At 42.7% G+C, this 576,716-nt stretch overlaps 1 protein-coding gene and 1 non-coding gene across 2 annotated transcripts; both read left to right on the plus strand.

The window, feature by feature from the left end:
- The first annotated feature begins 29,368 nt into the window (after nucleotides 1-29,368).
- On the plus strand, nucleotides 29,369-371,603 carry LOC124555336 (organic cation transporter protein-like). The gene is made up of 11 exons (XM_047129216.1): nucleotides 29,369-29,427; nucleotides 159,345-159,616; nucleotides 239,450-239,553; nucleotides 244,084-244,238; nucleotides 291,798-291,966; nucleotides 332,501-332,642; nucleotides 332,719-332,896; nucleotides 351,572-351,700; nucleotides 361,152-361,342; nucleotides 370,525-370,661; nucleotides 371,407-371,603. Coding segments are annotated over exons 1-11 (1,542 nt in total). The 5' UTR covers nucleotides 29,369-29,426; the 3' UTR covers nucleotides 371,471-371,603.
- Trnar-ucu lies at nucleotides 144,004-144,073 on the plus strand. Its single transcript has one exon. It is a non-coding gene; the product is annotated as a tRNA-Arg (tRNA).
- Nucleotides 371,604-576,716: the final 205,113 nt, after the last annotated feature.

The raw sequence follows: 576,716 nt of genomic DNA on the forward strand, positions 1-576,716 counted from the left end.
TGATGTTTTTCGCGCGTCGGCCGGTGTGGCAGAGCGGTTCTAGGCGCTTCAGTCTGGAACCGAGCGACCGCTACGGTCGCAGGTTCGAATCCTGCCTCGGGCATGGATGTGTGTGATGTCCTTAGTTTAGTTAGGTTTAAGTAGTCCTAAGTTCTAGGGGACTGATGACCTCAGATGTTAAGTCCCATAGTGCTCACAGCCATTTGAACCATTTATTTTTCGCGTACCTTATTTACTCTACCAGACCTGGTAACATATATATATATATATATATATATATATATATATATATATATATATATATATATAGAGAGAGAGAGAGAGAGAGAGAGAGAGAGAGAGAGAGCAGTATTATCTTAGGTTGGTTAGTACCTCCAGGTACACGAGGCAAGAGCAAGCCATTAATGCTTATCTTCCCCTAGGCACCATGTTAGGTTTTTATGTGACCCAGGCCTCCTGTTTATTATGCAGGCGCGTTAGCCACTAAGCTACCTTGATACAGGGGTTCACACAACTGCATGTATTTCCATGGCATGTCTGATGAGGCCAGTAAAGCATCAGAAATTGTGTCATTTCAGCATGTCAGATGCACAAGTGTGGATACATGGATGCAAAACGGTAGTCTATACTGACAGGCATTGTCCACTTTATGGTGCAGTTACGGCCATGCAGAAAATATAACGTCGTATAGTTTGTGACGTGTTTGTGCACAGAAAAAAAAACAACCATCACACTGACGTGTGTACATATTAAAGCTGACCTAGACCCCGCCCGAACAGGCCATGAAGGCCCAACGGTACCGACCGGCCACCGTGTCAGCTTCAGCCCACAGGCGTCACTGGATGCTGATATGAAGGGGCATGAGGTCAGCACACCACTCTCCCAGCTGTATGTCAGTTTACGACATCAGACCCGCTACTGAGTGCATCCCGCTTGCCAACAGCACTCGACAGAACGGATGGTCACCCATCCAAGTACTAGAGCAGCCCGACAGCGCCTAACTTCGGTAATCTGACGGAAACCGGTGTTACCACTGTGGCAAGACATATTAATGCACCACGTACAAAAATATCTGAACTTATGCCCGTTACACCGTGTATTCACAGGGTGCTCAGAAATGTTGCGACGAACTTCGAGATGTAGAGGCTGTGTTGAAGAACAAACTGAGCGACGTGGCACAGTGGTTAGCATACTGGATCTCGCATTCGGGAGGACATCGGTTCAAAACCACCTCCGGCCATCCTCGTTTCGGCTTTCCGTGATTTCCCTAAATCGTTCTAGGTGAATTCCGGGATGACACATTTGAAAGTGCACCGCCGATTTCCTTCCCCATCTTTTACACCATCTGAGCTCCATCTCTAATGACCCCAGTGTCGACAGGATGTTAAACCCAATATTTCTTACTTTCTTTTTTGAAGATAAAATCGAAGAGAGGAACCTATATCTGGAAATGTCATCAAGAAAGTCGCTACAGAGGGTCAAAGCTATAGACTCTGACACCTGTCACTAGACCACCACAGCAGCAAACGTGACTTTGTGCGAAGACCGACTGTGGGCAGAACGTCTCGCAACGATGTTTGTTATTCAGCGATCGCGATTGGTTGCCATGATCGCCAGTGTAGAAGATGGTGCTAGCTGCTGCGTAGAAAAGCCTTTTGTCATACGAATGTGAAGCTCTCTTTCCTCAATGGATGATGGTTTCGGACACAGGTTTCTGTCCGCAGTTCACGTTTCTCCTGGAACTCTCTAAAATCTCGTATGTTTTTCGGTATACAGGAGAAAAATAAAGTGCAGATGGAAACCCATGTCAGAAACTGTAATCCACCAAGGCAACAGAGCATCGCATTCGAAGTAGACAAGGGCTGTATATGCAGCAACTAGCTCCATCTTCTCCACGTGCGATCGTGGCAATGAGTCGCAATCACTGAATAACAAACGTCATTGTGAGACATTCGCCTATGGGGCGTCACCGTCCAAAGTCACGTTTGCCTCCGAAGGGACGGCTTAATGATAGGTACCAGCACCTATAACTTCGACACTCACTCTGTAGTGTCGTTGGATGACGTTTCCGGACACGAGTTCCTATCCCTGAATTGTTCCTCAGGACACCCTCTACAAACCGTAGCAGTTTGCCACAGCATTTCTGGGACACCCTATAAACATAAAAGTTCCTCAAGTTAGAAGGTACTAGACTGTTCTCACGCCAAGCATGTTCTCCAGATCTTTCAACCATTGAAAATATGTGATCCTGTGTTACCAGGTGACTGGCACGCTACGACTTACCAGCCACTATAAGTGATAAACTCTGTCATAGAGTTGAAGAAGAATGACATAATCATATCTATGCAGTTCGATGACTGTCCAAGTTAGTGCCATTACTGTTGACTGTGCAGTCAGCTCTGTGTACTAAGTGTCGCACCTCGTATCCCCGAATCATCTACAAATTTAGTCATTAGTCATGTATACTTTGTGGTACATCTACATCTACATACATACTCCGCAATACATCACACGCTACGTGGCGGAGGGTACCTCGTACCACAACTAGCATCTTCTCGCCCTGTTCCACTCCCAAACAGAACGAGGGAAAAATGACTGCCTATATGCCTCTGTACGAGCCCTAATCTCTCTTGTCTTATCTTTGTGGTCTTTCCGCGAAATGTAAGTTGGCGGCAGTATAATTGTACTGCAGTCAGCCTCAAATGCTGGTTCTCTAAATTTCCTCAGTAGCGATTCACGAAAAGAACGCCCCCTTTCCTCTAGAGACTCCCACCCGAGTTCCTGAAGCATTTCCGTAACACTCGCGTGATGATCAAACCTACCAGTAACAAATCTAGCAGCCCGCCTCTGAATTGCTTCTATGTCCTCCCTTAATCCGACCTGATAGGGATCCCAAACGCTCGAGCAGTACTCAAGAATAGGTCATATTAGTGTTTTATAAGCGGTCTCCTTTACAGATGAACCACATCTTCCCGAAATTCTACCAATGAACCGAAGACGACTATCCGCCTTCCCCACAACTGCCATTACAAGCTTGACCCACTTCATATCGATCTGCAGTGTTACGCCCAAATATTTAATCGACGTGACTGTGTCAAGCGCTACACTACTAATGGAGTATTCAAACATTACGGGATTCTTTTTCCTATTCATCTGCATTAATTTACATTTATCTATATTTAGAGTTAGCTGCCATTCTTTACACCAATCACAAATCCTGTCCAAGTCATCTTGTATCCTCCTACAGTCACTCAATGACGACACCTTCACGTACACCACAGCATCATCAGCAAACAGCCGCGCGTTGCTATCCACCCTATCCAAAAGATCACTTATGTAGATAGAAAACAACAGCGGACCTACCACACTCCCTGGGGCACTCCAGATGATACCCTCACCTCCGATGAACTCTCACCATCGAGGACAACGTACTGGGTTCTATTACTTAAGAAGTCTTCGAGCCACTCACATACTTGGGAACCAATCCCATATGCTCGTACCTTAGTTAGGACCCTGCAGTGGGGCACCGAGTCAAACGCTTTCCGGAAGTCAAGGAATATGGCGTCCGTCTGATACCCTTCATCCATGGTTCGCAGGATATCACGTGAAAAAAGGGCGAGTTGCGTTTCGCAGGAGCGATGCTTTCTAATGTTGTGTGGTTGAGTGATACACTATATATGCACAATAAGCAAAAATTTCGTTATTTGCAACCCTTCATGCCATTGCTATTATAATGGCCAGGAGTGTATTTTATTGAATTATACATGAGTATGCTATAATTATGCACTTACAACTGAAATGTAATTATGATACTATTAGAATATTTTTCATAGTATATTATTGTGAAGCACGACATGCAACACAATGGCTGGATACAAGTGTGACGTATTATTTGCGAGAGATGTTAAAACGTGATCTGATGCTGCTGTTGTGAATGTAGTAACTCAGCACTGTTGCGAGAATTCAGTTCACCGAGAATTCAGTCCACCGCAGATGCGAGTCATTGCTGTAGGCCATCACGTATGACTTTTATATATTGCTTTAGACCACGAAATCAGGATTATGGTATTTTTAGGGGGTTCTGCACTCCACATTTCTGCGTTTCTCATGAGGAATGTCCAACGACTCTAGGAAATGGAAGTGCATATCCCTGTGCCGGTTACCACGCCCAAAGAATTCTGCGAATTGTCGGGTCCTTTCTTTGTATCTGCTAGAGATGAGACCACGTAAGATATACTGAGATGACAACAACTTCACCGTCAGTTACTGGTAGAAACACTAATGGACCTACATATTTCATAACAGCATGAAAGCATTATAAGGTGCCATTCAAAACCGGTGTGATGAAATGTTTCGTTGCGCCGATGCTAGCATCGCTGTGCCACAACGAACATGTCTTGTGCCGTTCCTCTCCAGCTCCGACACTTTTTTCTACACACTTCGAAATATACCTCGTAAATTACTAACTACTGCATTGTACATCTTTTTCAGTGTGTAAATCAATGTGAAAAAGTGTACTCAATTACGTTGTCGAGGATTGTAAGTCCACATGTTCAGTGTTCGAGAATTATTTTCTTGTGACACATCAGTCATCAGGTTATCCACAACATTCAAGTTATTGCGTGTTTATTTTTTAAATAACTGAACACACGCCACACTTGCTTATAAGTCTACATGGGTAACATGAAGCCAACCTAAGCTTACTATAAGCAGACGAAGACAGTAGACACACGTCTGATTCGTATGCGACCTCAGCAACAACTTCTCCTTTTAATTGAAACGGTTCTGTTAAAAAAACGCTGTTTATGTCGGGATGTAAAAGTCAAAATTCATTTTAAATGGCACTGGCGTATATCAGATTCAAATACACTCCTGGAAATGGAAAAAAGAACACATTGACACCGGTGTGTCAGACCCACCATACTTGCTCCGGACACTGCGAGAGGGCTGTACAAGCAATGATCACACGCACGGCACAGCGGACACACCAGGAACCGCGGTGTTGGCCGTCGAATGGCGCTAGCTGCGCAGCATTTGTGCACCGCCGCCGTCAGTGTCAGCCAGTTTGCCGTGGCATACGGAGCTCCATCGCAGTCTTTAACACTGGTAGCATGCCGCGACAGCGTGGACGTGAACCGTATGTGCAGTTGACGGACTTTGAGCGAGGGCGTATAGTGGGCATGCGGGAGGCCGGGTGGACGTACCGCCGAATTGCTCAACACGTGGGGCGTGAGGTCTCCACAGTACATCGATGTTGTCGCCAGTAGTCGGCGGAAGGTGCACGTGCCCGTCGACCAGGGACCGGACCGCAGCGACGCACGGATGCACGCCAAGACCGTAGGATCCTACGCAGTGCCGTAGGGGACCGCACCGCCACTTCCCAGCAAATTTGGGACACTGTTGCTCCTGGGGTATCGGCGAGGACCATTCGCAACCGTCTCCATGAAGCTGGGCTACGGTCCCGCACACCGTTACGCCGTCTTCCGCTCACGCCCCAACATCGTGCAGCCCGCCTCCAGTGGTGTCGCGACAGGCGTGAATGGAGGGACGAATGGAGACGTGTCGTCTTCAGCGATGAGAGTCGCTTCTGCCTTGGTGCCAATGATGGTCGTATGCGTGTTTGGCGCCGTGCAGGTGAGCGCCACAATCAGGACTGCATACGACCGAGGCACACAGGGCCAACACCCGGCATCATGGTGTGGGGAGCGATCTCCTACACTGGCCGTACACCACTGGTGATCGCCGAGGGGACACTGAATAGTGCACGGTACATCCAAACCGTCATCGAACCCATCGTTCTACCATTCCTAGACCGGCAAGGGAACTTGCTGTTCCAACAGGACAATGCACGTCCGCATGTATCCCGTGCCACCCAACGTGCTCTAGAAGGTGTAAGTCAACTACCCTGGCCAGCAAGATCTCCGGATCTGTCCCCCATTGAGCATGTTTGGGACTGGATGAAGCGTCGTCTCACGCGGTTTGCACGTCCAGCACGAACGCTGGTCCAACTGAGGCGCCAGGTGGAAATGGCATGGCAAGCCGTTCCACAGGACTACATCCAGCATCTCTACGATCGTCTCCATGGGAGAATAGCAGCCTGCATTGCTGCGAAAGGTGGATATACACTGTACTAGTGCCGACATTGTGCATGCTCTGTTGCCTGTGTCTATGTGCCTGTGGTTCTGTCAGTGTGATCATGTGATGTATCTGACCCCAGGAATGTGTCAATAAAGTTTCCCCTTCCTGGGACAATGAATTAACGGTGTTCTTATTTCAATTTCCAGGAGTGTATAAATAACTGGGTAGGGTAGGTAGGAAGAAAGCACCGCAGTTTTCAGTTTTCTCATAAGTTCGTCAGTGAGGGGTAGATTTTCCCGCGATTTCAAACCGATATCATAGGCTGGATTGTTACCTGTAACCCATTCAAATTTCATCTCTATCTGATTATTAATTACGAAGAAATTTACCATTTAGCTAAAACAAAATTTGAAGTGTTTTACACCAAAAAATATGGGTAAAGTCGTGCAGTGCGGGTCTTCGATCCATTTGAGACAAACATGGATGAAAATGGACAACTGTGTAACAAAAGCACTTGCAATAACCCTTTACAACATTTTTGTATTGTAGCCTAGTTACCCAATACAATACCGAACTGAAAGGTCTAGTAAATTTGAACATAATGCTTAAAAACACCTGTACAAAGGTAATACTTTCTTCTTCACGAAAGCAGAATTAGTAGGGTAGCCTGAAAGTTCATTTGAATGATACTTCCGCCATTTGACTGTACAAACTTTTTTATTTTTTATTAATAACATGATTTCGGCCTTAAGTCATTATCAAGTACAGCAGTGTTGGCTATAATTAGACTTTGTTAAGTGAAGTCGTTATACCCAACATTGCTGAACTTTATAATGGCTTAAGGCCGAAATCATGATGGTGATAGAAAATAAAGAAGTTCGTAGAATCAAATGGCGGAAATGTAATTCACACATTTTTGCATGACTATGGCCTCAAAATTTGAGTTTGTGAAAGAGTTCAGTAACTGAGGCTAAGTTACCAGGGTACCTATAAATAGTGTACTTTGTTAGGTCCTCTGTTTCTGCTGTCCACAGCTCGCGGTCTAGTACCTAGCGTTGATGCCTCTTGATCAACGGGTCCCAGGTCAGATTCCCGGCCGGGTCGGAATTTTCTCCTCGTCATTTCACCATCATTCTGGAAAGTGGTGAGACTGGATCGTGAAAACATTGGGAATTTGTACGGGCGCTGATAAGAACGCAGTTGAGTGCCGCACAAACCAGATATCATCATCATCTGCTTCTTCCTTGAAGTCGCAGGTTCTTGCTCTTCTTCTTCGGATACTGCTTCGCCAAACAGTTGGTGAATATCTATAACGGAGTTACTGTGAAGAGGGGACAAATCTGAATCTGACTGAAGAATAAACAACTGGCTATTTGATCTATTTTCTTTGTGTTTCGTCATTGATGTAGTGACATCAAGCCTACGTCGTTAGGTTTCTATAACACGCTCTTCTTTCTTTGGCACGTCTTTCCTTGTCAGTACCAAGCTATTCTTTTCCCATGCATTCTTCTTCCATTCGTTCTTTATTGGGTGACGACGTTAGAGGCACAGATTTTAATGCTTTGCCAAAAAGTTCCCCCGTAATCTTCACTTTAGTCAGTGGAATTATATCTTCAGGTGAGATAATCTCACACAGTGTCTGTTTGAATGTCATCTCTTGTGGGATTATTCATCGAAGAATTGTCATCACATTGTTGGAGTTGCAGCGATTTACCCCAAAACATCAGTGGAGATTTGCCCCATTTCGTTGTTTCCTGACAAATGCGTCACTGTTGATTTTGAGGACCAGGCTAAAGTGTTACTTAAAGGCACTAGTGTCAACGAGTGATTACTTGATTCTTCTTTTCAAAGCCTACATTATACAATGTTCAAGTAAAGCTTGGAAAAAGTTACATGCAAGCAGTAAAAGTCAGACTCGCCCCTGGAGCGATCTGCCGTGACGAACCTTTATGAAACAACAAGTTACAATAAGACAAACCAGCCACCAAGTAGTCAATCATGAATCGATGGTGATCAGTTCAAAACTTCGGTGCGGGTTTGTACCCCACGCGGGTCTTTACCTACATATACCCTATATTTTAAACGCTGTTACCCGAAGAGAGTCCGTTATTTTAGTTTGAAATGACTATTTAAAGTCGTTATAAATACGGAACTGGTTTGCAAGAAAAACAAAATAGGCGACATTCGACAATTAAAAAACTAATTTTGGCATAAAATTTGAAATCATGTAAATAATTTTGTTGATGCATGTCTTTTAGTTGCATTTTATGTTTAAATCTAATTTCTGAGATTAAAATATTCCTGCGATATATGTTCATGAAGTAATTACTGTTATAACGTAGCCATGTTAATTAAAATATATAATTTTACTTGCATTCGATTGCCGGTGCCAACACCGTGCGCCGTTTGCAACTGCATAATCACTGCATACGACAGAGGTGATCCAATACGATCTATGCAAATCACGTATCAGGTGTGATGGATCACTTTACTGAAGCAGCCCCCTACGAAGCCTATTACGTCACTGCGAACTACGTGTATTCTTGTCATCCAGTGAGTGTCGCTAAAATTTGGCGAATATCCAAAACTGAAGGGGCCATGCTAATTGGAATCACGCACAAATATCTATACAATTAAGTACAAGGTGAACCTGATGTCCACCGACAAAATCTCGGAGACCGGTCAGCAGTGGCGAAGCTAATGGATTAATTGCGGATTGGCTCACCTTATTTTTTTTAATATAGGAGATCCGTGCGTCGATTCTTCTTAGTAGCAAAGTTATCAATCACGTTATCTTTCAATTTCTGATCACCTGTAAGTTGGTTCACCACGTTCTTTTCTGTGGCAGTTGTGCAGCGAGAACTTAACATATCATTGGTCATCGAATTTCGTAGCCAATTTTTAATTCTTTCGAAGGTGCTGATACTTCTTTCAGAACGATCTCTAGTGACAGGGAATGTAAGAATCAATTTGATAAACTTTGTTACTTCGTTGCAAATATTTTGAAGGTCATTATCCATTACAAATTTAAGAAGGTCTGCAGGTGGTAAATATTTATGTTCGTCAATATAAATGTTTCCTAACTCGTTTTCCACACGGGCTTCGTTGGAAATTTGATTTATAATTTCCAAACTGATTCTTATCAAGCAATTCTATAAACTGAAAATTCTGGAAATCTCCAAAACGCATTTCCATTTGCACTGTAATGTTGTCTAAGATCTTATAACATCTTCAATGTACTGGAAGGCACGCTCAGTAACACTTATTTCACTGGGAAATTTTTTGTTGCAACTTTCAATACGCGAGGTCACAGTTGATTCTAATCTCATATCGTTTAACAAAGTGATAGACTTCTTGATTTCAACATTGCACACACTAAATCACGTGAAATTTCGTGTTGAAGAAGTGCATAGAGACGGTCAACAGACGGAAAAAAAATCGCAACCTCGAGAAGGAGCTGTGCGACATAAATGAAAAGTTGGCAGGCGTGCTCCTATATCTGGAAGATGATGTCTATTCAAATTTCATGCCAGTCGCTTAAGAGTGGCGCCAGTAGCGCCGCTGTAAGAATGCAAATCAGATTTGCTTTAAATGCGCATTGAACGGACGTGAGCGTTATTTACCTTTGAGACTGAACACGGAGGGTTGATGCTAGTCAAGAATGCTTTAAAGGCGGCAAAGACGCCATTACCAGCACCTCACTGAGTTTGAACGAGGTCATGTACTAGGGTTATGAGAAGCTGAATGTTCCTTCCACAGTATTTCAGAAAGACTTCGTAGGAGTACAGCCACTGTACACGATTGCTAACAACTGTGGTCACGAGAATGTACGGTCTCAAGGAGACCGGCGTCCGGAAGGCAATGTGGCATTACCCAGAAGCAAGACCATCGTGTTCGGTGTTTGCCTTTGGCGCATCGTACAGCATCTGCAGCAGCAATCTGAGTGGCAATGTTTCTAAATGTTAAAAATAGGTTACTTCAAGGACAGCTCCGAGCGAAACGCCCTGTAGAGTGCATTCCACTGGCCCCAAACCAACGCCATTTGCAATACCTGCGGTGTCAAGTGGTAGCTCATTGAAAGGTGAGGTATGTTGTGCTTTCTGACGAGAACTGGTTCTACACCGGTGCCAGTGATGGCCTTGTGTTGGTTAGAAAGAGGTCAGTTGAGGACCAGCAACCAACCTGTCTGCGTGCTAGGCGCACTGGCTCTTGGTTGAAATGGCTCTGAGCACTATGGGACTTAACGGCTTAGGTCATCAGTCCCCCAGAACTTAGAACTACTTAAATTTAACCAACCTAAGGACACCACACACATCCATGCCCGAGGCAGGATTCGAACCTGCGACCGTAGCGGTCGCGCGGTTCCAGACTGCAGCGCCTAGAACCGCTCGGCCACACCGGCGTACTGGCCCTACACCTGCAGTTATGGTCTAGAGTGGGATTTCGTCTAAAAGCAGGAGCACTCTCGTGGTTATCCAACGCACCCTGACTGCAAATTTGTACGTCAGTCTGGCACTTCGACTTGTTGTGCTGCCATTCATGAACACTATTCCAGGCGGTGTTTTCCAACAGGATAACTCTCTTCCGCATATCAGTGTTGTACCAACTTGCTCTACAGAAAGTCAACCTGTTGCCTTGGCCTGCTCGATCGCTTGATCTGCCTTCATTAGAGCACATACAGGACATCATCGGAAGACAACTCCAGCGTCATCCATAAACAGCAGTAACCTTCCATGTGTAGACCGAACAAGTGTAACACGCGTGGAACTAAATCCCTCAAAATGACCTTCGGTACCTGTACAAAGCAATGCGTGCACATTTGCATACTTGCATTCAGTATTCTGGTGTTTACACTGGTTGTTAATGTAGCAGGATTTCACATTTACAATGGCTTATCTTGCGCCTAATATTAACCTGTGATCTTGCTATGATAATCTCTTAAATATGTTACCTAGACAAATGTATTCCCGAAATTTAATTACTCTGCGTTAATTATTTTTTGGTGTTGCGATTTTTTTCCATCAGTGTATCTCTTTGTAAAGGCAAAGCAGGAAAAATTCTAAGAAAGCCAGAAGCACTATTGAACGACTCTACATCCAAGTTTTCATCATCTGTGGTGATATTTTGGAAAATATCTTTCAACTCATAGTATTTAATATTTACTGTCTGAACAGACCGTGAACTGAAATTCCAGAGTGTGATACATTTCTGACGCAATCTGAATCCTTTATTTTCTAAGAGCTTTGTTCTCTTTGAGGACTTGCTAAAAAATTAATGGGACGGTACAAGACTGTAAATATAAAGCCCAACTAATTTGATATTTTTAGAACAACGCAAGAGCATTAGATGAAGTTTATGAGCATAAAAGTACAAAAATATAGCTTGTGGACATTTTTGTTTAGCAAAATTTTGGACACCTCAATGTTTACCTGCCATTACTGAGATCCATCATATGGTTGGGTGACTGTTTTGTCAGTAACTCCTCAAACATCAAGTGTATTGAGTACAATTTCTGGTAAACCCACCGCAGTTTTGTCACTAGAAAAACTGTGAAAACCAATAAGTCTTTCTATGGCACCGTCTTGTGTGCAAAACCTGAGAGTAATACTCATTTGTGTCTTACAAGAAACATTCAGAGTTTCATCCGCTAGCATTCCAGCAAACTCACATCACTGTAACTCTTCTTTTATGTGATCATTAATGACGCCGATAACCGATTCAATAAATTCGTTCTGAATTGTGCTTGATGTTCCTCTGAACCGTGAAGTGCTATGCAAGTGATCTCGAGTAAACTGTTATTGTCTATACAAAATTTCCAGTCATTCTAGGTAATTCCTTTTGTTGTCTGAACTTTCATCTTCGAAGTGTCCTCTGAATGCATGCTCTTGCTTTCCCGAGACCGAGCGAGGTGGCGCAGTGGTTAGACACTGGACTCGCCTTCGGGAGGACGACGGTTCAATCCCGCGTCCGGCCATCCTGATTTAGGTTTTCCGTGATTTCCCTAAATCGTTCCAGGCAAATGCCGGGATGGTTCCTCTCAAAGGGCATGGCCGACTTCCTTCCCCGTCCTTCCCTAATCCGATGAGACCGATGACCTCGCTGTCTGGTCTCCTTCCCCAAAAACAACCAACCAACCAACAACCTTTCCCGAGAACAAACATCAGTTAGTCTCTAGATCATGAATCTATTTTGATTCACAGTCGCATTATTTTTTACGGCTAGAAGTTTGGCGCCTTCAGAAATTTAATGTTCAATTCGCCCATGACCCGATAGCTGAGAACTCTCTTGATTCAGAAACTGTCTTCTTGAAATCTGGTATTTGTCGGCTTTTCTGTCAAAATTTTTTGTCGCACATGTTCCGAAACAAGTTGATATCCATTCATTTTTAATATTAGACACACCAAACAGAAAGTTACATTGGCGCATAAGTTCGTAGCGTTTTCCCGTAAATTTAATAAACACAACAGACAAATTTAACAGATACTTTCGTCACCAATAACATATTCTCCTTCACTATTTACAACAGTCTGCCAACGCTGGGGTAACTTTTCCATTACGCAAATATAGAAATCACTTCGTTTTGAGACGAAAATCTCGTCGAGCCATGTTTGGAGCGCATTTTCATCCGGAAAGGAAGTTCCCTGTAGTGTTCGATAGAGATAAGGGAAGGTAAAAATCTGAGGGCGCAGTATCAGCTGAATAATGTGGATGCGGGATAACTTCCCAATTCACCTCCTGCATAGTGTTTTTTGTCAGTCTAGCAGTATGCGGGCAGGCGTTATCGTGGAGTACCATCACTTCACGCAGTCTTTCTGGTCGTTGTTCTTGGAATGCGTCTGCAAGACATCTCAGTTGTTGACAATGTATATCAGCAGTGATGGTTACACCTCGGGGAAGCAATTCGTGGCACACCAAACCGTCGCTGTTTCGCCAGATGTGTAGCTTTATCTTCGTGGATGCGCGCAGGTCTTTGTTTAGGCGCAACTGTTCCTTTCTTTTCTTAATGTTAGCATAAAGATCCCCCCCACGAACCATGGACCTTGCCGTTGGTGGGGAGGCTTGCGTGCCTCTACGATACAGATAGCCGTACCGTAGGTGCAACCACAACGGAGGGGTATCTGTTGAGAGGCCAGACAAACGTATGGTTCCTGAAGAGGGGCAGCAGCCTTTTCAGTAGTTGCAGGGGCAACAGTCTGGATGATTGACTGATCTGGCCTTGTAACACTAACCAAAATGGCTTGCTGTTCTGGTACTGCGAACGGCTGATAGGAAGGGGAAACTACGGCCATAATTATTCCCGAGGTCATGCAGCTTTACTGTATGATTAAATGATGATGGCATCCTCATGGGTAAAATAATCCGCAGGTAAAATAGTGCCCCATTCGGATTTCCGGACGGGGACTACTCAACAGGACGTTGTTATCTGGAGAAAGAAAACTGGCGTTCTACGGATCGGAGCGTGGAATGTCAGATCCCTTAGTCGGGCAGGTAGGTTAGAAAATTTAAAAAGGGAAATGGATAGGTTAAAGTTAGATATAGTGGGAATTAGTGAAGTTCGGTGGCAGGAGGAACAAGACTTTTGGTCAGTTGAATACAGGGTTATAAATACAAAATCAAATAGGGGTAATGCAGGAGTAGGTTTAATAGGAGTACGGGTAAGCTACTACAAACAGCATAGTGAACGCATTATTGTGGCCAAGATAGACACGAAGCCCAGGCCTACTACAGTGTACAAGTTTATATGCCAACTAGCTCTGCAGATGACGAAGAAATTGATGAAATGTATGATGAGATAAAAGAGATTATTCAGGTAGTGAAGGGAGACGAAAATTTAATAGTCATGGGTGACTGGAGTTCAAGAGTAGGAAAAGGGAGAGAAGGAAACATAGTAGGTGAATATGGATTGGGGCTAAGAAATGAAAGAGGAAGCCGCCTGTTGGAATTCTGCAGATAGCATAACTTAATCATAGCTAACACTTGGTTTAAGAATCATGAAAGAAGGTTGTATACATGGAAGAACCCTGGAGATACTAAAAGGTATCTGATAGATTATATAATGGTAAGACAGATTTAGGAACCAGGTTTTAAATTGTAAGACATTTCCAGGGGCAGATGTGGACTCTGAACACAATCTATCGGTTATGAACTGTAGATTAAAACTGAAGAAACTGCAAAAAGGTGGGAATTTAAGGAGATGGGACCTGAATAAACTGACTAAACCAGAGGTTGTAGAGAGTTTCAGGGAGAGCATAAGGGAACAATTGACAGGAATGGGGGAAAGATATACGGTAGAAGAAGAATGGGTAGCTTTGAGGGATCAAATAGTGAAGGCAGCAGAGGATCAAATAGGTAAAAAGACGAGGGCTAGTAGAAACCCTTGGGTACAGAAGAAATACTGAATTTAATTGATGAAAGGAGAAAATATAAAAATGCAGTAAATGAAGCAAGCAAAGAGGAATACGAACGTCTCAAAAATGAGATCGACAGGAAGTGCAAAATGGCTAAGCAGCGATGGCTAGAAGACAAAGGTAAGGATGTAGAGGCTTATCTCACTATGGGTAAGATAGATACTGCCTACAGAAAAATTAAAGAGACCTTTGGAGAAAGGAGAACCACTTGCATGAATATCAAGAGCTTTGATGGAAACCCAGTTCTAAGCAAAGAAGCGAAAGCAGAAAGGTGGAAGGAGTATATAGAGGGTCTATACAAGGGCAATGTAGTTGAGGACATTATTATGGAAATAGAAGAGGATGTAGATGAAGATAAAATGGGAGATATGATACTGCGTGAAGAGTTTGACAGAGCACTGAAAGACCTGAGTCGAAACAAGGCCCCCGGAGTAGACAACATTCCATTAGAACTACTGACAGCCTTGGGAGAGCCAGTCCTGACAAAACTCTACCATCTGGTGAGCAAGATGTATGAGACAGGCGAAATACTATCAGACTTCAAGAAGAATATAATAATTCCAATCCCAAAGAAAGCAGGCGTTGACAGGTGTGAAAATTACCGAACTATCAGTTTAATAAGCCACAGCTGCAAAATAATAACGCGAATTCTTTACAGACGAATTGAAAAACTGATAGAAATCGACCTCGGGGAGGATCAGTTTGGATTCCGTAGAAGGCAATACTGACCCTACGACTTATCTTAGAAGAAAGATTAAGGAAAGGCAAACCTATGTTTCTAGCATTTGTAGACTTAGAGAAAGCTTTTGACAATGTTGATTGGAATACTCTCTTTCAAATTCTGAAGGTGGCAGGGGTAAAACACAGGGAGCGAAAGGCTATTTACAATTTGTACAGAAAGAAGATGGAAGTTATAAGAGTCGAGGGGTATGAAAGGGAAGCAGTGGTTGGGAAGGGAGTGAGACAGGGTTGTAGCCTATTCCCGACGTTATTCAATCTGTATATTGAGCAAGCAATAAGGGAAACAAAAGAAATGTTCGGAGTAGGTATTAAAATCCATGGAGAAGAAATAAAAACTTTGAGGTTCGCTGATGACATTGTAATTCTGTCAGAGACAGCACAGGACTTGGAAGAGCAGTTGAACGGAATGGCCAGTGTCTTGAAAGGAGGATATAAGATGAACATCAACAAAAGCAAAACGAGGATAATGGAAAGTAGTCGAATGAAGTCGGGTGATGCTGAGGGAATTAGATTAGGAAATGAGACACTTAAAGTAGTAAAGGAGTTTTGCTATTTGGGGAGCAAAATAACTGATGACGGTCGAAGTAGAGAGGATATAAAATGTAGACTGGCAATGGCAAGGAAAGCGTTTCTGAAGAAGAGAAGTTTGTTAACAGCGAGTTTAGATTTAAGTGTCAGGAAGTCGTTTCTGAAAGTATTTTTATGGAGTGTAGCCATGTATGGAAGTGAAGCATGGACGATAAATAGTTTAGACAAGAAGAGAGTAGAAGCTTTCGAAAAGTGGTGTTACAGAAGAATGCCGAAGATTAGATGGGTAGATCACATAACTAATGAGGAGGTATTGAATAGAATTGGGGAGAAGAGGAGCTTGTGGCACAACGTGACTAGAAGAAAGGATCGGTTGGTACGACATGTTCTGAGACATCGAAGGATCACCAATTTAGTATTGGAGGGCAGCGGGGGGGTAAAAATCGTAGAGGGAGACTAAGAGATGAATACACCAAGCAGATACAGAAGGATGTAGGCTGCAGTAGGTACTGGGAGTTGAAGAAACTTGCACAGGATAGAGTAGCATGGAGAGCTGCATCAAACCAGTCTCAGAACGGAAGACCACAACAACAACAACAGTATAATGATACTATTTCTCGTCGCCAGTAACAATAGAAGATAGATATGGTCGGTGTTATTTTCGAGCCAGTTGATGACGAGCAAGCAGAGATGCACACATGGCCCACTGATTTTCATGATTACGGCTTAGAGCATGCGGTACCCATACACACCATTTTTGAACCTTCCCCATTGCATCCAAATATGGCACGATGATGGAATGGAAATGCCGTGTCACACGCTTATTGCAGCCAGACAAGTCAGTTGCGGTCGAATATTGTATTGATACAGCGCATTCCATGAATTACAGTGATGTGAAGATTTTAACATCCACCTCTTCCTTTTGGTACTGTGTCCTCAAGGAAGCTATAGAGATTAGACCAGCAAATTATTTAATAAATAGAGATAATGGTTTTAATTTGGACAAAGCATGGAATCCGGCTCTAGGGGTAATTAAACTGCAGAGAAGTCGTCAAGGTGTCACCGCCGCCGATCATACATCGATAAGCGAATTGAATGTCTCTACGCCCTCACCACAGGAGGCGCATGTGTAAGCGTATTCGTTTGCCGCCTACCAGCATCTGTGACCCGCAGGCGCTGTAGAACCGCGGTGTAGCATATAAGGCCGCCCTTGGCAACCTGTCGTCAGTCTTGTGACTCACTCTTCTAACAACCCTACCACAACAAAGGTCAAAATTTAATAATGATTGTGGTGTTGCTCACGCTGCTAAATACTGCATTTTCGGGCAACAATAAAGTTGTTACATAGCAAGTGTCATTAGAGCACAGTTAATAAAGTCATTTCATGTAATAATGAATAAACTAGGCACTCATCTTTTCGTGTTTCCCACGCTTGTCTTGTAAAATCATGGCTCAATCGTCGAAAATCTAGGTGGTGATGATTCCAAGCTCGGATGGAAAGAGGCCTAGGTTTTATTATGCGATATTCAAAAGTTTTATAGATGTGTTTCACAAACCATTCTTGAAGATTAAACCTTTGAAAGTTAGCACAATGGTGATGTAAAAAAAAGTAATCAGCACTCGGAATTCAAGTTACACTTCTTTTTTATTGCTTTTGTTGCAATGGCACGTAACACACAAAACATCACTTCACAATACAAAACATACTCGAAAACATCTTCCTCACCGTTAAAGTTCACATTTTATAAACTGGCTACAATATGCGTCTTTCCAACATGACGTCCAAGACTTGACTTTCTCAAAGTCCGACTCTCTAACTAATAATCGCTTATGCGCCCAAAAATCAAGAGTTACAAATACGTCAAAGATCATAGTGACAGAAGAAAGAATGCACACAAGAATAATATCATTGCAATATAAACATATCGATGAATCAAAGTACTTCTACATTAATGAAATCAAATCTGAATGTTGTCCCAGAAATATGTCAACTACTTTACAGAAACACAGTAGAATATTACTGGTATCGAGAGGTTCAGGTGAGGTGCCGTAATGGTTACATAATTCAAGTACCATTACACTCTGAGGATGGCCGTACGATAAGCGGTCGAAATATCATTGGAAGAATTTTTTTTTGCGCGGCTGCATGCCTGAAATTTAATGGGCTACTGTAACGTCTAGGTGTGGTGTGAATCGCTTATATTTATAAGCGCACTTTGTTTCGTAAAAATTTGAGGACGATAGTAACTGAAAAGTAACATAGCTCGACGAAATTTGGGCCATACACAGAAAGAACTGCTATAGTGTAGTAGAAAAGGAAACTGAAAAAAGTGCACATTGGGACTAACAGAAATTACACCTTTCTTGCAAAAACAATTATTACACTGAAGCCATTTTGATTTATGACGATCCCCTGAACATTATAAAATGCAGGCTGCGGATGTTAATAGGGAACGTAATCACCACGGCAGGAAATGCATGTTCTGCAACGCGCTCCCATGTTGGCACAGAGCTTTTCGCGGATGATGCTGTAGTATACAGAGAAGTTGCAGCATTTGAAAATTGTAGCGAAATGCAGGAAGATCTGCAGCGGATAGGCACTTGGTGCAGGGAGTGGCAACTGTCCCTTAACATAGACAAATGTAATGTATTGCGAATACATAGAAAGAAGGATCCTTTATTGTATGATTATATGATAGCGGAACAAACACTGGTAGCAGTTACTTCTGTAAAATATCTGGGAGTATGCGTGCGGAACGATTTGAAGTGGAATGATCATATAAAATTAATTGTTGGTGAGGCGGGTACCAGGTTGAGATTCATTGGGAGAGTGCTTAGAAAATGTAGTCCATCAACAAAGGAGGTGGCTTACAAAACACTCGTTCGACCTATACTTGAGTATTGCTCATCAGTGTGGGATCTGTACCAGATCGGTTTAACGGAGGAGATAGAGAAGATCCAAAGAAGAGCGGCGCGTTTCGTCACAGGGTTATTTGGTAACCGTGATAGCGCTACGGAGATGTTTAATAAACTCAAGTGGCAGACTCTGCAAGAGAGGCACTCTGCATCGCGGTGTAGATTGCTCGCCAGGTTTCGAGAGGGTGCGTTTCTGGATGAGGTATCGAATATATTGCTTCCCCCTACTTATACCTCCCGAGGAGATCACGAATGTAAAATTAGAGAGATTCGAGCGCGCACGGAGGCTTTCAGACAGTCGTTCTTCCCGCGAACCATACGCGACTGGAACAGGAAAGGGAGGTAATGACAGTGGCACGTAAACTGCCCTCCGCCACACACCGTTGGGTGGCTTGCGGAGTATAAATCTAGATGTAGATGAGTAGCTGGTGTGGAGTTCTTGTGGTCGGGTGCTCCATTCCTCCATCAGCGCGCTTGACAGCTGATAGATAGTTGACGCACGTGGACGTGCTGCAGTACGTTTCCCTAACACATCTCGCACATATTCGATGAGATTTAATCCGGGGTAACGGGCAGGCTAGTCGTTTCGCAGAATACCTCCCGTTCCAAGTTGTCCTCCACCTGCACTGTTCGATGCGGCCCCACATCGTCATCCATAAAAGTGAATACAGCCCTGAAAAGACACACATGGCGAAGCAATACAGAGTCACACTAACGTTGACCAGTGAGTGTACCGCGTTAAAAGATGTGAAAATTCAAAGGCATCGTTTAATTTTCCCCAGACAAGTATGTTCCGAGTAAGGTTGTAGAGGATGGGAAAGATCCGCCATGGTTTAATAGCCGTGTTAGAAAAGTGCTACGTAAACAAAGGGTATTTCATCTCAAATTCAAGCGAAGTAAAAACCTAGCTGACAAACAAAAGTTTAACGAAGCGAAAATGAGCATAAGGAGAGCAATGAGAGAAGCGTTCAATGATTTTGAAACTAAAACGTTGTCAACTGACCTGAGTAAAAAGCCTAAGAGATTTTGGTCGTATTTAAAACCAGTAAGTAGTTCAAAATCATCTATTCATTCTCTCAGCGACCACACCGGCACCGAAACAGAAGATAACACACAAAAGGCCCAAATACTGAATCCGGTCGTCCGAAGTTGTTTCACCGCGGAAGATCGTAACACTGTCCCTCCTTTTAACTGTCGTACGAATGTCGAAATGGCAGATATTGAGATAACCGATCGCGGAATTCAAAAGCAGCTACAATCGCTTAGTAGCGGAAAGGCTTCAGGACCAGATTATATACCTATAAGATTCTACACACATCAAAAAAGTTTTGCGTCATTTCGGCTTAGAGAGTTCCGGAACCTGTATAGAAAATTGAAATAGAGATCAACGTAAAAATCATTTCTGTCCTCTTTATTGCTCATGAAAACCACACATTGCATGTTGTACCACCATACAGTGAGACCTTCAGAGGTGGTGGCCCAGACTGCTGTACACACCGGTACCTCTAATACCAAGTAACACGTCCTCTTGCACTGATGCATGCCTGTATTCGTCGTGCCATACTATCCACAAGTTCATCAAAGCACTGTTGGTCCAGATTGTCCCACTCCTCAACGGGGATTCGGCGTAGATCCCTCAGAGCGGTTGCTGGGTCACGTCGTCCATAAAGAGCCCTTTCCAATAAGTCACAGGCATGTTCGATAGGGTTCATGACTGGAGAACATGCTAGCCACTCTGGTCGAGCGATTTCGTTATCCTGAAGGAAGTTATTCACAAGATGAGCACGATGGGGGCGCGAATTGTCGCCAATATGCTACCGATATGGTTGCACTATCTGTCGGAGGATGGCATTCACGTATCGTACAGCCATTACGGCGCCTTCCATGACTACCAGTGGCGTACGTCGGCCCCACATAATGCCACCCCAAAACAGCAGAAAACCTCCACCATGCTGCACTCGCTGGACGGTGTGTCTAAGGCGTTCTGCTTGACCAGGTTGCCTCAAAACACGTCTCCGACGATTGTCTAGTTGAAGGCATATGTGACAGTCATCGGTGAAGAGAACGTGATGACAATCCTGAGAGGTCCATTCAGCATGTTCTTGGGTCCATCTGCATCACGCTGCCTGGTGTCGTGATTGCAAAGATGGACGTCGCCATGGACGTCGGATGTAAGTTGCGCATCATGCAGCCTACTGCGCACAGTTTGAGTCGTAACACGACTTCCTTTGGCTGCACGAAAAGCATTATTCCACATGGTGGCGTTGCTGTCAGGGTTCCTCCGAGCCATAATCCGTAGGTAGCGGTCATCCACTGCAGTAGTAGCGCTTGTGCGGCCTGAGCGGGGCATCTCATCGACAGTTCCTGTCTCTCTGTATCTCCTCCATGTTCGAACAACATCACTTTAATTCACTCCTGGTGGAATGACTGAAACTGATCTGCTGTCGGACCCCTTCCGTCTAATAGGCACTGCTCATACATGGTTGTTTACATCTTTGGGTGGGGTTAGTGGCATCTCTGAAAACCAAAGGGACTGTGTCTGTGATACAATATCCACATTCAACGTCTATCTTCAGGAGTTCTGGGAATCTGGGTGATGCAAAACTTTTTGATGTGTGTATGACGATTGTGCGAAAGAACTTGCTCCCCTTCTAGCTGCAATTTATCGTAGACCGCTTGAGCAACGAAAGGTAGCTAACGACTGGAAAAAAGCGCAGGTCATTCCAGTTTTTAAGAAAGGCCGTAAGACAGATCCACACAATTATAGACCTATATCGTTGGCTCTTGGTTCAAATGGCTCTGAGCACTATGGGACTCAACTGCTGAGGTCATAAGTCCCCTAGAACTTACAACTACTTAAACCTAACTAACCTAAGGACAACACACACATCCATGTCCGAGGCAGGATTCGAACCTGCGACCATAGCAGTCGCGCGGTTCCAGACTGTAGCGCCAGAACCGCTCGGCCACCAGCGGCCGGCCCTATATCGTTGACGTCAGTCTGTTGCAGAATTATGGTACATTTTTTATGCTCAAGAATTATGACGTTCTTGGAAAATGAACATCTCCTGTATAAAAATCAACATCGATTCTGCAAACAGAGATCCTGCGAAACTCAGCTCGCTCTGTTCCTGCATGACATCCACAGCGCAGTGGAAAAAGGCGCTCAGGTTGATGCCATGTTCCTTGATTTCAGTAAGGCATTTAACACCGTCCCGCACTTCCGTTTAGTGAAAAAAATATAGAACTCAATACGTCGCTCTTAACGGAACTAAATCGACAGATGTAGAGGTAATATTAGGAGTATCACAGGGAAGTGTGATAGGATCGTTGCTGTTCAAAGTAGCAAGGCCACAGGATAGTAAGAATTTGCAGAACGACCTGCAGAGAATTGATGAATGGTGCAGGCTGTAACAGTTGACCCTGAAAGTAAATAAATGTGGCATATTGCGTGCACATAGGAAACGAAATCCACTACTGTACAGCTACACAATTGATGACAAATGCTGGCGATAGCTTCTGCAGTAATATATCTAGGCGTAACTATCCAGATCATAAGTGAAATTACCATATAAAACAGATATTGGGGAAAGCAGACATCAGTCTCAGATTCATCGGAAGAATCATAAGGAAATGTTCAAATGGTTCAAATGGCTCTGAGCACTATGGGACTTAACTGCTGAGGTCATCAGTCCCCTAGAACTTAGAACTACTTAAACCTAACCAACCTAAGGACATCACACACATCCATGCCCGAGGCAGGATTCGAACGTGCGACCGTAGCGGTCGCGCGGTTCCAGACTGCAGCGCCTAGAACCGCTCGGCCACTTCGGCCGGCTAAGGAAATTATAACTCATCCACGAAAGAAGTGGCTTATAACGCGCTTGTTCCCCAGATTCTTGAGTATTGTTCATCTATCTGGGATTCCTATGAGGTAGGACTGATAGAGCTGATAGAGAAGATCCAGCGAAGAGTGGTGCGTTTCGTCACGGGATCGTTTAGCTGGCGAGAGAGCGTTACGGAGCTGCTAAACAAACTCCACTAGCAGACGTTACAAGAGAGGCATTGTGCATCACGGAGAGATTTACTATTGAAATTTCGGGACAGCACTTTTTAGGAGGAGTCAGACAACATATTACTTCCCCCCACATACATATCGCGTATTGACCACGTGGAGAAAATTCGAAAAATTAGAGCCAATACAGAGGCTTACCTACAATCATTCTTCTCACGCACTATTCGCGAGTGGAACAGGTGGTACCGAAAGTACCCTCCGCTACACACCATTAGGTGGCTTGCGGAGTATGAGATAGATGTCGATATAGATGTGGAGGTGAAAAGACATACACGGCGAAGGAATACAGTGTCACAGTAACGCTGACCAACTAGTGCACCGCATTCAAAGATGTGGTTAGTAGTCGATGTAACATTATGCCTAGCAACACCATAACACCTGGACCAGTAAAAGATCATGTTTGACAGTGTTTCTGGGTGCATTACTTGTTACCACCTGTCGCCATATGAGGGTACAGCGCAGGTGCACGAGCTCTTGGAGCAAGAGTATGTATGTATGGGACCCTTATCAGTTGGGTCTGATTCAAGATACGGAGAAGGTTCAAAGAAGAGCGGCAAGATTCGTGACTGGTACATTTAGCCATCGCGAGAGCGTTACAAATCTCATAGAAAGTTTGAAGTGGGACACACTTGCAGATAGACGACGCGCTAAACGGAAGGGGCTGCTCACTAAATTCCAGAATCTGATCTTCGCCGAGGATAGAGAGCATATATTATTACCACCAACTTTCAAATCGCGCAATGATCACCTTTCAAAGATAAGGGAAATTAGAGCGCGCACTGAGGCGTTCAGACAGTCGTTTTTCCTTCGCGCGATCTGCGAGTGGAACAGAGGGGAGGAAATATGACTTTTGCGCGAATAGAGCCTTCCGCCACACACCGCTTGGTGGCTAGTGGAGTGTATATGTAGATGTAGATGTATTTCTTTCAGTTAGCTTATGTACTATACTGTAGCAATTCTTTGTGCGTATGGTCCAAGTTTCATCGAGCTATGTTACTGGGCAGTGACATACAAGAAAGTTACTTCCATCCTTAAGTTTTACATGCCAGTGTACAAGCTAGAACGGGGCAATGATGTTCAACCATCCTTGTATTTGCGTTAATAGTTTTAGGGAAACTGCGAAATATTTAAAGCTGGATGGGAGGACGGGGACTTGATTCCTGTGAGTAAGAATGTATAGGCGTCAGGCGTGGATCAGGGGTTCAGACCTGCGGGGTAAGGGCGGGGTGTATGAGGGGAAGGCGGGCTGTTCACTGTTTGTTATTGTCTATCCACCACCACCACCCCTCCTCTACCACCCCGCAAATATTACTAGTGGTCACCGATTCTTTAAATGTCATACAGATGCCAATGGTTCGAATAAAATAATAATAATAATAATAATGTTGCACAATCCGCTATATCTGAAATCTGATGTTTCGTAGTAATTTGGCATGTTCGTTTTCGACAAGCAAGAAAAGGTTATCGTAAACGAACATGCCAAATTACGTGGGACTTAAGGCATCAGAGAGGCCGAATGCTAGAACACAATACACTAGACATCAAAATTTTTGAGAAAAACTAAGTGTGGATCATTCACATTGCCTGATCAACGAGAAACAACTAGAAAAACTTGCCAGACTCAGTAACTTGAAAATCGAACTACAGAGGCTCTGGCGTAAACCAGTGAAAGTGGCCCCCGTGGGTTCTTGGCACACTGGGAGCAGTGTCAAAGGTTCTTAGAGGACACCTTAAAACCAGTGGAATTGATAAAACATCCATCGGCCAACTACAAAAAGCCGTTTTATTGGTTCTGAATGAGTTTATCTGCCGATTTATAACGCAGTACTAGATGCTTGGGAAGTGTCCAACTAGTGATAAAATACGAAATCCAGCATTGTATAAGTATTTGCTGCATTCTCAGAATGAACGATAGTAGGATGACCAAAAGGTTTCTCTACCTTGCCCTTTCAATAAAAGTGAAAAAAAATGGTTACCTGAAGCTGAAAAAGATCCTCAGGAAATAGGTATTATAAACAAAAGCCTACAGGAGAGAACTGCATTCAAGCTTTAACTGATAAGCGTTAGTTCAAAGCTAAACCAAATGCTACATGTAAGAAAACACAGACAGAAAAACGTAAGAGAAACCACACTGAGAAGATTAAGAGGTTTTGGGAGAAGAAGAAAGCAAGAATATCAGTTAAATAAGTCGAATCGCTCTCCGTAGCTGGACGAACGATGTAGAAAAAACAATAATAATAACAATTTGTTTTCGTCAATACTTAGTACATCGCTTTGGCGTAACATCCACAAAATTGCAATCCAGAGAAATACAGGATTTGTAAAGCATTCGTCGGAAAATTTGAGGATATGGTGCGTCATGCAATTACAGTAACTTAAGAACTATGAGAGTAACAAACTCTCATATCTCTGACAACGTCGTAATTTTCACAATATAAAATCGAAGTGTGTACTCTACATTATCAGTTTTCACGTAGGACTACGACTCCAAACACAGGCCTGACTACTAAGGCTACATGGCCGTGTAAATGAAGGCAGTGCTGTTTCTTCAGTCGTTTCTACCTACGTTCGGGAAGTCAGTTTTGCTATTACTTTTCTTTCTTAGTGGAGGTTGTATCCCCTTCTGTCTTCCCTTACTGAACTTCCTGTGACCTGTCAGTTCTACCTGTGGACCTAAGAACCGTGTTGGAGCAGCTGTTCATGGTATGTACAGTCAGCCTGCGAATGTGCGCATTTACGCGGCTACAATATTATCACTCTGTGTTAAATGTAGTTTATAGATTTCCTTGCCATTTTCGCACTACATTAGTCTTAGAAATTTAGCTGTGAATTGTGAAAATTGATGTATTTTAAAATATTAATGCTACTTCTGAAATGTTATTTGGTGGAGGGGTGGGAGATAATAACCCACTTGAGCCCTCCCACATTGGATCTACTGTTGCGAATGTGACATACACAAACCAAGCATTATAGGCGAATCACAGTTCCAAAAATCGTCGCTAATCTTTAGAAGATGAAAAATATTTCGAGAGACGAGTAAGATCTGTGTGTTACAGTGCGATGCCCTTTGTATGTCATGCAAAAAGCTAATTCGCTTAACAGTCAAGCCATCATATTTTCACTTCTCTCTGTTTTTCTTCAACCATTACAATAATTGTGTATTAAGTTTCTTCTAGTATCTTTTTTCCTCTGTGATGAGCTACTACCAAACAACAAAATCACTAAGTTGACGGTATTTTCCTCCTTTCTCTGCACATCCCTTGATTTTTGGTAGTTCGTGACACTGGACGTTCGACGGCAAACTAACAAAACGACAACTATTGGGGTAAGTAATTTAATTTTCCTTCAGTACTACGAAAGATATTTACAATGACAAATTTTTGTTTTATGACATGATCCACCTTAAAATTTATCCTTATTCAGTGGAGATCGCACTATCTCAATCCACCCGTTAGGCGTTGGCCCCTATTTCTTCCTTTTTCCTCTTTCTCCTAGTTAGAACCTGTAAAATAAATTCTTCAGTGTTAGAAGTGCGACTTCCCTTCCTGTAAGAGTTAATGTAGTCAGGATGGTGCTCAGTTTCATTAAGTCCCCTACTGACAAGATCAATAAACTTTCCTGTACTATTGCCTGTCAGTTGTGATTGAGTCGCATAATTCAAGCTCTACTCAAATATCACAGGTCATTCATCATTGGGGTCAAGAATCTTAGTAGAAACTTCTAGACGATGCAGGAAAACATATCCAGACAGTGTTTTATTTTACAGGATAATTGCCAGAGCATTAAGAAGTTTCTTAGGAAAAATAGTAAGTCCAGGGGAAAAACCTGAACTTTCAAGAGTGACACGGTTGTTCCGAATTGCATTAATTATTGCTATAGACCATGATACTCCCGAAAACACAAGTTCAGTTAACAATCGACCGTTTAAACGGGATGAGCCCGCATGCATTACCATTCTGGTGCCTTTCTAAGAATCGGAGAGCTGAACGAATTCAAGCGGCAAGGGGGTTGCTCACCACGGATAGTTATGAGAAACAATACAAAATTATTACTGAAATTGTGGCTAAGTTATTTAAATGGACTTTCACCAGGCTTAAAAGTTAGTAATGAAAGAATCACGTCTATCGACATGGGGTTACGTTAAACTATCCTAACGACTATACTCTAATTCAGCCTCACACGTGGCCTGATGAAACACGTGGCCTGATCTGGCACTTGGTGAAATTCAGACACTTCAATATGTCTGGCGGATCACTAGACTACGAGCTGTGGGTGAAAACAGTGGTCAATATTCTAGAATGAATTTCACTCTCCAGTGGAATGTGCACTGTTATGTAACTTCGCGGTAGATTAAAGCTGTGTGCCAGACCGGGACTCAAAGGCAGGACTTGTTCATTGACGGGCAGTACACCTACTGACTGAGATATCCAAGCAGGACTCACGACTCGCCCTCACAGCTTTAATGCTATCAGTATCTTTCCCCTACTTTCCAAAGTTGACACGAGTTTTGGAAATATTCTTCCATTCTGTGGCTATGTCATTTGTACACAATATCCGCCCTTCCGTCTTTGAAGTTGGAAAGGTAGGATAGCTCATGTGGTAGTGCCATTCCCGGTGAAACACAAGGGCCTCTTGGTTCGAGTCCCGGTCCGGCACATAGTTTTAATCTACCAAGAAATTTCAGTAGTAAATATGTTTCACTCCATAGGACTATATAGAGAGACAGAAAAATTTGCTGAAAGGGCAATGTCATCCACGTATTATGTCCAGAACAGACTTCAACCCGCCCGCCTGGAAACCAACATTGTTGTGGAAGTATACAACACCTTCCATCCTATAGCAACGTTTTTTTCGCTGTACTATGGTTCGTTATTCTCTGTTGTGAAACTACGCCGCCTCAAACTGACCTACAGGGTGATTTCGTGATGATGTTAAAAACTTTCAGAGAAGACGGAGAAAGGTAAACGTATCAATTAGAGGTAAGGGACCATGGTTCGGAAACGACCTAGTCGAAAGATTTAAACGAAAATTGTTCTGATACTTCTGACAGTGGAATACATATACCGGTACTGTTGTTGCTAAGATTGAAGGGTAGGTAGCTTCCAGAGGAGGTAGTATTGACCAAAATAAGAAAGAAATACCTAGTAAACATGGGCTCTAAACTGCCTACGTTAAGAGCTACGAGCACTAATTTATTTTCGCTTTTACGACACACATCTCTTCTAATGAACAAGTGCCCATAGCTCTTAAAGTATGCGTTTTAGAGCCCATATTTACTGGACTTTTTTCTTGTTTTGGTCCATACTACCACTTTTGAACGCTTCATACTCTACAATCTTACCGGTACATATATTCCACAGTCATGGGTATCAGATGGGTTTTCGTTTGTCACTTTCGACTCAGTCGTTTCTGGACCAGGTGCCTTACCTCAAACTCATACGCCGCGCGGTGTAGGCGCTGCAGTCATGGACTGTGCGGCTGGTCCCGGCGGAGGTTCGAGTCCTCCCTCGGGCATGGGTGTGTGTGTTTGGCCTTAGGATAGTTTAGGTTAAGTAGTGTGTAAGGTTAGGGACTGATGATCATAGCAGTTAAGTCCCATAAGATTTCACACACATTCAAACTCATGCGTTTACCCTGCTCCATGATCCCTGAAAGTTTGTAACTTCATATTGGAGCCAGCCTGTATATGTGAACACGCCATTTCGAAGGCTACACTATGTGATCAAAAGTATCCAGACATCTGGCTCAAAATGACTTACAAGCTCGAGGCGCCCTCCATCGGTAATGCTGCAATTCAGTTTGGTGTTGGCCCATCCTTGCCCGCATCTCGTGGTCGTGCGGTAGCGTTCTCGCTTCCCACGCCCGGGTTCCCGGGTTCGATTCCCGGCGGGGTCAGAGATTTTCTCTGCCTCGTGATGGCTGGGTGTTGTGTGATGTCCTTAGGTTAGTTAGGTTTAATTAGTTCTAAGTTCTAGGCGACTGATGACCTCAGCAGTTGAGTCGCATAGTGCTCAGAGCCATTTGATCCATTTGTCGCCGGTCTCTGTCAGTCAACATACTATGTCGGCCTGTACGCTTTTGTGTTGTACGCGTCCCTTCGCATTTCCACTTCACTATCCCATAGGAAACAGTGGACGTAGGGATGGAGTGTGGAAATGTATGACACAAGTGACACACAATTACCTGACCACGTTCGAAGTCCGTGAGTTCCGCGGAACGCCCCATTCTACTCTCTCACAATGTCTAATGACTATTAGGTCGCTGATATGGAGTACCTGGCAGTAGGTGTCAGCACAATGCACCTACTGTGTTTTTGGGATGTCCAGATACTTTTGATCACATAGTGTATAAAATGACCTCTAAGCTTCCATGTGCTCGTCATGTGAATAGGGAACTGTTCGAGATTCTCTCGGGAGTGGCAACCGGCGATGACTGTTCGTCAGAAATGAGGTGTCATCCATCAGCGACGGCTCCATCGAGTTTAAGCGCGACCCTCATTCAGAACGCGACGCGTCCCCCCGGCCTTGGGGATCAGCAGGTGTCGGGAAAGCGCGCTGCTGGGGAACACGCCCCATGAGGACGCGGCCGAGTGGTTTTGCAATGTTTAGCCGTGGTGGGGACGGCGGCGCCAGCGCCGGGCCAGTGCGCTGCCAGCCACCAGCCGCCACGCACGCCGCAAGAGTGAGTACGCTGCCGGCTGCTGTTCTTCCGCTCTGCTCAGTGGATGTCAACAACACTACCTGTGACTGCCGTGCACTTCCAGATGAAATGCTTGTCAATAACGGTGGCCCACTGCTTACGGGGAGAAACTTGTAGCTGGGAGGAGTAGTGTTTAAATCTGCGATTTAATTTTTCAATCGATTCCTTAAGTAATTTCGAACGATTATTTTTATGATGCCTATATTAATGCGGTAGCCAACTACCTTCACTGTTATAGCATAACGCAGGCAGTGTTGAAACTGTAACGAATCTGACCTCGACGGAGAGTTAAATTCTAATTGTCATCATGCATATGTAAAATAGTGCGGAAAATACTGACATTTCTTCATAGAACAACTTTTCTTCACAAGGGAAAAGGTCACGTAATTGCTCATAGTTTCCACATTCTCTGCCTTTTTGGCCACATACAGGAACAGTGAATACAGTTAGGGTAAGCGCGGAAGAAGAGAAGAGAAACGTTTGTGTACTTTGGCACACAAAGTAAACAATAATGACAGATTTTCTAGGAGAATGCTGAGATTTTATTTATAAGTTTCTTTTCCATGACTCTTTTCACGTTGACTATGCCGGACAAGCTTCTTATATTCGCAGTCTAACCCATGAATGTGTAATAGGTAAATAAGGAAAGATCAAACTTTAGCGGCCTGCCGACAACGATATAGGAAACGAGGCATGAGTACGTATTGAACGAGGATGTCCCTGTCCCGCGTGAGTCCTGTGCTTGCTAAAAATTTCCCTAGTAATTAATGTCTGCGTTATCGCATTTTTGAAAACAGATCGAGAAGTTTGGACTCGTAATGACAGTAATCGAGATATAACTGTTTCAGCCCAAAATATTAGGGGACGCCGGTTTGAACATGTTATCATTGTTGTTCTTACCGTCGCCGTCATGTACTGTTCGGAGACTGGTTTGATAAAACTCTCCGGACTAGTCTATCTTGTAAAGCCTCTTCCTTTCTGCATAGCTGTAACCTACATCCATGTCAACCTGCTTTCTGCATTCAAACCTTAAACAACCTCTGAAACTGTTACCACCGCCCGTTGTGACCGAGTGGTTCTAGGCGCTTCAGTCCGGAACCGCGCTGCTGCTACGGTCGCAGGTTCGAATCCTGCCTTGGACATGGATGTGTGTGATGTCCTTAGGTTGGTTAGGTTTAAGTAGTTCTACGTTCTAGGGGACTGATGACCTCAGACGTTAAGTCCCATAGTGCTGAGAGCCATTTGAACTGTTGCCCCTGGCAATTCCCCCCGATTACTATACTGGTTCCTCGGGATGTTTCCCATCAACCAATCCCTTCTTTTGATAAAGCTGGACCATACATATTTCTCTCCACTTCGATTCAGTACTTCTTTAGTTACCTGATCTATCGATTTAGTCTTCAGCAGGCATCTGTGTCAAACGTTTCTGTTCTCGAACATAATCTAAAGTATACTTTCATATTTTTATTTAAGCTGTGTTAGGTAAATACGTATGACAGGTGTTAGTATATCATAAACAATTTTTACAGAAAAAAATTTAGATGCCTTCTGTTCGTCTTAACATATGTTAGTATATTTTTCAGCCACGCGAAAAAGGTACGATCCAGATCAGATGCCAACAACTCTTGTCACACTTGCCCAAATTTAATTCTACCCATTAACTAAAAAATAATCTAATTCCAGTGACTATGGTAACATCAAACGCCTCAAACGTTTCAAAGCAAAGATATGATTACGGAGTCTGTAGTGACGAGTTTGTAGAGGAATAAACGATTTGGGTTTTAGTTGTAGCAGAGATGTTATGCTCCTGTTAGTTCCGACACTGTGACCAGCTGCGCTGTGGCATGTTTTCTTAGCTGTCATCAAGGTGACAGCCAGCGTCTGCAAGATATACCGCGATACGTTTAAGCACCCGTCGATTAAGGTGCTCGCATTTCCTATAACCGGTAACTAATGGGTTGGTTTTCTTAATACACCTTAATCGGTTGTCCCTAGTACCGTTCTTGATTGATGATATAAACACTACGCTATAGTTTCTATAAATGCAGGTTTGGCAGTTGGATTTCTGCTTTCACAATTGATATTTGCAATATGGCAACACAATCCCACATTTGAGTTGGATTTCTGCTTTCACAATTGATATTTGCAATATGGCAACACAATTCCACATTTGAGTTGTAACTGGGGTATTAATTGCTAATTCCTTTTTAACGCGTTGATTAATGTAGAGAAACCGATTTTGTGTGTCGTGAAGGAAAACAGGCGTTCACCTGATCTGGAAATTATTCATTTTGATTACTTAATTGAAGAGACGAAAGTTGATGGGTAGAGACAAACAAATGTTAATTTTTATTGAATTAGAACTGCCAAGTTGATTTGTGACACACTCATGTTCTGTACTGCTGGTTAATCTGTAAGTCGATATACTAATGTCTTCATTATAGAGGCTAAGATACTTATAGATAGTCAAGGGATTCTGGCAAAAAATTAGCTAACTCTTTGCACAGAAAGGTTTTCTTTTATCCTTTGGAAGTTTTGAAGACATTCTAAGTCTGCAAAATGTTTGGCTGCAATTCTCTTCCATCACTGACAACTTTTTTATCCCACAAAGCGCGTGATGTAGGTGGGTATAATAAAATCCTTTCAGATATCCACAAGGAAATAGTGTTCTCCATTCCTTAAAAATGTTATGAAGGCACTGCGAACATTACTTTATCATTCTGACAAAATGGGGACAGCTGATTTAGAACAGCTAGCAAATTCGATTAAGGTTTAAATGGCTCTGAGCACTATGGGACTTAACATCTTAGGTCATCAGTCCCCTAGAACTTAGAACTACTTAAACCTAACTAACCTAAGGACATCACACACATCCATGCCTGAGGCAAGATTCGAACCTGCGACCGTAGCAGTCGAGTGGTTCCGGACTGAAGCGCCTAGAACCGCTCGGCCACCGCGGCCGGCTTCGATTAAGGGCTAATATGTAAACACGATAGCGAAAAACTGTTCTTAAAATTGTTTTCGTCTTCCGGTAGTTACGTAGCATCTAATTACGTGGGCTGAGTCTGCTAGAATTGTTTAGACTTTAGTGACGCGGCAATTTTTCCAGTAACATTCAGTAGGAGTAATACCAGACCGGACAGCCTTGCGTGTTACAGCGCCACTTCCGGGATGAAGTGCGCCGGCCCCGGATGGAATCCGCCTGGCGGTTTAACGACGAAGGTCGGCGTGCTCGCCAGCCTGGATGTGGTTTTTAGGCTGTTTCCCACGTCCTGCTATGTGAATACCGGGTTGTTACCCAAGTTAAGCCTCAGCAGCACACGCACACATACACACACACACACACACACACACACACACACACACACACACACACACACACACACACACAAGAGATCCCGCTTGGTTTTACGCAGAAACGAAACTGAGGGTTTGCCTTGGCTGATATAGAGGTAACAAGGCCAAAACAAGCAGAGAGAAATCTGTGGGCAAAGAAGTGTCTGATGCAGGGAAATAAATTCACCCATGTTCTGTTACTTAAGCAGCTGGATTCCGATGATTTTCATAATTACCTAAGAATGGATGAATCACGCATTTAGGAGCTGCTGAACGTCATCAATTCTTAACAAACAAGAGTAGTCCTGAGAGTGTATAAGATGCGACAAGAGACTGTTAGCTACATGATGATTTCTAACCACTAGCAGAAGAAAGAGGACCTCAAATTCAGTGCTGTTACATCCCAACAATTGTTAACTGAAATGATTCCCGAAACCTGCAACATGATTTACAGTTGACTGAGGAGATACATCATGGTTAAGCAAAATTCATGAAACAACTTTACTAATTTATGTATGTAGCATAAAAGATGACCTGTAAGTTTAAGAAATTCATTTCAAATTAGAAGAAGAAAGATTGCACATGAATGTGTCCACATCATCTAACAAATGCAACAGATATTGTAGTAATGAAGTCTTGGAAATAAAAACTAAAACCAAAAATACAGGTCGACGGATTTTTATTCTCTCTGTACCACACGAAACTATCATGGATATGTGTAAAAAATGAAAATAGTTCTCCATTTCGTGCATCTATATTACTACACTCCTCGTAAGTGTCCCACAAACATCTGCAGTCTTTATATTTCTGCGGAAACTAACCTAAAAATTTCCTACGTCTCACACTGTCTCTTGTATACTACAACAGCATTGAGTCCCACACACAGTGACAAACTTTAGACGGGTGGTTGGCACGATTTGCTGGATGGAGTGGCGATCAAAACGCCTACGCACATACAATTTGTTGGTCGATGCGTGTGTAGGGCCCTTTAAAGTAAACATGCCAAATCAGTTAATAGCAATGCCGACCCTGCGTCGATGCGGGACGAAGGCACTAGAAAATGAACATTAAGTAGGAATAATAATGCGAGAATTCCTGGATAATCAATGGAAATTTTTGAATTTGAATCAGAATCAAATAACTCTTCACCTCTGACTGGACTGGCTAAAAGGCCAAACTGATTGAACAATTTTAGGAAATTCACAGTGTTTGCAAAATCCGGAAGACGATCCGCTGTCCTCTTTGGTGCCTTAAAGTCGTAGGCCCTCTGACGGATGGGGAGGGTGAGGAAGACAAAGATTAGCGTTCTATATAAATGGAGCACAAGCTCTTATTCGTAAAGATGGAGAAAGAAATCGGCATTGCCGGCATTCGCCTTAAGTGATTTAGGGAAATTACGTGAAACCTAGATCTGGATGACCAGGCGGTGATTTGATCCATCCAAGTTCCAGACAGTCCAGTGCCTTAATACTGCGCCTCGTCGCTCAGGCGGTGTGGGGGTGGTAGGTGGGAGGGAGGGGGGGCGGAGGAGAGAGAGAGAGAGAGAGAGAGAGAGAGAGAGAGAGAGAGTGTATGTGTGTGTTTCGTGCGTTTTCCGTGGTCGGCGGTGTAGTTATGATTACCCATTTCGGATTTTAATGGGCGCGTTTCACGGCTTCGTCGCTGCGCACTTAATTGTTTCACGGAAGCCTGTGTTAGATGGTGACGGTATTAGCTTGCTGGAGGAGGTGTTCACGTAAGAGGCGGAATTAGTCAGGTTTCATTCTAGCTAATAAATAGATTTTGTATCCGTGAAAAATTGAAATGTTTTTGCTGTAACTCTCTTGACTAACTTTACCTGTTACCCTGTTTTGTCTTGGATATTCCTGAGAAAGCTGCATAGAACCAGTGGTGCATTGACTGTTGTAGGTGTAAGTTTTTCAGTCAAGCGATCGTACTGTGGCATTATTCTGAGATTGTCGCACTACATTTACATTGATGGGGAACGGTGACTCTCTTAATGTTATTTAACGGGTAAAAGCTAGATTGGCGGCTTTATTAATACTATTTCAAAAGTGTAGCTCTACCTATAGTTGATACGGCGTCGTTGATAAGCATTTCCATGGTAACCAAGTATGTAATACGTCACATAACGTCTCGCGCATAGCACGTCGCTAGTAACGCGACGTCACTTCATTGGGGAGTAAGAGATAAAGAAATATTTCAATGTCAGTACTTGCCATCAGTGATCAGAATTTCTACTCTTTCCTTATTTAGGATTTGGCACACTGTCGACGCCAATTGAGCTTATTATAGAGGGTGGAAATGATTTTATCATTATGTTCATCTATCGAAATGTTACACATGTTATCGAAGATAGGTGTACACAATTCACTTGCAGACCTCTGGTCCTGCATTCGTACATTTAAGTTTGGAGTGCGTAGTACGAGAGGACACACTGCCCTCCCCTTATTTCCACTCCACAATTAGACAGAACACAGCTTGGTATGCTCCATAAAGATGCCTTATTCCATATTACTTTACAAAGTGCGGACGGTGATATTCAGTAATACTTTACAAGGTGCCGCGAGCTACGGCCCTTTGCTGGTCGAGACATATGTGCGCCCACTGTAGTGTCTCCAGGCTAAGTGAGGCATCAGCTGTCAGCGGCCGCTCGGCAGTAACTGCGTGCACAAAGGACTTGTGAAGTCCAATACCGCACGCGCACGCACAGAGTTACGATATTTCCCGCCAGGGAGCAGAATATACTGGACAGACTGACCTATCCAGTTTGCAAAATGGCTCTTGGAGTGGCAACTGACTTACAGTATTCAACGTAGTCCCACTCTAAAATGAGGCTTCATATTTTACAACATGAACATAAATATAACAAGCAACAAAATTAAAACGTAAATTCCAAACAAGGAAGATAATAAAGATAAAACTAGATACAATATCAGGGCATATAAAAATGAAATGCACAAATATTTAGAATACACAAAACCAACAAAATGTTACTATCACATTGCATATGCAACATAAAGGGTACTAACATGTAAGACAAAAAAAAATATTGCCCCACTGCTTAAGACACATGTAAGGCACTGACATTTAAGACACAAAAAGCAAGAAAAATATTACTGCATGCAGTATGACTGTTAAGAAATTAATACTGATAGCAGTCAGTCAATTCGCAGAAAAATATTTACAGTATCTCAAGCTAATACACTGCTGGCCATTAAAATTGCTACACCACGAAGATGACGTGCTACAGACGTGAAATTTAAACGACAGGAAGAAGATGCTGTGATATGCAAGTGATTAGCTTTTCAGAGCATTCACACAAGGTTGGCGCCGGTAGCGACACCTACAACGTGCTGACATGAGGAAAGTTTCCAACCGATTTCTCATACACAAACAGCAGTTGACCGGCGTTGCCTGGTGAAACGTTGTTGTGATGCTTCATGTAAGGAGAAGAAATGCGTACCATCACGTTTCCGACTTTGATAAAGGTCGGATTGTAGCCAATCGCAATTGCGGTTTATCGTATCGCGACATTGCTGCTCGCGTTGTTCGAGATCCAATGACTGCTAGCAGAATATGGAATCGGTGGGTTCTGGAGGGTAATACGGAATGCCGTGCTGGATCCCAGCGGCCTCGTATCACTAGCAGTCGAGATGACTGGCATCTTATCGGCATGGCTGTAACGGATTGTGCAGCCACGTCTCGATCCCTGAGTCAACAGATGGGGACGTTTGCCAGACAACAACCATCTGCACGAACAGTTCAAAATGGTTCAAATGGCTCTGAGCACTATGCGACTTAACTTCTGAGGTCATCAGTCGTCTAGAACTTAGAACTAATTAAATCTAACTAATCTAACGACATCACACACATCCATGCCCGAGGCAGGATTCGAACCCGCGACCGTAGCGGTCACGCGGTTCCAGACTAAAGCGCCCAGAACCGCAAGGCCACACCGGCCGGCACGAACAGTTCGACGACGTTTGCAGCAGCACGGACTATCATCTCGGAGACCATGGCTGCGGTTACCCTTGACGCTGCATCACAGACATTAGCGCCTGCGATGGTGTATTCAACGACGAACCTGGGTGCACGAATGGCGAAACTTCATTTTTTCGGATGAATCCACGTTATGTTTACAGCATCATGATTCTCGCATCCGTGTTGGGCGATATCGCGGTGAACGCACATTGGAAGCATGTATTTGTCATCGCCATACTGCCGTATCACCCGGCGTGATGGTATGGGGTGCCATTGGTTACACGTCTCGGTCACCTCTTGTTCGCATTTACGGCACTTTGAACAGTGGACGTTACATTTCAGATGTGTTACGACCCGTGGCTCTACCCTTCATTCGATCCCTGCGAAACCCTACATTTTAGCAGGATAATGCACGACCGCATGTTGCAGGTCCTGTACGGGCCTTTCTGGATACAGAAAATGTTCGACTGCTGCCCTGGCCAGCATATTCTCCAGATCTCTCACCAATTGAAAACGTCTGGTCAACGGTGGCTCGTCACAAAACGTCAGTCACTACTCTTCATGAACTGAGGTATCGTGTTGAAGGTGCATGAGCAGCTGTACCTGTACGCGCCACCCAAGCTCTGTTTGACTCAATGCCCAGGCACATCAAGGCCGTTATTACGGCCAGAGGTGGTTGTTCTGGGTACTGATTTCTCAGGATCTGTACACCGAAATAGCGTGAAAATGTAATCACATGTCAGTTCTAGTATAATATATTTGTCCAATGAACACCCGTTTATCATCTGCATTTCTTCTTGGTGTAGCAATTTTAATGGCCAGTAGTGTATTTTGTGCTATGATTTGTTGCTTTAATAGCAATTTAGTATTGGGCTTTCCTTGTTTACCACCATACAAATGAAAGGGTATATCACTGATTCACTGATTAAGCAGGCGGTACAATTTTACTAACAGACCTTCTTAATCTGCCAGTAGCATATTTCAGCTTCATCACACGATCACCCTTATCACTGATAGGAAAGAATTGATTGCTGAGTCCCAGCCTCACAGCGAGACGCAAATCATCTACCTCGACTAGAACGAGATTGTCGATCTGGAGCTGCCATGTTCCTTCTGATGTCCAAAACTGCGATGCTGCAGCTGATGCAGGATCTCACTGGGCCACCTCTCCCAAAGACTGATGCAACTGTTCTACAATTTGACACCAGTGCCACTCGGTGGCGGGAATCTCAGGGATCGAGGGTTCAGAATGGGCACAAAGGGATTGAAAATGTGTAAATGCCCAGGAGTGAGAGTATAGATAGAGAATCTGTGAGAGCACAGTATGACCTTGAATTAGACGTGTTTCTGGGTTAACACTGTAGTCAGTTCTTCAAATGTAAGTACTATATTGGCAATGACATGTTTGAGTGACTTCATAATTTGACTCCTGACAGTCCACCAAAGTGAGGGAAACGATGTGGAATAAAATTCCAATTGATACCCTTCGAGGTCGGTAAGGTCACCATACTTTCAACTGTAGCATCATCACAGAGAAAACGTTTCAGTTCATTGTGTGCATCTGGAAACGTAGTACCATTATCACTATACATGTGAGGTTTTCATCTTCTCGCTATGAATCTCCTGGGGAGGGCAACCAGAATTGACCGATTACCATGTCAGTAATTCGAGGTGGCTGGGTTTGGTTGCCATGCAAATAAATAAAGCAATACAGGCGTTGATAGTAACCTTATTAAGTTTTCCGCCGTGCTTTACAGCAACAGGGCCTGCATAATTCACTCCACAGTGCTGGTAAGGAAGAGACTGGTTTCCTCTAGATGCTGCTAGTCGACCCATAAGTTGAACTGCAGTCTGGGACTTAAACCTAAAGCATTTCAAACATTTCACCTAAAACGTTTGGCTGTGTTTCGCCCGGTGGGAATCCAAAATCTCCTATGCAACGTAGACGGTGAAAGCTGTGATCCACCGTGCAGCAGATTTTCATGTTCATACACGATGAGAATTTTTTCAGATGATGCGTAGGTGGTAAGATAATAGGATGTCACTCACCATACGGTACGTTAGCGTTCATTAACTTCCCTCCCAGTAGAAAAATACCTTCTGCGTCAACAGACTGGTAGCAAATCTCTTATTTTGCTGTTATGTGGAATAGAAGCATTGGCCTTTAACAAAGCTGTTGCAATGAATTTCAGTACTCGCTGGTGGAAGGCGGTATTTTATATTTAAGAATGTAAGTAAAAAAAAAAAAAATATTTTCATAAGTTAAACATTAGTTTATAGTGTTCGTATCATTCTCGGCTTAGAAGGCTGTATATCAGTTATCAGCATGTTTTTATTCTATAATACTGACCTGCCTGTAGGAACTGAAGACAGAAACTTGGAGTAAGTTGTTGAGGCCGCTAACGGCATCATGTGTGGCGGCTCTCGTCGCGACTTAGCCGTTTTGCACACTGGTGGTGAAAGTAATATTTATAATATTCTAATGGCAACTGGAGAAGAGAGGGGTGCTAACTGTTCCCTATCACGAGTTTTTGCCAGTACCGTCCATTAAATTTCAAATTTCAAATTTCTCGCCGGCCGAAGTGGCCGTGCGGTTAAAGGCGCTGCAGTCTGGAACCGCAAGACCGCTACGGTCGCAGGTTCGAATCCTGCCTCGGGCATGGATGTTTGTGATGTCCTTAGGTTCGTTAGGTTTAACTAGTTCTAAGTTCTAGGGGACTAATGACCTCAGCAGTTGAGTCCCATAGTGCTCAGAGCCATTTTCAAATTTCTCCTCACGGTCTAGTGGAGTTAGAGAATGTAACGCTGTTGGCGGCTATTCGTTCGTTGGATGAGGACGCTAAGCTCTACGGCCCCTTGCCGTTATATGCTGGCTCCGTGTTCCACCCTCCCCCTTCTATCATCAGGTACTATGACACCAAAATCTCACATACTTTCATCATATTCAGCTGCACTTACCTGGTATACCCACAAACAATTGTCATACTTAAGGAGGATTGGTGTCATTGTGTGCGAAGAAACAAGGGATTTCCAATTAGACGATTGAATCCAACCCTCGTGGTCTTCTAGCCCACAATGGCACGTGTCTTCGCCTAACGGAGAGTTAATATAGTGTCTGGAATAAAAATCCTGCGGTTTATTGTGGTGTCCTTTGACTTTCTCATGCTTTCGTTGCTGCTAAAGCGACTTGTATTGGTAGGACCACATTGTCACTTCTTCATACCCGTGAGAGCTTCCGTCATTTTTCTTGCTCTCTTCCCGTCTATGTACGCGCGTAATCCTGTCATTCGTGCACGAATACGGACGTGTCCCTATATATGTCAGATTTTTTGATGACTATAACGTTTGTACACTGTCCTCGGAATGCGTGCGTGACAGTTTCCTAAACAGTTTCGCTAAGTGGGCATTGCTGCTACACGCTTTGTTACGGCAGAAGACCATCACAATAGTGTTTTGAAACGCATCCGCGTTCTCCCATACATGATGTAGAGTAGTTCAAAGCGCAGTGGTGGACGCTGTTACACTTATCACAACCTTGAAACGTGCCCATTGTCTTGTTTAAACTCCATCAGTCTTAGAAAAAAAATCAAGAGGCGTAGTTACCTAAAGAAGCAGCAGCGATGTGGCCGTCATTGCTGGATAAAGGCCTTCTCTAGCTTCTTCCACACATTACTAACCACTAACTTCTGTTGTCTAGTGCACCTTCCATCATGTTTTCGTCTCGGTCTTCTTCTGGAATCCAGTAACACACTTCCTTGGGCCACCCACTATACATTCGTCTATCTACATGCCCAACCGACCATTTTATTTTCATTACACTCCGAATTCAGTCTTCCACAGTAGTCCGTTCCCTGATCCATTTGATTTTCTCTCTCAGTATTCCCCAACATACTTCCATCAGGCGCTGAGCAGTCTTCAGTTTTTGAATAGTTTTCGCATTTAAAGTTCGTCTCACAGCCGTAAGTCACTTAAGGGTCTGTGGTCCTTACCAGATAGTCCAGAAACGTAGTTCTCAACAACCTACCTAATGTCTCGAAAACACTCCAGCCCGCTTGCACTCTTTTGCTTATAACTTTTTTAAAAAAATGTGTGTAGCCAAGGGTCCTCTTTACCTGCCCTAAATACAAAAACCCGTCATCTAGTTAATATTTCATTGTTCGTTTGTACTACTTTTTTCGATTTGTTGGATACTGTTGTGGACTGGCAAGACAGCCAATCCACTATAACAGGTAGCCGAAAGGCACGCGTTTAAGCTCACGCAGGATGGCGTGAGGTCTGGAACAGGACAAGGTCTTCATAGTAGCAAAAATAGTACGTAGCTTCTGGAATACTTAACTTTAATCCATAATTGGTGAACATCGGTCTGACGGTACATGCATCACAAGATAAATAGCAATTGATAATGGCGCCTTGCTAGGTCGTAGCAAATGACGTAGCTGAAGGCTATGCTAACTATCGTCTCGGCAAATGAGAGCGTATTTTGTCAGTGAACCATCGCTAGCAAAGTCGGCTGTACAACTGGGGCGACTGCTAGGAAGTCTCTCTAGACCTGCCGTGTGGCGGCGCTCGGTCTGCAATCACTGACAGTGGCGACACGCGGGTCCGACGTATACTAACGGACCGCGGCCGATTTAAAGGCTACCACCTAGCAAGTGTGGTGTCTGGCGGTGACACCACAGATACTATGTAATTTTTTCTAATTTACTTTCAGGCAGACGTTACAATTTGCTAGTGCTTCGTGCGCCATCTCAGATGGTGATATGTAGTTTGTTGCCGCCATACGTTTCTGTTCAGCGTTCTTCACATTCTCATTGATTTCTACTGTTTCCGTTTTCATAGTTTCGTTTTATCTTCGTACATCCTCTCTCAATCATTTGCCAATGTGCCTGTTGAACTCGGTAGATTTTATCACGTTTGTATTACCATTGCCTTAAAACTTTTGTTTTCTCTTCAATAAGTTATATCTCGTGTTATATTTAACAATTTTTCTTAAACTCTTTTCGAGCTTATTCTCATAAGTAACTGTTAAATAATTGCCAATTGTATTAAGTCTATGTTTTTGATTCTGCTGGTGATAATTTTCGTTTGTGTAAAAAGCTGACTTATACATGAGTATACACGACCAGTAATAGTGGGTTCGAGGTTTTTCGTCTACAGGATGAGTAATAGTGATAAGGAAATATTATCCAAATCAAAATGCTTTGACCAACAACATCCATTCTGCCATTAATGTCCGAAGGAAGTCGTTTTTTCTCTCGGTTATTGTTTACATTTTACACCAAAATCAACCTGTTCGCTGAACCAGAGAATGGGAATAATCACAAGGGACTAAAAAGTTTCTCACGCGAGAACGAGTATTCATACCCTCACAATGAAACCATTCCATCGATACATCTTAATTAACATAGGCGCTGTCATCTTTACGCCACAGTACGGAATCCCACTCAAGGTAACGTTTGCTAAATTCAAAAGCTGCGACATTGTCGCGAATAAAACAGTGACCCGTATATACAATAAGTTTCCTTTAATTTACGTCTATGGTCACAAACTTTTTGCTAACAGATTACAGGTTTCGCTAATGACTATCATCAGATCTGTTTCATAAAAATAAAGTTCTAATGTACTGCAGCCATAGTGGCATCGCCAAATGTTAAATGCAAAATCAGCACCAGCATCGTCAGATATATATAAATAACATCATATGCACGAGTCATGTTGTCAGTAGAACTCAACTACACTAACTTCCTAGACAAGCACCTGGCAGCCTACAGGCTCTTGGCTACTGACAGTCACTTAGCTCACATCCGTTTCTCAGACACTCATCTCTCAGATCAGTGGCATCTTACAATCCGTCCGTTGTTCTCAGAGGTACCTTTCGTAAACTCCTGATACACACACTGTAACATAAGTGAACAGCTAACCCACTATGATGCTACGAAGGTACTTTTACCCATGACCTGAAAATCAGTATTATCTGTTTCTGGAACTCGGATAAAATTCCGCAGTTTATTCATGATAGCAAAAAGTGATATGTATGTGCGTGGCATACACAACTACCTCTAGCAGAGGCTTCGTGTCAAGTTTTCGAGAGGGAAGTAAGTATTTCTTCAAAGTAAAATTGAAACTATGTCGATGAACTTGAATGTGTGACTGATTTAGAGAAAAATGGTATGTGTCAGCTGATTGGTTGTCATTTACGAGGTTTTGTGTGCCATGTACCAGGATATTTATAATCGAAATAGTATTCTACAGTGTCAGCTCCTACGATCAATGTAGTGTTAAGACTTTGTGTTAGATGAAGTCATTCATATCAACATCAAAGGAACAGACATTGAAACGAAGAGAACGGACCAGAAAATTAACACAGTACTACGCTACTTGTAAAGGGATAGGAGGTTAAATGCTTGTGACATGCTGTAATCGTTTGTGCATCGTAAATGACCAAGGAGTAAACAAAGGGCATAAAAAAGCAACTCCACTTCTGCAGAAAGAAAAATCATGTTATACGGTAAAATTAAAGTAATGACAAAAACAAAAACTGTCTTTAGGCCCAATTTTCGTAGATTAGTTATCACTTAAAATATGTTAATTTTTCAAAGAAATTAGTAAAGAAATCCCAACGATACTTAGTAGAACACATTTGAAGATTACTGCTATTTAAAGCCCTTGCTTTTATGCACATTGGTGAGGAAATGAAGAATAAATTCGAAATTTTGGCACAAGAATGACAATCTCATAGTCCATTTAAAAGTCTGGAATTCACAGTATGGCACTTTGTGCCCTGAAGTAACGGTGACGTCGGATTTAACAACTGCATCGTCTTAGAGAATAAGGAAGGGCCTACACGATTATAGAAGACACATATCTGTGTAGCTGTTTACCTTGAAACATACATAAGATACACAAATCGATAATAAATTATAATTTTAGGAATCGTTAACGTGTATCGAAATAGATCGTTTCCGTTAGTTGTTTCCAGTAATTATGATATTTGTGAAAATATTACAAAAAAAATCAACGCTATCTCGAGATTTCTGTACTTCATCAAGACTGAAAGATCTAGGTTTGGTTGAAAAGTAGTTTGTTGGTATTTGGAATGCAATAACCTGTCAACGTGACCTGCGGATAATTTGTATATACAAAGGGTTCAAAACAAAGTGTCGAATACTTCGTGGTAGTAGTACTCATCGAAATTAAAAAAAAAATACGTCTAATAAAAATGGGTCTGGAAACGCATATACATACTAAACACATGTTTATAGGAAGGGCTGTGCGACGACTGTTGATATTAGCACCGTCGTTACACTGGCGCTCCGTCAACTGTGTTGGATGGGTATTACGTCGTCTTACTCGCAGTACTCTACCTACCATTAGGTGGTCTGCAATCAGTTGTATGGTTCGAGTCGAGTTGCAGGCTACATCAGCTTTTGTCGTGTTGGTGTGCCTTATTGTACAGTAAAATCAAGCCTGGGTGCGCATCATGGTGTTTTACCTTCTTCCAAACGCAAATTCACTTACGTCTTAATTGTTATTGCGCTGTTCGTACGTACAAATGGATAGTACATTTACATTTTCTCTCTTCCAGCACTTGTTAGCAATGGGGGCCTACTACACAACAAGTAAAATGGCGGATATGATACTCTGCTACGGTTTAGCAAATGGACGTAGCCTGCGAGCTCCTGCCCTCTACGTTGAAAAGTATCCGCAGCGCAGAGTGCCCTCTGATAACCTGTTTGGCAGACTTTTCCAGCGTCTGAGGGACACGGTACCCTTTCTCATCCATGGTTTTATTTACCGATGAGGCAGTGTTCTCAAGATATAGTGGTGTGAATTTCCATAATCAGCACGTATGACAGATGTAAATCCTCAAGACGTACTTTGCTATAGATTAAGTGGGCCATACGTGCTACCAGAATGGTCAACTGGGGCGCATTATCTGGTCTTCCTCATTAATGTATTGCCTAGCTTGCTGGAGGCTGTGCCATTGCAGCAGCGAATACAAATGTGGCTCAGGCACGATGGAGCAGCAGTAAACTTTCGTCACAATGTGCGCAAACATCTGACGCAGACATTTCAGGACCGCTGGATTGGTTGGTTATGGGGACACTTGAAGAAAATGGTCTACGCCACGCCAATCAAAAGAGAGATGCATTGTCATGAATGGGCGCCACATTGAACAGCACCTGTTAACACGTGTTTATCGCAGGAAGTACGCATTTTAGGGCCCATGTTTATTGGACTTAGCTTTCTTGTTTCGATGAGTACTACCACCTCTCAAAGTTTTTTAGACACTTTCGTTGAACTCCCTGTATATGGCTTTCTAAGGTATCAGTGTTGATTCCATTACGATGTATCGCCAATGGAAATTTTCAAATGGTCTTCGAAGGGTTTTAAGGAGGCTGTTCCTTCATTTTCGAAGGTTAAGAACTGGGCAGCTCAATTCAAAGTTGCCATATTTCCATATAGGTGGACCTTGAGAAGAATGTCCAAAAACTACAAATCAAGGAAGTGCACAATAGTGTTTTCGACGGTTTGTGATGAACAGTCTGAAATCGGAAACACCATAGGTATGAGATGAGAGAAAGAACAGTGACAGTAATTTGTGAAAGATTGATGCTGCAGTTATTGAATATAGAGGAATAGCAGGAGCGAAAAAAATACTTGCCATTGCATTCAACTATTAGCTGATCAACTCTGTGTCCAATATACAAGGGCGATCCGAGTGAAAAATGGCATAAGTTGGCGAACTGTAAGCAAGTTAGTGGCCTGGTGCCTTCTCTGAAGCTCACAGGTGCAGAGATAAAAGCTGAAGAGAAAGATACTAGGTTTCTCTGCCAACGAACCCCCTCGAAAGGCTCAGAACACCCTGTGCCCCAAAATAAAGCTAGCTGTCACTTTTTATTGCCACGTGATATTCTTGGAAAACACAGTATTACTTTGGCTGAAAAAAAAAACTCTAGGAAAAGATGATGTTGGACATGCCATTAAATGTCTTGAAACGTAGCATCAGGATGGGGGAACGACGCTAAAGGTTGTCTGAGGCGTGACGCCGTGCTTCACTGTGTGCCCCCATGCCTCCACGTTACGACGGAGCGAGAGCTGAACATGGCTGTAGCCTGTCATAATTGCTGACTTCATTGGCAAAATCCACACTCGTAACAAATAATGCATCTCTTTCAGCTTTCAAGCGATTCAATATCAGCCTTGCGGCAGCCTGAGGTTTGCCAGAGACGAGTAAACGGGCAAGTCAGTCACAGGTGTTCATATTGACTAACTTGCAAACGACGATGCTACGCAAGTCTTCTGGACAAACCGAATGAAGAAATGCATAAGAGGAGACGTCGGTAGAAAACAGCAAATGACAAATAAGGAAAAAAATTCTACAGAACAAAGAATGGTGCTATGACAACGGGAAAACTAATAATATGGAAAAAAAGGTTGGAACAATCACCCTATTAACTACATCTTGACCCTCTGATGAATGACAACCTTTACCCGTAACTAAAGATATTTGAGGCTGGCAAATATTTTGAATAGTAGTGTGTGTGTGTGTGTGTGTGTGTGTGTGTGTGTGTGTGTGTGTGTGTGTGTGTTTCACGCTGAGAACCTTTCATGTTGCCTTTGAATGCCCGCTTGATGCAATATCATTTGGCGACAAAGATATTTAAGCATTCTATACGCACGAACTTGGAGCAACATAATACGTTATGCTTACGAAGTATCAGAGGCCGAATTACAGTTCATAAATTACTGTTCAAACAGAAATTCGAGGAAATTCAGGTCTAAACTAGTAACTGTTACAAAAAATCTCATACAACTGGCAGTCTATGTGATTTGTCATCGTGTCTAATTTTACACTCCGTTATAGGGGTATCCTTAAATGTTTGTGACACCCACATTTCCTTACGTAAATGGTGGAGTACTGGGTGTCCCAGGAGGAATTAACAATTCTCAGGGAGAAAGAACAGACACCATATCCAAATAAGTATATCGTTCTATCAATACCGGCCATGACCTTCCGTGCGGATGCACACATATTCCCCGTACTCTTACGGAACTAGGTAAGAATGTCTTCCACGAGTAATGAGTGTGTTGGGGTGGGACACTACGAATGTCGCGTGTGGACATAAAAGGTGAGATTGTGGGTGTCGCGCGAGGCGTGAGCGAGATGGTCCCTGCAGTCGCGCTATCCTCTGTGCCCTCGGTGGCTCAGATGGACGCCGGCACGGTAGCTCAGCGTGTTCAGTCAGAGCGCTGGTTGGCCTCTGTAATAAAAAAACTGAGTGGAAGGTTCAACAAACGAACTTCACCGGATGTCATGTGACGTCCACAACGAACAAACACAACGATCAACAAAAAAAAAAAAAAAAAGAAAAGATGGGTAGAGCGTCTGCCATGTAAGCAGGGTTCGGGTCCCGGTCGGGGAACACATTTTCACCTGTCCCCGTTTATATATATCAACGCCCGTAAGCATCTGAAGGTATTAATATAATTCTAATTTCGTAAATTTACTAACAGTTATGGCGATTACTTTCTAAATAATAAACAGTTTGTTTACTTACTTTCTTTCCATATGTCTCATTTTCTTTCGACTGCCCCTTACGGTCTCTCACTGTACGACCGTTTATGTTCGTAATTTATTTCATGTTATTCTATAGTTTTACGTAGTAGACAATTGGTGGGGTCTGTGTATCTGTCCAGAAATAAGTAGAAGCTGCGATCGCCTCGGCAGATAGGCGGCGGCAGGCTGCTACCCCGGTCTGCAACGTCATTACAGGACATCAGGCATATCTGTTGCTTCTAGATTTCCAATGAAACTCAGGTGTCATTCCACATTCGTATATGAATGATTGTGTCGGTTCGTTCTCATCCGAGGGTGAATGGCGAACAATACATCGTCGTGGAAGGCGAATGTGGCTACGGCGCTGATGTCCCTTTAGTCCTTACTAAACAGATATGTCATGCTGACAGTTGTTGACATCGCGTCTGAGGCCGCACGAGATACCTCAATAAACTGCTGGACATTAAAATTGCAACACTATGAAGGTGGCACGCAAAAAAACTTCAAATAAGCATTAACTGTACTACATGCTTACATATGCAGCTGATTAGCGTATCAACGTAACCGCACAAAGGTGGGAGAAATGATGTCGTTTATATTCTGCATATGTGAAATGATTATGTAGCGGGCTCTTCATTTGAAGGTTGGTTGTTAATGAGAAGAATGTGTTCCTTCTAGTATAAGGCGGAGAAGCGCCTACTAGCAAGTGCCTAGATACGACACCGGCAGGACAGTATTTCTGCAGGGGACTTCCAGCGACTTGAATCTGTGCCACATCGCGTTGCTGCACTACACCAGGCAAAAGGGAGGTCCGACACGATATTAGGAGGTATTGCATGACTTGTCGCCTCAGTGTATTCCTTCTGCTTTGTGTACCCATTGGCAACCTATACCATCACGCCGGCTGCTTAGCCTAAATGATTCTGTGGAATGTGTCAGTATTCGCTCTCCTTTGAGTATCCACGCACAAATAGCCTATTTCCATCCTGTGCCCAGTGCAGCTGTTAGGCGCAACGCTGTCCGTGCGCCTCTATGCTGCCTCGTCAAGGGGAGCCGCGACGATGGGAGGTCGCCGCAGTACTCGTGTAGATATGAGGTGACAATTATTGAACTATACGAGAAAGAAACGTAAATTAGTTACAAACTACGGCGTGCACACACTTTATTCAACATGCAAACGTCACTAAATATATTCAGATTTAGGTTATGACGTGTTCGAAATGCCTGCCATCATTGCCGATGATGTGGTGCAGACGAATAGCGAAATTATGCGTGATCCCCTGAAGTGTCAGAACATCGATGTTGTCAATGACCTCCTGAATGGCTGTTTACAACTCAGCAGTGGTTTTGAGGCTATTGATGTATACCTGGTCTTTAATATAACCCCACAAAAAGGAGTCGCATGCGTTCAGATCCGGAAAATACGGCGGCCAATCGTGGCCCATGCCAGTGGCCTCTGGGTATCCCTGAGCTTGAATGTGGTCCCCAAAGTGCTTCTCCAGGACATCAAACACTCTCCTGCTTCGATGGGGTCGAGCCCCGTCTTGCATGAACCACATTTTTCGAAATCAGGGTCACTTTAGATAATGGGGATGAAATCTTCCAAAACCGTCACGTACCGTTCGGTAGTCACCGTGCCGTCAAGGAATATCGCACTGATTATTACGTGACTTGACATTACACATCACACAGTCACCCGTTGAGGGGGAAGAGACTTCTCGACCGCGAAATGCAGATTCTCAGTCCCCCAAACGCGCCAATTTTGATTACTGGCGAACCCATCCAAATGAAAGTCGGCTTCGTCGCTAACTCAAACCACGCACGCGCATGCGAATTCTCATCATGCTCAGCAGCTAACCGTGCAGTTTCAACGTCCTAACGCAAACCGTTTAGAACTTGTGACGATTTTATTTTGTACAGTTCAATGATTGTCACCCTTGCAGCAAACATACCCGCGTATTGTCTCATGGTATGTGACGCGGCTGTACGATCCAGCACGGCCGAATGAACGCTTTGTATACCCTCTCGGGTTGCAGTCGCGTGTGGCCGTTCAGGTCTTTAATGGTGATCTGAACCCATAGATTCCATATCCGCATGCCAGCCGTGGGATCCCCACAGACGCGAGCAGCAATATTGCGAAACGATAAACTATAGTATGTTGTGCACCAATTGATCTCTTGATTATGTCACATAGATGTTGACCTGATTCACCTGCATCCAAATGACAGATCCTACAATACACTGCCCTTTCATACCTTGCGTAGGCGATACCACCGCCATCTGTACATGCGTATATTGCTATCAGTTTACTTTTGTCAAGAATTGGGCGATAGCGTATTTTAAATTCAGATTAGAACATAGGTCGTGAGGATGGGCTACACGCCGATGGTGGCGGCATCTTTATTGTTGTAAACAACTCGGTAATGGCTTGTGAGGTTATTGCTGATTCAGACTACAAAATAATCTGGGTGACGGTAAACATTAACGACGATTCCAACACGGTAATCGGATCCTTTTATAGACCGCCTGTCTTTTTTTAAAAAAAAAAAAAAAAAAAAAAAAAAGAAAAAGAAAAGCATCAGAATTCTTCGGAGAAAAACTGCTGAATACTGCCGGTATATTTTCTGATCATCATATTGTATTAACGACTTCAGTTCGCTTGCTCTCGAATACATGAGTCATGCGATTGAAACTGGTGCCAGAGACAGGGATCGTGTTACTGTTTGGAACGTCTGATCGTTACTTGGAGCAACGAGATAACAGATTCGTGAGTGCAGCAAAATCCAGGCAAATGCAGCTATCACGAGACTGAAAACTAGACAAGACTACTCGTGTCAATTTTAATCGAGCTCGAAGGAGTTTTAACCGGCCAGATATCACTGTGGGACAGTATTCTAAATTTTTATGACAGTGTACGCTTATTGTGCCTACAATTTAACACAAAATTAACTTGGCTCCTGCAGTTGAAAGACATGCGAACAAAAAGCATTGAGTATTTTGAAATGCCTCAGCGGTAAGGCGTGGATATCTGTCAAGTCCCGTCTCCCGTGGTTTTATATGGCATTTGTCAGACTACGATTAGATTACGGCAGCATTTTTCTGTGGATTAGCACTACTATTTACCTCAAGACGTTCCACCATGATGGTATTCCAATATCAACTGGAGTCTGTCAGACCAGTTCATTCCAATTCAGAGTCTGCGTGCAGAGGCTGGTGAACCACCACTCCGGATTTGGCAGCACCTTCTTTTGGCTGGACAGGCCTTGAAAATCTTAATATTGCCTCAGCCATTGGCTGTTCAGGAACCGGCTCCATGCGACCAAGCCATTCGGGATCCGTGCTACCGAGTCTCACGAATTTGAATGTATCATACTTCCGAATATGCAGATAGGGATCATAATAGTTGATGGAAAGCCATCGAGTAAAACAGAAGAGATTCCTGGGCATTCCCCAAGGTAGTGTTATAGGCTCTCTGCTGTTCCTCATCTACGTAATGGTTCAAATGGCTCTGAGCACTATGGGACTCAACTGCTGAGGTCATTAGTCCCCTAGAACTTAGAACTAGTTAAACCTAACTAACCTAAGGACATCACAAACATCCATGCCCGAGGCAGGATTCGAACCTGCGACCGTAGCGGTCTTGCGGTTCCAGACTGCAGCGCCTTTAACCGCACGGCCACTTCGGCCGGCTCATCTACGTAATAATTTAGGAGACAATCCGAGTAGCCGTCCTAGGTTGTTTGTAGATGATACTGTCTTTATGGTCAAGTAAAGTCATCACAAAATCGAAACCAATTGCAAAACGATTTAGATACTGTATGGTGCGAAAATTAACAATTGACCCCAAATAATGAAAAGTGTGAGGTCATCCACATCAGTGCTAAAAGGAACCCGTTAAATTTCGGTAACACGACAAATCAATCAACTCTAAAGACCGTAAATTCAACTAAGTGCCTAGGAATTACAATTACGAATAATTTATATTGGAAAGGATACACAGAAAATTTTATGGGAAAGAAACGAAGGACTGCGTTTTATTGGCAGAGCACTTAGAAAATGTAACAGATCTACTAAAGAGATTGCCTCCACTACGCAAGTCCGTTCTCTTGTGGAGTACTGTTGCGCGGTGTGGGATCCTTACCATATAGGATTAACGAAGTACATTTGGAAAGTTCAAAGAAGGGAAGCACATTTTGTATTATTGAGAAATATAGGAGAGTCATGGACATGATACAGGATTTGGGGTGGAAATCATTAAAACAAAAGTGTTTTTCGTTGCGGCGGGACCTTCTCACGAAATTTGTCACCAACTTTCTCCTCCGAATGCGAGAATATTTTATTGACGCCGACCTACGTAGGGAGAAACAATGATCATAATAAAATAAAGGAAATCAGAGCTCGCAAGAAAAGATATAGGTGGTTCGTTTTTTCCCGCGCATTGTTATATAGTGGAATAATAGCGAATTAGTGTGAAGGTGGCTAAGCGAACCCTCCTCCAGACACTTACGTGTGATCTGCAGAGTACCCATGTACATGTAGATGTAGATATGGAACTAAATGAACACTTACGAATACTAAAGCTTGCTGTACGAGCTCTGATTTCTCTTATCTTATTACGAAGATAATTTCTCCCTGTGTAGGTTGGCGACAGCAAAATATTTTCACATTCAGAGGAGTAAGTAGGTTTAGTGAAATTTAGTGAAAAGATCTCGCCGCAACGAAAACCGCCTTTGTTTTAATAATTGCCCGTCCTCACCCGCCCACCCCAACTCGCATATTATATTATTGACACTCTCTCCCCTAATTCGCGGTAATACAAAGTAAGTTGTCCTTCTTTTTCGATACCCTCCATCAGTGCTACCTGGTAAGGATCGCACACCACGCAGCAGTAATCCAGAGGACCAACAAGCGTCGTGTGGACAGTTTGTTTAGTAGACCTGTTGCCTTATCAATAAAACGTGGTCATTGGTTTGCCTTCACCAAACATTATCTGTGTGATCGCTCCAATTTAAGTTGGTCATAATCGTATTTCCTAGGTATTTGGTTGAATTTACAGCATTTGAATTAGTGTGAATTACCGCGTAACCGAAATTTAACGGAATTATTTTCGTACTCATGCGGATGACCTCATCCTTTTCATTATTCAGAGACAGTTGCCCAATTTTCGCACCATATAGATACAGTTTATAATTTATTTTGCAATTGTTTTGTATCTTCCGATGACTGGACGGTAAATGACATCACCTGCAGTCAGGGGGCTGCTCAGATTGTCTCCTAAATCGCTTCTATTGAGTAGGTGCAGCAGAGGGCGTATAATACTTCCTTGGGGAACGCCAGATTTCGCTTCTGCTTTAGTCAATGATTTTTCCGTCTGTTACTACGTGCTTTGACCTTTCTGACAGGAAATCACGAATCCAGTCGTACAATTGAAGAGATACTCCGTAGGTACGTAATTTCATTAGAAGTCTCCTTTGAAGAACTGTGTTAACAGCCTTTTGAAAATCTAGAAATACGCAATCAATTGGAGATCCCCTGTCGATAGTACTAGTTACATCGCGCGAATAAAGAGCTAGTTGTGTTTCACGAGAATAATACTTTCTGAATCCGTACTGACTGTGTCAGTAGCCTGTTACCTTAGAGGTAATTCATAATGTGGGAACACACATGTTCCAAAATCCTACAGCATATCAACGCCAGTGACGCAGGTCTGTAATTCAGTGGATCACTATTTCATTTCTTGGGTACTGGTGTGACCTGTGTAGCTTTCCAGTCTGCCGGTGCGGATCTTCCGTGGAGCGAGCTGTTGCATATGATTAAGTATAGGCCTATTTCATCAGCAAACTCTGAAAGGAACCTAATTGTTATGATTTCTGGACCAGAAGCTTTAAATTCTACACCGAGGGTATCTACTTGTAAGTTTATCATGTTGGCAGTTGTTCTTCATTCGAATTCCAGAATATTTACTGCGTGTCGTTTGGTGAAGGAATTTCGGGAAACACTGTTAACTCCACTTTAGTGGTGGTGCCATCGGTAATATTGCCATTCATTTCACGCTGTGAAGGTAGTCTCGCTGCTGGCGTACTTCATGTACGACAGAATCTTTTCGGGTTTTATGTAAGATTTCGAGACAGTGTTTCGCGCTGAATTTCTGTAAAACTTCGCCATTTTTTGGATTTTGTGTTATTTTAAATTTGGCATGCTCTTTTCGTAGTTTTTGTAACAGTGCTTTGACCCGTTTTGTGTACCATGGGGGGATCAGTACCACCTTTCATTTACTTATTGGGTTTAAATCTCTCAACTGCCGCTTATACAATTTCTTAGAATGCAAGCCTCATCTGGCAGTCAGTAACATTTTTAGTACAGGAGGTGTGGAGATACTCTCTTGGCAAGGCGCCAAGAGAAATTTTATTTGCTTTATTGAATGGATGTATGTGGGGTTTACGTTTGGTGGATTTGGATGTTGCGTTGGTCAGTCTCACTACAGCGACCTTGTGGTTACTAATCCCTGTATCCATGACGCTCTCAGTTTTCTCAGTATCATTTCTTGCTAAAGGGTCAAGTATGTTTACGCAACCATTTACGCTTTGAGTGAGTTCCTGAACTAATTGCACAATTATTTTCGGAGAAAACATTTACTACAACTTCTGACAGTGTTTTGTACATACCACCGGCTCTGAATATCTACACTACTGGCCATTAAAATTGCTACACCAACAAGAAATGCAGATGATAAACGGGTATTCATTGGACAAATATATTATACTAGAACTGACATGTGATTACATTTTCACGCAATTTCGGTGCACAGATCCTGAGAAATCAGTACCCAGAACAACCACCTCTGGCAGTAATAACGGCCTTGATACGCCTGGGCATTGAGTCAAACAGCTTGGATGGCATGTACAGGTACAGCTGCTCATTCAGCTTCAACACGATACCACAGTTCATCAAGAGTTGTGACTGGCGTATTGTGACGAGCCAGTTGCTCGGCCACCATTGACCAGACGTTTTCAATTGGTGAGAGATCTGGAGAATGTGCTGGCCAGGGCAGCAGTCCAACATTTTCTGTATCCAGAAAGGACCGTACAGGACCTGCAACATGGGGTCGTGCATTATCCTGCTAAAATGTAGGGTTTCGCAGGGATCGAAAGAAGGGTAGAGCCACGGGTCGTAACACATCTGAAATGTAACGTCCACTGTTCAAAGTGCCGTTAGTGCGAACAAAAGGTGACAGAGACGTGTAACCAATGGCACTCCATAGCATCACGCCGGGTGATACGCCAGTATGGCGATCACGAATACACGCTTCCAATGTGCGTTTACCACGATGTCGCCAACCACGGATGCGACCATCATGATGCTGTAAACAGAACCTGGATTCACCCGAAAAAATGACGTTTTGCCATTCGTGCACCCAAGTTCGTCGTTGAGTACACCATCGCAGGCGCTCGTGTCTGTGATGCAGCGTCAAGGGTAACCACAGCCATTGACTCCGAGCTGATAGTCCATGCTGCTGCAAACGTCGTCGAACTGTTCGTGCAGATGGTTGTTGTCTTGCAAACGTCCCCATCTGTTGACTCGGGGATCGAGACGTGGCTGCACGATCCGTTACAACCATGCGGATAAGATGCCTGTCATCTCGACTGCTAGTGATATGAGGCCGTTGGGATCCAGCACGGCGTTCCGTATTATCCTCCTGAACGCACCGATTCCATATTCTGCTAACAGTCATTGGTTCTCGACCAACGCGACCAGCAATGTCTCGATATGATAAACCGCAATCGCGATAGGCTACAATCCGACCTTTATCAAAGTCGGAAACACGATGGTACGCATTTTTCCTCCTTACACGAGGCATCACAACAACGTTTCACTAGGCAACGCCGGTCAGCTGCTGTTTGTGTATGAGAAATCGGTTGGAAACTTTCCTCGTGTCAGCACGTTGTAGGTGTCGCCACCGGCGCCAACCTTGTGTGAATGCTCAGAAAAGCTGATCGTTTGCATATCATAGCATCGTCTTCCTGTCGGTTAAATTTCGCGTATATAGCACGTCATCTTCGTGGGTTAGCAATTTTAATGGCCAATAGAGTATTTTCGTCAACTTGTCGACGATAGATTGAAGTCTTCACCAAATATAATCATGTGAATGGATTATCTGTTTGAGATGTTACTCAACCGTTCTTTAAACTTGAATAAATTGCCGCCCTGGCGTTCTTACCGATAGTCGTTCTTCGCAAGCTCTGTTCGCGACTGGTACATGGAACATGAAAGGGGTTGAAATGATGCAGTAGTAGCAGTATGGCATAAAAATTGACGAAATGGCCACCATAAACTGCGTAAGTAAAAGGTAATCTGCTTTCAGGACTATGTCGCTTCGTGATATATACTCTCGTCTTCATTATCGAACACGATACAGAAGTTACGCTGTTAACGGTTTACTAAAATTTTCAAATGACGCAAGAAGACCTGAAAATTTTTATAAGTCGTTAAAGACGGAATTACTACGCGAGATTATGATAAATGTAGGCGCTCGTTTGGTAAGTTAAGAACTTGTCGATAGATATCGAGCATAGTCTTTGCAATGAGGAGTCAGTAGACTTCTGTTGTCGAGAAAATGCTCTTCATCCGAATAGGAGGCACATAATGATGATCTCCCTTTGGTGGGGCGTATAAATTAATTCGACTCTGGTGTATAAGACGGCAGTCAATTTGCAGTTTCGGGGAATCGGATGTGACAGTTCCTATAGCGCGAACACGTCAGAACTTGCGTGAGACGAAGGCGAAGGACAGACCGTCCTCTAATTACATGCCTTTTGCGTTTTTTTGTCAGTGGCTAGCCGTTCTTGATGGAGTTCTCAGAGATAACAACAGAATGACACTCGGCGTGCTGTCCCCAAGTCCTTGAAGTCACCATCGTGGGAAGCAGTTGTTTTAAGAGCCCTAATGTAATGCAGTAGCTACGTAGACGATGTTAGTATACCTTCTCATCTAAGTAGAACCGTTTATTGACGTGTCTGCATGTCACAAGATAAGTGGAATCCTTAGCGATATATGTAATGCTTCGCTGGCACAGGGAATTTTTCCAGACAGATTGAAATACGCAATTGTCAAACTTCTTCATAAGAAAGGAGACAAGAGTGACTTAAATAATTATAGACCAATCTCATTTCTGACGTCATTTTCTAAAATATTCGAAAAATTTATGTATTCAAGACTAGTCTGACATGTAAGTGAAAATAACTTAGCATGTCACAGTTCGGATTCCGGAAGGGATACTCGACTGAGAATGCTATCTACACATTTATCCATCAAATAGTACAAGCCCTAAATAACAAATTATCGTCAGTTGGTACTTTCTGTGATCTCTCCAAAGCATTTGACTATGTGGATCATTTCACACCCTTAGAAAAACTCAGGTTTTATGGAACTGAAGGCTATACACACTGCTTGTTTTAATCATACTTAATGAACAGAAAGCAAAAAGTTATGCTGAATAGCACAAATAATGTTGGGAGGGTGGCAGATTCTAGTGAATGGGGAGTTACCACAAAGAGAGTCCCATTGGGTTCAATTTTAGGCCCTCTGCTGTTCCTTATTCATGTGATTGACCTCCCACGTAACGTTCAGCAAGCGGAACTAGTACTTTTTGCAGATGACACGAGTGTTATAATAAATCCCATTCCAAAGAAAGCAGCTGAAGATATTGTTAAGGATGTCTTTCAAAGAATTATTAAGTGGTTCTCAGAAAATGGACTCTCCCTTAATTTTGAAAAAACTCAGTATATCCAGTTCTGTACACCGAATAGAGTCATACAGAAAATTGATGTAGCGTATGAACAGGGCTCAGTTAACATGGTAGATTTCTCCAAATTTTTGGATGTTCACATTGGTGACAACTTGAACTGGAAGAAGCATATTACTGAGCTTCTCAAACAACTAAGTTCAGCTTCTTTCGCTCTTCGTATAATCGCTAGTCTTGATAATAAACAGATCAGCCTCCTAACGTACTTTGCATATTTCCACTCAACAGTGTCTTGTGGAATAGTTTTCTGGGGTAACTCACCATTTAGACATAAAGTATTGATTGCACAAAAGAGAGCAGTTAGAATAATTAGTGGTATTCACCCTAGGACGACATGTAGGCACCTTTTCAAGGAGTTGGGTATTTTATCTGCACCATCAGAGTACATATAATCGCTAATGAAATTCGTTACAAATAATCCATCTCAATTCGCGAAGAACAATGATGTCCATACGTACAACACTAGAGGGAAAAATTGCCTTTCCTATCCGTTATTGAAGCTGTCAGTTTGCTCAAAAAGGAGTACATTATTCAGCAACAAAAATCTTTGATCATTTGCCCAACAACGTAAAGTGTCTGGCAGGTAGAAGATCAAGTTTTAAATCTAGCTTAAAATCATTTCTTTTGGACAACTCCTTCTACTCCATGGACGAGTTTGTGTGTCAGAAAAGGTAAAAAAAAATTGTACGCCTAATGTAGTTGCATGTGTAGGACTAAAAATCTCAGTAATATTAATAGTAGCACTATTCATGTGCGTGTATGTATATCTTGTAATCTGACTTGTTCCACATCATATCGATAAAATAATCTGGAAAATGGTCTACGGAACATGACATAACTAAAACTAAACTAAAAATATATGAAACGAATGAGATTAGCTTGGTACATCAGCGAAGAAATTAAAAATTAAACATGATGAATGTATGTACGTGAATTCATATTTCGTGAGCTATAAATACGTAGGCTATCTAAGAGTTCCTAATTTTTTAAAATAATTAGTTTGTCATTGGAACATAAAAATGACACTAATTGTTTCTCTTACCCTTCGGTACTTGGTCACATGCTCTTCTGCGATATTTGGTTGAATGACTGAATTAATTTGTTCTAAGCGTTCTGCTGCTTCAAAATATCTGAGACGCATCTAGAACGGTACCAGCCAAAACCGTAGTATGTGACAGACCTACCTGCTTACAAGAATAAGTAGAAACAAACAGGAAACTGTTTACTCTCAGAAAGACAACATAAATTTCTTTTTATTTTCTTAAGAAATCAAAGCTTTGTAACTGGCCTTGCAACACGTGAATGAGCAGTCACTCAAAACAAAGTAGATTAACTGTAAAGAGCATCATACAATTCAATATTCTCATCGGTGTTCTAGAGGATCTGCGTTTTATTTGGCTACTCTGCACACGTTTCCTTGTTGTTTATCATATCGCGCGTCCATCGCTGAGTTTCTCGGTTAATGGGTGTTAATTACGGTGACAGTTCTGGCTCAGTACAACTTTGAGTTATATATTTTCTAATTACCTGTAGTCGTTACTGTCTGCTTTACCGATATAGCTGAATGAACGAGCTTGTCTGCTTCATGGTTTGCTGCAAAATTTTCCAAATTGTCGCGATCTTGGTGTCGGCTATGTCAGTGTCATCACAGTCTGTCCGCAGCTCGTGGTCTACTGGCTAGCGTTGCTGCCTCTGGGTCACAGGGTCCCGGGTTCGATTCCCGGCGGGATTAGGGATTTTCTCTGCCCGGCGACTGGGAGTTTGTCTTTCCTCACCTTTTAATCATCATCATCATCATCATCATTCATGGCGTTGGCGAGATTGGACTGTGTAAAGAAATTGGAGTGTGTATAAATTGGGACTTTCTACATGCGCTGATGACAATGCAGTTGAGCGCCCCACAAACGAAACATCATCATCACAGTCTCATGTTCTTGACTGTAACGATTGTCTCTATAGTGTAGTGTCGTGGTAGTGACGGTGAAGTAATGGAGGTGTTGATGGTTGACGTTGGATGGGAGAGGGTGAAATCTGGGATGAATACACAGCCTACGCTTCTCGATCAGCACCAAGGGGACCGCCGAGCCTAACTTTCTTATCCGACGGACGGATCATGAGCAACAGTGCCACCTGTCTACATTGCATAAAAGACTGCCGAGAGATATGAAATTTAACCATGAACTTCGTCGTAGACTCTTGTGGTCAACAACTGTATTTCAGCACTTCCCTCCCCTTCGCGGCCAAATATTGGCGATGAAATTTTTGTCTCCTACAGCACTCGAACAGATTACCTCATAGTCGAGTACCATTTCGACATAGTTAACAGCTGTGATGAAGTCTCGTAGTCACAGTTGCAGAAAATCATTTACGTCAAGATGAAGAAGAAAATTAATTCGGTCTGTTTGAAAAGACATATTTTTAACAGTGGGTGAGATACATTTAGGGAATTGCAAATATTCATCTTCAACAGTCCCGATCGGTAGCTTCTGGATTCGGAACTTCATGGCAGATTAGAATTGTGTGCCAGTCTTAGATTCAACCCCTCGGCCTTGTCTTGTGTGGGCAGCCCTCTTATCAGCTAAGCCGACTCCCTATCTTCCCTCATAGCTTATATTCTGCCAGTATCCACTTAACAAACTTCATACCTAGCTGGATTAGTACTCTCGTTGCAGTCAAGGAAGTTTCGTAACAAACCACAATGCGACGCAGAGTGAAAGATCCGTTCCGAAATTAGAGTTGTCATTAAATATCTGACGTCATGGTTTGGATGAGAGTATGCGCGTCTATTCATTTTGTAATATGCAGGAAGATCTAGCGAAGGTCGAAATGCAGGCGTCAAGGTCGCTTTAAACTTGTTGTGGCTATACTTGCGCTGAGTGACCTTCTACCAGGACGGCTTGACGCACACTCTACGAGTTGTAAACCAGACATTACAAATATGCACTTCATTTATAGCAATGTAAAAATTCGTTTTATACAGTAATAGATCGACCCAAGAGGAACCTTGGTCTATGACAATCTGCAAACAATTGAAATTTGTGATCTGAAGTATTGTGCAAAGACGTCAGTTCATTTAATTAAAATTACTATAATGTTTGAAGTTGTGAAGAAATCATTATCAAGAGCTCAGTACTAAAAAGAAAAAAAGGAAGACCAATCGGAAACAAATGCGACATTTAGAAAAGGAATTACAGTTAAGGTAAAGGAATTAAATTTTGGAGTTTGTCGATGACACTGTAATTCTGTCAGATACGGCAAAGGACTTGGAACACAGGCTGAATTGAATGGGTAATGTCTTGAAAAGAGATTATAAGATTAACATCAGAAAGAGGAAAACAAGGGTAGTGTAACGTAGTCTAATTAAATCAGATGATGCCGATTGACTTAGATTAGGAAATGGGACCCTGAAAGCAGTTGAAGGGTTTTGCCATTAGGACAGTAATGTAACTGACGACAGCCAAAGTAGAGGGGATAAAATATGCAGGCTGCAATATGAAGAAAATCGTTTCTGGAAAAGACAAATTATGTAGTTGACATTGAATATAATTTCAAGTATTAGGATCAATCAATTTTCAGTTTTGTAATAGAGAGGCATGCGTGCGTGTGTGCCCGGATGGGGGTGAGGGTGATAAAATTTTAGAGGTAGACAAATACTTAACAAAAGCAAGCATGTTCAAATGGATATAGGCTGCACCAGCCGCGCAGCAATGAGGAGGCTTGCACAGAATGCACTAGCTTGGAAACCTGCATCAAACCAGTCTTCGGAGTCAAGGACACATTAACAGCAAGTAGTGGGTTGCTGAAGGATAAAGGTTGCTTGCGGGTAATGCAGGCGTATAAACATACACATGACCGGACAGTAGGTTCCTCAATATTTGCTGCTAACGCGCTATGGAAGACGTGTCGTATTTATGTACTTCACTAGACTGTAGTAGCAGTAGTAGTAGCAGCAGTAGTAGTAGTAGTAGTAGAAACGATTCTAATTAAGTAGTTTGTTGCACTATGGCCTCCTGTCTGTTATTACAATCAGCAATAGTTGATAGCTACCTCTGTCAATAGTTGTTGCTCGAGGCAGTTACTTCTAGTAGTAGCAGCGGTATTCCTGGATCCGAGATACCTTAGGTACACCCTTGGAAATGAAATGAGCGTTTGGCGTCATTGGCCGGGAGGCCCCTTGCGGGGCAGGTCTGGCCGCACGACCTGCGCGCCAGATGGTGATGAAATGATGATGAAGACAACACAACACCCAGTCCCTGAGCGGAGAAAATCTCCGACCCAGTGGGGAATCGAACCCGGGCCCGCAGGACAGCAATCCGTCACGCTGATCACTCAGCTACTGGGGCGGACAGGTACCCCCTTGATAGTGAAAAGCCCAGTCCCTGGACCACCTGGGAGTTCGAGTGTCCCATAGGTCGGGCACCCATAACGTGCCGCTATCAAAGACGCTGAAATCGCGCGTCTTCTTCGTGCGATGGTTGTACGTTATCTGCATCAGTCACGTAACACCTCGCACTACTCCATTCGCTGAGGCGACAGGAACGCTCTCTCCTCCTAATGCATAAAATGTCTGTAGATGAACTGCTCCTAAGTATATTTCTGTCATGAACCAAATACAATACTGTATACGCTGCTGACAAAGTTAAGCACTCAGACGTCAGGTTCGGATGTCAATGCAACCTTCGTATTCGTACACACCGTTGGTAGCTTTGTAAATGAGGTCAGTGGAAACACTCTGTGACTGGTATATTAGCCACCAGAGTGCTCCAGTTTTTTTTTAGTTTTCAGAGTTGCTACCAAATCTGGTAATGTATATCAGGGGGGCACGAATAGCATCAGCTGATTATTGATCATTATGAAGGACATGGCGATGCGGGGTACTCGAGTAAGACAGTGTCACCAGAACCTGAAAGAGTTTGAAAAGAGATCTAATATTGAATCTCCATTTGGCCGGTTGGTCGAATAGAGCAATATCGAGATTTGAGACAAATGCGGATGTGACACTGGCCCGATGTTCGACTGCATGGGAACGTGGACACCGCACCACTGGTCGAAAACTAGAAGCAACCGCACTTGGGAATTACCGTCCAATGCATAGGACGCCATTAACATCACAACCTAAACGGATGCGTTTGGCGTGGTGCCGTCACCGGCAAGTAAGGACTTCCGATAAATGAGTCGCACTATGTTAACCATCGTCGGGGAGAGGGGGGGGGGGGGGGCGGCAGTGGTGTAACTGTTGGCGTCATGGTGTGTAGACCCATCGGGTACGTCATGGACATATTTCGTAACCTCATGTGCTATCTCGGTGACAATACCTTGGTTCCATTTTTCAATAGGCATTTTCTTATCGACACGTGGCACTTGTCTCCATACCCGACTGCGTGATGCTAAGGTACTCCCGTGGGCAGTAAGTTCCCCAGTTTGTCCCCGATAGAACACGTATAGGACTAACTCGAACGTCAGCTGGGTTCCATCACCCCTATCCATGATATCGAGGACCAGTTACAACAGCTGAGGGCCAGCTTACCCCAGGACAGGACACAACGGCTTTATTGCACCCTCGCCAACCGAATCAGTGTATGCATCCAGGCCAGGGGGCTGCAACGTCTCACTGATAAGTAGACTTACACTGCCAAGTTCTTTGTAAATTTGACTCAGTTTCGTAATCACCGAAATAAAATCACACTCTCAACCCTTGAAGTTTAATCTCGTTCATTCCTCTTCTGGGTGCTTCACTTTCTTTGTCAGGCAGTATATGTGTAGAGAACTACATATCGCTGTGCTGTGCTATGCTCTGCCTTTTCTTTACCACCAATTCAAGGCTACATTTAACTTCACATCAGTAGTTGCCAAATACAATTCGTGTGTGGCTGCCATAATTGAAATTCGAAAAGCAAATAGTAAATAAATCTACTGGTGCAGATGGCCTGATCATAAAAATGCATATCTACTGTGATAAAGCCTTCCTGAAGGAAAACATCGACGGTTTTTGTCTTACTATAGAACAAAGCTTTAAAAGCGAATGTAAAACAGTGCAGGAAACGATGAAATCTTACACTATTGCAGAAGCTTTTTTGTATCTCGATTTACACCTTTGTCGCTAATCGATTTGCAGGCGTTTAGAATCTTTCACTTACATGATTTTGTTGGCTGTAGAAGGTACAGAAACTACTAACCTCATACTTCTTTTTTTAGCATCATACCTTGCAAACAACAAATATTCCTGGATTGCATTTTTACATCACCACATAACCGTACATAACATTTTATTTTGTTTACTCTGATGTGTGCTGATCGGCACGTGGTCTTACGTGCAATATAGCTTCATTTATTTTGTTTCTATTAAAGCAATAATCACTTCACGTACACTGAAGCGCTAAAGAAACTGGTGTAGGCATGCATATTGAAATACAGAGATACGTTAACAGGCAGGTTTGGCACAGCGGTCGGCAACGCCTATATAAATAAAAAGGTTCTGCCGCAGTGGTTAGATAGGTTACTACTGGTACAATAGCTGGTTATCAAGGTTTAAGTTAGTTTGAACGTGGTGCTGTAGTCGGCGCACGACCGATGGGACACAGCATCTCCGACGTAGCAATGAAGTGGGGATTTTCCCGTACGAGCATTTCACTGGTGTACCGTCAGTATCAGGAACCCGGTAAAACATCGTATCTCCGACATCACTGCGGCCGGAAAAAGATCCTGCAAGAACGGGACCGACGACGACTGAAGAGAGTCGTTCAACATGACAGAAGTGCAACCCTTCCGCAAATTGCTGCTTTTAAACTGTCTGACCACCTGCATCCATTCGAATCCTGCCTCGGGCATGGATGTGTGTAATGTCCTTAGGTTGGTTAGGTTTAAGTAGTTCTAAGTTCTAGGGGACTGATGACCTCAGATGTTAAGTCCCATAGTGCTCAGAGCCATTTGAACCATTTGAACGTGCATCCAATCGCGTCCATTGTGCGTACCGACGGACTTGGGCAATTCCAGCTGGACAATACGACACCCCACACGTCCAAAATTTCTCCAGGAACGCTCTTCTGAGTTTAAACACTTCCGCTGGCCACCAAACTCCACAGACATGAGCATTATTGAGCATATCTGGGATGCCTTGCAACGTGCTGTTCAGAAGAGATCTGCACCCCCTCGTACTCTTACGGATTCGTGGAGAACTCTACGGGATTTATGGTGTCAGTTCCCTCCAGCACTACTTCAGACATTAGTCGAGTCCATGTCACGTGTTGCGCCACTTCCGCGTGTCCGCGGGAGCCCTACACGATATTAGACAGGTGTGTAAGCTGTTAAATGTATGGCATAATGCCTGGTTTATAATTGAGGTGTACAATCATTTAAATCCTGTTAACTCTGAACGTTTTCACGCCCGGCCTTTTGGTAATGGGTTTTTCCAGATATATATCAGGGTGTTCATAAATAAAGCAATGATGCAACTATCTGGTACTGCGAAGATCATTTAATTCGTGATAGATGATCAAGAATGGCGCGACAGGACGTTCAAAGTGTACTGCTACAATAGTAAGTGACCACTTCTTTTGTGAGGTTTGTTTCTGATGTCTTACAGATCACAGTGGGTGCACTGTTTGAAACTGTGACATTAAACTAATATTTGAGATACACGCTTCGTTAATGAACCAACACGTCCGTTATATGCTCCAACTAATTCTCTTGCATCTTGCCTTTGTGACAACAGATCGCCCAAAAATTCTAACTCTTTAAGCATATGAACAAAATGAGCTTACCGATAACTCTTCACACAGTGCTAATATATAAGTACACCTTTTTGGATTGGCTTTTGATATGCAGCCCGGAATTGAAGATGAGATTTGCGACATTCTGTAAGGACTGTGTCATTTCAGACCTACAATGCTGTATGAGTCTGATCTGAATTCAATAGGTGTGTATCGAGTCGGAGAAAGCCACAAAAGTTTACGTAACGCAACCGGTGTGCCTGCTCCAGCGACGGGGAGAGCTTTCGATGCAGATCTCTGGCAATGTTCTACTGCGCCGCTTCCTGGACAGTGGACGAGGAGGAGAGGGACGACGAACAGGTTTCTTAGAGTGTTCGCAGACTGGTCGGCAGCGATGTTAGTTGCAAGGCCGATCTCGACTGCGCTGCCTTCGTTTCCTGTACTGTGCCAAAAATTTTATTGAAAAGCCGGTGAATTCATAAAATCTGTGTTATTTAATGACGTACGAACTGATTAAAACCGTGCTGTATCATTCAGAAAGATGCAAAACACCACAAACTTCCCAACTGAAAGAAAATTTAATTCCGGAAACAATCCTAGTCTTCGTCTAAGCCTTCTCTCTGTGATGTCCTTACTGGAACATTAGACCTACAAGGTAAGCAGGATAGTTCATGATCTTCTCCATTATTTTAGGAAGAGAATTTTATATGCGGATCCGTCGCTGACGAACTGTTTCACTGAGAACAGCAGTTCCATATGTATATCTTCATATTCTCACGGTGTATTACTTCATCCGCAAAATTGCGGGATTTCAGCCGTGAACACGCTCAGTCTTTTGCTAATATTTCGGCTGTAAACGGTTAAGCTATATTCTGATCTTGCTGTAAAGGCTGACGGTAAGTCTCTCCCTTCAACCTTACAGTTATAATGGGAGGACAAGTCAGTTGTGCATACGTAAACAGAAGATCATTGTGGAAGAAACACCACACGGGCGGCAGAGATAAATGAAGATTGGAAACTGAAAAGATTCTCAGTGCCAAATCACACATTTGATACAATAAGCAAATAACAAAGTTTCTATGTTCATAACTTACTTGTATCAAAATAATTGAAGATATTCATATAGCATAGAATTGTGCTGTCCACCTTATGACTGCAAAAAATAAGACAAATTAGGAAATAACATAAAAACGTTCTAAGTGCCATACCAGCAAAATGACTGGTACTAAGTACCAGTACGAGAGTTCCTCTGTTAAGTGATATTAATAAACAGACACTGTTTTGTCTATAGTAAATACGTACAAAAAGGCACCGATAGTAAAATTGTATTTTAACTAATAAATCTGTAGTCAACAAAACGTTCCACTTACACTTAAAATTTATTACAAGAGAATAACAAAATAAGATACAAGGAAAATATCTCTCAATATTGACCTCTCTTTCGTACACACCATTCTCGAGATCAGGTTTAAAAAGCTTACTATAAAAAGTAATGCCACTATTGTCAAGAAACAACAGATCTCTGTTTTGCAACTGACAAAACTGAGTGGTCTTCCAGATGAAATACGGCATGGTACATATCACCCAATGTCTCTTCTCTTTTAAATACATTGATATGTTTCCATTCTTCTGTTTCAGAGGAAGATTTTTTAATATGTATTTGAAATTTATGAGTACGAGACACTTTGATCCATGCATTTGGAGATACACACCTCCTTCTACAACAGCGTCGCAGCAACATTTCTCAAAGGAAAGCAGTCAGTCGGAGTTTTGATGTTTCACCGAATTCCTGATATCACGGTACACTCGTGAAATGGTCGTACAGGAAAATCCCCATTTTGTTGCTACCTCGAATATGCTGTGTCTCCCATCGCTCGTGCACGGACTATAGCACCACGTTCCAAATCGATCAGATCTTGATAACCGGCCAGTGTAGCAGCAGTAAGCGATCTAACAACTGCGCCAGAGACTTCTTGCCTTATATAGGCGTGGCCGACCGCAGCGCCGTGTTCTGCCTGTTTACATATCTCTGTATTTGAATATGCATGCCTATACCAGTTTCTTTGGCGCTTCAGTGTATATGCACGAGTTCAGAAGACAGCGATAGATTTTTACCACTTTTCTTATTTGAATTTGTAATACCACCGGAGTACACACAAATTACGGAAATTTCTCAAGACATTGTGGATGTAGATGTGTCACGAGTCTCTGATAAACGGAAGCCAGTCAGATCGAACAACATATTTGAATTTCCTGGACTTCTTGTTCAGCCGAACGAAGTTGAAGACTCCGAGAGAGATGCTACGAAACCTCTGCCTGCGGGATAACCACTCCGCGACGAGCGCAATCAGAAAGGTGGCGTGCGTAGCGGAGATTAATTCACAAAGTTCCGAGTGTAAATCTTTCGTCCAAGGCTACGTTGGACATCTTCGGAGGTGCTCCTGGTTGTGCTGAGTCTTGCCGACTGACGAGTCGGACGTCCAAGAGCGGCCTAAATGCCGTGGAAAGTGGACGTGGTCTGGATTTCACTAGATAGCAGAGATAAACATTGTCAAAGATAAAAAAAATTTTAACTATCGAGTATAGTACGTCAAAGATAAAAACTTCTCATCGATTCTGTAGCGCCACAGTCCATATATCACTGAGTTTCATGGCTTCTTCTTTTCTCTTAAAATTATCCACATGTTTATATATTTCGATAATAGTTCGTCATAGTACATAAAACTTCAATTTCCGAAAAAAATGCTCTTTAATCAGGTGATCACGTAGCGAAATTTTCGGAAACTGAAGTTTTATGTACTATGACGAACTATCATCCACGGCTATATAGAGAAGCCATCGAAATATATAAACATGGGGATAATTTTAACATAAAAGAAGGAGCCATGAAACGCAGTGATATATGGACTGTGGAGCTACAGAAATGATGAAGTTTTTATCTTTGACGTACTATAATCGATAGCTAAAAAATTTTATCTTTGACAATGTATATCTCTGCTGTCACGTGAAATCCAGACCACGCCCACTTTCCACGGTATTTAGGCCGCTCTTCGACGTCCGACTCGTCAGTCGGCAAGACTCAACACAACCAGGAGCACCTCCGAAGATGTCCAACGTAGCCTCGGACGAAACGTCGGGGGTTGAAGAGTTCCATGGACCACGACCATACAACCCGGAAAAATTCTCAGCAGTATACTGCTTCCTTATTAACGTGACCACCACATATGACCGACGCCAACGCACAATTACTACTCGCTGACGGCAGATGGTAGAACTAGCAGCAAAGGGTATGTAAAGCGTGTATGGGGGACGCGAAAAACAGGGAATTGTTGTTATAATTCGGAAACAGAGCGATGATTTAGCTGGCGCCCAAAACTGTATTATCATTAGCATTCCGGCCAAAGGCGAAACCATTTCCGAAATGAATAAGTTTTTGAAATGATATCGTACCGCCGTAGTTAGTTTACCGTGAATGGCAAAATGGTGCTATCAAAGACCGGCGCCGAGGCAATCGTGGTGCACCACAGGCCATAGATGACTGGGGTGAACGGCAGCTGGGAGATGTGTGCGGGCGAGTAACTTGCAACTACTGAGCAACTGCGCGCAGATGGGCCAAGCGGCTACAGTGTCTCCTCAACAGCCTTTCTGCGAGCGTTGCTGCGTACAGGCCTCCGCAACAGGCGCCACGTTCGTGCAACCGCACTGACTGCCCTTCATCGGCGTCGAAAACTGGAATTTGCACGCCATTACTGCAACTTGAAGTCCACTGAGTGGTGACAGGTGGCCTTTTCAGATGAATCACGTTTTACGCTCCATCGGACAGATGGCCGTTGGTGTGTACGGAGTCTAACGTCTGAAAGTAAACACCCTGCAACAATTATCGAAGGGTGCAGGTCGGAGGGCATTCCTTGGGTGACAGTCATTCTGGAAGGCACAGTGAATCAATACAAGTACGTAATTATCCTTGGGAACCATGTCCACCTGTATATGCAGTTTGTTTTTCGTCAGAACTGGGACATCCACCAGCAAGACAATGCAATGTGTCACAGTTCGCAGTCTACGTGCGTGGTTCGAAGACCACTAGGAAGAGTTTACTGTGCTCTCCGTATTTAAACCCAATCGAGAATTTGTGTGACGACCTTATTGGGATGTTCACGCCATGGATCCTCAACCGAGCGGTTCTAGGAGCTTCAGTCTGGAACCACGCGATCGCTACGGTAGCAGGTTCGAATCCTGCCTCGGGCATGGATGTGTATGATGTCCTTACGTTAGTTAGGTTTAACTAGTTCTAAGTTCTAGCGGACTTATGACCTCAGACGTTAAGTCCCATAGTGCTCAGAGCCATTTGAACCAAGCGCAGCTGGCCACAGCACAGCATGTCTCCACATCCGTCTCGGTACCTTCCAGCACTCCATTGACACACCTCCTGCACGTCTCGCGGCGGTCCGCGCTGCAAACGGTAGTTATTCAGGCTTTTGCCCATTGTGACAGGACAGTGCACATACGGTGAGATCCCCATAGTGTGACCGCAGTGGTCAGTTAAACTGAGGAAGGGGGTTCATGTTAACTACATTTTTTGTTAATGGTGTAAACTTATTGTTCTGCGTGTTATCGTAGTTTAACTGTTTTTATATCACGTTTTCGGAGGAGGAGATTGGGGATCAGCTCAGAATTAGTTTAGACGAGCGCGACGGATCGCCTAAATTGCCCACTCGGGCTGCAACGGGAGACGCTGCAAGAAAGTTTCCACAGTGAGGCTGGTTGTTGTACCAGGGCAACGGCCGTTTATCCGCCGCACGCTTTCGATCCGAGTAGGGCTCACTTCCCTGTCTCTCCCACTAGCTATACAAGCAGGTCATCACGCGTACTGATTACGACGCCAAAGCAGAGAAATTTAGATTCATACGGCGGCAGTCTTACTATCTGTGTACCATTAGTGAATGTAATAGGAAGGGCAAAGAATGGTGGTGGAATGTTTTGGCTTGTGTGGTACATGTGCAGATGTACTGTGGCAGTGTTTAATCATCGGCAAAGTCTTTACACTAAATAATGACAGACTGAAGTCAAAATTTGTTTCCGTTCATCATGAAACATAGGCAGTAGTAGCTACTGAGCTTTTGGGGGAACTTCAGCGTGCAACAGAACTTACCCGCAATAGTTGATACGAATTTCCGAGGCTTTGTTTAACATTACGCTTTAATTCTCGATGGTCCACGTAACATAACTTCTTAGGGCTACTAGAGGAGTTACTGCATATAGTGATTCCCTTACGTTTTCATTTCATAACAACAGTGGAACCGAGACCATGTAATTAGTGTCACATCTGTGCCCCTTTCGAACTCTGTTGCCTCCGTTGATTCAGTACGACAGAAAATAAGTAGAATGTGACGGGTTTCAACATTTGACAGTGTGACAGTAAATGGAAGACGACGGAGCACAATAGGCTTTGTTTTGGCGAATTGATTAAAACGGGCTTATCGTGTTCCTGTGTCCAATACTCCCTCTCACTACCCTCACCTCTTCACTCTGAAGAGCGTTGGATGCGGACAGAAAATGTTGCGGAAGGGCTGTAAAACTGATTGCCAGAGTAGCCGCTGGCCACATCGCACAGAACAAAAAACACAAATTTAATAAAGCTAATGATGTCTTTAATGCCAACCGAAGCAAAAAATCATTCCAGCGCTTTACACGCTTTAAACCTCTGACTGAAAAACAAAACCGCTTCTGGCAGTCATAGTACACGGCTTTACGACTTGCTATTACAAGGTAATATTCACGTCCCCTTTCACCAGTCACAGACGTCAAGCCCTTGCTCCACATTTATGTTGCTATAGTGCGCGTTACTGATTCACAGTTTCACTCTGTCACTTCTGCATTATTGTCGGACTACAATTAGCGTTTTCCATGACAGTAGGTATCCAGGTAAGAGTTACAGTTCAGCACGGAAGTTCTGCTAGTCACATCCAATCAAAATATTGTATATCGTACATACGATAAAGGAATTTCATCTCTTCAGTAACTCACTTTATCACTGCATGTCTGGACGCCACACGCCTAAGCAGTCGGAGTGATAGATTTTAATCTTTCTAAACATAGGTAAGTCTAGATATGAGGTATAAATTAAAATACCAGACATCTTTGTCCCACCTCACGTTCCGAAGTTGACATGGTGCGTTCTGAATATCGAGGCATCTATCCCTTCCTTTTGTGATGAATTCAGAGACATATCCAAAACCTATGGTCCGTCTCCGCAGCTGAGCGGGAGAGCCATATGGGGGACCCAATCTCGATAAGGCGAGAGTTTCTTCCTTGGTGGGAGGACGGGACGCGTGCATTTAGCCTCGAGGGGTCAATTACGGCGCTTACTGAATTAGAAACAGCGGCTCAAAGATCGAGAAAGCAGATAACGGATGCTTCCAAATGACGCCATTTGGGAGAGGAGAACATCAGTCGTTTAGAGCTTCTATAAAGTTCTCCAGCGTTAAGCGTGAACAAAGTAGTAAGGCTTTCCACACTGTAACGTTCACTATCTGACAATCTTGATAAACTAAATACCTCTTTAACTGAAATCGATCACTAATCAAAACAATTTTTAGGATGTACGGGGTCCCTAAGACTGCGATAGCATAGCACATACGTTAAATGTTATACAACAAATTAACGTAACATTAATTTCAGAACAGTATGAATAAACCATTTTTTGCAGCAATTTGGTTTTTACATTAATTTATGAAGTACAGTACTGTTTAACTGATTTAATGATTTGACTCGTGTCTTTGAACTCTTCAATTATTGTTAGGAAAACCCAAATAATTAACTTCAAAAAAATGTGCAAATGTGTGTGGAATCATATGGGACTTAACTGCTAAGGTCATCAGTCCCTAAGCTTACACACTACTTAACCTAAATTATCCTAAGGATAAACACACACACACACACACACACACACACACACACACACACACACAAACACACCCATGCCCGAGGGAGGACTCGAACCTCCGCCGGGACCAGCCGCACAGTCCATGACTGCAGCTCCCTAGCCGGCCGGTGTGGCCGTGCGGTTAAAGGCGCTTCAGTCTGGAACCGAGTGACCGCTACGGTCGCAGGTTCGAATCCTGCCTCGGGCATGGATGTGTGTGATGTCCTTACGTTAGTTAGGTTTAAGTAGTTCTAAGTTCTAGGGGACTTATGACCACAGATGTTGAGTCCCATAGTGCTCAGAGCCATTTGAACCATTTTTTTGCAGCTCCCAAGACCTCTCGGCTAATCCCGCGCGGCTATCTTCACTTTCATGGATACTTAAGTTGTAAATTTCTTAGTAGTAATTTTTGGATTTTGATAGTAATTTCTGGATGACATGTGTCGATCCTGGCTAGCAAGAAACAAAACGATAAAATTACGTTTTAGGGCAAATACCTGTTAAAAATGGAGAAGTAGTGTATGTCTGTGGTACAGAGACGTCATGAACCCCTACGAAGGAAATCTTTAATGGTTCAAATGGCTCTCAGCACTATGGGACTTAACATCTGAGGTCATGAGTCCCCTAGAACTCTGAAAAACTTAAACCTAACTAACCTAAGGACATCACACACATTCATGCGCGAGGCAGGATTCGAACCTGCGACCGCAGCAGTCGAGCGGTTCCAGACTGAAGCGCCTAGAACCGCTAGGCCACAACGACCGGCAAGGAAATCTTGCCAGCGTGTGAGATACTTGCAGGTTTAATGACAAGTCAGTGATGTTCTCGTAACTTATGAACACTGAAACTTACAGTTTTTGGCACACTGCAATGAAATTACTGATTCGTGCACTGTTACATGTGTACGTAATCGGTACATTGCCTGGAGGTATCGAAGTGATTATCTGCTGCGGCGATGGTACTGGAAAGTATTAAGCAATCGTTGATATTTATACAAACTATTACCGTATAACAAAAAAAATGGTTCAAATGGCTCTGAGCACTATGGGACTCAACTGCTGTGGTCATCAGTCCCCTAGAACTACTTAAACCTAACTAACCTAAGGACATCACACACAGCCATGCCCGAGGCAGGATTCGAACCTGCGACCGTAGCGGTCGCGTGGTTCCAGACTGAACCGCCTAGAACCTCTCGGCCACACCGGCCTGCCTTCATAGTTTCCTCTGGCGCGCTATCACAGAAGGGGACTCCCTTCACTTTTTCCTTCCTAACCAATACAATTCTAACTATCGATTCCCTTTGCATCAGTCAGCGAAATGACAAATTAATTATAAAAGAAATATACATCTTAATTATACTACTGGTCAAAAGTTTTCGATCACCTATCAAAACCAAGAATTTGTGGTTAAAACAGGGATTTCGTTTTGAATATTCTTTCATACCCCCATTCTGATAATAAAGATAGTGTAAACATATAAAGACTAAGCGCCTCTGCTATGTACTTCACTGGTTGTTCGCCTATAGGGGCACTGATGAGTATCCACAACAACACTGTCCCTTTACCTAGGTGGAGGAGGAGATTAGTGTTTCGCGTCCCGTTGACAACGAGGTCATTAGAGGCGGAGCACAAGCTCGGATTAGGTGAGGATGGGGAACGAAATCGGCCGTGCCCTTTCAAGGGGACCATCCTGGCATTTGCCTGAAACGATTTAGGGAAATCACGGAAAACCTAAATCAGGATGGCCGGATACAGGTTTGAACCGTCGTCCTCCCGAATGCGATGTGTGTGAAATCTTATGGGACTTAACTGCTAAGGTCATCAGTCGCTAAGCTTACACACTACCTAACCTAAATTATCCTAAGGACAAACACACACACCCATGCCCGAGGGAGGACTCGAACCTCCGCCGGGACCAGCCGCACAGTCCATGACTTCAGCGCCTTAAACCGCTCGGTTAATCCCGAGCGGCCCCGAATGCGAGTCTAGTGTGCTAACCACTGCGGCACCTCGTTCGGTGACCCTTTAACTAAGACGATTCCATTATAATAGGCATCATTCCTCCTGCTGTCTGTGTAGCAATCAGTTCACATCAGTTTACAGTACACTGCGTGCATCTAGCAGTGTGTTTGTGTACAAAATCGCGAACATCAAGCCATCTTACCTCCTAATGGGACGGAAGCAGAAAACTGGAGCTGAAAACGTGCTGTAAATGTATCTCTGACTCAAGAAGACCAGTCTGGTTTAACGGTAGCAACAAATGTTGGCCGCGCGGGATTAGCCGAGCGGTCTAAGGCGCTGCAGTCGTGGACTGTGCGGCTGGTGCCGGCGGAGGTTCGAGTCCTCCCATCGGGCATGGGTGTGTGTGTTTGCCCTTAGGATAATTTAGCTTAAGTAGTGTGTAAGCTTAGGGACTGATGACCTTAGCAGTTAAGTCCCATAAGATTTCACACACATTTGAACTTTTTTTTTTGAACAAAAGTTGGCGGAGGTAAGTCTACAGTGATGTAGATGTTGTAGCGGTTCAAGCAAACTGGTGCCAATGCAAGTGTGTCGCGATCTGGAAGACCCTGAGTAACATCATATACACTCCTGGAAATGGAAAAAAGAACACATTGACACCGGTGTGTCAGATCCACCATAATTGCTCCGGACACTGCGAGAGGGCTGTACAAGCAATGATCACACGCACGGCACAGCGGACACACCGGGAACCGCGGTGTTGGCCGTCGAATGGCGCTAGCTGCGCAGCATTTGTGCACCGCCGCCGTCAGTGTCAGCCAGTTTGCCGTGGCATACGGAGCTCCATCGCAGTCTTTAACACTGGTAGCATGCCGCGACAGCGTGGACGTGAACCGTATGTGCAGTTGACGGACTTTGAGCGAGGGCGTATAGTGGGCATGCGGGAGGCCGGGTGGACGTACCGCCGAATTGCTCAACACGTGGGGCGTGAGGTCTCCACAGTACATCGATGTTGTCGCCAGTGGTCGGCGGAAGGTGCACGTGCCCGTCGACCTGGGACCGGACCGCAGCGACGCACGGATGCACGCCAAGACCGTAGGATCCTACGCAGTGCCGTAGGGGACCGCACCGCCACTTCCCAGCAAATTAGGGACACTGTTGCTCCTGGGGTATCGGCGAGGACCATTCGCAACCGTCTCCATGAAGCTCGGCTACGGTCCCGCACACCGTTAGGCCGTCTTCCGCTCACGCCCCAACATCGTGCAGCCCGCCTCCAGTGGTGTCGCGACAGGCGTGAATGGAGGGACGAATGGAGACGTGTCGTCTTCAGCGATGAGAGTCGCTTCTGCCTTGGTGCCAATGATGGTCGTATGCGTGTTTGGCGCCGTGCAGGTGAGCGCCACAATCAGGACTGCATACGACCGAGGCACACAGGGCCAACACCCGGCATCGTGGTGTGGGGAGCAATCTCCTACACCGGCCGTACACCACTGGTGATCGTCGAGGGGACACTGAATAGTGCACGGTACATCCAAACCGTCATCGAACCCATCGTTCTACCATTCCTAGACCGGCAAGGGAACTTGCTGTTCCAACAGGACAATGCACGTCCGCATGTATCCCGTGCCACCCAACGTGCTCTAGAAGGTGTAAGTCGACTACCCTGGCCAGCAGGATCTCCGGATCTGTCCCCCATTGAGCATGTTTGGGACTGGATGAAGCGTCGTCTCACGCGGTCTGCACGTCCAGCACGAACGCTGGTCCAACTGAGGCGCCAGGTGGAAATGGCATGGCAAGCTGTTCCACAGGACTACATCCAGCATCTCTACGATCGTCTCCATGGGAGAATAGCAGCCTGCATTGCTGCGAAAGGTGGATATACACTGTACTAGTGCCGACATTGTGCATGCTCTGTTGCCTGTGTCTATGTGCCTGTGGTTCTGTCAGTGTGATCATGTGATGTATCTGACCCCAGGAATGTGTCAATAAAGTTTCCCCTTCCTGGGACAATGAATTCACGGTGTTCTTATTTCAATTTCCAGGAGTGTAGTTCTCAGTTCATATATGTACAGAGTAAACATCAACGAATTCCTGCTGCACCTGAAATTTGCGAGGAATTAAATATTATGCGAACAGCTCAATCTCTGTTTCAGCAGTGCAATGTCTCCTCCGTGAACAGGGTTTATAGGGGTGTTAGCGGCCAAGAAGCCGTTAATGGGCAAACAAAAGAAGGTGAAACGATTGCGATGGGCACGGCAACATAAAAACTGGAACTTGCAGCGGTGGGACAAGGTGTTAATCACTGACGAAACCATCGTGGAATGTTTGTTCGTAGACTTCTTGGAGAAGGTGTGAAGAGTAGCGTGTGAATCCAACGGTGAAGTATGCAGGAGAGTCAGTCATGATGTGGGGATGTTTGTCAGGTCATAAAGTCTGTGGTGTAGTGTGAATTAATGGAACGTTGACGAAGGAAGGGGTATGACGGGATACTGACGAATAATACAGTCCCATTTGCCAAGAGACTTATTAGCCGTGGGTTTGTTCTGCAGCGAGACAACGGTCCCAAACGTGCATCTGAATTGCGCATAGGGTATGTCAATAGAAAATAAAATGTGGGGAACTTATTAACATGATTGGGCCAAGTCAGTCACCTGACTTAAATCCCGTTGAAATCTTAAGGGATGAACTTGACAGGGATGTCAGAAAACTGAGGTCATATAATGTTAAAGGCCTGTGGAATAATTGAGAGAGCTGTTGGGCTGCAATATCTGTAAAACCACTACAAAATTTTGTCTCCAGGATGCCTAGAGTTTCTGCAGTTTTTCTGAAGGCAAAAGTGTACAGGCTTTGAAAAGGTGAAAGTCTAAGCCATATTGTACTGTACTTCAAATGCTTCAAATGGCTCTGAGCACTATGGGACTTAACAGCTGTGGTCATCAGTCCCCTAGAACTTAGAACTACTTAAACCTAACTAACCTAAGGACATCACACACATCCATGCCCGAGGCAGGATTCGAACCTGCGACCGTAGCAGTCGCACGGTTCCGGACTGCGCGCCTAGAACCGCGAGACCACCGCGGCCGGCGTACTGTACGTAATGGCAGAGAGAGAGAGAGAGAGAGAGAGAGAGAGAAAATGTTTATTGTGTTGGTCTAATTAGTTTATACGATACGTTTGTACATTTAAATAAAGTATATAGCTCTTTTTCCATGGGTATCGAAACCTTTTGACTGGTAGTGTACATCATTAAATGAAAGTAGGGCATGCATTTCAGAACAGACGATAATAATTGCACATCAATCTTTACTTCTACTTACATACATACACACACCGCAAGCCACCGTATTCTGCATAACGGGAGGGGGGGGGGGGGGGAGGAGAATCTTCTACCACCACTACTCATTTTAATCACTTACTATCCTATTCCACACGCAAACAGAGCGAGGGAAACCGAGCTGTCTGTATGCTTCCGGACGTGCCCTAATTTCTTTTATCTTCGTGCTCCTTACACGAAATGTGCATTAGCGGCAGGGGACACGCCCTGCAGTCAACTTCAAATGCCGATTCTCTTCCGTACACTGCCCCATGTAGTGGCCTCTGAGCTGCCCACAGTGAAATTTGTAATTGGTGCCGTTAAACAGCGGCCCTTTCCCTCACATGGAGTGTATATGGATTCTGTTTCCTTTGTTTCACGGCAATGCCAAGTTTACGACAGCATTTGCCAGTGTTATATCGATCCTACGATGTTGGAACGTTTCCGAAGTCAGTATTGCTTGACATAACATTAAAAAGAAAGCTATGAAAGGCCCTTCAATCCTTGACCTTATCAGCTTCACAATGGTTTGCTCGACGGCCATTATTTGAAAATGCCTGAAAGCGTACGTAGATTCTGGGAACTGCAATCATCGCAACACTCCACAAACAACGGGCAGCAGCAACGCACGAAACATTTCGCCACAGTATTACCATGTTATAGACGGAAGTGGCGCAATGCTTAGCACAACGGACTCTCATTCGGGGTTCAAATCTTGTCCGCCCATTCTGCTTCAGGCTTTACCGTGCAGTTCGAATTCCATTAAGGCGAACCCCTCGTTGATTTCTTTTAGTAGAACATGGCCACGTTCATATCTGAGCTTTTGCTCAGTCTCTGATGAATTCGTCTTCGACGTGAATTTAAACCTTAATCTTCTCTCTTTTTCTACTGCCATGACTGAACAGTGCGGAACGGAAAAGTCAATGAACATTTTCGAATAAACGCTTTCGTATGAAAACAACCCTTAGAACACTTAAGTGAAAATTACCAAACAATTAAAATAAATTTTGTCTATTTACTGTACACTAACAGTTTTTGAGACGGACATGTTTCCTGTTGCGAGGCATTCTAGCTCATAGTGCTGTGGTTTTCGGGCTCCGAGTTAATTTTCACCCGAAAAATAGCCTCTCTTATGTCTTTTTAATAGATTGTCATTCACTTCTATTTATGTAGAATTTCATGAGTACTTTCTCCCATCGAAGCTGTAAATATAAATGAACACATACTGCAAAAAGTCTTAATCGAAGACAACTGTCAGTTACGGCCTACGATAACAATTATCGTCTTTCACACAGCGGAATGCTCAGATGCAGCCTATCGACCCGTTGTCAAGAGCATTGTTTACTTCCCAGATAATCCATTCTTGAGCTGCATGCTGCGAAGGCCGCATTATGACGGCTTTCTAACGGTACCTGTTCTGTCCCGCCTACACTGACTTTCTTACTGGCACTTAACTCCGCAGAGGTATTTGAGAGCAGCAGCACAACCTCACAGAATGCGTTAATCTCCTTCTGTTTGTGCTCTCAAAGTGGCAGATCAGTCGTTTGCTGTTGATACTCAACTGATAATTTGCATTCATATCACAAATACATTGTGAACCAAATTTTTGCCTCTCATGGCCCCTTGCTTTTTTGTTGCAATGGGTGCATGAATAAAACGCTGAAAGTCAACAGAACCCTCATTCACCTCAGCCGCAGAATTTAGCTAGTGGCTATTTTTGCAAAAGAACGTCTCTCTCATAAATTTTCCATGGATCATTTACGTGAATCTGTTTTCTGTGCTAAATCCACCTGTCACGAAGTGCACTTCTTCTCTTAAGATTCCGTCTGAAAACCCAGCGTCAGGCTTGTCAATCAATGTCCTTCCGAGAACAGGCAGGCGTATTGCACAACGCGCGACAACTGAAGGTGATAGTTACCTACATGACTAGCCACGCAAGCATTTAAAGTATTAAATAGTTTTTATAGTGTATTCAAGCATTCAGTGGACATAACTGTCATAAATTTCTTGCCAACATCGTTACATCGTGTCTGCGTGATAATGAATCGTAGTACAGCTGCATGTTGCTTTGTAAATATCAGACTGATTCTCTCAACTTTGTTACAAATAATATCGTAAAATTCTTTCAACAGAAACGATGCACTTCGGCAAGTTCTGGGACTGAGAAGTTCATGAAAGTATATTACCGGTGTACACTGTGTAGTACGTACTGAAGTGTTCGTGTAGTCAAAATGTCATTGGTGTAGTTATCAGTCGGATGATCAGGCCGTGCCAACTGCATTTCACAAGTTAGAAGAGCCACCTCAGTCTTGAAAAATGCCAGGCACTTCAGGTAGATGGGTCATTAATAGATGATTACGGGTTATTTAGCTGGGGTTTGGTCAGTACCGTCAGACCTCTATTAGGTTAATATCTGGGCTTGATTCAGTGACCTGGGTTCGAGGCAACGGTGAAACATCACGTCACACTAAATGGTAGTACTGACATTACCATATAAATTATAAGAATGGCGCAAACCCGTATGAAGATCCTCAACAAGGTACGCTCATCAGAGTGGGATAAATGATAAAGAGAAACTGTCAGCACTGAAAATCTCGCTAAACTTGCCACACTCCACTTTTATCAGACTTGAACACTATCTGATCCTACCCTATTAAAATACCTTCTTGTACGAACAAAATGGTACAATTTTTTTAAAATTGTAATGCTACCCACGGTTTAGGTAAAGGGTATATCGGCTGGGAGCAAAAAGTCCAACTACGGGAAAATAACAGGTGAATAGCCCCTCCAACACAAACTAAAGACCATCACCAAAATAGAAACAGTTATAGAGCACCACGGAAGAACTTTTTTAACAGTGAAAATATGGAACATTTAAGAAACTATCATCACTTTGTAATCATAAAACATCAATAGCAGTTGAACACGATTCATAACAAGGATTTATAATAGCACCTTCCTCACCGAAATGTCATATTCCCACAAGCAAATATCTTGTCTGATGCAAGGAACAGGCTGATTAGCGCACACAGTTTCAGCAAAGGCGCTGCTTGCGGCTGAGGCATATCATCAGCGTAGATGGGCGAATACAATATGGAATGATCCGAAGAGTGTTACGAAGAGGATGAATATAATAAAATGGGTGAATAATGAACTGATGAAGATAGCTGCCTTCATAAAAAATTTATTCATCTTTATTGCCAGAATACGTTATGCAGAGCATCCGCCGCTGTAAAGTGCGACCAGATATACGAAATCCCCACAGTGCCTCACATGCCACCGCTACGGTATGCCACTCTTACATTTAAAGGCCAGGAAGAATATCGAAAGTATAGTAGGGCAGCTCACAAACCAGGGACAAGTTCGCTACCTAAAAGTTACCTGATGTACTCTGGGAATCACACTAATTAGTCGCCAGTGCTTCGTGTTCGTTAAAGAAAAGAAAGATCATACAGTGGAAGTGTGAAGCGTATTTATTTACATTACAGCCACCAGATTTGTGTGATACTTAGATTCAGTAGCTAAGCATCCTGTTAAAACTTTGACATGTCCCACATACAGGCAGGTAATGACGGTAATAATATCAGGGCTTGGAAGTGCACTTACAGATTTGTTCTTGCTGGAAGACCAGCAACTGTTAGATCATAAACAATAATGATGGAGAACAGCCATACACGATCAATCGAAGCACCACAGAAGACAACAAATTGTCAATGCAGTTCACCGTCAAAGGACAAATGTCGAGCTAAAAATGAGAACTCAAAAAAACTCGATATTCTCCTAAGTGTGTAATAGCAAGCATGCTGAAGTCACGATATTGCAAGTCTGTCTTTCTTTCGCTACTGCCATTATCCCGCATCGTGCACAGGGTCGGCAGTGTTAAGGACGGATTTGGCATGGTTAATTTTAAGGGGTGGCCAGATGCTCTTTCTGCCACCACCCCATACCCTCCGGGATGGAAGTAGTGTCCCCAGCTGTCTGCGTCTAGTGTAAATCGTCAAATAGTGTGAAAGTGTTGCAAATGTCTGCGAGTCGTGTAACTGAGGCGGGACGTGGGGAACATTCCGGTATTCACCTAGTAGGATGTGGAAAACCGCCTAAAACCACATCCAGGCTGGCCAGCACACCGGCCGTCGTCGTTAATCCGCCGGGTGGATTCGATCCGGGGCCGGGGCGCCTACCCGAGTCCAGGAAGCAGCGCGTTAGCGCTGGCGGCTACCCTGGTGGGTATTGCAAGTCTGTCTGAAGGAACCGAAAATCCACTCCTCCTCTTCCACTATCACAAATTTCCCATTTAAGCAATGAGATGTGGGGGACGACATTGAGAAACTTCTACGGTCGCAGGTTCGAATCCTACCTCGGGCATGGATGTGTGTGCTGTCCTTAGGTTAGTTAGGTTTAAGTAGTTCTAAGTTCTAGGGGACTGATGACCACAGCTGTTAAGTCCCATAGTGCTCAGAGCCATTTGAACCATTTGAGAAACTTCACTAACAAAAGTCTCCCATTTTATTCTGGAACGTAAGTAATTCCAGGATGCATGTGAAGGAAACGAGACTCCTCGCGCAGGAGAGACAGACCTGTGTTGGTGTCCGCAGGAGGCCCGTTTTGAAGTCTGTCGCTCTAGTGCTAAGCCTATAAAACAAAAGGAGCCGACGTCGCCATATTTATGAACAATAAATCTCACTTATCGCTTGCCCCTTCACTATAAACTTCGCAGTTGTCGCTATAACATATGTGAGGAATGGTGTGATAAGTTCTCTTAATTGTCTCGTAATGGCGCTTTAAGCTGTGAAACCCTTTCGTAGTACTTACTGAAACATTGCTAAAGAATGGTGTTCCACTATGGATGTTAAATCATACTACCCAAACCTCACAAACAATGATGAGTGCCGACCGCTGTGGCCGAGCGATTCTATGCGCTTCAGTCCGGAACCGAGCTGCTGCTGCGGTCGCAGGTTCGAATCCTGCCCCGGGCTTGGATGTGTGTGATGTTCTTAGGTTAGTTAGGTTTAAGTAGTTCTAAGTCTAGGGGACTGATGACCTCAGATGTTAAGTCCCATAGTGCTTAGGGCCATTCGAACCATTGATGAGTGGACAGTTAACGATGAAATGCCTTTCAGTGCGCACTTTCCGATATGGACACACCTGGCAGGCAGACGATTGCCCAACAGAAACCATAGCAACTGGAACTCAACTGTGCACTAAACGAGGAAAGGAGGAAGAGGCAAATGTTACTAGAATTTATTTCCTGGGGTGGCAGGTGACAATCACATATTCTCCCACTGCGTTTTAAATTACCTGGAAGCCGTCAACTGCGCAGGTGCGCCAGTTAGGTTGGAAGGTCTAGAGGTTAGCAAAGAATATGGCTCAAAATGGCTCTGAGCAACATGGGACTTAACATCTGAGGTCATGAGTCCCCTAGAACTTAGAACTACTTAAACCTAACTAACCTAAGGACATCACACACATCCATGCCCGAGGCAGGATTCGAACCTGCGACCGTAGCGGTCGCGCGGTTCCAGCCTGAAGCGCCTAGAACCGCTCGGCCACACCGGCCGGCGCAAAGAATATGCACTAGTGCGAAAAACGTACGAACCAAAGTAACTTCCACATGCTATGTCACTGTTCAATAACATAGTTCGATGAAACTCGGACCATATAAATAGAAAAAACAGCAACAGTGTAGGAAACTGAAAGAAATTCGCTGTGAGAGGCATAAAGGACACTTTTAGTCAAAGACAATAATCGCACTTACGTCAGCATGATTTATGATGATCCCTTGGGCGTTACAAAACATGGGACACGGTTCTTGATAGGATGTGTGATCACCACGGACGGCAGTGCAAGGTCTTCAACCTACAACCATGCCGGCCACTAGGTTGGTCAGGAGAAGCTGTAGAAGGGCGTTGCATTCCTCCACCATCACGGTTGAGAACTACTGGAAGCCTTTGGACAAGCTGCAATACATCTCCCCAATTCATCCCACACGTGCTCCATGAGATCTAAGTCTGAGGAATGGGAGGGCCAGTTAATTCACGGAATTTATTCTCGTTCCAAGAGCTGTTCCATCTGCGCTGTTCAATGCGGTCGCGCATTACCACCCATAAAAATAAAGTCACTCACCACCACAACGATCATTTTCGACAATGTTCCTGGACGCAGTATGTGTTGCCTCCTCTCGCGATGTGAGGTCACGTAATGCACCCAGGAACACTGTTGAACACAATAGTTTTGCTGGTCCAGGTATCATTCTCTCGGGACCCATAACAGTACATGGGCGTACTGACCTTCAAATCTTTGAACACGGTACACTCTATGGTCAACATTGTTGTGACACTGTACTCCTTCCCCATGTGTGTATTTTCATGGGCACATTCGGCTCGCACATCATTTTTATGGATGACAATGCGTGATCACATCGAACAGCGCTGATGGAGGGCTCTTGAAACGAGAGAAAACTGCGCGAATTGACTGGCTTACCCATTCCCCCACTTAAATCTCATCTAACACGTGTGGGGCGCGTTGGGAAGACATATTGCAGCACGTCCAAATGCACTAACGACCGCCCGCATCTCGTGGTCGTGCGGTAGCGTTCTCGCTTCCCACGCCCGGGTTCCCGGGTTCGATTCCCGGCGGGGTCAGGGATTTTCTCTGCCTCGTGATGGCTGGGTGTTGTGTGCTGTCCTTAGGTTAGTTAGGTTTAAGTAGTTCTAAGTTCTAGGGGACTGATGACCATAGATGTTAAGTCCCATAGTGCTCAGAGCCATTTTTTTGCACTAACGACCATCCAGTTGTCCTGAACCGTGATGTTGGGGAAACAGCAATCGTTACCAACCTCGTGGCCAGCATGGAAGCACGTTGAAGAGCTTGCACTGACGTCAATCTTGATGACACTCCCTATTAATAACAATGTCCCGCGTTTTGTGATGCCCAGAGGACCATCACAAAACCACGTCGACCTAAATATAATTAGTGTCTTTGAATAAAACTGTCATTTCTGTTTCTGATTGCGCATTTCTTTCACATACTTTCTGTTCCAAACTGTATCAGTTCTTTCTATTTAAATTATCCAAGTTTCATCGATCTATGTCGATTTGCCAATGACACAACATAAGAAAATTAGTATCGTTCATGAATTTTACACGCCAGTTTGTTCTCAAAGGTGCCTCAAAATTCTGAGAGGACTACGTTATGCAATGCGATAAACAATCACCTATGTTGTGGTGACCTATATATAGGTTCTCGATCACGTAACATTGTCAGATCACCTTTGATTAAAATGAGATGACAATCGGGCTGCTACTAATCTACTCATAAGGTCTCGTAGCCTTTGACTTTTTCTTGTTAGTTAGAATGGAACAGCGTTTTCACGACATAGGAGTAGCAAAACAGATCACCAAACGCGTAGTGCGTCATGTACGAAAACAAACATATAGGCCTAAGTGAAGAGATGGTCAACCGAATCCAAACGGTATGCAGCAAAAGCGCTTAACGAAAAAATGTCACTAAACCCTTCTTCCTGCAGGAAGGAAATCCTAACAAATTTTTTGGTTCCTCTCGCGCACAATCAACTGGTTATGCTGGAAATTTTAACCCTCGTATAAGGATAGATGTATCCCATAAACAGCAAGATCAATTTTATTGTCAATGCATAATTGACAAAGTCTTCAGGAAGATTATTAGCAAGTAGCGTTTTTCTGTTGGAGCAAGGAGTGCCAAGTTTCAATCGTGAGCTCTGCACAGACTGAATCCAGACCTGCTCAGGACCTCGCAGCCTTTCTGTTGGGGAAGACTACCTACAGTCGTATTTTTAAGGAGCGCAGAGACAGTGTGTCTAAATAGTTTCTGAATTCCTGAATTCTACAAGTCTACTAAAACGATAGTTACGTGAGAGACCACTATGAGGGTTTCCGAAATTAGTTGGAAATACCGTATTATGCTATAACGACGTAAGAGAGTTTCCAAAGCTGTAGTGGTGACACTGGCTAGGTCATGCTCGAGCATTTCGATCCAAACACTGTCACTGCTAGCCGATTTCAAGTTTTCTGGTGTCATAGAGTACTTGTTTGAGAGAGCATTGGGGGGGGGGGGGGGGGGGGAGGCGGAGCACTTACTTTTCACTGATAACGAAGTTTTGAGCTGTGAGTTCTCCGTATGGGCATGGAATTCAGCGCTATCTACGGCAAATCAGAGGTTAGCATGTCACAACAAAATCGACTGCATCAGGATCTGGCACATCACAGGATAAGCACTCTAAGACAAAAAAAGAGACTCCACGAAAGTCACAAATTGTTAGTCATATAGGTATCAACGGAAATGCAAAATTGTAACCTTGGCGGCCGATGGATGAATGTCTGAAGTTGCAGCGCAATTTCACCGTGCAGCTAGCAAGGATAGTAAAAAGGGGACACGTCGGTACCACGACGTAAAGTATTTGCGAATTTCATTCTGTGTACTCAGGTGGATAGTAACTATCCCTAGCATATAGGCGACTAAACAATATACTCAGATGTCAGCATTTAAGAGATGACGTGTAGTTGAGCTCAATGAAACCGGTTGGAGTAATTGGCTTATCGCTCGACATACGAATAGAAGCGATGCTGCTATTAGATGATGTTGTCAGGAATGGGCAGCGTCAAGAAGAAGCGGTCGGCCTAGAGACGACAAGAACGTGAGGACTGAACAATCCTGAGTGAGGTACTCAGAGCCCTGGATTCATCATTATCATAGATCCAACGTGCAACTGCTGCTTCACTGACCACGAGACCATTAACAGGCGTCTCACAGAAACGGGGTTGAGATCACGGCACCCCTAGCACAGACTACCGTTGACTTCCGCACACCAAGATGCCCGTTTGCAGTGGCGTCGGAGACATTCGGCCTGAAATCTCATTGACTGGAGAAATGTCTTCAGAGTCCCGCTTTGAAATGAGCCCCGATGACCAGAGAAAACGCGTATGGAGACGCCCCAGACAGCAATGGCATACCAACCTGACTGTCGCCCGCCGTATGGTCCGACAACTAGGAGTAATAGTCTGGGGTGTCGTATCAGTTCATAGCAGGTCCCCTTTGGCTGTCATCCACGGCACCTTTTGCAGCACAGTGGTGTGTCGAAGATATTCTTTCTATGTCCCGTTGTGTTGCCCTTCATGGCAAGCCTTGGGTTGGGTTGACACCCTGGGCATTCCATTTCAGCAAAATAATGCACACCCGCACATGGCGAGTGTTTCTACTGCTTGTCCTCGTGCTTATCAAATCTTAACGTGGCCAGCAAGGTCGCAGGATCTCTCCTCAATGGAAAACGTTTGGAGCATTATGTGCAGGGCCCTCCAACCAGCTCGGGATTTTGACGATCTCTCACGCCAATTGGACAGAATTTGGCACGATATCCCTCACGAGGACATCCAACTACTGTCAATACCAAGCCGAATAACTGCTTGCATAAGGGCCATAGGTGAACTAACACGTTATTGACCTGCTCAGTTTCTGAAGCTCTTTCTCCTAAACAAATGATGACAATTTCAGAAAAATTGGATGATTTATTCGTCTGCACATGTACGTTACATTTACCGATTTCCGTCCCATTCGGATAATTCCTTCTTGATGAGTCGTCTGTTTCGTCTTAGAGTGTACTAATAATAACTTTCTTGATCGTTAACGTTATATGAAAGATACACCTCGAGTTTAGGTTAATCTCCTGAATCCTAAGGAGGAACGTACAGCCCAAAATATGTATCCACTTGCAGCAGACGGTTAACCTATCTAAAACTCAGCATTAAGACAGCTCTCTAGATACTTTACTGTGGGTTAAGGACATGCTTTTCGATTACTGATATCTTGAGTGTTGTAATCGCCTATAAAATATACGATGATACCTTTATTCCTCTGCCCAATGATGGCGTCCTTTCTGTGTTGGCTCTAGCTCCTCAACACACGAATGTTGCATTGTGATAATCTGTACTTACCAGATGTTTCTTTCGTGAGAATGTAACACTCCTCTGAATTGCTTCGGTGTCATCCGACGTGTTGGGATCCCAAACACTGGACAGTACTCAAGAATGGGTCGCACTAGCGTTCTATATGGCGTCAACTTTATAGACGAGCTACATTTTCCCAAAATTATCCCAAAAAAACTAAGTAGAGCATTCGTCTTCCCGACCACCAATCTGACGTGCTCATTTCATTTCACATCGCTTTGCAGTGTTATACCTAGATTTTTAATCGATGTGGCTGTGTCAAGTAGCACATTACTAGTTTTGTATTCGAACGTTACAAGATTGTTTTTCCTACTCATCCGGAAACCTTAAATTTTTCTACATTTAGAGCAAGCTGCCATTCATCGCACCTGCTATAAATTCTAAGTCACCTTGTATTCCCTTACAGTCACTCAAGGACGACACCTTCCCGTTACATCATCAGCAAAGTCCTATATTGCTGTTCAACCTGTACGCCAGATCATTTATGTCTATAGAGAGTAAGAGCGGTCCTCTCTCACTTCCCTGGCGCACACCTCATCCCTTGTCTCTGATGAACGCTCGCTGTCGAGGACAGCTTACTGGGTTTTATATACTCAAGAAGTGCTCGAGCCACTCCCATATCTGGGAACCTATTCTATTTGCTCGTATCATCGTTAAGTCTGCAGTGCCACACCGTGTCAAACGCTTACTGGAAATCTAGAAATATGGAATCTGCTTCTTGCCCTCTATCCATGGTTTGTAGGATATAACGTGAAAAAGAACAAGCCAAGTCTCGCACGAGCGATACATTCTAAATCCGTATATATTTGTGGACAGAAGGTTTTCGTTCTCAAGGAAATTTACTGTATTCGAACTCAGAACGTGTTCAAGAATTCTGCAGCAAAAGAAATGTTACCGATATTGGTCGGTAATTATGTGGGCCCGTTCTTTTACCCTTCTTATGTTCAGAAATCACCTCCTCTTTTTTTTCAGTCGCTTGGGACTCTGTTCTGGGCGAGAGACTAGCGATAAACGCAAGCTAGGTAAGGAGACAATGCCGCAGAGTACTCTCTATTAAACAGAATTGGGATTCCGACTGGACCTGACGACTTATGTGTTTTCAACTCTTTCAGTTGCTTCTCCACGCGAGGGATGCTTATTTCTACGTCCTCCGTGCGGGAGTCAAATAGCGAGAAACAACGAGCAGGGTTTTGAGTCCAATTTTGATTAATGTGCTGTCCGTACAACATATCACTGAATAGTTAACACTTATTTCAAGTTTACTTCGTAAAAATGAGGCATAGCGGTCAGTATAGTATATTACGGCAAAGGATAGTCACAGAAAGCAGTCTGTAATAAAGACGAGAGCAAGCACTGGGATACTTAAGCGAGTTACTCATCTATGTGGTTGCTACGAAAGTAACAATAGGTAAAACACAGCTGCTGATGTACAAGAGTTAACTGAATGTGAGAGAGAGAATCACGGATAATTGCAAACCGTGATTGGTAACGTGGCCTTTACTTGTAAATTGCTTGGGCTCCAGCAGATGACATCATCGGAAAAAGTCTTTAATGAAACTATTCACTGGTTTATCACAGATTAAGAAAAACTCTGTCGTTAAAAGGAAAATAGAGAATCTAACTTTATCCAAGAGCACAACTGGATCCAAGACCACTGAAAGTTCCAAGGAACTCAAACATAGCTCTTGTCCTCGGGTCCTTTACGTGCAGCCACTTACCTTACACAACGCAGAGCGATGTGCAGATGACTTCACGCAAGTGAGAAGGATATATACCAGACGATAACAATAACAGATTTACAGTCGAAGTAGTCATAGTTTTCGCAGACAATTCGACGGTGTAAACAGAAGAAAGCACTTTACGATAAGTGGGCAGAAGGAAGAGGCTATGCAATTTCAAACTGCTGCTTTATGCTTTGCGTAACCTCCATAAAACCTGTAGAAAGGATTATCCTTGCGCGGAGGAGGACGCGAGCGTCACAAAGGCACAAATTACCGGTTGCCTGCCATCTTAATGAAAATTAATATCTACTAAACTATGAACGATATCAAAGGATTAAAAATGCCCAAATGGCTACTGCTTCTTCCTCGGCTTGAGAAAACTCATAAAACGACACTGAAGTGTATGAAATGAAATGGTTATTAATAAGCTAATTTAAAGTTACCTTTATTATCTGTATAGATTATTTAGGAGTAAATTCTTCTCCAAAGATAGACCTACAATGCGTCATTAAGCGTGCCATTTGAACTGTGTTTTCTTTTCGTATTGCCTAAAGTTTGAAGCTGATTCGCTTGTGAAAGTGATTGAAACAAAAATGGTGTCCTCCAATATCCTTTCTTTATGCGTACGAATTGTAGATAAAAAGCTCAGATGAATCGGCATTCCCGAAAATTACCCTCAATCGCGTATTCAGCAGTGTCAGAACTGTTTAAAAGTAAATACAACTAAAATCAATATTTTTGTCACGTTGATTAGCTATAAAACAAAACTGTGGTACTTACCTTGGAAAGCTGTTGCTATATGTGTGGTATGGTCCCATACGTACTTTCAGTTTTAATACGTTGTGTATTAAAACGAAATTCATAAATCTGTAACAATAGCGTATTTTAAGTGACAGATTTCCAAGGACTAGAATAATACCAGTGTAAAGAAGTTTGTGATGAAAAGTGCACGATTGTAGTAGCAAGTTAGTAAATGTTACCATTCCCTGACCGGCTATATCTGCGCCTGCTGAGAACACGACAGTTGAAACGATTACCGTTGAAACCCGCCAAATGACAACGAAGCAACTTTGACATTCGTCATGATTCACCGTGATGTGCCCGTTTTTGCAAGGTTCTAGGGATATGACGTCAGTTAACTCCTGAATTGGAAGTGTGACATGTGGATGTTTCTGAAAAGCTGTTGTGTGTCTTGAACGTGAAGATTCTTATCTTGCAAGGCAGCTTGCTCTTGAATAATGATCATAATTACATTACCAAGAGGCGTAAGCAGGACGACAAGGAATTGAGCCGTACTTGTTCATCAGAAGCTTTAAATCTCACAAACCTCTTTCAGAGGACAGCACATAATTTTTTGAAGAATACTTACTTCATCATTTCACAACTGAATCGTTTTACCGTCACTTGCAAATTATAATCACTCTACAATAAATTCACAGCGACGTATATTATAGTACATGAGTGTCATATTACAAAATGTGAAAGCAAGTTTGTGTCTACCTCGATTTTAGATAGTATCAATTAGCAAATACCAACTTTAAATTACATAACGCAAACATTTTTAACGGACGCCAATTCCTACCCAGCACCTATTGTCCCTGTTAACGAACTACGAGAGATGTTAAACATTGTTTCATAACAAGTAACTTACTTGAAATGCCGTGAGGTAAACCTTTGTGTTGGACAGGGATTCGAACGCAGAACCTAATAAGATGGATATCGAAGCACCATCAACTGTGACATATCGCATTTTCTTGGCAGTTGCTAGTTGTTTCAACTGAAATGACGAGACGAAACATTAATTTTTTCCTTCCCAGGACTCCAACCCGGCATCTATCGCTGTTATATTATAGAGAAAACGAACGTTAAATATGGGTTTGTTGCACCAGCAGCGACATGTGAGCATGTTTGAACTAGAAATAATATGACGAAGAGTTCAGTGCTGACTGGGAATAGAGCTCCACACATATCATTGTTGACTACACACAAAGACGCCAGCTACCAAATTTTACTCCACCAGCAGCTCGGAATAACATCTTGAACTTACAGTGATCTCGCAAATAGTTCTGTGTCTCATTGGGAGTCAAAAACGTCAAATATCGTTAGTGTGGACAACGAATGAAAATACATTAAACATCGAAATTATAGTCCACCAGCAGATAGGTGTTCTCATGGTAGATCTTGATAATACATAATGAAATCTTTAGTGCCGGGCCAGGATTCAAACCCATTCACGCGCAATATGTGGAGATGTTGAGGAATCTGCAGTTTTGAACAAACAACAAATGGTAGCCGAGCTGTATTGTCACGAAGGGGACAAATTCCGCGTTAAGGGCGGTCTGAGTTGCATTCCCAGTTCAGAACCAATTTTATCGACATACAGAAGCTCAGATAAAAGATGGAATAAGTGTCCTGTGATCCTACATAGCGTTTGTTTCGTTACTAGAAACATATAACTAGCATAAGAAAGGTTACTGGTGATAGAGTTTCTGTACGTCGCCACTCCAGAGTTTATTGTGGCTCAACCTAACGTCTGCTTGGTAGAGAAGCAATATCATTTTTAAAGCGAATTTCAGACCACAATGCCATTATATCTTCTTCACTTGGTGTAGCCAGAAGAGAATGGAATCTGTCTCTCCCTATCTAAAATCACTGACCGAAGTTGGAATCGAACCCAGACCATAGATATATGAACCTATCATCAGCCCAACAGACCACCAAATCCTCTCCTCACTGGCTCATTTTTCTATCATAACGCCGTTGTGCCACACTGGCTCAGAATTCTGACACACAGGCTGCCTGTATCAATTTGCAGCCGGCCAGAGTGGCCGAGCGGTTCTAGGCGCTTCAGTCTGGAACCGCGCGACCGCTACGGTCGCAGGTTCGAATCCTGCCTCGGGCATGGATGTGTGTGATGTCCTTAGGTTAGTTAGGTGTTGTGTCTAGACAAGACAGCCTAGACACAATGAGAGGAAGCCGAAAGGCACGCGCTTAAACTCACGCAGGCTGGCGTGAGGTCTGAAACAGGATACGTAATGAATGCTATAAAGAAAAGTACATAGCTTCTGGAATACTTAACTTTAATCCACATTTGTAGAACATAGCTCTTGATGATACATTAATAGAATCTCAATATCAATTGAATACGGCGCCTTGCTAGGTCGTAGCAAATGTAGCTGAAGGCTATGCTAACTATCGTCTCGGCAAATGAGAGCATATTTGTCAGTGAACCGTTCCATGCAAAGTCGGCTGTACAACTGGGGCGAGTGCCAGTCCGTCTCTCTAGACCTGCCCTGTGGTGGCGCTCGGTCTGCTATCACGGACAGTGGCGACACGCGGGACCGCCGTATGCTAACGGACCGCGGCCGATTTAAAGCTACCACCTAGCAAGTGTGGTGTCTGGCGGTGACACCACATTAGGTTTGAGTATTTTTAAGTTCTAGGGGACTGATGACGTCAGATGTTAAGTCCCATAGTGCTCAGAGCCATCAATTTGCAGCATGTTCAGTAAATTCATTTACTTGGTTGACCGAATCACCATGAACTAGATGCCTCGGATATCCAGTGCATACATTCAACTTTATTTTGTAATCACCCAAATAAAAACACGTAACTGCCACCTACACAGAACTGCCAACAGTGTAGGATGCAGAAATTTAAATAGGAAGTGTTCCTTTCCACTTGAGCTACTGAGCGCTATCTGTTTGTTGAAAACGTCGTGCAGTGCAAAAGAAAAGGTATAACTGTTTGTCTCTCGTAAGTATTGACGTGGCCATATGCATTATCCCACAGCGCCGTGGAATGCAAAAGTTCTGGAGGAATTGTTCTTGAGTTCTGGAGCTGTTATAGCTACGTGTCAGCTAGTAGCGTAATGCTACGTATCGCGCGCGGTAGATAAGACGTCTCGAGTTCGAGTACATTCACTGCTAAATTTTTTTAAAACTCAATTCTGCTGTCTCTTAAACTTATCAATCTAATGGAACTTGTAACTTAATTCTCTTCACTTCTCAACCCAAAACAGTCGCATGTGGGAAAAGGGCTAGCTTCTGCGACATTTTATTCTTTTCAGGTTTAATAGACAACCAGGCAGCAGATGCATCTAGAAACTTTTGTATTATATATGGGAGGAGCGCATCGTGCTAAAATACCCCGGAAAAGTATTTTCTACATTAGCTGTCGTCTGGTAGTGGCATTTTATTCTTCTTCAAACCTTGTTTGACAGCTTTAGCTCAGAACAAGTATTCTACATGCATGTAATCAATAAACCGCATGTGCATTTTCAGACTGTTATAGATAACATCAGAGAATTCGCATATATCGTTGATAATTAATTTCTCTCTCATGTTTACTATTGTTTTAACAACACTAAAGGGAACCTTAGGAAAATTGTGAGCTGTATTATAAGAAATGTAATCAAACTACCCACAATAACCTTACGACGAAAGTCTGTTTTTATAAAACTGGGCCGGCCAAGGTGGCCGAGCGCTTCTAGGCGCTACAGTCTGGAACCTACCTCGTGCATGGATGTGTGTGATGTCCTTAGGTTGGTTAGGTTTAATTAGTTCTAAGGTCTAGGGGTCTGATGACCTTAGACGTTAAGTCCCATAGTGCTCAGAGCCATTTGAACCATTTATAAAACTGGGCATCTGTAAACGAGAGTGCCTCTATCGACACGAATTGGTAAAATACTACTCACTTAGATTTTGATTGGGTCTGTGTTTAATTGGTATGCTGAGTCATAGTCAGGAGGTATGCAAATGTGGCATTTCATAAATAAAACTCTGTATTCCTAGAAACCCAAAATTTGCTTGTCAGCAGCGGAAAGAGGCGTTACCTGTTGTGCAGCATTGTAAGTTTTTCACCGTTGCACTATGAGCCGAAAGTATTTTCTTGCGATATCCTTATCGATGTTCGATCTGACTGCTTGTAGCTCGTTCACAGAAGGGATAAAAAACGCGATACTCTGTGAGACTGGAACTGCGAACCATAACAGACGCTTTTTCACAGGTCACGTCGTTACCACAGAGCTGGCAGAGAAGTATGTGCCTTAGCTTCCTCTTACGAGAGCAATAGTGGCTAGAACTCGTAAACCGCTATTTGAAGGACGAGATTAGTTGCGATTTCCACGTGCAACGGCTTTCCTGGACTGAAAACCGTAAATTTACAATCTTTTGTTACACCTCAAGCGATAATAACTCAGATTATTCAATGGAAATTACAGGTAAAATCAAGTGAACTTTGAGGCTTAATGCCGTGCACACCAGGAAGTAACTCGTCGATAACAGAGTTGCCAAACATACGTTGCCTTGTTGCCAAATCTCAGTTACAATACCAGCAGGAAGAAGACGAACCGATGTGATCTTATAGCGGGCTGGGAAGTGACAATAGCTGGTGTGTCCAAGTCGCGGTTGCCACGGCCTGGAATATGTAATGCGTCTGATTCGCATTTCTGTAACTAGGCTTAGAGACTGGAGCGTAGTTACTAATAATACTCAGAACTGACTGCAAACTAAGCATCATAAATCAGTAACTCTCATAGCTGTTTTTATATTTCTTTCGTAAGTGTACTCAAAACTAAGAAACTCATTCACAGACGTTTTCGGGCCCCGCCGATGGTCGAGCACAACAAACTAATAAAAATAAAAAAAGAATGTGTGTGTGTGTGTGTGTGTGTGTGACAGAGAGAGAGAGAGAGAGAGAGAGAGAGAGAGAGAGAGAGATAGATAAAAGTCAAAAAGAATGAGAGAGAGAGTACAAAATTGTAAAGAAATTGAATCATGGTATGTAAAGAACTCATTCATTGTAATGACACGTTCCACATTATTACAAAATATCGTTTTCATGATCTATGAAACAAGAATTAATCTAATCTAATCATATCACATTGATGACTAGCCATGAAGAGTAATGAATTACCGAAATTTTTGCTAATACCAGTAACCAAATCTAAACTTGAAAGTAAAAGACGACAGTTTTTGTAATTAACTGGGACTTCTATCAAGACCCTTTCGTCTCTATTAACTAACCACGAAAGATGTCTGATATACCTCTGTTCTGAAGTAACAATGTGTGCATGCATTTAAAGATGAAGTGCATGATATGAAGTTCTGTGACAGAGATACGAACCCAACACGGTTCTATCCCTGTCTACGGAATCCTTTTCATGTTAATATCTAACACCAGCAATTACTCGGAGATTACATTAAAACTAAAGTAATTGATGTAGACGTTACTTGATAACAAAAACGCGCTGCCTTTCTTCGTTTACTTGCGCCTAGAAATGGCTATCGAGTACTGCCAAACCAAAAGGCAACAGATCTTACTGCCTTCCGTATACGTCGCTGTCAGTTCTTCCATATGATTTGGTCGACATGACCTGTTTCAAGTTGTGTATGACAGACAATGTTTTAGAAAATCAATTGTTTTCCTTTGCGATAAACAGAAAGATTTTCGTTCTAAGCTATCCAAGTACAAAGTTTTCGCAATATTAGTTCAAATTTAATATTCGCTTCTATAATGTAGGAGAGTATTTCACAGTTGCAAAACTCGCATCCGACTCATTGACCTTACGCTTAGTCGCTGACCATAAATTCTAGCTCAGAGTGACACCAGATTAAGTAACTTAATGTAGCGAAGACTGTTTGCCAGTGCTCTTTCTCACCGGAAAATACGCATTTCACGCATTGGGCTCCATAAGTGCACTGTAAGTAATTTCTGTGTCTATGCAATGCATACAGATTAGAATTTAGTGGTTCTCTCTCTTCCACTTCTGTATACAATATGCCTGACCTAAACGGGTCCTTTATCATTACAGGCCCTGGGCAGTGCAACATCATACTAACAACAGTAATGTGCTTATACTGTCAACCTAACTGTTCGTTTTACCTGATTTTGTAATTATTTAAATAAAACAACATGACTTTCCAGTGGGAGACATGTCGTCCCTCTCTTTCTTCTGTGAAATTTGTCAGTAAGCTTTTTGCCGTCCAGCCAGCGAAATGCAGCAGGCTATGGCCGATAAACGATTCACTAACCACGATTTAGTGCGTTAAGACGATATCTTTAAACATTGTCGTAGCTGAAGGAATTTAGATTCGTCTTAAATCGTCTCAAGCAGCAATGTTCACAGACATCTTAAATAGGAAAAAGCTCATTATCCAGGTACGAAGGTTGTAAAACAAACTTCCCACAGTTCGTGTCAGGTTGATCTTTTCGTCTGATAGTACTGCATAAGTATTTTGTCTATGAGGTATCACAAGTAGTGTTCCTGTAGCTGTGGGAATCATTGGTTGAAAACGAATTTAACATCAATGAGTACAGCGCTGCTAAATATTCAAAATTATTATCGACATAAGTCTGAATTCATCCGCAAACTGAGGCGAATTTATAATACTGAAGCTAGACTGTGTATCCTTGTCTTCCTTGAGTGGGCATTGGAAGGCGTTTACACACACGTATGCAATACTAGGAATACTTCGAACGCTATAGTTAATGTTGCTCTCATAAACTACTTTTGTTTTTTAATTCTTCTGGGTCTTCAGCGTGCAATATGTGTTGTCTTAGAGCAAAAAATTGACAGCCGAGTCGTTCACGTAAGGTGGGCAATACAGTCGCGCTCCTCTCAGAATCCTATGTCCGGCAATATGCTCGATCTGGCAACTGTAGACTGCGGCACTTCCCAGAGGAAGTTTTGACTTCAGTCTTAATACTCTGTTCTTGATAATGACCGTAGTCTTGAGGTAAAACGCGAGACTTGGTAATGCGACGTCTGGTAACTAAAAGCATACGTCGACAGAGATTTTATCGCTCCTTTCCTCTCGGTGCTGAAGCTATGAGTGTAATTCAAGCTAATCTACAATAGATTTCGCTTTCTGTCACGCTGGTAATAACAGTTTTGTCCAACAATGTTTTAGCGAAAGATTTCTTTGCCGACCATCTGGCTCTGAACACCGCATGCGTCTGAGTTCTCTGGGACCCGTTTACTGCCTACCGGCGGGGGCTGAGGCACTGCATTGTCTCGCCTTCTGCTGACAACGTCTGCTCCACTCCGCACTCTAGACCATGTAAAATGCTTTAATAATGTTGAGTGCTGACCCATAAATTCTGTCTACGATTTGTGTTTCACTCATGATAGCAAAGGAGGCACAAAACCGATTTTATTTGATGATTATTTTATTACACTAGAATGCAATACATCAATGTGGCACAGAATTAATGTCATTGTTTCTGATCCAGTGCACTACAATTAAAGCGTCACATTCTGTTCTTTTTCCTTTCACGGGAGGTTCTTCAAATAATTTATTATTGTCACGGATTCATATGTGTTAGTCAAGGCACAGAGAGTAAATGCAATGTAATGTGTTTGATTTCTTTCTTTGATTCTCCATGGTAAATGGATGCAAAAGATTGTGTCAATACCTATCAGAACCTGCTCTATAGCTACTCAGGCAAATTGCTTGTTTTGAGGTCTATACCTTAATTAATGGAGAAGTGAACGCTGTTCACAAGTGATATTTAAAATATTCAATTGGTTTTAAGGCGACAAAATTGCCCATATTTGAAGCTACCCAGGGAAAAACTAAGTTGTTAGAGCCGCTGTTAGCCAATGTCTGCAGGGAGTTCCTAATTGCTGCTGTGGAAATTTAGCATACAGGCCCTATAGTAATCAAGAGGTTCATTTCCTTCATACTTATCACCCTGGCATGTGAGTCTTAAGTGAAAAACAATATTGAAATTCGTATCGCTGATGGTCGATTCGAATTTCTTCAAAGACGCTGGTATTGCGAAGCAGCTTGGCACTCAGAAAGCCAAGATCTATGACCATTAACACAACTTACTGAGTCGAGCTACCAAGAGGATTTGATGTGTAAAGGTTTTCTTCCGATTTCGATACAGAATTTTTTCTGGAAATTCGCAGCTCCATAAAATATATCAGAAAAAGAGCTCGCATACGCTAGCCCCTACCACGGTTAGAACTGACGACTGATTGAGCCGTTCTGACCCGAGACACGGGTGGGGCCACCGGGCTATGGTCATACTGCTGCCTGTACACCACTCTCATCATGGTATTTGTTGCTCAGCCTCATAACGCATCGTGAAAGATAATAAAAGTTGTCACTTACGTGAAGAATAGCTTTTCTTTAGGAAAAAAATTGAATTTTCTTAGTTTACATGAGGATTATATAGCACGAGTAATTCAGATGGAAAGGGAATATCAAGTGAATTTAGCGAGTCAATTCAGTACCATATGCGGAAGTCATTGCACTGTCACAGTGTTGGCTAATGTTTGCGACGATGTTGCCAATTCTCAGCTGTGCTAGGAACAGCTCTGTAGCGGTATGCGAGGAGAATCCCGCGCTCGTGTCATAGGATATGGAGAGGAGGCGCGGGGTTTGGTTAATATGGAGCGTTTTCACCTACCAGTTGTGTCAAACATTCAGGTGTATAATCTTCCATCACGATTACAGTCTCCTAAAAAATAAATACGAATAAAACACTTACCTTGTTACTTTGTGACAAAAGATTATTTCAGTACAATAAAAAGTCTTTGGAAATCACTTATGCCCACCTGTCACAAAAGTAAGATAACAAACACTTTGCACCTCTAAATCGATTGCACCTATGTGCAGTCTTGTGACGTTTAAATAAATCGTCTTAACGGCACTAAATCGTGCTTTGTGAATCGTTTACCGGCCGTACTCTGCTGCATTTCGCAGGCTCGACGGCAAAAAGCTTACTGACAAATTTCACAGAAGAAAAAGAGGGACGAAATGTCTCCCACTGGAAGGTCATGTTGTTTTATTTAAATGATTACAAAATCAAGTAAAACGAAGAGTCAGGTTGTCAGTATACGCACGTTATTGTTGTCAGTATGATGTTGCACTGCCCAGGGCCTGTAATGATAAAGGACCCGTTTAGGTCAGGCATATTGTATACAGAAGTGGAAGAGAGAGCACCACTAAAGTCTAATCCGTTTGCATTGCATACACACAGAAATTACTGTTACAGTGTACTTATGGAGCCCAATGAGTGAAATGCGTATTTTCCGGTGAGAAAGAGCACTGGCAAACAGTCTTCGCTACATTAGGTTACTTAATCTGGTGTCGCTCTGAGCTAGAATATATGGTCAACGACTAAGTGTAAGGTCAATGAGTCGGATGCGAATTTTGCAACTGTGAAATACTCTCCTACATTATAGAAGCGAATATTAAATTTGAACTAATATTACGAAAACTTTGTACACGGATAGCTTAGAATGAAAATCTTTCTGTTTATTGCAAAGGAAAACAATTGATTTTCTAAAACATTGTCTGTCATACACAACTTGAAACAGGTCATGTCGACCAAATCATATGGAAGAACTGACAGCGACGTATATCGGAAGGCAGCAAGATCTGTTGCCTTTTGGTTTGGCAGTACTCGATAGCCATTTCTAGGCGCAAGTAAATGAAGAAAGGCAGCGCGTTTTTGTTATCAAGTAACGTCTTCATCAATTACTTTAGTTTTAATGTAATCTCCGAGTAATTGCTGATGTTTGATATTAACATGAAAAGGATTCCGTAGACAGGGATAGAACCGTGTTGGGTTACTGGTATTAGCAAAAATTTCGGTAATTCATTACTCTTCATGGCTAGTCATCAATATGATATGATTAGATTAGATTAATTCTTGTTTCATAGATCATGAATACGATATTTCGTAATGATGTGGAACGTGTCATTATAATGAATAAGTTCTTTACATACCATGATTCAATTTCTTTACAATTTTTTACTCTCTCTCTCTCTCTCTCTCTCTCTCTCTCTCTCTCTCTCTCATTCTTTTTTATTTTTATCTCTCTCTCTCTCTCTCTCTCTCTCTCTCTCTCTCTGTCACACACACACACACACATTCTTTTTTTATTTTTATTAGTTTGTTGTGCTCGACCATCGGCGGGGCCCGAAAACGTCTGTGATTGGGTTTCTTCGTTTTGAGTACACTCACGAAAGAAATATAAAAACAACTATGAGAGTTACTGATTTATGATGCTTAGTTTGCAGTCAGTTCTGAGTATTATTAGTAACTACGCTCCAGTCTCTAAGCCTAGTTACAGAAATGCGAATCAGACGCATTACATATTCCAGGCCGTGGCAACCGCGACTTGGACACACCAGCTATCGTCACTTCCCAGCCTGCTATAAGATCACATCGGTTCGTCTTCTTCCTGCTGGTATTGTAACTGAGATTTGGCAACAAGGCAACGTATGTTTGGCAACTCTGTTATCGACGAGTTACTTCCTGGTGTGCACGGCATTAAGCCTCAAAGTTCACTTGATTTTACCTGTAATTTCCATTGAATAATCTGAGTTATTATCGCTTGAGGTGTAACAAAAGATTGTAAATTTACGGTTTTCAGTCCAGGAAAGCCGTTGCACGTGGAAATCGCAACTAATCTCGTCCATCAAATAGCGGTTTACGAGTTCTAGCCACGACCTGACCTGTGAAAAAGCGTCTGTTATGGTTCGCAGTTCCAGTCTCACAGAGTGTCGCGTTTTTCATCCCTTCTGTGAACGAGCTACAAGCAGTCAGATCGAACATCGATAAGGAAATCGCAAGAAAATCTTTCGGCTCATAGTGCAATGGTGAAAAACGTACAATGCTGCACAACAGGTAACGCCTCTTTCCGCTGCTGACAAGCAAATTTTGGGTTTCTAGGAATACAGAGCTTTATTTATAAAATGCCACATTTGCGTACATCTTGAGTATGACTCAGCATACCAATTAAACACAGACCCAATCAAAATCTAAGTGAGTAGTATTTTACCAATTCGTGTCGATAGAGGCACTCTCGTGTACAGATGCTCAGTTTTATAAAAACAGAGTTTCGTCGTAAGGTTATTGTGTGTAGTTTGATTACATTTCTTATAATACAGCTCACAATTTTCCTAAGGTTTCCTTTAGTGTTGTTAAAACAATAGTAAACATGAGAGAGAAATTAATAATCAACGATGTAGGCGAATTCTCTGATGTTATCTATAACAGTCTGAAAATGCACATGCGGTTTATTGATTACATGCATGTAGAAAACTTGTTCTGAGTTAGAGCTGTCAAACAAGGTTTGAAGAAGAATAAAATGCCACTACCAGACGACAGCTAATGTAGAAAATACTTTTCCGGGGTATTTTGGTTGGTTGGGTTTAAGGGCGCTCAACTGCTGAGGTCATTAGCGGGGGTATTTTGGCACGATGCGCTCTCCCCATATATAATACAAAAGTTTCTAGATGCATCTGCTGCCTGGTTGTCTATTAAACCTGAAAAGAATAAAATGTCGCAGAAGCTAGCCCTTTTCCCACATGCGACTGTTTTGGGTTGAGAAGTGAAGAGAATTAAGTTACAAGTTCCATTAGATTGATAAGTTTAAGAGACAGCAGAATTGCGTTTAAAAAAAATTTTGCAGTGAATGTACTCGAACTCGAGACGTCTTATCTACCGCGTGCGATACGTAGCATTACGCTACTAGCTGACACGTAGCTATAACAGCTCCAGAACTCAAGAACAATTCCTCCAGAACTTCTGCATTCCACGGCGCTGTGGGATAATGCATATGGCCACGTCAATACTTACGAGAGACAAACAGTTATACCTTTTCTTTTGCACTGCACGACGTTTTCAACAAACAGATAGCGCTCAGTAGCTCAAGTGGAAAGGAACACTTCCTATTTAAATTTCTGCATCCTACACTGTTGGCAGTTCTGTGTAGGTGGCAGTTACGTGTTTTTATTTGGGTGATTACAAAATAAAGTTGAATGTATGCACTGGATATCCGAGGCATCTAGTTCATGGTGATTCGGTCAACCAAGTAAATGAATTTACTGAACATGCTGCAAATTGATACAGGCACCCTGTGTGTCAGAATTCTCAGCCAGTGTGGCACAACGGCGTTATGATAGAAAAATGAGCCAGTGAGGAGAGGATTTGGTGGTCTGTTGGGCTGATGATAGGTTCATATATCTGTGGTCTGGGTTCGATTCCAACTTCGGTCAGTGATTTTAGATAGGAAGAGACAGATTCCATTCTCTTCTGGCTACACCGAGTGAAGAAGATATAATGGCATTGTGGTCTGAAATTCACTTTAAAAATGATATTGCTTCTCTACCAAGCAGACGTTAGGTTGAGCCACAATAAACTCTGGAGTGGCGACGTACAGAAACTCTATCACCAGTAACCTTTCTTGTGCTAGTTATATGTTTCTAGTAACGAAACAAACGCTATGTAGGATCACAGGACACTTATTCCATCTTTTATCTGAGCTTCTGTATGTCGATAAAATTGGTTCTGAACTGGGAATGCAACTCAGACCGCCCTTAACGCGGAATTTGTCCCCTTCGTGACAATACAGCTCGGCTACCATTTGTTGTTTGTTCGAAACTGCAGATTCCTCAACATCTCCACATATTGCGCGTGAATGGGCTTGAATCCTGGCCCGGCACTAAAGATTTCATTATGTATTATCAAGATCTACCATGAGAACACCTATCTGCTGGTGGACTATAATTTCGATGTTTAATGTATTTTCATTCGTTGTCCACACTAACGATATTTGACGTTTTTGACTCCCAATGAGACACAGAACTATTTGCGAGATCACTGTAAGCTCAAGATGTTATTCCGAGCTGCTGGTGGAGAAAAATTTGGTAGCTGGCGTCTGTTTGTGTGTAGTCAACAATGATATGTGTGGAGCTCTATTCCCAGTCAGCACTGAACTCTTCGTCATATTATTTCTATTTCAAACATGCTCAGATGTCGCTGCTGGTGCAACAAACCCATATTTAACGTTCGTTTTCTCTATAATATAACAGCGATAGGTGCCGGGTTGGAGTCCTGGGAAGGAAGAAATTAATGTTTCGTCTCGTCATTTCAGTTAAAACATCTAGCAACTGCCAAAAAAATGCGATATGTCACAGTTGATGGTGCGTCGATATCTATCTTATTAGGGTCTGGGTTCGAATCCCTGTCCAACATAAAGGTTTACCTCACGGCATTTCAAGTAAGTTACTTGTTAAGAAACAATATTTAACATCTCTCGTAGTTCGTTAACAGGGACAATAGGTGCTGGGTAGGAATTGGCGTCCGTTAAAAATGTTTGCGTTATGTAATTTAAAGTTGGTATTAGCTAACTGATACTGTCTAAAATCGAGGTATATCACTGTCTGTGTGCCTAATGAGGAATTACTGTTAGTTTTCGTCAGTCACGAAATCTTTGTTTAGTCTGCATGACCTGGGTTTGAATCCATATACAGAACGAGACGGTTCGTCGTGTCATTAGAAGTTCATACATATTCTCAACTAGCTGCTCGTGAATAACTTAAATTTTTAATGTCATTTTGTGCTTAATAATAAGTACGGTATGTTACTTTGAAGAGGATATCATAAATACGACGAACTTACTACGTGCATTACCTATCTGACGTAATAATTGGAGTCGTAACATTTCAGGTATGTCATTTATTGTAATAAATGTGAGCTTGCAATCCTTAAGGACAGTGTTATCTGTGATAAGATGTCCCCTGATATTTGTAGTATCGTAGTATTACTTTACATCTTGAGTTATTGCGATACAGAGCAGTGTTTTCTAGTGGTGACTTCTTGGAACCATTTTCAATAGTCAAACGACTGTACCAAGGAGCGACTAGAGGACCTGCTAGACAGCTGCGTTATGTGGGTTGCATGCGAATCCGGCGAAATGCAATTCAGGTCGTTCGGATACTTTTGAGTACGACTGTACCTTATAGGCTGCTGGCGTCAGCTATGACACGGACTGTGTACACGTTTGCCTTCTTGCATCGGCGCCAAATTAAAGACGCCTGTGATCGTAATTCTCTGGTATTGGATCCGACAGTGATGCTTAGGAGTCTGTCAAGCCTCAGTATCCATACGAAGTGTGAGATACTGCAGCTGGCAAGCGCACACAGCTCCTGGCGTCTCCGCAGGCTGCACAAGCTTAAGAGTACAATGCGCGCTCTCTCTGGCTAAGTTTTCCACCTAAATACTCACGCATTGCTAAGTACAACAAAAGAAATTTAAGTTAGACAAAACAACGACCGAACCCACATTACTAAATGGAAGTGTGGATGGAGGAATAACCTCTCCAAAAAACGTAAACAAATTAAAATAGCACAAAACAAATGCGTAAAGTACAGCCTAGCAGTATCTTAGTGGACTAGTAAAACAGCACAAGAAAAAATTTATAGTTCGGAAAATCAGAGACTGAGCAACCAAACTTTTCACTAATACAGCTAAAAATCAAATCACCATCAAGCAATTACAAACAGTAGGAACAGTTCTTCCAAAAGTGTGGCAGCACTACTGGTACCCGGATAACAGACCACGAACGATGAAAGTAGATAACAGAGTATCGAAATGAGTTAAAGGCACAACATTCCAAGAAATAGGCAAAACCCTGCAACTCAAAAAAGGACCCACCAGTGAGCTCTTCCTCCACTGAAAGTGAAAAATGTGACAAGTTCCAAAAACCTTCCATCCGAGAAACACAGAGCATTAAAGACGGCGAGCCTTCTGTACACAGGCCACACGAAAAGAAGCGACGTACTGCCGCATGCCTGTTAAGACTTTGAGACTTCAGATCGAGACATATGGTAGTATTAAACATTTGCTTTTTTTACGGTTTTATTTCTTTCTGTATTCACTGCGGACTAATATTGTACGCTTACGATCATCTTGCGGTGTTTTGGATTCTGTTTCTAGCCAGCCGTTCACTACATGAACTTAGCTGTTACCAACCGATCGGAACTGCCATTTGTTCCATCGGTCACCGCGTCACTGACTCCTAAGTGATACCGAACTTCCCCTACCTGTTTCGAGTGGGCTAGTAAATCTGGTGTCATATCAAACACATGCATGGGATAATGGTCTGGGACACTTTTGGATCAGGTGAGAATCAGGCTGTTCCGAACTGGTCACCACTGGTTTTAGAGGCTCCTTCGAACCATTCCTAAAGTGATTTCTCAGAAGTACTGTACTCATCCACGCATTACAAGGAATAATCAGTACAGTGGATAATGTTCATTCCATGGTATACACGAGTCAATGAGCGAGTGGCGCTATGTAACGTCTTTTGTCTCGCATGGAGGAAGGTAGGTAGGTAGGTAGGTAGTAGGAAGGAAGGAAGGCAGGCAGGCAGGCAGGCAGGAAGTCAGTCAGTAAGGCGGGTGGCTTAGGGTTTAACGTCCCATTGACGTAGCACAAAACGGGATTTGAGAAGGTAAGAAGTCAGGCCCTTATCAAAGTAATCATTCAGAAATTTTCCTTACGTGATTTAGGGAAACCACGACGAACTTAAATCTGGATGACTGCACATGGGTCGGACCCATTTTTTCCGAATACGAGCAGCGTGTTTTAAGCGATGCACCACCTACCTCGGTTCATGTTAGAGACGATCCTGATTCAAATATTCATTCAGCCATCGAGGTTTAGGTTTCCATTGAATCTGGTAAATCACTCAAAGAAACAGTTAATACTCCTACACCAACACCCTTGACTCTTGCAGCAGACATATCACCCACTGAATACGCCAGGGTCTTCGGTGGTCGGCTAACCCCTTGTAAACACAACTTATAAGCAAATACAGCTGATAATTTTATTCCTTCAGACGCTATTTGTAAACTATCTAGCTCTCTCCTTCTCTCTCACACTGATTTCTAAATTGATTTTATTTCACATTGTGGAGACAATCGTGTGCTATTGCTTACCAACTCTTTAAAGTACTGGTTGCTGTACATAGTATGGTTTAATTGATTTGCAAATTTAATAGTCTGTGCCTTCACATGTTATATGGCCCCAAATTTCACTCTTGTTCAGCTCATGGTGATGAAATTTTCTCGACCAGAGCTGAGCGACAACGTTTCTAGCCCATGTTTGAAATGTATCGTTACAAACGTAGTCACATTCTATGGAGCGTATAAATTGAAATCAGAACCTTTCTAGCAGCAGATTCAAACGTGCACAGGTGATAAAATGCGCAACTAATGGCTCAATATTGTGTGATATGTTACGCACCATCTTTGATTTAAACCACTTTAGTTTTACCGGCATCACTCGAGTAACTCATTAATTACCGACCAGTAGAGAACTTACATAACCAACTACGTAATGGCAATTGGGAACGATTATAAAGCGAATTAACTTTACGTAAGTGCAGCTGTAATCACTGTAAGAAACACTTACGATGATGACGATGTAATTCTGACTACTCTGTGGTTTCACATGCAGCTGAGATAGCTAAATAAACAACACAATAGCTGCAACTAGTTGTTAGGAGGAACTGACAGATTATGGTAGTACTTTGTCACGCACACTCAGTTCTCTAAATAATCTAGCTCTCGACTATTTTCCAAATAGCAAACAGTTCGTGTGAGTGATACTGCGTGGCATTGCTTTACCAAGCTACCTGTGACATCAAGGCCACATAAGTAATAGTAGATGACCGTATAAACGGAGGCAGCTTTCTCATGATACCGCAATGCGCTGGGGAGGAGAAAGAGGGACGAACAGAAGCGGAATGTCAAGGCTGGAACAAAGAAGTCAATATTCTGAAAACAACTTCTGTTCTGCGAGAGTTGAAATTCTATATTATTAATGAGTTTAGTATAACTGTTTTCCGTTTATTATGCGGGATGATCAAAAAGTTTCCGTTCGGAGGCCGTAAAGCCCAGAATCGGCATGCCAGTCAGGCAACAGAGCGAGGTGACGCAGTGGTTAGCATACTGGACTCGCATTCGGAAGGACGACGGTTCAATCTCGCATCCGGCCACCCTGGTTTAGGTTTTCCGTGATTTCCCTAAATCACTTCAGTCAAATGCCGGAATGGTTCCTTCGAAAGGGCACAGCCGTCTTCCTTCCCCAGCCTTCCCTAATCCGATGGGACCGATCACCTCGCTGTCTGGTCCCCCCCCCCCCTCCCCCCCAAAATAAACCAACCAACCAATCGCGCAGAATCGCCAAGAGAATTGAGGCAATCACCTCCCCCCCCCCCCCCCAAAAAAAAAAAAATAAAATAAAATAAACCAACCAGCCAACCAATCGGGCAGAATCGCCATGAGAATTAAGGCAATCACCTCATCGAACACTGTGTCCTGATGTGTGAAGTAGTCTTCAACTGCCTACCGCATATCCTTGTCCAACGTCGAAACTTAAAGACCCTTTTTTTAAGGGACCAATAGCGTGATAATCGTATGGAGAGTAAATAGGACTATAGGGCGGGTGATAGGGTCTTCCACTTGAGTTGGCGTAATTTCTGCGTTACAAAATTTGAGATATGAGGACGTGTGTTACCATGAAGCAGCAACACCCTTGTCGCAGTAACCAAAGAACAGGGTAAGAATCACGTTTCCGGCAGATTGCTTGCTCCTGAACTTCTTGGGACGAGGGGACGATGGCTCACACCACTGCATCGCAGGAGCTATACACTTCAGTTCCAGTGGTGGCGCCAGATTTTGTCACCTGCAACAACTCAAGGACAGGAATGCCACGCTAATCGTTTCTCTAAATGTCGGTAACGCCCTCAAACGGAAACATTTTGAAAGTCCCCTTACACAATTAACGATTGTATAACGTAGTAAATTCATTAGGATGAGGGATTGATCTTTAGTTCAGTTCTTAGTTCTAAGTGTGCCTCGTACGTCTGAATCATGATAGTTGCTGTTCGTTTTTGTATTTTTAATACTAATAACAAATGGAACGTTGTCGCTTTGTAGTAGATCAAAATACATTAAGTATTGGTTCCACTGCTCGCCACATCAGTAATTACTACCAATGGATAAGCAAGTACAAGGGGCGTTTGAAAAGTCCGTGCAAAAATAAAAACTACTTACGTGTTTGGGGTAAACCTTTTTTATTTTTCGACATAGTCTCCTTTTAGACTTATACACTTTGTCCAACGCTGTTCTGATTTGTTGACCCCTCCGAATAATAGGAATTGTCCAAATCTGTCAAACAGCTGTTAGTTGCTGCAATCACCTCCTCGTTTGAATAAAAGCTTTGCCCCGCCGACCATTTCGTCAAATTGGGCAACACATAGTAGTCCGAGGGAGCCAAGTCTGGAGAATAGGGGAGGGGGGGGGGCAATGTGAAAGAGTTGGAATCCTATATCCATTAATTTTGCGACCACAACTGCTGAGGTGTGTGCTGGTGCATTGTCGTGATGGAAAAGGACTTTTTTGCGGTCCAGTCGCCGGCTTTTTCTTGCAGCTTGGTTTTCAAACGGTTCAATAACAATGAATAATATGTACCTGTAATAGTTTTACCCTTTTCCAGATAGATGATGACGATTATCCCTTGCGAATCCCAAAAGACAGTCACTATCACCTTTCCAGCCGAAGGAATGGTCTTCCCGTTTTTTGGTGCAGATTCTCCCTTGGTAACCCATTGTTTAGATTGTTGTTTGGCCTCAGGAGTGTAATAATGTATCCACGTTTCATCCACAGTGACGAAACGACGCATAAACTCCTGTGGATTCTTCCTGAACAGCTGCAACCATCCTTGCAACACTTCGCACTATTCCGTTTTTGGTCAAGCGTGAGCAATCACGGAACCCATCTTGCGGATAGCTTTCTCAAGTCCAAATATTTGTGCAAAATATTATGTACCCGTTCATTCGAGATGCCCACAGCACTAGCAATCGCATGCACCTTAACTCTTCTGTCATCCATCACCATATCATGAATTTTATCAATGATTTCTGGAGTCGTAACCTCCACAGGGGCTGGCCGGTGTGGCCGTGCGGTTCTAGGCGCTTCAGTCTGGAACCGCGTGACCGCTACGGTCGCAGGTTCGAATCCTGCCTCGGGCATGGATGTGTGTGATGTCCTTACGTTAGTTAGGTTTAAGTATTTCTAAGTTCTAGGGGACTGATGACCACAGATGTTAAGTCTCATAGTGCTCAGAGCCATTTGAACCATTTTTGAACCTCCACAGGGCGTCCAGAACGTTCAGCATCATTTGTGCCCATATGGCCACTCGGAAAATTTTGAAACCAGTTATAAACTGTTCTAATCGAAGTTTCAGAGAAACCGTAATGTTTATCAAGTTTCTCTTTAGTCTCCTGAGGCGTTTTGCCTTTCATAAAGTAATGTTTAATCACCACACGAAATTCTTTTTCGTCCATTTCTTGACAATCACTTGACTTCCTTGATTCACACGAGTGCCAAACACAAAGAAATAGACCAATATAGCTGAAACATGGTGTGCGTTCTTTCCAAAGGTGCTACTAACTAAACATGACCTCGATATGCGCCGATGGTGCCATCTCTCGGACTTTGCACGGACTTTTCAAATGCCCCTCGTAACGTCACAATTAAATTTCTTTACATATGCAACTGGGACTTCAGAGATCCATATTTGTAATTTGAGAGTGAGGTACTGAAATAAAGTTGATGTTAAGTTGATGAAAATTCTGTTTCACTAGTTCTTATTCGTGTAACATAAAATAACCCCACAAATAACAACCCCAGCTGCTATTTTATAAAATACTTCGCTCTTGCCGGTTGCGTTCGTCAGTTAACGTGAGGTTCAGCATATAAAACAAGACTTATATGCTGCTGTCAGAATTGACTTTTACTGAGGTTAATTCTTGGTTCTCGTGTTAAACCGCAGGTCATTTGACTATGTTCTAACTACGTAACCAGCATGGAAATAAATTACACTCCCCAGTAGCAACTGCGGAGACTGTAAAATAAACTTGTAAATAATCAGAACAGCTGTGGCAGCATAATTACGCTGAACATGTATAAAATTCATCCTTTAGAGATTCTCAAAATAAATTTAATGGCGTTTTCCATCGCACTTACAAGAATCCAGTTGCATAGCTCCACATTAACTGAAGCACATCTCCAGCCTGCGTGTCACGTTGTGGCATATTGACATGTTCTGACGTTTCCCGCTCAAGCCGATCATTTATATTCAATCATTTAATTAGCAGTCGGCGACGAGTGTTCGTGCAGTTACAAACCTTAAAGAGAGCAACGCTCAGCGGTCCCAAGCGCGCAGTCCTGTTTTCCGGATTGCAGACGTGAACACTAACTTGTACCCAGGCGAGATTTATTTTTTTTTGTTTATTACACGTCAAGTTCCGTAGAACCAAATTGAGGAGCAAATCTCAAAGGTCATGGGACGTGTCAGTACATGAAATTACAACATAAAAGTAGTAACAGATAAAAATAAATGTTTATGCACCGAAAAAAGTCAGTCCATAAGTTTAAGTAAACGCAATCAACAATACAAGCATCACCTTAATTTTTCAATGAACTCTTCTTCGCCGGCCGGGGTGGCCGAGCGGTTCTACGCGCTACAGTCTGGAACCGTCGTAGGTTCGAATCCTGCCTCGGGCATGAATGTGTGTGATGTTATTGGGTTAGTTAGGTCTAAGTAGTTCTAAGTTCTAGGGGACTGATGACCTCAGATGTTAAGTCCCACAGTGCTCAGAGCCGTTTGAACCATTTTTTTGAACTCTTCTTCTGTTTATGTTTGAAAGCGCGTGGATTACTGCTAAGATTTTTGAACGAGTGGTAACTCATTGAAAATGAATGCAGCAGTATTCTGCACACCTTTCTGCATAGGAGTTAAGGAAGTCCGATCCAAATGCAGGTTTGATTTCTGCCGAGTACTAACTGAGTGAAGCCGGCCGCGGTGGTCTAGGGGTTCTGGCGCTGCAGTCCGGAACCGCGGGACTGCTACGGTCGCAGGTTCGAATCCTGCCTCGGGCATGGGTGTGTGTGATGTCCTTAGGTTAGTTAGGTTTAAGTAGTTCTAAGTTCTAGGGGACTTATGACCTAGGATGTTGAGTCCCATAGTGCTCAGAGCCATTTGAACCATTTAACTGAGTGAAAGCTGCTTATTCTGTGGAATAAGCTAAACTTGTTAACAAGAAATGAGAGGTCAATGTCAAAATACCCAGACTCGTGAACAGGGATCGACAAGAGGTTCCTGAACTTACACCACTTATTGCCCGAACCGCCTATTTCTGAGCCAAAAATACCCTTTTAGAATGGGAAGAGTTACCCAAAAATATAATACCATACGGCATTAGCGAATGAAAATAAGCAGACTATTTTTCGTGTCGAATTATCACTTACTTCAGATACCGTTCGAATCTTAAAAATGGCAGCATTAAGTCTCTGAACAAGATCCTGAACGTGGGATTTCCACAACAGTTTACTATCTATCTGAACACCTTTAAATCTGAACTGTTCAGTTTCACTAATCATATGCAAATTCAGTGAAATTAAAATGTCAGGTTTTGTTGAATTGTGTGTTAGAAACTGTAAAAACTTTGTCTTACAGTGATTTAGGGTTAGTATATTTTCTACAAGCCATGAACGTAGGTCATGAACTGCACTATTTGAAATCGAGCCAATGTTGCACACAACATGCCTTACTTCCAAGCTAGTGTCATCAGCAAACAGAAATATTTTAGAGTTACCCTTCATACTAGAGGGCATATCATTTGTATAAGTAAGAAACAGGAGTGGCCCCAACACTGATCTCTGGGGCACCCCCACTTGACTGTACCCCACTCAGACTCAATATCACAGCCATTATCAACATTGCGAATAATGACCTTTCGCTGTCTGTCGCTAAAGTAAGAGGTGAACCAATAGTGAGCTACTCCCCGTATTCCGTAATGCTCCAACTTCTGGAGTAATATTTTGTGATCAACACAGTCAAATGCCTTAGTTAAATAAAAAAAATATGCTTAGCATTCGAAACCTTTTGTTTAACCCATCCTATACCTCACAGGGAATAGATAATATACATTTTCAGTTCTTAAACGACTTCTAAAGCCGAACTGTACATTTGATGGTAAATCGTGTGATGGAAACTGATCAATTTGCCTTACATACACAGCCTTTTCGATAACTTTAGCACACACTGATGGCATAGAAATAGGTCCAAAATTATCTGCATTATCCCTTTCGTCCTTTTTATAAAGCAACTTTACTACTGAGTACTTCAATCGTTCAGGAAACTGACGATTCCTAAATGAAAAATTACAAATTTGGCTAAATACAGGGCTAACATGTGCAGCACATGTACTTTAATATTCTGCTAGGTACTTCATCATAACCATGAGAGTTCTTAGTCTTCAGTGATTTAATTATTGACTCAATCTCCCTCTTGCCTGTATCACAGAGGAGTATTTCAGATATCAATCTCGGAAAGGCAGTTGCCAATAAAGTTATGATTCCGTGTAGAAACTAAATTTTTATTGAATTCACCGGCAACGCTCAGAAAAGATTGTTAAATAATGTAGATATATCTGATTTATCAGTAAGAGAAATATTTTTACTGCGAACTGACTTTATATCGTCGGCCTTGTTCTGCTGACCAGACACTTCCTTCACAACTGACCATATGGTTTTAATTTTATCCTGTGAATTAGGTATTCTATTTGCATACCACATTCTCTTTGGCTTCCTAATAACATTTTAAGAACCTTGCAATACTGTTTGTAATGGGCTACAGTAGCTTGATTGTGCCTACTATTAACATTTTGATATAATTCCCACTTTGTTATACATGATATCCTCGTCCCACTAGTCAGCCACCTGGGCTGCTTATTACTGCTAGTACCCCATTTAGAACATTCTAATGGAAAGCAACTCTCAAACAGCATGAGAAATGTATTAAGGAAAGCGTTATATTTAACTTCTATGTTATCGGCACTATAAACATCCTGCCACTCTTGTTCCTTGACAAGGTTTAAAAAGCTCTCTATTGTTGTTGGTTTAACTTTCCTACGTAGTTTATAATTAAATGTGACACTTTCTTGAATACTAAAGCCTTCTAGTGTTAAAATTTGTATATCGTGGTCTGAAAGGTCATTCACCCTTTTACTAACAGAATGCCCATCTAGTATTGAAGAATGAATAAAAATATTCTCTATGGCTGTGCTACTGTTCCCCTGCACCCTAGTTGGAAAAAGCACAGTCCGCAACAGAGCATATGAATTTATGAGATCTACCAATATCCTTTTTCTTGCACCATCATATACAAAATATATATTGAAGTCACCACATATAACTAATTTCTGGTACTTCCTACAAAGTGAATCAAGAACCCTCTCTAGCTTGAGCAGAAATGCTCCGAAGCCAGAGTTAGGGGTCCTACAAACAACAACTACTAGAAGTTTAGTTTCACTAAATTCAAGTGCCCCTGCACAACATTCAAATATCTGTTCATAGCAGTGCTTTGATAGTCTGTGGACAGAGGTTGCCCATCTCTCGTAAATGTGGCCCAGTTGAACGGCACTCTCGCTTTAGAATACCGGGGAGAGCGCAAAGTCTGTGTGAAAAACTGTTCATACTCTTACCGATTACGGGGGTTGGGGGGGGGGGGGGGGAGGAATCATGAAGTTTTAATCATGAACTCCAAAACACTGTTACTTTGTTGTAGGTATACGTTTTTAGCCATCGTACACACTGAAATCACGGCGTCACAGCACTGTAGAAATCCCCACTGTAGAACAGAGTATCCTGCGAAGGCTAACAACGCTGCAACAGTCCATTCTGTGTTGGTGGAAGCGTAGGGCAACAATGCATGATATGACACAGTGGTTAGACGGCGCAGTCACAGCCACTTCGGACTGGTTTTTTTCGTAATTTTGGGGAAAAATATTTTTGGGGAATATTTGGGGAAACGGAACCCTTGGGGAAATTTTTGGGGAAGGAAATTTCGGTACCCGCAAAATAGGGGAAGTATTTCATTTGCCTTGCCTTACCGTAATGCCATCTGTGATATGTTAGGTCAAACAACACGTACTCAGAATGAAATTTTCACTCTGCAGCGGAGTGAGCGCTGATATGAAACTTCCTGGCAGATTAAAACTGTGTGCCCGACCGAGACTCGAACTCGGGACCTTTGCCTTTCGCGGGCAAGTGCTCTACCATCTGAGCTACCGAAGCACGACTCACGCCCGGTATTCACAGCTTTACTTCTGCCAGTATCTCGTCTCCTACCTTCCAAACTTTACAGAAGCTCTCCTGCGAACCTTCCAGAACCGGGCGTGAGTCGTGCTTCGGTAGCTCAGATCGTAAAGCACTTGCCCGTGAAAGGCAAAGGTCTCGAGTTTGATTCTCGGTCGGGCACACAGTTTTAATCTGCCAGTAAGTTTCATATCAGCGCACACTCCGCTGCAGAGCGAAAATTTCATTCTGGAAACATCCCCCAGGCTGTGGCTAAGCCATGTCTCCGCAGTATCCTTTCTGTCAGGAGTGCTAGTTCTGCAAGGTTCGCAGGAGAGCTTCTGTAAAGTTTGGAAGGTAGGAGACGAGATACTGGCAGAAGTAAAGCTGTGAGTACCGGGCATGAGTCGTGCTTCGGTAGCTCAGAAACCCTCACCCTCCCTCGTAGTCGTGGAGGTCTTGGACTAGTCCACGTACGCGACCGAGCAGTGGCCATTTATGTATCCACAATGATAAAGATGTGGACACGACACCAGACAAGTCTGACGGGCAGTTTGATAGACGAACTCGCTCCACCTTCACGTTCGGCTCCGGTAGCGGTGGCTCACATCTCACCATCGCTTGCCCATATGCGAACCTTCTTTGTGGAACACAGTTACGTACATATGGAACTACCGACTACCAGGACGGCAACGGCACGTGATATATATCACATCTTGACTCGACGACGGCCGAATAATGCCGTAGAGCGCCGCCAACCAACAGTTACGTGGTCAGTGGTATGGCGTACAGTGCACCACCCCCACATTGATACGGGAACGCGCGCACTGAGGTATCAGGTGGTAAATGGGAAATACGTGACTCGTTCCAGGTTGCATACAATTCATATGGCGGACGAGCCACTGTGTCCGCAGTGCAATGTTATAGACACTGAGGAGCATCGCCTGATATGCGGTCCTTCGGCGGACGTATGGTATTTGGTCAAAAAAATGATCGCCTTCCTCCTTCGGGTGGGGCCGCAAACAATAGAACCACGCACACTACTTCTCCCAAATAGGACATATTATCCCCGAACGAAGATAAACGCAGTGACTTGGATTCCAGGTTTGACTGTGCGTTACCTTTTCCGAGACGGCAGTAAGAATGTGCTTGACTTTTGGGCCTTACTACAGGAACATCACTCACAGCTTATGAGACATCCGAGGTATCGAACATATTACGCAAATTTTTTAGGGAGTGCCTTGCTTGATCCCCCACCCAGTTGGGGTGTCCCGGGTAGGAGAATGTAATTATTGTCTATAAGTATCAGAACAAGAAAGGACCAGGACAGTGGAGAGGATCCACAAACACACGTGCAGACGTACCCGACACCAACGCGAGGTATGACGGGATTAGCGAGGTACGCGCCTAAAAGAGGAACGTAGACCGTTATTGTTTTGTACTGACAGAAGCAGGATTTTTTTTCACTATTATGTAAAAAAAAGTCCACTTATTTACGTTTCCCAGAAAAATTTTATTTTATAAAGTCATCGTCTTATATATTTTTTTAAAAATGCTAGAAGCAGTTTATGTTTGTTATTGTTACATCGGATGTAAAAAAATAAAAAAATCAGCGCACACTCAGCTGCAGAGTGAAAATTTCATTCTGGAAACATCCCCCAGGCTGTGGCTAAGCCATGTCTTCGCAGTATCCTTTCTTTCAGGAGTGCTAGTTCTGCAAGGTTCGCAGGAGAGCTTCTGTAAAGTTTGGAAGGTAGGAGACGAGATACTGCCAGAAGTAAAGCTGTGAGTACCGGGCGTGAGTCGTGCTTCGGTAGCTCAGATGGTAGAGCACTTGTCCGCGAAAGGCAAAGGTCCCGAGTTCGAGTCTCGATCGGGCACACAGTTTTAATCTGCCAGGAAGTTTCAACACGTACTCAGTTTTGTAGATAATCAGCAGGTTTCACTTCTTCAAATCAATAGATACACCGTTCCTTTTGAGGGGCCGGCCGAAGTGGCCGTGCGGTTAAAGGCGCTGCAGTCTGGAACCGCAAGACCGCTACGGTCGCAGGTTCGAATCCTGCCTCGGGCATGGATGTTTGTGATGTCCTTAGGTTAGTTAGGTTTAACTAGTTCTAAGTTCTAGGGGACTAATGACCTCAGCAGTTGAGTCCCATAGTGCTCAGAGCCATTTGAACCATTTGAACCTTTTGAGGGAGACCTCTCCGTGACGTCACTTTGACGTGTACATGATGCCCAGTTTCGACCTCTTAGAATGTCTGTCGACTTTCATGGTCATATCGAGTTCTGAGTAGACGCCATATTGTATTTCCTCGGTTTAGTTGAAGCTTGCGTTTGATGGGTTTTGTTTTATACCGTAAGTACTACGAATATATGCCGTTTTAAATAATAAACATCCCTCTAAAGCGCTTCGGTATTGGCATTTAATTGTAACTAATGACAGATAGATGATTAAGAACCCTCAGCATGAGTAAGTAAAAACACAGGCACGGACTTTATCTGTTCACAGTAGCGTAGTGGTTAGAGGTGGCGAGTTGCGAAGGCGTTGGTGCGTTGATGGTAAGTCATTAAAACACCGGAAACAAAGCGTGAAGAAAGCAAATATAGTGCCCCCTAGAGCAGATTCTTCATTTTTCTGGTCAGGCTATTGCTTTTATTTACAAACTAAAAATTGTAGTTTATGTAGTACAATGTATCATATGTACGATAATTTTACGCCCTGAACACGCAGTTCCACCTCTTCAAGCTGATAACACTGATAACAAATAGTAGTTTAAAGGAATAAGTAGGTTTAAGAGATATGGTAAAAAGTTGCCAAAATGGCTTCATTTTCGAGAATTCTTTTGTCTGCAATGGGGAATTTCGAAAACGCGATCTGAAAACTCTGCGCCGTCGCTTCCAGTGTGCTCATAGAAGCCCGAATGAAGATGATAGAAGTGGCAAGCCATCTCATTGTGGACAATGGAGAAGCGCAAGAGAAGTGGAGCCACTGGTGCCCGAAGCAGGGCGTATCACAGTCGTCGCGACAGTGGAACAAGGAAAAAGAAGTCACGCAACAGTTTTCGACGCCTTGAACATTACAAAGATATCCTCCTACTGGTATTCGCGACTGCTCACGCCTATTCGTACTCAGTGGAAATGGTGCAGCTTCCTAAGGCCAATCTAGATGACAGTTTCAGCAACCTAATCACCAGGTGTACCACTATGACCCAGAGAGGAAGGAGCAAACATAACATGCAGTGAAAACATTTGATGCACCACTAGCGAAAAAGGTGGACGTCCAACTATCATCGGTGCAACGAAATTCTGAGTTTTTAGGGACTACCAAGCTGTGGTAATAACGTATTATGCTCGTAACGGACAAACTCACAGTAGCACACTACTGAATCTCCTGATATTGTTTAGCCACGCTGTCAAGAAGTGTCGCAGGTAATTATCCAGTAGGGTGGTTCTTTTCCAAGACGTCGTCCCAGGTGTTCCTGCACTGGGCAGTCACACATGCTGCTTGTCTGGGTTATAAAATTTTGCCCCATCGCCGTTTTCTCCTGACACGGTACCAAACGACATTGTGTGGCAGGCATTTCAAAAATAACGACGAGTTGATTTTAGAGGTGCAAAACTTCAACGGTCAAAATGCCCCTTGTACAACCAAAATCTCCGTTAAGCCAACCATTGTTGGGAAAATGCGTCGCACTGAAGAATAACTGTGTGGAGGACTAACACCGTCAGCGAGTTTCGTGCTAGCAGTTTGATAATTAAAACTTAATTACTACACCTTCCGTTACTGCAACGAGACTGGAAAACTAGACAGTTACGACGAAAAACCTTCACGCAATGGCACGTGTGTGTGTGCGCGCGTGCACGTCTTAAAGCAAACTCCTCGAAACAATCTCGGAAGGATCCTGGCCGGAGGACATTCTGGGTAATCTCGTCGTTTTGGAAGGCACAGTGGATCAACACAATTATGCATCTATTCTCGCGGACCATATACACCCCTATAAACAGGCCGCTTGGTCAAGTCTATGTAATGGCAATTCGGCTATTTGCCCATTTTTGTGATGACGGTGAGGTGAGAGCACCAACACCCAGTCGCCGAATGAAGAGCTCTCCGGCCCAGCTGAGAATCAAACCCGGGACTCTCTAGGTCATATCCAATTCATAAAACATGAGAAAGAGTATCATTCAAGAAAAAGGGCTTCTGACCGATTCTGTACGAACATTTACAATTTCAACTTCTACTGAAGGGTTCATATTTTAAATCAGAAACAGCTTTGTCAGTTAGCGAAGGGTAAACATTTTTCCGTACCTGAAATTTCATGTTGCAACATTATCGGAGAATGTTTTATCACTAATAAAAATTCCGGGAAGAAATTCATATATGGCGTCCTTCTGGTGTTCATAGTGAAACTCGACACGTCCGTTTTAGGTAACACACCCAAGCCAAACCTATCAACGACGAGTTGAACTGGTAGAGGTACTGGCAGTTTCGTGGGATTCTAATGTAAAGTTGGTTAATCGGTGCGTTTCCTACACAATAGGTTTCTCGTAAGTGCCACGCGCCTGTAGGTGCTCAGAATACAGCCACTTGTTGTAACGTGTGCAAATCAGTGTAAAAAGACCAGTATATGAAATGACTGTGCGATAAAGTGATAGACAGCAAGTGGAGCTGGTCACAAGCATGTTTCGATAATAGTTAGTTACATTTTTAATTATTTGTGGTTTGCAGAGTATAGATCTAAATTTAGAATGTATAGATAGATAACGGTCGAAGCCAGGCAACATCAAACCTTCAATCAATCCAATTAAACAGCCAAGCTTTGTTTTAGGTTTGCCATCACAAATGCTTCTCATAATATATCGCTCGCTTGCTTTCTTTTCTCATAACGCCTCCCCACATTTTTTTCCTACGTTTCTTATCTGGGCATGTTGTTTTATAAGGTACCGGTATACCTTCTGAGATACAGTAACAATTTCTTCATATCTCTATGTATCACTTTTCTCAGCTTCCATTAAATGTTCGTTTGTTAAATTTACATGGTTTACATCATTTTTAGGTGGTTGAAATGGCTCTGAGCACTAAGGGACTTAACATCTGCGGTCAGCGGTCCCCTAGAACTTAGAACTACTTAAACCTAACTAACCTAAGGACATCACACACATCCATGCCCGAGGCAGGATTCGAACCTGCGACCTTAGCAGTCGCGCGGTTTCGGACTGAAGTGCCCAGAACCGCTACGCCACCGCAGCCGGCCCATTTTTAGAACCTTTTTCTGACATAACCCACAAATACTTAATACAAAAACAAAATCAAAATCAAAAACTAAAGATATTTTTTAAAACACAACATTAAGGACGACATACAGGAAAAAGCAATCTACAGTTTTAGAAGCGCTGAAACTGTGTGTGTGTGTGTGTGTGTGTGTGTGGGTGGGTGGGTGGGTGGGTGGGTGCGCGAGCAGCGTGCACTGTCTCTTCCTCTCCCCACCCTCCCCCACACACACTATCTCACTCTCCCTCCCCACACCTTCTCCATCTCTCCCTCCCTCCCTCCCTCCCTCCGTCTCTCCTTCACCCTCGCCCTCCCACCATCTCCCTCCCCCAAGATCGACCCAAGTTAATACGTCACCTTTGCATGTGTCATTAACCTTAAATTAATGTGCCGTAGGCTAAGATGTCATGTTTCCGTTTTGCGTTTTTTTCAACTTCGTATGTGTGACACTATTTCCCACCTCACATTAGTGAACGCTGACAAGGCATGTCCATCTCCATAACGACCTGCCAGATTTCGAAGTGTCACGTTACTGACTTCGGAAATTTTTTTAAAGCTTCCTGAACAGTTTTTCGCTTAATGCACCTTATTTCATGCACAGTGTATTGCATGTCAAGTTCTATGAAAATCAGTGAAAATATTTGCCCACGTCAGTAGTAATGCACAAAACTGCGACGCTTCATCTGCAAATTTTTGTCACAACCGTTTTTTCGGTTGCTGCTGTTAATCACTTTATACTGTTTTCTCGGCCCCAACAGCAATAACCTTAATTAATCAAGACTATATTTCGAACCATCCACTTAACATCCGCTTCTCATATGTGAAACATTATCGGTGTTCTTGCCGCGTCAATTCCAGATAAAATCTCGAGCTTTCGACGATAACCTCCATCGTCATCATCAGGCGCAACTGACCGTCTTCACTGCTGCCGTGATGACCTTACATAACCCGTCGACGGCTTTTGATTGGTCAGCGTTTACGTACTGCTGTCGCAGACGGTGTCAATGTCTACGTTGGTGGCGGCACGGATTCCGTGGGAACGTAAACACTGCAAGGAATGTCTACTGCTTCTCTGTATCAAGTGCTCTTTTCCATGCACCCCACACATAATATCCGTTATCACGGTTATAGTTCTTCTCGCTCATTCTTATTTCAACAGCCTCCTTAATAGCAGTACTTCATGTTTGTTAGAGAGGCTGTGCTCCCCAATTGCCGATTTCTCTAGTTCTCTATTTTCAACATGCCGTTGGTGTTCTGCACAGCGGTCGGAAACGGTACGAATGGTATTACCAGTATAATTGCTTCCACATTCACAGTAGATACTATAAATTTCAGGGGCCCTGAGGCCGAGAATGTCCTTAACAGGGCGCATCATATCCTTAATTCTCTCAGGAGGACGAAAAATCGGTATTATACACCGTCTATCCAGGACTCTATTTTATTGGATATAGCGCCACAAAAAGGAACAATCGCAATCGGTGGTTCATCCTGTGAGTGTGCAGCATTTTCACGTTTCCTCTTCTTGGAGAACGCTGCTTTTATATCGCGTGCACCATAGCCATTCTTTCGAAGACATACTTCAGCTGGATAATAACTTCAAGTGGTCCTTGTGGTGTCACCGCCAGAAACCACACTTGCTAAGTGGTAGCCTTTAAATCGGCCGCGGTCCGGTAGTATACGTCGGACCCGCGTGTCGCCACTGTCAGTGATTGCAGACCGAGCGCCGCCACACGGCAGGTCTAGAGAGACGTTCTAGCACTCGCCCCAGTTGTACAGCAGACTTTGCTAGCGATGCTACACTGACACATACGCTCATTTGCCGAGACGATAGTTAGCATAGCCTTCAGCTACGTCATTTGCTACGACCTAGCAAGGCGCCATTACCAGTTTATATTGAGATTATGTATACACAAGTGCGATGTTCTCCAATTATGGATTAAAGTTAAGTATTCCAGCATTTACGTTCTTTTCTTGATAGAATAACTCCTTTAACTGTTCCAGACCTCACGCCAGTCTGCGTGTAATTAAAAGCGTGCATTTCGGCCTCCTCTAGCAACACGGTGTTGGCTCTTCAGCCAACACAGCAGTCCTCGTCAGAAACAGTTTTTGCTCTAAATACCACCATGTTCGAAACGGCTCTCTTCTAAACAGGATGATGGAAACTCTGTCTATTAAGATATAAATCGGTATGCGTCTGCTTGCGGTACACAGATTGGCCGAGACGGCCGTCCGCCTCTCGTTGTACTAAAATGTCTAAGAATGGCAACCTTCCTTCCTTCTCAAACTCGACAGTGAACCGGATGTTCGTATGTATGCTGTTCATCTGTTCTATGAATTGTTCGAGAGCTTCTGCGCCGTGTCTCCAGACCATAAATGTATCGTCAACACAACGATAAAATAAGGATGGTCGGAGGGGAGCCGAATTTAATGCACTTCCTCAAAATTCTCCATAAAAAAGTTAGCCAATGGAGGAGACAACGGAGAGCCCAGCGCCATACCATCCATTATTTCATAAAATTTACTGCCATACAAGAAGTAGTTGGTCATCCCATGCCGTAAGAACTTTATAGTTTCAGGAGGTAAAAGATCCACCAGCATTTTCAAAGTGTCCTTCACAGGAACTTTTATGAACAGCGATACCGCATCCAGGCTGACTAAAATGTCATTTGGACCAACTCCAATCTTTTTGATTTTCGCAATGAACATCTGGGAGTTTTTGATGTGATGTTCACAACGGCCTACTATAGGAGTCATCAACTCTGTTAGGTATTTAGCCAGCTTGTAGGCAGGAGAAACAATTGCACTGACAGTAGATCTCAAGAGAACATTATCCTTGTGGATCTTCGGTAGTCCGTACAACGTGGGAGGTCTAGGAGCTCGAACTCTGAAATTTTTCGTATCATCATCTGGTAGACCGGACTTCTTCAGTAGCTTCGTAGGTTTTCTTCTCTACGTCAAAGTTGGTTCCCGTTTACGACATTTCTGCGTACTGTCCTCCAATAGTAATGTCATTTTGCTATGGTATTCGGTAGTATTAAGAACGACGGTGGCATTTCCTTTGTCAGCTGTTAATACGACAAGATCTTCATCTCTCCCAAGTGAACAGAGCCCCCTCTCTCTCCTCCCTACTGATATTAGATTTGAGAGGCTTAGCTGAGGCCAAAAAGCGACTCGTAGTAAGTCTCAACTCGTCGGCGTCGTCCTGTGCAAGATGCTGCACCGCCTCTTCTACTCCACTGATGACATCCACGATGCGTATAGTACGTAGTGTAGGAGCAAAATTCAAATCTTTATTCAGGGCTGAGATGACTCCTTTGTCCAGGTTCTTGTCCGACAGGTTGATGACAGTGCAAGCTGTTTCATACAATGACTCCCACCTTTGCACAGCTGCAAGACGCTCAAATTTCTTGACACGTTTAGCGGATGTATTGCTAAGATGAGCACTTTGATGAGCAGCCGTCGTCCTATCATCCCCCTTCCAGTCAAAAGGTGAGAGAACTGTAGATAACAAAAGATGGCTGCTATATAAACTGCGCCATCTTTTGTGTATTCAGTGTGAGCACCATGGGTTACACGACCAATATCAAAACTTTGGCTCTTTTCCTGCCACACATAAACCAGCTGGTCTCTCGTTATCGAATTAACAGACTTTCAAGAGTCTCAGTCATATAGTCATAGGGGAGGGCGTGTAAAAATGCGATCGTTTAAGTAATTCTAGAGATAAGCCAGAAGGTGTGAGATCCCCAGACCCGGGAGGCCATCGGGGATGAAGTTCATCTTCTGCTCCTCTTCTTCCAATGCAGCTTCCTGGAATTGTGTCATTCAGGTAACGTCGGACGTTCCTGTAAGCTTGTCCGGTTTTATCTGAATGAAACCGTTCCAGGACCCTGGACTGGAAGAGGAGGAGCAGAAGATTAATTTCATAGACGGTGGTGTCCGAGGTCTCCAGACCTCGCACCTTGTGACTTACTGTGGGGCTACGCAAAGCACATCTGCGACATCGCACTGCTGAAGCCGTGAATTCGATAACGAGCGACCAGCTACTTCGTGTGTGGCAGGGTACGAGCCACCGTTATGATATTCGTCGTGTAACATACGGTGCTCAAATTGAATGCATAAAAATTTCAACTTTTCTCTTTTCAGGAACACTGAAATTGAGGTTCTATCTGTTGTGGTTTGGAAGCAATTAGTGTTTGAAATCTATTTCTTTTTGAATAGCCCTGTATTCAGATCGAAAATGACAGATTGCTGACAGTTAAAATGTTTGTAGTTTATCAATGTGTCAAAGATTAACCAGAGTTCGGTTATCACAGTATAAAATGACACTTAATGCGATGATTGACAAAAGCATTTCTGAATCATATCTGAAACTCTAAGCAGCTCTAAGGTAAACATCTTTTTTTATTTAGGTGTCACGTTATGTCCTATCTCCAATCTCATTTTGTTAAGTAAAATCACTGTCGATCCTGTTACAACTTTGTCGGACGTATTTAGCAAAAAATATTTCAGTTATGATTTCTACTTTATTTTATTCTCAAACTCTAACGCTTGCACAGACACTGTTGTTCTGTATGATTGTAAATTCTAACTGCAAGAAAGAGTTCTATACTGCTAATGTAATTGATACCCAATGAAATTTCGTTAATTAGTTCTTTAATGAATGCTAAGACAGCTAGTCTCACTTTTTCCTCATTTACTTGATAGTTAGTAAAACATAGTTTTTAACATGGTGCAAAACAAAGATAGTAGTTGAGGGATAACCTCTGAAGCGCTGATATTGTTCAACGTGGGCATATCGTAGTGAAAGAAACTATTTGCCGCCAACTTGATACTGCGACTTTTTTTTATTGCAGTGCCACAGCAAGATGGCGTCTGCCATTCTGTCAATTGCAAAACTGATCACAAAAATTCAAATATTCACAGCCACTCTGGTGCGTCATTTTGTAGGTGACCACACTGTAAAATTTAGGAATAAATTATTTCAGAGTAGGATGTGGAATTGGATAATGTTGGATAAATATTGCAGACACATTTTTACACTTTCAACAATGACGATTGCTTGACTATGCGTTTAAATATCGAGCCGTCACCTTTATTAGTAATCGCTATTTCAATTATCAGAAGTTTGGCAGTCATCCTGTTTAGTGTAACTCCCGAAATAGCTCTCGATTCGACAAAAAAAAAAAAACAATAACTATCGAAATCTGAGTGTAACACAGATCTGAATAAATTAAATCTTTCTGTCTAATGTGAGCCGGCTGTTGTGACCGAACGGTTCTAGGCGCTACGGTCGCAGGTTCGGATCCTGCCTCGGGCATGGATGGGTGTGATGTCCTTAGGTTAGTTAGGTTTAAGTAGTTCTAAGTCTAGGAGACTGATGACCTCAGATGTTAAGTCCCATAGTGCTTAGAGCCATTTGAACCATTTGTCTAATGTGACATGTAAATAATAGTTCTAAGTTGTTCTAGGTATTTTCTTCTTTTTCTTCTTGTTCTTCTCATGGCCTTCTCCAGTGCTAACGAAATATATCTTCTCTCTCGCAGTTCTTCTTTTATTCAAGGATTTCCAGGTCCTGCGAAATCTTCTTCTCCGCCGACTTCTTCCCGAAATATTGGTACGTTATTGCAACAATAGTGAAGAAATTGCTTTCCAGAAGGTTCCGAGTTGTTCTCGTCTCTCCCTGTAAATTACTGCGTCCTCTGTCTCACTATACTGTCCCCGAAACCTTCAGAGCGTCTCCACTTTCCATCGCTACTAAAAAACTGTTCTTCCATCAAATGATTTAAGTTCCGCTATTTATTAGATGTGTCAAATTCGTGCACCTTAATACAGCTGAATGCCGCCGTAGACTACTGCTCATCAACTGACACTTCCGTGCTGATACTTTATTTTACACAGCTAGAATGTTTCCCTCCAAAGCAAAGCTCAGCAGTAGTTACATATACTCGTAATTACGTTGAAAGATTAACACTACCAGTTCACACAACATTTGTCTTTACATGTTCATGTACATGAAGTCCTACAATAAATAAATGAATTTTAAAAGAAAAGAAACTAGATAGAACTTTAACATGCATTCCTGCAAGATATTATATTGGCGTACAAATCTTGTGTAATTACACAAGAGGCTGATAATATTTCCATGAGAATGCAGAAAATACACACATATCAGTGGAGAGGGCATGTCTGCAAGTCTTTTACTTGCATTACGGGTGGTCAACATGTGCGCCGTTTGTGATGTGGCAAAGGTCAAAGCCTGTGTGCAATTCCTTAAGTTCCTGTCACGAAGTGCCAGGAAGCTGAGACAGTAGCATGCCTTGGAAGCCTGTTAATGGGGGTTACAGGCTAAGCTAATTCGATGCGACGCTATGAAGTGGATGATCTGTTCACATGTTCGGACATGCGTGCCCCCTAGTGTAGCTACTGCACAGTGCGTATCCCGAATCTAATCCTGGAGACTTGCTTTATGCAGTGATGTGGGTTATTCGCCTGTATGACTTGCAGTTTTCCCGTAGCCCTCTTTCAAAATCCCAGAGGTACTTCTGAATAGACCCTGTATTCTTTTCTGCTATATGCTCCCATTTATAATACATATTTTTAACCTTGAGTGAGTAGATTTCGAGTTCTATAAATACAATATTAATTTTTAAGCTGCTGGAATAATAGACGGAGCCGGCCGGTGTGGCCGAGCGGTTCTAGGCGCTTCAGTCTGGAACCGCGCAACCGTTACGGTCGCAGGTTCGAATCCTGCCTCGGGCATGGATGTGTGTGATGTCCTTAGGTTAGTTAGGTTTAAGTAGTTCTAAGTTCTAGGGGACTGATGACCTTAGAAGTTAAGTCCCATAGTGCTCAGAGCCATTATAATAATAGATGGAGATATGGCTTATGTGTGCATCGATGTACAGTGAGGCAATTAAAGACAGCGTGGGAGAGTAATTGTGGTTTTTAATCAAACGCAACCTACAGCCACTAAGTATTTAGTGTATACGGTAGATACATAACTTGGTCTGGACGCTGGAACACCTATAGCCGCACAAAAATTACTGCTTCTTCACTAGGACGTTATTACAGTTTTACCATAGAAATATTGTGACATTTCAGCTAGAATAGAATCTTAGCAAAGGTTTTTCATGTTTTTATCGAACACATGGACAGCTGCTTAAACAAAACTCCTAACGAACCAGACGCGAAGGAAGTGTCTGAAGATCCCCCTTATAATAAACGTTGAAAAATATTTCTGCAAATAAATTAGGAGTAACACTAATTGACAGCTCTCATCGGAAAAATAAAGATTTTGATGAGCTATATGATATCAAAGACAGAGCTCTCAGGTACCTGGTTTGTCGGAAACAAGTTTTTGAAGAGTTATTTGGAATCATATGCTTGTTAAGAGAAGCGATACAGAAATAACGTCTAATGAAGCTTTAGGGGAATTATTTTTAATTAAGTTTGGAAAAAAGACAAGCGTGAAAAAGTGGCCGTTATAAAATCAAGTGCCTCTGCTAACTAGAAGATACACAAATATAGGGAAATTATAATTGCGAAAACGAAGCAAATTATTGAATCAGTCATGAAAACAAATATGTTCCAGTAACGCTTTGTGACAAAGGCCGTAATGGATCCTCTGCCTGCTATTGAGATAGAATAACATTTTGATGTTGCATAGGACCTCGGTAAATCTCATGAACTACCAGTAACTTGTACATCGGCCATACAAAAAAAGTCGCAGGGACTTCCTCGGGGCAGACGTGCATAGATACCTCAGAAATCAGCAGTTTTTTTCAGTTCCACCCCTGTCCTGGGTCTTTGTTCCTCCGTTGATCCCAAAAAATTATAGCACAACGAAACCTCTTTTCAATAGGAGCTGGATAGTGGCAAGTAAAGTTTCACACTAAATATGGAAATCCGTTGAAGCTTTTGTTTTGACACTGCATTTGCTTCTTCATAAACTGTTCATTGACTCAGCAAAGCTTTTGACCTGTTATTTACTGTGGTTTTGATTCCCCATCAGACTAATTGTAAGCAGCAGTATCGGTCAATTTACTCTCGAGGTACATGAATCGCTGTAACAACTTTCATAACCGTGTGTCTATGACACGTGTCCCAGGTCCGTGATTGCCACTCGTCAATATAGCTGAATCAGTAAACATATAATAAAAAGGTTCTTTAAATTGACTATGTATGATCAACAACGTGTTTATTAGGTCTTGTGTTCATCAAAAGGCCCCTACGTCGATTTGAAGATTAGTCAGCGTAAATGCACATTGCACTTCACACTACTCACGTTTGCACTTTTGTTAGCCATTGCCCTTTTTCTTTCCATTTGGTCGCCGTCAATCAAAATACACTAGTGGACAAAACTTACCAACGAGAGTAACTTTGGTATGTTGTCACTACTAAGTAACATAGCTCGATGACACTAGGACCATACATAAAAAGAACTGCCACAGCATATTACAGAAGGCAACTGAAAGAAATACACAATGAGACGAACAGAATTTACACCTTCATTTGAAGACAATAATTACACTCGAGTCACTGCAATTCATAATGGCCCCCTGGACGTTTCTAAAGGCGGAAAAGGTTCTGAATTGGATATGTGATCACCACGGGCATCAATGCATTCTCTGCAAAGTGCTCGCATGCTGGCTACAAGGTTGGTGAGGAGTTCTTGTGATAGTGCGTTCCATTCTTCACTGTCGTGGTTGACAACTGCTGGCTGGTCGTTGGTGCATGTGAACGTCCTGCAATATGTATCCCCAACGCATCCTGTACATGCATGTTCAAAGGTTTTTAAGTCCGGGGGAACCGACTCGCGAAAATATCCACTCGTTACTTCACCTCCGCAGTTCGATGCGGTCGCGCATTGCAATCCATAAAAATTAAGTCAGAGCCGAATTCACAACTGAAAATATGCAGATGGGGAAGGATTAGTGTCACAACATCGTTAGCCGGAAGGAGATAGTGTACAAAGATTTGGAGGTCAGTACGCCCATGCAGCGGTTACGCCTCCCAAACTATAACACCTGGACCACCAAAACCATCATGTTCGACAATGCTTTTGGTGCATTAGGTACCCTCACATGCCGAGAGGCGGGAAAACATAATGCACCTAGGAACACAGTCAAACATAATCGTTTTAAGGGACAGGTATTATGGTGTGAGGAGGTATATTGTCGCATGGATGTACTAACCTCCAAATCTTTGACCACTGTATACTCACAGGCCAACGTTATTAACGTCATTGCGCGATGATGCTCCTACAACAATGAGGCTCTTTTCAGGGATGCATTCTGCTCTGCCTTCAATTTTGTGGATGACAGTGAGAGACCGAATCGACCAGCGCAGGGGAAGCAGCTCTCGGAACGAGAGGATATTCGGCGAATGGAATGATCTGCCCGTTCCTAAGACGTAAATCCCATCGAGCACGTGTGGATCCGTTTGGTAGACTACTGTAGCATGTCCACATGCACCAGAGACCATCCAGCAGTTCTCAGCCTCACTGGTGGAGGAATGGAACGCCCTTCCAGAGCAAATCCTTGGCTGGCTCTGAGCACTATGGGACTCAACTGCTGTGGTCATCAGTCCTCTAGAACTTAGAACTACTTAAACCTAACTAATCTAAGGTCATCACACACATCCATGCCCGAGGCAGGATTCGAACGTGCGACCGTAGCAGCGGCGCGGCTCCGGACTGGAGCGCCTAGAACCGCACGGCCACCGCGGCCGGCAGCAAATCCTTACTCAGCATTATAACTAGTTGCAGAGTATGCGTTGCCGTCCTTGGTGATCACATACCCTGTCAAGAACCAGGTCCCGTCTTGTGTAATGTTCGCCGGCCGAAGTGGCCGCGCGGTTCTGGCGCTGCAGTCTGGAACCGCGAGACCGCTACGGTCGCAGGTTCGAATCCTGCCTCGGGCATGGATGTGTGTGATGTCCTTAGGTTAGTTAGGTTTAACTAGTTCTAAGTTCTAGGGGACTAATGACCTCAGCAGTTGAGTCCCATAGTGCTCAGAGCCATTTGTGTAATGTTCGGAGTACCATCATAAATCGCAGCGACTTAACTATAATTATGGCCTTTGAATGAGCCGGCCGTTGTAGCCGTGCGGTTCTATGCGCTTCAGTCCGGAACCGTGCTGCTGCTACGCTCACAGGTTCGAATCCTGCCTCGGGCATAGATGTGCGTGATGTCCTTAGGTTAGTTAGGTTTAAGTAGTTCTAAGTCTACGGTATTGATGACCTCAGATGTTTAGTCCCATAGTGCTCAGAGCCATTTGAATCATTTGGGCCTTTGAATGAAAGTTTGATTTCTGTTCGTTTCATGACGCATTTCTTTGTTATCTTCTGTACTATACTGAAGCAGTTCTTTCTACTTAAATGGTTCAAGTTTCTTCCAGCTACGTTACTTCGCAGTGACACATCATAAGAAAGTTAATTTCGTCCTTATGTTTTGCACACTAGTGCACTTCATTCACAGAAAAACAGAACTTTTCATATGCAATGTATGATACAAAACAATCCTGAATTCAAATCCCCATAAGCGGTAGAAGCTATCTAGAAATATGCACCAATCCGAAAAAAGAATTGCTACCAATGAATACTGAACATAGTCGGATCATTCGGACGCATAATGTAGAAGATGCGGCAGTCGATGTGCATAGCGTCTGAACGCGACCAGAAGCGTTCCTCGGATGGTATACACCAGGGGCGAGGTGAAGAACGAAAGACAAGGGCTGGACAGCAGATATCAGCAGACTCGACGTGGGAGGCAACAGAGCCAGACATCGGCGAATACGGCCGGACAGAAGATGCGCCGCACTAGGAGTTGCTAATTTGATTGTGACTAACAGGTTAATTGAAAGAGGAAAGACAATATAAGGATATAATAATAGGGAACTGATGTGTGTTTACAATGTTGCGAAAAAGTTTATTTTGACTAAATAAACAGAAATGGCGCATTCAGATAACAAAGTGTCTCATTACAGTTGGCCTCACAACTTCAGTGAAATCCTAGTGAGACTAATAAAAGGAAGTGCTTATAGATATTTATTGCATTTTTAACAGTCCTGTGACAACTAATTTACATACAGAAAGATTCGGCGCAACGTATCACAGCTAGAAATCGTCACAAGGAAACTAAGGAACATATAGTTTAATTTACAAGGGCTACCACCGATTTCTGGAGACGAAGACGACCCGTAACCCCCTTAAAACCTGAATTTTTTCTGGAGGAAGGAAAATTTTTCTTCATGCTGTAATGCTTTTAGGTGATTTATTGATTTTAGATGCAAGAGTTATACACCTATATGTACCAGTTTTCAGACTATACCTTGTACAATTAGTTTCTTTTTACGGACTAAAATAATTAATTTTGAAATATTCACTGTTGTAATACGTAAGTTGATTATTAAATAATTACCACGTAAAATAACAACAATAATAATAATAATAATAATCAATTAAACAGTGAAATATAACTTACCTACCTCTTCCGTGCTACATTCACTTGTTCATATTTTTATAGTTATGCCCAACAGGTAGCAGCACTTGTGCATGGTGGAAAATTTGAACATTCACAAATGTGCACATGACGTTTCCATTAAGGAGAAATATTTCTGTTGCAGCTAATACACAGCAAACATTAATGTACACAATTGTAGCGAGAAGGTCTGAAAGGGTTAAAGACACTTATATCAGTATTGTGGCCATGGTGCAGGAATTATAAGTTTCGCTTGCAGTTCAACTCAGCTCCGAAACAGTCACATTTTATGTAAAAAGCAATGAGATTAAATAATGTATACAGTTGAAAATTTCCGTTGCGCAAAGGCATCGATAACTTTCAGACAGGGACCATTAGCAGATATTTATACCGTTGTTTTAAAAAAATGTTCAAATGTGTGTGAAATCTTATGGGACTTAACTGCCAAGGTCATCAGTCTCTAAGCTTACACACTACTTAACCTAAACTATCCTAAGGAAAAACACACACACCAATGCCCGAGGGAGGACTCGAACCTCCGCCGGGACCAGTTGTTTTAAAGTGAACGAATACAATAACGGTAACTGTAAGCTTATACTTGGATTGTCAGATTCAGCAGAGATACGACAACGGGGCTTGTTGTAATTGTTAAAGAAGACAGTTTAAATAACAGCAAGTAGGTCATACCTGGCTTCCTTTGCCAGAAAAGAAGTTATCGAATTGCAAGTACGTTACAATATGCCTGGGATGGTATGAATATGCAAACAGCACATGGAGATGATAGTGGGTGAGGGGTTCACTGATGCACGGCAGCCTCTGTGAGCGCTTGCGTTTCTACACCAGTAAACAGGGGCACTTCAGCGGTATTCGTCACAGCTGCCAGCCAAGGACGCTGCCCCGCCTACTACATCCTGTGTCAAAGGCTGAGCCCTATTGTTGCTCCAGTTGAAACAGCTCCAGAGCTCGTGTTTGTGCTTACACGTAGGGCCAATGGACAACACAGATGGCTGCCGTGGCTGCTGCGTCGCGCGATCGCCACCTTTCGACTCTCGCAATGCCTGTTGGACCGAGCGAGGTGGCGTAGTGGTTAGTACACTGGACTCGCATTCGGGAGGACGACGGTTCAATCCCGCGTCCGGCTATCCTGATTTAGGTTTTCCGTGATTTCCCTAAATCGCTCCAGGCAAATGCCGGGATGGTTCCTCTGAAAGGGCACGGCCGACTTCCTTCCCCGTCCTTCCTAACGCCATGAGACCGATGACCTCCCTGCTTGGTCTCTTCCCCCAAACAACCCAACCCCCCTATTGGATAGTGTGAATCGGCATCGAAACCAAAAAGTTTTCAAATGGCAACCCTGACTACGCCTAAACCCTTCAATAAACGACGTTTGCCTTCCATTGCATTTACTCGAGTCAGCACGGTACACCAGAATTTTAGACAGCCCGAAGAGCTCCCATCGTAGGTCCTGCACGACTTCGTCTCATGAGACCACATTATCAAACGAGTCCTACAACACCAACACCGATGTCGTCCTTGGGATGACTGACAAATTATCATGCTTCAAGACAGAACAAGGAAGTCAAAATTAATGTGTTTGTGTTCTGGGTTAGGAGACACGACGTCTCCAAAACCTTAGTCGAAACTGAGCGAATAACAGAGGAGGAACCTAATCTGAGTACTTTAATATAAGAAATTACAGGTCAGAATGAAATACTTAGTTGGTAACTGACATAAACAGCCTACACCTTACAGCAACCAATAAGGCTCAATAGCAACCGTTGGAAGTGACAATCGCCAGTCTCAGTGCAATTCAACATAATCAATTGACAGAATTGAGTAACTGGTTCAAAATTATTTGGCACTATTTCTTGCACAAGTTGTTTTTAGAAGTTTACTTACGCTTCCAATAGTACTCTTAATACTGTACTCCTCGAAATGAGGTTTTCGCGCGTCGAAGTCTACGTAGCACGCACCTGTTTATCAGACGTAAGCAGTATTCCAACACGTGCCGCCCACGTGTCAATCATTCTAGATCGCGTACCCACTGAAATATTCATTACCGATCTTTCGTTCGTTGTTTCGAAAATAGTCATTTTAGGGTCCTCTGCCGCCCATAAAATTGACTCCATAGTTTTGGGACACCCTTTATAATGCACAAAAATGGAGAAAAAATACAGTAAAAATGAAAATTGTATGCATTCACGGGACAAAAATTTTACAAACAGCTATCACCATAAGTTCTGAAACCAGGTTGAATGCAAATATAAGCTCACTAGACAGAAAATGAGTCACCGCACGGGAGACTAATACTACATAAATGGTTATATCCTAGATACTGGTCTGAAATTGCTGACGGAGTGTGTCCAAAAGTTTTCTTCAGGTGCGCCACATTAAACTGCAGTTATTCACTGACCGTTAGGTTGCACACATATTGCTATGTTTCACCCACTGTTCCAGATAGTCACAGATATTGCCTATGAAATTGAGATCAGGTGATGTAGCAAGCCAGTAGAGATGTTGTCACCTTGGAAGGAGACTGTGAACACAGTAATCATGCCACGAAGACATAAAAGAAAGGGCTACACTTCACTGGAACACCTAGCTTCATGATCATTACGTACAGCCAATTGGCACATACATACCACTTCACTGTCATGACGTAAGTCAGCAGTGGAAGCTCACGTAACTGCCTGGTACTAGTTAAGCACTTCTCCAATGTTGCGAGAACAGTTTCCGTTGAGATTATACAGGTAATGGGCACTCCCGTTTGAGGATGTCATTTGTGGCTACAGGTGATAGGCTGATGTCCCTCCAGCTTCAGTTCCATTTATCGATATCTCGAATTTGCCCTATTCAAAGCATAGTGTGCGATGTGACAGTCTCTGGAAGGTTCGATGTTGATGATAGGCAAGTGAGACTCGGGTGACTCTCGTAACAGGCAGAGGAGAGTGCACTCAAATTATTCTTCTCCCAACTCTTCCCATATTTAAGTCGCTTTTCCCTACCATCTGAAATAGGTGACTTAGCTCACCTGTAATTAGTGCTGCACAGCTTCCAATCGTATTTTGAGATGCAGGCCATTTCAATATTCCTCGTGATTTTCCACCTTCTGCTGCAAATTGTATAGAGCCTCGGTTTAAATTGCAAAAACATTTGCGTGTAATCGTCCTTCTGCAAGAAAGCACCTTTCTTCCTCCCTTAGTTGTGGCATCGGCCATATGGATGTTAATAGGGCATCTTGGTCTGGCAGAATTTGGATTCGACTTCAAGGTCCCAGCTTGTAGTGATGTTAACAGGTCTTGTAAGTGGCTTACGTGAATTCAACTTAGCAAATTTGGTATATAACTCAAAAATTGTCTCCTGCGTAGTAGGAGGTAATACTACCTTGTTGCTGTTTCTTTAAACATCGATGGTGAGTTCTCCACATCAAGCAGAATGCTTTGTCGGCGGGGTGCTTCATTGCAATCTAGTGTACAGATTATTTCACAGGAGGCACAACACTGACATTATAGTGTGATTAACTTCTGTCACAGTATGCTGCATCTGCAGTGTTCACTTCTGTTCATTCATATGAGTAGGTGTTAGTATTATAATTGCTGGTATCAAAGGCTGATATTCATTTTCGTTACTAAATTTAAGTCGTTTGGTATTCCGTATTCTGTGCTCGACAGTCAGGTACCTGTATTGTCAAATGAGGTGTACATGTATTCTTTTCGTATGATAATATTGATGCCGGCCGCAGTGGCCGAGCGGTTCTAGGCGCTTCAGTCTGGAACCGCACGACTGCTCCGGTCGCAGGTTCGAATCCTGCCTCGGGCATGAATGTGTGTGATGTCCTTAGCTTAGTTAGGTTTAAGTAGTTCTAAGTTCTAGGGGACTGATGACCTCAGATGTTAAGTCCCATAGTGCTCAGAGCCATTTCAGCCAATAATATCGATAAAATTCGTGTAAATGATCTTTGGAATAAGGAAATATCAAGAAATTTTAGTCATTCATATTGAATATCTGATTTGCAATATATCATTTCTAAAGCAAAAATTCATTCACAATACATTTAAGATATGTATTTGATGGGTCAATCTTGAATGATATGTGATAGCGGATGTGCAGATCAGCGAATCTGGTCAGGCCCGAGTTTATGGTACCCCACTGATAAAAACAGTCCATCTAAAGTCAAAAGTATTGTGTGCCACTAAAACAACTGGCGACTGATTCATACAGATGACGGTGTTTGTGTATGTATTGGCGAATCAATAGTATTTTACCATCACGTCTACGTCTACGTGATTACTCGGCTATTCACAGTACAGTGCCTGACAGAGGGTTCAATGAACCACCTTCAAACTGTCTCTTTACCGTTCCACCCTCGAACGGCGCGCGGAAAAAACGAACACTTAATTTTTACTGTGCGAGCCCTGATTGCTCTTATTTTATCTTGATGATCATTTCTCCCTAATACGTACGGCACTGGCTCGCATAACTTTTTTTAGTTATGCTCCGAGTTAGAATTCCTTCTTGGTGTCTGGTCCGTTTTGTGACCAGTACACAAATATTAAGGCAACATGCACCGTTGTCAGTCGTACGCTAACAGCTTACCATATGAAATACCGTTAACTGTATTTGTCATTATGCATACTATGCCAAAGGCGTCATAAGTAAGATAAATTCGCACACAAAACTTGTAAATCATGTTCCTGCAATACACAGGGTGGTCCATTGATAGTGACCGGGACAAATATCTCACGAAATAAGCATCAAACGAAAAAACTTCAAAGAACGAAACTCGTCTAGCTTGAAGGGAGAAACCAGATGGCGCTATGGTTGGCCCGGTAGATGGCGCTGCCATAGGTCAAACGGATATCAAATGGTTCAAATGGCTCTGAGCACTATGGGACTTAACATCTATGGTCATCAGTCCCCTAGAACTTAGAACTACTTAAACCTAACTAACCTAAGGACAGCACACAACACCCAGCCATCACGAGGCAGAGAAAATCCCTGACCCCGCCGGGAATCGAACCAGGGAACCCGGGCTTGGGAAGCGAGAACGCTACCGCACGACCACGAGATGCGGGCCCGGATATCAACTGCGCTTTTTTTTTAAGTAGGAACCCCCATTTTTATTACATATTCGTGTAGTGCGTAAAGAAATATGAATGTTTCAGTTGGACCACTTTCTTCGCTTTGTGACAGATGACGCTGTAATAGTCACAAACGTATAAGTACGTGGTATCAAGTAACATTCCGTCAGTGAGGACGGTATTTGCTTCGTGATACATTACCCGTGTTAAAATGGACCGTTTACCAATTACGGATAAGGTCGATATCGTGTTGATGTATGGCTATTGTGATCAAAATGCCCAACGGACGTGTGCTATGTATGCTGCTCGGTATCCTAGACATCATCGAAGTGTCCGGACCGTTCGCCGGATAGTTACGTTATTTAAGGAAACAGGAAGCGTTCAGCCACATGTGAAACGTCAACCACGACCTGCAACAAATGACGATGCCCAAGGAGGTGTTTTAGCTGCTGTCGTGGCTAATCCGCACATCAGTAGCAGACAAATTGCTCGAGAATCGGGAGTTTCAGAAACGTTGGTGTTGAAAATGCTACATCGACATAGATTGCACCCGTACCATATTTCTATGCCCCAGGAATTGCACGGCGACGACTTTGAATGTACTGTACAGTTCTGCCACTGGGCAGAAGAGAAATTAGGGGACGATGAGAGATTTATTGCACGCGTTCTATTTGGCGACGAAGCATCATTAACCAACAGCGGTAACGTAAACCGGCATAATATGCACTAATGGGCAACGGAAAATCCACGATGGCTGCGACAAGTGGAACATCAGCGATCTTTGCGGGTTAATGTATGGTGCGGCATTATGGGAAGAAGGATAATTGGCCCCCATTTTATCGATGGCAATCTAAATGGTGCAATGTATGCTGATTTCCTACGTAATGTTCTACCGATGTTACTACAAGATGTTTCACTGCAATGCAGAATGGCTATGTACTTCCAACATGATGGATGTCCGGCACATAGCTCGCGTGCGGTTGAAACGGTATTGAATAGCATATTTCATGACAGGTGGACTGGTCGTCGAAGCACCATACCATGGCCCAGGGCCCGCGCGTTCACCGGATCTGACGTCCCCGGATTTCTTTCTGTGGGGAAAGTTGAAGGATATTTGCTATCGTGATCCACCGACAACGCCTGACAATATGCGTCAGCGCATTGTCAATGCATGTGCGAACATAACGGAAGGCGAACTACTCGCTGTTGAGAGGAATGTCGTTACACGTATTGCACTGAGGTTTACGGACATCATTTTGAGCATTTATTGCATTAATGTTGTATTTACAGGTAATCACGCTGTAAGAGCATGCGTTCTCAGAAATGATAAGTTCACAAAGGTACATGTATCACATTGGAACAACCGAAATAAAATGTTCAAACGTACCTACGTTCTGTATTTTAATTTAAAAAGCCTACCTGTTACCAAATGTTCGTCTAAAATTGTGAGCCATATGTTTGTGACTATTACAGCGCCAGCTATCATAAAGCGAAAAAAGTGGTCCAACTATTACATTTCTTTACGTACTACACGAATATGTAATAAAAATGGGGGTTCCTGTTTAAAAAAACGCAGTTGATATCAGTTTGACCTATGGCAGCGCCATCTAGCGGGCCAACCATAGCGCCATCTGGTTTCCCCCTTCAAGCTAGACAAGTTTCGTTCTTTGTAGGTTTTTCGTTTGACGCTTATTTCGTGAGATATTTGACCCGGTCACGATCAATGGACCACCCTGTAGATCGTCAGATGAAACTGGAGTATATGTAATATTAATATACGAGTTCTTCCAGAAATGAGAATCTGTATGTTTAGAGAACTGAAGATTCTGGAAAAACGTGTGCAGTCCCAACGAGTCAACAACTATGTTCAATTTATTAATAAAAGTCGCGTTTTTCAGTTCGGTGCGTTGTTGCTAAGGCGAAGTTCCATTACTGCGTCAATCGTTATGCACTGGCTCTGCATCATCGGCCGCGAGGCGTTATCGTGCACCAGTAAGATGAAACCACAAACAATCCGGTGTGCCAGCCGCGGTAACTTTGGAGGACGCAGTGAAGAGGCTGCTGCGTCAGCTGGGAGAGTTGCTCTCATCAGCTAGACTGCCGAGCTTGTCTGCGCGTACGTGCTGCTGCCGGCGCCCACCCACTGGCGTAGCTGCCAGTTTCAGTAAGTGACAGCTGCGCACTCGCGCAAAAGCATGAAGAAAGGACCTCTGCCTGCAGGCGCAACATGTTGACGTGCGAGATGATCCACCGCAGCACACTCGGAGCTTTGGACCTGCTCTAAATTTCTATGATGTTACTCAGTTTGTTTAGGAGGAACTGGAAAGATCGTTGAGTTTTCTCGGTTACCCTCCTTGACTTGAGGACAAGGTTTCAAAGTGAGTAATGTTTCATGCAGTTTGACGGGGTAGCTCGTAGCGTTAAAATTGGATAACGAATGAGTGATGGGTAATTAAGAAGTGATAAATACATAACACAACATACGTCTTCACAATGAAGCTGCAACTTCTGCTGCCTTTTTCTCTACATACAGGCAGAAACAGAGCATCCACTCAAACTCAGATGATATCCCAGCAAACAATCTTCGTAATGTCAACAAACAACACACGCTGTTGTTGTTGTTGTTTTCAGTCCAAAGACCGCTTTGATGCGGCACTCCATGCTATTCTATCATGTGCAAGCGTCTTCATCTCCAAATAACTGCAGCAACTTACATCCTTCTGAATCTGCTTACAGTATTCATCGCTTATTCTCCTCCTACGATTTTTACCTCCCACACTTCCTTCCAGTACTAAACTGATGGTCCATTGATGTCTCAGAATGTGTCCTATCAACATAGCCCTTATTTTAGTCAGATTGTGCCACGAATTTCTTTTCTCCCAAGTTCTACCAAGTACCTCCTCATTAGTTGCGTGTTCTGTACACCTACTCAACATTCTTCTGTAGCACCACATTTCAAAAGCTTCAATTCTCTTCTTATCTAAACTGTTCATAGTCCACGTTTCACCTCTATAAATGGCTACACTCCATACAGATACTTTCAGAAGAGATTTCCTAACACTTAAATCTGTATTCGATGTTCACAAATTATTCTCCTTCAGGACCACTTTTCTTGTCATTGCCAGTCACATTTTATAGCCTCCCTACTTCGGCCGTCATCCGTTATTTTACTGTCCAAATAGCAAAACTCATCTACTACTTCGTCTCATTTTCCTAATCTAATTTCCTCAGCTTAACCTGATTTCGTTCGACTACGTTGCATAATCCTTGTTTCCCTTTTGTTGATATTTATCTTATATCCACCTTTGAAAACACTGTCCATTCCATTAAACTACTCTTCCAAGTCCTTTTATGTCTCTGACAGAATTATAATGTCATCTGTAAACCTCAAAGTTTCCATTTCTTCTCTCTGAACTTTAATAAATGGCTCTGAGCACTATGGGACTCAACTGCTGAGGTCATTAGTCCCCTAGAACTTAGAACTAGTTAAACCTAACTAACCGAAGGACATCACAAACATCCATGCCCGAGGCAGGATTCGAACCTGCGACCGTAGCGGTCTTGCGGTTCCAGACTGCAGCGCCTTTAACCGCACGGCCACTTCGGCCGGCTGAACTTTAATACCTTACCCAGATTTTTCTTGGGTTTCTTTTAGTTCTTGTTCAGTGTACAGAATAAATAGTATCGGGGAAAAGCTACAACCCTGTTTCCCTTCTCAATCATTGCTTCCTTTTAATGCCGCTCGACTCTTAAAACTGCCGTCTGGTTCCTGTACAAGTTGTAAACAGCCATTAGCTCCCTATATTTTACTCCTGCGACCTTCAGAATTTCAAAGAGTGTTCCATTCAACATTGTAAATGATTTCTCTAAGTCTACAAATGCAATAAATGGACGTTCCCTTTCCATAACATGTCTTCTAAAAGTCGTAGGGTCAGTATTGCTTCGCGTGTTCTACGCATCTCCGGAATCCAAATTGATCTTCCCCGAGGTCGCCTTCTAAGAGCTTTTCTACTCTAGTTTGGTGTTAGTATTTCGCAACCATGAATTATTAAACTGACAGTTCGGTAAGATTCACACCTGTCACCACCAGCTTTCTTTGGAATTGGAATGACTACATACTTCTTGAATTTGGAGGGTATTTCGCCTGCCTCATACACTTTGCACACAAGATGGAAAAGTTCTGTCATAGCTGGCTCTCCCAAGACCGTTAGTAGGTCTGAGGGAATATAGTCTACAGTCTACTACTTGGGTATTTCAATACTCCAACAAATTTTTCTCACGGTATCATGTCTCCCATCTCATCTTCATCTACATCCCCCTCGATTTCTAATTATTGCCTGCAAGTTCATCTCCCTTTTGTAAACCCTTTATATACTCCTTCCGTCATTCATCTTTCTCTCCCTTGGTTAGGACTGGTTTTCATCTGAGCTCTTGACATTCATACACATGGTTCTCTTTTCTCTAAAGGTCTCTTTAATTTTCCTGTAGGCGGCACGTATCTTATCCCTCGTGATAAATGCTTCTACATCCTTACATTTGTCCTGTAGCCAGTCCTGCTAAGCTATTTTTCCTTTCCTGTCAAGACGTTTGTATTCCCTTTTACCTGCTTCACGTGCTACATTGTTATATTTTCTTTTTCATCAATTAATTTCACTATCTCCTACGCTACCCTAGGATCTCTACTAGGCCTTGTCGTTTTACCTATTTGATCCCGAGCATCCTTCACTATTTCATCTCTAAAAGCTACCCATTCGTCTTCCACTGTATTCCTTTCTCCTGTTCTAGTCAATCGTTGCCTAACGCACCCTCTGAAACTCTCTACGACATCTTGCTCATTCTGATTATCCAGATCCCAATTTCCTTAATTTTCTACTTTTTTACAATTGCTTTAGTTATAAACAACAGTTCATAGTCAATAAATTGTCAGAGTCCACATCTACCCACGGTAGTGTTTTACAATTTAAAATCTGGTTCCGAAATCTCTATCTTAGACGCTAAAGTAATTAAACACCGTCGACACCATGGCAGAGCGACGTCGAAAAGTGCCTAAGAACGGGTAACAGTGTCGTATTCTTAATATGGTCGTCGTAATAGAAGTCGAATCCCAGCAAGACTACCAGAGGCTGCAAAAGAAAGTGACTAAAATTTCACCGTGAAGTGTGAGCTCACTAGAAAAATGCAATCACGCTTAATTTTATGAGTTGTCATACAAGATGACCAATACTGGGGCAATTCCAACAGGACAATGCAACACCCTAAACGTCCAGAATTGTAATAGAGTGACTCCAGGAACACTCTTGAGTTTAAACACTTCCGCTGGCCACCAAACTCCCTAGACATGAACATTATTGAGCATATCTGGGATGCCTTGCAACGTGCTGTTCAGAAGAGATCTCCACCACCTCGTACTCTTACGGATTTATGGAGAGCCCTGCAGGATTCATGGTGTCAGTTCCCTCAAGCACCACTTCAGACATTGGTCGAGGCCATGCCACGTCGTGTTGTGGCCCTTCTGCGTGCTCGAGGGGGCTCTACACGATATTAGGCAGGTATACCAGTTTCTTTGGATCTTCAGTGTTGCTGAGGGAAGTCACATCTGTAATGGGTGTTCTTTTAGAACGGCACTGTGAAACATCCTGAGTGAGCAACATAATGATACAACATTTGATGGTCTTTGCAGCGGATCTTTCATCACTGGTGCTAAATCAGTTAGTTGCTGTCTGCTTCTTGCCACTTTACCTCCTCCTTTTCAGCGATCACAGGATCTGTAGACCAAGCGCTGCATCAAGGATCTCCTTCCATCTTCTATCTCTCGCTGTTTCTCTCCAACCTGCGGGGATTCCCAATGCTGCGACGTCCTTTTTTATCTCATCTTTCCACCGTGTGCGAGGTCCGCCCAGTCGTCTTGTTGCTTGGAGAGTGCCCTCAAATGCCTTCTAAGGAATTACGTAGTGTTCCATTCTAGCCACATGCTCAGCCCATTGTAGTTTCCTACTTCTTAATTTCTGGACAATAGTGGGTTGCTTCGTCAACTTATAAATCTGTGTTTCTGTGAACTCTCCAGATGTCATTTTCCAACACAGTGTTATAGGTAGCATTTAAGATTAAATTCAACAACATAAACGAACTCAATGCTCTCTCAGTATTCAGTGAACCCCACTGATGTGCCAAATACATCAAATGTATGGTATCACGACCGTTTCTATCATGTGAGGTGTTAACATAAATGTGCCGGCCGCGGTAGCCGAGCGGTTCTAGGCGCTTCAGTCTGGTACCACGCGGCTGCAGCGGTCGTAGGCTCGAATTCTGCATCGGGCGTGGATGTGTGTGATGTCCTTAGGTTAGTTACGTTTACGTACTTCTAAGTCTAGAAAACTGATGACCTTAGATGTTAAGTCCCATAGTGCTTAGAGCCATTTGAATATGTGAAATATGTGAAAAACCTTACATTAAAACACGTGTGCCATAGTAAAAATTCAGATGAAAGAAACCTCGATATGGTAACCGAACTGATAGTGACACGTACCATGACTGTTTCTAGATTAGAAATAATACAAAGTTCTGGAAGTTCGGAACACACCCACATCCGGAATATGTAAATATGACTTGCTTGGCATTCCTAGTGCATTTTACAGAAACTGAAACGTGATGTTTTTCTTCATTTGTGGCTGTACCGCTGAAAGCATTACTCTTAATGCCAATAAACATTGACAATATAATATGAGTACTGTGTAATCGACCAGTTTCCGCCTTTGTCAGGGTACTATTGCATAGCAACAGAAGCAAAACTGTAATATGGTAAGGTAAAATGTTGGTGTATCGAATATGCATATTCCTGTTAAATTTTCAAACTAATTCATTGAAATACACAGGTCTCACAAGGCTACTATAACGCCGTTAATTTTTATAATTATTTGTTGTATCTCAGCATATATATCGTTTAATAATAAAAACAAAGCTAATTTCTATGCCATTTTCCGAATGTCTTAGCGCTCTACTCCTGACCATTTATGATATTAGGTATGCCCAGAATAGGTGAATATCCTCTTCAATAGTCCTAATATCACTTCCGTTTTAACTATCAACTGTTCAGTTTACTTACATTTGCCAACGTCATATATCCTAGTACCAGGTCACATCTCCCAGTTGGAAAATATTTTACATATCGTCGTGGAAACGAGATCAAAAGCCGCAACGGATTTCTTAATTTCTTTCACTGGCGAATATCTGCCGGTCATCAGTCGCCGACCACGTGACACAAACCCAGAAACGTATTTCCAACAGTTCATTAGGCACTTTATTTTCCTGGGCACAAGGTACTTTTAGACCGAGGTCGTTCATCATTCACTAATGGCGCTTGGAGGGATGCCACAGCAATCTGCTATTGAATGGCGAATGGGCCGCACTGCTGGCGAGGCACGCCGCTGGGGCCTGGTGAGCGTGTCAAGGCCCCCGCTGATGGGTTAAGTGTGCCGCGGATGTCACTGTGTGCTCACCTTTTACGCCCATTGCGCTGCTGTGTCCTACGCTTGCAGAAAACCGGCACGCCTGCCAACTTACGCTGTTGCCGTCCATAACTTCGGCCCCTCGCACGGCCACTGAATTCGAAGAAGTGTACCGGGCGGCTGCGGGCTTAATATGGCTTCTCACGAGAAACTTTTCGCCAGAAAAGATCGTGATAGCGCCGTCGACTTTTAGCCAGAACCGAATAAAGAAATTAGATTCTGGGAGTTAGGAGGACAAAGTTACACGAAGAATAAATGCAACGGCAGTCGGAAGACACGTAGGTTTTGGTTCATCTTCCCGTCATCATTGATGTCATCAGAAATAGAGCACAATTGGGAATGAAATGTATCGTGGCCATATCTAAGGAGCTGTTCAGCATTTTCCGTAAGTTATTCAGAGATACCGTGTAAAGCTTGCGTTATGATTGTCGAACGCATTCCTCTTCAGCAGGAGCCCAGTGTTCTCGTCACTGAGTCATCTGTTTGCTCCACTTATTTTGCATCTATCTTCTGATTTGCTTTGATGTGTCCCTCCACGAAATCCTTCCCTGTGTCAGCCACTTCATCTTAGAGCATCACTTAAACACAAACCGTCCTGAATTATTTGTTGAATATATTCCAATCTCTGTCTTGCCCATGTCCGAAAGAACAGATACCATCTTCATATATATAGCTACGGTTCACCGGCCATTAGGCCATCTTCTATGCGGATGCACACACATTGCCCGAACTCTTACGGGAATCGGTAAAGCCGCAAGTAATGAGTGTAATGGGTAGGGGCACTACGAATATAGTGCGGGACAGTATGTTGGGAATGTGGTGGTCCCGGCGGAGGTTCGAGTACTCCCTCGGGCATGTGTGTGTGTGTGTGTGTGTGTGTGTGTGTTCATCCTTAGGATAATTTAGGTTAAGTAGTGTGTAAGCTTAGGGACTGATGACCTTAGCAGTTGAATCCTGTAAGATTTCACATAAATTTTGAAAAGCTGTAGCGCAGTGGATAGCGCGTTGGACTTCTAATCCAAAGGTCGTGGGTTCGATCCCCACCAGGGATGTTTACATTTTATAATTAAATTGCAGTGTTATAACAACATTTAATAGCCGGCACAGTAGCTCACTGAGTGAACCGACCATCGAACAACCTGAACGAGTGTCATCGCACGTCCGCCACGAACAAATTCAGCGAACAATATAAAACAATAATAAGGATGAATAGAGCGTCTGTCATGTAAGCAGGAGATCTCGGGTTCGAGTCCCGGTCGGGGCACACATTTTCAACTGTCCCCGATGACGTATATCAACACCTGTATGCAGCTAAAGGTATTCATTTAACTGTATTGATTTAATTGTAATTGCTCTACAGTCCCTAACCCTCTACAGCTCCCTCGGGCACCATGGATGTTATTCGTTGATGTCTTAACACACATTCTATCTATGTTATGTTATGTTAACAGGGGACCTAGAAACGACGGAGAGGCTCCGTCCCCGCTGCAGTGGTCCGCAACCCCACGACGACTACCGCAGTCCACTTCACCCCTCCGCCGCCCCACACCGAACCCAGGGTTATTGTGCGGTTCCTCCCCCGGTGGACCCCCCAGGGAACGTCTCACACCAAACGAGTGTAACCGCTATGTTTGCGTGGTAGAGTAATGGTGGTGTACGCGTACGTGGAGAACTTGTTTGCGCAGCAATCGCCGACATAGTGTAGCTGAGGCGTAATAAGGGGAACCAGCCCGCATTTGCCGAGGCAGATGGAAAACCGCCTAAAAACCATCCACAGACTGGCCGGCTCACCGGACCTCGACACAAATCCGCCGGGCGGATTCGTTTCGGGGACCGGCGCTCCTTTCCGCTAGGAATGCCGTCATTCTATCTATAATATTCACTGATACTATATCTGCAGCTTCGGTGCACTGTTAAACTGCTTTCGTACCGCATTCAGCTGTCATTTCTATTTATTTGTACTATTGAACAACTTCGGTGCTAAACAAGTTTCAAGTATCTAAAATAGAAGCATCATATACACAGTATATTAAAACCAGTTAATAATTAAACAAAAAGTGTGTCAGATTTCAATATATGCTAGGAAAATTATAATTTGCTTCAAAGAAGAATGTCAGTGGTACATTAGGCCTTGCAGTTTTTGCTTCTTTGTTTAATCAAGGTTCAAATGGCTCTGAGCACTATGGGACTCAACTGCTGGGGTCATTAGTCCCCTAGAACTTAGAACTAGTTAAACCTAACTAAACTAAGGACATCACAAACATCCATGCCCGAGGCAGGATTCGAACCTGCGACCGTAGCGGTCTTGCGATTCCAGACTGCAGCGCCTTTAACCGCACGGCCACTTCGGACGGCCTGTGTTTAATTAGCGTTCATCTTTGTTTCGTTGATGAGTATGCAGTTGTCATAAAATTGGAAACGTTAGCTCAGTTGTTATGGGAGCACGTCGTTTCCAATTAGTTGTTAGAGAGATTTTATGATAAGTGTACACAAATACAGAAAGTTAATGAATTCAACTTACATACACACTGCATAACGAGTGTTATTGTCATATGGAGGTAAAAGTATTAATATTAATTGAATTAAAATAAAACCAGCGTATACAAGTTACCATCTGAGCTTATAAAAGTTTAAAATTCAGCTTTTATAGCCGAGTAATGGAAAGGGAAAGAAAATTATGAATTTAGAATATGACTGCCATCATTTATTGTATTGTTACGTAATCTTCTTTGTCTTGTGGTTCTACATATTCATGACTATAGCAATGACTATGGTTTCTAAGGCTCTGCTAAGTATCCTCGCAGGACTGGCGTAATCATCGAGAAATTTTCCGCTGCGTAGTTCTTTTTGTTCGTTTATAGCTGCTTCCGATTGGTCCTTTAGATGGATATAAATTTCAGTCTTCCATCACATCCATGACGTTGTTCCTGCAGTATGCTCAGAAACTCCAGTGATTTATTAATAGCCTACTACGTGTTTTGTGGTTGGCGTCTTTTAAGCGTGCAGCAAAGGTGAAGCGGTAACTGTCACTTATTGCTGGGTGTTCTTTAAATCGGAGGGGAGGGGTCGGGCGTGATTTTTTTGTTTTCTTTAGAAACAACTTATTTTAATTAATTTCGGTTATATTTTTGCCCCTGTATGACAGAATAACTCTGGTTATGCGCTATCAATGTGCGTTGTACACATTACTTTTGTCTATCTGTGTCTACTTAGTATAAATATCTTTGCAACAAATGACTAATAGTGAGGTGCTCACATAACTGAGCTAAACATGTCCACTTTCATGACTGTTACATATAATCATTAGCACAAGAACTATGAACTCTAGCTAATTATATCCAGAAGCAAAAATCTGTATGGCATAATGTACCATTGAAAATCTTCTGTGAAGCAAGCTATAATTTTCGTAGCATATCTTGAAACCCGACATATTTTATGTTTAATTCTTAACTGATGTTAATACATTGTGCATATTATGCTTGTGTTTTAGATACTTTAAAATGGTCTAGGATAGGAATTGTATAATAGTACAACAAAAAATAAAGATCACAACTGAAGATGGCGCAAAATCATTTCAACACATCCTGTCGTTCTGTCCCATCTTCTTGTCGATGTTTTCCGCAGGTCCCTCTCCTCCCCGATTCAGTGGAGAAATATTTGTTACCAGCAGAAGTCTTTCCGACAGGAATGCTCTTTTGCTGTGATAGCCTGGTTTTTATGTCCCCTGTGCATCGTCCTTCATGCGTTATTTTGCGTACAAGGTAGCACAATTCCTTAAGTTCTACTTCTTACTTCCTAATTTTTGGTTAAGTTTATCACTGGTCTCGTTTCTGCTATCCTTCATGTCTCTCTTTGGTTTACTTTCGGTCGATAGTTTGTACTGATTAGATGGTTCATTCTATTCAAAAGACCCTCTGTTCATCTTCCTCACTTTCACTAAAGATAGCAACGTCATCAGCGAATCTTATGATTGATACTCTTTCACCCTGAAGTTTAATTCCACTCCTGAATCTTTGTTTTATTGCCATCACTGCTTCTTCTATGCACAGATTAAACACTAGGGGCGAACGTCTACATCCATGCCTCTCACCCTTTTTAATCCGAGAACACCATTCTTCGCCTTCCACTTTTATTTTTCCTTGCTGGTTCTCGTACATATTGTACAGCATATTACCCGCCTTTCCCAGTAGCTTATATCAGATTTTATGATAATTTCTAACATCTTGCGCCAGTTCACATTGTGTAACGCTGTCCTTAGGTCGACAACATGTTCTGATTTTTCTTAGGTCTTGCTCCGTTATCGAGAACAAAGTCAGATTAGCCTCTCTGACGGCTTTACACTTCCTTAAAACCAATCTGATTGTTATCTAACAATGGCTCAGTTTTCTTTTCCATTCTTCTGACATCACTCATGTTGGCAGCTAGGAAATACTGTAGCATCAACCAGCTTACGTGATCTTGATATGTTACAGATCGTATTCAAAAAAAGTCTGGTATTAACGAATATGTGGGGAGGAACTAAGTAAGGGTGAGTTAAATGAAAGCCGTCAGCTGTTATGAGAGAAAGAAGCAAGTAAGCTGTTGCTGTTTTGTTGCTACTCATGACTCAATACAAGAGTCGCCTGATGCCTGAGCATAAATGATTGATACAAAATAAAGGAATATATCCTATGGCCTGTAGGCTGATCAGGAACTGCTATTTAAAAGATTATTTTCACCACGAAGCTGACATAAGAAACGATGTCCCTCAAATATATGTATAGCTGTTGGCCTTGGTTAATCTATACCAAAATGAGATGGGAATAACTATCTACTGAAATGATACACAGAGGAATTCGATTTCTGTACTTTTTTTGACAAAGATTTACACAAATGGGGAAAACTGAACAGTGTGAAAGTCGTCGTTCAAAAACAACAGAAAATACAGGAAGTATTAAACTATCTCAGTTAAAAGAAATGCACGTATTGTGGGTCCACAAGTTACTGGCAAACACACTCTAACCATTCTCAGTTGTGTAATACAATTAGAGAGAGCCAGAGTCCTACTCTGGAGCACATTAAGACCTCTTGAAATATATTCTTGACCTGAAATGTCCATCTCCACGTCTCTGTCGTAGTGTACCTCTACTGTCTGCTTTTCCATTGGCTAAAGGACATTCCCATCAAAAATATCATTCCAAGCTCTGCAGACATGACTTGCCACAATATGCTTGCTTCCTGGCTTTAACTAATATATTTCAATAATATTTAAATAAAGAAATGTCATAAACATTCGGTTACATCCAGTTTGCAATAAATATAAGTAATAGTTTGTTCATAAATAAATAAACTAGCTTTCTTGCGTGAGTGTGCTAACGATAAACTACAAAAGATTGTCCTTAAATATTGCTTGAACAATAATTTATGCCTGCCTGAGATAAGTGTCTTTTGGTTCTCTTCTCAGTGGTGCTGCCCACTAACACATGCAACTGACAACTTTTAAATTAGCATAGGTTTTCAATGGCACTTGCAGTCAACATTTAAATAAAGTTACTGGCAAAATAGAAACCTTCTCATTAAATAACTACACAAGTGGGGCAAAATGTGAGATTCTCATGCCGTATTTTTAGCTATGTAACTGTGGGGAATACTATGTTCTCACAAACGTTTGTGAAATAAAAAAGATATGAACGACGTAATAAATCAGAAATGAAATACAGATATGTAGCTTTCAAAGACGATAGCTGCAGTGCAACACCATCATGTGAGATGTTGAAATAACACGTTGCATTTAAAAGTTGTTCATTCAAAAAGTGGTTCAAATGGCTCTGAGCACTTTGGGACATAACATCTGAGGTCATCAGTCTCCTAGAACTTAGAACTACTTAAACCTAACTAACCTAAGGACACCACACACATTCATGCCCGTGGCAGGATTCGAAACTGCGAACTTAGCGGTCACGCGGTTCCAGACTGAAGCGCCCAGAGCCGCTCGGCCACACCGGTCGGCAGTTGTTAATTCAGAGGTTCATTGTGGAAACGTTTATTCGCTATGAATTATTAAATTTTGTTGTTTTTAAACATAATGAAAGTATTGTTGTCATTGGATGCGCCTCGTTTTTTTGAGATAACAGACGTATTAAGATTTTCGTTAATATTTGACTGTAAATTGCCAACGGCGTTGCCGGAGTGGTAACACCGGTTCCAGTCAGATTACCGAAGTCACGCGCTGTCGGGCGTGGCTAACACTTGAATGGGTGACCATCCGGTCTGCCGAGCGCTGTTGGCAAGCGGGGCGCACTCAGTCCTTGTGAAGCAAATTGAGGAGCTACTTGATTGAGAAGTAGCGGCTCTGGTCAAGAAAACTGACAACGGCCGGGAGAGCGGTGTGCTGACATCACGCCCCAACGTATCCGCATCCAGTGACGCCTATAGGCTGAGGATGACACGGCGGTCGGTCAGTACCCTTAGGGTCTCCCGAGGCCTGTTCGGGCGGAGTTAAGTTTATTAGTTTTGACTGTAAATTACTTGAGATTCTCAAAAGGCTGTGAGAAGCCATCTTCAGCTTGTCTGACACTCCGCAATTTCTTCGAACATTGTCCGTCGTCTTAAGCGCCAAAATTCCCGTACTGGTATATCCGCGTTTCCGGCCAAGCCTTTGCACCCGCACCTGCGCTCCGCAACAACGGTCGCTGCCCCTGGACCTGTCCGTGCCTCTGGATCGGCCGAGGCGCCTACGCGGCCCTGGGGCTGTCTGCCAGCTCTCAGCCGTACAACAACTTACCTTGTACCAATACTGGGCGACCTATTAGTTTGCCTAAATACGCGTAACGTTACGTAGACCATGACGAACCCCTATCGTGCTTGTAAAGTGAGCGCCCTGGGCATAGGCTCTGCTGTATACATTACGTAAGTGCTCTTTTACTCACAGAATATACGAGCTACCTTGCCGAGGGATGCGCGTGACTCTCGCATGAAACTCAGCCATTTGAACATTACCTCATACTAATGAATAACTGTTGCATCAATAAGATCTGACTTGCCTGCTCCTTGACCTGTTAAGAGGAGTAGCAAGTTACCTGTCTATGTTCTATTAAAAGGTGCTAACTATGAGGGTGACTGCACTGTTCCTGCTCTGCCTGCTGACACTAAAATTACTGGTGGATACCGTTCTCCACAAACTTTTAATAACAGCGTGTTGACGTCTTGGTCAATGTGCAAGTAGTGACATACACGCCAGCATCTTGCGATGTTACTCTTATTAATCTTCGCCTTTGTCGTTTGTTATACTGGATGTTCATATTAGTTGGAAGGATGTCTGAAGTGTGGACCAAGATTATTATCAAACATACAAACCTATATATATAGTATAACGACATACTACTTTCCGAGAGGTTGTCTACATTCGCAAACGTTTAGCAAGTAGCAAAAGCCAATGGACAGTTAAAAAAAGTAAAAAGATACGAGAAGGATTTGACATATCTCTGTGTGGATGACATTTTCCTCAAAGTCAATGCTATGCCTCTAGATTCATAAATTCTACAAATCAGCTTGAATAGTCGTTCAGCTGCCACTTTCCCAAATGATTCAGAAATTCTGAAGAAATGTTATTCATGCCTTCCAGTTTATTTGATGACTTGTCTTCCATGACGCTGCCGGCCGCGGTGGTCTAACGGTTCTAGGCACTCAGTCCGGAACCGTGCGACTGGTGCGGTCGCAGGTTCGAATCCTGCCTCGGGCATGGATGTGTGTGATGTCCTTAGGTTGGTTAGGTTTAAGTAGTTCTAAGTTCTAGGGGACTGATGACCACAGATGTTTAGTCCCATAGTGCTCAGAGCCATTTGAACCATTTTTTCCATGACGCTATTAAACTCTGACTCTAATACGGAGTAACTATGTCTTTTGTATCTACTTCTATATCTTGATCCGTCAGGTCATCAGACAGTTCTTTCTTCCTCGTAGAGATCTTCAACGTACTCCGTCCACCTGTCTGCTCTCTCAATTCTGTGCTTAACAGTAGCATTCCTCTTCCACTCTTAATGTTGATACATTTGCTTTCAGTTTCACTGAAGGACGTTTTAACTTTTATCTATGCTGAATTATTCCTTCCGACAGTAATTTCTTCCAGATTTATTCGCATTTTTCCTGCAGCTTTTCCCTGCACTCACCATTCATTTCATTGCTAAGTGACCTACATTCCTGTATTCCTGTCTTTCCCTGAATATTTTCCCTCTTTGTATCTATATTTGTCAGTCCAAATTTTGTGACTGCCCGTTTTAGAGATGTCCATTCTTTTTCAACTGAACTGCCTATTGCAGTAGTCATTAAACACACATCAAAAAAAAATTTCCATCACCCCGGTTCCCAGAACTCCTGAAGATAGACGTTGACTGTGGATATTGTATCAAAGACACGGTCCCTTTGACTGTTCAGAGATGTCAATAAACCCGCCAAAAGATGTAAACATCCATGCATGAGTAGCGCCTATTAGATTGAGGGGTCCGACAGCCGGTCAGTTCCAGTCATTCCACCAGGAAGGGGTTACACAACTCGTGTTGCCTGTAGTTCAACCATGCCTAGACGGTCAATATCGCGGTTCAATTGCGTCCGAATTGTTACTTTTTGCCAGGAAGAGCTCTCAGCAAGGGAAGTGTCCAGGCGTCTTGGAGTGAACCAAACCCATGTTGTTCGGACATGGAGGAGATACAAAGAGACAGGAACTGTCAATGATATGCCTCGCTCAGGCCGCCCAAGGGCTACTCCTACAGTAGGTGACCACTACCTATGGATTATGGTTCAGAGGAACCCTGACAGCAACACCACCATGTTGAATAATGATTTTCGTGCAGCCACGGGACTTCATGTAACAACTCAAACCGTGTGCAATAGGCTGCATGATGCGCAACTTCACTCCAGACGTCTACGGCGAGGTCCATCGGCAACCACGACACCATGCAGCGCGGTACAGGTGGGCCCAACAACATGCCTAATAGACCGCTCAGGATTGGCATCACGTTCTCTTCACCGATGAGTGTCGCATATGCCTTCAACCACACAATCGTCGGAGACGTGTTTGAAGGCATCCGGTCACGCTGAACACCTTAGACACACTGTCCAGCGAGTGCAGCAAGGTGGAGGTTTCCTGTTGTTTTGGGGTGGCATTATGTGGGGCCAACGTACACCGCTGGTGGTCATGGAAGGCGCCGTAACGGCTGTACGATACGTGAATGCCATCCTCCGACCGATAGTGCAACCATATCGGCAACATATTGGCGAGGCATTGGTCTTCATGGACGACAATTCGCGCCCCCATCGTGCACAACTTGTGAATGACGTCCTTCAGGATAACGACATCGCTCTCCTAGAGTGGCCAGCATGTTCTCCAGACATGAACCCTATCGAGCATGCCTGGTATAGATTGAAAAGGGCTGTTTATGGACGATGTGACCTACCAACCTCTCTGAGGGATCTACGCCGAATCTCCGTTGAGGAGTGGGACAATCGGGACCAACATTGCAGTGATGAACTTGTGGACATTATGCCACGACGAATGTAAAATGACGTGCTACTGGGTATTAGAGGTACCGGTGTGTGCAGCAATTTGGACCACCACCTCTGAAGGTCTCGCTGTATGGTGGTACAACATGCAGTGTGTGGTTTTTGTGAGCAATACTAGGGGCGGAAATGATGTTTATGTTAATCTCTATTCCAGTTTTCTATACAGGTTCCGGAACTCTCGGAACCGAGGTGGTGGAAAACTTTTTTTTTTATGTGGATAGTAGTATCTACAGCGTTAGAGAACTTCAAACGCGCCTCATGATTCCTCACTGCTTCAGTATTCCATTTCTTTCCATGCTGTTTCTTCCTGATGATTCTCTTGAACGTCAGTCTAACCTTCTTCATTACTAATCCGCGACCTGACCCTATATTTGCTATTGGGTTCGCGTAACAATTCTTTAACAGATTTCGGAATCTCTATCTCACCGTGATGTAATATTACCGTGTCTTTAAGCCTTTTCCAAGGTATACACCCCTTCCTGTGATTTTTGAGCATCGTATTTGTTACTACAAGGTTAATTTTGTTGCAGAACTCTTTAGTATTTCCTCTTTGTCATTCCTTCTCCCGAACCCAAATTGTTCTCTCTCATGTTCCTACTCATACTATAGCATTCCTATCACCAATGATTATTAGATTTTTTCCCTCCCTTTACGTATGGAGCTAAACTTTTAATGTCCTTATCTACGTTTTTCTATATTTTCATCTTCTGCTTGAGAGCCTGTGTTTATATCTAGCTACTATTATTGGCGTTCTTTTCTTTTTTTTCTACTCCTGTTACATCATTTTTTGCTGCTGTTGATATTACTCGTCTGACCAGAGAACTTTGTTCTTTGCATTTCACTTAGACTTACTTAAAATTTCTTCAGATTATAGTAAAGACATTTACATTTTTTAAGTGATTGCAGTTGTTGTGGTACAGGGGCTGATCTCACCTTCTACGAGTAAAATGGTGTTCATAAGGGACAAAAATTAACCGGCAGTTGTAGAATACTTATATCCTTTACGCTTGTTATTTATATGTACCAAGTTTTCATCGCAGATCTTTAGGAGGAATGACCGGCCGGAGTGGCCGTGCGGTTCTAGGCGCTACAGTCTGGAGCCGAGCGACCGCTACGGTCGCAGGTTCGAATCCTGCCTCGGGCATGGATGTGTGTTGTGTCCTTAGGTTAGTTAGGTTTAATTAGTTCTAACTTCTAGGCGACTGATGACCTCAGAAGCTAGGTCGCATAGTGCTCAGAGCCATTTGAACCATTTTTTTTAGGAGGAATAGTGTCAACATGCAGAATGGACCGCTTGCAGGAGAGTTCTTTAATATCTCGGGAAAATTTGATAATCTACAGAACGGATTACATTTCATTACACAGAAAATGACGTCAAATTCAATGACAACCGTCAAGTAGAAAATAGCGATGGCAAACTCAAACCAAGCGAAGTTCAGCAAATGACTGTGGCTGTAGAATGAGTGAGATTTGGTATGTATAAACCTATTAGTATGACTACAGTATAAGAGCTGGAATGGTTATAGAATCTGTGTTAACATTATGTAACCTGTCATTTTAATAGTAGTATTTTGATGGGGATTATAAACAGAGTTATTGTAGAGATAAACAGGACTCGTCAGCAAGCTCACGGTCAGGAGCTTTCCTGATCAGACACGTGTAGATTGGGCGTACGTTCGCTCTCACATGTTGTCAGAACCGACAAGTGCGATGCATGCGAATTTCAGATAGTCAAATTACTGCATGTATTTTTAACCAAAGAGGAGGAGCGGCTTACATTATGCAGAGGATTGCTGTTAGCAGGTGTGAGAAGTATCGCACGAAAAGGCCTGCATTGCGATCCTGCGACTAAGTGGCTCAAATACCCGAACATTCAAATAATTTCGCGGCGCAGCTTGCAGCTCTCGAAATTAATGATCCAGCTGGCAGTCCTCGGAGGTAAAGGAGACATGTTCTTTGTATGGTCTGGGTGTAGGTTGTTTTACATAGTGTTTACAATTTGTGAAGTGAGATTTTAATGATCCTTTATTATCAACGAAGTTTATTTTCAAAATGTAAAGCCTAAAAGAATTTGGAAGGGCCTGTATGCAGGCGTGGAACTAGACTTTCAAGTTTTCTATGCGAGTGTTGGGCTTTAGTGACCGTGCATGTGCTTGGTAGAAACATGTCTCGTATCAGGGCCTCGACAAATTAGCTAGTTACAGGTGGTTAAAGAAAAACAGACTTCGCAAGGTCTAATTGCTGGCAGTAAATGACATTTGTTATCTATTGACAAAATCGTCTCCGATTATCAGCCGAGTTGTGGCGTGGACTTGTCGAAAAGTTTCAACGATTTTCCTTCACGTAATCTTGTTCGTGTCTGAATGTAATTAGCAGGAAACTAGTACAAACGTTGTGACACCACGACAACATGACTTGGCTAATAACCCGAGAAGTTTTAATCTCTGAAATTTGCTGCATTCCCATATTGTTATCTACTGTGTTTGAACTGTTATGTTCTAAATTTGTACAAATCAGCTTGTTCAGTCAGCTGACTGTCAGCGGTATCCGTCTTCCTTATCAGTCGTTGGATCTCGTAATCTTATCGATTGGAGTTAGATAACTACAGTACATCAATTACTGAATTTGGAGGGGTGACAAGTTAATCACGCCTCGTGGGTCAAAGCGAGGCTCGCGACCATTACTTAGATTTGTTTTAATACCGTATCAGTGCTGGAAATTGACCTAGGTCCGTCAGTAAGAGTTTCACAGTTACCTACAGAGCACCCCGGCTCGTAACATCTCGCGCGTCGCACATAACGAAGATTGTGTATGCATTCAGGCAGTGGTGCGAGAGAAACTTGGCACATGACAACCACCTCACAGTGGACGAGACTAGGAGATCTTCAAACACCATATTACTCAGTGTGTGTCTGGCACCTGAGACAGTTTACTAGAATATATTAAATGTATTCTCAGCTGCGAATATGGACTACCATCAAGTGTGTAATGGAATGACGACAATGAAAATTTGTGCCTGACCGGGACTCGAAACCAGATTTCCCGCTTATCGCTAGAGATCACCATACCATTAGGCTACCCGAGCGTGACTCACGGCCAGACCGAAACTTTCATATGTCGTCAACCACGTGCCTGACACCTTTACTCGAAGATCCGTTATGTATATACCCGCACAGGCGAGACATTTCACTAGAAAATCGCTTGCCCGGTGTCTGCGGATAAATATGATAATGCAGTGTCAGTCTACATCTATACTCTGCAAACTACGATAAGGTGCACGACAGAGGGTACGTCCCATTGTACCCGTTATCGGGGTTTCTTCCTCTTCCATTCACATACGGAGCGCGGGAAGATCGATTGTCTGAATGCCTCCGTGCGTGCAGTAATTACTCTAATCTTATTTTCACGAATCTTATGTGAGCTATACGTAGGAGGTTGTAGTATATTCCTAGAATAATCATTTAAAGCCAGTTCTTGAAACTTTATTAATAGAATTTCTCGGGATAGTTTTCGTCTGTCTTCAAGAATCTTCCAGTCAGTTCCTCCAGAATCTCTGTGACACCCTCCCACGGATTAAACAAACGTCAGACCATTCGTGTTGCCCTTTTCTGTATACGTCCAATATCCTCTGTTAGTCCTATCAGATACAGGTCCCACACACTTGAGCAATATTCTACAACCGGTCGCATGAGTGATATGTAAGCAATTTCCTTTGTAGATTGGTTACACTTCCCCAGTTCTCTACCAATAAACCGAAGTCTACCACCTGCTTTACCCGCGACTGAACCTATGTGATCATTCCATTTCATATCCCTACAAAATATTACACATAGGTATTTGTATGAGTTGGCCGTTTCCAACAGTGACTCATTCATACTATGGTCATAGGATACTATGATTTTTTCGTTTTGTGAAATGAAAAATTTTACATTTATGAACATTTAAAGCAAGTTCCCAGTGTCTGCACCACTTTGAAATCTTATCAAGAACTGACTGAATATTTATGCACCTTGTTTCAGATACTACTTTAATATACACTACTGGCCATTAAAATTGCTATACCACGAATATGACGTGCTACAGTCGCGAAATTTAACTGACAGGAAGAAGCTGCTGTGATATGCAAATTATTAGCTTTTCAGAGCATTCACACAAGGTTGGCGCCGGTGGCGCCACCTACAACGCGCTGACATGAGGAAAGTTTCCAACCGATTTCTCATACACAAACAGCAGTTGATCGGCGTTGCCTGGTGAAACGTTGTTGTGATGCCTCGTGTAGGGAAGAGAAATGCGTACCATCACGTTTCCGACTTTGATAAAGGTCGGATTGTAGCCTATCGCGATTGCAGCTTATCGTATAGCGACATTGCTGCTCGCGTTGGTCGAGATCCAATGACTGTTAGCAGAATATGGAATCACTGGGTTCAGGAGGGTAATACGGAACGCCGTGCTGGATCCCAATGGCCTCGTTTCACTAGCAATCGAGATGACAGGCATCTTATCCGCATGGCTGTAACGGATCGTGCAGCCACGTCTCGATCCCTGAGTCAACAGATGGAAACATTTGCAAGATAACAACCATCTGCACGAACAGTTCGACGACGTTTGCAGCAGCATGGACCATCAGCTAGGAGACCATGGCTGCGGTTACCCTCGACGTTGCATCACAGACAAGAGCGCCTGCGATGGTGTACTCAACGACGAACCTGGGTGCACGAATGGCAAAACGTTATTTTTTCGGATGAATCCAGGTTCTGTTTACAGCATCATTATGGTCGCACCCGTATTTGGCGACATCGCGGTGAATGTACATTGGAAGCGTGTACTCGTCATCGCCATACTGCCGTATTACCCGGCGTGATGGTACAGGGTGCCACTGGTTACACGTCTCGGTCACCTCTTGTTCGCATTGACGGCACTTTGAACAGTGAACGTTGCATTTCACATGTGTTACGACCCGTGGCTCTACCCTTCATTCGATCCCTGCGATACCCTACATCTCAGCAGGATAATGCCAGACCGTATGTTGCAGGTCCTGTACGGGCCTTTATGGAGACAGAAAATGTTCGACTGCTGCCCTGGCCAGCACATTCTCCAGATCTCTCGCCAATTGAAAACGTCTGGTCAATGGTGACGGAGCAACTGGCTCGTCACGATACGCCAGTCACTACTCTTGATGAACTGTGGTATCGTGTTGAAGCTGCATGGGCAGCTGTACCTGTACACCCCACCCAAGCTCTATTTGACACAATGACGAGGCGAATCAAGGCCGTTATTATGGCCAGAGGTGGTTGTTCTAGGTACTGATTTCTCAAGATCTATGCACCCAAATTTCGTGAAAATGTAATCACATGTCAGTAATAGTATAAAATATTTGTCCAATGAATACCCGTTTATCATCTGCATTTCTTCCTCGTGTAGCAATTTTAATGGCCAGTAGTGTATATAACTACGTTATCTCCAAAAAGTCTGATTTCACTATTAATATTATCTGCAAGAACATTAATGTACAACATGAACAGCAAGGGTCCCAACACACTTCCCTGGGGCACACTCGAAGTTACTTTCACATCTGGCGATCCCACACACTGCAGCATTACTCTGTACCTGACACTAATGGGGCCAGTGTTAGAATACGCTGCTGCGTTGTGGGGCAACGCAGCTGACTCGTCAGTTGCAAAGCTGCAGACGGCCGAGTACAAGGCGCTTAGGTTTGCGCTTCACCTGCCACGAGACATCAGCACCGGAGAACTCCACAGAGTAGCGGGAGTACCGCTGCTTAATCACCGATTCCGGTAAGCGGCGCATCGTTTTTATGCGGCAGCGCCGACATCGGAGAACGACCTCGTCCGCAACTTGGGCAACCAAGTGCACTGGCGCCCGACCACAAAGTGGCCAGACCTGTTGCTGGTGTAAAGGAACACCGCAACACGAGCAGGAAGACCCACTAGCAGCAACGCAACCGAGAGGAAGATTCAAACGAGAAGACAACACTCAACACCCCCAGGAAGAAGTAGGAAAGGCGTGATCCGCCCATCCTCACCGGAGCATGAAGCTCCACGAATGTATGATGCGAACATCTGGAAATGAGTCTCCATCCAAGATAACATGCTGCGTACTCCCTACGAAAAAGTCCTCAATCCAATGACAAAGGCCGGCTAGGGTGGCCGAGCGGTTCTATTCGCTACAGTCTGGAACCGCGCGTCCGCTACGGTCGCAGGTTCGAATCCTGCCTCGGGCATGGATGTATGTGATGTCCTTAGGTTAGTTGGGTTTAATTAGTTCTAAGTTCTAGGGGACTGATGACCTCAGAAGTTAAGTCCCATAGTGCTCAGAGCCATTTGAACCATCCAATGACAAAGTTCACTTGATACCCCGTATGATGCGATGTTCCTTTGGACACGCGTGTCTAAAGGAACAAAATTCAGAATAACGCAGGCACTGCAATATCGTATCATATCGTATTTCACTAGAAGGTCCTAAAAGTAACAAAAACGTCCATAGCGCAAGGTAGTCTCATGAGAACTACAAATTAAGATCAAGTAATTGGATAGACTAATAGAGCATCAATACCAGTCTGGTGCTTGCCAGCCGATGTACTGTAACATCAGGTTTCACGCAAGCAAAAGCTTTATTTCCACTGAAGCTACGTAAGATATTCAGTTTGTGCACTCTCTCACCTGCCTATTTTATTCTCTGGTTTTTAGTTTTACGAAAATGCAGAATATCAATTAAAAGCATTGTATTAGGTGTCTACTAAGAACAAACATTTTTTTTCTGCTCCAGTGGGCCAGAAACGTGAAGACCAGGTACAGGCGGCGATGGGAGAGTGGGGTCGGTGGCAGCTGCTGGTGGTGCTGTCCGTGTCGCTGGTGAAGTTTCCGGTGGCCTGGCACCAGCTGGGCATCCTCTTCCTGGCGCCACCCGCGCGCTTCTGGTGTGAGGAGCCGCCCTCCAACATCTCTGGAAAATGCTCCGTCTCACTCAACGGGACGCCCACGCCCTGCACCAGCTACCGCTACGATCGTTCAATCTTCACGGAGACCATCATCACGCAGGTCAGCCTCCACTCCACTACTCTCAAAGGCTCTGACGTAATTCCAGTTTGATTTTACATCGAATACGCTGCGGAATTAGCTCCATCTAGAGTCTTCTGGAATAGTCCAGGTGTAAGGTTGCGGGGGTTTTGTTTTTTGCTTGCGTATTCTTCAATTGAGAACAACTGTGTGAGGTGAAATGACAAGTTTAATGTCGCAATATTTCTCACCAAATTACATCTTTTCACACAGTTTTCAACTCGCCAACATAAAAACAGCGCAATGATAACGCATCTTGCCAACATCAAAAAGTGAAATAAGTTTATACACAACAATGTTAAATATTATCTCTCTGAAAGAACATTAATCTTAAGCACAATATTATGAAAGTTTAATTCGAAGTTTCTTTACATTAATCCTAAGGACGATAACATGAAAGTTTAATTGGACGTTTCTTTACAAAATCGCTCCTACACATACGTTATGATGTTGGTCAATTCTACGAAAATCATCCGATTCCGGTTCAAAGTTCGGTACTATTTAGGATGACAATCAAGTCTACGGTGGATGGTTAGTCAAGTGATAAATTTGAGCGCAAGATTACCCAAGGCCACTCGAGTTTACAGTGGACGGAAGCTGGTGAACCAATAAAGTTTACGCCTCTGCACGCGGTACTAATGGTTCTAATGGCTCTAAGCACTATGGGACTTAACATCTGAGGTCATCAGTCCCCTAGACTTAGAACGACTTAAACCTAGCTATCCTAAGGACAGCACACACATCCATGTCCGAGGCAGGATTCGAACCTGAGACCGTAGCAACAGCGCGGTTCCAGACTGAAGCGCCTAGAACCGCTCGGCCACAACGGCCGGCTCTGCACGCAGTATTTACCTTAAGCTGCGACGCGCTGCTGTCTGCAACGCCGCTCTCTCCCACTGAAATTCCTACAAAACTAATCTGGCCTTTGCTGAACTTTCCAGCAGAAACTTTCCCTATGTTTCTCGTTATACGAGAAAACATGTACTCAGCCCTAGCCTTATTATGTGACGATATACACGCGCATGGTTGGAACAGCGTGCATATTATAGTGGCCTCTCGGTTCTCACAAGAACAGTTAACTAATTTGGCTGGTTCGTTTCTCCACAGTTGGAGCTAAACGTTGCTACAGCTAAATTTAGCTGGAGTGCAGCCGCTGTGAACGCAGTGTCCACACCAATTTCTTGTTTGCGTCGTATGGAGCGTTAAGCGCTCCGTTCTGCCCTTGACGCCAGTTTAGAGAAGAGTCGAATCAAAATTTCTCTCTTGTCCTCTCATGGCAGAACTGCCTCCCTCCACTTGACTCCCTTTTTCACGTCACGTATTTTTTCGACCAATAGGAGCGTTCCTCTCATTTTGTAGAAACTCCCTATACCAATCGCAACGTCCCCTCTATCAAACTGCTTCGAAACTTCAGTAGTTTTCTCCTTCCTAGTGAGTTTCCGCCAATCGGACGTTTTGTGCCCGTTCTAGACGCCTAAACTACATTGACCTCTCCGCGTTTCGCACTCGCTGGACGAAAATGCGTCACTTGCTTTTGTTCGTCTCCCGTTGGAATTTCGAAACACAGTTTTCTAAAGCTTCTTCTCTGCCCTTGTACCGATGCCCTCACTGCAGGCGGCCCTCCAGCTTGAATCACCTGGCCCGGGGTCGCTGACCTCTTTCCGGCCACCCCCTTAAGTGGTCACCGGCGTAACTCCCGCAGCGCGGTTTTGCTAAGCCGTTGTGGAGCTGGCTTTTCAAAACTAAAAGCGACTCGACTCGCGTTCCCTGTTCTACCTTCAGTTCAAAGACATGCGTTGTATAGTAATGGTGTGTTAATTACTGTCAATTGACTGTCATCCCTTTTTGAATTATATATTGATGGGCAAATGTTCTCATGACTGTCGATTTAAGTTAGGTGTCATCTTCACCTTCTCATTGCGATTTGTAAAGGTCTCATGTAAGGTGCGAATCTGACCATTTATTCTGCCACCTTACACAGGGTAACTGGAAAGTACACAGGTCATTCCTTTTTACGATCAGGGTGAAACATCGGATGCACGTAAGTGCAGGACAACATCATTGATAACAGTCAGTCGCGGGGTGCTAGGGGATATTCTAAGCTCAGACATCATGATGTTACTGGGGGAAACGAGCTTCTGTAGCAGGTGGAAGTGCAATGATGGCTACTGGATGGTTGGAGTCGTCTTTGTGTTTATTTGGTTGCAGACTTCCAGGTTGGGCGCCGTGGGTTCGCGCGACGGTGTGGGAATAGAGAATAGAGAATACAGTTGAACGATAGATGGACATAACTCTTCATTATTCCTTTACACCCGAACAGTTATGAGTCCGTCCTCGACCAGGGTCCGCAGCTCGTGGTCTGGTGGCTATCGTTGCTGCCTCTGGATCACGGGGCCCCGGGTTCAATTCCCGGCCGGGTTGGGGATTTTCTCTGCACTGGGACTGGGTGTTTGTATTGTCCTCATCATTTCATCATCATTCGTGAACGTGGCGAGACTGGACTGTGAAAGGATTGGGACTTTGTACGGGAGCTGATAATCTCGCAGTTGAGCGCCCCACAAACCCATCATCATCATCGTCATCATCCACCAGGACACAGTTATTCGTCGTCCTGTGTTGCCGCTGTGTCAGAGCGGCATGCGAAGCATACGGCTCGGTGGTGTACGCGCAGAGATGGAAGGCAGGGTGCTTACTCGGAGAATGTAGTGTTGTAGCAGACGACGACGTTAACAGTGTGGAGCCGGTGAGTCGTCCGTTTGTGCCTTAGACCGCGAGGCACCAGCTGGTTGGTTCTGAGCACTATGGGACTTAACTTCTGAGGTCATCAGTCCCCTAGAACTTAGAACTACTGAAACCTAACTAAGGACATCACACACATCCACGGCCAAGGCAGGATTCGAAACTGCGGTCGCGCGGTTCCAGACTGTAGCGCCTAGAACCGCTCGGCCACTCCGGCCGGCCCAGCTGGTTGCCCGGAGGGACGTCAGGCAGCGGTCGGCAGTTCGCTGTTCGGCAGCAGTAGTAATGGCTGTCACAACTACCGCGTCGCCCGGCACAACATAACCTAGACTGTGTCAGTAGAACGTTCACGTCCGGCAGGCGTTGTGACATACTCGCCCTGTCGAAGATCTGCTCAGATAGCCAGGGGTTATAAATACTGCTGTCTGGAGCTGACCACGCAGAACATACACCACATACACATTCATAGGTCATGCGGAAGTTTCCCGAATGCAGGCAGTGTCCTGGGTCCTGCTTCAGTCACGAGGAAGGAGGCCGGCGTGAAAGTAGGCACTCCGCAGCTGCTGGCGCTCTAGATGAGACACTAGGTCACAGCTTTAACCTGTGCTGTAACATTTCCCTCAAAGTATCAACACTGATTTACGAAAAACTGCTTATGACACAACATGATTAATCATTAACGAAATTTTTCAAATCATATATGCAGGTGAAAAGATAGATTTCGCAGATACGTGAATGATACGATGAATATTGGATTCACAGAACCCAGTACGTTATAATGGACTGTGAATGCTCCGCGGAAACGCAAGTGATATAGGATGTGTCCCAAGAAGCAGTAACACCTCTAAAGAAATTTCCTGGCAGATAAAAACTGTGTGCCGGACAGCGACTCGAACTCGGAACCATTGGTTTTCGCGGACAAGAACATTTTCTTTCGAAAGACAAAGATGCCGAGTTCAAGTCTCGGCCCGGCACACAATTTTAGTCTGTCATGAAGTTTCATATCAGTGCACTCCACTGCAGAGTAAAACTTTCATTCTGGAAATACCTCTAATACTCCCAATATACATAAACGATTTGTCAGCTAGGATCGACAGCAGTATAGCATTGTTCGGTGGCGATGTTGTGTTAAGCGAAGTACAGTCGTTGGACGATCGTAAGTACTTGCAGAAAGGCGTGTTAGTGCCCATAATAAGAAGCTCCGAAAGAACAGATGCTACATATATAATTGAGGTGAGGATGACCAGTTGCCGGCCGCTGTGGCCGAGCGATTCTAGGCGCTTCAGTCCGGAACCGCGCTGCTGCTACGGTCGCAGGTTCGAATCCTGCCTCGGGCATGAATGTGTGTGATGTCCACAGGTTAGTTAGGTTTAAGTAGTTTTAAGTGTAGCGGACTGATGACCTCACATGTTAAGTCCCATAGTGCTTAGAGCCATTTGAACCATTTGATTTTTGATGACCAGTTGATGACTTCAGTGCAGATGTACACCAAGCTCGATCTCCTACGGGAATCTTCGAGTTCTTCCTCGGGCATGAGTGTGTGTGTTGTTCTTAGCATAAGTTAGTTTAAGTAGTGTGTAAGTCTAGGGACCAACGACTTCAGCAGTGTGATCCCTTAGGAATTCACACACATTTAAACTCTCCTACGGGAATCGGCAAAATGCCACGAGTAAAGAGGAGAATGGGCAAGGGGCACTGCATCAGTAGTGTGTGGATAAGTCGGGAATTTGGGTCTGACGGGAGGCGTGTTAGGGTATCCCGTGCAGTTACGATGACCACTGTCCGAATGGCGCAGTGATCAGCGCATCTGCCTAGTAAACGGAAGACCTGGGTTGGAATCCTAGTTCCACACAAACATTCCACTTTCTCCAATGATTTAATTAAGGCCCACTAACAGATAACGTCAGTCATTTATTTATGTCCTGATTCATAATAGCTACAGGGTCAAAAATGTCCGAAAGAAGAGACGCCACATAGAAAATCATTTAATTCTACCATTACGTCAGTAAAATAGACAGAAGCAGAACAAGAAGATTCTAACCAATGTGCAACTCAGCAAGATTTTCACATTCATATCTACAGGGTGCGGAATCAAGATATTCATCATTTGGATTTCCAGCTCCTTGTGTTTATCGTGTTTGCAGTTAAAATTGTGGGACGTAAGGTCCGCCAGTTATGCAAAACACAATTTTTTCTAAGTTCCCAAACATGTTTCAGCGTCACTGTGCCATCATCTGTGGGTTTCCGTTTTATTTAATCTGTAATGTGAACATTTTTACTAAATGATTACAAAATTATATGGATATTTAGTTCAAACAACTATTCGTTTCTTTTTGTTAATACTTTTACGCTCGGTTTGCATGGTCTGTCAGGACCCCTTTTGTATTATTTATTACAGGTAGCTTGTCACCTGCAACCAAACGATATCGATGAGAAATTTTGTTGGGAGTCAACCTATCATTTTATGCTCTAAACGTAATTTAATTTGTCGCGATATTTATTATTTATTTATTTATTGTTCCGTGGGACCACATTTAGGAGAAGTCTCCATGGTCATGGAACGAGTCAATACATGAAATTATAACACGATTGTAGAAACAATAAAATGAAATATAAGAAACATATTCAGGCGACAAGTCGTTAGTTTAAATAAAGAAAATCGAGAATGTAACACTGGAATTTGCTTAATTTTTTAGCTCTTCCAGGAGTTCCTCGACAGAATAGAAGGAGTGAGCCATGAGGAAACTCTTCAGTTTAGACTTAAAAGTGTTTGGGCTACTGCTAAGATTTTTGAGTTCTGGTGGTAGCTTATTGAAAATGGATGCAGCAGAATACTGCACTCCTTTCTGCACAAGAGTCAAGGAAGTGCATTCCACATGCAGATTTGATTTCTGCCTAGTATTAACTGAGTGAAAGCTGCTAACTCTTGGGAATAAGCTAATATTGCTAACAACAAACGACATTAAATAAAATACATACTGTGAGGGCAATGTCAAAATTCCCAGACTATTGAATAGGGGTCGACAAGAGGTTTTCGAACTTACACCATACATAGCTCGAACAGCCTATATTCTTTTTTGCTTAAGTTTTTGTGTGGCAAACCCTTTTATATTCAGCATCATGGTGAGGTGTTGTGAAGCACACGTAAATCCAGATATTCAGAGCATCTCAGAGCTTTAAAAAGCAACAGCTCCCATAGCACATTTGCCGACCACCTAATAGCCTACAATCACCACTCAACTACAATAGAAACAAACTTACGAATACTAAAACCCAGCCACAGCCTATACAGCAAACTGACCATAACTTCCACATACAGAAGGCAATAGCACAAGGGAAACAGGTCATAAATGAATATACTACACTCTCCAAGGTACACTATTTAACACATTAAAGGAACTTTACAAAAAATACAACACAAACAGCTAGAAAGTCTACACACACACACACACACATACACACACACACACACACACACACACACACACACACACAAACACACACAATGTAAACAAAATTCAAATTTGGCGCCAAACTCACTGGTGAACAAATGAACACCGACTGGACTGGGACAAAAAAAAATGGTTCAAATGGCTGTGAGCGCCATGGGACTTAACATCTGAGTTCATCAGTCCCCTGGACGTAGAACTACTTAAACCTAACTAACCTAAGGACATCACACACATTCATGCCCGAGGCAGGATTCGAACCTGCGACCGTATCGGTCACACGGTTCCAGACTGAAGCGCATAGAACCGCTCGGCCACAACGCCCGGCGGACTGGGACACACAACCACCACAATTACAGTGTGTTTTGGAAAAGTGCAAAGCGCTTTTACTACCTTATTTGTGAAAATAGCTGTTATATTTACGTGTGCTTCACAAAACCTCACCATGACGCTGAGAATAAAAGGGCTTGCCACACAAAAAAGTCAGTAAAAATGAATACAGGCGCAAGATATCGTGACAAACTAAATTATGTTTAGAGCATAAAATGGTAGGTCAACTCCCAAGAAAATTTCTCATCAACATCGTTTGGTTGCAGATGACAAGCTACCTGTAATAAATAATACACAAGTGGTCTTGAAAAACTATGCAAACCGAGTGTAAAGGAATTAACAAAAAGAAAAGAAAGGTTGTTTGACCTAAATATCCACAAAATTTTGTAATCATTTAGCGAAAGTGTTCACATTACAGATTAAATAAAACAGAAACCCACTGATGATGGCACAGTGGTGCTGAAGCATGTTTGGAAACTTGGAAAAAAAGGCGTTTCGCGTATCTTGCGGACCTTACACCCAACAATTACAGAATCAAGGATGCGACGAAATTTATGGAGGATCTGTCGTCTTAGGAATTCTTTACTGATTGTCAGTCTTCCTCCTAGTGGCTCTTTCACAGACGAGATAAACAAAATCTTGTCTCCAGTGAGATTAGAACCGAAAACTAACAGAGTTTCCCGCGTGAAGGGCGAACACTTTACCGCTTTTTTGTTCGTTATTATTCACAGGAAATGAAACCTTTCAGTTTCCACATAATCAGTACGGATTAACCTCACTTTAACAAGCCTCATATCGTCATAGTACTGAGGGCCGCAGGTCGTAGTGGCTCTTTTCGATAGTATATCAGTTTCTCAAGTCAGAAATTTGCGATCCGTAGGGATTAACCGTGCTATGTTTATTGTGTGGAAATAGCGAACAAACACTATGTTCCATTTGTAGGCATGGAGCTACAAAAGCTGTTTCCTCAAACTTTATCTCACATAGGTAACACTCCATAGGTCGCTGACTGACACATTATAAACTTCGCTTTGTGAAAGGAGGGTGAAAATTAAGGGACACTTATTTTTTGATAGGTCCCAAATCTCAGTAGTTCCACATTAAATGACAAAGTTTTGGCGCTACTTTATCAGTTAGCGCGCAGCATTAAACTAAATGAGTCGGTTCATCATATGTCTTATACAACCTTATGTAGCTAACAGTAATCGAAAATGAAAAAACTATAAATTGTAATGTCTCAATTTTTGCCTTGATCTTTGCTTCTACGCTTCAAGAGAACCGGTGCATACCCCAGGGTGATACATATTATAAAAACAGTGACAGCATAAACTTGAGTGCACCAGGAACAACGTGCGTACACACATACTCCACAATCACAGTCTTTAATGTGCATATCGTTAGAAAAAGCAGCTTCGTTAACGCTGCTAATTTCCACGCATTCTGACGATAATTCGCGGCAAACCAAGCATATCAACGCATTTTCTCGAAAGCAGTAGACTGCTGCAGCCATTGCTCAGTGCCACAATGTTCGTGTTTCTAATCTCTGAAAACCGATCGAGCACCCACGAAACGATCATTTTGTATTTTTGGCATCCTCCGTTTGTTACGTGGATCCTCCACCGCGATTGCTGTTTTGTACGTGTGAGTCTACGCAATTGTACACTGCACATTACAGAGTAACACTCTCCAAAAAACGTTACTAACAATTTTTGTTTGTCTCCAAGAATTCAGCGGCAAATTTGGTCCTCGAGTCCAATAAGATGTGAATCAGTCAGTGGAATGGCATTATAATGTGTACGCAACAACCAAAAAATCTAGAAATCAGATAAAAGATACGTATCAACAGTTTTTGGACGAAGTTTTGTGACCTTACTTAAAAATGGAGCCGTTTCTGTACATTGCTGACTCGTGGGCGATGTCCGTAGTACTAGCAAGAGGCATACGAGACTGCAGAGCTGTCGGCGCTGGCTTGTTTAAGAGGAGGCACCTATGAGCAGACGCCAGCATGCGCAGCTCTCGGCAGACTCGCAACATGGTATATGGCGTCGCCAACTACCGGTACAGCCTTATACCCCATGAGCTACTAGTTGGCGAACGTGGGTAGACTGCGGGCAGCAAACTGTGGCATCTCATATAAGAGACAATACTGTCGGCACTTCATGTTCCTTATTTGACTCTCTCATCACAACTGCACCACTTTTCACGTTATCAGATGCTGGATTCGTCCTTCAGTCATTTACTTGTTTAATTTTCTTAGCCGCATTTGATTCCTATTTTTCGAAGAAGGTGAAAGATTTTCTTGCGCAGTTTGCTTTTATGATTTGAAGCTACGATGAGGCGTTAAATAAGTAATGAAACACACTTTCTTCTCAGCCAATTTCAGTTGAAAAAATTCGGGATTTGTTGTGGGACACCATGGAATATTTATGCGTCAGCACTTGATTTCATGAGGTTCCGCTAGGTGGCAACGCTATCGTAGCCTTCAAAATGTCATCTGCGAAGAAAGTGTGCTCCAAGCAGAGAGCTGTCATTGAGTTTCTTTTTTCGGAAAACCAGAGAATCGCAGATTTCCATAGCCGCTTGTAGAACGCCTACAGAGACCTGTCAGTGAGCAAAAGCATGGTGTGTCGTTGGGCAAGGTGCCTGTCATCATCGCAACAAGATCGCTGCGATGGTACCTAACAGCTACTGCTGCTGACGAGGGGACCTTCTGGGAGGTGCATCGAGTTACGAGCTCCCATTTCGCCCGCTTATAGTATGGGTAGGTACCTATCACACCCTAAAATTATAGGTGCCAATGCGGCCACGTTTTTGAAATATTGCCTGTTAAAGTTTGGGCAGCTCTGTATATACAGAAAAGTTTCACTATTGCGGCAAGTGAGCGAATAACCGAGTGATGACAGTCTGCCTTCGGCGGTGCTACGGCACGGACGTCTGTTTACGTCCCTGCCGGAGAAGTTCGCGCTCGCGCAGTTGTTTACCTCTTCGGCGTACTCGTGCGTTTAGGCGACTCGATATAGAATGGCACATGCATACCGAAAGTCGACTCTCAAGATTAGTTTTTCGAATGAATATGCGCGACCGAAAGCCTACGAAATAGAAAGGTTCCTACGAGACGAAGTTAAACTCGACTACAACGAACTTATCGGAATCCACCTCTCCATAGTGAGCAGTGTCGTTTACGTCAAGCTGATTAACGATGCAGTATGTGACAGAATCATCCGAGATACTAAACATGGACTCAAATTCCGTCACTCTGATGGACATGCTGTAGAAGTAACTATTGATCACGCAGGACTGGGCTTACGAAACATACGTATTTTCGAACTTCCCTTCGAGGTTCCGTCTGACTTGGTCGTTGACGCCTTACGCCCATATGGAAGAGTGCTTAGCCACGTTGAGGAAAAATGGTCCAACTTCACGACTTACCCCGTTCTCAATGGGGTGCGTCAAATCAGAATAGAACTGACACAACATGTACCCTCGTACTTGTTCATCGGCGGATGCAGAGCTATAGTCATATACCATGGACAACCCAAAACATGCTCAGGCTGCGGGAAAGAGGGCCACGTCCGTTCCGAATGTATGCAGCGGAGGATAGTGCAAGTTCCAAACGGCGAACCAGTACCTCCGTCCACGTTGACGCCGCTGCCACTAACGTATGCGGACGCGTTTCGAACGGATCCCATCCCGAAGAATGACCACCTACAGAATCCTGACAGTTTACGGCACCCGACTGCGGCAGAGACCGCCTCCAGTGACGAAACGACGCACACCTCTGCCGCTCCGGCGCCGACGACGCACTTAACCGAGCGGAAAGGATCGGTAGGAGAAATGGAAATTGATCCTGCTGTTGTGCCGACAGCTGCTTTCGTCCCTGAGCACCGGGAGTCACTTCCGCACTCGGATACGGAGGCGCACACGCGCAAACAACGATCGCCGAAGCGCCACAAGAAACGACGACTAGCGCCGTCGGATACCTGCTTACTGCAGTCCACGGCAGACGAACTTGGGTGTAACGTCGATACAGTGCATCCGGATGCGCAACGGGAGGTTGTACCTCCCCCACAGCAGTACGACGCGGATCATGCTACACAGGGGTTAAATACAGACACACCGGACGGAAAGCCGACGGAAGGAGTTCCGCCACCCACCGCAGCATCGCCACAGCCTTCGGTCAGCCCGGCCGGAGAGACACGACGGGAGCTGTACCTCCAGCACAGGAACTGGGCCGACGACTCCGATACTGACCCCCACACCGACGACGCACCCGCCATGGCGAGTGCTGCGTCCACCGGATGTTAACCGCGCAGAAGATGCAGACTGACGCACGGACAGCATGTCACCGGGCAGCAGCACACAAATTAACATAAGCGTTCATGTGCGCTTTACGCACTGAGGACCAGCTGCAGGCATATCGAACGGCCTCTATTAATATTAATACGATCAGAACGCCTGTCAAATTGCAATTATTACGAGACATGTTGCATGCGTCAGAAGTCGACATCGTTCTGCTGCAGGAAGTATGTGTTGAGAGCTTCCCCGACCTCTATGAGTACGATACGTACATTACACCTACTACCGACGGCGTCAGCGGAACAGCGATACTTCTACGTAGCGGCATAGTAGCCGAGGACGTGGTGTACCTGCCGTCAGCGCGAGGACTGGCGCTCACAGTGCTGGGAGTACGGGTAGTTAACATTTACGCACCGTCGGGGTCAGACAGACGGCGCGACCGATCCCGATTTTACGCAGAGGAGATAGCAACCCTATTCTTAGGTCGGTATGAACATGTCTTAATTGGAGGCGACTTCAACTGCGTGCTCGCACCAAAAGATCAACACCCACGTTATACTTCGTGCCCGGAGCTGCGGCAACTCATACAGGACATGAATCTCATTGATACATGGGAGAAGATACATGGCGACAGACGAGGATACACCTACGTCACGAGTCACTCTGCAAGTCGTCTCGATCGCATTTACGTAACACGTCGTCTCGAACCTGCGATCCTCGATGCGGAATTGTGGCCTGTCGCCTTTTCAGATCACATAGCATATATATGCACGGTCTCCCTGAGTCGTCAACAAGTGTGGAGGAGTCGCAGTGTTTGGAAACTGAATACAGCACACCTTAGGGAACCTGAGTGCAGACGCTTAGTCGAAGACACTTGGAACGTGTGTGAACGACGCCTCCCGACATATCCGACGACGTTGCAGTGGTGGCTGGAATGCGTTAAGCCTGCATTGCGCCGAGCGTTAAATGCATACGGAAGAGAGCAGGTGATGTGGAGGCGATACACGACGGAATTTTATTTCACGATGCTGCGCGAACTTTCTGTACAAGCACCTTCACAGGAGCGTCGTGCCGGTATAAAACGAGCACAGGCCCAAATAATTTCCATAACCCGTCGCCGACTGGAGGGTGTCGCAATCCGTGCAAGGGCCTTTGAACGCGTCCGTGGAGAATCCCCGTCGATGTATCACGTCATCAGAGAAAAACAACGTAGCCGCAGAACCTTAATACAGACGGTCGTACTGCCCGATGGTCGCCGCATGACAACGCAAAAAGACATTGCCAACGCTTTCGTGGAACACTACGGTCATCTATATCAAGAAGCGGAACACGATCAGGCAGCCTTTCATGAGGTCCGACGAACGCTCTCCGCGTGTCTCGACGAGTCGGCCAACCTGGAGTTAACAGGTGAAATCACAGTTGACGACGTAATGGAAGCGATTGATAAGGGAGCGTCGCACAAATCGCCGGGGCCCGACGGGCTTCCGCTAGAGTTCTATCGTACATTTAAAGATCTCATGATTCCACGATTGACTGCCATGTACTGCGAATTGATGTCTCCCGACGTGACTCTTCCACCCTCCTTCGTGGAAGGAATGATCATCCCCATCCACAAACCATCTGGCGGCACAGGGATACAGGCCTACCGGCCACTGACCCTTCTTAATTGCGACTACAAGATCTACGCCAGGATACTTGCAGCACGCTTTAAACGCGTGATACGCCAAGTGATTTCACTCGACCAAACCCAGCTAGGAGGAGCTAGCAATTTACAAACGGCACTCAGCGACTACCGCGATGTTATCGCACTGGCTTCAACATGTCGTCTCCGGGGTGTATTGGTATCGATAGACTTCGATCGCGCATTTGACAGGCTGAGTCATGCTTATCTCACGGACGTGATGATGAAAATGAAGTTTCCGGAAAGTTTTGTCACCGTCGTCATGAGACTACTCCACGGAGCCGCATCCAAAGTGCTCATCAATGGACGCTTGGTGGGGCCCATCACCATCTCACGATCGGTCAGACAAGGGTGCCCGCTGTCAACGATATTGTATGCCATCGCTGTCGAGCCGCTGCTTTGCGGGCTCCAGAATCGACTCCAAGGAATGACGATAAGGCACAACACGTTTATATGCCGAACATACGCAGATGACCTAGTGTTTTTAGCAAGGTCCGGCGACGAGGCAAGAGTGGCCTTGCATTGGATTAATTTGTATTGTATGGCTACGGGAAGTCGCCTGAACATGGCAAAGTCAGGAGCGATGAACATCGGGAGAGGACTCCCGACAGGAAGTGTAGCACCATTACAGCCGATCAACAAGATGAAATGCCTAGGAATTATCTTCACTACAGACGTTCGACGCACGGCGGCACTGAGTTACAGACATCTTCTGCAAACAATTCGTGCGAGTGTCCGAAGTCACAGGTTAAGGGCACTGGATATGATACAACGGGTCACCTTTGCCAACGCTTATCTAGCCTCTCGCATCCCCCACCTGGCACAAGTTCTTCCTATGCCGGTGGTGTTGGTCCGCCGAATCCTGGCGGCACTAGGATATTTTGTGAGCACAGGTCTACTTTTTAAGGTAGGATACGAAACCCTCACCCTTACTCGTAGTCGTGGAGGTCTTGGACTCGTCCACGTACGCGACCGAGCAGTGGCTATTTATGTAACCACAATGATAAAGATGTGGACACGACACCAGACAAGTCTGACGGGCAGCTTGATAGACGAACTCGCTCCAACTTCGCTTTCGGCTCCGGTAGCGGTGGCTCACATCTCACCATCGCTTGCCCATATGCGAACTTTCTTTGTGGAACACAGTTATGTACATATGGAACTACCGACTACCAGGACGGCGACGGCACGTGATATATATCACATATTGACTCGACGACGGCCGAATAACGCCGTAGAGCGCCGCCAACCAACAGTTACGTGGTCAGTGGTATGGCGTACAGTGCACCACCCACACCTTGATACGGGAACGCGCGCACTGTGGTATCAGGTCGTAAATGGGAAGTACGTGACTCGTTCCAGGTTGCATAAAATTCATATGGCGGACGAGCCACTGTGTCCGCAGTGCAATGTTATAGACACTGAGAAGCATCGCCTGATATGCGGTCCTTCGGCGGACGTATGGTGTTTGGTCAAAAAAATGATCGCCTTCCTCCTTCGGGAGGGGCCGCAAACAATAGAACCACGCACACTACTTCTCCCAGATAGGACATATTATCCCCGAACGAAGACAAACGCAGTGACTTGGATTCGAGGTTTGACTGTGCGTTATCTTTTCCGAGACGGCAGTAAGAATGTGCTTGACTTTTGGGCCTTACTACAGGAACATCACTCACAGCTTATGAGACATCCGAGATATCGAACATATTACGCAAATTTTTTAGGGAGTGCCTTGCTTGATCCCCCACCCAGTTGGGGTGTCCCGGGTAGGAGAATGTAATTATTGTCTATAAGTATCAGAGCACGAAAGGACCAGGACAGTGGAGAGGATCCACAAACACACGTGAAGACGTACCCGACACCAACGCGAGGTATGACGGGATTAGTGAGGTACGCGCCTAAAAGAGGAACGTAGAACGTTATTGTTTTGTACTGACAGAAGAAGGATATTTTATTTTATTTTTTCACTATTATGTAAAAAAAAAAAGGAAGTCCACTTATTTACGTTTCCCAGAAAATTTTATTTTATAAAGTTATCGTCTTATATATTTAAAAAAAAATGCTAGAAGCAGTTTATGTTTGTTACTGTTACACAAAAAAAAAAAAAAGTGACAAGCGAGCTAGACTCTCGTCCAGGTGACCCTGGTTCGAGACCCATCTATGCTACTATTGTTTCCTTTTTTTGAAAAGCCTGTTTTAATTTATAATTAATCATGAACATTCCGCAAGGAATTGATTAAAAAGAATTAAAGGCCTCTATAAATCAAAATTACAATTTGAATGTCACATTTTTTTCAATCTTTTGCATTTTTCTTTTTTTAATAGGAAATTAACCGTAATGTAATTTCTTGAATTATTTTATTATTGTTCAATTTGTTTTCCTTGTATTTTTAATTTTGATCCGTTGAGGTAGGGAATATTAAAAAAAAAAAAAAACGAATGAATGATTAAAAATGTTTCATTTAATGGAAAGTTAATCGATATTTCCTATATTTTGACGAGTACATTCCAACGGATGATACTTTTTATAAAAACAATCAAAACATTTGTACTTTCGACACCACGAACATTGTACGAAGGCACAATCATTTTCGTCGCAATCGGATCCGTATTTTCTCAAGTCCGAAGAAAACGCCACTGCATTGACGTTATGGAATACTTCTTTTTGCGATGGATCTAGTGTCGCGAAAACAAAAGTAGCATAGACGGGTCTCGACCCAGGGCCGCCTGGACGGGAGTCTCACTCGCTTGCCACTCGGCTACTCGCTCATTTGCCTCAAAGGACTGCCCAAACTTTAACAGGCAATATTTCAAAAACGAGGCCGCATTGGCACCTACAATTTTAGGGTGCGATAGGTGCCTACCCGCACTATAAGCAGGAGAAGTGGGAGCTCATAACTCGATGCACCTCCCAGAAGGTCCCCTCGTGAATAGTTGCCCTTCCAAACAGCATTCCATTCAAGCAAACCTGTGGTTATTCGTACTTTAGGTAATTGGGCTATGCATGGTTCTGTCTAAAAACAATAGCTCGATGTAGTCGTAGGATCGAGCCGCGCACGTCAGATTTCACGCCCCACAGCTAATTCGCTCTAAATAATAATCCGTAGCCATGATCCTGTAGTCAGATAGTCTATGCATTGGCTAGAATTGCGAGTTAATGAAATATACAGAAATACAGAATAAAAGTTAAATGGATAATTTAATAACAAGGATGTCCTCCCCCGGTAGCTGAGTGGTCAGCGTGACAGAATGTCAATCCTAAGGGCCCTGGTTCGATTCCCGGCTGGGTCGCAGATTTTGTCCGCTCAGGGACTGGGTGTTGTGTTGTACCAATCATCATCATTTTATCCCCATCGACACACAAGTCGCCGAAGTGGAGTCAAATCGAAAGACTTGGACCCGGCGAACAGTCTACCCGACGGGAGGCCCTAGTCACACGACATCACATCACAATAACAAGGATTCTTTTCTAGAGTCTGTAATTGATGTACACAACCAGAAAATTATGTTGTATAACGTTTATTCAAGAAAGGACATCTCAAATAAACGACGAGTGGTCCTAGGGTATTCAAGTAAAAGTTATGTTGTGAGCGTTACGAGAATGAAAGCAAAATCCCAAGCTTATGTAGTCTCCAAAGATACGCACAACCCAAGTCCATTTCGCAATCCAAATAGATTAAATATTCACCAGCTCAAAACTGTTCATAGTTGAACATGAAGATTCACAAATTAACACACCCGATGTAAACAATAGTAGCTCCTACTCTATTCTCAGTTCCATACTGCAAGCAGAAAGAGCCAGAGTCCCACACTGGAGCATATTCAGACCTCTCCAAATACGAAGTCCCTTCAGAAGTTTAAGTACGGTAGCAGCTGTATACTGCCCAGAATGAATGACCCAGTCCATCCAAAAACACACAATGCCACAGGCAGGTCTGATTTCTTCCAGAACGAACGTCCAAGTGTCTAGAATAGCTTCCTTGAGGTCATCACTTGAAAAGTCCGTCTCCACTTCACTCTCATAGTGTTCCACTACTGTCTGCTTTTCCAATGGCTGAAAGTCATCTCCACCAAAACACATCGTTCTTATGCTCTACAGGCATGATTTGACACAATATTATTGCGTCCTGGCTTGAACTAATATATTACAACAACAATTAAATACAGAAAAGTCATAGACCTTCGGTTACACTCAGATCATTTACAATAAATATAAGTGATAGTTGGTTCCGCAGTGGTTAGCGCACTGGACTCGCATTCGGGAGGACGACGGTTCAATCCCGCGTCCGGCCATCCTGATTTAGGTTTTCCGTGATTTCCCTAAATCGCTCCAGGCAAATTCCGCCATGGTTCCTTCGAAACGGCACATCCGACTTCCTTCCCCGTCCTCCCTAATCCGATGAGACCGATGACCTCGCTGTTTGGTCTCTTCCCCCAAACAATCCAATCCAATAACACAATAGTTGGTTCATAAATTAATAAGTCAGCATTCTTGTGCAAGTGTGCTCACAATAAATGATGACGAATTGTCGTTACAGTTGTTTAAACAGTTATTTATTCCTTCTCGACAGAAGCATGTTTCGGTTCTCTTTTCAGTGGTGCTGTCTGCTAACAAACGCGATTGCCCACTTCTAAATTACCACAGTTTTTTAGACGCACTTGCAATCGACATTTAAATAAAGTTATTGGCACATTAGGAAACTGTTCATGAAGTAACTATACAAGTATAACAAGCTGTTGGTCGTGTGGTTCAAGGCGCTACAGTATAGAACCGAGCGACCGCTACGGTCGCAGGTTCGAATCCTGCCTCGGGCATGGATGTGTGTGATGTCCTTAGGTTAGTTAGGTTTAATTAGTTCTAAGTTCTAGGCGCCTGATGACCTCAGAAGTTCAGTCGCATAGTGCTCAGAGCCATTTATAACAAGCTGTAATTGTGGAGAACACGGTGTTCTGACAAAAATTTGCGTAATAAAAAGATATAAAAAGCATCATAAACTAATAAATAAAACACATTTCAGGGACGTTAGGTATACTGCAATGCTATCATCTGAGGTATCGTTTGTTGAAATCACATGAAGCGTTTAGAAGTTGTTAATTAAGAGGTTCTTGTGAAACTGTTTATTCACTGTTAATAATCATCTTATGTTTTAAAGATATCGAAATGACTGTTGTCATCGGATACGCATTATTTTCTGGGATCACCGATGTATTCAGATTTGCATTAATATTTGATTGTTAATTATTATAGGCGCTCAAAGAGCTGTAAGAAGCCATCTTTCAGCTTATCTCAAAGCCCGCCTTTGCTGGGAGCATATCCGGCCCTATCAAGCGATCCACGCGTCGTCCAAATTCCCCATACCGGGATTTTCCCGTTTCCGCCGACGCTGCTCGTCTCTGCAACTGGCAGGCCGGAAATGGTCTACCAGCTGGGCTGGCCGCGGCGCGGCCTCTGCCCTGGGCCCGCTAGTGTTCACCCGTGCAACAAATTCACCTTACCTCGTACCAGTATTGGGCGGACGATTAGCTCACCTAAATACGTGTAACGTCACATCGCGCATACCTGTCTGATCTCCCGTAGGCCAGCTGACAGCACACTGCTGTGACTCCTGCATTGTCGGAATGTGCGGAGATTCCTATTTGAGGTGATCGACGGATCGCAAACAAATTGCTGCTCAACTAGGCCTCTATAGTGCTGACACATTCGCCCACCAGTTGGGTGCTCACAAAAATTCATTGGACTGTTTTTCCCTCTTCATTGTACAGCCCGGATCTCGCACCTTCCGTCTTCCATCTGTTTGGCCCAATGGAGGATGCACTCCACGGGAAGAAGTACGTGGATAATGGGGCGCTACTTGTGCAGTAAAAATGGTTCAAATGGCTCTGAGTACTATGAGACTTAACATCTGTGGTCATCAGTCCCCTAAAACTTAGAACTACTTAAACCTAACTAACCTAAGGACGACACACACATCCACGCCCGAGGCAGGATTCGAACCTGCGACCGTAGCAGTCGCGCGGTTCCGGACTGATGCAGTAAGACGGTGGCCATGACATCGACCACTGGAGTGATACCTTGCGGGCATACAGGCCCTCCCAGTGAGATGCCGAAGGCCGTCGCATTGAACGGAGATCACATTGAAAAACAGAGTTTTGTAGCCAAAATACAGGGGAATAATAATGTTTATTTGAATCCTCAATAAGACCAAACAGCTTTCAGAGAAGATGTAGTGCTTTACTTGCTGAACGCCCCTCCTATATTTTATTCGTAGTTAATAAAATTTCTTTGTGGACGTTCACATTTTTTAATCGGCGTTTGTTGTCTTTTCGGTTGTGTTACAGGTTGTGCCAATGAAAGCATTTATATGAAAAACTACACTACTGGCCATGAAAATTGCTACACCACGAAGATGACGTGCTACAGACGCGAAATTTAACCGACAGGAAGAAGATGCTCTGATATGCAAATGATTAGCTTTTCAGAGCATTCACACAAGGTTGGCGCCAGTGGCGACACCTACAACGAGCAGACATGAGGAAACTTCCCAACCGATTTCCCATACACAAACAGTAGTTGACCGGCGTTGCCTGGTGAAACGTTGTTGTGATGCCTCGTGTAAGGAGGAGAAATGCGTACCATCACGTTTCCGACTTTGATATGGGTTGGATTGTAACCTATCGTGATTGCGGTTTATCGTATCCCGACATTGTTGCTCGCGTTGGTCGAGATCCAATGACTGTTAGCAGAATATGGAATTGATCGGTTCAGGAGGGTAATACGGAACGCCGTGCTCGATCCCAACGGCCTCGTATCACTAGCAGTCGAGGTGACAGGCATCTTATCCGCATGGCCTGAGTCAACAGATGGGGACGTTTGTAAGACAACAACCATCTGCACGAACAGTTTGACGACGTTTGCTGCAGCACGGACTATCAGCTCGGAGACCATGGGTGCGGTTACCCTGGACGCTGCATCACAAACAGGAGTGCCTGCGATGATGTACTCAACGACGAACCTTGGTGGACGAATGGCAAAACGTCATTTTTTCGGATGAATCCAGGTTCTGTTTACAGCATCATGATGGTCGCATCCGGGTTTGCCGACATCGCGGTGAACACACAATGGAAGAGTGTATTCGTCATCGCCATACTGGCGTATCACCCGGCGTGATGGTATGGGGTGCCATTGGTTACACGTCTCCGTCACCAGTTGTTCACATTGACGGCAATTTGAACAGTGGACGTTACATTTCAGATGTGTTACGACCCGTGGCTCTACCCTTCATTCGATCCCTCCGAAACCCTACATTCCAGCAGGATAATGCACGACCGCATGTTGCAGGTCCTGTACGGGCGTTTCTTGATATATAAAATGTTCGACTGCTGCCCTGGCCACCACATTCTCCAGATCTCTCACCAATTGAAAACGTCTGGTCAATGGTGCCCGAGCAACTGGCTCGTCACAATACACCAATCACTACTCTTGATACCGAGCGAGGTGGCGCAGTGGTTAGGCACTGGACTCGCATTCGGGAGGACGACGGTTCAATCCCGCGTCCGGCCATCCTAATTTATGTTTTCCGTGATTTCCCTAAATCGCTCCAGGCAAATGCCGGGGTGGTTCCTTTCAAAGGGCACGGCCGACTTCCTTCCCTCATCCGATGAAACCGATGACCTCGCTGTCTGGTCTCCTTCCCCAAACCAACCAACCAAACAACCACTACTCTTGATGAACTGTGGTATCGTGTTGAAGCTGCATGGGCAGCTGTACCTGTACACACCATCCAAGCTCTGTTTGACTCAATGCCCAGGCCGACCGAGGCCGTAATTATGGCCACAGGCAGTTGTTCTGGGTACTGATTTCTCAGGATCTATGCACCGAAATTGCGTGAAAATATAATCACATGTCAGTTCTAGTATATTTGTCCAGGAATACCCGTTTATCATCTGCATTTCTTCTTGGTGTAGCAATTTTAATGGCCAGTAGTGTATTTTCAAGTAAATAATATTAAATTGAATGTTACATACTCATAATCGTACCAGCGAGTGATAACACTAAAAGGACGAATCGCTTCCGCTGCATGTATTTTTTTAGTTTGCAGCTTGCTTAAGGCAGAAACACAAAATAACTAAGACAGCTACTACAGAGGAGCATCGCCCAAATAATTTTCCATGTTTTTTGCTTGTGATGAAGTTGGAGTCGGTGCAGCTGCATATTACTTTTAACTAAGCTTTAGACCCAAATCATGGTTACCGAAATGTGTATAAAACTCATTGGCCTATTCGAAGATTTCTGCTGCCAGTCAATGAAGTGGCAGGCGGCGAAGGTGTCTCACCAAACGACGAGCGTTCTCGGTGTCAGCCAGCCCAAGATGCCCATCAGCTGAGCAAGCGTATTCTGCGTGTCGCTAGTCTACTGGAGAATTGGCAACATTGTACGATATGCTTGATAACTTTGTGACGATCGATTTACTTCGTGGAGTAGTTCAGAAATATCCTGGTAATTTCACTCTATATTTTCTTGTAATTTAGATGAAATATTCTACATGGGTTCTAAGAATTGACGCAGCAGATTTATGGTTTTGTGTCCAGACACCTAGTTCCAACATGAACTGCAGCTTACTTCGCCATTTACATCGCGGATTCTCCATCTTAACGACAATTTGAGCAAAAAGGAAGCGCTGTACAACGCAGTCGGATCCTACAGGTAGCTTAACAGTAGTGTGTTCGCCCTTCAAGCGGAATACTGCGTTAGTTTTCGGTTCTGATGTCGCTTGATACGGGATTTTTATCTCTTTATTGAAAGAACCACAAGCACGCAGATCGACAGTCAGTAAAGACATGAAATGTATCCGCATTTGTGAATATGGACAACCATTAGCTGTGTAATGAAATGACGACATCGAAAATCTATATCCGACCGGGACCCCAACCCGAATTTCCCGGTAATCGCGAGCGGTCGCTTACCATTTGGCTACCCGAGCACGACTCAAGGCCAGACCCAAACTTCCGTATGTCGTCAACCACGTGTCTGCAATCGCACTTTCATATCCATTATGTGTATACCCCAACAGGGGAGACATTTTACAGTACTTCAAAGTCGCTTGCCCGATGTCGACGGATAAATATGATATTGCAGTACTTGAGTTTTCCGAATTACGATTCATTGTTCCTCCAGACATGCATGCATGTCCGAAGGAACATTGCATTGTTATTCGGAATAGCACAGGCATTGCAATATTGTATAGTAATCAGTAAAAAATTCCTAAGACAACTTCTCCCACATACGTTTCGTCGCTACCTCGATACTAATACCCCATAGACATAAGGGTGAAAATCTCGCTAAGTTGCCTCCTTTTTCTGCTTCTGTCGACTGCAATGACTTCATCGTGGCACTGAATGATTCGTTTAATGGATTTTGGTATGTCTCTACCACTATGCCTTCATTTTCATACACAACTGGCCATTAAAATTGCTACACCACGAAGATGACGTGCTACAGACGTGAAATTTACCCGACAGGAAGAAAATGCTGTGATATGCAAATGATTAGCTTTTCAGAGCATTCACACAAGGTTGCCGCTTGTGGCGACACCTACAACGTGCTGACATGAGGAAAGTTTCCAACCGATTTCTCATACACAAACAGTAGTTGACCGGCGTTGCCTGGTGAAACGTTGTTGTGATGCATCGTGTAAGGAGGAGAAATGCGTACAATCACGTTTCCGACTTTGATAAAGGTCGGACTGTAGCCTGTCGCGATTGCGGTTTATCGTATCGCGACATTGCTGCTCGCGTTGGTCGAGATCCAATGACTGTTAGCAGAATATGGAATTGATCGGTTCAGGAGGGTAATACGGAACGCCGTGCTCGATTCCAACGGCCTCGTATCACTAGCAGTCGAGATGACAGCCAACTTACCCGTATGGCTGTAACGGATCGTGCAGCCACGTCTCGGTCCCTGATCCAACAGATGGGGACGTTTGCAAGACAACAACCATCTGCACGAACACTTCGACGACGTTTGCAGCAGCATGGACTATCAGCTCGGAGACCATGGCTGCGGTTACCCTAGACACTGCATCACAGACAGGAGCCCCTCCGATGGTGTACTCAACGACGAACCTGAGTGCACGAATGGCAAAACTTTATTTTTTCGGATGAATCCAGGAACTGTTTACAGCATCATGATGGTCGCATCCGTGTTTGGCGACATCGCAGTGAACGCACATTGGAAGCGTGTATTCGTCATCGCCATACTGGCGTATCACCCAGCGTGATGGTGTGGGGTGCCACTGGTTACACGTCTCGGTCACCTCTTGTTCGCATTGACGGCACTTTGAACAGTGGACGTTACACTTCAGATGTGTTACAACCCGTTGCTCTACCCTTCATTCGATCCCTGCGATACCCTACATTTCAGCAGGATAATGCACGACCGCATGTTGCAGGTCCTGTACGGGCTTTTCTGCATACAGAAAATGTTCGACTGCTGCCCTGGCCAGCACATTCTCCAGATCTCTCACCAGCTGAAAACGTCTGGTCAATGGTGGCCGAGCAACTGGCTCGTCACAATACGCCAGTCACTGCTCTTGATGAACTGTAGTATCGTGTTGAAGCTGCATGGGCAGCTGTACCTGTACGCGCCATCCAAGCTCTGTTCGACTCAATGCCCAGGCGTATCAAGGCCGTTATTACGGCCAGAGGTGGTTGTTCTGGGTACTGATTTCTCAGGATCTATGCACCCAAATTGCGTGAAAATGTAATCACATGTCAGTTCTAGTATAATACATTTGTCCAATGAATACCCATTTATCATCTGCATTTCTTCTTGGTGTAGCAATTTTAATGGCCAGTAGTGTATTTGGGATACTTCGTTTTATTAAAAAAAAAATACTGTTTTCGTAACGTAATAGCGATGGGTTGTAGTTCATTCGACTTAGTATAGTGCAAACTAGATAGCTTTATTCGTTGGTTTATTGAACAGAGCAAATAAACATGAGATAAATTAATCAGCATCGATATACTCTCGCACGTTTACATCTACTGCGCAAGCCACCAAACGGTGTGTGGCAGAGGATACTTCCAGTGCCACTAAATGATCCCGCTTCCCTGTTTCACTCGCGAATGGCCCATGGGAAGAAAAACCTACATGTAAATCGATACTCCGCTAGCCATTGATCGTGCGTGCGTACCAATACTAGTCATTCCCTTCCCTGTTCCATTTGGAAATAGAGCGAGGGAGAAGCGACTGTCTACATGCCTCCGTATGAGCCATAATTTCTCGTATCTTATCTTCTCTGTCCTTACGCGCAATGTATTTTGACAGCAGTAGAATCGTTCGGCAGCCAGCTTCAAATGTCGTTTCTCTGAATTTTATCAATAGTGTTGCTCGAAAAGAATGTCGCCTTCCCTCCAGGAATTCCCGTTTGAGTTCCCGAAGCACTTCCGTAACACTTACATGTTGTTCGAACCTACCGGTAACAAACCTAGCGGCCCACCTCTGAATTGCTTCGATGTCTTTCTTCAATCCGACCTGGTACGGATCCCAAACACTCGAGCAGTACTTAAGAATAGGCCGCATCAGTGTCCTATATGCTGTCCTCTTTAAAGGTGAACCACTCTTTCCTAAAATTCTCCCAATAAACCGGAGTCAAACATTCGCCTTCCCTACCACAGATCTCACATGCTCGTTCCATTTCATATCACTTTGCAACGTTACGCCCAGATATTTAAACAACTTGACTGTGTCAAGCAGGATTCTAGTAATACTGTATCCGAACATTACAGGTCTGTTCTTCCTACCTATCCGCATCAACTTCCACTTTTCCATATTTAGAGCTAGCTGCCACCCATTACAAATTTTGTCTAAGTCATCTTGTATCTTCCTACAGTCACTCAACTTAGACACCTTACCGTACACCACGGCATCATCAACAAACAACCGCAGATTGCTGTCACCTCTGTCTGCCAAATCATTTATGTATATAGAGAACAGCAGCGGTAGTGTTACACTTCCTGGGGCGTTCCTTGTCTCTGATGGGCACTCTTATCACCGTCGAGGACAACATACCTGGTTCTGTTCTTGAGAAGTCTTTGAGCCACTCATATCTGTGAACTTACTCCATATGCTCGTACCTTCGTTAACAGCCTGCAATGGGGCACCGTGTCAAATGTTTTCCGGAAACCTAGAAATATGGAATCAGCCTGTCGGTAAGCCGCTGTATTGGCTCTAATTTCCCGAATTGTCTCGTCGAGGTTATTTCGTGGGACGTATGCGGCAGGAAGTAATGCGTTATCCGACTCTTCACGGGAAGTGCTCACTCGAAATTTCAGTATTAAATCTCTCCGTGATGCACAATGCCTCTTGGAACTTTTGCCACTGGAGTTTGTTGAACATCTCTGTAACGCTCTCGCGCCGACTAAAACATCCCTTCCTTGGCTCTTCTCCGTCTATCTGTCCTATCTGGTAACGATCCCAGATTGATTAACAGTACTTAAGAATCTGTCGAAGAAATGCCATAAGAGCCTCTTAGTTTGTGGATGAGTTAAATTTCCTTAAGATACTTCCTAAGTATCTCAGTCTGGCTTCTGCTTTTCCTGCTGCTTGTTTTTATGTGGTCATGCCACTTCAGGTCGCTGTGAGTAGTTACTTTTAGATACTTTACAGTATATACTGTTTCCAGAAATTTGTCGTAAACAGTGCGGTTGTACAATAATGGATTTCTTTTCCTGTATACATACGCAATATGTTACATTAGTTACGATAATGGGTCAATAGTCAGAACCTGCACCATTTATCAAGCCTCTGCAAGTAATTCTGCAAATCCATACTCTCTTCTGGCACTGCTTCTTATAGACAACCGTATCATCTACGAACAACCTTAAAGAGCTTCCGACATCTTCTACTGGATCATTTTTATACATTGTAAACACTAATGGGCCTATCACACTTCTTTGGAGCACTCAGGAAATTACCTGATACACATGTAACAACATATCGCTGTTCTCTAACTGAAGAGGACAGTATAAACTCTCGGAACGCGTCGAGAGAGAAAATAAAAACTGATTAACACAGATAAATTATTTTATTTGAACTTTTATTGTCAAAAAAGTGACTGTTTCCTTAAACAGTCCAACATGGACGACATTAGGTTATTTGTCCGTTTTGTTCCGTTAAGAGCGACGTGTTGAGATCTCTCTACAAGGAAGTCTTGAATCAAGTAGCAAATCTGGGCACACTAGGTAAGCCTATATTTTTTCAGTAAGCGGCAGTCCAGAACGGTGTCGAATGGCTTCCAGAAGTCTACAGCGCTTTGAATATCATGGTGCCGGCACGGTAGCTCAGCGTGTTCGGTCGGAGGGCTGCGTGCTCTCTGTAATAAGAAAACTGAGTTAAGGAACCAACGATCAGTTGGAACGGATGTCTTGTGACGTCCGCCCCGACCAAACGCAACGAACTATATATAACAAATTGAGATCATGTAAGAACAGAGCGAGCTGAGTTTCGCAAGATCTCTGTTTGAGGAATCTATGTTGATTTTTATAGAGGAGATTTTCGGCCTCCTAAAAGTCATAAGTCTTTCACATAAAACATGTGCCATAATTCAACAGATTGACGTCAACGGTATAGGCCTATAATTACGTGAATCTGTCCTACAATCCTCCTTGAAAACTGGAATGATCTGCGGTTTTTTCCAGTAGCTAGGTACTCTTCGTTGCTACAAGAAGTTACGATAAACTGCTGCTAAAATGGGAGCAAGTTCTTTCACATAATTTTTGTAGTCATAGAGGTACCTCGTCTGGCTCTAACGTGTTTCCACTACTAAGCGATTGGAGTTACTTTTCTATTCCACAAACGGTTCTCTCTGTACCTGACATATCGAGCTAGGTAAGATGATTGAAAATAGGGATCGTGTTAAGATCTTCCACGGCGAAACAATTTCGGAAAGCCGAATTCAATATTTCGGCCATGTTTCTGATGTCTTACGTTTCTGTGCCAACGTGGTCACTGTGTCACTGTATAGAGGATTCCGAACCGGTTACGGTTTTGGAGTAAGTCGAAAACTTATTATGGTTTATTGTCAGATTATTGACATCATTTTATTTTCAAATTCATTGAAAGCTTCTCTCATTGCCCTCCTTCCCTCATTTTAACTTTGTCCAACTTTTGTCTGTCAGCTAGGTTTTGACTTACCTTGAATCAATGATACTCTGTTCGTTTACAGAGCAGTTTTCTGACACGACTTTTAAGCTACGGTGAGTCTCTCCCATCCCTTGAGATCTTCCTAGGACATGCTTGTGTAAGGCATAGTGATCGATGCTTTCGTATTTTTCCATTTGTGCTCCCCATCTTTGTCCTCAGCACCGAATATTTAATGCTGATAACTCAGATGCTCTGCAGTTTGAATCCTGTTATTCTTTCTAAACAAAAAATTTTCCTACCTTTCTTACTATTCCATGTAAAACCCTTTGCCATAGTTGCTATCACAGTCTTAATCATCATCCATGCCTTCCTCTACGTTAACTGGTTCTTTGTGAAGATCAACATAACGATAAGGCGAGGGGTCTCTCGAATTCTGTGACACATTGCATTTCAGTGTCAGTGACTTAAAATAGCAATGTAACTCTGTTATCAGTTAGCCATGAGCTCACCCTATCATACACTATGTGATCAAATGTATCCGGACACCCCAAAAACACACGTTGTTCATATTAGGTGAATTGTGCTGCCACCTACTGCCAGGTACTCCATATCAGCGACCTCAGTATTCATTACAGTGTGTTAACAGTAGCCGGCCGAAGTGGCCGTGCGGTTGAAGGCGCTGCAGTCTGGAACCGCAAGACCGCTACGGTCGCAGGTTCGAATCCTGCCTCGGGCATGGAGGTTTGTGATGTTTTTAGGTTAGTTAGGTTTAACTAGTTCTAAGTTCTAGGGGACTAATGACCTCAGCAGTTGAGTCCCATAGTGCTCAGAGCCATTTGAACCATTTGTTAACAGTAAGACGGCAGAGTTGTGAGGGTATGCGGGGAGAGGAGGAAGCAAGCATTAGCTGGCGAGGGGTGATGAGCCGTTGAAGGGAGGGGTGCGGGGGGAGGGGGGACAAGGCACGCCTACCAGTTGCAGTGCTGGCACTACAAATTGCGCGTCATGCTTACACGAAAGCAGACGTAAGGCTTGGAAGTAAAACTCGCTTTAAATGTTGTTCGTAAACGAAACTGAAATCATCATGTACATTAAAATCTATAAATGAATGTATGTATGTTTGTCTACTATGCGCTCACAAACCATTCATCCGATAATTTTGCGAGCATCGCTACGTAATACTGGTTTCCTTCTAACCATGGGCCTACCGGTAGGGGTTGTTGGCGACTTCCAAGATGGGCCAGCAACTGCCTCTTCACTCATTTTGATAATGTTTAGCACAACTGCACAATAAAAACACGCAGAACAGTACAGCGCAAAACAATAACGAAGCAGACGACAATGGCTACGTAATATTGGCAGCAGTCGAAACTGCGTGCCTACCGAAGCCTCCCGACGTTTACCGACTTCTACCGATTCAGGACTAGGGACAGGTCTGCCATCTAAAAGTTTACACACTGTAGACATCGTGAGAGAGCAGAATGGGGCGCTCCGCGGCACTCCCGGACTTCGAACGTGGTCAGGTGATTGGGTGTAACTTGTGTCATACGTCTCTACGCGAGATTTCCACACTCCTAAACATCCCTAGGTCCACTGTTTCCGATGTGATAGTGAAGGGGAAACCTGAAGGGACAAGGCAGACATCTATCCAGACCATCACACAGGAATTCCAAACTGCATCAGGATCTACTGCAAGTACTATGGCAGTTAGGCGGGAGGTGAGAAAACTTGGATCTCATGGTCGAGCGACTGTTCATAAGCCACACATCACGCCAGGAAAGGCCGAACGACCCCTCGTTTGCTGTAAGAAGCGTAAACATTGGACGATTGAGTAGTGGAAAACCGTTGTGTGCAGTGACGAATAGTGGTACACAATCCGATGGCAGGGTGTGGGTATGGCGAATGCCCGATGAATGTCATCTGCCAGAATGTGTAGTGCCAACAGTAAAATTCGGAGGCGGTGGTGTTATGCTGTGGTCGTGTTTTTCATGGACGGGGCCTTCACCCCTCACTGTTTGGCGTGGCACTATCACAGCACAGGCCTACATTTATGTTTTAAGCACCTCATGCTTCCCAATGTTGATGAGCAATTTGGGGATGGCGATTGCATCTTTCAATACGATCGAGCACGTGTTCATAATGCACGGCCAACGGTGGTGTGGTTACACAAAAATAACATCCCTGTAAAGGACTGGTCTGCACAGAGTCCTGTCCTGAACCTTATAGAACACCTCTGGGATGTTTTGGAACGCCGGCTTTATGCCAGGCCTCATCGACCGACATCGATACCTCTCCTCAGTGCAGCACTCCGTGAAGAATGGGCTGCCGTTCCCAAAGAAACCTTCCAGCACCTGACTGAACGTATGCCTGCGAGAGTGGAAGCCGTCATCAAGGCTAAGGATGGGCCATCACCATACTGAATTCGAGCATTACCGATGGAGGGCGCCACGAACTTGTAAGTCATTTTCAGCCAGGTGTCCAGATACTTTTGATCACATAGTGTATTAAATAATTTCCCCGAAGTAAGTTTTTTTCTCTTTTTTTTTAATATTTGCATCGTACGAATATCGATGGTTAGTACTCTCGAAACCAAAAATGAATGAGCTCTGTTCTAATAGCTCTAATTTTGGACTTGAATTGGAGCGAACATCTTAGTGGCAATAAGATTCACTCCGTACTTTACCTTGAGACGACATACATTGGTTGTACCTAACAGGTTACAGGAAACATTCTGCTGCCTAAGATACAAATAAAACCCTTAAATTTTAAGTTAACTCTCCTCATTCGATATCATTTCATAAAGGGATCTCAAAGCAAAGCTTTCCTCCTCAGTCTCAGGAGATGTAACGTAATAGCAAAACACTGGGGTAGTTTCTATGAGGAGCCGGTTCTCAAACTTTGTCTGTATTGCTTTGCGTTTCAAAGTTTTTTGCTTAACATCACCAAAGTGTATAAATGGTGTTCCAAGAAGACCCCAGTCGATTCTTTCTCTCAACCATATCAACATGAGTTCAGACACGTTATCTAACGATGTCATATCTACCTGATTTTAAAACTATCCTCTTATAATGTAGGCAGAACTTCAAATAAGCGACTCTGAAACGTAGAACTTGATATAAATCTGAATTCTGCAAGCAGCGACTATACAGTTTGCGCCTGCTTCCACTTGGCTTTGTGGCGCCTCTAGTTTTAGTAGCAGCCACACTTCAACAGTCATAAAGTTGCAGGCTTACAAATTGCAAACACAAAATGAAACTCTACCTAAAGCAACGTCCAGCCAGGTTCCTGTTCTAAATGAAATAGAACTTAATTAAAATTTACTGTAATGGTACACTTGGTAATTAACTAGTTAATGCAGTACGAAGAATCTTACAGCAATAAGTTCTACATTCCATTCATATTAGGCCACAGAGTGACTGACTTCAACTGGTGCAATGCTGGCTTTGACACCAATGAGATTTTGTATTTTTCGGTGTTACTTGCTATGTAATAACGTACTTATTGTCAACTTGGCGTGCACAATTTTATTTATTTATTTCCTCTTTAACGTAGGAATGTTCCATTTACGTTAGTAAACTTGGATACGGTGTCGCCATAACCTACAGAGATGGGGCATAATATGGAAACACAGACTACGCGGGCACTTTAGCCTAGTTTACACGTATTTTAAATATGTACAATACTTCTAAGCTGATTTTGTGTGTATTTTGTGATGATGCCACTATGGTTTTATTGTATTAGGACATGTCACAGACCAGGTACGCGTGCGGTTCTAGACGCTTCAGTCTGGAACTGCGTGACCGCTACGGTCGCAGGTTCGAATCCTGCCTCGGGCATTGCTGTGTGTGATGTCCTTAGGTTAGTTAGGTTTAAGTAGTTCTAAGTTCTAGGGAACTGATGACCACAGATGTTAAGTCCCATAGTGCTCAGAGCCACAGACCAGGTACGCCTCATCGTATTTCAAGAGCATGTTTCGACAACCATACACTAATAATTTTTCGTTATGGCATGTTTTATTATTTTAAGATGTAATCTGTCCGCTAGTTGTATTTATTTTCCCATGTTTTGCTGTAGATCTATAGATGGTCATTGCTGACCGAAACCACTTGTCTCATGACGAAGGAAATGGAAGAAATTTATTCTACACCACATTGTTCATGACATACTGATGTTCAAGAAAGCGTGTGCGAAGTGGGTTCCTCAACATTTGACGCCAGGAATGAGAGAGGCGCATGGGTGCATGCAAACACACCTCTATTACCTCGATCCTGCACCGTAGATTATATAATTTTTGACCCACTGAAAGAAGCTCTTAGTGACTCAAGGTTCGTTGGTGGTTAAGTCCAGGCAGCAATGCATAACTGGCTACACACACACGTCGCCGAGAATTTCGAGAATTCCGTGCGCTTGGAATTGGGAAGCTCGTGAAAAATAAATAAGTGTTGAATTCCAGTCTCGTAATAGATTCTTTAAAGACAAAGTTTCACGGATTTTTATTCAATGACCCTTTTATTATCATTAATTGCCTGAAAAATACTATTAATCCTGTATGGAATTAAGAGACCCTTCCTACGGATTCTCTTGTGTAGGATAAAACAGTAACTCGCGGATACTACTCACGTATTTGGGACCAAGGGGATAAAAAGAGCAGTTTAAGAAATTCGACTGGAAATGAAGAAAAAAAAAACTATGATCAGGCCAGTCGCAGATCGTCAGGCAATAGGTATTCTCGGAGTTTTGAAGTAAGAATTATTTGAACGTGGACCGTTTTCGTCAAATTTCACATCATCTGACTTACAGCGAATCCCACATCTAAAGAAATCTAAAGGTGGAAAAGTTTTGAATGCATTGTTGATATATGGGTAGCCGTTGATGTGCATTTGACAGGTCTTCTATACCCGCACTTCCGGAATTGAGTCTGGGCACCAGAGAGCCGTTCGGCATAATGCGCCAACCTAAAATGTGATTGATTTCAAACATAAGTACTTTGCTGAACTAAAACCAAATTTCAGTGACATTCTGTAAAATTTTCTTGTTGACATCTTATTCATATACGACTCACAGCCTTTCGGGATTGTCAACCCGCCGGGTTGGATTCTCATTTGAAATGAGCTTAGAGATCATTTGCCAGGAACTCGCCTAAGACAGTCGTGGTATTACGCCCTGTGGCGTATACGTGATGTTTACGCCCAGAAAATTTCAGCCGTCAAAGCGGGCTGCATCAATTGGGAGTCTTGCCGACATTTTTGCAATAAAAACTTACCTTCGCATATCATCTAGGCATAGGACTGGCAATGTACATAATCATGATTAAATGTATTATTTTCTTTATTTTTTTCTTTCTACAACGTTACTGCAGTAGATTATTATTACTTCATGAATTTTAATTGCTTACTCAATATTGTATGAGAAAGCCAGACATTTTAAACGACGTCTTCAATCCTCAGACACGTTACATATATTTTACATAATCTTCCAACCTTTTGTCAAGATCTATGTACCATTTTTTTTAAGAGGCAGGCCAATAGAATCGTCTCTGATTTTAAATGTAATGCTTCCTCCTCCAGCTTATTTACTAGAAGGCATACGTTTGGATATTTTTGATTTTATGAGAAGTTTAGTTTCCTATTGCCAACCTTCGATAGTATTCGTGGTGCGCTGGTTATAAAAACATTCCACCTTTCAGGATTTCCCATCCACTGATGGACCAAATAGTCCGAATTTCATGACCTTTCCTCCTCTGTGCAGAACCATTACAGCACACCTGTGGCAAAACAATCGTTCTTCTTCTTTATGCCTACCCCTACCTGTGTTAATCCTAGTTCTTGTATTTTCTTTCACAGGCATAGATTGAAGACAAAACTGTAACAGGAAAGGGATGTTTCGATGAAATAGCTTTTTTATTGGCTTCCATAACGTACCCATACAGGCACGTCAGCACTAGAAATATTATATTACAGATTGCAGTTGACAATTTAAAATAGACATTAGTTAGTTGCACCGTCGTACGAAGTTAAATAGGCTTAACGAAGGACTAATTCGACATAAAACAAGGTTTACAATCACAGTATAATGAAAAGAGCAAACAAGACAAAATGTAGCGCAGGAAACAAAGAGGTAGTATGTTATAATAGCCCTACTGACAACACAATAAGAAATGGTAAATAGACGACTGTACATATTTGGGATCATCTCAATTCAGTCCATATTAATGACTGTACATATAAGTTAACAATTAAATGTTTTTATGTAATGCAGGAATTGTTTCAAAAGATAACTGAATATCTGTGCAGATCTCAAAGTATAGTCTAGACGGGACAGAACAGTTTACAAGAAGTACATTTGCGTATTACAGTCATACGTATTAGTTACACCAGTATCCATGAAACTGTAACAGTTTCCGTCTAGCTCTGCAGATATCGGTGACCACCCAGGCATCTTATTTTTCAGTCCAGAAAAAGTCTATCGTATATATTTTGCAGTTGTCTGGGAGCAAAGCAAGTAAGACAGGAAATATCTTCGTCTCGTCTTCTGTGCTTTCGATGTTAACGCTTACGGTGTACAATTGTCTGAACTGTTTCAAACAGCTATCTGCCGGCCGGTGTGGCCGAACGGTTCTAGGCGCTTCAGTCTGTAACCGCGCGTAGGTGTCCCAGGGAACGGACTGACTAACCGTTTGTCCAGAGAAACGATTACTCGTCCATTGCGGGCGCAGATACGACCTCTTTTCAATGGAACGTCATCTAGTGGGCTACTGCCCTTCTAACAAATTCCTCGCTATTAAGGAGACTACTGCTACATGGCAAGCAGATTCAGTTCCTCCAGCAAGCATTTCACTGCCCTTTATCGCTTTCTTAACGATCATACCAGAATAACCCACAATTTTTTTTACGTAACGAGCCATCACCAACCTATGGTTGCAGAGCCTTACGTAGCAAGAAACGGTAGCCAGCATAATTAGGCAAAGTTATGTTCAGTACTTGCACAATTCATAACGTAAGTTAACTATGTGGGTTGACTTTACTTGATACTAAACTTCTGTTTTGCTGATACAATACAGGACAGTAGCACAGTTTAGTAAGTAACGTTCCAGTGAATTGACACCGGCGAGGTATTAATGTGTTTAGGCAAAAACTTGCTCTCAGTAACACTTACTATCTGCACATTACATTATGAAAGTGATTTTAATTACAGGTAAATCATTACTAATGGTAGTGCACTATTGACATGGGCAAGAGGCTGTTTCGTCAGTTTAATTATAAGAAATTATTACTATCGAAACAGTTATGAATTAATCGTATTTTTGTATTAATTATAAGTTTGCATCCTCGAGGAATATTTACCATCTTACGTTATTTAGCTCAAATAGAAAATGTGGCACCTGGATATAGCATAGTTTGAATAAGTGTAGCCTGCCGCTTATTTTTGGTAGCTGTTCTTTTAATATGACATTTAGATTTGACTCAACAACCATTATGGAGTCCCAGAAACTAATTCATCGGTAGTTACAACACAAAATGGAAAACACTATTAACCATTACACACAAAATCGTAAACATTATTTTTTTTCAGTTAAAACAATCTTTGAATTCTACGTATGTTTTTGGATGGGGTCCGCCTTTAGCAAAACACAATTTTGTTTTTTGTCACAAGCATGTTTCACTGAAGTTGCAGCATTATCAGTGATTTTTTTTTATTTCATGGCTATTAAATATAAGGACTGTTCTTTACTGTTTATATGCATGTAAATATTAGGTTTTAAAAAGTAATTACAAATTTTTCAAGAGCACATAAAATTATGTATTCATACCTTCTTACCGCATCGTGTGGTTTTCCTGATGTATTACGTTTTTACAGTGTCTGTTTTTCTTCACAGTTTGTCATTTACAACCGTATACAACTTAATGTAGACAAAATATTTACGCCAAAATTACGATTTCTGGGACAAAAAACAAAATTGTGTTTTGCTAAAGGCGGACCTCATCCAAAAACATGTGTATTGTTAAAGCAAACATAGACAAAAGAGGTTCAACCTCAAGATGATAAACTTTGAATTGAATGCTTTAACTGCCCGTTCATGAAAACTATGTGGAGTATTTCAGAACTTACGCTCACTAAACAATTATGTACCTTACAACTCTACAAATTTTGTTAACATAATAATCGCTTTTCATTTCAGTACAACAGCATACTCATATTCATCGTAGCACTTGGGATTGGGCCCTGTCTAGGTAAATGGCCAAGGATCAAATACGGTGGCAAACACAAAGGTTGTAGAACACAGAATTATTATACAGTACTCCGCTGCTAATGTGAGATTAAGGTGATGGCAGCGTCGATCTCCTGTGCTATTCAAAATACGGCCGCCAAAGTATCCATGGCTCTTCCTGTGTGACGGGCTCTGAAAATTCTCTTCTTAGCGTCGAATTTTCGTAGTACAGAGCTAACGGATGTATGCCATCAATAATAAGGCGCATTACTTCCGCATCCGAGGCTATATTATATAATCTTACAGTTCTCCTCGCCTCTTTCAGTTCTCAACATGCGCATCAATTGCCTGCTAGCCACCGACTGGCTTACGCTACACAGTGGCCTTGCAATTCGACCACCAGATCCACCTTTTCTATTTTCGCCTAGCCAGTTCGTTGCGGAGGGACTTCCCTTCAAGTTTTACGCGACTGCAAACCTACTTTCCCAATGCATGAACCAGTATTACAATTAAATTTTTAGCTTTTGCATTCATTTACAGCACATTTCTTTTGAAATTATACTCATAGGTTAATTACAATTTCATAAATTATCATAAATAAAGAACAAAGCATTTACTTCGATGTTACATCAAAGAGCATAGTTATGCAGGAGTCACATTAAGTAAAAACAGAAAAATAATTTAGATAAGACCAATATAGATAATACCGATAATACTGTTACACTGTCACCCGAGGACATGGTACAATAATAGTCAGACATTCAGCTGTCTTTGTCAGCTACTTTTGGCAATAATCTATAGTAAAATAATTACGATAAATTACAGGGACGAAGCTTTCTGAATGTTTGCAGATGATCTTCTTTACTGTAGCTCACGAAAGCGTCGACGTTCAGATTTCAGGTTATATGTGGATTCAGTGCTGCAATACTTCATGAAACACTTTTTTTAATAATGTGGATAACAGTACAGGCTGTGGACAAAATTGTTTTTGAAACTTCAAAGTGATGTTTGTTGATTCATCTAGAAGGCTATTCCTAATCTGTTTTCGAAATGGTATCCAGAAATTTTAATTAGTGAATGAAGCTTAAAGTGCAGCAACCAATCATTATTATTTCCAGGTAGCACATGTCCGCAGGAATGAAGAGAAGGGGAAAAAAGTTTGTAGAAGACCGATAGACCGATATCTTTCCAGCATCAGCTCCCGGATAATGCACACACAGGTGTGATATCCAACACCTCACTAGCTAGCTGTTACTGCAGTCAAGTACGGCCTACAGGTGAATGCAGTTAGTTGTCTTACGTACAGGCAGATGCACGGGCTGAGGACGCATTTCCCTGTTGAGAATGGGAAATTCTTTCTGGCGGACTGCCAACTTATGATCAGAATATAATGTGGAACATTACATGTAGCCGGCCGTGGCAGCCGAGCGGTTCTAGGCACTTCAGTCTGGAACCGCGCGACCGCTACGGTCGCAGGTTCAAATCCTGCCTCGGGCATGGATGTGTGTGATGTCCTTAAGTTAGTTAGGTTTAAGTAGTTCTAAGTTCTAGGGGACTGATGACCACACATGTTAAGTCCCATAGTGCTCAGAGTCATTTGAACCAATTTGATTGCGCATAGGGAAATGAACAGTATACAGTGAACAGTGACTGATAAGAGAAACGATATATTAGTAAAGTTAAGTGTTGCAAACTGTACACTATGAAGTTAAATAGGTCATTAGTAGTCAGTGGAAGAATGAAGAACTAATCATCGTGAAGAGTTGGATGGCAGTGGAAGAGAGAAAATCAGAAGACGACGAGGACACAACTCAGTTTCAGTGTCGAAGAGTGAGTGTTTGCGAGAAATTCGTAATCATAGAAGACCTCCATGGAGCAGCACTGTACGAAGTCATGGCCAGGGCGTTCACAAACGAGTCCTCGGTTTAGAGTGTGGACAAGATGCCTGTTACTCCATGGTCACTGCGTCAACAGGAGAGAGCAATGAAGAGGAACAAGTAAACAACGGCGCACCAATGTTAGTTATGTACATGTTCCATAGATAATTTACACGATTTTTGTCTAAAGTATGTGGAACGAGTCAGTTTGTTACAATTTATGTATACATGATAGATTATGAGTTGGGCAACGTGCTGCTCATTTAAACGTTGATAAATAGCAAACTGACTTAATAGGAGTGACGAGTATGGTGTTAACGTTAAAGGAAACAATATTAAAATCATTATTTCAAACATAACAGTATTAAAGATTTTCTCAGCGGACTGTGACTTCTGTCGAGCTAAATTAGTAATGATAACACCTGAAATCCTCAGCAGGAAAGATTTATTGCATTTAATCAGGGGCTTTAGTGAGTAGTCTCGTAAAAGAACATGTAGAGACACTAAAATTGAGAAGACAGAATTCTTGACTGTATAGCAGTGCATGGGAAAAGATGTTGACTAGTGTGTTAAATAAAGATGAAAGGAATAAAGTCCTTATCACACACAGTGAAATAAAAGAACAAAAAAGAGAGATTAGGGATTTGGAGGTAGGAAAAGGAGTAAAACCCAAAAGATTTGCTGAAGGTCCAATATGTCTGTGTAACTGTTGGATGTATGGCAGAGAATATTTAGAAATCTGGCATAGCATGCAAAGGAAAGAACAATCAGAAGAACAAATGCATATTACAGAGTATAAGCCAGTTGCAGAGCATAGCCCAGGTCAAAACATTTGAGGCATATTTTGAGCAAGAGAAAAGTGAGGTTAGTTCTTAGACAACAAAACACTGGGAAGAATCAGAAGTAAGTATGAATCAGAAGTAAACCTGATACAAACGAAGGTAAAGGATATATATTTGTTGCCAAAGGGGCTAACAAATGTCGCAATAAAGACGAAAAGAAGTATTCATTTCGTATATAAACGCGATTAGTAATATGATTAATAAACCAAGATATGACTGTCACAGATGTTTAATATGTTCTACGTGGCGATGTGTATCTGTGCTGGTCTTTTAGAAAGCTCGTCGAGCCAAACGAGTGTCACACTAGAATCTTTTATGGTAATTCAGGAGCTTGTAGAAAAAGTTTCGTGAAAGCATTTAGCCTGAGATTCAATCGGAAAATGTGTTCGATACTCTGGTAAGAGTTTCTTGTAAAACAGTAATGATAAATTCTGAGGAGACCAAGGAATAGACTCATTTTGAAATTGCTTTCGTTACTGTACATTAAATATGCAATACACTTCCTTCTTTATGAAGCAGCTATCTGAGAAACCCAGCGTTGTCTGGATTTTATTTATTCCAATCTTCTATTAGTCCATCTCTTCCTTCCCCCCTACTCTCTGTCCTCATTTTCTCCCCCCCCCCCCACCATCATCCCCTCTATCAATCCATCCTGTCTCTGTCCACATCCAGCCTCCCTATCTGTCTGTCCATCTCATCATCATCATCGTCGTCCCTATGCCCACCTCCTCTTCCACCCTTTCTCTGTCCATCACCACGTTATCACCTCTACCCTATGGGAGGTTGGTGGTTTTTCACCCCCACAGTATTTGTTTCCAGACAGTAAGAGTGAGGGGGGGGGGGGGGGGGGTTACAAGTCACAACCGAGATAGCTTTGACATCTTGTATTACTGATCTTATAAAATTGAAAATTTTTTAAATGTAATTTCCTGCTTTCTTTCATTTGTTAATTTCTCGCCACGGCCTGGTAGTAAAGCGCCGTGAGTGCAGTACGACGACTGCAGCGCAGACTACCAGCAGAAACTAGAAATGTGAATCAAAGTCCGATAGATACGCCACTCGTCCAATGTACGGGAGCAATAGTGTAGGACGTCTCTCGCAAGTGTTCTGTAAACAATTTCCTTTGTAGACTGATAGCATTTTATTAGTATTCCACGAATGAACCGAAGCCTATTACCCGCTTTACCTATCACTAAAATTATGTGAGCTTTCCATTCCATATCCCCACAAATTGTTACTCCCAGATACTGGTTTGAGTTGAGTGATTCCAGTGACGACTACTCGATATTTTAGTCATAGGATACTACAGTTTATCATACTTTAAATTTCACAGTTTTATATTTCTATACATTCAAAACGAGCTGGCAATGTTTCCGTCTCTTTGAAATCTTATCAAAGCCTGAATGAATATCTGAGCACCTTTTTCCTGACAGTACTTCATTATAGAAAATTAGATCATTTGGAAAAAGGTGTGGGGTTACTACTACTATTTTATGCCAAATCATTAACGTAATACATGAATGAGGTTTCCAACAAACTTGCCTGGGGCACACCTAAAGTTTCCTCCACATTAGTCTCGAGCCAGAGCGACATTTTTCATCCATCCTACCAAGAAGTTCTCAATGTAGTCACGTACATCCTTCTGCATCCAACATTTTAGCACTTACATTAATAAAAGATGGAGTGGTAATGAGTAAATTGCTTCTTAGAAGCCACGACATTCTGTATCTACCTGATTGCCTCCTCCACTGCGAAGGATGTCGTGAGAGAAATGTACGAGCGTATTCGAGATTAATTCGCGTGTTCGACCATTTATTAATGGATTTATTTCATCTGGGAACATTAGGACACTCCCGGGTTCCCGGGTTCGATTCCCGGCGGGGTCAGGGATTTTCTCTGCCTCGTGATGGCTGGGTGTTGTGTGCTGTCCTTAGGTTAGTTAGGTTTAAGTAGTTCTAAGTTCTAGGGGACTTATGACCAGAGCAGTTGAGTCCCATAGTGCTCAGAGCCATTTTTTAAGCCATTAGGACACTCAGTCCCTCTCTTACATATTATCCGACATACTTAGCACGTCAACATTACAATACAGCAATGAGCCAAAACGTGATGACTACTGCCCAATGCAAGACTTAATGCTACCTGGTGGTGTTCTTGGCGCGTGACACGTCGACGAAAAAACACCTACCTATGTGCAAGACTTAAGAACGAAAGTAACGTTCTCATGTTGTGGCACTGTCAACTAACATAGCACCATGAAACTTGACGGATACATAGAAAAAGTTGCCACAGTGTAGTACAGAAGGTACCGGAAAGAAATACAAGATCAGACGAACAGAAGTGGCACTTTTGTTCAAAGACAATTACACTGGGGTCACGGCGATTTATGATGGCCCTCTGGACATTACAGACAGCAAGTCAGTGTTCTTAATAGAATGTTTGATCACCACGGATGGCAAGGCATGCTCTCCAACGTGATCCCACGCTTGCCACATGGTTGGTATGGAGTTATTTTAGATGGGCTTTCCAGAGTTGTTGACATCTGTTGGAGCATTGGTGCATGTGGACGTGCTACAATACGTCTGCTCAGCGCACCCCATACGTGCTCGTTGGGAATTAGGCAGGGGTAACGAGCAATCCAGTCCATTCGCCGAATATCCTCTCGTTGAAGGAGCTGCTCCACCTGCGCAGTTCAATGCGGTCGAGCAATTTCATCCATAAAAATGAAGTCGGGCCAAATGTACCACTGAAAAGACGCACATGGGGAATTGTGCTGATCGGTGAGTGTGCAGTGTTCAAAGGTTCAGAGGTCAATACGCCCACGCAACTTTATGCCGGCCCTGGATGGCCAGACACGTGTTTTAATCTCATAAAAGAACAACAGGCGACCTCAAAAGAGCTACACGTGATGTTGCCGAGAGAATTCAGAAGTGCATTGAAATCCGATGCTGATTTTATGAAAATCAGCTTCGAATTTAGTTCATCTGTCTTTGGTTAACCCTTTCTGTGAGTACTTTCTTGGGTTATGTTCTAGCAGCTGTGTGTTTCTAACCAATAAAAGTTGGACACTTGCTCTACTTGAGTTAGTCTATGCTACTACAAAAAAAATGGTTCAAATGGCTCTGAGCACTATGGGACTTAACATCTGTGGTCATCAGTGCCCTAGAACTTAGAACTACTTAAACCTAGCTAACCTAAGGACATCACACACACCCATGCCCGAGGCAGGATTCGAACCTGCGACCGCAGCGGTCACGCGGTTCCAGACTGAAGCGCCTAGAACCGCACGGCCACACCGGCCGGCCCTGTTCTACTACATCCTAAAATATTTACTTTTCCTGTTGATACTCTGTGTATGTAGGGTTTTAAGCAAATTAAGCGAAGTTTCTTAATTTATAGAGGCTTTTTCCCCCATCGTCTTCCAACACGGCGAAGAAATTCTGAACAGAGTAGTTCTTTATAAAACTCCAGACTGTCCTTCGTTTTGTTCTACTTTTCATTTTTCTTTTTTGTATGGGAGTTCGTATCAACATGCACACTTCAACATTGAGGAACCTGCATAAGTAATTAATTTTTGTACATCTATTGAAATTCTGATTGTTGTTGTTCCCTTTTAGAGCAAAATGACTATACCATTTGTGTTTGTTCGGTTGTAGTTTAATGACCACTACATGAAAGTCACTACAAAGCAGTTAAGCGCATTATATCGTGTGCTATGCCTATCGCTATTGGTATTACTTGTAATTCAGGGCGATTACATTTAAACTGACGGTGTTCCAGAGTGCTGCAGAGCCACTTTGTGCCACCAGAGGCGGCCGGAGTTGCCGAGCGGTTCTAGGCGCTACAGTCTGGAACTACGCGACCGCTACGATCGCAGGTTCGAGTCCTGCCTCGTGCATGGATGTGTGTGATGTCCTTAGGTTGGTTAGGTTTAAGTAGTTCTAAGTTCTAGGAGACTGATGACCACAGCAGTTAAGTCCCATAGTGCTCAGAGCCATTTGAACCATCTTTTGTGCCACCAGATGAAAATATGGTGCTGTAAGACGGGTACTGCATCTGTAATTTATTCACGCGATAGGAATTACAGTCATTATATCAGCCAAGAACGACTGGTGATTATTTGGTAACGGCTTTTCCGCTTTATATATTACATACGACTGTGTTTCAAGTCAGATTAGGAAATCTTATGTACACACTGATACTCCTCTTGCCTTGAAAGTAGAGTGTGCTGTAAACAGAATGCGGTGTGGGTGCAGGAAAAAGAGGACGACGATCAAAAACATGATAACGGTGGTTCTGACTCGTTTATAAGGATACTAGCTGCAGTGGCCGGCGTTCCCGGGATGTTAAATACCTGCTACAGAAAGTGACTTTTGTTGGTGCTATGTCCACGACCTGCCTTAGCGTTTATATGGCACTACGGAATTTTTTAATAACAAAAATAACTGTGGAACATAGACTAAAATATCTTCGAGGGTATGTCATATGTAACAACGGCAACTAATCCGTAAATATGAGTTTACAATCATGTTTTCGTAAAATTCTCGAGTTTTCGCTCGCCCCGCTATCTGGTGACGTCTGATGGTACTATTTCAAGGCGGGTACTGCCGCTGTAATTTATTCTCGCGATAAGAATTACAATCAGTAAATCTGCCAAGAATGTCTAGAGATCATTTGGTAACAGCCTTTCCGTTTTATATATTACATACGTGTGTCCAGAATGAGATTTTCACTCTGTAGCGGAGTGTGCGCTGATATGAAACTTCCTGGAAGATTAAAACTGTGTGCCGGACCGAGACTCGAACTCGGGACCTTTGCCTTTCGCGGGCAAGGCACACAGTTTCATATCAGCGCACACTCCGCTGCAGAGTGAAAATCTCATTCTAGAAACATCCCCCAGGCTGTGGTTAAGCCATGTCTCCGTAATATCCTTTCTTTCAGGAGTGCTAGTTCTGCATGGTTCGCAGGAGAGCTTCTGTAAAGTTTGGAAGGTAGGAGACGAGATACTGGCAGAAGTAAAGCTGTGAGGACGGGGCGTGAGTCGTGCTTGGGTAGCTCAGTTGGTAGAGCACTTGCCCCCGAAGGGCAAAGGTCCCGAGTTCGATTCTCGGTCCGGCACACAGTTTTAATCTGCCAGAAAGTTTCACATACGTGTGTGTTTCAAAATTCATCAAAATTGGAATAAAATTGTAGATACGTATGAATTACAAATAAAAAGCAAACGGACACCCTTATTTGAATATATAGATGGTCACAAGTTACAACATGTGTTCAGTATGGTCTCCCGACTCAGCAACATGCTGAATCCATAATACGGCATGTTACACAGTTGCTCGCAGCATATCCGGTGTAATCAGAGCGATATATCGTCATATGGTATCTGGAAAAGTCTAGATACATTGCTGATAGACACGATTTTTCAGATATCCCCACAACCAGAAGTCACATGGATATAGATCTGGTAATCGAACAGGCCAAGATTACACGTCAACACTTTCTAGAGCATGTTGCGTGACAACATCGGTATGTAATCGAGCGTTATCTCTGGAATGCTGTTCGTGAATGTCAGCACAACAGGTCGATTTACCAGATTGAAGTACAAATTTGCTGTCAATGTGCATGGGTTGATCACGAGTGTGCTTCTGCTGTCATACGAAATCGCACTCCAGACCACAATTCCAGCTGTAGGTCCAGTGTGTCCAGCACTCAGACAGGTTGGTTGAAAAGCCTCATTGGCCGCCTCCTAACCAACACACGGCCGTCTTTGGCACCGAGGCAGAACCAGCTTTCATCATAAAACACAACATACCTCCCTCCGCCACCGTGGTGGCCGAGCGGTTCCAGGCACTTCAGTCCGGAACCGCGCGACTGCTGCGGTCGCAGGTTCGAATCCTGCCTCGGGCATGGACGTGTGTGATGTCCTTAGGTTAGTTAGGTTTAAGTAGTTCTAAGTTCTAGGGGACTGATGACCTCAGATGTTAAGTTCCGTAGTGCTCAGAACCGTTTGAACCATACCTCCCTCCTGTCCTCCAATGAGCTCTCGCTTGATTCCACGGAAGTCGCAAACGTCGGTGGTTTGGGTTCAGTGGAATGCACACTACAGGACATCTGCCCCAGAGCTGCCTTTGATGTAGCCAGCTTCTAACAGTTCCTTGTGTCACAGTGCTCAAATTGCTCCTGCAGATGCAGTATGTTGTATTTTGCGCCAGAGTCATACGCCGAACACATTGGTCATCCATCCTGGTAGTGGCACGTGGTTGTACGGAGCGGGGTCTTCTTGCGACCGTACATTCTCCTGACCACCGTTGCCAGCGGTCATGTCTGCAATATCGCGGAAGGAACATCCAGTTACATGATCTCATTCAAACTCGGTGAGATGCTGATAATGGCCCCTTTGCCACCTTAAAGGCATTCTTGACTTGCGTCAGTTCACCACGTCCCATCTCAGAAGTAACTACCGCTCACACAGATACAACGTGTATTTAAAGCAGACTTGATTTGCATCCTCACTGGGGCGTTACTAGCGCCACTCTTATGCGACTGATGCGAAATTTGAATAGACATTATTTTCCAGATGTAGAAATACGTCTATGTCGTCTATGTGGTTTATGTCGGACAATTCCATCTTGGTGCTGCGATTTTTTTTTCCGTCAGTCTGTGATGTGGTCACTATGGTCCAAACACAAGACCTCTTCGTCATTAGTCATTAATACTACCAACAAGGCCACAGAAGCAGTGTCAACCAGTAGTGCTCTAGAAATAAATCCAGTTTTTCTTTTACAAGATGAATTATCCCTCTGCAAGCGCAGCGTGGGCTTATTACAAACTTCTTGGTAGAAAACAACTTCGTACCGAACAGGGAATTGAACCAGAGACCATGCCCTTTCAGGGGCAAGTGTTATACTGACTGAACCATCCAAGCACGACTCTTGATGCCTCCTAACAGCTCTGCTTCCGTCAGTCCCTCTGTGTTTTATCTTTATCAGGGATGTGTCCCCTTTGTACACATGTATAGTACATTACACAGCTTTGTGCATTATTTCAACTATGTGACTTTTCCAGCCAATTTTGTGGACAGGCCAAAAAATACCGATGAGCGTTAAATCGTTATTCATTATTGGAAAAAATGTTATTGAATGTGTAAACATCATCACTAAAACTAAAATCCACCCGAGCAGACCGGTGTGGCCGAGCGGTTCTAGACGCTTCAGTCTGGAACCGCGCGACCGCTACGGTCGCAGGCTCGAATCCTGCCTCGGGCATAGATGAGTGTGTTGTCCTTAGGTTAGTTAGGTTTAAGTAGTTCTAAATCTACTGGACTGATCACCTCAGATGTTAAGTCCCGTAGTTCTCAGAGCCATTTGAGCCAAACTCCATCCGAACAGGTCTTGGAAGGCCCAACGGTAGCGACCGCCCGCCGTGTCATCCTCACTCAGCCCATAGGCGTCACCGGATGCGCATATGGAGGGGCATGTGGTCAGCACACTGCTCTCCCGGCAGTGTGTCAGTTTCATGAAACCGGAGCCGATACATCCTAATCAAGTAGCCCCTCAGTTTGCCGCTGAGTGCACCCCGCTTGCCAACAGCGCTCAGCAGACCGGATAGTCACCCATCCAAGAGCTAAGCGAGCCCAACGGCGTTTAACTTCGGTGATCTGACGGGAACTGGTCTTACCACTGCGGCAAGGCCGTTGGCAAACATCATTACTAAAGAAAAGAAATACCGTTATTCACCATTTACATTATTGTTACCAAGCAAGGACATAATTCAAGAGCACATTTTCTCAAAAATTTTATAGTCAGCAGTCGCTAATTACTGATATCTCAGCAGTCACTGATATATGAAATGTAAGACTTAGTGCAAAGTTGAATTGCGGTTGGTCTCGAGGTTTGGTAGATAGCAGTCGTGGAGAGAGACACTGCCTTCTCATAAGAATACGGAAACATGTACGTAATGTGGGACTGACCACTAGATGTCACGAGAGGCGGACCTGCCTGCGTAATAGGAGGCTGTGAGTGCTGCGTTGCCAATATCAGAACAGCAGAATGGTTTGTAAACTGACTTATAACGTGAAGTAGTTGTTGAATGCCACCCGAATAACAAATCTATTAGACACATTTCAATCTTCATTAAGCTGCCCAATTCCACTGTTGGTGATATGACTGTGAAGTCGAAATGTGAAGGGTAGCAGCTAAACAAAGACCATGCAGACCTCATGTATGACAGACAGGGACCGTGGAGCATAGCGGAGGGTGATTGTAAAAATCGCATGAAATGAGCGGGAGGAATGACTTCTGAGTTATAAAGTGTTACCAGCAGTCCAGCTAGCACAATGACTATGGCTAGAGGGTTGAAAATAATGGAGTATAATGGTCAGGTAGCTCCACTTAAGATACACATTTCTAATTTCCTTCTGGATAGGCCCCACAGCTTCAATGAATTCGAAGAAAATGACATTATTCCACTAAGTTGTGTTTTAGATTACTTTATTTGCGCTTATAGTTTTCTAAACACGCCTCTTGTTGCATTGCTATGTTTGCATTGCGTGCACAATTTCACTTAGCGAGCATAACGCAGTTCGAACCCTACCTACAAGGCAATGTGCTATTACTCACCAAGGGTTTAGACTTCCGAAGAATAGCTAAAATATTCCAATGAGGTAAGAAGGGGATGTCTATCTTAGAATAGACAGCAACTGTTCTCTACAACTGTATTTATTAGAATCACTTTTGCACATGTTGGGTCATTACAATGCGCAGGAGCAATCTCAGGTACCGCCTGTTCAGACAAGGGGATTCTGGTATTAAATTTCTCAAATAACATAAAATATAAAAGATCAATGATATCACCAAATTCAAGATAGTTAATTATTTTAACTGATAGAGAGACTCTCTAGTGAAAGACTATCCTAATGTCGAGCTGAACAATGTTGCCAGCTCTAACAAATTTCTTATTCTTCCCACACAAATGTAAACCAAACGTGGCCATCGAACGCATGAAGGAAATACGTTCATTTCGGGAAATACTACGAGGAGGACAGGTCTTCCTGCTTCGAGCTTCGTATCATTGGAGTACAAAATGGCTTGTGACACGTCATTTACATTTAATAGCGTGCTGCGTTCTTTACCTCATGTTGCACAGCGTCATCGGCTTGGCTGCTGCCGTGTGTCGTCAGATCTGTAAACCTATAAAATCCTATACTAAACCTGGCTGATTCTGTATCAACAATCTTGTCCTACGTATTCGTGAAGCTAAAAACGTTATCTTCACCCTAGTCCGCTTTTAATGGCTAAGCACAAGCACAAGGGTGGCGCTCCTTGTATTACTCTGCCCTCAATGTTCTCGCAAGAATTTAACTGTATTGGCTCTCTACGTTCTCCGCTCAGGAGATTTAAGAAAAGAATTCACCCAGCTCGTGACTGAATTTTGGAGTTGGGTGAACAAGCGTTCCACACCCATATATATCACCTTTCCCTGTCGCCAGCCGGCCGGAGTGGCCGAGCGGTTCTAGGCGCTAGTCTGGAACCACGCGACCGCTACGGTCGCAGGTTCGAATACTGCCTCGGGCATGGATGTGTGTGATGTCCTTAGGTTAGTTAGGTTTAAGTAGTTCTAAGTTCTAGGGGACTGATGACCTCCGAAGTTAAGTCCAATAGTGCTCAGAGCCATTTGAACCATTTTGAACCCTGTCGCCACGTCAGAGAAGGACGCCCTCAGACGACACTCGATGACGTCTCCAGGGAAAGTGCCTGTCGCGCTGGACAGTTGCGCGTCTCTTGAGCCTAGCTTCCCTTCTTTCTACAGTGGGGTTGGGCACTGGATGGAACACGCCGGCTGGGGTGGCCGAGCGGTTCTAGGCGCTACAGTCTGGAACCACGTGACCGCTACGATCGCAGGCTCGAATCCTGCCTCGGGCATGGATGTGTGTGATGTCCTTAGGTTAGTTAGGTTTAAGTAGTTCTAAGTTCTAGGGGACTGATGACCACAGATGTTAAGTCCCATAGTGCTCAGAGCCATTTGAACCATTTTGAACCTGCGCTTGACGTTGACTAGGCTGCGGTTCTGCAGGCCATCGTGTCACAGTGTGGGTAACTAAAACTGGCTTCCCCACCGGTGATGCTTCCACAATGTGTTGCAACACTATAAACGACACGTAAAACTGAGGCACGCTACATGCAAGGTGTCCAAAATCCTGACGCCTTACAGTTTCAGACACACTCCATTTTCAAATGCATCTTTAGTAACCTACCTTAGCCACTTGGTTAAAAACTCGTGTGCCATGCATATTTGCGCACAAAAATGTCGTCTACGGCCATCCATATAAAATCATATACATGGCACGCATAGGTAGTACTTTTATCGCTCTCGAAAGCACTTTGCGTGTCATGCACCTCATATTTTAGATGATGACTGTTGGCGGCCGTGATATGCACAGATTTGCAGGGCACGTGCTTCTTTGACGAATTGTCAGCGAGGTGTCCACGTGTGTCACTACAGACGCACTTAAAAATAATGGACAATGTTTTAAACTAGCAGTGCAAATAAAAGAATTTAAAATACAGACCGGTGAATTACGTCATTTTTCAAACACACATATCTGTAGTTAATGTTAAGCAACGCTTGAGGTGGTGTAAAGAAGAACGCCACTGAACAGTGGATGACTAGAAACGAGTAAATTGGAGTGATGAATAACGCTACAAGCTGTAGCAACCCTATGGAAGGGTTCTGGTTTGGTGAATGACTGAAGATCGTTACCTGACATCGTGTGTAGTGGTTCAAAATGGTTCAAATGGCTCTGAGCACTATGGGACTTAACATCTGTGGTCATCAGTCCCCTAGAACTTAGAACTACTTAAACCTAACTAACCTAAGGACATCACACACATCCATGCCCGAGGCAGGATTCGAACCTGCGACCGGAGAGGTCACGTGGTTCCAGACTGAAGCGCCTAGGCCGCACGGCCACACCGGCCGGCGTGTGTAGTGCCAACAGTGAAGTACAGCGAACGTACTCTTACCGTATGGGGTGTCTTTCGTGGTAAGGTCATGGTCGTCTCATTGGACTTACGAAAACGCTAAACAAGGAAGGATGTGAACACTTTTTACAGCATTGTGTATTGCACACACTAGAGTAACAGTTTAGAGACGATGACACACAACATCAGTATGAATTGCACCCTGTCATATAGCAGTATCTGTGAGGCAATTTTTTGTGGACAGTAACATTCCTGAAGTGGACTGTTCTACCCATAGTCATGACCTGAACCCAAGGAACACCTCTGAGATGACTGAGAACGTCAACTTCGCTCCAGACCTCAGCCTCCAATATTACTACCTTCTCTAGTTTCGATTCTTGAGGAGAATGGACTGCCGTTTCTTCAGATATTGTCACCTCACTGAAAGTATTCTAAGGGTAGTTCAAGCTGTCATAAAGGCGAAGGGAGTACACGATGATGAAGATTGGATTGTGGGGCGCTCAACTGCGCAGTTATCAGCGCCCATACAAATCCCCAACCTTTGCTCAGTCCAATCTCGCCACTTGCATGAATGATGATGAAATGATGAAGACAACACAAACACCCACTCATCTCGAGGCAGGTGAAAATCCCAGACCCCGCCGAGAATCGAACCCGGGACCCCGTGCTCGGGAAACGAGAACGCGACCGCGAGACCACGAGCTGCGGACAAAGGGAGTACATACCCCACATTAATATCCAGTAACAGGTGTTCGGATACTTCTAATCAGATACTGAGTTTCTATCGAAAGATAGCTCCACGTTGAACTTTGGTGGTTGCGGATAGTGAGGATTTAGGAGACTTGTAATGCGATACGCAGAGAGACGGTTCAACTTAACCCAAATTACAACATCGAATCGGAACGATTAGAGCATTTATATGAACTCGGTTTAAATGGGATGCTGACAGAAGAAGGATGAGTGTAAGTGCTGAGAGCAAAAGTCAAGACCTATCCACGAGGACAATATTATTTCCATGAAAGTCCGCGTTCGAGAAACTTAATTCTCGCAAATTTCCTTACGCATTTCGGGCACATGACACAAAGAACTAAAAGATTGTGCAGATACACTTTTAATGTTGACAGTTATGTTCATATTACTACAAAACAAAAACAAATTAGCCAGTGCAAAACTGTTGAGAAAGCTATCACGAAAGAAGAACGGCCAAAAGATATGAATCATGTAAACCAACTGCAGACAGTTGTATGAGGGCCACCTCGAACGGTTGATCATAGCCTCTTCCATTGGACAATGTTTTAGGTGCAATTACCAACCAGATTCGTTTAACTGACGACCAAATCGTGGAGCACAGTAATACCGCAGAGAATGAAAAAGTCAAAATAATATGAGTGGAATTTCGCACCTAGTAGCAGGCGAGAATAATCTACAGCACTAACTTCAACACAACAATGTGACGCTATCAAGTATTCTAAAAAAAATGAGTTTCAGATGTATATGATTTCTGGAGATATTATGAAGTGATGCAAAAAAGAAATGATTCACAAAAGTGAACGATGTTATAATTTGACACATCCACGACAAAAAGAACTGTATATGATGCGAATAATAAACTGGAGGAAAAAATCGCAACACTAACAATAATCCATGTAGAGTAATGAAAATTCGTCAAATGCATATGTTTAGGTAATATGTTAAAGTAATTAACATTGCAAGATCATAGGTTAATGTACAGGCGAAATGTGCCATAGCAAATGTGAAATGTTGGTACATTAATATCCGGTGTAACCTCCATAATATTGAATGCAAGCACGCAAACGCTCATGTATTGTGTTGTCCAGGTGCCGGAAGTTAGTTTGTGGGACGGAGTTTCATGCCTGTTGCACTTGAAGGTCAATACGACGACGGTTAATGCTGGTTATGAATGGCGCTGGAAATGTCCGATGATGTCCCGTATGTGCTCCATTGGAGGCAGATCTGGTGATCGAACAGGCCAAGGCAACATGTCCATACTATGTAGACCATGTTGGATTACTACAGTGGCTACATTCCTGCCAAGTCCTTCTGCAGTGTCACAGAAGGAACATCCTGCTTCTCATAGCCCTCTTATACGACCTCGTTCAAACTCAGTGAGGGGTTGATACTGGCGTCTTTGTAGCCTTAAAGACATTATTGACTTATCAACTCACCACGTCCAATCTAAAAGATAATTAACGCTCACGACCGTCACACCGTCTATTTCAAGCAAACATGATTTGCATCCTCATAGCGGCGCTACTAGCGTCGTTCTTATGCGACAGGTGAGAATTTTGAATAGACATCGCCTTTCAGGTGTAGAACATGCCTGCCAACTTTTGTTCATGTCACAAAACAGACTCCTTCGTTTTGTGATTTCGTTCCGTCATGGTTTTTCTGTAAGATACGAATGTATAGTGGCCCTATGATGCGTGATGTTCGAAGTCGTATTTTTAATACACGTTTAATTCGTTGTAATTTCAATAGGACAACGCTAGGGACCATGATGAATGTTGTTAGGCTACAGATGTCAATAACTACCAACTGGTTTCGGTTCTTACATCGTTTTTAAAAAAAAATTAAAAAAGGTAACGTGCTCTATAGCTGAAACAAGCATGTGCAGTAATAGGCGTACAAAAAGGGAAGAAGTAAAACTGCGAAAACGCTACACAGCGATAACAGTTTGACAGTACAGTGAAAGACCTAGACTAAAAGCAGGTGCCTGGGGCAAGCGACATTGTCTAATCACGACAGATTCTTGGGAGAGCCAGCCATGACAAAACTCTTCCACGTCGAAAGCAAAATACGAGACAGACGAAATAACGTAAGGCTTTTAAGAAGAATGTAATAATTCCAACTCCAAAGAAGGCAGATAATGGCAGGTCTAAATATCAATGAACCATCAGTTTACTAAGTCATAGTTGCAAATCACTGCCACGAATTATTTGCTGAAGAATGGAAAAAATTAACGGAAGTCGATCTCGTAAAGATCAGTTCGGATTCCAGAGAAATTTAGGAACGCCCGAGGAAGTACTGACCGTACCACGTTGTTTAGAAGATAGTCCGAAGAAAGGTAAATCTACCATTACAGCATTTTTAGAATTAGAGAAAGTTTTTGACAATGTTGATTGGAGTACACTCTTTCAAATTCTAAAGGTGGCAGGGGTAAGATACAGAGAGAGAACTGTTATATACACTGAAGCACCAAATAAACTAGTATAGGCATGAGTATTCAAATACGGAGACATGTAAACAGGCAGAATACGGCGCTGAGATCGGCAACGCATATACATGGTGGAGAAAAACTGCGTCACGAAATTTTAACCCTGGGCAGGTAATGCCAGTAGCAACCAAAATTGCTAATATTGAGTAGGTCGACAACGCGCCATTTTTAAACTACGGAAACTTGGCGCCGCGCGCTCCGATTGGCCGCGGGACTGCCCTGTGGCCGTTAGTCGGTTGACAGGCAGCGCTATGATTGTCGGTGCACACATACAAACGTCCCTCTCCCCGTCACTGTCCCAACGTGATACACACACGTGACGAATAGGTCTTTCTGTTTGTCTTCATCTCACGTCACAGGAACTCACACGTAAGCTTCGCTTTTAGATTAGATGAATTATTCACTCCATAGACCCACAAAAGATTGGATCCTCCTGAGTGTGGAACATGTCAGATAAACACATTACAAAAATGTAATTAGAAAAACTTAAGTTTCATTAATATTAATCATCCTCAGTCAATAAACAGTAAAATCACGTACATTAATTAAAATTAAACTTCTAATATTTAAAGGTTTAATACTTACATCTGCTTTCATTAAATCCATCATTCACACGGTAACTAGTTACTTCGCTATTACAACCAAGTATTGTCAAAAAATAAAGTAAATTATCCATTTCAATGATCCTCAGTTAAGAACAGTCAAATTATGTACAAGATTTAAAATTAAACTTCCACTATTTACAGACTTAAGACTTACATCTGCTCTCCATACATCAATCATTCACACAGTAGGTAGTGGCTCAAATGGCTCTGAGCACTATGGGACTTAACATCTGTGATCATCAGTCCCCTAGAACTTAGAACTACTTAAACCTAACTAACCTAAGGACATCACACACATCCATGCCCGTGGCAGGATTCGAACCTGCGACCGTAGCAGTCGCGGGGTTCCGGACTGAGCGCCTAGAACCGCTAGACCACCGCGGCCGGCACAGTAGGTAGTTACTTGGCTGTTACAACCAAGTATTGTCAAAAATTAAAGTACAATAAATTTTCATTAAAATGGTCTACTGCACTTGTTGAGAAATTCGTGGATGGAATAGGAGGAGTTGGCCACCAAAAATTCTTTTAAATTGTTTAAATCGTGCACCGGCCGCGGTGGCAGAGCGGTCCTAGGCGCTTCAGTCCGGAACCGCGTGACTGCTACGGTCGCAGGTTCGAATCCTGCCTCGGGCATGGATGTGTGTGATGTCCTTAGGTTAGTTAGGTTTAAGTAGTTCTAAGTTCTAGGGGACTGGTGACCTCAGAGTTTGTCCCATAGTACTCCGAAACTCTTGATGATTGCTGGTAACTTATTGGAAATATGGGTTGCTGAATACTGGACCCCTTTCTGGGCAAGAATAAGTGATTTTAAATCTTTATGTATATTTTTCTTATTCCTAGAATTGATACTGTGTACTAAGCAGTTAGTTGGAAAAAGATGTATTATTTACAACAAACTTCATTAAGGAATAAATATTCTGAGAAGCTGTGGTTAGTATGCCCAGTTCTTTGAATAGGTTTCGACATGATCTTCTTGGATTTACATTACACATAACTCTTATTATACGCTTCTGTACTCTAAAAATTTTACTCGGTTTGAGGAGTTACCCAAAAATATGATACCATATGACATAATGGAGTGAAAATAAGCAAAATATGCCAGTTTTCTATATTTATATCTCCTATGTCTGATATCATTCGCATTGCAAACACAGACTTGTTTAGGCGCTTTAGCAGTTCGTTAGTATGTCGCTCCCAACTGAATTTATTACCAAGTTGTAATCCAAAGAATTTTACACCCTCAGCTTCTCCTGTTTCCAGGTCGTCATATTTTATACACACACTAGAAGGACATCTCTTGGAAGTTCTGAAATGCATATAGTGGGTCTTTTCAAAGTTTAATGACAGTGAATTGACTATGAACTACTTATTAATGTCAGTAGAAATTTTATTAGTTGCCCTTACTAAATTTATATTTTATTTACCATTTATTGCTTCGGAGCACACACACGTCATCTGTGATTTACTCATATTGTAAGAATTCGGGCACAACTTTCGTTGGAAGAACAACGAGATATGGTTTATGTTTATGGACTAGCCGACGGTAATGCGCATGAAGCTCGATGGTTGTATGAGGAACGGTACCCAGGAAGACGCCACCAACACCCACAAACGTTTACAGCAACTCACCGGCGACTTTTCGAAAGAGGCTCGTTAGCAGGATATCATGGTGATGCTGGAAAACCTCGAACACGACGGGATGCTGCATTTGACAAGACTGTTCTCGATCGCTTCGAGGAAGCACCTACGACAAGTGCTCGAGTGGTTGGACACGACGTGGGAGTCAATCATCAGTTAGTATGGGAGGTTTTGAGGGATGATGGCCAGCATCCATTTAGTTTACACTTTGTCCAAGACCTAAATCCTGTGGCGGACTATGAACACAGGCTAGGGCTTTTGCTGGTGGTTTCTGCGACGTGTTGCACGAGATTCCGACTTCCCCCCTACTGTGTTGTATACAGACAAGTGAACCTTCCATCAGGATGGCCTGTACAACACTCGAAACGTTCATTACTAGGCAAGGGGAAATCCTCATGTCACGTACGTCCTCGGACACCAGGAACAATTTTCGCTCAACATTTGGGCAAGCATTGTGCGTACCATCTGATTGGGCCAGTCCGTCTACCTCTTCGACTTACAAGAAACTCTACCCGGCTTGCTGGAAGATGTGTCCCTGGGCATACGGCTACGCATGTGGTTGCAGTATAATGGGGCGCCTGCACTTAACTATCGTGCTGTGCGCAGATATTTAAACTCATCGATGGCCGGATAGTTGGCAGAGGTGCTTGTAGGACATGGTCCTCGCGATCATCAGACCTCACGCCACCAGACTTTTTCCTGTGGGGATTCTTCAAGGTTCTAGATTACCCAAACGGGTGCGAACCACCTAGAAACGAAGAGGAATTCATGGATCGCGTTCAACATGCCGCCAATCACATCAGGGCAAAGCCAGGAATCTTTGAAAGACTTCGGTGAAACACTGTTCGACGTTACCAAGCTTGTGTTGCATCATAGGGTTGACAGTTCGAGCACCTGCTTTAAGTAAACAACGTCCTCGCTACAGAAAAGGCCCTTTCCAGGGCCGATACAGTTTTTAAAAGATTTTTCGTACGCGAACTAACAGCTGTTGACGGGTTTGTCCCAAGTACGTCTTATGATGAAACTACAATGGATGTGTTGGGACCCCGGCGGATTCGCTCGCAGTCCCTCAGAGTGGACGGCTGGCACGCTACCACCGAGCGTGCGGGCGACCTTGGACACATCAGATCTCCAGCAGGCAAAGCATTCGCGGTCATGCGTTGTCCAGAGCATCCGGCAACAGGCCAGTCGGAGCGCATGGCGCCAAGTTTCCGCAATTTAAAAATTTTACTTTGTCGATCTACAAAACATTAGTAAGTTTGGTTCCTACTGGCATCAGCTATCCAGGGTTAACATTTCATGACACAATTTTTCTGCACCATGTACAAGACAACTACTGTCCGACACAGTTGTCAGATCGGTTACTGCTGCTAAAATGGCAGGTTACCAAGATTTAAGTGAGTTTGAACGTGGTTTTATAGTCGGCGCCCGAGCGATGGGACACAGCACCTCCGAGGTAGCGATGTAATGGGGATTTTCCCGTACGACCATTTCACGAGTGTACCATGAATACGGTGAAACGTCAAATCTCCCACATCGCTGGGGTCGGAAAAAGATTCTACAAGAACGTTACCAGCGACCACTAAACAGAATCGATGAACGTGACAGAAGTGCAACCCTTCCACAAATTGCTGCAGATTTCAGTGCTGGGCCATCAACAAGTGTCAGCGTGCGAACCATTCAACGAAACATCATCGATATAGGCTTTTGGAGCCGAAGACACACTCGTGTACCGTTGATGACTGCACGACACAAAGCTCTATGCCTCGCCTGGGCCCCTTCAACACCGACATTGGACTGTTGATGACTGGAAACATGTGGCCTGGTTGGACGAGTCTCGTTTCAAATTACATCGAGCGGATGGACGTGTACGGGTATGGAGACAACCTCATGAATCCATAGACCTAGCATGTCAGTAGGGGACTGTTGAAGCTGGTGGACGCTCTGTAATGGTGTGGGGCGTGTGCAGTTGGAGTGATTTGAGTCCCCTGATACGTCGAGATACGACTCTGATAGGTGACACGTACGTAAGTATACTGTCTGAGCACCTGCATCCATTGATGTTCTTTGTGCATTCCGACGGACTTTGCGACGCCCCACACGTCCAGAATATCTACAGAGTGGCTCCAGGAACACTCTTCTGAGTTGAAACACTTCCGCTGGCCACCGAACTCCCCCGATATGAACATTATTGAGTATATCTGGGATGCCTTGCAACGTGCTGATCAGAAGAGAACTCTGCCCCTTCGTACTCCTACGGATTTATAGACAGCCCTGCACGATTCATGGTGTCAGTTGCCTCCAGAACTACTTCAGACATTTGTCGAGTCCATGCCACGTCGTCTTGCGGCACTTCTGCATGCTTGCGGGGGCCCTACACGATATTAGGCAGGTGTATCACTTTCTTTGGCTCTTCAATGTACAACTTGTACAGAGACCAGACTGCAGTGATAATTGTCGAGGGGAATGGAAATGATGCAGTGGTTGAGAAGGGAGTGAGACAGGGGTGTTGCCATTTTCCCATTTAAATCGATCTGTACACTGAGCAAGCAGTAAAGGAAGAAAAAGAAAGATTCGGATAAAAAATTAAATTTCAGAGACGAGAAATAAGATCTTCGATGATGACATTGTAGTTGTGTCAGAGGCAGCAAAGGACTACATAGTGCGGTCGAACGGAATGGATAATGCCCTGAAAGGAGATTGTAAGATGAGCATCTACAAAAGAAAATCAAAGATAACGGAAATGAGTCCAATTAAATCAGGCGATGCAGAGATAAGAAGATTAGGAATTGAGACACTAAAAGCCGTCGATGAATTTGCTATTTTAGCGGTAAAGTAATAGATGATACCCCAAGTACGGAGGATATAAAATGCAGACATTGAAATAGCAAGAAAAGAGTTTCCGAAAGAGAGAAATTTAACATATAACATAAATTTAAGTGTTAACAAGCATTCTGTGAAGGTATTTGCCTGGAGTGTACCATTGTACGAAGTGAAACTTGGACGACCTAAAATTCAGACAAGAGAATAGAAGCTTCTGTAACGCCCTGTTTAAAAAAAAAAGTTGAAAAATAAGTTGCAGTAATTATGCACAGGTGAAGAGGCTTGCACAGGTTAGACTAGCTTGAAGAGCTGCAGTAAACCATACTTCGGCCGAAAAAAAAAAAAAAAGCAGCACCAGACATAGACGATCTCAGCATTTTTCACATCAACAAAAATAGCCGAGGGTGAAATAAGTGACAGATAAAAATCCTATCATTAATCAGGGACACTACTGACAACACGGCCAACGGATTCGGCCCATGTTTGGCGTATCGCCTGCGTACAATGTAAAATGAAAGACTCTAAGTTATTTTGGTCAACGCCCCCCTCCCACCCCGTCACCCCCCACCACCGCTCATGTTTTTGAGAAAACTACCATAAAATTCATGAGACGCAATCGACTCAGAATTGACGGGATCCATAGATAACTGATAATTGAACATTTTTCAGCAGCGTATATGGAGACCACATACACACAGTTTACTGCAAATCGAGGAAAGAAACTTTGTAGGCTGCCCCATATCTACCAACAATGTAAACGCTGTCCGACGGAAGCGATGCTGGTGTAGCGGCCAAGGCATCTGACTGCGGAGCGGAAAAGGTGTGTCCCATTCCCAGTTGCATTCTGCAGCTTTTTTATTTGTATTTTTTCAGTTTCGAAAATTGAAAGCGTAGGAAGGTTAATAAGGTAAGTAAATCAATGGGATGTGATATTAAAGTAGGCAAATAAATTTCTCAAACGACTTGGATTAGTAAAGTATTCCTAATTTAATCGTGGACGATTTACAATGTCTCTTTCACTCATTGTTTTACATATCCTAAATTACCTTCGAACAACTAGATGGGTGGTATTTGTCACACAAACATTCGAAGCAAATATACTCCCAGCACCAAGAACACGTAGCTAATGCCATCGTCGCGCGACTACATCGTTCCTTCCGATGATTCGCAGGAAGAAAAACATGGTTTATATTTAGTTTATATTTAAAAATATTTCTTTTTCGGGAATTAATTTTCATGCATACCACGCATACGACAACATAGTCCGAAAAATCAGTGCTGAAAGCTGATCATGAATTATGCTGTGAATGTTTATTTCATCCGCTCGGTTGTTAAATTCGCACTGGGTTTCCAGAAGTAGACTCCAATTTTGAAGCTTCGAAATAAAAGTTTTTTATTTGGCGGTAGAAATCAACTTCACATGGCTAACACAGGTATGCAGTTTGACGGTATTAATCATGCCGTGCAAGTCGGTTGACCCTCACCATCTACAAACGTGCTATCATACCTGACGATGTCAGTTTTTCCGCCCCAGTAATCCAATATCAGATGGAACTTACCAGTAACACATGGTTTTAAAATGTTCTCAAGATATATTTTGTAACTTGAGTTATTCTGTTTCCTGTATTTGCAGCAAGTGAAGTAAATATATTTCAACGAGTCAAACGTTTGACCTCGTCTATACCCCGAGGAAACTTACCAGTAACGTATGGTTTTAAAATGTTCTCAAGATATATTTTGTAACTTGAGTTATTCTGTTTCCTGGATTTGCAGCAAGTGAATTGAATATATTTCAACGAGTCAAACGTTTGACCTCGTCTATACCCCGAGGACCAACTTAATCATTAGTTTCTTAGAAGCACGGGAAAAATTTAGGCAACAATTTTCGAGATCCTGTAATGGAAAATTGCGCCTTGTGCGAATGAGCTATTTTATGTACACTCCCAACTGCGACGAGGATTAGTTTTTCTTCCTTGTGCGATAACGTCCGCCGAATGCTCGGCTTCGCAGCAGTCTTACTCAGAACTGTTCATACAGTGAGGCTTAGATTTTTAATACTTTACTAATCAACGTCGTTAGAGAATTTTATCTGCCCGTTTTGTTATTATTCCTTATTGATTTACTTAACTCATTAAGTCTCCTATTCCTTCCAGTTTCGGTGCGGAAAAAAAAGAAAACTGCAGACTGAAACTGGAAATCGAACGCACGTTCTTTGCTTTCCAGACAGATCCCTTGATCGGTACGCCAGCGGTGTTTTTGTTGAGCATCGTATTCCTTGTAGTCACATAAGCGGCAGTCGAAAGAGATTCTGTCATCGGTTTGTAGAAAAAATATGCGTTTGTGAACCCCGTACGTGTCGATGAAAAATGCTCAGTTTTTAATTATCTATCGATTCCGTCAATTCTGAGTCATTTTGCTTCTCAAAAACAGGGGTTGTAGAACCAAAATACCATTGTCTTTCATTTTAGGTTGTATACAAGCAACTTGCTAAACATGAGTCAAGTCGGCTGGCCCTGTGAGAGGTCTTCCATCTGTGAGCCACCGAGCCACACGGATCTGATTTATGGAGCTTGTAATCAACTAGTCAGTCAGTCAGTCTTCCTTTCTCCTGGCCTTACCCGTGTCTTTAGGGGGGCAGCGCGTTAATCTGTATTCGACAAACTTAGTGACACAGGCTGACCGCATCCCCAAACACCGTGACCTTAGCGTCTAGTGCTATCCCATGATAAAATATAAGAATGTGTTCGAAATGTTTGCGAATTGTGTAACTGAGAAGGGACTCAGGTACCAACTAGGTGTTCACCTAGTCGGATTCGATCCGGGGCCGGCGTGCTTCCCTGAATCGTGGAAGCGGCATGCTAACGCGCACGACTGCGCGGGTGATTGTTTCAATAAATCAGTCAATTAGTAAACAAATTATCATATAATGAGCATGGATAGAATAGCTCTAAATACGTCAAGTAAATTTATGTCTTTACAAATGTCCCAGCTATGCGGAACCGTCGACTTTCTCTTATTGGAAACTCTGATATGATGGTGGATAAGTACGTCACTGCATCTGTCATGCACGTAGTAGTAGCTCACAACACTCCAGGTCTGTTATACTACAAATGTAAAACACCTGAAAGTTGGGCGTCTATGATTCTGCTGTGTGCATACACATACTCTGATCTGACTGATCTGAAATACTATTATCACGTGTAGTAGAGTGTGAGCAGTTGTCGAGGGGAGTTGGAAGTGGTCGGAAGCAGTGTGTGGTGGAGAGAAGCCTGCCGTGATCGTGCTAGTAGCGCCGGAAGAGACTTGGGAGTTAATTGAGGATTTTTCGGTAATTTGCCTTTTCGCTGCACGTAGTTGTTTGTTTGCTTGTGCACTGGAGGGGTATTCTCAAATTTTGTGTATGCTTACATTGAGAGTAATACTGTATTCGTATCTTCGTAGTGGCCAGAAACGTTTTTATTGAGTTTAGACATTATGGAATGATTAAAAATCTGTGTAAAGTTTGTCAGTGTTTAAATAACATATTGCAAATATAATAGACCACAGACTTTATTGGTTTCTTTCATTTTTTACCCTGTTAAGGCTAGTTGTCCAAATCCCTCCTGATCATTCAATTTCTGTGTATAAAAATGTGGCAGTAGTGCTTCCAATTAGTCCTTGGATTGCACTCTGCATGGATTGCTTTTAAAATATTGTAGCATGTTGCTGATCACGCAGTTGCAGTGGCAAGACGAGGTAAGTTGTCTGTCTGCACACAGCAGCATTGCAGAATAGTTGTTACGAGACATTAGAGAACTATTTTTAAAACCTGCAGTGAGATAGTTGAGAGTTGCTTTCCTTATAATTTGTAGGAGTAGTAACTGATTTTCTTTTTCTATTTCTGTTTCTTTTGTTTTCAACCAGAATTCCAACTAATAATATTCAAAAATAATTGCGAACGAGTTTCACCTGGCGACCCTGCCAGGATTTCGTTTCGTTGGACGATTTCATAGTTAGTGATACTTCGCCTTGCTACTGCATTTGCAAAATTTTATGCAACTTAGTCAGCAGTTGTTACATAGCATTTTTTGTTGCTTGCGCACTTCTTGGTGTTAATTCAAAACTTTTTATTTCTGCAGTTTTCTAGTTCAGTATTTATTTTGTAACAGTGAAGTTAACCGTTTTGGGTTAAGAATCTGTGTTCCACTTTGTGTCATATTCTCTATTGCTACAACGACAATGAAAACTAGAGCACAAGCAGGAATGGATAAAACCATAGAAGTAGCTCCAAACGAAATTTCGGAAAATTTGAGGCATGGTGTTCAGAATTCTTCTCAGGATAATTAAGTCAGGGAACTTTCGAACAATACTATGAATAATTAGGGTGCAGGCTATTATTTTCCAATAATGCGTGATGAACTGCAGGAAACTACACGCAATTCAGAAGATCATAATACCGTAACACAATCCGATTTTGTTATGAGAGATTCAGGTTTTGCTTCTACTTCTGCAAGGCAAAATAATTCTATTTCACCTTCTTCAGTAATAATGTGACACAATTAATAATAGCTCAACTTGTTGAGATTAAATAATAGAATGACGAACTTCGCGGCGAGATCAAAGAATCTAGTAGCAACCAGGAACAAAATTTCGAGCTACAGGGAGAGAACTTCAAATTGTTTTGTGAAGAGTTAATGACAGTTTAAATCGTAAATCCGAAGAAATCTTTGTACGGTTGCAAACTCAGGTATGTGAGGAATTCAAGTCTGATGTTACTAATCTTGGGTCAAGACTTGACCATGTACAGTCTGTTGATATTGTTGAGTTGAGACAACAGACGTCACAATAAGAATTGCAAATAGAGGAATTAGCACAAAAGCTCGAATCATTACACTAACAGACTAACAGTGAAGTTCCAAAGACGAAAAAAGAGTTGATGACCGTTGCAAGAAGAGTTGAACTATCGGAGAGAGTGACGCAAATGAACAACGATGCAGATTGAAGTCAGACGATACTCGTCCGGTTCCCGTTCACTGATACCGAAGAATTTCAGTCTCTGCAACGTTTTAAAGAAGGGCAGGTGACGAATAATCAGCAAAATAAACGTGACGAAAGAAAGATGCAGGAACAGCTTGCCAATATCGAAGAAAAGATCTGTTGCGATAACGATACCAGTAGGTTCAATCATTATCACGTGGGAAATTACAATGAATGCACTAATTTTGAAAATGCTGATCACTTCTCTTGTGAACGAGTTATGTTTGTCGGACACAATGACTAGAATCCCAATCACGGTATGAGAGAAAACTCATCCGTACACAAAAACGATGGTTTTGATTACAAACATTTTCTTACAGCAAGGAAATTCAAAATTTTTCGCAATGCTAGCATTGAAATTCACCCAAGGGAGTGGTTACAGAAATTTGACTATTTTTACCACCAACATGGCCAATTGGCCACAAACTGGAATTCATTAGCAGTCGTCTCGAAAGAGAACCTGCGACCAAAAAGAGATCGATTGCACGTGAATGTTACACGTACGGTGATTTTTATCACGCGTTCTTGTCCGCTTACTGGTCCGGAACAACCCAAGGTTGCGTGAAACACATTATCATGATGCAAAATTATGAAAAATCGAATTTTTGAACTCCTGTGCAGTATTTTGAAAACATGTTGAATATGAACAGATGTTTAACCAATCCTTAGAGTCCGTCGGAATTAATCCGCGTTTGTCTGACTAAATTACCTATCAGATTACGACACATAAGTTTTGGCAGGACGTTGTAAGGGCGAGTTGGAAGCTTTTCAAGCTCTTTTGCAAAACTTGATTTTGACAATAATGATGAAACACAGACAATAATAATCAGTTTTGGGAAAAGTGCCGTCAGCAGCATAACCGAAACTGTAAACGTAATTAACGTTGACGATATGATGAGACACGCGACGAAAACAGGCATGATATGAGACATCAGCCCTACAGTGCAGATTACAGACGTTCGAGAAATGATTCCCGTGGTATTATCATTACAGGAACAGAGATCGCAGATAGCGTGGACACAGATGTTATAGCAATGAAGACAATTTTAGACGCAGTGGTAATGATAGAGTAAATCCAAATTTTCATGACCGCACGAACTTTAATTCCGGACGTATCAGGTTGTAGGAATCAGGGTATCGAGCCCATGCGACAATAATATTAATTATAGTTACATAAGACGAAATAATTATGATGACAGATCAAACCAAAATTGGCGTGATGGTAGAAATTCAAATTCTGAGCGTGATGCAATTGTAGAAATCAGACCGCCCAACCCATGCAACAACTCCGGGCAAAATGAACCGACACAACAATGACCAGCAGCCGTGCCTGCAAACGAACGGTTTGCACTTGCCGACAGCCTGCACACGAACCACATTAATTTTGTGGGTTTTGATGACATTAGAGACACAATTTTACAAAAGAAATAACGACTGTGAAAATACACTTGTACATCCCATAGTAAAATTTACCGTAGGAAACGTTTCACTTTCTACTGTACTTCATACTGACAGCCCAGCTAATGTGATTAGTGAAACAGTGCTTAGTAAATGTGCTCAATCATCTGTTTGTCCAATTTTACCTCTATTAAGGATCAAATTGAAGGGACTGATTCAAGCAGGAAATACAAACGATGCCAGATCAGGGAATTATTGAGCATGCTGTGAGTTCATACAACAGCCCGTTACACGTTATTAAAAACAAATGCGATTCAATTAGACTTGTTCTCGATTCCAGACAGATCAACACGATAATACAACCTGAAACAGATTGTCCACAAACACTAGACGTATTATTACAGGAATTTCATGGTGTAAAGGTATTGTCTTCTCTTCGTTTAGGATATGGTTCTTGGCAAATCTAATTACATCATGAATGTAGGAAATATACAGCCTTCCTCTGTTTTGGAAACTGCTACTAATTTCGAAAATTAGTATTTGGTCTCAATGTTTCATCTGCTACTTTTATCTGAGATCTGAATACTATCTTAACTAAGCATTTAAAAGGCAGGATCACCACTTACGTTGACGATATTTTGGTTGCGGAAAATTTGTGGACAGAACACAATCAGGTACTGATCGAATTGTTACAGACATTTCTTGAGCATGGCGTTACAGCCAATTTATAAAAATCAGAATTCGCTAAAACGCAAATTAAATTTCTTGCCAACATTGTCTTTATGAAAGGTTTATCACCCAACCCAGAAAAACTTAAAGCAATTGAAGAAATGCCTGAACCTGTGGACAAACGACAACTTAGAGGATTCTTAGGTCTTGTGAAATTTTATCGACGTTTCATCAGCTTAGAGAGCTTCTCTACACCTAGGCTATGTCAACTCACAGGTAAGAATACAGTTTGGGACTGGGATGAAGTCACCCAGACTGAATATGCTGATCTGAAATTTGCGTTGCTTAATATCCCCATATTATCGCATCCTGATTTCTCTCTTCATTTTTGCCTTTCGACGGATAGTTCAAAATCTGGTCTTGGTGTACAGCTGTTTCAAGAAATTGAATTCTTACACAGAAAAGTATAACTTTTGCCAGTCGAGTCTTAACCATAGCGAACGTAAATGTTACTGATTTTGAACCATTAGCCATAGTTCGGGCTTTTGTCACATTTGGTTACTTTCTTCAAGATAAACACAATAAGGTATATACCGATCATTGGGCACTTCAGTTTCTTATGACAGCTAAGTTGAATCATGCTCGTTTAAGACGTTGGGCTTTGTTCCTTCAGGAAATCTGTTTCACCATGATTTACATTCCGGGCCCAAAAAAAATTATTGCTCATGCTTTTTCACGTACACCTGTTGGTTTAGTCCAAAGTAATGACGAAAATTGCAAAGAAAATAATTACAGTTTGTTATATATGCAAAAAGTAGCTTTTGAAAATTTCATTTCATCCTCGTTATGTGATATTGCTCACGAACTGGGGAAAGATCCTATCTGGAAAGATATAAAGGAGAAATGGCACAACAAATCAAATACTGCGATAAGACAGTTTTACCTTGTACGTAATAATATTTTATTCAGACGTATATGACCTAACAGTTCTCCTTCGGTATTCTGCATCCCAGACGAAGTTGTCAACAAACTCATTTGGTACACACATCTCAGCTACGCACACTTTGGCACTAAGAAATGTTTTCAGAAATGACATGTTACTTCAGCAATATGGAAAAGCGAATTCGTACTGTCTTAGGAAAATGCAAACTATGTCAAAACGCTATACCACCTACCGTTACGCACAGAACACCTGTGAAACTGAAAGAATTGGCTGCTGTTGACGTTTTCGGTCCTGTTAAGATATGTAAACGTTTTCATTCATTTGTTTTTGTAGCTGGTGAGCTTACCTGTAAATTTGTGTCATTGACACTTTTATGGAAAGCTACTGCAGAATATGTTTCTCTAGCATTCGTAAAGATTTTTCTGAAAGAAGTAGGGCATGTAAACAAAGTAATCGTGATAGTGGCCAACAATTTCGTTCTAATATATGGCTAAAAACTTTTATACGTAGAAGAATTAGACCAATATTTATATCAAGTTTTATGCCATCTTGTAACTCCTCAGAACACATTATGAAAGAATTAGGTACATTTTGCAAATCGTATTACTATCCCCAGTGTAGAAATTGGGATTCACACCTATCTGATTTTCAAAATCTCAACAACAAACTACCGCACAATTATACAACTTTACCTCCACTCCTTTTATTAAAGAATAAACCACCGCCACATCGTATAAAACATTTACTAGCCTTCCCGAAACAACGATGTTTAAGACGCTGTGAAATAATTGATTTAGCAACTGGAAAACATCAAGAAAGACGCCGAAAAAACGAAGAAGCTATAGAACCCACGAGTGAACATCAAGAGTTTACAAGTAGATCAGAAAATGTTGCTCAAATCGCATCGTTTATATCATAAAGGGAAGTCTTTAATCAGCAAGTTTTTCATGGTGTATGAAAGTCCTTTTCGAATATGGCGAAACGCACATGCAAATACTGTGGAACTTGAAACCATACGCACGCATAAATCATGAGGTCTTCATCATGTCTCGAACATCAAAGTGTACAAAGAATAGCACCCTAGGGGTTTACTGTACTTAGGTAAACATATGCAGTGGCGAGCATATGTGCCCCAGCTGTTGCAGCCCATTTTTTTACTTTAGCTTTAAGCGCTGTTTCACAATCTTCACCTACTCTGTGTATCTGTTAACATATCTCTTTCTGTAAATCTACTTATTACGGAATTTTACAGAATAGTGTGGTATATAATCTGTGCTGTGTGAATAAAAGTACTCTGAATTTGCTAACCATAGTCTGACAAGCTAATAATATAGTGAAATCAGGCAATTTTTTTGCGTCTGTATTTGCACTATGACAATATGGAATGGTAAGCCATCTATGAACAATTTCACTTCAGCTGGTATTATTGTGAATTTACGAGTGAAGTATGTGTTTGAAATGTAATACTGTTATCTCATTTCATGAGTGTGGAATTTTTCTTTTGAGATCTTGGCATAGCAGAGTATACTTGGCTTTGAGGTTCTAAGATATTCATTTTTTTTCTTCAGGAAGATAATTTGCACACATAATGAAGTTTTTTGCGTCTTGTGATAATTTGTGATGTACATTTTGCATTACCTTTACCAGACAGAATACTGTGTTATTTTTGAGGAACGAACACGAGATGGCTTTCGGTAGGTACATATTTTGTGACGTAGGACATGAATTGTTGAGGAATAACATCTGACTTTATTTTGAACGAAAGACTGTATGAGTGGTTGTGACTTGAGAAAGGTATTTCTGATGGGCAGTCACTTTAACTAGGTACATTTCTGACTGATGATTTTTCTGCTATTTATGAAGTATTTTGATGAGTGATAATTTCATAGTTGTATGCACACACATGATGAATCTAGAGAACACTGTGAGGTATAGATATGGAATATGACGAAGAATTTATCTTTAGGATTACCATGTGAGGCTTATGATGTTACTATGGGTTATTATGGTGCAACTATTGTATATTATTGTGCAGTTATGGTATATTATGTGGATTATGATTCGTAGGATAATATGCTGAAGGTTGTATGGTATTATATTGTACTGAACTGGGGACCTAGAAACGACGGGGAGGTTTCGTCCCCGCCGTAGCCCTCAGTGGTTCACGACCCCACAACAAGCCACTCATCCCACCGCCGCACCACACGTGCGTGGTAGAATAATTATGGTGTGCGCGTACGTGGAAACGGTGTTTGCGCAGCAGTCGCCGACGCTGTGTAACTGGGGCGGAACAGGAATAAGGGGAACCAGCCTGAAATCGCCGAGGCAGATGGAAAACCGCCTTAAAAACCATCCACAGCCTGGCCGGCTCACCGGACCTCGACACTAATCCGCCGGGCGGATTCGTGCCGGGGACGAGCACGCCTTCCCTCCCAGAAAGCAGTGCGTCAGACCGTACGGCCAACCGGGCGGGCTGTACTGAATGCTCATGAAATATGTTATTCTGAAGTAGGCAGACGAGGCGTTTATACGATTTAGTGAGGAAGCATTTTTTGCGGCTCTTTATGGAACAGGACAAGGCTATACTAGATACAGACAGCTTTCTGTTTGTGCACACTTTATTCGAAGGTAGTCACAGTGATATCTTCAAAAGAGATGTATTTTGTTATAAAAGGCTTTCTGAGTGGAAAGTACTACTGAAGTTTTGTTGCTACTAACTAGATGTATTATGACGCTAAGTGTTATAGATTATGAAAAGAAAAATAATTATGGTTTGAGGTACCAATCATACCTGCTATAAACATTATAAACTCTATAAAACACACAACTTTTACCTGTATGAAACACCAGCGCTTGCAGATAACACATTTTCTTTTCACCTGTTTGGAGATAAGAGTGCATATGGGGATGTATCTGTCGAGTAATGAGGGTGGATAGTTCTACAAAGATTTTTTTCTCTACTGCTGAATTATGTGAGGTATGCGTGAAATGAATTTTCTAGCTTTGTGAAGCTGTGCAACGATATTGCCTCAGTGAAAGAAAAAACGTTTTTCTACTTATTACTGTTTATACTCACTGTACTTAATTTCTTGTGTGCGACATGATCATAATTGAATTTTTCTCTATTGCGGAAGCAATAAAAAGAACACAGAACTCTACGCATTTGTAGGAACTAAACAATAATTTTCATATCGGAGTACAACGTACGTAGCGAGCGAGTTAGATTCTAACAATACGAATGTTGCCGTGGTCTGTTACCGAGAACTTGACATTCCAGAAGTACCCAGCCGTGCTAAAAACATTGATCCATGACCTGTATGTAAATACGTTATGCAATTTGGCAACCTTCTCTTTTCAGGATGTAGCATTGTTACGTCTTGATGCAAGTCGAACAGCTACATATTATGCATGTTGAAAATAATTGCATAAAATAAATTACTTCAATACCTAAGTGTCTTTCTATTTAAACAATTCTATTTCAGACTTGCCCTTATCGCTCTGTTACGGCAGTGGCGCAGTGATTCTATCACGTTAATGCTTGTAAGATGATTTTTTTCTCTTTTCATTAAGCAATACTGAAGCTCAAGAGAAGTTAATTGCTTCATTTTCGGTTACTAAACCATTTCTTTCAGCTGATACTGAACAATTACAGGATATTTTTCTTTTTTTGTGTTTCATTTTAGAGTTAGTTACGTCATTATTAGTTGCTTTATATTATGTGTCTTCTGATGTCATATTTATTTTGCTGTTGCGACTAACTACATACGCCCATACAATTCGGACTCAACATACAGACAAGCTGATATTAGACATCTGATGATACTGACCTTGTGTCGCTATCTGGTATTTTCTACACGATGATCATCATGTAAACGATAGTATAAGTTTTGAGAAATGAAATAATTATGTTCTAATAATAAGGAAGTACTTGTGATAATCAGAGACCCATTACTTAATGATTGAATGTGTAATAAGTTATGAGAACTAAACTGAACATGCAGTCATAAGAAATGACATTCTTAACTGATTTATGTTGACTGAAGCTCAAGTCACTTACACTATAAGAAGGAATTGCATGTATGCTCACATATATTTAAGAAAGAATATCTACCACAGAAACTGGATTATATGAACTTCATATTTTGATTGTTTACCTGTAATTTTTCTGTGTGTGTAAATGTATCTACGAGAAATGCTAATTTTCTCTTATATAATAATTTAAATGGCATGTAACTACTGTGTATATATTAACTCTAGGACCTACAATTAATTGTAACCCTTTTTTTAGATATGTCACCATTAATGTCTTTGGACAAATCTGTATATCATTCAGTGATGCTATATGTCACATATTTTGTGTGTTCTGAATCAAGATATATTCTTTATGGTACTCTATGTACTGTACCTTCGGAGGATTAATTTATGTAGAGCAAGTTTGCCACTATGTGATCGACCTAACTCCATATTTACGACTTACTTCAGGGAACTTGTCACACGTAATTATCTTTGGTCATTTACTGAGCAAAGAGCTTATGTGCCTATTCACATAACTTCGACTTTTATATTAACATTCATATAACTTACTATTATTCATTTATTCACTATGATTTGTTTATGGTACTGTGTCATATATGAGACTCTTTATCTCCTATGTCAATTATGAGAACCTGTTTTCTCAAAGGGATACAATGTCAATGCTTTTATGATCTTCATGAATTCTTTGGTGCTCAGCAAGGTATACTTGTGCCTTTTACTACTGATTCTGGACTGTATCTTATCTGAATATGAAAAGGAGTGACACACTATAACATTTTGGTGTGGTTGTCAGTGGATATAGTGAGAGTTGTCCCTGAGTCTGCTGCACCTAAAACATGTTTCTTTGCCTGGTTTTCTGTTGCCAGATGATTTTTACTGTGCTAAAGAACTGTAAATAACATTTTTTGTCTTGTTAAATGAACTGCAGCCAGTGTCGGCAGTGGGACAAAGTTTGTGTCATTCCACTCTGCATTTTGCCAGATTTATTCAAGATGGCGGATCCAAGATGGCAGCAGTAGATATGGCAACGTCGCAATGACGTCATAGTGGGAAGTTCTAATCTTGGCAGGAAAAATAGCTCAACTGGGCTACCTCCACTAACCTAACCTCCTCCTCACCCCCCGAGCCATCTGCAACACATGCACATACACAGACATACAGAAAACAGAGCAAACACACTGCAAATGTAAAATATGGGGGTGGAGGAGACTGGATGCAATCGAGTATAGTGACATACTACGCTGCTCGATCAGAAAAACAGTGCATTTACAAGCAATTTTAGAACACGGAACGAGAGGGCATGTCATGATCACATGGGTAGAAGTGACATAAAATCGATAAAATTACGAAAGAATGATGGAAAATACGTACAAATTAAAGGAAAATACACCGAAATGCGGGGAAATTGAGGATTTACTTGTGTGTCTTCTGGCTCGCGCAGAACAGTTCTTGTCCATAGGAACATGAATGCGACAGCAAGAGAAATCCGAGATAACGTCAATATGGAAACGAAGGGAACCAGGAAAACAGTCACTTTTTTCCATCGAGGCAGCATTCTATGGAATGTCTATTGCGGTAACAGTCATACACATGAGTTGGCTACTGTATTTCACGCTTTTCAGGAAAACAGAGAGTCATCTGCCTCTAAACAAACATGTATCTGCAACAAAGAATAACAGAGTGTGGACAGAGTGATCGATTGAGATAGAGCTGTAATGAGGTACGATTTAATGGCAGACTGATGATGCATTCTAGAGTGGGGGAGAGATGTTGCTGCAGGGCATTGGCCATTTTTTTTCCACTGTTCTGTCAGGATGCTTGAGCTGAGTGACATAGCCAGCGTTAGACTCGTATAAAACCACGTTTTCTGTATGTGCCTAGAGCACATGCGATCGTTAACAGCAGATCTCTCTGTCATCAGAGGACTTCCATCTCATGAGTGATGAAACGTGACCATCCTGTTTCGATACATTCCTGTAAACGAACGGAGATTTATGCGATTTACTCCACTCAAATGGTTGGTTCAAATGGCTCTGAGCACTATGCGACTTAACTTCGGAGGTCATCAGTCGCCTAGAACTTAGAACTAATTAAACCTAACTAACCTAAGGACATAACACACATCCATGCCTGAGGCAGGATTCGAACCTGCGACCGTAGCGGTCGCTCGGCTCCAGACTGTAGCGCCTAGAACCGCACGGCCACTCCGGTCGGCGTACTCCATTCCCCTATCACATCTTGGATATAAAAATCGAGACTTCAGTTTCATAATTAAGATGATTCTAAGTTAGCGATAGGTATTTGTGAGGCACTGCAATCCCTGTGTATACATCTGCTTGACAGATGTGTCATTTACACAGTTAGTGGCCGCATGACGTGTAATTTCACATGTCGAACACCGCTGCTATGCATTTATCTGTTTCCTTATAAGAGGTATTCCCCATTATTAACGATCATTTTATATAGGACTGATGCGGGCATAGTATAATTTCTGAAGCATGATCGGACATGAACAGTGGACACTATATATCTCTGCAGAGCTACATTCTGCACATATCTCTCAGAATTGATATTTTAAGGAAGCAGTTTTTTCATTTTACTGTTAGTTACCATAGTTTATCGTAGAGAAATCTGCAAGAAGGATGTGTCTCATGCACTGGAAATATATTTCCTACATTGAAATATTAACAGCGCTGCGTTCCACATGACTAATAGGTCGGAAACATTATAGCCTGTTTTAAGTGCAGAACTGTGTAGCCTTAGGAGTGCGTGTGTTTATGATCTCTCTTACTAACACCCTCCTGGTACTGATCCCAGACACTTGAACAATACTTTAAAATTGATAGCGAATTTAATTTAGGTAAAATGCTTCGAACTCGATACGTTTGGAGCTCCATCATCCACAAAAACCACCTGTTTCTTGTTCTTCTTAACCGTCTGCTATTACATCACAACACTTTCAAATCTATTACTATACAACGATAATGGGTGCTAACCTCCTCGACATGGGTGCATCTGGATAAATCTTGTGCACTAGGATGGGCGAGGATCCGCAAGCTCCATTCATTCACGAGATGCGGAATGTAGCGGTCTACTTTTGGACAGATGCAGATTAAATCGGTAATGATGGTGCAGGACAGGTTGGTCAAAGACAGTGCGCAGGGGTCTTTCAACCTCTAAGTTTATCTTATGACTGCGAGAATGCCCTGTGACTCCCATCCGCATAGAGAGAGATCATAAATTATGCACTATGCTCGAGGTGCTAGAATTATGTAGATCACTGTCTGGTATGCTTTGATGATGTAATCTTCAGGAATTAACACTGAATGGATGTGCTGCATAGTCATCTATCTACATTCGCAATGATACTCGCAAAGCAGAGAAGGGGCAGTTTAGCAATGATACTGAAATTTGGAAACAAGCAGTTGCATCATTGGTCGGTGTTCAAATTACTGTAAAATTGCTAAATTTGTTCGCACTATCCACTGTGATGCTTCTTATTACAGTACATCGACAGTGTCTTTTTCTGTCTCATCTGTCCACGGATATGCCGTTGATTACCACGTAGGAGATGGAGAAAGAGTTTTGGTATAGAGGCAACATTTTCTGGGGATGGCTAGCACCGAAACAGTGATCGCGTACATGAGTGCAATATGAGGAATCGGTTGAAATGGAACGCAGAGCCATCAGCTATTCAGTCACTGTGATAGATGAGTTTAAATGTACAGGTTGGTTCAAATGGCTCTGAGCACTATGGGACTTAACATCTGAGGTCATCAGTCCCCTAGAACTTAGAACTAATTAAACCTAACTAACTTACGGACATCACACACATCCATGCCCGAGGCAGGATTCGAACCTGCGACCGTAACGGTCGCGCGGTTCCAGACTGAAGCGCCTAGAACCGCTCGGCCACCCCAGCCGGCCTGTACAGGTTGTCAATCACCTTCAGACAGCAATTTGAAAACGCTCCACAACTCCGCCAAACTCTTCCAGTTTCCTCGTTTTGTAAATGTCTTTTATTTAAAATCATCCTGTGTGTGTGTGTGTGTGTGTGTGTGTGTGTGTGTGTGTGTGTGTGTGTGTGTGTGTGGTATGGTATGGTAGCAGCAGTAACAACATGATTTACACTGTGTGATATCTTCACTTCTGTGAGAAGTAATGGCTCAGAATGTGTTAATGTCAGTTTAGAACCTGACACAGACCTCGAAGTCATGGCAGAAAAAACAGAATGTATGGCAATGTACTAAGTGAGTTACATCAGAAAAAAGCGATGCTTTAAATGACTACACAGTTTCACAGGGAGCGTCTCTTGTGACTTATAGTATAGTTTGTGGGATATGATCATCCTCCTACAGTACAGGTGATGCCGCTTTACACCGGTCTATGCAGTGGCTCAATACCTGTATATTTAATAGGATCATCACATGTGCTTGATGCTTGCAAGCAGACGGTATTTGTTTTCGATACATGGGAAGAGAGAGCTGCAGTAAAAATTTTATGGAGTTCTCTATCGGATGAAGTTAGTGGAGCTTTTATAGTTCGTAATTTTTTCTCTGTTGGATGGTGCAGAATTACAATGATAGCATCTTGGGGTGATAGACGTGAATGGGCCCTGAGGGACACCGATCTGCTTTGGACTACAGTACCTGTATGTAATTTGGGGGGACACCACAAACATTAGCAAAATTCTTGTCCTTCTCCAAATTCCCGCCGGCCGGAATGGCCGTGCGGCTCTAGGCGCTACAGTCTGGAACCGCGAGACCACTGCGGTCGCAGGTTCGAATCCTGCCTCGGGCATGGATGTGTGTGGTGTCCTTAGGTTAGTTAGGTTTAAGTAGTTCTAAGTTCTAGGGGACTGATGACCTCAGAAATTAAGTCCCATAGTGCTCAGAGCCATTTGAACCATTGTTTTCCAAATTCCCTTAATGTCTTTTATACTAGCTCATGTTGCAGGAGCAGGCTTCGTTTGGCGCTGATCTTACACATCGTACATTGTTTGCGGAACTATGACAACATGTTCCCATTTTCACCAGTTGCTCAAAACGTGGTCCTGTCGTACTAACTCAGGTCTCTCTGTTTCTGCACGGGTTGCAGTAGGTGGCAGATATAGATCTCTCCGACTTCTGCTCATTTCCGACTTAAATTGGAACGATCTCATCCGCAAAGCTGCAGGAATGGCAGCAGTTGCAAGAGGCATAGTGAATATCTAAAATTTTACTGTAGCAGATAGGTTCAAAAAAGGTGACTCGTTTCAAGATAGGAGAGTGCCAGAAAAATGATTATCTAGTGGCTGTAATCGTTAAGGTTTCTCCATAGGATAAAACGCATGTATGTGGTTGAATGGAAAGACTTGATTCCAAACCATAGACATCATTTCTACCGAAAAGCATAGCACTAGAGATCTGAAAAGCTAGTTTACATTTCTTATACAACCTCAATCAGCACATCATCTACTGTTTGTGATCCTTCTCAATCAACCATCGCATATAACCCCATGGATATATCACTCAAACTCTGACGTGGCATCGAGACAGAATGCGTTACAACTACTGGAGAAATATCTAGCGGCGGTATGAGGGAGTTGCAAATACTGGTTTCATACCATGTTCCTTATCCAAATCACTTACTAAATTCGGTAATTTTATTACGAGGTTGCACTGTCGGCGACGTGTAACCGCACAGTTGGTGTAATAATATACACTCTGGCGATCACCGTCTATATTCAGTGTCGCAGTATTTGTCTGGAAAAACCACTTCATTCAGAGGTAATGCAATACCTCGTTTTATAAAGCCAGTATAGCTTTTAACACGGATACTTGTGAGCAACTGTAAAACCAAAACTGCTTGTGACAGTAACATACAGTAGTTGTTGCGAACGTGTTTTTTAACATCTGTCGGTTTGTAACACGATTACATTTCTCTTTCTAAGATGAAGTGATACCACTCGCAAGAAAATTTATGAGACATGTCCACTCATCGCTGATCTTTGCTCAGTTTTACTTAATATCACCAGCAATCAGTTATTGGCGAAGTATTATACTTAGTAGTAAAGTATGCTTGATAGGTTCGTCTTGAGCATCAAGCTTATAAAGTATGTGTGTGTGTGTGTGTGTGTGTGTGTGTGTGTGTGTGTGTGTGTGTGTTCAGACAAGAGCAAGGGAATTACTATGTCCATTCATAGGGAAGGTATGGATTTGACGTGGAATACAGTAATAGCAAAGGGAAAAGTATGTCAAGTCATAAGAATGGTACAGCTATTTCTATTTCCGGGACCACAGCTGTCAGCAGGATGTATTTCCGATACTTCACTCATTGTCGAGTGTTGTCCAATTGAGACCACGATCGTAATATTTAATTGTAAGTATAGCAATCAAATATATATGTGACTGGTTTCCTAGGACGATTCTGTCTAGGGGTGCGTGGCGCCCGGCTGTGGTGGCCTGTGGCAGGGATCATTCACGTTTCCTACTAACAGCAGGAGCCTTCCGAATGGAGAAGCCTGCTGGGCTGCAGGAATGTAGCTGACTTAAATATGTCATCCTCTAAACGGCCGAATAGCGAACTAATGCTTAGTATGTGTTGGACAGTCTTTGTGATCGTGTGGAAATTTGAGAAGATTCAATATGGTTGTGTGTTTGCTCTGGACCATTATTCCCTACCATGTAAATTGTCTGATTGACTGTTTCTGCATATTTCCTGCCTTCATTTGTTTCAGAGAACATCGATTGTGGTGTGTGCATCTAGCAGGTGAAAGACACATTTGCTGGTTCTCTAGACATGAGAAACACATTAGTTGACTTTGTAAATTATAAGCATCATTTGGAATCTGCTATATCACCGACATCGATATTCACAAATGGAAATATCAGATTCCTATATTTTTTTCGAGTTTTCACGTAAATATCTTCGTAGACAGGATAAGTTTCTAGTTACTCAGTGGTTTACAGCATGTTCCACCTCACTAAGGTTGTGGGTTTGTACAGAAAAAATTTCCAGTCTGTATCTTCGGAATTATACTGTGCAAGCGATCGGTAGCATATTGCTATGTGCTTGGTATCCAAAAGTATCGCGAAAATGGCAAGACATTCTGGCACACCATGTGAAAATACATATTTTCCTGTAATCCCAGTCTGGAGATGAGTGTAGCAAGCAAGCAGGTAGGTGCCACAAATTGTGCCGAGGGCACCCGACGCAGCATTTGTGCAACAGTCTTCACAGTTTACGTACGAGTGTCTGGTGGTTGTTAGCTATATGCAGGATGCAGAAGTGGTGACTATGTATGGCGCAGGATATGAATTGCGTATTTACTACGTCGATATGCCGGCCGGTGTGGCCGAGCGGTTCTACGCGCTACAGTCTGGAACCGCGCGACCACTACGGTCGCAGGTTCGATCCTGCCTCGAGCATGGGTGTGTGTGATGTCCTTAGGTTAGTTAGGTTTAAGCAATTCTAAGTTCTAGGGGACTAATGACCTCAGAAGTTAAGTACCATAGTGCTCAGATTCATTTCAACTACGTCGATACGGTATGTGGTGGTATACAGCCGGGTTGGAGATCGGTTTCATGCTGAAATATCGGCGCTTTCGTCGTCAGTGGCAGAGGAGAGTTATTGAGGAAGTGTCTTCCCATATTTGACGATCTGTAGACCACTTTTGCAAGGTTTAACTGTCAGTGCAATATGGCGATCTGTACAGAATAGTTTCGCCGCTGAAAGCCTTGTCAGCAGTAAAAGAAAGACAGGCAGTGCTCCCACACCGGCTGGTAAATTCAGTAAGAGTCAATCAGTATACTCCATTCATGCACAAGACATCATTTGTGCTGGGACGTAGGAGCCTCTACGGGCTGGTTCTAGCAAGATGGGGCACGGTATCTACGGTGGGATCCGCCATTGTAGCATTGGGACATATCCAGCAGCTGTAGGACACCGAAAATTCCAGCATTTTTCTCTTCTACGGGACAGTGCTTCGAATTATGTTTGTATAACTGTTCCGATTTTCCCGTCTGTGCTTAGACAATGCTCTTTTTCCAAACAACATGAATGCTTTTATGATTAACAATGTTTTCTCGAGCGTGCACATACATGATGAAGGCTTTTAGCGTTGAGAACGTGTACCATTTCTGAGACGTGTGTTGAAAGCAGGACGTCGCGGTTTCCAGGAAGGGTAGCATAGGATGCCTCATTAGGACCATCAGGATGAATGCATTCGTTGTTATTCTTTTAGGGCGAGAATTTCAATGCCGACAAGCTGAGATACCACAAAAGCTCATACAACAGCAACAAAAGCGATTGTTAATTATTTCTGCAACACTTCACGATTTCTGAGAGGTAGACTTGGCTCTTATTTACATAGACCTGTGACGTCAGTATAACACTGACAACCTTTTATCTACACTTACAATGGTGAGTCGATCAGCAATTAGATCTTTGCTGGACCGAAGATAGAAAGGCGTTGTACCAGGAACGGCAAACACGTGAACGTGGCCCAAAAGCGACTCGCATATGAGACCGACATAAGCATGCCACCAAGCATACATACCTTGGAACTCTGTAGGGAACAGTTCGCTGATACGTTGCTGTTAATCATAGTTCGAAAGTGTTTTTATGTGCAGTGAGTGTTTGTGCACTGCATCATTTTTGGCTGTTTAAGCATTGTGAGCGTGTTTGCATAGCGTTACACATGCATTATGTTTTGAAAATTTATGAATTGCTTTCATGTCTGTTGCATTATTTTGTGAACATGTGTGTATGTTGTGCAATGCATTATTTCAACAGTTTATAATTAGTAAGCGTGTTTGCAGAGCATTATCCATGCATTATTTTGGCAATTTATTAGTTGTTTGCACATCTGTATATCAGTATACTGCATTATTTCGGTGATTTACAAGTAGTTCACAGGTCTGTAGGCTGTGTGTTGTGACCCCAAGCATGTCAGAGCAAGTGTTTTATATCAGTGTAATAAATAAACTAAGTGAAATCCACCCCTAAATAAATCATTCCAAAATAAATAAAGTGCACTGCTTCCTCTCTCCAGCAACTGTACACCCCCCCCCTCCCCTACAGACCGCCATGGGACGACAGCGCCCTCTGGTGGCAGTACTGTGTACTAGGTCAGTTGGACTTGAGACCTGATGGTGAACACAATGGCTGGAGCTACTGCCTATGACAAATCAAATTGTTTAAATAAAGACTGCATGCAAAATAAAGACTTACTTCCATCCTATCCGTCAGCCCAGCCCAGGCTGAGTCCTTATCCCACCAATTTCAAGGAAGAGGTGACGGTCGGATGACTTACATTAGTGGAGGTAGCTCGAGTGAACTATTTTCTCGCCAAAATTTCAACTTCCTGCCATGACGTCATTGTGAAATTGCCATATCTCCCACCGCCATCTTGGATCCGCCATCTTCAACAAATCTGGCTACAATGCAGAGTGGGGTGTACTATTAAGTCAGGCATATTTGACTGCTCACCAGCACAATGATATGCGTGTATACATTTTCTCTCTCTTTGCACTATTTGCAATTCGATGTGATATTTGTATCTACACAACTAAAAGACATTTTTTACACTCCTGGAGGACTATAAATAACATTTTGTTATTCTGTCAAATTAAGTACTATCAGTGTCAGCTGCACAAGATGATAATTGTATATTTTTTCTTGACTACATTGTACTTACGTAATCTTACGCTGATATTTATGTATTCTATTACTTTTTTAAAACATCTGATGCTATTCTTCTCAAATTATTATGTAAGAATTTTGCGTTTGCTCCTTGCCAACATGTTAGGCAAGAATCACTCCACAAAATTCTTAAGTGAGGGTGGGGATTATGAGAGATGGACATCTGTGATTCTGCTGTGTGCATACACAAACTCTGATCTGAGGTCTTACTGTCGCGTGTAGTGGAGAGCGAGCAGTTGATGACGGGAGTCGGAAGTGGTCGGACGCAGTGTGCATTGGAGAGAAGCCGCGCAACATGAGAGGTCGCAGCCTGCCGGTATCGTGCTAGTAGTGTCGAAAGAGACTTAGATATTCTACATCTACATCCACACTCCGCAAGCCACCTGACGGTGTGTGGCGGAGAGTACCTTGAGTACCTCTATCGGTTCTCCCTTCTATTCCAGTCTCGTATTGTTCGTGGAAAGAAGGATTGTCGGTATGCCTCTGTGTGGGCTCTAATCTCTCTGATTTTATCCTCATGGTCTCTTCGCGAGATATACGTAGGGGGGAGCAATATACTGCTTGACTCTTCGGTGAAGGTATGTTCTCGAAACTTCAACAAAAGCCCGTACCGAGCTACTGAGCGTCTCTCCTGCAGAGTCTTCCACTGAAGTTTATCTATCATCTCCGTAACGCTTTCGCGATTACTAAATGATCCTGTAGCGAAGCGCGCTGTTCTCCGTTGGATCTTCTCTATCTCTTCTATCAACCCTATCTGGTACGGATCCCACACTGTTGAAGAGTATTCAAGCAGTGGGCGAACAAGTGTACTGGAGGATTTTCGGTAATTTGCCTTTTCGCTGCACGTAGTTATTGGTTGCTTGTGCATTGGAGGGATTTTGTGATATTTTGTGTATACAAACATTGAGGTTAATATTCGTATCTTAGTTGTGGACAGAAACGTGTTTATTCAGTATCGACATTGTGGAATAATTAAGCCTGTGTTAAGTTTGTCAGTCTTTAAATAATATATTGCAAATATAATTGACTATAGACTGTATTGGTTTGTTTCAGTCTTTTTACACTGTTTAAGGCTAGTTGACCGAACCCCTCCCAATCATTCAGTTCCTGTATATAAAAATGTGGCAGTAATGGTTGCAATTAGTCCCTGCTTGCATTTCAGACCAAACCACTGAGTTGTTATTTGTGTTTTACGTTACGCTATTTTTTTTATTATTATTATTTTTGCAGTGGGACCTCGTCTGCGACAGAGAGCAACTGGCCAACGTTGCACAGACGGTGTTCATGTTCGGCATTCTTATCGGCAATGTGCTCTTCGGCATGCTGGCTGACAGGTACAGTGACTCTCCGATCCTCAGAGTACCATTTTATGCGTATAATATTTGATATATCAGGGAAGTTTCAGACCATGGAGAAGCTGTGCAGAGCAGATAATTAGTTTAAAATTGATTATGGCATACTACAAGAAACGGAACAAACCTCTGGCAATAACATTTGTAGATTTTAAGAAGGCATATGACTGTCTCCACAGACCTTCAGTATCAAAAATTTTAAGAAATCTAGGACTCCATCCAAAACTAATTAAAATAATACAACTCACTCTAACCAACACCAAATCAAAAGTGAAGTTTAGAGGAGGAATTTCGGAACCATCCCTCATAAAAACAGGCTTAAGGTAAGGTGACTGCCTATCACCATTACTGTTCAACTGTGCACTGGAATACATAATGAGAGAATGGTACAAGGACAATCCAAGGATGATAAGAATTGGAAGTGCAAAAGATGATATTAGCTTAAACTGCTTGGGATTCGCTGATGATCTTGCTCTCCTAGCCATCACCGTTCAAGAATCCAGGCAACGAGTAAAATCACTACAAGAAACAGCAGAGAAAGTAGGCCCTAGAAGAGCATTTGAAAAAACGGAGATTATGCTAACTGATACACCACTTGCAAACAAAATTACAATAGAACAGGAAATCAAAATTGTTGATAAATTTAAATATTTAGTCGAAATAATAACATACAATCTAAATGAGAAGCCACCATGGCAGAATAGAATAAAAAAAACTAAACTACGCAAACTACATTACCAAAACTACATACAACAAAAAAAGCCTATCTATAGATGCAAAATTAAAACAGTATAAAACAGTTACACAACCAGAAATAACGTATGCAGCTGAAACTATCTTCAAAACAACTACTACAGCAGAAATTGACAGAATACTAAAAATAGAAAGAAGAAGAATTAGAACATGTATAAATAAACAGTATAAAATAAATGGACATTGGAGAATAGCATCAAATGAAACAGTATATAAGAAAATAGAACCAGTCATGAGCACGATCAGGAAGAAACGCATCTCATTCTTTGGACATCTGATGAAAACTCCAGAAAACAGAATTAGTAAAAAACATAATACAAAAATTGTGGAACAGCAAGAGCGACATTAAATGGATCACAGAAATTAAGGAAGATACAAAAGAACTCCAAATTACAGTAGATGACCTAAAAAACAAGACAGAGAAAACCAGAATACTGCAAGACCCACAAACCAGACTACAAATGAAAATCAATAAAAGGAGTACAGGAAGAGTGGTCTCAGATGAAGAAAGAAAGAAAATATCTGAAAGAACGTAGAAATATTGGGCAGACAGAAGAGCAAAACACCTTTCATATGAGAATAGACTCTAATAATTATATTACCAAAATATGATATTAAGTTATTGTTGAGCCAAATTGTATCCCCGTGTAACAACTCATTAAAAAATTTGTATTTTTGACTAGAGTGGTCCAATGAAGGCCATAAAATAAATAATAATAATCTCCTACGTACAGGAAATTAATTTTTCCAGTGTATAGCCACAACGTCCAATGGAAACGCCGATACAGCGTGTTAGAAAAGAAATGTCATGTATACCTGCAGGAGGTAACATAGATCGAATCTAGAAAAGTTCCTATCATGGTACGTCCGGAAGCTAGTTGCTGTTAAGACATGGGCCAATCTGTCCTGCATTGGTCACACACTCCTGTAACGTTTGCACATCGTCCATGGGTAGGGTGCAAAATAACGTTGTAAATGTTCCCATAGCCAGAAATGCAACGAATTCAGATCTGGTGAGCTGAAATACTGTTACTGGACATTAGATTAGATTTACTTTCATTCCAATTGATCCGTAGTGAGGTCCTCCAGGATGTAGAACATGTCAGAAAAACAATAATAAATGACAAATATTTACAACTGAAACAAATGAGCTAATGTACCTTCCACAGGTTCCAAGTGGAATGATCGTCATTTTTTAATGAACGCTAGATGAGAGAATCATTTTAGAAACACTAACGCACTGAATTTAAAATATAAAAAAAGTTTTTTTTTATTTATAAGGTAATAAACATGCAATAGAACTACTATAATACTTATTTACAATGAACACATTACTGCACTGAAATTGTGCATATTACTGCACTGAAATTGAGCAGAAGTTATATTGTACTTTATATTGCGATGAGGTACTGTCACACGATCCGTAGAAAATGGAATGGTGTGCCGTCGTGTATAAATCACAGACATTGTCATTCTTGAAGGTTAACGTCCTCCAATAGCGCTGGTAATTCGTCGAGAAGAAATCTGTGATGAGCTACTACTTTTAGTCTGGTTGGTAAAGTGTATAGCACCATGAGTCAGTAACCGACAATTGCTGCCCATACATAGATATGGAAACGTTTCTGATGCCTCACTTCCATGATTGCTCCAGCATTTGCATCCTCCCACACGTGCATATTGTGGTAATATACTATACCATTTCTTGCAACGGCCTACACCGCCAAGTATTTCATATTACTCGTTACAAGTAAAACTATCCATATCTCATCAGGTATTGGTTTCTGGACGTACAGTTATAGGAACTTTTCTTCTAGTTCTGATCACTACTACCTCTTGTAGGAACCTGGCAATTAAAAGAACAAGAACAAAAAAACTTTGTATACAAAGTGGACAATGCATAAGCATGAGGAGAACATAATCTACGACTCAACAAGACACAGATTGTAGATACTAAAGGTGATATCGGCAAACCAAGAATTATTAAGAAACGCTTTTAGAAATAATAGCTTTGCAAATGTACATTTTCTAGTGATGGGAAGAGGTTGTTATGAATGGCAATGGTATTTGTTAACAAATAATTCGACTGGTAAGATGGAAAGTTTCTTGTCCAACATATGGAGAGGTGTGGGGAAGGTTCTACAAATGTAGTATTGATTTTCAGTCAGATAAAAGCACCAGCTGCATTTTTTCTTTTAATTGCCACGACTGATTTCTGCCCCTAAGACCATATTCCAATTGGTATACGTCTATAGTCGAGAGAGCACACAAACGGGCTGCAATCTCTCTGTCTGCCTAATTACGTACTCTGACAACTATAGACATGAAGCTACTGGAAAATGTTTTTGGGGGCTGAAACCTGCCTTGGTGCAAGTAAAGGAAAAGTAAGTGCAACTGATTAGCTTATCTGATTTAGAGAGGAAAAAATCTTACACACACAGTGACAAATGTAAGGTCATCAGTAGGCAGACTTTCGTAGAGTGACACTGTATGAGATGGACTTCAAACAGCAGTGTCAGATATTTTGAGATTACGAAATTGATTGCATTTTGCTAATCTGGCCTGACGTCAGCTGTTTGTCACAGATGAAAATTTGTACGAGGCGGGACTCTAATCCGGATTTTCCTCTTACCGTGAGCAGTCGCTTTAACCACTTCGGCAAACCGAGGAAGCCTCTGGGACCGACCGAATTTTCTATATTTCACGGAGTCCACAAGCCATGTTGATTCTTGCACAAGACGAGAGAAATATTTTATCGTCATTTTAACCCGTTGAGTTGACGTCAGTGACGGCTAAAATATCTGTTTTTCCGCAGTGTTTGTATCTTCACATTACACTGTCCCTCAGACGTGCATGTTTGCTCAGTGAGAAGAAATAAAAAAGTGAAGGTTTGCCGATGAGATTGCAGTTCTGTCAGACGGCAGAGGACTTGGAAGATCAGTTAAACGAAATGAATAATATTCAAAAAACAGATAACAAGATGATGGTCAACGCAGTAAAGCAAGGGCAGTGGAAAGTAGTCGAATTAAATAAGGCAATGCTGAGGCAAATAGATTAGGAAATGAGACACTAAAAAGCAGTCGATGAGTTTTGCTACTTGGGTGGTAAATTAACAGATCATGGCTGAAGTGGGGGGGATATGAAATGACAGACTGGCAATAGTAAGAAAAGCAAACCTGAAAAAAGAGGAATTTGTTAACATTGTGAATATATTTAAGTGTTAAGAAGTCTCACGGTATTACTCTGGAGTGCAGCCTTGCGTGGAAGTTCTACGTGGACGATGCCAGTGCCGCAGAAGACTGTTGAGGGTTAGATGGGTAAGTCGAACAATTAATAAGGAGATACAGCAGTGAAATGTGGAAAAAAGAAATTTATGGCACAGCTTGGCTAAACGACGGGGTTCGGTTGATACGATACATTCTGAGGCAGAAGCAACCGTCTGTTCCTTCATGGACGGAAGTGTATCTGTGTGTGTGTGTGTGTGTGTGTGTGTGGGAAGGCGGGGGGGGGAGGGGGAGGGGGGAGCAAAAAGCGTAGAGGGAGACCAAGGCTTGTCTGCAGTAAGCAGGAAAAAATGGATGTAGGGTGCCGTAATTTTACAGAGATGAAGAGGATTGCACAGGATACATTAGCGTGACTAAAAACAACATAATCTTCACCTGATCCAAAACACGATGATTCTGTTAAAGTAGTTTCCGACGTACATGTGACTGTCTCCATTTTGTAAAAACGGTATTAATTGGCTCGATTTCTTTTTTTCAGATTTGGAAGGAAAAAGCCTCTGGTGTTTGGAGTAATAATGCAGCTGTTAACGGGAACAGCTGTGGCTTTCGTGCCGTGGTACCCAGTTTTCCTCGCTGTGCGATTTCTTCTTGCAATAGTAACTGGAGGAACGATGATAACTAGTTTTGTCTTATGTAAGTGTTGTTTATTTGTATATCTTCATCCAATAGACTAATCAGATAAAGGCACCAGATTCTTCGTTTTTAGCGCAGTACATTACTCGATTTCATTTCCTTAAGACGTTTGACCAACCAAATGTTTAGTTGAGCCACTGTTTGCCTTTGCTCCTTAAACACCTTTGTTTGTTACCTTGTGCATGATAGACAATATAGTAATATACGATTTGCATGGTAACTCGGCGAATGATTTCCACCTGCCTGTAGAGTGCTGGAGGTTAGCTCACGTGAGTTCCTATGACGGAGTTCCGTGTAACAGAGGAAAGTGTAAATCACACACTGTCCTTGTATCGACGACGAGGTCGAATCAAACATTTCAATGACCAAAATTACTTTGTGTGACTTTTCAAGCTTTTCCGACGAATCTGTTGCAAATACAATTCTCGGGTTTGCCGCCGAATAATACTATGCAAATCCCAGACTGTTAGACATCCTCAGGTGGGCGGCCGGAGCTAAATACAAGGAATACTGTAAAATATTAAAAAAAGTAATTCAGACATCTAAACAAATGCACTACGAGAAGAAGATAGCAATGTCAGGGAACAAAATAAAAACAATATGGGATATAGTGAAAGAGGAGACTGGTAGAACCAGAAAGGAACAGGAGCAAATAGTACTAAGGGTAGATGACACAATAGTAACCGATGGGCATAGTGTGGCAAATCTATTTAACAAGTACTTTATATCCGTTACTGATAGAATGGGATTGTCAGGATCAGTAAATAATGTCCTTGAATATCTGAAACTAGCCTTTACAAATAGCAGCTACATGAATATATCAATCACTTCACCAAAAGAAATAACTTCCATAATAAAATCTTTAAAAACAAAGCATTCTAGTGGTTATGATGAAATATCAACAAAGTTAATTAAGGCATGTTCTTGTGAGTTTAGTACAATTCTAAGTTACTTGTGTAACCAGTCGATTATAACTGGGACATTTCCTGACTGGCTGAATTATGCAGATGTTAAGCCTTAATTCAAGAAAGGGGATAAAGAGATGCCATCAAACTACAGACCGATTTCACTTTTGCCATCATTCTCAAAAATTTTAGAAAGAGTAATGTACAGGCAGCTTCTCAACCATCTGACCACAAATAACATATTATCAAGAACACAGTTTGGATTTCTGAAGGGTTCTGATATCGAAACGGCTCTTTACACCTACAGTGAAAATGTACTTAATTCATTAAATAACAAGTTACAAGCAGCAGGTATTTTCTGTGATTTGTCAAAGGCATTCGAGTGTGTAAACCACAACATCCTTTTAAATAAATTAGAATTCTATGGTGTCACGGGCAGTGCTGCAAAATGGTTCAAGTCATACCTCGCTAACAGGAAACAAAGGGTGTCAGTGCAAGGGACTAGTGAATTAATTCATCAGTCATCACCAGAATGGGAAGAAATTAGATGTGGTGTCCGACAAGGATCCATCTTAGGGCCATTGCTTTTTCTTATGTACATTAATGATCTCTCATCAGTTACACTGCCAGAAGCAGAGTTCGTTTTGTTTGCAGATGACACAAGTATTGCAATAAATAGTATGTCGAGTGTAGTTCTAGAAAGATCTGCTAATGATATTTTCATGGATACTAATAAATGGTTTAAAGCCAACTCACTGACATTAAACTTCGAAAAGACTCACTATATGCAATTCAGAACCTGAAGAGGTTTCCACTCAGCATATTCATAAAGTACGAAAAAGAGCTGATAGAAGAGGTTGACAGTCTTAAATTCCTGGGATTACAACTTGATAATAAATTCAGTTGGGAGGAGCACACGACAGAACTGCAGAAACGCCTTAACAAATCTGTATTTGCAATTCGAGTGTTAGCAGACATAGGCGACATAAAAGTGGAAAAGCTTGCATACTTTGCCTACTTTCATTCTATAATGTCATATGGTATAATATTTTGGGGTAACTCTTCAAGTCAAACAAAAGTTTGCAGAGTCCAAAAGCGTGTAATACGTATTATTTGTGGAGTAAACTCACGGACGTCTTGTAGAAACCTCTTCAAAGAACTGGGTATACTAACTACTGCCTCTCAGTATATTTACTTCTTAATGAAATTTGTCCTAAATAATATATCCCTTTTTCCAACAAACAGCTCAGTTCATACATACAATACCAGGAACAAAAATGATCTGCACAAGGACTTAAAAGCACTTACTTTAGTTCAAAAAGGGGTACACTACTCAGGAACACTCATCTTCAATAATTTGCCAGCAAACATAAAAAATTTAGTTACAAATAAAGATCAGTTTAAAAGGAGCCTGAAAGACTTACTAGTGGCCAACTCCTTCTACTCTATTGACGAATTTTTTAATAGAAACAAATTATGTATTGTATATATTCATACTATTAGTATTGTTATTTCAGCTTTAAAAAAAAAAGGGACGTGTTCCACATCCACGAGGATATCCTCAACACGGATCTATGGAACAAAAAACTAATCTAATCTATTCTAATCTAGGCGCTTCAGTCTGGAGCCGCGCAACCGCAACGGTCGCAAGTTCGAGTCCTACCTCGGGCATGGATGTGTGTGATGTCCTTAGGTTAGTTAGGTTTAAGTAGTTCTCAGTTCCAGGGGACTGATGAATGTGTGTGAAATCTTATGGGACTTAACTGCTAAGGTCATCAGTCCCTAAGCTTACACACTACATAACCTAAATTATCCTAAGGACATACACACACCCATGCCCGAGGGAGGACTCGAACCTCCGCCGGGACTGATGACCTCAGATGTTAAATCCCATAGTGCTCAGAGCCATTTGAACCATCCTAAGGTAGTGACAGCTGCTGCTGTCACATATTCAAGACTGGACTGGTGAATTATGATCAGTATCGTCTTGTATCAGTTACAACAGCCGCTACTACCACCTGAAGATGGCTAACAGTAGTATCGATGAAAACCTTGGGACATCATCATCCGTTGGCAAACCGGAGAAGTATATTTGCCAAATTACTCTGTTTTGTCTCTGCAAAAGGCCACTTTTTTTAGCAACACTTTCACAAAACTTGAGTTTAGTAGGACGTGTGTAATGACAGGCAGTGCTTTGTTACTCAGTCAGACGTTACTGAACTTCTGTTCTCACAGATGATAAATTTTCTTCTGCTGTAGGCAACTGCACTGATATTAGTCTCTAATGAAACTATCTTCACACCTCTTTCTGTAGACCTAGAAATAACACGAGAATATTCATAACCTGCTGCTGTGGAGTTGTGGCTTAACCTGTACTGGAATTCTAGACCTACCTCTGGCATACTTAGAACTAGTAATGGAGTGTCGCACGCCGTAAGTAGCAACCGAATGTCCGCGGATATCGGTTACTTATTCATCTGCTTAAAAACCCAAACAGATAGATGCATATGAGCGGAATCAGGCTATGTAACTTTGCTCACACGCTTCTCCTTCAGTCCTGTCTGTGGTCATTTTCCCCTGTTGTTATAATTTAACAGGAATCATTTGTATCTGCAGCTCTCAAACAGAGGCTCTGTTTTACAAATTATGGATTTCTGTTCTTCCGGCTCCATTTTCCTGATACCTCTGGATGGACGCTGTAATGATAGGTGTTGTGCTACAGTCAGGCGAATACGCGCCAGCGTCATGAGAACGGCCGATGCCTAGACTGGTACTCCGCCTTGTTTACGACCTTTTAGTGAAACGCGGCTATCTGATCAAAACAGTGTAACCCACAAAAAGTTTCCGTAACTATGAAACGTGTCTAGTTGGAGAAGGCACACGCTGGCGCTCTGCATTTTCATTTATTATAGAGTATTGGTGCAAAGTCTCTCTCTCTCTCTCTCCCTCTCTCTCTCTCTCTCTCTCTCTCTCTCTCTCTCTCTCTCTCTCCACCTATCAGCAACTGTCAAATAATAGTAAGAAATATTAACAGGGCTGGAGGATGAGAATATGAAACATCTCTCGTCACGAAAAGCTGAAGCATTACTAGGAGCGTAGACTAAGGGTGTGTCGAGAGTGACATATTCCATTACTGAAGTGAAAAGATTATCAGTTTGGTACATACATAACAGGAATAAGTAAACTTTAAATACGAGGGGCATTCGATAAGTAATGCAACACATTTTTTCTCGGCCATTCGGTTGAAAAAACGCGGGTTTTGTTGCCGAGCATCGTGGAATATTTCCGCTTCAGCCTCTATAGTTTCGTAGAGTTCCGATAGGTGGCGGCGCTATACGTAGCCTTCAAAATGGCGTCTGTAACGGAGATGCGTTCCAAGCAGAGAGCTGTCATTGAGTTTCTTTTGGTGGAAAACCAGAGCATCGCAGTTATTGGTACGCGCTTGCAGAAAGTCTATGGAGACCTGGCGGTGAACAAAAGTACGATGACTCGTTGGTCGAGGCGTCGGTCATTATTGTAACATGGTCGCGTCGCTAAAACCAGGTCGACCTCCCGCTTATCTGCTGGCTGCATGAACTGTTCGAACGTGCGGATACTGTCATTCGAGGTGACCGACGGATCACACACACCTCGCTACACAACTGGACGTCTGTTGGCAGTGCTGACACTCTCGTCCACCGGTTGGGTTCTTAAAGGTGTGTTCCTTGCCGCTTAACGGAAGACCACAAAGAGCAACGAAGGATTATCTGTGCAGAATTGCTTGCGTGTTACGCAAGAAGCAGTATGTGGATGATGGAGAGAGCTATTGATGCAGCAAGACATTGGCTCCAACGTCGACCTGTAGAGTGGTATGATGCGGGCATGCAGGCCCTCCCAGTATGGTGGCGTACGACCGTCTAACTGAACGGAGATTATGTTGAAAAATATTGTTTTGTAGCCAACAGAGTGAAGAATAATATGGTGTGTTGGAATCCTGAATAACACCAACCTGCTTTCAGGGGAAAAAAATGTTGCACTACATACTGAACACTTCTCGTAGATTGAAGACAGTGCTTCTTTCCGGGCCTACATCAAGTAATTAGCACGGTATAAACCGTGTTAAGGGCTGGATTGGTTAATCGGAGACAAACTAAGTGTTGTGTTGGCAGAAGAGCCAACACCGTGTTACTAGTGGAGGCCGAAATGCACGCGTTTTAGCTCACGCGGGCTGGCGTGAGGTCTGGAACATGACAAGGAATTAGAATTCAGAAAGCGGACGTAATTAGTTTGATACTTAACTTTAATCCATTAATGATGAACGTCGCTCTTGACGGTACATGATTCACAATATTATCTGTTCAGAATACATTCTTCAAGATATGACTTCTAGTAATTGAATATGGCGCCTTGCTAGGTCGTAGCAAATGACGTAGCTGAAGGCTATGCTAAACGGTCGTCTCTGCAAATGAGAGCGTATGTAGAAAGTGAACCATCGCTAGCAAAGTCGGCTGTACAACTGGGGCGAGTGCTAGGGAGTCTCTCTAGACTAGACCTGCCGTGTGGCGGCGCTCGGTCTGCAATTACTGATAGTGGCGACAGGCGGGTCCGACGTATACTAACGGACGGCGGCCGATTTAAAGGCTACCACCTAGCAAGTGTGGTGTCTGGCGGTGACACCACAGTCCTACCCCCCCCCCCCACCCCCCACCCCCAAATCGGCGTACGGTTGTGTTATAAGGCCTCCGCCCGCCGTGGAGAGGACCCCATGTTGACGTATGCTACGAGGTGAGAAGCCTAACAACAGGCGTGGCTGTGCCACCCGCACCCTGCCATTTAGACCGTGGGGAGCTAGGGAACGCCTGAAAACCTACTCCAGAGTGCACGCCAACATTCGGTGTATGCGTCCGTAGAGACACAGGACGGGGCGAAGGGTCGGCCTCCATCGGGCCGGGGCACCTGATGGGCGAAGATGACATACGATCCGGAGCGGGCAAGAGTTCCATGTCGGAGGACAACTGGTCACGGGAAGCGATCGGCGGCGCGTGACCCAGGGAGGCGCCCGACGGCTGCAGCGTCGCGTCCACTGCGGGCGTCGCCGGCGGGAGAACAGGCGGCGGCGGCGGTGGCGGCGCGTCGCCATGGGGCAAAATGGAAGGCAGCGTCGGTAATACCTGGGGCTGAGGCGAGCCAGTAGATGGGTCCCCGGGGCGATGACCGGACGGCACCGTCGCTGAAAGCAGACGGCGAGCGGCAGATCCCGTGCGACGACAGAGGCGCAGCTGATTGAGATGCCGGCGCTCCTCACCAGAGACCCCCAAAACCAGATACATAGCGCGTCCGAGGCAGTGAAGAATGCACCCTTCGAGCCAACGCCGTGAACCTCGATAGTGGCGGTAGTAGACAACGTCGCCTGGGGCAAAAGCAGGTGTCTGCCACTGCACAGGAACCGGATGCGGCGGATGTAGCAAAGACATCAAGGTTGGATGATGACGACCGTGGAGCAACTCAGCCGGCGAGCGACCATCTCGGGGCTGAGAGCGATACGAGGACAAAAAGATCAATAACGCGTCCTCCCGAGAATGCGGATCTTTCAACTTCAACATCTGTGACTTGAAAATCCTGACCAGTCGTTCAGCGGCCCCGTTTGACTGTGGCGAAAACGGGGCGGACATCAGATGTTGAATGGTTCAAATGGTTCAAATGGCTCTGAGCACTATGGGACTTAACATCTATGGTCGTCAGTCCCCTAGAACTTAGAACTACTTAAACCTAACTAACCTGAGGACAGCACACAACACCCAACCATCACGAGGCAGGGAAAATCCCTGACCCCGCCAGGAATCGAACCCGGGAACCCGGGCGTGGGAAGCGAGAACGCTACCGCACGACCACGAGATGCGGGCAGATGTTGAATACCATTGGCCTTGCAGAATGACTGAAATTCTGCGGACATGAATTGTGGACCATTGTCGGAAACAATTGTCTGTGGAAGACCGTCAATACACAAGATAGCAGATAACGCTTGGATGGTGGCAGATGATGTCGTGGAAGAGAGGCGGACAACAAAAGGAAAATTACTGAATGAATCTATCACAACCAACCATCGAGCATTACAGAATCGACCACCAAACCGATGTGTAAATGTTGCCAAGGGAAAGTGGCTTTTGGCCATGCAAAGAATTTCCGCGGTGGTGCTGACTGATGTTCGGCACACACCATGCAAGAAGAGCACATATTCGTAATCGCGGCATCGATTCCGAACCAAGTACAGTGCTGACGAGCAAGTTGTTTCGTTCTCACTATACCCCAATGTCCTTGGTGGAAAAGCTTTAAGACAGAGGACTGTAACGAACGTGGGACCACGACCCTGGACTGATCATTATCAGAACGCAACAGCAAAACACCACGTCGAACAAAAAGTCTCTCCTTGTGGGCAAAAAATCGGCGAACCAACGTGTCCCCGATCCGTGACTTTGACAAGGGCCATTGCGTAGCAACAAAATGCAGAACGGTAGCAAGGACAGGGTCGGCAGTTGTGGCAGTAGCTACACGACGAAAATCAATCGGAAACGATTCGACCACGCCATCGGTTTCCGAATCAATGAACATGCAAGCAAGTTCGGAGGAATCGAATGCCCTATCCTCAGCAACAGGCAAACGGGACAACGCATCGGCGTTTCCGTGCTTAGCAGTGGACCGATACAAGATATCGTAGCGGTATTGCGAGAGGAAAATAGACCAGCGAATGAATTTCTGCGCTATACGTGGAAGTACAGGCTTGTTAGGATGAAAAAGCGATGTCAAAGGTTTGTGGTCTGTGATTACGGTAAAGTGACGACCATACAAGAAATCATGAAACTTTGTAACAGCAAATACGAGAGATAATGCTTCTTTCTCGATCTGTGAATAGTTTCTTTGCGCAGACGAGAGCAATTTGGACGCAAAGGCAATAGGGCGATCGTGCGAGCCATCTTTGTGCGCAAGCACAGCACCGATCCCGAAATCCGATGCAGCCACCATCAACAAAAAGGGCTTCTGGGGATCGAATGGCGTAAGGCAAGTATTGGAAAGCAACGCCGATTTCAACCGGCGAAAGGCGCGTTCGCATTCCGTCGTCCAGACGAACGGAACACCTATCCGGCGTAAGCGATGAAGCGGAGCTGAAATGGAAGAGGCACGCGGCACATATCTGTGATAATAGTTTTGATTTTTCCCAGCTCACTCTGTAGCTGCTTCAAATTCTGCGGCGAAGCCAAGTCTTGAATGGCACGGAGGTGCGTGGGACTGGGAGGTATGCTTTGGGCATTGAGTGCATGGCCCAGGTATGGCAAGTCACGAGCAAAAAAAAACACACATTTGTCCTTCCGTAAGCGAAGACCATTATGTCGCAAGACCTGAAATAATGTTCTGAGATTGGCTAAATGTTCTTCTTCCGTCTTTCCGGAGATCACAATATCGTCCAGATAGTTTGCTGCAATAGGGACCGACGCACAGACAATTTGTAGATATTGCTGAAGCAATGCAGGGGCGGATGCTCACCCGAATGGCAGTTGTTTGAACTGATACAAACCAAGATGCGTGTTAACCACCAAAACGCGCTGGGATTTCTCGTCCATCGGTATTTGCAAGTACGCATCTGCTAGGCCCAACTTCGAAAAATATTTGCCCGGGCACAGTTTGTCAAAAAGATCTTCCGGGCGGGGTAAAGGAAAAGTTGCAATCACTAATTGTGGATTCACTGTTGCCTTGAAGTATGCACAAAGTCTCAAATTTCCCGAAGGTTTTGGCAAAATTAGTAAGGGTGATGCCCAGAGAGAAACCTGCACACGTTCAATTACACCTTGTGATTCCAAATCGTGTAATGTTTTTGCGACCTCATCACACAATGCGTGGGGAACATTGCGCGCTCTGAAAAATGTACGTTGCGTGTTTACTTTCAGTTCCAAATGTGCTTTATAGTTCTTAGCGCAGCCGAGGTTCGGTGCAAAAATGTCTGCAAATTCTTCACATAGACGAGAAACACTGTCTGAAGGCACAGTCTGGTTCACTGATAGGACCTGATTTACTATAGAGAAATTAAACAACTGAAATGAATCGAAACCAAACAAGTTCACTGCAGAAGAAGAACGAAGGACGTAAAATGACACAAGTATTGTTTGTCCTTTGTATGTTGCAAGAAGGCTGCACTGTCCTAACACCGGGATGTCTTGACCTGAATAGCTAGTTAACTGAACATTTACGGCACGCAACGGAGGTGTGCCCAGCTGTTAGTAAGTGTCTTGATTGATCAGTGAAACTGCAGCTCCGGTGTCGAGCTAGAATGGTATCACTTTGCCGTTAATGTCCAAGTCTACAAAAAGTTTATTTTCCTGCTGACGACAGGAGCGACTGTCTCGTGCAACGTGAACTGACACTGGTACAAAATCACTTGCAACTTGATGTGAGTTCCGGCGATGTTGACGCACACTATTTGTGGGACGAACACAGTCACTATTAGAGAGAGTGGCACTGGGCGGAGTGGAATGAACGACATGAATTTCCATGGGCGAAGTTTCGCGAGCCTGAGTATCCTTGGTTTGATTCCGATTCTGGCGCAAAGCAAAGGGCCTGGAATGGTTTTGAGTTTCCGATCTGAGCTTTTTCTGGCAAACACACTGAACATGTCCTTTTTTATTACAGTAAAAGCAAATAGCTTTGCGTGACGGGCAATTTTCACGCGAATGGTTAGTAGTGCACCGCGGGCATGATTTGAGCACTGCATTTGCTTGCCGGCGCGGCACACGTGGCTGAGAGCCTGGCGGCACCGGCGCGGCCGGGCGCGTTGGCTGTGTACTAGAGATGGGCAAACTCATTCATCCTTGGGAACTAGTTAACTACTGATCGTTCTTTTTTGGGAACCGTTCATTTTTACTCCTTCACCGTTCATTTGTGCTTGGTGTATGTTTTGTGGCAAGACAGCCAATCCACTAGGACGGGAGGCTGAAGGGCACGCGTTTAAACTCACGCAGGCTGGCGTGAGGTCTGGAACAGGTAAAGTAATTGAGACTAGCAAGTAAAGTAAGTAGCTTCTTGAATACTTAACTTTAATCCATAATTGGTGAACATCGGTCTGACGGTACATGCATCACAAGATAAATAGCAAATGATAATGGCGCCTTGCTAGGTCGTAGCAAATGACGTAGCTGAAGGCTATGCTAACTATCGTCTCGGCAATTGAGAGCGTAATTTGTCAGTGAACCATCGCTAGCAAAGTCGGCTGTACAACTGGGGCGAGTGCTAGGAAGTGTCTCTAGACCTGCCGTGTGGCGGCGCTTGGTCTGCAATCACTGATAGTGGCGACACGCGGGTCCGATGTATACTAATGGAGCGCGGCCGATTTAAAGGCTACCACCTAGCAAGTGTGGTGTCTGGTGGTGACACCACAATATGGTTCTTATGAAAAACTGAAAACCAGTAGTGTAGGTGACTGAAGGATGGGGGGCACCAAGAGAGGGCACTTGCCTCCCCCCTGAAGTGTTGAATTTTTATTCATTATAGAATTCTTACACACTTTTAGAGGTAATTTTTGTGATTCTGCAGAACCTCTCGTTTAGCCAACCGTAGCCTTGTGTGGCTGATCGCAGGGAAATAATATAGGGTGGCACACGGAAAACCGGCCCCAAGTGCAGACTGCTCGCCAATTACGGACGATGTGTCGCCCGTTACGAGCAGATACAACAAACAGATAAACATGTAATAATTAGGTAGTGAAGAAATAACAAGCTAATGCAAGCAACAATTGCGAAACAATCGATGACGGTGTGTAGAGAGCTGGAGAAGAGAACATGAAAATATCACGCGACGCGCATGGGCTATAGCTCATATAGTCTTGTACACCTGTTGGTGGCTGTTTCCCAACTTAATAGACCACAAGTGTCTTGTATAAAAGTCTTCGTTTCGACTTTCACTACATAGCTATGCTACTACGTTGTAAACAATAATCGTTTACACCCTATACATACTTCACGTTGTCTCTGAGTTCGTAGGCAAAGTAGAGACTTTATGGAAACATAAAATGAAATGTGGTTTTCTCATACTTGCGTCACACGCTTAGTAAAAATTTGGTTTTTATGTTGCATTATTAAAGTTAATGCAGCAATAATAATAATACTTAAGTTCATAGTAATGAAGTTTTTGGTTTGAAAGCTCCTTCTGAACAAATGCTTTTGAGATAATAAGTAAATACGATTTTATGACAATCTGTGTCTTTTCAAATGGAGAGGCACCGCTTTTCCTACTGAGCCAAAATGACCCACAACCCACTTTTTTTTTTCAAAGAAACCAAAGTAGCAGGTAATGCAAATTGGCAACAACCAAACTTAAAAATAATTAGAGCCTTCCTAAATGTAATGTTTTGTATATGAAAGATACACGAAAATCGTTTTATATGAATTTTCTTACACTAAAAATTAAGCTAATTATTGAAATTCAGCTGCTATATCAAGTCGATGAAACCAAAAAATATATGAATAACAAAAAAACTTGTCTTGTTATAAGTATGTCTTCTGCTGTTCATCGATATAATGAAGTGAGCTGATGTGCCCTTTTGTTACCTGAAAAGACGTACCTATTACATACAACGTAATTTTTATGTAATTTACGTTACTATAAAATACTTTTTGATTACCGGTTGTGGACGCTGAATAGCCAGAACCAAGTGCAAGAACAGTTTGGAACACATGTAAAATAGGCGAGCGCAGTGAACGGAACGAACAACTGGATACTGAACTAACTAGGAGCAGTCAGCAGTGGAACTGAGACAGGTGGTCATGCGAAGAACGACGAGTGCGGCCGAGGGAGACCGAGACTGAGACGAGCATGCGACCGAGGCTGGAACGAGAACTGTCGAAGTAACCGCCGCGACCGAAGTGTACTATGAACCGATCGTTCCTCGTTCCCGGGAACTATAAGTAGACCGCCGCGACCGAAGTGAACTATGAACCGATCGTTCCTCGTTCCCGGGAACTATAAGTAGACCGCCGCGACCGAAGTGAACTATGAACCGATCGTTCCTCGTTCCCGGGAACTATAAATAGACCGCCGCGACCAAAGTGAGCTATGAACCGATCGTTCCTTGGAATTCGTTCCTCGGTCTTTTCGTTCATGTTGGTGAGCCGTTCCTTTGCACCCGTTCGTTCGCGAACTACCCATCTCTACTGTGTACTGCTCCGTGCAGCTCGCTCGGCGGGCCGGTTAACCTGACATACGGCTGGCAAAGTTTTAGTTGATTCCTGAGCAATGTCAAGTGTGTCCTGCCGATCCAATATGTCCATCACTTGTTGAAGGGAGGGATTGACTAGTTTCAAAATCTGTTCCCTTATACGAACATCAGATACATTCTGTGCAATTGCATCACGCACCATAGTATCTGGATATGGGAGTCCACATTGACACTCAAAAGCACAATCCCTAGTAAGGCCTTGCAAGGTTGCAATCCACTCCCGATAAGTCTGACCTGCCGTACGTTTTGTACGGAAGAAGGTATACCGTTTCACAACTACATTGACTGATTGTTTGAAATATGCATCTAATGCAGACAAAATTTCTTCGTAGGACAGAGTTGCTACGTCACGTCGGGGAAATAATTTGACTATCACACGGTAGGTTTGCACACCGACGGACGACAAAAGAAAAGGCTGCCGCTCGTTACCTTAAATTCTGTAGGCGGCGAGATGGAATTCAAATTGGCGTGACCACTCCGTCCAGCTTTCCAGTGCAGCATCAAAAGGTCTGACGGTCAGTGCAACTGCGTGTTGTGGCTGCGTTAGCGGTGGAGCGGCGGCTGCCGCATCGTTTTGCATTGCACGTTGACCCTGGACGAGCTGTCCAAGGGCATCCACTAATGCCTGCGTCTGCTGATTCTGTAAGCGATAAAATTCGGACAGTACATCTAGAGATTGTGGCGAAGCCATTACACAATGAAATCAGGGCAGTCACAACGACATATGTCAGTATAGATAAGAACACCGTGTTTACTCCTCGTCGCCAAATGTTGTGTTGGCAGAAGAGCCAACACCGTCTTACTAGTGTAGGCCGAAATGCACGCGTTTTAGCTCACACAGGCTGGCGTGAGGAGGGAAGGACTGTACTGACGTGAGGTCTGGAACATGACAAGGAATTAGAATTCAGAAAGCGGACGTAATTAGTTTGATACTTAACTCTAATCCATTAATGATGAACGTCGCTCTTGACGGTACATGATTCACAACATTATCTGTTCAGAATACATTCTTCAAGATATGACTTCTAGTAATTGAATATGGCGCCTTGCTAGGTCGTAGCAAATGACGTAGCTGAAGGCTATGCTAAACGGCCGTCTCTGCAAATGAGAGCGTATGTAGACAGTGAACCATCGCTAGCAAAGTCGGCTGTACAACTGGGGCGAGTGATAGGGAGTCTCTAGACTGGACCTGCCGTGTGGCAGGTCCGACGTATACTAACGGACGGCGGCCGATTTAAAGGCTACCACCTAGCAAGTGTGGTGTCTGGCGGTGACACCACACTAAGTACATAGTACATCTGTACACAAACAGCGGCAATGTTCATTCAGAGCTGAAGAAATGTACAATATTTTTAAGAACTGAAGAAATAGCGCTTCTTAACTAGTCTTAAAGTCATTATCTACTGGTGGAAGATGTCAGTAAAAGGTATGATTGCAAGGGCCACATTTTCAAGATGTATGCGAAACTAAGTGTCTTCAGGACTCCGATTCGAATCTGGACCAAAGATGGTCTGCATGAGTAGTTTTCACAAAATAAAACCTTAGTTGTTTGAGATCACGTTATAATTCCCAAGGAAAATTACCAGGAATAAGTTTGTTTTCGCAGTAGTGTCAAGACAACTGTGTGGTCTATGGAGTCGGAGGGCACTAAGCCGAAAGGACTCTCAGTTAACTTTCTGCTCCAGGAACGACCTGGTGGTCGGTTATAATTGCCAGTCTTCTACTACTGTACCTTCTGCGCTTACTTGCGCGACCATAGTTCTGCGCGGTGGTTGAACATTGTGTATCAAAAAGGACGCAGCTCTTAGCGTTCCGTCTTTGTCAAGACGATGGCAGAAACCTCAAAACCTCGTCAACAACATCGAATGAGTTGGGGCAGTGGTCAAAGCGGTGGGCTCGCAGTCGGAGCAAACGTGTTTCCAGCCATCCAGATTTATGTTCTCTATGATCTCCTAAACCGCTTAACGAAAAATGATTTGTATAGAACGGATGCTCTCTCTTTCCTTTCCCAGTCTTCTCCGCACCGTCGATGTGACACTGAAACCTGGTCTCTGCCCTCTTTTGAACCTCAAAAGTCATCTGCGGCCCGATGGGATGGACGGCCAGTGAAACAAAACATACAGTTGCCAGCAGCCATGGGGGCAGCTACATACTCAGTTGTACTACACAAAGTGTTTCGAAAAGATTCGTCCGATTTCAGAAGACTAAATCATCTAGAGCAAAATTGTTCACCGATAGGCCCGTGCGAGCTGTCTCTCACTCACACTTCAGCAGTGAGCAATCGTCCGGCTCACGACGATCAAATGGAAGGCGAAGGGGAGGTTCCGGGAGGAGGAATCGGACGAGACAACTCGGCACGAGAAACTGTTGTCAACGAGTGTATTCTGCTGCCGCTGATAGTTCCACGGAGATGTATCGCTTGAAGGTGACTAATTAATACCTTTCGTGGAAAATTTACTTCCGGTAATTTTCAAGAAACCTTGGGTATGGAAGTCGCGCCTCACTGGGAGCGATATGCAGGGTGGTCCACTGATCGTAACCGGGCCAAATATCTCACGAAATAAGCGTCAAACGAAAAAACTACAAAGAACGAAACTTGTCTAGCTTGAAGGGGGAAACTAGATGACGCTATGGTTGGCCCGCTAGATGGCGCTACCATAGGTCAAACGGATATCAACTGCGTTTTTTTAAATAGGAACCACCATTTTTATTACATATTCGTGTAGTACGTAAATAAATATGAATGTTTTAGTTGCACCACTTTTTTCGCTTTGTGATATATGGCGCTGTAATAGTCACAAACATATGGCTCACAATTTTAGACGAACAGTTGGTAACAGGTAGGTTTTTTTAATTAAAATACAGAACATAGATACGTTTGAACATTTTATTTCGGTTGTTCAATGTGATACCTTCGTGAACTTATCATTTCTTGGGACGCATGCTGTTACAGCGTGATTACCTGTAAATACCACATTAATGCGATAAATGCTCAAAATGTTGTCCGTCAACCTCAATGCATTTGGCAATAGGTGTAACGACATTCCTGTCAACAGCGAGTAGTTCGCGTTCCGTAATGTTCGCACATGGGTTGACAGTGCGCTGACGCATGTTGTCAGGCGTTGTCGGTGAATCACGACAGCAAATATCATTCAACTTTCCCCACAGAAATAAATTCGGGCACGTCAGATCCGGTGAACGTGCAGGCCATGGTATGGTGATTCGATGACCAATCCACCTGTCATTAAATATGCTATTCAATACCGCTTCAACCGCACGCGAGCTATGTGCCGGACATCCGTCATGTTGGAAGTGCATCGCCATTCTGTCATGCTGTGAAACATCTTGTAGTAACATCGGTAGAACATTACGTAGGAAATTAGCATACATTCCACCATTTAGATTGCCATCGATAAAATGGGGGCCAGTTATCCTTCCTCCCATAATGCCGCACAATACATTAACCCGCGCCGGTCGCGGTGGTCTCGCGGTTAACGCGCTCAGTCCGGAACCGCGCGACTGCTACGGTCGCAGGTTCGAATCCTGCCTCGGGCATGGATGTGTGTGATGTCCTTAGGTTAGTTAGGTTTAAGTAGTTCTAAGTTCTAAGGGACTGATGACCACAGATGTTAAGTCCCATAGTGCTCAGAGCCATTTGAACCATTAACCCGCCAAGGTCGCTGATGTTCCACTTGTCGCAGCCATCGTGGATTTTCCGTTGCCCAATAGTGCATATTATGCCGGTTTACGTTAACGCTGTTGGTGAATGACGCTTCGCCGCTAAACAGAACGCGTGCAAAAAATCTGTGATCGTCCCTTAATTTGTCTTGTGCTCAGTGGCAGAACCGTACACGGCGTTCAAAGTCGTCGCCATGCAGTTCCTGGTGCATAGAAATATGGTACGGGTGCAATCGATGTAGCATTCTCAACACCGACGTTTTTGAGATTCTCGATTCTCGCGCAATTTGCCTGCTACTGATGTGCGGATTAGCCGCGACAGCAGCTACAACACCTAGGTGGGCATCATCATTTGTTGCAGGTCGTGGTTGACGTTTCACATGTGGCTGAACATTTTTTTTTTTTTTTTTTACTTTATTGTTATTTTAAAGCCTGTACAGCAGGCAGGCTGTCAGCAGCATACTACGCTGCTCTTCAGCCATAGAAGGTACAATCAGCAAAAACAGGAGAAAAACATAAGTTACAAAATGGTGGGCAATAAAACAGGAGACACAGAGAAACAAACATGGAGCCGTTCACACTCGACGATAAGCCACACTGCAAACTGTTGAGACGACGCACAAACACTGAAGGAGACGATGGCACTGGTGAACGATGGAGTGTGACGGTAAACACTGAACACTAAACATGACGGCACACACGATACACTGATGGCGGTGATCTCCGGCGCGCGAATGTCCACTGAGCGTGTGCGAGTCCGGGGACCTGCCAAGAGGGCAACAGGGATGAGGAGGGGGAGAGGGGAGGAAAAGAGGATGCCATGGCTTAGGAGACGGGGACAGGAGGATAGGGACAGGGGAGGGGGGGGCCCGGGGGACGAGGGACGAGAAAAGGAGGAGGGTGGGAAAAGGGAGAGAAGGGAGGGAGGGTGCCCCGAGGAGCAAGCACAGGAGGAGGGTGGGAGGATCAAAGTTGGTAGGAGGGGTAGATGGAGGGGAGGAGGGCATCATCAGGGAGGGGGAGCTGGCGGAAGCCACCTTGGGAGAGGGTAAGGAGGGTGGAGAGATGGAGACCGGGCGGGACGTGGGAGTACAGGCGTGGCAGCGGGCGGGGGTGGGAGAGGATCGGGGAGACGAGCGGGTGAGGAGGATCGAGTTTACGGGAGGTGTATAGGATGCGTATCCTTTCGAGGAAGAGGAGGAGGTGGGGGAAGGGGAGAAGGTCATACAGGATCCGCGTGGGGGAAGGGAGACGGATGCGATAGGCAAGGCGGAGAGCATGGCGTTCAAGGATTTGGAGGGATTTATAAAAGGAAGGGGGGGCGGAGATCCAGGCGGGATGGGCGTAACAGAGGATAGGGCGGATGAGGGACTTATAGGTGTGGAGGATGGTGGAGGGGTCCAGACCCCACGTTCGGCCGGAAAGGAGCTTGAGGAGACAGAGTCGGGAACGTGCCTTGGCTTGGATTGTCTGGAGATGGGGAGTCCAGGAGAGGCGACGGTCGAGGGTGACGCCAAGGTACTTAAGGGTGGGGGTGAGAGCGATGGGACGGCCATAAACGGTGAGATAGAAATCAAGGAGGCGGAAGGAGGGAGTGGTTTTGCCTACAATGATCGCCTGGGTTTTGGAAGGATTGACCTTGAGCAACCACTGGTTGCACCAAGCGGTGAACCGGTCAAGATGGGATTGGAGAAGGTGTTGGGAGCGTCGCAGGGTGGGGGCAAGGGCAAGGAAGGCGGTGTCATCGGCAAACTGGAGAAGGTGGACGGGGGGTGACGGCGGCGGCATGTCCGCCGTGTACAACAAGTACAGAAGGGGGGAGAGGACGGAGCCTTGGGGCACACCGGCGGAGGGGAAAAAGGTGTAGGAATCGGTGTTATGGATGGTGACATAGGAAGGACGGCGGGAGAGAAAGGAACCGATCAGACGAACGTAGTTAATGGGAAGGGCGAAGGTTTGGAGCTTGAAGAGGAGACCGGAATGCCATACGCGGTCATATGCGCGTTCGAGGTCAAGAGAGAGGAAGATTGCGGAGCGACGGGAATTGAGCTGTTCGGAAAGGAGATGAGTGAGGTGAAGGAGAAGATCGTCGGAAGAGAAGGACGGCCGAAAGCCACACTGGGTAACGGGGAGGAGGCGGTGCTGGCGGAGATGCTGGTGGATGCGGCGGGTGAGGATAGATTCCAGGACCTTGCTGAAGACCGAGGTAAGGCTGATGGGACGGTAGGAGGAGACGGCGGACGGCGGTTTGCCAGGTTTGAGGAACATGAGGATACGGGAGGTTTTCCACAGGTCGGGGTAGTAACCGGTGGACAGGACTACATTGTAGAGCCTGGCCAGGGTGGAGAGAAAAGAGACAGGAGCTTCACGAAGGTGACGGTAGGTGACACGATCGTGACCAGGAGCGGTGTTGCGTTTGGTGCGGAGTGTATTGATGAGATCCTGTGTGGTGATGGGGGCATTAAGGTCCGTGTGTGGAATGTTGTCCAAGTACTGGAAACCAGGAGCGAGGGGAGGGACAGAGGTATCAGTTCGATTGCGGATATCTGGGAAGAGGGAGTAATCGAACTGGGGATCATCAGGGATGGAAAACACATCGGACAGGTAGGAGGCAAAGTGATTGGCCTTACTAAGGGCGTCAGGAAAGGGGTGATCATCGTGGAGAAGAGGATAGTAGGGGGAGGGTTTAGTTCCGGTAAGGCGACGGAAGGCGGTCCAGAACTTGGACGAGTTTATAGGGAGGGTAGCAGTTAAACGGGTGCATGTCTGTCGCCAGTCCCGGCGTTTCTTGGCCGCGAGCAAATTTCGAATGTGTCGCTGTAGTTGCCGGTGGCGTCGTAGGGTGTCCGGGTCACGCGTGCGGAGGAAGGCACGGTAGAGACGACGGGATTCACGGAGGAGGAGGACGGCCTGTGGTGGTAAGGTAGGACGGTGGGGGTGGATGGCAACAGTAGGGACGTGCGCCTCCACGGCCTCAGACAAGGTCTGCTGGAGAAAGGAGGCGGCATGGGTGACATCATCAGGACGGCGGTAGGCGAGAGGGTGGCTATCGACCTGAGTGGAGAGGGTATCCCGGTAGGCATTCCAGTTGGCACGGGAATAGTCATGGATGTACTTAGGGGGAGGGTCACGACGAGGGTCGGGGCGGGGGCGACGGCCGTCTGAAACGGTGAGGAGGACAGGGAGATGGTCGCTACCAATAGGCTCCAGGACATCCACCGTAATGCGACCAAGGAGGTTGGGGGAGGAGAGGATAACATCGGGAGTGGAGTTGGATTCGGGACGAGTATGCTGGGGGATGGGGATGAGGTCGCCTTGAAGGGAGGAGAGGAACCGATGCCACCGCCGTAACTGGGCAGCGGAGCGACTATGGATGTTGAGGTCGGCGGCGATCACATAGGAGGAGAAGGTACGGTCGATGTGGGAGAGGAAGTCGAAAGGAAGAGGGGCGTTGGGGCGGACATAGATGGTGGCACAGGTAATGGTAAGGCCGGGGAAGAAGAGACTAAGGATCAGGTGTTCGGTGGGGTCGGGAAGGAGAGGCTGGAGCCGAACGGGGATCTGGCGGTGGTGGCCAATGGCAACTCCGCCACGCGCAACTGGGAGGGGATTATCGGAGCGGTGGAGGAGATAGGGGGAGGTGTGGATGGAGTGGTGGGGTTGGAGGAAGGTTTCATTGAGGAGGAAGGCATCCACACGGTGGGTAGCAAGGGTGTGCAGGAAGAGGTTCTTGTTGGCGGGAAGGGAGCGGATATTGTTGAAAAGGATACGATGCTGTCGCGCCATGATAAGGACTTAGACGAGGGTGTCAAGGCGGGAGAAGGTGAAATGGGCCTGGTTATTGGAAAAGGTGGCGTACATTTTAAGGTGGAATATGGAACGGGCGGCGAGGGAGATCTGTTGTAAGGTGTGGGGGCGCTGAAAGGGATGGACGTTTTGAAGGACAATGGTGAGGAACCTGATGATGTCCTCAGCAGTGGGGGGGGGACGAAGGGAATTGCCAGGAGGGGTGGGGGCGTCCAGGGGACGGACAGGTACGGTGAGTTCAGGAGTGGTGGGAGGGGGTCGGGCTTTGCACTTTTGGGAGTAGGTGGGGTGGGGGAGGCTGCAGGTATTACAGGAGGGAGGGGATTGGAGGTTGGGGCACTGCCGGAGGAAGTGCGCTTGCCGACAATGTGGGCAGGTGGGGGCCTCGCGGCACTCTGCTGTTGGATGTGCATTGTAGCGCAGACATCTCTGGCAGCGCAGGGATTGGGGGGGGGAACGGGAGGGGTCGACCTGGTACCGCTGATTGAAGAGGAGGGCACCCTCCTTCAGGAGACGGTCAATGGAGGGGGCATCCTCAGAGAAAACCCGCATAAGGCGGGTGGGGCCGGTCGCGTTGAAAATGCGGCGGACCGCCCGCACCTCCAGGGTGGGATGGGCCTTCAGCTCCGCCAGCACCTCCTCCTCCGTGATCGACGGGCTAAGCCGAGTGATCACGGCGGTGAGGGTCAGCGGGCGACGCGGGGGTTGGGGTTGGCGGGTAGGAGATGGGGAGGGAGCAGGGGTGAGGGAGGCGTGAGGACCAAAACGGGTGATGGGGAGGCGGGAGAGGATGTCAGTATGGAGGGTTGGGCTGGGGGAGGAGATAAGAACAGAATCCCGTCTGGGAGTAAGGAGAGAGATGGGGACGCCAGGGAAATGTTGGCGGAGGAGGAGGGAGAGATTCCGGGCCTCGAGGAAGGAAGGATCGGGACGGGACAGGAGATATTTGTAGAGACCGGGTGGGGAGGAGGAGGAGGAGGAGGAGGAGGGAGCGGGGCCTGGTGGGGAGACGTCCATGGCATTTTGGGGTGGGGATGGCGGGCGGGGTGGAGCCTTTTTAGGAGCAGAGGAAGTGGAGGCGCCACTAGGGCGTTTGACAGCGGCAGATGGGCGGGTGGTGACAGGAGGGACGGGAACGATGGGGAGGTGGTGGGAAGGGACAGGTCCCGGCACGGACGCAGCAGTCGGCGCCGGAGATAGTGACTGTGACGGTGCAGGCGAATGTGGCAGTGATGGTGATGGTGACGATGATGACGGTGGTGGCGGTGATGGCGATGGCGATGGGGAGAGCTGGGCGTGGGCAGTGGCCCGACGGGCCACCACCCTAGCCGGAGCTGCAGTGACAGGCTGGGGGAGTGGGGGGAAAGGATCAGAACGAGAGGAAGAGGCGGGAGATGGGGAGACAAAGAGCGAGGGCGAGGGGATAGAGAGGAGGGGAGGGATGGAAGGAGGGGGGTGGGACTGGGCACACCAAGTGATAGTGGTGGAGGCGGCGGAAGGGGACGTATACACGATGGCGGTGGTGGTAGTAGTGACGGTGGTGGTGGGGGCGGACATGACGACAAGAAGAAGAAAGAAAAACACAGCACTAAAAGGACAGGACACACACTGGGGGACGACGGACGGCGACGGCGACGGCGACGGCGACGGCGACGGCGACGGCGACGGCGACGGCGACGGCGACGGCGACGGCGACGGCGACGGCGAGAGGCAGGGACGCTGCTGCCGCGGACGGGGCCGGGGCGGCGGCGGCGGCGGCTGCTGCTGCTGCTGCTGCTGCTGCTGCTGGCTGGACTGCTGCTGCCACCGGAGGGCTGGCTGGCTGGCTGGCTGGCTGGCTGGCTGGCTGGCTGCGGGGCCACTGCTGCAGGCCGGGACCGGGAACTGCTGGCTGGCTGGCTGGCTGGCTGGCTGGCTGGCTGGCACCTGGAACCCCTAGCACTTCGATTAGCGCGAAAAAGGCACTATCGAAGGGCGGTAACCTTGCGGTGTACCGCCGGAGATGGTGGCTGAACACTTCCTGTTTCCTTAAATAACCTATCTATCCGGCGAACGGTTCGGACACTTGGTTGATGTCGTCCAGGATACCGAGTAGCATACATAGCACACGCCCGTTGGGCATTTTGATCACGATAACCATACATCAACACGATATCGACCTTTTCCGCAATTGGTAGACGGTCCATTTTAACACGGGTAATGTGTCACGAAGCAAATACCGTCCGCACTGGCGGAATGTTACGTGATACCACGTACTTGTACGTTTGTGACTATTACAGCGCCATTTGTCAAAAACCGAAAAAAGTGGTCCAACTGAAACATTCATATTTCTTTACGTACTAAACGAATATGTAATAAAAAATGGGGGTTCCTATTTAAAAAAAAGGAATTGATATCCGTTTGACCTACGGCACCGCCATCTAGCGGGCCAAATATAGCGCCATCTGGTTTTCCCCTTCAAGCTAGACGAGTTTCGTTCGATGTAATTCTTTCGTTTGATGCTTATTTCGTGAGATATTTGGCCTGGTCACTATTAATGGACCACCCTGTATATCTAATGCCTGTCTGTCGAGACGGCGAGTTTGGATATTGTCTCCTGCATTGACAGTGGAACGTGGTATAACATTGTTAATAGTCGTAAGTTAGTCTGTCCTAATATGCAGTTCAAATACTCTTACGTGGCGGAAGTTAATTCGCCGATTATGTAAACAGAGATATGCTTGGAGTTGTTTCGGTAATACGGGTTGTTGGCAAGTTAGCGTCAGGGGAACTGTGTAGAATTTCACGGTGAGAAGTGTGTAAAATTCTACAAGATGACCGCTGATGCGGACTTACTTTCGATCTCTGTTGCACAAAATGCAAGAAAAAGACTTCGGTGAAAGAAATCAGTTAGTTTGATAGTGCGAAATTGATCATTCGTGTTGGGTAAAAGACTACACATTATCAACGACTGCGTCAGGAACTGAAGCCTCGGTGAATACCGCGTGCGACTAGTGTGGTTTGTGTCGTGAGCTCTGCTATGTTGCTGTGACAAAGGACAGTGTCCTTGTTCAAAGTGTTCAAATGTGTGTGAAATCTTACGGGACGTAACTGCTAAGGTCATCAGTCCCTAAGCTTACACAATACTTAACTTAAATTATCCTAAGGACAAACACACACACCCATGCCCGAGGGAGGACTCGAACCTCCGTCGGGACCAGCCGCGCAGTCCATGACTGCAGCGCCTTAGACCGCACGGAGTGTCCTTGACGGTGGCGACAACAAGATAGTAGAAGTTGACGAGTCGCACATCGCCACTCGTAAGTGCGGCAGAGGATGTCTCCTTAACAACGAAGTAGAGCATATTTGTGTTTTAGGTGCCATCGAAAGGGAATCGAAGAGCTTTATGTTGAGTGCCCTTAATAAAGCATTTCATTGTAACAGTTACCAATGTGATAGCAGATGGTTGGGTATGGTATCGAAATTTGAAAAAAGAGGGTATCAATCATGAATTTTGTATATTCCGACGATTTATCGGTACACACCCAAAACAGTAAGCTGTTGTCGAAATCACTGTATCACCAGTTAAGAGAGAGGGCCGACCTGGTCAGAGAAATGAACTATATATCTTCCAACACAAGTCTTTCCATAATTTACGCTTCGCAGGGAAATCTGTTCCGTGTGACACACTCTCCATGTTTCTGAGAGACATTTCAAGAGTTTATCCAGTTGCTCCCGACTGCCTATAAACTACGTGGCATTGTCCCCCCAGAAAGTGTCTCTGATGAGTAAAAAAGTGAAACTACTGCTTTCTTTATTACATTGCTGTAAAGTAAACGAGTAATATTGTGCTTCCAATTTAATTAAATTCAGTAAAAAAAATGTTCGTCTTTTGTCGTCTATGTTGTCAACACCTACTCAGTCGAGCATCTAATATCGGGGAGCGTTCAATAAGTATTGCAACACATTTTTACGCCAATTTTGATTGAAAAAATTCGGAATTATTTGTGGGACGTGTTGGAATATTCCTACTTCAGCCACTGTAGTTTCATTGCGTTCTGATAGGTGGAGACACTATATTTAGCCTTCAAAATGACTTCAGTAACGGAAGTGCGTTCCAAGCAGAGAGATGTCATTCAGTTTCTTTTGGTGGATAACCAGAGCGTCGCAGATATTCATACGCGCTTGCAGAAAGTCTACGGAGACCTGGCAGTGAACGAACGCACAGTGCATCGTTGGGCAAGGCGTCTGTCATGATCGTTAACACGATCGCACAAACCTGTCCGATCTCCAGCGTGCCGTCTGGCCGCACACAGCTGTGACTACTGCAACGTTGAAACGTAGGGACACTCTCATTCGAGATTATCGACGGATCATGAACACACACCTCGCTGCTCAACTGGACCTCTCCGTTGTCACATTGAACGGAGATTATGTTGATGATTAGGCTTTTGTAGCCAAGAGAGTGAGGGATAATATGCGATGTATTGGAATCCTTAATGAAACTATCTTGCTTTCAGAAAAAAATGTTGCATTACTTATTGAACGGCCCCTGGTATATTGCTCTCAGTGAGGGCTCGACTTCTATAACCAAGTCTTCTTGGAAATTACATTATTGCCTAAAACCGTTACATTGACGATTAAAGACCGGATTATAAGCGTCATAAAAATCTTAAAACATGTGTGCAAATATGCATGAAACTCCTTAGAAATGCATGAAAAGTATCGAAATATTAAAGATTAAATAATTAAAAAAAGCATGGTAGTTACTGCGTGCATTATATCTCAAAGCCGAATATGTCCATATCAGTTACGAGGAAGAACGCTGGGCGAAAAATCGGTACATTTACAACACTAGTATCATTTTCTGAATACTTGCTGGTAGAGGTTAAGAAGGGGGTCTTTCTGCGATTGTTTTCTAACAATCTGCATAATGGGGACGCATTCCGTCTTTCAAGAATTGTTCCTTCTTTGCTATTGTTGTCGTTAATAAGCGGATGCAATGAGAGTGAATTGCAGCGAAACAATCGATTATGTACAGGACCATCTTTGAGAGATATCGCACACAGAGAGGCACGCTCAAATACTCCGTAATATTATTTAAAAAACAGTATACAATTATGAATTTTTTGAACAGCATTAACTATTAATTAATACTATTGGACTAAAGCATCATTTACAATTTATTTTACATTTTTCTACTATTGTAAACCTAAACGACCAAGTACTGTTCCAAATGTTCGGTAGTAAGATTGTGTCTTCAATCACACAAAACATTTTTATAAGCAGAAAAGGACTGTTCTACATCAACTACAGTGAATGGGCAGTATTTGAATTTTGGTGCTACGTTGATAATTACGGTTTCTTGTAAAAGTTCACCCGTCCCATTAATAAAACTATAAATTTGGCACAAGGGCTCAAAGCCTGGGTTATTGTTTAAAATGTTTTCAAACCTATAAGTTTTCTTGGGAGTACCTCCAGCAATGAGTAATTCACTAGAAAAATTTTATTCATTAACTGAATAGATTCATTCAACGCCAAACCTTGAGCTTAAAGCGTTTTAATACGTGCAGGTATATGGGATAAATGAGTGATGATCACAGGAACGTCTTTTTTAATACCGGAATCATTAAAAGCTTCCTTGCACTGGCAAATTGACAAAGCCTCTGCACTGTAGAAATCGCTTACTACCCCCCAATGGCCTCGAAATGTTCATTGTCAAATAGCACAACTTCAAACCAAGTACCCAAAGAGCTACCACTAGTTCGGGAGATATAGGCACATTTGGTAGTTTTACTTTGTACGTATTGTGCGAGCAGGAGCCTTTAGAAATTCTCTCTTTGTGGATGAAATCAGTTTATTTACATTCACAAACGTGGAACGTACTTCAGCAAGGCCATGTACTCGATGAGCAAAGTCCCAATCAAATTGGGATAAAATACTCGGAGGTCTTTTCTTGCTTTGATCATACAGGGAGCATCATCTGAAATAAACAAACACAAACACCCTTTCATCTGCACACGATTCTGGAAATATTTTTGTAATGACCTCATTCAGAAATCTGGCTATCGTAGAATGATTTACATTTTTAAGTTCTTTGCAGGCCGCTAAATAGGAAGATGGAGGCTCTTCTCTTAAAGCGCGAAGAGTTAAATTTGCAATGTAACGACCACAAGTGTCTGTAGTTTCGTCAACTGAAATCCAGGTAATGGTGTCTTTGAGTTCATTGCGTATTTACGTAAATTGTCGGTATGTAATTTTTACGCAATGTTGGTACATCTTGTATATTTTGATTTAACAACATTTGCTGAGGAACCTTTTGAGGATAGGGTTTGTAAGTTTGTGAAGAGGAATATTGCTTGCAATGAATGCTTCACATAGATCCATGTTAAACCGACTTTTTTTGGTTACCTTTGAACAAATCCGTGCTACTGCAACTTGCTGTTGTCAGAAGTTGTTGTCGTGGTCCTTCCTTCTGCATTCCTGCGATACGAAGACTTGTCTTCATATGCTGGAATATTTGAAACATTTTTTGGCACGAAACGTTTTTCTCGCAAACTCGACAATATAAAACAATTTCGTCATATTTAAATGTTCCAGGATGGTCAGCTATCCACGAAACGACGTTTCTTTTTTCGGCTGGCATGGCACACAACACGTTACAAACTACATGTCGTAAACACGTTCAACTGTGTGCAAGTAAATAGAAAGCTAAACTGAAACAATGGACGTGCGACTAAAAGCTTGCGTAGTTTAATTTAATTGTTGGCGCAGCGTACGGTATGACGGCGGAGGGGATTAACCAGGGGTGCCGGGCGCAGGAGCATTGACCCCGCCTGCCTGTGCCTGTTCCTCTTCTGTAATGATTTCGCTGGGCAGTGGCCTCTCGGTTAGCCATTGCACGCAGTTCTAGGTCGCGGTCAATCTGTGAGACATCAAAACTAAATCGAGCTAGAGACCACCCGTCTAAATTTTTAAAATATTGTAAACATAGAGCGAAAATATGCATCATCACTAGTTTTTAGTTAAAATATGCAATTACCAGTGAAAAGGAGCCAAATATGCAAATGCATATGCAACATGTAAATGCAGATAATCCTGTCTCTATTGGTGAGAAATGGCAATGAAATGAAACTGACATTTCTTTTAATTGGTGAAGCAAAGAGCATGAAACCGTGTTTGAGATTGATGCACCTTATGATTAATGCCGTTTCCGGACGAAGTTTAAATCGGCATATATAGGTATTTCTTCACTGTTTTATTCACACGTTAAAAGTAGAAACAATAGGTGTCAGTGTATAGGCAACAACTAATTTCGATATTCAGTAGAAGTATCAATGTCTGGTGCCACTTTCTGAGCACTGCTAATTCGAAGATAAGCTTTCAAACTCAAATGTGTCAGTGATCTTTGTGGGTAGATTTCATTCTCTTCTTTGCGGAAAAAAGTTCGTCGTACAAATACGTAAGTCCAAACAGCAACATAAACGTAGCTGCAACCATATAAAGTTGTGAAATTTTATGCTGAATATTTTATAAGAGTCTATAAGACTTAATTTATCATGAAATTTATCACTCAACTGCCTATCACACTGCAAGTCTGTAAATTCTAACTGTAGATACTGGTGAGCTTGATACAATTTGAAACGAGACTCGTCCGACCAAGCAACATGCTTCCAGTCATAAACAGTCCAAAGTCGGTGTTAACGGGCCCAGGCGAGGCATAAAGCTCTGTGTCGTGCAGTCATCAAGGGTACGCGAGTGGGCCTGTTGTATCCACGGACCTAACCAACCAACCAACCAACTCGCGCACGCGCGCCCGACCGTGACATCGCTGGCCACTGTTCCTGTCGCGGCCGTCGGCGTCTCAGGGCGTTACCGCCGACGGAAGAGGTCGCGCCATGGCTGAGATCGGGTCCGCAGCGCCCTCTGCCTTTTGCATATAACGAGGAGCGCTGGCCCCGAGACGGACAGTCTGTTCTCCATTGCTAGCCTTTCGTGGAGTTTATAGCGGAGCCATTGCAGTGTGATATTTGCTACTGTATTCGACTAGGCTCAGTACACGGATACTCTTGGATATTACTTGGACTTGTATTGCTGGTACACGTTTCGTCAGAAATAAATATAAGTTGTCTCTTCATTCTAGCTGGCGCAATTCTTGTCATTAATTATTTTTCGGCCAACAGACATAGCTACAGCCTGCTCACTACCCAAGCTTTATACAATTTGTGGTGGCTGCCCCAAAAGTACCGCCGAGGACCTTGGGTTTTGGAACCGTCACAAAAGGGCCTTCGGTTCCGAAAGCCCATATCGATGATGTGTCGTTGAATGTTTCGCACGCTGACACTTGTTGATGGCCCAGCATTAAAATTTGCAGCAATTTGCGGAAGGCTTACACTTCTGTCACGCTGAACGATTCTCTTCAGTCGTTTTTGGTCCCGTTCTTGCAGGATCTTTTTCCGGTCGCGTCGACGTCGGAGATTTTATGTTTTACTGGATTCCTGATATTCACGGTACACTACACTCGTGAAATGGTCGTACGCGAACACCCCCCCCCTCCCCCCCACTTCATCGCCAACGCGGAGATGCCGTGCCCCATGCGGAGATGCCGTGCCCCATCGGTCGTTATCCGACTATAACACCACGTTCAAACTCACTTAAATCTTGGTAACTTTCCATTGTAACAGCAGTATCCGCTCTGCGCTAGACACTTGTTGTCTTATATAGGCGTTGCCGACAGCAGCGTCGTATTCTGCCGGTTTACATAGCTCTGTATTTTAATACGCATGCCTATACCACTTTCTCTGGCGCTTCAGTGTAAGTTTACTTTCACTGTGTGAAGCAGTCTTACTACTTTTTGAGCTTTCATCACATCCAAGTTTTCTCTTTGACTGTGTGAAGCAACTATAGATGGCACAAAATAGTCCTATTGCGGGGTGGCGGTGTGAATGGAATAACAAGATATACAGGGTGTTACAAAAAGATACGGCCAAACTTTCAGGAAACATTCCTCACACACAAAGAAAGAAAATATGTTATGTGGACATGTGTCCGGAAACGCTTACTTCCCATGTTAGAGCTCATTTTATTACTTCTCTTCAAATCACATTAATCATGGAATGGAAAGACACAGCAACAGAACGTACCAGCCTGACTTCAAATACTTTGTTAGAGGAAATGTTCAAAATGTCCTCCGTTAGCGAGAATACATGCATCCACCCTCCGTCGCATGAAATCCCTGATGTGCTGATGCAGCCCTGGAGTATGGCGTATTGTATCACAGCCGTCCACAATACGAGCACGAAGAGTCTCTACATTTGGTACCGGGGTTGCGTAGACAAGAGCTTTCAAATGCCCCCATAAATGAAAGTCAAGACGGTTGAGGTCAGGAGAGCGTGGAGGCCATGGAATTGGTCCGCCTCTACCAATCCATCGGTCACCGAATCTGCTGTTGAGAAGCGTACGAACACTTCGACTGAAATGTGCAGGAGCTCCATCGTGCATGAACCACATGTTGTGTCGTACTTGTAAAGGCACATGTTCTAGCAGCACAGGTATAGTATCCCGTATGAAATCATGATAATGTGCTCCATTGAGCGTAAGTGGAAGAACATACTGACGAAACTAAAATGAGCTCTAACATGGAATTTTGGTAAACATTTTTTGGAATACAGTGATCAATAGATTATTATATTTTGACTAAAGTTCAGTCTTGATCACACCGTTTATGTCACTGAAACATAAATGGTGTGATCAAGACTGAACTTTAGTCAAAATTTAACATGGAAATTAAGCGTTTCCGGACACATGTCCACATAACATCTTTTCTTTATTTGTGTGTGAGGAATGTTTCCTGAAAGTTTGGCCGTACCTTTTTGTAACACCCTGTAGATGTGAAGAAATAGCATATTAGTTGTGCTAAAAAAGAAAAAAGAAAATAAAACAATTTTTAATGCAACTAGTGTGCTGTTTCTTCACATCGGCATTCTTCAAAAGCAATTGCTGAAACTGAGAAACAAAAATCTAAATGACAAGATTGATCTTTGTGCTGTGCGGAGACGTGTGAGAAGGAAATGCTGCCGTAATGGGCGCTCGGCGCTACCAGACAGAAACTGCAAAATTTAACTTCATCACGCAATTTTTACATTACGACTGCTAGTTCGCCAGCGTTTGCAGAAATGAAAAAACAGGGAAGCCGACATGGAGTGTTCCAGGCAAATCTGATACGTGACGAAACCGAACGACAGGCCTATCAGAGACCTTTTATTGTGGCAGTTACCTGTACAGAATGTCTAATAATAAATCAATACTTAAAGTGTGTTCGACTGGTATTTGTGACTTTACTGCAGAAAGGACCTCGGACCCTGAGGCTGTGCTTCTCAGCGACATGTATTTCTTCTGTCATCCATATCTTCATGTAGATGCCACCGATTAATGCTGCATTCATTCAAGATCACAATGTGTTCTTTTTATCTTCCATCTTATGATCCAACGGACTGATATAACTTAAAAAGGACGCACACGTCAGTGTGGGACTTGAGCGCAGCTAACATCAGTGGATTTTGGGTACAATCAGTCCGACTGGGTCGCCTGCCAAGAGACAACCACATTTAGAGCATCTGTATGTGACTCCCGGATGCAGAGGAGATGACAAAAGTTTTACACAGCGCTAGATCGCTCTCCACTATTGATCTGTCACGCGCCGCAATGGGGTCCTCCTCCATTATTGATCCCTCCTTGTGCAATTCAGCTCTAGCAGACACTGCACAGTGGAAAGCTTCCACATATTTGCATTCCAGTTACAGCTTTATGGTGTGTACTCTTCTCCGAAAATGAGTAGTGACTGAAAACCGCGAAAACGCATGCCTAGCAACGCAAACTGTGTAGCCAGATTGCTCTGTTTGAATGAAAAGAAGCCGTCCATTTTAAAATAGATTATATCTATAACGGAAATAAAGAAAGCTACTTGTTATAACCACACGAAAGGCTTTGTCACGTTTTAACACGCTGTACGTTTGTGGAGTGCGGAATGCCGCTTAGCAATCAGTGGTAGGCTTGCAGATCTGTGGAAGTTTGTTTGCAGCCAGCATCATACAATCACGCAGCTTTTCGAACTATGACAGCAACGGAACACACGTCATTAGAGATATCAGGAAAGATCTTGGAGAGAACTGCTGATTCCATTACAAGTCAGAGATCAGCTAAAGAAGTGACTAAATTTGTGACTGGATTCAGTTCTTCCTACCAGATAGCACTCAACGCGTTCTTAACGGGGCGAAATCTAGAGATGAAAATGTAATTTCGGGGGTCACATCTTACAAAATACGTAAATGATCTAGCAGATAGCTTTGGAATCTCCGCGAGGGTAAGACTGTTAGCAGACGATGCTACTGTCTGTAGGCAGGTTGTAAGGGTACAGATATCGACCCTATCCTGGACAGAGTGAGTCTACGCTAGGCTGCTTCTATGCTCCCAACTCCTTGCTCACTGGCATGGCCCGACGATGATGAATCAAATCCACTACATCTTACCGCACTATTTAATTAACCTGCACCACCGCTGCTGGCTACGATCGTTATGAGGCGATGATAAGATGTGTGTTTCGCGCTGCGTCCATCGTAGTATGTCCTGAGGCGCTTCAACAGTGTTAGGATACCTCAAGGTCACTCTAGCAGTGCCGTGTTTCACGCTGCTAGTTATATGAACAGCTGCAGCGTAATTACTCCCGGCGAGCAGTGCAGCAACGCTACCGGCTAACAGCGAAATGCGAAGTGCCAGCAGCGAGGCAGAAGCATAAACTTACCCAAAGGCTGAGTTTACAGTGACGCCGTCACCACTCCGTGTAAGAGAATCACCATCCTAATCGGATAAAAACGCCAAAAAGCAGTAATAACAACTCGTAGACAGCTAATGTGCATCTACCTCAATCCAAAAAAGATAAACTATAGTAGCTGTGAGCGTAAGATGTACCGCCCTTTTCACTGGAACAAATTTTTTGAGGTTATAATTTACGCCTAAAATTTCCGATACAGATTTTGCCTACTTGTGGTTTGCAATAACCCTGCAATTTCATTCCATGGCTTCGGAACTATATCCCGATTATATTTTACATCCTCAGGATGCCACAAAATCCTTCTTTGAACAAACTTATCAGTTTCTTACAGTCCATGTTTCGTGTTGTTTCGGTCAATACGACCGAAGAAAACACACTGATTTGACTTTCTCCTATTGTCGTCCGAAGTCTGTACATTCGGGCGATGAAATCGGCTGCATTGTGACCGCACACGTAATGGCGTACCTACTGATTTAAGAAGATGGGAAGTCTTCGGCCCATGTCGGTAGTTGGCGGAAGCCACCGAGATCGGTGCCAACGTGACCGCAGCCTAACGAAACTCAGATCCAGCGATTTAGTGTCGCTGATGGGGAAGCGCAGCTGTACTAGAAGTGTCTGACCTAGCACCCACGTTTCGGCTTGGCGCATAAGTAGACAGTTGAGCCTGAGCAAGCCTGCAGGGCAGGTCCTGGGTGCTCGCACTTGCACGATCGTGGGTAAATGTGAATTACTTTTGTGGAAAGATTAATTGGTGACATATCATTCAGTGTTAAATGAGATACTGGGGAATATTTGGAATTCCGCCTGAGCCTTCTTAAGAAGAAGATTGTAAGTGTGCAAACTGTACGAGACCGGGAATAAAAGGCATCAGGCTAATATGTGAAACTGAAATTATTTAGATAAACAGGGCATAATTTTAAATTATGGACGACCTATGACAAAATCGATGCATAGCATATGTTCCAGTGTGACAAGAGTTAAATATAAGGAGGACGAAACCGAAATGTTGGATCCGAAAATGGATTTCTCGTAGGGATAAATCAGGTGACACTTTATAAAAGAAATACACTGAGAAGACGAAAATTCTGTCTGCTATGGCCAAATAACCAATAGCTGTCACGAAAATATCATCTGCAGACAGGCCATTCATAGTCACTGTCGTATCGCGGAAACGGAGCGATTTGTATGACATCGAAAGGATCATGGTATTTGGCTTTTGGGCCAAGGGTGGAAGCATTTCCGAATCGGGTAAGTTCTTAAACTGTTCGGATGCCATCGTGTTCAAGATTACTTCCATGCACTCATGCTGACTAATGTTCATTGGCGATGAATGCTGGCACTCGTTTCAGAACTGGTATGGTATTCCTATAAGTAGGTATTTCGAATAATTTTAAGATCTGCCACATCACATTCGGGCGCCATTTCCCGCATATAATCCACAATTTGTACTGTGCTTGGTCTCACAAATCATGAAGTTTACACGATTCACTTTTCTAGTTCGTCCAAAAAGCGTTTAAGCTTATATGACAGGACTACATCATTGGTTTGCAAATATTTTGCGTGTGCACAAGCGCCAATTAAACATAGGCTGTTCTTGTCGTTCCAGAAGCAGCTAAAATGTACCTGCCGGCCACTGTCTTGACTTTTTTCAGTAATAAAATGGAAACGCACTGAAATCGAATGGAGTGCAGCAGCAATTGTTCCACGAAAACAGCGACAGAATGCTCATGTTTCGAAATACAGCCATCAGGTAGCAGTGGTCGAAAAAAGTTGCGTAACAAAATACAGCCAGATTGAACTGTCGCGACGAAAGTTGAGTCGTTGGGTCGCTGAAAACTGGCGATTCACACACGCAACTGCAACATGCCACTAGCTGTTCAAATGTGTGTGAAATCTTATGGGACTTAACTGCTAACATCATCAGTCCCTAAGCTTACATACTACTTAACCTAAGTCATCCTTTGGACAAACACACACACCAATGCCCGAGGGAGGACTCGAACCTCCGCCAGGATCAGCCACACAGTCCATGACTGCAGCGCCTTAGACCGCGCCACTAGCTGTGGCAATACTTCTGTTGCGTGTGTGAACCCGGCTTTACGGGTTATATTGCTTGTGATTAAAGTACAATAAACCTAGTGCTGTCAGATCAATGTGAACTTTATGTAACCTGGTCTTATTAGTGATAATTACGATTATGAGAACTGTCGATAGGACACATGTCAGCAGAAACACGGTTAAGAACTTTCTCTAACCGGCACGTGTACCTTAGGAGTAAATTCGCCCTCCATCCTGTCATAACCATCAAGTCCAATTGGCTATCAAAATTCAGACCCCCAGAATACATGAGTTAGCTTAACGAAAAGGAGGAACAGCTTACAAGATTGAACATCAGAAGACTTTAGCGAGATGCAGGAAATCTTGTGTAGGATATGTGATTGGTGCAAGGACTGGTAATTGCCCTTGGAGGTACATGAACATAACATATTCCAAATAAATTGTCGAAGAGATTTATTACTCTCGGCTTACTCTCTTGGTGATGATCTCTGGATACAGTAACAATTGTAATAGGAGTAGGACTAATCATCTAGAGCGACCTAAAGTGGAATGAGCACATAAAACAGACTATAGGGAAAGCAGACGCCAGGCTGAGATCCATTGGAAGACTCTTAAGACAATCTAATTCACCCACTAAAGAAGTAGCTTGCAGAACACTTCAAAACAGATTTAGTACTGCTCATAGGTCTCGATCACTTACGAGATTGGATTCATAGAAGAGCTAGAGAAGATACAATGAAGAACAAGCTTTGTTACGGAAGCACTTAGTTAGTGCAGAGGGTTACAGGAGTGCTCAACAAACTCCAAACTGATGTTACAAGAAAGGTGTTGTCTTATCACAGAGATTCCCTTTTTTATAAAAGTTCCAGAACAGGTTTTTTAAAGCAGAAAATTGTACATACCAAGTAATGATCCTAGCTCCTATCAAAGTAGTCCACTTGGCTAACTACACACAGTTGCCAACATTTCTGGAGGTCTTGGAACCAAGAAGGGAAATTTTCAACTTTGGTGCTTCGAAGCTCATTTGTCACAGCCTGTTGGATGTCTGCGACATCTTGATGAAGCTTTCCTTTCGGATGCCTTTTCACTTGTGGAAATGAGCCACAATCACAAGGTAAAAGGTCGGGCAAATATGGTGGATATGGGATGGCACTAACAGGGTGTCTGGCTAGATATTTGGTAACAGATATAGCACTACGAGGTCTTGCATTGTCATGCAGTGAGAACCAGTCCTCAAAATGCCACAAATCCAAGTGGCAATGTAGAATTGCTTGTCGCAAATGTTTCAAGACTTCAATGTGAAGAGTTTGGTTCACTGTTTGATCTGGAGGAACATAGCCATAGTAAAATAACCCTTCACTATCAAAGGATGTGATTAACAGTGTCTTCGAGAACAACGGTTGTTGGTTGATGTTTTTAGAGGTTAGTAATCCAGGACTCTGCCATTCAGCACTTTGGCACGTTGTGTGAGGATCATTCAGTAGCACCAACTTTCATTCCCAGCAATAATCTTGTACAGAAATGTGGGATCACATATGGTTCTGTCAGTAGCTCAGCAGAAATTCATGTTTCCTCTTTCTGTTAGTCTGTTAGTGTATGAGGTAAAGAGTTTTGCATTAAATTTCAGTTTCCTGAAATCTTTGTGTAAAATCCTATGACACACATTATGAGTCAATTTCAGTTCTTCTGATACATCACACACAGTTACATGACAGTCTTCTTGCAATAGCTGCCTTACATACTCCACATTTGTATCGGTATGTGCTGTAGACGAGTGACAATTTCTGGGATCATCTTGCACTGAATCTCTGCCTTCACAAAACATTTTGTGTCACTAGAAAACATGACTTCTAACAAATACCTCACCTGTGTATGCTTGCTTAATCATTGTTCATGTATAACTAGGGATTTTCTTGAACTTAATGCAGAACTTAATGTTTGCTCTTTGCTTAAAATCAGCATCCATTGTGTCAAAGTAACTAATGTGCCAAGAACCCAGACAGTGTGTTCCTAAGCACAGCCCTGCCACCTGGCGAGTTTGCACAGAAATATGGCCAAGGTTATTTCAAGGATGCACAAATACCAGGCAACATAAAAACATTTGTTCCTTGTTAGTATTCCAAACCCATAAATTAAAAAAAAAAAACTATCCATAAACTTTTCTGACAAAGGCAGTATTTACTGTTGAAACTGCAAAAACACCCATTTCAAGAGGAAGTGAGAAATCTAATACTTCCTCCCACATAGATCTTGTGAAATGACCATGACGAGAAAATTGGAGAATTCTGGGTATATGTAGAAGTTTATCTACAGACATTCTTCCTATGCACTGTTTGGGAATTGAACAGAGAAGGGGGCAGTTCCAGTGGTAAAAGAAGTACATAAATCCATACACTATAAGGTTGCTTACAGGTTGAGGTACATTAGTGACCCACCCAGATTTAACACACATAGCACTAAGTAACTATATCCAGATGACTTGTCTGGCATAAAGTTAATGAATTATATGCCATACACAAACCTTCCTCATGAATCAGTTTATTAGTGAAAATCATAACAAAATCCTTACAACAGTTCCTGAGATAAGCCTTCACATACAGACAGAAAAAATATGGAAGACAACAGTAGGACTTGCTGCTGGATCAACTATATAGAGCAGTTGCCTCAAGGAAATGGTATGGGACACACAAAACATAATCCAGTGGCAGACTGAGAGCCACATGTTGTATATTAAATGTTCATTGTTTGCGGATGGTACTGAATTGCGTGGCTGATGCTAGTGGCCTTACTCTTGCATTCCTTCACTGGTCTCAGTCTGTAGCACATACAAAAAAATTTAATATTATAGTGCTGGAGAGAACATGCATAGCACTACAGCAGTTATGGGCAGCTATAACTTACTACAGTGAAAGAAAGGCCCTGACAGCTGACACCAATGTTACCAGCTTTCAGCTGCAAAGTGTGAAAGGTTGCTGATGGAACTGAAGCATGACTAAAAATAAGTCATCTATAGAACTGTGGCAACACTTACGAATTGTGATAGTGACATATACACAATCACATTATGTGATTGATTGTGGCAGCTATCCTTAGCCCACTTAAATGTGAGGGTTTTTCTTTCACTGTACAGATATAATTGGCGTGATGTTGCACCATGAAGCCCAATGAAGAATGCAATAGAGGACATTGAAAATGTAGTCTGAAAATCAATTATAACAAGAGTAAAATTGTGTGTGATTAACACATCAAAAAGAAAGTAGTAAATACTATCAATGAAGCCACTGAACCAGTTATGAGGTTGTATGTTTAGGGAAGTTGAATACAACAATTGAGTAGACTGTAAAAGAAATAAACTATAAAGTGAAAGTGGTCTGGATTTTCAAAACTGAGCTTGTCATGTGCCTGAGGTAGAAAGCTTAAATCAGTATATACTACAAATTATGATTTATAGCAGTGAACCATGAGACAGGCAGCAAATTTAAATGTGGACCCCTCCTCCATTTTAGCTGCATGTGGTGCATATACCTCGTTGCAGAGTGGCTAGCTCTCATACATGTCCTGTTGTAGTCATCTAGTTGTTCTGTGTTTACTATTGATTAATTAGCCAAAACTTAGATCTGTCATGGTCATTTCAAGTCATATATAGAAAAAATTAGTAAACAGCTTTGTTTTTTATTTGTTTCACCTTTAAATGTTAAGCCAAGTTATTGGAGCATGACCAGAAGAAATAATGGGGGCTCTGGACTCATCTTATGTTACTGGTACAGTTTTTGAATAAAACCCCTAGATACCTGGAGGTACATCACTCTCCTTCAATATGACATTAATGTTACCAGCTTTCAGCTGCAAAGTGTGAAAGGTTGCTGATGGAACTGAAGCATGACTAAAAATAAGTCATCTATAGAACTTTCCTATATCAACTTTCCTGATTTAGACATGAACTTCAATTTTTTTCGTGAAATAAATTACTCTAAACATCTCCCTAACTGTTCAGACTTTCTAAATATCACTCATAGCGTTTCCATTTACTAAGCTTCTGTGTAAACAATCTGTTGCTTAAAGTAACTCAAGCCATCAAGATGCATGTGTATTTTCAGTGTAATGTCTATAGCTTTCTGCATTAGCTTATCAGAAAGGACAATAAACAGCCATGTAAAAAATCACGGCTCATTAGAGAGATTAAAGTATGTTCTAAAAGCAAAAGGAAATTGTATATCTTGGCAGTAACCATTTCTAAAGCTATCAAAAAACATTAACATAAAGCTGGAAATCAGTAATTCTGATAACAGACTTAAGGCTGTATTGAATGTTGTAAAATGAGAGAAAGGACAAGAAGCCACAGAACTGGATAACATCACTATTAATTTTAATGGAAGGGCTATGAATGATTAAAGAGAAAAATTAAAGAGTATGTTGAACAAGCAACTCACATAAAATTCAATCATATGGATGTCGCACCAACTTCACCTTCTGAAATGAAGAAAATTATATACTCTATCAAAAATAAAAGCTCATATGGATTTGATTTGGCTTCCAACAGAGCACAAGGACTTCTTCCCATATAATAAGCACAATCTTTCCTAAAATATGTAATGCATCACTACGTGGGAGCATTTTTCGAGAGAGATTTAAATATACCAGTGTTAAACCCCTCTATAAGAAGTTGATAGGAGAGATGTCAGTAACTACTGACCTTTTTCACTACTGTTACAATTTTCCAAAGTTTTTGAGGTGGTCATGTATTCCAGAATAGTATCCCACCTGAGCAACCATAATATCCTCAGTAAGTAACAGTTATGATGTCGGAAGATTTACTCAACTGAGAATGCCGTTTACATATTCAGTTACCAAAGTTTCCAATCACTCAATGACAAAACAGCACCAGTTCATATTTTCTGTGATGGAAGGCAACTGACACTCTTAATCACAATATTCTCCTACATTAACTGAGGTTTTATGGAGTTGATGGTACAGCAAGCAATGGATGATGTCATACCTCACAAAGAAGGTCAAAAAGTTGTTATTAATAATTCAACCAATGTAAGCAGTGGAGGTTCATGTAACATGGTGAGGAAACAGTAATTGGAATGGAAACATCAAATTCTTTAGGGGTCCATATTGATGATAATCTAAACTGGACCTTCTATAACAACTTAGTTTAGCATCATTTGGACTTAGAATCATTGCAAATCTTGGGGAAAGAGAAATGAGTAAGTTGACATATTTTGTATATTTTCACCCATGACATCATATGGAATAATGTTCTGAGTGAACCAACCTTTAAGAAATTAAGTCTTTGTTGCTCAAAAATCTGCTGTAGGAATAATATGTGGTGATCACTCACTATCTTCTTGTAGACATCTGTTTAAGGAGTTGGGCATTTTGACTTCAGCTTCACAGTATACTTATTCTCTCATGAAGTTAGTTATGAATAATCCTTTGCAGTTCAAAAGCAACAACTACATAAGTAATTACAATACCAGAAGAAGAAAAAAACAGTCATTATGCCACATTAGATATATCTGTAGCACAAAAAAGTGTGCATATTGCTGCTACCAAAATTTTTTATCACGTAACCAACTATATAAAATGTTAGACAGACAGTAAAGTTAAATTTGAAAAAAGAGGTAAAAAGTCTCGTTTTTACAACTCCTCCTTTTCCATAGAAGAATTTCTAATTTTTTGACGTGAAAAATGTGAGGGGAGGAATCATTAACTAACAATTGCAAAAAAATTGTAGACGATAAACATGTAGCTATATTTACATATAAATATGTAACTTGACTGTAAAAAATCACTTCTTCGACACCATTGCAACCGATTATATAAACATCCATGGAACATTAAACTAACCAACTAACAACATCAGAAACATACTCCCATCTCTTCTACAAGACTGATTGCCACTGTTGTAGCATTTATGCAGTGACTAATCAAGCACGTCAGCTTGCATGGAATACGTTATGCTGATCAAAGATGAATTTACCCCCCAGGGGCTTGCCACTCTTTGGCGGGTTCATGCTTGGCTACCACGAGGCTCCAGCCTTTGCAGCAATCTTTCCCTTCTGTGCTGCATATCTATCCTCTTACCATTCCCCCCCCCCCCCCCTTTCAGGAACATGTCTGGGGTATTATTGGGAATGTTCTGCATTCTGTTGCTGACATACAGTCTCACTTTTGTTTTTCGCTCCCTTTTCCTTTCTTTGTTTCCCTTCTCCTCTCGTTCCTCCGATTCAGCATTTGAGGATCCTCTTTTTTCTTCTTCTCCCTTTGCGCTCCTGAAGGCTGGCCTACATGTCTGATGCATGACAAGAGACTGAGTAACATGTAATTCCCAGCCCCAGGTCGACAGGTAGGGTTCGCATGTACCCCTTAGTACAGGCCAGACCCAGGGAGGGGTGACTGCCTGAGCTGCAACCTTCCCAAATTGCCAATTGGTCCCTCTGTCAGGTGTTCGGTAGGTGTGACCTGAGGTGTAAATAATCCCTTAAGGTGGGTGCGCCCCCTTGTGAAGGGGGCCCTCAGTTGGAAGGAGCATGCCATCAGAGATACTGGCAATCAAGGGGGATTTCCTCATGATGAGTCAATTATCTTCTCACTCAACGTTTACAAAACGTAAACATAATGAGGCTAATGATTCAAAGATCCTTTCTGCTGCACCATGGTTCCTTGTGGTCTCACGTACTGAAGACGGTCAGTCCTTTGCCACAGTAAATCCGTTTATTATTCAGAAAGGTGTAGATGCAATTGCTGGCAATGTGAAATCCTTTTCTCGTTTACAGAATGGCACTTTCATTGTGGAGACCACTTCTGATCCCCAAGCACAACTGCTTGCTGCCTCACTTCTCCATGGTTATCCTGTTATTGTTGAGGCCCATAGAACTTTGAATTCTTCCTGTGGTGTAATTTACACCAGGCTGCTCGATGGTCTAACCAAGGCCGAAATCCAGTCTTACCTCTCTTAACATGGTGTCATTGCCATCCATCTCGTAGTGAAAAACGTAGCTTCCTCCTTAGTGCCCACCCGCACTCTCTTTCTCACCTTTGATAGAGTGGTGCTCCTGTCCAAAGCAGGCTACGAAATTATCACTGTCCAGCTGTACATTCCAAACCCAATGCACCGCTACCAGTGTCATTGTTTCAAACACACAAGAACGTCTTGTCAACAGCCAGCCAAATTTGTCACAAGGGGTAGGGATGTGCACATGGGCGATTGTCCACCTCCTCCTCACCACTGTATCAACTGCAATGGCGGCAATCCTGCCTCCTCTTGGGTTTGTCCAGTGTATCTCGATGAGCAGACTGTTCAAGAGATCCAGGTAAAGGAAAAGGAGCCTCATCCAGTCACTCACAAGTTACTGGCTAGTCGCAAACTCTGTCTTCTCCCGTCTGGTATCTATAGGGCAGTGCCACACAGACATACGACCTCCAAATCACCTCTGAGGTAGGCCGGAAAGGACAGGAGGAGTACTCCTGTGAAGACTTCCTCCATCCCTCCAGCCAAACACCTGAGTCTTTCTTTAATCGGAAAGGCTCGAAGAAGTCCACCTTCACCACCTCTAAGCTCCTCTTTGATGGTATCACCATTTGACACCTTAGGCCGGCCTGCTTCCGTGTCGCCGGTGCGCACCAACAACCATTTTTCAGCATGGGACACCACAGTCTGACCACACAAGTAAGCTGATGCTTCTGTGGACACCATGAAGCAGGATCCTCCTGTTTCTGTGCCCTGTAGTAGCGCCACTTCCACGGCTGTCACTCGTCAACTGCTGAGGTGGCACCTCTACATCTCTTCCTCATCATGACTCTCCTCCAATGGAAAGTTTGTGGCCTTCGGTCCCACAAAGATGATTTATGGCTGCTTTTAGCATTGCAGCATCCCCTTGTACTCTGCCTTCAAGAAGCGAATTTGGGCCCTCACGACTACTTTGAGCTTACACATTTCTTACCAATTCATTTTGACATTCCCCCTGAGGTCAGCATTCCATCTCATGGGGGCGTGTTGTTGCTCATATGGGATAACATTCATAGCCAACCCATCTCCCTGACTATCGATCTTCAATCTGTTGCAGTTCACCTTTTCCTTGCCCACCTGACTTTTTCTCTCTGTACCATATATGTCCCTCCATCATTCGCTGTCACCATGAGAGACTTCTTTCAACTTATTGGGCACCTACCACCCCCATTTTTGCTACTCGGTGACTTCAATGCACACTATCCACTTTGGGGTTCTTCCAGGACCTATCAGAGATGTGCCCTCTTGGCTGACCTTCTTAACCAACTTAACTTCTTCTGTATTAACATGGAGCACCCACTTTCCTCTCAGACTCCTTGCACACCTATTCACATTTGGACCTCCCTTTGTGCACTGCCGAGCTTGCCCCTCATCTTGAGTGGTCTGTTCTTTCTGACACCTACTCGAGCGACCATTTCCTGTGTGCTATCCATTTGCTGACTCCTACCCCATCTGTATGCACGCCTAAATGGCAGCTTCCTAAGGCTGACTGGCAGCTTTACTCCTCCCCGGTGACCTTTGAAGAACAAGATTTTCTCAATTGTGATGACCAGGTAGAATATCTCATAACCATTATCCTTACTGCTGCAGAATGTTACATTCCCTGCACTTCCTCTTTACCACATCGTGTCCCAGTCCCTTGGTAGACTGAGGCATACCACAACGTAATTCGCGCACGGAGATGTGCTCTCCGCATTTTTAACCACCACCCTATGATGACAAACTGCATTCATCATAAACAGATGCATGCAAAGTGTCGTCATGTTCTTCAGGATAGCAAAAGAGCTAGTTGGATGTCATTCACTAGTTCTTTTAACAGTTCCACACCTCCCTCTGTCATGTGGGCCAACCTCCGACAGCTCTCTGGAACCAAGATCCATTCCCCAATTTCCGGCCTGACAGTAGCTCACAATGTCATCATGGACCCTATTGCTATCTCTAATTCCATGGGCCACCATTCTGCAGAAGTTTCGAGCTCTTCCCACTATCACCCTGCCTTGCTCCATCGCAAAAGAGCAGAGGCAGCTCGGGCGATATCCCTCTCTTCTCCGAATCGTGAATGCTACAATGCCGATTTTACTATGAGGGAGCTAGATCATGCTCTCAGTTCATTCTGATCCTCCACCCCAGGGCCAGACACTGTCCCATTCAGATGTTGCAATACCTTTCCCTTGCGGGAAAGCACTTTCTGCTTAACACATACAACCGCATCTGCGCAGAGGGCACATTTCCCGGACACTGGCGTGAAGTCACCATCATACCCATACGTAAGCCTGGTAAGGACAAAAAGCCTTCCTTCTAGCTACTGCCCCATCTCTCTTACCAGCTGCTTTTGCAAGGTGATGGAACATGTGATTCATGCCCAGCTGGTGTGGCAGATTGAGTCTCACAAATTACTAATGAATGCACAGTGTGGACTTGGAGTGCGGCGTTCTGCAGTTGACCATCTTGTTACTTTGTCCACCCATGTCATGAAAGGTTTTCTGCATTAATCCCAGACTGTGGCCGTATTTTTCGTTTTGGAGAAGGCCTATGAAACCTTCTGGAGAACTGGTATCCTCAGTACTCTTTACATGTGGGGCTTCTGTGGGCACCTGCCCTGTTTCCTTCGGACATTTTTACATGACCGAGTTTTCAAGGTTCATGTGAGTTTTGCCTTGTTGTGCACCTTTATCCAGCAAAACAGTTTGCCTCAGGGTTCTGTCTTGAGCGTCATCCTCTTTGCTATCACCAGTAATGCTGTAATGGCCTGTATTCTGCCGGGCACATCCAGTTCTCTTTTTGTTGACGATTTTGCCATCTATTGCACCTCTCCATGAACCTGCCTCACTGAGCAGCATCTTCAGCATTGTCTTGATCGTCTTTACTCCTGGGTCATCGACTATGGCTTTTGCTTTTCCACTGGCAAAACCATCTTTATGAATTTCTCGCAGCGCAAATGGTTAAAAAAAACGGCTCTGAGCACTATGCGACTTAACTGCTGAGGTCATCAGTCCCCTAGAACTTAGAGCTACTTAAACCTAACTAACCTAAGGACATCACACATATCCATGCCCGAGGCAGGATTCAAACCTGCGACCATAGCGGTCACGCGATTCCAGACTGTAGCACCTAGAACCGCACAGCCACTCTGGCCGGCCCAAATGGTTTCTCCCACCATCTCTGCATCTTGGGCCTGTTGTCCTTCCGTTCATTGAAACTATGAAATTCCTGGGGCTTATGGTCGATAGGAAACACTCTTCACCCTCCCATGTATCTTATCTGCCAGCTCGCTGTACGCGATCCCTCAATGTCCTACGTGTCCTCAATGGTACTTCCTGAGGTGCTGATCGAACCACCCTCCTCCATTTGAACTGGTCCTTTGTCTGTTAGAAACTCGACTATGGGTGCATTGTTTATGCTTCTGCACGCCCATCCCTCTTACGCTGTCTCAACACTAGCCACCATCATGACATCCGTTTGGCCACGGGCACCTTTCACACCAGCCCGGTTGAGTGTCTGTGTGCTGAAGCTGCTGAACTACCACTGTCCTACCACCATGACTTTCTCCTCAGCAGGTATGCATTCCATTTGTCTGCCATGCGTGGCCACCCCTCCTATGCCTCCATCTTGGATGATTCCTTTGATTGTCAGTATGGGTCTCGTCCCTCTTCTGTGCTACCTCCTGCTTTCAGCACTTGCTACGGCAGCTCCACTTGACACTATCTGCAACTTTCCCAGTGGGTGTGAACCCTTCACCACCTTGGATCTGTGAAGCAGCCCATGCTAACCTTGGCCTTCATTTGCTTCCTAAGGACATTACTCCAGCCTCAGTCTATCGCCTTCAGTTTCATGATCTTCACATGGAACTTCACGATAGTACCTTTGTATACACTATTGGCTCTGAGTATGACCATGGGGCTGGGTGTGCCTTCATCATTGGCACCCGCGTCTTTCGATATCAGCTTCTGGCACACTCCTCAGTATTTACATCCGAGCTCTTCGCCTTGTATCAGGCCACAGAATACATCCGGCAGCACAGCCTTTTCAATTGTGTCCTCTGCTCAGACCCACTCAGTGCCCTTCAAAGTCTATGTCCGCTGTACACTGCCCATCCCTTAGTGCAGTGGGCCCAGGAAAACTGTCACTTGCTCAGTCTTGGTGGAGCCAGTGTTACATTTCTGTGGGTTCCTGGTCATATTGGTCTGCCAGAAAATGAGGCTGCTGACGCTGCTGCCAAGGCTGCAGTCCTCATACCTCAGCCCACGAGTACCTACATTCACTTCGATGATATCTGTGTTGCTGTCTGTCTGGAGGTGGTGTCCCTTTGCCATTGCCAATGGTCCTCCCTTCATGAGAATAAGCTCTGGCTTATTAACCTCTCCCAACAGCTTTGATGACCACCTCTTGGCCCTCCCATGGGGAGGAGATTATTTTAACTCGGCTCTGTATTGGGCACTGCCTTGTTAGCCATCATCATTTGCTAAGTGGCGCTACCCCACCACTTTGTACACATTGCACCCAAGTTTTAACTGTCCGCCAGTTTTTGATGGAATGCCATTTTTTTAACCACTTACGTTCCATCTTGGGTTTGCCATTTGATTTATCAGCCGTTTTAACCTAAGATGCACGGGCTGTTGACTGTGTTTTACTTTTTATCCACCGAAGCAATATGGTGAAGGCCATTTAATTTGTAGTTTTGGACCTCCATTTCTGTATGGTGTCTGTTTAAGCTCTTTTTCCATGTGCCTGTTTTTAGCTGTCCTCCATTATGTCAGTTGGGACTGACGTATAGTTGCTTTTTAATTCCCCTCTGTCTTCATGTTCTATAGTTTTGACTTGGGCGCATATGTCCCTAGTTGTTTTTTGCACCCTAAAGCACAACAAAACCAAAGCCAAAGATGAATTTACTCGTCTATTCTCCATACCATCTGAATATGTTAGTGATACAAGTAGCTGTTTCCAAACACCATAGATATTTCCTTGAAGAACTGGTCCTCGGTCATTCCTCTGGAAAGGTATTTAGTTTGGCTTGTTTCACTCATGATGGAACTCTGTATTTTGTGACTGGCTATAAAGTGTAAATAATGTGCAATAAATGTTTGATGTCCAAACTGCTCTTGTATTATTCAGTGTAGAATCATAAAATACCATGCAAACACAATCCTACAGTGGTGATGCTGACATGATCGTGAGTTGTAAAATACAAAGCAAACAACATCCTAGAGAGATTAATAACAAGACATGGAGAATTTACCAAGTATATTCGGGCATTATTATACAAGAAGACAAAGGACATAGGCCAAACATTGATCAGTTGTGTAACAGAAGGCAAGAGCACCCCGGCAAACTGTTAGTCCAGGAACACCAGTGGAAACAAAGACTCTTTTGTTGATGCAGTAGTTACAGACTGGAGCAATTTATGAAGGCATATTTATTTATTTATTTATTTATCCATCTGTAGACAATTTAAATTGTACAGATGTTCTGAACACAAGAATACACAGAATATAGACACAGAGGTACATAAATGTACACAATTAGACACAGAAATAGATACATACATTTCTTGTCTTGCTGAATTAGACATTTGGACATTGTATTTCACTATTCTATTGAACATATTATAAAATGCCTCTTAATTGCAGTAATTAATCATTATAATTGTCAACAAAATTCACACATCATTTTAGGTAATACATTACAGTATAAAAATAATTTTTAGGGTATTCCTGAAGACATGTCTTTCAGTTTTGTCTTTCTTCTCTTGTGGTAGTTTATTGCATAGTTTAATTCCTTTATATAGCACACTATTCTGGGTTTTTGTTTTGTTTTTTCTATTGAGATGTAAGTGGTGACTGAATCTGGTTCCATGTTCATGTAGAGACCTGTTCATTGGGTACTGATCAATGTCTTTTTTTTAATGTGGATCACTTTTGCAAAATTCTCATTTGTTACCCAGAACATTATTCCATAACTCATCACAGAAGGACATATGCAAAATATGTTGTTCTGGTGCATGAGCTACTACACACTAAATTTATTACTCTCAGTGCAAAGTATGCTGAAGCTATTTGTTTCCCAAGGGCAGTAACATGCCAAGTCCATTTTAGTTGTGCGTCAATGTGCAGCCCTAGAAATTCTATGAGCTCATATTTCACTTTTAAAGAAATATTTTTGGTGTCTTTTGCTTATGTGGAAACTAACATTGTTGGATATTTTTTCATCTGGTGTTAATTTGTTGTTGTCTATCCATCTGTATATATGCGTGAGTGTTTCTCCAGCTTTGTCCTTTAGTACACTTCATGATGTTTCACTGGTTGGAATGTTACTGTCATCAGCAGACAATATTTTTTTCACCATGTGTGACAATCTTGGGAAAATCATTGATATGTATCAAGAAGAGCATTGAGCCAAGCACGCTTCCTTGGAGGACTCCAATGTTATTGTATTCTGAGTCAATATCTCTGCCCATTGCACTCTGTTTTTTTAGATATGAATGAAACTACTTTATTTGCTATTGCTCTTATACCTAGAGCTTCCAGTTTATTTACCTGTATTTATTTACTGTATTGAAGGTTTTACAAAGGCAAGGAAGATGCCTGTAATAAGATCTCCTTTATGTTGTGCTTCTAGAACATGTGTAAAATGAGCTATAGCTGGTTGTGTGCTTTTACTAGGCCTGAACCCAAATTGTTCTTCACACAAAAATTGTACTTCAGTTACCCCATGAGTCTAATTTTCATTATGGTTTCCATTACATTTAAAAATGATGATGGTAAAGAGAGATCCTCAGCCCAAACCCAGAATGCATCAATGAATTTGAGTATCTTGTACAAAAGTGGTAAAACACCCAAGATTATGGAAAGTACAATAAGTGTAAATTATTTCAATCTATTGTTCAGTAAATAGTTGTATGATAATACTAGTGATGTAATATAATTATGTTGTACAGTTATACAAATATCATGTTTACCACATTCACAACAGCTGTATTTATGAGAAAAAAAAATAAAATAATTTGTATATGTAAAAGTGAGCTAACCCTTAGATGTAACCTTTGTTACAGGCATGGAAATTTTAGGTGGAAAATGGCGAATGATTGTGTCAACCTTAAGTCATATTCCATTTAGTCTGGGACATATGTCAATGGTTGGATTTGCCTACTTTGCAAGAGATTGGCATAATTTTCAACTTCTGATTTCCTTACCATCTGTGATGCTACTCTTTTACTGGTGGTAAGTAGCTAGTATAAATTTTTCATAATGCACAGAATCTGTAAGCCAGCATCAATATGTAACTTGAGACTCAAAATAATTTAGACTTAATGTATGTTCACAGTTACGTTATGCTTTAACTAGTCTGCAATTTTTTGATTCAATTCTATTTAGTCCAAACTGTGATGCATGCACAGTTTCTCTCTCTCTCTCTCTCTCTCTCTCTCTCTCTCTCTCTCTCTCTCTCAATGGGACAAAGCATTTATTACTAGATTGTTAGCATACTGACACTAAAATGGCTAGATTGTATTGCTCTTAAGTGTAGAGCTGGGTGCAGTCATTTGTGTAACATGATATCTCAACAGTGTACCTTGTTATCGTCTTAATGTGATACCTGTAGATTTAGTGCCTCCTCTACATTGCACCTCCTGTATACTCATAACTCCCAAGGCCTTCAGGCCTCCCCTCACTACCTCCTGGTGTACATCAGTGGGTGGTGTGGTGGAGAATGGGGGGCGGAAGGGGGGGGGGGGGGTTAATGGTGAACACAACCTCCAGCCCTTTTTGCTTCAACCCTCTGGTGTGGAAGTCACTCTTGGCTGACGTTGTGGCTTCAGTTGGCTGAGTGCTGGGCCCCACACTTTACTCAGAGGAAAGCCACTGTCTCTATTGATCAGGCTGCCGGGCCATTAATATTTTAGTAGCTTCATTTACAACACAGTCCCAAGCATTTGGCATTCGGTGATGGCATCCTACACACTAATCCACCTGCCACGGTGTGCGTCCTGGTCATGAGAGAAAGGGTGGAGAATAGTAAGAGTATACAGGAGGCACAGTGTAATGAAGACACAAAGGCTACAGGTATCACTTGAAGATGACAGCAAGGTACACAATTATTTTGTGAACTGTTCAACTTGTTTCCGCAAATTTTAGGGAGATGGCCTTAATGTGTTAACAGGCTGACTGCCTCACCCAGGTTTTTGTAAGTGATCTACCAGTCACATTTCCGTATGTTTTTCTTTTTTAGCTGTTCTATGGTAATACTTCTGGTTTAATCACACATATAGCACCTTTCACCATCCTCCATTCTATTAAGGCCTGTGTGAGAGAGTGATTGTGTGGGTTAATGTGAATGAGGTGGGAGTGAGTGAGTGAGTGAGTGAGTGAGTGAGTGAATGAGTGAATGAGTGTCATTTTATAGGTTTCCTCCTCACAGTGTGACAGAAGTTTTAATCTTCACTTCTTTTAATAAACTACTACTACTAAAGGTACACTGTTAAAATTTCATGTTATGTAAGCACCTGCACATGACTGTACACCAGGTACTAACTGTTTAAGATCAAACATTAAAATGAATGATGGTACAGAAAATTTTGAAATATTTAACTACATCTTGTGAAATTTATTTACTGAAGAAAATTGCATGACAAAGCCTCCTTTCAATAGTAATGCGTGTAAAAATGCATAAAATTTAAACAAGTGATTGCAGAATCCAAAGTGAACTAAAGTTTCCCATTGTAGGTAGAGTATTTGAGGCAGCAGGTTACTTACTGTGTTTAATATCACCTGTACAAATCAAATTGTCTTTCATCTAGTAGATGTTGATTATTTATTTCTGGATATGAACTCCAGCTGTACTGCAAAAAGTGTTCTTATATATAAACCCAAACGTGTTTCAATAGCTTTGTGCCACCATCAGTGGGTAGTTTTGAAAATATGAACATGTTTCAGGTAATAATTATTCTAACAAAATAAGGACTACAAATAACTTCTGTCTCTTATCATTACCTTAAAATTTCTACACTATTGAGTTGTATAGGACCTACATACATTATTTGATATTGGTAGATTGTCACCTGCTATTAAATGATGTTATTGTGAGTTTGGTTGGTGAGTTAACAGATCAATTTCTCTCTAAACGGAATTTTGTTCTGTTAAAATTCTAACTTTATTATAGTAATCATAACTTAAAAGATGTTTACATTTTTAATCGGCAGACCCAATATCCAGTAATTTTGTGTGCAAACATGTCTACTGTAACAAAAAAATTAATTTATTGTTTTTCCCTGCGACAATAGAGAAACCCACTTTATGTGAAAAATGGCACAGGTGGTTTCAGGTTTTAAAAAAGGTACAGGGGACATATTCATAGCAGTACCTCTTCCCTTGTTGTCAATTTATTTCAGACCTATGCAGTGTGTGTTAAGGCAGTTTTGTTCTTTTTAAATTTTTAGTTTTAATAACATTTTTAAGAATCAAAGTGGAATTTGCAAGAAATGATTGAAACTCAGATTGCTCTTTCCTTTTCCAGTCACAAGACCCTTAAAGCTGTATGTAGACAGTAGAGTATTTCTTGACTTTTAAAATGCTTTTGAGGCAGATCTAACCTGCTGCCTTGCAAACAAAATGTGAGAAGGACTGAAGTCCTAACACTTACTGGCAACCAGAACTTCATGCATCACCCTAACTAGAGAGATGTCATGAGAAGTGAAAGTAGCTCATGAAAGTACAATAGAACTACTACTGTTTGATGTAGACACTAAAACCCCATTTTTGTGTTCCTGAATTTCATGTTTTCCAAATTTTATTTTGATTTTTTGTCACAACAGAAGTCTTAATTTATCAATACAATGTTTTGCCATAATTAACAATTCCATGTTACAACATTTCCCACATTTTAACTTTTCATTGACATTATCACAACCTTTAACATTGATTTTCATACAGATTTCCGCAAAAAGTGGTTTGTATTCCTGCTCAAAGCCAGCCGTGGAACATAGCAGAAAATGCAGACTGTATGCAAAGTTATTGATCATGTAACGTAGTGTGGTAAGCACTGTTGTTGTATTGGGTCCTAGCTGCCTGTATTATAGGTCCATAGTGTTTGGAAGGTTGGGAACATATGCTGAGTCACTGCCTTAATGATAATTTTTGTGGCGGCGTTCGTAAGGACAGACAATTCGCTGTAGAAACGGCTTACGAAGTCACCGCCACACTTTTAATAGCGGGCCGACTGGTCCGCTGGAACAGTGATCAGAAAGATGAAAACCCAAACACTCTGATTAAATAAAAGTCGGTACTTATCTTTATTAACGAAGATACAGCAACACAGTAGTGAATGCCGTGTATACAGAAATCTGTCTAGTTCGAGTCGGAGCGGCTAGGTCAGCGTCGGCTGACGACAAACAACAACTCTGCTGCGATGAACACACAACTGACTAGCAAGTACACAATTCGGTGGCGAGTATACAACTGAGCGGCGAATACAGAACTGTCCTAGCGCTCGCGACTCCAGCGCTTAAGAAGCCAGAAGTCAGCGGTGGCGCGCGCAGACTTGCGGCGATTTCCTGTCTCGCTGGCGCTGCTTATGCGGACGGCGTCCGGACTTTGATGCTGCCAACCTTTTGGCAGCGGGCTCGGGTGGCATTACTGGCTAGGATATAACAATAATCATGATCTGATGATAGTGACCCTAGTAGCGACCTTCCTTTTGCTCACTATTGTATTACAACAGCTTTGATTTAATTTCTCAGTCATTTATACAAATAAACACCATTTTTGAAGATGGCTGTCTCTGTAATTGTCAATGTTACTTCAGTGTCAGATTTTCTAATCTGAACTTTGCACACAGTCTTGGGTTGGTAAGACCTGATGTCAGATGTAAACATTCCTCCTGAAGGTGCTCCACAACATGATGACAATATCTCCCTCTTTTTCACCCAGGACATACCTGAACTGAGTGACCTCCTTGTCGAAAATAAGCTGTAAATTTTGTGCCTATTGTTCTCTGTTTATGAAGACTGCCAACTTTAGTTTTCTAACCAATGTTGTGTTACAAGTTTTATTTACCATTATTTTGTAATGTTTATCAATAACAAGTTTCACATAAGAACATAAATATATTTTTAATGTGGTTTCACAAAAGAGTGGAGCTAATTGCTGTTAGGAAGAAACAAAAGCAATTACTGCAATTAATTCAGATTTTTTTAATGGGCAACATTGAAATTGTTTTAATTTCACATTTTCTATAATATAAATAGAAGAGCAGTAAGAGTACGGTAATTTATTTATTTTCACTTGCTGTGCTTCCTATGCTTTTTCTGTATGTATGCTTTTGTGGGTCTGTCCTTGGAAAACTGTAGAAAGGGGGTGTTAATATATTTAAATGGCATGGTAGACAAGATCTGCAGGTCTTTCGAATTGTTTGCAGATAATACGGTTAAATGTGTGGAAGAACTGTCATTAGTATATTACCATGAAATGCAGACACAGCCTGCTTTTGTAGGAAAGATCAGCAGCAGACAGGGATTCACAGCAAAAACTCAAGGAAATGTAATTTATTTGTGAAAGAGGTCCATAAAAATATGGTTAGTTGATGCTGGGACATATTGCATCATTTTAGTATCCTTGGAAAGTTGTATTAATAAAATATAGGGGTGTAAGGGAAAATCAGTATATTATCAACTCTTCCAATAAGCATGAGAATGTTACCAAATTGTTCAATAATCTCTTGGCTATTTTATATAAAAGCTTACTTACAACATCGTGAGAGCAGAATTCCAGAATGGGATGCAGAGTTTACTATTCCTCCAAAAATACTTTATGCATAATGACCATGAAAGTAGAATTTGAGAAATGTGAATTTACTCACCAGAATGTAGCAGCCATCATCAGTGAATGGAATATGAAGAGGGAATGACTATACAGATACAATACATATCCTCAGCTTCAAACATATGCTTTTTTGCAGTCTACAGACGTAAATGATTCAGTTGGGAATGATTTCATAAAGCCATTGTATTCTTTCTGAAGCATGCTGGTCCACAACTTTTTACCTGGTCCTTGGCATCCTGGGCACTTACACTGGGATAAAATGAACATTTGAGCTAGTCCACACATGTCCCATTGGGGGCTAATCTGCTGGGCGTGGGATTCTCTCAGCATCACTCTATAGTTCGTAGAGACCCGTACTACTTTGGCGGAGCATTGTCTGTTGAGAAATGGCACTGCAATACTGTCACATGAGAGGTAACATGTGAGGATGCAGGATGTCTGTGACATACTATAGTCATCTGAGTTCCCACAATCACTACCAGCTACCCACACCATTGACACCAGGAGTAACACTGCTATACCTCCCAGAAACATCGGAAGAATGAAACCTCTCTAGGGTCACCGCCATACTCACCAATGATGCTCATCCAGGGTTGGACATATCTGCACTGTATCACTGAACACAATGTGACATGATTCATAAACATTCCATGCTTCGCAGTCGTGGCTCTACAGCAAATGCAGCTGCTTGGGTTTTGATGTTAATGGATGGTAATTCCCAAGCATGACTGCTGCTAGTCTCCAACCAACGGTACGGGATGACATAGAATGTTGCAGAATATCCCCCATTAATGGTTCTCAGATGGAGGCACAGATTTGAAAGAGTTACAATGTGCTTGATGCACAATACGGTGAACCTCTGTTGTTGTGGACAGATGTGAACAACAGTAATCTTGACACCAAGTATGCCTGGTCTTATGTTCTCATGCAGTGCGATACTGGGCCCCTACCACATCCAGATGCTCACAAATATGGATATTACACAATTTGACCACATTTGGAGATCCAAAACAATGCCACTTTCAAACACTGACAAGTGCTTATAATACTGTCTCACATATACATGCTGCACCACTGTATCCATCACACTAATAATTCAACATCTGAAATTGTTCACACCACTTACACATCATGCTGGGCCTGGTAACAACATTAATCATGAAGAACACTAATGCACTCTGGTGGCGATTCTACCTGTCACAGAGAATTGCCACTGTAATTTTCATACCAGCCAAATGGTGTGTACATTTAAGAAGTTACATTGACATCTGACCATGTCTTTTGGGGCTGCACTTTATTATCTAGGCATCGTGCTTACCATGTGGGTTTGTCATTTATGCAGCAGAAGTTATACATCTTAATGTATTTAGCAAATGATTTATATTTCCGTTCTTAAACCTTTTGTTTATATTGATACCATCAAATATTAATATTCTGTAATCTTTATGTTTGAGTAGTAAGAGGAAATCCTTGGAGATGTAAGAGTAATATGTGACTCAGATATGTTCTTATTGTTTTGTCCTGCTTCTGTTTGTCTAATTATCCTTTTTTTTCTGTATGAAAGAAAAATGATCTATATCTAACACAACTTTAGAGTCAGAAAAGAAATCTAGGTTATGCTTTCATTCTTTTTTTGAATGAGAGTTCTGGAACATTTTGTTTATCATACAGAAATGCAAAAGTTACAATTTCATGTACAAAATCAGTGGACTGGAAACCAGCTAAATTAGGCAGACATTCTGAAGTGAACCACAAAATGTGATGAGACAAATTTGACAGAAATATTATCTTATCTAAAGATTTTGCAATTTTGCAGCTTGTTTTCATGTATTAGAACAATATGTAGGCATTACTCTATGCAATATGCTGTAGCCTCAATCACAGAAACTTATATGTAACTTAAAAAAACTGACAGTAAGCATACTACTGATACTGATACTACTACTACTACTACTACTACTACTACTACTACTACTACTACTTATACTGCAAATACTTAAACTGCTGCAGCTGCTTAATGATTATTGTATTAATTACATTAATGTGTGGTGTTTGTTCTTTTGGACATGTCTGAAGGAACACTCCATGCATGCACATAATTGATACATCTCAATGGGCTATGAATCCCCAACCATCAGTGCGGGTACACATTTATGTTACACCTCGAACAGGAACCTGCTATTAGTGAGCACAGAGGACATGGAGAGTGACAGCAGATAAGTGGTGGTACTAGATGGGAATGTGGGTTGGTCAGGGAGTGTTCCAAGATAGCCAGCACATTTACTATTAACACTGTGTGGGTGGGCACAGTGGTTAACACAACTGCCTAGTAAGCAGGATGTGGCGGGCTTGAGTCCTGCACATTTTCACTCGTCGCCGCCAATTCCACGTAAAGTCCCAGTGCAACTAATATCATCTGTTGCTTCCTTTTCCATTCCTTTCTCCTCCCTTTACCATCAGTTTACATAACATTGTATTAATGCTTGGTAACACCGCTGCAATGCAAGAACTGTCCAGTCAGAAAAAAAAACTGAAGAAAGAGACCAGTTCACTGTGCAGATAGCTGACATTGAATACATTGGATTGTGCAAAACAAACTCATACACAAAAACTAGAACAAATGTGTGCAGTATAGGACAATAATTCTGAAGTAGTCAATGATGGTCAGCTTATGATAAAAGTAATTTAATGTTCCTATGCAGTATTGTACAGTCACAAAAAAATAACCTCTTGAAGCTTCCGTGGCATCCATAAAATTTCAAATTTAGTGCGCATTTGAGTAACAAATATTGGCTATTACTAGGAGAATTGGAATTAAGAGTGCAAAATGGATATGGAATAGTGAAGCTTACTGCAGAACGTCATCTGAAATATGCTAGTGTCTCAGTCTTCATTAGTAAAAAACTGAAATTAAACAACAGAATTATAGATGTAGCCAAGTTCTATAGTAAATCTGCTTTTGGGACTATAAATATACTGTTTCCAAGAATCAAAATTACAGTTGTATTGCCAGCTGCTGTGGCCAAGCAGTTCTAGGTGCTTCAGTCTGAAACCATGCGACCGCTACGGTCGCAGGTTCGAATCCTGCCTCAGGCATGGATGCGTGTGATGTCCTTAGTTTAGTTAGGTTTAAGTAGTTCTAAGTTCTAGGGGCTGATGACCTCAGATGTTAAGTCCCATAGTGCTCAGAGCCAATTTGAACAGTTGTATTTATACATTGATGAGCCAAAACATTGAACATTGACCACTACCCACTACCCATCTAAATGCCATCAGGCACCAATGCGGGCACACAATGCAGTAAGGAAAATATATAAGTGGAAAAGTGAATAGGGAATTATTGTATCTATGATGTGGACTGCAAATAGGGACATCCATTGTCATTATTCACTTTGACCAAGAGCACAGTGTTACAGCCTAGTGCCTGAGAATGAGCATATTGGAGATGGAGAAGCTGGTCATCTGTTTGTATGCAATTGTCCTGAGCATCTATGGAACACCTCATATTGTAGCCCTCAATTTAGTGACAGTGTTGTTATTTGACACAAATTTCTTTAACAACAAATTAAAATTGTCAATTAGTCCTCAAAACCAAAAAGTTAATACCTCTTAGTAGAACTTGATATTAGCCAAACAGGATTTCTAAAAGATAGTTCTTAATAAAATCCTGGCACTACTAGTATGTTACGCACGCATTATTAAATCTGATGTTAAACAAAACTGCATTAAGCCTAGTAGGGAGGAACCACACATTCATAATTTGTATCACTATGCACACTGTAAACAGTTTCAGAAGTTGCTTTCCATTGATAGAGGTGAGTTGGATAAGAGCAGCCAAGGAAGGATGGCCACTGTGCAGCCTTATATCTGTCTTTTGGGAGCAGAGGCATCCTTATGGGATGTGACAGGTCCAGTGATTCAACTGTCATTGAGACCACATCATCATTTATGGGCATGCCCTTCAACTTGCAGTAACGGATTAGTAGGTGGCTAGCATCTGTACTGAGTGAGGTAACAAAGTGGTTAGCACACTGGACTCACATTCGGGAAGATGATGGTTCAAACCCTCGTCCGGCTGTCCTGATTTAGGTTTTCCGTGATTTCCCTAAATCACCTCAGGCAAATGCCGGGATGGTGTCTTTGAAAGGGCATGGCCAACTTCCTTCCCCATCCTTCCCTAATCTGATGGGACTGATGACATCGCTGTTCAGTCTCCTCCCCCAGATCAACCAACCAACCAGTCCACCAATTAGCCTCTGTGATGCAGTAGTGGTGTGCTGTGATGTCATTGTGACAGTGAACTGCTCAATGAGGGAGGCTGCTGATTGAAAAGATGCAATCAGAGTTGGTTGCAGTGCTGGCGCAACATCCTACTTGTTGTAGCCAACAACAGCACATGCCACCCTTGCTGTTCTGTCATGGATCCCCATATTCACCATGAAACTTATGAGAGAAATGAACCTGACACTTTTTAGGGATGCATTTGTAGCCAATACCAATGGTACATGATGCTGACTGGAGGGCTGATTTTAACTTCTGAATAGCCCAGTGGCACTCCTCAGACCATTGAAAAGGAATTTCCTTTTCATGGAGGGAGACAATTTAACAAGAGGTCTGTTCAGGCTGCCTACTGAATAAATCATACATCATAATCCACTTTCCCTAAAAATATTTGAGATCTTTATGAATTTAGGCACAGGCATATTCTGAATAGCCCATCACACTTTTCATAGACAAAAGACCTTCTTCACTGAAGATATAATCTAAAAAAGTGGTTGAAAGTTGGCATGTTTTGTAGAGTTACACTTACGACCTTTCTGTGCAAGGAGTGCAAAAACCAGACATAAATTTCACAAATATTCTCCCGGTCCTGTGAAATGTGCCCAAGATATCATCAAGATAACTGACACAACATGGAATTTTGTGTGTTAAAGTAGCCTCTGGAGTGTGATGTAGGCACTAGGGACGCCAAAACGCAACCTGTTATGTTGTTATAGTCTGAGCAGTATGTTCAAAACTAAAATCTTCCTTGAGTCTTCGTCAAGATGCAGCTGAAAATATAAGTTTAGAGAAAAGTTCATCCTTATGAGACAAGAGATAGGGGACCAAGTCTGTTATTCTTCTAGTGTAGTTCAATCTTAACATCATCTTTAATGGCCAAAAGAATTGGGTGAGCTTTATGAAATCATGGACTGGCTATTGGCTTCAGGATAATGTGGGTCTAGAAGTCCACAGCTTTCCCAAACCAGGATCAAGCAGTAATGCAGATTGTGTACAAGTGAATCAATAATCGAATAGGGCACCAAAAGGCTGATGGAGTGTACCTCATGATGTACTAAGAGTACAGTGACTAAATATGCACAGAAGCAAAGAAAAAAGTTCTGCATTTTCACATCTTACAGGGTTACTAAACCTGATATCTGCATGTGATGATAACATCAAAAATTACTGACTCACCTTCCTGTTAGCCTGTGCAACTGCGTGCCTGAAATATGGATTGGTACTGGGCACTTCCATACTCCCTTACGTCGATCATCAGGCATCAGCAGCTTGGTAGTATCAGTGGCCCTGTGCACAGTCATCTTATTGGATTTGAGCTGATGGTCATTACACAAACATAACTGGCTACCACCAAAAAAATTAAAGTGATTAGGATAGATAATACTTTTTACTTATATCAGGAAAATCAGTAAGAAGAGCCCGATAACATTGGTACAGTTTCCATTCTAGGTGCTTCATTTGCAAGTTCACTGATCTGGCTGAAAAGATGTCTTGTAAGTCTTGCTCTTCTTTGTAGCTCTAATTGTTGATTGGTGGGAGCTTTAAGTGAATTTTAAATAACTTTACAGAACACCGTTAAAATCAATGTTAATTTTCTTATTCTTTATTTTCACCATCATTGATGATAGGTTTTATATACCTATAAACCTCACACTTGTGACATTACACATCAGAAAACTACATAGACAATGAAAAGTTTAACCAAATTTAACATGTGGCAATAATTCATCGTCTATACTCAATAAATTTTTTAAAAGCAGCGCTCAGGCTGGAACAATTAATGTAAACCCAATTGTTAATTGACTATCTGATAATGATGCACAATTAGCAGAAGTAAAAAAATTTGCACCTTACAGCTCTGAGGCATGTTCATAGAAAGCAGTGAGGCTTATTAATGATGCCAAGATACAATGTTTTAAGAATAAGTTGAGATGTGCTATGGGACATGGTGTATATGGTAAGAGATGCTAATGTGAAAGTCATTGTATTCCATGCTAAATTTGTGTCAATATTCAAGAGCTTTCCCTAAAAAAAAAAATTTTAAAAATAAAATAAAAAATAAAGAAATCTCATTAATTTTTTAATTAGTAAACCATGGACAACTAAAGGAATTAAAATATCATGTAAGAGGAAAAGGGAAATTTATATAATGACCATAAAAAGTCAGGATCTGATGTTACTTGCATTCTGCAAAAAATACTGTGTTATTTTAAGGAAAGTCATTAAAATGTCTACAAATATGTTTATCATTGCAGAACTTAATAATGCAGGTAAAAAAATTAAAATCATTTGAGATAATGTGAAATTGGAGACAGGACAACCATTCAGTTTATAAGATACTGTCACAACTAAACTGAATACCAGTATTTTGACTGGTAATTTCCAGTTGCAAGTATTTTTAACAGTAACTTCCTAAATGTCACAGCAAAAACAGGATTAAATGGTTCAGTTGAAGAAGCAAGAGAATATATTAAAACTGTCTTTCCACAAAACTTCCTGCCACTGGAAGTAAAACTACTGTCAAACACGGAAATTTATGAAATTATACAAGTTCTCAAGAACAAAAGCTCTTATGTTGTTGATGGAACTTCAAAGAGAATTCTTAAGAGTGGTACCAACTTAATAAGTAATGTTCTTAGTGATATATGTATTGCATCATTGGCACAGGAATTTTTTTTTAGAACAGTTTAAAATATGCCATTGTTAAACCTCTTTGTAAGAAAGGTGGCAAGAAAGATTTAAACAATTGTCCTGCAGTTTCCTCACTGTCTTTTTCCAAAATATTCAAAAAAGTAATTTACTCAAAGAGTGGTTTCACAGTTATGTAGAAACAGTTTCCCTAGCACATCACTCACAGTTGATAGTTTTACAAACAACTGGTTTGAATCATGCTTAACAAACAGAGTGCAAAAGGTTGTGTTGTGTAATTCAGGCAATGCTGGAAAGGGAGAAAATTTTAGTGGTTAAAGAGAAATCAGTGTGCCCCACAGTGTTCAGGTTTGTGTCCACTCCTATTCCTTGAATATGTGAATGACATTCCACTTAACATTCATCTAGCAGAATTGGTACTTTTTACAGATGATATAGTGTTACTAAAAGTCCCATTAGAGAGAAAGCATCAGAAGAAGTTATTAATGATGTTGTTCAAATAATTAAGTGGTTCCCCCAAATTTTGAGAAAACACACTATACTTAGTTCTGTACAACAAATAATATGAACAGGAATCTGTAAACAGAGTAGAAGGTTCAGATTTTTTGGTGTGCATATTGATGAAAACTTGGACTGGAAGAAGCAAATTACTGAGTTTCTCAAAAAATTAAGTTCAACTACTTTTGCTCTTTGTATAATTACTATGCTTGGAAGAAAACAAATTGATCTCCTTACATACTTTGCACATTCCTACGCAATAATGTCTTCTTGGATAATTTTCTGGGGTAACTCATCGCTCAGAAAGTATTAATTGTACAAAAAGCAAGCATTAGAATAATGTATGGTGTTCACTCACAGTGCTCTTGTAGATATCACTTTAAACAGTTATGTGTTTTAACTGCACCTTCACAACATATCCATTTGCTAAAGAAATTCATCATAAATCCAGTTGCTATCTGAGACTACTAGTCAAGTGGAATTGTTCCAGTATTTGCATCCACTGCCTCTGTCCTCAACAAATTGTTCTAGACACTGTATGTGCAGTCTGTTCCTACTACAAATGTCCCAAGATCTTTCATGTTTAGCCCTGTGCACCTAGTCATGAGCTGGTGTTCTGTTCTTAGTGCAGTGCTCCTAGTGCTCAGTCTGGGCTTTATTCCCCATGTCCACATTTTCAGTTCTTCTTTTTCTTGAATTCTGTTGCTGCAACCATTGCAGTTTTAGCAACTCCAGTGCATGATCACAGGTTTTGTTGAGTTGGTACCCCATATCAGGATTCATGTAGTATTCTGCAAGCTTTATCTGTACTGCCTTGGGGTTTGTGTCAGAACTGTATTTTCCATTGGTCATGGTATGATTAAGTTACGGATTGTGCTTGTCAGTGGTCAGTTTAGTTGTCTGTATCAGCTAGGTGTGCCTCTGATGTTCTTGGCATCTGATGTCCACTGTCCTAGCTGTTTGGCCAATGTAGAACATGCCACATTATTAAAGTATATTACAAATTCCTGGTTTTCATAAACCAAGGTTATCTTTCTCATTTCCCAGTAGTCCTCTTATTTTGGTAGGTGGGCAGAACACACTTCATGTTGTCCTTCATTAGAATCTTTTTTATCTTGGGAGAAATAGATCCCATATAGGGCAGCTAAGCCACAGTCTTTGCTTCATCTTGCTCTTCTTCTGTATCATGTGGCAGAGTTACTGGTTGAAAGGCTTTCTGAAACTGTTGGATGGTGTATCCATTTTTGCAGAAGACTGACCATAGATACTCCATTTCTGATGTCAAACTATCTTAGTCTGATGAGGTGTGTGTGCAAGGGACCAATGTCTTTAGAACTCCATTCTTCTGTGTTGGGTGACGACAGCTGCAATCTTGCAGGTATAAAAAAGTGTGTGTTAGTTTGCAATACACACTGTGGCCAAATGACTCTTTTGCTTCCTCTTTGACCAGTACATACAGAGAAGTAGCAACTGACCATCCTTCACCAGTTCCATGGTGAACTTTGTATTTGGTTGGCATGAGTTGAGATGTTCAAAAAAACTCATTGAGACTCTCTCTGTCATGAGTGCAGATCACAAAGGTATCACCTGAAGAAGCATGTGGATTTGTATGTAACCATCTCTAATGCTTCTTTCTCCATGAATATACTGGCAACCACTGGAGTCAGAGGCCTGCCCACAGCCACTCTTCTTTCTGCTCATAATGTTGGCCCCCATACAGAAAATCTGTTGAAGTCAGTTCATGCCTGAATGAGTCAAGATTTACTGCAGTCAGTTCCAGTGACTCTTTCAGTGATACTTCAGTAAAAATTGGTGCAGCACTGCGCCCAGCAACAAAGTACTTCAAGAACTAAAACCACTTCTTCTGGGCCTCTCCCTCTATTCCACAGAAGATTTTTCAAACAAAACTGACATCCTGCAAAAGGAAATCTCGTTTATATGTGTATTTCCATGAGTAGATGTAAAATATAAAATGTTAATCGTGGTTGAAACTAATAGAGGAGCATTTTTCATAACTCGATTAATGCAAAAAATTAAATTTTTGAGGAAACTAATATTTTTAAATATCATAATGAAATATTAACTACATAACTTCGAGAATTTAACATATACACAAGTTTTGTAGGCAAAAATCCAGTTATGTGTTTCACTTTTTCTAAAATTTTCATTGCTTATTTCAGAGTAGAGGGGCAAAGTTTTCAAGTTTTTTCAGTAGTCAATAAATTCAAAGATGGAAGTTGAACATTTGTTAATATATATATTCAAATTGCTTCCTTCCATTTCTTTTTTTATCCTTAACATTAATTACAATGAGAGCTAGTTTATTGTTCATTTTGCATAGAAATACAATAATATACTACAATATTACACTTTAGTGTCATATGTTTCCCTAAATCTTTGATAAGGAAAAGTGCAACATAACAGCAAAGTGATTGGCTGACCGATTCATCTGTAGAACAATATACATTGTATTGATGTTGACAAATGTTTGCACAATATTTTTTTAATTAAAATATACATGCCTCTTACAGTATTTATAGCTCCTATACTTAGTCCTACTTTTCTAATCATGTCATAAATTGTTACATAGTAGGCTACAATGTTCATGAAAATTAAGTTACTGTCTATAGTTATTTAAAATGTTCATTTACAGTCCAATAGCTATTATTTAGTAAATTGTTTTAGCCCTTTGTTATTGAAATAAAACATAAAATACTGGCTGCAACAATACTAAACTGGAAATGTATTATTCTATTTCGACAATGTCCTTGTGAAACTCTTCTGCTATTTATGATATGTTAAAATGCCTCATAAGTTTCAAAATATACTTTTTCTTTTCCTTGCTGGCCATTTTGTTCTTTCCCAAGGTGGCTGGTTTCCTCATTTCATGGCTGCAGTTTCTGGATTTCTGTACCTCAACCTCTACTGTACTTCCATTATAAGTGTCATACTGACTACAATACCTTCTTCTTAGGTCTTTTGTGAGACATCACTCACTGGACAGTTATCTTGAAAGGCATTTAAAGTCGTAGGGATTTTAGTGCAGTGGACTACAGATTTTTTGCTTCCCAATCTTTATTTTGTATGTTGACAATGCCATGTTGTTCAAGCACTTCATAGTATTGAGTTCATGAAAGAATATCTTCATCTATCTTGCAGTCTTTATCCTCTCTGACAGTCAGGATTATAGATGTGACCAAAAGTAGAGAAATAACATACCATGAATGTTGATAGTTGATTTGGGGTAGGGGACCGTACAACATGGTCATCAGTCCCATCAGATTAGGGAAGGAAGTTGGCCATGCCCTTTCAAAGGAAACATTCCAGCATTTGCCTGAAACAATTTAGAGAAATCACACAAAATTAAATCAGGATGGCCGGACGCGAGTTTGAACTGTTATCCTCCTGAATACGAATGCAGTGTGCTAACCACTGCACCACATTGCTCAGTCTCCATGGAGGCCATTACTGTGGACAATGTTACTGAACATTTACTTTGACTAGTAAAAGTGTCAGAAAATAAATGAATTTCATTTGGAACATATTCTGGCTGGTATGCCCCAAGGACCTTACGTTTCAAGCCAAGTAAAAAGAAAAGCAATCTTTTCCTTTGTCTGTGCTCGGGAATGAATCATAATGCACAAATTCTATAGCCAAACCTCTACTGAAGAGAATACTTTACCTGTGGAGAAATTTAGTATTGACCAATTCTGTTGTATATCAAAAAATATCTCAGCCACATTCGGATTTCTTCCTTCAGTATTGCATAGAAATTTTTTGCACAAAATTTGTGCAACTGTTGGTTTGTTATTAATTCATTCTTTTTCTCAGATCTTTTTCCTTTTGAGAGCCTGTCCTTGGCACCCCTGTCTTTGGACGTCCCTATGTCCCTTATGTTACTTGAAACATTGCGACACTTACAGATACTACCCGGCAGTCTTTTTTTTCCTTATGCTGTACTTCATTAAAAAAGTATTCTTCCTTTTAGCTTCCTTCTTGATGTTCCTGATCCCTGACAAAGGTATCTTTAACCAAGCAATAATCAGGAGTTAATGTTGTTGTGTAAACCACTAATGCATTTACTAACTTTTGCTTTAATTGGCTGAGAGCAAATATTGAGTTTTGTGTTGTATTTTATATTTATTGGTCATGTGAATCATGACAGGGGTACACAGTGATACAGGACAAGCCAAATAATTTCAGTTAATTTTTAACAGAAACTGTTGTATGATTTACAGTATATAGCAATATAAGCCTAACGCATGGGAAAACAGTCCACAAATATGCAAATAAATTGTACACATACAGTTCGTACTTTTGGCCATGATTTTTTTACACTGGAGCACCAAAGAAACTGGCATAGGCATGCATATTCAAATACAGAGATATGTAAACAGGCAGAACATGGCGCTGCACTCGGCAATGCCTATATAAGAAAACAAGTGTCTGGCACAGTGGTACAATGGTAGGTTATCAAGATGTATGCAAGTTTGAACATGGTGTTATAATCAGCACATCAGCAATGGGACACAACAGCTCCGAGGCAGCAATGCATTGGGGATATTTCCGTACGATGATTTGACGAGTGTACTGTGAATGTCAGGAATCCAATAAAACATCAGATTTCCATCATTGCTATGGCCGGAAAAAGATTGTGCAAGAATGGGACCAATGATGACTGAAGAGAATTGTTCAACATGCCAGAAGTGTAACCCTTCTGCAAATTGCTTCAGATTTCAGTGGTGGGCCATCAAAAAGTGTCAGCATGCAAACTATTCAACAAAACATTATCGATATGGGCCTTCGGAACCGAAGGCCCATCATGTACCCTTGATGACCGCACAGCACAAAGCTTTATGCTTTACCAGGGCATGTCAACAGCAACGTTGGGCTGTTGGCGACTGGAAACATGTTGCCTGGTCAGATGAGCCTCATTTCAAATTGTATGGAATGAATGGACATGTACTGGTATGGAGACTACCTCATGAATTTGTGGACCCTGTATGTCAACAGGGGGCTCTTCAAACTGGTGGAGGCTCTGTAATGGTGTGGGGCATGTGTAGTTGGAGTGATATGATACCCCTGATATGTCTAGATACGATTCTTACAGGTGACACTTACATAAGCATCCTGTCTGATCACCTGCACCCATTCATGTCCATTGTGCAGTCCAACAAACTTGGGCAATTCCATCAGGACAATGCAACACCCCACACATCTAGTATTGCTACAGAGTGGCTCCAGGAACACTCTTCTGAGTTTAAACACATCCACTGGCCACCACACTCCCCAGACATGAACATGATTGAGCATATCTGGGATGCCTTGCAATGTGCTGTTCAGAAGAGATATCTCCACCCCCCTCATACTCTTACGGATTTATGGATTCACGGTGTCAGTTCCCTCCAGAACCACTTCAGACATTAGTTGAGTCCACCACGCTATGTCATGTTGCGGCACTTCTGTGTGCTCATGGGGGGCCTACATGATATTAGATGGGTGTAGCAGTTTCTTTGGCTGTTGAGGGAGGGAGATAGATAGATAGATAGATAGATAGATAGATAGATAGATAGATAGATATGAAAGATCTTGGAATATTACTGCTGTGTTTTTTTTTTATTTTTTGTCTAATATGCACAAAGCTTTATTTATGAAGTTGGTAACAGCTGTCTTGGTGGATTTACCTTTTCAGAAATTATGCTGTGTGGCCGAGAATTTGTTTTTTCCCTACCCAATGAAATCTGAGCCTTTTGTAAAAGATCCTTTCACTTATTTTAGAAAAAACAAAAACAGTTACTAGAGAAACTGGCCTGTAATTCATTACAACTGTTTTTTCACCTTTTTTGTATGAGGGCTTCACTTTAGCTACTTTTAGCTTTTCTGGGAAGATTGCCTCAGAAAGTGAGCTGCATATGTCTCCCATGGGCCTAACTACTAAGGGTGCACATTTTTAATTCTATTATCTGTTATGTTGTCAGTACCAAAGGAAGATTTTGATTTTAGCTCCACTATTGTTAGCATTTCCCATTCATATGTTGGATATGGGAAGAGAGACTTGGTATTGGGGATAGTTTTAATCTGATTTGTAGTGGCACATATTGAAAGTTTTGCTTCACCAGAATCTCAACTGCCTGCGTGAAATATAAATTAAAATTATTTGCTATCTGCTGAGGATCAGATGTTACAGATGAGTTTTTCTTTCAGTGTGAAGGAACTATTTGCATTTACCAACTTAAAAAAAAGTTCCTCAATTGTCTTCACACACTCTGTAAAATAACTCATTCCATATCATTTTTGTAAAGAAATCATTCGAATAATGTATGGAAAAGGTAACTATCTTTTATTAAACATTACATGACTGACTAACACAGTAATTGTACTCTCCGTATCTGTAGCTGGCTGCACTCTCCCTTTGGTTTTGTTCATGATGCCTGTATAGACACTTTTACTACTTGTTTGAACACACAATTTTTACATTTTTAATATTAAAATAAAACAGAAAAAGTGCAGAGTACATATACATGTTAGAGAAAGAAGTTATTTTGCCTATGTGTGGACCTCAAAGTCTTCAAAGGGTGTAGATGGTAGTCTGTTTAATGTAGCAGACACTTAGGGAGCACCTTTTATTGGTGGAATTTGGACAAAGCCCACCAATAAATTTCTGGAAATTCAATTTTTTAAAATTGAGATAATATATTAAATAAAATACAAATCTAATGAAAGCAGGTATTTCCTGAAGTGATAAAACCAGGGCTGTTAGACTTTTATGATGATTTTTTGAAAGGATCACATAATGAGATTGGAATCTTCTGGAAACCAACAGTTCTGAATAAAGATAACTTTTTAATTACACAGTTTTCAGAAAAGGTCAATTATTTTCTAGAACGAAGAGAATGAAGGTGTTCAGATAAAGCATATCAGTCATAAAACAAATAGCTATTAATGGGGGTCAAATAGCCAATTGCACATGGTTTTCACAAATTGTAAACTTTGAGTGTTTCATTAAATAAAATGTTTGTGCATGAACTCTTTATATTATAAACATCAGTAGTATGTAAAACATACAAAATATACACTGAATAATAAGATTCCCAAAAAATTAGCTGGGGTAACAGTTTGGATATTTCACATGTGCATTGTATATGTGTTACATATGGAATACAGAATAGTAATGAAAAAGTAGTATTCATATTATTATATGAAGTGGAGCTAACCATCCCCCCCCCAACCTCCACTCACCACCCCCCCCCCCCCCCCACACACACACACACACACACACACACACACACACACACACACACAAAAACCACAAATCTTATTCCCAGTTGCCAGTAAAAAGGCAACACACACTTCTGCTGTGTTCTCCTTTAGAATACTTAAGGGCCATAATTATGAAAAAGTGAGCATCAGCAACCAGCAGGTGTTGTTGGTCAGGCCTTCTATGAGACAGGTCAGTGTTTCGTGAGTCACAATAACAGGTGAAGGTTGAATGATGTCAGTATAATATATGCTAATTTGATGGGCAAGTTCACAGACTGAACAGTACACAGGCTGCATTGGAAACCCACTGCGCTCTTCTGACCTGCTGGTTTATTTTACCTATATTACACACAGTGATCTCCTGCAGTCAAAGGCATATTGAGAAATATATTTTTGCATTATTAGACTAAACTAGAATAAATTACAGAAGAATTAATAACATTTGTACAGTGATTAATGTTGGTAATGTTCTGCGATTGCCTCAGGCACTGAAATGGAAATGGTCAGCAGGAACCTACAATAGAAGGTACATGAAAGCAGTCTTTAACATTAGCTCCTTGATCCACAAGGAGGGAAAAAGACACTGCACAAGTTGCTGGCTTCATCTGGCAAAATGCAGCTCAAAGAATACACAAATGGTGTGAACCTTCAAGGTTCTACTGCTAAATATTAAAAACTTCCATCTCTTTAGAGGTTGAAAATAGTTAATATATACATGACACTAATGCTGTGTTTTTTATTATATTCGCTGTAAAAAGCGTCTTTGGTCCTGAGCTGCAATGTGTGTGCATCAGAAGCAGTGATGTATGGAATGACAGTAGGTTGTATTTTAACTGAAAATGTGGTAGAATTGATTATTTGGAATGACAAAGGCAATAGGGGGAAGGAGGTTGTGAGAAATGACAAGTGAACATTTGCAGTAGAGAACTTCAGGTAACATATTGAACTTCAATTCATAACTAGTTTCACTTGTTATGTGAAACAGGTGGGGAGGAGTCTTATCAGACATTAGAGGAAAGGAAGATGCATCAGAGTCATAGGAATGGCCTAAACCTAGGCCAGGAGTAAAATCAAGCAGGACAGAGTTTTTCAGTATTATGCCAGCCCTGGATTAATACAACTGCCAACTGCAAGCTGTGTGCAGAACCAGACTGACGTGATCCTGCTCCCTTGGCAGAACTACCAAAGCTGCATCCCCACCCACTCTCCTCTTCCTCCTCCTCCTCCTCCTCCTCCTCCTCCTCCTCCTCCTCCTCCTCCCCCCAGACTCCCAGAAAAACTACCTTTTTCTGTTCTGTACAGATTTAGGAAATTTTGTAATTTCTAAGGTAGGTTCAATAAAGATTAAGTGTTATTGAAAAATGTTACTTAAATGAGACTATGGAAGTGACATAATCAGTAGATACAGTGTCTCTTCAATTTATTGTGTTGTTTGTGGCTTCGTGTTCTTGCTTTGTTCACTAATATGTATACATGTGACTTTTATATCTTTAAACAATAAAGTGAAGTTTATTACACTTTTATACTACATATATATTTTATATGTATTATACGTGATGTCCCTACATTATTAGTGACCCTGAAGAAGAAATTGCGCTCTCATGGATAGGCTATCTGCTATGATTCACATAGATACACACCATCATGGGTACTTAGAGTAACCTCCTGCAATTGACAGCACCATACAGGACATTAGCAGTGAGATCAAAGTTCTACAGTGCAAATCAACTGTGCTTAAACCACAGGGTTCTGCATTGCAAACTGATCCATCTTGTAACATCACAATTTCAACCACACTGGTCGTGACATCAGACACAGTAATGCAACCACATAACAGAGCTTTGCTTAGCCATACAGCAGTGTCATGTGTCATCAAACCTATTGTGAAGATGCTCCCAGTCCTTTTATCTGCACTGGTACCACTTGTGATAGTAACAGACTTAGCATTTATCAGCCTTCGTGGACCTCCCATAACATGTTTCCAAAAATGGAGAAAAATTTTCACACTAATTCTGTTGCCAGTTCCCAACATCTCATATACAAGGAAGCTGCATATGTGCCAGTCATATGTCCCCAATTCGCATTTTAATTGCACCATCACAATACAGATATTCGCTAATGAAATTTAACATAAATAGTCCATCACAATTTGAGAAGAACAGTGATGCCCATACCCACAACACTAGGGAAAGATGACCTTTTAACCCATTATTAAAGCTGTCAGTGGCTCAAAAAGTAATTCAGTATAAAGCTATAAAAAATTTTGATCATTTGCCCAGTAACATAAAATGTCTGACAGGTAGTAAAAAAGTTCTAATTCTAACTTAAAATCATTTATTTTGGAAAACTACTTCTATTCCATGTGTAAATTTCTGTTTAAAAACTAGTACAATGTAAAGAAAGGAAAAAAGCTTATTTTCAAGTGTCATTGCATGACTACTACTAAAAAATCGTGTGTTCACTTATGTTAACACTAGTAATGTATTCACTTCTTGTAAACTGACTTATTTCACATCATTTTGATGAAAGAATCATTCAGATGATCTGTGGAATATACAAAACCAACTAACTAATTACCTAACCAACAGGACCCTTGCTGCACAATCGAATCAGGACTGTAGTTTATCATTTGTCTGTGGACATGGAAAACACATGTTGGCTTCTTGAATATATATTTAGTTTTACACAACAGAGCTACATGTTGTAGTAAAATTGGAAGAACATAGGCATATACATATACCATATATGTGTGGGGCGATAGTGAATCTCATAGTGAAAACGAGACAAGTATAAGGCCCAACGTTGCAGGCGGTGAGCTGCCTTATCCGGAAGCGACGCAGAGGGGCTGAACAGAGAGACCAGCGGCTTGTGGTCGGTGATGAGGTGAAACTTAGAACCATACAAAAAAACGCTGAACTTTTTCAGAGCATAAACGATAGCGAGCGCCTCCTTTTCTATTTGAGAGTAACGCCGTTGGGCATCGTTGAGGGTCTTGGAAGCGTAGGCGATGGGTCGTTCCGACCCATCCTCATACCGATGGGCGAGAACAGCCCCTAGGCCATACTGTGACGCGTCAGTCGCCAGAACCAAGTGCTGACCCGGACGGAATGTGGCAAGACAAGGCGCCGACTGCAAATGAGCCTTCAGGCGGACAAAAGCCTGCTCACACTCGGCGGACCAACAGAAAGGAACGTTTTTGCGTAACAGCTGACGCAGAGGATGAGCCACCGCCGCCGCGGAGGGAATGAATTTGTGATAATAAGCAACCTTGCCTAGAAACGCCTGAAGTTCTTTGACCGTAGACGGCCGGGGTAGAGCGGTAATGGCCGCAACGTGCTGTCGTAGAGGACGCATACCCTCACGGGACAAGTGGAAACCAAGATACACAATGGAGGGTTGGAAGAACTGAGACTTGTCCAGATTGCACTTCAACCCTGCTGAATGCAGAACCCGAAACAGTGAACGCAAATTGCGAAGGTGCTCCTCAGTGGAGGCCCCCGTGACAACAATGTCATCCAGGTAGTTGATGCAGCCGGGAACGGAAGCCGTGAGCTGTTCCAAAAACCGCTGAAAAATGGCCGGCGCGCTAGCGACGCCAAATGGTAACCGCTGGTACTGATACAACCCACAAGGAGTGTTGATGACGAGAAATTCCTTGGAAGATGCATCCAGCGGCAACTGATGGTACGCCTCCGATAAGTCAAGTTTGGAAAAGAACTGGCCCCCAGCGAGCTTGGTAAATAACTCCTCAGGACGGGGAAGAGGATAAGTGTCAATGAGGCTTTGAGCATTGACAGTGGCTTTAAAATCACCACACAATCGCAGACTCCCGTTTGGTTTAGAAACCACCACGACGGGCGATGCCCATTCGCTGGAGGTAACAGGAAGGAGAATCCCCGAAGCTGTTAACCTGTCTATCTCAGCTTTGACAGGCGCACGCAACGCCATCGGAATAGGGCGTGCCCGGAAAAACTTAGGGCGAGCCGTAGGTTTAAGAGTAATGTGGGCTTCAAAATCCTTGGCCCGACCCAGACCCGCAGAGAACACGGACGAGAATTCAGAACACAAGCCATCCAGCTGTTGATACGGAATGTCCTCAGATATGAGGTGCACATCAATGGAAAACCCGAACAACTGGAAAGCATCATAACCGAACAGGTTTTCAGTGCCCGCATGATCCACCACATAAAACGTGAGGGGCCGAACAACAGACTTGTAGGCAGTGGAAGCATCAAACTGGCCAACGATAGGAATTTTCTGCTTATTGTAAGTTCGTAGATTTCGCGTAACTGGAGACAAGGAAGGGGAGCCTAACTCCAAATACGTGCGAGAATTAATGAGAGTTACTGCAGAGCCAGTGTCCACTTGCATGCGAATGTCTTTATCCAGAACACGAACAGTAACAAACAACTTATTCGTTTGAGAAAGCACACAGTTAACATCCATGTCCGATGCCTCGTCCTCGTCGACAGGAACTTTAGGGGACTGACACACAGAAGCAATGTGGCCTTTTTTCCTACATGAATTACACGTGGCCCAACGTTTTGGACACGCGGCTCTGTCATGCTGTACGAAACAACGTGGACAAGAAGGAAGGGCGGAACGAGCCTGCTTCTGTGGTTGCTGTTTTCGCTGCGAACGTGGCGGCCCAACGCGACGTTGTTGACGCGAGTGCACCGCCGCCACATCGTCGTTTTCCTGTGAAACAGGCACATTGTCTGCGTCGAAAGTGGTGTGTACAGCGCCTACATCACACCACGCGTCTATTTGCGCACCAGCAGCGTGAGACACTTCAAACGATTGAGCGATGCTGAGAACTTCCGACAACGACGGGTTTGGCAATTGTAAGGCACGTTGCCGAACTTTATCAGGAGCAAGCCGTAAAATAGCGTCCCGAACCATTGAATCGGCGTAAGACTCATGATGAGTGTCCGTGACGAACTGACATTTCCGACTCAGACCGTGTAGTTCCGCCACCCAAGCCCGGTAAGATTGATGGGGCTGTTTACGACACCGGTAGAAAGCCACGCGGGCGGCAACGACATGGGTGTTTTTTCGGTAATAGTTAGACAATAAGTCACACATTTCTTGGAAGGACAGAGAGGCTAACTGAGATAACAGCTGATAGATCCTTGGGGAAATCCAAGATAGAAATAACGACTTACACATAGGAGCGTCGACAACACCGAAAGCCAAGAAGTGTTGCCGCAAACGCTTCTCATAATCCTCCCAGTCTTCAGCGGCCTCGTCATAAGGAGGAAACGGAGGCGGAGAAGAGGAAGACAGACGATGAGTAAGCGACGTCGACAACGCCTGAATAGCAGCCGTCAGCTGTGTTTGTTGCGCCTGAATAGCAGCCGTCAGCTGTGTTTGTTGTTCAATAAGCGCTTGCATAAGCTGTTCCATGTCTGCCCCGACACGAACACACAAGTCCACAACGCATGGGAAAAAAAATATCCCATCCTCGTCGCCAAAAAGTGTTATAACCTTTAATCACTAATAAAGTGCGTGGAGATACAAAATTAGAAACACTCGCGGGTTACATGTTACTAACTCCGTATCTGTCACTCGACTGCCGGGCCGTGACATGCGGCCGGCGCCGTTCATAACCAGGTGGCGCTCCCGCGCTCGGCCGAGCTGCGGAGCGCCTCTATCGCCGTGTTCGCGTACTAACGTAGCGGCACTTTTGAATGTCGTGGCACTGTCACAACAGTAATTATAAAAAAATGTTGAAATTTCAACACATCCTTAGTGATATTTGTAATGTATCACTAGCATTTTTTTTCCTACATAGATGAAAATACATCTTCACAAAACATCTTTACAAGAAAGGAGACAAGATAAATATAAATAATTATGATACAGTAGTCTTACCCACATTTATTTCTAAAATATTTGAAGAAGTATTCTAAAACAGAATAGTATCACATTTAAGTAGAAATGATTTACTTAGTTCATCAAAATTCTTGATGTAGAAGGGTTGTCCAACTAATGATGTCATTTTTATTTTTCCTCAATAGTAGCAGGTATTTATTTGATCTGTCAAAGCAATTACCGAGCTTAAATATTCTTTCCACGAAGTTTTAATAGTCGGGAAGTAATTGTTGTACAATCAACAGGATTGAGGATTGAATCATCATTATCTAAAAGGATCTATAATATGATGATGAGTAATTCAAGAAATTCAGGGAGGGTAGAATACAAAAGACATTTTGAAATGACACATGTTCCAATGGATTGTCATTTAATTTCTGTAAAACACACACACACACACACACACACACACACACACACACACACACACACACACACACACGCCAGAGGGGGAAAGCAGGTTTGCTGGCTAGGAATTCGGCAGGGAAGGGTCACACGTATACTGACTGGGAATGTGATAAACAGGTACCAGAGTCCCAGAGTCAGTTGAGAGCAGTTCACTATGAAGCTGATGTGGATTGGGAGGGGATGACAAGACAGAGGAAGGGGAAACTATTGTGGGGGGGGGGGGGGGGGGGACAGTGGGTAAGTGGAGATTGAGGTCAGGAGGGTTACAGGAGTGAATGATGTGTTGCAGGAATAACTTCTATCTCTGTAGTTCAGAAAAGCTAGTGGTAGAGGGAATGAGACAGATGGCTTGGGTTGTGAAGCAGCCATTTACATTAGACTATTGTGCTCAGCTGCATGTTGCACCTCTGTTCCTTTCCACAGTTTGACAGTGGCTGTTTATTCTGGTGGACAGCTAGTTGCTCATGATACCAACATAAAGACCTGTGGAGTAGCTGCAACAGAACTGGTATATGGTATGGCTGCTTTCACAAGTAGCCCTGACTCTAGATAATAATAAAAACCATGGCAAAGCATATAGTTGTATTGTATTGTATTTTTATTGATCCAGGTAATCATAGTATTGGACAGCTGTACATATGATATTGGATAGGTCAAGAGAGCTATTTACAGTAATTTTTACAAATTGATGTTTACATTATTTTGTAGCAAGGAAATTATCTTTCTTCAACAAAACAGTTAATACAAATCAAAGAGATGTAAGGTTTTACATACGATATTGGATAGGGCAAGGGAACATATTTGCAGGTAATATTTAATAAATTGTTTTTACATTATTTTGCAATGAGGAAGTTAGCTATCTTTAACAAAACAGTAAATGCAAATGTTGTATGGTAAAATACAAACAGCCAATACAAATGTAATAGTAAAGTAGTCCAGTGTATTTCATAGACATGCACAGTATATAATTTTCAGACCTAATTGAACATTTATCATATTTTTTACATTTTTAACCCCTTTCAAAAAAATGATCAACTGCATAAAAGCAATGGTCCAAGAGATACTTTTTTAACTTATGTGTGAAGGCTCTTGGGTTCTTTGTTGCTTTGATTTCATTGGGTAAATTATTATACATTTTTATCCCAACATTTAAAACACTTTTTTGGTAGCAGGTAGTTCTGGACTGAATCATATGTAGGTCAGATTGCTGCCTTGTTGCATAGTTATGAATATCTCCATTGAATTTTAGTGTGCAGTCATTGTTTAACAGGTATGACTTGACAAATGAGACGATATTATAAATGTAAGCAGAGGGCAGTGTCATAATGCCATTTGTTTTGAAATGTTGTCTGCATGATTCGTTATGTCTTAGATTACATATTATGCGTATTGCCATTTTTTGCATTTTGAAAATATATCTACCTCCAGGTGAGTTCCCCCAAAATATGATTCCATACTGTAATGTAGAATGGAAGTAAGCATAATATACATGTATGAGAACAGATTTTGTGACTGATTTTTTGAGTATCCTTAAAATGTAACACACAGTTGAGAGCTTTTTTGAGATATAATTTGTGTGTGTCTCCCACTTAAGATTTTCTTGTTCCAGTCCACAGAGATGAGGGGAGTGTTCATCCATAGCTGATCTTGAGGATATTGGGAGAACTATAAGCATATGTCAATATGGCACAGGAAGGAAATCTGTTTGCAGACTGTTTGGCAAGGGGTGGGGGAGTAGTGCCTGTCTGTGAAGGCCCTCATGAGAGCTTCACCATAGTGGACAGGAGAGTTCTCATCACTGCAGTTATGCCATCCACAGGAGCTCACTCCGTATGGGAGATAATTTTTGATGTGGAGGGGATGACAACTGTCAAAATGCAGGTACTGTAGCTGGTGAGTGGATTTAATATGGCAGAGGTGTGAATAGCATCATCAGAGGGGTGGAGGTCGACATCCATGAAACTTGCATGTTGCTTTGAGCAGGACCAGCTGAAGTGGATGAGGAAGAAGGTCTCCAGCCTAGTGGAGGAATTATGATAGGGCATCTTGACCCAGAGTCTATATCATGAAGATAAGATCACTGAATGTGAATCAAACAAGGGGTTTCATGTTTTAGGAGGTGAAAAGGATTTCCACTGGATGGCTCATAAAATGTGTCATGTAGCAGGGTGCCTTGTGGGTGCCCATGGCTGTACCACAGGTTTGTTTCTATGGCTTCCCTTCAAAGGAAATGTAGTTGCAAGGCAGGATGTAGGTGTGATGGATCCATCAGGGAGAGGGAGGTCAGCACTCATGGAGGCAGTACATTGCACTGAGGAGGACCAAGTAATATGGATAGGAGAGGTGGTGTTGAGGTTGTGAAGGAATGGGGATCGAATATCTTGAAGATAATGCTAATGAGCTTGAACTAGATAGGGGTTTTGCAAGGCTATGTAGGATTCCCCTAGATGATGCATAAATAGGTTTTGCAAGATCCCCATTAAGTACCAAACCTCCATAAGTGTTTCTCAGTTTAGCCACGAGTCCATCAAAAGTGGTGATGTAAAACACAACTGGTCATTCCTTCCCACTCAAATCTGCGAAAGTTAACCCTTTCCTGGATTACCTTAGTGAACAGGCACATTAGGACCTCCTCCTTCTTGTTTTCTATAGACATCTTAAAGCAGTTCTTGTAGCACATTGGATCCATTTGGAGATGCAAGCAGATGTGTCACTATAATTTGGGAGTGCAGTTGGCTAATCTATCTGAAACAAATCCCATGATGCCATTATGATGCATTTATTAATGAACAGTGTAAAATAGTTTATAATTAAATAGTTGAAACAGTTAGTCAAAAAAGAAATCACATACACACTTTGTAGATATTAGTATGTGATCATAGATATTAGTATGTGATCAGTAGCTGAATAATTATAATTTGTTTTCAGATTTAATGGGTTTACTGCATAGTGGTAATGTAGTATCAAAGCTTTAATGACACCTAGGGTGGACTCTAATAATTATTGACATAATGTTTTAGATTTGCGACATCTGAGTATTGGTGAGTCCCCAACATAAAGACTGCCAGGAAAGCTTAATTTTTGTGGCTCATTTGTATCTCCTTATTCCACTGACTCACCCCTATGCCATATGGTACCCTGTTACTGGTGCCTGCATGGGAAACAGCTTCTCTCAGTGCTGTTGAATTCTGTAATGCTGTTTACATGAATTAATTACTTCTGCTATCTGCAGTGTTCTAATAAACTGTTAAATTTAGAAAATAAAATGCTGTCCACAGTTTATCAAGCCATATCCTTCTCATTTTCCGTTAAATTATCCTTCCTATGTTTCTGACCTTCTGTAGAGCTCACTAGTGGGTATAAGTTGCCAATATTATCTGCTGGACCTATAGCTTCTTGAGTCATATTCTGCTAACCACTTTATACTAAATCACCCCTGTACATAGACTGCAATACTTGTTGCCACTGTCTTTCCTCTCCCACAAGATGTCTTCTTGATTATTATTCATAATATTTCACTCACAAAATTTTGGTAATCATGGATGCAATTTAAACATTTCCAAATGTGAACTTATCATGTTTCATGAAACACTTTTCACACTGTGATCTGCACAATTCTAATTCAATGTTGCTACACACCAACTACAGGTTACAGTCACATCTAATTCACTGTTTACTTGAGCTTCTCTTTGACACACTACATTTCAAATTACAGTTTATAGTTAAATGGCTGAAACAGTTAATCCCAAAAAATACTAAAAATAGAAAGCATGGTCAAGACCACTAGTACAGAGAACAGGCTCAAATTACAACTTACTACCAACTGATGAGATTGGTGTACGTTATATATCTCATGAATACTTCACCTCAAATTAGAAGTGGTTGTGTGTTGAGATAGAGTTTGTAACATATATGGGGAATGAGTGACTTTGGAAGAGGTGGCGTTCAATAGTGGCAAGGCCATGGGTGTGATGAATGTTGGTGTATGTAGAGGTGGCATCAATAGTCACGAGTACGGATGCAGGAGGTAAAGGGCTTGGGTAGTGGAGAGTTAGCAGAGAATGTGGTTAGTATCTATGTGAGAGGCTAGGTTTTGGACAATTGGTTGGAGTGCTTGATGAACAAGAGTGGAAATTCTTTCAGTAGGAGCAACAATAACCAGCTACAGTGAGGTGTCCAGTATTATTCAGTTTATGGATCTTGGGGAGCAGGTAGAAAATGGGTTTCTAGTGTGTCATTGTAGGAATAGAGATTCGTGGGAGAGGTTGTGGGAAGGACCTAAGGACTTTGGAGGTTGTCTGGCTTGTGAGATAGTATCACTGTAGCAAAGTTGGTTGGTGGAATTCTTCTGTCGGATAGTCACTGCTCTTCATCATGACAGTGGTGGGTTGTTTGTCTGTAGGGAAGATGATTATATCAGGATCTTTTTTGAGGTAGTGAATGGCTGTCCTTTCTTCTGCTGAGAAGTTAGTGTTGTTAGAAAGGAAACTAGGGAAGGATGGTGAGACCAAGTTGGAGGTAAGGAATTCCTGGAAGGTGAGCAAGTGATGGTTAGGTCAGGAGGGGAAAAGTCAAGCTTGGATGGTGGTATGAACTGGAAGAGGTAAGGTTTAATGTTGAGATTAGGTTGACTTCAATTGGAGTGATCTGTGGCAAAGAAGTGTTTCCACTGTGTAGATTGGGAGGAGGGGAATAGTTCCTTGACAAGTCCAACATGTTTAAAGTTGGGTGTGGGGCTGAAGTTGAGGCCTTGGATAGGAATGAAACTTCTGATGGACTGACGTTTTTGATTGAAAGATTAGCAGTGTTTTGGGTTTCTTTGAGTTCTGGATTTCATGGAGTGTTAGGAGGAAGTTTTGGATGATGTTGAAATTGAATAGGTCAGGGTCTGGGGGCTATGAGTGTTTCACAAGGAGGTTCACTGTGCGTACAGTACTGTTAATGGGTAATGGTGCTCCAAGGTGGGACAGGATGTAAACAGGTTGGACGACGTATGGAGATGTTGCCTGGAATGATCTTCCAGGTCTTGGAGGGCAATGGTTTAAATTTGGTGATGTGTTGGGTATGTATAATATTACATAGTAGCAATATCTTTAGGAAGGAGCAGGGATGGTTCTGGGATGCTTGTTCCATGCAGATGTGTTTCCGCAGTACCCAGCTAGTGATGGATAGGTTCTGGTGGAATCCGAAAATATCAAAACAAATCCTGACCTAATCATCCTCTCTGCAGAAAAGAATCCACCACTCTCATGATGAACTGCAGTCACTACCTAACAGAAGGCTTCTCCCAACTGACTGCTCCACATAAAAGCTCAGCCATAGTGATCCCATCTGTCGAGACCAATATAACCTCCAATCCATAATGAAATCATTAGGCGCATCCCAGAGCCTCTCCCCTGAGGCCATTTCCCTCTTCATCCCAACAACATGCCACACACCCACATGCTCCCCAAAATTCACAAAACCAGCAATCCTGGATGCCCCACTGTAGCTGGTTAGTGTGCTCCTGTTGAAAGAATTTGCACACCTCTTGACCAACAGCTCTAACCAGTTTCCCCAAAACCTAGGCTCTCACATTAAAGGTACTGACCAGTCTCTTCACCAACTCTTCAACATCTCCTCCCCTCTACCTCTTGGATTCCTACTCATTACTGTTGATGCACTTCTATACACAAACATCTCTCATGCCCATGGCCTTGCTTCTATCAAATACTAACTCTCCAAAACTCCCTCATCTCTTCCAAAGTCCCTCAGACTCCAGACTCACTGCCTAATTCTTCATGCACCTTACCAACTACACTAGTGGCCATTAAAATTGCTACACCACTAAGATGATGTGTTACAGATATGAACAGGAAGTAGATGCTGTGATATGCAAATGATTAGCTTTTCAGAGCATTCACACAAGGATGGCGCCGGTGGCGACACCTACAACGTGCTGACATGAGGAAAGTTTCCAACCGATTTCTCATACACAAACAGCAGTTGACCGGTGCTGCCTGGTGAAACGTTGTTGTGATGCCTCCTGTAAGGAGGAGAAATGCACACCATCACATTTCCGACTTTGATAAAGGTCAGATTGTAGCCTATTGCGATTGTGGTTTATCGTATCGCGACATTGCTTCTCGCGTTGGTTGAGATCCAAAGACTGTTAGCAGAATATGAAATCTGTGGGTTCAGGAGGTGATACGGAATGCCGTGCTGGATCCCAATGGCCTCGTTTCACTAGCAGTCAAGATGACAGGCATCTTATCCACATGGTTGTAACAGATTGTGCAGCCACGACTCGATCCCTGAGTCAACAGATGGGGACATTTGCAAGACAACAACCATCTACACGAACAGTTCGATGACATTTGCAGCAGCATGGACTATCAGCTCGGAGACCATGGCTGCGGTTACCCTTGACAGTGCATCACAGACAGGAGCGCCTTTGATGGTGTACTCAATGACGAACCTGGGTGCACAAATGGCAAAACGTCATTTTTTTGGATGAATCCAGGTTCTGTTTACAGCATCATGATGGTCACATCCGTGTTTGGCAACATCGTGGTGAATCCACATTGAAGCGCGTATTCGTGATCACCATACTGGTGTATCACCCGGCATGATGGTATGGGGTGCCATTGGTTACACGTCTCGGTCACCTCTTGTTCACATTGACGGCACTTTGAACTGTGGACGTTACATTTCGGATGTATTATGACCCGTGGCTCTACCTTTCATTCGATCCCTGCAAAACCCTACATTTCAGCAGGATAATGCACAACCGCATGTTGCAGGTCCTGTAAGGGCCTTTCTGGATACAGAAAATGTTGGACTGCTGCCCTGGCCAGCACATTCTCCAGATCTCTCAGCAATTGAAAACGTCTGGTCAATGGTGGCTGAGCAACTGGCTTGTCACAATACGCCAGTCACTACTCTTGATGAACTGTGGTATCGCGTTGAAGCTGCATGGGCAGCTGTTCCTGTCCACGCAATCCAAGCTCTGTTTAACTCAATGCCCAGGTGTATCAAGGCTGTTATTGTGGCCAGAGGTGGTTGTTCTGGTTACTAATTTCTCAGGATCTATGCACCCAAATTGTGTAAAAATGTAATCGCATGTCAGTTCTAGTATAATATACGAGGGCAGTTCAATAAGTAATGCAACACATTTTTTTTCTGAAACAGGGGTTGTTTTATTCAGCATTGAAATACACCAGGTTATTCCCCAATCTTTTAGCTACACAACACTATTTTTCAACGTAATCTCCATTCAATGCTACGGCCTTACGCCACCTTGAAATGAGGGCCTGTATGCCTGCACGGTACCATTCCACTGGTCGATGTCGGAGCCAACGTCGTACTGCGTCAATAACTTCTTCATCATCCGCGTAGTGCCTCCCACGGATTGCGTCCTTCATTGGGCCAAACATATGGAAATCCGACGGTGCGAGATCGGGGCTGTAGGGTGCATGAGGAAGAACAGTCCACTGAAGTTTTGTGAGCTCCTCTCGGGTGCGAAGACTTGTGTGAGGTCTTGTGTTGTCATGAAGAAGGAGAAGTTCATTCAGATTTTTGTGCCTACGAACACACTGAAGTCGTTTCTTCAATTTCTGAAGAGTAGCACAATACACTTCAGAGTTGATTGTTTGACCATGGGGAAGGACATCGAACAGAATAACCCCTTCAGCGTCCCAGAAGACTGTTACCATGACTTTACCGGCTGAGGGTATGGCTTTAAACTTTTTCTTGGTAGGGGAGTGGGTGTGGCGCCACTCCATTGATTGCCATTTTGTTTCAGGTTTAAAGTGATGAACCCATGTTTCATCGCCTGTAACAATCTTTGACAAGAAATTGTCACCCTCAGCCACATGACGAGCAAGAAATTCCGCACAGATGGTTCTCCTTTGCTCTTTATGGTGTTCGGTTAGACAACGAGGGACCCAGCGGGAACAAACCTTTGAATATCCCAACTGGTGAACAATTGTCACAGCACTACCAACAGAGATGTCAAGTTGAGCACTGAGTTGTTTGATGGTGATCCGTCGATCATCTCAAACGAGTGTGTTCGCACACTCCGCCATTGCAGGAGTCACAGCTGTGCACGGCCGGCTCGCACGCGGGAGATCACAGTCTTGCTTGACCTTGCGGCGATGATGACACACGCTTTGCCCAACAACTCACCATGCTTTTGTCCACTGCCAGATCACCGTAGACATTCTGCAAGCACCTATGAATTTCTGAGATGCCCTGGTTTTCCGCCAAAAGATACTCGATCACTGCCCGTTGTTTGCAACGCACATCCGTTACAGACGCCATTTTAACAGCTCTGTACAGCGCTGCCACCTGTCAGAAGTCAATGAAACTGTACGAGATGAAGCGGGAATGTTTGAAAATATTCCACAAGAAATTTCCGCTTCTTTCAACCAAAATTGGCTGAGAAAAAAAATATGTTGCATTACTTATTGAACTGCCCTCGTATTTGTCCAATGAATACCCGTTTATCATCTGCATTTCTTCTTGGTGTAGCATTTTTAATGGCCAGTAGTGTATATTCTGACATTCTACTATTCCTCCTTTGAGGGGAGGGTATATAAACAAATACGCAGTACATCGATGGACACCCATATGACACCCTCCTCTGTCAGCCTTTTTATGGGCCATTGAGAGGAAACTTTCCCAGCCTCTCAAACCCCAAATGCCTTGTCTGATTCATATTTATTGATATCATCTTCATGATCAGGACTCAGAGTCAAGACACCCTCTATCCCCACCTCTGCCCACATTAAATGCACTAGCCATCAACAGTACCTACTTTTAGAAACCTGTCATATGTTTCCCACCAAAAAAATTGCTCCCATGCAGTCTGATAACCCATGAATGGCATTCACCCCCCCCCCCCACCTCCCCCCCCAACCCCACCCCCCACCCAAGGAAAAAAAAATCTAGTCTGGAGCCAGATTTCCCGAGCCATATCCTCACACACCTCCAATCTTCCAACCAACATCAAGAATAAGTTACAAAAGAGTGCCCCCTCATCACACAATATTGTAATGGATTGGAACAATTGAACAATATTCTCTGCCAGGGATTTGCCTATCTATGGAAATGTGGGACATCCTACCCAAGATACTTCGCACCATTCCCAAATTAGTATTCTTTTGTCCACACAGAGTAGACAATATCCTGGTCCATGCTTATGTCATTCCCAATCTCCTGCCACATGATTATATACCTGTAGAAGATCCCAGTGCAAGACCTTCCCAATGCACCCACCCAGCACTTCCTGCTCCAGTCCTGTCATATGCTTACTACACCCCATCACTGTTTGTGACATCTGTGAAAGCAGCCGTGTCATACACCAGCTCTGATGCAAATTCTGCACAGCATTTTATGTTTGTATGACAATCAACCAATCGTTCACCAGAATGAATGGCCAGCACTTAGCTGCAGACAAGAACAAAGTTGACCATTGTGACTAAATGTGTTCTTATTCTCTATTAAGTTTACTTTCATTCTTGACAGTCAAAATGATACAGACTTGGTGCAATTTTAAAGTTGATGATATGTAAACAGTTCATATGGATGGTTCAAATCACCTACATCTATGTCCATACTCTGCAAGCCACTGTATGGTGCATGTCAGAGGGTCCCCTGTACCTCTGTTAGTCATTTCCTCTCCTGTTCCACTTGCAAATAGAGCAAAGGAAAAGTGATTGTCTATATATCTCCATATGAGCCCCAATTTTTCATATCTTATCTTCATGGTCATTATGTGAAATGTATGTTTGTAGCAACAGAATGGTTCTACTGTCAGTTTCAAATACTGCTTCTCTAAATTTTCTTAGTAGTGTTCCTCAAAAAGAATGTTGTCTTCCCATTTGATTCCCATTTGAATTCCCAAAGCTTCTCTGCAAAATTTGCATGTTGTTTGAACCTAATGGTAACAAATCTAGCAGCCTGCCTCTGAACTGCATGTGTGTTTTATTTAAATCCAACCTCGTATGCATCCCAGACCCCTACACAGTAGTCAGTAGGTCACACTAGCATCATATATGTGGTCTCCTTTACAGATGAACTGCACTTTCCCTATATTCTCCCAGTAAACCAATGTCAACCATTCGCCTTCCATATCACAATCCTCACATGCTCGTTCCATTTCATATCGCTTTGCAACATTACCCCCAGATAGTTGAAGGCCTTGACTGTATGAATCAGGACACTACTAATGCTATATCCAAATATTATGGGTTTGTTTTTCCTACTCTGTTTTCCTGCAGCCACTGTACTGTGACAACTTCCCATACACCACAGCATCATCAGCTGCCCACCCTCTCTGCCAGATAATTTATGTATATAGGAAATAATAGCAGTCCTATTATACTTCCCTGAAGCATTCCTGACAATACCCTTACCTCCCAAGAACACTCACTGTTGAGGCCAACATACTGGGTTCTATTACTTAAGAAGTCTTAGAGCAACTCACATATCTGGTAACCTGTTCTGTATGCTGGTACCACTGTTACATCTGCAGTGGGACACTGTGTCAAATGCTTTCTGGAAAGCTAGAAATATGGTATCTATCTTTTGCCCTCCATCCATAGTTCACAGAATATCATATGAGAAAAGAACAAGCAGAGTTTTGCACAAGTGGTGCTTTCTAAAACCATGCTGATTCATGGACTGAAGCTTTTCAGTCTGAAGGAGAGTTTTCATATTCGAACTCAGAATATGTTCAAGAATTCTTCAGCAAACCGATGTTAAGGTTATTAATCTATAATTTTGTGGGTCCATTCCTTTACCTGTGCCTTTTTTCAGTCGCTGTGCAAGAGATGAAGAATAAAATTGAACTGGGATTCCATCTGAACCTGGCAACTTACTTGTTTTCAACTCCTCCAGTGGTTTCTCTATGCCAGGGATGCCTATTACTGTGCCTGAACTAACCACATTGCTACTGTGCTTGAACTGAAGCCACAGAGATGCCACATTATTACATGAGGAGGAGGTGCTCACGCAACACAGTTTACAAAGCTGTAGACAACATTGGTATTAATGTTAATAGTGTTAATGGGCAGGTGTTTTTGCATGGCCCTTCTGTTTTTTTGTGGAGGAGTGCTTAATTTTACTCTACAAAATAATGATCAGAATAGAGCTGGCAATGGATGGGTGACCGTAGCAATTGTACGGTACCCAGGTGACAAAGTGTCTAATGTTCAAGGGCTTGAGGCTTTTAATGATAGAGACATTATTGCCTATCGTACATACCATATTGCTGAAGTGTTTAACAGAGATATGGGAGCTTCCTATTTTGTCTCTACAATGCCTCTTGTTTTAAGGACTAATAATCACCATAAAGTAGGTGAATATGAGTCTGTATGTGTCTGGGCTAAAGGTGCAGGCAATTGTAACAATGTTCATATTGTTGGTGATCTGACTCACTATTACAGAAATTAATAAAGTTCTTGTCCTGTCCTTATATGCTTTCTATTAAAAAAAAAAAACAACCTACAAGCTGTCTTGGGCACTCTGGGATGTACTTTGTGTGAGGCATCTCTGTGTGACCTTGAATGGGACTTAGCCGCTGAGCGTTGCTGCCGCGACCGTGGGCCTTAGTTCAGTAGTCTGTGTGATTATCAAATGATTTCTTGAACAGTTTCTCAAGTATTGAAATTTAAAACTTCAGCATTTGTTTTACTATCTTCAACTGCCATGCCAGACTGGTCAAGGAGTGATGGGTTGAAGCCATAGACCTGCTTAGCAATTTTAGACAGTATCAAAATTCTATCAGGTTCTCAGCCTGATATTTTGCTAAGGTTTGATGGTGGTAGTTGTTGTATGCTTTGACATAAATCTTTCCTCAGATTCACATATCTCCACTAAACTTTGCATGTTGTCATTTGCACATTCTCTTTTGAACTGACAGTGCAACAATCTTTGCTCCCTCAGTATATTCTGAATTTCATGTTCCCATCCTTAATCCACTTACTAGGCACATAGTTTGCCAGACCATGATTTGCAATTTGTTTAAACTTTTCTCATGATCTTTTTACCTCCATCTTACTGGAACTAACTGATGTCAGTTCACTGTCTAAGTGAGTTGCTAAGTTTGAAAGGGCACGGCCGATTTCCTTCCCCATCCTTCCCTCGCCCGAGCTTGCGCTCCGTCTCTAATGACCTCGTTGTCGACGGGACGGTAAACACTAATTTCCTCCTCCTCCTGAGCTGCTAAGAATTATGTAACTGCTCTTTCTAGCAGAAACAATCTCCTAATCTGACTGATTCATGAAATTTTGTAGTCATGGTTGATGTAATGACATCATGATCACTAATCCCCATCTCTACACTGATACTATCAATAAGGTCTGGCCTATTTGCAGCTATAGGGTCTAATATATTTTCATTTTGTGTGGGCTACTGAACTAACTGCTCAAGACAGTTTTAAGAAAATGTATTTAAAATCAATTTGCAAGACTGTCTGTCTGTACTCTCCGTGGTGAATCCATAGATGTCCCAGTCTACATTTTGTAGGTTAGTTACCTCCAACTAGTAGACCTTCTTTTAATGACCCTAGAACTGTCACAGAAAAATGGGGTGGACAGTAAAAAAATCCAACACTTAACTTGATTTCACCTGGACCTGTTGTACGCGATCAGAAAATTTCGCTGTCACACTCAACTTTGACCTCAATAGAGACAATACTTTTGTCAACTGTAATGAACAGTACACCTCCTATGACATCTAATCTGTCTTTATGGTATACATTCCATAACTCACTAAATATCTCAGAGCTTTCTACCTCAGGTTTCAGCTAGCTCTCAATCTCAAGATCAATCTGAGTATGATAACTTCCCTGGAGGGCAGTAAATTGGGAACTTTGTTATAAATACTTCAGCAATTCACTATTAAAATTTTGACTAAGTGTCTACTGTCAACATGGTCTGACTTCTCTTTCTGCGCATTGACTGGTGAGTGTTCATCACAGTACCTCAAACCTCGGCCTAACTCAAAAAAACCTATGTGCATCCACAAGTACTCTGCTTCTTGAGTACCTGCTTTTTTGTAGTGCATGCCTGACCTGTCAAGGGCAGTCCTACAAATCTGCACCCAATAATGCTGGTCTAAAAATCTGCAGACAAGACTGTCTCAGAGTAAATGAAGCCTTTGGCTGAAACCCTCCACTCAACTCTGAATCACAGAACACAAGTCAGCTGTGGAAAAAATTCTGCAAATTTGGAGCTCTGCTCACACCCCTGTGTGAGATCATCATCCTCAGGTGCTTATTGTGTCAGCACACTACATGGCTTAAGTAATAGATATGCCTTTATACTTTTAATTGCATTTTTATTCATTGAGTGACATAGGTGGTCCTTCACAAAACCTCTGATCAACTGTGCCCTCTAGGGAGCCAACTTCTGCTCTTGAAAAATTCTCTTCTGTTGCTTTCTCTCTAATGGAATTCATACAAAAACTATTATTGTCTGCAAAAAGTACCAATTCTGTTTGTTGAATATTAAGTGGAAGGCCATTCACTTACGTAAGGAATGGCAGTGTACCCCAAATTGGACGCTGTGGGACTCACTTTGTGATTTCTCCCAAGTCTCTAAAATTTTCTATCTTTCAAACATCGTTGAAATTATTCAGCACAGCTTTTTTTATTCCATTTTTTAGGTAAGATTCAAGCCAGTTGTGTGTAAAACTGTCAATTCCATAAAATGTAAATTTTTATAAGAGTGTAGCATGATCTACATAACCAAATGCCTTGAAAAGATCACAGAAACTTTAAGTGGTGATATATTATTATTTAATGCTTGTACTATTTGATGAGTGAATTTATAAATAGCATTCTCTGTTGAGCAACCTTTCTGGAATTCAATCTATGATATGCTAAGTAAATAGTTTCCTCTTAAGTGTGCAACTTCTTGTTATTACTATAATTATTTCAGTCCATCTTGTCACCTTTGTTATGGAGTGGTTTAACATTTGTGTTTTTTAAATTTATAGAAACCTTCAATGTGATATAAAAATAACTAATTAAGTACATGAGTTGTCAACTGCTCTTTAACAGTGGTCTTACAATGCATGCTGCAACAGTGACAATCAGAGTTGTCTCCTGTTTTGAGTAACAAGACATTTTCAAAGGTGCAGAACTGATATTCAATTAAGAGAAATGCTTTGAAGCAATGGTATGACATGACACAAATAAATACAACCTAACAAGCCTCAGGATCATAAGTAATGGGTATTTTATAATGCCAAAAGACGAGTTACTCCATAAGAGATTGTGATGAAAATGTGCAGGGGAGTATAACTGCAACAAACAGTATTCTTGTTTTATGCATGCAGTGCCCATTTTTTTCATGCTTTGGTGTGGAGCTGAGTTAGGACTCTTAAGGCTGATCCAGATAGTGCCAGGGAGGAAATTTGCCTTACTACCTTACAGATACTGAGAAGTCTGAGACAGGTTTAGGAATAGCTGTGTCTCAGTTAAAAGAGTTGTATTGGGTGATGTATATATAGAAAGAGATGCTAATATGAAATTCAATTTTTATTCCATAGTGAATGTGTGTATGTATTTGAAAGTAGCTTTCCTGAAGAGGTACCCACAAAATCCATTAAACAAGCAAGTCATGAATAACTAAGGGTATTAAAATCTTATGTAAGAGGAAGAGGGAAATATAGATAAAGAGCAGAGTAAGTCATGATCTGACATTACATTCATACTACAAAAAATACTGTTGTATTTCATGGAAAGTCATTAAACTCTCCTGAAGTATGCATCTCCCGACATAATAATGCAGTTAAGATTAAAACTGCATGAGTCAGTTTACTGCTGATGTGTACATGGTTTTTTTGTGTTTGTCACTGTATTCTGACCATTTATAGAGTATTAGATACCACAATAGATTAATATACAACACTATAAATCAGTAACCTTGTACTCATCATGATATGTTGCTACCAATGTTTAATGTCCATATGATCCCTGTAGTGTGCTTCCAGAGTCACCTCGATGGCTTCTTGCTGTTGGTCGTACAAAGGAAGCTGGTGCAATATTGGAAAAAGCAGCTGCTAAGAATAATTTAAAAAATGTAGATGTTTCTCAGATCATCAAGACTACTGTCTCAGCCACTGTAAGAACTTTTCTCTAATAATGTGCTAATAAGTATACACAACAACTATTTTAACTACTTAAATGTTTCGTTAAAGGAAAAGAAAGATGTGGAGGAAAAGGGAAATATATTGGACCTCTTTAGAACACCAAACATGAGAATGAAGACACTGTGCATGTACTTCAATTGGTTTGTTTGTGGTTTGTGCTTCTATGGCCTAGCACAATACATGGGACAAGTGGGTGGAAATATTTTCATCAATGTTACAATTTCAGGTATGTTTTTCTCTTTAAGGATTTGAAAAATATTGAGAGTAAATTTTTAACCTATGGTTCTGTTTGATTTTTCCAAGTACCATTGCAAAAATAGTTCTGCACTACCTCCTGGAGTATCTGAAAAACCAAACATGATTCCTATGTCCATGGACCCTTACAGAACTGATATTTATATGCATGTGGGTAAAGAATGTTAAGTGATATAATGCACTCCCTTACTTATAGTCCATATATTACGAAGCACAATTATTACATTGTAATAACTATCTCCTAGTTCAAAGAATGTTGAAATATATACTAATTATATTTGCAGATAGATGGTAGGGGAGGATGGGACAGGTGGGGTGTTGGAACACTTTTTCTTTTAATCTATTTGAGGCATGTCTTTTAACTGTTTTCAAATCTTTTTATTCTAGATATGTTCTTCAGTTATTTCTAAACTAAATAATTTCTTTATTTTTTACAAAACAAAGTGGAAGCTATAAGCAAATTTTTTATGCCCTGCATTCTGTCCGAAGCCTCCCCCACAGAGTGAGGCTAGGGACAGTGGGATGGGAGGGTTGGGAAAGGTACAACTTATGCATATAAAAATAATCACATATAAACTTATAAAATGAATTGCATTGATACAGATTACAATGATTATTTTCTGAGTGAGTTCCTACACTACATTGTGAAATTTATTTAAAAAAATTTCTGGAAAAAAACAGTTGCATTTCTCTTATTTCAGATCCTCCTTTTCTTCAGTGGGTTCTTAAAGACATGAACAATGTCATACCTGCTGACATTTGAAATGTAATCTACATCAGGATATGTAAATTCACAACTAGTACCCACCCAGAGGGCTTGCCACTCTTCGGTGGGTTCACGCTTGGCTACCACGGAGCCCCAGTCTTTGGGGAACATGTCTGAGGCTGTATTTGGAAATGTATTCTGTATTTTTGGTAGTCAGTATCGGAATACTCTCCACTGTTTTTCATTCCTTTTTTTCTTTCTTCATTCACCTTCTGCTGTCCTTCCTCCACTTTGGCGTTTGAGGTTTCTCTTTTTCTTCTTCCTCCCTGTGCGCTCTTGAAGGCTGGCCCACATCTATGATGCATAACAGGTAACTGGTACAGGCCAGGCCCAGGGAGGGGTGATTGCCTGAGCTGCTACCTTTCCAAATTGTGGATTGTTTCATCTGTCAGGCATTCAGGAGGCGTGACCTCAGGTGTGAACAATCACCTAAGGTTGCTGCACCCCCTTCTGAAGGGGGCCCCCAGTTGGAAGGGATGTGCCATTGGAGACACGGGCAATCATGAGGATTTTCTCACAATGAGCCAATCATCTTCACAGTCAGTGGCTATGAAACATAAATGAAACACCAAGGTTCCTCGTGGTTTCATGTACTAAAGATGGTCATTCCTATGCTATGGTAAATCCGTTCATTATTCAGAAAAGTGCTGTTGCAGCTGCTGGCCCTGTGAAATCCTGCACTTGTTTATGCAATGGTACTTTGCTTTTGTAAACTACTTCTGGTTGTCAAGCATGACAACTGCTTGCAGCTTCACTCCTCCATGGCTATCCTGTTCATGTCGAGGCCCACTGAATGCAAAATTCTTCCCATGGTGTTATTTACACTAGGCTGCTCGATGGTCTGATCAAGGCAGAAATCCAAACATACCTCTCTAATCAGGGTGTCATTGCCATCCATCAGGTGATGGCAAAAGTAGATGCCTCCTTAGCACCCACATGCACTCTCTTCCTCACTTTTGATACAGTGTTTTATCTGTCAATGATCAAAACGGATTATGAAGTTATCGCAGTCAGCCCGTATAATCTGAATCCGATGTGTTGCTACCAGTGTCATCATTACAACTACACCTGAAAGTTCTGTTGACACCCAGCCAAATGTGTAACCTGTGGTAGGGATGCTCACAAGGGCAATCGCCCTTCTCCCCATTGCATCAATTGCGATGTCGACCATGCCGCCGCCTCCTGCGATTGGCCCATGTATCTCACTGAGCAGGCTATTCAGGAGATCTGGGTGAAGTGCTACATCTCACTCCATGAAGGAAATAGCCACGCATACATGCAATCTCAAATTTAGCACCATGGTTGTGAAATCACCCAGCATCATGGTTGTATCCCCAACTCCTCCTCCAGCCGTGCACACACCACCAAATTTCACCTCACATTGTGAAGTCACTAGCTATACAACCAGCAGGCCAGAAAGGACAGAAGGAATACTCCCGTAAAGACTTCCTATGTCCCTCCAGCCAACCAACATCTCAGTCTTCCTCTGCCAACAGGAATGGCTCGGAGACGTCAAAGGCAAATGGTCTTCTCCTTTGCCAATTTGATCCTCTTTGACAGTGTCGCCGCATGATACCTTTGCCCGGCCAACCTCTGTGTGGCCAGTGCTCACCACCAACCAGTTTTCTTCCCCAGACTCTGCAGGCTGATGAAATGAGGATCCTGATGCTTCTGTCAACCTTGTGGAGCAGGATCCTCCTGCCTCTGTGCCCCAGAGCAGCAAGTCTTCGAAGGCTTCTCATGACTCTCCTCCAATGGAATGCTCATGGCCTTTGATCCATCAAAGAGGATTTATGGCTGCTCTTAGAATCACTGTGTCCACTCACTCTCTGCCTTCGGGAAACAAAATTACATCTTCACAACCACTCCGACCTCTCACAATTTCTTCCTGGTCCATTTTGACCGTCCCTCTAATGTTGGCATTCCATCTCATGGGGGAGTCATGCTGCTCATACGGGACAACATTCGTAGTCAGTCCATGTTCCTGACTACCCGCCTTCAAGCTGTAAATGTTTGCTTTTTCCTTCCTCACTTGACCTTTCCCCTTTGTACCATTTACATCCCTCCATCATTCGATGTCACCAGACAGACTTCCTCTAGCTAATTGGACAGCTATCTCACCCATTTATGCTGCTTGGTGACTTCAATGCACACCATCCCCTTTGGGGTTCTCCCAGGACCTGCCAGAGAGGTGCCCTCTTCGCTGACCTTCTTAACCAACTTAATCTCGTCTGTCTTAACACTGGAGCACCCACCTTCCTCTCAGACTTCTCACACACCTATTCCCATTTGGACCTCTCACTGTGCACTGCCCAGCTTGCCCATCATCTTGAGTGGTCAGTTCCCTCTGACACACACTCAAGTGACCATTTCCCATGTACTATCCATTTGCTGACTTCTACCCCACCTATGTGCACACCCAAATGGCAGCAAACTAAGGCCCAACTGGAGGCTTTACTCCTTGCTGGTGACCTTCAATGAAAAACATTTCCACAGTTGTGATGAACAGGTGGAGTATCTTACAAATGTTATCCTTACCATCACAGAATGGTCCATTCCTCACACTTCCTCTTTACCACACTGTGTCCCAGTTCCTTGGTGGACTGACGCATGCTGTGAAACAATTTGCAAATGGAGATGTGCTATCTGTGTTTTTAACCACCGTCCTACAATAGCAAACTGCATTCATTACAAACAGTTATGATAACAATGTCATCACATTCTTCAGGATAACATTTCCACAGTTGTGATGAACAGGTGGAGTATCTTACAAATGTTATCCTTACCATCACAGAATGGTCCATTCCTCACACTTCCTCTTTACCACACTGTGTCCCAGTTCCTTGGTGGACTGAAGCATGCTGTGAAACAATTTACAAATGGAGATGTGCTATCTGTGTTTTTAACCACCGTCCTACAATAGCAAACTGCATTCATTACAAACAGTTATGATAACAATGTCATCACATTCTTCAGGATAGCAAAAAAGCCTGCTGGATTTCATTCACTAATTCTTTTAACAGTTCCACACCCTTTTCCACTGCATGGGCCAACCACCGATGGCTCTCTGGGACCAAGATCCATTCCCCAATTTCTGGCCTGACAGTAGTAGATGATGTCATCGTGGTCTGTATTCCTTTCTCTGACACCTTAGGCCGCCATTTTGTGAAGATTTTGAGCTCCTCCCACTATCACTCTGCCTTCCTACATCAGAAATATGCAGAGGAGGCTTGGGCAATATCCTTCTCTTCTCAGAATCATGAGTGTTGCAATGACTTCTTTACTATGAGGGAACTAGATCATGCTCTCACTTCATCCAAGTCCTCCACCCCAGGACCAGATGCTTCTCACATTCAGATCCTTTTTTTATTTTTATTTTACACATCAAGGTCCGTAGGACCAAATTGAAGAGCAAATATCCAAGGTCATGGAACATGTCAGTACATGAAATTACAACATAAAAGTAATAACAGTTAAAATAAAAGGTTTATGAACCTAGAAAAAGTCAAGCCATAAGTTTAAGTAAACATAATCAACAATATAACATAGGAATTAGCTTAATTTTTCAAGGAGCTCCTTGACAGAATTGGAGGAGTGACCCCTGAGGAATCTCTTCAGTTTTAATTTGAAAGTGCATGGATTACTGCTGTGATTCTTGAATTCTTGTGATAGCTTATTGAAAATGGATGCAGTAGTATGCTCCACACCTTTCTGCACAAGAGTTAAGGATGTCTGATCCAAATGCAGATTGGATTTCTGCCTAGTATTAACTGAGTGAAAGCTGCTAATTCTTGGGAATAAGCTAATTTTGTTAACAAGAAATGACAGTAAAGAATATATATAATGAGAGGCCAAAGTCAGGAAACCCAGGCTAGTGAAGAGAGATCGACAAGAGGTTCGTGAACTTACACCACGTACTGCCCGAACTGCCCGTCCCTGAGCCAAAAATATCCTTCGAGAATGGGAAGAGTTACCCCAAAATATGACATAAGCCAATAAAATAAGCAAAGTAGACTAATTTTCATGTTGAATGATCACCTACTTCAGATACCATCAGAATACCAAAAATGGCAGCATTAACTCTTTGAACAAGATCCTGAACATGGGTTTTCCATGACAATTTACTATCTGTATGAACACCTAGAAATCTGAACTGTTCAGTCTCACAAATCATGTGCCCATTCTGTGTAATTACAACGTTGGATTTTGTTGAATTGTGTGTTAGAAAGTGTAAAAACTGTGTCCTACTGTGATGTAGCATTAGTTTACTTTCTGCAAGCCATGAACATGTGTCATGATGTTGCACACAACATCCTTTACTATCAAGTTAGTGTCATCAGCAAACAGAAATATTTTAGAATTACCCATATTACGAGATGGCATATAATTTATATAAATAAGGAACAGGAGTGGCCCCCAACACTGATCCCTGGGGCACCCCCCATTTCACTGTGCCCCACTCAGACCCAACATCACAGCCATTCTCAGCACTGTGAATAATTACCTTTTGCTGTGTGTTGTTAAAGTAAGTGGTGAACCAATTGTGAGCTACTCCTGGTATTCCATAATGGTCTAACTTCTGGAGCAATATTTTGTCATCAATATAATGAAATGCCTTAGTTAAATCAAGAAAGGAAAGCATTATATTTGTCATCTATGTTATCGGCACTATAAACATCCTGCCAGTCTTGTTCCTTAATGAGTTTTAAAACACACTCTATTGCCATTGGATTAGCTTTCCTAAATAGTTTCTAATTATATGTAACATTTGTTTGATTACAAAAGCCTTTTAGTGTTAAAATTTGTGCATCATGGTCTGAAAGGCCATTCACTCTTTTACAAACAAAACACGCTGTAGTAATGAAGAATTATTAAAAATATTCTCTATGGCTGCACATTTCTCTTGTGGGCAAGCACTCTCAGCTTAATAAGTACAGTCGCATTTGGGCAGAGGGCCCGTTCTCCAGATGCTGACATGAAGCCACTGTCATATCCATACCTAAGCCAGGTAAGGACAAACACCTTCCTTCTAGCTACCACCCCATTTCTCTCACCAGCTGTGTTTGCAAAGTGATGGAATATATGATTCAGCTGGTACGAAGGCTCGGGTCTCGCAATTTACTAACCACTGCACAGTTTGGATTTCGATAGCACCATTCTGCAGCTGACCATCTCATCACTTTGTTCACCCATGTCATGAATGGTTTTCTTTGGAAATCCCAGACTGTGGGCAAGTTTTTCAATTTGAAGAAACCCTAAGACACCTGCTGGAGAACTGCTATCCTCCATTCTCTCTTCATGTGGGGCTTCTGTGGTTACCTGCTCCTTTCTTTGAGGAATTTTTAGATTTTTAGAAGACTGAACTTTCAAGGTACGTGTGGGTTCTGCTTTTATCCAGGAAAATGGTGTGCCTCAGGGTTCCACCCTGGGCATCATCCTCTTTGCTGTCACCATTAATCCTATGATGGCCTGTCTCCCACTGGACATCTGTCATCTATTGCAGTTCTCCACAGACCTGTCTCATTGAGTAGCATCTTCAGCAATGTCTTGATTGTCTTAACTCATGGAACATTGACAATGGCTTTTGTTTTTCAACTGACAAATCTGTTTGCATGAATTTCTAGTGACGCAATTGGTTTCTTCCACTGTCTTCACATCTTGGGCCTGTTGCTCTTCCGTTTGTTGAAACTACAAAATTCCTGGGGCTCATGCCTGATAGGGAACTTTCTTGGTCCTCCCACATGTCTTACCTGGCAGCCGACTGTATGCAGTCCCTCTGTGTCCTACATGTCTTCGATGATACTTCCTGGGGAGCAGATTGAACCATTCTCCTCTGTTTGTACCAGTCCTTTGTCTGTTCCAAGGTAGACTATGGGTGTTTTGTTTTTGCATCTGCATGTCCATCCCTCCCTCCCTCTTACACTGTCTCAATTCTATCCACCATTGTGGCATCCGTTTAGCCACTGGCACCTATTACAGTAGTCTGATTGAGAGACTGTGTGCAGAAGCTTCGGAACTACCACCATCCTACGGCCGAGACTTTCTCCTCAGCAAATATGTGTGCTGTTTGCCTGGCATGGGTGGCCACCCATCCTATGCCTCCTTCTTCAATGACTCCTTCGACTGGCAGTTTGGGACATGTCTCTCTGTTGTTTTACCTCCTGGAGTTTGCTTTTCGGCTCTTGTTCCGGTAGCTTAACTTCGTGCTACCTGCAACTTTCCTGGTGGGTGTAAATGCTTCACCTCCTTGGTATCATGCAGTCACCCATGTTTACCTTGGCCTTCATTCACTTCCTAAGGACACTACTCCAGCCTTGTGCCTTGCTCTATCACCATAAGCTTCATGAACTTGCGATAGTACCTTTGTATGCACTGATGGTTCTCAGACTGACCGTGGCGTCAGGTGTGCTTTCGTCATTGGCACCAACATTTTTTAGTATCATCTTCCGGAACACTGCTCAGTGTTTACTGCAGAGCTCTTCACCCTGTACCAGGCCATGCAGTACATCTGGTGACACTGGCTTTCCAATTCCATCATCTGCTCTGCATCTCCCAGTGCCGTTCAAAGTCTCTGTGTGCTGTACAGTGTCCATCCCTTAGCGCAGCAGGTCCAAGAAAACTGTCACTTGCTCACTCTTGATGGAGCCACTGTGATGTTCATGTGGGTTCCTGGTCACATCGGTCTGACTGGAAACAAGGCCGCTGATGCTGCAGCAGTCCTTGTATCTCAGCCCACTAGTCGTTGCATTCCCTCTGATGATCTCTGTGTTGCTCTCAGTGAGCTGATGGTGTCACTTTGGCATCACTGCTTGTCCTCCCTTCATGGGAACAAACTCCAGGTTATTAAGCCTCTCCCAGTGGCTTGGACGACCTGCTCTCAGCCCTCTTACCATGAGGTTTCGTATCAGGCACTGTCTTTTTTAGCCATTGCCATTTGTTAAGTGGTGCTCCCCCACTACTTTGTACTCATTGCACTCAAGCTCTGATAGTCCACCATTTCCTGATGGAATGCCCTTTTTATAACACCTTATGTTCTCATTTGTGTTTGCTGTCTTGAGTTATTGGCTGTTTTAGCAAACAATGTGCAGGCTGTCAACTGTGTTTTACTTTTTATCCATCATAGCAATATGGTGAAGGCCATTTTATTTTTAATTCATGACCTCTGTGTCTCTATGGCATATTTTAAAGACCTTTCTCCATGTCCCTGTTTTTAGCTATCTTCTCTTCTGTCCACTGGGATTAATGTGTAGTCATTCTTAACTCCACTCTTTTTCTTCCTGTTCTACAGTTCTGACATGGGTGTGTATGACCCTAGTTGTCTTTGCATCCTAAAATAAATAAAACAAAACAATTAGTACATGTTCTTTTCAAAAATTTAATTTCACAGTCATCACCGAGAGTGTTCATTATGCACTCCACATAATGAATGTGATTTAATTTTGTGGCAAATCGAACAAGCACATACTTTCCCTTAGATAGTCCCTCTTCTTGTTCTGAGTCTGAGGACATTTCAAGAGGAGTATCACTCCTGTCATCACATAATTCATCCAGATCTTCAATGCCTGTTGAATAGGTCAACTTTCTTCTTTTCTTGGTGAAAATGCTAGAGTGATTGCACTGACTGATAATGCAGCTAGCTTGTACATAAAAATGGTTTTTCCTGGGTTGGATAGCATCCAAGAGTCATGGGCAGTGTTCTTACATTTCTTCAGGAGCCTGAACACAGATACATCCAAAGACTGCAGTTTATGACTACAGTGAGGAGGTAGTGTGAGAATCATAATGTGGTTCTCTCTGCAAAAATTTAAGGATTCAATTGAAATGTGGCTATCATGGTTTGATTAGATTAGATTAGATTACTTTTTCATTCCATAGATCTGTGTTGAAGAGACCCTCATACATGTGGAACATGACACTTAAAAAAGCTGAAATAACAATATTAATAGTATGAATATATTCAATACATCATTTGTTTCTATTAAGAAATTCATCAATGAAGTAGAAGGAGTTGGCCACTAGTATGTCTTTCAGGCTCCTTTTAAACTGATCTTTATTTGTAACTAAATTTTTTATGTTTGCTGGCAAATTATTGAAGATAAGTGTTCCTGAGTAGTGGACCCCTTTTTGAACTAAAGTAAGTGCTTTTAAGTCCTTGTACAGATCATTTTTGTTCCTGGTATTGTATGTATGAACTGAGCTGTTTGTTGGAAAAAGAGATATATTATTTAGGACAAATTTCATTAAGGAGTAGATATACTGAGAGGCAGTAGTTAGTATACCCAGTTCTTTGAAGAGGTTTCTACAAGACGTCCGTGAGTTTACTCCACAAATAATACGTATCACACGCTTTTGGACTCTGAAAACTTTTGTTTGACTTGAAGAGTTACCACAAAATATTATATCATATGACATTATGGAATGAAAGTAGGCAAAGTATGCAAGCTTTTTCACTTTTATGTCACCTGCGTCTGCTAACACTCGAATTGCAAATACAGATTTGTTAAGGCGTTTCTGCAGTTCTGTGGTGTGCTCCTCCCAACTGAATTTATTATCAAGTTGTAATCCCAGGAATTTAAGACTGTCAACCTCTTCTATCTGCTCTTCTTCGTACTTTATGCATATGCTGGGTGGAAACCTCTTACAGGTTCTGAATTGCATATAGTGAGTCTTTTCGAAGTTTAATGCCAGTGAGTTGGCTTTAAACCATTTATTAATATCCATGAAAATATCATTAGCAGATCTTTCTAGAACTACACTCGACATACTATTTATTGCAATACTTGCGTCATCTGCAAACAAAACGAACTCTGCTTCTGGCAGTGTAACTGATGAGAGATCATTAATGTACACAAGAAAAAGCAATTTCTTCCCATTCTGATGATGACTGATGACTTAATTCACTAGTCCCTTGCACTGACACCCTTTGCTTCCTGTTAGCGAGGTATGACTTGAACCATTTTGCAGCACTGCCCGTGACACCATAGAATTCTAATTTATTTAAAAGGATGTTGTGGTTTACACAATTGAATGCCTTTGACAAATCACAGAAAATACCTGCTGCTTGTAACTTGTTATTTAATGAATTAAGTACATTTTCACTGTAGGTGCAAATAGCCTTTTCTATATTAGAACCCTTCAGAAATTCAAACTGTTTTCTTGATAATATGTTATTTGTGGTCAGATGGTTGAGAAGCTGCCTGTACATTGTTTTCTAAAATTTTTGAGAATGCTGGCAAAAGTGAAGTTGGTCTTTAGTTTGATGGCATCTCTTTATCCCCTTTCTTGAATAGAGGCTTAACATCTGCATATTTCAGCCAGTCAGGAAATGTCCCAATTATAATTGACTGGTTACACAAGTAACTTAGAATTGTACTAAACTCACAAGAACATGCCTTAATTAACTTTGTTGATATTTCATTGTAACCACTAGAATGCTTTGTTTTTAAAGATTTTATTATGGAAGTTATTTCGTTTGGTGAAGTGAGTGACATATTCATGTACCTGAAGCTATTTGTAAAGGCTAGTTTCAGATATTCAGGGGCATTATTCACTGATCCTGACAATCCCATTCTATCAGTAATGGATATAAAGTACTTGTTAAATAGATTTGCCACACTATGCCCATAGGTTACTAATGTGTCATCTACCCTTAGTGCTATTTTCTCCTGTTCCTTTCTGGTTCTACCAGTCTCCTCTTTCACTATATCCCATATTGTTTTTATTTTGTTCCCTGACATTGCTATCTTCTTCTCGTAGTGCATTTGTTTAGATGTCTGAATTACTTTTTTAAATATTTTACGGTATTCCTTGTATTCAGCTAAATCATCAGCATTGGAGCTATTTTTGGTCAAGAGATACATTTTCCTTTTTGTCTTACAGGAAATCTTTATTCCTTGTGTGATCCATGGTTTTATTATAGACTTCTGTTTAATTTGAGTAACTTTTAGAGGAAAACAGTTTTCAAACATGGTACTGACATTGTTCATGAATGTGTTATATTTTTCATTCACGTCATGAGCACTATAAACATATTTCCAGTTCATATCTTTGAGCAGTTTTCTAAAACACTCAATTTTTGGTTGATTGAATACTCTCCTGTACACAGATTTAGCAGTCTTGATAATCTGCTTAGAATTTACATCTAAAACAAGGAGCTGCATGTCATGATCTGATAGTCCATTTATAACAGGTTTTATGATATGATTTTGTTCCTTTGATTTGTCTATAAAAATGTTATCAATGGCTGTCCTTGAGGGTTTAGTGATCCTAGTTGGAAAGTTTACAGTGTGAGTTAGATTAAAAGACAACATTACTAACTGCAGTAAATGTTTACTGGAAGATTGAATTAGAAAATCTGAATTAAAGTCACCAGCAATCAAAATTTCTTTGTTTCTTCCCGTTAAATAACCCAGAAGAGCTTCTAGATGATTTATGAATAGATTATAATTTCCTGCAGGTGCTTGGTAAATAGTTACTATTATATAGGATCTGTTATGGAACTCTAATTCTGTTGCACATGCTTCTAGATGCTGCTCTGAACAGAATTTATTAATGTCAATGTTCTTGAATTGATGGCGGTTTTTAATAAATGTGGCAACTCCTCCTCCATCCATGGTTGTCAAATGTAAGAAGTGTTGGGTTTTCTGCTGTTGGAGGAGCACATTTCTTGAAATGATGCAAGTAATCTATAAAATTTCTGGCATTCATCCATACTGAAGGTTTCCAAGAACCTCAGGATCAGGGTATAGAACCATTGAGTGTATGCTTTTTGAAGTTGACTCTAGGAAAAATTTAATATGGTGGAACAAAGGTTCCACTGGCTAAAATTGTTGCACAAAGTGTTAACAATTTACCTCTTTCTGGTGATGTTACCTGATTCACTTCTTTCAGCAATTACATTTTGTGCTGTTTGCACAGTAGTTAAGGCTGTCTCATCATTATTGTATGTGAAGTTTTGCTCGGAATTGTATCTTTTTAAAACAGATCTCAAGTTATAAAAAAATTCTGACATTCTTTTTATTGATAATTGTCCTGCAAGAAAGACTAGTAGCTTCTGGTTTTCACAGTGACAGTCTTTTGTTTTTTTTCATAAAGCCTTTCATCTAATCTCCTCCTGCTATTGTATTAGGTGTCCAATCTTTGGGTATTGAGTGACACTTTCCGTTTACAACAGCAAACTGAGATGCAAGCTTCCTAGCTACAATTAGATTTAATCCCTAATTTAATTTGACAACTGCAATTAGATGCTGAGCTAGCATGGGCTCTTTTTCATTCATGAAGACTTGTGAACGATTATACAGAGAACTGTATTTCTCAGTATGATTGAATTTACTAGCACAGTCTACTGCATATGTTGATAGGATTGATTTCAGTATTCCATAGGTTTTTGCTGTCTCTCACAACCATCTGCCATTTTTCATTGCTTCTATAGCAGATTATATTGCTACCTGGGTTAGTGGTTGTGTGGCTGTTTGTCTGTCTGTCTGTCCTTTTCTCGTATACAAGCAGCATATTGATGATAAGCTCCCAAAACAAACTGTAAATAGTAAAGGAATATCAACTTTTAATAAGGGAGGATTGGGACAATAGTGGCCCGACCCTCCCTTGGTTACCTTTTTTTGTATTTGATATTAAAATACTGGATTTCATTTATGTAATGACAAAAACTCATATTGCATTCCAAAGATAAACTAATGAGGAATTTATAATAATACATGCACTTCAGTAAATTTAGTTACTTCACTGTGTATTGACGTAAAAGTAACATTTTTTTTTTTTTTTACTTTAGATAGAGAAATTCATGTTAACTTACCTGTTGTATCTAAAGTCAAGTCAGTTGGAGGAAATTTAAATGTGGCATCTATAAATAGTTTAAAGTCAAAGATTATAGACGTAAACTGAGCCCGTAACACCAACCACAAAGTTTTAAAATGAATGACCCAAACCTCCCACTGCCCCAACCCTCCCTATCCTCCTTACTTATCTTGCAAAGTTGTTCTCAGTGTCAGGGTTGGTAGCTTTGTTCCTGTACAGCGTATTGTAAAGATTTCATCCAGGGTTGTTTAAATGATGAGCCACTGGAACATTATGCTGATTTTAACCATTTTCTTCTTGTACTTGCATGTTCTTGTAATGTAATTTACCATCGCGTGTTTGACAGTTTTTAAATATACACTGTGCAACTTGCCTGAGCCATGCAAAGAACATAATTGAGCAGAGAACAATGCGTATCAAACTCAATAGTTGCTAAACCCACTATGATGCACTTGGCACCAAAAAATTTGTATATCTATTATGAACCCAGCTCTAAGTACCTTCTAGAGCAGGATATAGTCCAAATTAGTATTAACATGGACTGTCTTAACTTAAAGTGTTTTTAAGATTTCATTTAAATCTTGTTTTTTTTTAACATAATTAAGTGAAAACTTGTAGCATTAATGGTTAATAACAAACATTGCATATTTTGACAATATGAAAAAGTAGCTTCCTGGTATTTTATAAAATAGATTTCTTTATTGATACTGAAATTAGAAAAATTATGAATGAAGATAGAAATTTTGTTTGCATAAAAACTGAAGCTTATCAATATTTGTTTTTTGATAATTAAGTTGATATCTTGATTACTATTTTTCATGGTACAAGACCAATATTCCAAAATGGATTTGTTTGAATAATAATAAAATATTATTGGAAAAACAGTTTTTTGACAACCAAATATTTTCAGAAATATCTACAGATAAGAAATATATAACTTAAGTAAGAAAATTAACACAAGTCAGGCCAAAATTTATACTAGATCAAACATGTGGGTTAAACTGTGAAGGTTCTGGGAACATGAGGTTCATTCCAGTGAGAATAGTACTATTTCACTGCATTAAATAATTGTTAAAATTGTTTTATTGGTGAAGTTGCCATACTCACTATATAAGAAATAGAAATTAAAAATTGTAATATGGGTCAATACTTTAAAGTATTAAGGGTGGTCAGAAACAGTCTGAAAAGCTTGTAAGGGTGTTTCTGGCCAGGCTGTGCTGAGAAATAATCATTAAGAAAACAATTTTATATGTTGTACCATTTCAGATTTGAAACCTCCTGGCAGATCAAAATTGTTGTTGGACAGAGACTCTAACTTGGGACCTATGCCTTTTGCGGGCAGGTGCTCTACCATCTGAGGTACCAAAGCACAGCCCACAACCCATCTTCACAGCTTTAATTCCACCAGTACCTCATCTCCTACCTGCCAAATTTCATTCTGGAAACATCCACCAGGCTGTGGCTAAGCCATGTCTCCACAATATCATTTCTTCCAGGAGTGTTAGCTGTGCAAGATCTACAGGAGAGCTTCTGTGAAGTTTGAAAGGTAGGATATGAGGTACAGGTGAACTGAAGCTATGAGGATGGGTCATGAGTCATGCTTGAGTAGCTCGGATGGTAGAGCACTTGCCCGCAAAAGGCAAAGATCCTGAGTTCTAGTCTTGGTCCGGCACACAGTTTTAATCTGCCGGGAGGTTTGGTATCAGTGCACACTCTGCTGCAGAGTGGAAATTTCATTCACTTCAGAGTTAATTAGCATTGAACTTAGCCAATCAAGCCATTCAGTCTGCTAACTCAAGTGTCCTACCAGATAAAATTAGCATCAGTTGGTCTCATACCATAGATAATAATGCATGAGACAGCTCAGCTTTGGGCTTGGGTTTAACCCTCATCATCATCTCGTGTCCAAATTTTGTATAGCTCTCTTGTGCGCTTTTAGGGAACCAAATGAAGCACATTGTGATGCCATCTCTGATGGGCCTCTTGAACTTGTGCATGCAACAGCCTGATTGGCTACCTTCAGTGCTAATTAAATTGGAAACAGCACTATGTATTGAATTTTTTTGGTAATAGTTATTTCTCAGAAGTAGCTACTCTGCAAATCCCTTACAAGCTTTTCAGGTTGTTTCTGACCACACTGAATACTTACTGGCCAATAATTGCCTTCAGGAAATGCAACTCCTAGTGTTGCTGATAGAAAAATAACTAGATGGCATTCCTAGCCTTTTGAACACTGGGAATGACCCTCAGAGAAGAAAAAGGAAATAGGTTGGGAAAGCAGCACACTCAGAAGTCAGATAAGATGGATAAACCTGCTATGAGGTGGGAAAATACAAAAGGTTACTTGTGTGTGTGGGGCGCAAAAAAAAAGAGGACTGCCATATTTGAAAGTATAATAAAGAAAGCAAATTCTGAATTTATGGCTTACAGTGACAGATTATGGGCCTAAATTGTGGGGAGGGCAGGAAACCTACTGGAAAACCCCTTCCTTCCCTTTTAATGACTGCATAGCTAGCATTCCTCATGACCACTACTACTAGGGCCACTGCTGCTGCTGCCGCTACCACTACTGCCACCTGGTAATTGACTGGAAACGGGTATGTTCGGCTACTTGGAGACCATTTGCAGCCATACATGGACTTCATGTTTCCAAATAATGATGGAATACTTATGGATGACAATGCACCATGTCACTGTGCCACAATTGTTCGCAATTGGTTTGAAGAACATTTTGGACAATTCGTGCAAATGATTTAACCATCCAGATCACCCAACATGAGTCCCATCGAATATTTATAGGACATAATTGAGAGGCCAGTTCATGCACAAAATCCTACATTGACAACACTTTCACAGTTATGCATGGCTATAGAGGCAGCAATTATGGATGGATATAGGGGCAGCATGGCCCCGTGTTTCTGCACGGGACTTGCAGTGACTTGTTGAATCCATACCACATCAAGTTGCTGTATTACACCAGGAAAAAGGAGGTCTAACATGATATTAGGAGGTATCCCTTGACTTTTGTCACATCGATGTATTCTGGCGTTATAGGTCCATCACATTTCACTCTTTGAAGGAATGTGTTTACCAGTAATGTCAAGAATTATTGCATGTTTGGAAGATTAGTGGAAGAAAGCAGGAACACTCTGAACTCTGAAGCATGGGGAGAAAAATTCTTACTAGTTTTATACAAGAAAAACACTGCTGCAGAACTAAATTTAATTGATGGGTGAAACAGTGAATAAAAGGTGCTTGAGGGGGGGGGGGGGGTGAGGAGGGGGAATGTCATGGATCTTAGCTTGCAGGTCATTTAACTCCTGCCAAAAAGGAAACACCACCATAGGTTTGGGCCACCAGTTTGTTCTTCGTATCATAATTCCAAAACATTCCACTCAGCACAGTGAATAAAGCCGCAGCACTCATAGCTTCTCTAAAATGATAAAAACCAAGAAAATGTTCTTGAATGTTGCTATTGGAGTCCTCTAGTCTCTCAACAATGGAACATTGTGATGTGTCTGAAAAGTCAGTTGCTTTGTCTACAATGCAGACATAAAATAAGGTTCTACCATAACTTAAATGTATATATTCACAAATCTCCTCATTTATAAATTCAATCACATCATTCTGTATAGTTTTCAAATATCCCTGGAGATAGTCCATTTTCTTCCAGTGCTTTCAGATCCTCATTTCTGTTTAACACAAGTTTAAAAATGGCTCTGAAATTTCCAGAATGACTCAAGGAATCGACTGTCTTGTCATGACCTCTGAAGCTAGCTCCTGCTTACACAAATGACATTTAGATTAGAATTTTAATATTGTCTCTGTTACCTTTCACTTCATTGTTGTGTCTGATTTTCTTCAGACAGTGATTTTCAATGAGTATTTTTGAAATGCTAAACATTTATTTGGATAGTTCTTTGTCTGAAATAAAGCATTAGAAGAAGCACGCATTGGTAAACCTCTAGACAGATTCTTCAGACTGTCAAAACCCTTGGCATACCACACATTTTTTCTCATGCTTAATGGCAAACTTGACCAGCAGAATAATTTTCCTTTTTGTAGTGTTAACACATAACCACTGCTCATACCATGAACTTTGCAAAGTATCTGTTTTGAACTTATCTTTCTGAAGATGTAGTTCCAGTATTGGATGTCATTTCTTCAATAAATTTCATGTCATTCAGTTTATCGCCTTCTTGGAAACAACATCTTCTACAAGGAAGGAATGATGTATTCACTTGAAAATGTTACATCAGTACTTGTACAAGATAGGGATTCAAAAGTATTCACTGCACATGGAACAACTACTGCAAAGGTGCAACGGACGTGAGGAAAATCTAGAGAAGCAGCACCAGAGTTACAGGCCTCCCGTGATGCAGAAACATACCCAACATGGCTAAAAGAGCTTGTAATCCATCTTCTGTCCCTAGTAGTGCTGTCATGGTTACCATAGCAACCTAGCATTTACAGGCCACCTGGCATGTATCTGGTCTCCTTGCACTATGCTTCACACATCTGTCGACCTTTGGGTAGGTTTAAGCTTATGCACTTTCTCTTGATCTCAAGTTCTGACAGTTTAAAAGGAATAACACAAACTAACATTTTTGTGCTCACTTACAAAAGTGCTTAATAATTCATTGTGAAAATAAATATCGCTGCTGCTACCATCACCACCACCACCAACTCTGCCACCACCACCACTACCACTACCACCACCACCACCACCACCACCACTACTTCTACCACAGAAAAGTGAAGAGGCCTGGTCTCCCTTGCCTCCTTTGATCAGCTGCCACTAGTGGCTTAATTACTCACTGATACCCTAGAAAACTGGTTCCAGTTAAATGAGTTGAAACTGAGCATTGCAAAGGCCCATATGGTACATTCCAAAACCAAATATTTTAAATATGTGGAACTTAAAATACAACATAACAACCAACTTATGGAAGAAGTTGACACGATCAAATTTGTAGAACAAAATGTGGACAAGAACTTGAGATGGAATGCACATATGACTTCCTATCAAACAAACTAAGCAGTTTTGTATTTGCAGTGCAAATACTAGCAAATTCTACTGACTAGAATACATGAAAAATAGCACATCATAGTTACTTGGAGTCTGTTATTAGCTATGGTAAAATTTTCTTGGGAAAGTTCAAATAGTTTATATTGAATACTAAAACTGCAGAAGAAAACTGTCAATTATGTTTGTACTCAATGGCGAACAGAGTCTTGTCATCCATTATTTTCGACAATGGAAACTCTGTTCCCTGCACATATATTTATGAAATTATAACCTCCCTACACAACCCACCAGGGTAGCCGAGAGTGCGAATGTGCTGCTTCCTGGGCACAGATAGATGTGCTGGCCACGGATCGAATCCACCCAGCAGATTAACAATGAGGGCTGGTACGCCAGCCAGCCTGGATGTGCTTTTAGGCAGTTTTCCATATCCCACTAGGTGAATACCGGGCTGGTCCTCAGTTACACAACTTGCAGACATTTGAAAAAGTTTACACTATTTACTGGTTTGCACTAGATGTAGACAGCTGGGGTACACTAATGCCATCTCAGGGGGTTTGGGGCGGCAACAGGAAGGGCATCTGGCCACCCTCTGCAACTAACACTGCCAAATCCGTAGAAACACAACTGACCCCCCATGTTGAAGCAGGACAAAAGCCCAAAGAAAATGCAGACAAAAATTATTCAAGGATAAATATAACACGGGAAGTATTTTTATGCTACCCATGCACCAACTGAAATTACATGCATGGACTCCACAGTATATGGGGATGACAATATAAAAGTAGTTCATGGGCAAAAACATATTAACTTGGAGCCATTGGTACTAAAAACAAGGCCATAGCAGATTCTGTGGGAGAAATGCTTCTATTCAGTAGAGTAATTCACAGAGGATAAAATGATAATTTGAGCAAGGGGTAACTACATCTTGGAACGCTAAACCATCATTTCTATGAGGATTTAAAACTGTTTGAATTATAGAATAATTATGTGATACTGACTGATTATTTCTGAATCTTCATTTTCTTCTATATTTTCAGGCGTGATTGAAATGTGTGGCCCATTCATTTGTATTTACTGTATGGGCAAATTTGGCAGACGAAATACATTAATAGGAGGTCATATGCTGGCTGCTGCAGCTTGTCTACTTGTCATGGTGGTTCCACGAGGTAAGTGGTGACTTTGTACAAAAAAATTGAATTATGTATCTCAAGGAACTGAACCAGTCTTGGCTCTGTATTTGTTTTATGAAGGTAGAACGAAGGAGGTGGCAGCTGGTGAGTGTTGCTAGTCCTCTATAGCTGCAAGTTCTTAACATACTTCCTCATGTGTTGGAATATTACACGTTACAGGGAACAGGGATTTTGACTTAATCTGCCACATTGAGAGGACCTCAAAATCAACATACATTGTGTGCTGATCGGGTAAATGGCTGTCAAGGGGAAACAGTCATTACTGCCCAAATTCTGGAGCATGTGTCTCAGTTCAGTTGTGTTATGCTTGTATGGAGTATCTGGTGATTTATGCCTTGACCAACATTTTGCAGTGTGGAAATGGAACCGGTAGATTCAAATAATACAAATTTCCTCAGTTTGTGTGGACCACTGGAACACCGATACCCCAAAACATAAAAAAGCTTGAGCATAGTGCCTTCTTGTTTACATTTTATAAGCAAGATTAGATAACAATGGTAACAGAATATATGTTGCTCTGAATGTATTTATTATCATGAAGAAGGCAGAAAAGTTCTCCTCATTTTACAATCGGAAAGTACCAGGTGGTGTAGCAGATACATTTAGATCTGTTAAAATGGGCACAGTGTTACTTTAATGGTAGAAAAAGTGTTACAACATCAGTCATCACACTGACTTCATGCAAGTACCCAGAGAGTACCACATCCAGCATAAAAAAAACCATAGCAAACTAATTAATAAGGTGTTACTGTATGACATGATATAATGCCAGTAGACTTCAGTTATGTTTATTTTGTAGAAAAGAAAAATTCTGTCTTTTTGAAACTGAATATGGAATTTTTCCTATCTACATGATACACAAAATCAAAGTAACAGGTAAGGAAGAATGGCTGCAAGTAAAAGCAGTATCAGTAGACTTTAGTGACTACAAATAAGAATGGGGAAATGAAGGAGGGAAAGGTGTTAGCGATGTAATTAAGCAAGAGAACTTGAAAAAGCTGATCTGTCATCAAATCCATATTCAGTTCACTAGTGTTGCCAGTATATATATTCACTTGAAATTATTGCTCCACATTCTCAAACAGTTTCACTAATAATATTGACAACACATCAGCAGCATCATCTTTATGTGCAAGGCCTATGTGAGTTCAAGAAAATATGGTACATCTGTAATGGAACACGAATTCCCTGTGTAGTATAGACAAATCCTATATGTATCAATGGATGAATTACACAACAAATAAGCAGAACTAAAATAATACCATATGCAGAGAGCAAAGATACTGTCTAATGCATAGCAGCTACCAATCTTCTTGTCTCACTCACCTCTGTTGTCGGGAAGTTGCCCTTCAAAGTAAATTCACCAAGGAACACAAATTTATCAAAACTCAGTATCAAACTTTGTAAATGTGCATGCATTTCAATAAGAGTATCCATGAAAATTTGGCCACTTTCAATGAAGCCTATGACAATCTAAAATGGTGTTGTAGAGAGAGAGAGAGAGAGAGAGAGAGAGAGAGAGAGAGAGAGAGAGAGAGAGAGAGAGAGAGAGAGAGATAGGTATTCCAAAGAGAATGAGCTATGAGCCATCTGTTGGCAGAAAATTGGTGTTGGCAGATGGAGATGACATAATAACCGACAACAGTATGATAAATGTAAATGTGTATCTGAGATTACCAAAGGTGCTGCAGCTCCTGCCCGAACCATCAAAGGTCCCTCACATTGGCAGAAAGGTTAGAATAATAATAAGGAAATACCTCACTGATATGATGACCCTAGTTTAACTATGGAACTCAAATAAGTTCAGGGCCCATGTGAAGGAACTACAACTTGTGATAGGGTATTATCACTGTAAGCAGTAGATGCTCTATATGCCACAGTACTGCAGCCTCCCAGAGTGTGTGTTGGGGAAATAGTGCAAGGTCATCAGACCGCAGCAGCCCCATGTCACTGATGGCATGTTAACTGGGCACAATTGTAAACAGTTGTCAGCTGTGATGGCCTGCTATACCACTTTGGTATTTTTAGCAATAACTGAAGCTGGTTCAGCAGTGATTGGTGCTATGATTCATGGAGCTGCATCTGTGAACAAGAGTTAAGCTGCACAAACTCTTCAAAGTGGTAGCATATGGAGCTTTTGTCACTTGTGTTTTAAAGGTTCACATATCCACTCAGCTTTCCCATTTGATGCAGGTTGAAGCCATGAGGGAGAGCCATGAGTGAATCTCTTGTAGTTGTGGAAGTCCACTGATATGGAGGAGATAAACTGAGGTCCATTATCAGGCACTACAGCTGTAGATGCAACTCCTGTGGTGGAAATTTGTGATAATGCCAGTATATCCATGTCAAAGTTGGACTCCACACATCAGACTAGTTCTTTCCTCCACTCAATGGTCTACCTTCTCTATGGAACCCTCTAGGATTGTATTTTATGTGACATCTCAAATGTTGACAATATTGTAAGATTTTATCATTTAAGCTGCATGTGTTCCTTATGTTTTCATTTCTCTTCTTGTCTCTCATTGTCAACCCCAACAACTGATTAAAGATATCACATTTCAGAGACATGAACTCTATTTTTTGTTCCAGTTAACGAGGACCCACAATTCAGCCCCATATAAATGAGATGGTACCACCACAGTCTTGTAGAACTTCAGCACAGTTTATCCTATGACTTCTACCCTTTCTCAAAAGTTGAAGGATTGCTAGGCTGGTTTGGGTCAGGTCATAAAAATAAGTGCCTCATCTCACTCTTGTCCTTTGCATTTCTGTTTTGGAGTCTCTAACCTGTGACATTACCTGACCTACATGATCTGTGAAATGAGGACACATTCAGTTAAGGAAACTAGGAAAAGCTACCTGTCTGAATTAGGTAATGAATGAATTAGCTATCAAGAAGTTGCAAAGTTGATTGCCTTGAAAGGGAAATTTCTAGTATGCTTCAAAATAATACTAGATCAACAATCAATGCAACAGGTGTCATATTTCCAAATGTTAGACTGTGATATTAAATGTAGTATTACAGAATAGTAAAGAGTTGGAAACGTGGAATATCGTCAAAGTTTCGTTGCCTATGCCGAGAGCCAGAGGCAGTAGGTTAGCCAAGAGGTAGGAGGATTGCACATATATCAGAATGTGTCGTCATGCAGGGGCAATGGCCTGGTTACACACAACAGGCTAGAGAGAATTGCTTCGCACGCGGCTTTGTGTTACACGGAGACTTTCGTAGAGTGCAAGACAGAGGTATAGAGTCAGCTGTACTGCGTTTCACAACTTTGCGTAAGTCTGCCATAACAACACATAACTCTGTTGCAAAAACACCTAAGGGGTGAGTACGACAGATGAATCAGTAGTATAAGTGGAACGAATGCGTTCATTACAAATGAGCATGATGTCAGGAGGTTGCTCATGCTTCCTTTAAATACACAAGCTTTGATAGCAACAAGGCACTCGCAGTTAGACTTGCAGTTAGATGTATACTGGGATGCTGCATAGCACTCAGCTTGGTGATCGACATGTTATTATTTATTAAGGAGATGTTGCAGTAAGGGTGGCCCATCCAGCAGCAGACGTGAGGGGACAGTACCAGCTCTGGTCCTCTCTGCTGCCACTGTCAATCATCAACCCAGGATTAGCAGACATCGTGGCAGACTCACTCGCCGCCAATGCTGACCACATCAGTGAGCCATCGTCGAGATCGTGTGGGGTCTAGACCCTGTGCATCCTCTGTCACAACCGGGTGAGCCGACGACGCTGGGGGACTGCAGCCCGTTCCGCCCATCCACCACGGACAAGCCACCACAAGGAGCCGGGAAGAAGACAGGGTGGGATAGAGTACACTCCGAACTAAGAGCTGGTGTCATCGCTACGAGTCAGTGAGGACTCGGGGAAGGTCGTTGATATCACCTAGCTCAGCCAGCCTGTGTTTCATGGGCTACATTGTACTCGGCGGGAATAAAGGTGTTACAAATTAATAATGGTTCTTCGGCGTTTCTGACGTGTCCAGTCATTTCCTAGCATCCTGACAACTGGAAAGGTCACCGCTCAGCCATCCAGCCCACCATAGGTGACCGGGACCACCAGGGCGCCTACAGATATGGTGTCAGAAGTCCTCGCGCCCACCGCCTACATAACTGTAAATATGAGAACAACATTGATAGTAATAAAGTTTTGAACTTTATGTGGTACAATACACAGAACATTTAGTGACAAAATGAAGAAGGGAATGAAGCTCAAATTTTATATATGTAATGGTTACCCCTGATCTAATATATGGAAGTGAAACACTAACATTAACTAAGACAAAAGATGAGTTCTGTCAGCTGAAATTAAATTCTTCATGGAAGTTCATTCATTCATTCATTCATTCAGTTCTACAGATCTCATCAAATTGTACTATCAGACATTAAATACAAAACAATATTATAGAGAAGAGCTTAATATATATCTTACAAATGGAAAAAATAAACCAAGGGTACATAAAATGGAATCAACACATCAATAAATTGGGGGAAGGCACATTAGTTATACAAGTAATCAGTCATAAACTAATAGGAAAAAGGGGTGTATGATCACTGAGAAATACAGGGCTTTAGTGAAAATGGAATAATCTGTAAGCCTACTCCATGAAATGAAGTAGCAGTTAATTGTTTTCTTCCTTCTGAATTTTCAGAGTTTGGAGGTGTAGGGGTTCTCCTTCTCCTTATCCTATGGAGTAGCTCATATTTTTACATGGACTGAAATGAAAATGTTCAATTAGTAGATTTCTGTGTGTCATTTATCAGTGAGAGACAAAAGAAGCAAACATTTGAGGAGCACATTTTATTCTGTCTAAATTTCGTTCATATGAAAACCCTTCTGCCACATGCTCTATGATACACTATGTGATCAAAAGTATCCAGACACTTAGCTGAAAAAGACTTAAAAGTTTGTAGTACCCTCCATTGGTATAGCTGGAATTTAATATGGTGTTGGCCCACCCTTAGCCTCGTTGACAGATTCCACTCTCGCAGGCATACATTCAGTCAGGTGCTGGAAGGTTTCTTGGGGAATGGCAGCACATTCTTCATGAAGTGCTGCCTTAAGGAGAGGTATTGATGTCAATTGGTGAGGCCTGGCATGAAGTCAGCATTCCAAAATATACCAAAGGTGTTCTCTAGGATTCAGGTCAGGACTCTATGCAGGCCAGTCCACTATAGGGATGTTATTGTCATGCAACTGCCATCCCCAAATTGCTCTTCAACAGTGGGAAGCAAGAAGGTGCTCGAAACATAAATGTATGCCTGTGCTGCAATAGTGCAAAACAATAGGGAGTGCAAGCCCCCTCCATGAAAAACACGATCACACCATAACACCACCGCCTCCGAATTTTACTCTTGGCACTACACACACTGGCGGATGACATTTCACCAGGCATTCACCATACTCACACTGTCACACTGTGCTATCAGATCGCCACATTGTGTATCATGATTTGTCACGCCACACAATGTTTTTCCACTGTTCAGTCATCGAATGTTTATGCTCCTTACTCCAAGCGAGGCATTTTTTGCCATTTACCGGTGTGATGTGTGGCTTATGAGCAGCCTTTCAACCATGAATTCCAAGTTTTCTCACCTCCCACCCAACTGTCATAGTACTTGCAGTGGATCCTGATGCAATTTGGAATTTCTGTATGATGGTCTGGATGGATGTCTACATATTACACATTACGACCCTCTGCAACTGTCAGTGGTCTCTGTCGAACACAGACGAGGTTGGCCTGTACGCTTTTGTGCTGTACATGTCCCTTCACGTTTCCCCTACACTATCACATCAGAAACAGTGGACCTATGGATGTTTAGGAGTGTGGAAATCTTATATTCAGACATATGACACAAGTGACAACCAGTCACCTGACCATGTTCAAAGTCCATGAGATCTGACTGCGGATGCTCCATTCTGCTCTCTCATGATTTCTAATGACTACTGAGGTTGCTGATATGGAGTAGCTGGCAGTAGGTGACAGCACAATGTACCTAATATACCTAATATGAAAAATGTATGTTTTTGGGGGTGTCTGGATACTTTTGATCACATAGTGATTCTATTGCTAAGTGAGATGCATCAACTCACATGGTTTTTGATGTACGTACACAGCCATCAGTGTATACCAAAATGTTCAGTGTCTGATTAGTTGAAGTAATCTTCTTACGTGATTTAAGCACCCAGTGGTGGTTTTCCAGCATGTGTGCTAGTTTCTGTACCCTGTGATGTACAGTGAACATAAGTATACATTATAAATGGTATGGCTGCTCGAACTTGTTGATGTCCAGCATAGAACTAGAAAATGATTTTTCTCTTTTGTACCTTGGCTATCCACTGTTACACTTATGACAGTTGGCTGCAACCCTTGCCATCAATGCATTGTTCCCTACAGTATTTGATTCCAGTGGCTATTTTCCCTGAATAGAAGTATCAATGATACGTCCTTGACATGATGGCATGTGAAAAGCCTAGTGCTTGCACAACCCCACATATGAAGTTTCTCATGTGTTGAGCACCCACACTCTTGCCATGTTAACCCTGAAATGCTACACTTATTTTTATCAATGGGTCGGGTACACTGAGATACTGGTATACTCCAAATAAAAAAGGACTTTATAAATGTTTTAATTTTTTATTTGGTACTAATATAATAAAAACTTAAATCATATTTAATAAAAAATGATAAATGTCCAGATAGAAAAAATAACACCACTGAAGCACACACTTGCCATTAGTGGTCCAAACAAAAAATATTTTTACAAATGCTACATTTGATCCTGGATTTTCAATCTCTATCATAAAATACACTGCTTTGTTGTGGATTCTGGTCTTCTTTGGGCTGCTTCTGCCTTTGGAAGATCTAAAATATCACTGATGTTTTGACAGAGTTCTCTTCTTCCAATGGTCTTAACATATATGGTCTGATCATATCTAAATTCAAGATTTTTAGGTAAGATCTTTTGTTCTAAAATATTACTTTACCATCTGCAACACTCCCTCTCAACACTAGCATATAATTGTATCCAGTATTGTGTTATAAGTTGTGAAGTAGGCAGAGAGGCAAACAATGAGTTGCCCTAGCACAAGAATATGAATGAGATAACTGGTCTAACATGACAACACATCCTTTGGTAGAGTTATAAAATGGTATAATTTCTGGGAGATATACTATATGAGGTTCATCTCCACATGGTTGACAGCATTAGGACATTCCTTTCCTTTCGTTCTGGGGGCCAGTTCAATAACAGGGTAAGGTGTCCACCAAAGCAGAACTCTGTAGAATTTGGCTCTCTCCCTTGTATTGAAGAAGGGAGGAGATGTCTCATTTCTATTGTTCTCGTTTCCAGAGTTCCAACTATGGCAATCTTCTTCTCTATAAGGTTCTTTGCTGTTTCTGTGAATGTAAACCAGATGTCTGTAGTTAAGATTCTGTTGGTTCCATGAAAATAGGAACACGGTTTTTTGCATTAACACTTGCCCACTGGTATGCTAGCTGGTGTAGGTCCCTTCCAAGTGTAGACTTCTGCCTTGAGTGCACAAAATGTTTTTGCATCATAACACATCACTAACCAATAATTACTTCTTCACTTCATAGAATAGGCTTACAACCTATTCCATCTTCACATAAGCCATCTATTTGTCAGTGGTCACATACCCCTTTCTCCAATTATTTTATAACTGACTACTTGTTTAATGGCTGTCTTCCCACCATTTTGCTGAAATGTTGTTTCCATTTTATGTACCCTTGGTCCCCTTTTTTCATTTATACAATATATATTGAGTTCTTCTCTATAATCCTGTTTTGTATTTGATCTTTGATAATATTCTTGATGAGATCTGTGGAACACAATGAATAAATGAACTTATGTGAAGGAATTTAATTTCAGCTGATGGTATTCATATTTTGTCTGTCTTAGTTAATGTCCATGATTCACTTCCATATGTTAGAATAAGGGTACCAATTAGTTTATAAAATTTTATCTTCATACATTCCCTTTTTTTGTCACCAGATATTCTGTGTATTGTGCTGCCACATATACTTTGAAACTTATTTGTTATTGATGCTGTTGTCATACGAGGGCTATCCACAAAGTACATTACGTTTTGGAATTAAAAATAAATAAAGTATTGGAATTTTTTTTATTATATGTAGATGAAAGCCACACTTAAATACTACATTTCTACATAGTTGCCATTTAAATTAAGGCACTTATCGTAGTGATGGATGAGCTTGGAAATTCCTTCCTTATCTTAGAAGAAAGATTAAGGAAAGGCAAACCTATGTTTCTAGCATTTGTAGACTTAGAGAAAGCTTTTGACAATGTTGACTGGAATACTCTCTTTCAAATTCTAAAGGTGGCAGGGGTAAAATACAGGGAGCGAAAGGCTATTTACAATTTGTACAGAAACCAAATGGCAGTTATAAGAGTCGAGGGACATGAAAGGGAAGTAGCGGTTGGGAAGGGAGTGAGACAGGGTTGTAGCCTCTCCCTGATGTTATTCAATCTGTATATTGAGCAAGCAGTAAAGGAAACAAAATAAAAATTCTGAGTAGGTATTAAAATCCATGGAGAAGAAATAAAAACTTTGAGGTTCGCCAACGACATTGTAATTCTGTCAGAGACAGCAAAGGACTTGGAAGAGCAGTTGAATGGAATGGACAGTGTCTTGAAAGGAGGATGAACATCAACAAAAGCAAAACGAGGATAATGGAATGTAGTCGGATTAAAGCATTTCTGAAGAAGAGAAATTTGTTAACATCTTGTATAGATTTAAGTGTCAGGAAGTCGTTTCTGAAAGTATTTGTATGGAGTGTAGCCATGTATGGAAGTGAAACATGGATGATAAATAGTTTGGACAAGATGAGAATAGAAGCTTTCGAAATGTCGTGCTAGAGAAGAATGCTGAAGATTAGATGAGTAGATCACATAACTAATGAGGAGGTATTGAATAGAATTGGGGAGAAGAGGAGTTTGTGGCACAACTTGACAAGAAGAAGGGACTGGTTGGTAGGACATGTTCTGAGGCATCAAGGGATCACAAATTTAGCATTGGAGAGCAGTGTGGAGGGTAAAAATCATAGAGGGAGACCAAGAGATGAATACACTAAGCAGATTCAGAAGGACGTAGGTTGCAGTAAGTACTGGGAGATGAAGAAGCTTGCACAGGATAGAGTAGCATGGAGAGCTGCATAAAACCAGTCTCAGGACTGAAGACCACAACAACAACACAACAACAACATATACATTACATAACAAATCTCATTTCTGTATAGTTAAAAAACATGTGGTAACTGAGCTTAATTTTTAATGGAACTGTTGGGATATTTCTTCATACAGGATAACCTGGAGACAGCTGAAAAATGTCATATTTCTTATAAATTATTTTCATTCATTTTTAGGTGAAGGTGCAGCAGAATGGGCAGGAATACTCTTGGCAGCCCTTGGGATCATTGGAATGTCCACCTCATTTCCAACGGTGTATCTATATTCAGGGGAACTGTTCCCTACCGTAGTTCGTAATGTTGGAGTGGGCTCTTCATCAATGTGTGCACGTGTTGGCTCAATGGTGGCTCCATTTGTATCAAGTTTGGTATGTCATTTAAAGATATTCATGAACTCGCTATAATAAGTATTAAACAATTTAATGTTGCTATATAACATTATTTAAATGAAATGAAAATGAAGTATTGATATTCATATTGGAACATGCAGAACACTTTAGTCTCCAACTTAACAAATTAGTACTGTTCACACATTGATACTCCAATTTAACGTGGGCTTGATCTTTGCCGTACATTTCAGAATTTCAGTAAGTGTTAGCCTACTGAACAAAATACGTGGTCATGCAGTTGTGAGAGTAGATATTTAGGCATTTAAGAAGCACAGAACAACAAAACTATGTATCAGTTATGTTGCTGTTCTTTTTAAAATTTAGCCTACCTTATGATTACATTGTACGTAGTGCACATCATGTTTTGAGGACTCTGTAATGCAGGTAAATTTGAAATGTGAATGAAACTAACAAACTGTTTACAGTGAATGTTTGTGTGATTACTGAAACTAATACTTGGTGGGGATTAAGGTGCTGGGGGGGGCGGAATGGGTCCTTTTGATTCAATTTCCCATTTAACTATTTAGATTTTAGTCTTCCATGTTTCCTTTAGGTGGCTTAGGACAGTGCAACAGATGGTTCTTTTCAATAAGTACACACACAGTTTCTTTCCCTGTCCTATCAGAGCTTGTGCTTGCTCTGTGATGAACTCACCATCAATGAAATTTTGAACTCTCTTAGCATCTTTATTTTTGTACAGTACTTGCAGTAACAGCTTTACAAAGTACACTGGTGAAAAAAAGAAAATTGCAACACAAAAAGTAATTAATGCAAAGTAATGAAATTTTGGGAATACATTTGTCTATGGAACACATGTAAGTGATGAACATTGCAAGATCACAGGTTAATGTAAACATGACACAGGGCATTGTAAATTTGAAATGATGGTACATTAATAACTGTTGTAACTACCAGAATATTGAATGCAGTCATGGAGACGTGCAGGCATTGTGTGTGCAGGTGCTAGCTGTCAGTTTGCGGGATGGAGTTCCGTGCCTATTGCACTTGGTCAGTCAATGCAGGGACATTTAATAATGTTTGTCGTTGATGCTGGATTTGTTGCCGGATAGTGTCCCACATGTGATCAGCTGGAGACAGATCTGGTGATCAAGCGGACCAAGGTACCATGTTAAGACACTGTAGAGCCTGCTGCAGCAGTACCTGGGCAAATATTATCTTGTTGGAAAACGCCTGTTGGAACGCTGTTCATGAATGGCAGCACAATGGGTTGAATCACCAAACTGATGTGCAAATTTGCAGTCAGGTTGCATGGGATAACCATGAGAGTGCACCTGCTGTCATATGAATTGCACCCTAGACCATAGCTCTATGCGTATGTCCAGTGTGTCTAGCATGCAGGCAGGTTGGTTGCAGACTCTCAGATAGCTCCTCCTAACTAACATACTGCCATTACTGGCACTGAGACAGAACCAGTTTTCATCAGAAAAATGCAACAGACCTTTGCCCTGCCTTCCAGTGAGCTCTTGCTCGACACCACTGAAGTCTGAAATGGCAGTGGTTTGGGGTCAGTGGAAAGTGTGCTAGAGACTGTCTGGCTCAGAGCTGCCCTTGAAGTAACCAATTTGCAACAGTTTGTTGTATCACTGTGGTGCCAAATGCTGCTAAATTTGCTGCTGCAGATACAGTATGATGTGCCAGAGCCATATACTGATGGTCTGTCCTCTCAGTAGTGCCACATGGCTGTCCGGAATCTGGGCTTCTTGCGACCATACATTCTTGTGGTCATTGCTGCCAGCAATCATGTACAGTGGCTACATTCCTGCCAGCAGAAGGAATATCCAGGTCATCAAAGTTCTATTACATGACATCATTCAAACTTGGTGAGGCGTTGATAACGGCATCTTTGTCATTTCAAAGACATTCTTGACTAATATGAACACACCACATCCAGTCTCAAATGTAACTAGTGCTCATGACCATTACAATGTGTATTTAAAGCAAACCTGATTTGCATCCTCATAGTGGGACTACTAGTGCCAATCTTATGCAACAGGCATGAAATCTGAATAGACATAATCTTTCAGATGTAGAAAAATGTTTACCAACTTTAGTTTATGTTACACAACTCCTCCTTGGTCATGTGGTTTTTTTCCCATCAGTGTATGAACATTAGACATGTTATTTTGTGACCTGACACATGTTATAAACAGTACTTATAAACTCAGAAATACTTGACACTTCCTGGCAGATTAAAACTGTGTGCCTGATCAAAACTGGAACTCGAGACCATTGCCTTTCATGGGCATGTGCTCTACCACTCTAACCCAACTCATGCTCTGTCCTCACACCTTCAGTTCTGCCAGTACCTCATCTCCTACTTTCCAAACTTCACAGAAGCTCTCCTACGAGCCTTGCAGAACTAGCACTCCTGGAAGAAAGGATATTGCAGAGTCAAGCAGTATATTGCTCTCTCGTACGTATATCTTGCGAAGAGACCATCAGGATAAAATCAGATAGATTAGAGCCCACACAGAGGCATACTGACAATCTTTCTTTCCTCGAACAATACGAGACTGGAATAGAAGGGAGAACCGATAGAGGTACTCAAGGTACCCTCCACCACACACCGTCAGGTGGCTTGCAGAGTATGGATGTATGTATAGATGCAGACATGGCTTAGACACAGTCTGGGGGATGTTTTCAGAATGAAATTTTCACCCTGAAGCAGTGTGCACGCCGATATGAAACTTGTTGGCAGACAGAGACTGAGACTCAAACTCGAGTTGGAGTCTCAGTGTGGCACACAGTTTTAATCTGAGTCTCGGTCTTGATCTGCCTCAATGAGTTCATTCACCACTAGATTCCACAATAGAGGGGCCAAACTCCTCCTTATGGGCAGCCTCTGGTGGTGTTAATTACCATCTTTTCATTTGTCATGGTAGCCTCTACTTTCCTTCCACTAAGCATGGCCCTGGTCCACCTGCATATAGTGGTCCCCAGGTCAGGCACCTCTGCAGCCCTTACCATGGAATCAAAGATCGTGTTATTGAAGGCCCCCTTGATATCCAGGATGATGCAGAGGGCTATTCCTTGTAAGTGAAGTGCCTTCTCCACCTTTCCAGTGAGTTGGTGGAGATATGACTCGCATGATTTACCTGGTTGATATGCTTGTTGGTTTGAATGTAGAGGTGCCTTACTAGCCTCCTCTCCCCAACATATACATTAACCAATTTTTCCAATGTTATGAGAATGGAGGAAGACAAATTGATTGGTCTCATATCCTTGGCCTTGGTATGATAAATTCTCCCTGGCTTTGGAATGAAGGCAACCTTCACTACTGTCCAAGCATTGGGAATGATTCCTACATCTAGGCTACCCCCTAAAAAATCTGCATAGGACTCTTATGAGATTCTCTCCTGCATGTTGCAGGAGAGCTGGAAAGATTTCACCTGGGCCAGGTGACTTGAATGGTTGAAATGTTCCCACCGCCCATTGGATTTTATTGAAGTTCACACACTCCTTGGCCAATTCCCAGTACTCTCTTTGAGTGCCTGAGAACCATTGTCTCTCTGGGATCACATTCTGGACTGTGTTGTTCAGCAGAGCATACTGAGGAAAGTGAGTTTTGAGGAGCAGTTCCAGAATCTCATGTGCTGTCTTTGTATTGTCCCACCCTCCTTCCTCAACGTAGCTCCTGGTTTGGTTGGTACTCTAGTGTGAATCTTGTGAAGTCTGGTTTGTGCAGCCATGCTCTCCACTTCCTCACAGAATGCCTTCCAGGATACCTTCTTTGCTTGTCTGATTGCAAGATTAGTTAACAAGTGCCTCACGATATTTAGCCCATTGTCCTTTATGTCTCGCAATATTAAACAGTCTCCATACCTGTGTTCTTTGCATTTCTAAGTTGTTGTTCCACCAAGGCACACTCCTATTTGTGCACTTCTTAGTGATTGTGCAGTTGTCCTGATATGAGGTCACTATGGCAGAGGTAACAGCCTCTGCTACTTCCTCAAATTCTACTGGATTCCTTATTGAGGTTTTAATTTCCGATAAGCCTAAATCAAGGTCCCTCCTATATGTCTCCCAGTCTGTTTTCCTGGGATTCCTATAGGTCATGATTCCCATTTCAAGCTTGAATTTAATGTACATGTGGTCCAATGAGGATGGCTTCAACACCACATGCCATTGTTTGTCATAGCTGCCCATCATCATGGAACTAAAGGTTATGTCAATTACTTCTCTCTGACCTCCACTGCCATGGTTCGTCCTTCTGGTGCAACCTTCTTGTGGATCACTCTTCAATCTTCTGTTTCTTCTCTTGGGACTTTCGGGTTCTGGGCCCCTATTTTCCTTGAAGAGTGTCTCAGGAGAGACTTCCTTAAGGATCTTTGGTACCCATATTGATATCTTTGCAGTCTTAAGAAGCTCCACTGCCGTCTTAACCAGCAGCTTCGCATCTTCCCACAGGGGTATCATGGGCACCTTGTCCTTGAGCCATTCCACTGTCACAGACAAAAATGGGGGCACCACTATCTAGATAGACCCTCCTGAAGTTGGGTCCAGGGCTACAGGGCTAGTGTCACGCCCCCCCCCCCCCCCCCCCCCCCCCCCCCCGTCCTTTCAAAGGGGTCCATCTGTAGTAATTGCTAATTCCTCCTGCTGCGAGGTGATGGCCACCAGTGGATAGCCTTCCTGGATAACTGCCATCCTAAAAACTGAGACTGCAGTGCTATAGATCTGTTTCCCTATTTCTTGCCTTGGTTTTTTCTGAACTCACTTATCCGCGGACGGGGAAGTCTTTGATTCCTCCCTTATCCACTTGCTACCTGTTTTTGATGTAGTGAGGGTCTGCTTATCCCCTTAAACCTGAGACAGTTTCTTCCTGGAGGTCTTAGGTTTAAGTCCCTTTAATTCCCTCCACTTGTCTTTAGGAAGCCAAGTTTTGTGTCATTTACTTCAGGTAACATGTGGATTGAAGTATCATCATATCACAAACTTTCATAATGAGCAATCCATTCATTCATTCTCTCCTATATTTTTAACAAACAAATGATCATTTTCTTGTCTGTGTAGTTATTTCATCAATTTGTAAGTGATAGTTTGTCTGCCATGTAAGTCGCACTCTATATTGCTAATAAAGCATTCCCATGATTCTGCGTGCACTTTCTGAGTTATGCATTTTGCATTATTTCTCTTCTCTTTATATTCATTATACTTTTCATTATTGGGGTTGTTTATGTAGGTCTTGAAAGCTTCATATTTTCCTTTAATTGCTTTTTCTAGATCTGGTGTCCAACGCTTTACTACTGTACATTTCTTGTATTTCCTTATCTTCCCCAGAACCTCATTAGCTATTCTTGATGAGGCTGTTTTTAAGTTTTTCCATTCTTCTTTCAAGTCTTCTCCCATTTCTAAATTTGCTAATGTTTTAGTCAACCATTTTTGATAGAGATCTCTTATGCTGCTATCTTCTAAAAGGTAAGCATTAAGAACTTGCTCTTCTTTTTGATCCTTAACTGTTTTCTTTGGTTTTCTCCATTTTGTGTCAATTATCGACAGCAATAGGGAGTGATCCAAGCCAATATTTATTCCTCAATAAACTCTGGTACCTCTAACATGCCCAGGAAATTCCTCTTTTATTATTATATAATCTATAACAGATCTATATCCTCTTGCTGACCAGGTAAATTTGTGTCTTTCCTCTTAAAGAAACTATTGGTAATTCTTAAATGATTAAAGGTAGCAAAATCTGAGCATATTTCTTTTTTCATTACATCAATTTTCGCCAAAAGTGCCTACTATTTTTGAAATTGGTATATTTCCAATTCTAGCAAGGGGCTGTCCCATAAGTAAAATCTGCAGTGTTTAAGATCACTTGTAACTGTTCATAAAAGGCCTTGGACTCACCAGTTTTTCCTTCTTCTGGGGCATAAGCTGCTATTATTCTTAGGATTCCTCTTGCACCTTTAATTCCTACTAGCACAGTGTGTTCATTTATGTATTCATAGTTCAGCATTTTATCTTCCCATTTTCTATATATGTAGGTGGCAACACCTTTAATTGCTCTTTGTTCCTGCTTTACTCCACTGTAGATCATAATGTAGTCATCTGTATATTTAGTTACAGATATTTTATTCTTTGCTTCTGTAATTGCTGCAAAATCTATTTCCTTTTCTTTCAAATATTTAACTAGTTTGGCTTCCTTAAGAGCAATTCCCCTAACGTTTCAGGTGGCAACTTTCCAAGCTCCGTTAAATAATTTTCTCTTGTTCCTATTTCTTGCCCATGTTGTGTCCTGGTAATCTCGCCTGTTTACAAGATAAGATTGAGTACTACAACTACAGTTATTGAGTCTCTGAATGGGGTACTGGTCCATTGCAGGTAAGACTGGATACGGGACTGACATCTCTGAGCTTTACCAGCCACAGCTCATTACTCACGTAACGGAGTTTGGTAAAGCATTTCCTCTGTACTCTATGTTATGATTATATTGCCAATACTTGGTCATCAGAGCCTCATCTCCTTGGCGGGGTACATAATTGGCAGAGGAGTTTGACAGTTGGATGAGAGTGTCTGTATATTCACATCATCATCCCATTAGTACCCACTCAAAAATACATTGCAGTTAACTATATTTAAAATTTATTATTTGTTTTAGAATGAGTCAAATTTGTATCATTCATATCTAGTAACAACATTCATTGCCCTAATGTCTGGCTCTGCCACCTTCTGAAAGATGTGTGATGGTGATTATGTTGCCATTATTGGCATTGCTTCTGCATTGATCTCTGCTCCAGCAGTCTGGCAGTGACAAAGAATTTTTTTGAAATATGCAGTTTTGTATGCCCAAAAACAACCCATAGTAGCTAACTTACTTATAGTTTATTCTGAAGATAGAGCATTGAGGATAGCAACCTTAAAACCAACATGTTTCTGCAGATATGTTGATGACATCTTTTAAAGCTGATACCCTTAACTGTTCCTTATAACAATTTTATTCCCTTCAGCCTCGCGTTAAGTTTACAGTTACACATGGAGGCTGATGCAAAGCACCAGCTGTTGTATGCCCTCATCTACAAACAGAATGACGGCACTATGGGCTTAGGATTTACCACAAATCTACACATGCTGACTGGTAACTGCATGCAACTAGTTATTACCCATCATGTTAACACGATGAGATCCTTAGGACACTGGTCCAAAGAGATGCATACCATATTGGATGCAGAATGCTGGCACAGGAAATTAATTCAACATTTAAATTCTGTATCTAAACAGAATAGCTTCTCTGAGAAGCAGATGTGTTGTGCCTTTCAGTTCAGACCATCGTTAGAAGTACAGCAAGATGAACCTAAATTAATTGCTTTTCTACCATATGCTGGGAATGTTTCAGCTAAAAATGGGATAATTTTAAGGAATTTTAATATAAAGACTGTTTCATCTACCAGCCAATATTAACAACCTTTTGGGTTGTGTTAAAGATGATCTGGGGCTAAGAATGTTGGTGTCGCTTAGGTTCCATGCGACTGTGGTAAATCATACACTGTTCAAACCATTCTTACTGTTGAGCACAGGTATGTGGGACATTGCCACCACACAAGTTTGCAAACATCCAAAAAATCCACAGTGGTGGAGCGTTGCTTAGCCAAGCAACTTGCAATGAAATGAAATGCAATAAGAGACAGATGGTTACTGCTACTTCTTGCTTCTAGGATTGTGTTTTCTAGGAAGCCATTGAAATTAGGGTGCATGACAATCTTATTAATAAGAACAAGCTAGTCTCTGAGTAAATCGTGGAACCCTACACTGTCTTGCATTACAATGTGCTCAATTGGCAGAAGAATGGTTAGTTACGGCAGTGAACTCCAATTTTGTTGCTGTTCACCAGCAGGGGCTGTTGCTAGTATCTTTAGCAGTGGGGAAAGAACTTACAACAATTAGAACATGCAGTGAGTACTCTCTGCTGACTTACATAGGGGTGCTGGCAACAGCATAGCAACAGTTAAAGGAGACTTGGCAATAGCAGCTTCCCACGTGAAGATAAAGACCAGGTGGACTGCCAAAATATTCTGTCAACTTGATATGAATCCCTGGCTGCAAATCTGAGAAAAGTATTACAAAGACAGAAATAATTTATGCAGTATTTATATCATATATATGGAAAACAGTCATTTGTAAATTTTTATTACATCACTTTATAGTTTTCAACAACTACACATGCAGGCTTTTAAGCCAGTGACAGTCACTGGAGCTGGTTTCAGGAAATCTGTCTCTTCACTCAGGATTCAGAATATGATACGGTATTTCATTGAAGGCATTAGCCATTCTATAAGAGCAACTGTAGCTCCTTAGATTCTGTACTTAAGGCCTGGATAGAACTTGCCAACTTACCCTTCAGAGAGATGAATGTTTTAATTGTAGATATGATACACATTTTCCAACAATGTACATTTAGATGAATATTGTTGGTTTTATTACTGTATGTGACCAACCAATACAGCTCCTTTTTTAGAATTGCAGGTGTCATTATCAATTAATATTTACATCCAATACAACACTTCATTAATGGTAAAATGTTATAAAGTTATATGAAATTACAGTGCCAAACATGATGTTTATCTACTGTGGGCATTAATCTGCTGAACACTCGATACAATGCTTTATAGAGGGACATTTTTTCACATTTTGTTTTATAAATTGTCATTTGACAGTTTCATATATGTACAATTACATAGCATTCGTGAGATGCACATTCAGTTTATGAACTGTGAATTAAAACATAAACATGTTATCATAATATTCTTTTATTAACTTGAAGTAATGGTACTGGTGATATATTTTTACTTGTTTCTCAAACTTTTTTACACCTGTGACAGATGTCATAGTACTTGAAGTTGGTTGTGTGGTTTCATTTCAGTTTGATAGATTCTTTTTCAGATCTATTAGTGCCATATACATTACATGTTAGTTATCTTGTACACTCGGGCAGTGATTTTTTGAATTTATTTTCTTTTTTTCCTGACCATACTAATTTCTTGATGAACAGTACTATTTACAAGGTAGGTATTCAGGGAAATGGTGGAATGTTACTGTAGTCTTCTAGCTAATCATATAATCTTGTACCTCTTTTTTTATCATGTGCAGTGTAAAAACAAAAAACAGAAAAAAATAGCAAGTTACTGGTATTTTGTGTTGAGCAGATCCGCTATAGTGAGTACCTGCCACCTCTGCTGTTTGGTGCTACACCACTTATTGGTGGGCTTCTGTGTCTGCTGCTGCCAGAAACTGCTAACACTGAGCTACCAGACACACTACTTGAGGGAGAGAACTTTGGAAAGTAAGGAAATATTATATCCATATACACCTGAAGATGAGATTTTAAAATCCTGAAACTAGTCATGGTTTGAATAAATAATTAACACACTTGAAGCAGATATCTCTAAATTAATTATCATGCCTCTCAGCTGTGGATATCCTACATACCAAATCTTGTGACTGATATACAACTTTGTGAACTGAAGTAGCATGTTTATTCTTTGAACGCCATCAGCTGAGTGACTGCAGCTTTATGGAAGATACCTATATAAGGACAAATGTAGGGCAGATATTTCAAAATGTTAAAATATAAAACTCTTATATTTTATATATAATTGTAAAAGAAAAAGTACATGATATAGATACAAAATTTGTATTACTAGTATTTTTATAGTTAGAATGAAAGAAAGTACTGTTTACTAACAGCACAAGAAGTTTTGTTCTATATATTACTTATTGTTAACAAATTGTATCATATTGTTCGGCCTTTGATACTGTTAATGCGAGTAGCTACACTGTTACGCACACACTCCAGGTTTTTAATTGCAATAAAGAAAGAAAGGCTAATTTTCTTTCTGATACGTGCACTTGAAAGCATTCAGGTTACTGTAAATGATATATCAAGTGGCCCTTTGTATTCCTTTTGTTAGGAATGAGAATGATACAAATAGTACCATTAGTTTCACTGTATAACCTGATCTATAAAAATAACAAATGAGAACTTACATGAAAATTTACTGATTTAATTTCTTATAATTATGTTACAGGAAACCAAAAAATAAGAAACAGGGAAGTGATAATGACGGATATGTTGGTGACAGTGCACTGTAATGGGAAACAACACATCATAAGAAGCTGGATTCAGACTTGTCATCAACAATGGTTTTTTAATATTGTGATTTTATCATGCTGAATTAATGTAATCAAAATGTTTATTTTCTAAATAAAATTTTTAAAATATGCAGTTTGTGGTAACCCATTCTAGAGAAAATATGTTTTCTTAGATGCACACCTTACATATTTAAGGTGGATAATGTGCTGAATATCAGTTGACATTAACCTAGAATTGTTCTGTAAACAATGCTCAATGCTAAACTTGGTGTCATTTTATGTATGCACTTTAAAATTATTAGAGACTGAAAGAAGTCAGATATGATTCCGCTACTCTTACTGCTTAATTTTGGACTTCAAAAGATCTGGTTATAGGGTTTCCATATAAGCTGTGTCAGTAAATCTAGTAAGGAAACAGAATGACATATGAATACATCATTGAGTACAGTAAATTGCACAGAATGAATTTCAATGGCTCATTAAACATTGAACTGCTAAACCTGACAATAACATGTTCCAGCGACAGAATTTAAGTAAGCTACACAGGTTTGTAACATGATGATCCTCTTCAATGTGTTATCAATTACTTCAGTACAGATATCAGAAGTCAGCACAAAGCGGGGCACACCAAAATACTACTTCAACTCCTATTGACACACACACTTTGATGCCAGAAGAAGGGAAAGGGACCTACAGTTAATTATTTAGTTTCATGTTCCATGGAATATTTTGTATTATGCAGAATGAGTCATTTTAAATTCACATTGCAAATTAATTTTTACATATGGTTACATTCTGAATATTTGTAAGTTAGTTTGTTGGTTGTGAATTGTGATTTATTTGTCTCATAACATACATATACAAATCATTTGATTAGAGTACAGGAAACATGTCAAGATGTCTGCACTGAGCCTGGTATACTTTGCGGATGAGTACTGTGCAAAAGTATGGCTAAACAGCATCTATGTGAACAAAATCGATGTTGAACTTAACAACACCATGCTCATTATTTTAGGAGCCATTAGCTCTACACCTAACATGTGGCTACCTGCCCTGAGTCATACACCACCCCAAAAAATGCGACAAGAAGCAGCTTTGGTCAGGGAATACAACAAGATCGAAACAAACCCTGAACTACCGGTACACATTGATATACCTGATCTGAGTACCAAGGGTCTTCGTTCAAGACATTCTCCTCTTGATTGCAACAGCCTCACTGGGGCTGACATCAACTCTTGGAGAAGAGAATGACTCCAAAATGCCCAACAACTTGCCACCTAATGCCTTGTATTACTGAGGCGGTTCCTGGGTTTAATCAGCCCCACAAGATCTGGTCAACTCTGAACCGACTAAGAACCAGGCATGGAAGATGTGCTGACTCACTCTTCAAATGGGAACTGCTGTCTTCACCAGCATGTGGCTGCTGTGTGCCTAAGCAGACCATCCAACACATCAGAGAAGAATGCAGTGCCAGAGCGTTCAGTGGGCACTTCGAAGAGTTCCTCATGGCATCCCAAAAATCCATTGAATATATACAAGGACTAGATGTTTGTCTCTGAATATATGTAATGTAATGTAGAATAACATGATCCAACACTGAAATGTATTTAAATGCCATACACTAATTAAATATGGTTAACAAAATGATTTAAACATTAATGTACCTTTTTTGTGAAAAGATACCTTCACATATTTACGTAATAAGACAGTCGATAAACTACATCCTGCTCAGATATTCAGTTCATCATTCATGAATTCTTCAACTCAGAAGTAGCATCGTTGAAACAGAGTGTCGTGCAGCTTTCTTTCTGTGAATCTAGGTTCATACTCAGAATGTTCTTGGCTTTTAGTTTGTTGTAAATTTTCATTCCTATATACTGGGGAGTTTGAGCATGTCGCCGGCCAGAGTGGCCGAGCGGTTCTAGGCGCTCCAGTCTGGAACCGCGCGACCACTACGGTTACAGGTACGAATCCTGCCTCGGGCATGGATGTGTGTAATGTCCTTAGGTTAGTTAGGTTTAAGTAGTTCTAAGTTCTAGGGGACTGATGACCTCAGCAGTTAAGTCCCACAGTGCTGAGAGCCATTTTTTTTGAGCATGTAATTTTAAATGATGAGTAGGTAGCATAAAATTTTCTTTATTTCTTTTATTGTAAGTGTGATCAAATCAGTTTTCCTGGAATAATTCTAAATTGTTGTATAAAAAATATTATAATATCATAGATATACAGGAAGGGCACTGTTAATAACTTCAGCTTTTTAAATAAAGGGTGACATGATTTTCTTGGATGTGTAGCACACATTTTTCGTTTACTTAAATAGCTTATAATTAGAGCGTGACACTGAAGATGTTAAGGAAGTATTTTTACTTTTAGGTATTTATAAATATACATATATTATTTTTACAGTGAAAATGTAATGTTTTATTTAAACTACATAAATTTTAGAAATGTTAACGGAGTTTAACCGCTAATATAAAAAGTTAGCAGCTTTCATATTGGCTTTACATTTCCTTAATTGGAACTTTATAGTTCAATTATATTATTAACAGTAATACGCCTCTTTTTGGCTTCAATTAATAAGAATAAGGGTATTTTATTTACCAATCTTCCAGGTCGAAACTGACTGCAATACTTCGCTTCTTATTCTATTTAAGGTTGATTGATTATATCAATACTTTTTGAATGCAACCCAAATGTTATAGTTAACTACAACCCTTTATTCTGCTCATTGTAAAGCTCCTTGATTTCATTCATGGTATAGTCCGCCTAATAATACTATAATAAAAAATATTGTTGATACTGTTCAGATTATAATGTCTGAAGTTTTTAAAATAATTACAATTGGAAGGATTAATGCGATTTCTACATCAAAAATTAAGAAAATTACTGCAATTAAGAAGAATCGAAGTGAGAATGGTATTCGTGCTGATCTTTTTGGGTCAAATCCACACTCAAATGGTGATCTTTTTTCTCGGTCATTAATTAATTTTTTTGATAATGTTGTTGCAAGGATTATAACAATTATTGGAATAATAAATCTAATAAAAATTCTTGTAGATAAAATTAGGATTGTTTTTCTTGATTTATATCAAGCTTTTTGATTGGAAGTCAAATGTACTATTTATACTAGAAAAACAATTATCTACCTCATCAATAAATAGAAATATATAAGAATAATCATACTACGTCTACAAAGTGTCAGTATCATGCTGCTGCTTCAAACCCAAAGTGGTGTCTTGGTGAGAATTGATTTATTGAATGTCGAAGTAGACATGTTGATAAGAAAATTGTTCCGATAATTACATGTAGACCATGAAATCCTGTTGCAACAAAGAATGTTGATCCATAAACTGCATCTGCAATGGTGAAGGGTGCTTCTCAATATTCATATGCTTGAAGTATAGTGAAGTATAGTCCTAGTAGTACTGTGAAGAATAATCCTTGTAATGCTTGAGTATGATTAGATTCTATTAGACTATGATGTGCTCATGTTACTGTTACTCCTGACGCTAAAAGAATAGCTGTATTAAGTAATGGAATTTGTATAGGATTGAAAGGTTGAATTCCTATTGGGGGTCATAATATTCCTAGTTCAATAGTAGGTGCTAGTCTTCTTCTAAAAAATGCTCAGAAAAATGAAACAAAGAATAGTACTTCTGATGCAATAAATAGAATTATTCCTCATCGTAATCCAATTGATACAAATCCTGTATGTAGTCCTTGGTATGTTCCTTCTCGGACTACATCTCGTCATCATTGGATTATAGTTAGAAGTGTAATTCCAAATCCAATTATAAATAAGTTAATGTTAAATAGGTGAAATCATTTTGCTAATCCTGATACTAGAACTATTGCTCCAATTGCTCCTGTTAATGGTCAAGGTCTGTAATCTACTAAGTGGAATGGGTGGTTTGAGTGAGTTGTTAACATAAGTTTAGTATACTTCTCTAGAATATAAAGTTCTTAAAATTGAGAAAACATAGGCCTGAATTATTGCTACTGCTGATTCTATAATTAATAGAAGTATTTGTCCAATAATTAATAGTGAAATTAAGTTTATTGCTGTAGATGGTCCTGTATTTCCTAGTAACGTTAATAGTAAGTGCCCTGCAATTATATTTGCTGCTAGTCGTACTGCTAGTGTACCTGGTCGAATGACATTTCTAATTGTTTCAATTAATACTATAAATGATATTAATGCAGGTGGTGTTCCTTGTGGAACAAGGTGTGCAAATATGTGATTTGTATGATTAATTCATCCAAATAATATAAATCTTAATCATATAGGTAGAGCAATTGCAAATGTTAATGCTATATGTCTTGTTCTAGTAAAGATGTAAGGGAATAATCCTATGAAATTATTAAATAGTATTATAATAAAGATTGAAATGAAGATGAATGTTGTTCCATTAAATGATTTTGGTCCTAGCAATGTTTTAAATTCATTGTGTAAGGTTAAGTTTAGTTTATTTCAAATAATATTAATTCGTGATGGTGTAAGTCAAAATATTGATGGGATTAATAATAATCCTAGGAATGTTCTAGTTCAATTTAATGATAAATTGAAGATATTAGTTGATGGATCAAATGTTGAAAATAAGTTTGTTATCATTTTCAATTCAAGTTCTTTATATCAATTGTTCTTTTTTCTGCTCTTTTAATAAGGTTTGGTTTAAATGAGAAAAAGTTTATTTGATTAAATAAAATTAATGTAGTCGAAAATATAATAAATAGGGAGAATCATATGAGAGGGGATATTTGAGGGATTTGGATTGAATTCCCCATCAGAAGTAGTCGTTAATTTACTATTTTTTGGTTTAAGAGACCATTACTTACTTTCAGTCATCTGTAGTCTTTTCTGTAGTTTCAGTATGCACATTAAGTTGCTCAAATTTCCTCAAGAAACAATACCATACCCTATAAGTGACTGAAAGTAACTATGGTATGCAATTTTCCTTGTGTCCATGTCAGTGGCATTATCTAAAATTTGCATTGCAAATGCAAAACTACATAGTTTGTTTAATAGATATTCAAAGTCTTTATTCCAGTTTAAATTCTTGTCTAGGTTTAATCCTAAAAATTTCACAGAATCCGCTTATTCTATATTTTGATTTTTGTGATTTATTTTAATTTCCTGGGATGTTGAGTGTTTTGTTCTGAACTGGACCACATGGGTTTTTGGGATTTCTAAGGTTAATCCATTGAGACGAAACCAAGTTTTTAAATGACCTTTTGTTTGATGATGCTGATAGTAATAGTTTTTGACTCCTGTCCTTTGATTAATACAGTCGTGTCATCTGCAAATAAGACCAATGGGGCATTCATATTCATTGATAGGTCATTAATGTAGAATAGAAACAAAATAGTTCTTAGGACAGCACCTTGAAGGACACCTTGTGTTACTGTCTTCCATTTTGAAAAGCAATTTTCTTCATTTATAGAGATAGCCACTCTTTGTTTACAGATGCAAGTTAGTAATTCCAGCCAACAATGTTCTACACATTAGAGTAATAGAAATTATTCTACGGAATAAAATGAGTAGTCAAGGAGAAAATTTCTCAGTTTGTTTACAAGTTTTACTTTGCTGTCTGTCAGACATTTTATATCACTGGGTAAGTGATCAAAAATTTTTGTTGCAGCATTGTGCACATGTTTTTGTACTAAACACAATGTTAATGTAGAGTAATGAATGTAATTTTTCCTTTGGGTATTGTAATTATGTAAATTGTTGATCCTTTTGAACTGTTGTGGATTATTTACAACAAACTTAATGAGGGAATAAATATACTGTGAAGCAGTGTATCTATATCTACATCTACATGGATACTCTGCAAATCACACATAAGTGCCTGGCAAAGGATTCACCAAATCACCTTCACAATAATTCTCTCTTCTTCCAGTCTTGAATATCATGTGTACAAAACACACACCTATACTTATCCGTGTGAGCTCTGATTTCCCTTATTTTATTATGGTAATTATTTCTCCCTATGTAGGTTGGTGTCAAAAAAATACTTTTGCATTCGGAGGAGAAAGTTGGTGACTGAAATTTCGTGAGGAGATTATTCCACAACAGAAATGCTTTTGTTTTAATGATGTCCACCATAGAACCTGTGTCACATCAATGATACTCTCTCCCATATTTTTCTATGATAAAAAAAAATGCTGCACCTCTTTAAACTTTCTCATTTTACTTCGTTAATCCTATCTGGTAAGGATACCACACCATGCAACAGTACTCCAATGGAGGATGGGCAAGTGTAGTGTAAGCTGCTTCTTTAGTAGCTCTGTTACATTTTTTTAAGAGTCCTGCTAATAAAATGCTGTCTTTGGTTTACCTTACCAACAACATTTTCTATTTTCTTTCCTATTCAAGTTGTTCATAATTGTAATTTCTAGGTATTCAGTTGAATTTATGGCTTTTAGATTAGACTGATTTATCATGTAAGCAAAGTTTAATGGGTTTACTTTAGCATTCATGTGGATGATCTCACACTTTTCATTATTTAGGATCAATTGCCACAATTTGTTTTGATCCTCTGATGGCTTTAATAGATGATAAATTTCTGCATCATCTGCAAACAACCTAAGACTGCTGCTCAGATTCTCACAAATTATTTATATAGATGAGGAACAGGAGAGAGCTTATAACACTGCCTTACCAGTTACAGCAGTCAGAAAACCCAACTCTGTAAACAGATGTCTACAAGATGATTGTGGGTGAGCACCACATATTATCCTTACAGCACATTTTTGCACAATGATGACTTTCTTTTTGAAAGATGAGTTACCCCAGAACATTATTCCGTATGACATTATTGAAAGAAAATATGCAAAATACATAACTTACTGATTTTTTTCTCCCCAAGATTTTCAGTGACGCTAAGTGTGAATGCGGCTGAACTAAGTTGTTTTAAGAGTTCCAAAATGTGCGTTTTCCAATTTAAATTCTCATCAATATGGACACTAAATAATGTTGAAGTTTCCACCCTGTTTATGATGTCCTCACCGTGTGTTCCACTTATCATTGGTGTAGTACCAGCAGATATGTATAAATGAATACATTGTGCCTTTTTAAAATTGAGGGTCAGACCATATGCAGAAAACATGTCAATGATACTTTTAAGAACTTTACAATTTCTTCTGTTTCTGGAAGCATGCTTTGACTGATTGCACTACTAGTGACATCTGCAAAAGAAATACTTCTGCTTGTATATTATATGGTTTACATATCCTCTTCATAGCCAAGAAAAACTTTTGTATTATTTCAAATACTTTTTGATAAGGGCATGTGGATGTCATAAATGAGCATTGTAATGGTAATTTTTAGTTACTGTTCATCAGGATGGAGATTTACCTATGTCCAGCTGGCCAGACACCGGGTCTCATTGTGACTATTCATTATATATGGCCATTAAATAGATAACACAAAATTGTGTTTTTTAAATTTTTATTTAACATTTGGATACATTATTTACAGAGTGTTGCAAAGGTACAATGCAAGAAAAGCACTTACAGTCATCAATAATCCTGAAATTGTTGTAGCTCATCACAATCAGTTTTCGGTTGTGAAAGTCAAAGAAACATTTTCTCTCATTAGTGATACACAGACGTACTTGCCATTCAGAATATATGAATTTGATTTTAGCTTTTCAGGCCTTGTTTCAGCATCTCAGCCATTTATTTTTATCTGTAACTGGGCAGAGAGGAAAATGTCTACTCTTTCCCTAACATCTCTGTTTGGAACTTGAATTATCTTTGTGCATTTCCTAGGCACTACTTCATGAGATTCAAATTCAGAGTCTGAAGTGTAAATGTCCTGTTGTGCTGCAGTTGCAGCTGAAATCAGGGATTCTCCAATATAAATCTTAAAAGCCACTATATCGAGGATTTATTTAGTGCTAGCACATAGTGCCTGCTGATCCTTTCTGCACTCTGTCCCCGATTTCACAATCACCAAGTCAATGAAATGGAAGAAGACTCTTATGGGCCATTTCTTTGTGCATGTGGAATTTTGATAGTCAGAAATCATTCTGTCACATAGATGCACACCCCCCATTTTGTTGTAATCAAAGATACATTTAGGTTGAGGCTCTCCATTGAATTCTTTCACTTTCCTGTACCACCTTTTTACTATACTAGTGGGAGAAGCACCAGAGAAAGTAGATGCTACTGTAACAGAGCAAATACCAACCCACTTAAGAACTGAAATGTTCCCATCTTTTCTGGGGAATTCATCAAAGGAACCTCTACCTCTCTTCATCAGTTCCTTGTCTCCAGTGAGTTTTGATCTGAGACTAGATGGAATACAGCTAGCTAAAATGGTTCCTACTTAATAGATTTCTGTCTTTGGTTTCATCCTGGAAGAAGAAAGCACAAATTAAAAGACATCTCATTTATTTATGAAACATTACAAATTCAGTATTCAGTATTCAGTACTTTTTGAATATGTATCTCAGAAGGCATCAATTGTAGTAAATGAAAATAATGATGTAAAGTTTACCAATTCAGATGAAGTGTCATTTCCTGCTTCAGATACACACAAATCTGTATTTGCAGTAATGTTAAGGAGTTCCTCATCTGAAAAGTCCCCTATGTCACTCAAATCATTGCCCTCTTCTTCTACTTTTAGCAGTTCTCTTTTGATTTCAGCTTCTCTGGGTGGTTCATTCATGCCTGTGTTAGTTGGGAAAAAAGATGTGAACTTCTGAAGCTAATTACAGATTAACATTTATGGTCTGTGATGAAGGTTAATGACATCTTAGAGACAGTAGGTTCCTTGAAATGGCTGTGGGCTAGCCATGTCACGAAAAGAAAAGACAACAGATGGATGAAGCTAGTACTGGAGTGGAGTCCGAGAGAGCACCGGAGGTCTAGAGGAAGACCACCAGACAGATGGGACAAAGACATCAAGAAGATCGCTGGTAACACCTGGCAGAGAACTGCCCAAGACCATCCCACTTGGAGAAGACTGCTGAAAGCCTACCTGAATCCACGACTCGAAGAGGCCACATCATGTAATGATTGAATTGGCTGATGATGATGATGATTTATGGATAATTACTGTGATCGAATTTCATACATCACACAAAACAATAAGAAGCACAGACATATTTCACAGTAGATGCTGCGGTCACAGAAATTGACCAGTGATCAAAAATGAACAAAGCTGTGACCATCTGTCCAGCCAGCTGGACTTCATTGTTTACCGGTACTCTTGTAAATAATGAAGAATTAATGGTTTTAAGTTACTACATAGACTGTAACATAATTTGTTGATCTGTTTACAACAACAACAACAACAACAATAAAAAGTAATAACAACAGAAAACTGAGTGTGACATTCATACTTACATTTCCTGCTGGAAGACATTGCAGAGAGGTGGTCAGCTGTAACAGACATGGCACAGTGAGTGGAACATCTCAATGTAGCCAACAGCAAAAACCAAATATCACTGACAAAAAAATTGTGGAGACAGCTAAAATGTCTAGCACACTGGACACACAGTTACAGTGTCGAAAAAACTGTAATTTCACTTAAAGCAGAATAGAGAAGTAACATCCATCTGGCTGGACTCGGGGCTGAAGAGGATATGTGAGGACCAATAATGGGCCTAAGATTGAGCCTTGGGGAACCCCATACTTTATTTCTCCTACATCAGAGTTACACCGCCAGACTATATTGCTGAATTACTGAGTGTAGCTTTGCTCATTTCTTTGGTTAGATATGACATTATCCACTGATTGGCTATAACGTCACTCGCATAAAACTTCAATTTATCCAGGAGAATACTGTGATTCACACAGTCAAATGTGCAGAAAATACCAACCATTGGTATTTTATTATGTAATCTTTGTAAAATCCAGTGAGTGAATATGTAAATGGCATTCTCAGCAGAGCAACCCTTCTGAAACTCACTGTTGTTTGCTGAGGTTATTATTGTTGCTAAGTTGATATGCTTTTCTAGAATATACCACATTCTCAAACATTTGGAAAATGGTGTCAGCAGTAAAACAGGTTGGTGGATACTGATATTTCTCTTACCACTTTTCTTAAAGAGGGATTTAACAATGGCATATTTCAGTGTCTCTAGAAAAAATGCGTTGAGTTAATGATGCATTACATATTTTGGATAAGATTGGACTTATTATATGGGAATGAATCTTTAGTACTCTATTGGAAACACCATCAAATCCAGATGTGCTTTTATTCTTGAGAGAATGTATAATTTTCTTAGTTTCAGAAGGAGAAGTTGGTGATATGATTGAAATTCATGGCAGTTACTTTTTCAACATATTGCTATGATTTTTCTCTTGAGCTGTTTGCCTCTTTTCTTTCTACTGTATTTAAAAAGTGATTATTAAATACATATGCTACCTATGACTCATCATTTATAGCCCTTCGGTTTAGTTCAGTAGTGGTGGTATCTTGTTCTGTAGCTGGTTGTCCTGTCTCTCATTTCACTACATTACTTGTAGCTCTAAGTCTGCTATCGGAATTACTGATTTCTGACATTATGTGGATGTTTCTTGGTTTTTTTTAATAACCTTTCTTAGTAATTTTAAGTAGTTTTTGTAGTGTGCAACTATAGCTGGGTCTCTACCTGTTCTTACCAAAAGGTGAATTTCCCTTTTCTTTTCACAAGATACTTTAATCCCTTTAGTGATTCATGGTTTTGTACATGGCTGTTTAGTGTACTTTCTGATTAGCTTATGCAGAAAATTATTTCCAAATAATGATATGAATTTACCATGGAATAGATTAAATTTAATGTTAACATTTAGTTCATTATAAAATTCATTCAAGGTCGTCTCCTGCAAACTATTCTTAAGGGTATACGGAATGAGTTTTTTGATGAAAAATTGGATTTTTGGGTAAATGCATTTTCAAAAAATTTAGACTCTCCCGGTTAATACCATGTATAAAATATTTGGATGATGTGACTAGAACTACTTTAAATAATTTTTTAAAATAATTTCGACACACGATGTTCCGCACCTTGTATATGAGACACGAAATATACCTGATATAGACAGCCTTGCCAGAGATATAATTGAGCACAAGAGAGGTAGCTTTCCTGTTGGCTACACTGCTAGACAGTTGACAATAGATTCTGCACCATTTGTATTGTTTCCTTTGTGAGTACATCCATGTCATTGTTGTGAAAGTTGTATGTGGAGAAGTCACTGAGTTTTCTTTACTTCAACATGCCGAGACCTAGTCTAAAGGTATTTAGAAAGCGTGTACATTGGCGCAAGAAAGTAAAGTGTACTAAAAATTCGTCTGATTCATCTTCATCAGTATCTGATGTCCCAGTAGTGACTAACCTCAACACTGGAAGTGATACATTGAGTGATGCTGCTGCCACTACACCGGAAAGTGCTTCAAGAAGAAAACGAGCTGGAATTGAAGACAAATACAAGAAACTAAATGCTGGGACTACAAAATATGAGGTAATTAACGTCTCTTTATTATCAGACATTTTGGAGAACAATGTGTGCTGCAAACAATGTGGAAAATGTGGTGTTTCATTGAAAACAAACTTACATGTAGGACTTGCTTGTGAATTAGAGTTGATGTGCAGTTATTGCAAACACAGTGTTACTTTCTTCAATTCCTCACATGTTACTGCAGATACAGGTAAACTATACGATATAAACATTAGACTGGTTTATGGATTACGGTGTATAGGAAAGGGCAGGGCTGCAGGTACCATATTGTGTGGTGTGATGAACCTCCCCCCTCCACGTTCAAAATTTAACAAACACATAATTGCAATAGGTTCTGCTGTAGAAGATGTGGCACAGGAAAACATGAAAGATGCTGTTGAGGAAGCAGTTGTTGAAAATAATAATAGCAGAGACTTGTCCATAGCTTTTGATGGAAGCTGGCAGAAGAGAGGCCACACATCTCTGAATGGTGTAGTAACAGCTACAAGTGTGGACACTGGTAAGGTAGTTGATGTGGCAATACTTTCCACGCATTGCAGATGCAAGGAGAAAATGAAAACTAAACATGAAGAGGAGTGCATGGCAAATTACTATGGGTCAAGTGGTGGTATGGGAGTTACTGGTGTAAGAAGTATTTATCAACGCTCAGTAAAATGGTACAATGTTAGATACATAAATTGTCTTGGAGATGGTGACTCAAAGGCTTTCAAAGAAATTGAGGAACTGAGACCCTATGGTAACGATGTGAAAATTTCAAAACCTGAGTGTGTTGGCCACGTTCAGAAAAGGATGGGATCAAGATTTTAATGGCTCAAGGCTAGCATGAAAGGCAAGAAATTGAGCGATGGAAAAACTTTAGATGGGAAAAATAGACTGACAGATGCTACAATAGATCATATTCAGAAGTGCTATGGTCTAGCAATAAGACAGAATACAGCAGATGCAGAATTAATGAGAAGAGCAGCCTGGGCTCTGTTTTTTCATACAGCTTCAAACAATGAGAATCCCCAACATGGGCTATGCCCAAAAGAAGACGATAGTTGGTGCAAGTACAACAGATGCAAGGTAACTAAGAAACAATACAATCACCCTCATCACCTGCCACCTGCTATAATGGATGAAATAAAACCAATATTCTGAGACCTCGCAGATATTAGTCTACTAAAGAAATGTCTTCATGGCCGGACTCAAAATCCAAATGAGTGTGTGAACCATGTGATATGGAATAGACTACCTAAAACTGTGTTTGTGAGTATAAACACACTTCACTTTGGCGTTTATGATGCTGTTTCATCATTCAATCAGGGCAAGATAACAAAGTGCAAAGTTTTGCAGAAGTTGGGGCTCTGTGTAGGACTACGAACAGCCGCAGCTATGCTTTGTTTGGACAAGGAACGGCTCAGGTCTTCAGATAATGCCATAAAAGTATATTCAAAGATGGCTAGACAGCATAGCAGAGCCATTAAGAGGAAGCTGTTGGACGATTCTGATGATACAAGCTATGGAGCAGGCTTGTACTGAAGTAAAAACTTTGAAGCTAATTTCCCATAACTTTAGTTCTCAGGGCCTATTTATAGTAGAAAGATGAAATTTTCTGTAGTTGTTCCTTAAGACCTTCAAATATATCTGAATTAAAAGATATGTGGAATTGTTTTGTATTAATGGATGTAAATTTTAAAATACTTGTTAAAATGTATAACTTTTTTTAACATTTACAAAAAATAAAATATCTGAAAAACTATACATTATTTTTTTCAAAATTAATAATTCAGCATAAAAGCAGAACATATCTCTGCGTTCTGTGAAAAAATCAAGAGTATCGTCCAAATAACAAATGAGAAAATGTTCATAACTTTTAGCTCAATTTAACATTGTAAGCATAGGGCGTTCCGTATACCCTCAAAAGAAAAAATTGTCCTGGAGTCATTAATTATTCTAACTGATTTCCACTGAGGAATATCCATACTGTAAGGCACTATCTTATTTATCCTAAGTAACTCTACATCATGATAAGAGAAAGCACTTGTTAGTGGGTAAATAGTTACTTTCTTGCTTTGAGCATCACCAAAGAAAACTTATCAATTAGAGTCCTACTGTCTTTACCCACCTGTATTGGAAAATTAATTACTGAGATCAAATTGCTTGATCGAAATAAGGTTTACAGATACTTTTTCTATCAAAGTCCTTCAGAAGATCTGTGCTGAGGTCACCACAGACTATTAACGGCTTGCTGCTGTCTGACAGATAGCACAGTAAGAAATCTGGATTCCTCATACATAGTTCAAATTTACCCATTGGTGATCTATATACAGTTTCAAGTAAAAGTGAACTATTTTTTGGTATTAATTCACAAGCACACAATTCTTCATGCTGATCAACACAAAATCTAGTTGTCTCAGTGTTTTTGAACTTGAGTTCTGTCTTAATATAGGTAAAACTCCTCCAATTCAACTGTGTAATTTTCCAAGTCCTTTGCTTCATGAATGTACCCAACTGCTAGGTGGATGTCAGACTACACATTCAAACATTAACAGTTCAAACTTCAAACAGTCATAAAAATCTCTCTGTCACTTGCAGCATCTTGCACATTGTACAGTGACATGTTCATGTGAAAAATGTCAACTGTACTATGGTTTAGGAAAAGAAGATCAGGGTTTAATAACCTGTTGACAATTTCGTTGCAGATGGGGCACAGTCTTGGAATGAGGAAAATAATATGCATTTCATTTTCAAAGGTACCATTCTTTCACTTGTATTACATGATGTATAAAAACAACAATAAATCTCCATGGCTGAACGGAGATTTGAGCCACTTTTCTCCATAAAGGGGGGGGGGGGGCAATGTCTTCGCTATGTGTAGTGTTGCAGCCCTAGAGCATCAGCTGTAAGAAAACCAGCTGCTCATGTAACCTGGATGTGATGGAGGTTGCACACTGAGAGGTGCAAGCCCACAATACTGCAGTAAAGGATGCCCACTTTAGTGGATGTTGGAGCTGGAAGTGCTGGTATGTTCTCTGGCAACTCCTTTCAGGGTGCTGCAGTTGGGATGAAGCTGACTGGTACCCACATCATCCGGGATGGAGGTTCAGCAGGTCCCACATGTGGAACAAAAGAGAGAGGTAAACTAGATGGTTCAGGGAGTGGACCTCGACAAGGCCACAGTTTGTTTACATGTTGATGGCCTTTGATACCATCTGAAGGTTATATTTCTGCCATAGAGTGGCCCAGGAGTGAGGAAATGATGGCCAGAATGCCGTGTTGATGGCATTTGGAAGAAAAAGGGCGCAAACAGAATCAAGGACAGAAAACCTATGGCAGGTTGTATGCTGACAGCAGGGCCAGAATATGATGATGACTGGAAAGTTGTGACCTACTGGACTGCTGTGTAATGGGTTGATTGGTCCTGAGGGATGGAACAGAACAATGCAAAAAACAAAGTGAGAGCTTTTTCCAAGGAGTGATGGTGAGTGAGTTTGGAGATTTGATTTTTGAAAGTTTGGCTAAAACATTCAACCAGCTCACTAGAGACAGCATGGAAGGGGGCCATGTGGATGAGTTTGATGCCACTGTATTCACAGAAGGTGGTAAACTCTGCATATGTGAATGGAGGCCCTTGTGAATGACAATCTTTTCTGGGAGTTCTTCAATAGCCAAAGTATGGGGTGAGGTAAGGATGGTTTGCCTAGTGGATATGTTGGACATTCAGGAAACATACAGCAAACCACTGTCTGTGTTGATGACGGCCAGTCAATAGTAGTCCAGGAAAGGTCCAAAAAGTATAGATGTAAATAGGAACAAGGAGCAGACATCCAGCTAAGGGAAAAAGTGATGCACCAGAGCTGCTCATTTGCTCTTACATATTGGGCAAGCTCTAATCATGTTGATGTTGGCACCAACCATTTCTCTCCAAGATACATGCTGGCAGGCCAGGTGCTTCATGAGAAACACACCCCAGTGCCCAAAGTGGAGTAAGTACAAAGTATGCTCCTGGAGAGTGGCAGGGGTGATGACCTTTGTTTAACTGCCATCCCCTTGGATCAAGAGGACCGTGCCAAGTGTGGGCAGCTCATGACAGTGATGCCAGCATGCGTGACCAGTGGGATGTTGAAGAAAGTGATGGTACTGAGGCAAGCAGTAAAGTAACAGCGGAAGAATCTCACTGAGTACTGGGTCCTCTGTGATGTGGAGCATGATGAGCTTGGCATCAAGTGGCAACCCGGCCACCGATTCTTCAGTGGTGGCATCCAGATGGAAGCAGATCTCAGGATTGGTATCAAAGGATGAGTCCTGTCCCAGAGGCAAGTGGGAGAAATGATCTGCATTAGCATGCTGAGTTGTAGACAGGAAATGAATGTTATAATTGGAGTTTGACAAAAACAGGGCCCAAAGTCGAAGATGGTGTGAATCAAGGCCTTGTGATCAGAAAAATTACATAATTGCTGAGATTCTTTTTCAGTTTAGCTACAATTGTGTTGAGCCACACATATATCATCTTGGATACAAAGGTATGGGATGTTCAACCCCATGAGTGACGTGGGATAATAGTGCCCCCACTCTGTAATTGGAGACATCTGCTGCCTGGCTGAAAGGCTTGCTGGGATCATATGATGTCCGATGGATGGGACTTAGTAGGGCCTGCTTTAACTCCCAAAATGCTGTGTAAAGCTTAGGCAATGCCGGCATTGTGTAGATTGTTGAGCTGACCCAGTGCTAATTTCAGCTGACTAGTGTTAGTAGGGGCAGTGAGGTGCTATATAGCCCCCACATATTGAGTGGTAGGACTGATATCAAGGCCATGAAAACATTTCCCAAGTATTCATATTCGGGCACAAAAAGACAACACTTACCTTTCTTACACTTGATGTTTGCTCACTGAAGAACTGTAAAGAGGACACAGAGGTTATTGGCCATGTCCTGGGTTTTCTTGCTTGCCACCAAGATGTCGTTCAAGTAATTTGTCATACTTGGGAACTGGTGAGTAGGGTGCTGAAAGTAAAGCCAAAAGATTGTTGGTGCATGAGCGATACAAAAAGGCAGCCTATTGAATGACTGAACGGGACAGCAGAATAAAGTGAGGTCAATGATAGTTGCTGAGGGTCCTGTACCTATATGTAGCCAGATCGAGAAATTGAAGGTGTGCACCACGGTGGCTGGCACCTCCCCTATGTGGTGAAGAACTGCCTGGATGCAAGTGACATCCGGAAAGAAGCATGCCTCATCACACCCTTCTTGTTCTGAGGGGATGCCATGTGCGAAATCCACCAACATTTGTAGCATCACCTGATACAGTATAATGTTACAAGTAAAACAATAAATGATTATAATCTTTGTCTTCAGTATCATCCGTGAGAGGTCTAGTGATCACAAATTTTTGGACAGGCCTCGTTATAGTACTCTTATCAATAAGGAATCTATTTGCATAATTTAAAAATACAGAATTTTGATAAGAAAATGGAAACACTGAGTCATCTCATGAGTCTTAAACAGTTTTAAAATCAACAAGAAATTGTGAATGTCGGCTTTCCCGGTGTATACTGGTGATGAAATCTTCTCGGGCTTCCATCCGGATAGCTGCGTTGAAAATCCACCACGTTTTGATGAGTGTCATTCCCAATATCTTCTGGCAAAGGCTTCACCAGAAGATTATGAGAATGACACTCATTGAAACATTGTGGATTTTCGACACAGCTACCCGGATGGAAGCCCAAGAAAATTTTATTAACAAAGAAATTTTCTAGACATAATAATGATATCTTCTGAGCCTATTATTGACACAGCATAAATTTCTCTGTCTTAGTATGTTTTTCAGTTCAGTGACACTATGCTGCAGTATTCCAAAATTTGTATTCCAGTCTCTGGCTATTACAATACCAGATGCCAAGTTTGTTTTGTTTTCAGATGATACAAACATTTAAATAAACAGAAAATCAAATGTATTCCAAGAGTTATTAGTTAATGAACTTTCCATGTGATTAATAAATGATTCCTAACCAATTCTTTGTCAATAAACTTCGAAAACACACAAGCATGCTCTCTCTCTCTCTCTCTCTCTCTCTCTCTCTCTCTCTCTCTCTCTCTGTCTGTCTGTCTCAAGAGGTTTCCCACCAGTACACACCAAAAATATATCATGCAACAGATCAATGCCATACTACAGGACATATTACGATACACATCAAACAGTTACTAGTAAAATACTGTGACTCATTCAACTTGGATACAGAGACTGAGCATCAAGGATCTGCAAGTATCCTTGTAGCTCAGTCTCCGTGTCTTGCATTGAGTGGCTCTCACTATCTCATCAATAACTGTTTGATGTATATCATAACATTCCCTGTAGTATGACATTGATCTGTAGTATGATATATTAAATGTAAACCTTATTGTTTTTCGTTTTTTCCTGTGTGATGATTGAAAACCAAAACCAGTTGGGATAAATGTTTAAAACTCAATATAGCAAACTTAACATGCATTTTCTAAGTTATCTATTATCTTTTAAGTTTTCTGACATTTTCTACATGTGTGAGGACCATGTCACCTGGGATCTGTGGAAGAAGTGTTAGCATATCTGCTTTTCTTAGCAAATGTATATTATGTGTTCTAGTTTTCTAACATATTCTATATCCTGAGGGATCTCCTCACTGTGGATCTATTGGAATGGAACATACACCTAATCAAATCTAATCTGTCATAATGTATCTGTCTGTTCTCTCTTAATACACTTAACAGCATGTCCAATTTTGCTAAAAATACGTTGAAAATTCCCTTCAGTGATCTTTAACGAAGTGCACTGACTGAGCAACTGAGTGACTGATTAATATACACAGTTACACCACCTCTTATGTGTACTTCATGCAGTAACTGTACTGTCTATACATCTATATTCCCATGGGCTGTGCCGCATGCAGTGCAGTGTAGTGTAGTGTTCAGCATTGCTGGCTGGCATGCCACAGGTCACCAGTTCAACCCTGAACATGGGCGGTTATTTGTTGTTTAGTATTTTTCATTTCTGGAAGGTTCTTGATGTATATTATGTTTATAAATTCTGGACTATTCAATGTTTGTATACATTCAAGCATTCTGGAAGATGTGATGTTTGGGTAAGTAGCTGCACTCTCTACCCAGAAGTTCAGTGCTGTTCTAACAGTATGTTGTTATCAGTAATAAACATGCTTTCAGTTCTAAGTGTTGTATTACATTGATGACCCTTCTATCAGATTAGGACTAGAGTGCATTTATGATGTGACAATGTTTGATGGACATACCAGGTACTTCAAAACATTTATATTGACAGGGCTCCAATTAGGCAATGTAAAAACCAAAGAATTGTGTAGGAAACTGGCTACAGCTGTGAGATATTCTTAGAAAAGCATTTTTATTTACCATCAGCTGTATAAATTATATTTATTCTTGACTTTATTCAGTTGTTTCAACCATCATCAGCTGGAAGAAGCATTATAACATCTGTCGGTTTGAAATGTACATTTCTCATAGAAGACACTTCATATATCAAATGTCACAATGACAAAACTTGGAATGCAACATAACTTGATATTGATAACATCCTGAAAAGCTTATATAAGTTACACACCAACAACTGACAGTTACAAGGCGACTTTTGGTTTCTTCCAGTTGATGCTGGTTGAAACAGCTGAAACCAGTAAAAAATAAATAAACAATCAATGTCATACTTCCCTGGCTTAGATCTCAAATTAAGATTCTTAAAGATGGAAATCCAGTTCGTCTGACTGTGAACAATATGTCATCACCATGCTATAAATAAAATAAATTTCTTAACAATAAACTTAAATCAGTTTACACGTGCGATAATTATTTTGGGTGAAAAAAAAAATTCAGCTCTAGCAAATGCAATCGATGATATACAATGGCAGATTTTTTTTCCAACCTCCGATCACTTTGTATAGAAGTTACGCGAGCGGCAGAAAGTAGACACGTGCTGTAGGCTACTGCGCAACTCTCGCACTCCACATTCCACCATTGCCGACTTCAAGGCACCAGTCTGTGTTGCATGGCTGCCACCATTGTTGCTCCTGCCAAGTGTGAATTACGAAGTGTAATTCAGTTTCTGCAGGCAGAAGGGAATAGCGCAGCAGGAATTCATCGGAGAATGAGCCGTGTGTATGGTGATAACATGACTGATGGTGTCGTGTGTGAATGGTGCCGAAAATTTAAAGATGGCCAAAATGACGTGCATGATGAATGGGGGCCAAAGACGAAATTCTGCCGTTACAGCCGACCTTGTGGAACGAGTTGACAGAATTGTTAGAGAAAATCGTAGGTTCACCATAACTGCTTTGTCTATGGAAATTCCGGAAGTTTCAAGATCTAGTTTAGGCTACAAAAAACTTTGTGCTCGTTGGGTTCCAAAAATGTTGACAAACACTCAAAAAAGTCACCGAATGGAGTCAGCTTTGAATTTCTTTGACCGTTATCACGATGAAGGAGAGAAATTTTTGAAATCAATTGTTACTGGAGATGAAACTTGGATCCAATACGACACACCAGAAACAAAACAACATTCACAACAATGGCTGCATCCAAATTCACCGAACAAACCAAAAAAATTCAAACAAACATTCAACAACAGAAAGGTTATGGCTATCGTTTTTTGGGACCAAAAAGGTATGTTGCTTGTACAGTTTAATGCAGCCTGCAACCACTATCATTGCAGCTGCTTATTGTGAAACTTTACGACGTTTGCGGAGAGCCATTCACAACAAACGAGGAGGAATGCTGACTTCAGTAATTGCGTTGATCCATGACAACGCTCGTCCACACACCTGGTACAACCCAACAGTTCCTTGAACAATTTCAATGGGACATTTTCGATCCTCCACCGTACAATCCTGACCTGGCACCCAGCGACTTTCACCTTTTCTCTGAATTGAAGACGTGGCTAGTAGGGCAACACTTTCAAACCAACGAAGATCTTCAAAACAACGTCAATGCTCATTTGAAATCATTGGCGGCAACATTTTTTGAAGAGGGTATGGCAAAGCTTGTCCACAGGTATGATAAATGTCTCAATCTTTCCGGTGATTATGTTGAAAAGTAACCATAAGTGTACAAAACTTTTGGTAATAAAGTAACTGTTTTCTATGAACTTGTCTTTTGTTTATAGCCTATCGGATGTCGAAAAAAAAAAACAGCCCTCGTACATATATCAAATAATGCGACATTATCATCCTTGGATCTAAAAACCCTCTACAGTAATGTCCCAATAAAAGAGACTATTTACATTATTAGATGTAATCTCCTATCCCGTAACAAGATTAGTACTGTAGTGTGCACAGAGTTGATTGAATTTCTAGAAATTGTCTTAGCTTATAATTTCTTTACCTTCAATGACAAAATACACTCCTGGAAATGGAAAAAAGAACACATTGACACCGGTGTGTCAGACCCACCATACTTGCTCCGGACACTGCGAGAGGGCTGTACAAGCAATGATCACACGCACGGCACAGCGGACACACCAGGAACCGCGGTGTTGGCCGTCGAATGGCGCTAGCTGCGCAGCATTTGTGCACCGCCGCCGTCAGTGTCAGCCAGTTTGCCGTGGCATACGGAGCTCCATCGCAGTCTTTAACACTGGTAGCATGCCGCGACAGCGTGGACGTGAACCGTATGTGCAGCTGACGGACTTTGAGCGAGGGCGTATAGTGGGCATGCGGGAGGCCGGGTGGACGTACCGCCGAATTGCTCAACACGTGGGGCGTGAGGTCTCCACAGTACATCGATGTTGTCGCCAGTGGGCGGCGGAAGGTGCACGTGCCCGTCGACCTGGGACCGGACCGCAGCGACGCACGGATGCATGCCAAGACCTTAGGATCCTACACAGTGCCGTAGGGCACCGCACCGCCACTTCCCAGCAAATTAGGGACACTGTTGCTCCTGGGGTATCGGCGAGGACCATTCGCAACCGTCTCCATGAAGCTGGGCTATGGTCCCGCACACCGTTAGGCCGTCTTCCGCTCACGCCCCAACATCATGCAGCCCGCCTCCAGTGGTGTCGCGACAGGCGTGAATGGAGGGACGAATGGAGACGTGTCGTATTCAGCGATGAGAGTCGCTTCTGCCTTGGTGCCAATGATGGTCGTATGCGTGTTTGGCGCCGTGCAGGTGAGCGCCACAATCAGGACTGCATACGACCGAGGCACACAGGGCCAACACCCGGCATCATGGTGTGGGGAGCGATCTCCTACACTGGCCGTACACCACTGGTGATCGTCGAGGGGACACTGAATAGTGCACGGTACATCCAAACCGTCATCGAACCCATCGTTCTACCATTCCTAGACCGGCAAGGGAACTTGCTGTTCCAACAGGACAATGCACGTCCGCATGTATCCCGTGCCACTCAACGTGCTCTAGAAGGTGTAAGTCAACTACCCTGGCCAGCAAGATCTCCGGATCTGTCCCCCATTGAGCATGTTTGGGACTGGATGAAGCGTCGTCTCACGTGGTCTGCACGTCCAGCACGAACGCTGGTCCAACTGAGGCGCCAGGTGGAAATGGCATGGCAAGCCGTTCCACAGGACTACATCCAGCATCTCTACGATCGTCTCCATGGGAGAATAGCAGCCTGCATTGCTGCGAAAGGTGGATATACACTGTACTAGTGCCGACATTGTGCATGCTCTGTTGCCTGTGTCTATGTGCCTGTGGTTCTGTCAGTGTGATCATGTGATGTATCTGACCCCAGGAATGTGTCAATAAAGTTTCCCCTTCCTGGGACAATGAATTCACGGTGTTCTTATTTCAGTTTCCAGGAGTGTATATCATCAAAAAAATGGGCTTGGGATGGGTAATAGTCTAGCTGGTACTTTGCAGATATTCTTATGAACGATTTACAGTGTAAACTTTTTGCCAAGTTTCCACAGCTAAAAGGCAAAACGATTTATTATAAACAGTATGTTAAGGCGACACCAGTGAGGTCAACGGATATGCCCAAGCAATAGATGAAGGGCTTATTTCAAAAGTGGTACAAGTCAATTTTTGTTCATTCTGACATACAGAGTTCTAAAGTTAAATGAGCTCTGAAAAATCTGCAGTTGAGATACTAGAAATATTCAAGATATGGTTTCTTGCTAGAGATGAACCTTTCTTTCTGTTTGTTTGGACCATTAATTTCAAAAGTATTATAGACAGAAAAGTGGAGGTAATGGACTCGTACCACTATTGAACCAAGCCCTTCAGATAGTATACACCCAAAAATAACTTTTACTGCTGAAGTTGAAAAATAGGGCTCCATTAACTACCTTGACCGTATTGTATTGTATTGTATGTTAACCGGGGGCCTAGAAACGACAGAGGGGCTCCGTCCCCACAGCAGCTGCAGCGGTCCACAACCCCATGAAAATGGCTCTGAGCACTATGGGGCTTAACATCTGAGGTCATCAGTCCTCTAGAATTCAGAACTACATAAACCTAACCAATGTTAGGACATCACACACATTCATGCCCGAGGCAGGATTCGGATCTGTGACCGTAGCGGTTGCGCGGTTCCAGAGTGAAGCCCCTAGAACCGCTCGGCCACAACGGCCGGCCCACAACCCCACGACGACTACCGCAGTCCACTTCACTCCTCCGCCGCCCCATACCGAACCACTCTTTCAACCTTGATCTTACTATTACGAAAGTTGACAACAAAAATAAGTTTTCGATTTTTAGAAAACCTACTTGCACAGATAGTAATATCGATGCCAGTTCGTGCCATCCTCCCCGATACAAAAAGGCATTCTTCACCTCCATGAGTCACCAGATCCTCCGTCTACCTTTGGATGAAAGAAAAATACGGAAAGAACTCAGCATTTTAAAGCAGGCTGCGATAGCTAAAGGCTTTCCTATAAATGACGTCATGCTCCCTTACAGTGGGCTAAAGAAACGTATAACAAACAGCAGGCATACACGCACACACACACAAAATAGAACCAGTAAAGAAAGAATGAAAACCATATCTATGAAATTTAACGGCAAAATATCCCTGCAAATAGAAAAGTGTTTCAGGAAATCTGATGTCAGATGTGGCTTTCAGATTAACAACACCCTAAAACTCTGAGTAAAACATAAACTGAACAGGACGTATGACAAATCTGATGGCAATGGAGTATACAGGATTGATAACAGTAACTGTGACAAATATTATATTCGTCAAAAAGGCAGATATTTTAACCTTAGGTTTAAAGGATATTCACAGCCACAGAACAAAACTGCTTTGGGACACCATTTATCTGAAATCGGTCATTCTATAGGGAAGACTCCCCCCCCCCCCCCCCCCCCCCCCCATGAACCATAGACCTTGCCGATAGTGGGGAGGCTTGCGTGCCTCAGCGATACAGATAGCCGTACCGTAGGTGCAACCACAACGGAGGGGTACCGGTTGAGAGGCCAGACAAACGTGTGGTTCCTGAAGAGGGACAGCAGCCTTTTCAGTAGTTGCAGGGGCAACAGTCTGGATGATTGACTGATCTGGCCTTGTAACACTAACCAAAACGGCCTTGCTGTGGTGGTACTGTGAATGGCTGAAAGCAAGGGGAAACTACAGCCGTATTTTTTCCCTAGGGCATGCAGCTTTACTGTATAGTTAAATGATGATAGCGTCCCCTTGGGTAAAATATTTCAGAGGTAAAATAGTCCCCCATTCAGATCTCCGGGCGGGGACTACTCAGGAGGACGTCGTTATCACGAGAAAGAAAACTGGCGTTCTACGGGTCGGAGCGTGAAATGTCAGATCCCTTAATTGGGCATGTAGGTTAGAAAATTTAAAAAGGGAAATGGATAGGTTAGAGTTAGATATAGTGGGAATTAGTGAAGTTCGGTGGCAGGAGGAACAAGACTTCTGGTCATTGGGTTGGGTTGTTTGGGGGAAGAGACCAAACTGCGAGGTCATCGGTCTCATCGGTTTAGGGAAGGACGGGGAGGGAAGACGGCCGTGCCCTTTCAAAGGAACCACCCCGGCATTTCCCTTGAGCGATTTAGGGAAATCACGGAAAACGTAAATCAGGATGGCCGGACGCGGGATTGAACCATCGTCCTCCAGAATGCGAGTCCAGCGTGCTAACCACTGCGCCAACTCACTCGGTACTTCTGGTCAAGTGAATACAGCGTTATAAATACAAAATCAAATAGGGGTAATGCAGGAGTAGGGTTAATAATGAATAAAAAAATAGGAACGCGGGTAAGCTACTACAAACAGCATAGTGAACGCATTATTGAGGCCAAGATAGATACGAAGCCCACGCCTACCACAGTGGTACAAGTCTATATGCCAACTAGCTCCACAGATGACAAAGAGATTGATGAAATGTATGATGAGATTAAAGAAATTATTCAGATAGTGAAGGGAGACGAAAATTTAATATTCATGGGTGACTGGAATTGGATAGTAGGAAAAGGAAGAGAAGGAAACGTAGTAGGTTAATATGGAATGGGGCTACGGAATGAAAGTGGAAGCCACCTGGTAGAATTTTGCACACAGCATATCTTAATAATAGCTAACACTTGGTTCAAGAATCATAAAAAAAGGTTGTATACATGGAAGAAGCATGGAGATACTGGAAGGTTTCAGATAGATTATCTAATGGTAAGACAGAGAGTTAGGAACCAGAATTTAAATTTTAAGACATTTCCAGGGGCGGATGTGGACTCTGACCACAATCTATTGGTTATGAACTGTAGATTAAAACTGACGAAACTACAAAAAGGTGGGAATTTCAGGAGATGGGACCTTTTCAAACTGACAGAACCAAAGGTTACAGAGAGTTTCAGGGAGAGCATTAGGGAATGATTGACAAGAATTGGGGAAAGAAATACAGTAGAAGAAGAATGGGTAGCTTTGAGACGTGAAATAGCGAAGGCAGCATAGGATCAAGTAGGTAAAAAGACGAGGGCTAACAGAAATCCCCAGGTAACAGAAGAGATATTGAATTTAATTGATGAAAGGAGAAAATACAAAAATGCAGTAAATGAAGCAGGCAAAAAGGAATACAAACGTCTCAAAAATGAGGTCGACAGGAAGTGCAAAATGGCTAAGCAGGGATGGCTAGAGGACAAATATAAGGATGTAGAGGTGTATATCAATTGGGGGTGAGATAGATACTGCCTACAGGAAAATTAGAGAGACCTTTGGAGAAAAGAGAACCACTTGTATGAATATCAAGAGCTCAGATGGAAACTCAGTTCTAAGCAAAGGAGGGAAAACAGAAAGGTGGAAGGAGAATATAGAGGGTCTATACAAGGGCGATGTTCTTGAGGAGAATATTGTGGAATTGGAAGAGGATGTAGATGAAGATGAAATGGGAGATATGATACTGCGTGAAGAGTTTGACAGAGCAATGAAAGACCTAAGTCGAAGCAAGGCCCTGGGAGTAGACAACATTCTATTAGAACTACTGATAGCCTTGGGAGAGCCAGCCCAGACAAAACTCTACCATCTGGTGAACAAGATTTAAGAGACAAGCGAAATACCCTCAGACTTCAAGACGAACATAATAATTCAAATCCCAAAGAAAGCAGGTGTTGACAGATGTGAAAATTACCAAACAAACAGTTTAACAAGCCACGGCTGCAAAATACTAACACGAATTTTTTAGAGACGAATGGAAAAACTGGTAGAGGCCGACCTCGGGGAAGATCGGTTTGGATTCCGTAGAAATGTTGGAACACGTGAGGCAATACTGACCCTACGGCTTATCATAGATTAAGGAAAGGCAAACCGCTGTTTCTAGCATTTGTAGACTTAGAGAAAGCATTTGATAACGTTGACTGGAATATTCTCTTTCAATTCCTGATGGTGGTGGGTGGCAAATACAGAGAGCGAAAGGCTGTTTACAAATTGTACAGAAAAAAGATGGCAGTTATCAGAGTCGAGGAGCATGAAAGGGAAGCGTTTGTTGGGAGGGAAGTGAGACAGGGTATTAGCCTGTACCCGATGTTATTCAATCTGTATATTGATCAAGCGGTAAAGGAAACAATAAAAAAATTTGGAGTAGCAATTAAAATCCGTGGAGAAGAAATTAAAACTTTGAGGTTTGCCGATGACATTGTAATTCTGTCAGAAACAGCGAAGGACCTGGAAGAGCAGCTGAACGGAATGGACAGTGTCTTGAAAGGAGGATATAAGATGAACATCAACAAAAGCAAAACAAGGATAATGGAATGTAGTCGAATTAAATCGGGCGATGCTGAGGGAATTAGATTAGGAAATGAGATGCTTAAAGTAGTAAATGAGTTTTGCTATTTGAGGAGTAAAATAACTGTTGATGGTCGAAGTTGAGAGGATATAAAATGTAGACTGCCAATGGCAAGGAAAGTGTTTCTGAAGAAGAGAAATTTGTTAACGTCAAGTGTGGATTTAAGTGTCAGGAAGTCTTTTCTGAAAGTATTTGTATGGAGTGTAGCCATGTGTGGAAGTGAAACGTGGACGATAAGTAGTTTTCACAAGTGAGAATAGAAGCTTTCGAAAATTGATGCCACAGAAGAATGCTGAAGATTAGATGGGTAGATCACATAACTAATGAGGAGGTATTGAATAGAATTGGGGAGAAGAGAAATTTGGGGCACAACTTGACTAGGAGAAGGGATCGGTTGGTAGGACATATTCTGAAGCATCTAGGGATCACTAATTTAGTACTGGAGGGCAGCGTGGAGGGTAAAAATCGTAGAAGGAGACCAAGAGACGAATACATTAAACAGATTCAGAAGGATGTAGGTTGCAGTAGGTTCTGGGAGATGAAGAAGCTTGTACAGGATAGAGTAGCATGGAGAGCTGCATAACACCAGTCTCTGGACTGAAGACCAGAAAAACATCAACATAGGGAAGACTGATATCAGAATGCGTATTCTCCACAGCACACAACATGTTGCGCAAGCTAATGAATACGTTTGTCTTGCTTCCTTTGGTTTTCTGACGCAGTGTCCTGTCTGCCAAATGTGTATCCTCACTTGGCAGGTGGTGTCGTAATGTGTCAATGACCTGACCTACTTGTGACATAGTGGATTGCTTTCTGCTTCCACCTCTGCCTCTGTCATGACTTCAGTTTATGTGTAGCAGTGCGAAAGAGCATTAATAATTTTTTTTTAACTCCTATCCCTTATTACTCTGTTCCATTACAGTAGTTATTAAAGGCTTCATACATTGATCTTTTGACAGACAAATGTGTGTCAGCCAGCCGTACAGTTTGTTTTACACTTTATTATGTAGTAGTCTGTATTTGTTCAGAAGTTTGTTTACGGTTACTGTGTACCACAGAGGGCTCTCCAATCCTGAACTTTGTAATGGGTACGTATCTATCCAGTACATGGTTTTAACGTTAACAAAACCAAGACATTTTCCATAAAGGGGTGGTACTTTATGCCCAGCTGAAAATTTTTTAAAAAACTCATTATTTGTTGTTGAATTATATTAACAACATACGTTTTAACCCGCGCTCGCTCGCGTCTGTTGTTGTCACGCGATAACTCCTGTGTAGATTTTTTCTAACAATGAGATCTTGCACCTTTTTTTATCTCTTTATGCCAAAGACACGTTTGTACAATAAATCATTTCTTTATTATTACCAAAGCATTATAAATTAGCATAAACATGGTATGGAACATGTAATTTCCTGAACTTATATATTTCAACATGCAAAGATTTCACAAACTTTTTTGATTACAACAGCAGTTCATAATATTTATAGCAAGTGATGAATTAAGGTTAAGCACACTCCTTTTGACTCGTCGTATTCAGATATGGCTTCCTGTGACATACACTCCCGGCAAATAAGAACACTCGATGCTGTATGTTCTTTACAGATAGGGCTGGAACAATGATGGTAGCGATGCTGTGCGAATCTGTTTTTCCTTTTAGGACAGCAATGACATCGTTTTTTTCTCTTGATTCATTTTCTTCTTTAGCTATCGGTAGTTCGCAAATGTGTACAACACCTTCAAGCGAAGTGATATCCTCAGAATCGACATTCGTTTGATCATGTTGGCTTTTGTAAGCGTCATACTCAGTTCTGTGATGAATCTTCTCCTAGGAATTAAGTCATTTGTGTTTACCTTATATATTATTTGAGCATTTATTGCTCCGATGTTCAACAAGCTGAAAAACAGTGTAAGAGGCCTGCGGTCGCTTATTCTTGAAACAGAATATTCTGATTTCAAACGGTCGTCAACATCTACACCTCCTTTTGTGAGATTGTAAAATGTAATGACTTCAGGTTTTTTCGCTTCGCCACTGACAGCGTCTATAGCATCGTCGCTCTGCATGGTGGATAACATTAGAACATTATTTTTCTGTTTGATTTTTGGGACGCATGAGCAAATCAAGCAGTTGTTGCTTGGTTTTTCTCCAAATGCGAATATGCTGCTGTTTAGCTGCCTATACTTTACGTCCAGAAGTTCCGGTAGATTTTCTCTTTTACTCTTCCTTAGAGTACCTACTATTGTGAGTCAATGATTGGCGTACATTTTGTTAGACAATGGTATAGATGTAAAATAATTGTCCATCGTTACGTTTCTGCATGTTTTGTCAATCGGTCGAATCAATCGTAACACCACATTCTCTGCATCACTGGGTATGCTGTTTGCCTGCATATACTTCCATATTTAGCGTATAAAACGTTCTGGCATCACAGAGCGCATATACCTTGATGCCATATTTTGCAGGCTTGTTTGCTATAAATTGCCTGAATTTGCAACGTCCACGGAATGGTTCTAACATCTTGTCTATCGTTTTCAATGCACTAGCACTATAGCTCTTCTTGCAAACACCCGCAAATTCGTCAAATATTTCTCTAATGGGTGCCAGATTTATCCTTTTCTTTTCTCTGAGCTCTCGTAGATTAGTCGTCAAAACGTATAGCTTGGAGAAGTGTGTGTGGAACCGTCGTTTGCTCATCGATGCAATAAAGAAATCCGGTGCAGTCCCATCAGTGGCCCATAGCTTATCAGTATTGAGATGCTATGCCTTTTTCACTCCTGCGAGATATAATACACCAAAGAAAGCAGATAACTCTTCAAAATCTGTCAGTGGGCAGTCTCGAGCACTTCGTGAATAAGATGCTGCCATTCTGTCAAGTTATTGGTTTGTGTATTCCACAATGCGACCAATTACCCTATATGGAAAAAATAATTTCCAGCATTCCAAAATTATTTTCGAATTTCTTGCAACACCCTTCCCACACCTGGAAGCTGTGTTACAACATTCTTAAGGGCAGTTTTTGCTGGAGGATCGCGTTGCTTCAACCATTCCGTTATTCCATCCTTACCAAGAAAGGTTTCACGATCTGTATATTGAGAAACAGCTGTAGCAGAAGTATCATATTCGCTGTCTGACTGATCTGTTGCGGTATTGATCTCTTAACGCTCAGAGGGTGCGTCAGTATCTGATGACAGACCCTATATGTAAATATCCTCGTGTAGTGGTTCATCTAGTCACATCAGTATCTGTTCCTCTGACATGACTTCTTCGCTGGAAAGTTTTATATATTTTCATATCCGACAGAGAATCTCATGTACTCTATATAAACAATTGCTTCGTTCAAGACTCCCGTGTTAGAAAAAATCTAACACTGTGCACCACTTCAAATAATGGCTGAACTAGCAAGCTATTGTTGGAATTTGATTGTCGAGTCACAGATTAATTGAAGCACGGGATATGAAAGAAAGCATTTCTAGACCGTCAGTTCATTAGCTTTGAAATGCGTTAGAATATTTAACTAAAATCATAAATGTTCGATTTTTTCCAACAACGCGAGTGATTGCAGGTTAAAGTGGTACTAACGTGAAGGTAGGGTCCAGAACCTGAAAAATACATTTTAGTACACTCTTAACAATATCAGCGGACTTTCAGTAACTTGCACTACTGACTTCGTGACCACCACAAAACAAAATTAAAAAAATGCAAATTTCATTCAATGTTGTAGACTTTTACTCTCAACATACTTTGTAAACAAATACTGATGTGTAAGTAAGGCCCGAACCTCGAAATATTTAATACGACATTCGTTGGGGAAAGTGACGCCTGATACTGAGACTTAAATTTTTGAATTAAATTTAAGCAAAAAAATTATAACACCGACTGAATCTGGTGGAACAATTCATTAAACATAATAAACTTTTTTTCCAAAATTTTAAACATAAAGCAACTGACTAAAATACAATTTTTCTGAACGTAGGCATAAAGTACACCCATCCCCTTCACCACGTTTGTATTGCAAGGATTAAACTTGGCCCATAAAGCTCTACATGCTCCTGTGCTGAGCTAAGAGTTTCAGGTTCCTCACTGACATACTACCCTACTGCTTCTTTGTCTACGAGGTGTGGTTATAAAATAATGGGACTGATGCTGTCGCACACTAAGTATGCATTCACCAAAAATGAACTGCCAGTAGCTGTGAAGCATGTAGGTTTCTCAGTCTAATGCGGCACCTTTGGTGCCTGTATACAAATCAGTGTGGCTTTGGCCTTCGTTTACGTATGTGCTGTTATTTTGTTCCGCCGGAAAAAAATGATAAGCGTAAGAATAGAGCAACGAACTGCCGAGAAGTTCCTCATGAAACTTGGAAAAAAACTGCTACTGAAAGCTATCTTTTACTAAAAGAAGTGTATGCTAAAGATTGTCTATCATGTATGCAAGTTTTTGAGTGATTTAAGCGTTTCCAAGATGGCCAAGAAGACGTTGAAGCTGATTCATTACCAGGACGCCATTCAACATAAAAACATGGATGAAAATATTGAAAAAGAGATGATCTGATTCGATCTGACCGTCAGTTGAGTATTCAGTAGATTGCTAAAACTGTAGGAATCGACAAAGAATGCGTAAGGCAAATTTAACATAACCAATTTAACACGAGAGATGTGTGTGCGAAATTGCTACCAAAAATTCTCACGATCGTACAAAAAGAAGCTCGTGAAAATGTTTGTGCTGACACTTCTAATACCAGTGAAAATTATCCTAATTTCTTGAAATGAGTGATAAATGTGACGAATCATGGTTTTTCACTTACGATCCAGAAACTAAGGGGCAATCCATGCATTGGAAGGGTCCAACTTCACCTAGAGCGAAAAACACTCGAATGAACAAATCAAGATTGAAAGTGACAATGGTTGTTTTCTTCGATATTCAAGGAATTCTGTATCTTCACTGGATTCCTGAAGGTCAAACTGTTAATAATCATTACTCAAAAAATGGTTCAAATGGCTCTGAGCACTATGGGACTTAACTTCTGAGGTCATCAGTCCCCTAGAACTTAGAACTACTTAACCTAACTAACCTAAGGACATCACACACATCCATGCCCGAGGCAGGATTCGAACCTGCGACCGTAGCGGTCGCGCGGTTCCAGACTGTAGCACCGAGAACCGCTCGGCCACCCCGGCCGGCAATCATTATTACCTTGAGATTCTTGCTCAGTCCCATGTGAAACTAAAAAAAAAAAGACGCGAGTTAAGGAAGAACAAGTCATGGGTTCTGCATATAAGACAATGCATCGGCTCATACCTCATTGTCTGCTGAAATGTTTCTAGCGAAGTAAAGCATCCCAGGGTTAGACCATCTACCTAACTCGGCCGACCTATCGCTATGCGACTTTTATCTATTCCACAAGGTCAAATCTGCATTAAAAGGAACAAGATTCAGTCCGTTGAAGCAATGAAAGAAAAAGCGGCATGCGTCGTCAAATAGCTCACGGAGGAAGACTTCCAGCACTGTTTCCACCAATGGAAAACTCGCATGAAGCGTTGTAGGTATGGAGGGGAGTATGTTGAGGGTGTCAATAACTAAATATTTATGGTTTTGAACTAAAATGTTTTACAGCAATAGTCGCGTTATTTTATAGCTCCACTTCGTATTTTGCTGAACACAGAAATCTTTTTACTTCCTTTATATGCCCTTTGTAATTTTATAACCTTTGTTGCTACACCTTGTAAGTTGCCCACCCCTTTTTATATCAGTTCCTGCAACTGTTTGTCTCGTTGTTTGATTTTTTTGAAAGATATCGGATATCAAGATTAGCCAGTTTCTTGAGGGGGAAACTTACTTCCTAGGTAGAGGCATCAGTAATTAGTCTCAACCGTGTGGCCTGCGACACGTGTCGTATCTACTCCGTTCATACTAATACAAAACAATCTCACCCAAAAGTTATGAAAGTGATTTATGTTATAAAAATGGTTCAAATGGATCTGAGCACTATGGGACTTAACTTCTAAGGTCATCAGTCCCCTAGAACTTAGAACTACTTAACCTAACTAAGGACATCACACACATCCATGCCCGAGGCAGGATTCGAACCTGCGACCGTAGCGGTCACGCGGTTCCAGACTGTAGCGCCTAGAACCGCTCGGCCACCACGGCCGGCGATTTATGTTATAAATTAGATAACAATTCGTACGAAACACTCATTTTTTTCTAACCGCACACGCACTACACTTGCCTACACTCATCATTCACGATATATGAGTTAGCAACTGCCCTTCTTTTTCTGTACGGGTGCCTTTTCAACAGTAAACGTTTCATAATCGACAAATTAATATTTTTAACACAATTCCTGCGATCGCGCTCTCATACACGTTCATGACCTGCTCACATTATTGCTCCAGTTATGGCTCAACGGCTGTTGACTCACTGCCTCCCGCCAACCGATCTCTTAGCGCCAACTGGTGCCTTCCAGAACTATGGGGGATCCCTGTCAGCGATACCTCTGCGCCGAAGCATAGAGGTGCGCTATACTGCAGCCAAGAAGTGCAAGTAACGGATTCGATCCGTCGAATGCCGGATTGACATCGAACCCCTACAAACGACCTCATGGTCGCTGATGTGGACATCCTCAAAGGGTGAGATCTATCTGTTGCCATTAGACCTAATGATTTTCAGCAAGAGTGGGGTTCCGAACTTCCTGCTCGAGGTAGTTTTCAGAGAAGTCATTTAGTGATGTTTCACAGGATGTCTTGTCAGGCCAACTACTAAGAAACCTGTGATTATCTGAACTGATTATTGGATGATTAAAGTCTCCTACTATGGTTACAGCATGATTAGGGAACATACAGAAAAGCGAGGTGAGGTTTTTTCTCAATTTTTCGGTTACATGAGGAGGTGACACTAATGGCCGATAGAAGAATCCAATTATTATTTTATGGGCACCTTTAATACTGAGTCTTGCCCATACAATGATGCATGCAGCTTCCATTTCTATCTCGGTAGATTTTGCTTTTTGTGCAGTTTTTGGCCCCAGGACAATTAGAAACAGATGTCATTTTGCTTTTTAAGCGATGTCTGACACTAGGACAATTAAAAAGTGTAGTCATCACATCCAACAGTACGGATGCTGTACTGTGGAACTCAAAACATAGCCATCGTATTGGATTCATCTGACACTTATAGCCTACCATATATACGTTAAAACGCTTGCTGCGCCAACTATTTGTAAAATTTTTGTTTATTTTTTCTGCTCCATTACGTTTCTCCCTGCGTCAATAATACACTGCTCAAATTTGACGTCATTCTGAGGCGTGGTTCTCTTTTTACAGCGTTTTGAAACTGGAGATTTAAGTATGGACAACCTGTATTTCTTTTGGTGTTTCCATAATTCTACTGTTTTATCATCTGGACGATATTATCATACAATGTGTGTTTTACTTATTATTACACTCCTGGAAATTGAAATAAGAACACCGTGAATTCATTGTCCCAGGAAGAGGAAACTTTATTGACACATTCCTCGGGTCAGATACATCACATGATCACACTGACAGAACCACAGGCACATAGACACAGGCAACAGAGCATGCACAATGTCGGCACTAGTACAGTGTATATCCACCTTTCGCAGCAATGCAGGCTGCTATTCTCCCATGGAGACGATCGTAGAGATGCTGGATGTAGTCCTGTGGAACGGCTTGCCATGCCATTTCCACCTGGCGCCTCAGTTCGACCAGCGTTCGTGCTGGACGTGCAAAAAAATGGCTCTGAGCACCATGGGACTTAACATCTAAGGTCATCAGTCCCCTAGAACTTAGAACTACTTAAACCTAACTAACCTAAGGACAGCACACAACACCCAGCCATCACGAGGCAGAGAAAATCCCTGACCCCGCCGGGAATCGAACCCGGGAAGCTGGACGTGCAGACCGCGTGAGACGACGCTTCATCCAGTCCCAAACATGCTCAATGGGGGACAGATCCGGAGATCTTGCTGGCCAGGGTAGTTGACTTACACCTTCTAGAGCACGTTGGGTGGCACGGGATACATGCGGACGCGCATTGTCCTGTTGGAACAGCAAGTTCCCCTGCCGGTCTAGGAATGGTAGAACGATGGGTTCGATGACGGTTTGGATGTACCGTGCACTAATCAGTGTCCCCTCGACGATCACCAGTGGTGTACGGCCAGTGTAGGAGATCGCTCCCCACACCATGATGCCGGGTGTTGGCCCTGTGTGCCTCGGTCGTATGCAGTCCTGATTGTGGCGCTCACCTGCACGGCGCCAAACACGCATACGACCATCATTGGCACCAAGGCAGAAGCGACTCTCATCGCTGAAGACGACACGTCTCCATTCGTCCCTCCATTCACGCCTGTCGCGACACCACTGGAGGCGGGCTGCACGATGTTGGGGCGTGAGCGGAAGACGGCCTAACGGTGTGCGGGACCGTAGCCCAGCTTCATGGAGACGGTTGCGAATGGTCCTCGCCGATACCCCAGGAGCAACAGTGTCCCTAATTTGCTGGGAAGTGGCGGTGCGGTCCCCTACAGCACTGCGTAGGATCCTACGGTCTTGGTGTGCATCCGTGCGTCGCTGCGGTCCGGTCCCAGGTCGACGGGCACGTGCACCTTCCGCCGACCACTGGCGACAACATCGATGTACTGTGGAGACCTCACGCCCCACGTGTTGAGCAATTCGGCGGTACGTCCACCCGGCCTCCCGCATGCCCACTATACGCCCTCGCTCAAAGTCCGTCAACCGCACATACGGTTCACGTCCACGCTGTCGCGGCATGCTACCAGTGTTAAAGACTGCGATGGAGCTCCGTATGCCACGGCAAACTGGCTGACACTGACGGCGGCGGTGCACAAATGCTGCGCAGCTAGCGCCATTCGACGGCCAACACCGCGGTTCCTGGTGTGTCCGCTGTGCCGTGCGTGTGATCATTGCTTGTACAGCTCTCTCGCAGTGTCCGGAGCAAGTATGGTGGGTCTGACACACCGGTGTCAATGTGTTCTTTTTTCCATTTTCAGGAGTGTATTTGCAAAAGAAATGGAATGGCTGTATTGGTCAAACAAATGAATTAACATTTAATGCACCAGAGCTCGAAATCCTTTCAAGTCATTTCACATTAGATTTTCTGTTGTTCACTGAATTACTGTAGTATTGCCTCCTACAGACAGACTGTGACACATTTTTTCCACCACTGTTCCTCCAAAATATACTGCAGGAAAAAAATTAATAACTTGGAAAGTTGACTTCGATTTTGATCCGATGACGGCATATGTCACCTGCCGGATTGTAGATGTATTGATAATGCTTTCAGTGTCGTCCACCAATAGATAGCGTGGTGGCATAACTACCAGAGCGCCATATACACTCCTGGAAATGGAAAAAAGAACACATTGACACCGGTGTGTCAGACCCACCATACTTGCTCCGGACACTGCGAGAGGGCTGTACAAGCAATGATCACACGCACGGCACAGCGGACACACCAGGAACCGCGGTGTTGGCCGTCGAATGGCGCTAGCTGCGCAGCATTTGTGCACCGCCGCCGTCAGTGTCAGCCAGTTTGCCGTGGCATACGGAGCTCCATCGCAGTCTTTAACACTGGTAGCATGCCGCGACAGCGTGGACGTGAACCGTATGTGCAGTTGACGGACTTTGAGCGAGGGCGTATAGTGGGCACGCGGGAGGCCGGGTGGACGTACTGCCGAATTGCTCAACACGTGGGGCGTGAGGTCTCCACAGTACATCGATGTTGTCGCCAGTGGGTGGCGGAAGGTGCACGTGCCCGTCGACCTGGGACCGGACCGCAGCGACGCACGGATGCACGCCAAGACCGTAGGATCCTACGCAGTGCTGTAGGGGACCGCACCGCCACTTCCCAGCAAATTAGGGACACTGTTGCTCCTGGGGTATCGGCGAGGACCATTCGCAACCGTCTCCATGAAGCTGGGCTACGGTCCCGCACACCGTTAGGCCGTCTTCCACTCACGCCCCAACATCGTGCAGCCCGCCTCCAGTGGTGTCGCGACAGGCGTGAATGGAGGGACGAATGGAGACGTGTCGTCTTCAGCGATGAGAGTCGCTTCTGCCTTGGTGCCAATGATGGTCGTATGCGTGTTTGGCGCCGTGCAGGTGAGCGCCACAATCAGGACTGCATACGACCGAGGCACACAGGGCCAACACCCGGCATCATGGTGTGGGGAGCGATCTCCTACACTGGCCGTACACCACTGGTGATCGACGAGGGGACACTGATTAGTGCACGGTACATCCAAACCGTCATCGAACCCATCGTTCTACCATTCCTAGACCGGCAAGGGAACTTGCTGTTCCAACAGGACAATGCACGTCCGCATGTATCCCGTGCCACCCAACGTGCTCTAGAAGGTGTAAGTCAACTACCCTGGTCAGCAAGATCTCCGGATCTGTCCCCCATTGAGCATGTTTGGGACTGGATGAAGCGTCGTCTCACGCGGTCTGCACGTCCAGCACGAACGCTGGTCCAACTGAGGCACCAGGTGGAAATGACATGGCAACCCGTTCCACAGGACTACATCCAGCATCTCTACGATCGTCTCCATGGGAGAATAGCAGCCTGCATTGCTGCGAACGGTGAATATACACTGTACTAATGCCGACATTGTGCATGCTCTGTTGCCTGTGTCTATGTGCCTGTGGTTCTGTCAGTGTGATCATGTGATGTATCTGACCCCAGGAATGTGTCAATAAAGTTTCCCCTTCCTGGGACAATGAATTCACGGTGTTCTTATTTCAATTTCCAGGAGTGTATGTTTACCATTTAATACGGAATGCCCACAGCTAGAAGGCTCAGTGTGGTGCAAACGTGTGAAGCAAGTAGGCAGCCATGCCACGGAAGTGCACCGTGCTTCCTAGCCAATTGAGTGAGTTAGAAAGGAGTCAAATTGTGGCCTTCCAAGCGGCTGAATGGTCCTTTAGGAGCATCGCCACATAAACTGTACGTGCTGCGTCAATTGTGCAACGATGCTGGTATCAGTAATCACGTGAATATTCACACACTCATAGACGAAGTTCTGGACAAGCACGCAGCAGAGACTCCCGCCAAGAGGGTCGTACTGTAAGGGTAGCAGTGGCAGATCGAACAGCTACTACAGCACAGGTAAGAGGGCTTGTGAGCCCAGACGTGTCAACACGAACTCTTGCGAAGCGGTTGTTAGCAGTGTGACTACGGACACGTACACCTCTAGTCTGTCTTCCACTTACGCCACGGGATCGTTGTGCACGGCTCTACTGGAGCCGTCAGAGGATCATTTGGAAGATGGAATGGCGCGTCATGATCTTCAGTGATGTAAACAGATTCTGACTGCACGCAAGTGGTGGTCGATTGCGAGTACGACGTAGAGCTGTGAGCACTGTCTAATAAAAGTGCATTCGACCAAGCACACTGGCCCAGCCATAGGGCTTATGGTCCGGGGTGTGATAAGTTACAACTCTCGTTCACCTATGCTGTTTCTGTATGGGACGCCAACCAGCGGTCGATACGTGCAGAATATTGTTAGACCCGTTCTTTGGCCGTTTTTGCAGCGGGAAAGTGATGTGTTGTTCCAACAGGATAATGCTCACCCACACACTGCCCGTCAAACTCAACGTGCTCTACAAGACGTGCAGCAACTACCCTTGCCAGCATGATCTAAAGACCAGTCTCAAACCGAGAAGTGACCAACTCTTACAGAACTGCATGCACAGGACGAGCAAGGGTTGTATAACGTATCCTAGGACAGTACTTCGATCCGTAGGATCGACTGGATGCCAGGATTAGCGTCTGCGTTTCCATCTGTGGAGGTTACACCATGTACTGCTATAGCTGTTTCAGCATGGGTACCTCAGAAATGCTTGTGCTATCAATCTGTAAATGTAATGATTTCATGTAAAACTTTTTCCAGCGCATTCCGGTGCTGGTACAGCAACCACTCCGTATAATATGAAGAAACAAGCAGTCTTGGTTGCAATGTTAAATTTTTTATTCCTTCCCAATGACGCGTTTCACCTTTATTTAGGCATCTTCGGATTGTCTGATATTTGATATCTATGGATACATGAGATAGCCCTCATATAAAGATCCCAGCAGATAGACGTCAATTTTAAAGCTTTAAAAACACTGTGCGGTGTCCTTATTATGGCATGTGGTACAGTCCAGTGCAAACAAAACAGGATTAGGCCTACAGTAAGTCTTGACAGCCAGCGGTGTCTGGCATGTTGTAGATGTAAAGACTTACTGTAGGCCTGATTCCGTTTTCCTTTGCTAGCTCTGAGCTGTCCAGCAGAGCAAAAGTGTTCCTTGTTATTGTCATTAAGGGGAGGTTGCATTTTTGGATCCATAAAAGTGTTTAGAATCCACCCCTGAAACGGCTTTTCCGGATATGGAACGGAAGTGTTTGTTATTTGCGGTTTAACAAAAAAATGCACCTGCTTGAAATCGGCCTTTTCACGCACCAGTTTTTTTCTTTCGGAGGACGAGTTATTGTACCGGTGCTTGGGAGGAAACACACAAAATTCAAATGAAAGCTTGAACGCGTGAGTTTGGAAGTTAGCCCCCAAGCATTTGCATTTTGGTGCGAAGACTGTGGAGATTGGGACTTACCTGGCAGTGAGCAGCTTCAGCGAAGGGTATTCAGCAATTCTGAAGACCATGACAACGATGGACGTCACCCTGGGACTCCATTCGACGCAGTTCGCCAAGCATTCGGACGACCACCGGATTCAAGCGGCCGAAAGCCGCTTGTCATCGGCCGTACGAGTGACTCTGGAGCAGCGCAGGATGGCCCAGATCGAGCAGAACATCCTCTATGAGGAAGAGCAAGGACTAGATTATGGACCCGGAATAGCATATTGAACGTAAGTTGCATAATGTTGCTTTTATATGTAGTCAAAACTTCAAACGAGTTTTTCTCGAAATGACTTTTTTTTATCGCGCGGTATGGTTACTTCAAATCTACTGAACCGATTGGCATGATTCTTTGTTTCCGACGAAGCTAACTAAATTATCTAGGAGTTGTACCACTTTTATTCCGATCCATCAACTATAAATATTTTTACTTGGCCGACGAAGTCGAAAAATTGATGAAAAAACAACTCTAAAGACTCTTATATACTTCGCTAACGTCAACTCAATTTTGATTTCAGACGAGCCGGCTGACCTGTGACATATCGCGAGTGGAGGTCTACATCGAAAATTTGCTTCCTTCCGACGGCACTTCCGCCTTTGCTCTTCAACATTTCCGCTCGAAAGAATTCCAGTGTGTAGACGAAATATCAATAAAGATTTTGACCAAATTTGACAGTGATATCCATAACACATCGTGAGAAAAAAATTCTCAAAGAACATGTTTTTTTCGGGCCAAAGATAGTAAACCTCCCCTTAATGAGTTCACCTTGGGGTTCCTGTAGGCTGAGCTAATTTTATGCTGATAGTTTTCGTTATGCCTCCATAGCCCATTGGTGCTCCACAACTGGGTCACGTCCCCCCACCCCCACTCCCACCCCACCCACAGGCCACACAAGACCCATAGCCAGGTATCTCGACACGTAGCTAGAAAATGATGAGTATGATACTTGTCAAAATATTTCAGTATTTTGACACTGTCATCTAGTTAGAAGCATTAGATCTATTCATCTGTAGTTTACTCTGAGAACGTCTACATTCACTCAACTCATCATGGTTCCAAGGAAGTGAGTGAGATCTCAGTGACATTACAGTAATTTTATTCCATGGTTTCTGTGGAGAGGGGGTTCTGGGATATGGTAAAAAGTCAAGTATTCACATTTTATTTACGTGCACTGCCAGAATCAGAAGAGTAAAGATATATCAGTTCTCAGCCTTTATTTTCTTTTTGCCATGCAGGAAGAAACACTGTGCTGATTTAAAAGTTTTGTCTCATTCACTCTTTCAACAGCAGCACATAAATCATTCATTATTACCATTTACGAAAACTAAATCATTGTAAGGGCAGTGTGAAAATTGTTGTAAATTACTGTATGTAATTGTTGTAAATTACTGTATGTCAAAACCTGGTTTGATGCCTACAACGTTAGAATTATGGAGAATAGCTCATGGCTGTATAAAGCAACACTTCCGAATGACAATGTTAGGTATAAATAATAAATGCTAAAGGAGCACACAACTTTCCTTTTTGACTGCTTACCCATGTGAAATATTGTATTTCTAATTAATGAGCTAGCGTATTATGTGACCTACTTATTGATGTTCCACATGGAACCACATTGTTGGTTGTGAAACAAAACATCAGCTTTCAAAGGCGAAGCTTTTATCAACTTTGCCATCCAGGCATAACTTTCAGGCAACCAGCACAATTTCCCTTCTGCCAATACCTCTCCACACTCTCTCAACTTTATAGGAACTGCTACATATGTTGCTTGACTAGCACTAATGATAGAAAGAACATAATGGAGAATGACTTAGGCATTGTGAATCTCTGACACAGGAACAGATTTTATTTATCCATTTGTTCTTGTGATGTTTGTGATTTTATTAGGACCATAGATTACCATAAAGGTAACTGATTATTCTGTTGCAGCCTACCACGTGCTCCTGTTACGGTTCTGTATCCTTGGCTTCCATTGAAAAGATACATCAAATAATGTGCGCTACATCAACATCGAGCAAGTACCATTTCTCCCGTGGAATGCAGGCAACTTACAGGTGCTTTGTGCTTTGTCTGGGCATTTTATCCTAAAGATAGTAAACATTCTTTTCGTAGAAAGTGTCATAGGCACCATACGTGTTGCACCAAAGGTTTATGTGTCTCGCATAAATGAAAAACAGTTCAACACATTGCAGTGGAATGGTCTATTACTTGAAATAATGGACAACTCACAACATAATGAAGTAAATTTTTATAGAATTAAGGTAGATGAAAAAAAACTAATCTAAACATGTTAAACATTATGCTTCGATTAGAAAAATGGAGTAATATGTACATGGCAAATCCCACTAATAAATGTTGAGAAGCTTTCTATTTCACTCTAAGCTGTTACTTAAATACTGCATGCCTCATGGAAAGCAAAAATATAATAATGAAGGTGGGTAAGGAATGGATCACATCAAACATAAAAAGAATGATAAGTCTAAGATAACGGACCTGGAATTGTTGTCTCTCCTTCTTTGCCTCTTTAGTAACACACCACTCTGCAGCTGTGAAACTGAAAACCTCAATAGACAATGGATGGTGTTTCCTTAATATGGCATGTGACTCCACAGATTTGGATTCGTTTCTTCACAAATTTATTAAACTTGACGTCATGATGACCATTGCCTTAACTTTGCAATACAAGTGACACATAAATCAGGTCTGTTCACACATCCAACAACAGTCCATTGGCAAAAATTATCAGATGAATTATAACGTTATTGAAACACAGTTTTGTAAAGCGATTGTTGTGGAGCGATTGTTGTTATAAAAGTCTTCAAAACAAAATACTGAGTATGGCACAGACTACAGGTCAGTTTCACATTATGCATCGCAAGAAATACAGTATCTTGTAGTAATCCATGAAAAGAAACTTACACAGAGCTATTTCACTCGATCAAGTTCTTAACGAAAGTTCTGGCATACAATAATCAGTTATTCCAATGACAATGATAGTCCCACTTTTTTAATTATTTTTAGCACAATTTAGACAAAATAATCACAAACTTGCATTATGGAGTTTACTAGCGGGTTCCTAGGCTCCAACACTGCAAGGTTTTTGTGTATACTGGGAGCCAGTACTTGTGCTCTCACAGAGAGTTTTTACTCACAAGAGACAAACAGAGATGTTAGCACAGTGTATGGCTCTCTCAGATTAACTATTTTGGGATAAGGTGGGTCTTTAGACTGGCATGAGGACATATTGTGATTTCATAAACTACATATTCATTTACTGTAACGAAGGAATCTGAAGAAATGAATTAAAATTTGTGCTACAGCTGGGACTTGAACACAGGTCTCCTTCCTTACTAGGCAGGAATGCTAAAAATTACACTACCGCAGCACTATGATTAACACTGCAACATGGACTACCCAAGTCAAATTCTCTCTCCAGCACAAACTTCAATTCATACCTTCAGCTTATTTTCCCCTTTTTAGATCGTCACTAGTGCTGGGGCGCTCCTTCATTGGAACAGCACCACAGAGTTGGACGTAACGGGGAAATTCTGTACCTTAGGTATAGATCTATAGATTTTATAATTAAATTTTCCTGGAGACATTTAAGTCTCATCTTTATCTACGATCACGAAGTAATCTGAATTCTTCAGAGGAAAATTTAATTATAAGATCTATAGCCATATTCACTTGAAAAACTGTTAAGCTAGATTTTGCTACTCAGGCTGAACTGTAAGTATTAGCACTATTTTTTAAGAAATATGTGGTGGTCTAGGAAATTAGGAAAGTTTATGAAACCAATTTTATGTATTTGCATTAATAAAACCTTTACCGATACAAGCACCAAATTTGGAATTACAGTAAACTATGCAAAAATCTTAATGGCTTAAACAATTAGTCAGGTATTTCACTTCGTAATTAAAAACTAGGTTAGCGTACGTATAATAGGAAAGGTCAGAATCTTACGAAAACAGAGACAAAATGTACCATGGAAAATGTAACTGGCCACAAACTTTAAATAAACATTAGGTCACATGAAATTTGCCATTACTTACAGTAGTAGAATTCTTTATTAGTTGTAACTTTTATTAGACAAAACTACGTCTTTGCAATCACCTGGTCTGAGACTATCACTGATATAATGAAGCTGGATGAAATCAGATCGAAATAATAACTGGACAGCTTTGTGTCTACATAACACATACATACTGCAGAAATTCAGAACCAAATAGCAATTACAGACAGAAAAAATAATCATTAGTAGCAGTATAGCTAGAGCAGATAGGAGACTCCAGCTTGCTCTGTCTCAAGAGGAACCTATAGTTTCAAACGAGTAGCGTCAAAAAACCAAACCAATGCGTTTACAGGAACAGAAAGAGAGCTTACCACAAATTTGTTAAGAGAAACGAAACCCATTACTTCAAGAAAGAAATTGCAACTTCATACAATATAGCAAAGACTGTTTGGGCCACCATCAAAGCAGATGGAAAATAAGTAACTTGCACAAACGATGGAAAAGTAATACTTAAAAAGGGAAGAAAGGAGTTTTTAAACCCGTATAAAATTAGTTCCATTTTCAATAAATGCAACACAACTATAGAAGGTCCAGTCGTCAGACAAAAAGCCACAAAAGGAAAAACTTTTTAGAAACTTTGCAAGTCTCTTCCAATTGTCCACCTCACTGCAGCAAACATGTGATTAACAGCCCTGCTCACTGAGAAGAGACAATGGCAGTACATCGGCTCACACATCGCCCTAGCAGCAGACCGGTGTGCTGAGTGGCATCCGTACATGCTCAACAACTGCGCACCCTACGGTCACAGGTTCGAATCCCGCCTCGGGCACGGATGTGTGTGATGTCCTTAGATTAGTTAGGTTTAAGTAGTTCTAAGTTCTAGGGGACTGATGACCTCAGATGTTAAGTCCCATAGTGCTTAGAGCCATTTGAACCATTTTTGAACAAACTGCGCACCGGACAACGCTACCAAGCACAAGCAAATGCAGTAAACCACTCTGTCCCTATAACTTTAGTTGGTGCACATAGTTTCACTTTTATAACTTGTTGTTTTATATTTTTTACGGCTTTGTACTTTCAATGTTTTAATTTTTTGATTTTAATAACTCTTCGTGCAGTTCTATGTCCACTACATAATTCCACTTCTGTAATTTTACAATCTTTTTGTCTTTCACTATTTATACATCCAATGTTCTAGGCCTTTAACATTTTAAAGAAAAATCTTTATACCATTTTATTTTTATACTTTCAGAGTATGAACTTATGACTTTACACTTCCAAAGTTTCACACTTTGAATGACTTCAGATACTTATTCAGTTTACGCTACTTTATTTCCACTTTTAAAATCTTCTATTTTATCCCCTTTTACAGTTTTACACATCTATTCTGGTATCTTATAAAAAGGTTTTCACATTACTGACTTTTTGCAGTTTTAGTGTAAGACCCTCTGTTGTTGAACTCATAGCATAGTTGTCACTGTCCCTCCCCCCTCTCCCACACCCATCTCCTTCCCCCCCCCCCCCCCCCCCCCCCCTGGACCTGCCATCTTTGCCCGCTCTCAATCCTCTCTGGCTCCATTATATAATTTCACTATTTTATACTGTTTACATTTTACGTACGTGTTGTTATACTCTATTAGTGTTTCAGTGTCCGCAGCTCGTGGTCTTGCGGTAGCGTTCTCGCTTCCCGCGCACGGGGTCCCGGGTTCGATTCCCGGCGAGGTCAGGGACTTTCTGTGCCTCGAGATGATTGGGTGCTGAGTGTCTTTCATCATCATTGACTCGTAACTCGCCGAAGTGGCGTCAGCTAAAAAGGACTTCCAATTTCGGCGGCCCAACACCCCCGCATGGTGTCTCCTGGCCAACAATGCCGTACGATCATTTCATCACATTTTCAGTGTTTCAGTGAGAATTTTTACATAATTATACATTCTATAAATTTAGCACAACCTTTTTTTTTAAACTTATTGCATCCTCATTACTCTGTCGTCACTTCCTTTCTCCTCCCACAATCAGCCTAACTTCACTACCAACGAATTGACGCATGGTGCAGGGAATGACAATTGAATCTCAATGTAGACAAATGTAATGTGCTGCAAATACATAGAAAGAAAGATCCTTTATCATTTAGCTACAATATAGCAGGTTAGCAACTTGAAGCAGTTAATTCCATAAATTATCTGGGAGTAGGCGTTAGGAGTGATCTAGAAAGGAATGGCCATATAAAATTGATCGTCGGTAAAGCAGATGCCAGACAGATCCAGTCAAGAATCCTAAGGAAATGCAGTCCGAAAACAAAGGACGTAGGTTACAGTACACTTGTTCGCCCACTGCTTGAATACAGCTTACCGGTGTGGCATCTGTACCAGATAGGGTTGATAGAAGAGATAGAGAAGATCCAACAGAGAGCAGTGCGCTTCGTTACAGGATCATTTAGCAGTCCCTAAAGCGTTACGGAGATGATAGATAGACTCCAGTGGAAGGCTCTGCAAGAGAGACGCTCAGTAGCTCGGTACGGGCTTTTGTTGAAGTTTCGAGAACATACCTTCACCGAGGAGTGAAGCAGTATATTCCTCCCTCCTACTTATATCTCGTGAAGAGACCATGAGGATAAAATCAGAGAGATTAGAGCCCACACAGAGGCATACCGACAATCTTTCTTTCCACGAACAACACGAGACTGGAATAGAAGGGAGAACCGATAAAGGTACTCAAGGTACCCTCCGCCACACACTGTGAGGTGGCTTGCGGAGTATAGACGTAGATGTAAATCTCCCCTCCTCCCCCCCCCCCCCTCCACTCCAACATCTACCCATTTAAAACATTGACTGCAGCTGTAAAGTAACATACTCTGATATCAGTATTTTAAACATAGCTGCACAACAGCAACGGTTCCACGTAATAAAATTATAAACAGCCGACCAGTTGCAATGGATAAAGAAATCTTTACCTAGGTTTCAACAAATTTAAATTTGTCTTCTTCAGAAGGTGGCATTGCAACTGGTCGGCTGTTTATAATTTTATTACAGATAATAATGTTAATGTAACAGAATGTTTGTTCCGTTTTCTTACAGATGAGATGGACTTAGCAAAAATAGTCAGCAGAATCAAAACAAAAGGTGCATAATGGTTGAATGATGCAAAAGTAGTTAGGTACTGCTCCCTCAATCCCTCAAAGCCAGTAATGTGATTCTATTACACAAAGCGAGAAAATTATATGGCCATCACTGTAATCTGCGTACTGTTGAAAGTGATACAAACCGTAATAAAAGGCTGGTTGGTACACTTCATTATAAAGGAATAACATCCTGAGCAGTGCACAGCATAGTTTCCATAACCATAGGCCTATCAAGTCATCGTCCGCCCCCAGTAGCTGAATGGTCGGAAGTTTTCTCCGCCCAGGGACTGGGTGTTGTGCTGTCCTCATCATCATCCTATCATCCTCATCGACTGCAGATCGCCGAAGTGGTGTCAAATTGAAAGACAGGCATCCGGCGAAAGGGCCTGCCCTATGGGGGACCCTCGCCATACGATTAAATAAAATCAAGTCATCAATTGCTAATTTCGTGATACATATAACTATAGTATTAAATGACCAAAAGAAAGTGTGTGGTTTGTTCCTAGATCTATACAAAGCTTTCAGTTGTGCTTGCCATTATACATTGTTGCAGAAATTTTATCAATACATCAGGAAAGGAAAATAGCTGAAATTATACAATCCTCTGTGAAAAGCGGAAGACAGTGTGTTCAAGTAAAACACAAAATTGAAAATAAATTATAAATATATGCACTAAGTTTTTAACAATTTAAATATTAAGTGCCTCAAGGGTCTGTATTGAGTCCACTGCTTTTGATTCGTCACATAAACAAGTTCAACAGAGGGTGCAAATATTATAAGATATCCTGATAATCTTACAGCTAATGGTAATGCTGAGAATGAATTGGAGAAAAGACTTGCTGTGAATATAGAAAATACAACATAGTATTTCAGTATTAAAATGTGTCCAGAACGAAAACAATGTACCTGTGAGACCATACCAACAGAAATGTCCAGGTTGAGAGTATTCATCCATGAAATTAGAAGCACAGACCCACATTAGAGAAGCAGTTAGAAGTTCTAGGGTGTAGTAGTTGATGATTAGTTGTCTAGGGAAAACCAAGTAGATAATAGATGTCCAAACACTAGCTCAAACATACTCCTAATGAGATGTCTGGCACTAAACAGAGACACATTACTAAAGATGTACTACAGTCTCATATAGCCATACTTATATTGTGTACCTACTGATTTGGGATGGTGTTGTAAACATACACATAGAAACACTGGTTGAGTTCCAAAAGAAAGCTATAGATATATTGAAAAATTAACGGCAAGAGAATCTTGCAGAGAAAAATTTTGAAATATTAAAATCTTAACAGCTCCAGAAAACAAAAATGTGGAAACACCGCGAGAAATGCATGGTTGAACATAAATGCAGATGCTAATCAAGCCTCCAGGTAGCGTTGTTGTATTTTACTATAAACGGCGCCTGTGCAATTGTAGTGTCGGCAGACTTGCGAACACTACGCACACTAATTGAAAGAGGCGGCCAAGATGCACGCGCTAACTCACGAAGGATGGAGTGAGGCCTGAAACAGGATACGTAATGAATGCTATAAAGAAAAGTACGTAACTTCTGGAATACTTAACTTTAATCCATCCTTTGTATACATCGTTCTTGATGAGACATGCTTCATACGATACAAGTGACTCTTTAGTTTCAGACAATATACTGCTAATGGCGCCTTGCTAGGTCGTAGCCATTGACTTAGCTGAAGGCTATTCTAACTATCTGCTCTGCAAATGAGCGAGGCTTCGTCAGTGTGTATCGCTAGCTACGTCGTCCGTACAACTGGGGCGAGTGCTAGTACGTCTCTCTAGACCTGCCGTGTGGTGGCGCTCGGTCTGCTATCACTGAAACTGGCGACACGCGGGTCCGACATGTACTAATGGACCGCGGCCGATTTAAAGCTACCACCTAGCAAGTGTGGTGTCTGGCGGTGACACCACAGCAATATCATCAATACGTTGCAAATGTCAGTCATGTTCAGAACAGCTTACAGGTGCCAAACGCCCAGATTATCAGCGAACAGTGTTCTGTGTAGTTCTGACTGTAAGCTAAGTAAATTCGAACCTGGGAAAATTGTTGCTTGTATGGTGGGTGCTTCCGTAACCAAAGTAGCGGAAGGGTTTGATGCTTTAAGGGACACCATATCAAAGATTTATACCGCACACAGGGATAGTGGAAAAACGTCGTCTGCTATGTCACAATGTGCACGAAACTGGGTATTGAGTAATCATATCGGATGGTGATTGAAGAGGACTGTTACGAGTAATAAGACAACGAAATCTGCAGAAATTACCGCAGAACTGAATGTCGCACTCACAAACTGTACCAACCTCCTCAGCACCAAATCCACATGAAGGTAGCTCCATAAGCAGGGAATAGCAGACTGAGCTGGGATTCTAAAACCACTCAGCAGAGATACAAATGCCCGTAACAAGAGAATGGAGTGCCGAAGGTATAAAACCTGCACTATGGAGCAATAGAAGAAAGTCACTTGGTCTGATGACTCTCGCTTACCACTACTTCCAACATCTAGCCAAGTCTACATCCCATCAGTGATGATCAGGACAGCCATATTGTGGAATTCGATGGCCCCCATGGTTACTCTGCAAAGTCATATTATGCCAAGGATTATGTGACTGTTTTGGCTATCAGGTCCATTTTATGGTACAATGTTTGTTCTACACAGGTGATGCTGTGTTTCAAAACGTTAGGGTCCGTATTCACATAGCTCGCACAGCCCAAGTCTGGTTCATTGAGTATGAAAATGAAGTGTCACATCTCCCCTAACCGCCACAGTCACCAGATCTCAATAATATTTAGCCTTTGCTGTCTACTTTGGAGAGAAGGGTGTGTGATCGCTATTCACCTCCGTCATCGTTACCTGAACTGCAGAAAGAATGGTATAAGATTCCCTTAAAACCCATATAGGACCTATATTTATCCATTCCGAGACGATAGAAAAAGTTCTCGGTTCATTTTCCGCGTCAAATTCGAATAAAATTCCAAGCTTTCTATGATGCCCTCTATCATCATCGTCAGGGACTAAAATTGATTGTTGTGAACTATTTTCTTTTTCCCTTATTGTTATTTCATTCCTCTTGCCCCATGTGGGCGGGGGTGGGCAGTCAGCGGTACAATTTTCCGCTCTTCACTCAAGCGAATTAAAAAAATTGTAACGCGAAATACGAAAAAAATTTGGATCTGTTTTTCATTTAAAATTAAAAATCAAAGATACGAAGTTAAAAAAAGAAAAAATATATACACTCCTGGAAATGGAAAAAAGAACACATTGACACCGGTGTGTCAGACCCACCATACTTGCTCCGGACACTCCGAGAGAGCTGTACAAGCAATGATCACACGCACGGCACAGCGGACACACCAGGAACCGCGGTGTTGGCCGTCGAATGGCGCTAGCTGCGCAGCATTTGTGCACCGCCGCCGTCAGTGTCAGCCAGTTTGCCGTGGCATACGGAGCTCCATCGCAGTCTTTAACACTGGTAGCATGCCGCGACAGCGTGGACGTGAACCGTATGTGCAGTTGACGGACTTTGAGCGAGGGCGAATAGTGGGCATGCGGGAGGCCAGGTGGACGTACCGCCGAATTGCTCAACACGTGGAGCGTGAGGTCTCCACAGTACATCGATGTTGTCGCCAGTGGTCGGCGGAAGGTGCACGTGCCCGTCGACCTGGGACCGGACCGCAGCGACGCACGGATGCACGCCAAGACCGTAGGATCCTACGCAGTGCTGTAGGGGACCGCACCGCCACTTCCCAGCAAATTAGGGACACTGTTGCTCCTGGGGTATCGGCGAGGACCATTCGCAACCATCTCCATGAAGCTGGGCTACGGTCCCGCACACCAATAGGCCGTCTTCCGCTCACGCCCCAACATCGTGCAGCCCGCCTCCAGTGGTGTCGCGACAGGCGTGAATGGAGGGACGAATGGAGACGTGTCGTCTTCAGCGATGAGAGTCGCTTCTGCCTTGGTGCCAATGATGGTCGTATGCGTGTTTGGCGCCGTGCAGGTGAGCGCCACAATCAGGACTGCATACGACCGAGGCACACAGGGCCAACACCCGGCATAACGGTGTGGGGAGCGATCTCCTACACTGGCCGTACACCACTGGTGATCGTCGAGGGGACACTGAATAGTGCACGGTACATCCAAACCGTCATCGAACCCATCGTTCTACCATTCCTAGACCGGCAAGGGAACTTGCTGTTCCAACAGGACAATGCACGTCCGCATGTATCCCGTGCCACCCAACGTGCTCTAGAAGGTGTACGTCAACTACCCTGGCCAGCAAGATCTCCGGATCTGTCCCCCATTGAGCATGTTTGGGACTGGATGAAGCGTCGTCTCACGCGGTCTGCACGTCCAGCACGAACGCTGGTCCAACTGAGGCGCCAGGTGGAAATGGCATGGCAAGCCGTTCCACAGGACTACATCCAACATCTCTACAATCGTCTCCATGGGAGAATAGCAGCCTGCATTGCTGCGAAAGGTGGATATACACTGTACTAGTGCCGACATTGTGCATGCTCTGTTGCCTGTGTCTATGTGCCTGTGGTTCTGTCAGTGTGATCATGTGGTGTATCTGACCCCAGGAATGTGTCAATAAAGTTTCCCCTTCCTGGGACAATGAATTCACGGTGTTCTTATTTCAATTTCCAGGAGTGTATTTTACAAACACATCGTAGGAAGGTGAAATTCTTCTAATAGCCGGCCAGGGTGGCCGAATGGTTCTAGGCGCTTCAGTCTGGAACCACGCGACCGCTACGGTCGCAGGTTCGAATCCTGCCTCGGGCATGGACGTGTGTGATGTCCGTAGGTTAGTTAGGTTTAAGTAGTTCTAAGTTCTAGGGGACTGATGACCTCCGATGTTAAGTCTCATAGTGCTCAGAGCCATTTGAACCATTTTTTCTTCTAATAAAAACCCTGAAGTACTACATATTCACTTAAAATCTAAAGGATCTGCACTAGGATGAAAAGTATTGTAGGAGGAGAGAGTATGTTCCATAAGGTTGAGGGCGTGGGTAGAGAGATAGGGGTCTGTTAGATAGGAAAACTATGGAGTTGAGAGGTGGAATCTGAGGTTCAAATGCGTGTGTGAATTCCTAAGGGACCAAATTCCTGAGGTCATAGGTCCCTAGACTTTCACACTACTTCAAACTAAACTCGAACCTCCGGCGGGAGCGGCCGAGGAATTCGTGACATGGCGCCTCTAACCGCGCGGCCACTCTGGTTTGGTTTTGTCAACAGCGTTGATCTAATGTCACGGACAGAATAACCGTTCCTTCTGAACACCGTCTTCAACTGATTTATCTTGGAAACGAGGTGGTCAGTATCCGAAATAGTTCTGGCTCTGTGTACCAAGATGTTCAGCACAGCTTCCTTCTGAACTAGATGGTGAAAGCTCCGCCGGTTGAGATACAGATCTGTATGAGTCGGTTGTCTTTACACCGAATGGCCAAGCCATCCATCTTATTTCTGTTTGATCAACACTTCAAAGTAACATTACTTCCTGTCCTTCTCCACCTCCATCATACGGACAGCTGCCATTCGTTGCATCGAGCAATGGTGTCACCTTGAATGCAGGCAACTAGAGACATCACTAGTGGTTTTCTTTTCTTTATTGAATTTCGATTCCCCCAGAGGGGTTGGGGAGGGGGCCGACAGCAGCTTAATACGCCGCTCTACAACCTTCAGAACAGTTAAAAAACATAATGAGAAGATAACAAATAATGTAAAAAAGGCGATAAAATGGTGACTTGTTTAATAAACTGTAAAATGGTGGAAAGTTGTGGAAGTTAAAATAGGGAAACACGGGGTTGACGATGCTAATGAAGACACACAGTAAGTAGACAGGCACAATTAAAAAGGCACGGTGACAGTCTGGTTTCTGTTCACAAGGGATAAAAAACACACCTAGCGACAGTATGGTTTCTGTTCGCAACACTTTAAAAAGGGGATGCACAACACTAAACACTCACTTTAACACTGCACCATAGGTTAGATTTGAAGATAACACATCACAGTCTAAGGCAGATGGCGATGGGGAGAAGACCCGGACAGATGAGGGCAAAAAAGGGGGGAGGAAAAGGAAAAAAGGAGGAGCCAATGGAGGGTGAGGACACAGAAAAGGGGGAGGGCAGGGCGGATGTGAGAAAGGAGTGGGGAAGGCAGTGGAGGGGAGAGCAAAAGGACTCAGGGGAGAGAAAGGAGTCAAAGAGAGGGGGTAGGTGGGGAAAAAAACAGAATGAAAGGGTGAGAGGGAGCCTGGGAAAAGGACAGAGGGAGGGAGGGGGAGGTGAGGATCAGAGTTGATAGGAGAGATAAATGGAGGGAGAGTGGGTATCATCTGGAAGGGGGAGTTGACGGAAGCCACCTTGGGAAAGGAGATGAAGGGTGTAGAGGTGGAGGGTAGGGGGGACACAACGGTGATGGCGCGGCAATGGGCGGGGATTGGAGAGGAGAGGAGCAACCAGGGGATGGGGGGATCAAGTCAGTGGGAGGTGGAGAGGATGCAGATATGTTCAAGGAAAAGGAGCAGATTGGGGAAAGGAATCAGGTCATAGAGGATCCACATGGGGGATGGGAGGCATTTATGGAAGGCAAGGCAGAGTGCATGGTGCTCGAGGATCTGGAGGGACTTATAGAATTTGGGGGGGAGGGCGGATATCCAGGTGGGCTGGCATAACAGAGGATTGGGTGGATTAAGGATTTGTAGGTGTGGGGGATGGTAGAGGGGTTCAACCCCCATATGTCTGGCCAGAGAGGAGTTTAAGGAGATGAGGGATCCAGGTGAGTCACTAGTGGCAGAGCACAGCTTGTTAAATAAGCACAAGGTTTTTTTGAAGAAAAGAGAATACTTTCTCATGCATTGACCTATTGCGTCTCTGTGATCAGAGGAGCAGGTAAAATTAGACACTGTGAAAACAAGTTCAATAGATACACCAGCTAGGCACTTAGCACTGTATGGAAGCGTGCATTTGACAAGGAAGAAACACAGAGGAACCCTTTCGCAGTGGACCTTCTGATGTGATGGATGGCACTGCAAGCAACACCAGATAGTGAATGCAAGCGAAATCTATGGATGTAGAGGACGCCACCTCTGTAGACGCCATGAGGACGTAATCCAGCAAATTGGATACCATCTCATGGGTTTTAGTGAGGAAAGTTTACCGGTTCACCACAGTCAATTTTAGTTCCTGGCGGCAATGACGGAGGGTATCATCGAAAGTTTGGAATTTTATCCAAATTTGTTGTGGCAGGTGAACTGAGGACTTTTATGCAAGGACTCGGTCGCCAAAACCTTCGTAGCCAGAAGCTTCTTCGAACACTGTATTTGGCATAGTAATGTGTTGTATTTTTTGTGTTGCCCTGTCCCTACAGTATATCAGAATACCTACTCAAACTTCGCACTAACGGCTCAATTTGTGTGACTAAAGTAAATACTTAAGGATATATCGGTAGTACAAACTTACCGTACAACATACCGCTGTATTATCGTACGTCACTATACGGGATGGTTTTAATTATAGTTCCGCTACTTGACCTTGTGTAGATGGGAAAGTGTTTGCCGTTTTTGTACCCACCTTTATACGAATGATGTTCAGACTGTGCACTGAATGATTTGTGGTGTTAGTGCTATTGTCATGACTTTCCTTTAGCTGCCGGTATTGGTACGGTGACGTAGGGTTGAAAAACAAGCGTCAGTATGCGTTACAGTTGCAGACAGTCATCATAGGTTTGGAAACGGTGAGAAGCGCTTTTACTCGTAAAGCTGTTTTATTAAAACTACAGCAATAGTGCTGCTGTCTTCGTAAGTACCAAGAGGTTAAAAAAGGAAAACTGAAAAGTCCCTGTCCCTCATTGGTGTTGAAGAACATGATTGGGAAGTTTGGATTAACTGTCGATTTGGGTTCAAAAAATGGCTCTGAGCACTATGGGACTTAACAGTTGAGGTCATTAGTCCCCTAGAACTTAGAACTACTTAAACCTAACCAACCTAAGGACATCACACACATCCATGCCCGAGGTAGGATTCGAACCGTAGCGGTGGCGCGGTTCCAGACTGAAGTGCCTAGAACCGCTCTGCCACACCGGCCGGCCGCGCTTTGGGAACTGCTCGAGGGATAGGCCGATAGCAGATTGCGCCACAATTTATTGACTAAGTTAGTGTTGCCATGACTGCGAACGCTGGGCGCAATGTGCGTTCTACAAGCCGTGCACGAGCTGCGCAATGACAGCTGAGCATTCCATGGTCCGCATTTCGAAAAGTGCTACGAACAATTGTGAAATGGTATCCGTACGAACTTCACATTATTCACCACTTTTTGCCACGTGATGCAGACGTTTAAGTAGACTTAGCTGTTAAGTTTCTTGCAAGGCTTGGAGTTGGCAACATGTGCTCCTGGAACATTTTGTTGGAGCACAATGTATTCCTTATTTCTCTTCCGTATGTTCTTACAAATGCTTCCACGGAGTTGCGTTGTCCTACGATTACTCGTTTTTCTAGGCGGCCCTCTCGAGCAAGGGCGCCCATACCCGAGGTCATGGGGAGCAGGGTGGGCCGCATTCCCTCCCCCGTAGCTCTCAGGGCAAGGAAAATGTAATGTGGTCTTGAGCTTTTCTTTCAAGAAAATAATTTAAAATTCGGTGTTATCTAGGTTTGTAACAGAGTCGGAACAGGAACTTTTTTATGGGTACTAACAAGTTGCATTCGTTTTCCAAAATATGCAAAATACTGCATACCCGAGGCCTAGCCCCTACCCCCAGCAGCTCTCCTAACTATCGTATGGGCGCCCTTCCCCTCAAGTAGCGAAAGTTTAATTAGAAGCACCCTGCATATTATGTGAAATAAATTGGAAGAACATGTATAACACAATGAATAAACGTATTGAAGGGAAACCATTTCTTTCTTTCTTTCTTTCGCTTACGCCATAGTCCCACAGCGATCGCAGGGTCGGTGCGGTTAGAACGGATTTGGCAAGGTTAGTTTTAGGGGTGGCCGGATGCCCTTCCTGCCGCCACTCCGTACCCCCCGGGATGGAATCAGTGTACCCCAGCTGTCTGCATCTAGAGTAAATCGTGAAGTAGTGCGAACGTGTTTCAAATGTCTGCGACGCATGTAACTGAGGCGGAACGTGGTGACCAGCCCGGTATTCACCTAGCGGGATGTGGGAAACCGCCTAAAAACCACATCCAGGCTGGCCGGCAGACCGGCCCTCGTCGTTAATCCGCTGGGTGGATTCGATCCGGGGTCGGCGCGCCTACCCGAGTCCAGGAAGCAGCGCGTTAGCGCTCTCGGCTACCCTGGCGGGTTGAAGGGAAACCATTTATGTATATTTAAATACATATAAGGATGCAGCTGAATATATACTTTTTGTTTTTGTAGGTGGTATGAATATATTCATGTATGTTCGTGTGTCTACGTATCTCAAACCAGTTCAGTGACTCAAAACTCTGCTTATTCTTGCTCGTTTTAAACTTTTGTGTCTAAAATAATTGTCTAATGGAAAATCGACAAATGAACGTGACATTCAACATTGGAACATGTTTTTTTAACTGCTTAACTTTTCAGTGCTGGTACACAAAACACTAGTTGCTTGAAGTCTTCCAACTTCTAGAGATTCAGAAATGGAGTTCGGCTGAATAGAGTGTGCAACTTGCACAAATATAGTTGGCTTAAGCAGCTTAAAAGCTATATTGGACCGGTAATTGTTTTCTTGTGAAGCTATATTTGTCCGGTTTTTCTTGTGCCCAAAACTTGCAGATACACATTCTTCTGGTTCCACTAATCACGAAGTCGTTCCGCCACTCACGTCTCTCATTCGAATCCCACAATAAAGCATTTTTGTTCGGGACTGAAAGTTCCATTTCTTTGCTTTTCTAATTCCTCGAATTAATGAACCAGCCCCATCTAGGCCAAATTCAACTCAAATATGTGCACTGTAGCTCTTAGTCCACTATCATCCAGAGCCTTGACTGCGTCTTTATAAGAGCTTGATGGCACCCTAGCGTAGCAGTATTCCAGAAATTTGCATTTGTTTGCAATCAGTTTGAGGCGTCATAGTTAGGGTACGATCGCCAATTTGTCTATTAAAACTTTCTTGTATGAATGTATGTGAGCCGGCCGCGGTGGTCTAGCGGTTCTAGGCGCTCAGTCCGGACCCGCGCGACTGCTACGGTCGCAGGTTCGAATCCTGCCTCGGGCATGGATGTGTGTGATGTCCTTAGGTTAGTTAGGTTTAAGTAGTTCTAAGTTCTAGGGGTCTGATGACCACAGATGTTAAGTCCCATAGTGCTCAGAGCCATTTTTTTGGATGTATGTGAGCTCCAGTGTAAGCAGTCAGAATCTTGATACGATCTGAAACGGGCGTAGACGTGCGTCATGACCATATGGCGTGACTGCAGCGTGTGAAAGTAGCGGAGAGGCGCTTACAAAGTAGTTACATTCTCTGGAACTATAAAAATTAATAACTGATCTAGAAATAGCCTGAGGAACTTCATATTAGATACATAACCTTCTGTTCTGTAAAGGAACAATCTGTCAAAATCTGAAGTCAATAACTGTCATAATTTATCCGACTGAAAGAGAGTACTTGTGTGAGTGCATGTGGGACATTCGCCAATATTAAATTTTCAGTTTGTAATTCTCTATAGGAATTTGCAAGTGTTGCAGCTTCGTATCGTGGGAACGAATCCACCAGTTGAATCCCTACTAGTGGATAACGGATGTCCAAGCATGTTTGAATATGTAAGAGACAGCCAGAACGTTCGCGACTATATAGTTAAATTCCAGACGTAAAGTACAGCTTAAAGTTTATTTCATTTTATTTGTTTAACAAGAGAGTTTTGAGTTGCTTATTTTAATGACGTCAATGAGATGAGAGCAGTAGTTGGTTCTTGCTAGATTTTGGCGCGAGCCGCGCCCTGAAAGTCGGTTCTGATTGGCCATAATTCTGCACAGCCAATAAGAAGTGAGACGGTTTGCTACCTAACGCATGAGATAGAGGTGCTTGTAGAGGCAGAGAGAGAAGAAGGAAGTGGTGGACTAGTTTTCGAAGGAGCCGGTCATGCTGAAAGTGTCCGAATGGTTGGTTGGTTGGTTGTTTTGGGGAAGGAGACCAGACAGCGTGGTCATCGGTCTCATCGGATTAGGGAAGGATGGGGAAGGAAGTCGGCCGTGCCCTTTCAGAGGAACCATCCCGGCATTTGCCTGGAGTGATTTAGGGAAATCACGGAAAACCTAAATCAGGATGGCCGGACGCGGGATTGAACCGTCGTCCTCCCGAATGCGTGTCCGAATGCATTAAGTGTAAAATGAAGTGATATTGTGACTTCCGCGTTTCGGTAAAGGTGATAAAGGCAGCTGGTGTTTACCATTAACTATTTGTGAAATTTTAAGAGTCGAGAGATATTTTGTTCTGGAGAAAATCGCGCGTGTCAACTTTGAACTAAAAGCGTGGCGGTACTAAGTAGTTTTTTTTTACTAAGTATTTATGGCGAGCAAAAACTTTATTTAAAGACAACCACTGAATGCCGAGTGCAAAAGTAAATAGCAGTTTATTGACTGTGTTACTCTCGTAAATGATTTCGGAATTGGATAGGAAAAGTTCTGGCTGTTTGAGTGTGACGAGGACTGTCAACAGGAACTTTAATGATTTGAACACATGTGGGCTCATGATCTGGCTTAGTAGCAATAAAAAAATCATAATGCAAGTTTAAAAGGACTTTTGAACTTAGGAATTTGAACAGCAACTCATTTCCGATTTATTCTTTAGAGTTCACAAGACTATTTTCAGTTTTCTGTACTTATAGCGGCCTTCGACGTGTTGTTATGAAATCTCAGTTTCTTCAACACTGCTTTTCTGAGATCTCTTAAGTACCTGCAGTCAGGAGTTACGTGTGCAGATCTGCAGCGTGCCTTGGTTCTCACATGTGGTGGCCACCTGTTCGGCACCATGCTGCTCCCTGTGCGATCCCTCAAGGCGGTATCTGGGGCTAGTAAATAGGCTACAACATATTTCTTTATTTACATCCAGGGCTGGATTTCGAGACGGCGGCGTCGTAGGCCAGAAAATTTTCGACCACTTCCCCCTACTATCTACCATTCATTCGTTTTAGACTTTCACATTACAGTGGATACTCGATTATCCAGATTTAGTTACCACGGATCCGCGATTATCCGGATTGTTAACCGAGCGCAAGTATCTTTGTAGTCTACTGTTCGCATCATGTAAGAAGGTGGCCCAATTTTCAGCCGTTCTGCGCATTCCCGTCCACTTGCCTCTGGCGGCCAATAACATTCATTCTCTTTCGGAGCGGCTAGCAGAGTGTTACAGCTAGAGATCGAGAACCTCGCTCCTACATACTGCACTGTTGCCGCACTTCGCGACAACCAAATCATTCATTCAGCTATAAATTTTTTTGTTTATCTTTTTTTCTTGCAGCAGTATAGCTGTGAATGTGAATCTTGTAAATGTTTAAGTGCGATTAATAAAAAAATTTAGGTGACGACAATAAACGTGAAGTGCTTCACAAGCAGGCGAGGCGAATTATTTACGCATTTATAACTTTTTCAAACGTGACTTTAAACGCAGGTCTCCTACTGTTGATATTGGAAAACAAGAATGGCGTCCAGAACTATGCGGTGGCGGCAAGAGAACTGTGAAGAGAATTGTAAAGGAAAGTGTCAGAGCTGTAGGAACCATAGAAACAGTTGGTTTCGCGTCGCAAGAAAGCATCGAAATCGCAAGGAACTTGTAACACAAATGCATAGTTTTAACAACGATGTTTTAAAGTGCTCCATGTGAATGATGAATGCCCGACATAACAAAAACGTGTTACAGTTATGCAGGCTTCAATGATAAGCTCTTCGTCAAGGTAAAGAATTTTAAAGGACATTGGTTCCAGATATGCTAAGAAGAGAGTTTTTAGTTCAAAGAAGTGACCTAGGTGCAGCATGAACTATATCCCATATAAAGATTCACGATACAAGAGAAGGAGGTAGTTCAGCAGTGTATTGCTTTGACGAAACGTTGGGCAATTAGAATTATTCCAAGAAGATCTGCTAGAAAATGAATGATAATACCGGCAGTTTTAAAGTTCTCATACGGATAGGTTCTTGGATAATTATTATTCTGCATGCTGACACTTCTTCTGGTTTTATTTGTGAGAATAAACTTGCATTTACGCACAAGAAAAACAGCAGTGATTACCATTCGGCAATGAACACTGTCAGTTTCGTGACGTGATTCACAATTATTGTCATACCTTGCTTCGAAGCCGGTCATTGCCAGTTATACTTTAACTGTTATAGAGAAATCATCAAGTACAAACACCAGAAAAGCGAATATTTTTCCCCGGCTTCAAAATAAAAATATTACCCACCGTATAAACCAGACTGGTGGCGATCTTCTGCAGCTCGTTAATTTATATTGTACAAGTCACGTGACAATGTACAAACTTGACTTCCCTGGTCGTGAATGGGATTACATAGTTTTGCGTTTGCCGACATGTCACTGTCATTGTAGCCCCATGGAATTAATTTGGGGAAAGGGTTTTAAGCCTATGTGGGAGAAGAAAACGAAACATTCAATATAACATTCAGTGAATCGCTTGTGCATGAGGCAACAGACAACATCTCACAGAAAGAAGAATTTGACAGGGAAGTGATGATGGATATAAGCCTTGAACCAATCATCGTAAATTTAAAATCAGATTGTTCGGAAGCAGACTCAAACAGAAGTGATGATGGTATTACGACATAGACTTTGAAACAAAGTAATAATATTTCTTAGTTTTAAAGATTTGTGGTTTAAAAAATGTGTTAATCAACATATGAGTTGCATACATAATAATGAGCATTTCCTATCCTTTTTGATTAGGACTTTGTATCCTTTTAATTATGCAGACTATAATGTTCAACATATTGCCCAAGGAGAAATTAAGCTTCTACCACTATGTTGTAAATCTCTGTCATTTTCAAGGCACGAACAGGATAAGGCCCTAAAATGGCAGTAACTGTTACTTGTCGAGATATCGGTGGTTTTCGATGTTATCCGTCAGATTCCCTGGAGTTATTCGCAGATAATGGCCAATTGTTTACTTGTTCAATGGATTATAAATGCGATCTCTCGCTGTGATACCGAACCTGTTAGTTTACTCTCATAATGCCCGTTAACAACGAACATTATGACAATTTACTTACCATTTTTACCATAGCGTTTTACATTAGTCTTTTCTACCATTAATTCTTGTTTACACGCAGTGATTACACTTAACTATCGTCAAACACATCCACACACACACACACACACACACACACACACACACACACACGCACACACACACACACACACACACACCTTACACATTTTTAGAAATTCCATTGACCAGAAGCAACTGTCAAGGAAATATAATGGCTCAAATGGCTCAAAAAATGGTTCAAATGGCTCTGAGAACTATGGCACTTAACATCTGAGGTCATCAGTCCCCAAGAACTTAGAACTACTTAAACACACATCCATGTCCGAGGCAGGATTCGAACCTGCGACCGTAGCGACCACGTGGTTCCAGGCTGAAGCGCCTAGAACCCCTCGGCCACACCGGCCAGCTAAATATAATGATTTCGGTTTGTGCTTGAAGTTAATTTTGTTGTGTGTTAAATTTTTACTTATACTGCAGTTCAAATCGCAATAAATGGTAACTATTGCAAGCGGTTTCAATGTCGTTTTAAGAAAAATTGAACTTCACGTCTTCACAAAGCTGTGTCAGCTGTTCTCGCCTCACGACGTCACACAGAGTTAATCTCTGGAGCAGTGGACGTGAATTAATGAGGTGAATTAATATTTCTCTCATGACGATTGATCGAAATTGCCTTTAATATATACACTCCTGGAAATTGAAATAATAACACCGTGAATTCATTGTCCCAGGAAGGGGAAACTTTATTGACACATTCCTGGGGTCAGATACATCACATGATCACACTGACAGAACCACAGGCACATAGACACAGGCAACAGAGCATGCACAATGTCGGCACTAGTTTAGGGTATATCCACCTTTCGCAGCAATGCAGGCTGCTCTTCTCCCATGGAGACGATCGTAGAGATGCTGGATGTAGTCCTGTGGAACGGCTTGCCATGCCATTTCCACCTGGCGCCTCAGTTGGACCAGCGTTCGTGCTGGACGTGCAGACCGCGTGAGACGACGCTTCATCCAGTCCCAAACATGCTCAATGGGGGACAGATCCGGAGATCTTGCTGGCCAGGGTAGTTGACGTACACCTTCTAGAGCACGTTGGGTGGCACGGGATACATGCGGACGTGCATTGTCCTGTTGGAACAGCAAGTTCCCTTGCCGGTCTAGGAATGGTAGAACGATGGGTTCGATGACGGTTTGGATGTACCGTGCACTATTCAGTGTCCCCTCGACGATCACCAGTGGTGTACGGCCAGTGTAGGAGATCGCTCCCCACACCATGATGCCGGGTGTTGGCCCTGTGTGCCTCGGTCGTATGCAGTCCTGATTGTGGCGCTCACCTGCATGGCGCCAAACACGCATACGACCATCATTGGCACCAAGGCAGAAGCGACTCTCATCGCTGAAGACGACACGTCTCCATTCGTCCCTCCATTCACGCCTGTCGCGACACCACTGGAGGCGGGCTGCATGATGTTGGGGCGTGAGCGGAAGACGGCCTATTGGTGTGCGGGACCGTAGCCCAGCTTCATGGAGACGGTTGCGAATGGTCCTCGCCGATACCCCAGGAGCAACAGTGTCCCTAATTTGCTGGGAAGTGGCGGTGCGGTCCCCTACGGCACTGCGTAGGATCCTACGGTCTTGGCGTGCATCCGTGCGTCACTGCGCTCCGGTACCAGGTCGACGGGCACGTGCACCTTCCGCCGACCACTGGCTATAACATCGATGTACTGTGGAGACCTCACGCCCCACGTGTTGAGCAATTCGGCGGTACGTCCACCCGGCCTCCCGCATGCCCACTATACGCCCTCGCTCAAAGTCCGTCAGCTGCACATACGGTTCACGTCCACGCTGTCGCGGCATGCTACCAGTGTTAAAGACTGCGATGGAGCTCCGTATGCCACGGCAAACTGGCTGACACTGACGGCGGCGGTGCACAAATGCTGCGCAGCTAGCGCCATTCGACGGCCAACACCGCGGTTCCTGGTGTGTCCGCTGTGCCGTGCGTGTGATCATTGCTTGTACAGCCCTCTCGCAGTGTCCGGAGCAAGTATGGTGGGTCTGACACACCGGTGTCAATGTGTTCTTTTTTCCATTTCCAGGAGTGTATTATTCCCTTCATAGGTCGGTTCATTTGTTTGAGTTAAGACAGTTGGCAATAGCTTCGCTCCGCCATTCCTCGGTGTCGCGTATGTGCTTTAAAAGCGCAAGAGAATGGTGTTATCGCCCAAGGATAAAAAAGATCAGTTTATTAAAAAGAGAAAAACTGGTCGTTACGTTAGCCGATAAGTATGGTGCAAGTACGTCTACGATAAGCGATTTTAAGAAGAATACCGATGTAGTTTTGAAGTACACCTGCAAAACTTCGTCGTGAAGACGGGAGTAAACATCGGCCCTTTGCTCTGTGAAGAGATGCCACAGTTAAGTAAAAACAAATGGATGGCGATGAATCGTTCGTGGCATGCAACAGATGGCTGCAAAGATTTATGTCTCGTCGTGGAGCTAGCGAATTGGAAATACAAGGTGGAAAAATGTCAGCTGATGTAGATGCAGTATATTCTTTTAAAGATGGTTTTAAAAAAGAACTGGACGAAAATGGCTATGACTTGGACTTCGTTTACAATGCTGATGAAACAGGATTGTACTGGAAACCCTTACCGTCAAAATCTTTAGCTTTTCAGCTTCAGGGAGTAATATTATTGAAGAACGAGTAACAATATTAGTTTGCGCAAAGACTAACGGGGCTCATAAACTTCAGTTGCTTAAAAAAACAGGTTTCCATCAATTTATAAAAACCAGAAATGTGCACATGGATGAACACCGATATATTCATTGACTGGTATGACAACACGTTTAGCTCTGAAGTAAAAAAAAAAAATAAAAAAAAAAAATTCAAAACGAAACTGGTAAAAAACAAAACTTTTATTGGATTATGCGCCAACCCATCCCTCGGCTGAACCATTGGAGAGAAGAATAGAATGTTTACAGTAAAATGTTCGTCTCCTAATGTACCATCCTCGCTACATCAAATGGATCAAAGTGTTACTAACTCATTATGGTTCAAATGGCTCTGAGCACTATGGGACTCAACTGCTGAGGTCATTAGTCCCCTAGAACTTAGAACTAGTTAAACCTAACTAACCTAAGGACATCACAAACATCCATGCCCGAGGCAGGATTCGAACCTGCGACCGTAGCGGTCTTGCGGTTCCAGACTGCAGCGCCTTTAACCGCACGGCCACTTCGGTCGGCTACTAACTCATTAAAACGGCTTTATAGAAAACAAATTTTACGTGGATTGTTATCTGTTGATGAAGATAACGTATAAGTCATTTTATCATTTTTCAAGCAAATTAATTTAAAGGAGTGTTGTTGCGTGGTTGTAGATGCGTGGGTTTTGACTGAGAGGAAGACTCTGAACAAAGCGCGAAACGGAATATTAAAACGCAAGCATGAGAATTGAATAACCGATACAGATGAATCTGTTTTGGAGGATAGAAAGGAGTTTTTTGACAAACATCCAAATATGCCACCCATGTGATCCCTACGACTTGAGTGGCTCACTTGTGCTAGTAACGGTCACCGTTTTCAGATCATGCCGTACGATGAAATTGTTGAAAACATATTCCTGGCAAACTAACAGAAGGAAATGCAAGAAGATGAAACATAAGAAAAAGTAGACGTACAAAATGATGCAGGACCATCTCACGTGGAAGCATTTCAAGCCCTGGAAAGAGCTTTCAAACCTTTCGAAAAACAAACAGCGTGATGCCGTGGATTGATTACAATTAATACGAAATCGTGATGCAGTAACAACGAAGAGAAAAAATTGCTTACGTCGAATGACAATTACCAAATATTTTAAACAAAATTAAACTACAGTGGCTCTCCTACGTGACGTTTGTTAGGTATTTCATGATTAAGATTGGGGTATTTTAGTAATTTTAAGCATACATGTACGCACATACCAAAATGTGTCTCTAAGCATTGATTTCTGTTGATTTTAATAAGTTCAATTTCTTTTTGTTGTTTTTAATAACATCTTACATCATGAATTAAGCCTATAAAGACAACCATATGACAACGTGCCTAAAAGGTAACCATAGGACGTAGGTTATCTTTCTAGAGTTAATAATACACAAGCCGCTTTTCTCCATACTTTCAGCTATCCTGATTTTCGATTATGCGAATGACTTACGACACAATTAGACCGGTTAATCGTGTCTTCACTGTTTTAGTTTTCATACATACTTTTGTTGCCCTACGTAATTAAGATCCCATATTATAAAAATTTAAATCAAGAACGCAATTACTGAAAAAGAAACATATTACGGAGTCTGCACTTAAAAGTTATTTTTCTGCTTACAGTTATGTCTCTGCTATGAAAAAGGAAAGTATATGTAAGTGAGGGATGGAACAGAATCGACTTAAATGACTGTGTGATTTGAGTGGGAATTGGTTACATAGGAGGGAAACGGAGCAGTCATTTTCACATTAGAATAACAAGGAAACATATGAGGTCTACGCAGTCTCTTAACAGAAAATGAAGAAAAGAAATAAATGTATTTTAATATGAAATCATTAATATAAATATTTATCTAGAAATAATAGCTAATATGCTATATTAAGTCAACTTCTACAGGAATCGATGCGAAACACAACTTTAGAGCAGTTGCGACCAGCAATATGAAAAATCACCCGGCAACTGAACTCAGCAATGGATTTAGTCCACCGAAGTAACGGGAGCCGATCGAGGTCTCACCGAATTCTCTTTCCACTCGGCGCTTCACGACCAGGTCCGCCCGCCCTACGCATAAATTTGGTCGTTTTATGTCAGGTCAAAATCCTGCCTTCTGGCCAGGCAGCCAATCTATCCGAGATTCGATCTACTCTCGTTGCTGTGCGACCTCTACATATGAAACTTGGACCGTCACCACGTCCTTGAATTTACCTAAGTGCTTACACACCATTAGGGAAATTAGGGAGTGGCTTGAAAGCGAGCGAGAGGCATGCGCCCCCGCTGTCAAAGAACTGCCAGCCTCGCTCAGGAGATTCTAATCACCTAGCTGAGTAAGAGACCAAGTCATCTATCCGAATTTAAATCTCCTCTTCATTTCCTCATCTGTGCGGACCTGCAGTAAGCTGTTAAAACTCCCTTCCACAAACTGTCACATATTACGACAAAACAAAACAAAACAAGTGTGGTATTATGTCTTCTAGATGCCAGTAAAGGTCTAGAAGAAGGAAAAAGTTTTTTATGCCATCCTACAACGAACACTCTTTCTCTACAAGCCAGTTTCCTACAACGCACAAATAAAGCTGTAATACCGATACTGCAACACCATATAGCTGTAATACCGATACTGCAACACCATATAAAGGCTGAAAATTTTTCAAATTAGCATATGCTTCTTTGTAGAAAAATATAGATTGTTATGCTCAATTTAACGTACTGAAATCCTAGTCCAACAGTGTCCTTGCTAGAGCACTATAGTTTGGTAAATTGTTACTGGTACTCCTCCAGCGTGTCGAACAGTCGTCCTGAAATTCTGATAGGTCTAAATCAACGCCGTCAGACATTCTACACCTGAAGTATACAGGAGCAGTTTTCATCCCGCCCATAGCCTATTCAAGTACTGAAAGAATTTAATACTGCATTTTACCAATGAAGAGCAGAACCCACTGGTAAGTATGAACGCTGAGGTAGGTACTAATGTAAATCACTTTCCCTAAACGACAATAACATTATAAGAGCACAAATAACAAAAACATTTTGTTTGTGCAGTTCGTGTCCGCGCCCTTTGATCTTTCGTGGAAATGTAGGATTACAATGAAACCGAGTGTTTCGTGTTAATACGTAATTAAATTACCAGTCTCTTTAATACAGTGTTTACAAGTGTAGTACAATGTTTACAGAATAGACAAATTACAGGTTTATCGCATGTAGCGTTGGCTGGAAGCACGACGATATTTGGTGGTCGCGATACATACTAGTCTGGCGCTGTCACGTTATCATTTGTGTCTATTTTATCACTATTTTCTGTATCGCCTTCCAACGACGCTTGCACATGACCGCGGACGTTTGGACTGTCGCTGACCGCTGTATGCCCGATGACCAGGTACGTTAGCTTTGCGCCCTTTTTTGCCGCAGCTCTCACATTCGCTCGCCATTGGACTTGTTGGGCACTTTGGATTCATTTTGACGCGAGCTTTCTTCTGACTTGCTTTTCCTATAACTCCTAGCATATTTACCAATCATATGAGACGACATCTTTCCTTGTTTTGTAGTTATCAATTTAATACCAGTCACCACTTATATTCCGACGAACATTGTTATTGTCTCACTATTGGTCTTAGTAGTGTTCTGCAAGCTCTTTACAATAACACCCGAATCAATGTCCTAGCTGAATGTGTTTCCACGCTACATCAATTTATAACTTTAAGGCCCCCTTACACAAACAATTTGTCAAACGTGATTCTTCAACGTCGAATATTACCAGCAGGGGGAGGGCAGCCATTCGAGACCTGAGACAGAGCCCTGAGATTGTTGTCTTACCAGCTGACAAAGGCAATGCTACAGTTGTCCTTTCCCATATGGACTACATTGAGAAGATGCAGAGCCTCCTAAGTGACGAATGTTGCAGGAAGATCAACGCTGACCCCACAAAGAAGGTGGAGAACAAGACTAGGGCTCTTCTCAAGGACGCGGATTTACCAGAAATTGACACCTCAAGGACCTGCACCGCCAAGACTTTATGGACTCCCTAAAGTCCAGAAAGAAGGGGTGCCGTTACGCCCAATTATCAGCAACATTAGGGCACCTACATATTTGCTGGCCAAATACCTGGAAGAACTACTAAGCCCTTACGTAGGTAAATGCCCTCATCACGTTCAGAAATCTATGGATTTCGTAAAACGTCTCGAGAACTTCAAGCTGAAAGACTCAGATATCCTGGTGAGTTTTGACGTTGTCTCGTTATTCACCAGGGTGCCTCTTCGAGAGTCAGTTGAGCTCATTGCACAGAAATTTGACGAGAAGACGACCGACCTTTTCAGGCATGTTCTGACCTCCACATATTTTCTGTTTAATGGAGAATACTATGAGCAAACAGAAGGAGTCGCAATGGGGAGCCCACTTTCGCCTGTGGTCGCGAATTTCTATATGGTGTATTTCGAGGAGGAAGCTTTGGCGTCATCCAAATGGAAACCTTCTTGTTTTCTACGTTATGTTGATGACACGTTCGTGATATGGCCCCATGGAAGGGACAAGCTCCTAGACTTCCTTACACACCTGAAATCCATACATCCGAACATCAAATTCACTATGGAGACCGAAGCAGAAGGAAGTTTACCATTCCTGGACGTCATGGTCAAAATAAGAGCAGATGGCACCCTGGGCAGTGGGGTATACAGGAAGAAAACGCACACCGACCTGTATTTGCATGCAAATAGCTGCCACCACCCTTCGCAGAGGAATGGGGTACTAAAAACACTGGTGCACAGGGCACGCACCATCTCGCACGCAGAGAGTCTGTCTGCCCCATGAGCTGGAACACCTCAGAACTGTATTTCGGAAAAACGGGTACTCGGAATGGCAGATCAGACGCGCTCTCCGCCTCACCTCTACAGTACAGCGTGTGGAGAGGGACGAGGTCACGGAGGAAGAGACAGCCACCGCCTATATACCGCATACTGGCGTACTATCGGGGAAAATAGGACGAATATCGAGGAAACACCGAGTAAGAACTGTCTTTTGCCCGCCCAATAAGACACGAGCACTATTGGGAAGTGTCAAAGAAGATCTCGGTTTGCGGAAGGCCGGCATATACCAGATTCCCTGCGAGTGTGGGAAGCTTTACATTGGACAGACAGTGCGCACCATCGAAGATCGTTGCCGAGAACATCAGAGGCACACTCGACTTATGTACCCCAACAAGTCGGCAGTCGCAGAGCACTGTTTGTCCGAAAATCACGAAATGGACTACCACCATACCAGGGTCTTGGCACAGACATCTAAATACTGGGACAGCGTCGTTAGAGAGGCTACCGAAATTCGTACCAGGGACGGACTCATCAACAGAGATTGCGGCTATAACCTCAGCAAGACATGTGAACCAGCACTGAGTCTAATTAAAAAGAGGCTCCGCAAAGAAAACGAACGAGCGACCAGGGCGGACGAGGCAGTTACACCGACTTCCGCCCTCAGGAGCTCAGTTCGTCAGCGCACTTGACGATGGCGACATGTCTGATCGCCGAAATATTGTGCCCTTAGAATACTATGGACCGGCAGTACACCCGTGGACTGTTTGAGAATTTGTCAAACGTTACTATGTTTGCCATACATTTAACCGTGTACGTTGCTGTTTGACGTGTTTGTCAAGCATAGATAGTGTTTGATGTGTTTGCGAGATATTTTGACTAACGGAAAGTTTGAGAAGAGGTGGACGTCGTTTGCGTCGATGTTTCGTCGCATATGTTTAGTGAAAAGTAGTCGTTTTTCAATTTATCTCACCGTATCCCGAGTTTCCACAAATATGTAAACTATGATCAAGGGTAAAAACAAAATAGCACTGGTAATTACCAAAATCGTAGCGGTGTCGCGTTTTTCCCAGCCATTTATTACGCAGGAAGAGGTTGAGAAGAAAACCAATATTATACGCGAATGCAATGAAATAAAGAAGTCGAAGCTTTCCGGTTCTTCCACTGACGATGTTTCCACGTTGTACTATTTTAATGAATTGTCATTAGAGGATCAACTGGAAGGGAATAAATTTTCACGTAAAAGAGTCTTCTTTTTCATTGTGATGACGAAGTAATTCCACAAAAGATGTTAAAAGTTTCACTATCCATGTGCAGAAAGTTGATGCAGTCATCAGGTTCTGAGTGTAACATTTCCTTTAACAGCTTTTCGTGTGTATATTTCTCTCTATTTTTAAAACATTCCCTTTACTAGCGCTTTTTACTTCTTCGAGAAAAGTGCCAGATTCAATGTTAGAAATGCTTAATCTGTGTTTGTAGCCATTTCCACTATATAGTGTCAAAATACAGTGTACACGAAAAGCGTTTGCTTCAAAAGTAAGGTTAAATTAACACGCTTTGTTGGTACATGTACGGGCTTGTTTGATACAAGAGCAAATTAAACAAATAAGTTTCCTCTTTTACGAGAGCCTTAACAAATCGTTAAGGGTGTCATTGTCCATTCGAAAAAAGTCGATGTAATCATCGGGTTCTGAGATGAATATTTCCTTTACCAGACTTTAAGGGGTATATCTCTCTCTCAGTTCCATTCCCAGGACCAGCGTCCTGTTTTTTTCTTCTTCTTCTTCTTTAAACTGTGTGCCGAAGTAAATGCCAGAACTACTTTGTTTCCATTTGTGGCCACTCTCACTACTGTCAAGATACTCACGAACAGGAACAGCACCTGCTTCGAAGTGAGGTTAAACTGACAAACAGTTTGTACGTGTACAGTCTTGTTTGACAAATCCACAGCAAGACAAGAGCGAATTTGACAAACACGTTTGATCGTTTACGGCTGCCTTTACTCAAAGCTAATTCGTAACACTCACGCGCATGTGACTACGGTGGCAAACTGTCGTCACGGGCAAAACAAATACTGCGCAACTAAGGCTGCGTACATAGTGGCACTGAGAATGCTTGCCAGACGCCGTCGCCAGAGGTCGCCCCATAACATTGACTGACGGCTTCGTCACAGTACCACACGTATACATGCAAACTAATTTGACTCTCGGCGCGGTGGCTGATAGGAGCGACCGTAAATGGGAAATGCATTTACGGTTGCTCCCACCAGCTACCGCGCCGAGTGTCAACTTAGTAGCAGGACTGATCACCTTCGTCAGTACTTGATGCGGTCAAGGAGGCTAGGTTAGACAAACAGTGTAAACTCTGTCTGAGAGAGTGAGACAGCGTTTGCAGCATACCCTGGTGGCTGAAAAAGAATACTAACTGCCTTGCGTACCTGAACAAAGAGGCGAAAGCCTCATTGAAAGACAGTTTGTTTGTTAATGACCTGAAAATGGTTGGTAGAGGTGTTACTTGGGCCATATATGCGTGCCATAATTATTGACAACAATGTGTTCGACACTGTTTTTATAGACTCCCAAGGAATAAAGACATGTAAGTATGAATATAAATTCGATGTTAGTGTCTTTCAGTGAGTTTTACTTCGTATGACTGATAACGTGATTACTTGTAACTTATTTTTTTTTAAATTTTCGATGTAAACAGTGGGTTATTCGCAGTAGAAGAGCAGATCCTGATGAAATATTTAGAAAAGATGGACCAGAGCATTTAAATAGGAGTCATGTAGTATGCCCCGGTCATTTCGTAGAGAAGGACTTCAGAAATAAGAATTTACTAAGCCAGGCGTAAGTATTGTTAGTAAAGCGATAAAATACCTGTGTTAACACCTGTTCAATGATTCGTTACATTGTTGCTGTTACATACAACTTTCTCCTCGTTTCAATATTTGGCTGGGTCTGTTCCTTCACTTTCGTCTGATAGAAAGTAAAGTAATTTCAGACCAATTTGGATGTGTTTCACAGAGGGCATACTTTTCCGTGACTCGGGAACAAGTACAGTCCACAGCTCAACTCCACCGCTGTTCTGAACTCAATGGCCGATGCAAACATCGTAGCAGTGTAACTGTTTCAACATGTATATTGCGGTATGTGTCCGTATTCAGTGTTGTGCGTCCCCTTTTTTAAGTGTTGCAAACAGAAACCAGACAGTCACCGTGTTTTTAGTTTTGCCTGTCTACTTACTGTGTGTCTTCATAAGCATCGTCAACCGCGTGTTTTTATATTTAACTTCCACAACTTTCCTGCAATTTGACAGTTTTTAAAAAGTCACCGTTTTATCGCCTGTTTTTGGTTCAAATGGTTCAAATGGCTCTGAGCACTATGGGACTTAACAGCTATGGTCATCAGTCCCGTAGAGCTTAGAACTACTTAAACCTAACTAACCTAAGGACATCACACAACACCCAGTCATCACGAGGCAGAGAAAATCCCTGACCCCACCGGGAATCGAACCCGGGAACCCGGGCGTGGGTCGTCTGTTTTTATTGTTTGTTATCTTCTCATTATGTTTTTTAACTCTTCTGTAGGCTGTAGTGCGGTATATTAAGCTTTTTTGGCTTTCCGCTTAAAATGCAACAAATCAGTGATTTATTTTCGGCTGGCTTGTTAACTATTTGCAACTTTTGGAGCAGTGTCATGAGGGGCGAATTTTGAGTAAAACCGTCATTTGCCATCTTAAAATTCGCTTCATTTGCCAAAACAGAACGGAGTTTGCACAATGTCACCTCAATAACATGAGCAGAGGCAACTGTGAGAGAATTCTGAAACCGTAGTTTATCAAGTGAGGTACAGTAAGGTCAATAGCTTATGAAAAAGTACATCCTTGGTACAAAAATAAAAGTACACTGTCTATACTTATGCTGTTCCAAACCCACAGCATTTCTCGTTCAATCTGCTACTGATGGGCACATCATCGAGAAGCTTACGTATAAAGCTATAAGTAAGACAAAAAAGAATTTTCTTTTTATCAGAGAGTTTCTGTAAAATGTTTTCACACATTCTTAACATGTACTGAAAACAGAACATTTTAGCAGAAGTCAATGAAAATTTCGGTGGCCTCCATTAAATACGAATTACGAAAAATGTTGAAAAGTGTGTGAATTCCTAAGGGAGCAAACTGCTTTGATCACCGGTCCTTATACTCACACACTTCTTAAACGAACTTATGCTAAGAACAACACACACGCCCATGGCCGAGGGAGGGACTCGAACCTCCGGCGGGAGTGGAAGCGCAGTCAGTGACACGCACCTAACCGGGCGGCCACTCCGCGGGCAGTTACGAAAAGCGATTGGTAACAAAAATAACGTAAAATACGAGCAATATACTTGCAGTGCATTTAAATCGAGCAGATCACACACGTATTCGTAAGTACTAACAAATACATATGAGCCCACAGAATACCATACTACGAAATCAGTTTAGAATTCATATGAAACAGTAATAAATATGGAATCATTTACTCCACTCAATATTAGGGATGAGAAGATAAATTCAGCAGAAAACTGGCAATGTATTCATGTTGCAGTTAAAGGACTGCAACAGGTACAAGGTGGTCGTAATCAGGAACACAATCTCCACTTGATATCAGCCACACGGTCGAAATTACAATATTGGAGTTTACAAATAAATACACTTTACCACCACACTACCAGACCTACCCATAAAGTATTAATGGAAAATATTATCATCTAGCACTAATATTTCGGAAACCAATAATACATATTTCTCGATGCGATGATGATGATGATTCTTCGTATGCAAAATTCACTGCCGTGCCACTTGGAGTACTGCTGCTGTTCTCTGTGCCGGCCGCGGTGGCCGAGCGGTTCTAGGCGCTTCAGTCCGGAATCGCGCGGTCTCTACGGTCGCAGGTTCGAATCCTGCCTTGGGCATGGATGTGTGTGATGTCATCAGGTTTAAGTAGTTCTAAGTCAAAGGGACTGATGACCTCCGATGTTAAGTCCCATAGTGCCTAGAGCCATTTGAACCATTTGTTCTCTGTTTCCGTATCATAACACGGGCCTTGCACTTCTGCTATTTCGGTGTTCTGTGCTGTAAGCAGTTGTTCGAAGCAATTAAGGAGCGCGTGGTATTGAAATTGGAAAAATCCGAGTATCGTGTAGTGATTAACTTCTTGGTAAAAGAAGATTTAACACCGACTGAAATTCACTAGCGGCTTGTAAATTTGTCAAGCGCCTCATTATCTTCTAATGTGTGTAAGACGGAGTGGGCAGTTGAGTTTAAAAGTGGCCGTGAAAGCGTCCAAGACGATCGACGCTGAGGACGTCCATAAAATCATCGAAAAAGTCCGTGATATGATTTTGGAAGGTCGGTATACAAAGGTGAGTGAATTACTAATGCTTGAAGGATATCAAAGCAACGTGTTCGTGACATTTTGATAGGAATTGAATGTGAGATAGTTTTGCGCAAGTTGAGTGCCACATGTGCTCACTGCAAATCACAAACGCATACACACAACACTTTCTGAAAAGACATTTGTTTGTTTTAAGAAAAGCGGAAGTGATTTTCCGCGTCGATACGTGACAGTGAACTAAATATGAATTCACCACTACAGACCCGAATCCAAACAACAGTCTATGCAGTGGTCAGAAGCCGGTTCTTCGGTTCCAAAGAAGGCAAGGACGGTGCCATCGGCGTGAAAATCATGGTGTCGCTATTTTGGGAAGCGAAAGACATTTTGCCAACTGACTATCTTGGAAAAGGTAAAATCATAACTGGTAAATATTACTCTCAGCTTCTAACGAAACTGAACGCAAGCATTAGTGAAAACAGACCGGCTTAAGGAGGAAAATAATCGTCTTCCTTCAGGAAAATGTACCTGACCACAAAAAAGTCTAAGTAGGAATAATGAAGAATTTTCACTATGAAATGCTGGAACATCCACCTATTCCCCAGATTTGATTACCGCGGTCTTCCACATGTTCTCACTAGTCAGCGGTTGTAGTACAACCAAGAAGCCTTTGCGGCTATAGATGGGTACCTTGCACCACTTCCGGAGGAACACTACAGAGAGGGGACAATGGAATTCGAACACCGCTGCACGAAATGTATTGATATTACTGTCAGTAGATCTTTTTGAATGGTCACAATGAAAGTGTTGGTGTGGAGGCACTCCATATTTACAAAAAATGCAACTGTAAGCTTCAGTTTAGAATGGTACTTCCCCTCCAGCACTTAACATTTCACCTATTTTTTTTCCCAGATGGGAGGGTGGGCTGGCAACAGCTCTACAGCCTACAGAAGAGTTAACAAACATGACGAGAAGATAAAAAATCAATAAAAACAGGCGATAAAATGGCAGGAAAGTTGTGGAAGTTAAATATAAAAACACGCGGTTGACGATGCTAATGAAGACACTCAGTAAGTAGACAGGCACAAGTAAAAAACACGGTGACAGTTTGCCTTCTGTTTGCAACGCTTAAAGAAGGGGACGCACAACACTGAATACAGACACATACCGCAATATACACTTTCAAACAGTTACACTGTTACGATGTTTGCATCGGCCATTGAGTTCAGAACAGCGATGGAGTTGAACTGTGGACTGTACTTGTTCCCGATTCACGGAAAACTATGCCCTCTGTGAAACACATCCAAAAAGAAGCAAATCAAGACTGAAGAATACATATTAGAGTGTGGACTGTGAGATTCTCTTCCACTCGAATTTTAGCTTTATATGCTGACCATAACTTTAATTTTGAAAAGGTTTCGTTAATGAAATGACTTTATCAGTTAAAAGTGCAGTATCTGCGCTAACAGAACAGAAATGCGGAAAACACAAGTCCGAAAACAATTTATTAGATTCACCAAAACGAAACAATAATACAATCTCCAAAAGAACAATAGACTCGATCCTAACTGCTGGATAGTCACAAATATAAAATAACAATTAATAATAGAAAAGACCCGTCTCTTCACGGGAAGAGAGCACAATGAAACAATTCTGTCAGGACGTTTGTAGAATATACCAAGTCCATCAGCAAGAGATCGGCCAGCTAGAAGAGGCATCTGGCCGTGGCTGCTAGGATGGCAGCTCTGTAGAATTCCAAGGGGTGCGCCGCCCTATAAAACCCGTTTGGCGGATGTATCTGCCGGATCTCTTTGCGATCACGTGCCTGGTGTATTAAAGTAGTTCCTGGCTAGGTGCGACCTCTGGTGAAGGTGTTGTGCAGGCTCAGTGAGCGGGTAACGGTCCCTGGCGGCCGTTGGTGGAGACCTGGTGTTGTGTTGTGGCCACCGGTAAATACAGGCGACGTAGGTTTTCCTGGTGAATAATATGCCCTATGATGCAGGCATCCTGGATTGGTTGGACGTGAAGTGAGATGCCGATGCAATAGGCGGTGCGATGAATGAATTGGGTCCTTCGGCGACAAGAGACTGGGGGCTGTCACAGGCCCAATATCGACTTCCATGGGCGTAGGGACCTCCGCCGGAGGGTCCGCCTGGGGTGTGACTGGCGGTGATGGAGGAGGTGGCGATTGGGAGGGGAGAGGAGCACCATCATCCCCAAGGGCCAGCAGCCATGGAGCTGGCAGAGGAGCTGGTTGCGGACCACACTAGTGGCAAAGCTGGTTGGTGTGCTTCTGGCACACTGTGCCATCATCGAGGGTGATTGCTGCCATAGTGCGACCAATGAGCAACGAGACCCTGTTGTGGACCCCCCGGGCACTATTTTGGGTGAACACCATCGCCCAGACCGGATCCTCCAGAGAAAAATGGGGCTGTGCCAAACACGGATGAGCCAGGTGGGAATAAAACAGAAACAGGAGAGACAAGAGGAACCGATGAGGGAGAGTTTTTCACCTGATGTGACCCATCATGAACAGTGGACCAGTAGGAGGAAAGAAAGATGGTAAGGGCGTCGTCCAGGGAGTGTTGGGGATGCAATTTTGACATCTGGACTCTGAATGTGTGGAGAAACCATTCGGCTCATACGTTAGATGCAGAATGAAAGGGAGCGATATGAATCACCTGGATGTCCAGGGTGTTGCAGAAGGAGGTAAATTCAGCAGACGTAAATTGAGGCCCGTTGTCGGTCACCAACGTCTCCAGAAGGCCCTAAATGGCAAAGATGCGGAAAAGAGCTTGGATAGTTGGGCAGACGTTGTAGAGGACATGTGGGAGACATAAGGAACCCCACTGCCTGCGTCCACAAGGATAAGCCAAGAGAAGCCGAGGCACAGGCTCGTGTAATCCAAGTGCAAGCGGGACCAAGGAGAAGGAGCAGGAGGCCACGGGAACAGTGGCATGTGGGATAAAACGGCGGTAGCAGTTGAGTTGACCCAGGACAGACTTGAGCTGCCAGATGTCCTTCGGGAGTGGCAGCTGCTGAATACCCTCGACATACTGGGTTGTCAATCAAATGACATTAGCACTCAAAGCATGGCAGAGGTAGGTCACCTAAGGAACAAAAGAACGACATTTCTCCTTGTTGCAACGTAAGCCAGCACCCTGAAGAACACGGAAGATGCGCTGGAGGTTCTGGGCCAAGTGTTGGGTGGAAATCCAGTAACTAAGATGTCATCAATGTATTTAGCTGTTCCCGGAATGCCTTGTCAGTGTTTCCAAATGGCGCTGGAAGATGGTCGGAGCACTGGCGACCCCAAACAGGAGGCAGTTGTAACGGAAGAGCCAAAAACGGGTATTGATTACCAAGAGCGATTTCGACGACTCATCCACAGGCAACTGGAGGTAGGCGTCCTGAAGGTCAATTTTCGCAAACATCTTGCCGCCAGCCAACCTTGACAGGATGTCATCAACCTTGGGTATAGGACGGGAGTCAATAACAGAATGAGCATTGACAGTGGCTTTAAAATCCCCACAAATGTGAAGAGATCCGTTCTGCTTGTCAAGGACGACGATGGGTGTAGCCCAACGACTATGGTGAACCAGGATCAGGATGCCCTCAGCCTCTAGGCGACGAAGCTTCTGCTGGAGTTTGTCAAGGATGGCGAACGGTACCAAGCGAGCGTTGTGGAACTTTGGGACTGCTGAGGGGAGGAGTTCGATATGGGATTCGAACTCCAAGACACCTGGAGATGTGGCAGAGAACACGTCTGGGAAGTCACCGAGAAGCTGCTGCAGGTGGTTGTCTGCTGCCGACTGGAAAGCTGGGCCCGAGTCGTGTATCTCGACGTCCAGTAAGGGAAAAAGATCTATTCCCAATACGTTGGTGGCGTTGGGGGTGACAAGGACCAAAACCCAGGCCATGACATCATGAGTGAGGTACTGGACATGAGCCAAGAACCACCCATGTAATCAGATGACGTCGTTGCTGTAGCTCTTCAGGGAAGTACGGAACGGACGAAGCGGCTGGGAACCAACTGATGGTGGGAATCTCCATCGATGATGGTGCCAGAGAACACCGTATTTACTTGAAAACGGAGAGGAGTGCCATCCACCAGCACAGTCAGAATGATCGCTGCCATTGTGTGCGGAAAAGCTATCTAATCCAACGTGGAATCGGAGGCGTCCAAAGCAGTGTGGTTCACGGCCATCAACGACGACGACCAGCAGACCTTGGCTTTGTGACCCTGCTTTCCGCAGGCTGAACAGGTCACCCTCCAGAAGCGACAATCTTGCCCCTGATGTGTAACAAAGCATTGGCTACAGGAGGGCAACCGTTGTCACTGCTGCTGCTGTGGCCGCCGTTGGCGCAGGTGAGGACCGGCGCCTTGGTCATGGAGGGCGGGCACAGCGTCAAGACGGAGCCCCCGGCGCTGCTGCGGGCGGTGAAGACCTGCGCCGGGGACCGCAGCGTGGAAGCAGAGTGAAAGGACTGCTCGTGAGCGCGGATAATAGATAAACAGGGGCCTTACACCTTCAGAAGATCGGTCCATTAGGTATTATTCGGGGCACGGGCAAGAATCATATCACGAATGAGTGCTGAACCATAAGATTGCTTACAATGGGGGTTGCCACAGAAAAAACGACAGTCACGGGAGAGACCTTGCAGTGCAGCAATCCATTTCCTGTATGACTGCACGGTAAGCTTCTGACTACAGAAGAACTTGTGACGTATCACCGCCACATGGACCTGAGAGTCAAAATAATGGAATAGACTAGAAGTCAATTTCTCATAGGAGAAAGCATGAGGTTCTGTATCAGGATGAAACTGTTGCAGAAGGTGATAAACTTCTGGGCTCACATAGGCGAGAAAAAATGCGCGACGCTGAACGTCACCAGTGACAACATGAGCAATAAAGTGTTCCTCCAGGCGAGTAACATAGTTGCTCCAAGGCTCAACAGATTTGTCGAACTTGGGAAACGCAGGGGGCGTGGCACAGAGCCTCTGAAGCGGGCCAGCTGTTAGGACCCCTGCATAGGCACCTCAATGGGTGGGATGGGTGGGGGATGGACATCACCTGTAAATGCTGAATAATGAGCTCGTTCGTTTGTTGCATACATTCCAACAGCGCTATGGCTCGCGCTGTGGGTTCATCACAACCTGGAATACTGTCGCCATAGCGGACAACAACCGAGCAAACGCGGGAAATTCGTAAACCAACTCGTCGCCGCTGAAGTATCTGCGCTAGCAAAATAGAAGTGTGGATAACACAAGTCCGAAAACAATTTATTGGACTCACCAAAACGGAAAAGAATACAGTCTCCAAAAGAACAACAGACTCGATCCCAACTGCTGGAGCGTCACAAATATAAAATAACAAATAATAATAGAAAAGATCCATCTCTTCGTGGGGAGAGATCACAATGAAACAATTATATAGAGTCAAGAGATTTGTCGAATATTCGAAGTCTATCCGCAAGAGATCGGCCAGCTAGAAGAGGCGTCTGACTGTGGCTGCCGGGGTGGCAACTCTGTTGAGTTCCAAGCAGTGCGTCGAATTGCCCTTTGTCAGCAGTGCGGAGTCCTAAAAAGCCCATTTAGTGGATGTATCTGCCGGATCTATTTGCGGTCACGTGCCTGGCGTATTAAAGTAGTTCGTGGCTAGGTGCGACCTCTGATGAAGGTGTTCTGCAGGCTCCGCGAATGGGTAGCTGTCCCTGGAGGCCGTTGGTGGAGACCTGGTGTTGTGTTATGTTGTGGCCACCGGTAAATATTTGTGTTGACAACACGGACGACGTAGGTTTCCCTGGTGAATATACGCTCTATGATGCAAGCACCCCGTGTTGGTCGGACGTGAAGTGGGATGCTGATGCAGTAGGCGCTACGATGTATGAAGTGGGCGGCCACAGCAAAATGTGTCTCATATAAATGCCGACACCAACTAATACGGAAGCCTATACTCCTTCATAATTCCTGACATTAGAATTCTGTACAGTTGTGAGGCTGGACACAGCACTTATTCTGCAACTACACTGGGTATTATCACTAGCAGGATATTATCGTATGCGTGTTTCAGTTTAGTGGTCTGAAATTAAACTTTTATGTGTTTTAACAGATCTGAAGATATTCAGATTATGAAAAAAGCCGATTATCATTGAAAAGACAAATGGGACAATAGACCGTAATTTAAAAAAATTAAACTCAAACGTTCAGCTCTGGGGACGACGATGTGGATCACAAATGGACAGAATCCATAAGCATTTCAAAGCGCCTTAGACTTGTATGTGCACAGTAAGGTTGTAATGGGTGGGAAAGAACCACTGTAGTACAATGGTCTTGTTATGGAGTAACTACGAACGTACGGAGAGTTTTATCTCGATTTAAGGAAAATAAATGTTTGTTGCCAAATCAAAACTGAATTAAACCAAAATGTGCTTAAAGAAACGAATGCGAAAAGGGTTCGACGAATTAGAAAGTAAATTTTGCCAACCGATTTGACCGGAAATCCCAAGAAGCTATGGTCTTGCATGGAATCAGTACGTGGGGTTGATATCATCATTTCAGTCGCTCAATGAACACACTGTGGGGCGGCGAGTAAGTTACTTCACTGGTTTAAAGTTTTGATGCCGTCTTTAATCACGAGAGCCTGGCAACTAATCTGGTGGTCAGCCAGAAAGCGAAGGGAAACATACTGACCTTAGTTTCCAGTATGCACGGCCACTTTCCGGTCCAGCCCACTGAATAAAAGTGTCTATTTCCCATTTCTTTGCGGGATCAGGACTGACTTCAGTAAAAGTTTAAAGTTCCAATCAAGATTTAATTCAATTAAAGTTTCTCACAAACAACACTTATAACGGCGTTATTTTCAATTGAAAACAAATCTTTCTGATCTAACAGCGCCTTTAGCAGTTCAGAGGCGACCTCTACGGTAACTTCCTACCAGATTGTTTTTCGCCCTGACTATCATCACTCAATTGAAAGTTCGCAATAAATGTTCAAAAATTAATGCTCGCCATAAAAGTGGAAATAAATTCACCACTTGCCACGCAGAATTGAATTTCACACGGACGGTACACTAACAGTTATTTTACCGAATTCTAAACGATCCAGGACGGTGTACAGTCCTCGCGAAATTCACTATCCGTTTTCACTGCCAAATACGCGCTTGTCACAGCTCCGCTCTGACGTCATTCGAGGCAGAGGGTGACCAGACGTTTAACTGGCGTGGACCTCACAGTGTCTGAGAGCGAAGTGAACCTTGCTACTGCTTCAAGGGCTGTATTTATAAGGTGCCGGTGCGGACTGTCGTGAAAACATCTGTTGTCTCTGTCTATTTGCATATGGCGGCAGTCTACAAACGATCGCTATCTCGGGCACATAATCTTTAATAATATAGTTACCAATTACTTCAGAAACTTCTTAATTTTTGCTGGTATGCAGATAAGCAGTTTGAAAGCACGTAGAAAGTTTCAGCTCGCTAGAATGGAAACATTGCTTAATAGAATTTATTTAGTGGAAAAAAATGGTTCAAATGGCTCTGAGCACCATGGGACTTAACATCTGAGGTCATCAGTCCCCTAGAACTTAGAACTACTTAAACCTAACTAACCTAAGGACATCACACACATCCATGCCCGAGGCAGGATTCGAACCTGCGACCGTAGCGGTCACGCGGTTCCAAACTGAAGCGCCTAGAACCGCACGGCCACTCCGGCCGGCATTTAGTGGAACTAACCTCTGAACCATACCTTTGCTAAGATTTATATCAGTTGCTATTTATGTTACAAGTCTTAAACTTGGTGTAGCTCTATTATTTGATATATTTGATCATCTGGTTTAACCAAAATCCTCTATCATTAAAATTTCAAGTACTTAATCTACAACACTTAGATACATTTTGTGTACAAAATTAGTTTTTATTCAATTACTCAAAAACTATAAGAGGTAGATTAACGTGGACACTCTGTTATTATTTTTGGGGTGTACTGAAGCATAAAACAAATTTTCAAGTTTCTAAGTTCATTATTTAGCGCCTCTGTTTTTTCCGAAAAACGTGGATTCTGGCTTTAATTTTTGTTATATGGTTTTGGAAACCAGCATCACTTATTTATAACTTCTAACTGCACCTTCTGACCAAATTCTGGCTTCCTAGCATCATTATTTAGCACCTCTGATTTTTCTCTTGAAACGGCATTTTTCCGTAAACTATTAAGTTTAGAACACCAAGACTTGGTATTTGGAACATTATTACACTAAACTACAATTTAACAAAGTTTTAAACATAAATTTTGATTTTTAATTTCATACTAAATTGTGGTGCAATACTTGTGCGCTACATGCAGACGCGTTAAGGTGACATGGCGCTACTAGCAGTGAACTGGGGTAAGTCCCAGCGCACTCGCTCGTCTCTGTATCTCACACATGATACAGCGCTTGGTTTGCTTCAACACTTGTAACGAAACAGAAAATGTCGGAGAGAAGGCCAAAGTACTGAATTCAGTCTTCCAAACTTGCTTCACTCAGGTTCCTCCTTTGAATCATCGCATGAACACCAAAATGTCGGATGATGAGGTGAGTGGTCGTGGAATAGATAATCGACTAAAATTTCGTAACAGTGAAAATGTATCTGGATTTGATGAGATACCAATGAGATTCTATATCTACATCTACATCTACATACATAAGCAGTCCCCCTCTCAAGTGCTTTTACGTCTTCCTTTAATCTGACTTGGTGCGGATCTCAAACACTCGAGCAGTACCCAAGAATAGGTCGCACAAGTGTCCTGTATGCGGTCTCCTTTACAGATGAACTGCACTTTCCCAAAATTCTCCCAATAAACCAAAGTCGACCATTCGCCTTCCGTACCACAGTCCTCACATGCCCGTTCCATTTCAAGTCACTTTGCAGATATTTAAACGACGTGACTGTATCAGGTAGGACACTACTAATGCTGTATTTGAACATAACGGGTTTGTTTTTCCCATACATCTGCAATAACTTACATTTTTCTACATTTAGGGCTAGCTACCATTTATCACACCAACTAGAAAATTTCTCTAAGTCATCTTGTACCATCTTATAGTCACTCAACAACGATACCTTCCCGTTCGCCACAGCATCATCAGGAAACAACTGCAGACTGCTGCCCATCTTGTCCACCATTTTCAACATTTACGAATATAAAAATAACAGCGGTCCTGTCACACTTCCCTGAAGCGTTTCTGATGAGACCCTTGTCTCTTGTGAACACTCCCGTCAAGGATAACATACGGGGTTCTATTACTTAAGAAGTGTCCGAGCCAGTCGCATATATGGGAATCTATTCCATGTGCTTGTACCTTCGTTAACAGTCTGCAGTGGGGCATCGTGTAAAATGGTTTTCGGATATCTATAAATATGGAGTCTGCCTGTGCCCTTCATTCATAGTTGGCGCATATCAGGTGAGAAAATGGCAAGTGAGTTCCTCACGGGCAGTGCTTTCTAAAACAGTGTTGATACATGGACATGAGCTTTTCGGTCTCAATGAAATTAATTGCATTCGACACAAAGGAATTACAGACCTTGGCTGCGAGTGGACATTGATTGAAATCAGTGGGGAAAGTTGAAAATTTGTGCCAGGCCGGAATTCGAACCCAGATCTCCTACTTACTAGGCAGATCCTTTGACCACTGAGCCACCCGGACGCAGTGGTCATTGCACCTGTACGAACTACCCTAGCACGCCTCCCGGTATACCCAGATTTTCGACTTATCCACACACTATAAATGTAGTGCCCCTTGCCCCATTACCCTCATTACTGGGACATTTCACCGATTTTCGTAAGAGTTCGAGCCTGGTGTGCATCTGCAGTGAAGAGATTATTGGCTGTCTCGCCCAATTATAGATGTATGTGGTGCTGTTCTTTCGGACATGTCCGGAGGCAGTCCGCCTTTGGCAGCGGAGCAGCTAGGACCTGTTTATGTCCCGGCTTCGAAGCGCTCGAGGAAGAGGCAGTATTTACACCACCAGTACTCGCTTGTGTTACTTGTTCAACCGTTAGCAATGGCACATACGTTTCGAAAAACCATGGTACAGTTTACATTCTCTAGTGAGGGCGCAAGACCGAAAGCATTCGAAATCGAACGTTTCTTGAGGGATAGGTGCATATTAATTACACGGAGTTCAATATTGTGAGCAGCACTGTTCATGTCAAATGGTAGACGATGCAGCATGAGCTACGATCATAGATGCCGCCAAACGAGAAATCCAGTCCGACACTCTGATGGTCATATTAGCGATGTGTTAGTGGCACATACAGGCCTCGGCGTGTGCACAATTCGAGCCATGGAACTGCCCTTCGAAGTACCTGAACCACTGATAATTAAATCACTCCATTCATACGGTAGAGTAATTACTCATACAGCCGAACGTTGGGCGAGTTTTAGAACGTATCCAGTGCTCAACGGTGTCCGTCAGGTGCGCCCTTACAAAACATGTGCCCTCCTATTTAAACATAGACGTTTGTAGAGCCATCTAAGAAGGCCAACCCAGGACATGCTCTGGACGTGGTGGTGAAGAACATTTTTGATCTGAGTGCATCAAGAGGAGATTCGAGCGGAGACGAAGGCCATCCTCACCTCACTACTGCTGACGTACGCGTCGGCGCGCCGTGAGGAGGTGACGCCGAAGTCAGAGCGTATATTCTAAACAACACTGCAGATGACGGAGGGACTGTTGAGTCACATTGAAGATGAAATGGCTCCTACTGCACTCCAGCCCCAGACATTGCAGGTGATAGATCACGAGGAAAACCACACAAAAAAGGCATGGATCCACGGGCAGCGCGGCAACGGCGGTGCAACAGAAGCTACAGTATCCAACAACACCGGAGGTCGAGATCAGGACCTGTAAACAAGGCTCCCGAAGCGTCGCAAGAAGCGCCGCCTCGACCCTAGGGAATCGCCCCCTCTTGATCCCGAGATACCTGATTACTCTGGCAATATGGATTTGTCTGACATGGGCCAACAGCCGCTGGATCTTGCTGAGCAAGTGCATTCGGATAGTGAAAATATGTCGTGTCGTTCCGACGATCCATCCCCTCAGGCATCCATTGCCCCTTCAGCAGTGGAGGATGATGCTGCGGAAAGTTCATGAACACTAGACACCAGTACAGTCCTCGACACAGTGGAGACCCTCACTGGTGCCGAAAGGGCTGCTTAGGACGAAGGCATTACCGATATGGCTCCACCCCTTGGTAGAGACTTTCATCACTTTTCCACAACTCAGGACAACTAATGCCGCGGGACGACGATGGATGGGCAACCTTCCGAGAATGTGTAATGAGACCGCCGACTTCGTAGATTTTCGCCCGTTCGCCATTGTGCGAAAATGATGGATAGTCGGACTTAGGCATACAAAATCGGGACATTTGTCCCGATTTTGGTTAGTATGTGCTAAACCGATGATACGAAGAGCTCTTATACAATGCGGTCGGGATAAGATGAAAAAAATGGTTCAAATGGCTCTGAGCACTATGGGACTCAACATCTTAGGTCATAAGTCCCCTAGAACTTAGAACTACTTAAACCTAACTAACCTAAGGAAATCACACACACCCATGCCCGAGGCAGGATTCTAACCTGCGACCGTAGCAGTCGCGCGGTTCCGGACTGCAGCGCCAGAACCGCACGGCCACCGCGGCCGGCGGATAAGATGAGATGAATGAGGAACTGTCATTCGAGATCCGTCTCCAGAACTTCATGCAAAAGTTCATTGCGTCAAGGCACGCATTCTACCGATCACGCGACTTAGATTGGTAGGCGTACCGATCCGGGCAAGGTGTGTCGACAACGTTTCTAGGGAATGCACCTCGATGCATCATGTGTCGCAAGAACACAAACGTTACCGCCCATCATTAGTCATAGTCCTCCATGATTCAGAGGGTCTTCAACTGGTGACACGAAGGGACACTGTGGCTAGATTTTTGGAGCATTTCTGCCATCTCTTTGCTGACACACCAACGGAGCACGGAATGGGGGAGGACAAATGTTCAAATGTGGGTGACATCTTATGGGACTTAACTCCTAAGGTCATCAGTCCCAAAGCTTATACACTGCTTAACCTAAATTATCCTAAGGACAAACACACACACCCATGCCCGAGGGAGGGCTCGAACATCCGCCGGGACCAGCCGCACAGTCCATGCAATACTTGAAAAAGGGACTGACTGAGATGGATAATGCTGCACTATTGGAGACACTCACAGAATATGAAGTAATGCGAACTCTCAAGAAAGGGGCGCCACATTAATCCCCAGGGCCGGATTGTACAACTTTAGAATTTTATCGGAAATTAGCGGAAATGATGATGCCACAACGGGTGTCGGTGTACAACGAGCTGATGCGACCTGACATGCGCGTGCCACCGGATTTTGTGACGAGTTTTATTGTTCCCATTCCAAAGTCAGAGGGGAGTCGCATTACGAATCAGTATCTGCCGCTCATCATGCTAAACAACTACTACAAAATCTTTGCACAACTCCTAGCGTATCATCTTAAATTGGCCATATCGATGACTATCCCCTCCTGATCAGGCATGCCTAGGGATGCGAAGCAACACCCAATCAGCTTTAAGTGAATATCGTGACGTCTGGCCCTTGCCGAAACCCGTCGAACGTGAGCAGCTCTAATATCGGTGGGCTTTGATCGTACACTCGACAGGGTAAAACATGATTTTTTATCGTCACCTATGAGCCGAATGGAGGTTCCACCGATCTTCATCTCCATAGTTACCAGACTGTTCAGTGAGGCTACATCAGAGGTGATGATAAACGGTCGGGGAAAGGCTCAATTCACATTAACAGCTCGGTACAACAAGGGTGCACGCTTTCATAGGTGATTTTTGCGATGGTACTCGAGTCACTGAAGCATGTTATGCGACGCTGACTCAATGGAATAATGCCACATGAGATCTCATTCGTATGTCGTGCCTATGTGGACAACCTGAAACTCCTCGTCCGCTCAGGACGTGAAGTGCGTCAGGCTGTCGGACATCTCAGTACTAAGGGATGGTGGCAGGTAGTGTCGTTACCAAGGCGAAAGCCAGTATACTACACACTGGACGAGGTCTGGAAGGCGTGTCAGGACTGTTCAGACGGTGGAAACGCTACGGTGTCTAGGGCTCACATTTACTCGTTCTTTGAGGTGGTCAGCGACTGCGAATTATCGGCTTCTCCTTCAGAATGTTCGTTTGTCCATACGCAACAATCCACTGAGAGCCCTCGACATGCTCCAACGTGTAGCGTAAACCAATGTTCATCTCGCGTCATGACTGCCACATTTAGCGCAGATCCTGCCAATACCGAAGGGTATCCCGGACCACCTCATGACTGCCTTTGGGTACTCTGTCAGTACTGGAATGTTATTTAAGATCAAGTATGACACTTTAACCTTACCGTTCCAGAATGGCGCCCTCGACCACACGAACGTGCGCATAAAAGCTTTGGCACTTTATCTGCGAGCGATGATTCGAAGTTGGCAATGGACACAAAGTTCTTTATCAAACATAAGACGTATACGGTCAACTGGATCGCTGGACACACGGCGCAGTACATGTTTTCCCGAGATGTATTGTCTGTGATTGATTACTCGATATATCCACAAGAACAACATGAGCTCATCCGTTGTCATAGGAAATACAGAATTTACTCTCCGAACTCTTCAGGAAGCGTATTTCACAATCCGACCGCCAGCTGGAATGTCCCATGAATGAGACGACTCGTGGTATCGAACGTTTAAAGACGATAATGTACACAGTTTATGCATGTTGCTGCTCATAGAGAAGACGACTGGCCGCCTGGTGTTGGCGACAGATGTGGCTGGAAACTTTAAGAGTCCTACGAATGATGATAAACGGTTACAACGAATCACATAGTATTCCGATAAATGGACGGCACCCAAAATAGAGATGCCCCCCATTAGCGGGGCTGATAAAGTTTAGCCGGCTGGACGCAAGATTTATAATGCATCACCGCGTACGGCTGAGAATGTGATAAAGATGACTGGTTTCTTTTGATACCCGCTAGTGACGAGGAGTGTCACTCGTTGCTCCTTTTGTTGTAGTAACAAAAATAATAAATAAAAAAAATAAAGCAGTATAAAAAGGGGAACAGAGTCTTCATGAAAAAATACGAAGAAAGAGGTCAAAGCATCTGCCTAGTAAACAGGAGACCTGGGTTAGAATCCCGGCCGCGCGGGGTAGCCGCTCGGTCTATGGCGCCTTGCCACGGTTCGCGCGGTGCCCCCATCGGAGGTTCGGCATGGGTGTGTGTGTGTTGTCCTTAGCGTAAGTTAGTTTAAGTTAGATTAAGTAGTGTCTAAGCCTGGGGACCGATGACCTCAGCAGTTTGGTCCCATAGGAACTTACCGAAAATTAAAAAAAAAGAAAACGAAATCGAATCCCTCCCTGGCACAAATTTTCAACTTCCCCCATTGATTTCAATTAATCCCGACTAAAAGCCAAGGTCTGCAATTCCTTTGTGTCTTAATTCATAATGGCTGCTGAATCAAAAAAGCAGCAAACTGAAGTTAAGATTTCTGTTCTGTAATTTTACGGGCCTGTTCTTTTACCGTTCTTATTTAGGGCGTTTCACAATTCATGTTACACACGTCTAGTGGTTGCAGAGGGGACTTCGTAGATCAAGTTTTATGGAGAAACCTATGCCCCGAAACGGTTTGTTTTCATTTTATAAGGGAAATAAGAGCTACTCTGTCGCGTGCTAGATGTCTTTTCCGCAGTTCGCCTGGTATGATAGGCTACCAACATTCATGAATAGTACGATGATGCGATGTCACGTGATGTCCTCAGTTTCCATCTGCCTTGTTCTCTTGCGTCCTGGTAATGCGTCAGTTGACTCTACGGTGACTAATACTGTAATTACAGAATGCTCCAGTACACGTTCGCAGAGTACACTGATAAGTTGTTAATTTATGATGAAGTTTGTCATGCTGTTAAAGAAGCTCAACATCTTAGCCACGAGTTCTTTCCAAGTCATGTGGCTCCATCTCATCCCATGTTTGCCAAAGTAGAGGGTTGGGTTGTTTGGGGGAAGAGACCAAACAGCTAGGTCATCGGTCTCATCGGATTAGGAAAGGATGGGGGAGGAAGTCGGCCGTGCCCTTTCAAAGGAACCATCACAGAATTTGCCTCGAGTGATTTAGGGAAATCACGGAAAACCTAAATCAGGATGGCCGGACGCGGGATTGAACCGTCGTCCTCCCGAATGCGAGTCCAGTGTGCTACCACTGCGCCACCTCGCTCGGTGCCAAAGTAGAACAATGGCTGAGGGAAAGTGAGAAATTCACAAGCGATAGAGGAAACTGTGATTCTCCATCAAGGCGGCACACTGTCGTATTAGAAAGTGCTTCATCAAATTGGAGAGCCCATCAACGAGTACTCGAGCCATTGCACGTGACTTGACGGATCTCGCGTTTCTGTCTGGCGTGTTCTGCATGAGCAGCAATTCCACCCATATCATCCTCAGAAGGTACAAGCCATGCTCCCGTTGATTTCGTGTAACGTGTCAATGTCTGTACTTGGTTTTTACACTGTTGTGTAGATTTTCCTCAGTTTGGTTGGTTGGTTGGTTGGTTGGTTGGGGAAGGAGACCAGACAGCGTGGTCATCGGTCTCATCGGATTAGGGAAGGATGGGGAAGGAAGTCGGCCGTGCCCTTACAGAGGAACCATCCCGGCATTTGCCTGGAGCGATTTAGGGAAATCACGGAAAACCTAAATCAGGATGGCCGGACGCGGGATTGAACCGTCGTCCTCCCGAATGCGAGTCCAGTGTCTAACCACTGCGCCACCTCGCTCGGTTCCTCAGTTTGGAAGGCCAATTTTGCTCACCGTCGGTGCGCATTTCAACAGTGAATGTGTTCTGAACGCTCCAAATAGCCACATTTGCGATCAACAAAACCTCAAAGCCACGGGTACACGCCGCGAGGTGTAGTCGCCTGGTCTAGGGCGCCTTGCCATGGTTCGCGCGGCTTCCGTGTCGGAGGTTCGAGTCCTCCCTGGGGCATGGGTGTGTATGTTGTGCATAGCGTAAGTTATTTTAAGTTAGATTAAGTAGTGTGTAAGCCTAGGGACTGATGACCTCAGCAGTTTAATCCCATAGGAACTTACCACAAATTTCCAAAATGCCCATGTGTACACGAAGATTTGAGCCCTCCTTCGACATCAATAACTGGGCAGGTATCTGCGATGGTCTCTCTCCACCTAACGGGTGCCATGTATTTCATATTTCTGTAACAATTGGTGACTAAGTTTTTGGAAGATGTGACATTGAACTTCCGGCACGAATTGTGGTTCCAGCATGAAGGCGCAGTGGTACATTTTGCAGTTCGCGTCCGAAATAATCTGAACGTAATCTATGCGGATAAGTCGATCGATCGAGATGGACCATATGCTTGCCAACTGAGATACCACATTTGGCCCCTCTGGACGCCTGAAGAGTCATGTTTATGAAACTCCTGGCCAGTCGGAGGACGATATGGTTGCACGGATCATGGCTGCGGCAGAAGTGATTGACCATACACCACGCATGTTGGGCAGAGTTTATGCGAACGGGACACATACAATGTGTGCACCGAACATCGTGGTCGTCATATCAAACAGCTGTTGTAATATCACAGTAAATAGGGGGTGAAATCTGTACATCTTGTTTTCCTTGTACGTGTAAGTGAACCGTTTCCATACATGGATTCCTATCTAAAACTTGATGTACTAAGTCCACTCTACAACCTCTAGAAGAGTGTAACATGAATTGTGAAACGCCCTATACACGGGTGACATCTGTGCTTTTTTCCAGTCTCTTGGGAATTTGCGATGGGAGAGAGATTCGTGAAAAATGCAAGCTAAGTAAGGGGCCTTTGCTGCAGGGTACCCTTTGTAAAACGAACTGGATTTTCATCTGAACCTAGCGATTTATATTTTTAATTATATTGTATTATATATTATTATATTATATTACGTATTTATTATACAATATTATATTTCTATTATATATTTTTTAAGCTATTTCAATTGTATTTCTACGCCAGGTATGCTTATTACTACGTCGGCCGTACAGGGACCTGTGCGATGGTATGACTCTCCTGTGCGAACGATTTCTTAAACGTGAAATTTAAAGCTTCGGATTTCTGTTTTCTTTATTTTACTGCATCACCAGACTGGTCAACGAATGACCGGATGAAAGCCTTAGATCCGCTTAGAGATTTTACATAGGACTAGAATTCTCACGGGTATTTTACTTAGGTATGCCGGTTGTAGCTGTCGCATGCTTCGTGCGTAGATCTTTTTATAGACGCACAAATCCCTAGTAAACTTTGCATGTCGTCATTACGCGCTCTCCTTTGAACCGAAAGTGCAAAAGCCTTTGCTTCCTCAGCATTTACCGATTTTAGTTGTTAAAACACGGTGGGTCTTCTCCACCCGTTATCCAATTACTAGGCACATATTCCTCACGAGCACGATTTATAATCTGTGTAAACTTTTCCCATTACTCCTCTACGTCCGTTATACTGGAACTAAATGATGTAAGTTCACTGACTAAGCGAGCTAATAACTGCTTACCTGCTCTTGCAAGCAGAGACTCTCTCCTAGCCTTCTTGACGAATTGATTAACTTTAGTAACCATAGTCGCTATGATGACATCACGATCACTAATCCTCATAGCTATACTGACGGCATCGATAGGGTCTACCATATTTGTAGCTACAAGGTTTAAGATATTTCCATTGCATATGGGCTGCCGAACTAGCTGGTCAAGACAGTTTTCGGAATACATGTTCAAAAGTACTTCTCAAGACTGTCTGTCTGTGCCACTGCAATAAATCCAATGACATCCTAGTCTATACTCGGTAGGTTAAAATTGCCTCGAACTAATATTGCGTGAACTGGATTCAAATGGTTCAAATGGCTCTGAGCACTATGGGACTTCACTTCTGAGGTCATCTGTCCCATAGAACTTAGAACTACTTAAACCTAACTAACCTAAGGACACCACACACCCATGTCCGAGGCAGGATTCGAACCTGCGACCGTAGCGGTCGCGCGGTTCCAGACTGTAGCGCCTAGAACCGTTCGGCCTCTGCGGCCGGCTGCTGTTCTTCGAATGTGGGGTTCACGGCGGGGGGAGGGGGGGGGATAAACCATGAATGAGGGAGTACAAGCTATCTGACAATTTCAGGAAAATCTCTAAGTGGGGTGGAAACATCCTCTACGGGCAAGCCATGCAGCAATTTACCGACTGGAGGGTTCCGATAGATGTCCAAAGGGAAAGTGTCAGATTGAAGGAGAAGGTCCAATATTTGGTCGAGGATTCCGGTGAGGAATGTGTCCTGGAGACAGATCTGGGCCAGCAGTGGTGGCCGAGCGTTTCAAGGCGCTACAGTCTGGAACCGCACGACCGCTATGGTTGCAGGTTCGAATCCTGCCTTGGGCATGGATGTGTGTGATGTCCTTAGGTTAGTTAGGTTTAAGTAGTTCTAAGTTCTAGTGGATTGATGACCTCAGAAGTTAAGTCCCATAGTGCTCAGAGCCCTTTGAAACATTTTGAACAGATCTGGAATATACAACCATTTTGCATGACGAGCACATTGAGTCGCCACCACGTCCAGAGCACCTAGTGGTACACAAAGGCTCCATCCCTAGTCTAATGAAAATGCTGGGGAACAAGTAGGGGGGAGCTTCAATCCCATTGGTCCAGAGGGTAAACTTCATTTTGTTGCCTTGAATACACATTAGAGCAACCACGTAGCCTATCCACGTGGCCCGAACGCAACTATGGTGTAAGAGTGAAAGTGCTAACACGCTTTGCGAACGTTGGTGGAAGTCGCCGAAGATTACCGATGCCAATAACGGCCACGTGAGCTGATTTCAGGCAACTGCATTCACCAGCACAGAGGTTGCGAATTTACAGTGTGCACATGCACGATGCGCTTCGCTTAGCACCAGACTTAGGTGAAATTTATGCGACGAATAACAAATACAGATATAAATTACTGTTCATTATTCGTGAATAACAAATATTATTCGAAACAGTATGCACTTACACAAATAAAAACACGCATTCGTCATCTGCGAATAAAAAGTGTTAAGGATAATAAATATGAAATCCAACTTCATTTATAGCCCCAATTTTTTGTCATTTATTAAACGAATGTACTTTTCGTTTCTTTTAAATTTGTTTATAGAACAACTCTTTTTTTCGAAATGTCTTATCAGAAACTTTATTTGATTTACGGAGATTTACCGTTGTGACACCAAAGAAAATACTTTCTGCACATGCAATGTATTCCTGAATGCATCTTTAATGATGACTTTGAAGTTTGACTTTCAGCACATAATCTTCTTCAGCAAAAATTGAGAAATCCTTAATTTCGCTGTAATCTTTCGCAAATAATTCGTTGCGATTCCACTCTAAATTCGTTTCTCAAATCACATTCCCAATAAAGTCTTATTTTTACATCATAATGTCACTCGAAACTCGTGACCCGATTGCTTTGACATTTCTTTAGCTATTATATGTCTGAAGTTTGTTGTAAGCCTGCCTTAGTCATGGAAAGCTATAGAGGTGAACTACTTGTTTTTAAATCGTTGGTAAGGCTTTGCTGCGATAGTTGCAATTGGTGTAGAAAGGAACTTTCACGATAATCAGTTTGCAGCTGTTCTGTAATATTACCAACTCTGTTATACACACGAACCCAGTGTCTCTTCCGACATTTTTCAATCTCAAAGTTCTACGTAACTGCATGGACGGATGTTGGATTGAACAACTATTCCATATTCTAGCGCCAGGCTCACTCAGAGTTAACCCTAAGACACTTTGGGTGACTCTGGACGTCCAGCAGCATCCCATAAACATTTCAGCAGACTTTAGATTGAAAGTCTGGTGATGTTAGTCGTTAGGAACCACTGAGTTCGTTTTTGGTTCACTCATTTTGTAGCACTACAACCACGAATTGCGTAATTATACGAAGGAGACACTCATATCCGATAGGTTTAGCAATCTAAGAAAGGTTTCGAAGATCGAGAGTTTTTGTAGGCTGCTTTCTCATCATTGGCTGCCTTCGTAGATTTCTTGTGCCATGTTATCAGTGGGAGGGGAAGACGTATTGACAGTTGCAGAGACAGATGAAGGTGGCAGAGTCGGTACTTTAGTAGGGCTGTAGCGCACTAGGCAGGCAGTCTGCGGCAGCCAATAAAAAAATTACGGGCATTGTAGCCCGCGGACTGAGCCGTTGCGACAGCCTGCTGGCTCCGCGCTGCGAATTGCGAGCAATTTGTCTCTTGGAGAGCGCATGTGGCTCCCTTCGGTCTCCGTACACTTGTCGAAGCAGGTTACGTTGCTTGCATCGTGAAACAAAATTCGCGATGACTTCCGACAGGTTGTAGGACCAAGCGGAATACCCAGTTCTGTAGGGACATGCAATATGTTTTCAAATTTATAGCCGTCTCTTCCTGCCACGTTATTTTGTAAAACACAGTATGCATTTATTACGGCAATTGCAAATTCATGTTAAACATCCATTCGGCGAAGAAAAATTCTCTGTTCCCTTTTATTTGCCAGAGTGTATGCTATAGTCCGCCTAGTCCGATACACTCGGTTTTTAAAAATTGCTCCATTGTTTGTTAAACTCCTTCCTCCATAAGGATGCATTAAATTTTCAGAAATACCAAATGCCTCGTCTCCGACAACGATACATAGCATTGGTACTCTCTTGTTTGATATGGGGTTTCTCTCCGATATTTGTAAATTTTTACTAACGAGATTTTCATGCAAAATTGATTGCTTAAATTTGGTGAGTTCCTATATTTTCCGTATACTCCAACATCCATGTTAGCGAACTTATAATATGCAGCACATGAAGCAAATAAAACGCGGGAAAATAATTTTTATAATTATAGTAAAAGTACGTTTGTTGTGAAAAGAAAGGAATACCATATTCCACGTCCATCTCGCTCCGATGATTGGTCACGACTGACCGTCAGCTGGCTGATTAAATTGGTTAATTAACATTGAGGCTGCCTAGCGCGTTATAACCCAAACTGCTGAGGCTTTCTGCCTATAAGCATTTTTATGTTTCACTTGCTATGCTCTAAATCAAGTAAAACTATGCTCAACTTGAAGAATGGCTTCAGCACTGCAGTTCTTTACTAGGCACGGTGGTGTGCCCTTGATTTCCTCCAACCTCTGAACAGGTATAGCCAATTAGAGGGGGCTCTACATTTCAACATGTACTCGGAAATACGGTACAACTTGACTTGGCATTATTGTCATTATTACAGGTGAAAAACGCGATATGAACAGAGAAAATTGTAGGACAAACCGGAGATCGAACTCTAAACCTAGGTTTTGTAGTCTCGAACTTACACTACTGAACCACAAAGGAACGTTTCTGGACAAACATTAATAAGTTATTTATAAAACATAAACTGCACTGCACCAAGCCAACAAATATTAATTCTGTATAAGAAGTAAAGAAAGGAAATACGATGGCATTATGGTACGCATTGTTTAATTTGCAGATAATTTATTGGCGAATAAGTTTTTTAGACTGACCTACTTATTCGAATAATTATCCAGCCCGAAATCTATTCGAATAATACCCATCTCTTTTCATCACTACACCTTACACTTCTCTTTCTGTCCATATTGTCAAATGTAACGAGTCCTACTATTTCATTTACTCCAGTTACTCATGGAAGCCTATAGTGTAGCTGGATTTAAGTTTTTTAGTCAATTATAAACAAAGATAACAATTATAGTCTGCTGTCACACTCTTGACATCAATCTTTTTAATTTGTTCTGTTCAAAATATGTCTAAATGACAGTGCAATTTTAACAGCTGACTGCAAGTGAGCACTAATTCATCAGCTAATATTTCACAGAAGTATACAGTTCTATGACTGAAACAACTATCTTCAAAAACATTCAATAATCGGTTAACTCTTCAGTTTTCGTTATACTCTAGTAGCACTTGGTGAATCTCAGGTAAACAACGGACACGTTCTCCGTAGAAAACATGCAAAATCTACAAATCTCTAAAATCTCTAAAAATAAATTTCAATTCTAAATGCATTTGAATGCTCTCCGGACCCATTAGTGCTGCTATGATGTGTCGAAGCTGTATACATTGAGCTTGTTTTTGCTCAGTGAGTGAGCGCCGCACGATGCCGAGTGCGCATGCGTGAGTGATGTTGAGTGCTGTTTATGCGGATTCAAAAATGGTGCAAATGGCTCTGAGCACTATGGGACTCAACTGCTGAGGTCATTAGTCCCCTAGAACTTAGAACTAGTTAAACCTAACTAACCTAAGGACATCACAAACATCCATGCCCGAGGCAGGATTCGAACCTGCAACCACAGCGGTCTTGCGGTTCCAGACTGCAGCGCCTTTAACCGCACGGCCACTTCGGCCGGCTTTATGCGGATTCGCCATGCGGCTACAGTGCTCTAATACACATCGCGCAGTTTCCGTAGCTGTAAGGTGACACCGGAAGTGATGTCATCAAACTAACTTCAACCAGTTTTGTCTTCGAACCCGTCCCTTGGGGAGAGGGGTGTGACCTTGAATATAAGTCGCTCAATTGCGTGACGTGACACGGGAAGTGACTCAGCAATTTGTCTCAGAACTCGCCCTGAGTAACTACTTGCGATTTCTATCTTTTCGGCAAGTTGAAAGAACATCGTGAGCGAGGGGGGGGGGGGGGGGGGGTTCGGGGGAAGAAACAGATTTCCAACTATGAGAACATTGACACAGCGATTCTCGAATGGCTCCGTGACCAACAACTGTATTTCTCTCATCGAGGAACTGAACGATTGGTAGATTGTTCTGACCATTGCTTACAGAGACTTGGTGACTGTTGAAAAATAGCGTCAAGTGTCAGTGTTACTTTGAAGTGTAGCGCACTATTCTGTAAAATGGTCTGGTCTGCCTTAATAATGCTTAATTCCCCTTGTAGGGGGAACGGAGGGGGGGGTTGAATGTCCAGAAGTTGAGCTATAGAGCCGGCCGGAGTGGCCGAGCGGTTCTAAGCGCTACAGTCTGGAACCGCGCGACCGCTACGGTCGCAGGTTCGATTCCTGCCTCGGGCATGGATGTGTGTGACGTCCTTAGGTTAGTTAGGTTTAAGTAGTTCTAAGTTCTAGGGGACTGATGACCTCAGAAGTTAAGTCCCATAGTGCTCAGAGCCATTTGAACCATTTGAGCTATAGATTGTGAACAAAACGAGAAAAAGGTTATCAATGACAAAAAGTATTCAGGAGGAAAACATTACGAGCAATACCATGTAAATAAGGTGAATTCTACACCTGCAGACACCTAGTTCATGAATTAGTGCACTCTTCAGCGTGTTCCATTGAAATATACTCTCTTTGAAACATGGCAGAGGAGTCTGGGATAATCTAGTCAAATAAATTAGCGTGTTCTATGGTTTCGAGAAATCATAAAGGTAGGCAATACCGCTCACCTTTCCTTTCCATCTCCGCCAATCACTAGTAAGTGGAAATTAAGTGTATTATTCACATATAAATTACTATTCTTGCTTTAATTTTTAGCAGTATTGCTAGTAGTAGTAGTAATAGTACTATTCATTTAGTGTGCGTAAGTTTTATTCTTTTAAACAAGTGTCGTGCTTAAAAATAAAATAAACTTCCCAGATGCTGAATGTGATAGAGCATGCAACGTTTCACCAATTCTCTATATTTGCAAAACATAGGTCACAACCATATTTTCCGGATTTTCAGAACACTTCTCGGGGCCGCCCAAGTCTGGGATTACGTTGTCTGATGTCTTACTCATGAGCGACAGTACCATTCAGCGCTTTCTGGAAAAAAAGATTTTACGCTCTGTTACGCTGAAATATATCTTTCTGCGCACACGGAGCAAGTTTTAAGAAGGCCACAAATGGAAGAACTTGCCAGAAGATGTTATCAGTGCAGTAGGACATTCTGCAAACATAGAAAGCGTGAGAGAATTCCAATAAGAAAAGTCTCATGTTCCCTGGATTTTAACGTCACTTGTCGAACGCCCCCATCGAAGCACTTAATAAGCTGTCTGGCACTGTATCCATAAGAGGGAACAGCTGCGCAGCGCGGATGTGCAGCGACTCGACAGGTGCTAATGAAGAAAACGTCAGAAGTGAAGTGAGTGTGGGGGCGGCCCACGCTGCAGCTGTCGTGAGTCTCCCACCCCCGCTCCGCCCCCGCCACCGGCGCCGGCGCTGATACGGGGCCGTCGCTTCTCCTCTAGCGCTCAGCCGAAACACACACACAGCCCATCAGGAACTGTCCTAACCTGTTGAAATTGAGCTCTTCTCGGAGAAAACTTTCTCTTCCGTTCCGTATCTGACCGTGTGGCGAATGGTTCATTTCTTACCAGGAAGTCATTTCGTGAAGAACGCTGCAGCCAGAGTTTGCGGGGAAACTGTAACGCCTTCTGAAGCAAACCTTGTCGCTCTTAGTACTGTGAGAATGGAATCAAGGAATTTAAAAGAACGTCATGTCAGACAACATTCAGCTGAACTACTCGGAATTCTTATTTGAAAGCCGATACTTATCCTCAAATTTGTGAAGTTATCCGTAAAGGCGTGAAATGATATCTTGACGTGATTTCGTTTAGTTCTATAACAGCAAGAAATTCTTTGCATATGATGAGCAAGTCAGAAGCATATTTGATATCATGTACAAGATTGCGGCGTTTCTGCGTGAGAATTTTGTCTGAATTCACCGTGATGAATCAAATTTTTATGGTAAAGGTTGCATGAAAACGTTTCCCAGTTCGTTAGTTTCGTTACTGATGGTTGGTTCAGTAAGACGTAACAGTCATTGTACCTGTACACTGATATTAGCACTTTATAACGTTCATTTCACATTTGCAACAAATTGAATAAAATATACTGTTAATATCTGTGAACGTTCTTTCTCAGCTGCTAGTTCACTGCTTTAGTTTTGAAATTATTCCGTAGGAATTTCACTATTCTGGGAGTAGTTCGATCAGTTTTTGAATTGTACGCGAGGAAAAACAGATTATCACTATATCACAAAGAACTGTTAAACTCCTATCATAATCGTACCTTAATTTATATATATATATATATATATATATATATATATATATATATATATATATATATATATGTGTGTGTGTGTGTGTGTGTGTGTGTTATCCCAAGAGTGTGGTGCAAAAACAGGGCTCACAAGTGTTTGGATACGAAGGGGAAGGATTAATTTCACCTCTCTAGGTGATGGAATCGGCGATGAAATGAAGGCGTAGACGGCTCGCGTTGTGACGCGTGGCTATCGATTGACAACCGGCGGCTTTTATCTGCGCATCTCTGTGTACCTGCGGTTTTTCAGCGCTGCTCAGAGCGAATTAACCCGTGCTACATCAACTTCTTCCTCATCCACCCTTCTCCAGATAAAATCGCCAGCTCACCATCTCGTTTATGCGGCGTCTCTCATTTACAGGAATTGGACTTAGAAATTAAGGTTGAAGAGGAGCAATATGTGCCGGAAGATGGAAAGGGATTTACCATCTTGGAAGCAGAAGTAGAAAAGGCGCTGAAAGAGATGAAAAATAGGAAGACATGTGGAATTGATGATTTGCCAACAGAACTGTTGACGAGCCTGCGAAACAAGGCAAGAAAAGAAATAGTCTACCTCTGTAACGAGATATATGACAAAGGGGAATGGCCTGAGGACTTCCTTGCAACAGTTATGATACCAATTGAGAAAAAGATAAACACTAAAAAATATGAAGAACACCGGACCATCAGTCTAATTTCTCATGCAGCTAAAGTCTCGCTGAGAGTGTTAAATAGAAGGCTATATGGCAACCTGGATAGAGGGATTGCAGAGGAGCAGTTTGGATTTAGGAGATGAAAAGGAACAAGAAATGCTATTGGCCTGTTAAGAACTATAGGGGAAAGATGTATGGAAAAAGGTAGAGAAATCTTTGCTGTTTATAGATTTAGAAAAGGCTGTTGACAGAGTTCAGTGGAACAAGCTGATGGATATTTTGAAGAGGAAAGGAGTATATTGGAAAGAGAGACGACTGATACAGAATCTATATTTACATCAGAAAGCAAGGATAAGGATTGGAAATGAAATGTCAGAATGAAGCACCATTGGACGCGGTGTTAGACAAGGTTGTTGCCTTTCCCCGCTGTTGTGTAACGTATACCTTGAAGAGATTATTGCGAAAAGCTTAGATGGGAAAAGAGGAATATGTACTGGTGGAAAGAGAATAGAATGTACAAGATTTGCTGATGACATGGTATTAGTGGCAGAAAGTGACCGGACAGTGAATAACATGCTGAAAGATCTTAATGAAGCTTGTGTGGAATATGGGATGCAGATAAACACAGCAAAAACAAAGCGTATGGTCATCAGTACAAAACGCCGAATGTACAATATTAAAATAGCGCAATCTACCATTAGCCAAGTAAGTACATTTAAATATCTTGGAAGCACAATAACTGAAGACTTGAGATGTCACCAGGAGGTGAAAACTCGAATTGCCATAGCGAAGGAGGCATTCAACAGAAAGAGGAGACTCTTATGTGACAAATTAGGTGAAGGACTAAGGAAAATTTTGGTAAACATTTTTGGACAGCAGTGATCAATTAATTGTTATATTTTGACTAAAGTTCAGTCTTGATCACGTCATGTATGTTTTAATGATACAGGTAACCGGTTTCGGTTCTTTCTACAAAACCATCATCAGACCTATGGCTCCCTTAGGATGGTAGGCGGAGCTCTCCTCGCTGCCACGCAGTCAAAATGGTTCAAATGGCTCTGAGCACTATGGGACTCAACTGCTGAGGTCATTAGTCCCCTAGAACTTAGAACTAGTTAAACCTAACTAACCTAAGGACATCACAAACATCCATGCTCGAGGCAGGATTCGAACCTGCGACCGTAGCGGTCTTGCGGTTCCAGACTGCAGCGCCTTTAACCGCACGGCCACTTCGGCAGGCTGCTACGCAGTCAACTGACTGCGTAGCAGCGAGGAGAGCTCCGCCTACCATCCTAAGGGAGCCATAGGTCTGATGATGGTTTTGTAGAAAGAACCGAAACCGGTTACCTGTATCATTAAAACATACATGACGTGATCAAGACTGAACTTTAGTCAAAATATGACTAAGGAAAAGGCTTGGCAAATGTTTTGTCTGGAGTGTGGCACTGTATGGGGCAGAAACATGGACGCTGAGACGAGAGGATGAAAAAAGATTAGAAGCATTTGAGATGTGGATGTGGAGGAGAATGGAGAGAATAAGCTGGATGGAAACAGTGAGTAATGAAAGAGCACCGGAAAGGGTTGGTGAGAGAAGATGTCTGCTAGAGGTTGTAAGAGAAAGGAAAAAGAACTGGTTGGGACATTCATTGAGAAGGGAGTGCTTGCTAGCAGATGCTTTGGAAGGATTGGTTTGTGGGAGAAGACTGAGAGGAAGAAGGAGATACAAGATTGTAGACGACATAAAGGGAAGAGGAAATTATGCAGACCTGAAGAGGATGGCAGAAGGCCGGACAGCCTGGAGAACTACCATGTGAAATCGTGCCTTTTGGCAGAACACTAATGATTATGAGACTGCAGTTGGGGCATTCAAGTTCCATTGTGAAACAGAATTAAAGCGTTATTTCTTCGAAACCCCGTAATTGTCTCCCAATGCGAATCGAAAGTTTTAAATTTGGCTACAATCTTCCTCTGTAATGGTCCAAAAGTGTAGTGCCCTGTGACATCACCCTCGATCTCGACGCCGCTCCAGAGAAGTGTTAGCACATGCGAAAGAAAGGCTAGAGCTCGGTAGTTCATGTGATTGTAAGGTGGGTTAATGATGGCAAGTTAGCATTAAATTTCGCCACAGTTTTGCTCGGCAGCACCTTGGACGTGTCACACGATGGGAAGGCAGTCACACCCCTGTGGCCTACATTTCACCTATTCCTCCGACGCTTCTGTGTTGGAGAGCAGAACCGCCAAACCAGCGTTGAAATCACGCGGTTATCTTATGTGTGGCCGAGGAAAACATTTCAGACACACCGCCACTCAGAATCAGCGTAAAAAGACGTCAGAGATTGAGTAAAGGGCGTCAATGAAATCACTCCTATCCTTGGGTGCTGATTCCCATGCATTTCGCGGTCAAAAATGACAGTTCGCAGTTCGAAGAACAACAGGACGACGTTCTTGACAACCTTTGAGACTGCTGATAACCCACATGCCTCAACCCTCCACTAAGAACATTGAGAGGCTCTATTCCTATTGAACATGGTCGCACCCCTTTGGAGTGCTTCGCGACCACGCAGCTTTGCTGAGAAAGTACAATGAAATGAATACCCCTAGCTCCATCCAGACGTTGATATACGTCAACAAGGACACTTGAGAACGTGTGCCCCGACCGGGACTCGAACCCGGGATCTCCTGCTTACATGGCAGACGCTCTATCCATCTGAGTCACAGAGGACACAGAGGACACTGCGACTCCCGTGAGATCCACATTCTCAACTTATTGTCTCGCACTAAATTCATAGTACCCCTGCCCATTATACTCATTACTTGTGGCTTTTTGCCGATTCCCGTAATAGTTCGGGCACTGTTTGCGCATTCGCACAGAAGAAAATGGTCAAATGGCCAGTGAGTGGAGAAAGTCGCAAACGTACCCGCCAGGAACTCTAGACACTAATTGAGCTTGGCGCCTGCTCTAGCGCATGAAGGCAGGCAAACCGCACCAAAGGGATGTCGAAGGGATTGCCTAAATCTCAGGCACTAGAGCAGCAGCCTGGCAGATTTGGTGTCGAAATTTCTAATGGTACGTTTTTCACGCGTGGGTGGCACCGAGGTTGTTACCGATCTCGGGGGTCTTAGAAGACTTCTTTGCCGTTTTATTCACTCACATGATAATGTTGCACTCCCGCGTGTTCACGCCACAGGAGGCCGAAAAACAGGACGATTGAAAAGGCATAAGTATCCTTTGGTGCTTCTGATCACGTTCAAATATCTTCGAATCCCTAGTGGAACGATCCCTAGTGGTTTTCAACTGTACAGGAGACCAAAAATTGACGTCGAGCTGCACTCCAAAGGGGCGCGATCACGTTCAATGGGGATACAGCCCTACAATGTCCTTAGAGAAGAGTTGAAACACTCGAATGTGTAAGCAGTGTCAAAGATTGTCATGAATATCTTCCTGCTGCTCATCACATTGCGAATTATCGTTTTCCACCGCGAAACGTGTGGGCATCAACGCCCCAAGGGGAGCGGTGGTTTCATTGACGCCCCTTATGCCACCCTTTGAGACTTTTTCGTGTCGATTGTGAGCGGCGGTGTGTCTGAAATGTGATTTCTCGGGGTCCTGATCTCCATCACAGAGACGTCAAAAGAAGGGGTTAAATGTGGGTAGGAGGGGCTGTGACGACATTCTGATAGTTTGACACTGTGGCGATGGGTAGAATTGTGGTGAAATTTGGTGCTGATGTGACATGAGAAAGCCACCTTACAGGTCAAATGGTTCAAATGGCTCTGAGCACTACGGGACTTAACATCTATGGTCATCAGTCCCCTAGAACTTAGAACTACTTAAACCTAACTAACCTAAGGACAGCACACAACACCCAGCCATCACGAGGCAGAGAAAATCCCTGACCCCGCCGGGAATCGAACCCGGGAACCCGGGCGTGGGAAGCGAGAACGCTACCGCACGACCACGAGATGCGGGCCTTACAGGTCACATGGACTTCTAAACTCTAGCCATTTTTTCTTGACACCTCGCTCTTTGAACCATTATCGAGCCGGAGGGTGGCGTCGCTGGGCGCCAAGCTTTTGCAACGTTACAGAGGAAGGTTATAAGCACATCTGAGCCAAATTTCAAACTTATATGTCACAATGGGTGACCATCACGGGCCTTCGAAAAAGTTATCCTTTAATTTTCTTGAGCAGTATTATACTTGGATGTGTATGTCAGGTAGCAGCAACAAAGTCGTATTTTCACGGACGAGAAGGAGACCGTCTGAAATGGAATTGAAACTGAAAATATCACAAAATTTAAATAGATATTACGATCAATACGGGAATCAGACTAAAAGTCTGCAGAAAACAGACTGACATGACTCCAGAACGCCAAGTTGGAATGTCCTATGCAGACCAGGATATGAATAACTTAAAACGATCTCAAATGAATGCATCGAATCACCCGCTCGGGAGTTCTGTTCCTTCCCACCATTCTTGTCCTCAAGAGCTGTGAATTTCGCGGCGTGTCAGTTTCCAATGTTCCACAATGAACTGTGGACGCTTTGTAACTCCACGCCGCCGGTCTTGGTTACAAGGCGCCAGTACTTAAAAAATGCCTGGACGGCGACTGACGTGGTGCATGTGATCTCGGCCTCATTCGCACGGCGCTCACACCCGGTCTCGGGCCGCGGTCCCAGGCGCTGCCCGGATTTTATTGAGGAGCGTCTGTGAATGAGCCGGGTGTTCGTTACCTGCGTTACGAGTCGCCAAGAAGGCTGCAACTTAACAGCAGCTCCGTCTGTTTGTAACGGGAAAACCTTTAAGCTCTACACTCTCTTATCTCGGTTTCTCGGGAATTTGGGAGCATCCTGCAGCTGTCAGTCAGTCTTCCAATAAGACAGTCCTCTCAGAGCGAAGAACAACTCTGGTAAACCTCAGCTGTCCATCTACTGACGAACTATACATAATTTATATTAAAGAGGGTCAGGATATTACCAAGAGAAAAAGAAAACTCATATGATAAGTGGAAGTAAGCTTAGAAGAAATGTGAAACCTTTTATAAAGAAAAAACTCACGCAGCAACTATTTCTCAAACAAAAAAGGACATGTGATGGTGTGAATAAAGATTAGGAACTGAACCACAAAGCGGCCGCTATCCCAAACACTTGATTACACATAGAAGCAAATGTTCTAGACACACGTTTTCAGACTAACATAGACCAGGTCGGATAGGCTGTGACGGGAAACAACTCAGTTTTACAAATGATACGCAAGAACGTATCCATTCAGTGAATATGACTCCCTCAATAACACTACTAAAAAAACTTCTCCTACGATCATTAGACGCAAAGTGTGTATCACTCATCTTTGGAGGCTTCGTGTACCTTTATACGGTGTCGTTATGTGAGTTTCGCGAACGAACTTGGAGAAAAAAAAAGTCATGCGTGTGTCTAACTCTGTAAATGTAAACTCGTGTACCTAAGCTATTATGAAGTATACTTAACGGCTAACATGCAAATTAACCTTAATGTGCCTAAATCTACTTCTCACGCATTATCTTGAAAGAGAAACTGCATATACCTCGACCGCATGTTGCTCTGTCACGTCCCTGGAGACTACAACAGGAAGGTTGCAAGGTCATTGTCTATGGGTGGCTCTCACTGTCCACGCTATCATCATCGAATACGATACTTTACATGAACTAGCATCAGGACATACAAACATAAAACGTGGACACATCATATTGAAATTACCTATGAACAAGAAAAGAAAAAAAAAAGTAAATAGCAACAGACTGGCGTGAGCGGCATTGTACTTTGCGCAATGTGAAGTTTCTGGTTCCTCCCAACCTAGCGGTACGTGACACATCAGCACACAGTCCACACACACTCACACGTACACTTGAAATTTCTTCTCTACACATCCATGCTAATAAACAAGTCGCCACGCCTACGTCTCGGCGAGCTTATCGGTGATTTAGTCAACTCACGGTTCGATTGCGACCTCACGGCGCGTACTACGGTGACACTCACAATAAAAACATACCAGTGACAGTCATAGGCAATAGATACAAAATAATGGGTATTTACAATCTATAAAATTATTACTACTTTAGCTACTATAAACTGTTCTACTGAGAGAAGTATACCCTCAGACTGTGGACCTTAGACACACCACCTTGCGCACGCCATTGTACACTGCCGGAAAAAGTGCAACACCGTCAAGGTCATCATTTTATTGACAACGTAGGTGACAGTTCATCATAGTGAGAGTATATGATAATAATTTCAGACCAAATGAAACACGCAGTATGCCCTCTTCTGGCGGCAACGCAGGTGTATATTCTCCCATACAAACGATCATAAAGGTACTGAATGGCATCCTACGCTAGACTGTTCCAAGAACCTATCGCCTTCTGTTGCAGTTCGGCAATTGTTCTTGCAGACCCTGGAGATCGAGTAAGTTCCCACTTCATCACGTCTCTTACGTTTTCAATTGGCGAGATATGTGATGATCCTGTTGGCCAGGTCAGATGTTGTACACAACTAAGAGCACATCGCAGCAGCCGTATGTGGACGTGCATCCCGTTGAAAAAGCACATCACCTTCCTGCCGAAGAAATGGCAACAGCGCAGGGTAATAGCCTCTGCAATTTAGCGGGCACTGGTTGCATTACCCTGCAGAAACACAAAATGTGACCACCTATTGTAACTGATGGGGCCCCCACACCGTAGACCCTTGGATGGGACCTGTGCGTGGTGCGCAAGTCCTATTAAGTCTAAAGCGAGCAGTAAGAATAATATGTGGTGTTCACCCCTTCAAGGAGCTAGACATTTTAACTGTGCTGTCCACAATACATACACGTGTATTCGTTAACGATATTCGGTAAAAGCAATCCGTCATAAGTTGAGAAGAATTGTGATGTCCACTCCTACAACATTAGAGGGAAAACGATCTTTACTACCCATTATTAAAGCTGTTAGTCGCTCAGAAAGGAGTTCAGTAGACATAACCTGTAAACTGACAAGTTACACATCAGTTCGATAAAAGTGTCGTTCAAACGATCTATGGAACACGTAACTAACTAACTAACCAACACTCTGGATAGGCAGCTTGCCAGGTCTGCGCCGTAAACGTGTGCGTCCATCAGTTGCATACTGACAGAACCTGCCCTCAGCACTGATGACAACAGAGTGCCATTTCACTCTCCAGTCAACTCTTTCACGATACCAGAGTAGCCACGCGGGACGGTGTCGCGGTGTCAGTGGTAAACGTGACCGTAATCCTGCCCCAAGCAGACGGTAATCGGTGGTCCCTGGCGACACAGCAGATGCAACTGGACCGGATTTCGTTACTGGACGATGTTCGGTCGGCCACCACTGCTCGCTCAATACGACGATCTTGACGTGCATCTGTACTACACGGACGTCCAGAACTTGGTCTACAGGTGTGGGAATGTTTCGCAGACCACTGTTGAGAGCAGCGACACACCACCAATAAATTGTGCCCAACATGTACAGCAATCCGTCGAGACGTCCATCCAGCTTCATGCAGCCCCCTAATGTGACCTCGTTCAAATGAATGAAGTTGTTCAGTAAGAGTACTTCCTCGTCGGTGGGGCATCGCGGGCGCATACCTATTATCGGCCTCTGGTCCTCTAAAACCTATAAGTAGAGTGTGAGGCTCTCTAGCCCGCTAGCAGTCACAACATATGTCAGATTCCCTTCATCGGCCAGGTGCATGGAACCATCATCATGCCCACGAACAGTAAAATAATCTCGTGTGGAACTCATGTTCCATCTTTTAAACTACTTTTTAACTCCTGAGGCTCATTTACAGAAATTTCCTTGCCGTCTCCACATGTAACTGAATTAAATGCGCAATTAATGTCGTTTGCAGTCCATGCGATCAACTCTTTAAACAAATTAATCACGGTATATTGATAATTTTTACTTTTTGAGCCGTCTGACTACAACTGAATGAAACACAACTTAAATTCTACTTACAGTTTGCATGGACAATTTTCTTAATATTATGTTTCTGTTCCATTTTTGGTGCCGTTCCTCTTCTTATTACTGAACACTTGTTTTGATGTAATGTTTTGGTTTGTGTTGCCGACTGTCGGATGTTATTGCCAAAGAGCGAGTGTTATTGCCATGGTTGCAACCAGGACAAATATCTTATACAAATGCAAGAAAACTTCCACATTCAGAAAGCCATCTATGAAAACAAACATGTGATAAATGAGCAAACATAAATCAATACAGGCTCCCTACTACACCTAATAAAAGAAATGATAAGATAAAAACCATCCATCTCACACACAAAAAAAATTGTTTCCCCCTCCCTTCGCCCTCTGGACACACACACACACACACACACACACACACACACACACACACACAAGAGCTCACCAAAATAAATATTATTTCACAGCAAAACACACACATACACACACACACACACACACACACACACACACACATACACAGATGCATACACAAGAGATCACAGATACTTCAAAAATTACACTCGAAAGTTGGCAATAACTTTCGATTTGGCAATAACATCCTACAGTCGGCAACACAAACCAAACCATTGCATCAAAACAAGTGTTCAGTTCATAGTGCTGTGAAATGTGAAAAAAACCACGAGTGACAATTATAAGAAGAGCAACGGCACCAAAAATGGAACAGAAAAATGATATTAAGGAAATTGTCCATGCAAACTGTAAGTTGAATTTAAAATATTACTACATCATAACAAAAACCAACCACCAGAACTGTTTATAGCCTGTAGGTACGCTGCCCAAAATGTAAACTAAATAGAAAAAATATGTACATATTCCAGGCCACGGAAGATGCCTTGCAATGAATAAAGGCGAAACGTGTATGGCACGAGAACTGTGTTTCATTCAGTTGTAGTCAGACGGTCCAAAATGTAAAAATTATCAATATACCGTAATATTATACGCAACTGAGGAAGAGAGGACTACAAAAGCCGAAGAAATTAATCACGGTTTTCGTGGTCGAGCCCACGACCATGGCTCTGACCGAGAGTGTGATGTCACCAATGATAAAATCGAGCGACAACCGACCAATAACAATTGCATTCACCCTAAAATAGCCTCTTCCGTCTCTTAGTGCGTTTTTCGATGCGCTTCTTTTTCGTACCAAATGCGGGAATCTGTGAGAGCCTTTTAACAGATACTTGGAGGTAATCGAAATAACGTCTATATTCTGGTGCTTCGTTCCAGCCTCAGTTCTGCCGGCGTTGCTTACGATGTCTGCCGCAACCTCTCCTCTTATCCTTTCTGTCTCCCACATTATGCCAATTGATCTCCTCGTTGCGCTCCACGAATGACTGCGTCCCCAAATTGCACGTTCTCTGTGCGCTAATGTGCGTCGTCTTCTGTCCTACATGTTGTTACATATCGTTGAACGACTTGGAAATGTCGCGTAACTGCTCTCGCGACAGTGCCCCAGCGTGAGAGGGGAAGTGCGTGCGTAGAGCACTACACCATTCCATCATCTGCCTTTTTGTTGTCCAGAAATCCAGCCTGTGGGACATACGTTGCCATAGATTGACGCGACATGCCCATATTGCCCAAGATGTGTACTGATCACTGCACGCGTCTGTGTGGTCTAGTTCCAATATGTAGCTAGGAACTTGGTGCAGAAATCTGAGTATGTCCTGGTCCACATATAGTCGCATAGAACCGAGTAACTTCCTCCAGATCAAGCTTCTGGCACGCAACAAGCAGTGCATTGCACTGCACCACCGCTTTCGCATACAGATATGCGTCTACATCCTTTAAATACGCTTTCGGCTGGATGCTACGATTTATGCTGAATTTAGGTCGGGATACTTCCATTCTCAGCGTGGGATACAAAGTATGGAAACTCGCTGACGTGACCTGTGGCGCAAGGATACTTCCTTGTCGTACTGCACACTCCTCCTGCTCTAGAGCAGACACTTTTGCCTGCCTTATTGTTTAGTTGCCGCCTAGTTTCGTGTTGCGTCTGCATGGAGGATCCTTTTTCATTGTCAGTACGAGTGGCGATCTCCACCATTTGCGTGTAACTCCCCTTTCCACTCTGGAAATTTTCTTGTAACGTGAATCTTCCGCTTCGCCCAGACTGTCGGTTACACCTGTCCGTATCTTCGCAGCATCTGAGCCCGGGTTACGCCTAACTTCTGCGACCTAGCTATCAGACTATTGATAGCAGAGTTTTAGCCCAGCTTCGAGACTTCAGAATTGCGGCTAGTTCTTCTGTCTGATCTGAGCGAATTTTTTTGTTCTGTGGTCCTTGCATCCCCTTGTTTTATCTCAGTTAACTGAGCTGCCGTGGTACCGTTCCTAATATTAACTGTGCTAACTGCTCCATGCTGTTCACTAAGATCGCGAGTGTGCAATCGAGCAGACTCGTACCTCAACGGGAATGCTCTGTGCTTCCCCGACCACTCTCGCATTTTCCTCGAATGACCTGTTGGGTTCCACGTATATCAACTTTCCTGGTCTCAGTTATATAAAACCGTGAACACGAGACAACAGTACTCCACAGAATGAAGTAACAAAACTGAATCAATGCCGACGTCAGTGCTGGTTGTAACAAACGGAACAATGGAGACATAAAATAAAACTCTAACGAGGAGACGGCACGAGCATGGGGTCGGGGATTTTTCCGAAATTTATGTGGTGAAAGAGGACCCCTAACACCTCACGTGCTTAAAATACACTCCTGGAAATGGAAAAAAGAACACATTGACACCGGTGTGTCAGACCCACCATACTTGCTCCGGACACTACGAGAGGGCTGTACAAGCAATGATCACACGCACGGCACAGCGGACACACCAAGAACCGCGATGTTGGCCGTCGAATGGCGCTAGCTGCGCAGCATTTGTGCACCGCCGCCGTCAGTGTCAGCCAGTTTGCCGTGGCATACGGAGCTCCATCGCAGTCTTTAACACTGGTAGAATGCCGCGACAGCGTGGACGTGAACCGTATGTGCAGTTGACGGACTTTGAGCGAGGGCGTATAGTGGGCATGCGGGAGGCCGGGTGGACGTACCGCCGAATTGCTCAACACGTGGGGCGTGAGGTCTCCACAGTACATCGATGTTGTCGCCAGTGGTCGGCGGAAGGTGCACGTGCCCGTCGACCTGGGACCGGACCGCAGCGACGCACGGATGCACGCCAAGACCGAAGGATCCTACGCAGTGCCGTAGGGGACCGCACCGCCACTTCCCAGCAAATTAGGGACACTGTTGCTCCTGGGGTATCGGCGAGGACCATTCGCAACCGTCTCCATGAAGCTGGGCTACGGTGCCGCACACCGTTAGGCCGTCTTCCGCTCACGCCCCAACATCGTGCAGCCCGCCTCCAGTGGTGTCGCGACAGGCGTGAATGGAGGGACGAATGGAGACGTGTCGTCTTCAGCGATGAGAGTCGCTTCTGCCTTGGTGCCAATGATAGTCGTATGCGTGTTTGGCGCCGTGCAGGTGAGCGCCACAATCAGGACTGCATACGACCGAGGCACACAGGGCCAACACCCGGCATCATGGTGTGGGGAGCGATCTCCTACACTGGCCGTACACCACTGGTGATCGTCGAGGGGACACTGAATAGTGCACGGTACATCCAAACCGTCATCGAACCCATCGTTCTACCATTCCTAGACCGGCAAGGGAACTTGCTGTTCCAACAGGACAATGCACGTCCGCATGTATCCCGTGCCACCCAACGTGCTCTAGAAGGTGTAAGTCAACTACCCTGGCCAGCAAGATCTCCGGATCTGTCCCCCATTGAGCATGTTTGGGACTGGATGAAGCGTCGTCTCACGCGGTCTGCACGTCCAACACGAACGCTGGTCCAACTGAGGCGCCAGGTGGAAATGGTATGGCAAGCCGTTCCACAGGACTACATCCAGCATCTCTACGATCGTCTCCATGGGAGAATAGCAGCCTGCATTGCTGCGAAAGGTGGATATACACTGTACTAGTGCCGACATTGTGCATGCTCTGTTGCCTGTGTCTACGTGCCTGTGGTTCTGTCAGTGTGATCATGTGATGTATCTGACCCCAGGAATGTGTCAATAAAGTTTCCCCTTCCTGGGACAATGAATTCACGGTGTTCTTATTTCAATTTCCAGGAGTGTATTAGGACGCACTACCCGGAAAATCCCGAGAAAAATCAATCCAAAGTTTCTTAGGTGCCTTATGAGTACAAAATGTTAGTTCATCACCAAAGCCGCCGTCTGGCCTAGATGTTTAGGGCTCGGACTCTTACGACAGAGGTCTCGGATATTATTCCACCTCTGACACTTCTTTTTCTTGTGTTTCATTTTCTTTTGTTGGGTTGGGTTGTTTGTGGGAAGAGACCAAACTGCAAGGTCACCGGTCTCATCGGAACACGGAAGGACGGGGAAGGAAGTCGGCCGTGCCCTTTCAAAGGAACCATCCCGGCATTTGCCTGGAGCGATTTAGGGAAATCACGGAAAACCTAAATCAGGATGAACGGACGCGGGATTGAACCGTCGTCCTCCCGAATGCGAATCCGGTGTGTTTCTTTTGTTAGTCCACCAATTATTCAGAAAGTTTCCCAAACCTACATTATCTTTAACAAATTAGTTACATTATTGAATAAAAATTATTTTCTTTTTGTCCAACAACACAATTCATGGCGGAGGGTTTTCCATTATTCATTGTAAAGTATATAAGGAGAATCATTGGGTTTTCAGTCATAATAACAAATTCTATTGGGAAACATTCGATTTTTATACATATAATAATTATAAACAAGAACCGCAGTGGTAATTATCGTAAAAACAAACAAAGCAACAATTTTTGCGACATCTTGCGCAACATATAAAAGCGGATTTTTTACAATCACAGGGCGTTTGCAATAAATCTGTACAAAAATATGCCCCATTAACATTTACGAAAATGTTTTGAGTTTCATATAATTTTGAGCCAAACCAGGCATACTGAATCATGTCTCGGAATATTGGTGACGATAAATGACGGTGAATTTTTATACAGTCTTTTATACAGCCTTCCTGGGAATTAATTTCACGATTCTCCTGTAACAATGCGTGCAATTTTACGAGCAACAGAAGAAAAAAAAGTGCCAGAGGAAGAATCGAACCCGAGACCTCTGGCGTAAGGGTCCGACTGCTAACCGTGTAGGCCAGACGGCGGCTCCGCAACGGATTAACATTTTATACTCATAAGAAATTTTGGATCGATTTTTCTCGGGATTTTCCTAATAGTGCGCCCTAATATTTTAACCACGTGAGGTGTTAGGGGTCCTCTTTCACCACACAAAATTTCGGACAAATCCCGGACCCCAGGGTCGTGCCGTCTCCTTGAAAGTCAGCAATGAACTAACTTAAACGCAAAGCTATATCAAAAGATTCAGGAAATGCTGTGGCACTGGATAGGAAAGATACAAACTACATATATATCTACTACATATAGTTTCCTCCCCCCATGAACCATGGACCTTGCCGTTGGTGGGGAGGCTTGCGTGCCTCAGCGATACAGATAGCCGTACCGTAGGTGCAACCACAATGGAGGGGTATCTGTTGAGAGGCCAGACAAACATGTGGTTCCTGAAGAGGGGCAGCAGCCTTTTCAGTAGTTGCAGGGGCAACAGTCTGGATGATTGACTGATCTGGCCTTGTAACATTAACCAAAACGGCCTTGCTGTGCTGGTACTGCGAACGGCTGAAAGCAAGGGGAAACTACAGCCGTAATTTTTCCCGAGGGCATGCAGCTTTACTGTATGGTGAAATGATGATGGCGTCCTCTTGGGTAAAATATTCCGGAGGTAAAATAGTCCCCCATTCGGATCTCCGGGCAGGGACTACTCAGGAGGACGTCATTATCAGGAGAAAGAAAACTGGCATTCTACGGATCGGAGCGTGGAATGTCAGATCCTTTAATCGGGCAGGTAGGTTAGAAAATTTAAAAAGGCAAATGGATAGGTTAAAGTTAGATATAGTGGAAATTAGTGAAGTTCGGTGGCACGAGGAACAAGACTTCTGGTCAGGTGAATACAGGGTTATAAATGGAAAATCAAAAAGGGGTAATGCAGGAGTAGGTTTAATAATGAATAAAGAAATTGGAGTGCGGGTAAGCTACTACAAATAGCATAGTGAACGTATTATAGTGGCCAAGATAGACACGAAGCCCATGCCTACTACAGTAGTACAAGTTTATATGCCAACTAGCTCTGCAGATGATGAAGAAATTGAAGAAATGTATGATGAGATAAGAGAAATTATTGGGGTAGTGAAGGGAGGCGAAAATTTAATAATCATGGGTGACTGGAATTCAACAGTAGGAAAAGGGAGAGAAGGAAACATAGTAGGTGAATATGGATTGGGGCTAAGAAATGAAAGAGGAAGCCGTCTGGTAGAATTTTGCACAGAGCATCACTTAATCATAGCTAATACTTGGTTCAAGAATCATAAAAGAAGGTTGTATACATGAAAGAATCCTGGAGATACTAAAAGGTATCAGATAGATTATCTAATGGTAAGACAGATATTTAGGAACCAGTTTTTAAATTGTACGACATTTCCAGGGGCAGATGTGGACTCTGACCACAATCTATTGGTTATGAACTGTAGATTAAAACTGAAGAAATTGCAAAAAGCTGGGAATTTAAGGAGATGGGACCTGGATAGACTGACTAAACCAGAGGTTGTACAGAGTTTCAGGGAGAGCGTAAGGGAACAATTGACAGCAATGGGGGAAAGAAATACAGTAGAAGACGAATGGGTAGCTCTGAGGGATGAAGTAGGGAAGGCAGCGGAGGATCAAGTAGGTAAAAAGACGAGGGCTAGTAGAAATCCTTGGGTAACAGAAGAAATATTGAATTTAATTGATGAAAGGAGAAAATATAAAAATGCAGTAAATGAAGCAGGCAAAAAGGAATACAAACGTCTCAAAAATGAGATCGACAGGAAGTGCAAAATGGCTAAGCAGGCATGGCCAGAGGACAAATGTAAGGATGTAGAGGCGTATATCACTAGGGGTAACATACACTCCTGGAAATTGAAATAAGAACACCGTGAATTCATTGTCCCAGGAAGGGGAAACTTTATTGACACATTCCTGGGGTCAGATACATCACATGATCACACTGACAGAACCACAGGCACATAGACACAGGCAACAGAGCATGCACAATGTCGGCACTAGTACAGTGTTTATCCACCTTTCGCAGCAATGCAGGCTGCTATTCTCCCATGGAGACGATCGTAGAGATGCTGGATGTAGTCCTGTGGAACGGCTTGCCATGCCATTTCCACCTGGCGCCTCAGTTGGACCAGCGTTCGTGCTGGACGTGCAGACCGCGTGAGACGACGCTTCATCCAGTCCCAAACATGCTCAATGGGGAACAGATCCGGAGATCTTGCTGGCCAGGGTAGTTGACTTACACCTTCTAGAGCACGTTGGGTGGCACGGGATACATGCGGACGTGCATTGTCCTGTTGGAACAGCAAGTTCCCTTGCCGGTCTAGGAATGGTAGAACGATGGGTTCGATGACGGTTTGGATGTACCGTGCACTATTCAGTGTCCCCTCGACGATCACCAGTGGTGTACGGCCAGTGTAGGAGATCGCTCCCCACACCATGATGCCGGGTGTTGGCCCTGTGTGCCTCGGTCGTATGCAGTCCTGATTGTGGCGCTCACCTGCACGGCGCCAAACACGCATACGACCATCATTGGCACCAAGGCAGAAGCGACTCTCATCGCTGAAGACGACACGTCTCCATTCGTCCCTCCATTCACGCCTGTCGCGACACCACTGGAGGCGGGCTGCACGATGTTGGGGCGTGAGCGGAAGACGGCCTAACGGTGTGCGGGACCGTAGCCCAGCTTCATGGAGACGGTTGCGAATGGTCCTCGCCGATACCCCAGGAGCAACAGCGTCCCTAATTTGCTGGGAAGTGGCGGTGCGGTCCCCTACGGCACTGCGTAGGATCCTACGGTCTTGGCGTGCATCCGTGCGTCGCTGCGGTCCGGTCCCAGGTCGACGGGCACGTGCACCTTCCGCCGACCACTGGTGACAACATCGATGTACTGTGGAGACCTCACGCCCCACGTGTTGAGCAATTCGGCGGTACGTCCACCCGGCCTCCCGCATGCCCACTATACGCCCTCGCTCAAAGTCTGTCAACTGCACATACGGTTCACGTCCACGCTGTCGCGGCATGCTACCAGTGTTAAAGACTGCGATGGAGCTCCGTATGCCACGGCAAACTGGCTGACACTGACGGCGGCGGTGCACAAATGCTGCGCAGCTAGCGCCATTCGACGGCCAACACCGCGGTTCCTGGTGTGTCCGCTGTGCCGTGCGTGTGATCATTGCTTGTACAGCCCTCTCGCAGTGTCCGGAGCAAGTATGGTGGGTCTGACACACCGGTGTCAATGTGTTCTTTTTTCCATTTCCAGGAGTGTAGATACTGCCTACAGGAAAATTAGGAGTTTTGCTATTTGGGGAGCAAAATAGCTGATGATGGTCGAAGTAGAGAGGATATAAAATGTAGACTGGTAATGGCAAGGAAAGCGTTTCTGAAGAAGAGAAATTTGTTAACATCGAGTATAGATTTAAGTGTCAGGAAGTCGTTTCTGAAAGTATTTGTATGGAGTGTAGCCATTTATGGAAGCGAAGATTTAAGTGTCAGGAAGTCGTTTCTGAAAGTATTTGTATGGAGTATAGCCATTTATGGAAGCGAAACATGGACAATAAATAGTTTGGACAAGAAGAGAATAGAAGCTTTCGAAATCTGGTGCTACAGAAGAATGCTGAAGATTAGATGGGTAGATCACATAACTAATGAGGGGGTATTGAATAGAATTGGGGAGAAGAGAAGTTTGTGGCACAACTTGACTAGAAGAAGGGATCGGTTGGTAGGACATGTCCTGAGGCATCAAGGGATCACAAATTTAGCATTGGAGGGCAGAGTGGAGGGTAAAAATCGTAGAGGGAGACCAAGAGATGAATACACTAAGCAGATTCAGAAGGATGTAGGTTACAGTAGGTACTGGGAGATGAAGGAGCTTGCACAGGATAGATTAGCATGGAGAGCTACATCAAACCAGTCTCAGGACTGAAGACCACAACAACAACAAACATATAGTTTATCCAGTACACTCATACACACACACCATTGATGCACCTGACGCACCAGACTAAATTATTAGCATTTATTACGCAGCTGTGGAAAGTTAGTATTGACCGAGTCATGCCTCATAAGCTCGAAATCCTCATACTCGAAGTTAACTGACGATGCAAGTAAATCAAAGCCCCGCAGTGACAGCAAAGTGAGGACGTAAACAAATGAAAGACCCATATTGGATGCTAAAAACGTTGTGATGACATAAGCAAATGGGAACTGAATAGTCCCAGGTATGGCTCAAAAAATGTGGTAAAATTATTAAAACTGAAACAGGGTGTGCTAATAATAAGTTTCATTCAGTTGCATGTAAGGCATAAATTATAAATAAAAATTTCTCTGTTGCATCAAACCGGTGCTGCGCTATTGTCCCGGCCGCAGCAGTCGTCATAGACAAAATTCAGTAGTTGGACATTTAGGAGAGACAATTAAAAATTTCTCTGTTGCAATTTGACTCGTCATACACAAAATTCAGTAGTTGGACGTTTAGGAGAGACAATTAACCGCTTATCTCATGACATGATGGAATCTGATGTGCATCAAGGGGTAAGTGACTGGCGCGCATTGGTGCAACATAGCAACCTCCAGGTGTTGCGGACGGTGTATTGACAGTTGGCGACCACCTCCATGTAGCTGCGGCTTTGTCGACCATGGTCTGAGCAGCTTACCTGCGATCTGTCCATTGTTCCTCTTTAATCCCTCTCCAGGGAATATCGACACCTGGAAGCCGGTGCTGCGCTATTGTCCCGGCCGCAGCAGTCGTTTTCCGTCTTCAGTAATTTTCTCCAGAAATTAGGGTGCAGAGGTGGCGTCCCAGTTATATTTGGAGTTGTAGGCCAAGTAACAAAACACAGTCGATTAGTCATGGACTTAAACACTGAACAGAAAATTAAACCATCCAAAACGGAATGGAAACTGAAGATGTCAGAAAATGACAACAATCATCAGGACGAATACAAAAATCAGAATCAGAGTCTACAAACTGAGCAGAAGACTGACTAATATGGCTCCAGAACGCAAAGTCAGAATTCCGTATGGCATACTGGATGTGATTCACTTCCAATGAATCTGTCGAATCATGCGAAAGAACTCCTGACTGCTCGTGGTCGGGAATTGTTTTTCTTCTTCCACTTTTGTCCCTTGTGGTATTGCATGTCCCGTCACATGATCTTGTCACTGGTGGGCTCAGTTTGCAGTGCTCCGCAAAGAACGATTGATTCTGGGAGAACCCACTTTTCGATCCCGCTTCGAAAAATCCCTGGATGGTGGCTAGTGCGGTGCATATGAACTCGGTCATATTCCCACGGCGATCTTCCACTGTCTCGAGTTGCGGCACCATTCTTTTCCTGTGTCAAGTTCCCCAGCGCTTTGTACACCGAATTTTCTTGATAAACATTGGTGAGTGCGTCCAAGTGTCCGTTATCTGCATTACTGAGTCGCCAAAAAGTCTGCAACTTAACAGCAGGTCCATCTGTAATGGGAATGCCTTTAAGGCCCAAGCTGAAATGTCTCAGATCTTTGGGAACTTGGCGGTAGTCCCTTTTCTCACTGCTAGTGCGTTTTCCTGTAACATTTGTATTCTAATGCTAATTTCCGGTGCAGGCTATTGCTGTGTTTCACGATGTTAAATCTGTTTCAGCATTTGGTGGGTCGTAGTTGTTATTCATTAAACTCATTCATTGTGTGAACTGTGTCAGTACACTATTTCCTCAGGAACGTTTTGACAGTCCCAGGAACAAGGTTTACTGAAGTCATTAAAATTAAAGCACTTCCAATAAATACACTAACGGAAAAAAATTGCAACACTAAAATGTAATTAATGTAGAATAATGAAATTTCGGGAATACTTTAGAGTAGGTAACATTATTTAAGTGGTGAACAATGCAAGATCGCAAGATAATGTAAGAGCGACCTAAGCCATTACAAATGTGAGATGCAGGTGCATTAATAACCGGTATAACCGCAATAATGGTGAATGCAAGCATGCAAACGTACATGCATTAGGTTGCACATGGTCAGTCAATACTGGGACGGTCAATGCTGTTAGTGGATGACGCTGGATTTGTCGTCCGATGACGTCCCATATGTACTCAATTTGAGTCATATTTGGTGATCGAGTAGGTCAAGGAAACATGTCGACACTCTGCAGAGCATGTTACGTTACAACAGCGGATGTGGGCGAGCGCTATTCTGCTGGAAAACACCTTCTGGAACGCTGTTCATGAATGGCAATACAAAAGGTCGAATCACCAGATTAACGTACAAATTTATAGTCATGGTGCGTGTGATAACCGCGAGAGTGCTCCTGCTGTCACACGAAATCGCACAACAGACCATAACTCCAGGTATAGGTACGGTGAGACTAGCACGCAGACAGGTTGGTTGCAGACCCTCAACTTGTCTCCTTATAACCAACACACAGCCATCACTGGCAGCGGGGTAGAACCAGCGTTCATCAGAAAACACAACAGACTTCCATTCTGCCCTCGAATGAGCTCTTGCTTGACACCACTGAAGTCGCAAATGGTGGTGGTTTGGGGTCAGTGGAACGCACGCTACAGGGCGTCTGGCTCAGAGCTGTCCTAAAAACGGCCGATTTGTAACAGTTCATTGTGTCACTGTGGTGCCAACTGCTGCTAGAGCTGCTGCTGCAGATGCAGTGCGATGAGCCAGAGCCATAATCGAAAAACGACGGTGAAAAGTCTCTGTTGGATTCCTTTCACGTTAATTTCTTAAATCTGTTGTCGTTTACGGCATACATTCCACTTCTAAATTTACTGTGGTGTTTCTGACTCTATCTGGGAGGAGACTGAGCAGTGGAACGTGTTACTTTTACACATAATCAAGAACGATCTGTCACACTACTACACTTTAAAACGCAGTTTATATGTAATTCATGTCACACAGTCTCATACGGAACCTAAATCCGCTTTCTTCTATATACTGTATATGATAAGATACTGTCATCCCCCTTCCCTTCTGTGTGAAAGGATGAAAGAGCAAATTTCTAGTTGCATGCTTGATGGTAGCAGACAAGCCTGTCTGCTAGAGAACAGTAGGACCAACGTCGGAACAGGTAGCTACGCTTTCTAAAAGCAAAGAGGTTTCTATTCTTGGTATGGTCTTGTCCGTCCCTTGCCATATTGGCATAGGAAGCTGCCTCTCTGGTCACTTCCGTTTGTATCTGTGAGGCACCCTCAGGAGGGGCCCACAGCAATCTGTCTGCGGCGAGCATCTGAAGTGGTAAGATTTCCAGCTAAGCGCGTCTCTGCTAAGTCTGTAGGACAATGGATTTCTTAAGTTCAGCCTAACTGAAAATTTAATCACCTTTATTTCAGGTTTAGATCTAAAATATCTAATGTTATCTTAAATTGCAACGCAGTGTAGTTTTAGTGTGAAGTTCAGAATATCTTCCAGTAGTTGCTTTGTCACTACTTTGTGAGTAAAGTGGAACCACGTGTTGATGATCCGTAGCTCTAACTAAGATCATCAATCTTAAATGCGAATGTGTGTGAGATTATAACATCTCGTCTTGACAATATTTTTCAATATAGCAACTTTTCTTTATGTTCAACCCACGTGGGGTGTGCTTTGTGAGACCAGTACCACGTGCTTATACAATTGTTTGACCCATCAGGTTAATAGTAAGACGATAGTAACCAGTTCGAGGTTTTTCTTTTGTAAATTGCGTTTCGATGTAATTTATTTTAATTATCAAAATTATTGTGGAGTTACACTCTTTGTGTAAACAAAGTTGGCCACGTGAAGCATGTGGTGTAATCATCAAAGTAGCCCTCAGCTTTTCTTTTCGGGAAGATTTCACAGAGAGTTAGTATGAATTTAGTACACCAGTGTGTGGTAATTTCATGACGGACAGGATTGTGCTACGAACGTAACTTCTTTGGGTGATAATTGAATCGGTTGGTTGTGGTTAATTTCCTCTTGCATATGTTTCAACGTTCTTCGTGTGTTATTTTATGAATGCAGTGTTGTATGCAGTCTCCCAATCTTGGCTTCATATTTGATCTGTTCTGTAAGATTACAAACTCACATTTTCACAATCCTAAATAAGGCACCAGTTTAGTTATGAATCAAGTTTAATATGTTGAAATTTTAATGGAACAATTATCAATGTTAAAATAAATGTCCAAATATAAACTGATTTATATGTTTTCATTTAAATTTTCTTTTTATATATGTATCTCCGGTTGTCATAAGATGACTATTAAAAGATTATAATTATTGTTAGTCTGGTTGGGAATTTGGTAAGCTAGACTGGATACCTGGTGAAACAGTTGCTCAGTAATGCAGGGTTAACTTCCCCAGATAGCTCACAGCTTTTAACCCGCTTTTATTGTCTTGAATATCAGCACCGCTTTCAGAACAACTTAATGCATCAACATTACAATGGTCTTCCCTCTCAGCAGTACCAAGTGACTGTCCAGAGCCCGATAGTAGTACAGGGGGCGGCATAAGACAAAACCCCTAACATTTTCCGCAAAAGATGGCGGTTCCCTGAACCCGCAACTTTTTAGCCAAATGATGGCATGCACTTTTTGAAATTTGAACTATCATTATTTGGCATAAACTGCCCCATTCAAGGCAGCAATGAAGATTTTTAAAAATGGAACGAGATCAGTTGAAGGTGAAACTCAATAACTTGAACGCGCTAATATATCATAAAAGGCTTAGTGACTTACAAGAAGGGCGTTTATACACAATTACAAACGCCAGCAGCGTAAACACAAGATATGGGTGTAAAACATCTCTAGAGCTCGGTGGTGAGTGTAATATTCTTTTACCAGATAGATATAACAAAGTACTCAATTTCGATGACTATAACGCTGACAGGCATGATTATGGTATATAATGGTTACAAGAATGTCGAAGGCTATAGCGTTCACGTTGTCAAATTCCTTCAAATTTTTATGGTTTATCAAACATAAAAATCACAGTAAACGTAGTGATGAACGAAGTCCGGGCTCTCTGATGAAAACGGTGTGTGGTTGCATATCCGAAGGGTGGTCTGAAACAGACCTCCCTATTTTTTCGTATATTTTTTGGTGTTTCTCTTTGGATGTTCTTTTATGCACGTGCAAAAAATGCAATAGCGTTAATAAATACTCAAGTCAGCCTCGGGCTTCCCCGGGGCTGGCACTGTAGGCGATGCGAAGTCAGTGCAGTCACAAAATAGTTGCTTCACGTTTCATGCTCAGTGAGACTGCGAGCGACGTCCATATTAAATATGCAGTCACAAAATAGTGGCTTCATCTTCGTATGCTCAATAAACATGTAGCCGCAAAATAGTGGCGGCATGTTTGCATGCTCACGGAGACGTGAGACGTAAACGAAGAACGTGAGGCGTGAGAAGTCGCTTGCAGCGACGCCCAAGAAATCTTTAAAATTTCGCGTTAAATAAAGGTATTTGCAAAGTACGATCAAAAGCTTCTTAACCAACCAAAGAAGAAAAGGAAGAAGTCTGAGCAGCTGAGAAGTCAGCTCAAAGAGAGGAAGATGAAACCGATAACAGAATACGAGGAGTAACAGAAAGAAGACGAGCCAGTTATCGATAAACTAGATGCTTTAGGGAAAGACGTTATCGGTGCTCAAGCGAAAAATCGAGAAGTTGGAAAACAGCTACTTCCTTACGAAGGGAACTATGACGATGTGTTTCCTATTCCACCTACACCTAAGGAATCATCTTTTGAAAGAAGATTATTTGTTGATGATGAGCCGATCACGCCAAATACGCGTAAGAGACTTGTGCCGATGCCGCAGCAAATTGAGGAAGAACAACGGGAGAAGATGAAGGCTGTTACAGAGTACTCAAAAACTTACATTGGGCCGAAAGTATCAAAATACTTGGGCGGTCTCGGTGATCCAGTATTTGGCTTGAGATTTGACCATGGAAAGCATTACATAGGCGATTCCGAAGTAGCGTTTCACAATGACACTGTTTCTGTTAAAGGTAACGCTTTCAATGCCAACGATGGATCGATGAGACTGCTAACCCGAAAGAAAGTATCATTCGAAGACTAAACGCCTGATGACCTTGGACCTATACAACTATACTGAAGGAAACGGTTGCAATATTTGACCACTATGATCCGAATACGAATAAACCCAAGTCAAGCAGCGGCGAAAAGCACAACAGCATTATTAAGCCAATATGGCAGTCATTAAGGAAAGTACGCAGTAATTGGAAGTCAAAGTCACCAGGCAGGAAAGGAGAAATGGGCTTTGTAAAAAGATATACAGCGAAACCTGTAGAGTATGTTTGGATGAATGGTGTCAGAGATTTAATTGACAGGCTGCTGGTGATTCACGGTGAAGAGAATACAGTAAATAATAGTTATCTTAACGGAAAAGTAGACATAACGAAAATGCTCGCCGGTAAGTTTAACGACTTCATAGTGAACAATCCAAAGGGAATTTCGTGCTTAATTCGCTTTCTGAATAATTTACCTCACACGTTCTGGAAGTCAGAAAAGCATGGTAAAGGTCTAGTCATCTGGGCTTTAAGTATCTGCCAATGCCCGAGATGCATCTGCCTGGCATGAGATTTTGCGGACCTTACACTAAACTAGATGAAAGATTAGCGCATGGAGACGTAGGAATTAATCCTTTAGATGAAGCTTGCAAGAGACATGACACTGCATACAGAAACCAACAAGATCTGGAAAATAGGCATCAAACTGATAAAGAATTACAGAAAGCAGCAAAGGAGAGAATTTTCAGCAAAGATGCATCGCTACGCGAAAGATTAGCTTCTTCTGCTGTCGCGGGGATAATGCATGGAAAGAGAAAATTAGGAATGGGTTTAGTAGACGATAATGGTTGGATTTTATAGTTTTTTCTCCTGTTAATAAATGAAAGGATTTAGTATTGATTTTAATGTACCATTAACAGCAAGCCAAAAGCCAAAGCTATTAAGCTAAGGTTTCTCCAACGACGAACTGAAAAGTCACGGCTTTCTTGATAATGTTTTTATTGAAACACAGATGAAACAGAAAGCCAATAAAGTTAAAAAAGGTGGCAGTTTACTCATAACTTTATCTATTCCTGTTGTGGAAAAATTACTTGAATATCTAACAGCAAAGAAAGAAAATTCAGGTCTGAGTGAACACAAAGCAAAAGTATAGCCACCCGCTTACAACTTTGATAAAGGAAAATTAGTAAAGCAACTGAAAATCACAAATTTTAAGGGCGTCTTTGTGATTGATGAACTACAGCAAAAAGCAGGAGGAGTCGAAGCAGGAATTGTTAACCTAGACACGTAGGCACTCGCTGGATATGTTACTTGTGAGTTAACGAACATTTCGCTCTCATTTAAGTATATGACTGAAAGAGTCAGCCTTCAGGAATTGTGAAACGAACCCTGTCGTCCAGGACCGTGAGCCACAAAGACCGCAGATTCGCCACGAGATGGGGAAATTCACAGGCATCTATCGTGCTGAACGAGGCCCAAGCGCTGTAGGGTTCGAGTGAGACAGACGAGAGTCTACGTCATAGGGAAAGCCCGTAGAAGCTGTTTGTGACCAGGGAGACGTAGCAGTGTTACATATGGCGGACCTTAGATCGACCATAAAGGGAAACATTTATGAAAACTACTTAATTCTGTAGTAGATCAGGTAATGAAGACACATTAATTTTAATCTTCCATCCTTCATAAATTTTAATGGTGATCCCAATAAAACTTGAGTATTGATCATATCTATAATAGTTTAGGATTTACTGTTAACGTGAAATCAACAAGTTTTGTAACAAAGAAATGAATGGTAAAATCTAAACCCTTTGGTCGATCTTAACGATCGACATTTCATATAGACGTGCATCATTAATATGACAAATGTTGCAAATATCAACTCTGTAACTTTATTTGTTTAAAAGATATCCTAAATTTAAATTATCAGTTTTTTCAGTTAACCACCAGATCATCATTTCCTCCACACAAAACACATTGAACCATGACAGCAAAACATCTCATTGAATCATTAGGTAATAGAATACTTGTTGTGAAGTTTCGTGCCTAATAGTTACTTTTGTTCTTTATTTATTTATCAGAAAGCACATTGGTGCAAGGCTACTGGCATTCAAAGCTAAGAAGGAAATTGTATTGGTTTCATGGAAAAGAATTTAACGTTTATTCTGTAATGGATATTATTATTACTTTATTTAGAACGTGAAATTGGTGAAGCTTTGATTATTTAAATATGTTAAAATGTAAAATAATGCAGAATAAGCTGTAGCCAATCAAATGAACGGCTTCAGGAAAGGGAACTGTCCTAGTCAGTTGAGTGAGAATGTTCGGAGCGCGGGAAACGCGGCCGGGGACGGATAGAGGGACAGTGCTAGTGGAGACGCGAAAGCGGACGGTCGATCTTTAGGTAGCTAGGGAGTGAAACGACCTAGAAAATTTCGCGTTGTGTTGCATCGCGCGACCTAGCCTCTGAGCAAGTCACGCGCCTTGTGTGAACTCTTAACTTTTCGCGTAGATAACGAGGTGGAGTATTGAACTTATAATTCGCAATCAGACTGTGAATGATTGAACTGTGTCAAATGGATATGCGTTCGAGTGTAATAGTAATTCTAAATACGACCACTTTCGCTATTAGTTTTGTAAATAGGCTGTTTATGTTTTCTTATTGGCAACGTTACGTAGCGCTCTGTATGAAAATCACTGGCTGTGCTGTGTGCGGCCTGTGGCTGGTTTGCATTGTTGTCTGCCATTGTAGTGTTGGGCAGCGGCAGCTGGATGTGAACAGCGCGTAGCGTTGCGCAGTTGGAGGTGAGCCGCCAGCAGTGGTGGATGTGGGGAGAGAAGTGGCAGAGTTTTGAAATTTGTAAGACTGGATGTCATGAACTGCTATGTATATTATGATTTTTCAATACTATTAAGGTAAATACATTGTTTGTTCTCTATTAAAATCTTTCATTTGCTAACTATGCCTATCAGTAGTTAGTGCCTTCCGTAGTTGGAATCTTTTATTTAGCTGGCAGTAGTGGCGCTCGCTATATTGCAGTAGTTCGAGTAACGAAGATTTTTGGTAAGGTAAGTGATTTGTGAAAGGTATAGGTTAATGTTAGTCAGGGCCATTCTTTTGTGGGGATTTTTGGAAGTCAGATTGCGTTGTGCTAAAAATATTGTGTGGCAGTTTAAGGACAGTCGTGTATAATTTTTCTAAGGGGAAGTTTCAGTTTGCTTTCTGAATAAAAATTATTCTAACAAATCGCAACTGTATGGCATACATCGTTCATGGGTCATTAATTTAGCTCCCAATATTATTATTACTGTTGTTATATGTTATATTAACGTTGTATGTTACATAAAATTTCGCAAACTCACCATCAGCTGGACAATTTAAGCAAAGGAACACAAGTGTCTAATTTAGGGCGTGTAATGCGACACGTGAGGTTCAACCCCTAGACGAGTTTGAGCCAAGGCATTTCGACGAAGAGGAACCGCATGTGAGCCCAAATATCTTTGGGATGTTAGCTCACATACTCCAAAAATGGCAGTGAAAAATTGGTGTTTGACTCGTTTGGTGGCGCTATAGCACAAACGTTAGTGAACTATCTAGGCCGAGATAACTTGTTTTACAATGCAGATAGGGATCAAAATTTTAAGTTTGTATGTGGCGACCTATGTTTGCTGGTGTTGAAGCTATGGGTGGTCGTTTGGTAAAATTATCGATACAATAAATGGGTATATTTGGAAACAAGGTAAAGCAAGGAGAAGATGACTTAGCTAAGCAGCTAGATTCTTCAAAAATTGCTCTGAGCACTATGGGACCCAACTGCTGTGGTCATCAGTCCCCTAGAACTTAGAACTAATTAAACCTAACTAACCTAAGTACATCACACACATCCATGCCCGAGGCAGGATTCGAACCTGCGACCGTAGCAGCAGCGCGGCTCCGGACTGGAGCACCTAGAACCGCACGACCACCGCGGCCGGCAGCTGGATTCTACTGCTAGTAAAGCAGACTTGGGAGAATTAACTTCGAAAATCGAAGGTGAGGCCGTACTATTTCGAAAGGAATTAAATAGCGTTTTTAAAATAACCGATGGTTATATTGACTTCGAGGGTAAAAGATTAGTAAATGTAAAAGACCCTATAGATGGCCATGATGTAGTTACCGAAAAATATCTAGAAAAGCAATTAAATTATCTTGTTACCAAGCCTGAATACACAAGTATTCTCACATTATTTAATAACTATGTGAGCAAAAATGACTTAGAGAAATTTTTCGGTGATTATGTGAGCAAAGAGATAAATGAAAACAACGGTTAACCACTTGTTAGGCAGGATTGATGCGCTAGAGTGGAAAATCCAAAGTTAACTATAACTGAATGACGAGAAGCATATTTTACTTTCCCATCTTCATCTACGTGTTTGTGAATTGCATAATCGTAAAATATACGAAAAAATAGAGAGGTCTGCTTCAGACCACCCTTCGGATTTGTAATTAAAGACTGTTTTCATTCTGGTGAGGAAGGTGCAAAGTTAATTATAAATGAATGACGAGAAGCATATTTGGTGCTTAGGGTGCAAAACATTTACAGCTACAGAGCTACAGTTCACGTTCAGACATTTACCACAAAAAATTGTCGAGCCAGAATAGAGGTCAAATGTGCCGAGTGTAAGAGTAAGAAAGAGAGAGAGAGAGAGAGAGAGAGAGAGAGAGAGAGACAGAAGACGAGGTGAAGTGGTCGACTGTGAATATTCGTGAAGAAATTGTGAACGGGCTGCACAAGCCGGTGAGAAAGAACTTCCCAAGGAAAGCACTCATAGCATTAAGCATTATAGACGATTTGTCGCAAGCTGACATGATTGAGATGGATTCTGGTAACCTAAAGAACATATCCTAAATCAATAAAAATATGCGGTATTTGTTGACTGTGGTAGATGTGTTTTCAAAATTTGCTTGGGCGATTCCTGCTAAAGATAAATCTGGTGAAAGTGTGACTAGCGCTGTCAAACATATATTGGCAGAAAGGAAGCCGAAAACTTTGCAGACAGATAACGGTAAATAATTTTTAAAGAGTTGATGAAGCTTGAAAACATAAATCACTACTCTACTTATTCAGAGATTAAGGCGTCAGTCGTCGAGCGGTTAACAGAACGCTGAAGGAAAAAATGTGGAAACATTTTGCACTTCAAGGTAATTACAAGTGGGTCGACCTACTGCCCAAGTTGATACACAATTACAACAACAGTGTACATAGAACGATAGGCACGAGCCCTGTAGATGTAACTGATTTGCTGCGGCAAAAAACGCTGGAACTCAGTGCCGAATCACCCAAGTACGTGCCTTTGTTCGACAAAGGTTACACGGCAAATTGGTCTACTGAATTATTTGAAGTCGTTGATATCAGCAGCACAAATCCGTCCACATATAAGTTGGAGGATATGACTAGCGACGAAATTAAAGGAAAGTTCTATGAGCAGGAATTACAGAAGACGAAATATCCAGACGTGTATCTCGTGGAAAAAGTGCTGAAAAAGAAAGATGATAAAGTTTATGTGAAGTGGCTGGGGTTTGATAACTCACACAATAGTTGGGTGAATAAAAGCAGTGTAATTTTTTAATGGATCTTGATCCATTAAAATCTGGCTACTGCATTTTCTGCACATGCAAAAAAGAGCATTCAAAGAGAGAAACAACGTTCTACATGTGAAAGTATAGGAGGGTACGAAGGGAGGTTTGTTTCAGACCTTCCTACAGATATGCAATTACACAATATTTTTATCAGTGAGACCAGAATTCATTCATTTATTCGCTACCGCATTTTTGTACATATATCTGATAATTTTATCTCTGTATTTGCCTGAATTCGCTTCCCGAATCATATCGATAGTTGTAAAGCCCAAATCCTCGTTCCAAGATTTTCTGCAAATTTCTCTAAAGTCGTTCCACTTCAAATCTCCACCCACAAATTCGAAGTAGAAGTGCTTTAATTTTGTGTCATCTTGGCTAAAAATGTTAAAAAAATTGCGATTCTCTCTGACCAAGTGCTTGGGAATTTTTCAGTACGTTTGTGCTAAACAGAAGCAGTCAATGTTCATATGTCGCTCTATGGTAAAGTATTCTCTGACTATATCTTGACTTTCAAGAATGAAGTCATCACAAACAACAACGGTGTTATCTTCACATTCATCTAGTGGAATAACTTCTTCAGTGTTGCTGATAAAAGTAGTAATTTTTTCTTTGTGTTTATCTTCCATTTTCTCAAATGGTTCAAATGGCTCTGAGCACTATGGGACTTGACTTCTGAGGTCATCAGTCCCATAGAACTTAGAACTACTTATACCTAACTAACCTAAGGACATCACACACATCCGTGCCCGAGGCAGGATTCGAACCTGCGACCGTAGCGGTCGCGCGGTTCCAGACAGTAGCACCTAGAACCGCTCTGCCACCCCGGCCGGCTCCATTTTCTCGCATGCTTGTATAAATTCTTGATATTTCGGCTGATTTAAACTTTTAGAGTAAACATACAGGTGGTTAATTTCTTTCCAGTTCAACCATACCGGCGCTGAGATAGAACTGTCAATCATTAACGTTGTTTTCCCACAGCCACTTGGTCCTGTTATTGCACATCGAATAGAATTAGGTAAAAGTTCACCAGGTTTCTTTTTCTGTTTCTTTTCGCCAATTCTAATTTTTGCCTTCCATCAGTCGTCATCTATTATTATAATTTTTGAACTTAGTAGTAAGTCTTCGATTTTAGAAAAATGGCTGAATGTGCGAATACGAAGTGCGTTTACAAAAGAGGGACTGGTTGGTTTTTACTGGACATTTTTAACTCCAAATGTTACATGTGAACACAACAGACTGCGCTTTGAGAAAGAAGGTGTCATTAACACTTGACTATTCCCACAGGACAGTATAGTGTAGATAATTTAGAGAAATATATACACAGTCAGCAGCCATTCCATGCTGATAATTTGAAGATTAAGCCAAATAGTACGCTCAACAGAGTCGAAATTCAGAGCACACGCCACAAGCTGTGTTTTGATAGAGAGCACAGTATTGGGAATCAAATTGTGGAGCCAGAAGTAAACGCTGTTGCAACGCAGCTGCCGAAAATCATCCCTTTCTATAAAATGAAAGTCCATTTTAATTTAGCAGATGGCATGTTTGTAAAGGACTACCCGCCACATTAGCCGAGAGCACTAATGCGCTGCTTCGTGGACTCGGGTAGGCGCGCCGCCCCGGATCAAATCCGCCCAGCGGATTAACGACGACTGTCGGTGTGCTGGCGAGCCTGGATGTGGTTTTTAGGCGGTTTTCCACATCCCCCTAGGTGAATACCGGGCTGGTCTCCACGTCCCACCTCAGTTACATGGCTCGCAGACATCTGAACACTTTCGCATTATTCCATGAATTACACTAGTCGCAGACAGTTGGGGTACACTAATTCCGTCCTGGGGGGGGGGGGGGTTACGGGGTGGCGGCAGGAAGGCCATCTGGCCACCCCTTAATCTAACATTGCCAAATTCGCTTAACCATGCTGACCCTGCGACCTGCGGGACAAAGGCACAAGTGAAAAAAAGAAAGAAGAATGTTTGTAAAGGACTCCGACCATTTTCACAGGAAAACGAACATTATCGCTTCATTTAAGCCAAAGTTGCTGTAACTAACGGGTCATTTGCAGTTAGGCAGTTCTATCATCCACGAACCAAGCTATCCGCTATTTTTCCCAGCTCACGATAAAGTTCAAAATCTGCTGATCACTATAACGGATGAAAACGATTCTGTGATACATTTCGGTGGTGAAAATGTAACTGTGCTTCTAGAAATGCTGAAATAAAAATTTGTCCTGTCTAATAAAGATGAAAAAAATAGGAAGTTACTAGTGGCAGTCTTTTCCAGTAAACGAGAAGACTAAAAATAATTTGAACTCGCCAAACAAAGATGTAGAAATAGACGTCAAAGTTGGTGATTGCTGATTTGATAATAATGCTTACTTGTACATGACATTTAATGTGACGCATGAAGATGGTTCAGATTACACTGCCTATGATGGCAAATAGAATGTAAAACTACTTGACAATTTTCCAAATCAACTATGGAGGGTAGTAACTGTCAAGAAAAGAGGGCACATTGTCTTCAGGCTAGAACATCCAGGGGTTTCTTCAACAGTTTTGTATCACCTAATGTCTTCTCTAGACGATGACACAAGATTCGAAGGAAATTTTATTAACTATGGAAAACTACAAACAAAAGAAAATGAAATACTGTACCCGCTGAATACGTTAGGCGGGCTTTTAAAAAGTCGTAGAGAAATTATGTGGGGATTTAACGATAATGTTTGTAGGAAGTCCAGATGCTGGCGACCCGTTGTATAGATGGTTTTCTAAATAAAGGGTGATGGCACAGATATTTCGGATTCTCGACAATACCATGGTAAAGAGACAATTACGAATATGGAAATTCGAGCGCCTATTGTAAAGTAGGAACCAAACTATGAAATGGAGTTGAGAGAAAAGATGCTCGAGCAGCCTAAGATACTTTCATTTTTTGACCTTCAAACGAAGGAAACAGCGGGAATCAGTATTTCAGAGCAAGCGGAAGGGAAACCAAGATGCACACTCGGCGTTGTATGATCATGTTAAGCTGCAAAATATTCACCTCAAGAATGGCCGAAACGAGATATTTCTCGAAGAACTGTGGAACATTAATCCTCTGAGCACTTGTCTGAAGGCATGCAGTGCGTTCACAGATTTCAAGAGAATAACTAAATCGAGTAATGACGTTAAAATTAGTGCACACGCTTTCATTACTTCATATCCAGTTTCTTATCAATATGAGCAGACGAAAGAATGTTGCCACTGCTCAAAAAACACCTGTGAAACTGTCAGCGACTTTTAATGGGCATATTCCTGATGGTACTTGGGCGTACATCATTATGTACGGCAAGTTAGCGTTTATGGAGCCGCCATAAATTCGCCAACATTTTGCCAAAAAGTGCCCGCCAAAAGGTGCCTGCCATCTTTAGCCCAAAAATTTGCGGATTCAGGGAGCCGCCATGTTTTGGGCAAAATGTTAAGGGTTTTGTCTCATGCCGCCTCCTATACTACTCCCGGTCTTCTTAGGACCGTACATTCTCGTGACCACCCCTGCCAGGAATCATGTGCAGAGACAACATTCCCGCCCAATCTTTCTGCAGTATCGCAGAAGGAACATCAAGCTTCCTGTACACTGTTGAACGACCTCGTTCAAATTCAGTGAGGTGTTGATAATGGAGTCTTTGTCACCTTAAAGGTATTCTTGACCAACATCAACTTACCACGTCCAGGGCAAAGATAACTAGCGCTCGAGATCGTTTGGCGTACATTTAAAGCCAGTCTGATCATCTTTAAGATGTGTGTGTGTGTGTGTGTGTGTGTGTGTGTGCGTGTGCGTGTGTGTGCGCGTGTGTGTGGGCGTGCTTGTGTGCGCACGCGCTTGTACTAAATGGTACCAATTCACGCAACTCAGGAGAAGAAGCTTATATGCCTCCCCCCCCCCCTCCCCCATTAACCATGGACCTTGCCGTTGGTGGGGAGGCTTGCGTGCCTCAGCGATATAGATAGCCGTACCATAGATGCAACCACAACGGAAGCGTATCTGTTGAGAGACTAGACAAACGTGTGGTTCCTGAAGAGAGGCAGCAGCCTTTTCAGTAGCTGCAGGGGTAACAGTCTGGGTGATTGACTGATCTGGCCTTGGAACACTAACCAAAACGGCCTTGGTGTGCTGGTACTGCGAACGGCTGAAAGCAAGGGGAAACTACAGCCGTAATTTTTCCCGAGGGCATGCAGTTTTACTGTATGGTTAAATGATGATGGCGTCCTCTTGGGTAAAATATTCCGAAGGTAAAATAGTCCCCCATTCGGATCTCCGGGCGGGGACTACTCAGGAGGACGTAGTTATCAGGAGAAAGAAAACTGGTGTTCTACGTGTCGGAGCGTGGAATGTCAGATCCCTTAATCGGGCAGGTAGGTTAGAAAATTTAAAAAGGGAAATGGATAGGTTAGAGTTAGATATAGTGGGAATTAGTGAAGTTCGGTGGCAGGAGGAACAAGTTCAGGTGAATACAGGGCTATAAATACAAAATCAAATAGGGGTAATGCAAGAGTAGGTTTGATAATGAATAAAAAAAAATAGGAATACGGGTAAGCTACTACAAACAACATAGTGAACGCATTATTATGGCCAAAATAGATACGAAGCCCATGCTTACCACAGTAGAACAAGTTTATATGCCAACTGGCTCCACATACGACGAAGAGATTGTTGAAATGTATGATGAGATAAAATAAATTATTCGGATAGTGAAGGGAGACGAAAATTTAATATTCATGGGTGACTGGAATTGGATAGTAGGAAAAGGAAGAGAAGGAAATGTAGTAGGTTAATATGGAATGGGGCTACGGAATGAAAGTGGAAGCCACCTGGTAGAATTTTGCACACAGCATATCTTAATAATAGCTAACACTTGGTTCAAGAATCATAAAAGAAGGTTGTATACATGGAAGAATCCTGGAGATACTAAAAGGTATCAGATAGATTATATAATGGTAAGACAGAGATTTAGGAACCAGGTTTTAAATTGTAAGACATTTCCAGGGGCAGATGTGGACTCTGACCACAATCTATTGGTTATGAACTGTAGATTAAAACTGAAGAAACTACAAAAAGGTGGGAATTTAAGGAGATGGGACCTGGATAAACTGACAGAACCAGAGGTTGTAGAGTGTTTCAGGTAGAGCATTAGGGAAAGATTGACAAGAATGGGGGAAAGAAATACAGTAGAAGAAGAATGGATAGCTTTGAGAGATGAAATAGTGAAGGCAGCAAAGGATTAAGTAGGTAAAAAGACGAGGGCTAATAGAAATCCTTCGGTAACAGAAGAGATATTTAATATAATTGATGAAAGGAGAAAATACAAAAATGCAGTAAATGAAGCACGCAAAAAGGAATACAAACGTCTCAAAAATGAGATCGATAGGAAGTGCAAAATGGCTAAGCGGGGATGGATAGAGGACAAATGTAAGGATGTAGAGACGTATATCATTAGGGGTAAGATAGATACTGCCTACAGGAAAATTAAAGAGACCTTTGGAGAAAAGAGAACCACTTGCATGAATATCAAGAGCTCAGATGGAAACCAAGTTCTAAGCAAAGAAGGGATAGCAGAAAGGTTGAAGGAGTATATAGAGGGTCTATACAAGGGCGATGTTCTTGAAGACAATATTATGGAAATGGAAGAGGATGTAGATGAAGATGAAATGGGAGATATGATAATGCTTGAAGAGTTTGACAGAGCGCTCAAAGACCTAAGTCGAAACAAGGCCCCAGGAGTAGACAACATTCCATTAGAACTACTGACAGCCTCGGGAGAGCCAGCCCTGACAAACCATCTCGTGAGCAAGATGTATGAGACAGGCGAAATACCCTCAGACTTCAAGAAGAATATAATAATTCCTATCCCAAAGAAAGCAGGCGTTGACAGATGTGAAAATTACCGAAGTATTAGTTTAATAAGCCACGGCTGCAAAATACTAACACGAATTCTTTACAAACGAATGGAAAAACGTAGAAGCCGACCTCGGGGAAGATCAGTTTGGATTCTGTAGAAATGCTGGAACACGTGAGGCAATACTTACCCTACGACTTATCTTAGAAGATGTATTAAGGAAAGGGAAAACTACGTTTCTAGCATTTGTAGACTTAGAGAAAGCTTTTGACAATGTCGACTGGAATACTCTCTTTCAAATTCTGAAGGTGGCAGGGGTAAAATACAGGAAGCGAAAGGCTATTTACAATTAGTACATAAACCAGATGGCAGTTATATGAGTCGAGAGGCATGACAGGGAAGCAGTGGTTGGGAAGGGAGTGAGACAGGGTTGCAGCCTCTCCCCGATGTTATTCAATCTGTATATTGAGCAAGCAGTAAAGGAAACAAAAGAAAAATTAGGAGAAGAAATAAAAACTTTGAGCACATTGTAATTTTGTCAGAGACAGCAAAGGACCTGGGAGAGCAGCTAAACGGAATGGGCAGTGTCTTGAAAGGAGGATATAAGATGAACATCAACAAAAGCAAAACGAGGATAATGGAATGTAGTCAAATTAAATCGGTTGATACTGAGGAAATTAGGTTAGGAAATGAGATGCTTAAAGTAGTAAATGCGTTTTTCTCTTTGGGGAACAAAATAACTGAAGATGGTCGAAGTAGAGAGGATACAAAATGTAGACTGGCAATGCCAACGAAAGCGTTTCTGAAGAAGAGAAATTTGTTAAGATCGAGTATAGATTTAAGTGTCAGGAAGTTGTTTCTGAAAGTATTTGTCTGGAGTGTAGCACGGTATGGAAGTGAAACGTGGACGATAAATAGTTTGGACAAGAAGAGAATAGAAGCTTTCGAAATTTGGTGCTACGGAAGAATGCTGAAGTTTAGATGGGTAGAGCACATAACTAATGAGGAGGTATTGAATAGAATCGGGGAGAAGAGAAATTTGTGGCACATCTTGACTAGAAGAAGGGATCGGTTGGTAGGACATATCCTGAGGCATCAAGGGATCACTAATTTAGTATTGGAGGGCAGCGTGGAGGGTAAAAATCGTAGAGGGTGACCGAGAGATGAATACACTAAACATATTCAGAAGGATGTAGGTTGCAGTAGGTACTGGGAGATGAAGAAGCTTGTACAGGATAGAGTAGCATGGAGAGCATCAAACCAGTCTCTGGACTGAAGACCACAACAACAAGAAGCTTATATGATTTTTGAAATACTGTACTATTGGCATTACCTTTTTTGATCATGGTGCAATTTCATACATTTCAGGTGCAGCTTTTTGCGTGTGCACATGTGAGATGATATGTACGTTATTTGATAGAAACATTTTTGTTAAATGATGCAGAGGTGGAATTATGGTATTATAATTTTTTAATGTGGTGCAAAAAATTCAGATACTTTTGAAGATCGTGATTGGCTATTTCATGTTAATGAACACTAAAATTCTATACAGTGATTGGCTGTTTTGTTGTAATGATTACTAGGCTGTTATTGACGGAGAGGGCCAGGGAGGGGAGAGGAGAGGGATGTAATGATATGTTTAACATCATCAATGACGGCATGAGCTCAATGTGAAAAGTCATTGATAACGTCTTATGAACGCCCCCATCATGAAGGAAATACAAACTTCAAATGTCAGTATCTCGAATACCCGTTGCTCCCCTGCTACAAGATATAATTGCTCCGCTTCTGATTTATGGGTATTACCCTATACCTCATGGTTGACTTAGAAATATAATAAAATGAACTGAGCAATTTTTTTCGTCGCTGTTCCAAAAGAGCATGCTGTCAAGTATTTCATTGTTATGCTGGAAAAATATTTTGTCACTTCAAGGAATAAAGTAATCACAGTTTTACGGCAGCATAGTAGACACGGACTAAGGCAGGAGCTAGTTCTTTCTATTAAACAGACAACTTGAAAGTTTTATATTCTTGAAAATGGTACAGAAACTGAAAAATTACAGCTTTTTTGAATCTGAATGATGTCTATTTGAATGAAATTTGAGCAGGCAGAAACGCTCCATTTACTAACAGTATAAATTGAAAATTTTTAATCATATCTTCTAGAACTGATTCCTTGTACTTCAATGAATTTAAGAAAGATGTTAAAACAACGCATGTCTGAATGATCTTAACACGCTGACTGCCGCACTCTCAGTGTTGGATGTTTCACAGCAAGGCCAGACCAAACACACGATGTTAGGCGTGAGGCTCTGCTGGACCACCACGGCCACACGGCAGTCAACGTGTTAAGGTTTGCTCAATTAATAAGCACAATGAAAGAGAGGAATTTTAGCAATGAGCACTAAATTTGATAGCTGTTAACAAGCTCTAGAAATTTTGCAGTTCTTTGTAATTTTCATGAAACAAATTGTTAATGAAATTTGTTCACACACAATACGATATGGTAATAACTTGCATAAGAAAGTAGTTCGTATCAGTGAAACATATGGAACTTTTCACGTGATATATTTTCAAACTTTAGAATTACACTAATCGTCGCCTTGTTACAAACGTAAATTTAAACAAAGAAATAGCTCTTGCCCTTTGTAGTCGTTGAGGGTGAGATTTACGCTCAGTTCGTTGGTGCTCCGACATCTTACGTTATATTGTACAGTTCACATAACATTTGCACGTTCTTCTTCTTTGCATAAATTTTCATCTGTAATTGTTAGTCCAACAGCTGTACTTCATTACTTAGTTAGTGACAAGCTTCATAGATCATTTCAACGATTTTTCTATCGAAATAATGTGGAACAGGTGTGTTTACAGGGTATTTATACATGATCAGTATTAAGATTAACGAACACATTATTACTTTCAGTCCTATTCATGCAACTACAATGTTTTTACTTGCTACCAGTTTTTAAGTAGATGAAATTATTTGAAATTAGATTTAAAACAAGGTTCGCTACTTGTCACACATTTTATGTTATTGGGAAAATGATCAAAATTTTCTGTTGCTGCTTACTGAACTTTCTGAGCCAGTGATAGCTTTAACAATGGGTAATAAAGACCATTTTTCTCTGTTTCTTCTCAAATTGTGATGGATTACTTTTGGCGAATTTCATTAGAGAATATATGTGTTGCGACGGCGCAGTTGAAATGCCTTCCTCCTTGAAGAGGTACCTACGGTACCTACATGACGTCCATGGGGAAACACCGCATATTATTCCTACTGCGCGCCTTGTGCAATCAGTACTTTCTTTCTAAGTGATTGGTTACGCCAGGAAATTATTCCTTAACACATTATTGAGGGGAAACATGCGAAAATGTCAGGAGGTTGATGCGTTTCTTTCCAAGATTAGCAATTTTACGAAGAGCAAAAGTAGCTAAAGTAAATTGTTTGAGAAGCTCAGTAATAAGTTCCTTCAGCTCAAGTTTTCATATATATGTGTGCCTAAAAATCTGGAGAATTCTACCCTATTTATTGACTCTTGTTTATATCTGTTTCTGGTACCACTCTATTTGTTATATAGAACAGAATGTAGTGTGCTTTTTTACAGAATATCCGGTCAAGGCTACTAATTATTGTCATGAGCAGAATGCAGCAACATTTTATCTGCTCTAAGATTTCTTCTAGCCTCGCATGCAGCTCAGGACAGCTATATATTTCCAGGAACACACACCACGAAGAACTGTTGCGCAATGCCCTTTTTGCGTGCGCGCCAAACAGCAGCACGCCTCTTCCTCAAAGGGGGTTCCCCAGCTTATTGTGTCTGGATATATCGAAAGATTTAACTCCTGACAAGGGTGAGATTACATACTCTTTGTGACAATTACGATTTCTCTGATGTAATTACTAAACAGCTCTACTCCTACAGTTTGCCGGCCGCTGTGGCCGAGCGGTTCTAGTCGCTTCAGTCCGAAAGCGCGCTGCTGCTACGGTCGCAGGTTCGAATCCTGCCTCGGGCATGGACGTGTGTGATGTACTTAGGTTAGTTGGGTTTAAGTAGTTCTAACTCTAGGGACTGATGACTTCAGATGTTAAGTCCCATAGTGCCTAGAGCCGTTTGAACCATTTTTTGCTACAGTTACCATACAAATACAATAAAGCAATAAAGTTACAATAATCGTACAGAATCGATACGCATAATAACTGTAACCTGTATTAGACAAATAAAAGAGATTTGACAGAACCAATTTAAATCTGTGTTAGCTGCGTGCAAGCTGACAGTGTAGTTACTTCCTGCAAAAAGGACGCGGTCCATTTTCTGGCGCGCTCTTCCCCCAATGCGGATTTGTGCCCCATCTTTTATGACCTCATCGTCGACGTGTAGTTAAATCCTCATTTCCGTTCCTCTTTTGTTCTTTCAGGTGCGGGAGGATATTTGGATACTAGGGTTTTGGGGATTAAAGGGACCAGACTGCTACGGTCGTCGGTCCTATTTGGATACTACTTTTAATACATACTGACATGTAACTTTTTCTAAAATTCCTGACTGTGTCATATCGTCACTGATCCCGCGAGTTGAAGGGTCACAATCGGTGACGACTTGTCTAAATTCCTCTTGGTATGCATTCTCTAGGTACCCTTGACACGAAATGTTATCCGCGATTGTAGCACACTCGATAAATTTTGAGTTTTATTTTATTTTGGTAAATTGTAATAGTTCCCTTAAACTGTCTTGGTGCCGTGCAAGAAAGTGACATCATCGGACATTATCATATTTTTGGAAAATTTAATGATACATGTCCTCCTCTACGGCATAATTTCGTCTCCAGTGTAATAGATTCATAGTTATTGACCAATATTACTTCAAACAAAATGATTTCCAATTTATGACGTACACTCGCTAAGTCTTAACAAGTACTGAACCGTTTGGGTGTTCAATCACTGTAATTAAACTCTCATGGACTATGCCACTAATCACGTGTAAATACGTTATATTTTCTTCTATCCTTAAAAATTACTACTTACTGGTAGTTACGACGCGGTTTCAATATGGGGTTTGCGAGGTGCATCCTCCGAGTCTTCTCTATGATTTACTATAACGTCCTAGCCGTGTTCTAATGGTCCTCCCGCTTTCAGCCTTTCATTATTATACATATCCCTAAAAATACTGTAGGTAAATGATTTTTATTTGAAACTAGTCAAGGATCCCTTTTCGTGCAATATAATATACTGTTTTTGATTACAGATTACAGTTTTCCAAGCGCTTTCTTATAAAGAATGTTTCGTTGTCCCAACGGATCTGTTGCGTTATTTATAGGTGAACAAAATTTACCGAGCATCTTTACCACTAACCAGATATGTATTCAGTAGTTACGACGCTCAGTAATAATGACATCACCAACATCTGTTCGTCTTTTTTTGCTTGCAATTTGTTTCTTAGCCAATAACAAAACTAGTACTTAGCGGCAGGAGGCGAATAAACTGTATACCCGTAATGCGTAGCATATGTAAACAGCTTGGGTAGGACGCAGTTCCCGTTGTGCCGTATAGTTATTTCCCAAAGGATTTATTACACGTCGAACTATTTACTGTGTACCGATAATAAGTGAATGATTATCATTCGTCTTTATTGTACTCAGTGTATGTTCTATCTCTTAGATATCTGTGTTAGAAAGTTCTTTGCGACTGTGAAATTGCATTATGCTGCCTTGAGCCCAATAAGATGTCTTCTAACAGCCTTCAAAGCCGTCCATATACTTTTAGCTACAGTTCGAATAATTTTTGAGCCCAAGAAATGTATCATTTTTTTATTGGATATAAAATGTATTGCATTTTTAGTTTTTTGTACTCTGCGTGAGAAACAGACACGAGAGTGAGTGGATGTATTAGCCTGTGCATATCTTACCAATACAATTCATCTCCTAAAAATACTTAAGCGTTGAATACTTTTTACACTGAATGTATACGGATATCATTGCAGGACTAGACGCACAGTACATTTGAGAATAACAGAATCCGTTGAAATGGTACTCATTCATTTCAGAATGAAGCTTATTGTGTGACACATACAGAAACGCTTTTATCACGTGAGGGCGTACGAATGATTTTTGAGAATAATTTGCTGAAAATTTGATAGGGGGATGCAATAGAAACAAATTTTAGCACGTATCACAGCTGTCCTCCATTTCGACGTCATTTGCTGCCTGCCTGCTGCGAAATGATGCAGAAGCTGCGTGTAGAATGCTCCCACTGCACGCCGAAGGTGAACACACGACTGTTGTTTGCGCCGTGCAAACAGTACGTGTTCCGACTGCCCAACTCGCTCGCGCACAGTCAGTGTTGACGGAGTGCCCTCGCTGGTAGCTTCCCCGTCATCCAGTGCCGCACAGCTTCTCAAACTTCGTGTGTGTCGAGATGAGGGCGCAAACTGGGGCGGGGTTGATGGCCCTCTGACACGAGTGCGGAGAGGGATCACGTAAATCAGAGTTATAATTATTCCTCATTTGTTCATTAAATGCTTTTAAAAACCACGATGACACTCAAAACAGAACTTTTGTTCAAAGCACGCACTGATTCTGTAATCGATATGGCGGAAGGACTTTTTGTAAAATCCTGCTGTGAAATAAGAAACTGGACTCTTTCGCTACACTTAACATTTGATGATATTGTAAATGTAATGGTTGCAGAGCGTAAATAAAAGTAAACCATTTAGTAACCATTCTCTGCCGCCGATGTGTGAATTGATAGGATTGTTTTTAAGAACAATGATTATCAGAAGGCGCCCCGATATTATAAATGCCTCTTATAAATTCTTTGGCTACAGTTGAACACACATAAAGGTGGTTAAATATCGACAGATAGACAATGGCTTGAGAGTGATGGCAGGTGTTTACCGGTATTGGAAGATGGTACACGTGCGTGAGTCCTTATACAGTCTTAGTATAGTTGTGACTTTTGTGTACAGTGTTGTGCGCTTCCCAATGCTTTAATGCTGAATTGGTTGAGAACATGTTAACATTAACCATTTCCGTTTCAGTCACAGATAGTGACGACAGAAATTCTTCTTTAGCCATTGGCAAGAAAGAGACATTGCAAACTGTGAAAACAAGAAATTACGATAAAAAATATTTATCTAAGGGTTTCACAAATACTATGAACAGTGCTGAAGCTTGACCACAATGTGTGAATTATTGAGGCATTTTTCATGCAGGCAATATGAAGTATAACAAACTGAAGACGAATTTTGAAACATGGCATTTTAAAAATCACAAATAAGTCGAAATAATCTTTAATAGAGATTTTGTTGCCTTTATGTCTCCTCAGAAACCGGTAGTTAATATAACAATTATCATCTGAGAAACCTGTTCGTGTCTTACTAAGTTGTTTGCAATTTTTTTAATGCAAGATACTCCACACAACTTGAGAAATACCTATTTTATGTACAGCGATAGATACATGCCATCAACATTTGGTGAATTTTGTGCCCAGCAACGAAAACGTGTTTCGCTCTCAATGACACAGTATGCTGAAGTTTTTAACGGCTCTCGGAAGATAAGTGTCGTGAAGGCTGGGTGTTGTGTGATGTCCTTAGGTTAATTAGGTTTAAGTAGTTCTAAGTTCTAGGGGACTGATGACCATAGATGTTAAGTCCCATAGTGCTCACAGCCATTTGAAGATAAGTGTCAGTAATTAGTTGACAAAGTGCTCAACGGTTGTTTGACGCCTCAATTGAGCAAAGTGATAAATTTATAAATACACCCATCTGCTTGCAGAACTTAGCTCGGTTGAGTGTTTTGTACTAAGAGAATTTATATTCTATTAACCAATTCAGAAACAACAGCCACCGAGAGCCTTTCTCTTAAATTTATTGACGACGCGGTATATTGAGATAGAAATACTGGAATATGTACAGGTGGTGACCGTGCAGTGTCTGGAGCGCATGTTAGATTACAGTAAGGCTAAGCTGTAGCTTTGGAAGCTGACCGTCTGATCCATATTGACCTATGATAGCGAAAGAAATCGAGTGCTCCCTGCATGAAGTGTTGCAGATTCTAATATAAAACCGAATGTATCAAATCCAGTTTGCAATTTTTAAGGCGATTTACGAGTATACGAATGCTAAATACATGCTTTATTTCGAATTGATACTACACTACTGGCCATTAAAATTGCTACATCAAGAAGAAATGCAGATGATAAACGGGTATTCATTGGACAAATATGTTATACTAGAACTGACATGTGATTACATTTTCACGCAATTTGGCTGCATAGATTCTGAGAAATCAGTACCCAGAATAACCACCTCTGGCCGTTCAAAATGGTTCAAATGGCTCTGAGCACTATGGGACTTAACTTCCGAGGTCATCGGTCCCCTAGAACTTAGAACTGCTTAAACCTAACTAACCTAAGGACATCACAAACATCTATGCCCGAAGTAGGATTCGAACCTGCGACCGCAGCGGTCGCGCGCTTCCAGACTGTAGCGCCTAGAACCACTCGGCCACCCCGGCCGGCGCCTCTGGCCGTAATAACGGTCTTGATACGCCTGGGCATTGAGTCAAACAGAGCTTGGATGGCGTGTACAGGTACAGCTGTCCATGCAGCTTCAACACGATACCACAGTTCATCAAGAATAGTGACTGGCGTATAGTACGAGCCAGTTGCTCGGCCACCATTGACCAGACCTTTTCAGTTGGTGAGAGTTCTGGAGAATGTGTTGGCCAGGGCAGCAGTCGAACATTTTCTGTATCCAGAAAGACCTGTACAGGACCTGCAACATGCGGTCGTGCATTATCCTGCTGAAATGTAAAGTTTCGCAGGGATCGAATGAAGGGTAGAGCCACGGGTCGTAACACATCTGAAATGTAACGTCCACTGTTCAAAGTGCCGTCAATGCGAACAAGAGGTGACCGAGACGTGTAACCAATGGCACCCCGTACCATCACGCCGGGTGATACGCCAGTATGGCGATGACGAATACACGCTTCCAATGTGCGTTCACAGCGATGACGCCAAACATGGATGCGACCATCATGATGCTGTAAACAGAACCTGGATTCATCCGAAGAAATGAGGTTTTGCCATTCGTGCACCCAGGTTCGTCGTTGAGTACACCATCGCAGGCGCTCCTGTCTCTGATGCAGCGTCAAGGGTAACCGCAGCCATGGTCTCCGAGCTGATAGTCCAAGCTGCTGCAGACGCCGTCGAACTGTTCGTGCAGATTGTTGTTGTCTTGCAAACGTCCCCATCTGTTGACTCAGGGATCGAGACGTGGCTGCACGATCCGTTACAGCCATGCGGATAAGATGCCTGTCATCTCGACTGCTAGTGATACGAGGCCGTTGGAATCCAGCACGGCGTTCCTTATTACCCACCTGAACCCACCAATTCCATATTCTGCTAACAGTCATTGGATCTCGACCAACGCGAGCAGCAACGTCGCGATACGATAAACCGCAATGGCGATAGGCCACAATCCGACCTTTATCAAAGTCGGAAACGTGATGGTACGCATTTCGCCTCCTTACACGAGGCATCACAACAACGTTTCACCAGGCAACGCCGGTCAACTGCTGTTTGTGTATGAGAAATCGGTTTGAAACTTTCCTCATGTCAGCACGTTGTAGATGTCGCCACCGGCGTCAACCTTATGTGAATGCTCTGAAAAGCTAATCATTTGCATATCACAGCATCTTCTTCCTGTCGGTTAAATTTCACGTCTGTAGCACGTCATCTTCGTGGTGTGGCAATTTTAATGGCTGGTAGTGTAGATAGCTTTAAGAACGTGAGGTATTGTATAGAATGTCTGATAGCAGGCAAGAGATTTTCTCTTTTCTAGATGGAGAAGACCATTCCATAACATTTAACAGTATTAACACTTTCAGAATTTTGTTATTGTGATGGTCTTAAGCGAAATATGTTATAAAAACGAAAAAATGCTCCAAGCAGGCTGTCATCAATTTATTGTCTGTGCTGTTAACTAATTTCGACCGTCGTTGTATTACTAATGGGCGAAATCTAGTGTGCAACTTTACTTTATTTGTGCTAGACACGCACATGAGAGCGTTGTGTGGCGTTACATGTCTACTGGCTATTTAGAGAAACATGATATGTAGCATGAGGCTTATGATAAGTACTTGAAAAGACGGTCGAAATTAGCTAATAGCACACACAATAAATATATTACACCCTGCTTGGCACATTTTTTCGTTCTTAAAACGCCAACTTTTTACGACGACGGGTATCTAACAGATGTAGTTTGGAACTAAATACTTTCAGCACTCCCCTGCAACGACGTGAAACAAATGCAATTATCTTGAGAAATATAGGGAAACAAAAGCGAAGTTGTGAAAAAACTATATGAAGGCGGTTCCCCACAGCTTTTAAATACTTAAAGAACATCATATTAACAAAATAAGCTGCTCGTTGAACCAAACACTTCATATTGCAACAACGTCGATTGCATACATCATCATCAGTAATCATAAAATGTCAATCTAACATACGTAACATATTATGGCGTCACTTATAATGCATAGACCTTGCGGTTCTATTAGATTTACAACCACTGATAAAAGACCGTATATAAGGAGCGACCAAAAAGTTTCCTTTGGAAGACCATATAGTGCAAGATCGGTATGGAAATCAGGCAAAAACCGCCGTGAACATTGCAGCAATTATTCCACCGACACATCAGGCTGAAAATGTCACGCAGCGTGAAGAAGTCCGTAACTGCCTGTTTCACATCCTCGCCCCACAGGAATCGTCGACCCTTCACGGCCTTGTTTAAGAGACCCGAGGCTTGATAATCGCAAAGGCAGATATCAAGACTACAGGCTGAGGGCTCGGGTGTCTCTACATCTGCGTTTACATCTACATGGAAATTCTGCAAATCACATTTAAGTGCCTGGTAGGGGGTTTATCGAACCACCTTCACAACTCTCTATTGTTCCAAACTCGTATGGCGCGCAGAAAGAACGAAGGCCTATATCTTTCCGTACGAGATCTGATTTCCATTATTTTGTCGTGGTGGTCGTTTCTTCCTATGTAGGTCGGTGTCAACAAACTATTTTCGCATGCAGAGAAGAAAGTTGCTGATTGGGATTTCGTGAGAAGATTCCGCCGCAACGAAAAACGTCTTTGTTTTAATGACGTCCACTCCCATTTCCTGTATCATTTCAGTGACATTCTCTCCCCTATTTCACGATAATGGGAAACGTGCTACCCTTCTTTGAACTTTTTCATTGTACTCCCGTCAATCCTATCTGGTAAGGACCTCACACCGCTTAGTAGTATTCCAAAAGAGGACGGACAAGCGTAGTGTAGGCAGTCCTCTTACAAGGGAACCTCCCCATCGCACCCCCCTCAGAGTTAGTTATAAGTTGGTACAGTGGATAGGCCTTGAAAAACTGAACACAGATCAATCGAGAAAACAGGAAGAAGTTGTGTGGAACTATGAAAAAATAAGCAAAATATACGAACTGAGTAGTCCATGTGTAAGATAGGCAACATACAGGTGGGTGCAAACTCATGAGCGCCGTGGTCCCGTGGTTAGCGTGTGCAGCTGCGGAACGATAGGTCCTTGGTTCAAGTTTTCGCTCGGGAGAAAATTTTAATTTTTTTATTTTCAGACAATTATCAAAGTTCAGGCACTCACATATAATCAACTTCGCTCTCCAAAATTCCAGGACATGTTCAGAGTTGTTTGGACATATGCAGGATTTGACGGTCTACACACGGAAAAATTTGAAAATGTTAAAAACATGTTTTGACAGAGCACAGACAAAACTGCGCGACTGTGAAACTGTTGCATTCATTTGTTGCAGTTTATGTGACAAACTCTTATGTTTTCACACTTTTTTGGGAGTGATTATCACATCCACAAGAAACCCTAAATTGGGCAAGGTAGAAGAATCTTTTTACCCATTCACCAAGTGTACAAGTTAGGTGGGTCGATAACATATTCCTGTCATGTGACGCACATGCCGTCACCAGTGTCGTATAGAATGTATCAGACGTGTTTTCCTGTGGAGGAATCGGTTGACCTATGACCTTGCAATCAAATGTTTTCGGTTTCCATTGGACAGGCACGTCCTTTCGGCTACTAATCGCACAGTTTTGCGGTCCGGCCGCAAAACACAGACACTAAACTTATTACACTGAACAGAGACGTCAATGAACGAACGGACAGATCATAACTTTGCAAAAATAAAGAAAGTAAACTTTTCACTTTAGGGAAGATTTGAACCAAGAACCTCTCGCTCTGCAGTTGCTCACGGTAACCACGGGACCACGGCGCTCCTGAACTCGAACTCTCCTAGATTATGTGTATCTTGCACATGGACTACTCAGTTTGTATATTTTGCTTAGTTTTTTCATAGTTCCACACAACTTCTTCCTGTTTTCTCGATTGATCTGTGTTCAGTTTTTCAAGGCTTATCCACTGCGCCAACTTATAACTAAATCTGAGGGGGGTGCGATGGGGAGGTTCCCTTGTTAGTAGATAAAAAAAATGGCTCTGAGCACTATGGGACTTAACTTCTAAGGTCATCAGTCCCCTATAACTTATAACTACTTAAACTTAACTAACATAAGGACATCACATACATCCATGCCCGAGGCAGGATTCGAACCTGCGACCGTAGCGATCGCGCGGTTCCAGACTGCAGCGCCTAGAACCGCTCGACCACACCAGCCGGCTCTTAGTAGATCTGTTACTTTTTCTAAGTGTCCTGGCAATGAAAAACAGTCTTTGGTTAGCCTTCCCCATAACGTTTTCTGTGCGTTCCTTCCAATTTAAGTTGTTCATAATTGTGATTCCTAGGTATGAAGTTGAATTTACGGCCTTTAGATTTGACTGAGTTACCGTGTGACCAAAGTTTAACGGATTCCTTTTAGCACTCAATGTGGATGATCTCACACTTTTCGTTATTTAGGGTCAACTGCCAATTTTCGCACCATACAGGTACCTTTTGTAAATCGTTTTTCAATTTGTTTTGATCTTCTGATGACTTTATTAACCGATAAACGACAGCGTCGTCCGCAGACAATCAAAGAGGGCTGCTCAGATTGTCTCCCAGATCGTTTATATAGATAAGCAACAGCAAAGAGCCTATAACACTACCTTGGGGAAAGCCAGAAATCACTTCTAACTTACCCGATGACTTTCCGTCAGTTACTACGAACTATGACCTCTCTGACAGGAAATCACGAATCCAGTCCCATTACTGAGACGATATTCCGTAAGCACGCAATTTCACTCCAAGCTGCTTGTGGGGTACAGTGTGAAAAGCCTTCCGGGAATCCAGAAATACGGCTTCAATCTGAAATCCCTTGTTAATAGCACTCAACACTTCATGCGAGTAAAGAGCTAGTTGTTTCTAAAGGTCATGATTGGCCAGGAGGAGAAAGCAGTGGGCACCTGTTGAGGTGAAAAATCAAACATATTTTAAATGCATGGATGTTCAACGTCGTAAAAAAAGGAAAGGCAGGCCTAGAGAAGCCGCCGAAACTGAAGGGGCTGCCGCCCAAGAGAGCAGGAGAGGAGAACGTCTGGTTGGGTAGGAAGCTGCCAGCAGAAGAGACAAGATGGCTGGCCGCGGTCCCACCCCCACTTGACCACCTCCAAGCCTTCCTATTGGTCGGCCAAGTCGAAGACGCGCAGTTCGGTAGCGTTACCTCGTCAGCAACACGTGAATTTAGCTGCTTATGGTTCAATACGTGACCTCTCTGAGAGGAAATGTATTTAGTACTTAGTAACTCCGTTTTAGTGGCACCATCATCGCTATCCCGCAGTGACGGTATTGACTGTTTTTTGCCACTGGTGTACTTTACATACGACCAGATTCTCTTTGGGTTTTCTACCATGTTTTGAGACAATATTTCATTGTGGAAACTATTAAAAGCATCTCGCATTGACGTCCGCACTAAGTTTCGAGCTTCCGTGAAACTTAGCCAGTCTTGGGGATTTTGCGTTCTTCTGAATTTGGCATGCTTTTTTCGTTGCTTCTGCAACAGTGTTCTGACGTGTTTTGTGTACCATGGTGGATCAGTCCCGTCTTTTATTAACTTATGCGGTATGAATCAATCTATTGCTGTCGATACTGTATCTTTGAATTTGAGCCATATCTGTTCTACACTTACATAATTAGCTTGGAAGGAATGGAGACTCTCTCTTAGGACTATTAATCAAATTGCGTGCATATGCAATATCGTCTCAGTTGTGTGACTGGATTCGTGATTTCCTCTCAGAGAGGCCACAGTTCATAGTGATAGACGGTAAATCATCGAGTAGAACAGAAGTGATATATGGCGTTCCGCAAGGTAGTGTTATAGGCCCTTTGCTGTTCCTGATTTATATAAATGATCTAGGTGATAATCTGAGCAAGCCGGCCGGAGTGGCCGTGCGGTTCTAGGCGCTACAGTCTGGAACCGCACGACCGCTACGGTCGCAGGTTCGAATCCTGCCTCGGGCATGGATGTGTGTGATGTCCTTAGGTTAGTTAGGTTTAATTAGTTCTAAGTTCTAGGCGACTAATGACCTCAGAAGTTAAGTCGCATAGTGCTCAGAGCCATTTGAACCATTTGATAATCTGAGCAGCCTCCTTAGATTGTTTGCAGATGATACTGTAATTTACCGACTAGTAAAATTATCAGACGATCGATTCCAATTACAAAATGATTGAGAGAGAATTTCTGTATTGTGCGAAAAGTGGCAATTGGCACAAAACAAGGAAAAGTGCGAAGTCATCCACATGGGTACTAGAAGAAATCCAATAAATTTTGGGTATACGATAAATCGCACAAATCTAAGGGCTGTCAATTCGACTAAATACCCAGGAATTATAATTACGAGCAACTTAAATTGGAAAGACCACATAGATAATATTGTGGGGAAGGCGAAACAAAGACTGCGCTTTGTTGGCAGAACTCTTAGAAGATGCGACAAACACACTAAAGAGGCAGCCTACATTACACTTGTCCGTCCTCTGCTGGAATATTGCTGCGCGCTATGGGATCCTTACCAGGTAGTATTGATGTAGGACATCGAAAAAGTGCAAAGAAGGGCAGTTCGTTTCGTGTTATCGCGCAATAGGGTTGAGAGTGTCACTGATATGATACGTGAGTTGGGGTGGCAGTCACTGAAACAAAGGCGGTTTTCTTTGCGGCAAGATCTATTTACGAAATTTCAATCACCAGCTTTCTCTTCCGAATGCGTAAATATTTTGTTGACACCCGCCTACGTAGGGAGAAATGATCATCATAATAAAATAAAAGAAATCAAATCTCGAACGGAATGATTTAGGTGTTCCTTTTTCCCACGCGCCATTCGAGAGTGGAATGGCAGAGAAGTCGTATGAAAATGGTTCGATGAACCCTCTACCAGGCACTTAAATGTGAATTGCGGAGTAACCATGTAGATTTAGATTTAGATTTCAAAGTGGTCGTGTCCGGTTCTGGGCAACGTGACTGAGACGCTCCAACTAGCCGCCGGGAAGAATGCACTGACGAATATCAAGTGAAAAATAAAAATCAAATTTTGATACTAATAAATCTATTCAGTAACGGCCACAACTGTACATTGTGTTTTACAAGAATGATATTTTTCTAAATCCATGTTGACTGTGTGTCAATAGACCGTTTTCTTCGAGGTAATTCACAATGTTCGAACACAATACACGCTCCAAAATCCTCCTGCATATCGACGTTAAAGATATGGGCCTGTAATTTAGTGGATTACTCCTACTAAATTTTTTGAATATTGGTGTGACCTGTGCAACTTTCCAGTCTTTGGGTACGGAACGTTGATCGAGTGAACGGTTGTATACGATTGTTAAGTATGGATCTATTGCAGTAGCATACTCTGAAAGGAACCTAATTGGTATACAGTCTGGTCCAGAAGGCTTGCTTTTATTAAGAGATTTAATTTGGTTCACTGCTCCGAGGATATTTACTTCTACGTTACTTATATTTACAGCTGTTCTTGATTTGAATACTGGAATATTTACTTCGTCTCCTTTTGTGAAGTCATTTCGGAAGGCTGTGTTTAGTAACTCTGGTTTGGCAGCACTGTCTTCAAAAGGATGTCCATTGCTATGGCGCAGGTAAGGGATTGATTGTTTCCGCTAGCATACTTTACGTAGGCCCAGAATCTCTTTGGATTCTCTACTTGAGTAGGTGTGACTTCTGTTATACATTTGCGATGTGGAGGCACGTGTTATCATGAAGCAGCGCACCCAAAACTTGATGCACCATTCCAAAAGGGTGATTTTTGACAGACATGGTGCCCCATAAACATTCTTCATTCTCCGATGGCTGTTTACTGGTGTTTCTCTTTCGGCAGCCATGTAAATAATAACAGCGCGTTGGTCCTGTTTGGACCCATCTGGTAATAATGTTGCCATAGTCCACGTTTCAGTATTTACCGCACGCGCGTCGGAAAGACGTAATTGCCACACTAATCCGTTTCCTACACGTCGATACTTGTATACCCGCATCGCAGTCGAGCTGCGTTGCATACATGCTGTAACAACGCCATCAAACGATAACGTTTTGATCGTCCCTTATTGATTCCAGTAATGTCATATACAGCGGGTGGACAAAAATATGGAACCATCACAAAAACAGCACACTACCACGCTTAATTCGATGTAGGGAAACCGCCGGCATTCAAAACAGCTTCTGGTGGTCTCTAAATGGATAAATACGGGCGCTGTATGGGTTTCAAGGGAATCTTATACCATAGTTCCTGCAAAATACAGGTAATTGCAGATAAAGGTGACGGACGCGGATAGCGTTCACGCACACTTCTCTCCAAAGTAGATCACAAAGCCTCAATACTACTGAGATCTGGTGACTGCGATGCCATGAGGAGATGCGAAAATTCTTCCTCATCCTCCAAAACCAACCTTAGCTGGTGAGAGCTGGCTCAACAAAGGCCCTGTCGTCTTGAAAGACAAAAAATGGCTCTGAGCACTATGGGACTTAATTTCTGAGGTCACCAGTCCCCTAGAACTTAGAATTACTTAAACCTAACTAACCTAAGGACATCACACACATCCATGCCCGAGGCAGGATTCGAACCTGCGACCGTAGCGGTCGCGCGGTTCCAGACTGTAGCGCCTAGAACCGCTCGGCCACTTCGGCCAGCCTCTTGAAAGACAGCTCCGCGATTGGGAAACAAATATTGTAGCACGGGATGGACTTGGTCACCCAAAATGGTCACGTAATCGTTGGCAATAATACGACCTTGTGGAGTAGCCATGGGTCGCAAGGTATACCGCGGTACGGCTGCCAAAATGAAGCCCACTTCGTGTTTTTTGGCGTTAACAACATTACTGTCTGTTGTGACTTTTGCAGCTTTCTTCATGTTATTCTTCGTCACAATCCTCTTCAATCACCGTCCTTCACGATCACTCAACACACACATTCGTCCGCATTATGACTTAGCTGATGATATCTTTCCGCTTTCCCTGCATACGGTATAAATCTTCGATTGGGTGCCTCTTGAAACACCAAAAAATTCGGCTACCTTTATTACAGAAGCACCCGCCATAAGAGCACCAAAGTCTGACCACTTTCGAAGTCACTTAGCTCCGAAATAATGCAGTCGAAAGTGCACAGAGCACTACTCTGAACACGGCTATTGCAATGTATTGAAGACATTGCACAGATGCCGTTCCTGGTCAAACAAAACAGCGCAGCCTGAAGGTTTGTCTAGCATCTGCATTTATGTTGAAGCTTGAATTTCTCGCCGTGTTCCCGTATTATCCTCCAACCCCTGTAGTGTCGGTCACACGTTGTAAACCATTGTGTTCGTTGAAAAAACCATACCGAATGGTGTCGTCAAGATTAATATTCCATACGTGTAACCTGAGCGTAACTGTCAAAAATGGCTCTAAGCACTGTAGGACTTAACATCTGAAGTCATCAGTCCCCTTGACTTAGAACTACTTAAACCTAACTAACCTAAGGACATCACACACATCCATGCCAGAGGCAGGACTCGAACCTGCGACCGTAGCAGTCACGCGGTTCCGGACTGAAGGGCCTAGAACCGCTCGACCACCTCGACCTGCGTAACTGTCAGTGGTTATGATTATAACAGAATGTCAAAGACTCTATTTCATTATATTCGACATTGTGTTTAAATTTCGAGTATACAGACTAGAATTTTGTGATATCAGATGATTTTTTGTGCAATTTGCCGTTCAAAAGCTCATCTTGCTGAATATAATTATACTTTAGAATTGCGAAACTACAACGCCCACAAATACCTTGCTTTAACAATTTCGGAATCCAATGCAAGCATGACTTCAGCAGCTTTAGAAAACTGACGTATGTTGACATTATAACCCACGCGACATCGTGTCATTCCATAAAATTCAAGAAAGTCTACTTTCTAGCACTCCTACACAGAATGTCCCATCTGCTATTACCTCAAGATGAGGTCAGAAAGGAAATTGATATCCTAAAGCGCATTAACAGAAAAAAATGGTGTGGCAGCTCCACAGTCGCACTGCATGTAACAAATTAAAACAACAGAGAAAGATCCCGATGAAATAAGAAACGTAAGTACGTCAGCATGACATACCACTGCCTGAAATCTGATAATACCGAAAGATCTTTACGTAAAACTAAAAAGTTGGCTTGAAAACAGAAATAGCATTTGCTCAGAATATGAGATGTAATATTTCATTTGAAGAAAACAATTTCCTACCATGCGTGGCGACTGCGAAAAATAGTATTCATGAAATGTATTCGCAATTGTGAATATGAACAACCGTCAGTTATATAAGGAAATGACGACAGTGAAAATTTGAGCCAGATCGGGATTTGAAGTCGGGTTTCCTGCTTTGAACGAGTGGTCACCTTAACCGCTTCGTCTAACCGTCCACAACTCGAGGCCAGATTCAAGCTTCCGTATGTCGCCGTTCCTGCGTCACAATATGTACTCGTATACATATAATGTACGTTCTGTACAGGGGAGGGATTTTAATTGTAAGTCGCTGCCTGGTATCGGCGGATAAATACGATATTGCGGTGGCAGTGTTAAGAACGATGCAGTGTTCCTTCACGTGCATAAATGTCCGAAGGAAATATTGCATCGTAATTCGAAACAAGACAGGAACTGCAATATCGTATTTATCCGCAGACACTGAGCAACTGACTTTCAAGTACAGTCTGTAGACACATGGATGACGATGACATATGGAAGTCTGGGCCTGGCCGTCAGTCGTGCTCGGATAGCCTAATGGTAAGGCGACAGCTCGCGGCAATTGAGAAATTCTACTTCGAGTTCCGGTCCAGCACAAATTTTCATTTTCATTGTCATTCCATTATATGGCTGGTGGATGTCTATATTCGCAACTGCAAATACATTTCGTGTACTCGTATTTCATAACGGCTGTATTCGCCACAGTACCTGTTCGTACAGACATCCATGCATGTCTGAAGGAATATTGCATTGTAATTCGGAATAACACAGACACTGCATTAACTATACTTGCGTTGTCTGCGCGACTGGCTGGTTGCAGCGAGCATAACCAGATATCACTGCCATGCTCGACACTCAACCTGATGTAGGTGGTGCCTTCATGTGACTTCCTTCGTTTGTTTTTCTGGAAGCTTGTAGGTTTTAAACTACTTACATAATAATTAATATGTATTAATTTAAACTAAGGAATATATGCAATTTTAATTATACCATGATAAGGCTTTTACTTTAAAATATTAATTTATTATGTAGACTGATTTTACAATATACAGCTACTGAAGTATGTTGTTAACCATGTGACAATACGTGCAGAGTTCAATTTTCATAACGTAAACAATTTTACCTGAATATTTCTCAACTAACGACCTTCGGTGTGCTGTAATTCGGTTCGATTTGTTTTATGTTTTATTTTTATTTTGCGTACTGCCACTGAATGTATTTTGTTGTAACTTTACTACTATCTTCGTGCCGTCGCATTCTCTTTTCTTTCCTTTTCAGTAATCAATGGATCTGAGGATCACCTTAAAAGGGTTGAAACCGGTCTCAAATAATATAACAGTACGACCTAGTTGTTGTTGTTGTTGTTGTAGTTGTGGTCTTCAGTCCAGTGGCTGGTTTGATGCAGCTCTCCATGCCACTCTATCCTGTGCAAACTTCTTCATCTCCAAGTAACTACTGCACCCTACATCCTTCTGAATCTCCTTAGTGTATTCAGCTCTTAGTCTCCCTCTACTAATTTTACCCTCCACACTGCCCTCCAATACTAAATTGGTGATGCCTCAGGACATGTCCTACCAACCGATCACTTCTTCTAGTCAAATTGTGCCACAGATTCCTCTTCTGTTCAGCATGTCCTCATTAGATACGTGATATACCCATCTACTCTTCACCATTCTTCTGTAGCACCACATTTCAAGAGCTTTTATTCTCTTGTTGTCTAAACTATAGACAGTGTTTGCATTGAAAGAGGTCATCGTGCACTGTGGACTTTATCTTTAAATAGGGAGCTTAGTAAGATAATATATGACATATGTGAGTGATTTCTAGGAAAGTATGTCAGTGAATTTTCTAGCAATATTATTATTTATTAAAGAAACGACTATTTTCACTTCTAAATTACTCGCACATGGCGGAAGTTTTCTGTGTTGTGGATCAAGTGTTACCAAAACATGCGTTTTATTTCCTTCTTAAGAATTTTTTTTTAATTCGACTAGTTATAAAACGATATCTATATGCCAACAGTAAAAGAAAGAAAAAATTAACTTGGTTTTCTTAAAATTTGTGTATGTTTTACAAACGATGTGCCCATTTTTATACACAGATGGTAGCTTTCTTTCGCGGGTTTATGAAATTATTTTTCAGTATTTAAGGTGGAATTCTGATGAGTATATCTGATTGAAGTATGGAACTGCAACTGTTTTAGGTAATACTAGTTTCTGACAGAGTAAAACTGCATTAAATTCTTCATGTACACTTGTCGAACAACTATACAGGATGCCTCACTAGTTTCACTGACGTCACATAAATAAAGATACGCCCTTTGTCAGAAAAGTTCGAGGACAGGTTTTTTTAAAAAATAGAAATTTGCACTTACCAAGTAATGATCCTTATCGAAGTAGTCCCCTTGGCGGTTATACACAGTTGCCAATGTTTCTGGAGGTCTCGGAAGCAAGCAGGGAAATTTTCAACTGCGATGCTTGTAAGCTCTTTTGTCGCAAGCGTTTCAAGAATTCGATGTAAAGAGTTTGGAGAGAAATAATCGTGGTGAACTAATCCTTTACTGTCAAAGGATCCTATCAACATTGTCTTTGTTCCCGAAGGTTTTTGTTTGACTTTTATCGAGACTGGTGATCCAGGACTCCGCTATTAAGGACTTTGACGCTTTGTATGGGGGTCATACTAGTAGCACCAACTTGCATCCCCTGCAGTAATCTTTGACAGATATGTTGGATCACGTTTGGCTCTATCCAGTAGTTCAGCAGAAATTCTTTGTCTTTCTTCTTTCTGATCCTCTGTTGGTATGTGAGAGATGAGTGTAGCAATAAGTTTCCGTTTCCCTAAATCTCCAAGTAAAATCTTTTGACACACCTCACGACTGAAATTAAGTTCTGATATCGCACACATAGTTACGTGACAGTCTTCTTGCAATACCTGCCTTACATGCTCCACGTTTGCATCGGTATGTGCTGTAGACGTGCGACCAGCTCTGGGATCGTCTTGCACTGAATCTCTGCCTTCACGATACCTTTTGTGCCACTCGAAAACACGACTTCTTGAAAGTGCTTCCACTGCATATGCCTGCTTAATCAATGTCCACGTCTCACTAGCGGTGTTCCCGGAGCTTAACACAAAACTTAATGTTCACTCTCTGCTCATAATCAGTATCCTTTGTGTCACTGTGTCACCGTAACTAATGCGTCAAAAGAACCAAAGAGTGTGTTGCTAAGCACAGACATGCCATCTGGTGAGTTCGTGCATAAACATGGTCAAGGTCATTTCAAGGACGCTCACATACCAGGTAACATAAAAATAACATTTGTTCCCTTTTTGTATTGCAAATTCTGTATTTCTACAAGACACGTTACAGTGTGTGGCGCAGTCCACTGCTGTTTGTTCAGCATCCTGGTTGCGCTTTTCCACTTATTCAATTAGGATCAAATGGCTCTGAGCACTATGGGACTCAACTGCTGTGGTCATCAGTCCCCTAGAACTTAGAATTACTTAAAGCTAACTAACCTAAGGACATCACACACATCCATGCCCGAGGCAGGATTCGAACCTGCGACCGTAGCAGTCGCACAGTTCCGAACTGCGCGCCGAGAACCGCGAGACCACCGCGGCCGGCTATTCAATTAGGACGCCATTTTTGCAATACGCAGATAATTATTAACCGTCAGTTAGTACTATGAAAGGTATCGGTGGCAGACAAACTACACCTAAACTTTGTAAATAAAAACCGGAGCTTTCTTTTTCGAAGTTCTAGGTTTCCTGTAACCAATAATATGGAGTTACAACAGTTTTAGGTCTGTGAAGGGTACATTTCATACTCATGATTAAAGTCATAGCAAACTAAAGTTTATTACATTACTAAACAGCCAAAATGCAAAAATAACATTACTCAAGTAACAAAACTTGGCTGAATCCAAAAAATTATCTTCATTGTTCCCTCACTGAATAAATGCAACATTCAGGCATAAGATATAGGAGTGTTACAGTTATAAAGTATTTTAGTATTACAGCTACTATTCGAACTTGTGTCCCATATTGAAGAAAAACTTGTGACCTTTCCTCCATTCATCTTAGAATCCATCGATTTGGGTGACGTCCATTATGAATCTGTAACGTGTTTCAAATGAATAATCCAACGACTATGTGTCCAGTGAACGTGCGATAGTACCTTGGAAAGAACACAAGCTGAATGTCCTCATCGGAAATATCCATGTAACGATTGACTGTGTACCCTGGAGACTGTATTTATTCAAAATATTGAATTATTCGTGTACGTAGTTATTGACAGGTGAATGAATATTTCAAATGTAGCATACAGAGATTACGAATGAAACTTCTTCATTGATGCTTCAAAATTGAGCATTAAGGGAATACTTAAAAATAAGGGAATTATTAATCAGGTTCAATATGTTGTGCACAAGGAGGACACTCGTCAAACTATTCAGTACTTACTTCAGTGCGTAAAATGTAACACACCCAGTTGATGTACATGTCACAAATCGAAGGTTGTTGTTAAGTTACTTGGTCATCAGCAACACTATACGAAAAATTGTTGCTTCTTTTGTGAGTGAGACGCCCGAATAAGTCGCTACTTTATGAAAGGCGTCAGTGTCCTATGAGAGAACGCTTAATGTCAGGTATTAAAAGGTTTCATTTGCAATGTCAGTTGAGCCAACCAACATATTTTTGGCAGCGATACACGCCAAATTAGACCTAATACAAGGTTTTGTGAAGACGCTGAGTAAGAAAGGGAAACATTTATTTTCTTTTTTTCTAGAAATGTTCCCACACTCAGTGAGATAAAAATAAAGGAAGCATTCTGAAAAACTTGAAATCGTGAGATACTATTGGAGGGAGAAGCAGATGAAGTTTGGGCTTCGTTCCAGTGTGGAAAAATTTCCTTAGCAACAACTGAATCCCAGGTGCAAAAGTATTGGTCGAAAAGATGCTGTAGGCTTACCAAAAAATGCGAAGAACCATTTCTTTAAAATGAGTTTCCTCCATTCTCATGATGACTTTCTCCATGCAATTCTTGGTGAAGTACGTGGTGAATGTAGAACACGTTTCCACCAGCAGATTTCTACCTTTTCCTCCGCCACCGGAGCTGAGTGGACAGTGCGTTGGCTTGTCAGACGGGTTCGATTCCCGGCTGGGTTGGAGATTTTTCTTTACTCAGGGACTGGGTGTTTGTGTCGTCTTCATTACTTCACCCTCATCGACGCGCAAGCCACCATAGTGGCGTCATTTCAAAAGGTTTGCGCAGGCGATCAGGTTTACCTGCATGCAGGCCTTCACCACACGACATCTTATTTAATTTCTCTACCTTCCAGGAACGTTTCCAGGGTATCTGGAAACCATCTATGTTGGCCGATTTCTGGTGGTCAGCAGTGAGAGAGATGTAGCTCAATCACGATACATGCAGCAGGGCAATAGGAAACAAGGAACAGGTGAGCGCATTAATATACACTCCTGGAAATGGAAAAAAGAACACATTGACACCGGTGTGTCAGACCCACCATACTTGCTCCGGACACTGCGAGAGGGCTGTACAAGCAATGATCACACGCACGGCACAGCGGACACACCAGGAACCGCGGTGTTGGCCGTCGAATGGCGCCAGCTGCGCAGCATTTGTGCACCGCCGCCGCCAGTGTCAGCCAGTTTGCCGTGGCATACGGAGCTCCATCGCAGTCTTTAACACTGGTAGCATGCCGCGACAGCGTGGACGTGAACCGTATGTGCAGTTGACGCACTTTGAGCGAGGGCGTATAGTGGGCATGCGGGAGGCCGGGTGGACGTACCGCCGAATTGCTCAACACGTGGGGCGTGAGGTCTCCACAGTACATCGATGTTGTCGCCAGTGGTCGGCGGAAGGTGCACGTGCCCGTCGACCTGGGACCGGACCGCAGCGACGCACGGATGCACGCCAAGACCGTAGGATCCTACGCAGTGCCGTAGGGGACCGCACCGCCACTTCCCAGCAAATTAGGGACACTGTTGCTCCTGGGGTATCGGCGAGGACCATTCGCAACCGTCTCCATGAAGCTGGGCTACGGTCCTGCACACCGTTAGGCCGTCTTCCGCTCACGCCCCAACATCGTGCAGCCCGCCTCCAGTGGTGTCGCGACAGGCGTGAATGGAGGGACGAATGGAGACGTGTCGTCTTCAGCGATGAGAGTCGCTTCTGCCTTGGTGCCAATGATGGTCGTATGCGTGTTTGACGCCGTGCAGGTGAGTGCCACAATCAGGACTGCATACGACCGAGGCACACAGGGCCAACACCCGGCATCATGGTGTGGGGAGCGATCTCCTACACTGGCCGTACACCACTGGTGATCGTCGAGGGGACACTGAATAGTGCAAGGTACATCCAAACCGTCATCGAAGCCATCGTTCTACCATTCCTAGACCGGCAAGGGAACTTGCTGTTCCAACAGGACAATGCACGTCCGCATGTATCCCGTGCCACCCAACGTGCTCTAGAAGGTGTAAGTCAACTACCCTGGCCAGCAAGATCTCCGGATCTGTCCCCCATTGAGCATGTTTGGGACTGGATGAAGCGTCGTCTCACGCGGTCTGCACGTCCAGCACGAACGCTGGTCCAACTGAGGTGCCAGGTGGAAATGGCATGGCAAGCCGTTCCACAGGACTACATCCAGCATCTCTACGATCGTCTCCATGGGAGAATAGCAGCCTGCATTGCTGCGAAAGGTGGATATACACTGTACTAGTGCCGACATTGTGCATGCTCTGTTGCCTGTGTCTATGTGCCTGTGGTTCTGTCAGTGTGATCATGTGATGTATCTGACCCCAGGAATGTGTCAATAAAGTTTTCCCTTCCTGGGACAATGAATTCACGGTGTTCTTATTTCAATTTCCAGGAGTGTATATTCTCAGTATTTGTGAAAAGCGACATTTACATCGTCTAAAGGTGAGCATTACGGTTATGTTTGTTAAAATTACTTATATTACCGGACCCAACTATGTTTATGTTTTAATCAGGCGGTTTCGAGCGTTTCAAACAGTCATTTTAAGATCAATTTGCCGCATAGGGGGAGCATAAGCAGTCAATCCCTCCTCATATGCGTCACCTTACTCTGAAGTTGATCGCCTGAGACGATCAGAACCGGTAATCTGAAAACATGAATGCTGTCGTGACTGACAATAATAATTATCTTAATGTTCCCTGTATTCGAAACACGAACTAATTCGTAGGCCATTTTAGAAATTTGCACACAAAAATACACATGTTAAGAGTGGGTAATTCATTAAAGAGACAAAGTAATTCATTAAAAAAATTTTCCAGCATTATAGGCCATCGTTGGTATAGCACAGTGACGGATTTGTAATCGTGTTTCGCCGGCCGGAGTGGCCGAGCGGTTAAAGGCGCTACAGTCTGGAACCGCAAGACCGCTACGATCGCAGGTTCGAATCCTGCCTCGGGCATGGATGTGTGTGATGTCCTTAGGTTAGTTAGGTTTAAGTAGTTTTAAGTTGTAGGGGACTTATGACCACAGCGGTTGAGTCCCATAGTGCTCAGAGCCATTTCAACCATTTGCAATCATGTTTCTTGATTCTGTCCTTATTCTCTGGCTTTGTCTATTATGACGAGTTCTACTGAAGAAATGGCTCAGAGCACTATGGGACTTAACATCTGTGGTCATCAGTCCCCTAGAACTTAGAACTACATAAACCTAACTAACCTAAGGACGTCACATACATCCATGCCCGAGGCAGGATTCGAACCTGCGACCGTAGCAGGCGCGCGGTTCCGGACTGAGCGCCTAGAACCGCGAGACCACCGCGGCCGGCTCTACTGAAGACTGCGAGCGAATGAGCGATTACAGATACAAAAAAAAAGGAAGACGTTGCTTCATTGGCCATCATTCATTATTCCACGGATAAATTCTGTCAACATTCCTAACCTGTGTTCATCTCAGGTTTTTAACATTGTTGCCTGGTTTCAATTAGCCTGTTGTTGACAAGCTAATCAAAAAGTGAAAGAATTTACGCTGTTGCGTATATTGGTCACTCGTGTTGTCTTCAGCCAATATTAATTTAGAGTATATTTTCAGTGGATTCGTGGCCGTGCGTGTTCTTCCACAGTGGCGGCAAAGCGGCCTGATTTCCCACAGGACGAATAACATATGTCATACTCCCATGGTCCATACCTTTTCCAGGTACACGCAATTTACGCACATCTGCATAGACTTTTTTGTTATTCCTAACGCACTGTTTCAAATTTGTATTCGCTGTGATGCATTGCACTCAGGCGTTATCGTTTGTAAATAAATTCATGAACAGAAATCATGCAGAGAGAAAAAAAGAGTTTTGGTGTTTTGTATGGACCACTGCAACTGTCTTTATTAGAGGACGCAATAATAAACAGTATTCACTGACACGTTTGAGTTCGTTTCGGAAGAAAGCACATTTGCAATAGCGAATTTAAAATGTTTTTCTCATTAACCTGTCTACCGAAAGTTTCTTGCTAAATGCTGCAAATGTACACCTAAAATTTGGACGAAGAAAGACAGACGTGGGGACGGGAGGATGGTGGGAGAGATATTAGTTTTAGAGGAGTGACTTTTACTTAATGCTGGAGAGATATGAAAATGTATTGACGTTAGGTATTGAAGTGGAAGAGCAGATTGGCCTGCTGAGGTCCAACTGATCGCCGATGACGGTCGCAAATGAATTAGTAACGCAACAACCCTTCCGTATGGACATATTATACCATGGTGCGCCACTACATACATTCCTTGAGGGTTTCGCATTTTTTTACCGGCGGTGTACCTATCTAACGGCTTCCACAGACAAAAAAAAATTATTTTTCAATGTAATTATTGACCGAATTTAAAAATTTAAAATGCTTTTATAATCTGCACATTAGGTAGCATAACCTTATGTGAAGGTTGAACACAGAACCTCTGTGTATGCTATGAGGCAGCGTTACTCAACACGCGCAAATGCCCAGACTTTATTCGTCCAGTATTTGGGAATGAGAGCACTTCATGACATGCAACAAACTTTAAACATAATTTCAGATTTTTACGAAACCTTCTCTCTCCGACATCCCCCCCAAAATATGAACGGAAGAAAGTTCATCGCGTATTACATTTTCGCTGATCGTGCAGCAAACTGCCCTACCAGGCATGGCATTTAATGTGTTACTTCGTTTTTATTAACTCTATTTACAACATATTTTGCGATCAATGTTCGTATAGAATGAGATTTTGACTCTGCAGCGGAGCGTGCGCTGATATGAAACTTCCTGGCAGATTAAAACTGTGTGCCGGACCAAGACTCGAACTCGGGACCTTTGCCTTTCTAGGGCAACCGATCTACAAACTGAGCTACCCAAGCACGACTCACGTCTCGTCTTCACACGTACTGGCGGAAGTAAAGCTGTGAGGAGGGGACGTCAGTCGTGCTTGGGTAGCTCAGTTGGTAGAGCACTTGCCCGCGAAAGGCAAAGGTCCCGAGTTCGAGTCTCCGTCCGGCACACAGTTTTAATCTGTCAGGAAGTTTCAATGTCCGTATATATTGTAGTATCGTTAGCTACGATGCCACAACGTAGGTGCGCTCTACTAGGTTGGCACTACGACACTGACACCGACGACAGCGCCCTCTAGCCAGCGTTGTGCAGCTCTACGAGCGCCGCTCCAGACTCAGCCCATTTGATTCCGAGTAGACGACCAAGCAACATTGTTTGTATTTCATAGTGGGCGATCACTACAGATTTTGCCTGTGTAACTTTTGTGAGGTTTGATACATCCAGCTTAGCAGCTACGTGCTCCTCAGTGCAAAGTTAGATATTCACTTTATTATGTATCCGTTGTATATGTTCATACCCCAGTAAATGAGTTATAACTTATACGCAGTACCGAAGCATTTCACCTTTTCCTGCTCCTACTCGCTTCCTACATTCGGCCTACCCTTCAGTTTACAGGAGCAGACCCACGCTCTGCCTACCAGGTCGGATACAATATATATCACTGAATGTAACTGCAAAATTATATCGTAGTACGCCGCGCGAGATTAGCCGAGCGATCTAAGGCGCTGCAGTCATGGACTGTGCGGCTGATCCCGGCGGAGGTTCGAGTCCTTCCTCGGGCCTGGGTGTGTGTGTTTGTCCTTAGGGTAATTTAGGTTAAGTAGTGTGTAAGCTTAGGGACTAATGACCTTAGCAGTTAAGTCCCATAAGATTTCACACACATTTGAACATTATATCGTAGTACGTCTAGCAGTTCAGGAAATACGAGCCGCCTGCCGTAGCCACACGGTCTGGGGCGCCTTGCCACGGTTCGCGCGGCTACCCGCGTCGGACGTTCGAGTCCTCCCTCGGGCATGGGTGTGTGCGTGTTGTCCTTAGCCTAAGTTAGTTTACGTTACATTAAGTAGTGTGTAAGCCCAGGGACTGATGACCTCAGCAGTTTGGTCCCAAAGGAACTTACCACAAATATCCAATTTTCTTTCAGGAAATATGACGTCATAACCACTGAGATACGTGAAAAACTAGTTTTTGCCAGAACTGAGCGCGAGTTCGCCAGACAAAATTCGTCCATTGTTAGACAATGAGAGAACAAGGCGACTTCCAACGAACTTCAAATATAATTACAAAAAATAAGGATTAGGTAGATATGATGTACAGGTACAGACAAACAAACGATTACAGTTTCAGAAACATTGTATGATTCATTCCAGAGAGAGGGCTTCAGAAATTAAGAAAGTTAATAACGCACTGGTCCACCCCTGTTTCTTACCCAAGCAGTTATTCGACTTGGTATTGGCTGATAGAGTTGTTGGATGATCGTGCAAAATTCTATCCAACTGGGGCTTTATATTGTCAAAGCGTGGAGGGTCCTCGCCATAAGTCCCCAAATGTTCTCAGTTGGGGAGAGATCCAGCGACCATGGTGGCGGAAATGGGCTTTTGCAAGCACGAAGACAAGCAGTAGAAACTCTCGCCGTGTCACCGAGCGAGGTGGCGCAGTGGTTAGTACGCTGGACTCGCATCCGGGTGGATGACGGTTCAACCCCGCGTCCGGCCATCCTGATTTAGGTTTTCCGTGATTTCCCTAAATCGCTCCAGGCAAATGCTGGGATGGTTCCTTTGAGAGGGCACGACCGACTTCCTCCCCCTTTCTTCCCTAATCCGACGAGACCGATGACCTCGCTGTTTGGTCTCTTCCCCCAAACAATCCAATCCAATCCAATCCAATCTCGCAGTGTCCGGGATGGTATTACCGTGCTGAAATGTATGTCCAGGGTGGCCTGCCATGAAGGGCAACGAAACGGGGAATAGAATACCATCGAGGTACCGCTGTGCTGTAAGGATACCGTGGGTGACAACCAAAGAGGTCCTGCTATGAAATGAATTAGAGCCCCAGACCATGGTTTCAGGTTGTCGGGCGGTATTACAGGCGACACTGAGGTTGGTATCCCACCTCTGTCTCCAGACACGTATTTGACCTGGAATCTCATTGACTGGGGTAGAATTGTCTTCAGTGATGAGTCCCACTTCGAACGGAGCCCTGATGACCAGCAAAGACGTACCGGTGGGATACAGCTGATAGATTTACCTGCTTAAAGGAAGTCCCTCTAACTAAGGGCTCACCTTCAGAGGACGTCATGTTTCCAAGTGGAGAAGGAATCAGCATATTTCCTCAAAATATTAGAGATAAAGTTAGTGAACTGCTTATAGATGTTTACTCTGAAATTATTGTTATGTTAGAGCACCACTTAAATAATTTGATAATTCAGAGGCTTCCTTTACCAGGATACAAATTAGCTGGCCGTTTTTCAAGGAGTTCGTCGCGGGGTGGCGGAGTGGCTATGCACGTAAAAAACAGTATTCAGTTTGAGCCCATAGACGTATCACGGCACTACAATGAACATATACTTGAATGTTGTGCAGGGGCAGTTGAATTTAATGAAACTAAACTTCTAATTGTTGTTGTTTATAGGTCCCCTAACTCTGATTTAGAGTCATCTTATGCGATATTTACAGCTATATCTTTATGTCTGATACTTTGCGCTCTTACATAGGGTGTTATACAATTTCAATTAGACTAGCAGGCACCACTAAATCCTCAGTTCTTTAAAAAATTGAACTCCCGTGTATAAAACAGCTTCAAATTTATGATTACAATCGAGTTAAACTGTTAAACACACTCCAACACAAAAAACCGACGCACCAACAAGAAATTATCCGAATGGAACGGAAATCAGTACATGTGATACACATGTGTAGACAAACAATTGATTACAATCGCAGAAATATTGGATGCTTTCTTCAAGAGACGGAGCTTCACAACTTGAGCAAGTCAATAATGCGTTAGTCCACCTACGGGCTTTACGCAAGCTGTTTATGGGATTGGCTCTGATTGATAGTGTTGTTGGATGTACCTCTGAGGGATATCGTGCCAAATTCTGTCCAACTGGCGCGTTAGATAATCAAAGTCCCGAGCTGCTGGGAGGGCCTTGGTCACGATGGTTCAAATGGCTCTGAGCACTATGGGACTTAACAGCTATGGCCATCAGTCCCCTAGAACTTAGAACTACTTAAACCTAACTCACCTAAGGACATCACACAACACCCAGTCATCACTAGGCAGAGAAAATCCCTGGCCCCGCCGGGAATCGAACCCGGGAACCCGGGCGCGGGAAGCGAGAACGCTACCGCACGACCACGAGCTGCGGACTTTGGTCACAATGGTCCAAACGTTCTCAACTGGGGAAAGATCCGGCAACTTTGTCGGTAGCCGCGCGGTCTAGGTGCCTTGCCACGGTTCCCGCGGCTCCCCCCGTCGGAGGTTCGAGTCTTCCCTCGGGCATGGGTGTGTGTGTGTTATCCTTAGTGTAAGTTATTTTAAGATATATTAAGTACTGTGTAAGCCTAGGTACCGATGACCTCAGCAGTTTGGTTCCACAGAAACTTGCCACAAATTTCCAAACAGTACCTTGTTGACCAAGGTAGGGTTTTTCAAACACGAAGACAAGCAATACACTCTCTCGCAGTGTGCGGTCGGGCATTATCTTGCTGAAATGTATACTCAGCATGGCTTGCCATGAAGGGCAACATAACTGGTCGTAGAATATCGTTGACGTACCGCTGTGCTTTAAGGATCCCGCGGATGACAATCTTGGGATCATGCTATGAAAAGAAATGGCATCCCAGACCATCATTCTATGTTTTCGGGCCGTACGGCGGACGACAGTAAGGTTTGTTTATTATTTTACTTACACGTCAAGTTCCGTAGGAGCAAATTGAGGAGCAAATCTCCAAGTTCATGGAACATGTCAGTAGATGAAATTACAACATAAAAGTAATAACAGATAAAAAATAAAATTTTATGAACCCGAAAAAGTCGGTGCATAAGTTTAAGTAATCGCAATCAACAATACAACAAGAATAAGCTTGATATTTCAAGGGACTCCTTGACAGAATAGGAGTGACCCATGAGGAAACTCTTCAGTTCTGATTTGAAAGAGCGTGGATTGTTGCTAAGATTTTTAAATTCGAGTGGTAACTTATTTAAAATGGATGCAGCAGTATACTGCACACCTTTCTGAACAAGAGTTAAGGAAATCCGATCCAAATGCAGGTTTGATTTCTGCGGAGTATTAACTGAGTGAAAGCTGCTTATTCTTGGGAATAAGCTAATATTGGTAACAAGAAACGACAGTAAGGAATATATATATTGAGAGGCAATATGTCAAAGTACTCAGACTCGTGAACAGGGGTCGACAAGAGGTTCGTGAACTGACACTACTTATTGCCCGTATAACCGGTTTCTGAGCCAAAAATACCCTTTTGGAATGGGAATAGTTACCACAAAATATAATACCATACGACATAAGCGAATGAAAATAAGCAAAGTAGACTAATTTTCGTGTCGAACGATCACTCACTTCAGATATTATTCGAATAGTACAGATTGCAGCATTAAGTCTTTGAACAAGATCCTGAACATGGGCTTTCCACGACAGATTACTATCTATCTGAACACCTACAAATTTGAACTGTTCAGTTTCACTAATCATATGCCCGTTCTGTGAAATTAAAACTTCAGGTTTTGTTGAATTGTGTGTTAGAAACCGTAAAAACTGAATCTTACAGTGATTTAGCATTAGTTTATTTTGTACAAGCCATCAACTTAAGTCATGAACTGCACTATTTGCAACCGAGCCAGTGTTGCACACAACATCCTTTACTACCAAGCTAGTGTCATCAGCAAACAGAAACATTTTAGAGTTACCCGTAATACTAGAGGGTATGTCATTTATATAAATAAGGAAAATGAGTGGCCGAAACACTAATCGCCGCCCCCCCCCCCCCCCCCCCCCCCCCCGCGGTCGCTTGACTGTTGACCGTACCTCTCTACCTCTCTCAGACCCTACATCAAGGCTGATCTCAACATTGTGAATAATGACCTCTTACTGTCTGTTGCTAAAGTAAGAGGGCAACCAATATGAGTTACTCCCCGTATTCCGTAATTTTCCAGCTTCAGAAGCAATATTTTGTGATCAACACAATCAAACGCCTTAGAAGATAAATAAAAAAATATGGCTAGTTTTCGTAACCTTTTGTTTAACCCATCCAATACCTCACAGAGAAAAGAGAATATAGCAGACAAACAAAAGCTGAACGAAGTGAAAATGAGCGTAAGGAGAGCAACGAGAGAAGCATTCAGTGATTTCGAAAGTAAGACGTTGTCAACCAACCTGAGTAAAAACTCTAAGAGATTTTGGTCGTATGTAAAATCAGTAAGTGGGTCAAAATCATCTATTCATTCTCTCATCGACCACACCGGCACCGAAACGGAAGATAACAGAGAGAAAGCCGAAGTACTGAATTCGGTCTTCTGAAGTTGTTTCACAGCGGAAGATCGTAACACCGTCCCTCCTTTCAATCGTCGTGCGAACGTCGAAATATCAGATATTGAGATAACCCATCACGGAACTGAAAAGCAGCTACCTCTGCTTAGTAGTGGAAAACTTCAGCACCAGATGAGATACCTATAAGATTCTATAAAGATTATTCGAAAGAACTTGCTCCCCTTCTAGCAGTAATTTATAGTAAACCGCTTGAGCATCGAAAGGTTCCTAACGACTGGAAAAAAACGCAGGTCATTCCCATTTTTAAGAAAGGCCGTAAGACAGATCCACACAATTATAGACCTATATCGTTGACGTCAATCTGTTGTAGAGTTATGGCACATGTTTTATGCTCAATAATTATGACGTTCTTGGAAAGTGAACAGCTCCTCTATAAATATTAACATGGATTACTCAAACAGAGACCGTGCGTAGCTCAGCTCGCTCTGTTCCTCCATGAGATCCACAGCGCAGTGGACAACGGTGCTCAGGCTGATGCCGTGTTCCCTGATTTCAGTAAGGCCTTTGGCACCGTCCCGCATTGCCGTTTAATGAAAACAAATACGAGCTTATGGAGTATCGGAGCAGGCTCGCGATTGGATTCACGACTTTCTTGCAGATAGAATTCAATACGTCGCTCTTAACGGTACTTACTCGACAGATGTAAAGTTAATATCCGGAGTACCCCAGGAAAGTGTGATAGGACCATTCACAATATATATAAATGATCTGGTAGAAAGTGTCAGATGCTCTTTAAGGCTATTCGCAGATGATGCAGTTGTTTACACCAAAGTAGCAACGCCAGAAGATAGTAAGAATTTGCAGAACGACCTGCAGATCACTGATGAATGGTGCAGACTCTGGCAGTTGACCCTGAACGTAAATAAATGTAACATATTGCGCATACACATGAAAAGAAATCCACTACTGTACAGCTACACTATTGATGACAAACAGCTGGAGACAGCGTCTGCCGTTAAATATCTAGGCGTAACTATCCAGAGCGACCTTAAGTGGAATGACCAAATAAAACAGACAGTGGGAAAAGCAGACACAAGACTCAGATTCATCGGAAGAATCTTAAGGAAATGTTACTCACCCACGTAGAAAGTGGCTTTTAAGGCACTTGTTCGCCCGATTTTTCAGTATTGTTCATCTATCTGGGATCCCTATCAGGTAGGACTGATAAAAGGGATAGAGAAGATCCAACGAAGAGCGGCGCGTTTCGTCACGGGATCGTTTAGCTGCCGAAAGAGCGTCACGGAGATGCTAAGCAAACCCCACTGGCAGACGTTACAAGAGAGGCGTTGTGCATCACGGAGAGATTTACTACTGAAATTTCGGGCAGAATTTTTCAGGAGGAGTCAGACAACATATTACTTCCCCCCCCCCACATACATCTCGCGAATTGACCACGAGCAGAAAATTCGAGAAATTAGAGCCAATACAGAGGCTTACCGACAATTATTATTCCGAAGCACTATTCGCGAGTGCAACAGGGTTGGGGGGATCAAATAGTTGTACCGAAAGTACCCTCCGCCACACACCATTAGGTGGCTTGCGGAGCATGATATGGATGTAGACGTAGATGGCAAACGTATGACATTTCATCTCCCTGTTAAAATTCTCGACACGACAATAACATTACATCCTGCCTTAACAGTAGCCAGAACGAATCTCCTCATGTGGATACCAACGTGCAAGTACCCTCAAGATGTAGGTTTATACTGCAGTTAATCATTTCAGGCGAACTTTCTCTATGCTTCACAGTGTAGCCGCGCGGTCTACGGCGCCTTGCCACGCTTGGCGCGGCTGCCCAAGCCGGATGTTCGAGTCTTCTCTCGGGCATGGTTGAGTGTGTTGTCCTTAGCGTAAGTTAAAGTTACAGGGTTATTACAAATGATTGAAGCGATTTCACAGCTCTACAATAACTTTATTATTTGAGATACTTTCACAATGCTTTGCACACACATACAAAAACTCAAAAAGTTTTTTTAGGCATTCACAAATGTTCGATATGTGCCTCTTTAGTGATTCGGCAGACATCAAGCCGATAATCAAGTTCCTCCCACACTCGGCGCAGCATGTCCCCATCAATGAGTTCGAAAGCATCGTTGATGCGAGCTCGCAGTTCTGGCACGTTTCTTGGTAGAGGAGGTTTAAACACTGAATCTTTCACATAACCCCACAGAAAGAAATCGCATGGGGTTAAGTCGGGAGAGCGTGGAGGCCATGACATGAATTGCTGATCATGATCTCCACCACGACCGATCCATCGGTTTTCCAATCTCCTGTTTAAGAAATGCCGAACATCATGATGGAAGTGCGGTGGAGCACCATCCTGTTGGAAGATGAAGTCGGCGCTGTCGGTCTCCAGTTGTGGCATGAGCCAATTTTCCAGCATGTCCAGATACACGTGTCCTGTAACCTTTTTTTTGCAGAAGAAAAAGGGGCCGTAAACTTTAAACCGTGAGATTGCACAAAACACGTTAACTTTTGGTGAATTGCGAATTTGCTGCACGAATGCGTGAGGATTCTCTACTGCCCAGATTCGCACATTGTGTCTGTTCACTTCACCATTAAGAAAAAATGTTGCTTCATCACTGAAAACAAGTTTCGCACTGAACGCATCCTCTTCCATGAGCTGTTGCAACCGCGCCGAAAATTCAAAGCGTTTGACTTTGTCATCGGGTGTCAGGGCTTGTAGCAATTGTAAACGGTAAAGCTTCTGCTTTAGCCTTTTCCATAAGATTTTCCAAACCGTCGGCTGTGGTACGTTTAGCTCCCTGCTTGCTTTATACGTCGACTTCCGCGGGCTACGCGTGAAACTTGCCCGCACGCGTTCAACCGTTTCTTCGCTCACTGCAAGCCGACCCGTTGATTTCCTCTTACAGAGGCATCCAGAAGCTTTAAACTGCGCATACCATCGCCGAATGGAGTTAGCAGTTGGTGGATCTTTGTTGAACTTCGTCCTGAAGTGTCGTTGTACTGTTATGACTGACTGATGTGAGTGCATTTGAAGCACGACATACGCTTTCTCGGCTCCTGTCGCCATTTTGTCTCACTGCGCTCTCGAGCGCTCTGGCGGCAGAAACCTGAAGTGCGGCTTCAGCCGAACAAAACTTAATGAGTTTTTCTACATATCTGTAGTGTGTCGTGACCATATGTCAATGAATGGAGCTACGTGAATTTATGAAATCGCTTCAATCATTTGTAATAGCCCTGTATATTAAGGAGTGTGTAAGCCTAGGGACCGATGATCTCAGCAGTTTGGTCCCATGGGACCTAACCACAAACTAAAAAAAAAAAAAAAAAAAAAATTCTCTATGCTTCGAAAGTTCGGTGGTGATGGCCCTGCCCGCATGCTAGTATCTGTGTCGTGGAAGTGTAGTGAGCAGAGATACACGTGAGGGAGTGGTAACTGTTTTACCCCATACCACAGAGCTGGTTCTAGATGTATGACTCGCCCTAGGTCGGACCGAGAACATTTCTTCACACAAGCAACTTACAACTTGGCACCCCCCACCCCCCCATCCAACCTATTTCCCTCGTAAATTTTCACCCCTTTCACTTTTCGCTACTAACTGAGTCATACTGTATACTAATCTTGCATTTTTTCGCCTCTGGCGCCCCTCTCAGCTAGGTGCCACATTCAGCCATTGCTAATTGTGATACCCCTCTTAGCTTGGCGCCCCAAGCGACGGCTTGTGTCCCTTGGGCCTTAAACGGTTCCGGGCTCGTCGACCGTGGGTATTCCGGCACTAAATTGGCGACTGATCTGCTGCCATCATCGACCAATCGTTACCCAGCAGTTTTCACCGGATCGAGATATCCGCGATACACCGCTGACATGAAATGTCCAGCGCATTCGTGACCTCGAAGATAGGGTGTCCCATGCATGGGCCACTTACGATCTGGTCTCAGTCAAAGGTGGTGGTATCGCGCGTCTTGCCTGTTTTGTGCTTTACCGTCACTTTGACGGACACTACACCCATCCAAATATTTTACTACCCTCTGTCCATCACCGAAACTATGTCTGAGCCACTCACAAGTAGCCCTAATAAGTTCTCAGCATCAGAAACCGGAGAAATGTTGCTCCGTTAGAATTGTGAAAGTATTTTGATCGAAACTGAGTGGACTCCTTCATTATTTTATAATTATTCTGTATACTTCTCTTCGACTTCTGTCAATCATCATACATTGCGAAATATTTTCAGGATTCTGTGTAGAGGAAACAGTATTGCGCACAAATGTCCAAAGACGCCACTGAGTATCAAGTAGACTTAGGAAGAAACACTAAAATTGACTAGCTGTGTTGAGATTTGGTTTCTAGGCCTTTCGATTACAGGTATTTTGCCTCAGAAGCACAGATCGACCCGGCCGGAGTGGCCGAGCGGTTCTAGGCGCTACACTCTGGAACCGCGCGACAGCTACGGTCACAGGTTCGAATCCTGCCTCGGGCATGGATGTGTGTGATGTCCTTAGGTTAGTTAGGTTTAAGTAGTTCTAAGTTCTAGGAGACTGATGACCTCAGAAGTTAAGTGCCATAGTGCTCAGAGCCATTTGAACCACTTTTTTTATTCCACACGATTTTGTCCTTATGAAATCATTTTTGTGTCCACATCGGACGCTCTCTGTAACTGCTGCTCGCAGCCGGAACATGTATCCTCGGTGGAAATTCCAGAAGTCCTCATATTGTACCTGCAACAAAATAATTTTGTATAAGTCATTTTCAATATATTTTCTATAATCATTCATAGGATAATAGAAAAATGTTAAGATCTAATAAAACGGTGACGTGTTGAAACAAATATCACTTTCTCCGTCCACAAAGTCGAGACAGAAACGTGCATCAAAAATACACTTTTGAAGATATCGTAAAACGGCTACGTACGCCGATAGAGAATTCAATTTAGAATGCTTGTTTCCAATTTCGATCAAAATCGTATGTACCGTTCTCACGTTACTTTTCCCACCTATTTGGCGAATACAGTTTCAAGAAAAAAACGCTTTTAAAGTTTTGGGTTGCATTTTTGTAGTTACGTTAGACATACCTCTACTCAGAGATCACTTAACCACACAACAATCCTTGCAGATCGCAAAGAAGGTTCTCCTCCATCTTCTCCGTGGCCATGGTGGTCCTGCGGGCGTCGTTCGCAGCTTCTGTCATCCGCTGCTTTGCTCGCTCGATACGCTTTTCGTCCACTTTTGTACAGAAGTTGTAACAGGCTGGTCCGTGCTCAAGTTCGACCACGTTCATACTCTCCACAATGCCTGTTAGGCCTTCGTTCATATTGCATACTGCCACAATGGTCGCAATGTCGACTGTTTTGTTTGAATGGTTTTCGGAGACGCTTTTCCACAAATCGCCTTGGAACTCCATAACGGAGTTACTGGCGAGCTTGAGATGATCACTGCAACAAAGCTAGTCGTCCCACAGAACATTTCGAGCAAAAAAAGAGTTCTTTTAATTTTCAAAAAGGACTACCCCCGTAAGTGAGCGGCAGTGGGTTCACACAATGACTTTCAAACTATTTCTCTAACGTTCCACTCTCGAATAGCATGTGGGAAGTACGAAGACTTAATCATTTTGTGGGGTCTCCGCTTTTTGTCTTATTTTACCACGATGAGCGTCTCCCGATATGTATCTGCGAGTTAAGAAAATATTTTGGCTTTCAGAGGGGAAAGTTGGTTTTTGTAGTACTGTGGAAAAATCTGGCAGCAACGAAAAAAAAAATTATTTTAGTGATTGTCATCCCAACTTGGTTATCGTATCGGTGACACTCTTTCCCATATTTCGCGATAATACGAACGTGCTGCACTTCATTGAACTTTTTCGATGTCCTCCGGCAATCCTACCTGACGCGAAAAGCATACCGTGCAGCAATACTCCAGGAGAGGACGACAGATGAAGTGTTGGCAGTCTCTTTTGCAAATCGGTTATACATTAGAAGTGTTTTGCCAGTAAAATGCAGTCTTTGGTTCGCCTTAGTCACAACGATTCCAGTTTCAGTTATCTTTAATTGTAATCCTTTGTTACAAAATTTTGAAAAACACAGCCCTCAGTCGCGAACACAATTAATTTTGTAACCTAGGTTTCGGTGTCACAAGGGACACCTTCGTCGGACAAGTGTTGACTGTAGCAGAGGACACCTGGCAGCCCCTAGTGGCTTGCACCTATGTTGCTTTTTATTTTAATTCTGACTATTTGACGCTGTCAGGTATGACCGCAGTTTTCGTATTCTTTGGTACGTTATGCTGTAACATTTAGTTTTAATTATGTCCGACGATGGTGTCCCTTGTGACACCGAACACCGAAACGTAGGTTACAAATTAATTGTGTTCGCGACTGAAGGCCGTGTTTTTCAAAATTTTATATTATACAACAGTTGCTGATTGACAGCCATGTTAAAAAAAAAAAAAAAAAAAAAAAAAAAAAAAAAAAAAAAAACCTTAAGTAATCCTTAGGTGTTTGGTTGAATCTACAACCTTTAAATTTGTATGGTTTATCGTGTAGCCGAAATTTAACATTTTTTTAGTATTCGGATAAGATGTTTTTAATTTCGTAACATTACTTTTGTGGTTATGCTTTCAAGTGGGTATACGGAAAAATCTAAGTTCATTAAAATCACGATGGGTCTACTGCTGTATGATTTTACAAAGTACATGAAATATACTCACAGTTTCGAATACGAATAACCACCAGCTGTATAAAGGAAGGGCGACAATGAATATCTGTGCCGGATCGGGACTCGAACCCAGATCTCCCGCTTTAAGCGAACGGTCACGTTCAACCTCTCTGGCTACCTGTGCACGATTCACCGCCTGACCCAAACATCCATATGCCGTCGTTCCTCCATCACAGAATGTACTTATACACATATTATGTAATTCCCATACAGGGGAGGACATTTTACTTAAAAGTCGCTGTGTGTTATCGGTGGATAAACACGATACTGCAGTGCCTATGTTGTTAAGAAGGATGCATGTCCGAGGGAATATTGCATCGTTCTCCTTAACAATACAGTTCCTGGAATATCGTATTTTATACAATACCTATAATACTGAAAATACTTTTGTTATAAATTATATATTATGGTGCTGTAGTAGGTCCAAAAGCATTGAAATGAAATTTCACCACGGACATGTTAATTCTATGTTTGTTTACAACAGAGAGAAAATCGTCTTACTACCTTCCCTTACTTTGCAAGCATTACCTATCTGATCTCTGTAAGTGAAGTGCGAGATTATTATCAAGAAATTGGGGCTCTCATAATAGCACCGAGTAAGAGAAGGTCGAACGTTAGTGGCCTTAATGCCTGCGTGTACCAGATAGGTTCTTTTAGGCGTAGCGCTTGTGCAAGGGGCGAGCGAGCTGTTGGTGAATTCAAGTGCAACGTGGAAGTAATGCAATAAGGCAAATCAGGTCACACGCTGCGCTCGGCACACTCGCTTGAAACGAACCGTTGATTATGAAGTCGCTGGGCCAGCTAACAGCCTTTATTCGCAATCAGAGTGACGTCACATTTTCAATTAACGCAATATTCTGCCAATTGGGAAGGTTTAATGCAGATAAACCGCAGAGGTATAACATGGACGGACGAACAAGTGAACGAACAGGTAAATAAACAGAGCCGAATTACCTATTGTTCCCGCAAATGAATCGAAATGTCGCGACCGTGATTTTTTCTGGAGGTAGCGGATTTAGTTCCAGCAAGCTGATAATTAGTATACAATTTTTTTTTATATTTCGGTTGTGGCAATAAAAGCAGTCCTAAAAGGCTACGAGTGTGGCAGGAGAGGCAGTGAAAGGACGGGTGGCCCGACGCGAAGGCAGGTGCACCGAACCTGCCTATTACCGGAAAAACTTGATTTTAAGTACAGGGTCGGGTCTGCAGCCGGCCGCGCTATCAGAGTTCTTGTTGCCTCAACAAGGTGTGGATAGTCGTGTTACGAACCAGGACTCCTTCGCTTGTATTTTCTCTTATTCTCTCACTTTGCTATGCAGGAATGGGCCCTTAACCACTGCACCCGCGCTATGCGCTGTGCTGTCCTCTTCATTTTCCCTAAGTAAAGTTTCAAGCGTAGCTGTGACGACATTCCAGCTCCAGCTGTGTGACACGCAATGGTAGCACAGCACATCAGTGCCTGTTTAGAGATTACTCAAAGGGCAAAACAGCGCACGCTGTAGTGAATGGGAAACGTGAAGCGCGTTCAGATGGTCCACGAGGCGCGCATCAGTACGGCAGGTGAACCTGTCACCAACATGATGGTTGCTTTGAACATCACAGTGCTTTGCTAGGCGTGGCTCCGTTGGAGGTGGTATGCCGATGCCTTACTCCGACCTTGGAACTGCCTTATCCAGCCACTTACAGGCGGACCTACAGTTTAACCCTTTCAGACCCGCCGGCTACAACTGTGTACATTAATTTTTACTGTGTCTCAGCTGCAACAGAAGTATTTTTTTCCCAACGAAAGCCTGACGTACACATTTGTGAATGTTCAACCTTTTCAACATGCACAAGTACTGCCAACTGCTGAGCATCACTATGAAAATATCAGCAAGTCTGTGTTGGAGCGTGCAGCAGCTCGTGACTACCAGTATACACGGATTTGATTGTTTCGCTATATTCCACTGTATAATTTAATATTGTTATTGCTATTTTGAATGGTAATCATTGAATGATCATTTTACTATTTATTACAAAAGAGAATATTTCGTAATTAGTTGCTTTAGTCCAAAAAATGAAGCCAAGTATACGAAGTATGTTTTGAAAGCGGGAACTTATTTTTGTATAAATCTTGCATGTAAAATCGTTAAAAATCTACCCAAGAGCATTACTACATAAATAAAAATTTGCCTTCCTCCAGAATAAATCGAGGTCTGCCCACCATCTACATGGATACTCTGCAAATCACAGTTAAGTGCCTGGCAAATGGTTCATCGAACAATATTTCTCCATTACTCCACTAACCAACAGCACATGGAAAAAAGAACATCTATACCTTTCCGTACGAGCTCTGTTTCGATTATTTTATTATGATGATCGTTTCTCCCTATGTAGGTTGGCATCAAAACAAAATATTTTCACACTCAAAGAGGAGAAAGCTGGTGACTGAAATCTCGTAAGAAGAGGCCGCCTCAACGAGAAACGCCTTTGTTTTAATAATGTCCACCCCAAATCCTATATCATGTTCGTGACTCTCTCTCCCCTGTTTCTAGATAATACAAAACGTGCTCCCGTTCTTTGAACTTTCTCTGTGTACTCCGTTAATCCTATCTGGTAAGGATCTCACATGGAGCAGCAGTACTCTAAAAGAGGACGGACAAGCGTAGTCTAGGCAGTCTCTTTAGTAGACGTGTTGCATCTTCCAAGTGTTCTACCAATAAAACGCAGTCTTTGGTTCGCCTTCCCCACAACATTTTATATGTGTTCTTTCCGCTTTAAATTGTTCGTAATTGTAATTACTAGGTATTTAGTTGAGTTTAAAGCCTTTAGATTTGACTGATGTCTCGTGTAACCGAAGTTTAACCGATTCCTTATAGTACTCATGTGGATGACTTCACACCTTTCATAGTTTATGCTCAATTGCCTATTTTCGCACCACACAGATATCCTTTCTAAATCGTTTTTCAATTTGTTTTGATCTTCTGATGACTTTACTAGACGATAAACGACAGCATCCTTTGCAAATAACTAAAGACGTCTTCTCATATTGTCTTCTAAATCGTTTATTTGAATAAGGAATAGCAGTGGGTCTATAACACTACCTTGTGGAAGGCCGGAAATTACTTCTGATTTATTCGATGTCTTTCCATCAATTACTACGAACTGTGACCACTCTGACAGGAAATTACGTACCCAGTCGCATAACAGACGATATTCCATAAGTGCGCAATGTGATTACAAGGCGCTTGTGAAATACGGTGTCAAAAGGCTTCTGGAAATCTAAAAATATGGAATCAATGTGAAATCCCTGGTCAATTGCACTCAACACTTGGTGTGAGTAGAGAGCACGGTGCAGCACAGTACTTTTGACATTATAAAACCATTGCCAGAGGGGAAAGAACCGACAAGTGATAGAGAAATCCTATGACCAACAAGGGATCGAAGCCTGGACTATTAAAATTGTAGTCCGCCAATTACCTACTGAGCCACCGAGTCATGTTACACAGAGATAAAGTAAAAGAGAATCAGCATTTCTTGTCTCCTCTGCGGCCGCTGTAATTTACACTGTGGTAGTGAACTTGAAAATCAGCCACTATTATAGATTTTTATCTGTGAATTCGTAAAATACTACGCCCGGAACCATTTACTTTGTATGTAATCTGACCAATAAGTAAACAAAAATGCGATCTGGCAAACTTTATTGTATAACGATTGACATGATCATGTGACTGAATAAGCTATCTGATATACTTCTAAAACTTTGCAAAATTTTTGTATAAAATCTCTTAGTTGTCTTGATTGCGATAAAGACAGTTACAAGATTTTCTACAGATATTTTTAAGAAAAATTATTGTATGCTTCGTAGTGAAGTGAACTTCCTCATAGCGCAACGGAATAATTAAAAGGGGTTTAACATAAGCTAAACCACAAACTGAAACCACTTTCCTAACAACAGATCTCATGTAGATACGGGCTATCTGTGCATGTGAATTATGTCTTATACGGGTAATTCGTGCAATGCACATGTTTATGCACTCCGTAGCCTTTAAAATTTAATAAAATGAAAAGATCTGAGCCAATGTGATAACAAAATGCCTTCTAGTGCAACTCGAACGTATTTGACCGGCTGAAAATTTCATTTAAAATTAATAAGAAAGTTCCATCACTGTTGAAAGCAGTTATTTTTTCCTTCTCTCGTATTTAAATAAAATGAAACCCAAAGTAACGAACGAAGTTCGCAAGAAAGGACATGTAAAGATGTGAATAAAGGTCTGAGGATGGGAAAATAACTTCGTAAGAGGCGTAAATTATATGAATACTGAGTAGGCTTACGTTCATAGTACAGAAAATTAGTACCAAGACGTATGTCTTGCATACAAGTGCCCTTCGATGGAACACGTGACTTTTCATGACCACGCGCTTACAAAAGGCAGGAAAATAAACCTAAATGCATATTAACATCCATAATATCACTAAATGAGTGGAAAAACAGTGACATAAAGTACGTGCAGGCCGAGATGACTAATAGAAGTTGGATACCGATTCCTATGTATCCTAACCAAGCTGTGAACTTTGGAGAAGGCCTAGTATTACTCACGTGTAATAAAACTGCAAATTATCTCAGACTAATAAGTCTGAAAAACAACGTAACATAGAGGCAGCACAAGCAAGCAGTCATCTGACCGTAGCGGAGAACGATGTTGCCTTTGTGTGCCCATTTCTTTTAGTACAAGAAAAAGGGACTGTACTAAACAGGTCGGCACGTCAATACTCAGCAGCAGGCGGCAGGGCAGAGAGCGTCCCTTTGTCCACTGGCCATGTGGCCTTTTGCTAACTCAATTTCCGCAACAAGGAATACATTTGGTTGGTTCGACTCAAGAGTTTGAGCGACTTGCTGAAGACACACCTTACAATTCTGACCAAAGATAACTTAATCTAGAAGACGACTACGTTAGTAAGGTTCTTTGAAACATACAAGTGCTTATCGATATGCGTAAGAATACGTAGCACAAAAGTTGTCAACAGCAGACAATTTTCATACTACACGACAAGAAGGAAATGGTCGTTATGCATGAATGTGCAGTGGGAACGAGAAGGACTGCTTGGTATTTCTTCGATATAACTTCTTTTTAAGAATGAATATTCTTTCAGAAATTATTTGATAAATTACGATAGTTACCGATTCCTACTGTATCATTTGTAGAAGAAAATTATGAAGCAGCTCACTGTGATGAGAAAAGCAATTGCAAATTGTGTGACATGTATTTTCTTAAAGCAAGGTAATATATCGTTTAGTGCATCTGCAACTGTTGTGATATTCCTGACTTCTGATCTTAAAGAGGCTCATGTTCATACTGTTAAACTAAAATATTCATGTGATCTTTACAACATATAGTCACATTCGTCTTCTCAGTGCGTAAATAGAAGCGTAGAGATGCATACTGTCTTCCCTTTCCGTTCTTTTTGAAACCAAAAGTGTAAGTGAAGGCTTTAGTTTCTATCGGTGACATTCGAGTATCTTGCACTTTCACTCATGGAGAAATACACTCCTGGAAATGGAAAAAAGAACACATTGACACCGGTGTGTCAGATCCACCATACTTGCTCCGGACACTGCGAGAGGGCTGTACAAGCAATGATCACACTCACGGCACAGCGGACACACCAGGAACCGCGGTGTTGGCCGTTGAATGGCGCTAGCTGCGCAGGATTTGTGCACCGCCGGCGTCAGTGTCAGCCAGTTTGCCGTGGCATACGGAGCTCCATCGCAGTCTTTAACACTGGTAGCATGCCGCGACAGCGTGGACGTGAACCGTATGTGCAGTTGACGGACTTTGAGCGAGAGCGTATAGTGGGCATCCGGGAGGCCGGGTGGACGTACCGCCGAATTGCTCAACACGTGGGGCGTGAGGTCTCCACAGTACATCGATGTTGTCGCCAGTGGTCGGCGGAAGGTGCACGTGCCCGTCGACCAGGGACCGGACCGCAGCGACGCACGGATGCACGCCAAGACCGTAGGATCCTACGCAGTGCCGTAGGGGACCGCACCGCCACTTCCCAGCAAATTAGGGACACTGTTGCTCCTGGGGTATCGGCGAGGACCATTCGCAACCGTCTCCATGAAGCTGGGCTACTGTCCCGCACACCGTTAGGCCGTCTTCCGCTCACGCCCCAACATCGTGCAGCCCGCCTCCAGTGGTGTCGCGACAGGCGTGAATGGAGGGACGAATGGAGACGTGTCGTCTTCAGCGATGAGAGTCGCTTCTGCCTTGGTGCCAATGATGGTCGTATGCGTGTTTGGCGCCGTGCAGGTGAGCGCCACAATCAGGACTGCATACGACCGAGGCACACAGGGCCAACACCCGGCATCATGGTGTGGGGAGCGATCTCCTACACTGGCCGTACACCACTGGTGATCGTCGAGGGGACACTGAATAGTGCACAGTACATCCAAACCGTCATCGAACCCATCGTTCTACCATTCCTAGACCGGCAAGGGAACTTGCTGTTCCAACAGGACAATGCACGTCCGCATGTATCCCGTGCCACCCAACGTGCTCTAGAAGGTGTAAGTCAACTACCCTGGCCAGCAAGATCTCCGGATCTGTCCCCCATTGAGCATGTTTGGGACTGGATGAAGCGTCGTCTCACGCGGTCTGCACGTCCAGCACGAACGCTGGTCCAACTGAGGCGCCAGGTGGAAATGGCATGGCAAGCCGTTCCACAGGACTACATCCAGCAACTCTAAGATCGTCTCCATGGGAGAATAGCAGCCTGCATTGCTGCGAAAGGTGGATATACACTGTACTAGTGCCGACATTGTGCATGCTCTGTTGTCTGTGTCTATGTGCCTGTGGTTCTGTCAGTGTGATCATATGATGTATCTGACCCCAGGAATGTGTCAATAAAGTTTCCCCTTCCTGGGACAATGAATTCACGGTGTTCTTATTTCAATTTCCAGGAGTGTATTTTCCTTCAATTCTGCGTAATGTGCTGGGTTGTGCCGGCAAGTTTACAAAGTCTGCGCAACTCCGCGACCTCTTGTTGTGTGCTAAAGAACCATAATGTGCAAATAGGCAGGAGTTACCATTAATAATTCTGTGGATATCTGTAGTTAATTAGTACATGTAGCAGTATAAATATACGTTAGTTTGTGCCGTTACAACTGACTCCTACGGACATATCAGACGGCTTGTACATATACACAGAAACATTCTGTGGCATTTAAAATTTTTTGTAAGTAATCATTCAGTAGCTTTTTAGCTTTAATCTGTGAGTTTATGCATTTTGCCACTTGTTGCAAGAAGAAGATAATTTACTAAAGTGATCACTAGGTATTTTTGTATCTGGGTATCGAGTTCCAGAAGGATTGTCGTAATCGTTTATGAAATAATAGTTCGATCAACGTGGCTGCCGGACTTGACAACGGCTATTTAGTTCGAGACGGCCTTCTCAGTCGCCGGCGAATACATTACTGAGAACCGTCCTAGTGTGTGGAGCAGCACAGGTTAGGGCAGCTGAAAAGACAGCGAACCGTCCCTGTCGGTTCACTGACTTACCCGGAGAGAACGTTTTATGGTACCCCTGAGCAGGTTAGCAACGGAACATGGTGCTCCTTCCACGTCGTAAACACTCCCCGTCTTCTAAAGCACTGGACCTTAGCGCCCCAGACCCAACTGTGTATGTGTGTGTGTGTGTGTGTGTGTGTGTGTGTGTGTGTGTGTGTGTATCGCCATGGCCTACTTTTCGGAGCTTGACATGCTCATACGGTGTACGTATGTGATAATCTAAAGAATATACCTGTTTTTACGAATCTAGCGACGATTATTCCTGTCACTCCTTTGTTTACTTGTAGTATTGCTAGCTATTACCGTCCCTAAGTGTTAAAATATGTATCAGGAATAATCCGGTCTGCCAATAGGATATGTATTCTGACGCCTTCTCTATTACAGGTAGAAGGATTTAATTAATTCCTGTGTAACAGTCAGACTGTCATTAGGAACATACTGTCATATTAAACGGCTACTACAACACAGAGCGAGGTGGCGCAGTTACTAATACACAAGACTCGCATTCGGGAGGACGACGGTTCAAACCCGCGTCCGGCCATCCTGATTTAGATTTTCCTTGATTTCCCCAAACGGTTTCAGACAAATGTCGGGATGGTTCCTTTCAAAGGGCTCCATCGACTTCGTTCCCCATCCTTCCCTAATCCGACTGGACCGTTGACATCGCTGTTTGGTCCCCTCCCACAAATCAACAAACAACAAGAACTGGCTAAAGAACAAGCAACACTACCAGAGAAACGTTACAAGTTGCTAAGTATGTCCATAGTAATGAACAACAAGTCTGACGCACCAATTATAAATGGTTCAAATGGCTCTAAGCACTATGGGGCTTAACATCTGAGGTCATCAGTCCCCTAGACTTAAAACTACTTAAACCTAACTAACCTAAGGACATCACACACATCCATGCCCGAGGCAGGATTCGAACCTGCGACCGCAGCAACAGCGCGGTTCCGAACTGAAGCGCCTAGAACCGCTGGGCCACAGCGGTTTACTGCACAAATTATAGCGAATGATATTTTGTGTTGGTCCCCTTCTTGTATCCCAGCTGTTGACAGCGGAACTAGATACATGGACTGCCAACTTCCTAAACAGGATGTTGAAAGATGTTCTGACCGATTAGATTTTCGACCGTTGGTTAAGTATGCCGACAGCCTTGGTATGGCCTTTATATAGTTTGCCGCACACATTTGAACCGACGACGAGCCTGTTCTCAATTACCATTCCATGTGAACGTCGCATAGACAGTTAAAAAAAGAAAAAGAAAGCATGCGAGAAGGAGTGTATACAGATAGCATGCTCGAAATACCTCTCATTTCATGAAGGTAGCGTTACGGAATGGGGATGGGCATCCAGCCATAGAAACCAATGCAAGGTACAGAAGAGCAAACACTCATTTCATAACGGAGGTATTTAAAGCTCGGTAGTGCAGGAATGCTACAGCTGGAGGTAGCTGGTTCGATCAGTACTTGGCCAACAGAAGGAGAGGAGTGGTGGCATAAGGCTTATGATCATGAGACTGTGTGCCATCATTCTCGATTAAATCTACAACCTTTTCACAATGTCTAGAAATGAGAGCACAACTGGAACTACCGGTGGTGCTACGTTCGCGGATTAGGTACATTATGTTTACATGCTCCCCTCTCTGACACTCAAGAGCAGCAGGGTACTTTCCGACGCCAGGATTCAAGCCCTTCCTTTCGCTCTAGACAGTAATAACGCCCACATAGGACTAGGAATAGAAATATGGTTGAAACCAAAGATGAGTAGTAGGAAAATCTTGTGACGGAAATATGTAAGTCAAAGACAGACCGTCTGTCAATGATGGCAGCGTATTTATTGCCGCAAGGAACTCAAAAAAATCTAGTGACGTTATTACAGATACTAAAGATGAAATAATCTGTGTGACTGTACTACAGGTGACTCAAACATAGCAATCAGTTTCTTTTGTGGTCACATGTCTGTAATATAACGAAACTTCAATTTGCCAGTGACAGAATGAGAGTGCCACACGATTAAAACTGTTGCCACTGACTCGTGTGAGATTGTTCTGAACGTCTTTCCTGGAAATAAGTTCGAGCAGTTAGTTAAAAACTGAGTCGTTAGGAAACAGCCATAGATGTCTTAGTAACTAGCTTTTCCAATCAGTGACGATAAAAATGTTAGTTTCAGTGAATTCATATTTAAAACAGCTGCTATTAAAGGGAGGACGATTTTTCTGCTTAGCAAGTGTAATAATAAAGAGACTGTCGGTACATGAGCAACCAAAATGGACTGCTACGGTCGCAGGTTCGAATCCTGCCTCGGGCAAGGATGTGTGTGATGTCCTTAGGTTAGTTAGGTTTTAGTAGTTCTAAGTTCTAGGGGACTGATGACCACAGTAGTTAAGTCCCATAGTGCTCAGAGCCATTTGAGCCAACCAAAATGAGACATTTATATCTGGGACGAAGGTATGAAGTATAAATGGATTACATTGATGTGTTTAGTACAGTACTTTTCAGACATGTACGAGTTGACCAAGGTTTCGAGGGATGGGGAAGATTCGCAGTGGTTCAACAGGTGTTTTAGAAAGTTTCTTTTAAAGCATTGAGATGTCCATCACAATTTAAACTAAGTTAAAGCCTTCTTGACATATAAAAGCTGAACGAATCCAAAATGTACGAAAGGCCAACAGTGTGAGAAGCCTTCAATAAACGCAAAAATAAAATTTTTCCTATCCATCTGAAGTAAACTCCTAAGAAATTGTAATGTAATGTAAATTCAGCAAACGGAAGAATGTTATCCATACAATCACTCTGTGATCATAGAGGCACCGCAACGGAAGATGACACAGTGAAAAAGAATTACTAAATGCACTCTTCCGAATTGTTTCGTTGAGCAAAATCGTAGTATGGTTCCTCCTTTCAACTATCGCATGAATGCTGAAGTGGCAGATATTGAGGTAGGTCACAGTAAAACAGAAAAAAATTAAAAGCGCTCAGAAATGGAAACGCCACTGGACCTTAAGGAATACCTACACGGTTATACAATGAAGAGCCAAACAAGCTGCAATACCTGTATAATATCGCGTAAGGCCCCCGCGACCACGCAGAAGTGCCGCAACACGACGTGCCATGGGCTCGAATAATGTCTGAGGTAGTGCTAGAGGGAACTGACAGCATGAATCCTGCAGGGCTGTCCATAAATCCGTAAGAGTACGAGGGGGGTGGAGATTTCTTCTGAACAGCTCGTTGCAAGGCATCCCAGACAGGCTCAATAACGTTCATGTCTGGGGAATATGGTGGGTAGCGAAACGGTTTAAACTCAGAAGAGTGTTCCTGGACCGACTCTGTAGCATTTCTGGACGTGTGGGGTGTCGCATTGTTCTGCTAGAATTGCCCGAGTCCGTCGTAATGCGCAATGGACATTAATGGATGTAGGTGATCAGACAGGATGGTTACGTACGTGTCACCTGTCAGAGCCGTATCTAGATGTATCAGGGGTTCCATATCACTCCAAATGCACACGCCCCACACCATTACAGAGCCTCCACCAGCTTGAACAGTCCCCTGCTGACATGCGGGGTCCATGGATTCACGAGGTTACCTCTATACTCGTACACTTCCATCTGCTCGAGACAATCTGAAACGAGACTCGCCCGACCAGGCGACATGTTTCCAGTCATCAACAGTCCAATGTCGGTGTAGACGGCCCCAGGCGAGGCGTGAAGCTTTGTGTCGCGCAGCCATCAAGGGTACACGAGTGGGACTTCGGCTCTGGAAGACCATATTTATGATGTTTCGTTGAATGATTCGCACTCTGACACTTGTTGATGGCCCAGCATTGAAATCTGCAAAAATTTGGGGAAGGGTTGTACTTCTGTCACGTTGAACGATTCTCTTCAGTCGTCGTTGGTCCCGCTCTTGCAGCATCTTTTTCCGGCCTCACCGATGTCGGAGTTTTGATGTTTTACCGGATTCCTGATATTCGCGGTACACACGTGAAATGGTCGTACTGGAAAATCCCCAATTCATCGCTACCTCGGAGATGCTGTGTCCCATCGCTCGTGTGCCGACTATAACATCATTTTCAAACCAGTGACGCATACAGAAAAACCTCAAGGAGGGGGCGCTAAAGCTGTCTTGAGCTACCTTTACTTTCACTGTAATAAAAATAATCAAGTCATATGCAAAGTTTAAGAAAGTTTTATTTAAACTAATTATACACACATACAAGAGGATGCCATCTTACGATATAAAAAAGTTACAATTGTGGTTCTCTTCCTTAAATAGTGAATTCTATACGCTTATTCTTCCTGGAAAATTGTTTAATTACATCGTCAATAGGACAATCAATGTAAAGGTGAGTGTTCAACACAGCTAAGCCATTAAGTCGATCCTCCTTCACTGTCGACCTCAGCCATGTCTTCGTACTTTGCAATGTTGAAAAACTTTCTACTGAAGTAATAGGTGCAGGCAAACAAACAAATATTTTGTACAGCGTGTGCAAAGTAGGATAGTCAGATCTAGGACAAACAGACAACGCTTGCGTAACAGAATCACGATCATTAAGGGCGTTTATGCTGGTTCGCTTGTATTGAAGAGTCGAGTCGACTGACGAAAGAAATGAAAAGCGTGCGGGCTGACTGGTGGACTGGCGGGGGCGGAGCGGGTGGCAATTCGGGCGGCCCCGCCACTGGTTCAAATTCACTTAAATCTTGATAACCTGTCATTGCGCCTGCAGTAACCGAATTAACAACTGTACCAGACACTTGCTGTCTTATATAGGCGTTGCCGACGGCAGCGCTGTATTCTGCCTGTTTGCATTTTAAGTAGGCTGCTTAGGTTCTTATGTTGGTGACGCCACGTAGCGCTCTGTATTAAAATCGCTGACGGCGCTGTGTGCAGTCTGTGGCTGGTTGGACTCGCTGTTGGATTATTCGTTAGTGTAGTGATGAGCAATTGGATGTGAACAGCGCGTAGCGTTGGGCAGTTGGAGGTGAGCCGCCAGCAGTGGTGGATGTGGGGAGAGAGATGCCGGAGTTTTGAGACGTTATATGAGCGGACGATATGGACGTGTGTCCGTCAGAAAAAGGAAATTTGTCAAACTGGATGTCACAAAAAAAGGTACGGCCAAACTTTCAGGAAACGTTCCTCACACACAAAGAAAGAAAATATGTTATATGTTATGTGGACATGCGTCCGGAAACGCGTACTTTCCATGTTAGAGCTCATTTTATTACTTCTCTTCAAATCACATTAATCAGGGAATGGAAACACACAGCAACAGAACGTACCAGCGTGACTTCAAACACTCAATTTTAGCCTGCTAGGTGTCGTGATTTTCATGAACAATAGTTTGCAGTTGCTTTATGGCTGCTTCGTGATTCTGTAATGCATTTTCATGCCGCGAAAAAATAGGTTGAAAATGCTCACAAATTTGTGTTTTCACGTCATTACAGACTTTTTGACATTTAGATTCGATTTTAAGTAACTCAGCAGTTAAATCTTCGCGTGTTTGTTCAAGCGTTGTGTCTAACTTTTGTAGCTGTTGCTATGTTTGTTTCTGATTTTGTTCCATTGTATCTAACTTTTGAATCTATTGTTCCGTTTGTTTTTGATTTTGTTTTATTTGTTGCATTAATTGCAATAACAATTTATTAGTGTCTGGAACCTGCTCCTCTGTGCTTTTCGGCAGTACATTTACACCGGTAGCATTCGCGTTTTGAAAAGCAGAAAATGTATCTTGTCTTGATTGAGAAAAGGATAATGATGCAAAATCTGAATCTACATTATTTGCAGGATTTTGTCCTATCATTTCGGATTCCTGAGGCGAGCTACTGCCAACCGATCGATCGACAATACTACTCTGTTCCTGTTTCGCTGTCTACACCATTGTTTACTGCCTGCTCCATTTCCCTACGCACAATTACCAAACTATTATGTTGAACATTAGTTAATTCATTACCCGATAGAGCTAACACGCTGCGCTCGTCATCACTGTCATTTCTCAGTTTACTTTTCATTCTAGTGTTACGTTTTTCACACTTCATAATTGTCAAAATATTTCTCACGATAACACAGAAAAGCACAATTTGAAGAGCAAAATATGAAAACACATTAAAATAGCACTGAAAATAATATCTAATTAATTGCAAGCGCGGCTGCAAAATATTTGGTGCAAATCTACACGCATGCCACAACTGTTTTACTGTACAACAATGAAAAGCTACATCTACAAAGGAGATTCTCTCTACAATTACGCGCTAGCAATAAACAATAACTACACTAATCACTCAAACTACAAGAAAAAATCAGAAGATTCCAGTGAGGTATTGTGGGGTGGCGAGTAAGTTACTTCACTGGTTTAAACTTTTGATGCCGCCTTTAATCGCGTGAGCCTGGCAACTAATTTGGTGGTCAGCCAGAATCCGAAGGGAAACATACTGACCTTAGTTTCCAGTCTGTACGGCCACTTTCCGGTCCAGCCCACTGAAATAAAAGTGTCTATTTCCCATTTCTTTGCGGGATCAGGACTGACTTCAGTAAAAGTTTAAAGTTCCAATCAAGATTTAATTTAATTAAAGTTTCTCACAAACAACACTTATAATTGCGTTATGTTCAATTGGAAACAAGTCTTTCTAATCTAACAGCACCTTTAGCAGTTCAGAGGCGACATCTACGGTAACTTCCAACCAGATTGTTTTTTCGCCCTGACTAACATCACTTAACTGTAAGTTCGCAATAAATGTTCAAAAATTAATGCTCGTCATAAAAGTGGAAATAAATTCACCACTTGCCACGCGGAATTGAATTTCACACGGACGGCACACTAACAGTTATTTTACCATAATAGTGTTTAAAAGTCATAATATATATATAAATTTGTGACATCTAGTTTTACAGATTTCCTTTTTCTGACGGACACACGTCCATATCGTCCGGTCATATAACATCTCAAAACTCTGGCATCTCCCTCCCCACATCCACCACTGCTGGCGGCTCACCTGTAACTGCACAACGCTACGCGCTGTTCACATCCAATTGCTCATCACTACACTAACGAATAATCCAACGAGTCCAACCGGCCACAGACAGTAGACAGCGCAGTCAGCGATTTTAATACAGAGCGCTACGTCACGTCACGAACATTAAAACCTAAACAGCCTACTTACAACATCTTTCTGTGTTTGAATACTCATGCCTGTACCAGTTTCTTTGGCGCTTCGTTGTATGTAGACTATGCGAAAAAACTTTTTACCTTCTATTAAGTGTTAAAGATTGCGGGAGCAACTAAGCGATCAAGGGGACACGCCCCTGAATGGGCTGCATTAGCATTATCTTCACCCTCATAGTGCAACTGATCTATAAATGAGAGATAGCTCACAATTCATACACACAATTAGGGTCATTAGTCAAAGCATTTCCAAAAAAAACCATTGAGATATTTATTATATTTTGGCACTGAAAACAATATTTAAAATAGTGTAAAAAACGGAACACTATTTCACTGCGGTACCACTTTCTTTGGAACCACTGACTGCACAGCTTGTAAAAAGAGTCGGAGTACAGACAACACTCACATAAGTGTTTTAAGCCTCTAGTTTCCTTCCCTGATACTGGTCTGCAAAAAAGACAAGTAATTTATTTTACTACAACAAAAATATTTAAAAATATAGCTCAAATATCACCGACATCATCATCATGTTATATTTTTTCAGGAAATAGTAGGCAAGGGAGGTAGAGGAGATCATTCTAAATATCTGTACCAATTTTTGTGAGTTTAACTTCAGTTATTTAGGTGAAAAGTATACCTGAATGATGAAAATTCATGTTTTCGGTAAATCACAAAAGAAGATTTACAGATTTATTAACTTACCACTATGCTCTTTTAGAACATTGCAGCTGTTTAACCCAGTTGTCCTCCTGTTTCCTTGTCCCCCATATTCTTTCGCTTCATTCTTTTCTTTATCCTTGACTCCTTGGTAGCAGCTTCTGCAGCTGTCTCTGCTTCGTTTACCCGCCGCTTGTCAATAGCAGTTAGAGTTGAATCCATATTCCTTCCCGTCTGGATGTTCAATTTCTTCATAACATTGATCCTTGAAACTGCACCATCATTGAATATTATTATTCCATCTATTACACCAATCTTCAGCACTGTCAGCCAAACAAATACAGTTCTGGGTATTCTTTCCCATATACAGCTGTTGAAGATTTCATTTGCATTCTGAGAGAGACCATGCATGCATTCCCTAAGTGGATTTTTATTTGCCAGATCCCTATATATAGGCCTAATTGCCTCAGTTACAGCAAGTGGTTAGGAATGTTTGTGGGTATACTGTATGCCTGTAGCATTGCTCAACCAATACTTGCACCACGAATCTTCCCCCTTTTGGGTACAAACCATGCTGTGGGGTTTCATCTGTTGACACTCTGCGAAACCATGTTGCCCAAACAGCTCGTCTCATGTTCTCCAAATATCCTACATTTCTTCTTATTGCTAGTCCATAGTATTGAGTCAAAGAATCAATTTCACTTTTTGCAAGACGACCTGGACCACCTATGTGTTTTCCATCTAACAGTTTTTTTTCCACAGAGTCTTTACATAATTTTCTCAGCCGAGTTCCCATTCTTTTTTGTACATGCTCAACACATTCAAGCTATTCTATCAGAATGTCCCCATATGGTCTGTCATTAACAACAGTAGTGTGTCCCTTATAGTCTCCATCCCCAAGGTAGCCAACATACCTCACACCACGACTGACCTCTGATCTAAAAGTCTTTATTACTTCTTTCGATTCCATGTTTCCACTTGGGCCATCAAAGTTCTTTACACAAACATGGGTGCCAATAAATTTAGTTGAACAACCATGGCAGTGCTTTGTTAGACATTAATAATCTAGTATCTCACCAGATTCAATAAATGTGGCAGTTACAACCCTATTCAGAGAAGTATGACCTCTCTTCTGCCAAGATCCATCAAATGCTGCTAGAATGTCTGTATTCTCAGACAAGGTTACGGCTTCTTCTGTTGCTCTTTTCAGTGAATGTTCATTTACACCATATAAAGCATTATGTAACGATTTATTGTATCTGTCAAACCTCAGTGGGGATGGAGGCAAATCCATCACTACACAAAAAGTCTGGGCAGCTCTTCTTCCCCTTCCAATACATCGCATTGCATAAGCAAGCTCAATATTTACACTGTAATGTCGACTATCAGTGCTGGCGATGTCATAGTATCACTGTGCATGTTCCACGAGTTACAGGCAATCACTAACCTATCTGAAAGACCCTTCCTTGCTGAAATGTCCACAGAAACGTCAATAATATCTTCACAATTGCAGTACTTACATTTCACAGCACTTTTCGAAAGTCTTGACAGCATATTTAGGTTCACAATAACATTTCCGTCGATATTGCTGCTCACAGTGCTACTAGGCTTGTTCTTATTACATTCAGAAAGCGAATGTTTATGTCTAAAAGCAGTGCCTGTAGACACAGTTTCCGCCGGCAACTTTTGAAGCAACTGATGTGTATTATTCAGTTGTGTTTGGAACAGGTAGCCGCGAAACTTTCGTTTGGGGCTAAATTTCTTTACTCTTGGCATTTATAGCACAGGAAACACGCACGTAGAAACGAAACAATACACAATAATTACAAAACCACACGCGTATGTATTTCCGAAACCATGTATTCTCAGATCTTTTGATTTTCACTGTAGTTTCCATTTCGCGACCTAGCGTTTCTTACTTTCCGAATAGCCCTCGTACATCTCCTGTGATCTGGTGATCTGTTTTTCTCTGATCATGAGTGTATTTAATGGGACGAAATAGTCAGACGTAAAAGCACCATCAGTGGTACGCCAAGGGAGCGACACAGGGTCATTGCTGTTCATGAAATATACATATATGTTGTAGTGGATAACGTCGGATGTTTCGTGATACCCTTCACGTAAAATGTTGTGTATAGAGAAGTCATAATTTCAGCAAATTGTAGCGAAATGGAGCAGTTGATATAGATGAAAGAGACTTGACTTAATGTAAGTTGCTTATTATGATTTTACAATCTCTTTGTATCATGATTGATGCATGTGTTACTTGCGAACAATCTTTGCTGGAATATTTGTACCCATTTGTCGATTCCCCGTGTAATTACTTCTGCTTCTGCTGCACTGGTTTGTCTTAGCTACATTGTGATCAAAAGTATCCGGACACCCCCAAAACATACGTTTTTCATATTAGGTGCATTTTGCTGCCACCTGCTGCCAGGTACTCCATGTCAGCGACCACAGTAGTCATTAGACATCGTGAGAGGGCAGAATGGGGTGCTCTGCGGAGCTCATGGACATCGAACGTGGTCAGGTGATTGGGTTTCACTTGTGTCATACGTCTGCACGCAAAATTTCCATATTCCTGAACATCCATAGGTCCACCGTTTCAAGTGGAAGCGTGAAGGGACTCGTACAGCACAAAAGCGTAAAGGCCGACCTCGTCTGTTGACTGACAGAGACCGCCGACAGTTGAAGAGGCTCGTTATGTGTAATAGGAAGACGTCTATCCAGACCATCACACAGGAATTCCAAATTGCATCAGGATCCACTGCAAGTACTACGACAGTTAGGCAGGAGGTGAGAAAACTTGGATTTCATGGTCAAGTGGCTACTCATAAGCCACACATCACGCCGGTAAATGCCAATCGACGCCTCGCTTCGTGTAAGGAGCGTAAACATTGGACGATTGAACACTGGAAAAACTTTGTGTGGAATGACGAATCACGCTACACAATGTGGCCATCCAATGGCAGGGTGAGGGTATGGCGAATGCCCGATGAATGTCATCAGCCAGCGTGTGTAATGTCAACTGTAAAATTCGGAGGCGGTGGTGTTATGGTGTGGTCGTGTTTTTCTTGGAGGGGGCTTGCACCCCTTGTTGTTTTGCGTGTCACTATCACAGCACAATCCTACATTGATGTTTTAAGCAGCTTATTGCTGCCCACTGTTGAAGATCAATTCGAGGATGGCGACTGCATCTTTCAACACGATCGAGCAATTGTTCATAACGCACGGCCTGTGGCAGAGTGGTTACACGACAATAACATCCCTGTAATGGACTGACCTGCACAGAGTCCTGACCTTAATCCTATAGAACACCTCTGGGATGTTTTGGAATGCTGATTTCGTGCCAAGCCTCACTGATCGCCATCAATACCTCTCCAAGAAAGGGCTGCTATTCCCAAGAAACATTCCAGCACCTGATTGAACGTATGCCTGCGAGAGCGGAAGCTGTCATCAAGGCTAAGGGCGGGCCAACACCATACTGAATTCCAGCGTTACCGATGGAGGGCGCCACGAACTTGCAAGTCATTTACAGCCAGGTGTCCGGATACTTTTGATCACATAGTGTAAGACCTTGAGGAGAGCGAGGATTCACCGAATGATAATTGAAGACACGGTTGATATTTGTATCGCTTGCAAGTTCTAAGGGAACACTGCATCCTTCAGACTATTCTATTCGTCTATGTTCTGGCGACTGGGAATGTGCATTTTGCTTATGTGTGTTATGGTGTAGTATCATGCGTGTCTACTTTGAACTCCAATGAAACGGAGGGAGAGTGATGCATGAATGCATCCTTGGGTTTGTAGGTATGAAATATACACTATTTCTCTGTGTGTCTGATCTGGAAGACGAGATATTACTTTTCTGTAGTTACGAACTTGGCAAGCCATATTTGAAAAGAAGTGAATAGTAGAGTTGGTCTAGTGCAGGGCTTCCCAACCTCTTCAGCTGGTGGACCCCTTCTTCAGTCGAAAATGCACGGCGGACCCCTAGTCTGTTCCCAATGACCCCCCATCCCCCCCCCCCCCCCCCGAAGTATCGATAGTCTTTGGTTTAGAGATGAATGAAAACAACATGAAGGTCAAAAATCGACTTATGAAATAGGGAGTGCACTGACAAAGCAAGTTTAACATTTAATGATGCCCGGGGCCGCATACGTGCCAGCGAGTGCTGTGATTGGTCGACAAAGCTCGCTCCGCGCATGCGTAAAAGGTTTCAGCGCATCTACCGCCGTGAGCTGGCGCACAAACGACCCCCGTATTGTTGCGAAACAGTCGATCAGAGAAGCCGCATTTTCCGGCACTAAACTGTGTATGCGTTCTCACTTAGGAACCGCAAAGGCTGCTTGGGAATACACCTGAAGTAAAAGTACACATTTTTTTCACACGAAAAAAAGTGATGAATTTGATTTTCACATTTTTATTCAATAATTTTACTCATTATTTTACACGATTTCGTGAGGGGTGGTCACGGGCCCCTTAGAAAGAGCCGGCGGACCCCTAAGGGGTCCGCGGACCACACGTTGGGAAGCCCTGGTCTAGTGGTTACGCTTAGTTTAGGGCAGTTTCCGTTCCAGTACACGCTGCATTTGATTCGTAATCGAGCTGAGGAAACAGGTGTTTCATTCATCAAAGGTTTGTTGCCTTTGATTAGTTTAAAGAGTATTCTGTAGATCAAGTCTTTGTCTCTTTGTGGACAAGGTGCTACGTGACCTTTATGATATTCACGATGATGTTGCGTGTAAAAGTATTTTTATCTTGTGTGTTTAAATAATCATCAGACACTACGAAAGCTCTTGCATTTATTTACACGCCGTTCCTTCATCCAATTAAGTACAGAAGTATATTTCTTTTAAAATTTATCTTTGAAATACGTGGCACCAGGTGCCCTTATATAGAGGAGGAGGTGCTGGTCATAGTATATTGTGTTATAAGTTTCATGTTTTCCTGTGTGGCTCCAAATTTCGCTTGGTCATAGGTCATGAAAGTGTCAAGGAACATACTACATTGTGATGCATACACCTCGCAAAGTCACAATGGCGGGTAAATCAGAGACATTCGAGCACATACGGAAGCTTAGCAATTGTCGGACGATCCTCTCACCACTTTCGATCGAATAGAACAGAAATGGGGGAGAACAGTGGTACCAGAACGACCCTCCTCCATGCCTCAACAACGCTAAGCCTTACACGTGATTATTGCTATACTTTAAACACGAAACTCATTCTTCGCAATGAAAGCGTGTACAGTGTGCGCGAATAAAGAAATCATTTCCGATCAGGGGAAATACTTGCCGGTAATTGTACACGATTGTTATATATTTACACGATGAGGAAAAACTCCGGAGCCGACCTTGAATTAACGGGATGACTTCGGGAAGAGAAAAACTGTATAACATTTGAAAATCAATTAAGCATTTTAAATGGCGAGAACGTGTAACAGTAGGGATAAAGACCATGTGCGAAATAAAACAAAAGGACAGGAGCAACAGAAAATATAAAGCATGATCCTATAATTGCTATCTTCGGAGTAAAAATTCAATCCCAGTAAAGAACCCTTGCTGTAAAATCTAGAAACAACACAATGTAATTATCATTGTACACGAGATGTTCCGTATGGTAAAGAGTATTGATTACGTTACGGGCAGGCCACAGATGAAGTAAACCGACTCTCGGAGTGACAGAAGCTACGTTGACTGTCGCTATGTGGAGCGCCTTTATCTTGGGCGTAATTGCTCAATTACAGGTTTTCAAAGACGTCTCTAGTTGCACTCACAGGCGTTAATAAATTATTTCCCGCCAGCGAACGGATCCTGGTTGTCTGAAAAGCGTATTAACGCCGCTCGGGTGTTCGAGCGCCGCAGAAACGTGTTTTGCAGCCGTGAACCAGACGCGTGTGCTATCGAAATGCAGCAGATTCCGTTTTCCTAATTAAACGCTAAATCTGCTTTCCGATATCTTGTATGATTCATTTGCGGCCACTGCGGATTAATCCCGCAGAATGAAAGCAGGCTTACAGGTTTACAGTGTGCTGAAACGAACAGCGATGAACAGCTCTGAATGCCGCTGCATGTTAAAGGTAGCTCTTAAGTAAACTAGTATACAGTACGTATTTTCTCCCACATATGTGATTCGCTATGAACAGGTAGATGAGGAGACACATTTGCATTTTATTAGCAAATAAAAATTTAGAGAGCAATCGTTACTGCGCTAAGTTGTTTTGTCGTTTTCAAATGAGACAGTAAGTGTACTTCGATGGTGTCTCGTTTGCGATATGGTGACAAGAATTTTTCTGTGATGCGGTACTAAGATACTCACTTTAACCAGCATGTCACTGTTGCTCTACAAATTTTCTGAAAACACCAAATTTAAACACTGTGTAACATTCCAGTACTGTGTGACATTCCAGGAGTATGGAAGTAGAAGGCATTGTTGAGAGGTACGCTGGCGGAAAAAAATCGCAACTCTAAAATGTAATTAATGTCGATTTATGAAATTTCAGGACTACTTTTGTCTAGGTAGCATATTTAAGTGATTAGGATTGCAAGATCACAGTTTAATGTAATCGCGGACAAAGCTATTGCAAATGTGAAACGCTGGTACGTTAATAACCGTGGTAACCGTCAGAATGTTGAATGCCGCACTATGTGTACGGGTGCCAGATGTCAGTTTTTTTGGGATGGAGTTCCATGTCCGCTGCACCTGATCGGTCAATACAGGGACAGTTAATGCTGTTAGTGAATAACGCTGGAGTTGTCCTCCGGTGACGTCCCTTATGTGCTCGGTTAGAGACAGATCCAGTGATCTAGCAGGCCAAGGTGACAACACGGCACTCTGTAGAGCATGTTGGGTTACAACAGTGATATGTGAGCGAACGCTATCCTGTTGGAAAGGACCCCTGAAATCCTGTTCATGAATGGCAGCACAACAGGTCCAGCCACCAAAATGGTTCAAACGGCTCTGAGCACTCTGCGACTTAACTTCTGAGGTCATCAGTCGCCTAGAACTTAGAACTAATTAAACCTAACTAACCTAAGGACATCACACACATCCATGCCCGAGGCAGAATTCGAACCTGCGACCTTAGCAGTCGCGCGATAATGGTGTCTTTGGTGCCTGAAAGGCATTGGTGACTAACATCAGCTCACCACATCCAATCTCAAAACTGTCACGATCATTACAGCGTGTATTTAAAGCAAACCTGATTTGCCTCCTCATAGTAGTCCTACTAGCGGCACTTTTATGTGGCTTGGAAATTTAATAGACATCCTCTTTCAGATACAGAAACACGCCTGCCAACTTTTGTTTATGTCGCACAACTCCATCTTGGTACTACGATTTTTTTCCGTCAGTGTATATTCGCAGCTCGTTGACTAGTTGTTAGTATCGGTCTCTTCATCGCGGGATCCCGTGTTCAATTCTAGGCCGGGTCGCAGATTTTCTTCGCTCTGCGACTGGGAATCTATGTTGCCATAACCATTTAATCTCAGCTTCATCAGAAAGACGCGCAAGTCGCCGATGTGCTGTCAAACAGAATGACTTCCACCATGCGGCCGTGCAATGTCAGACGGGTCTGCCAGCCAATAATGCCATACGATCACTTCTTTCATTACGGAGAAATGATGTGATGTCGCGTATGCTTCCAGATGCAGTACATTACCAACAAGAGAAACGTAGATAGCTCTGACAGCTGTATCATTTAAGGCATTGTGAGTCGAAGAACATTGTGTATCTGTGTTAGTATTCTTTAGTACGCAATCTGACTATTTATTAAAGCCTGTTCCCTTGTAATTTTTACTGCTGTGCTGTGCGTAGGACTTGTTATCATCGAAAGATGATTTTCTGTTCTAAATGAAATGGAAAAGTGCTCATATACAGGGTGTTACGAAAAGGTACGGCCAAACTTTCAGGAAGCATTCCTCACACACAAATATAGAAAAGATGTTATGTGGACATGTGTCCGGAAACGCTTAATTTCCATGTTACAGCTCATTTTAGTTTCGTCAGTATGTACTGTAATTCCTCGATTCACCGCCAGTTGGCCCAATTGAAGGAAGGTAATGTTGACTTCGGTGCTTGTGTTGACATGCGACTCATTGCTCTACAGTACTAGCATCAAGCACATCAGTACGTAGCATTAACAGGTTAGTGTTCATCACGAACGTGGTTTTGCAGTCAGTGCAATTTTCACAAATGCGGAGTTGGTAGATGCCCATTTGATGTATGGATTAGCACGGGGCAATAGCCGTGGCGCGGTACGTTTGTATCGAGACAAATTTCCAGAACGAAGGTGACCCGACAGGAAGACGTTCGAAGCAATTGATCGGCGTCTTAGGGAGCACGGAACATTCCAGACTATGACTCGCGACTGGGGAAGACCTAGAACGACGAGGACACCTGCAATGGACGAGGCAATTCTTCGTGCAGTTGACGATAACCCTAATGTCAGCGTCAGAGAAGTTGCTGCTGTACAAGGTAACGTTGACCACGTCACTGTATGGAGAGTGCTACGGGAGAACCAGTTGTTTCCGTACCATGTACAGCGTGTGCAGGCAGTATCAGCAGCTGATTGGCCTCCACGGGTACACTTCTGCGAATGGTTCATCCAACAATGTGTCAATCCTCATTTCAGTGCAAATGTTCTCCTTACGGATGAGGCTTCATTCCAACGTGATCAAATTGTAAATTTTCACAATCAACATGTGTGGGCTGACGAGGATCCGCACGCAATTGTGCAATCACGTCATCAACACAGATTTTCTGTGAACGTTTGGGCAGGCATGGTTGGTGATGTCTTGATTGGGCCCCATGTTCTTCCACCTACGCTCAATGGAGCACGTTATCATGATTTCATTCGGGATACTCTACCTGTGCTGCTAGAACATGTGCCTTTACAAGTACGACACAACATTTGGTTCATGCACGATGGAGCTCCTTCACATTTCAGTCGAAGTGTTCGTACGCTTCTCAGCAACAGGTTCGGTGACCGATGGATTGGTAGAGGCGGACCAATTCCATGGCCTCCACGCTCCCTGACCTCAACCCTCTTGACTTTCATTTATGGGAGCATTTGAAAGTTCTTGTCTACGCAACCCCGGTACAAAATGTAGAGACTCTTCGTGCTCGTATTGTGGACGGCTGTGATACAATACGCCATTCTTCAGGGCTGCATCAGCGCATCAGGGATTCCATGCGACGGAGGGTGGATGCATGTATCCTCGCTAACGGAGGACATTTTGAACATTTCCTGCAACAACGAGTTTGAAGTCACGCTGGTACGTTCTGTTGCTGTGTGTTTCCATTCCATGATTAATGTGATTTGAAGAGAAGTAATAAAATGAACTCTAACATGGAAAGTAAGTCTTTCCGGACACATGTCCACATAACATATTATCTTTCTTTGTGTGTGAGGAATGTTTCCTGAAAGTTTGGCCGTACCTTTCTGTAACACCCTGTATATATAATGATTTTTTAAAATAATATCTCATAGTTTTTTTTCACTGTAAATGTTAATTATTATAAAACCGTTCAGTTATCTGATTTAGCACTTGAATTATACCGTGCATAACTATATCCTACATTACGTCACGGAGATCTCCTGCCATAGCCACGCTTGACTCACTAAAAGTGGTAAAGTGAAACTGCATTTGGGATTGTTGTTTATGTATTAACGTAGACGTGTTTCTGTTTATCGCTAATAAATTAAACTAGTGAGTTCTGTGTCCGCATGAAGGCGAATAGAGTACAATGATGATCTGGAGCACAGGTTCGTGGTTAGTCAGTTAGTTACATGTCGCATAGATCATTTAAACGATTCTTTTATCGGCATGATGTGGAACGAGTCAGTTTACAGGAAATTTTGAATGCATGGCTAGTGTTAAAATTAAGGAACATATTATTCTTTAGTTCTACGCATGCAATCACACTTAAAAACCTATTTTTTATATCTTTTTCACGGTTACCTGTTTCTAAATAAAAATTTGGCCACTGAGTAGGAGTTGTCTAGCAGAAAATTGTAGATTAGATTTAATATTTACTTTGCTACCTCTCAAACATTTAATGTTGTTGGAAAAATGATAAAAAAATTACTGGTATGTATTGAACTCCCTTCCGAGCCGCTGACAGCTTTACTAATGCGTAAAAAAGGTTATTTTTTCCTCACGTGTTGTAGATATGAACGTCACCATTCTTCTCAAATTGTGATGTATTGCTGATGACGTCTTTCATTAGTGAATGTACACACATCAAAAAACAGTTTTGCGTCACCCCGGTTACCAGAACTCCTGAAGACAGACGTTGACTGTGGATATTGTATCGCAGACACAGTCCCATTGACTGATCAGAGATGTCACTAAACCCGCGCCGCGGTGGTCTCGCGGTTCTAGGCGCGCAGTCCGGAACCGCGCGACTGCTACGGTCGCAGGTTCGAATCCTGCCTCGGGCATGGATGTGTGTGATGTCCTTAGGTTAGTTAGGTTTAAGTAGTTCTAAGTTCTAGGGGACTGATGACCACAGCTGTTAAGTCCCATAGTGCTCTGAGCCATTTGAACCATTTTTGAACTAAACCCACACAAAGATATAAACAGCCATGTATGAGATGAACCTATTAGACGGAGGGTGTCCGACAGCCGATCAGTTCCAGTCATCCCACCAGGAAGGAGGTACACGGCTCGTGTTGTCTATAGTTCAACCATGCCTAGACGGTCAGTACCGCGGTTCGATCGCGTCCGCATTGTTATTTCAGGAAGGGCTCTCAACAAGGGAAGTGTCCAGGCGCCGCGGAGTGAACCAAAGCGATCCCTCGCTCAGACGGCCCAAGGGCTACTACTGCAGTGGTTGACCGCTGCCTTCTGATTATGGCTTGGAGGAACCCTGACAGCAACGTCACCATGTTGAATAATACTTTTCATGCAGCCACAGGACGTCGTTTTACGACTCAAACTGTGCGCATTAGGATGCACAATGAGCAACTTCACTCCCGACGTCCATGGCGAGGTCCATCTTTGCAATCACTACACCATGCAGCGTGGTACAGATGGGCCCAACAACATGCCGAATGGACCAGTCAGGATTGGCATCACTTTCTCTTCACCGATGAGTGTCTCATATGTCTTCAACCAGACAATCGTCAGAGACGTGTTTGGAGGCAACCCGCTCATGCTGAAAGACTTGGACACACTGTCCAGCGAGTGAAGCAAGGTGGCGGTTCCCTGCTGTTTTGGGGTGGCATTATGTGAGGCCAACGTACGCCACTGGTGGTCGTGGATGGCACCGTAATGGCTGTACGATACGTGAATGCCATCCTCCGGCCGATAGTGCAACCATATCGGCAGCATATTGGCGAGGCATTTGTCTTCATGGACGACAAGTCGCACCCCCATCGTGCACCCCAATGACTTCCTTCACGATAACGACATCGCTCGACTAGAGTGGCCAGCATGTTATACAGATATGAACCCCATCGGACATGCCTGGGACAGACTGAAAAGGGCTCTTTATGGATGACGTGAGCCACCAACTACTCTGAGGGATCTATGCCGAATCGCCGCTGAGGAGTGGGACAATCTGGACCAACAGTATCTTGATGAATTTGTGGGTAGTATGCTATGACGAGTACAGGCACGCATCAATGCAAGAGGACGTGCTACTGGTTATTAGAGGTACCGGTGTGTACAGCAATCTGGACCACCACCTCTGATGTTTTCGCTGTATGGTGGTCCAATATGCAATGTGTGGTTTTCATGAGCAATAAAAAAGGTGGAAGTGATGTTTACGTTGATCTCTACTCCAATTCTCGATACAGGTCTGGAACTCTCGGAACCGAGGTGATGCAGTACTTTTTTTGATGTGTTTATATGCTGTGATGGCGCAGATAAAATTCCGAAGTCCTTAAAGAGATACTTACATGACGACCGCGTGTGAACATCACATATTTTGCCTTTGTGCAAGCGGTGCATTCTTTGTAAGTGAGGAAACTTGTAAGGGTACTCTTCTTCGATCTGCGACAGTTTAGAAGACAGATCCTGTCAGGAAGAGATTCATTTATAGTGCAATAACATTAAGAACATGAGTTTTTCTAAGGACGCAGGCCTAATGACATTGAAAACTTTTGTATTTTTAGTACAATACAGTTAGAAATACACGGTCGAGTCACGTTAATGTGACCACCACCCATGTTCTACGTCAATGAGGAATAATCACTTACAGCGCCAGGTGGCAGCACTATCATTGGACGATATGTAATGCGTGTTGTGCAGCTGCGGAAAACAGTGCAGTCGTCGTCGTAATGCGGAAACAGAGTGATTTGTCTGACGTCCAATCATTGACTTTCGGGCCAAGACTGGAAGCATTTCTGAAGCGGCGAAGTTTGCAAACCCTTTGCGCGTTGCCTTGGAAGCGTGCATAACAAAATGGCACTATCCAAAACCGGTGGCGAGCCAACTGTGATGTACCACATGTCGTATTTGACATGTATACGACGGCTGCGGAGATGGGTACAGGCGAATAGCCGTGCACTCCTGTTCAGCAACTGACCATCCAGATGAACCAAGTGGCTACAAACAGTGCCGATTCAACGACCATTCAGCGAACGTTGCTGCATATGGTCCACCGCAGCAGGCGCCTCGTTCATGGGCCCATGCTGTCTGCTGTTTTTCGGCGACAAAGGCCCCAATTTGCACGTCAGTACCGCAAATCGACGTATTCTGAGTGGCGACAACTATACTTTTGAGATGACCTACGTTTCATGTTCCATGGGACAGATGGCCGTTGACGTGTATCGGCTTGGAATGTCTGAAAGCAAACCCTGCCAACAATCGTCGGATAGGTCCAGGCCGGAGGTATTTCCTGGGTGATATAGTCATTCTGGAAGGCATAGTGTATCAACACAAATAGGCACCTATCTTTGGGGGCCATGTCCACCCCGAAATGCAGTTTGTTTTGCATCGGCGCGAAGGCATCTTTTAGCAGGACAATGCAACCTGTCGCACAGCTCGCAGTTTACGTGCATTGTTCGAAGAGCGCTAAATTGAGTGTACGTACTCCCATGGCCACCAAATTCCCCGGATATAAACCAAATCGATAATCTGTGGAACCATCTCGGCTAGGCTGTTTCGCGACATGGTTCCTCTACGTAAAAATCTAGCGCAACTGGCGACGGCATGTGATTCATCCTGGCTCCACATGCCTGTCGGTACCTTCCAGAACCTCACTGACTCTCTTCCTGCACGGAATGCGCTGCAAAAGGTGGTTATTCAGGATTCTGATAGGTGGTCACCTTCTTCTCTAGTGGTGCAAAAGCGTGGCACACTGCGACGTCACCCTCTGGCTCGGTGTCTCTTCAAACAGCAAGCTGTCGACACACGCGAAAATAACGCCACAGCTCGGAAGTTCATGTGAGCTCTAAGGTGGGTTAATGATGATATATTGCCACCAAATTTCACCACAGTTCCGCCCAGCGCCACCGTGGACGTATCACACGATGGGAAGGAATCCACAGCCTTTCTTACCCACATTTCGCCCCTCGTTCTGAATCTTGTGTGATGAAGGTCTGAACCGCTTCGCCCATCATTGAAATCAAGCGGTTTTCTTTTGAGTGGCCGAGGAAAACATTCCAGACACACTCCCGCTCAGAATCGGCACGAAAAGGCTTCAGGGAGTGGAATAAGTGGCGTTTCGCTATCGAAACGACAGTTCGCAGTGTGATGATAGCAGGAAGACGTTCTTCAAGACCTTTGACACTGCTGACACTTTCGGACGTTTCAGTCTTTTTCTAAGGACATCGTGGGGCTGCAACCCCTTAGAACGTGATCGCACCCGTTTGGAGCACAGTGCGACCGCAATTTTTGCTGTTGTGTATAGGGTGGAACCCAGAGGGACCGATCAATTCATTCGATGAAATATGAACGTGATCTGAAGCAGGTAAGGCTGCTTATGCTTTTTCAGCGCTCCTATTTTGTATCTTTCCATGGTGTGATCAGGGGGATACAACATTGACACAGGAGTGAACTAAACGGGAAAGGGTTCCTCTAAGACTTCGCAGTTCGGAAAAACTCCTCCATGGCACCCACGCGCTTTTATTGAGAATTTTAAAAATCCATCTATACAGACAGAATCCGTGACGAGTGTACCAGGCGCCTGCAGGCAGGCTACGCTGCTGCTCTTTCACCGCCCAATGCTGCTCTTGAGCCTGATAGTACGCCCTCCGGAGGTGGGAACTATCAAAGCGATTGCCGACTACAAGCGACATCGTCACAGGTTCTGTCTGTGCAAATGCATTGTTAAATTCATCACGAAAGGGGGTGGTACCACTACGGGTTTCGCCAGACTGGGGGGGGGGGGGGGGGGGGGGAGGCGTGTTCTTAGGGATCCTTTGCCGCTTTATTCACGCATGTGCCAATGGCAAATCCCTCAGTGATCACGTCATAGTAGCTCTAGAAAAGCATAAGCAGCCTTATCTGTTTCAGATCACGTTCAAATTTCGTCGAAGGGTCTTTCGGTCTCTAATGGTTCCAACCTATACACAAGAGCAGAAATCTCGGTCGCACTGCGTTCCACACGGGTGCTGTCACGTCCAATGATATGCAGCCCCACGATGTCCTTAGAAAACGGTTGAAACGTATGCCTCCAGTGTCAAAGGTTCTGAAGAACATCTTCCTTTGCTCATTACACTGCGAACTGTCGTTTCGACAGGGAAATGTGTGGAAATTAACGTCCCAGAGAAAGGGTTGTTTTCATTGGCGCCCTTTATGCCACTCGCTGAGGTCTTTTCGTGCCGATTCCGAGTGGCGGTGTGTCTAGACTGTTTCCCTCGGCCATTAATTAGAAAACCGCGCGATTTCAACGCAGGGCGTCGCTGTTCTGACCTCCGTCGCAGAGGATTCAAAAGAACTGGTGAAATGTGGGTGAGAGGGGCTGTGACGACCTCCTCATCGAGTGACACGTCCACGGTGGCGTTGATCATAATTGTTGTGAAATCTGGTGGCAATGTGTCATCATTAACCAACCTTACAGCTCACATGAGCTTCTGAGCCCTGGCCTTTTTTTCACGTATGACGAGACCTTGCTGTCTGAAGAGTTTCCGAGCCCGAGAATGACATCGCAGGGCGCTACGCTTTTTCACTGTTAGAGAGGAAGATTGTACACGTCTTTGAGCGAAATTTCAAAGTTATGTGTTGCAGTGACGGTGAATTATGGGGTTTCGAAAAAGTGATCTTTCAATTCTGTTGCATAGTGCAGACGCAATTTCTTAGTAACGATACACCAGAGACCTAGGGTCCCTCGTGCCAAATACTCAGAAGATATCGGTCAACAACCTGCAAAATTTTGCCGGTGGAGACTAGTTTCACCCTATGTCACCATTATGTACACCATCTCATGAAAAGTATCTGGAAACCTCTACGTAGTACGGAACTGAACACGGGATATCACGACAGGGCGGACCCGTCAGTGTAAAAGGAGGCGGGGATTTTTGTGTTCAGAATTGGAGCTCAGTGACATATAACGTGGACTAATCATTTGACGTCACCAGAGTAAGGAAGCCATCAGTGACATTTCAACCCTTCTACAGCTGCCCATGCCGACTACTGGTGATGTGACTGCGTT

The sequence above is a fragment of the Schistocerca americana genome, chromosome X (assembly GCF_021461395.2).
Source record: "Schistocerca americana isolate TAMUIC-IGC-003095 chromosome X, iqSchAmer2.1, whole genome shotgun sequence".
Classification (NCBI taxonomy): domain Eukaryota; kingdom Metazoa; phylum Arthropoda; class Insecta; order Orthoptera; family Acrididae; genus Schistocerca; species Schistocerca americana.

Excerpts from the sequence above, each read along its gene's own strand:
- LOC124555336 (XM_047129216.1), top strand. Across the intron at positions 291,967-332,500 it reads ATGCTACTCTTTTACTGGTG|TGTGCTTCCAGAGTCACCTC; the intron begins GTAAGTAGCTAG and ends TGATCCCTGTAG. Across the intron at positions 332,643-332,718 it reads AGACTACTGTCTCAGCCACT|GAAAAGAAAGATGTGGAGGA; the intron begins GTAAGAACTTTT and ends GTTTCGTTAAAG.